The 461,622-nt window shown below is 37.9% G+C and overlaps 20 protein-coding genes and 1 pseudogene across 29 annotated transcripts; 10 read left to right on the forward strand and 11 right to left on the reverse strand.

The window, feature by feature from the left end:
- Nucleotides 1–5,631: 5,631 nt before the first annotated feature.
- Nucleotides 5,632–7,724, forward strand: mplkip (M-phase specific PLK1 interacting protein). The gene is made up of 2 exons (XM_084410976.1): nucleotides 5,632–6,095; nucleotides 6,316–7,724. The coding sequence occupies exons 1-2, from the start codon at nucleotides 5,754–5,756 to the stop codon at nucleotides 6,511–6,513; spliced, it is 540 nt and encodes a 179-aa protein (XP_084267102.1). The 5' UTR covers nucleotides 5,632–5,753; the 3' UTR covers nucleotides 6,514–7,724.
- Nucleotides 7,725–7,904: 180 nt separating this feature from the next.
- ralab (v-ral simian leukemia viral oncogene homolog Ab (ras related)) lies at nucleotides 7,905–13,304 on the reverse strand. The gene is made up of 5 exons (XM_084410975.1): nucleotides 12,911–13,304; nucleotides 10,325–10,517; nucleotides 10,038–10,246; nucleotides 9,788–9,962; nucleotides 7,905–9,447 (listed from the first exon to the last, which is right to left on the reverse strand). Exons 2-5 carry the CDS (start codon nucleotides 10,424–10,426, stop codon nucleotides 9,325–9,327), a joined length of 609 nt encoding a protein of 202 aa, XP_084267101.1. The 5' UTR covers nucleotides 10,427–10,517; nucleotides 12,911–13,304; the 3' UTR covers nucleotides 7,905–9,324.
- Nucleotides 13,305–14,136: 832 nt separating this feature from the next.
- cUnh7orf25 (chromosome Un C7orf25 homolog) lies at nucleotides 14,137–16,703 on the reverse strand. Of its 3 annotated transcripts, none has more exons than XM_084411772.1 (2): nucleotides 16,609–16,703; nucleotides 14,137–16,035 (listed from the first exon to the last, which is right to left on the reverse strand). In XM_084411772.1, the coding sequence occupies exon 2, from the start codon at nucleotides 16,015–16,017 to the stop codon at nucleotides 14,701–14,703; it is 1,317 nt and encodes a 438-aa protein (XP_084267898.1). In that variant the 5' UTR covers nucleotides 16,018–16,035; nucleotides 16,609–16,703; the 3' UTR covers nucleotides 14,137–14,700. The 3 variants fall into 3 exon arrangements, with proteins under 3 accessions (XP_084267898.1, XP_084267899.1, XP_084267900.1); XM_084411773.1 differs by having other exon boundaries at nucleotides 16,560–16,686; XM_084411774.1 differs by having other exon boundaries at nucleotides 16,449–16,643.
- Nucleotides 16,704–17,719: 1,016 nt separating this feature from the next.
- On the forward strand, nucleotides 17,720–50,325 carry fbxl7 (F-box and leucine-rich repeat protein 7). Its single transcript, XM_084411249.1, has 4 exons — nucleotides 17,720–18,144; nucleotides 21,032–21,121; nucleotides 45,636–46,241; nucleotides 49,018–50,325. Exons 1-4 carry the CDS (start codon nucleotides 18,108–18,110, stop codon nucleotides 49,752–49,754), a joined length of 1,470 nt encoding a protein of 489 aa, XP_084267375.1. The 5' UTR covers nucleotides 17,720–18,107; the 3' UTR covers nucleotides 49,755–50,325.
- Nucleotides 50,326–65,059: 14,734 nt separating this feature from the next.
- chd7 (chromodomain helicase DNA binding protein 7) lies at nucleotides 65,060–126,956 on the reverse strand. 2 transcript variants are annotated; one of them, XM_084410910.1, is made up of 38 exons: nucleotides 126,710–126,956; nucleotides 101,869–103,853; nucleotides 94,886–95,301; nucleotides 90,284–90,419; nucleotides 89,839–89,964; nucleotides 89,668–89,733; nucleotides 88,832–88,887; nucleotides 88,372–88,486; nucleotides 87,758–87,841; nucleotides 87,448–87,585; nucleotides 87,199–87,320; nucleotides 86,815–87,058; nucleotides 84,816–84,992; nucleotides 81,590–81,733; nucleotides 81,214–81,490; nucleotides 80,864–81,074; nucleotides 80,516–80,711; nucleotides 80,178–80,345; nucleotides 79,779–79,958; nucleotides 79,463–79,573; nucleotides 78,612–78,817; nucleotides 77,264–77,463; nucleotides 77,008–77,167; nucleotides 75,179–75,268; nucleotides 74,639–74,742; nucleotides 73,086–73,215; nucleotides 72,880–72,937; nucleotides 72,710–72,770; nucleotides 72,282–72,618; nucleotides 71,983–72,191; nucleotides 70,495–71,280; nucleotides 69,885–70,042; nucleotides 69,294–69,521; nucleotides 68,738–69,142; nucleotides 68,458–68,655; nucleotides 68,213–68,347; nucleotides 68,016–68,120; nucleotides 65,060–67,256 (listed from the first exon to the last, which is right to left on the reverse strand). In XM_084410910.1, the coding sequence occupies exons 2-38, from the start codon at nucleotides 103,675–103,677 to the stop codon at nucleotides 66,204–66,206; spliced, it is 9,399 nt and encodes a 3,132-aa protein (XP_084267036.1). In that variant the 5' UTR covers nucleotides 103,678–103,853; nucleotides 126,710–126,956; the 3' UTR covers nucleotides 65,060–66,203. The 2 variants fall into 2 exon arrangements, with proteins under 2 accessions (XP_084267036.1, XP_084267035.1); XM_084410909.1 differs by having other exon boundaries at nucleotides 68,213–68,350.
- An 883-nt stretch (nucleotides 126,957–127,839) lies between these two features.
- Nucleotides 127,840–140,071, reverse strand: rab2a (RAB2A, member RAS oncogene family). The gene is made up of 8 exons (XM_084411805.1): nucleotides 139,757–140,071; nucleotides 136,024–136,095; nucleotides 135,184–135,251; nucleotides 132,620–132,702; nucleotides 132,384–132,476; nucleotides 131,737–131,848; nucleotides 130,768–130,836; nucleotides 127,840–129,307 (listed from the first exon to the last, which is right to left on the reverse strand). The coding sequence occupies exons 1-8, from the start codon at nucleotides 139,800–139,802 to the stop codon at nucleotides 129,212–129,214; spliced, it is 639 nt and encodes a 212-aa protein (XP_084267931.1). The 5' UTR covers nucleotides 139,803–140,071; the 3' UTR covers nucleotides 127,840–129,211.
- A 6,996-nt stretch (nucleotides 140,072–147,067) lies between these two features.
- ca8 (carbonic anhydrase VIII) lies at nucleotides 147,068–160,187 on the forward strand. The gene is made up of 9 exons (XM_084411806.1): nucleotides 147,068–147,649; nucleotides 148,601–148,792; nucleotides 151,147–151,271; nucleotides 151,827–151,922; nucleotides 152,114–152,176; nucleotides 152,260–152,308; nucleotides 152,459–152,571; nucleotides 156,923–157,093; nucleotides 159,644–160,187. The coding sequence occupies exons 1-8, from the start codon at nucleotides 147,577–147,579 to the stop codon at nucleotides 157,055–157,057; spliced, it is 846 nt and encodes a 281-aa protein (XP_084267932.1). The 5' UTR covers nucleotides 147,068–147,576; the 3' UTR covers nucleotides 157,058–157,093; nucleotides 159,644–160,187.
- A 42,120-nt stretch (nucleotides 160,188–202,307) lies between these two features.
- tox (thymocyte selection-associated high mobility group box) lies at nucleotides 202,308–260,507 on the forward strand. The gene is made up of 10 exons (XM_084411197.1): nucleotides 202,308–202,775; nucleotides 231,895–231,960; nucleotides 234,236–234,343; nucleotides 244,573–244,818; nucleotides 250,402–250,656; nucleotides 251,900–252,130; nucleotides 253,650–253,730; nucleotides 254,230–254,598; nucleotides 258,737–258,885; nucleotides 258,981–260,507. The coding sequence occupies exons 1-10, from the start codon at nucleotides 202,677–202,679 to the stop codon at nucleotides 259,015–259,017; spliced, it is 1,641 nt and encodes a 546-aa protein (XP_084267323.1). The 5' UTR covers nucleotides 202,308–202,676; the 3' UTR covers nucleotides 259,018–260,507.
- An 8,495-nt stretch (nucleotides 260,508–269,002) lies between these two features.
- On the forward strand, nucleotides 269,003–269,929 carry LOC311292383 (putative nuclease HARBI1; annotated as a pseudogene). The gene has a single exon. The product of its transcript is annotated as a putative nuclease HARBI1 (transcript).
- A 6,879-nt stretch (nucleotides 269,930–276,808) lies between these two features.
- Nucleotides 276,809–279,781, reverse strand: cyp7a1 (cytochrome P450, family 7, subfamily A, polypeptide 1). Its single transcript, XM_084410524.1, has 6 exons — nucleotides 279,627–279,781; nucleotides 279,081–279,321; nucleotides 278,384–278,988; nucleotides 278,010–278,140; nucleotides 277,731–277,909; nucleotides 276,809–277,598 (listed from the first exon to the last, which is right to left on the reverse strand). Exons 1-6 carry the CDS (start codon nucleotides 279,707–279,709, stop codon nucleotides 277,299–277,301), a joined length of 1,539 nt encoding a protein of 512 aa, XP_084266650.1. The 5' UTR covers nucleotides 279,710–279,781; the 3' UTR covers nucleotides 276,809–277,298.
- A 19,791-nt stretch (nucleotides 279,782–299,572) lies between these two features.
- On the reverse strand, nucleotides 299,573–343,228 carry fam110b (family with sequence similarity 110 member B). 2 transcript variants are annotated; one of them, XM_084411688.1, is made up of 4 exons: nucleotides 343,098–343,228; nucleotides 313,934–314,024; nucleotides 302,662–302,843; nucleotides 300,236–302,579 (listed from the first exon to the last, which is right to left on the reverse strand). In XM_084411688.1, the coding sequence occupies exon 4, from the start codon at nucleotides 302,514–302,516 to the stop codon at nucleotides 301,323–301,325; it is 1,194 nt and encodes a 397-aa protein (XP_084267814.1). In that variant the 5' UTR covers nucleotides 302,517–302,579; nucleotides 302,662–302,843; nucleotides 313,934–314,024; nucleotides 343,098–343,228; the 3' UTR covers nucleotides 300,236–301,322. The 2 variants fall into 2 exon arrangements, with proteins under 2 accessions (XP_084267813.1, XP_084267814.1); XM_084411687.1 differs by lacking the exon at nucleotides 343,098–343,228 and adding an exon at nucleotides 329,158–329,633 and having other exon boundaries at nucleotides 299,573–302,843.
- Nucleotides 343,229–355,951: 12,723 nt separating this feature from the next.
- On the reverse strand, nucleotides 355,952–360,552 carry selenof (selenoprotein F). Its single transcript, XM_084412360.1, has 5 exons — nucleotides 360,415–360,552; nucleotides 359,294–359,461; nucleotides 357,460–357,523; nucleotides 357,205–357,254; nucleotides 355,952–356,626 (listed from the first exon to the last, which is right to left on the reverse strand). Exons 1-5 carry the CDS (start codon nucleotides 360,517–360,519, stop codon nucleotides 356,495–356,497), a joined length of 519 nt encoding a protein of 172 aa, XP_084268486.1. The 5' UTR covers nucleotides 360,520–360,552; the 3' UTR covers nucleotides 355,952–356,494.
- Nucleotides 360,553–361,057: 505 nt separating this feature from the next.
- Nucleotides 361,058–374,304, forward strand: hs2st1a (heparan sulfate 2-O-sulfotransferase 1a). Its single transcript, XM_084412361.1, has 7 exons — nucleotides 361,058–361,485; nucleotides 369,777–370,009; nucleotides 370,345–370,430; nucleotides 370,833–370,971; nucleotides 372,427–372,524; nucleotides 372,606–372,763; nucleotides 372,846–374,304. Exons 1-7 carry the CDS (start codon nucleotides 361,362–361,364, stop codon nucleotides 373,070–373,072), a joined length of 1,065 nt encoding a protein of 354 aa, XP_084268487.1. The 5' UTR covers nucleotides 361,058–361,361; the 3' UTR covers nucleotides 373,073–374,304.
- Nucleotides 373,753–381,403, forward strand: lmo4 (LIM domain only 4; the record flags this gene model as incomplete). Its single annotated transcript, XM_084412048.1, has 4 exons — nucleotides 373,753–373,840; nucleotides 378,826–379,078; nucleotides 379,879–379,975; nucleotides 380,104–381,403. 4 exons carry the CDS (start codon nucleotides 373,753–373,755, stop codon nucleotides 380,266–380,268), a joined length of 603 nt encoding a protein of 200 aa, XP_084268174.1. The 3' UTR covers nucleotides 380,269–381,403.
- A 1,467-nt stretch (nucleotides 381,404–382,870) lies between these two features.
- On the forward strand, nucleotides 382,871–410,164 carry pkn2a (protein kinase N2a). 2 transcript variants are annotated; one of them, XM_084412536.1, is made up of 22 exons: nucleotides 382,871–383,228; nucleotides 387,429–387,720; nucleotides 398,093–398,247; nucleotides 399,243–399,372; nucleotides 399,462–399,607; nucleotides 400,935–401,163; nucleotides 401,655–401,837; nucleotides 401,955–402,064; nucleotides 402,161–402,304; nucleotides 402,536–402,611; nucleotides 403,914–404,073; nucleotides 404,170–404,287; nucleotides 404,543–404,679; nucleotides 404,756–404,843; nucleotides 405,511–405,602; nucleotides 405,700–405,876; nucleotides 405,965–406,027; nucleotides 406,389–406,465; nucleotides 406,541–406,683; nucleotides 408,078–408,185; nucleotides 408,288–408,368; nucleotides 408,465–410,164. In XM_084412536.1, exons 1-22 carry the CDS (start codon nucleotides 383,208–383,210, stop codon nucleotides 408,666–408,668), a joined length of 2,934 nt encoding a protein of 977 aa, XP_084268662.1. In that variant the 5' UTR covers nucleotides 382,871–383,207; the 3' UTR covers nucleotides 408,669–410,164. The 2 variants fall into 2 exon arrangements, with proteins under 2 accessions (XP_084268662.1, XP_084268661.1); XM_084412535.1 differs by lacking the exon at nucleotides 382,871–383,228 and adding an exon at nucleotides 386,979–387,153.
- gtf2b (general transcription factor IIB) lies at nucleotides 410,139–415,580 on the reverse strand. The gene is made up of 7 exons (XM_084412537.1): nucleotides 415,458–415,580; nucleotides 414,332–414,438; nucleotides 414,098–414,231; nucleotides 413,867–414,013; nucleotides 411,843–411,972; nucleotides 410,977–411,258; nucleotides 410,139–410,883 (listed from the first exon to the last, which is right to left on the reverse strand). The coding sequence occupies exons 1-7, from the start codon at nucleotides 415,472–415,474 to the stop codon at nucleotides 410,750–410,752; spliced, it is 951 nt and encodes a 316-aa protein (XP_084268663.1). The 5' UTR covers nucleotides 415,475–415,580; the 3' UTR covers nucleotides 410,139–410,749.
- Nucleotides 415,581–417,555: 1,975 nt separating this feature from the next.
- lrrc8da (leucine rich repeat containing 8 VRAC subunit Da) lies at nucleotides 417,556–422,985 on the forward strand. Its single transcript, XM_084411410.1, has 2 exons — nucleotides 417,556–417,751; nucleotides 419,041–422,985. The coding sequence occupies exon 2, from the start codon at nucleotides 419,043–419,045 to the stop codon at nucleotides 421,527–421,529; it is 2,487 nt and encodes an 828-aa protein (XP_084267536.1). The 5' UTR covers nucleotides 417,556–417,751; nucleotides 419,041–419,042; the 3' UTR covers nucleotides 421,530–422,985.
- A 579-nt stretch (nucleotides 422,986–423,564) lies between these two features.
- On the reverse strand, nucleotides 423,565–436,043 carry znf644a (zinc finger protein 644a). 4 transcript variants are annotated; one of them, XM_084411407.1, is made up of 6 exons: nucleotides 435,764–436,043; nucleotides 429,756–432,378; nucleotides 426,455–426,982; nucleotides 425,796–425,921; nucleotides 424,746–424,848; nucleotides 423,565–424,567 (listed from the first exon to the last, which is right to left on the reverse strand). In XM_084411407.1, the coding sequence occupies exons 2-6, from the start codon at nucleotides 432,352–432,354 to the stop codon at nucleotides 424,375–424,377; spliced, it is 3,549 nt and encodes a 1,182-aa protein (XP_084267533.1). In that variant the 5' UTR covers nucleotides 432,355–432,378; nucleotides 435,764–436,043; the 3' UTR covers nucleotides 423,565–424,374. The 4 variants fall into 4 exon arrangements, with proteins under 4 accessions (XP_084267533.1, XP_084267532.1, XP_084267535.1 ...); XM_084411406.1 differs by having other exon boundaries at nucleotides 426,455–426,985; XM_084411409.1 differs by lacking the exon at nucleotides 425,796–425,921.
- Nucleotides 436,044–436,082: 39 nt separating this feature from the next.
- On the forward strand, nucleotides 436,083–451,106 carry hfm1 (helicase for meiosis 1). Its single transcript, XM_084411411.1, has 41 exons — nucleotides 436,083–436,201; nucleotides 436,776–436,831; nucleotides 436,918–437,009; nucleotides 437,137–437,249; nucleotides 439,185–439,407; nucleotides 439,546–439,688; nucleotides 440,057–440,098; nucleotides 440,522–440,592; nucleotides 440,670–440,802; nucleotides 440,931–441,082; nucleotides 441,164–441,241; nucleotides 441,339–441,494; nucleotides 441,595–441,795; nucleotides 441,883–441,971; nucleotides 442,407–442,450; nucleotides 442,555–442,656; nucleotides 442,771–442,916; nucleotides 443,235–443,329; nucleotides 443,461–443,594; nucleotides 443,680–443,727; nucleotides 443,845–443,925; nucleotides 444,079–444,170; nucleotides 444,274–444,380; nucleotides 444,472–444,519; nucleotides 444,639–444,736; nucleotides 444,896–445,030; nucleotides 445,194–445,279; nucleotides 445,439–445,522; nucleotides 445,793–445,950; nucleotides 446,032–446,135; nucleotides 446,268–446,435; nucleotides 446,770–446,856; nucleotides 448,750–448,856; nucleotides 449,018–449,100; nucleotides 449,205–449,272; nucleotides 449,354–449,437; nucleotides 449,522–449,794; nucleotides 449,941–449,983; nucleotides 450,229–450,259; nucleotides 450,440–450,528; nucleotides 450,602–451,106. The coding sequence occupies exons 3-41, from the start codon at nucleotides 436,939–436,941 to the stop codon at nucleotides 450,666–450,668; spliced, it is 4,134 nt and encodes a 1,377-aa protein (XP_084267537.1). The 5' UTR covers nucleotides 436,083–436,201; nucleotides 436,776–436,831; nucleotides 436,918–436,938; the 3' UTR covers nucleotides 450,669–451,106.
- Nucleotides 451,107–451,694: 588 nt separating this feature from the next.
- cldn18 (claudin 18) lies at nucleotides 451,695–453,146 on the reverse strand (the record flags this gene model as incomplete). Its single annotated transcript, XM_084412049.1, has 5 exons — nucleotides 451,695–451,794; nucleotides 451,926–452,024; nucleotides 452,126–452,273; nucleotides 452,421–452,585; nucleotides 452,930–453,146. 5 exons carry the CDS (start codon nucleotides 453,144–453,146, stop codon nucleotides 451,695–451,697), a joined length of 729 nt encoding a protein of 242 aa, XP_084268175.1.
- A 2,384-nt stretch (nucleotides 453,147–455,530) lies between these two features.
- LOC311292386 (transcription factor Sox-14) lies at nucleotides 455,531–456,208 on the reverse strand (the record flags this gene model as incomplete). Its single annotated transcript, XM_084412050.1, has 1 exon — nucleotides 455,531–456,208. One exon carries the CDS (start codon nucleotides 456,206–456,208, stop codon nucleotides 455,531–455,533), a length of 678 nt encoding a protein of 225 aa, XP_084268176.1.
- Between the last annotated feature and the right edge of the window lie 5,414 nt (nucleotides 456,209–461,622).

Genomic DNA, 461,622 nt, shown 5'->3' on the forward strand with positions numbered 1-461,622 from the left:
TTAGTATCATAATGTGTGTATAGTGCTAAATTTATAAAGATGTGAAATGGTGTTGATGACAGGACAAAGTTAGGCCACCATTTTATATAACATCAGAGCCATTATGCACAAGATTGGGCATTTATCTGGCAGTCATATTAAGATCCCAAACTGTTATGTAAAATTAACTAAACTATTATTTGATCCATCTGCAGCTATCCAACTATTTTCTTTTGTTTGGAAAAATTCCTGCATGACCCCATCTCTCGTTTGCCACACAGATAACAACGGACGTGTTTTGAAGCAGAGTACATTTTCCGCAGCTATTCACATAACCGATTGCTAACTCTGATCCAGACAGAGAGGACGTACCAGCATCTATTTTGGCTTGAGTCCTAATTGGTCTAAAAATACACTTATTGTCATTGATCAATTAATCTGTTAACACATACATTCTTTCTTTTCACAAACGTGTTAATGAAACAGTATTACACATCAAAAGGATGGCATTTCAAGAGTGCATTATTTGTCAGAGAATAGAGGTTTGTTTGTGAAGTGAAAAAACAAAGTTACATATATAAATCACGAGTTTGGGATTTCATCCCAGCCCTCATGAAGCACATCATAAAGTTGTTCAAGAAACTTTTTCAATTGTATCACACACACCTGCAAAAATCAGTCTGGATGTGCTCACAAAGCAAATTAGTAAAATATCATCATAATACCCTAAAGCTCAAACAGGTGTGTTTAGATCTTTCCACTTATGATTGGAATAAAAACAGCTGTTTTTGTGTGTGTGTGTGTGTGTGTGTGTGTGTGTGTGAAGGATAGGACAAAGGAAGATGATAATTCCACTCTAAGGAATATTCAAGTCATTATCTTAACCAGACTGCTGCACTCTTCCCAGAATTCAACTCTCAAGCATTTATCTGATATCACAAGGATGCTATGTTATTTCAAATACATTTCCATGAGATTTGTAAAGCGAATGTGGGTGGAATTTTAGGTGTTATTAGGTGGAATGATGATTGACGCAGGCATTACGTGCTATGAGACCATGTTGAATAACTGAAGGAAACAAGATGATTTTAGTCTCACGGCATCTGTGAAAAGTTCTCCAGGGTCAAATAAAAAAATTAGAGGCTCTGCACAGCTGCCAAAAAGAAGGAAAAAAAAAAAAGAAATGACAATGCCTAGAAGAGGATTAACTCAAAAAAGTTTTAGTCTGCTGAACTCTTGATGGATGCAGGTGCTACTGCTCACCTGAGATCTGTTATTGCCCTGAACTCCTCCAATTCCTGTAACAGATCCCCAGAGCTCCCCAATTCCATTAAGAGTCCACAAACAACAGCACCATTCATCATGATCCACTAGTTTCCTCTGAAACTGAAGAATGAGCATTTCACATTTATAGGTATTTAAGTGCACTGCATAATTTTCCCATTCACCAAATGGGAAGTGACACAAAGTTTGAAGTGCCATAAAGAATCCAGAATGAAGCAGCCAGAGAGAAGCTGTGCGAATAGCATGTGACCAATTAAGCATGAAGCCAGATGACGAGATTTGATTATTAGAGCATGAGTATACCAATGCTGCAGGATTCTGACCTCTAGATAAATAGTCTGCGCCGAGGTACCGTTCAGCCCTTCGCTATAGCGAGACCAATGGCATCTCCCAACAACAAACAAGTTTGTCGCTCTCTCTAGCACATTCCCAAAGCAATTGCCTCAAGCTAGGTCCATGAACTAATGCCAAAACATTCTAAAAGAACCATTAAATAACAAAAGCCCTGACAATAACAAAAGGCCTGACATGGCATTAATATAGATGGATGGATGGATGGATGGATGGATGGACGGATGAATGAATGAATGAATGAATGATTGATTGATTGATTGATTGATTGATTGATTGATTGATTTGGGACATGGTATCATCTCCTCTATGCCAGGAGCAAGAATTTCTTGGTTCTACTGAAAGTTGGAAAGAATCTTAACTCTTGCAGCTGACTTTTACTTTTGATATTAAAGACATAATAGTGACAAAGGGCTGGTCCAGTAAAACAGATACAGCTATTCTATAGCACAATGAAGAAAAGATGGCCTCTAGAGACTCAAAGTAACGCGAGAAGCTCCATATTATCTTCTTTGTAAACTAGAAAAATATATATCTTAAGTGATATGTGGAAGTGCTTTTATATAACAAATCAATAATCAAAAAGTGAATGTGCCGTAATAGGCAATTTTTAACCAGTATTGACAATTATTAAACAATGTCTTCAGACAACACACAGTAGAGGTGTTTACTTTCTGAAAGAATCGTGTTTTGAATGAATCGTTTGATTGATTGATTGATTCAATGACTCACTCATAAAGACATTGGTTTCACAGACAGGGTTTAGATTAAGCCAGGATTAGATTAGTTCAGTTCAGCTAGGACATTTAGGCTAAGTAGCTTTTATAAACATGCCTTAGAAAAAAAAGAAAATAACTGGTGTGCATCTTGAGACAAAACACTGATATGTTTTATGAAATGTCAGTGAAAGTTGCTTTCAGTTAAAACAGCTCAAGCATGCATTTTAGTCTGGGACTATAGGCTTAAGCCTTGTCTGTGAAACGAGGGGATAAAGTCTTAAAGACATCATTCAAATGTTTAGTTTCTGATTGAATCAGTGTTTTGAATGAATTGTTTCAGTGAATGATTCAATGACACACCTATAAAGACAGACACTTGTTATGTTTCTGAATTAATGGGTGTTTTGAACGAATCGTTTGAATGAATGATTCAGACTCACTTAAAGTTGTAAGCTGCATCCTCATTTGCATACTTCCCTATTATAGTTCACAAAAAACAGTATGTGAAAAGTATGTCTGAATGAGTAGTATGTCCAAATTCACAGTATTCAAAAAACAGTAAAAAAATTCCCGATTGACCTACTATTTCTGGTGAGATTGTGCATCCGATGGACACTTTATGCTTACTCTCCCATGAGACCAGAGGAGAGAAGTTGTAGATGGCAGTGAAGTGAAGCATTTGATGCTGGTATAGGTCACATGACAATGACAACATGATAAATTCATTATCGCAAAGTAATCACTTGTTCAAAAGAAGTATACTCATGGTTTCGGATGCAGACAGTAACTTTTTTTTTCCTGAATGAATCAGTGTTTTAAAAGAAAGGATTGAATGAATGATTCACTCATAAAGATGGGTCACTTGTCACCATCTACTGGATGGCACTCTTAGTTTGCTGCTCGACCAATAAAATTCAAGGAAAATAATAAAGCAATAACCAATTTTTTTTTTTCTATAGACCACATTCTGTTATGAGTATACTCGCATCATCACAAGAACTGAAGGTGTAAATTAAGAAAATGAGGAAGTGACCAACCTTCAGTGAGTTGATGATGGAGGGGCATTTGAGGTGGGACAAAGTTAGTCTGGGAACTCTGAAAACATGGGAACCAGAGGGCTAGAGCATGAGCAAAATCTAGGGTGGGAGGAAATAGGTCACTTGCCTGAGAGACTTAAGAGGGAACACAGTTCATCTGAGTACCACATTGTTTCTCAATGAGTTGGCCTATGACTTCAGTGACAGTTTTGTCCCATAAAACATTTTGTCCCTCATGTATTGTAGACAAAATATGCCTCTGCAATGTCTGCATTTTTTTGTGCATTTACTTTCTTGTTATTTTTGCCATGCCAGTCAAGCCTGCGTCTGATCTTTGGCCCAGAAATGGTCATCATTGTCTTTCCCAGGCAGGACAGAAAAATGCTACAGTTGGTTGCCAATCTAATGTCTAAACTGATAAATCTCCAACACTGAAAAACAATTTAATAAACAGCATCAACATGAGCTGACATCATGATTTAGGTTTACATTCAGAACTGTAGGATTTCAGCTGTATTATTTATATCTTTTGACTGCTTTTAACAGTAGGCTAATTTTACATTTGTTGTAATATTGTAATGCAATGTTACAACTAAACTAAACTTGCAACCAAGTGACTTTAACATCTGTTGAAGTTTTGTGCTGTACATCAGTCTAAAGTCCCATATGATCAATTAAGAAAACTGACTTTGCACAAACTTACATTACTTTTCTGAATTACTCGGTATAGAGAAAATTAGACAATTCTAGTGCCAGTGTATTCTCACTGCAGCCATTAGTCCTGGTTTAAGTTCCCAAAACTAAATTTCTCAAGCTTAAGAATGCCTTTTAAGGCCACACTTTCTCTGCTCACTGATGTCCACATGAAATAATAACAAAACCAAACACAGTTCCACCGATGAAAATATGACACAAGAGCATTGATTTGAATTAAAAGAAAACACGCTTGAGAACTCAATCCATCAGCAGTCCTCAATCAGAACTCTGTGAGAAAGTGTAATTCCTCCTCACTGTAAACCTCTTATCCTCTCAGCATAAAACTTTGTCAATGATGAATTATGATCTGTTTTCAAGAGCACAGCTAATAAAACACAAATGTGACCTCAACAGAGGAATATTCATAACCACAGGAGCCCTGGCCCCTCCCACTCAGAGAGTGGAGGGAGGTTTTAATTTTTATGTCAACTATGTTTTGCTATTATTTTACTGCACATATTGGCTTATCCACTTTAAACACATGAATCAGCGCACTGCTTAATCTTCTAACAAGACTGTGTAATGGTTACACTGACCTCTGCTGACAGCTGAAGAGAAACAACTTGGCTCTCACAAATATCCTACAGTAAATCATAAAGAGAAATGAACACTCAGACTGCTTTCAATGAAATAAAATAATAATATCAAATAGCTTAGAGTAAATCATAAAGAGAAGTGAACACCCAGACTTCTTTCAATAAAAATAATAATAATGATGATATTAATAATAAATCTTCCCAGGAGCTTTACATATGGTTTCCATGACATGAGTTTTCACTTTCAGCATTTGAGGTCGGTCTTAGACAACTATTAAATATGAAGCCTGTTTTATTTTAAACTGTAGGCTACTTCAGCGTATTTGTTGCATGAAGCATAAGGATAATTTTTTGGGGAAAAGTGGGACTATAAAGGGATTAAAAGAACGACCCATCAATGAAGTGTTCAGGAACATCATTTTATGTTCATGTCTACATGTAAGGAAGCCTCAAAATGTATACATTTATCTCCAAGGTGGGCTACAAATATAAAAGGCCCTGGTGAAAAGTCCAGCTGAGACCATGCATGAATTTCCACGCTGGTGGACCAGTAGTGTTTATCAACAACGACCTTTCTGATTATAGTGATGGTGATTGTAACAGCAAGGTCGTGGGTTTTATTCACAGGGAATGCATAAACAGATTTTTTTTTAAGTAGGCAAAATCATTTTGGAGTGCTCTAAAGGTGCATAGAAAATAAATAAGGAAAACTGTTTGTCCATTGGAGGCTACCAGCAAACACTAACATATTTGCCCAATGTTGGACAAAGTTTCTTGTTTATTGCAAGTAGACTACTTGAGGTAATGAGTGTGTGAATTACAGTGAAACTTTGCTTAGATGGTTGGTGCTTAACTGTACTTTCGATGATTAATCTCGTGTATGGGGGCGTTTGACGCTCCGTGAGAATAGGTGGCAGTATCGAGTCTTTCATTGGCGATGTTGTATTCAAATGATAATCGTCGAGAGACCATTCTAATTCCGGGTCGTTCTGTATTGTTATGCTAAGTGAAAACAGGTTTAGGAGCTTCAGGTTATAAATACAGTCGTCCTTTAAGGTTTAGGAAACAGTGTAGGAAAATACTACGACAGGATGCAAAGACCACAGTTTCGCCATCCCCGCCAGGGCTCGGGTCCACGGGCAGCAGGTTTCCGCAGCCCGCCTCCAGTTTACGACAGGACAGGGAGCATGTTTCCATCGCCTCCGTGGGCATTTTCCGGCCCTCCGCCGCCTTTTGGACCGAGATTTGGGCCGTGTTCTCCCAATACCCCACCGAGAGAGTTTGGTGGTAATAGGGGCGGTGGCGGTGGCGGTGGGAAATATAATAACGGTCAGTCTCCGGGTCAAACACCGCGCAGATCGAACGCCAGTCCCCGAGGCGCACCGTTCAGACGCTCGCCGTATGAGAGTCCCGGGCGACACGCTGGATATCAGGTAGTTCACTCGTGTTCAGGACCAAATGCGCGATTGTAGTTTTTAAGCAGTCTTATGTGCTGTGATTTCGCCTCTTTGCAGCACTCTGCTGCTCTGATCCGAATTAATTTCTGCGAATTGTGTGCGTTTATATTTTGTTGTTGGCTAAGACACTATTATATAACCTCTGATTAAATGTGGTCGTTTTAACGTCTTTCTGCATGATAATTTTCTCCTTAAGGGTTCACCACGGACATCCACACCATTTGGGTCAGCGCATGGCAGGGAGAGAGGGACAAATGATATGGAAAAGTTTTACAAACCATCAATGCTTCAAGATCCCTGGGCTGAACTACAGCCTATCTCAGTCACACAAACTCAGTCTAAATGCAACTCCAAACAAACCAATACAAGCAGACAAGGGAGGTACTACAATTAAAACGCAGTACATTTCTCTAACTTCAGTGAGCGGCAAAAGTCACTGAACAGTGCTTTTTATTTAGTGCAGCTGTAGTGCACTAAACTTTTAAAGTCAAACGGAGCCGAGACGAACACATGGACCTGAGGCAGGATTCACCAGCAATAATTCTTGAGAAACTGACTCCACAGCATTTTTTAAAATCATATGTACTTTCTTGTATTAAGAGACCTTCTCTTTTACTTTTATATCTGCACTTCAACGTCAGGATCATAAAAATGGGGTGCGTTTGTAACTGGCAGCCTATTGAAAGTAGTTTGCCATCTCTGGCCCACTCCCATGGAGTTTGCAAATCTTTCATTCAGTTCAAAGGAATATGTCTTCAAGCTCAAAATGCAGTCTAACAAAAGAGATGTCTGATCACCACATCCACCTACCTCTCAGTATTGACTGTGTGCTGTTAAATAGAACGGGTCAAGTATTTGTAGGTTTGGCTCCTTTCCTAATTTTCTATGGACTGTTGTTTTTTTTAAACTTTTAATTTTTGGTGACACTTTTTTGGTTTTATTAAAATCTATGGCTTTCTTTTCTGCATATTAAAAAAAAACGTGATCTGATAACAGACATTGTCATTATAAATGGCCCACAAAGGACCATTGTTGAATTATAAGTCAAATTTAATTAAAATTTGAAATGCAATACCGTCCTTGTCAAAAAAAAAAACATTGAAAGTGTAAATCTGTTAGCTTTATTTACTAGTAAAAACATGTTTAATATCTTCAAAGTTAATCTTAATGTGGTTTTTCAAAGATAATGTAGATAAAACACCATAACATTACTACACGTCTCTGGAAGTTGTAATTCAGTAATAACACTTTTTGCTGTAGGATATACCATATGAATCTCATGTTAGAGGTCTACAAAATAGATTTTTATTAATGTAACAGAAACAAGTTTAGTATGCTTAAATGTTTGCTTTTCATTCAACATTCGTATCACCAGAATTGCTGTTGTAATATTACATTAGAGATGTCAGTTTTTTGTTTGTTTTCGTCTTGGTTGTCAGCTAGTTATTTTGATAATGCTTATAATTTGGCCTTACCATATTTAGCATTCAGATTCCTGCATGTTTAGCATTTGCCAAGAGACACCCAAAATATAGAATGAAATGAAGACATTACATCTTGTACAAGTAATAAGAAAGACTCAAACAGTAGAGGCTTATATTAAAATGTCTTGTATTGTAAACATTTAGCACTCAAAGTCAGTCACTTTTTTTTTTATACACAAGTAATGAAGGGTTTCTTGAGGCATCCGCCATTGATAAGTCAGCATCATTGCCCCATGGCACACTCACCCCACAAACAGACCAATCAAGAGCTTTGTTGAAGGGTATTAACCCACTATGACAGATACAACTGAAAGAACAAAATATTCGCAAAAGCCACAGTGCACACATAGATTTAGGTAAAGACAGTTAAAAGAAGCAGTGTTTTAGCTGCAAAAGAACAATATTTGGTAGAAGCCAGAATAATGTGGCAAATAAACTTTCAACATCACATTTATTTACACATGGATGTGCTTATTCAAAACCATTCATCAAAGGGTGACGGTTTTCTTTTGTCTGAAATGCAGATTATATCCAGCCCTTTTAGAGTTTCTTAGTTTTAGTATGAGCGAGTATGATTTCGCAATATGCTCTTGCCCACAAAATAACTACAATTCTGAACATTTTAATTTACAATAGAAAATATAATTACACAGGATAAAAGTTGCAAGAAAATTTAAATTGCATATAAGTTCTAATAAAGTACACATTTCAGTCTGTGTAATAAAACATTCCAACCCGTTTTCACAGTAAAGTTGACTCAAGCTAGATGATGCTCTCATTTTTAAATAGCAAAATCCATGTGTTATTTGGGACCCATAGAAAAGCACAAATAAAACCTCTAAATCTGGTGCCATGCACACAGGGATGAGTGAATAAGCCCTTTGACTATAAATATTTTATGCATGAGAGATTAGTTTGTTAAATCGCATATTTGAAACAAGTTTGATGCACTTAAGATATCAAGATGAAATAAAGGACAGTGCCAAATGTTCTGAAATGCATGGCCTTTTACACTTTAGAGTGTTTGAATTCAAACAAAAGTTTTTGGTTAAAAGCCAATTAAATTTCTATAAACTCCATTAATTCTTGAGTTCATTAGATATTTAGCTGTTTTTGATCATTTGTGCATTGTCTTAAGAAGTATTTAGCAATGCCTATGTTAGGCAAAGATATATATATATAGCTGTAATTTTCTTTTAGATAGGTGCCTAAAAGCATTCACGCAGAGCTTAACACCCACTTTTGTATACTCTAACATTAAGGCTTTACTTTAGGAACTGAAACAGAACAGGTGGTTTTAATCCTAAAAACACACCGTGAACTTCGGAACAAATAGCTTGGAGTAGTAGCATTTTCCCAGCAGTGTTAGTGTTCAGCACTCAATGGACTCGCACTTAACTAAAAGCAACTAAAGTGAACGGAATCCAGTTACAAGTTAAAATCATTATAGTAGTCTTTTATGGTGTGCTTGAGCTGAGAAATGTTCTAATCTGATATGTCAGACCTTTGACACCATTTGTCATTTTAATGCATAGCCTATCTGATATTCTGTCCACTTATACCCACCGAAGAACCAGACAAAGACTGTTGACTAGATGTGTTTTTAAGAGGTGATCTCCAGCAGTTGACTGGAGAGATGAAACCTGATGGATTTTTTTTTTTTTTTTTGAAGCAGTGGAAGGGTAGAGAAGAGATGTTAGCATTCTGGTGCGACTCGGTTGTTATAAAATGCAACATCTTTCTCGAATTCTCTTTGCCAAACTTTTCCTCTTCTTTTTTCCATTTTTCTCTTTACCATCTTCCATTTTTCTGGCTCTGATCTCACGCATGAGATCAAAAAACACCTGGAGAGATTATGAAGTTTGTATGAATGTCTCATTGAAGAAAAAAATTTGTCCATCCAAAAATGAAAATTCTGTCATCATGTCATCCAAACCTGTATGACTGACTGACTGACTTTCTTCTGTGGAGCACAAAAGAAGATATTTTGAAGAATGTTTTTGTCTATACAATGACAGTCAATTGGGGCTGTTTTTGTATTTTAAACATTTTTCAAATTACCTTCTTTTATATTTCACTGAAGAAAGAAAGTCGACATGGGGGTGAGCAAATGATGACACATAACATTTTTGGGTGAACAATTCCTTTAAGGATCACATGTAATGGTCGCCAAACCAGGCCTACCTTATCTACGTTGGCACGGGTTTTGGCAGAAGTCTCGACGTAGCTGACTGCCCACTGCTCTGCTCTGGCCTTGGCCTCCTCAACCCCGACTTGCCGTCGGTCCTCCAAGTCTGACTTATTTCCCACCAGCAGGAAAGGTACGTTATCCTCCTCCTTCACCCGAAGAATCTGTTCTCTGAAGTTTAGAGATAAAATGAGACAACTTTGACTAGTATTATATTAATCATCAGTTTCAAAGTCGTTTCTCTACCTGAAATCAGCAGTTGCAGCAAAGGATTCAGATTCTGTAATGGAGAACACACAAAGAAATCCCTCTCCGCTGCGGAAGTAGTTGTCCCGAATGGCAGCGTAGTCCTCCTGTCCAGCCGTGTCGAGGATGTCGATTTGGACCTCTTCTCCATCCAGAACCACCTTTTTTCTGTAGCTGTCAGCTTTAGTGGGCTCATAGTCTTCCACAAACTTGAAAGAGACCAGCATAATTATACTTTATGGGTAACATCAATTTACACACTGAAATTCCACAATATTAAGTCTTACCTCATCATACATGAATTGCAGTGTTAGTGCTGACTTGCCAACGCCGCCACTGCCCACCATTATCACTTTGTGAAGGGCCAAAGCGTTCCTGTTAGCAGCCATGGCTTCAAGCAATGAGACAGGTGACAGTGCAGTGATGAAGTAGTGAAAAGTCAGAGGTAGATGGGTATTAAGGGAACCCTAGAAAGAAGGTCTTTGAGAAGAACACAGCAGATGTTAAAGCTTGTGAAACTTTTAACGATGCAAGACTGGTATTTTACTTGTTCGGGAGCAATTACCGACATTCATTAATAATAATATATACCTGCACCCTTTCAAGTCAGTCAAACATGATTGGGCTGATTTTTATGAATAATCAACTTTCCAACCCTGCCTGTAATGATGAAAACACAGGCCTACTTTCTTTTCCATCCTCTGAGAAAATGCTAAAACAATGAGGCTTCTCATTAAGGCTAGCATAGCATTTGTCGGTTCCCTTCCTAACTGACACTGACATCATTGCTCACTCAGATTCTCTTAAAGGACTGTCAATAGTTAAAGGGATAGTTCACCCAAATTAAGATTCTGTCATCATTTACGTACCTTTCTGTTGTTCCGAACCGGTGTTACTTTGTTTAGTTTTTTTGTATGTGGAACATAAAAAGATATTTAGGTATTTATGCTGATAACCAAACAGTTTTGGTGAACATCGACTTCCATTGTATGAACAAACATTCCTCAAAGTATCTTTTTAATTGTTTACAGTATATAGAAAGTCATAAAAGGTGAGCAAATGATGACAGCATTTTAGGTGAACCATCACTCTAATTATTCCTAATAAATGTGCATCCATGTGGAATCAATTGGCTTCCATGTAGCCAAGAAAATCCAATTTTAACTTTAAAAACACTGAGAGATTAGCCTTAAGATCAGCCAACTGTCCAGATTGTGAGACTATTGGCCAAAGGTGTAATCTGATAGTATGTAATAATTATATACCCAAAAAAAAAATCCTCTTTAAAAACCTGAAATCATGGGTGGAGTTACTAGACAATAATATAGGATTACAGCTATTGACTCAAGTGCAGACTGCTAACTACAGCATCTGTTTAAGGTTTACTCAGTTTAAACGGTGGCTAATGGTAAACTACATGACGCATGCAGTACAGTTGATTGCTTTTACATGATTTACCCCACATTAACAGCTTGTTTGTACAAAGGGTGAGAGGGTGAAAAAATTAAACATTCAAATGAGCACTTGACTAATGGGGCATCACATTTCTATAAAGGTGCCTCAGTAGGCTTTTGTTTGTGGCAATGGTTAATTTGAATAACAGACGAGAATGTTACCAGGTTGCAATTTAAGGACTGGCAATAAAGCAGTAGGCCTAAATATTTCTGGACCAAAGACTACAGGTCGGTGAATATTTCAATACAGTGTTGATAAAAGGGCCTTCTGTTAATTCACACAGACGGCATTGTCAGATGAAACAAGTAGGCCTACCTTATCAAAAGATATCCTTTGATTCAAAATGATCATTTTCTGTCATTAAATGTTTTTTACTTGTTAGCCTTTACACTGTATGTATGGGCAGATATATAGATAGATGTTTAAGTACAATACTACTCTGAGGTATTGATATCCACCTCTTAGGGAGTAAATAAGGCAAAGTTCCCCTCTTCAGGGTACTTCCCCAGTGAAAAGCTGTTTTCCCCCAAAAGGTACAATTTTAGCACACTGAAAGTGTAAATAGCTTATAAGAATAGCTATACACGTTCTCTAATAACGGCCTTCACCTGTAGCAGCAGTATCATTTCAAGTCTAGAACGTGTTGTAATTTGTCTCTACAAGCATTTCATTTTGGGAGATTCACTATAATAATGTAAAAGTACATGTAAATATAATTTACGATGTCTACATCACATCACCTGCTTCCTTTGGCGCAATACTAACAGCTCAACGTGCACGTGACAGCTGTGATGTTGTAAAAAGTGTACTTTTAAAATCACAGTTTATACAGTGATCAGGGTGCGGGGACCTATTTCTGACTAATAAAAACTAGTTATAGGGTCGTGATACATTCCTCAACAATTAAATAATGGCTTACAATGCAAGCACGTGATATTTGACACCTGTTCCGCATGTACAGTCGTTTACAGGAAAACAAGACTCGCTTGAATTGACTTAATTCATTCAATAGCCACAAGTGAGTGAATCATTTCAACGGCCTGCTGTGTCCCATCATTCAAAAAGGGAATAACGACAACATTGATTCAGAAAAGTGCTCATTGGTAGAGCTAATGCCTGCTGCTGAGCTAGCTAGCTAACTCAATCATTTCGAAATGACACGCACGATGGGCTGCTGTAGTTCGCGAGCTCTTGGAAGTAAAATCACGAGTGGTTTTCCTGTTATATTTAAATACTGACAGCGCGCTAAATTCCACTTCCGTGTTTAAGAGAGGATTTCGTTTTAGCACTCCACAGCTAATAGGGAACACTACTACTTTAGTACGTGGTGGTCTTTTAAGCCATCTAACAAATTAAACGAATGGCAGTCTTTATTACAATAAAAGTTGTAGAAATGTGTGTATAAATCAGATACTTACCAAATGAGCATGAGCTCGCGAGTTTGAAGTCTTGTTAGCTTTGCTGCTGCGGGCAGATTTGTTATGCTTCAGTGCATGACTCAGAAGGGAGCAGCACTGCTGTCAGCTTCGGCTGGCTGGGCTTGGTCTTCTTCACACTGACTAGGTTAATTCTGAATTACAAGAAGAAAAAAAGTGCTCATATGCTAAGACCTGAATGTACGCCACATAACTCGGTTACGTCTTCGTCATAGGTTTTACTTTTCAAAACAAAACAATTTTAGCCTTGTTTCTTTCATCTTTAAACTGTCTTGTCGATTATACGTTTACTACAGTATCGACTGTACAGTAGGGACGCAAACCAGCATGTTATGTTTTGAGACGTCATCACAATAATTGTCCACCCAGAGGTCTCCTGATTAAACTGTACATCACTGCCAGGAAGAGCATACTTTTAATAGCCAAGGCTAGCCTTTAAAATGAATGGAGAATTATTATTATAGTAGCTCAACAAAAATAAATAAATTCTAACCATAAATGCCGATTATCAAGTTGGCATTCAACCATTCAGATTCTATAGATCTCTCTCATAAGGCCATGGCGATGGTGAGCTGGGCTGTGTGATAAGTAACTTTCTAGTTCCTCTCAAATAAAATCATAAAACATAATGAATTAAGAATTATAAGTAATTTTTTTAAATATTATAAAACATTTATCTTAATCTGAATTTCATTGCATTAGATGCAAGTGGCACCGGCAAATTATTAATGCTGGGGCTAACTTCACTTTTCTAAGGCACTTTTTCAATTATTTTTAATCAGTTGGTCTCCAGGTCATTTTTCGTGGCTGTATGAAGCCAGTTCTCCTCGAGTACACAGGTACCTTATAGCAGAATAACCACCGGTGTAGTTCATATCAACATGGATCACAAAGTTTGACAACCAGAAAGTATTTATAAAACTACTGTTCAAAACTTTGTTGTCAGTAAACTGCTTGTAATGTTTTTGAAATAAGTCTTTAATTCTCACCCTGGCTGCATTTTTTTCTTCAAAAATATAAGATCAGTAATATTGTGAAATAGTTTTATATTTTAAAATGTAATTCCTGTGATGTCAAAGCTGAAATTTTCAGCATCATTACTCCAGTCTTCAGTGTCACATGATCCTTTAGAAATCATTCTAATATGCTGATTTGCAGCTCAACAAACATCAACACAGTATTATTTTCTTTCAGGGATCTATGATGAATTGAAAGATCAAAAGAATAGGATTTATTTGCAATAGAAATACTTTGTATCATTTTACAGTAAAACCACAACATGGCTTGGCTTCAATCAATCACAGAGATATATTATTATTCATGAGGTAAAGCCATCTGAAGAGTGTTTATTTTGTACTCTTATGAAAATGTATGTGTCAAAATTAAATCAGAAATATCAGGTGCGTGAAAAGAAAAACACCCTAGGCATTTAGTCAAGAGCTTTGAAATGAAAGTATATGCCTTTGTTTAAACTGGTTTTGACACTATAAGCTATGATTTAATCATACATTTGGTTAATTTGACATCTCTGCTGGCTTTACATTGAAATACTGAGCTCACTGAGTTTACATAAAGAGCCACAGAAACATTGCTGAGTGTCTGCGTCAGCCGTGCAATTTATTTGCGAGTATACAGTAGTGGCTCTCTTACAAGTGTCTGGTTTTAAGCATGACATATTACTCTAACCATCTCTTACACAATATAAATCTCCCCATATCTTACGCAATAACCTTCTTAATTGCTGACATGTTATTACTTTAACAGCCCTTCAGTCATATTGGAGTTGCTCTCCATTCTTTCCCCTCAGTGAGTGCGCGAGGTTGGTGGATGAACACGCTGTATCGCACACCCTGGTTAGCAGCAGCGCGAACGAATCCGCTATTCGCAGTCATAGTGATGGCCCGCAGCGTGTCCCCCGTCCCAAAGATCATCAGTGATCTACGGTTCACTTTTGAGCTCGCGACTAAGCGGTTGGTTCGCTCAGACGGCTGGTCCGGAACCACTTTGAGTCTGGCTAGCAGCTCCTCAGCTCGGGATTTTTCTCCCGGGCCTCCTAACGTATCCAAGATCACGCGGAAATCTTCAACTGCAGAATGACAAGCAAACAGCTCTTTTCCCTTCATGAACTCCTCCAGCCGGGGCAGGACCTTCTCTTGCCGTTCCTGCGCGGCCTGCTCTGTCAGCACCACCTCTTTAAAAGTAAAGTGACAGTTGCCGTGGCTGAGGGAGGACACGTAAGTTATCAGAGTGGTGATGTCAAGGTTCACCCTGTTGCACACATCTACCTTCACCTCAGTAGGGAAGGCAAGGCTGGCCACAATGGTGTCTCGATCAACACGGGTGTGCATGAGGTCTGTATCGTCACTGTCGTCTTCAGCGTCGTCTTCTTCCTCAACCAAAAAATCATTTTCTCCTTCCTGGCCCTCTTCCACACCACAATGTTTGTCTTCACTGTCATCTTCCTCCTCTTCCTCCTCCTCCTCTCCACCTTCGAGCATTGTATTAACAGCAACAATGTCACCTCTCACAGATATGCCCATCTCTTTGAGCTTGTCTGCCATAGGGCTGGATACCCCGTTGTAGAAGGCAAATATAATGTGAGGGTTGCTGTACTGCACAGGCTGCTGCTGACTGGCCTCAAGGAAATCTTCAGCTTGCCGGATCACGCTTTTATCCCCATACTGGCCACGGCCTTGCCAGATGTTGTGTAGTGCCTCCGCCTTGCGCCCGATGGCTTTCACCCAAGTGTGTCCTCCGTTTGCCACCACGTCGACTACCAACGTCTGCTTCTGTCCATCAGGTCCCTCATAGGTGAACACGTGCAGGACGCTCAACACATTTTCTAGATTCTCGGCTGACTCAACGATGGCCCTTAGATGAGTGAGATTGGTACTTTGCAGGTGGGACTCCTTGATCACAACCTTGCCGGCCTCCACCTTCTGTAGGAACTTGAGCTCGGCTCGGAGCTTACTGCACAGTTTAGCACGTCCCTCGACCTCACGGCCTTGTCGACTGCAAATCTTGTCCACTTGCTCAAGCAGCTCCTTGGCTACTCTGATCCTGTCCTGCAGCGTGTTGTAAGTAGCCATTGCTGTTAAACATTATTCCTACAAAATGAGAATGAAAAAGGTTTAAATAATGACCACAGAGCTACAAGAATCTCTCTCTCTCTCATATCTTTTTTTTTTTAGAATATTTATAATTAAATCATCAATCATTTTCTGGATTTTTGGTATAATTTATCAAATAAATGGCCGGGTAATACACACAAGATCTTCCAGGTAATCTCCCAAAGCAATTTCGCTTTTTATATAAACCATTAATATCAGCAAAAGCAGGATACAGCAATATTTAAAGCATACTTGTATGAGCACTAAAGAAGTGCTAGAAAAACGAATAGTTCGCTAAGGCGTGGTTTTAACGAAACACTATAGGATAAAACATATATAAAGATATAGCTTTCTTACATTCTTACGAGAATATCAATCAGTGCACAAATTATCACGCTGTTTTTACACACCGGCTCATAAATACGTGGACATGTCAGCTTGCTTGGTTAAAACCATGGTTTTCTACGAACCAGTCACACTTCCTCCTGTTTGCTTTTAATAAGAGAAGAATAACAACTGACCGTTTAGCTGAAGAAAAGCGAAGTTATCTGGAAACTGATATACACTTACAGCATGTACAGGTTAAAGGCAAGTTCTGTCTCTTCTCAGTTTTTTTGCCTGATGCTTTTTCAACCACGAAGAAGAAGCAAGCAGCGCTCTCATAATGTTAGTGAGTTTATGTTGCCACCTAGCTTGGAGGTTATGAATTGCATGAATTGTTTGTAGGTTAGTGTAGTATATTGTATAATACGACAAACGTATTGTATATTTTGTAATTTTATATTTTGCATTATATACAAGTTCGCCTTTATTAGTCTATTTTGCACTGCCGATTTTCTTCACATAGTGGCGTGCATTCATTAGACATTTTACTTTTTTATATAAAAGTTCCCATTAGGGCAAACATTTATTCCTTTAGAATAAATAGTGCCTGTTTTTATGTTACTAGTATTATTTTTTAAATACTAGTAAGCAATTCAGTTAATTTATTTCAGTCTCTTATCATTTTTTGTCTTTTTTTGCTTCTATTAAATCTTGCTACTAAGTTTATATGTTATTAGTAACAATTTAGATACACATTAATGCTGAATAAATATGTTTGTTTCAAATAAATTATTAAAATGGTTTATCTAGCAACTATCGTTATGGTAGCATGATAAATAGGTCGGCATATAGTACAAATGCTACTAGTAAAACTGAAATAGGTACGATCAATATTATATATATTTACTTATCACAACTATAGCCTTATAGCACAGGAATAAGTATCGACTAATTGAATATAAAACTAGACACTTTTGGAATGTATTTTATTATTATTATATATGTACCTTTTATTATTCCTAAAAATCACTTAATGTAAAGCACAATATACAGTATGTGTGTGTGACTGTGTGTAGCCTATACATATAAATACATACATACATACATACATATATATATATATATATATATATATATATATATATATATATATATATATATATATACATACATACATACACATACATAGATATATATATAGGCTATATACATACACATACATATATAGGCCTAAACTTCTCTTGTCAATCTACTATTTATAGTTCGAAGTGAAATCGAAAAAAAAAAAAATACTGTTACTGTACAGGAAAGAGGGAGGATATTAGGTCAAAGTGAGTCGCGCTCGCTCGCTTGCATGGAGTGAACTCATGGTTACAGATTCTGCACGAGCGTATGCGTGCTCCTGACGCAACAAGTATCTGGTTTCCAGTCTCTCCTTTGGATGACTACGCGCTGTCTGGAGACGAAGAGCTTTTAACATGAAGAAAATGCATAGCCAACATTGTATCTGAAGTAATACAGGTTTTAAACTGTCGTTTGTGGAGCTGCGCTAAGTTTTAACCGATTGCATAATAGTGGCTCTGACTTTTACCGTTATTTCTAGTCTTCTAGTGGCATTACAGGACCGAACTGTATTTGAAAGCAGTCTTTGGCGGATTTGCATGACATCTTTTCTTTAGCCGTACGTGTTTTACGCATATGGATACTTTTCCGGAGCGCAGACGGTAGATTATGCATTCCGCAGGATGGGTGCGAACAATGGGAAACAGAGCGGGAGTGAAGGTGAGTGCCAGAATCAAACTCTAACAGACATCCACAATGCCCCTTTTCCACTGTTAAATCTCGGTGTACAGCAGCCATAGTTGTGTCAACGTCACTATTCCCCATTATTCTTTGTGGGCAACAGTAGCCTTGCAGCAATCATCTTATTTTCTGTCATAGCATGAGCTTTTGATACATTTGAAAGGTCTTTCTGATGTTTCTGGCGTTTGTCCAAAAATAAATCTGCATATTACATGCATGCATGTATGTATATAGTTATAATTCTCCCATGTCTCTATGAACTGCATTTTGCTAGGCTGAATATTGGATTCATACATGAGAATTATGCCTATTAAAAAAATAAATAATAATAATTAATGTGACATTGTTAACTGTTTCATAACACGTAATTGTTTTTTAGTATTTCAGAATTTTGGTATTCAGACTTCAACAAATCTTCCTATAAAACTATAATACGTATTTATTTTTCTTCCAACTTGCTTTATATGTCTGCTTAAATGTAAACGCACATTAAAGGACTGCCATTCTCCTCTGTTTACCTTTTGTCACAGACACACACACAACAACAATTGTTGCTGGTCTAAGACACTAAAACCCATGGTGCCTGAAGCAGCTTTATGAGAACTTAAGAGGTTTGTGTTTGTAAGAAATGAGTTTGTGCCAACATCAGAGTGCACAATTCAAGCTGACTGTTTTTAAACTAAAGTAACCATTAACGGAGGGTGTGTGTACTTTAATAAGCTGGGAATCATGGCCTAACACATTCTATCATCTTAGATTGTGGGCTAATCTCATTTCTCCAAACATATAGGTATACAACGGTGATTAGAGGCCTGGGCAGAGACTCTCCATTGAAATGTGAATGCCGAAGGTTGCCACTGATCATGTCATAATAACCATAAGCATTCCTGCCAGAGATTTTGCTCTTAAAGAGTGAGTTCTTGGCAGTGTGAGAGACTTGTGGGTTTTTAAAGAACAGCAGATTTCTCTGGAAGGTCAAGGTTTGGCCCTCAAGACTGGCATGCAGTGAGAAAACCTAGAACTTCCCACATGCAGCTCTCCAATTTGCATATTTCACATATCACCATCTTTTGATAGAGGTCCTTTCAAAGTTGATGTTGTCTACTGATTAGATCAGTTATTACTACTTAGGACCTCCCTTGATGTCATTAAACATAGTATTTCCATTCTAATGCACTAAAACTGCAGTTTGTAAGCCAACAAATTGCACTTTTCCCTGTAAAGTGGCATTTAAGTGGCTTAAATGCATTAAAATACTTGCTATTGTTTATTCTAGTGTCATTTATGAGATGTTTTACAGAGTACCAGTCTTTTTTTCCCATTATTTGTTCTACAAACAGTACACAATGAACCTTTAGTACATCATGGATGCATTAAAGCAAATGTTTGTTCATGTTTAATTTGACGACTATATGAACTATATAAGTCCATATTTTCTTCCTCAAACTAAAATCAGGATGTCCTGGATCTATTCCAGTGCATTTTATTTTAATCCAAATAAGTCATCCAAAGGAAACCATCCAAATTATAGTGAATTATGTTCTCTCCATAATCATTAAAGGTGCTTGCTTCTTTTTGTCATTTTCATGTGAAATTTATGGTTGACTGTCTATGGCAGTAGCTTTGTAGAATTCCATCAATGTAACGTTTAAGTCAATTAATCTCATCAGCGGTGAAGCACATTCTTCAGAGACAATGAACAATAAACAATGCTTGTGATGTGATCAGACGTTGAATTCAAGGTTAGTGTCTGAGCAGATTCCACTTGGGTTCACTGATTTCACTGATCATTAAAAAAAAAAAAAAAAAACCTGGCCTGAAATGTCTTTAGTGATATCACTGGGAGACTATTTAGTGAAAAACAGGTTTGTTTACAGAGCAAAACACATTTTTTTGCTCAGCATGTGGAAGCTCCATCAGTCAGACCATTTAGGGTAAAATAAAAGCTTATGTGAACTCTAGTTGTGTTTGCTCTCTCATCGAGCCTGTAAACATGCCTCATATGTGACCTGATGCTCTGAAGTGCTATTGACACAAACAGGAGTGTTTAGGAAACATTCACACCAGGGCATGTTGTTTTAGGTTTACTGTTATCCAAAAAACAGAAATGCATTTGTTCCTCTGGTTATCGGGTGCAAATCATCACAACTAACCAAAATGCAAATTGTAAGAAACATGGGGTTTAGGTTTGCTATTGTGTATCGACTCTTTCCTAATTTGGAATGAACTTTTCAGAGACTTGTAAAACAAAAGGCTTTTCATTTAGTGTTCCAAAGAACTTCTTGCTCGCCATAAAAAAGTAGTTTTGGCTTGTTTTGCATAGTTTTCTAGTAACTTTGATCATCTTTATTTAATATTTAGTGTTTTTTATGTGATGAACTCAAATGAATGGCACTTCAGCTTGTTTTTTTTTTTGGGCACGTCTTTCTGAAATGTAATTTGCAAAAGAGCTTCAACTTTCAGTTTTTTTTTCTCGTGTCCCTGCCATTGGGGAGAATCTGTGGGAGGCATGGTTTGTTATTCTAAGTTTGTGATGGACAGAAAAAGAATGCCTGGCATTTATCGTACGATTTGGTGAATTCTGTTGCATTCATCTCTTTTAAACATTACACAGTCATTTTCTTTATTTGTGCATTCTCGACATATAAAATATGTTTTGATTGACTTTTTTTGTATTGTGTATAGCATCATGTACAGATGTGTAAGTGTGCTGAATGGATGATGCAGTTTTGATGATTTCATGTCTCTTTGTATTTTTTACTTTGCTATGGCTTCTGTTTTTTAAGGCTAATATGTGTATTTTCAATTTGTGTTGTTACCATGGGTGTCCTCCTGATGTGTCCTGGGGTGTTCTTTGTGATTTTAGGGAAAGGCAGTTCCAGTATTTCCTCCGACCTGAGTTCAAGTACGGATCAGACATCAACTAAAGCTCCAAAGAATGCAGCTACCAGTGAAGGTAGGCATATGGTCCTCATTAACCATCACTAGCTAGCCTTTTGGTTTTTTTTTCTTGTTTTGTTCCTTTGGACTTGTTGATTATTTTGGTGGAACTTTTTTTCTAAAGCTATAAAAACTTGCCATCACAAACACTGCGGAGAACAGGGTTTCAGTTTCATCCTTTTTCTCTTTTTTCACAATCTAGCCTCCAAATCTGGTCCAAATCCATAGTGTTGTTTATGCCTTGAAGGAAGAAACTCTGACTGGAAGTGTTTGGGTGAACTGTGTGAATGTGGATGAAAATAAAATGACAAATCCTGGGGAAACTGTGAAGCTGGCTTTAGAGGCCGTTTTCTTGTAAAGCTTTCTCAAGGTGACTTATTAGAAAATATGCCATATTTGTTTATTTAGTCTGGGTGTGGTTAATTAGAACACATATTTTCCTCTAATAAACCATACCCAGAATGGATGAATGAGAATTCCAACAAACACTTAAAATTTTTGTGTTATGGCTTTTAGTTATATTTTTGAGGTCATACTACCGTTAAAAAGTTTAAAGTCAGAAATTAATACTTTTATTCAGAAAGGATGCATCAAATTAATCAAAAGTGTCAGTAGAGATATTTGTCACAAATGACTTTAGTTTTAAAATCAATGCTGTTCTTTTTAACTTTCTATTCATTAAATAACTTATTATTAATGATTTCTGAAGGATCATGTGACACTGAAGAGTGGAGTAATGATGCTGAAAATTCAGCTTTGCATCACAGGAATAAATTACAGTTTAAAATATATTAAATTGGAAAACAGTTATTTTAAATAGAAATTTTGCATTGAATATAATTGAAATAATATTATAGATTTTATAATATATAATTAACATATTTTATTAAAAATGCAGTCTTGGTGAGCATAAGAGATTTCTTTTTTAAAAACAATAAAAGTCCTATAACCCCAAACTTTTTAAAGGTAGTGTATGCTTTTTAAAGTTAAATGAACCATTATCAAAAATAAACAATTCAAATTTACAGTCTCTCTCATTTAGGATGAACCAGAGTTATTGATGACTCATCCTGCACTGCGCAGATTATTGTCCAATCAGATGTGAATTCCTCCCCCTAGTACCTCCTGCAAACAACTAACAAGTAGCAAATCAACTTCATAAACAATAGCCAGAAATAGAAGTTTCCTGTCCAAAACTTCCTGTTTCTATCGGAAATAATACATCAACACGGAAAAGAAGCATTCAAGTGATTTCATTGGGTCTATAAATCTAAAGGTAAATAAAACAATGTGAGAAAGAACAGGCAGTAATCTGCTTTTCTCAATGTTTGTAGCTGTAAAATGCGCTGTGTGTGGACTTGGGGGGAACATGAAGTAGATATGAAGGGGGTGGATAGCATGTGCGGTGTGGAAGGTTGTTCTCCAGTGAGCTAGGGCATCCTCAGAGCCAACCTGTGGTGTGTGTGTGTGTGTGTGTGGTTGCGGCCTGCAGTATATCCAGCCCTCAGTGAGAGCAGATCTCGTCTCTTCTCAGCTTGTCCACAGTAATGTCAGAGCGGTTCTTCCAATGACTGCCTCTGCGGCTTTGATTTACACCAACTCCGCCTTAAACACGGCGAATGGGAAGATGTTTTAGCCACTGCTCAGTATAGACTATCTAAGCCATTGTCTCTCTTTTTGCCTACAATTTGGTCTTGCAACCAGCAGAGGTGTTAAAGGGATAGTTCACCCAGAAAACTTAAATTCCGTCGATACTCGTGTATGACTCTGCAGAATAGAATATTCTATTTTTGTCCATATAATTAAAGTCAATGTGCTCCAAAACAGCATTGTATTCAGTTGACTTTAATTGTATGGACAAAAAGACAGAGACATTTTTCAAAATATCATCTTTTGTGTTTGGGGTGAGAAAATGATGACAGAATGTTAATTTTAAGAGTGTGAACTATCCCTTTAAAAGTACTTATTTATGTTTGTAAGCTTAGTTAATGTTACTCACATCATTGGTTGAGCCAGGACTTGACATTTTGAATCACTCAAACACACAGGGCAATATTAAACTTGGAGAGGAAAAAGTATTTTTGCATCAGAAAAATTACACACTTCACCTTCAAATGTCATATTGAATGTGACATATATACAGCTTATAGGAACATTTAGAGTAAAATGACCAAACCAAACCAAATTAGCAAACTCTCAATTTATTCAAAGCTTGAAACTAAACCCACATGAATTGTGGGTGGTCATTTAGTCTCCACATGCTTGCATTTTACAAGGGCAGTTTATGAAATGTATTGTGGACAAACTTGGGAGTACTTTTTTAGATTAGCACTGACTGAGTGCTAGCGAGGCATTTTTGTGTCCTGAGTTATTTCATTTTAATTTGCATGTGTGGCTCCTCATTGTTTGCCACTCCTGGGATAGAAAAGCTCAGCCACTCATTTGCTCCATAGTGAGTCATCTAGCCTTACGGTGTATGAAACAGAGCACTAAACTTGCCACTGTTAGAAGTCAGTCATGGGGCCGTTTGACTGAGGAGAAGTGGGCAGAGCTGCTTCGGAGCTGTCAGATAGCATTGTTCTGAGAGACGGCCCTTTCCTACCAGCACTTCCTCACTGATAACCCCACATGAGTTTGAGCCGTGCTGCTTGCGCTGTGGTGTGTTTTTATTGCAGAGTAAAAGCATATGTCAGCTTGCTTTGTATTTTCATTTAAGAAAAGCTTTCTGAAGCTATTTATATGGGATATTTGGCATCAGAACCCCTTACAGTGGTCTTTAGCTGTTGTTTATGCCTCCTGCTCTGATCCACTGAACATTCCAAGTGTGATTAAATGTGTTACAGAGAGCAGTTCAGTTTTACACTTTTAAAGATCAGTTACTTTGACTGGAATGTAGCACTTGACCCGTATCAATTTGACCCTGAGGAACTTTTGAACTCCATAATGTGTTGCATAATGCTATTAGATACTAGGTTGCATAATAATGGTCAGTAATGAAACCAACAACAATCATATTATTATTACTAATAATAGAAAGCTAATTGAAAGGAAGAGATCCCTCCCTTCAGAGCGTCTCCAAAGCCACACCTCCTCCAAAACACAGCAGAGTCTGCAAAGAGACGAGACCTCTTGTCTCAAAGCACATAACATTACAATAATAATGAGCGTAAACAACTTACAGAGCTCTAGTTGCTCTAGATTGCTAATATCCCACACCTGACTGCTTTTTTCGGCGTTGATAGTGTTGATCTGCATAGCCTTCGGAACACGCTGATGACGTGAGTTTTGTACGCGAGCAGGTGCGCGGAAGTATGGAAATACATATGCTGATAGGCAGGCAGGACATCGTATTGCATTCAGACAGAATGCAATGATTGGACGGACATTTTTTTGGTCCTGAGACTTCCACAGAAGATATATGTACATGTTTTAAAGGGGTCCTATCATGCTTTTTCACTATTTCAACTGTGAAGCTGTTGTGTAATGTTGCTGTTTGAGCATAACAAAGATCTGCAAGGTTACAAAGCTCAAAGCCCACTCCAAAGGGAAATATTTTATTTAACTTAAAGATATTTTATTTAATTCCCTTTCCTAGAACTACAATGAACGTCTCGTTTGGACTACACCGCGTTTAGTCCGGGCTTTATGAAGTCACAATGTTGCTCATTTAAATAATCCCTGCTAACGGAATACGCAAAAAAGCGGATGAGGACTGGTGGAACTGCTGCAATGTCAAAGAGATGCTGTTTTTTTCCACCCCTTGTCCAAAACTCATTTGTGTGACCTAAGGCTGACAAACTTAAAGTGGTTAAAATTGATTTTATACACTGTTCCTGCACATTAGAACCCCAACGTTTATCTGTGTGCTGCACATTTTACGGAGAACAGCTTCCAGAACCTAGGAGATTACAATGCAGGCTACGCATAAAAGCAATGGAGCAGTTCCCATTTTGTCGGGACAATCTGTTGTTTGTGGATCACAACTTGTAAGTGTGTCTTATTATTTGTAGTTGTGCTTTCTATTAACAGTTCCAATTATACGTTTTATAGTTGCTATGATGTAAACAAAGAGCAAAGCTGTTTGCCTCCGCTCGCCTGCTAACTAACATCACAGTGTTAATATAGTGTTTACTGTAGCTTTTGTAAGCTCTCGCTTTTGTAAGGCTGTGATTTTTGTGGTTTTGTGATCGATTACTGTTTGCATTACCATATTTTCTGACAAATATCATGATTAAATGGTTTATAATTATATAATTATATTATAATAACCACTCTGAAGCGTCCTGTGAAATCCATGCTTGCAAAGTCCATGCGTGAAATGCGTTCCTCTACGATCCTCTTGTTTGTTAACATTCTTAAAGGGATAGTTCACTTTGAAATTAAATTTTGGTATGTTTTAGCTTACCTCAAGGGCATCCAAGATGTAGGTGTCTTTTTTTCCGCAGTAGTTTCAATTTTGATATTTTTAGGTCAAACCGTTCTTGTCTGTCAGTCATATAATGCAGGTCTATGGTCACTGTCTCAAAGAGTCCAAATTAAAACAATTCCCTGTCGTCCAAATTAAACAATTCCCCATCGTAAGTACACATTGATGGCCTAAGACACGAAACGAGCGGTTTGTGTGAGAAAACGAACAGTATTTATATCGTTTTTACCTCTTATACACAGCCACGTCCAAGTGATCTGATCTGACGTGTACGCAGACTGGTGCATAGATATATACACTAGATGTCGCCTTGTCTACGGCAGTTCATTGGAACGAATGTCTTTAAGGCGACATCTAGTGTATATACCTATGCACCAGTCTGCGTACACGTCACACACCAGGATGCGCGCGCGCCCTCAGATCACTTGGACGTGGCTGAGTATAAGAGGTAAAAACTATATAAATACTGTTCGTTTTCTCACACAAACCGCTCGTTTCGTGTCTTAGGCCATCAATGTGTACTTACGATGGGGAATTGTTTAATTTGGACGACGGGGAATTGTTTTAATTTGGACTCTGTGCATGTTCTTTGAGACAGTGACCATAGACCTGCATTATATGACTGACAGACAAGAACGGTTTGACCTAAAAATATCAAAATTTAAACTACTGCGGAAAAAAAGACACCTACATCTTGGATGCCCTTGAGGTAAGCTAAAACATACCAAAATTTAATTTCAAAGTGAACTATCCCTTTAAGTCTGAATCAGGCTTGAATTTGTTTGAAATTGACTCCATCCTTAATATTTGCAGATGAAACTCGTGGTTATGGTAAGGGGCGCTACATTTCCCGAACACGCGTTAAGCGGTGCCAATCTGGGCCAGCTAACCAATCACAGCACATATCGTATTTCGGAAGGAGGGGCTTCATCGAAATCGTGCTGTGCTATCGAAAGGTGCTGTAATAATATAAAATATGTGAAAAATAATGTTTTTTGAACAATCAAACATGAAAGCATATTCTTGCACACCCCAAAAACAAAATCAAGACTTTGTAAAATCATACTATCAGGATGTGTAGAGAGATAAAAAAAAAAAAAAAATGTATTGCCTACCCTAGCTTTAAATTGATCAAAAGTGAAAAGTCAGTACAGACTTTTACATTGTTACAAAAAGTCCTATTTCAAATAAATTCTGTTCCAGAATAAAAAAAAATCCTCAAAAATATTAAGCAGAGGCTATCTACACTAAGTGAACATCGCAGTATTTTCTTTGCACTAAGTGTAAACATTTGTTAGATGCTATACTTAGTGTAAATAGTGTCAGATACTATTTGAACCTTAGTTTATTGTAGTACATTATAAACAATATGCAATAATAACAACATACAGAGTGTAAATAATTATATTTATCAAAATAATTAAATGGACGCCGCCTTATTGGGGCAGTAAAGCCTTCCCTACACCTACCCGATAAACACATTATTCCTACTATTAAATACCTGTTAGATACTTTATTTCTACTTTTCTAGTATTTTCTTAATTTTTATTTAAAACAATTGCCTTTCTGATATTATATGCGATTGGGAAAAGGGAGAAGAATGAGTTCAGATTCAAACTCGGTCAAAATTGACCACCTCCTACCATACTTTCCACACCACTGCTCCTGTTAAAAGATGGGGTTCTTTAGTAATTTTGTCCCAACCAGTTAGTGTTAGTGTAGACACATATCAAGAGCACAACTGTTTTCAATATTGATTGAACAGCAAATCAGCATATTAGAATGATTTCTGAAGGATCATGTGACACTGAAGATTGGAGTAATAATGCTGAAATCCATCACAGGATATCACAGCCATCACAGGAATAAATTACCTTTTAAAATATATTAAAATAGAAAACAGTTTTTTAAAATTGCAACAATATATAATATTTCACAATATTACTGGTTTTCCCCCACAGAATTCACAATTTAATGCAGCCTTGATGAGGATAACAGATTTTTTTTTTTTAACAGACCCCAAACTTTTGAACAGTAGTGTATACTATCAAAGTAACATGCTTTAAACTTCTGATCAGTACTCTACCATGTTACTAGCACAATAATTTAATTGTATGTAATAAATTAAGTTGTACATGATATGTTGCCAAAAATGCACCAAAATGTAGTACTTTGTGGACTGATAACATCTTTTGTTGAAGGTGTGCTTTCTTATTTTTAAGTTGATAGCCAGGCCAAGCAAGAGCATGGACAAAAGCTGGATTGATTTTATCAGATGTAATTAGCCTAGCAGGCTTTGCTAGTCCTGCTGGAAGTAATCATTAGCCCCTTGCTAGCTACATCTTTAAGAAACATATGTTCTCTGTTTTAATCCCTGAGCTGTAAACTATGACTCTTAAAGATGACCCAAGGAGCTTTTCACGAGCCTGCACGCTTCTTAGTATACTTGGATGATACCCATGATTTTGGCTAAGACCATGCTGATTTATCAGAAGAAGTTTGTTTTAAATTATATGTCAAGGTTATTCCAAAACAGGGCATGCTCAGCTGTTTTTAATTAAATGAGCTGATGGGAACGTAGTTCTCTTACATCTGAATTTTTCATCGTAGAGTTCCCTTATTTTTTTACAGTTTGTTAACTTATTAGCAATGACAGATGTTATACATCACATCGAATATCTTTCATTCCCCAGTTCAAACCTTGAAATTGGTGTTTGAAACAGTCATCCAGGTCTATGATTTCCATCCTGTCGATACTTTTCTCCCTAGACATTACACATAGGCTCTTACTAAGCTCAAAATAGTTTTGAATTCCTCTATGAAAGACTGTGAAAGTAAAAACGTACGTCAGGCCAGTGGAATTCACTCTCCTTGACTATGGGATTGAAGGGAGTGCAGACTGACTCCCCTAAGGAGGAGTAGTCTTCATTAGATTAGAAAATTGTTCTATACAGTGTTGGGAAATGGTCAGCGGTAGACATTTTATTAGCTTCATATTCATATATCAGTCAGCATATGTAAACAAATGAAGGAACACTTTGTGCTGTGGTTGAATAATGCCCTACTGAGTGCATATCAGGTCCATCATACTGTTTTAAGGCAAAGTTTCTCAAGGTTCTCAGCATTTATATATATATATATATATTGCAATAAATTGAACCGTTTTATATATTACATATCCATGTACAAATATATATTTTTAAAGCAGCACTAGGTTACTTTTCAACCTTCATAATATATTTCCAAGACTCTTGTGATGGTACATCGACTTACAATAGGTTGAATGACATGTCTGCCATAGCCTGACGGGGTCTGTATCGTTTTTAATCGTACTTTTAAACTTCGGGGTTCGGGTAGTAACCCCCGCGCACACAAAAGAACTACAAAATTCGACTGCTTTACGGCATAGGCTACCTCACTTCCCCCAACACGTCCTCACATGCTGTTGGACTTGTAAGTATATTGCTTATATTGTATATCACTCGGACAAGCTTTCACTCGTTGGTGTGAGCTAAAAAGCACCTGGCGTTCTTGTTGATGGATTAGTAACTTAGACATCTTCGGAGGCTAGCTGTGCTTGTTCGATGTCCGACGATTTGTAACGCGTTGTGTTTATTCCCCAATCGAACTCGTGTAACTGTCTGTCACACGTTCTACCGTCCACAGCATTACTTGATAGACAAAAATAGGACAATGAGCATCAAATAGAAACAACCAGCTTACGGGGTGTTCGAGGCACACATACAATACAGACTGCCGACAGTTAAACAGGGCGCGCGCAGCTCTTAAAGGGGCCACACCTTATTTCCACTCGTTACAGCTTCCATCCGACTGAACAGGGACCGGTATACAGGGGGGAGGGGATCAGGCCGTGAGTGAAGAGACTGCTCTGCGTGAGTGGTATTTACGACAGTAACGTTAAATACAAGTAGTCCACAGCGACTCTAGGGGTCGTTGTTTGACCAAAACGGAAATCTTACCTAGTGGGGCTTTAATGATACAGGTAATTGCATACCTTACTAATGAAATGTTCTTTTCTAGTTTTCTGCTCTTTGTTTTAAATCGTGCCACTGATGGTGCAAATGGTACAGCCGAATCTGTTGAGACAGTTGTACCGTCGCATGGCATATATGGTCGTACCACATGTTTGTGATTATTGCTGTTGCGGTTGCCACCATGATGACGTGGCACGTGGGCCACAAATATCGCAGCCCATTTGTTATGTAGCTCTAGGTGGTAGTATATAGACTACCTGATACATGAAAGGGATGGTCACAGTAACAAACACGTGGTGTTTAATCACACGTGGTAACAACTATTAAGGCTCTCTTGCACCCTAAAGTGCCTTTCTTGCTAACAGTGATCTGATATAGAGGGGTTTAAGTGTGGTTCCTCTTAGTCTTCTTTTCATGCAGAAATCTGATCTCAGCGTCTGAAGCGTGCTGGAGAGAGAGGCGTCCGGGTTGAGTTGAAGTTCACGGTGAGAGATATGTTTCCATGCTGTAGAGGTGTCTCGGGGTCACACACACACCCTCATTCTTGCATATATATTCATCTGTCTCTTTAATGTGGTTGCTTATATTGGTACACAATGACTGATACTGCAGATAATATCTTTCTATTTCATGAGGTACTGTTGATGCTAATATAAATATGAGGAGTTTGTTTTTCAATGTTTACATTAGATGTTTCAGTAAAACTTTCCTGATTTAGCTAGATCAAGTGTGCTTTTAAATAAAAAAAAGTGGATTTGTGGGAGTTCAGGGAAAGAGCAAGGTTCTAGTTAAGAGGTCAAAAGGTCTCTTTTTGCTAACTTTATAGATATATTGCTTTGAAAATATTTAAGTGATCTGATGTCTAATGATTCGGTTTACAAATCGAAGGTTATTTGAGAATAAATTAGCATTCCTTTATTTAAGAAAAAGGCTTTACACTTTAATTTTCAAATAAGCGGAAAGTTTTAAGGCTATTAGAGTGAGGCATAAAACGGGTATAAAGTGACATGTCTTTTTTCTGCATTCCTTGCCAGGCAGCTTTATTGCTTTGTAGTTGGGCTTTATGTCAAAATCTGCACCCTGCTGAGAATGAATTTTGTGAAAAGCCTGCAGAATAGTACACTATAGATATAGATTACAGTGTGAGTGAAACAAATGTGACTAGTTAAACAAATATTAATGCATACAATGGAAATATCAGGGAATATACAATGGAAAATTTGTATTTCCAGGTGATTTTTTTTGTTTTTGTTTAATTAATTTATATGGCCTGGACAATTTGTGGAAATGAGAATTTAATACTAAGCTCTATTCATTTTCTATAAAAGCAATCTATATGAAATTATTAAAAAAATCCTTATCCACTCTTCATGAATGACTACAAAGGTTATGGAAAATACATAAATTCATTGGCTAAAAGGATTATTTCATCTTTTTTTTCCTGAGCTGAGCACGATAGTCGGGTGTGACTGTCAGATCAAGCGGATCTTTCATTACAGACATGAAAAATAATAATCAGACATCTGAGGTCGTCTGTGGCCAACAGTTTCACACAGCTGTTGCTTGGTCAGTTCAGGTCCCGCTTTGCTTTTGATTTCCTGTCTTTGCTCTAGAGGTACTGAGTGCCTGATTTGAACCGAGTAGAGCATTTCAGCTTGCACTTCTTCTGTGAGACTCCAGTTCAAGTTCAAGTTTTATTATCTGAGCTCTGGACGGCCTGGTCTGGACTAATTTTCTTTGGCATGACACGGAGTGGGTGTTGGAGAGAAGTCGTTGGTAAGGAGGTATGCGGTGCAACACGATAGGATTTGTGAGGTTCCACCCGGAAGATGGCCTTCATAAGTGTGTGCTGAATAATACGCCTCATTTAGACTTTGAGCGCTGGTGGGAAAGAGATGTAACAGTCTTTAGAACTCATCTGCGGCTCTTCCAAGAGAAGGCCAGTCAGATTTACGAGTCCAGAGCTGGATTAATGGCGTGGATAAAACAAGATCTGAGAGAGATGTTGCTTAGCTGCTTATATATCTTCACGTTTTTGTGACTTCATTATCCTGCAAAATCCATTGTGTGTTAGGAACTTGGGAAAAAAACGGTGTAAAAACTCTGAAAGGCCACATTATTTTGGCGCCGTCACACAAATCATTACAGTGCGACCTGCATTAAAGAGGTCCTTTTAAAGGGTATGTTTTTTTTTACTTTTTCAGCTTTTGTTAGTGTGTAATGTTGCTGTTTGAGCATAAAAAAAATGCAAGGATCCACTCCAAAGGGAGATGTTCACTGTAACACAAAACACTTTTAAAGAACTACAACAAACAGCTCACTGGAATTACAACGCATTTCTTCCGGATCTTGTGAAGTCACAATGTGACTAATTTAAATGTCTTGTTGCCATGTCAAAGAGATACTGTTTTTTCCACCCCAATTCCAAAAACCCTTGGTCTGGCCTTCCAATGGCCGATGAACTTAGAAAACAGTGGTTAAAATGTATTATACTACAGGGCTGTTGAATGCTTGATTCTGATTGGTTGACGAACGTTCTAATGTGCAAAAATAGTTCCAGGCAGGTCTTGACGGCATTACAGTTCCATATCACTTCGCCAAATGATTTCAGTTATTTCAAAGGTCCTTACAGCCTACAGAACCAAAACCCACAACGACACTAACCCGGGCAAACAAATATAGTAAACAATAGGACACTAACGTTAAGTGTTTAAGTTACGTTTATTTGCCACAAAATTACGTTTTATTATGTAGCCTATTTTGTATTCATTAGTTATTATGGAAAAGCACATATCTTTTTCCCTCGCTCTCTCCCACTCAAACGCACACACATACAGTACGGACACACACTCGCATGTTGTTAGCGCTGCTCTGACGATTTTATTAGTAAAATAGTTTAGCAACTTAAAAGCTACATGATGTTTCTCACTAGCGAGGTGCAGATAAACGTGGTTTCGCTATTAGTAAACAATGGTACCGAATGGTGAGAGACTGTCCTGTAAAATCCGTGCTTGCAAACGTTCTGCACAATCCTCTTGTTCATAAACATTCTTAATGGACTCAATCGGGCTCCAATTGGTATGGCAATATTGTATGGTATGGTATCGCTCTAAGCAGTTCGCCAATCAGAACACACTGGGCCAGCAAACCAATCAGAGCATATTTCATATTTCGTAAGGAGGGGCTTCATCGAAACCGGAACTAAAAGGGCGTTTGAGACAGAATGGGAAGAGAGGAGCAGCAATAATGTAAAATATGTGGGAAAATAATGCGTTTTGTGAACAATCAAGCATGAAACCCTGATCTAGTACACCCCCAAAATCCATCCAAGATGGTGGATAAAGCTATAAATATTGATTGCTTTTTTATTTCCAAAAATTAATTTATTCCTATTTTTCAGCATCATTACTCCAGTCTTCAGTGTCACATGATCCTTCAGTAATCATTATAATGATTTGGTGCTGGGTATATTAATGATTTAAGATTTGTGTGCTGGGTATATTATTGCTTATTAGAGTAATATGCTGCCATTGAAGTCTGACTCTGTAGCCTTTGTGCCGTGAAGCTCTCTAGTTTTAAATTAGAGCCAATATCTAAGACAATAGTTATATTTTAAAAGGACTATAAAAAAATATTTCTCCATTTGGCAATTTTCCAGTACAAGTAACAGTCATGTTGAAAGCTGCTCAGCAGCAAAGGGAAGTGATTTGTTTTTCAAGGGAAATGTCCCGCAGGTGCCTGTCTTACAACCTTTCCCAACACAAGGTTTGCCTTTTTAACAAAACAATATGGATGGATTCGGACTGCTGTTCCGTTTTAACCTCTAGTCTGGATGTTTCAGGTGAAAGAGTTTCCCTGAGTGTCATGACAAACCTCTGTGGCCATGAGCAGAAAACAGGTTGGGAGAGTTAAGAGGGACCTGCAGCAGGAGAGCCGGGCCTGATTTATCCCTGGACTTTGGTTTTAGGTTGTAGGTAGCCTATATTTTCTTTGTTTGCCTGTTTTGAGTGCTGCTGAAGAGATTCAACAGTAGAAGTTTAAGAGAAGAAATTCATTTGATGTCCAAAGACACTTGGCAGAGCACTGCATTTAAAGATTCCCATACTCAACCACACTGTTTTTCTTTCCACAGAGCTTAAGTTTTTGCAAGTCTGTGAGAGGTTTGGTAATGGCACTGCTGCAGGTTTTCAAAGCTTCAGTCATTCTCCTACTGCTATTTTCCTCCATACAGTGCATTAATAATACAAAGGCAGGGATTTGCACATTGTATTTCTGAATTCTAGATCCATAATATCTTGAAAACTAAAGTGCCATTGACTTATAACGAATAGGCATGTACACATGTTAAAATTCAGGCTGATATGATATGCAAGAAGACCTCATGCCAAGCCTAAAATCAGTTAAGAACGTGTTGGAAGACTCTGGGCCAGCTACTTTAAACTCTTGTAAGCTCTTCAAAAGTCTTGAGCTTTCATGCCAAATGACAGGATGATTACAGCGACCGCAGTGCACCCCTGATTAGTGAGATGTAGTTATGTGAGGGCAGAGTGGAGAGGAGAGGAGAGGGATGCTTCTCTTATGTGGAGAAAGAGTAAACAAGACCCCTGCTGGACCAGTTGATGGTGTGGTGCTTTAGTGTGGCATTTATGTAGATACTCAGTCTGCCATCTTTTTACTTCAAAACCACCATTATTGGAGGTAGGTGTGGTAGTTTGACTACTGTGCCCTAAAAAGTCTATCATCTTTTTAATAAGCTTATAAAGTCTTGTGAAATTGTCATTTCCAGTAAAAATGGAAGAAAGGAGTACCATCGACATTTGTCATTCTGTGTCCCTGGTGTGTATGTTTGTGGAGAGCACAATGTCTCCTCTTGGAGTACAGAGACCTTTGTCTCTCACGGTTGTTTCCTATAATGGGGAACAGTAGGGAGAACAGGAAGTCAGTAGGCAGTTATTTCCATTGTGCCCCAACTACCCTGGTGAGGTCATTGCTTCCTTTTAGGAGGCCAGGAGCTGCTTTATAAGAAGCTTACTCGCCAGTATGAATGTGAAATAATATTGGAATCATTTTATATGGACTTTTTGGTTGGTTGGGGAATAAAAATGTGAACAAAATAAATTTAGTTTTGAATAAAAATGTGATTCTAATATTTGACAATTATTGCCATTGACCATTAAAAAAGCATGGGTTAGCAACTCTGGCCCTCGAGATCCATTTTCCTGCAGAGTTTAGCTCTGACCCTAATCAAACACACCTGAACAAACTAATCAAGTCTTCAGGGTTACTAGAAAGCTAAATGCAGATGAGTTTGATCAAGGTTGGAGCCAAACTAAAATAGATCTTGAGGGCCAGAGTTGCCCAACCCTGTTTGGCCAGGGATAGCCCACCCAAAATTGAAAATTCTGTCGTCATTTACTCACCCTCATGTCATCCAAAACCTCTATGATTTTCTTTCATTTGTGGGACACAAAATAAGATACTTTTAAAACTTTTTTTTATGTCCATGCAATGAAAGTCAATGGGGTCTGATTTTTTTCATTTTGGGTGAAACTGTCCCTTTAGGAAAAGTTAATCAATACAATAGAATTAAAGGATCAATTCACCCAAAAATGAAAGTCCTATACTCATTTATGTTGTTCCAAACCTGCTTGACATTCTGTCTTCTGTGGAGCACAAATGGATTTTGTGACCATTGACTTCCATTGTATGCTTAGACATTTTCTCAAAATAATTTTTATTTTTTATTTTTTATGTTACACAGATTAAAGAAGTCATACAGGTTTGGAATGACATGAAGTTGAGTAAATTATGACAGTTAACTGTCCCTTTAATACTATACAAAGGGCAGTTTTTTGAGAAGTGGAAAATGTCCCTTTCCATTCACATATATGGAATAATGGAAGACAGATAATAATATTTCATCCAGACTATTAAAGAGGACAGGAACTCTGTAGAACTACTCCAGTCTTTTTCTGGATTAACAGTATGTTTCGATTTAGCCCTAAAATGTACGGCTCAGTCTGCAGATTAGCTATTTCAGGTTTTGGAGATTAGACCAGCTAATAAGAATCTGTGAATAATGAGCTTTGAGGCCAAATGCTTTGGCTGCTTTACATGTATAAGGCGGAGGGATCATTCACGTCCAGCTCTGACAGCCACTATGAGATTTGGTTGCATAGTGGGCCATCCAATCAAAATTCAGTATGACTAGTTTGTAATATTTTAGTTAATCTGTTAATCCACTGCCATAAAACACCCATTTAAAGATGTATTTGCGTAGAAACCTCATCTCTGTGATCTTATGAAACAAAAAAATCATTGTCTTCATTCGCTTTGCTGTGCACACAGTTTCTTGTATTTAATTTTCTATGCACGTCATCTGCTAATGTAGAAATTTGTGTGCAGGCAGAGTGTACATGTGGTTAATTTGTGTAAGGGGGCCCAGGCCAGGACGAGGGTGATCAGGCTTCAGAATGTTTCTCCAGATCCTCTCTGCTTTATGCATCACCAGCCTGGCTTTCCAAACTGAGGAGGGGAGAGAATGAGAACAGGGCAGACTGGTTAGGAACATGAAATGCCTTTCCTTCTGCTCCTTTACTGTGGCAAAGCCCTGGTTTGAACACCAGATGTTTAAATATTTCCTTTATGATGTTTTTGATTAAATAGGATGAATCCTGCGCCCATAAGGAGGAATATTTCTAGAACAATATTTATGGTGACACGGTTACTTCACTTCCTTTTAATATGATAATTAGAGAGTGAAAACATCAAAGAGACGCAATGGTTTGACTTCTCCGTATACTGTTATGAATAAATGCACGGAATAAAATAAACAAACAAAGTGCAAATTGTATGCTTATGCCGGAACTGAACGTGTTTTTCTGCACCTATTGCTTTGATACCTGATACTGCTTAAGATGGTGAACTTTCGAACAACTTTTGAACAGTGCAAGTAATTTAGCTCCCACGTTTGTTCCACCATTTCCACCATGCATTTTTTTTTAAATATGCAGGATAATGCAGAGCACATATGAATTGCTAATTAATATACGAGTTAATGTCAGAATAAAGTGGGATAACGTGAGTGATTATTCCGTGTGTTTGCTGGTAGTGAGCACAGCTGCTCTTTAACGCAGAAACTCTTGCAGAGCCCCAGAATCTCGCATGAGAAGCTCCGAAGGCATTTTAATCAAAACAAGATGCCCCTCTAGAAGCTGGAAGGGGCACAGCTGAGACATATGCAGGACCAGCGTCTGTCAGGAACTGTGGTTAGACTGACAGATGAGCCAAGCGCAGGGAGTGCCAGCTCTGTCAACAACCTCTGATAGAGCTGAACGACTCAAATGCTGCCGCTGCAGATGGAAAGATCCGGCTCTGCTGTCATGTACCCTAGTACTTTAACATTTATGATTATTTCATTTCTTGGCTTGACGTTTGTGCTTAATAGTTCTGACACTTATGAAAGCAAGTTTTGCTGAATCAAAGTCCAGCAGCTACAGTCTCTGGCCCCCGACACCACTATGTTACAAGTTCCCCTCACATTCGCGATGTGAGATCAGATTACTGTCTGCTGCCAGAGGTCACGCTCGTTGTCCAAGTGAAAGGTACATGTCTGAAGACATCACATTTTGTTTCTTTTAACTAAAACAATGAACTAATGGTGAGATTGGAGACCTGAGGTCGTGAGACTGAATTTGTAAGCAGAGTACAGAGTGGTGAATTGCGGAATTATTGAATTACGACTGTGTCTGAAAACTTGTTGCCTCACTGCTCTACAAGCCAATGACTTCACAAGCAGCGTTTGAGCACAAAGGTACCTTCTAAACTGATTTCCAACAGGCTTCTGATGCAGCATAATGGATATACAACTAAATAGAGAGAGCTTTGATGATTATAATGTTAATATTTAATTTCACTTTAAATTATGTCGAAAGTTGAAAAAAGTGAGCAAAAACCAACATTATACACAAACGGAACACCAGCCAACACGTTTTTTTTGGCCAACTGTCGAAATTGGACACATAGTATAATGAGCAATACAGTGAAGTATTGCTTCGGCAGAGATACAACTTAAAGGGGCATTCCACCCATTTGAACATTGTTTTTTATTTTAAAGTGGGTCATATATGTAGTCGAAATGTAAAATAAATTTTGAATTTGGTGCCTTCGTGACTGAGGAAAGACAAAAAATAACTTCAGGACGCATTTGTATGAAAGACAACAACTCCCACAATGCACCACATTGCACAGCTCCGCAAGCCACTCCCACTAATCCAGAAAGCGCATATCTGCCTATAAGAGAAATCACTCTTCCGTCTACAAGGCTAGCTACCACCAGAGCTTGAAATTCATTTCACATTCACACAAAATGTCTAGTTAGTTGGCGAACTCATTACTCCTCGTTTGTATTTCTTTCGAAAAGGTGAATTATTGCATGGTACCTGGATGTTCAGTCAGAACATATGCGGTGCGAAACTAGGATAGTTCACAACACAAACATCTGTGTCCTCGTCTGATTCAGAGATTTCGTCCAGGAGAAATTGTCATCGTTGAAATTCTTTGCCGCAGACGGACTCTATCTCTGTGTTCGTAGTTGCATCTTACAGTCTATGAGTTGCATAGTGAGATCACCGGCGCCACCAGTCCGCCCTAACTCGAGCCAGTCCGGGCTCCTCGTCCGCGGCAGGCAGGTCTTCTGCCTCGGCTGCTCTTCGCTATAATGCGGCTTGTAAAGGTAGCCACAAACACCTGATTCAAGCATCAGACTTCCGAAATCCTCTTCTTCTATATCATATTGAGCACTCTCCTCCGCTATTGTCATAAACTTTACATCTGTCTCCACAGCGCCTGTTAGCTTAGCTTCAAACAAGATGGAGGATATTGCTTTCAGTTTCAGAGAGTAAAGTCCCACCCACTGATCTGTAATAGGTCTGTAGTGTGAGCGGGTCCCGCCCCCTGGGAAAGATGAGGAACTAGTGCTTGTAGTCTCAACAGAAATCCCCCCCTCTTACACTTCCTCCTACAATGACGCAAAATGACGATTTTTGCGTCATTGTAGGAAGAAGTGTAAAAGGTAAATAACGGATTTCTCCCGTCTCAGGGGAAAATGAGAGAGTGTTGCACGACCATTCAATAGTATGACTGGGTTTCTAACAATGCAAAGCTTAATGCAAATGGGTGGAGTGTCCCTTTAAAAAATTGATCAGATGAAGGTATCATCTCAATCATTAAATTCAGACATGGCTTGTTGCCTTCCTACCTCCGTATGCTCCCTGCAGGAGGATTTTTAAGCTTTCGGACACAGCCCAAAATTCAAAGATATTAATCACAGGTTATGCATTCTGTTTTCCACCCAGGTCCACAAAAGTTAATTTCTCAAATATGATAAAATATATCAACTCTAATAATAAAAGCTTATAATAAGGCAAATAAGCCTTCAACTTCAGGGGTTTTAAACTAAAACTGAAAACCTCAAGTGAACCAATCGCAGGATGCTTTGAACTTGGTGGGGAAATATGCTGTTGCTCCCTTCATACAGTATACTTGGCTATCAGGTAGCCTTTTTTTATTTATTTTTTTTATAAATGGGGTAGAAAGAAAATAGCTTCAATGTATTGTGAATGTGATGGATTATACAACAACATATCTGCAACTTTGACTGATGTGGTGTTTGCAGGTTTGAAATCTGCCTTGCATGTTCAACACAACTGCCAGAGCTGAATTTTTTAGTTTTGGCTAGTGGTGATTCCCCTGATAGTGGCCTGTGTGGAGCTGTGCAGTCATCTGTGCATGAGTAAACAACATGAGTGAGTGGGTCTGACCTCCCGTTCACCCTCATTCCAGACCCTTTGGAGTCTGCTCAAAACATGGAATCTGGCCTTAACTCCAAACATCTCATTTTCATCCTTCAAAAGGTAGAAGATTCCGACTGAGATTATGGTAAAGGGTCCTGTCTTAAGATAACCAATCTGCATTAGGCATATTTGTAAGCAATTACCCCTGGAACTCTCCTGAGATGAAACAGAACTTTTGTTGTCAAATTTGTAACCGTGATTCCCTCCCAACCACTCCTTTTCTGTGCAAAAGACTGTGAGAACATAGCATATCTATCAGATTTGATTATTCCGATCAGACTATGAAGTATGTATGAATAAAGGTCTTAAAGTTCAACAGCAGGAAGCTTTCGTATAGAGGAACAACTAATCAATCCCAGAGCTGACAGCTGTGCAATTAATAATGATTGTAAGGGCCACATGAGCAGCGTCGTCTCGGATTATAGAGGTGTGTAGGAAAACATTCCCGGCTGACGTTGTTCAGAGGTCACTGAGTGACGGGATGCTGAACAGCTGGAGGAGTGATGAGTCTGAGAGTTCACAGCAGGCTTTGTTTAAGTGAGCTACAGGGTAAAATGACATTCCTCACATTCCCGTCTATTGATTTTTGGTCTATGTATTTAAAAACCTTTACCTACACCTATCTCGGTGCCAGGCTATGGGAAGACTAGACAGCAGCTCAACCTCATATTGAAGATTTGCTCTTAATATTTTGGTTAAATGAATTGCATGCTTTGTGGCAGAGCTTTGGCACAGTTTTGCTGAATGGGTTGCAAAATTGCTGCGTTTGGTTAATGTTTGAAAACAATTTTACAATTTTTTAATTTATTTTACAGTACGTGCACTTACAGTGTACTTACTTAAGAAAGTACTTGGTAATATAAGGTAACTACATGGGTTAAGGTTCTACACAAATTTCTACATTAGCAGATGACGTGCGTAGGTTCAGGGTTAGTACCTAGTTATTTCCCAGTTATTGCAATTACTATAAGTATATAAGTGTACAGTCAAACCAAAATTATTCAGACACCATCATTTTTTATATTTTTTTATAGTGGGTGCAGGACACTATAGTTCATTTATGTAAGTTAGGATAGCAAGGTGTCTGAATACATTTTGGTTTGACTGTACATGGGGAACAGGACTGTAAAAAAAGTGTTACCGAAATTGCTTGCGTTATTTGAATGTTGCAGCTGCAACTTGGATTCCTGATGGTTCAAGTCTCATCTCCCATTCCCTTTAAAAGCCAGTTGCACTCGCACCATGGCGGATTCACTATTTACATGGCGGAATTTGCAAACGGAAAAACGGATCTGCTCGTGCGCGAGGTTTAAGCGAACACGGGTTTTGGACACACCTATAGGCGCATATTACTAACGCGCTCTTTAAATAATAAATTGTGCAGTCTATTTCAGTTGCCTCAAAATATCAACGCGCCAACAATGCGCCTGAACATTTTCAGACCAGCACATCCATGGGCGTACAAATGGGCGCAAATACATTTGCTATTTAAACAACTTAGCCTACAGCGCAGGACGTGAAAATGATAACTGCGTTGGGCTGAAACTAGCAAAAAACATTTGCCTGTCGCCGCATTGCGCTGGGTGTGATAGGACCCCTTAAATATGGGTGTAAATAGAGATAACTGGGCTTAAATGGAGGTTTGAAATTATATTTACACATTGTCTTCTTCGTTAAGTTGTTTTCAGAGTGCATGGGTGAACATGATCAAGATCAAACTACCTCGAATTTAATTCTATCCTGTTTTCAATATAAAGCAGCGAAGATTTTTAAATATATTTTTATGGGTGAATTATGGGTGAATACATTTTTGGGTGAATTATCTGTTTTGTGATGGTTTATTTCAATTAATAATTGAAAGTCAATATCAAAATCACCAGGCCAAGCAATTTTGGTGTGCTTAACACTTATCCCAACTCCCTGTTATTTTTTAAAATAGATTAAAAAGGGATGCTGGGAAAGTAAACTGTGCTACTTTGGTTGCAAACAAGCCTCAAACAGTGTTTTTTTTTTGTTTGTTTTTTTGCTTTGAAACACTAGATGCTTTATTTTTGTCTGCTTTTAAAAAAAACCTTTGTCAAAGTGAGCATTAGTCAGTCGATTAAATGGCTAGTTGGCATCTTGTCTCTGGACAAGTTTTATGTCTGAGAACCTCATTGCACCTGCCTGGAATACCAATCCATAGTCTAGTATTCACCATAGACAGACTTTAACTCTCGGATGAAAAGAGGAAGAAGGCCTCCCCTGAACAATTCAAACAAACGTCACAGAGTTATTTCACATTTTCAAGGTTCGACTACCAATGGTTTGTAGGAAAAACTGTTTAAGTTCTACATTGACATTAATAACATTTTAGCTTCAAGTTTCATGTTTTCACCTCATTTTCATTAGATTGCAACCAGAACAGGCAAGGAACAGTCTTAAAATAAATGCAATAATGAGATACAATTCGTGGCTTGAGGTAATTATGGCTTCTGTGGCATTATATGTGGTTTTGGGTTAAATTTGGCAAAGGTACTTCTTTAAACCAGAAGTTTTGGGGGATTTACAAGAAAATAACTGGAGCAAATAAAACTTGGAGGCTTGGAGAAAAAACAAAATAGACTTTTTTTCCTATATTGCAAACATTACTGAAAAACGTTCAGATTATTTAAGGCTAAACAATATATAGAAGGTCCTTAAAGGGATACTCCACTTTTTTCGGAAATAAGCTCATTTTACATCTCCCCCAGAGTTAAACAGTTGAGTTTTACCGTTTTAGAATCCATTCAGCCGAACTCCGGGTCTGACGGTACCACTTTTAGCATAGCTTAGCACAGATCATTGATTCTGATTAGTCCAGTAGCATTTCTTTCAAAATGACCAAAGAGTTTCAATATTTTTCCTATTTAAAACTTGACTCTTCTGTAGTTAAACCGTGTACTAAGATCGACGGGAAATGAAAAGTTGCGATTTTCTAAGCCTATATGACTAGGAACTACTCTCATTCCGGCGTAATAATCAAGGAACTGTGCGGCTGTACCATGAGTGCAGCAGGCGTAGTGATATGACGCAGCGCCTGAAAATAGGTCTAATAGGTTAGACAAACTTAGTCCCGGTCACGTTGGAAGAAGTTACCGAGCTGGGGACTATTTTCAGGCGCTGCGTCATATCATTACGCCTGCTGCACCCATGGTACAGACACACAGTTCCTTGATTATTACGCTGGAATGAGAGTAGTTCCTAGCCATATCAGCCTAGAAAATCGCAACTTTTCATTTTCCGTCGATCTTAGTACACGGTTTAACTACAGAAGAGTCAAGTTTTAAATAGGAAAAATATTGAAACTTTTTGGTCATTTTGAAAGAAATGCTACTGGACTAATCAGAATCAATGATCTGTGCTAAGCTATGCTAAAAGTGGTACCGTCAGACCCGGAGTTCGGCTGAATGGATTCTAAAACGGTAAAACTCAACTGTTTAACTCTGGGGGAGATGTAAAATGAGCTTATTTCCGAAAAAAGTGGAGTATCCCTTTAAGAAGCAGTCTGAAAATGCAAAAGTGCCAGAAGCAGGTTTCTCCATATGTTTGTGGTCATTTGTTTGGTACAGTGCTACTCTTGTGGAGGTTTCACAGATGAACCATCCATTGATTTAACACTAATGGAGGATTAGTAGATTTTTAATCCTCTTCTTCTTAATAGCCTGACACACTTTAGTATCAGTGCAACTGCTCTATAGCCCTCAGACCGAGGAGCTTTAAGCTGCTGAAATCCCACGCTTGAGTAATGCATTAATGTGTGAAACAGACACTGGCACCCTGATTACAGCTGCTGCTTTAATGTTAAGTCAATCTGTCGAAGAGAAAAATCTGTATGTGAGTGTATAAACTGTTAACTCAGGAAACATTATTTTAGCCACCTGTTGAGTTCTTACAATAAGCAACTTTACACTTCTAGCATTTAGCAAGATAAATTAAGCAAGATGTTCCTGGTGGTTAAAACCCGCAAACTTTCAGATATATGCACTCTAGTATTCTTCCACACATTCATAGCAAGCAACGTTGTGGCTGCATCTGAAATCACATACTTCCTTACTATATAGTAGGCGAAAAATAGTATGAGACAAAAGAAGTATGTCCAAATTCACAGTGCACATAAAAGAGTAGGCAAAAAGTACCCGGATGAGAGTGAGATTCTGAAGTGTGCATACGATGGACACTTTACCATCCCATGAGGCCACGGGAGAGGATTTATGAATGGCTGACGCTGGTAGGTCACATAATAATGACAGCATGGTGGATGTAGTATGTCCGAATCACATTCATACTAAACACATTCATACTATATAGAACGTTTAGCGGTCGTGAAGTAATAACTTATTCAAAATAAGTGCTTTTCCGGACGTGAATGAACAGATGGTCAAATGTTCTTGATGCTCATTGGATTATTCTCAAATCACATGATCATCAGGTGTGTGGAGCTAATGCTGCTCAAATGCCGCTGTCATTAAAGCAAAAGGGGGAATTCTAAAAAATTCATTCCTCAATTCAACTTTTCACTCAAATTGCTCAAATTGTCATGCTGATAATACTATTACAGCAGATCCAGGTCGAAACCAAGTTGGCCAGTTGATAATTTGGCTGATTAACCAGTTTGGACCTGCTAATGTCTATAAATGAAACCATGTCAAATCAGCTTTAAGCTGGATTTTCTAGCAAGGTTGCTATTAGTGTTTTGAAAATGACCACCATGACCATGGAGCTCCTCCTACTGTTTGTTCAACTAGGAGCTAATGCTTTGTATTAGCTGTGCAAAGCAGTGTAATTCAGCTGGTAGTGAGGGTGGGGATCTATCCTGTGAGTCAGGGCTCAGGGCCATGCAGCCTTCACGGCCACTTCCAATTCTTTGTCTCTAGTGGTGACATTAAAATGTAATTGGCTTCTGCTTCTTTTGCCAACTGTAGTGGCTCCCCATAACATTATGGGACTTTGGCTGCTCTGAGGACTAAGTTTGTGAATGTGGTGGCTGTAGCAATTCAGTCAAAGCTAAATGTCTCACTATATGCTCCCTTCTGGCACTTTGAGTTGTGTGGGGGTTTTGTCCTTACTGCTTTCTATTTCTTAGAGCATTTTGTATTTACTTTTTCATTAATTATAGGGGTTGGAACCAACATCCTGTTATGAATAAGATCTGTTTTTTTTAAATACTGTTACCAAATGTATTTATTACCATTACCGGTTCTTGCACATGCATTTTTTTTTATATATAGTTACGGCCAAGTATTTTAGAGATTTATGCATGTAAACAAAGCTTTGGCAAAGATTGTTTTAAATGAACTTACACTCGCTAATAATAAATATTATATTATATTATATTATATTATATAAAAGAAAATTATGATATATAATAAATTGGCAATAGAACCACACTTTTTTCCAAATATTTAATCAGAACAGAAGCTTGTTAAATGTGTCGATCAATGGACTTAAATATCTTGTGCTGTTATAGAGATATGATCTTCATAAAGGCAGTGCTTGAAGACTGAGCTTGCCTGCTTTCAGATTCTTGTGAATGGAGGCATATCCATCATATATGGGATATGATTATGAGCTGCTGTTTCCCATTATTCAACACAGTGCACTGTGAAACTGTAGGAGACAAAAACATCTGTCAAAGGGAACAATGGAGTCATCATGCCCATAAATTAATGGAAATAACAGAGTTATGGCTTGAGTTTTGCTGAACAATACATATTGCAGTTAAGCTGCTCGCAGTTTAATCAAATGGAATAATAAAAGCTTGGTAACCCTTGATCCTCATCCAATCATTACTTCCCTGATGGTTCAGGAAAAAGTAAATAAGGCCTCATACATTATATCTGGGGTTTCAGGCATGACCTGGGCCAGATCATACAGTGGAGGAAATTCATGGGAGATTAGTCTGTGAATATGGCTTTTGCAGGCTGCATGTACAATACATGCTAGATCTCAACAACACTGCCAGAGAGTCATTTTTTCTTAAGCTATGAAACACTTTCTACCTCAATCAACATTGTGATGGAGCCAAGTGCTTTGCATGTGCAGAAAGACAATGCATTAACTGAGGAAATGATTTGAAAAGCAAAGACTGCTATTTGTTTACATTATTTCAACAACTTGTCTTCGTTACATAATGATGTTCTCAGAGTGGTTTGAGTGCAATTTCATAGTGTGTTCTTGTCTTTATCTCTCTCTCTCTGCCTTTCCTCTTCATTTTTCTTTTTCTCTTCTTCCCAGATTCGGACCTTAGTATGCGAACAGTAAGTACGCCAAGTCCAGCTCTGATATTGCCACCTCGTTCATCTTCAGCTGTACTTAATGGCTCCTCTACATCCTCTTCCACGTTCGGCACGGAAACCATCGCCATGGTCCACACGCCGCCCACTTCCCTCACCCATCCTCAGAGGGGCCTGCGGCAACCGAGAGACCAGCAGGGGGCGCCCATCGACATCCTCCCTGACCATGCTTTCCTACAGATCTTCACCCACCTGCCCACCAACCAGCTGTGCCGGTGCGCCCGCGTGTGCCGTCGCTGGTACAACTTGGCCTGGGACCCCCGCTTGTGGAGGACTATTCGTCTGACCGGAGACGTGCTACACGTGGAGCGCGCGCTTCGGGTTCTTACTCGCAGACTGTGCCAGGACACCCCCAATGTGTGTCTGACCCTGGAGGCGGTGGTGGTCAGTGGCTGTCGGAGGCTGACTGATCGAGGACTGTACACGGTGGCACAGTGCTGTCCAGAACTCCGTCGCTTAGAGGTGGCCGGCTGTTATAACGTGTCCAACGAGGCCGTGTTTGAGGTGGTGTCACGCTGTCCCAACCTGGAACACCTGGATGTTTCAGGTAATTTGTTTTTTGAGTGATGATGTTTGGTTTTATTACTAGTATTTATCTCTCCTAAACAGGTGCTGCCCACACTGAAAGCAGTCAGAAGATATTTAATGTTTAATGTACAGTTATAGCAGGATTTTAGACCAATGCGATTTGACATTGAGTGCCCAGCTACAAAAACAGAAACAAAGCTACCATCCAAATGGTTAGGACAAAAACTCAGATTTACAGCATTGTGATTGTTACATTCGGCTTGGTTAGGAAAGTGTCACAATAGCGATGAACTTAATTATTGGAAATAAGGTCCTGTTGATAATATAAGAAATGTTTTAATTTTATTTATGATTTATTTATAATGTAATTGCTATTTTGCATATTTTAATTTTTAATTGTTTCAAATGGTTTTGCTTCAGAATCAGGACTTTGGACATCAATTGGCATCCCAACACAGCACCAAAATTGTAATGCTGTAATTTAACATCACGCAATATTACATAAACTACATGCTGTATGCAAAATGTTTCAAATTATTCATGAGCTAGACTGAATTTAGAAAATTGACTAATTTTGGTTTCTAAAAGTGGTCTTGGCTGCCACATATCAAATTCAGCTTTGATTTTCCCCTGCTGTCCACAATCCAACCAGAACAGTCCTGTGAAATTTGGCACAAAAAGAGTATTTGAGTATTGACTTGACACAATTATATTCAATTTGACATTCTCAAACTAACATGCCAGTAAAGTAGCTGTGTTGGTCTACAGACTCTCTAAAAACCCAGAAGGATTTGTATTCAGCTATATAAATGACTTACTGACTCAGAGCCAGACAGCCTGTGCTTCACCTGCTTTGTTGTCCAGCACAGAAGACAGTTTTACTCGCAGAGATTACTGAAATGTCCAGAACTTCCTCTTGGAAAAGCTGGAAAAGGTATTAATAGCTCTGGCATTCTGTCTGTGCTCTCTATACTTCCCAAAAGAAACATAAGCCCAAGCAGAACCAGGACCTCTGACTTTAAGGTGCTTTGGGAAAATCTGCTACCCCAATTTAGAGAATCAATCATCAACTGTATTTTGTATAAAATAAATGGCTATTAAGGTAGATTATTAAATGTTCATATAAGATCCTTTATATGAATCTTTGTCCATTTCTCCAGTTTGTTTTCAGTATTGTGTTCTCAGTGCATGTTATTAATGACTTTACCTGGCAACATTTTAGCCGGATTTCCTTTGTTTTCTTGCAAGTATTACATTTCATAAAGGACTATATAGAGGTTTACAATGTAGGATTCAGTGAATATGTCAGAAAATAATACTCCTCCTCCTCATGTCCTCAAGTCCCTTCCCTGGTGTTTTATTTCCAACTTCCTGCACTGCACTTCCTGTTCAAGCACGTTGTTGTTTTCCCTGTGTGAGTGCAGGGGTCCGGCTGGAGTCCCTCTGCCGATGGACTCGAGCGTTGCATTCTCACTGTGCTCCTAAAGGACACATGGGGAGATCCCATCCCCCACTCCTCCTGATATGACTCAGTTCAGATGTCTCTGCAAGGTTTCAATCAAACCCTCTGCTGCCATTTTCATCTTCTTCAGATATTCTGCAGCTTTAGTTCTACTGTCTGAGGTCTGATGTTGGAGTTTCACAAGCTAAATCAGATGAGTAGACAGCAGAGGAGATACATTTCTTAGATGGAATGTTTTACATCAAGGCTTTCTGTGATTCCTGTAAAAACAGATCTAAAACCAAACATTTGGTATTTTCTTTTCATGTGCATCTGACAAGATGAAAATGTCTGTCTTTTGGGGGTAAAAATCATCACGTGCACATGGTTCTAAAGAGATATGGTTTCTTTTTATATAATGGTCAAAACAGTCCCCAAAGCTGAAATGTGTAATTTTTCTTAAAATACTTTCTCCTATGGCAGCTTAATATGCAGAGACAGCTATAAGTAAAGAAAAAATTTGGTTCTCAAAAAATAAAGAAAAAATATATATTAGTGAATATCTCCTGGCGAAATACTTCAGGCACATAGATTGTGATATTAAAAAGCCTTTTTATTGTAGACAGACCTAACAGACTATCCTAAAATTTTAATATGTAGGCTACTAATTCTTAAATGCAGACAACTCATATTATATGATAATATGAATAATATGTAGTAATTGTATAAAAATGTAATTCATATTTATCATTATTATTATTATTATTACCAAACAGTAAAATTAGCATGAGAGCACAATTCCAAAAAAGCGCCGATGGGAGTGGAAAGTTCTGCGCGTGATCTACTGACAACGCACAAATGAAAGAACACAGACGCAGCCAAATCATTTCCATAATGACCAACGCAATCTACCAAGAGCAGCGCATATTAGTGTCTGACTCTGGTTTAAGACATGCTTTTTTGGGGGCGGTAAATAATGGCGCAAATACCAGTAAATTGACTAGCGCAAACCTTAGTAAATCACCTTGCATGATTCATTTAAATACTCTCCTCCCATACATTTTGCGTCTGAAAGGGAAACTCCTACAAATGCAAGTGACAAAAGTCAGCTGCAAAAATAACCCTGTCCTGTCCCTTTTTTCACTGCGTGTCTTTAGTAAACCCTGACAGTAGCTGTTAGTAAATCTGGCCCTTTGGTGACACCAGAACCACAGAAATTACACACTTCATCTTTAAATACAGGTTTTGGTCAAATGTTTCATATCAGGTTCTGAATTCTTACATATTGTGTGTGCAAATGAAGTTGGCTTTGTATTACACTGTTCATATTCTTCACTGTCTTTGTTCTCTGCAGGGTGCTCTAAGGTAACGTGCATCAGCCTGACTCGGGACGTGTCCGTGAAACTCTCCCCTCTTCATGGCCAGCAGATCTCTATCCGCTATCTTGACATGACTGACTGTTTCGCTTTGGAAGACGAAGGCCTGCACACCATTGCAGCTCACTGCACTCAGCTCACCCACCTCTACCTGCGGCGCTGCGTGCGTCTGACCGACGAGGGCCTGCGCTTCCTGGTCATCTACTGTCCGTCCGTGCGGGAGCTCAGCGTCAGCGACTGCCGCTTCATCAGTGACTTTGGCCTGCGGGAGATCGCTAAACTAGAGGGCCGCCTGCGCTACCTCAGCGTAGCGCACTGCGGCCGCATCACAGACGTGGGCGTGCGCTACGTGGCGAAATACTGCATCAGACTGCGTTACCTGAACGCTCGTGGCTGCGAGGGACTGACGGACCACGGCATTGAGCACCTTGCCAAGAACTGCCTCAAGCTCAAGTCCCTGGACATTGGGAAGTGCCCGCTGGTGTCGGACGCAGGCCTGGAGCAGCTTGCACTAAACTCGTTCAACCTGAAGAGACTGAGTCTGAAGTCGTGCGAGAGCATCACGGGCCGTGGGCTGCAGGTGGTTGCTGCGAACTGCTTCGACCTTCAGCTGCTGAATGTACAGGACTGTGACGTGTCACTGGAGGCGCTGCGCTTTGTCAAACGTCACTGTAAACGCTGCGTCATTGAACATACTAATCCAGCCTTTTTCTGAGAGCTGCACACATGAGATTGCGTGGACGGATTTGAGAAGATAATCTCTTTTGACCCGGGCCGGTGACGTCTCCGCTAGACAACATAGCCGAGATTTGCACTGCTGCACCTCTGTATTTAATTTGCATGGTTGGGAGAAATCTTAACTTTTTAATCCATCTATTTATATTTTTATTCACTTATATATTTTTTTGATTACTCATCTTGTATATGTCAGATTGTATTACATCTAACATGTACATTGCAAGCAATGAATTTTCATGAATGCAATTTCTTGATGCATAGAGGATTACATGATGTGACTTTAACCAGACATGAAACTAGTTTGCAGAACTACAGTGGTCCATAATTCAGTTTTTTAGTGTTTACATTTGATATCTCTGTTGTGAATGTTTTGCTTTGTTTCATCATGTAAGCCTTTCTGTCTTGGTTTCAGTGCCGAGTAATATTACCGAACAGTGCCATTTTTGCTGTGACGTTCACCTTTGTAATGGTCAATAAGGCTCGTTTCAGGTGTTTAACAAATTGAAGACCACAGTGGAATAAAGAGGTCTAAGCCATATCAAACAAAATCATGACGTCTGCTTTTATCTTGCTAACCTGCAGTAGTCGAAGTCCATGAAAGAAAAAGCACAAAATATGCTATTACAGTGGTTGTCAACCTGTGGGCTGCTACATTCTAGAATGGTACATTCTAATTACTCATCTTGATTATTGAATTACATTAAATGGTTAGTTCACCCAAAAATTTCGTTCATCTTCGGAACACAAATTAAGATATTTTTGATGAAATCTGAGAGCTGTCTGACTTCTTCATAGGCTTCTATGCAATTTCATTCTGCCGGTCCAGAAAAGTTAGTAAAAACAACGTTAAAATAGTCCAAGTGACTAAAGTGGCTCAACCTTAAGTTTATCAAGCGACGAGAATACTTTTTGTATGCAAAAAAAAAACAAAATAACAACTTTATTGTGTGTGTGTGTGTGTGTGCGCGCTTGTCCACTCATCTTTTGAGGATTAACCACAGGTTCTCTATGAAATTAAGATCAGAGGTCTTGCCTGGCCACGGATCCAAAATTTCAATGCAGTGATCTCCGAGCCACTTCATTATCACTCTTGCCTTATGACATGATGTTCCATCATGCCATGCATCATCACCAAATTGCTCCTGGATCGTTGAGAGATCGTTGCTCTGGCAGAACGTTTTGAAATCTTGCAGTGTTTTGGGGCAGAATTGTATGAGAGCTCACTCCATTGGATGAAAAGAAACCCCACACATGGATGGTCTCAGGATTCTTCACTGTTGGCACGACACAGGACTCATATAGTGTTCACCTTTTCTTCTCCGGACAATTGATTTTCCAGATATCGCAGACAGTCGGTAGGGTGCTTCATCATGGTAGGTTGCTTCATCGAAAATAACTTTTCACCAGTCTTCTGCTGTCCAATGTTCAACTTCCTCCAGAATTTCAGTCTGTCCTTGATGCTTTTCTTGGAGAGAAGTGGCTTCTTTGCTGTCCTTCTTGACCCCAGGCCGTTGTCCAAAAGTCTTGGCCTCACTGTGCTGTGAGTACAGATGCATCACACCCACCTGCTGCCAATATTGAGCAGCTCTGCACTGGTGATGACATGACTCCATAGCTTTCTGGACACTCTGGGACAACCTGAAGCTTTCATCACTGCAGTTGAACCTCTCTCTTGAAGTTCTTGATGATCCAATAAATGGTTCTTTCAGCTGCTATATTCTTTGCAGTAGTTTCCTTGCATGTGAGGCCATTTTGATTACAAAGCGATGATGGCTGCACGTCTTTCTTTGGAGGTAACCACAATGATTGGAAGTACTTTTTCCCTCCTTTTATAGCAATCAGTCTGCTCCTATAATCCAATCAGAATGATCAAACCATTACGCCTATGGAATAATCCGCCCGCACAATCGTGTGTATTAATTTATGTTCATCATTTATATATTTATTTGGACCTGATTTTATAATCACTGTCAGGTCATTAAGTCCCTGATCAAGGCCTCTTCTACATTGTAAAATCTGCTAAATGTTAATAATTACAAAAAATACATAAATTAGAGGGATCATAGATTGCATGTGTTGTTATGTTGTACCGCCATGAATAAGCTATTTTACATAACAGATGTTTATGTAGTCCACAAGACAAAATAATAGCTGAATGTACAAAAGTGAACCAGTTTGAACAAGTTCAAAAGTTTGCAGTCTTGATTCTCAATACTGTGTTGTTACCTGGATGTTCAGTGACTGTTTGTATGTTTTGATAATTAAATGCCCTTTGTTCTTCATCCTTCACTAACTCTTTCCAACAGAGACTGTATGATATTGGAATCTACAGAACTGATGCTCCCAGTCACACAATCCTATATTTATAATATATATGTTAATAGCCACGTTTAAGGAAAAGATCAGGCGTCTAAGGTAAGCACTGTGTAATTTTACATTTGAGGCAGTATGTATAATTTATAATGAAACACTTTTTGTTTTGACAATGTTACTTGCAGGTTAAGCTGTTTTAGCTATCATTTAGCCGCTAACTGACACCTTGGTCAGTTGCCACAGAAAAAAGCAAGCTGGCAATGTAGTTGTGAGAAAATAGAAGGAAATGTAATCAGATTAATTTGAGTCTGACTATTTCCTAGTGATAAAACAGCAGTACAGTCCATTGTAGCCTAATATTACATCCCTGAGCAGCAGAGCAGTCCAGGCTAACATACGTACACTACATAGCCAACACTATACAACTAATTCAATTATCATCACAGCCCACAGCAGTTCAGAACAGCATAGAACAGAGTTTCCCAGATTGTTAGGGAAATCCCCAACGTTTACGTGAGGTTTGGGCACCACCTGCTGGCTTGACCCGCAAAATTCACGGGGAATTTTGAAAAATCTATATATTATGGACAAATAAGTGGAGTGGAAAAGGATGTGTATATTTAATAATGTTGAAGCTTTAGGGTAATTCAACAGCGAGGTGTTAAAGTGTTTGACACTGATTCTTATACTGTTTTTGGAAGAAATGCGCTATCAGCCCGGCTAGCTCAGTCGGTAGAGCATGAGACTCTTAATCTCAGGGTCGTGGGTTCGAGCCCCACGTTGGGCGTACGTTTTTTCTCTACCTCAGCTGTTAGTACAACAGCTAATTCTCACTAACACTTAACTTTCTCTTTATTAAGTAATAATAATGCAAATTGATATAGATTTACTTGGTATTAAAATGACAAAATAGTTTCAGACCTAACACGGGATAGGACTTGTTGCATCCCTGCAGCATATGTCTTCGTCCAGCAAATATATAAGATAGTAGCAATTTTATATCATCAGATATTGAGAAAAGAAAACACACTATTATACACTTTTTAATTTAAAAACAAGACAAGATCTGTAATTGTACTAACCTTGCACAGCCAACAGAGGACAGTTCAGATAAACGTGCAAATAGTCAGGCATTAGCTAAATATTTTCTTTGAAAGGTTCAGGGTCTTAATAATATTAGTATCTTCGTATTATTAATATTACTATTATTAATAATATTTTTTATAAATTATTTATGAATATTGTTTTTTTGGTTGTTGTTTTTTAGCCCTCCTGGTCTTATATCTTGTTGCCTCTATTTTTACATTAAAATAAAACAGCATGTTGTGTCAATTAGGTACTTTTTTTTTATTGACATGGCAGATTGTAGCAATAATTACAGTGCTCTAACAACAGAGGTTAGCTGAATACATTAATAAATAACAACTGACATTGAACACGATATAGATGTAATGAAAACCAAGTTTCAGTGAAATAAAGATGTCTCCTTATGTCCTTCATTATGTGTGTATTCTGAGTGGCAGTTTCTCTCAGCAGATGATGAGGTTATGATACGTGATAGCAACACAATTGAGTTTAGAGTTACATTGTGTCTCTTCCATTTGATTATGTAAAAAACAACTATGTTCATGAAGGCCAAAATTAGCATAAATGGACAGAATGAGCCCTTTACCATGTTAAAAGGAAAAAGTGATATAAGTCATGGTATAGCTTTAATGTTTTTTGTGACTGTGTATGTTTTGGCATAAAGTCATAATTTAAAAAAATCAAACAATATGGATCATAAATTCCATATCTCTGTTACTTACTTTGTGGAGAAGAGATGATGAGTATCCTTAACTGAACAGAGCTGCTCTGATGTTCTGTTAAACTAAAAAGAGAAAAAGACATGATTGTTAGGAAATGATTGTTACAATTTCTATTACGACAAATCTCCCGAGAATCACGAATTGCTTTACAGCACGACATCACATACCTCTATGGAAGACACTAGCACATTTCAGATGTGAATCATGGCAGAGTCGACGAAGAAATACGAAGAAAGCGCGGTCGGAAGCAAGGGGGTAATCTTTCAGCCGGAAACTGAAGCTTCCCCGGGGACCGCCATTGATTAGCGGACCATCACCTGCTGTTAGCATACGCAATCGGGGGGACGTGAAGGCAAAATGACAAAATAATGAATCAGAATACTTAGCAAAAGTTTCACCTGCTACTAGCTCATGGACACCTCCTACCTCACACTCTCCGTCTCTGCGAGTTTCGGAAGGGAATGATTCAGATTTCTTTTGGCACAGCTACTAGAAGACAGATGGGTTGCTCACGTCACATCTACGTCGTCAAGCTCAGTTTGAGTCTGCGCAGTACGCTCAGCCATCAGGAAGTGAGAGCTTCTAATTGACTTCACTTTTCTCCGCTGCATCCAATGGGGTCGCTGTGTCCATTTCTTTTACTGTCTATGGTCGAAAGAGTGCAGAGACGGCTCTACGTGAGTGGCATTTACGACAGTAACGTTAAATACCTCTAGGGGTCGCTGTTTGAGAAAAACGGAAACTGCATAGTGTGCCTTTAAAGCTATAATTTATAGACATTTTAAGAAAGAAATCATTTACCTGTTGAGAGACAGTCTGTGTAGTAACTGTGGTTGTACAGCTAAGCTCCAGAAAATCAGTAATGAGGTGGTTTTGACAGTTACTGATTTGAAAAACAAAAAGGCGGAATAAACCATTTCAGCATATAAAGGGTTCTTCAGGACGATACGGTACGAAATAGAACTGTTAGGCTACTACGTGTAAAGACATCTTTTTTTAGAGTGTCGGTTTGGGTTTTGCTCTGCGCTATAACTATAGCTTTGCCCCCTACTTAATTTTAAAACTAAAATGAAGACAAAGATGAACAATCCAATGACATGGAAGTAGGCCACATATGCTTAACTAGATGCTGAATCTCTCAGTCATGCATGCCTGGCCAGCGGGGTGAGGTCGTTAGTTCAAAGGGGCGCATCTGTTCAAAAATCTGATGTGTCAGTGAAAAGCGTACGGCTCAGGGTGAAAGAGGGTGTGCTGGAAAAACAGGCAGTGCTCATTACAAGCTATATAAAATAATGAAAATTATGAATATGACTGGCAGACAGTCTCCTGGGGGAACGTTTCAGGGCCGTTGCAGAGGGGAAGATTTAGAATTTTAAATATCAATATCTGGAAGATTCCCACTCTGTGATATATTTCCACCATAGGCTACTAATGTAAACAAATTATTTACTAGTCTAATTTGTATATTGTGTGGTGAACTATGTACAGTAGATACAGTTTTCTAGGAATTCAGATGGCTCTCAAGGTTTTCAAATGACAACTTCTGTTTATTCATCTTATAGATAACAATGATAATTTGAAATTCAGAAAATATCAGTCAGAAATTTGTAAATTTGCAAAATAGCAAATAACAACATTGGAAATTAGATCGTTTGACACGATAGACCAAAGAGAGAAAGGCACTGACATATCCCAAATAAAAAAAAAAGATTTTACGGGATCTGAATATTGCATGTACAAAATAATTGAAACATAAGACAGAAACTCAGACAGGTTTGAACAACATGAGGGTGAGTATAGGCTAAATAATGATAATATTTATTTAATTGCTTTAATTTACTAGACGTTTGAAGTGCTTACAACAATTACCAAGCACTTCATTTTACTTTTATCAGCCATTCATTTTTATTACATTTACAAAACAACGAGGTCTATTACAAACACAGAAATGTCCTGTATAAAAGCTTGAACATTTGGTTCATATATGCATTACATTTGATTTCCAGCAGAGGTCCCTCCAACAACGACTCTCAATCTGACTGACCACGTGCTTGACTGAATGGGCTGTTTCATCTGATTTCAAGTGTGTTTTCAGACATTTTTCTTGATCGTGGAAAAAAACCATCAGCCTGGCTTCATTCAGATATGCTAGCATGGAGAAATAACAAATATTAAAGAAAAGAGATAAACATACAAACATATTAACTTGCAGCTCAGGCCTAAATGTCTGATTTGGACACCTTTTTTTTCTTGGTAGATGTGTGGTAGATCAGTTTTCGTAGTTGATTATATTAATTAATTCTCTTATAGTGTCCCTATAAGAAATAAGATTACAGAAACATTTTAGCCATTTACATTTATATCAACATGTATCATACATCAAGCTTTTGCGATTGTAATTTCTGTGGTTTTTAAATGTCACTTCTCGTCTTCTTTTTACATTGTGAGGCTTCACGGCTTGTCATTCCGAGCATGTTTATTTCAAACAGAGATGCATCCCTGTCAGATCCACACTTGATCTGCTGAGGAGCGCTGTGGCATTAGTGCAGAGCCGTGAACTTCTCTGTGTCCATGACGCATCCCCTCCTCCATTAGCCATCAGGACGTGGGGACTGGGATTGGGAGGGGGCCCGGTGTGGGGGGAGGAGCTCTTTTGTCCTGAGCGGCGTTGTGGCTAATCTAAAGACCTGTGATGGACGCCTCTCTGGCTGGACTCCACCCCTGAGAGGGGCAGGGGGGATGGGAGATCGCGTGAGAGGGCAAGGGGGGAAGGGTGGAAGGAGGAGGAGGAGAAGGCGAAGGCTGGAGGAGGGGGGAAGGTCATTAGTCAGCATGGCGAAAAGGAGAACAGCAGGACACAGTGCCACACATTACAGCCCCACCACCTCCTGCATTGTCCTTCCTCACAGGCCAAATGACTGCTGGAGTTAAGTTTCTAATCTCTCTTGAGGGGGTTGGAGCGCCTCTTTTTTCATGGTAATCTAGAGTTTTGGGCAGGTAAAGTATGTAACACATGTAAATGAATGAATCCTTCACCAGAGGAGGAGATAGGAAGGTTTGTTTTAAGATTAGGATTGTGTCTGGCCAATTATATGTATTGGGACCCTTTGACCTGCGCTTCTATCTTTAGATATCTATAGGCCACCCCTGTGTGCGTGACTGAAAATGTAATATTTTTGCACCCAGCTCCATCAAAAGTGACCTTTACTGCTCAGCATGGCACCACAGCAACAGACACCTGCTGTTCCAGTCCTCGAAGGCCATCAAACCACATGTCTCTCACAGCAGACACTCCTAAGAACTTGCTTTTGTGATTTAAAAATACATTTTGCTACCATGGTTGTTTTAGAAAATGCAGTGAGAAGATAAACGTAAACTTGTGGCATCTGCAGCAGTGCTGGCTAGTGATCGGATGTTGATTCTTAACCGTCTCAGAAGAGCGTCTATGTGCAGGCGGCCGGCAGCCAGAACTCAAGGCACAGACACGGTCCAGACTCGCGGCTGGGTTTGTGTGCCACGCTGATAAGAGATGCAGCTGGAGGGGAACCAGCCCCACTTGGTCAAAAGACAGCGGAAGAAGACGCCAGAACACAGATGAATGGGGTCAAATGAAAAGTAGTAGACAACAAAAAAACTACACTAAGATTTTTTGTTTTAAGAGTAACATTACAATGTGTGTAGCGAGGTTCTCAACTGGTTTAACTTCAGGGACCATATTTTAGGCTACTTTGACGAAGTTGCGGACCCAAAAAAGTTTATTGTATGAAAATAAACCAAAAAGACCTTTAAATTGAATCACTGAAATGTATTAATATAAGGGCTGGGTAAAAATATCGATTTCTTGATTTTAATCGATTCTCATATTTATGTTTATATCAATTTTTAAATCCCAAGAATCAATCTTTTAGTCTATGCCATATTTTAGTTGATGAATTAACAGAACATTGTAGCATGCCTCTCATCCAATAACTCACAATAAGATTTGTGCTTTGTTACTTTTGATATGAAACATACAGTCTCAGATAATTCAAACAACAAATAGCGTTTTGGTGCTCCTTGTGGCGTGACAGATCGCTGTTGCCGCCCTCAGATCAAGCGAAGCAGCAGCACGAAGTGATCATATATACACTCACCTAAAGGATTATTAGGAACACCATACTAATACTGTGTTTGACCCCTTTCGCCTTCAGAACTGCCTTAATTTTACGTGGCATTGATTCAACAAGGTGCTGAAAGCATTCTTTAGAAATGTTGGCCCATATTGATAGGATAGCATCTTGCAGTTGATGGAGATTTGTGTGATGCACATCCAGGGCACGAAGCTCCCGTTCCACCACATCCCAAAGATGCTCTATTGGGTTGAGATCTGGTGACTGTGGGGGCCATTTTAGTACAGTGAACTCATTGTCATGTTCAAGAAACCAATTTGAAATGATTCAAACTTTGTGACATGGTGCATTATCCTGCTGAAAGTAGCCATCAGAGGATGGGTACATGGTGGTCATAAAGGGATGGACATGGTCAGAAACAAAGCTCAGGTAGGCCGTGGCATTTAAACGATGCCCAATTGGCACTAAAGGGCCTAAAGTGTGCCAAGAAAATATCCCCCACACCATTACACCACCACCACCAGCCTGCACAGTGGTAACAAGGCATGATGGATCCATGTTCTCATTCTGTTTACGCCAAATTCTGACTCTACCATCTGAATGTCTCAACAGAAATCGAGACTCATCAGACCAGGCAACATTTTTCCAGTCTTCAACTGTCCAATTTTGGTGAGCTCGTGCAAATTGTAGCCTCTTTTTCCTATTTGTAGTGAAGATGAGTGGTACCCGGTGGGGTCTTCTGCTGTTGTAGCCCATCCGCCTCAAGGTTGTGCGTGTTGTGGCTTCACAAATGCTTTGCTGCATACCTCGGTTGTAACGAGTGGTTATTTCAGTCAAAGTTGCTCTTCTATCAGCTTGAATCAGTCGGCCCATTCTCCTCTGGCCTCTAGCATCAACAAAGGCATTTTCGCCCACAGGACTGCCGCATACTGGATGTTTTTCCCTTTTCACACCATTCTTTGTAAACCCTTACAAAAAAAAAAAAAACTTTTTGTTTACCCTCATGTCATTCTAAACCCATAAATTGTTTGTTCATCTTCGAAACACAAATTAAGATATTTGAATGAAACCTGAGAGATTTCTGTTCCTCCATTCATCCAAAACACTGGCACTTCAAAACATTCGTAAAAGAAATCTGTTACACTTTACATGGTCTTAAATACATGCCACTAACCATACACCAAACCCAAATCATAACCCTAATCCTATAGTAAGTAAGTATGTTGTAAATTAATATCACTCAGTACTAAAATGTATAATTACACTATAATAAGGACACCTTAAAATAAAGTGTAACCATGGTAATCCATATGGATCGAGAAGTTTAATCCAAGTCTTCTGAAGAGGCATGATCTTTTACATAAAATTAAATTTAGACCTTTATACACATATAAACATTGATCAGCGAGCATAAAATATGGTAAACAGAAGCTCAACCGAACTCAAACTTCATTGGTTCTCACGTGTCAAAACCAATGAGAACCTGAATGTGGTCTGAACCAACAGAAATCTCTCTGGTTTTATTAAAAATAGCTTCTTTTATGTTCCAAAGATGAACAAAAGTCATACAGGTTTGGCACAACATGAGGGCGAGTAAATGATGAGTTTATTATTCTGATTATAGATTCATTTTATTATTAGCCTTTAGCATCGTTGCTGTCCGCAACCGTATCAGAACAGACAACCCACAGAAACCATTGACTTTTGGGGTCTTGTTTACTGGTCAGACACTTTCATCTAATAACAGGACGATTTAAGACTGAATCACACTGAGACTTGAGGATTTAACATAAATGTCTCTCAGAGATGAGAAACTGCCATGTGTTAAGTTATGCATTCCTCTCTTCCACCCCCATATCAGCAGAAGTTGGGCAAAACATTCTGCAGCAAATCTTCCTGGGCGAACAGGGCATAATGAGGTTGTTTGTGTAGCGCAGGAGCGTTTAATTTCACAGTGAAATACAGCCCGTCTCTGGGGCCTCACAGCTCACAGACACTGGCTTTGGGCAATATGGCTTCTGATGAGTCATACCTGTGCTGAATAATCAGTCTTCATCTCAACTGTGTGACAAGCAAAAATCAGGAGACCTCCAAGTATGTTTGTAGACATGAAGGTCATCTTCTGTTTTTACATCTAAACTTAAAGGATTTTCACCCATAGTTTACCAAAAAATGAGAACTGTCATCATTTACTCACACTCATGTTGTTAAAATGATGTTAGACAGGATGTTCATGCTGCTCATTTTCATACAATGAAAGTGAATGACATTATAGAAGCAGGCACACAAGAACCAATGAAATCTTTGACATTTTGACGTGATCCCATATTTGAATACATGAACGTAGGCTAAATAAGATTAGAGAGCATAACGACTTAAAATTTAGACACACAAAGCTTACGGAAGACTCCAAATATAGTGTATAGTTGTATAATATGCACTTCTTTCATGGTGCTTTTGGTCATTTTTGGAGCTTGACATTTAGTCACCATTAACTTTCATTGCATGGAAAAGAGCAACATTCTGCTAAATGCTTATTTTTTTCTTATTTCAAAGAGAAGAAATTCAAACAGGTTTGGAGGATGAGTAAATGTCATATTCTTGGGAGGACTATTTATTTAAAATATATTTCTATTTTTATATTTTCCACAAGAAGCTGTCGGAAGTTCTAAGTTGACATCTGTTTGCACTACTGAGTGAGAGCGTGAAGAAGTGTGCGCGCGCAGTTTGAGAAACAGGCCTGGCGAGCAGTCGGCATGACACTTATCACCCAGCCTGCGATTGATGCTCTGCCTCTCGCCCTCAATGTCACGCACGACACATCCGTCTCCGAGGGAAACAGGAGGTGTGAGAGCGTGTGACAGTTTTAAATCCCCTCAGCCGGGGAGAAGGACATCGACGCTGCATCTGTTAGAGCTCGGCTGCGTCCCTCCCTCCCCCTACCTGTGTCACCGGCGCGGGATACTGTGATCAATCACGGCGAGGCACCAGGTCGTCAAGGCGACCGCAAAATCGCTCTTTATCGGAAAGCTGCAGAGACAGGCGGCCCGACCAACTCCAGCTGGAAATGACATGTTTATTGGCTCAGAATAAGAATCAGCTGGCCAGAGCCTGACATTTGAAGAAAACAGTAGTTTTAGGCTCATTGGCTGGATGGTTTAGATGGTTTTAGATGGATAGACGCTATAGGCCTATAAACCCATGCTTTTTGTGACACATCTCCTGGAATCCTGTAAGAGGAAACTGTAGGTCATCGGGATCAGATTCCTGTGCATTACTAAAACCCTGTAGGCTCTCGCTGCGGCTGAATATTAAATCAGTTCAGCGGCTGAACAGAGCATGTAGTATGACATGAACGTCATACAAAAGTATGAACAGATAGAGGATCGCTGGCGCTAGATAAAAGTGCGCTGAACCCCAGACTTGCAGACCTGTCACAATAGCTAATGAGCTGCTCTCGTTAAGGGAGCGTCCTCCAATTAGCTGATTATGTAATAGTAATTTTGATTAGTCGCACCTCAATGCCTCCGGTCATTTCTTCTGAGAGAACGGACCCGGAACGGACTTGCGTCCATGAATCAATCCTGGAACAATAGGCTACTGTCAAAAATGTAATCAATCTCATGAACTTAAAAAAAAAAAAAAAAAAAAATACACTCAAGGGCTGAATCCGAAACCTCCCCCTATACCCTCAAATAGGGTGCTATTTGTAGTGGTGTCTGAAACCATAGTTCACGATTTTGAGTGCACTTATTCAATCCCACATTGCAGTGCAATACCGATGCTCACTCAACGGCTGTCCGAATTCACTCACTCCTTTTCATTCACTCCTTTAAGTGAACAGTGTCAGTGGACTAACGTAGGGAATAGTGAATGGGGGTTTAAGCATAGACAGTAAAATAAAGGGTTTAAGAGGCGATTTCGGATTCAGCCAAGGCCATTGCAAAACGGAAGTTCCGTCCCGTTCACTGTCGCTAGAGGCTTGTGGGCGTTCCTGCTGTCGCTAATGTTATTGGTAGAAGGCACATCGGGCCATTTTATCTTTAGAAAGTGCAGTCCCAAATGATAATGACTGCTCACTGCATTATATAATTAACAACACAAACTATAAACTTATGAATCAAACTCACGAAGCTTATATATTTACACGACAACGATGTACTAAAAACAGAAGTTTTTCCTTCGCGTTTTACGCGTAGCGTACAGATGACAACGTTGTCAAAATGATCCCCATTTTCACAGATCCGCGAAAGGTCATTTTTGAAAGAAAAACACCTTATGTAACGTTAGCTGCACTCGTGTTCTGTCTTCCGATTTGTATTTCCACAGCATCTTGAAGGTAATATCTTACGGATTTATGAATGAACCGCTCATTTTAAAATCTTCTCGGTCTACTGACAGTTACAATGCTCATGATAACTTACAATAAGTTAAATCCGCTTCACCAGCTAATTATGACAGCAATGCCATAGAATAGAAATATACAGATCTGTAATCTCTTAGGATTGGACATCATCACAAACATGAAGGCACTACAATTTTCCTATTTTAACCAGATAACTTAATAAAATATTTGATGAATTAAGTAGGCTACCTTTCCCATATATCCAAATGGCATTCATCATAGGATAATACTTGTAACGCAATTTTCTGGAAAGTTATCTGGTGACCAGTTGACCACGTCTCTACAACGTTCTTCATGGGATAAACAGAGACGTCTATTGAGGACGGGCCCACGACGTTTCTGGAACGTTAGCCAAGATTCTAAAAAATGGAACTTTACCACGACGTCCTCACAACGTTGTCATAAAGTAACGTCACGCTGACCAAATGACGACGTCGTCACAATGTACTGTGTTAGCTGGGGAGCTACCGCTAAAATGCACGTTCAAAGACAAAATACAAAAGATGGCTGCGCGCTTAATTGTTTCTCTGGCCCATAATGGTCTAAACAAGTAATGTGCTTGTGGATGACATCAACGTTTTCACATTCACTATGTCTAGTAGACAATTTGGTATTGTTTTCAAATACTTGCACTTTGAAACCCGTTTTCAAAAGTTTACGTTTTCAGACCCCCAAAACGCAGTTGTCGTGTAAATGAACGGGCCAAAATGCATACAAAGTTTTCCATTTTTAGTTAAAAACGGTGTTGTGTAAACTCTTAAGACTGCCTATTATTTATTTTCCACGCATAATTTTATTATAATTATGTGGTTACAGTCAAATAATATAAAACAGTGAAATCGTCCTGGAACTCAGTCTTGCCTGTACTTGATATGGTGACGTGAGAGCTCCACAGACGGTCTTCACTCCTGGTGGTTGTCGCTTGCGAAATTCGATGCTCATTTGTATAAAGTTGAACTTTTCTGAATTTTTGACGGGCGACTCACGTCGCTTGACGCCCACATTCTGTCGCAAATACTAAGTCACTGTCGCTTGTGTCACCAGCCCTCCATTGAAAATGAATGGAATCATGGCTGTGTCGCTGGCAGTGTGAACAGGGCCTATCACTTTTTTTGTTTACTTGTAAAATAGGTGGACAAGCCTGGGGGGGGGGGGGTGGGGGTAATCTGTAAAGTGATTACATTTGAGCAGAAAAAAAAAAAATATATATATATATATATATAAATATATAGCTCAGAAGTTGAGAAAGACTTGTGTTGTCAGATTTTATTTGTTATGTAATTTAGACAAACAGATAAAGCAGAGTTTGGTCTTTCCCCATTTAAGTAGTTAGGTGCTGTTCATGGCCAGAAATAAACATGTTTTACAAATATGACCACTGAGTGAGCTGACTTTAAGGGACTTTGGAAATGCATAGTAAACATGGTTTAGTTTTTTTTTTAAGCACTGATTCAAATAGTGATAAAAAAAAAATGTAATTAAAGGAGTAGTTGACTCATTGAAAATCATTGAAAATTGTTAAACCAATACATATGGGTGATTTTCTGATATCCCCTCATGAAGAGTTTTTTCTTATGGTGGTTCAGTGCCAAAAGTCCTCTTTTACAGTCTACAACCGCAGCCGCCAAGCATTCAGTTTGACCTTCCCGATAAAGGGCCTCTCCCAAGGGAAAGCTGCCAGCTCTAATCCCAGCGCCCAGCATTAGTGAACTGTGCTGTGTTGCCATGTTTGACGCTCAGTGGCCAACCACAACCTGCCTCCTCGCCAATGACAGACTTCACACCCAGCAGTCAGTGGTTTGTGAAGGAGGCACGATGCCGGCGGTGACGAGCCCTCAGCGAGCGACTGCGCCATGTGTCAAGATGGCACATAATGACTAGGAACCACAGAAGATCTTCAATGCCACAAAACCACCCTGACGACACAAGAACACGCTCTTCATTAAAAACAGGAAGCAAAGAATCTATTCAACAAACGCAAGAGCAGTCCATTGTTATTCACCTATAAAGGACCAGGGAAAACATTTCCCACATCCAAAAACTCAATTAACGTACATTAACGCCTCAAGACTTCAATGGCAACAATAAAAGGCATCATTGACAACTCTGTGTATGAGCACCTCCTGTCCAAATCTCAAACTCTCGCCAAGAGCTGCATGCTGGGTGCACACGAGACCTATGGATTTCACGAGCCACTTCATCGGAAAGTGCAATTATGAAAGATGTCTGTCGAGAGAGGGGGGAAAAAGCCTTGTTCCAGGCGTTAGGCTCATAATGGCTGGCTACTGGAGCGGACAGAGAGCCCCTGCCATGTCCTCCCGTCCTGTCGGAGCGCATTATGTCAACCGCTCCACAGGACTGATGGTGTTTATGATGGCTAGAGTAAACAGGCCTGTCGGAACCTCTTTCCCCGGCAACCAGGTCATGCAGCGCTACTGTATGAGGCATCTAGTGCAGAATCATTCAAGTTCAGTTTTGAAAATCTGTTCTTTAAAAATGTAAATAAGTAAAAATGTGCTGTCTGTAACAAGTACTTTGCACCTAAATTCAACATTGCTATAGCATTAAACATTTGGTGCTAATGATTAAAAACCTTTACAATTAATTCAAATAAATCTAATTTAACAGATCAAACACATGTGAATGTAAAGGAAATTAACAATTTATTCTGTTAGATATATAAAAGGTTAGTTGTCAACAGAGGATGCAGTTTGACATCCCCACAGAGCTACACAAACAGCGTTTTGGTTTCCTAGGCGAATATTGAGAGTCACTTTTATTAAAAGCATCATTACTACAGTTGGCAGCAATTTACAGTTCATCATACATGATGGTTTCAAAAAAAGAAAAGAAAAAAAAAACACAAAAGAAAAAAAAAAACATGTACAACATTTATGTCTGTAAACTTCAAGGCTAGTTAGAATTGAGGTAATGCTGTTCAGCTTTGTGGCTAAAGTAACAAAAGTCCATTCAAATAGATAAAGGTACCTGATTTTATTCTTACACCAGTGCATTAACATGGATACAATGAGACAATTTGACTGCAGTAATTTATTTCATGTCACTTTTTCACACTTTCCGGTGTTTAGTCAAAAGAGTAAAATCGAACATTCAAAAGCTGCCTTCGTTATTGCTGTCTCCACAGGTAGAGAGGTCTCCTCACCTGTTTGGATTGTCAGTGTGAGAGACTGGGAACAGTCCAAGTGTAGGCTATGATATGTGAGAACTTCGCCCGCTCCTCTCAGCAGAACAGTACAACGAAAACCACGATTCTTCCTCAGCAGCGGAGAGTGTCTTAATGCCGTTAAACTGTACACCACTGAACATTACGAGATGCTACTCATTGTTACAATATCAACAGTAGAGTAAGAGAGAAAAAAGACAAAACAAAATAATATTAAAATAAAGAGAGAGCAGCATAGCACTATCGGAACGATTAATTCCTATAATATTTCAGGAAATTTCCATCTCATCTAGAAGGCACCCAACACAGTGCCAAAGACTTCAAAAAAACAAAACAACCAAAAACACAAAAAGAAAAAATACATGGGGGGGAAAAAAACACCCTTTTGACATCCGCACAAATCTATGTCTGTTCGCATCATCCCTGGCTACGCTAATGGTTACAGAGACAGCTCATTTGCTTTACTCTTAACGTTACCTGTCAACAAAAACCAAACAACCAAAGTGTTTTGGATATCGAGTTGGCATGTAAACACCTGGACTAACCATCCTGTCAGAGTTCAGTGTCTCCTCAGCCCTGGGGAAATGTTAGAAGGCCTGATTCAGTTTCAGTCACTTTTGTCATCCTCATCAGCAGGTTCGTCATCATCCTCATCATCATCCTCATCATCATCGTCATCGTCGTCATCGTCATCCATTCCACCCTCCATGGAGTCCATTTCCTCTACTGGCCCTGCCAGGTCATCATCTAGTACTGATGAATCAGCAGTCTTGTTCTGGCTCTCCTCTGAGTCACTGTCTTCAAGTGTGTTGTCAGCAGTTTCAACATCAGCCGCAGAGGCATTCTGGTCCTGATTTGTGCTGGGCCCTTTGGCGGACTCCTTGTCCTCACCGGCAGCCCCTAAAGCCCCAGACACAGCACTCTGGAGGTCAGCTAGGGAAGCTTGGGGGAAGCCTGGGAGGCCCAGGCCGCCAAGGCTGGCGGGTAAAAACATGGATGGGTAGAAGAGGCCTGGGGCCATGGTAGACAGCAAGAAAGGGTTGAAGGCCAGCTGACTAGTAGACATGCCGGCAGCAGCGGCCGCAGCAGCAGCAGCATTTAGCGCGGCAGCGTCACCGGTAGCCTCAGCAGACTCCGTTTCAGTCTGTTTCTCTGCTTTTTCCTTCTCATCTCCTTCCTCCTTGGTCTCCTCATCCGTCTTCAGGTTGGGATTCTCCTCAGATTCGGCCTGTTCTGTACCAGACGCACCGTTAGTTGCAGTCGCAGCTGCAGCCAGACTTCCTCCGAACAGACCCCCTAGACTGAACATGTTGGGAAGGCCGCCCATGCCAGGAAGCATGAGAGGAAGCATGGCCGCAGCGTGCTTGCCGTCCGCCCCCCCTCCGAGAGCAGCGGGAAAGCCCATGAGGCCAGCTGCCAGCTGGAGGCTCTGGAGGTTCTGCAGGCCCTGCAGACTGGTCAGGTCCATACTGCCAAACAGTCCATTCATCAGCAAAGGATTAACACCGGATGTGGAAGCTGCTGCCGCGGCCGCTGCCTGCGCTGCTGCCGTCGCCTTGGCGATTTCAGATTTGGGACGTCTGCCTCTGCGGCGCACGCCCTCCTCTCTGACCACCGGCCCAGTCAGGAGTCGGTCAAACATGGACTCTGGGAGAAAGCCCTGGGAACAAAATTTTTTTATATTATATAATTAAGGTATAACTTCCCATTAAACAGTTTGAGGTCATTAAGATTGTTTTACACATAAAAAAAAACAGCTAAATTGTGAAATGTTATTATTTAAAATAACTTTTCTATATTAATACATTTTAAAAGGTAAATTTATTCTTTATTTTTAGCAGCCATTACTCCAGTCTTCAGTGTCACGTGATTCTTCAGAAATAACTAACCATCAGAAATTATTCTAATATGCTGATTTGGTTCTCAAGAAACATTTGTATATTTAATAAAAATACAATATTGTGTGTGTGCTGGGCAACAATTAATTGCATCCAAAATAAAAGTTTGTACATAATATGAGTTATGTACTGTGTATAGTTATTTTATATAAAAATACACATGCATATATTTAAGAAAAAGGTGTTATTTATATATAATATACATTTTATATAAATATATATATATACACGCAGCATATACATGCAAATATTTCTTAAACATATACATGCATGTGTGTGTATTTATATATACAAAATTATTGCCCAGCACCAATTAAAATAAAAATACACACATACAGTTGTGCTGCTTAATATGAGAAAACTAACAATTTTTTTTCATGATTCTTTGATGAATATAAAGTTTGAAAAAAACAGTGTTTATATGAAATGGATTTGTTTTGTAACATGTCTTTGTCACTTTTATTCAATTTGATGCATTCTTGCTGAATAAAAGTATCAATTTAGATAAAATCAAGACTCACCGATTGCTTCACAATATCTGTCCAGTCTGGGGCGATGGCAAATTCTGGATTTTCAATCAGCCAGCGAGGTAAATCCTTCATTGGAGGGGCCATGGCTCCTCCCATCTGTAGTCATAAAAGTTATAAATGTTGCAGCAAGTGTAAAGTACATTTTGGGATAAAACAAAATGGATCCATTTCCAAAAATGAATACTTGCCTTTCTTCCATTCCTAATGTTAACAACAGGGACTCTCTCTTCTCCGGTCAGCGTGTTTATGTCAATCTTGTTGGGATTGCGGCATCTGTGTCTTTTCTGTTTGGGCTTTGCGAACTGGGAGAGGTGATCCTCATTCTTCTGAAAGATAAAAACAAGAGAACTCTAAGATAAACAGCATACCGCACAGGACATTCCTACATCAGCCAACAGAAAAAATACTGATGGGCACAAAGAGTTGCACTCACTGGTACGTATCCAGGCACATCCATAGTGTAGGTGGGATGCTGTCTCAGCCATTCCCGTAGGTCCTTAGTGCTGGGACCATCTTCTCCTTGAAGATGGCTTCCCTCTTCTAGGCCTTCACCAGGGGCTTTCTGTGCAGGAGATGACATGGGTCTGTGTGCCCGCCCATCTACAAAAGCTTTGGTCCCATCGGAATTTTCCTGTAGAAAAAAACAATTTTTTTGTCAATGTGCTACATGAAAACAGCATGACACCCACATCACATCCTGACAGGATACGTACCACATTGAGAGGTCCTCTCTTGTTCCCCATAAACAGCAGTTCCAACCCCTCCACATTTTTCCTGCGACCTCTTTTTCTCCGGTTGGGGAGTTCAGTGTCATGTAGAGAGCCATTGGCCCTTGGTCTGGAGGAAGCGCCTGCTTGCAGCAGCTCCATCTGTGCTTTCAGGGCTGCGGAGGAGGCCATGGCTCCAGGGAAGGCAGAAGAGGAAGAAGAGGACGACACGCCGTGCAGGGCTTTGGTCAGGTCTATGGCCTGTGTCTGGCCTTCTGTGGCATGGGACTCTCGTAGCTGTGCTACCATCTCCATCAGGTTCCTGCGCTTGGCAGCACGCTCTGCCTCAATCTCCACCTTCCTCCTCCTGCGTCTGCGCTGTCGAGGTACTGACAGGCTTAAAGTTTCATCCTGGACAAGAACATTGACAGGGTGTTTAATCAACGTAACTCTTAAAATCTATTGTATAATAATAAAGGATGTTTAAACAAAAGACAAAAAGTGCATTGGCACCCACAGTGAGTTTCAGTGCACAGTAGGGCAGGTTATAGGTGGGACTTGCCTTGTTGACCTGTGGTGACATGGTGAGGTCCTCACTGCCACTATAGCTGGTCTGACCCACCATTGAGAGATCACCAAGACTCCGCCTCTGCAGGGGGCTGTCCGTTGTCATGGAGCTGTAGCCAGGCAACAGGCCTGGGAAGTCAAAGAACTGCCTCCTGTTGAAAGGCCACTTGCCCTTCATGACCGCTTCACAGATGTTGTCCATACGATTGATCATTACCCTGTCCTGAAGTACAAACACAGAAGATCAGCACAAGTGTGAGCGAGCGTGTGCGCGTGTATGCATGCATAATGAACTAGAGGATACACAAAGGGCATCTCATTTTCTCCATTTCAGCTCTGGTTTCATGTCCCAAGGATCTTATGCTCTATTAAAGGATAAAGTTCTGAAACTTTAAGTACAGTCTTTTCACTAAGCATCACATCGTAGTTTTCCTCACAGCTTTGGGCTTGGCTTCATTTACCTTCAAATCGCTTTTGTGGCAAACAATATTACAACATGCTAGAAGGGAAAACTAGATGCATATAAAAAAAAATTTGACAAAAAAGGAAGGAAAAGATTAGAAGAGGGAAAAATGGTTTGACTAACCTTGGGCCAGAAAGAGAACAGTGAGCGTTCACTGAACATCTGAGAGGCTGGCGGCTCGACGTCATCAACACTAAAGCAGTCCCTGGTCTCATCGCGGGCAGTGCTCAAGGAGGCGTTACTCTCCTCGTCAAAATTCTTACTCTCGGAGGCGGCTCCAACTGCAAATCATAATGATCTTTCAATACAAACAACACTGCAACAAATTTTAAAATCAAAATCTATGCTCAATGATCAATGAAAATTGATCAGTGTAAAAAACTGCTTGAGCAGCCAAATAATCTTTGTTCAATCAATAGAATACAGGGTTTTACAACAATTACAAGTTTTACAATTCTGTTTGGTGTCAGTAGAGGCACAGAAATTACATACTTGAGCTTCAAATTCCCAATAAAATAGGTATTCCTCAAAGTAAAATTACAGATGATTGAGAGAAATTAGCATAATCCTAGATTTAATAGTAATTTAAATTGAGAAAATGGAAGCTTGGCCTAAAACCAGTGTAATTTGTTTTTGGAGCATACACAAATGTTTTGGGCATGTTTCTCAGATAGAGACGTAACAAACGTAGTTTTCATAGAAAATAAAACATTAAATAATGCCTAATATTCACCTTCAGCTTGTGAAGATTTTTCTGATTTGTCATCCTCATCCATTTTTTCTTCCTCGTCTTCTTCAGAGATTTTGTCAATAGGTACTTTAGTCTCAGTGTTCGAGGGAGGCTCACTCTCATCCTGAGCGATTTTATCTTCAGGGGTAGGGAGTGTATCTGTGGACTCCTGATCTACGGGCTTCACCTCAGCCATACCATCCACAGGACAATCCAGCTCTACCTTGGTCTTAACCTCCACTGCATCTTTCTCCTCCACCTCCACCTCCTCCTCCTTGGGCTCGTGCTTAAGACTCAAATCATTTGCTTCCTCTTCTTCCTTCACTTCCTTTTTAGGAGACAGGGCTTCAGATTTCTCTCCTTTGACCTCCTCTATGTTACTGTTCTCCACTTTGGGCACCATATCACCATGCTCTTCTTTCACTTCTTCATCTTTGAGCAGGGTCAGAGGGGTGAGGGGATCAGACATGATGGGCATTTCAGCACCCTTGCCCTGTGTGAACTTTCTATGGGCCTCCAAAAAGCTCAGCTCAGGGTCGTTGAGGATGTGGTAGTCAGTGCGGCTGACACCATGCTTTGCGGCACCCCGAAGGAGGTCTCGATCATGGCGCCCGGGCTCCCACCAGGCAGGGAGATCGGGGCTGGGTTGGCACAGACTCAATCTCTCCTCCAGCAGAGGGTGCGGCAACACCTGCTCCCTGATACGCCGCAGCAGCTCGATACGATAGAGCGTCCGTGAAGCCCGCTCCTCTGTGATGGGGTCAATGATGAGGGTGGGGTCCGGCAGTTCTGCAAGCAGAAAGATGATGTTCAGTTGAATAATCGAAAATGTGAAAATTCAAATCAAAGCAACATTAAAATGTAAAATGCACAAATAATGTAAATTACAGTGCGATTTAAAAAAGTAAACAATATTTCCATGCCAGACAACCGATATGGTGATTCATACATACATATATACACACACACACACACACACACAATTTAGCATTAATGGATTAAAAAAAACAAGAATCAAATTCTACAAATCAATCTAGGAATCACAATGTTATAATGTCCAGTATGAAAAACATTAATTGAGATAATATTTAACAGTATTAACAAATTCGTTTTTTTTTATTGTTTTTTTTTATATTAACTGAGTACTGGATTATGGCAAGGTAATCTAAATGTAAAAATAGGGGACAGCAATAAAATTAAAACAAATCTTTTTTATCAGCTATCAATATGGTTCCGATATATTGTGCATGTTTCTTCTGGTAGCATGTTTCTTCAAGGGATGAAGATGCATAAATAGAGGGAAATAGAGCTACTAAAAAGGTAGAGGAAGCAGACTAGGTTAGGGGGCACAATGAAGAAAATAATTTTTGGGACTACACAACCAAAACAAAAAGCAGGAAATCACAAAAAGAAAAGAATAAAAATCTTTGAACACTTATTGCTTTTAGCAATAGCACAAATTCCCACTCTCAAAATACAGGAATAGTTTACCTGTCTCTGATTTGATCTGCATCCGGCACACACGCTTGCACATGGCCACAAAAGAGTAGTAATATTTTTCCAGGCTCTCATCAGTCTTCTTGTCCAGACGAGCAAAAGCACGGAATTGGGACCAGTCAAAGCACTGTCTGTGCACGTCATAAACCACACCGAATGTGGACACCACCCGGTAGAAATCAGCCTCTTCACGCCTTGTCCATCTGGAAAACAGATGTTGATAAATGGAAATGAGGTGATGCGAGACTAAAGAAGAACTTTTTTTCAAAATGGAAGATCTAGAAATAACTCACCTCTGCCGTCGCTCTTTGAAATAAGCTGCTCCATCAGCCAGCAGGGCGGCGCTATCAGGGATGTAAGGTGATCCCTTGGCCATGAAGGGCCCTCCTTCAGCCATGAAAGCCACTGCTCCCTCTGGAGCATAAGCTCCTCCTTCTGTTACCATGGCGAGGATGTCATCACGCGGGCGGCGCCGGCGCCGGTCAGGTTTGGTCATGGCTTCCTGCCTTAGTTGCTCGCGCTTGTGAGTGCGCTGATAGGCCGTGATGAGACGGCGCAATCGGGCGGTAAGAGCCGAGGCTGGAGGCCAGTACAGATTGCCTGCCTTCCCATTCTCACCAGGCTTAGGACCTGAGGGTGGACAAACAGACGCCGATAGTGAGCACAGAGAAGTAAAAATCAAGTATGATGGGTAACACCTGTTCACTAGGGAAATAAATACCTTCTCCAGCCTCACCATCCATCCCTTCATCTTTATCATCCAGTGGAGAGTTTGTAAAATCCTGTGGAAATGGCAAAGAAAAGTTATGTAATGCAATCTAATAATACTGATTTTAGATAATAGCATAATAATAGTATAATAGTCAAGACTAAAATACTTCGAAAACTCACATCCAGATCATCTTTGAAAGGCATCCGGAGTGGCTTGTACTCTGGGTCTTCATCCTCTCTATTGTGAAAAAGAGTGGGAGAGAAAACAAAGAAAATCAGCAAAAGAGAAAAGCAGGGTGATAGATAAAGAAAGAGGAAGAGAGCCAGAGAAAGAAAGAGCAGGAGGAGTCCCTCTTGCTGGGGCTGTGATTTTGGGCCAAACTTACCCCTCGACACCATCTGCCATCATGTCCGCTCCCCTCTGCTCGGCAGCGATGGCCTTGGCATCAGGCATGCCCACCCTCTCCAGGAAACACAGGGTGGGGTCAGCACGCATTGAGTTATACTTCTCATAGCCTAGCGGAAGAAAAGAGAGCAGCAGCGAACATTAAAAAAAACTGCATAATTACAGGGTAAGCTGAGGGCTGGGGAACTATTATTTCCCCTGGTGATGTGAAGGCAAAAAAAATAAATAAAAAAAAATAATAATAATTTACTGGTGTGTCAAATGTAGTTTGAAAACAATAATAATAAAATAATTTAAACATTTGTTTAAATATAGAAGGTGCCATAAAAATTACTAGTAAATCAATTTATATATATATATAAAAAACAAAACAATTAAAATAGAAAAATGCTTGCACAATACAAAACCATACAAAAAAGTCCCAAAAACATACAAAAAAACCTCAAAATCAGGCTTAGCTAACACAATATGTGCTGCAATAACCTTATAATCTACCAGAAGATTGAATCAAACCAAAAAAAGAAAGAAAAAAAAAAAAGATAGAAACAAAAGGAAAGCCAGAGGAAAATGCCCGTTAAAACTGTCCAAGCAGAACAGATTTGAGCCTGCGGATCCCTACAGTGCACAACAGGGGAGGCGATTGGCAGGCTGGACCCACTTCAGCTGAGCCGCTGATCAGACGGGGCTCAAGCACCCCCTCCCCCGCTAGAACATCACATTTCAATTAGGATTTATGCGGTGACACATTGTTCCTAACTGCCGCCGCGCCCCGAGCCAAACTGTAATCATGAGGGGGTTTATAGGCCATCACTCTTTCCTCTGCAGTCCAGGCCTGCCACCTCTCCTCTCCCCGTTTCCTCCCCAGACCTCCCTACTGAATTGGGATTATGATTAAGAACAGGCAGCCTGTGTTATATACACGCTCCTGTGTGTGCGTATGGAGGCCAGCTGAGTTAACGAGGTAGCGCAGCGCACCAGGGGAGACTGGAGAGACAGCTCTCTGTACACACATTCAGGAAAAAGACCAATCTGAGAGAAGCTTAAAAGCCCCTCACATCAAGATTAATATCGGCGGTGAGAGCAGAAGACACTATTAAATAAAGTGACTATTACTACACTTTATACAATTAAAAGTCAGCAGTTGAGAAACTCCTTTCCATCTCTCTTTTTAAATACTGCTTTTGGCCCCTTTTCCCTTAAAAGATAAATTGTGACAGCGACGTAGCTTCACAAAAGAAAACAATCACGACCCAAACAGGGAATTTAGCAGGCTCTCCCAGAACACTTAACACTGTGGGTCAATGTTAATAAAATGCGCTGAGAGGTGCCTGTTGCCTCTGATAGATTAGATCTCGGCTCTGTCCCCCATCCATTTTCCCAGCCACCCTCAATCTAGTGCAGGATCGGCCATTCGGAAAATATCACCAATCAATCTCTAGGCAATATTACAATAGGTCAACATTAGCAATTATTTCGCCTGTCACCGCAAAAGTACCAGTCGGAAAGCAGCAGCCGTGAGGAGGCGGAGCTTACCATGCTTATAGACGCCAATGAGGAGGGACTTGTCAGCATCGAGATCCCACCAATCAGTGGGGACGTCGGCGTGGAAGGGTTGTGGGATCCAGACATCCAACTCACTATAAATGAAAGACAAACAAACACAGGAAAGAGTGATTAAAACCAGGAGATGGCCGCAGTGGCATATAATCTAATGAGAGCGGCATTAATGTCTATCTGCAGACATCTGGTAGGAAACGCAAGCATTAGCAAGCCACATCTCATTTAGGCCCATTTCTCATCTTGTTTATTTAGGGCCAACCTGATTACGGCCGGAGATCTGAGCTGCTCGCTTATCTCACCCTGTGCACTTGCGAGCCCCTCGCAATCATTAGAGCTTCAGTCGAATCCTTGAGATCATCAACATGGCAAGCACGTTTGCACATTATAAATGCATGCACATCTGGGTGGGGGTGTTGTCAGAAAGGGGGAAGAGGAGGAGGAGAAAGTGATGGAGGGAGAGGAAAGATAACAGCAGGCAGGATTCAGTGGAAGGGAATGGAGAGAGATGCCAACCTTGAATCCGTTCCCTCCAGGATTCTGTCTGCCTGGTCTCCGATGACTTCTTGTCGCAGATAGTACAGCATGCGGACCCGCAGCAGCACTCTGTCAGAGATAGAGCGAGCAAGAGAGAGGATAAAAAGGGCAGGAGAGAAAAAAAAAAACAACAAAAAAAAAAACAGATGAGTTGGGGTTAATGGAGTGCCACACAGATTGAAAGGAAGGAAAAAGGGACAAAGGAAGGAGAGAAGGCAGAAAACAAAAGAGCGAGTAAGTTTGGCCAGCTCCGAGCTGTGCCAGCAGCAGTAGCAGCGGCAGCAGCAGCTCTTTGGCATGTGCCACGGCTCATCCATCATGCTGCCAGGGCTGATTAGCCACGCTGTGCGGCAGCCTCCGCGCCTGACAGATGGCTGCACATAATCACCTCTGTGTGTGCCGCCTTTCACCCGCTTCCAACAGGTCTGCCTGGCACCTGGCCTGGCACCGCGCCGCTGCGCTTGGGGAGCCGCCCGTACCCACCCTCTCCACCCTCCCCCACGCATATGCACTCCAGCACCTTCATCCTCTCGTTTTAATTTCCTTCCTAATGCTGTTAGGGAAGTTGGGGAGGTGCTAACGGGACGCCTCCAAAGTAAAGAGGCAGAAGTTTGCAGTGTGGCGAGCAGATGGTTGGCGGTCTAAGCACCTCGCATTTATCGTCTCGTAACGTTTCCTCAGCTGTTGCTCTGTTCCCCTTCTCTGGATGCACATCAGAGCCAGCAGTGTAAACCTTTTTTTCCCTTCTCTCTCTTCTCTGTCACTGCCTAGCGTTAGGCAGGACACAACAATGCTGGCCTGGCAACAGAAATTATTTATCAAATGAAACCAGAGAGGCCTCAAAAAACAAAAGACACAAGCCGGCGACACAGGGCATTATGGACATGTGGGGCAAGAGGCAAAATCATCATGTGCTGCCTGATGAGCTGAATGATGAATTATTGAGTGATCTTAATTTTTATTTTAGTGAAGAAAAAGATTTCTCATGGCCTGTCATTCATTATTTCAGTCATTTGGCAGAAGCCTTTGCCAGAAAGATGGGACTGTTTTTTTTTTTTTGCCAGATTCTTTACAGCTGGCCATTTTTTTAACTGACATTCATTAGTCAAAACTAAACTATGGAGGAGCCAAGCAACTTAATGAAACATCTGCACCACAAGGTAATAGCGCTAACTCGCTTTTGGACATGTTAAGCTAATTCACAAGTTTGCTTCAATTACTTTTTCCAAGTTGAAAAGCTTTTCAAAAGTCTTCAAATACACCTGCTTCTGAGGATATCAGGCTTGGAAGTCAAAAAGGTTACTTTCAAAACTTGTATTTTCATATTTCATGGCCACATTTTACAAAAATTGCTGGGAAGATTTCCATTTATATATGTCAGGTACAAATCTTTTTGAATAGATCTAAATTATACTTATTATACTAATACTATATTATACTAAGATATTAAATTATACAATGTCTCCAAGACCATCAATGGGGTGACTAATGTTATCACGTTGACCTAGAATTCACATATATACACATACATATATATATGTATATGTGTGTGTGTGTGTGTGTGTGTGTGTGTGTGTGTGTGTGTGTATGTATGTGTATATGTATATGTATGTGTATACACACATATACATATCTATATATCTATATCTATATGTATGTATGTATGTATGTGTTTATGTGTGTATACACATACATATATAAACAACTTTAATTTCACTGGTTTTTCCAGGTTTCCCAAGACTATAAACCTGCAAACAGATTTACATTCTTTTTGCTGGAAGTTTCTGCAAAGGTGGGAAAGGACGTACTTGTTGCAGTGGTGTTTCAGGTGTCTCTTATAACTATCCTCTTGAAGGAGGATGTCAGGATTACAGTCAGCAAGCCAGTCAGCCTGTGGCATGTGAGTTTGAGCAGCCTGCGGCTTCCCCTTCTTCCCTTTACGGCCCCGGGGCACAGGAGCAGACAGACCTGAAACCACAAAAATTGCATTTAACAGGTTAAGAAGAAGTAAATGCAAGAGAGCTCAGAGGAAATAAATGCAATTCCATGGTTGTAGTGTCCTACCAGAGTGGTTGGTCAGTGTGCGGCTCTGGCCATCCTCGGTAGGGGTTATGAGGTCCCAAATGAAGCTCTTGATGTTCTCATCTCCACGGTAGTGGAGCAGGCAGTAGGCCAGGAGGGCTCGGCAGATGGTCTCCACATCTCGCTCCCTTAGCGGACGCTTAAAGCGTCCATGGGACAGGATGTCACCCCAGCGGCCCCAGCTATGCACAACAGAAGAGAATTTAGCCAGGGCTCAGTTCAAGCCTTTTTGAACTAGAGTTATAATTAATTTTGGAAAGCAGCACAAAAATGTCACTGACAAAGCTAGTTAAAAAAAAATTCACAAAGTAAATTTTTACTGTCTGGGAAAAAACCTCAGTGTCAAGACCATTTAAGAATAGTATTACTCTATGATTGTACCATTTCTCACAAACTGGAGAAGGTGGGACATCACCACTGTCTTGCTGGCATGGTGCATGACCATGGGGAGACCCAATGCCCTTGTTATTTGATGGACTATTCAAGCACTCTATAAGCACAGGCCTAAAGGGCTTTTTTGGGAAGAGAGAGGAGGAAAGGTCTGCTCTGATTTCACAACCCTACACTGCTTATTAAAAAAAAAAAAAAAAAAAAAAAAACTTCAGAAGAGACAAAGCTCTCAGACTTGATGGATCTAATTTGCCGTATAGCCCAGGGGTCTAGACGTGTCTGACTGAAAAAAAAAGAAAAAAAGATACTGGTCAGACATGGTGTGTGCAGCCAGCCATGATTAGTGCTGAGTGCACTGAGGCCTGGTGCTTAATTAACTGTGCGCGTTAGATAGCGCCGTGTCTGCCACTGCCCCGGGACAAGCAAGCGTGACAAACTCGGCCACTGCACTGGTGGGCTGTGAGCTACCAGATATTCTCATTCCAAATGGAAAACACGACGAGACAAGGGGAATTTGGATGACGATAAAACAAAGCTGGAAGCTGAATATCCCATCTCATGGCACTGGGATGGACTTCCTGCTAAAGCTGGTTTCTATGATGAGCTACGATTGAGGGAAATGGAAATCTATTAATGAGGGACATGGACTGAAAAAGTTAGATGCCTGCAATCATTTTAACTTGAAAGTTTCTATGTAGGAAATTTTTCCCAGTGGGGGTTCTGTGTTGCCCTACAGAGTCATGTATAGTTGATTTTGAGCAAAAGGCATCTGCTAAATGGCAACTAATTATAAGGAAAGCCCCCAGGGACTGTTTAAGTGCAAGATGTTGATATAGCACAATTGTGATCTCAGTAGATTTTCAGGGTAGCATAGTCAGAGAGTACAAAGATGTTAAAACCAACAACAATGCTTAAATGACAATTTCCAGACTGCACTCACCCATACACCAGAAGGTTTTTCTCCACTCTAAAGCACTCACTGCGGGGGTACCCCTGGGTTCGGTCCTGGGGCCTCCGCGGTTTCTGAATGGGCTTGTCTTCAGAGTCACTCTCAAGTTCTGAATACTCCATCAAATCATCCTCCTTCATAGAACTGTAGTGACGAGTCTGCTTCCGGACCCGAGGAGTGTCAATCACCAGATTATTCTGACAAGAGATATGATCTGGGGTAAGAGCACTCCCTCAAGTGTTTAAGACAGCATAAAAGGATTCTGTTTGTTCAGCACCATGATATAGGTGATGCTAGATGGTAAGAAGGAAGACCTCTAATCATGGACATATGCAGAAAATGTGATAAGGCACTTTTTTTTTTTTTTACATAACATTTCTCTGTATGCAGATTAAAGATGCTTAGCGCCTACAATTCTCCTGAGAGCAAAGAACAGTGGTAATTACAGAAAATGCTTCCCATGGCCAAGTTTAAACAATTTTGCCTTTGCTCAATTACAGCTACATTCCACGCATTGTTAGCCTGGGGAAATCAGCCTTATTAATTATGCCAAGATAGCATATTTATGAGGAGTGACACGACCAAGTGCAGTGGAAACTACCCAGATTTGAATTCACACCATCTTCAGTTAATTGTCAAATAGGATTATGAATATGATACCTGTCAAAAGCTGCTAATTCATGACTCTAACATTAACAAAACAATGAATAGTCAGCCGTAAGTGCTCCACACATGACTACAAGAGAGAGTGTGCTACAGATTAGTGCCTTTTTATGCAACATCTTCTGTGAGGCATTTCACGGTACAAGAGAGCTCCTTTCCTCCATTCATTTGCATCTTACCCTGCCATTGATCACATCCAGGTCCAGCTCTGCTTTCTTTGCCCATTTCTGCCAGAAATCTGGGTCCTCCAGAGAAATGTCGGTTCGGTTCCCAGAGGCCACAAAACTTGCCTGGTAGGGGAAAATAAATGAATGTAAATGGTGAGATCAGACACAATTACCCTATAGGCTGCACTATTTTAAGAGCAAGATGAAATGGGTAGTAAGCATATATACTTGTAATTACACAATAAAATTGATGGGTGGGTACTTTTTTATTAATATCATAAATACCTCAGCCATGGCAAAAAAGAAGAAAGATTTTAAATGTCATCACCTTAGCAAACGTTGAGCCTTTGCCTTCTGATTCAATGGTAATGGTCTGTGTGCGCCTCTGCAAAATCTGATCAATGTCTTCTTCACAGAACTTGGATCCCTCGTCCTCTTCATCCATTAGAGCTCCATAAGCTCCTTTACGTAAGAGGTCCTCTACCTCCTTTTTAGAGAGCTGCTGAACCTAAAACAGGAGAGAAAAAAGAAAAAAGAATAATCAACTTCACAAAATACAGATCTCAATAAACTTACTGTTTTCATCTTGGGTATTTTATGGAATAGACTGATTTTCGTTTTTACCATCTACCTAAATTAGTCTCATCAGAATGTTTGATTAATGAACCATCTGGAATATTGTTTCAGTGAAACACCACAAGATGGTGGCGCTGTGTGCAGTTCATACCCCGTTGGCAGCATTCTCTCTCCCGCTCATGGACTGAAGCACCGCCTTGTCCAGTCCTAACTTCAGACTGGCCTTGTCAAACATTTCTCTTTCGTAGGAGTTTCTGGTGATCAGGCGGTAAATCTTCACAGCCTTGCTCTGTCCTATCCTGTGGCATCGAGCCTGTGCCTGAAGGCAACAGCACAAAACGGTCACACACACCACCTCTAAAGAGGTGCATAATGTGATAGTGCACTTCCAGCTGAGTTACTAGTTGGAATGCAGCTTTAAGATACTTTGTGAAATAAAATGGCTTCCAATGAAGGTCCAGCACATTTTCACTTGCATACTATGCTTACCTGTAAGTCATTCTGAGGGTTCCAGTCGGAGTCAAATATAATGCACGTATCAGCTGCAGTTAAGTTAATACCCAAGCCTCCAGCCCTGGTACATAGCAGGAACACGAAACGGTCAGATTCTGGTCGTGAGAAGCGGTCAATAGCTGCCTGGCGTAGATTTCCTCGAACTCTGCCATCTATACGCTCATATGGATACCTAGATTACAGGAAATTGAGCATACATTAACAATACATTTTTATTGGTTGATTGCATTTCTTAAGTATTTTTTGACATATGAGATTTCATATTAAATTAAAAAGTGTTTCTCTATCAATTTATTGGCAGTGGTGTGGGCTCAGACATCCTACCGTCTCTGGATGAGGTAGTCCTCCAGGATGTCCAGACAGCGCACCATCTGGGAAAAGATGAGCACACGGTGACCCCCAGCCTTCAGTTTGGGGAGCAGCTTGTCGATCAGCACCAGTTTTCCTGCAGCCTGGACCATGGCCTGGAGGTGGAACTCTGGGTAATCTAAGGGGTGACTCTCCCTGAACTCCTCCATTATCTTCTCCTCAGCTCCTACAGACAGAGAAAAGAATGAAATTTAAGTCTGGCTGACTGGAGAAATGGTTATACAGTTTAAACAAACACCATTAGCAAATCAATAAAACAATTTTAATTTCACATGTAGAGTTTCACATCTGGTATTATTGCTCACCATTGATGAGGTAGGGGTGATTACAGCACTTTCTCAGCTCCATCATGGTGTTCAGCAAGTTGGGAACACTGGATCCTCCTCCACCTCCGCTGCCACCTCCTCCACTCTTGGAAAGGAAGGCAAAGTTCTTCTCCAAGATGGCACGGTAGTATTTCTTCTGCACATTGGTCAGTTCCACTTCAATGATGGTCTCCTCTTTCGGTGCAAGATTCTTCTCTACATCCTCCTTCAGTCGGCGCAGCATCATGGGCTTCAGAATGCCTTGCAGCTTTTGAACCTGAAACAAGGAAATTACATCCATTAGAAAACATCCAGGCATCTCTGAAACGTTTCACACACCAAGTACAGTGGTTTAACAAGTGCTGATATTCCATACCTGCTCTTCTGTTTTAAGATCTCCAAACTCCAGCATGAAGGTGGACTCTGAAGGAAACCTGTCTGGCTCCAGGAAATTAAGGAGACTGAAGAGCTCCTCCACTGTGTTTTGCAGTGGGGTCCCAGTCAGCAGGACTTTGTGTTCCTATGGAAGATAAGAGTCTTGTTAAGTGACAAACAAAAATGAACTCCTCCAAAGTCCTTTCACCATGTTAACCAATAAGGGTGCTCCAATCAGGGTTTCTGGGGCCGATTACGATCGCTGGAAGCAGTATTGGCCGATACTGATTACCAATACAATCACCTAAATAATTAATACTACATGATATATTGAAGGCTTCAAATAAACCGACTGGGGTTAGTTAGAAATTCTTAACAACAATGTATTTAAGTATAAATAATTAAGCTAGGGATGCACCGATGTGAAAATTGTGGCCGATACCGATAACCGATATTAATATTGCTGTTATGGCCGATACCGATATTTACCGATGTCGATATCTCTGTATAGAAAACAAATTTTAATGATTATCAAATAAAGAGCTATTTTCCAAAACACATTTTTTTTACTTTAGAAATGACTGATATTGGGCACCTTTACCTGTGTGCAAAATATGTCACACATACACACATTGCATTGCATATAATGTGTGCTGGTCAACTTGTCTAAAATTAAGAAACCCTTAGAAAACAGTAAAAAAAAACAAAAAAAACAGGAACATGTGTACAATTAAGATAGGCTACTTCATTTATTATTCCAATATCCAAATATTATTCTAAAAAATACCACAGGGAAAAGGGCTTCTTGTGACTGTCTTTGCGTTTGAACATTGCACATGTTAAACAGGACACGCAGCTGAATAAATGTTAGCCAATACAAACATATTTATAGAAAACAGTTGACAATGAATTGACAGGAGTCCAATAATAGCATAACGAATCACTTATTCTAAAAATAATAACAAGTAGGCTATAAGACGAATCCGACATATGGGCTGTGTTAACAGTAAAACGTCCGTCATTTAACGAATTTTAAAAACACGGATGGATAATACAAAATGCTTTCTGACATTTTGACAGAAAAAAACAAACAAGCAAGAACAAAATTTAAACTTAGCCCGTTTTCATTTTACAATTATCTTCTCTCTCTATGTGCGCGCGTCCGTGTTTGTGAGAGAGAGCTCGCGCAGCACCGGTAGCCTACTTTTTTAATCCATAAGTAACGAACGCGATAGTTTTCATACAAACTAAATATGTAACATAATTAGGTAGGCTACTTTAGTTATTATTAACACAATAACACATGAAAAATAGTGCTTTCTGCTTAGCCCGTTTTCATTTTACAATTATCTTCTCTCTCTATGTGCGCGCGTCCGTGTTTGTGAGAGAGAGCTCGCGCAGCACCGGTAGCCTACTTTTTTAATCCATAAGTAACGAACGCGATAGTTTTCATACAAACTAAATATGTAACATAATTAGGTAGGCTACTTTAGTTATTATTAACACAATAACACATGAAGGCTACGTTTCTCAACACTGAGAATGAATAAATAAACGCCTGTTTCTCCACTCGCGCTTATCAGAATCCACAAATCACACGCGCTGTCACTTTTGAGAAAAATCTAATTCGAATGGGTATCATATATCAAGCAATATATTCAAATGTCTACGAGTCAAAAAACGATCAGTCAAAAATGTGTCATGAGGAGGAAAAAAACATAAGTGGCACTGGACTGCATTAACAATGTTATGGACGTGAGCGCTCTCGGCACTTAAAAACTGCTTTAAAACTTTCACAGAGACCTCAAGCAGAAAGCACAAAGCCTGTCTTTAAATTTAATTTCGTTTTGTATTAATTGTATCTTAATTTTGATCAATGTTTCATCAACGAATTGCATTGGATTTAATAAATAAAAAGTATATATACTAGAAAATATTTAATCAGGACAGAGGCGACGGCGCGTGAACCTGGAGCGCGTCTCATAAATGAACCAAAACCTAATTGTATCTTAATTTTGATCAATGTTTCATCAACGAATTGAATTGGATTTAATAAATAAAAAGTAAATATACTAGAAAATATTTAATCAGGACAGAGGCGACGGCGCGTGAACCTGGAGCGCGTCTCATAAATGAACCGAAACCTACCTGCCTCACAGACCTGAGACATATATAGAAAGCTTGAAACTTCTATTTTTAAACAGAACAATTCAAAATGAAAGAAAACAGACTGTTCTCTGCTTATGTCATCTGTATGAAATGTGTATTTCTCTCACATCAACCTCTTCAGCTTCACACATTAAATATCGGCCTGTTCACATCGGCCATATTTTGACATCGGAACGATACCGATGTGTAAAAAAATGACCATATCGGCCGATATTATATCGGCGGCCGATATATCGTGCACCACTAAATTAAGCAATAAGAAAGTATCATGAATTGACAACTCTTTATTGGCAAGCAACCTGTGCAACATATTCTATTCCCTCCCTTAAAGGTGATTAGGAACAACTTGGAGCTTAACAAATATAGCATTCCTGTGAAATAAATAATAAAAACAGAACAGTCCATCAACAGAAAGTTATCAAATGTAAATCGACCACATTGTCGTCAGTGTATAAATTAAACCTGCTAAATCTACTAAAAAGCAGTGAGTGATTTTTTCATTAACATTGAAACAGATGGCAGTAGGTTTTTTGGGCTGCTGTGACTAAGACTTGACTTTAAGATCAAATGTGTTTTCTTTCACAACTGTTTACAAGAATATATTAGCCAAGAGGGGAATTTACAATTTTGTCATAATTTTGTCTGTTTAAGCACAAAAGAAGCGAAAGAGAGAGAACTTGCTCTGTGCACTACAGATGTGTCTGCAAAGAAAACTTTTCACACAGTGCTCATGTACCGAAATAATTTCTCGTCTTTGTGCTTGAATGCTTAAATTGGCAATGACAAAATAAAGGTCTCTTGGAAAAAAAAAGGAAAAAGAATATATATATATATATATATATATATATATATATATTTTTTTTTTTACGTTGCATCGATCATCTTATCGTTAATAATTTGATCGATGTATTGATCCATAATGTATTGTTACACCCCTAATATTTACAGGTTTTCAGCACCATGGGAACCCTGCATCTGGTAAAAGTGAAAGCTATAGCTGTATTTACAGCAGGTTCTTTTCAGAAAAAATATGGTTTTTTTTAGGTGGAAGTACTAACCATGTCCATCATCTTTAGGCCCTCAAGCAGCTTGCAGTTCCTGTTCTTGAGTCTATGAGCCTCATCAATGATCACACAGCGCCAAGGCACACTCCGTAGTTCGGGGCAGTCTGTCAGGATCATCTCAAATGTGGTGATGATTGCATGGAATTTGTAGGCTCCCTTTATTACACGACCCTGCATGAAAAGAGATTTTGGTTGTTGAAGGGCTCTTGAATGCACAACCTTATTTAGTCCTGCAGAAATCTTGTGAAACATTAGCATCAATAACTTAAATCAGTGTTTCCAAACCTTTCAGTCACGGCACCCTTTGAAAATTAAAACAAAATTTGTGGCACCCTAATGTTATCACGATACTAGTTTGATGCATTGAAATGTATTGATTTTCAATACCACATGGAAGAAACGCCTACTTGTCATATAGATATTTTTAATATTATAAAAAATTTTTGTCCATCAATTGAAAGTCTAGGAGTCAGTAATTCCTACTGAAGAGATCACTTTATATGACGACATTTAATTAAGGCTTTTATTCATATATAAACATTGCTCAATTACCATTGCAAATCTCACCTAAATGTTTGCTCACTCAGTGTATTTGTGTTTTTATATTGGGATTATTTTGTTAAAATTGCACAAGATAGCTTTAATATAAGTTTTTTTTATATAATTTATAATGTAACAATTTCACAGTTAATCTCCAAATTAATGTAGAAACAACATAAAGACAGTATATTTTAAATAATTGTTTAATGGCATCTTTTAATGAATGAAGGCCAGTATCACTGATACCAATACTGCTGCTGATGTCTTCAATGATTTTATTTTCAATTTTAAACATTATCACCATTCAACACTACAGTATAATTGAAAGCTATCTTTTTTTTTTTTTTTTACATTTATTAGGCTCCAAAAAATATAACAACTTAATTTAAGTGAACTTAAAACAATCCTCACATAAACCCATTATAAATGTAATTTACCTGCGCCCTTCCTACCCGTCTAACAGGTAGGAAATATACAGAAATTGAATAAAGTTGTTAAACACTTTACAGTCTTCACTGTATAAATTAAATTAAATAGATTAATCCTTATTAAAGCTACAAGCATTCTTTAGTCAAGAGCAGTGAGTAATTTTCTGTTACCTGTGTTCTTTGATTCTGCTGTCACTGCTGCACATGTGGATCTCACATGGGTCCCATTTTCTTACATCGCTTTACGTTCATTTAAGACTTTAATTAATTGAAGACTGCTCTTATGAGGATACTCAACAAAACAGACATTTTGGCATAATTGTGTGTTATTACTCGTTCAAGCGCGAAAGAAGTCGATTCTGGCGCGCGTCTTTCTGTGCGTCCTGTGTGTGTGACAGGACATTCACAGGCAGCGTGTTCTCTTTTTGTCTTTTCATGCTTACATGGTTTAAAAGCATTTGCATGTAGAAGAACGTGATCATATAATGTAACGCTAGCCAAAGGATGACAGAAAAAAACGGATGCTGCGTTAAATGCGTAAAACATTTTTTACTGCATTAAACTGAAAAACATTAAAAATCGCATGCATTACCGTTGACAGCACAGACATAACTGATGTGTTTATATGAATACGGGGCAAGACGGACGTTGTGAAAATATTTTCCGCAATTTTATTTGACCGCAAGTGGAACAAGCCATGAAAAAGAGGCAGCTGTATGTGCGTGTACGCACTGGGAATGAAGCACGGGAATGAAATCATGTGCAACCCCCGCAATTGAATGCCGAAAACTTACAATTTGCGTTTTTATTATACATTTTTGTGCGTCATTTGTTGTTAGAGACATCTGAGATTGATGGTACATAAATTATAATTTTTTATACATATTTTAGCAATTTTAAAATGTTTGATGCAGTTTTTACACAGCACCCCTGCACTCGCCAGACAGCACGCTGGATGGGAAACGCTGACTTAAATGATATAAAATGATCTATGCATATCAAATGACAAAAGAAGCATTATGTACCTGTGTGTCTCTGTAGTACATCTCATAAGCCTGAATAGTCTTTCGGCTTGCCTGGCTACCATGATAGACCACTACGTTTAGCTCAGTCCATGTCCTGAACTCCCTCTCCCAGTTTGGAATGGTGGAAAGAGGAGCAATCACCAAGTAAGGACCATGGATTCCCTTCAGGTATATCTCATAGAGGAATGTGATGGACTGGATTGTTTTGCCAAGGCCCATTTCATCAGCTAAAATGCAGTTTCGTCTGAGAGCAGAAACAAAAAAAGTGAACATTTTCATGCAGCGGCAGCAATTCATAACATCCCTGCATTTAAATAGCTTGAAAAATTCAGTCCATGTGTGAGTAAGCAGTGCAGTTGGACGGCAGGGTAATTGCATACATACGTGTTGTACCAGTTGAAGAGCAGCCAGTTGACTCCCTCCAGCTGGTATTCCCTGAGCGCATTGCCATTTTTATATTCTCTGGAACTCTCGGATTTCTGCCAGTCACTGGTAGGAGGTCGCTCCTGTTTCAAATAAAACAATTCCCGTTAGTGGTTTCCATGCAACCGCAAGAACGTGGCCCTCTCTCCTCACTAGCTCAGCACTCCAAAGTAAAAATAAAGAGAGGGCAAGAGGACTGCCAGCTCTTACCACGCGCTTTGGCTCTGGCTCACGTGCCATCACTCTCTCGAACTCCTCAATCTTCCCTTGGTCAATGTCAGCTTTTAACTCCCACGTGCTGTCCTCGTAAGGCAAGGAGCACCACTTTACCAGGTACAAAGTTACAGGCTGCAGGAACACACATCAACACAACAGTTTTCCAAAAGAGGGTTCTCACATCTTTCTAAATTTTCTGGCAGTGGCTCTTATAAGAGCTTTAAATCAAGGTTATCCATGCTGTTTTGAAAGACAGACGGTTTAAGAATGATTGAAGCGAATGGATGAGAGAGACAAGTCATACCTCTCCATTTTCATCTGTGCTTTCAGACACATCCAGAACCCTGTCCACCTCCACATAATCTGGGTTGAAGGGCTCATCATCCATCTGTCAATAAGAACATGATTGATTGGTTAGTTGGAGCACTGAAGAATGGCGGTTTCAGTGCTGCTTGAGCCACAACTACGAGACTTTAAATGAGAATCTACCAGGTGGAATAATTTCAAAGTTTTCTGATGTGGGTGGCATAAATCTCTCTGGGAAAACCCCACCTGGTTTTGATAGAGTGAAAAGCCCTTTCGAATGGTAGTGTGGAGTTGCACACCAGAAATGAAAGTCTCAGCATTCGTTTCAATGCAACTGCTTGAATTACTTTAACTTGTGAACCGACCTAAGCATGTGAAGGGAGATTGCGTGCAACTGAGATAAGGGCTTGAAGTGAGGCGTTTTATTGCCTTAGCATGCATGAGATTGTTCGAAAAGCCACTATAATACCACCACAATACAGCACTGTTGAGCATACATACTGCCACCATTATCAGTGAGGGCCATAAAATGAGAGGGGGGGGGGGACAGAAAAAAAAAAAAAAAAAAGACAAAATGGTGGATGGCAAGGAAAATGGAGGGCTGATGCTAACCTCACTAAGGAAGTTACTGAGGGCTTGCTTGGCCTTGAACCTCTTAACCTTCTGCTGGATTCTCTTATCCTTCTCCAGCTCTTCGATGTCTGCCCAGCGACAATGCAGGTAGGAGCTGGAAAAAAACAACAAAAAAACATTTAAAAAGTCATGGGTGAACTATCATTTAAAAATGAACATGTCAGATAAACAAGACTGAGCATGTTTACGTAGGAGCACAGTAACAAATTGTGTTCCTAAACAATGACTTAACAGGTGTATTGACAGGTGATGATCCATCTGCATGAGTAGTTTTATACATAGTTGAGAAAGTCTGATAACTAATTTTAATAGTTTTGTAGCTTGTATGCATTATTTGGCAAATGAATTCCATTAATGTTTAACTGTAATTATTCTCCAATTACCTTCATTATGCAAGAAAATCACATTAGATGGAAGGCATGCTAGATCAGATACTTACAAGCCTTTGAATTTGACATAAAACTCCTCAACTTCCACCTCTTCACCAGATGACAACTGTAAAATAAGAAGCAGGAATATTTGGTGATCAACATTTGTTTGTAAACCGTTTGGAGCCTTTAAATCACTAGTGTGCATAATTTCCATCCATCACAGTCACAAGTGTTACTCATTTCCTGTGACAAACAACTCTGTGTTTTAGCATTGCTCTCAACTGTAATGCCCCAGGACAAAAGCAGTATGACAACAAAGACTGGGGGAGAGAGATAGAGCAGTCGTCGTCCTATTCTCTTTCTCCAGCTAGTAGTACGCTGTGTGGCTGAGTCATGAATCACTTCAGCTCTTCTACCACACACAGCCCCATTCACAGGGAGCTGACCCAGGGCCTGGCTTCCTGCCAAAACCACAGCACTACGGCAGACGCCAAACCTACCATTTCCTCGGGCGGGAGCCCATTTGCAGCTGCGCTACTAAAAGCCATGCACGGCGTATTATTTTTGGCCAGGCTTTGTTTTGTGGAGCAGTTTCAAAGTAGTAACGTTGCACACTGTCACGGCCTGCATCTAAGGGTCTGAGATTAAACACGCTGAGAGACAGTTTATTCTTACATGGCTTCATCTCAAAACCTCACACAGGCTTTGCTCTGAACCTGCAACGGCCTTTACTGGATTAATACTACTACTGTCAGGCCGAAAACAATATCAGCCCACTCAGGCATCTTCCTGACCATCACAGTCTGGGGCAAGATTTGAGACAGCTATTAGGTGTAATCTGCCCTTATCCAGCAGACAGCAGCGGTTAAAGCTCATGTGAGAGGCTTTTGGTGGCTCAGCTCACCTCTTTCTTTCCAATGCGCATCCCCATAATCTTCTCCACCACAGGGCCCTCTGCATCTGGCAACTCCTACAGCACACACGGGAATGAAGGACACAGAGTCAGCGTGAGAACATCCATCATGCATAACAAACAGTGGGTTACATCAGCAGTTTTCCAACTCATGATACTGACCTGCTGCTCAGACGTTGTTGAAGGAGACTTTGGTCCTGGGGAATCATCTCCATCATCATCAGAAATTCTGAACTCCAGGTCCTCAGTATAGCGTTTCCTCTTTACCTGCCGGCTAGATCGCCTCTTCTGTAATCACGAAAAAGTTACACAAATGACAAAAATAAATAAAACCATCAAGTTTTTAATCTGATAAAGATTAGCAATAAACTGAATAAAAACAACTGTGACCATGTTTGTGTACGATGATGTGTTGTCACTTGTATTAAGTAGGATAAAGGTGCCATTTTATCAGCATTATCTTGTCAATCGTTAGGTATCGGTTTTAGTCTCAGAAAAACCCATATCGACTACTAGCAAAGGCGGCATTCAAACTTTTTTTTTTTAGAGACAATAAGAACTTTATTATTTTTTTATTAGCCAAAGTGAAAACTTTAATGATGTTTACCTGAACGCCATCATCTTCCTCCTCCTCAGGTGAATGTGGCGGTGTTTTCTCCACATCAGATGTGACGGAGGGCTCTCTCTTGCGCTTTGCCTCTTTCTTGGTGCTGTTACTGGACTCGAAGTCAGATTTTTTTGCACTGTGGGTGAACAGAGACGTTTGGTTAATATAACAGTCACACCAATAAACCACAGATTTGTCTGGGTCAAAGTCAAACCACCACGCTGAGAAGTTTTAGTAAAAAAAAAAAAAAAAAAAAAAAAAAAAAACCCTAGCAAACAACTGTTCATACCAGTCCCAGAACTTTAAGTTTAATGCTTTATATATAATTTTTTATATAAGCACCTTTTAGCTTCAACAGTTCAATTAAATAGTAAATGGACAAATAAACATTTAAAAGTAGTTTCAATTAAGATGAGATGTACAATTGCAGAATAAACGATATGTATAATCGTACAATAATTAGAAAATTGCAGTTTAAAGAAGTTTTATATGGAGTTTAAAATCTCACACTGCTATTACAATGTCATGCGAACCTGTATGAGCAACTTTAATGCAAGAAATAAAATAAAAACATCTCAGGCTGTCCACAGTTCTTGTATTTTTCTCTTTAGTTCTTTTCAATTGTACCTTGCGTTCACACGGACATACCAGGTTCCTAAGTTCAGTTTCAGACACAGAAAAGAGGGAATGAGAGGAAAGACAAGAACTAGTTAAATCCACTTCCAGTTTAGAGTTGTACTCTCTTCCCTGCCACATATTACACAATGCCCTAGAGGCTCTTGCGCTCTCTCGCTCTGGGGCCCCCTCTCTCTTTTCATTCGCACGCCAAGAGCAATCAAATCGCCCTGGTAACCGGCGGTCACGTGACCCGCACCTGTTCCTCTGGCTGGACGCCACTGGCTAAAGCCATCTGCTTGCCTCAGTTAGAGTCTCTCTCTCCAACACTCATTCAAGCACCTGCAGCCGCACCACTCTGTAGCTTTGGGTTTCATACTGTCACTGCTCAGCAAACACAGCCAGAAATAAGGAGAAAAAAAGGCACATACAAAAGGAAGAAAGAAAAAAGGGACAGGAGGAAAAAAAAGCCACGAGGGCAGGAAGAACACTCTTTAGGGGGAGGGATGACAGACTTCCTTTCGATGGCTGACCTTTATGAACCATAAAAGGCAAAGAGCTGCTATAGGACATACACTGAAGATCCAGTTGAACGGGCCAGCGGGGTGGGCCATGGCGAGTGTAGTCTTTGAGATGAACGGGCAGAGAGAGAGGGGCTAATTGGCATTAGTAGGGGGAGGATGCAGGCCCTGCTGCAGGTTTATATGAGCTCTAGAGCTGACACTCAGGAGGAGGAGAGAGGGCCAGGGGGTTAATGGGACACCTGCCGTCGCCAGTGAGATGACTCATCTTCAGCTGGACCCCCGCACGGTGCTCTCTCTAACAGCAGCTGCTCTCACGCACACATAACTGTTTACCCTCAACAGCTCTTTTGCAGTGTCGCACAGGCGCAAACGTAAACACACATACATAAACATGGAGATAAAAACGCAGAGAACGAACATGCTACGACAAGTTAACAACTGCAAATAAAAACGGGCATCTGTGTCCTTCAAAGCAAGCAGGCTAATTAGGAACCACCAGACAAAACAAGGTCACTTGAAAAAAAGGGGGGGGGGACAGGATCCAAACACGCCCTGTTAGTCAGAGTGCTAGTAAGTTGAATCAATGGAGGTGGTGCAATTAAAATCACACTAAAATGTGCCTGAATTAGGGTAAGGGAAATGCCTGAGAGTGCCGGACTGTGAGGGAGAATGTGTGGAAAGAGGATGTGAGTGGGTGAGTTGAGATATGTGAGAGAAGGAACACAAACTGTGCAGTGGAATGAGAGGAAAGATAGGGAGGGCTAGAATGAGACTCGGCAGAAGGATTGCGAGTGTGTGATAATAGGTGGAAAAGGACAGTGTACGCATGCAAGAGCGTGTGAAAGTGTTAGGGGCCCAGTGGAGGAGCAACACAGGAAGAGAGTCGGGGGGAAGCAACAGTGTCGTGTCTTGTGCTCTCAGAGCAAGGTCACCCGTTCAATTCCGCGGCATCGAGAAGGCTGTTTTTTTTTTACTAAGAGTGCAACTGTGCACAAAACAAAACACTTTCTGCGTTACTCAGACTTGCGTTTTGTTGTACCTCTGCGAAAACAAAGCAACATACATCTTACGGTAGTTAAATTGCCAAGAGACCATTCAAGCTACTTTTTGAGCCTTCTTAAAAAAAAGTTATTTCAACGTGGAGCGTCTTTCATGTGCATAGCGTGGGGGCTGGCTCTTTGTTTTAAATATGGAAGGCTTTGATGGGAGTGGGTAACACCGGTGATGTGAGTCTTCACTCTTGCTTGTCTCCCCAGAGGCTGCGCATTTATCATTCGGCACACTTCTCTAATCCATTCACCGCACTGCCTCACTCGCTCAGTCTTTTGAGGCAGTGGCCTGTCTGATCACCAAAGCAGCAAACCCAAGAATTCACAGGAACTGAAAACTCCCAAGCTCTGGTGGGACAGGCCTGCCAGTCTAAGAAGATAAAATAAACTGAAAGGACAAAGTTGGATGCTTGGTCCTTTCCTTCTGTTGTGCCATCCACCTCTCTGCACTTTGTCTTTGAGGTTCAGTCAAAGAATTCAAGTTTTCTCCCCCACTGGAGCCTGGGGGGGGGGGGGGGGGGATGACAATGTGGAGCACTTGTTTCATGACAAATAAGCAGGCAGGCTGACATAAAGGTGATGTAGTCAGACTCACGAGCAAACAGGCATGCTGGTCCCGCAAGCGAAGAGCTTTAAGTACACACATTGCAGCACTTCCTATGCAACCGCGACTGTTGTGGTTTTTGTATGCGAGCACACAGGATGTAGCTAAGATAATATGCGAAAAAAAAAAAAAAGAGACTGCTTTGACATGAAATGAAAAATCAAAGGGCCGACGGAACTGCCCACCCAGGTTAGGTGGTTATGCAGTTAGAAAAAAACCCCACCAACTAAAATGGGGGCTTTGCAGTAGTTGCTTGGGAACCTGCCAATAAATTGAAGGTGAGAGGTGTGTATTTGCAATGCAAAACAGTCTTCTCGTGGGGGGAAAGAGCCACATGCAATGCAGCAATGAGGAGGGATCTTTCTGAAGTGTTTGATGGCTGTGTGTGTATATATGGAAAACAAACCTGGGTACACAGACGCTCACATTTTACTCTGGGTGCGGCCTGAGAATGACTATTTATAGTTGTACTTTGTCAGATAAGAACACCAACAGATACAAGTCAAAGATTTTTAATGTCCAACTTAGTTTCTTGTACTCCACTTCCATGATCGAAACTAGCAACTAAACAAGGAAAACATTAAAAGAGCTGATAAGAAAGGCAACAAACAAATGGAAATGGGGGAAGGGAAATGAATGACATACTCTCATCAAATGTGAGATGTGCTATATGTAGCCTGCTTTTTGAGAAATGGGGCCACAGTTTAAAAACTATCCACAGGGACTCGCCAATGCCACACATCCAGTACTGTAGCAGATTTGGTCAAATTCAGGCCGGCATGATTAATGAGACAGCATTGTGGACTAACTAGCATTAGGTGCCATTTTGAATGGAGACATTCCCCCTCCCCTTTTCCTTTTTTACAAACACACACACACTTTCCTCCCTCCTCCCCCTTCAGATGACCTACTGCTCTGGCACTCTGCTGCAGATGCACTTGCTTTGGCCCAGCCCTTTTCCTCTGGATGAAAGGGACGTGGCGGTGGAGTGACGGGCTTTGGATAGGCGAGGGGAGGAGGAGGTTAAGGGGGAAGGCTGACACATTCCTCAGTTGGATCATGTTACTACCTCAGCTAGAGAGAAAAAAATGGCCATATAACCTTGCTGCTCTGCATATTCAAGATGGATGCATTTTCTTTTCTTTCTTTTTTGAGGGGGATGGAAAGGGGGGGTGTCAAAAGAAAAGAAAAAAGAATGTGGCATCATTTAAAATGTGATGAGCACCATGATTGTTAACTGTATCCAGAAGAGACAGATATATACGGTGGATATACATGATAGTATGATGTTTCAGGCAGTGGTTATTAACATATAACAAACTCTTGACAGAACAAATGACCAGCAAAGATGATAGTAACCCTTCACAGACCTCCGAATGAAGTTCAGGTACCTAAGGAGGGTTTGTCAGAAAGGCGTCAAGTTTGTGGTTTAGCGCATGTAGTTCAAAGCAAAAAAGCTCAAGTCTTTTAATCTATAGACAATATCAAGTCCCTTGTGTCTCAGAAGTGTAATAAAACAGAACACCCCTGACACTTCTGAACTGACTAAACTCTGATATAGCACTATCAGCTTGTAATAGTCTTAGAAAACAAATCATTGTTAACATATCTACAGTTCAATGAACCAGATGATCACATGAGGCTTTTTGACTCCATCCACATGTATGGGTAAACACATACAATAAAGATGTAGATATCACATTTGGAAGGTATGTAAATATGGGGTACAGTTTAAAACCTGTAGTTTAAAAAAAAAAGAGTTTTTATAAAAGGCAAGGTGAATGCTACAGGAAACTCAAATTTCACATACCTGGGCTTTTTGGAGCTTTTAGGCTTCGGGGTGGCAGTCTTCACTTTTTTCTCCTTCGGTTCCTTGGGTTCTTTGGGTGTCTTGGGTGTCTTGGGAGTCTTCGGGGTTTTGGGAGTCTTGGGCTCTTTCGGTTCCTTGGGCTCCTTCTCCTTTGGCTTCTTTTTGCTTTTCTTTTCAACGGCAGACTGTTCCACGGGAGTCATAAGACTGTCTCCCTTGTTAATCAGAGCAGCTGCCTCTCCACTGATGTCGTTACACTCCTGGCCGTCACTTACCTTGGCCTTCTTCTTTTTCTTCTTTTTTGGCTTGAGCTCGCTCTCCGTCTGCTGTATGTCACAGCTGGCTGGTTGGAGGTTTGGGCCCGAGACAGGTGCCTTACTGGATGTTATCTCCAGGGAAGGGTCTGATGGAGAATGCTGTTTACGGGGGAGAAAAACAGGGATACCTGTTAGTAAGAATAAAGGATTTTAATGCAATGCTAATCAACATAGCCTTTATTTCTTTATAGACGTTATGCGCCAGACAAACAAGTGCGCAGCCATCTTTAGAATTTTGTTTTTGCGGTAGCCCTGTATATTTCTATGGCATCGCTGGCAAACTGTATTTAGCTGGTGAAGTAGATTTACTTATTGTAGAGTTAATGAAAGTTATCATGAGAACTGTAATGTTTGAAGCAGATGCCATAAATGTCAGTGGACCGGGAAGATTTTAAAACGAGCGGTTCATTCATACATCTGTAAGATCTCACCTTCATGCTGTGGAAATAGAAACCGGAAGACAGAACGCAACGAGTGCAGCGCTGAAAAGGGAGCTTCATAAGGTCTATAGAATACTATAAAATATATTGTCTGCCTATGATAAGAAGCCACATCAGCTCACAAAAGGAAGTTATTTCAGACACTCAACTGAGTAAAAACTATTAAATGTTGCCTTTTGTTGGACAACATGTTTATGCATTACAAGTTTGGGAAGACGTATGAAGCATGTTGCTTTGCACGTTATGATATGCAAATGCACACTATAAGCAACTCAAACTTGCAGTGCTTTGAGATGGAGCAGCAGTTAATACGGATCACAGACCCGCTTCTTCACTAACGCTGTGCATACATTTATTTAAAAATCAGAGGAAAAAAAAACCTGCATCCTTTGCGATTTCATAATCGCACTAAGCCAAATCGCGATTTCAGTTTAATTTCGATTAATCGTGCAGCCCTACATCATGCCATGTTACTTCATCTAATTCCTATTGCTACCATTAGTGCCAGTGCTAGTTGTAGCTCAGCAGACTCAATGCAGCAATGGATTTGCCTTTCTCCTTGCAGTTATCTCCGTTCCACTCTCCATTCATTGCAAAGAAGGCTGACAGGAAACATGTTGGCAGCTGAGCTAAGCGTCCAGTTTCTCAGAGTCCCTGTAGCAGATGGGACTGAGGCATTATGACGGTAATACATTATATCTATACTTCACAAATGCCTCAGTTTTAAACATCAGCAAATATAATGTAATATGCTACAAAAAACTGCCCTGGAGAAAACAATCTTCCTGATTTTCCAGGATGGAAACTGTGTATTCTTTTTAAGTCATGTGTTGGTTCTAGTCTAGAGTATTACATACCATGCACTCCGCTTTAAAACAAAAGACTTTGTAAACCACATCATTGTGGTGATGAAATACATATTTCCTGTAAACAACGGCAGGAGATATAAGGGTGCAGAGTGCGTGCCAAACAGTGGCAAGGTCACAGAAAATGCCCAACACCCAGTCCAATGGTGGTCATTAGAGCAGCTGGAACAGCGAGTGTTCTGCTGGCACTTTAACGGATAAATGTCTCTCCTCCTGCCAAGCCTCCCCAATAATCAATTGCATGAATGACAATAGGCCTACCGCATGCGCTCTCTGCATTTCTAATTTGACAGCAGCAGTCCAGAATACAATATGTTCAATATAGGATTTCATCTCTCGGAGGGGAAGACTGACGTGTCAGTTAATCTAGCAGGCAAAGTGCTCACTCGATGAGCTAAATACTCCCTCAAGGAGCACTGAGCTTCGGTGCAGCACGGCAGGCTTTTTGCAAGGCGAACCCATGAGTTAACACCCAATTCATCTGATGAAAAGCAGGCTCCCAGACACGGAGCCTAACCCTAGCTAAACTTTATCTTCAAGATTCATTACTTACTGCTGCTGAACTTCAGTCTGCCTCTGGCTCAGAGCAAATCTAATGAGCTAATATTTATGGCATTGAAACACCTAGATTTTGTAAGCTACTTACTAGCAGCTAACTACTTCAAGCTGTCCAAGAGACTAGAACATATACACTTGCCATTTTACCCATTCTGTCACAACTTCCTTTTACAACATTTAGTTTGCGCAAATTAAAGGGTAGCAAGTGCAAGCATACAACCGTACCTTCCTGGCTATACAAGCCGAATATTTAGGAAGTACTGCTCTGCTTGCATCTCTCCCAGAGAGAGTGCAACACCACTAAGACGACTGTCAGCTGCTGTCAGCCGAGAGACTCAAGAGGCTAGCACCTTGCATGAACTGCTAAACAGGAAATAAAGGAATCATAAACATGGCTGTTCACTCTCCACATTGGGCATGACTGGATTTAAGCCATGGCTAGGGCTGTCATGGTGAAGGAATATGCGATATTATCGGCATATTATTATTATTATGCTATATAAATAAGCTTGTTGGGCTATTACTAGGGGCCAAGCACTGAAAGTGCGTAGACACCTATTGTATCTGTTGGCGTTCATATTATTATTATTCTTGAGTCTATGGCAGCCCATACAACTGCTTGCGGGAAAGTTATGAAATTTGGCATACATAGAGGACAGTCTGAACGATCACCATAGCAAATTTGGAGTCTCTAACTCAATGCCTCTAGCGCCACCAACTGTCCAAAGTTTCACTCATGTTTATGCTAATAACTTTTGAACCATAATGGCTAGACAAAAAAATATTTCCAGTGATACCTTGGCTCAGGACGATTCAATTGCACCCTATGACGTCATTTACCGTCATAATTTTCCACCATTTTGAATTTTCCAAATAACAAACAAACACAAAATTACTTTTAACTCCTCCTAGGCTGTTGCTCCGATTTTCACGAAAATTTAACCAAATCATCTTCAGACCATGCCGACAAAGTTATGGATATCATGTCGATTTATCAAACCGTTCTCGAATACCGCGCAAACGAATTTTACGTAGCGCTTGCAAAAACAGACGTAATCTGACAGGCTGTATCTTCGCAACACTATCATATTCAGACCAAACTTGGTACGTCATCACAAGCATGACCTAAGGTTACATGCTGTGTTTCGGCGCAGCACCACCTACTGGTCCGGAGATACAAAAATGGCAATTTTTTCTTATACCTTCTGATTGGTTTGTCCTGAAATCATAAATGTGGTTTCGTTAGATTCAGGGCGTGTCATGCCGAATCAAAAGACATCCAATTTTCCATATCGACCATTTTGAATCTTGTACCAAAATGCTGTATTTTATGAACGCTTCAGCGCATCGTTACAAAACTCGGTATGGTTCATCAATACGATGCCCTAAAGGAGCCTGAGAAGTTTCGAACCAGTGCCGCCTAGTGGTAAAATTAAAATTTTAAATGCTTCTAACTCTGTGGTTGACTTATTTTCACGGGTGTCATCTCCTTAGATTCCTGAATCCTTGCAGAGTCCAACGATACCAAACATGCTAGATTTCGCCTTACGGTTTGTGTAGCGTTGTGATTTAGCGCTTAAACATTTGCCAATATCTTCGAAACCAGTAGACCGATCGAGACGAAACCACAGTAGGAAGTTTGGAAGCATAGGTCGTTGGCTATACGCTAATTCCCAAATGTCAACATATTAATAGTAAGTGGCAAGAAAATGCAAACAAAGTACGGTGTGGGTAATTTGTGTGTTTATACATAAATGTCATTGTGCCTCTTGTTGGCGCTATAATAGAACCAAACAGGAAATTGTCATTGACTTCCATATATTATTCTGATATAAAATGCTATACTTTATGAACGCATTAGCTGTCGTTACGAAACTCTGTACGAGTCATTTTCGTACGACAATTTCGTAACTGCGCCACCTATTGGTCAAAAGTGATCATTCAATCATATTTTTAGTTACTGTATATATGATTATTCTGCTATTTTGCCTTAAATCATAAAATGTCTTTAATTGCTCCTTGCTGCAGTTGGTCTGACACTCCCAGCCATGTTGACATGTCTTATTGTCTTCATGTGCTTGGCCCTGATAATTGCTGCTTACAGCTATATTTATATTTATTCCAGTTAGTTCCGATTCTCAAATCTGTATCAGCACTGGCACATCTCTGCGTGCGTTAGACAGGCTCAGTCAGTGCAGTAACATTTGGATGCCAGTAGGTGGCGGCAAGTGACTATCTTTATGACATCATGAGTCATTAAATTATTCATAATACGCCTAAAAACACTGATTAATTTATGAATGAAACCAGGTGTTGAACTTAACTTTGAGTGCCACTTCACAAGGCTCAATTGTCGATCGCCGTGTCACATGGGTAACGCTGAAGGCTGATGTTTCACTTCTCAGAAATCAATGGCATTGATTCAGTGTACTGAACAGCACTGACGCCAGTCATGGGAAGTTCCCTCAACCGTTGAAAGCATATTACGACAAAGATATCGCTTTGATCTTCTGACAACTGATGGCAAACTGTTTATCACAAATATATTACTTGACCTGAAGAATGACAGACACAGGTAAATCACGCATGCTCAGTTCCCTTGTCGCTGTCTGCTCTCTCTCTGTTGTGTGTGGGGCAGAGCTGCCTGAGCCCCACCTCAGATAGCAGACAAGATAACTGAGGCAGCGTGATAGGCTAAAATGTTCGTGAAATAAATTAATTATGTAAACAAGCATGTAAACAAAATGGGCAATATATAGTCACCAAAGTTTATCGCGGTCATGTCCATATATCGTGCGAAAAGTTGATATAGTAATTATCAAGACAGGCCCAGCCACGGCAAAACATCTCATGCATGCATTCCCATCTGCATTTCTATTTTAGTTCTTAAAGCCCAGTGTGATGCTGTGAACACTTGCGCTTGGTACCAGTTTGACTGGAGCCACAATGAAGAGTCTGTTCCCTCAGATAAAGCACAGCTCTACTTAAAGGTCACGCTCTCTTTTATTTCTCATCAAACCTCTTAATATTCCATCAGAAAACACAGCACTGGGGTTTAATAGTGCGAGAAGTGAACAGTGCAGCGCAAAGGGGGGCTATGTATCTTTGATTACGAAGCATTCAGCAAAAAAAAAAAAAGTGAACATCACATATGACTCACTTCACTCAAACTTCGACAAAGTATAGGAGAAACAAAACAGAGGACTATTGGTTATGAATGCATTTTAGATTCCTGCCCAAATATTTTACAACCACCATTGTAGGGTTTTAGAAATGAGAGAAGGTAACCCGCTATAAATAAAATTAACATGGCCTCAGCTGGTCTAAAACTGAGATTTAAAGGCGATATATGAAAGTGTTTTTTTTTCGTATTGTGTACATCCGTGTAAAATGTATTATCGAAAAAGACAAAAATGTAGGGCAGGGACTTGGTTCTATGTATCAGCAGAGACAGATCTGATAGTGAGCTTGCAGTCATTTGTAAGAAATGGGCAGAATTTAAAGGGATAGTTCACCCAAAAATGAAAATTCTGTCATCATTTACTCACCCTCAAGTTGTTCCAAACCTGTCTGAGTTTCTTTGTTCTGCTGAACACAAAGGAAGATATTTGGAAGAATGTTTGTAATCAACAGATCTCGGTCCCCATTGACTTCCATAGTAGGAAAAAAATATACTATGGTAGTCAATGGGGACCGAGATCTGTTTGGTTACAAACATTCTTCCAAATATCTTCCTTTGTGTTCAGCAGAACAAAGAAACTCATACAGGTGACAGAATGACAGATGACAAAATTTTCATTTTTGGGTGAACTATCCCTTTAAGTGGACTACATGTTTGGTTTGACATGCATCATAAGAGAAACGTCTGTCGTTTCAACATCGAGTTATGACATTTTGTTCGAGTTATGCACATATGAATCGTTTACACTAAGATCAGTAAAATATTAGTAAAATAGGGTGAAAATTCATGCCCACTTTAAATCAAATCACACCATATTAGAGAAAAATATATATTAGGATCAAATGACTTCAGGCATCTCATGATCCGGACATGCTTTTCATCTAGGTCACAAGTGATGTGGATGAATAATACTGACTGATCTTAATGTCAACCACAAAACTTTAATATCAGCACACAACCAAAAAGACACCATCACTGACATCGAGCCATGGCTGTCAATGGTGGTATGAGTGAGAAAGAGACAAAAATGCTATGTGCAGGATGTGTACGATGGAATAACAGCAGCCATTGTGTGTGAATGGGTCACTAGAGAAAGAGGCTTTCAGAGCAAAACAAGCTAATGGTATCAGAAGCACGTGACACTGGCTCCCCCCCTCCACCCTCCCAACAGGACGCATCCTGCTGTACACCATTAACTCACGCATGAGTCCTCCGAGACAGGCAAAGCAAACAGAGAGTGCAGAGTGAGAGAGAGAGAGAGACAGAAATGATGCAGACAGAGAGCGAGCAAGAGGGGAACGGAAGGAGTGCAGACGGGGGAGGAGAATGATGCTTACTGCGAGCAGGAAGGGAGCATTTCCCCTTCAGAGTGGGAAGGGGGGAGGGGTAGGGGTAGGGGTTAGGAGATTAGCACTGTGGCGCCTGTGTCTTGGGGAGGGCCAGGATATGCAGCGAGGAGGAAACAAACAGCTGTAAAAATCCATTTCCACACTTGTGGGGCATGGGCGGCACCATAGCCGGCAAGAGAAACCTTCAAATGGGCCTTCTGCCACCCACATGCACATGGATTTTCAAAAAGACTTTTAATAGCAATGGAATGCATGCTTCATTTGCAACTCACCTGCATGTGAGGCACTTTCTGCATGGGTGGAGGTGACTGGCGAGGAGGTGCCCATGCCTGCTGAGATGGAGGGGAGTTCTGGTGGTGTGCACCTAGGTGTGTCTGTGATTGAGGAATAGAGGGAGGGGTGTGCACCTGCTGTAGCTGGAAAGGCAATGGGGGCGTCTGCAGCTGCTGGCGCTGCGCTTGAGCAAGCATCCTCTGGTCCTGCGGGCCCAGTGGCTCTGTGTGGTTTGCACCCAGTCCTGCTGGAGGTCTTCCTTGAGCACTCGTGGCCCTGTGATTGGGTGACAAAGCAGCATACATCTGGGTTGGAGGAGGATGTGGGTGCGAGGGATGTGATGGTAGCTGTTGGTGAGGATGTTGCTGCGCTGCATTCATTGGGCCGGCTCCTCTCTGGGCATGAGCCATTGGGCCTTGAGATTGATGTGACACGACAGGGTAGCTGCCAACATCGGTTCCCAAACCAGCACTGGGTGGCCGGCCCTGCTGGGGAGGTGGGGTGCCTGCAGGGGTGGCCAGGTTCCTCATGGGCGACATGGAAGGAGGGGAGGCATATGATCCCTGAGGTGGAGTCTGTAGATGCTGTTGCTGCAGCTTCTGCTGGGCTGTAGACTGGTTCTGAGCTTGATGCATAGGCTGTGTGTTGATTTGGTTCACATGAATGGGCTGCTGGTGCATTGGTCCCTGTTGAGCCCCAGCTGTGGGGTAGCGCTGGGGCCCCGTTGGGGCAGGGTAGCGTTGCACCTGGGTCACAGGAGCATTAGGGTTGCTGCTGTTGCTGCTGGTGGTAAGGCTCAAGTTGGGACTCATTCCTGAAGTGTTGGCTAATCCCTGATTAAGGTTGCCGTACGAAGGATAGGGAGGGTACTGCCCTGAGCTGTTTACAGTGTTGGAAGAGACTTGCTGGTTGTGCATGTTAAATCCCATGGTTTGGTGGGGTCTTCCACCCATGACCTGCTGCTGCCGTGAAGGGCTTTGTGGGAACTGGGGGTTATGGCTGGCGGCGGACTCCGTATGACCCGGACCCTGGCCGGGTCTGTGGAGAAACTGCTGATTGGGTTGCTGATGCTGTTGAGGAGGCTGTGCCGGGTGACGCATGGGGGGCCCCGACATGCCGGGATTCTGAGTTATACCCATGTGACCCATGAAATGATTGGCTTCCTGAGGGAGGCCTTGTGGAAAGTGGTTCATTCTAGGAGGTGTTTGGGTCTGGTTGTGACCCTGAATGGCATAGTCACCACGACCAATAAAAGGGCCCATTTGGTGGGTGTGTCCTTGTGGTCCAGCAGGGCCGTGCTGATGAGAGGAGGCTTGTGGAGGTTGCTGCTGGAAAGGTGGTCTAGTTTGTTCAGGCACCTGCATCGCTTGAGCACCCCACACATTTCCACCATCTGGGAATGATTGGCTCCGCCCATCTCCTTGTGCACCTGGGTAGACATGATGCCCTGCTGTCCCTCCCGCACTTGGCGGAGCACCATGATAGCGGGAATGAGGGGAGGACATGCCATTTACTGGTCCGTTCCCCATCAACCGGCCCCCCTGCTGGTCCATTGGATGCATTTTGGGCTGCTCATATTGATTAAAGTGGTCAAAATGGTGGCCAAGCTTGGCCTGTCCAGGGACAGCAGGTGAGGAGAGGTGAAGAGAAGAGGGGAGCTGTCCGTAGCCTTGGTGCTCATGGGGCATCTGTTGACTCATGGGATTTGCCTGACCTTGGGGGTAGCCACAGTCCCCCAGGCCCTCCAACTCATCAGAGAACAGATTCCCATCATCTCCAAAGAGGTTGATCATGCCTGGGTCAGCCATGGCTGCAGTGCTCCTGCTGTGCAGCCGAGCTTCAGAAGCAGGACAGGGAATGTGTGCTCACACAGAGGTGGATGTCCTCAAAGCCGCTAATCCGCTAACTAATCTGCAGCATGTCACTCCATATTTCCTTAATTCTCTCAGAGAACGCAGCGTCAGGCAAAGTCAGGTTACAGGACCTGGAGAGGAAGGGAGAGAGAGAGAGAGATGGAGTATTAACACAAATAGCTCTAGGTGAGAGCAAGCCTCTTCTATTTTGTTCACTTAAACCATGCTTTATTTAATTTTCAGCCAGTGAGTCACAGCTGTTGAGAGATATGAGAGCAGTTGAAGGGTGGTGAGACTGAGGTTCTTTTTTGTGTGCAGTTAAATCAGTTGTAACTGACTCCTTGCCAACCTTTGATCCCAACCCCCACCCTCTGTTCCTTCTGCTCCCAAACAAAAGGGCCAACACACACACACACACACACACACACACACACACACACACACACACACACACAGAGCCTAAATTCATTCATTCTTTACAATTTGTTGATGGTGAGGAAAGAACAAAGGAGTTTAAAGTGAGGCAGCAGCAGAAGCAGTGGTAGTTAAACAACAGCAGCTGCCAGACCATGCAGGCAGATGTAGGAACACAAGCAGGCAGCCCACCTGCTGAAGCCAAGACTTAAAACCAGCCCTGTTGCCACCAGCATTTGTGAGCGTTTCTGGAATATTTGAGTATGAGCGGGGTGTAAATTCATGTGCACATCATGTACTTAAGCAGCTCGTCCCAACTGCAAGGTAATCAGATGAGTGGGGGAATTATGTAGATGTGCCAAACCAGGCAAGGGTGGGGGAAGATGCAGCCTGCTGAGATGGTCTACTCAACCACAACTACCTTCCATGTGTGTATGCAAGTTAGTGAGTGAATATGAACATGTGGGGAGTGAATATGAACATGTGGGGGGTGGCAAGGAATGCATCGCCTCAACTTCAACTACTCTACAAGAAAAAATTTCCATCCCAAGCTCCTCCCATTTGATTCCTCCTTCAGCCCTTTTTCACCCAACCCCCAATTTCCCTCTTTCTCTAGGCTCTCCACATGGCTGTTAAAATTACCCTGGTGAAAATCTACACTGACCAGCCTAAAAATCTAACTGTGCGTTCACACCACCGCCGGCAAGAGCGGCAAAATTCGCTCTCGCCGTCCTGCCAACAACGCCGTAGAAAGATTTGTGGACACTGACGCAAATCGAATGCTTGGTCTTTTTTTAAACTTTATTTAAAGGGGCCGCAAAGCAAACAAGCATGTTGATCGTTATTTTTGCAGACTAACCAAGTAGGGTATAAGTTAACCTCATGGAATCTTTTAAATGTGAAAGAAATTGATCGATGGAAAGAACTTAACTATAGTAACATGTTTGCTAATGAAATAAGCCAATTAAAAGCCATTTATGTGGTGTTCATGGTTAAATGCTAATCTAATTTGCATTCTCGCTGAAAAACAAGCGCTCTAGCGCGAAAATGTTGCCTATAAATAGTGTTGCGCGCCTTATCAAATTCACATGATCAACCTCTCCTCTATTTTGCCTTGGGAACTAATGTGGTCGGGAAGTTTACTTGACTGCGTTCTCTGGAATCCTCTCAAGCGGAGGACTTCTACATTCCTATTAGTTGCCGCTGAACCGCGTCATAACTCATTACCATAAAGTTGACCTGACTATAACTCTCCTCGCCACTCTCGCCATCCAAGACGCGCCACCCTCGCCGGAGCTCGCCGCCAGCTCACACTGAAAATTAATGGCTTCCGGCCACTGACGCCCTCACCGGCGGCGGTGTGAACGCACAGTAAGGATCAAAGTCACTAAAACAAGCTACAGCTTGTTGCATTTTAAACATCCTTTATGAAGTTTCATGTCCAGAATATTTGCAGCATTGTTTTTTAGTTAATTGTTATACATCACTACGGCAACAAATGAAAGACAAAAAAACGTTCTGGTCATAAACGGGGACAAAGGAGTAAATGAGTAAAACTAGATAACTTCACATTTGCAGTGGTCGTGTAGTGTTGCAGGAGGTGTCAAGACTACCTGTAGGGCAACAATTTCAGTATATAGTCACTACTACAAACCATACAAAAAAAATAAATGATGCACCATTACACACTTCACCAAAATCAGCAGACTGGCACAAACAACCATTCATTTAACTGACAAGGATAGGATCCTTTTGGGGCAGATATAACTAAACCCTCCTTAACTTTTTTTTACCTGAAGCCCTGAAGATGGTGAGAAGTTAACAATTACGACCACAGCTAACCTTAATAGGAGTGATCGAAAGGATGAGAGATGCCTGTGGGTGACAGCACCACAGCTTTAATCTCCTCACAACTCTAGTTAAGAGCAGGAAGAGGAGTCTCAACACCACAGCCATAAATCAGTCCCTATTTACCAGAGTACTTCGCTACTCTTGCAGCACTGGTGGGGGAGGGTGGGAGATCCTACAGAGCCATGCTAAAAGCTGCAAATTTGAATCCCTATGATCAGATTTGGCGTCTAAGCCAGCAGGCTGACCGTTCACCCAATTCTCTTTGGAGAGTGACAGATGTGGCAGAGTGCCAGAGCGGCTCCTTCTGAAGTGCCACACCCCTCAGGAGGAGCACAAGCCATAGAGCAAGAGCACCGTGACGTACACACTTAACTCATAACGTAACTGCAGCGAGTGGGTGGCCAGGCTTGCCCCTGACCGGAGGGTAGAACAAGTGAGTATGCAGCCATTCACAACCATGAACATACATAATGTTGCGAAAATGGCCTTGACAAGCCAAAAACACATTTAAGCTGTCTACAATATTTGTATCCTCTACGATAAAAGCCTCAAGGCCACAGTTTCACTAGTGGAGGCCAAAAAAAGTTAAGAATTTGGATTTTAAACAATGCTGGATTTGTGTGTAAAAAATAAAAAATAAAATTCCACAAATAACTTTCCATTTCTGATCCTGAAAAGAAACAAGGAAAAGGAAAATTTGTCAAAATTACTGAAAGAGATAACAGAACGTAATCTATAAAATCAAACAGTTTTGACCACTTTACAAGCAGCAAGGCCTTTTTGATACGTTTGCACCATGCCCGGCCACACCAAGACTGAATAATGAGGAATAAGACCATTCAAGAGTCATAATCCATTGTAAAAATTGTACAAACGTAATTCAATGTCAAGAAGAAAGAATGCACTGGGCAAGTAACAAATATTAAGTAACATTACAACATTCACTTTTAACATTACCAGTGTTTCATAGCTCAAGTTACTGCATAAGGCAAAAAGCCTAGAGCATGTGAAAAGTGTGGTTTAGTGTGAGACTACTGTGATGCATAATAAATCTGAATAAAGGTCCACTCACGGGTAAGTTATCACCACAATTGCCAAACTGGAGCAAAACTGGAGTATTCAAGAGACACTGTGCTGATCATGTGATCTGCTGGTCAGTTTATACTTTTCAGTCCATTTCTATGACAATGAGCCAGTTTAGATAAGCAGTTATAAACAAAGTTCAGCTGCTTTTTGCTTAGTCAAGCTAGAGTTTATCTGTATTCAAGTATAGGCTACATGTTACAAAAAGAGCAATTAAATATATTTGAAGCAGGGCTCGACATTAAGCCTTTTCATGTGCTTGTCCGTGCAAAAAAATTGTTTGTCGGGATTTCTTTTGTGTGTGTGCGCGTTGTAAATATTATTTATTCTTTATCAATATTATCATCAGTGTTCAATCAGCTTTGATATTTAAATCTGCATATTGTAATATCTGCACCCCAGAGCAAGATAAAAATAAAATAAAAATGCTTTTCCACTGTCTGGGCCAAACCGTTCTCTTTGCTTAATCGTTCCATTCCGTGCCGATCCGGGCCAGCCGGTAAGGATATGGTTTCATTTTCCACTGTGGGGCTGATAACAGAGCTCTTTAAAATGTAATACAAATGCGCCAGTCATTGCCTTGGTAAATGGTAACGCAAGATATTTCTTTTAATTTCTTCAGATATTTCTTTTAATTTTAAGTGTTAGTGTTCACGTCGCTCAAATATCGCGCTTAAGCAGCTACAGAGAAACTGGTAGCCAGGCAACAGACAAGTGAGTTGCGATTTCACTTACAGCCTGATGGTGGAAAAGTGGCTAAAGAGGCCAACTGTTACAAATATTCAATTTAAAATCACAGAAGTAAAATCTATAAAAGTTTGTTGATCTATGAGCAAACCATCTTTTCAAAGTAACTTGGTGCTTTAAAATGACAATTGTATTCATTACATCATTAGATGGCGACAAGTTAATTAGGCTTAACGTATCTGTCATTGAATCATTAATTCAAGAGATTCGTTCAGAAATGTTGATTCATCCAGTAATGAAACAAGTGACGCATTTATGAGCGAGTGTTGTCACGATACTGGAATTTTCAACTTTGAAAATATCGATATTCGATACCATTTTTGATACAACAGGTAAAACTGCCATATACACCGCCATCATTTTACTGCCACAATTTTGTTGTAGTAGCTTACACAGCACAGGGAGGCTTTATTTGAATCGTTGAACTATATAAAAAAAAATAATAAAAAAAGACAAGTAAACAGTAATAAAATAACAAAAACAAATTGCAAACTGTAGCCAGGGCTCTAGACGGCGACCATTTTTTGAGAATGTGCGAGTTATTTGACGTGATCGTATTTGTGCGAGTGCATAGTCACACACTCAATCGGTGTCTGCCAACCTGCACTTGCATTAGGGACTTATGGGCAATTCCACACAAAAGTCATCCTTACTATGAAAAAAATTTAACCCTTTTTAAGTTGTCCATTTAGGTCTGCAATATACTGTATTAATGTGCTGTATCAGAAATTAAGAAAATTGCCTTGTTTTTTCACCACATATGAGGTGAACAGCAATGCCAAAATAAAATTCAACCAACCATATTTCATGCTTTCAAAAGAGGGATCAAAGACCCCCTTTTTAAAACTTTATTTTAACAAAGCATTTTGCAGAAAGATTGAGGCATGCCTGAGAAATAAATATACTCATTTTGTCATAACACTGCCTGTTGAATTTATAAGGGCTATAATTAAGAGGTCACGATGCCTCAGTGCTCTGTCACGTCCATAACATTTTAAAGATTAAGTTTATATAATATAAAAATTATAAATACAAAACTTGAAACTTTATATGCAAAGCTAAACTATGTTTATGCTTATTAGAATCGACATTTCATCCCACTACTTTGCTCTGAACAACCATAACACTGCGTTACGGACGTGACCGTTACAGACGCTTCATATTAAATCATATGCATATGACTATTGCTGTGATCTGTGTGATCGTACCGTATATCAGTGCATATCCAATAATCGCAATAGTATTTGAGCTTTGTTAGTTTTAATATGAAAAAAGGTCTCAACTTTCAAATTCAGTCGATATTATAAAATTCAAACAATAGAGGTCGCTCTTAATACGGCATGATATATTTCTCTATAGCGCCTCAGTGTAAAGCGACAGATCAAGCGGATCAAGTGCACATGAACCGATCTTCTCTTCCTCTTTGCCAGTGACAAGACGAAATATGAATATCAAAAGGTAGCCTATATGATACAGTACAACTTACAGAAGAGCATGTGTCTTATAGGACACTTTCCTCTGGATGTCACGTTTTTCCCTCTGTTAAAACACGAATATTCATCATAATCCCATGGGCCAAGCTGACAAAATAATAATAATAATAATAATAATAATAATAATAATAATAATAATAATAATAATAATGCAATCATTCTGACAAAATAAAATGTGATAATTTTGACTCATGACTGTGCTTTGAACTGCACAAACTGGCTGAAAACCGTGCGATCATTTAGACAAAAAGCTCATGATAGCGAGCGACTCGCACCTACGGAAAATAGTGTTAATCAGTTCACCTGACTGTGGAGAAAACCTGCAATTTGAACTCTTATTTGATAAACATTAATATTTGTTAATTATTTTAGCAAGCAGTACTGTTAGTAGGAAAAATCATGGTCTCTATATTGAGTCTTGAACCACGCTTGTCAACATGAGAAATAGCCTTAACCATTTGAAATAGAGCGATTTAGTAGCCTATGTATCGCAGATTTCAATATTTGGTTGGAATGAGTCACTGAGCATTTAATTATAGAATATCGAAGTGGTTGTGCGATTATTGTAAAAAAAAAAAAAAATCTCTGCGTTCATGTAACCAGAGGGTGGCGAAGCCAATAACGCTCCTAAAAGCTGTCACAAAGAACCGGCAAAAATTATTATGAATGTCAAATATAGCAAAGAGACATTTTAATTGTTTATTAATAAACAAGTGTTTTCTGTGTCAGTGTCGGCTGCAAAGATGAAGTTGATGATGCTGACTCGCGATCTTCGCAGTATTGTGAACGCGCCTATAGAGAGAAATGCACATTTCATTCAGATTATATAAGCAGACAGCAGTCTGTTTCCTTTCGCTTTTAATTGTTTTGTTTAAAAGATATTTCAAGCTTTCAATAATTATTTCTCAGGTCTGTGAGGCAAGTACCTTATACGCTGAGTTTCGGTTCATTTATGAGACAAGCTCCAGTTCATGCGCCAGCACCTCCGTGTCTTTATTATATTGTCTGCTATATTTGCTTATTTATTAAATCCAGGTAATTGGTTGATGAAATCGATTAAAATTAAGATACAATTTATACAAAACGAAATTCATGAGTCAGATGATCCGCAATACCAGCACAAATGACACAAGTGAGTGAGAGGAGGTGGGTGTGTGTTAATTCACCGCCGGAGAAAAGAGCGAGAACACACAGCTGGTATCAGTTTATCGATAGATACTGCAGAAAAAGTATTGGAACCTTTTCAAATATTTCAGTATCGATACTAGGAAAGTCACGATACCAAAATTCCAGAAGTAATATTAAACAAAATTCAGTGAGTTTATTATTTATGATAATCATTAAAAGTAAATATATATAAACATTTGAAGACTACATACCATTTAAAAGTTAACATTGTTTATAAAAGATCAAGTGAAAAATAAGCAACCCTCTACGCTAGGGATGTTAACGATTAACCGACGATCGATTAATTGTCGATAATAAATTGAAATAAAACTTATCGATCGTCGATTAAGCAGGTTCATACGCGCACACGCTGCTCAACCGCGAAACATCTAAAGCAGACAAGAGGAAAAATGAAGCGAGCGTGCCAGTTATGTTTACAGCTAGAGTTACACCATCATGATCCTGAGTTTGCGTGTGCATTCGCAGCCTTTTATTTTGTGCAAATGTAAGTTGTAATATTGTTTATTTTGTGCCTATCTATATCTGATTTATCTCATATAGGATGTATTTGGTTAAGAATTAACGCTGTAGTAAAGCGTGTCGGTGTGCAGCTCAAACGCCAATGCACGACTAATAATGACTATGATTATGTTACGTAATATGACAAAGAGAACAATATTGTAATAAAACAGTGTGAATTATTTGGGTTTAGTTGCTGTTTCATTAGCCTGGTAATACCAAACTCTGCTACTTCGCTTTGCTTCGTAGACAGAGTCTGGAAGGGCGTAATAGAAAAGCGTTTTCTTTCTCGCGGGGGGGCGCTTGTCTGAAGTTTAAAATCATTGGTTACCCGTAAGCCAATCACATAACGTTTGGTTAAGAAGTGTGTTATGCGCCGACTCAGCCGCATTGAACTTCAACTGTAAACACATGTATGATGCGAAAACAAAACCATCGAGCGAAATACCGGACTGAACATGGCTGTGAACGACTTTTGCAGAATATGTGAAGAAGTAAAACTACGCATCCACGGTACAATCAGCGTCTACGTCACGGCTCTCAGCCCACCCTCTGTTCGTTGATTGGCCGGCTGTTTTGAGGCCGGAGGAAAACTGAAAGACAGGTCGATATCTCAGACTGAGTACAAAAGCGAACTGAAATTGAGCGGAAGTACGAAGTCTGACATAGTCAGGCTACCGTTTCATTGCGTTGCTCTAATAAGAGCGTCCACAACATGAGTCATTCTGAATAGCACATAGTTCAAGTTCATTTGTGCATTCACGTCATTTTGAGCAGATATCATTAGTAAAATTATGTTTATTTTGTACATATCTGATTAATCTCATATGGGATGCGTTTCTTTGAGGTAGCAAAGTGCGTTTACCGGTGTTCATTCAGAGCTTCAGCATGCGCAGCTCAAACAGCAATGCACCACTAATAATAACTACTGGGACTTTCATATTACATAACATTAATGAGAACACTATTTTAATAAATCGTTGTGAATTCATTAGGTTTAGCTGCCGTTTTCAACCGCTTCCACAACAGGACTAGCACACAGAGTTGGTGACACGTTGTATTAGCCGTTATATATTTGATTATTAAATAAGCAATTTAAATTATCAATCACATCAACTCATTTTACAATCCTATTAGCCCTTTATTTAGATTAAAAACCTCTCTCATTCATTTTGTGGATAATGAGGAACATAGCGTTTTGAGCACTCCCTGTCATGCAGTTATGCCACTGTTGCAGCATTAATGCTAACGATTAATCGATTAATTGATCATTAATTTAAACGACGATCATTCATGGGAATTTGTGAAAATTGACATCCCTACTCTATGTACACGTAATAATAATAATAATAATAATAATTATTATTATTATTATTATTATTATTACTACAATTATTATAATAGCTATTATATAACTTTTGACGGGTTGCCGTGAGGACTTCTGTGCGTGCATGACATAACTATAGTTTTTTTTTCTCAAATGAAACGGTAAAATGCTGATGAAGTGACTCTCAGAGTGGCTCTGGAGATTAAGTTCATGCATTATGCCCTCATATAGTTAGACGGCAGAGGCTGGAAAACACTACGAGCGTCATCATGCTTTAGTTTGTGTGTGTGTGTGTTAAATGAAACCACGCGTTATATATCGACTACAGTGCTCTAGTAAAAAAAGGTTAGCCTGGAGACCTGCGCTTAGCCTTAGATAAACACAAAAGCGACTAAAAGCAGATGCCTATTACTGGGTATCAAATATACCTGGTACTCTGTACTACAGAAATGCTGGTATAGTCACATTTTCTCAATTTCAAAACCGACTTGGTACCGAAGTACCGGTACTTTGACAAGCCTAATGGATTCACATCGAAATTTGACACAAATCAAACTGATTTTTAAATTATAAGTCAAATTAAACAATTTACATAAACTGCAGCAATTAACTTTTGTCAGAACCTCTAGTAAATTACATGCTAGTTTGTTTAGTTGTCCGTTCAGAATCATGGGAGAATCGTGATCTCAATTTGCAACAAAAAAAAATTGTGATTCTCAGTTCATCCACAATCATGTAGCTCTAATACAAACATACTTGTAGAGACTGTAAACACATGAGAAAGGTCTCACTGAGGAACAAAATAGGTAACATCTCTTGCCAGCTACGTGTGAATGGAAGGGATTCGGGCAACTCACCATCTTCCTCAAAATCAGTTTCATAACAGTTAAGTTACACAATGTAAGAAAGCCAATCAGTCGCACTGATAACTGATTATTAGATGTCACGGCTACACGAGTAGTTCACTGAGGTTTTTTCCATTCCTCATACAAAATATAGGAGGTGCATGGGGCATTCATGGGATAAACAAAACCACCATTAATGTTTGATAAAGCCTTATACTATGAATACATATTTGATGAACATTATAGGTCACACTGACATACTTTTCATCTTGCATTAAAGTTACATTGAAGGTCACTTGATTCTTAATATAGAATAATATATTTGAGATCTGGTTAACTAAAAAAAACAGCAAAATCCCTCAGTGACAGAACTACCAACAAAACATCAGTATTTCTGAGATGACGCTAACAATAAGCTCATGTTTATAAGGGTGAACAAGTTCATGCTCTCTTTCATTAATCGTTCAACAATCATCTTCTGACACTAGCGATAAACATAAAAGCAGTCTGAGCCGGTTTTCAGCCATCTGTGTCAGAGCACCAACCCGCATTGTTTTTTCCTGAAACCAAACCAACCAATGTGGCCTTGCCAAAAGAGCAATGCACGGTGATACTAGCACAGAAAAAGACTAAAGGGAAAAAAAGTGGGGGAGGAAAGGCCCACCAAGCGCGTGTGATTGCAGTCATTAACACCGACAGTCTTTTTAATGCACTCGGAGAGCACGTCACTGATTAACCAATCCTACCTCCCCAATTTTCCCATTTCACAGGGAGCTTTAAAACCTTGTTAAGAGAGGGCAGATCTATGGCCACCTGTGGTTTGTCTCTTGAGTTTAAGTTTAACATACGAGGTGTGCATCATAGCAAAAAGGAGGGGCTGCACTCAAAACAAGCTCCTTGCACAAATGCTCTCCAGCAGCATTCCTTTTATTTCATTCCCCTCTTCAACAACCCCCACTAGAAGCTGTAACTGCAGCTGGGCATAATTTATGTGTGTGCTCCTCCACATTATATGCATGGGCGGGGGTTTGGAGGGGGTGTATCTGTGGCAAGTAAATGAGCACAAAGACAGTGTGAGGGTGACACAGGATGCGACGGGTGGGTAACTGGAGAGTGAGCGGGGGTTAGGGCCGTAGAGCTGCTCCATTTGCGTAAACTGGTTCCTTTACACAATGCTGCTGTAATTAAATGGATGAGTTTTTTTCCCCTCCCTTCACACTTTATCGTGCTAGCTCACCCAAAAAAAAAAACAAAAAAAAAGTTGCTTGCGGAGAGCAGTGCAATCCGTGAGTGATATGATGTCATGCAACAATCATTACAGTTTGAATATGAAGAAGTTCCTATTAGAAGGAACAGTTAGATGGCAACATTTCAGTCACACATAAAAACAAGAGCTTGAGTGCGCTAAAAGTCACAGACAATCACAGAGAAAGCGGATTTGGGGTAGGAGAAAAAAAGAAAAAAAAAAGGAGGAAGAGAGAACTTTGACCTTAACTTCCAGACCTGCTGTCACCCAGTCTGCCTCTGGCACTTGAGTACCAGCTGAGAACTTGCAGCAGGGTCAGCTGGGGCAAGAAGCCATGAAATTCCACTGTTCCTCTAGCAGAAGACGACAGTAAGGCCGTGTATCCACCAAAGCGTATTTTCATGCGGCTGACGTATTTTTTCAATTGTTTTCAATGGGAGCGCCGCTTTTTTCAAAACGCCATGAGCGTAACGAGGTGCTGAGCGGTTTTTTTCACGTTGACGCGCTGAGCGCTTTTACAGGTCGCCGAGAGTTGAAGAATGTTCAACTTTGGGTAAAACGCAGCGCTCATCACTGTCACTTTTTACCCAACCCTCCAATCACAGAGGAGGTGGGGGGCGGGACTAATACCACACCGACCAACCGCCACATCCTGCTTGTACAACGTCAACAAATGACAAGCATAATAACGGAACAAAACAAAATAATTTAAAACAAGAGCAAGCGAAAATAGGCTACGTTACGTTGACATTTTAATGTAGAATCAACACAGAAACAAAATGTGTGAAATGTGATACTTTCGCGGATATTCCATATCATAAGCAAAGTGTCTCTACTAAAAAAAAATGCTGCGCTGCCGAAACGCTCTCAAGCACCCACAGCTAGGCATTTTCAGCAGAGCGCCTAGCGTTTTCAGCTGGCTAAAAATGCTTTGGTGGACACACGGCCAAAAGGCTTTAAAGCGAAATAATCTCAACCATGTCACTGGCATAGTATGGAGGAAGCTTAACCAGATCAGGGCTCCAGACTAACATTTAATGGGGTCATCGGATGCCCATTTTTCACAAGTTGGTAAGATTCTTTAGGGTCTCCATGTAAAGTTTGTAACATACTTTGGTTAAAATTCCTCAGTGGTTGTGTAAAACAACTCCCTTTTTACCTCCTCAAAAACAGCTCTGTTCACAGCGACCCGTCTTGGTGCATGTCTCTTTAAATGATAATGAGCAACTGCTCACCCCACTCCTCTCTTCCATGGGGCGTGTTGACAAGACACAAAGTGCTGCCATGGCAGACAGTATACAAATGGCTGAGGGCAGAAATATGCTAATACTGGAAATATGCTAAAATGTGACAGTCTGTCAGTGGTCGTGGGCGGAGCATGAGCAATATGACATCATATTGCTCAGAAAATCCAAACGGCTTGATTGAGACTGTTTAGGCTTTTTGAGGATAAAAAAAAAAAAGAGGAGTGAATGGATTGTTTTCATTGTATGGTGGTGTGTCCACACACTGCAAAGACACATTTATATGCAAACACCATATAAAAGTGAATTTGGCAGCCGATGACCCCTTTAAGAGCAGTAGCACAGGTGTGTTCTACAGATGGTAGACCAACCAACACAAGTTTTGAAGACGAAAATAGGGAATCGATTTTAACGGCCTTCTCCCGGAGCACGTCCAGCTCACGCCCGCAGCGAACGCGAGTCACACAGCAACTGCAGGCTCTGACAAACACATAACAGCAAATTATCCTTCTGCATAATGTGTCTCTTTTTACTACAAAAATGTGAATTATGCCCGTATTCAGACAGTCTCATGCATACAGATACAGATTCAGGCTACGGTCTACAATCGCCTACGTAGGTGAAATTTGTTTGACATTTCTAATCGTAAACACAGCCATGTTGAAGCCTCCAGTAATGTTTTTCATTGATGTTATGGCAGTCCACTCTGCTTATTGTTTTTCGAGAATGTTGCACTCCTGTTTGTCATTGTGCACGAAAATTCATGCCAATAAATCATCAGGAATATTGCTGACTTGTGCGCGTCTCAAGCAAGCGCGGCGCGCCCTCTTTACGTTCGTCCTAATGCCTGTTAGTTGTCCGTGGATTTGCCTATATTTGGCGTTTAAAATGGAAACGTCTTTAGACATGGAAAATCGATTTTACAAATCGATTCAATGAACACTTATGTCTCAAATCGAACAGGACTTTTTCACAAAAGTGACAGCCCTAGTCCATACTGTGCTGGTTTAGAAAGGTACAAACAGAAAAGTCACAACATAATTTGGACGTGATCCTTATGTTATGAAGAGGAATGATTTTTCTACTGAATTTAAATACTTGCCTGCCATCGAGGCGACAGATATAGAGAATGTGAAGCTGCCGTCACGACGTGTCGAGTTCAAGTCTGTTTTGTTGATATCGTGTAGTATTTTGATTTTCTGTCGTGATTGTGAAAAATGTCGCCATTGTAGGTCATTCATGATGAATCGAGAATTGCTACAGCAACTCACATCATTCAGGGAGAAAACTGGACAGTGTAATAGTGTTTTTACACGTAGAAAAAGCAAAAAAACATAAGGGTAGGTTGAGGAGGTGATGGAAAGACGCCAGATAGCAAATCTAGTAATAAATTTCACTGATTAATCCCTATCGCTCAAAATAAGCACATTGCTGAGTGTTTTTGTATTTTGTTTGGTTTGGTTTAATAATTAACATTAAATAATTAACATAATTAACATAAGAGTGTGACTCTCACTTGCACGAGGCCCCTTCAAAACTGTTCACAAGCTTCTATGGATTTGATTTTGGTTGTCATTTGTTGAAATAAATACAAAAAGTGTCTGTACGCTGAATGTGACCCTCTTCGATTTTCCTCCGTGGTCATATGTGAAAGTGAGTATTTACAAGACAACTAGGGGGGGAACGGATCGCAGATGATCCGTGATCCGTACGGATAAGGCCCACGGTTTGGCACGCATGTCATTCGCGGATTAACTGCTAAATTTAATCATCATAGAGTGAAAGTTTATAATTTAGACGTGTTTTGTCTTGCCAATTTACACATTCGCACAATTTTAAACCAGAAGAAGAGGCGAAAGTCAGGACTCACGCGTTATCTGTGCGCACAGCCACACGCATCCAAAGCATGCGCAGAGAGAGAGAAGCACAGACAGCACTCGAACACCGAATTGATTCCACTGAAAAGCAAAGTTTCGGTTCGTTTGCCGCTCTTTTTTTTTTTTCATCCAAGATCAGTTTCAGTGGCTTTATGTTCATTTAAACCGGACCGCTAAATGGCACAGTTATCTCAGAACGTAAACTTTGACACGGAGAACCACAAAGATGCATCACTAGCGTTAACATTAGCAAATTCAGCTCAAAAGATGATAGAATTATACCATCTCCTGCTGTGTTGTACAAAGCTGAAGTTTGGACTCATTTTGGCTTCCACTATAAAGAAACCACTAAGGAGATCAACAAGTCATGTTGTTTGCAAAATAAGCCATGATAAAATCCAATACTCACAAACGCATTGAATCTAAGAGCTCACTTAACATCCTGACATATGCATATGTAAAATAACGCAATCATCAACAGCATATCACAGCAAAATCTCCAGTGTTGAAATGCTGGTGTTAAGGACTCAGAGTAAAGAGTTAATTTTCTGGTGTTGAATTTCAAGGGATTAATACTGCTAGTGTAAACCGCACCCTCTGGCTGGTGAAAATATGTAGAGTTAAATCTAAATAACACTGAGTGTAATTAGGTTACATCCGGGATATTTACACGCTGGACGCGACGAAACGAGCTGAAACTTTTCACAGGCGCCATTTTCTTTGACTAGCAATGCAAGGCATACGAGGAGGGAAAACATATTACGTGTTTTATCGCATTTATATGCATTTTATTACATCATATTGCTTTATAACAATATTTATGTGCTGTGCATGGCTAAACCGCTCTCAGAGAGGCATTTTTGTTGACGCACAATGCAGAGCAGACCAGGATGAGGTTGCTTTTTAACAGGGAAACGACAAAAGTGTTTTATCTCATTTACAATACGTATTTCATAACATATTGATTTATAGCGATATTTAAATGCTCTGCGCGCATAAACGAGCCGAAACTTCTCAAAGGCGACATCTTTGACTAAATACGGAGCTGACGACGAGGAGGTTTGCTTGTAACGTTAACAGGGAAAACACAGAATGTAAGGGTTTTGAACCTAATTTACAACATGTATTTCATGGCATTATATTGTTTTATAACAATATTTATGTAATGTGCACGCTTAAACCTCTCACACAGACTAGGCCCTACATATTCTTTGACTCGTGGCGCAGCGCAGACACAGAGTTTGCTTTTAACAGTGAAAACACAGAGCAAGTGTTAACTTTACAATGTGTTTTATAATGTTATATTTGTTTTATGACAATATTTGTGATGTGCAAATATCATAAAGTATGCATTTATCCTCAAACTATCTTTTACTCTCGTTTGCCAGTACACCTAGCGTATAACTAAAAAAACAGAAGAACAACGCCACAAACTGCGGACCAGCAATGCACGTGAAATTGTCACTTTAGTTCCTTATTTGGAGGACCAATTTTCTTAGAATGGGAAAGTAATTATTTCAGATTAAATAATTATGCAAAATATATTTATCAGATTAACTTTTGGTTGATGTTTGGATATGCTTTCATGTTTAAATGTATTGATTTTGCTGTTTGTTTGCTAGGAGCATTTCTATGATGCACCAAGTGGCTAAGGGCACTAGGCTTGGTGTTTAAAGACTGTACAGACTAGAACCTGGTGATGGTAAGATTTAACAGATAACATATGAGAGAATCATGGGCACAAACAAACAATAATCATAGCTTTGTTTCTATTTGGTATAACTAGATTTTCTGTTTCATAACACTCATTTTGAATTTGTCCAGTCAAATTATTTTACGAAAGTAATCCTTTTTTTCCTTTCTTTTTTACTTAAAATGAGTTTTCAAACCAATTGTTTTCATAATTTGACAGGTAGATGTTTTCTTGCTGTTTAATTTTAGACTCAACTGATTGGGAAATCTCTGCCTATCACCTGCCCCCAACATCACAAAGCCACAAGAAGGGAACAAAGATTCTTCCTGCAGCTGACCATTTAGTGAGATTTCTTAAGGTGCGTGTCTTAATTTAGTCTTAAAGGGTTAGTTCACCCAAAAATGGAAATTCTGTCATTAATTAGTCACCCTCATGTCGTTCCAAACATGTAGCCTAAGACTTTTTCATCTTCTCAACACAAATAAAGATATTTTTAATGAAATCTGAGAGGTTCCTGTCCCTCCATTGACAGTCCACACAACTACCACTTTCAAGCCCCAGAAAGGTATAAAGGTACATCATTAAAGTACTCCATGCGACTCCAGTGGTTTAACATCAATTTGATTAAACTACGCAAGTGCTGTGTTTGCAGCAAAAAAACATTTACCACTTAATTTATAAAATATTAACTTCCAACCTGCGTTCATGAGAACATTACAACTCGTGCATGTTGTTGATGCGAGAGTAGATGTTGCGTGAACGTGCATTGAAGATTAATATTTTGTAAATAAAGTCGAGTTAAAATTGTTGTTAAACCACTCGAGTCACAGGGATTACTTATGATTTCCTTTATACCTTTTCGTGGCTTTGGAAGTGGTAGTTGAATAGGCTATCAATGAAGGGACAGAAATCTTAGATTTCATTAAAAATATCTTCATTAAGTGTTCTGAAGATGAGGAAAACTCTTACTGGTTTGGAACAACGTGAGGGTGAATAATTAATGACAGAATAAAAATTTTAGGATGAATTAAGTCTTTAATTTACTTGGAAATCAGTAAATTCAAGTCTTATCTAACCAAAACAGTTTCTTGTTTGAGTCACGAAAGTCTAAGATGATTGAACGTTTTCCACCATAAACTTGCTGTATTTATAAAACACAAATTGTATTAATTGTAATTGGTCTGGTTTTGTTGTCTAGGAAACCAGCACTCCAGGATTTTTCGAGAGAGTTGGATCTGCACAGCCTTTCCTGCTCTGTGCAACAACTATGCACTGAACTTTACTGTTAGCAACTGGACACAACTGATCCACTCATATCCTGCGACTGTTTTTCATCTGCTGAATGTTGTTGACTCAAGCACTGCTGTACTGTTGCAAAGTCGAAGGTACTGAATCAACTTCACTGACACAGGACTTGCATTCACTGACATGTACAGGACTCGAAGCATTACAGACCATTTGATAAGCAGCTTTCATATAATTCTGATGACAGAAATGCCTATATTGTGCCTTCATTTATTTTAAAAGTGAACCTATGATGTAAATGGGCTTGTTCGTTAATAAAAAACTAGTTTGTTAAAACAACTGTTTGCATTTTGCCTTTATTCTTAATTTTACAATGAACAGAATTCTACTATGATCCCAGACTACGGTTACAATTTAACTTTCTGAATTGTTTTGAAATAAAGTTTTGAAAGAGTAGAGTAATGTGTTTATTTCAAAGTGAATTTATTCTTTTCAGATTTGTCAGTTTAATTTACAGTTCTTTAAAGTAGGAAATGCAGAACCCTAATAAGAAAAACTGGTAACTCCCTTAGTGTTGTTTTTATTTGTAAAAAGGTGTTCTATCAACACCAGGATGGTGTAATTTTTGACAACCTATAAGGTTGAGAAGATTATGATTTCCATTTTTTTTAAAGTGTTAGGTCAACACCAGAATGTAGAATTTTAACTCTGCCAGTGTTTGCTACAAAGCTGTGCCCAGCTATGTAACAGCGTTGTTGTTATCTGCATTGGTGTTAATATTTTACTCTTTTAGTGTTCATATTGTAACACTGTGTCGGTGTTGCGAGAGGCAACACTTTTGAAAGTGTTGAACTAACACTTTGTGGGTGAAACTAACTCTATTGGTGTTGATTTCCGGATTTCAAATTTACTGTGTGCCTAATTTTACCAAATTAAATGTCGACCCAGGATGAGGTATACGAGTGTGCAACTTAGATCTACTCGATCTACTCCATCTGGTTTTGATCCTCGTTCTGAATCAGATTGTGATGTAGTCTTTGATAAACTTGATTTTCTCAGCCTTTTGCTCAAAATGTTGCTGCTTTATGAAACTTACCCACATTCCAAGTGTTGATAAAAAAAACGAATGCATTAAGCTAGAATGAAACTTTTTTTGTTTAAAAGTAGAGGGTCTGTTCTTTCTTTTGATATATTGCATCATATTCATACAATAAAATATTCTGGGGGCCATGAAAATAATGTGAAAATGATCAAATGCTGGTGGTGGTTGGCCACTTAATAAAAAAATAAAATAAAAAATCCCTCCTCTCAATGAGAAAACATCAGTGAAGATAGCATCTGATCATAGCGATGTGGACATGTTGGCACAAGCTCTGTAATTTAGTCAGAGTGGACTAGGCACTGTTAATTACTTGAGAAAAATACTTAAAAAAAAACTGCAAAATTGTGAGCCTTTAAAGAAAATTAAAAGAATATTTAGTCTGTATACATAACAGTTCACCTAAAGAATCCTGTAAGCACTATTTTTCCTTTACTCAGATTGCAAAAAATATTGTGCTGATGTTACAGTGACTAACAAAAGCAAATGCAGATCTCAGAGTTCTGATTAAATATAAACTCTGTTTTTTTGTGTGCATATAGTGGTATTCATTATGAGAGTATATGAGAGTATAATGCAGTAATTCGTGGATCTCTGTAATAGACTCTCCCTGTGCTCACCATGCCATGTCTCTCCCTCTATTAAAGCACTTACATGATAATAAGTCATCTATAATGTTTTGAATAATCATACCACAAACGAAAAACACGATATGGTGTTTTAAATTGTTCATGCTTTCACTTTAAGGCTCCAGCGTGTATCCAGGTGATCAATGCAAACAATCACTGTTCTAATCGCAAAGTGTGTCAAAATGACTATTCCCAAACTTTAAAGGCTTAAAAGCAAACATTTAATTCTGACTTCATGTCATTCTTGCACGTCACACACATTGAAACATCAGTGTTTACTGCAGTATGTGCATTCATCAGTAAATATGTTCATCATATAAAGCAATCGCGTCTCTTCAGAAGACTTGGATTAAACTGCTTGACTGATTACAATGCCTTTATTGGGATCTTTTAACCCCTTTAAGTGTTTAGGTGAAACTTTTAAGTTAAGGGAATGGACTTTAAAATGGAGGGACAGAAATCTCTCAGGTTTCCTAATAAATAAATAAAAACTCTTCATTTGTGTTTGAAAAATGAACAAAGATCTTAAAGGTTTGAAACAACATGAGGGTGAATACATAATGAAAGAAATTTCATTTTTGGGTGAATTAGGCTATACCTCAAATACAGTGAGCTGAGTCTTGGATAAAACTAACTCAATCACATTTCATTGTTCACATCCCAGATACATACTGTCACATTTTATATTGCGATATATCAATAACAATACTACATGATGAAGTAATGGAAAATCTCATCATAATCATCATATCAACGTTACTGTACCACTGATTTTGACATTCCCTCAGCTCTGATGAATTTAAGGATCCTGAGGCTCTGATGACTGCCTGTAGCCACATGGGAGACAAATGACCTGAAGGGAAATTCTACATTAAATCCACTACTAAAAAGCCTACGAATTCAGACCATGTGTGGCTTTAAGAAATTATGACAGGAAAAAAGCAAGTTTTTAGTTGTTGTATGAGTGGGGAAAGGCTGCTTTGTTTGACCAAAAAAAAAAAAAAAAAATTGGGGAAATGACACACAAACAGTGAATTGCATGCACGACAATATTACCAGCGGATGTGATTATGAAAGCTTTTAAAGATATTTTGAAAGGCTTGATTAAACACGCACTAACAAATAGGCTCAGCTCATGGTACAGATACATTACTTGGTTCGCTGCCCATATAAAAGTAGAGTTTATAGAAACTTTATGAAAAAATAAGGTCTTCAGAGAGGAAAAAACAGAAATAAATTCATATGCAGCAGGCCCCTAAATTTAGAAAAACTAAAATATCTAAATCTTCATCCATTAAAGGCCAGAACCTCTCATTTGAATATTAGAGGACTCATCCATTCCAAGCTATTCATCTGAAACGGTTCCTCCATCTTCTGTGTGGCAGGGAAGAGGGGGATGGTCAGCGAGAAGGGGAAAAAAAGCCTGCTTGTTTTGCAGCACAACAGGCCACTGCAGCCCTCCTGCTAACCCACGGCAAGAGAGGAGGGGTTGAGGGAAAGGGCCTGCACACAGCGGTGCTGCTCCTGGCGTGGATTGAAAGCATGTTGTCAGATATCTGAAATACTAGCTTTGAAAGCACCGTCCAATATCAGTGTTTGTGTGCACATGTGTCAATGCAGGGGCTGACCCACTCTACCACAGTCCTCCAAATTGGTCACAGCCAGCCCCCGGCTAGTTTAGTACCAGGATGGTTTGCACTAATTCAAAATCGCTATGAATCAAAAATATATCTATGCTCACTGTTTTGCAATATATAACTATGGCATAGATTTTCATGTTCATTGTATTGTTTCAAGGCACACAGGAGACTTTTCCCTCCCCTGAGGTTCATTCAGGCACATACTAAAGATATGGATCCACGGACATTACAATAGGTTTAACACTGCAGTGTGTAGGCGTCTAGAGGCCAGGGTAAAGCATTTCACTATCAAAACAACACTAATACTGATTCAAATGAATTGGTAAACATTGCTGACCAGATCTTGAACATCTCATGCAATGCACTTGAAGGGTTAGTTCACCCAAAAATGACAATTCTGTCATTAATCACTCGCCCTCATGTCCTTCCAAACCTGTAAAACTTTCCATCATCTACAGAACACAAATTAAGGTCTTTTTGATTTGAGTTTTATTAATCTCTTTATGAACTTTTTGAAACATCAAAGCATCAGTTGCGTTGCAGAGGGACAAAAAGCTCTCAGATTTCATCGAAAAGATGATTTGTTTTTCAGAAGATGAACGAAAGTCTTACGAGTTTGGAACGACATGAGGGTGAGAAATTTACATTTTTGGGTGAACAATCCCTTTAAAAAATACATTTAGCAAAGGATGCAACAGACATCATATGCCATACTTGCATTTAATCACAAAACTAGGTTAGGTACAATATTTTATATCATTAACTAAAGCATACAAACTAATCTAAACGACTTAAATATTGCTGAGATATCAATAAAACAAGAAATAAATACCCCGTTATTGTTAGTTTAAAGTTCCCAAATTGGTTGAGAGAACAAGCAAGTTGCTATCGAAAATCTCGTTAGTTCAATAAAAAGTTGAGCAGAATAAATCGACAAGAATTTCTCTGACCATGAACTGCAACGGTCTGTAACTCAAACAAATAATGTTCTCACAGATCACATGCAGTATATGGGCGAAGGTTTGCACTGTAAGCGACTTTACACTAGATACAAATGTGTACTGAAACAACAACAAGTTGGATTCAAACTTTCTCTGAGGACAAAAGAGGAACCAGCACTTGACTTTTCGATTTGATGCAACTAGTGAACAAGCCCCGACAACCACAAGAAAAGGCAAGCGAGATGAAAAGCCTAAAGCGACTACAAAGCAGCCTCACATATGCTCCGCCATACCGTCTTCATAATATCTGCTCATTGAGTGGACCGACACACATTAAAAGCTGCCATCTTAGGTTAAAGACTTGAGGCAGAGAGAGACAACGACGATACCATCTTTACACGCTTCTTCGTCAGACTTTCAAGATTACAAGTGTTTTAAAGAACTTTTTAAACACTAAATATTTTTTAACGACAATTGTTTTAGTTAATTTGAACGACAAAAATACAGATACGGGTTAAAATGGCATAAAAACACTACATTATCAATTATAAATGAGCTTTTCCCCTATTCGTGGCTCTACAACGCTGTAAATGAAGCAGGTGCTTTTCACGTTTTCTGTGTGGCCTTAATATGGAGATTGGATAATAAAACCCGTTCGACTTTATGTATAGTACGAAATAAACAAAATCGTAAACTTTTGAAAAAACACGGAAACTCCCCCAAAGATAAACCAGGTGCATTTTTTTCAGTTCCCCTCAAATAAAGTGTCGTCCGATCCCTCCTCCCTTTAAACCCCTTCTCGTTACCTGTTGAGGGGGAAAGGGGACAAAAGAAATGTGAGATGAGTTGTGTCCGGCTAGCAAGTTAGCTTGTCGTGAGACAATGAAGTCGACGCTGTCCGTCTCTTACAGCAGATCGGCCACTTCCAACTAGCTAACGTTAATTACCCTCAGCGCACGCCTGACTCTCCAATGCGCCTCTCACTGCCGACCAAACGATACAAATAAAACATTCCCCCAACCCAGAACACAAGCAACATCTATGAATCGAGATTCGTGAAATACACAAAAGTTTGTGACTTCTATAAACGAATAGATACAGAAAACGAGGAATTGACCATCTGGCCTCAAGCAACCTTCCCCGGTATCTATATTGTCCTTTGGACGAGCGCACTTTCCTGCTCGCTTTGCTGTTCCACATACTATTTCGGGCATCATCGAATGTTATAAGCGAACACCACAAGCATAACACTTTAAGGCTATTCTTACGAGCAGTTTCGTGCACGTGAAAACTATTTTTGAGTGTAATTGTTGATACGAGGGGTCGGGGATCTCCCTCATTCAGCTCGGCCAATGACTCACCTCTACGCTCAAACCACCTCGTGTCTCAACAATTAGCTTGCTAACGAACGCTTACTTTATGAGGTTTTGAAAAAAAATATTTTCATCAATTCGTGAGAAATGTAAAGGATGTGCGTGTTTTTCTAGACCTCGAACAGAAATTGCATGTATACAATTTCTCTTAACATATTTCTCGCTTCCACTCCTATAGGGACCCGTGCGGCTCTATACAATGCAGTGCGCGTGAGCTAAACGAGCTAATGTTAGCATGTGCTCGAGCTAGTTTGAGATTCTTCGAGAAGTTAAAATGTGAAGAAACGAAAAACTAACCTCCGGTTTCTGTGTTCCCTGTGGAAAGTTGAATTAAAACAACTTTTCGCCGTTTTAAAACACAGTTTACACCGCGGGTACCGCCATGGTACAAAACAAGTTAAATGTACACTCAAAAACAGTTTTCTCACAATGAAAGTGCGGGTATATTTGTACAACAACGTTAAAAACGCTATGAACTACCCGATAAGTTTGTGTGCGACTGATAAAGTTGGTTGATTCGTATTGTATCATGAGAAAGAAAGACTATTCCTTACCCTACTCAACGCGGGTCAGTTTAGGGTTTTCACCAATTAACTCCTCTTCATCTATCCCGAAAATCCGTTTAAGTACGTGAATAACTGTCGAAATTCAAATGCTGTCGGCGTCTCAGCGTCCCGTCCTCGCCGACTCTGCTTCTCTCCTTTGTGTTAATTTCACTCAATTCGAGTTTAATCCGATCGATCCAGGCAGTCGCGTTCTCGTGTCCTCTCCTCTAGACACTCGCGCTCACCTTCCACAGGCAGGGGGCGCGTGCATGACTTACTGGATAAACATGCGTGCGCGTGAGTGACCTCGCCGGGCTGTGACGCAACCGCTTTTTTTCTTTTACTTTCCAGGTCTTTATAAACATTACGTATTGTTTCAATGCTACAGATTGTCGTTTAAAAATCGATATTTCATATTTACATATATCATATTTCGGGGTTTTAAACTTTTTTTTTTAGCTCTCGTCATGTTACATCGAAGTCTTTTTTAGTGAAAGAGCATTATGCACTTGATATCTCATATCTAAGTTTTAAAGATTGTTTGTACGCTGACTGGAAAAACTCATGTAGAGATCACATTGTACCGCAGTTCTATATGTAAACACAATATTTGCATGAAGCATTAATGTTTTTTTTATTACTAGAATGTTGTGAATCATTTTGTCTTTCACAGTTAAACATTAGAAGGATTAAAAACGATAATTAAAGGTGCTGTGTTTGCTTTCATGAATTTGAGGAAATTTCCATTCACAAGTGTACTATTATGGGTATAATCATACACAACCAAGCTATACACATACAAGCGGAATTTACCTGAATCGTAAAACAACCAATCCCTGTTGGCGTCTGTAGCCCGGATGTTCAGGTCTGCCTCTTTACGTCAGTTCTATCTATATGCCTGCAGCACTTTCGGGTTTGATACATGCCTCTGGCGCATTCACAGACGCTTAATCATCAGTCGTTACACGCTGTGGTTCATGTATTATCGGATGATTTTTACAAATGTTCTAAACTAAAACAAACATTTATGGCAAGAAAACAGCAAAATATACATTTTTATCTTAAACAGACACTTTATTCATATGCAATCCAACACAAAGCCAGTCCCGGCTTTGTATAAAAACTGCACATAAGCAAACTGAGTTTAGAAGGTTTTATTATATTTTTTTCGTGATAGCATTTCATTTTGAGAACACAGCAAATAAAGTCGAGGGTCACAAAGTTACTCCAGGTTTGGCTTTATCACACCCCTTTCACAACAGACAAGATGTTCACCATATATCTATTAACAACATAGTGCCAAGAGAAAGCAAGTCTTTACACAATCACTCAGACACCTAAATTAATGTGGATCTGCACTGACTTTACACAGCGGACTGCATCGGAGAAAATTAATTTTGAAGAGAGGAAAAAAATAGATATATTTATATGCATACTAATGCATGCATATGTGACGACTTGTATGGATATATAAGTACAGGCATGTATGCGTGAGTGTCTGTCTAATGGATAAGTGAGTCTAGCGTTATCATATGCAATATAGGACTGCACGTAATCACTGAAATGATCCTGTGTAACATGAATATGTTATTGTTTTGACGTCCCAAAATCTTTTAAGGCAAACAGTAGATCTAGTTCTGGAGAGGTGATCCATATCTGGAGCCATGATTTTAGAACACAGGTAAACACAAATTTGGCATTAAAATAGGTATATAGAGCCAGAGTTTCTATACAGAGAAGAGGATCGGGGGCACGTTTACGAGGGGTCAAGGCAGATGGCAGGACCAAACTAAAATAAATGAAGTAAAAGATTACCTTAAAATGGTGTCAAAGAGGTTTTGGAAATATCGCAATACTGTTGCAGTTTCAAGCTCTATTCATACAGTATAGAATTTAAGCAAATTCAGTACAGAATTCTAGCTCAGTCAACGTACACCAAAGCAAGAAATGATAACTATATATACAGAATGTGAATGATAAATACAGATTTAAAACAGTCCTGCTTTTTTTCTTCTTTTAACTTCTTCACTTTGATAACAGCTGTTTCTTTTTTTTAGACCAGCTCTACGTTCCTTTTATTTTGACTTCTGAGTTCACCACAGTTTTCATTGAATTCACCCACATAAACTGATTAAAATACTATAGATGACTTTGTAGTGTTTAATACAGTTCAGCTTGAAGTCAAAAGGGCAAAAACAAAAACAATTTGCTGAGAAACAAACATGAATATATATTTACCATAATAACTCCAAAGCTCCTGCCTTTTTCCTTACTAATAACCATATAATGTCTTCTGTAGCCCAAACACAGGCTTCAGGAGTTTGTCAGGAGGTTTGAAGAGGACCTGGACTTTATAAATATTTTTGTTTTGGACAGCCATCTAACATATGATTTGAATCCGGGGGCCTGGGCTGTGGGAGGTTAAGAAAATGTTAGTGAGCCCGACCAGTCCAGTAGAAACGTAAGGGGCGGAGGGGTGTGTGAAGGAGACTGGGGGGTAAAGGGTAGTGCTCAGCAACAGCCCCCTCCGGCTTGCTGTCCTCCCTGACTGCCGCCCATCGTGGAGTTGGTGGCAGCATGCTGGGGTCCAATTTTGATGCCGTTAGCCTGCACACACAAATAAAACATGCAAGACATTTAAACACTTATTTCCATTTCAGATGACAAGAGACCACACAATTTCAACCTCTGCTTCCATAAGTAAAAAGAATCCATGAGAAATTATGGTGATTTTGTATAACGCTGTATTAAGCAGACAACAGCCCCTGTAGGCCTGAATTAGTGGGACGCTTTTGTCAGCACTGAGGCGGGAGAACCTCTGGAGTGTTATTCCAGCGGTAACTCAAGAGACGCAGGGAAACCTGCCAGAGCTTTAAAAATACACACACACACCCAAGCTGGTGGCACTTTCATTCATCACACAAAGGCATCCACCGCACCAACTTTTCCCTTAAGCGGGCTTGTGTTCAAAACAGACATGCCGTAGCGAAGCTGTGCTTTTGTAACGTTCTCAGGAAACTCCACACTGCGCCAAATCTGATTTATAGTGATCTGGGGTGAGCTCACATGTGAGCCTTGAGGTTCCTGGCCAGGATATCTATCAGCTGATGTGGTTTGGATGCTGTGCCTTAACTTTTTTTCTTTATAAAAAAAAAAAAAACTCTTCCTACTACTCCAATAAAATAGCTGCACTGGGCTCACCTCCCTTCAACCAGCTGTAACTTACGAAATGTGAGGAATTTATGTGTTGGCTACCAGCCAGTAGAGAGAAACTGAAGGGCTGGAGGGCTTGTGTGGAGCTTTCCCTGGAGCAGATTTGTGTTCGTTGTAACCTTGCTCCCTCCTCTCACTTCAGTCTTATGGGTTTATGTAATTGTCAAGTATTCACCACCATTACATTCCTAAACATTTTATGGGCTGTTACAATGCCTGCATCATGTGCAAACCAGTACAATAATATCTGCTATGCTACATTGGCTATTACATCTGAATTTGCATAGATTTGAGGACAACAATGTGGCTACTGTGGGAAAACAATCACCATAGTACAAAGTGCATCAACCATCCAATGTGAGACTCTAGTATATGACTTTACTTTTTTATTAAACCTATTTACTGATGAAAAACTCTGACAAAGTGTCTGTAATATAGAAGAAGCTTTCACTAAAGTTAAAGGTGCAGTGCTTTATTTATATGTCACTAGTGTCACTAAACTGAATTAAATTAGCAAGAAAAAAAAAGATAAACCTATAGTTTGGATAACCCCAAACTCACACCATTGCTTAAGCTGGTCACAGAGCCACAAAGTTTAATTTTGGGGGGGGATTCATCCTATGAAAATCCTACTGAACATTGTCTCTGTATATCAAGTAGGGAAAGTAGCAAGTATTTGAACAAAATTACACATTTCACCTTCCAGGAAATAGTTTGTAAATGTAGTTTCTGAATCCACCCACCAGACCATGCATAATGGATTTCACTGTAACGCAACAGGAAGTCCTCTTGACCCAATTACTTGTAAGTTGTAAAAGCAAACAAAGAATGTGCTTCCTTGTCATATGGGTTACCTCGTTGTTTATATCAAAGACTCCCTCCTGGATCTTTTCATAAATCTCCTTGGCTGTGTTGATAAATGCCTGAAACACACAAAAAAATACCATATTTTATCCATGTGATTAAAATGCTATTCTTTAACTGCTTAAGCTGATAAACTCATACAGAATTCATACTGAATTAAATGAGACTGTGCAAAACAACCAATACTGGAATCAAAACAATACTGCATACTGGGATCAATATAATTAATGAATAAACAAGTCAGATAAAACAGATATGATTAAATTGAAGTGTTCAAACTGTCAAGGTTTTTACAGTTGAAGGCTGGTGCCCCCATCTGGCTGCAAGTGATGGTGTCTATTATTACTGGAGTTGAGCACACATTGGTCACCCAGAGAAGATAAACACGGCCGTCTGCATGGCTCACCTCTAAAGTGTTAAGACCTGCCACCGGCACTTCGTAGCCTAATTAACAGAGCTGCTTTGCTTTTTGGTGCAACTGCCTCTCAGCTCTCCAGAGCTATCAGTCCTCTGTGGCTCAATTACCACAGAGAGAGAAAGAGATGGCTGAGCGAGTGCCACAGATGTGTGCGCTTGTATCTGCGGATGTGTGTGTGGCAGGGAATCTATGAATATGCATGAACCTTAAATAGGAGATTGAAACGTCATAAAGGGGTGGGGGAAGGGTCAGGAGAATTCACACGACACTAATGAGACAAATTAATCATTGAGGCGACTTCGGGTGGGAGGATGGGGGAGGGACTTCCACAATTTAACATCCCCACTCTTTTAAAGCCAGCTCTAAGCCCTGCTTTAGCTTCTTGGCTTCCACCGCAGAGATCTGAATGTTTTTCTCCCCAGTCTGTGTCCCTAGGGTGTTATCTATATGCATGCATGTGCACATGTTTTCGCACAAGAACCCAAACATAAATCACGACACAGGCACTGAAGACCTCTGAGCCACACAAGAGCTGTTTTACCTCTTCTACATTTGATGCAGTCTTTGCAGAAGTCTCCATGAAGATCAGTCCATGTTCTCTGGCAAAGGCCTCTCCTTCCTCTTTCTTCACCTCTCTCCGTGACTCCAAATCACTGGCATGAGGAAATAAATCAGATTTTGTTTATTTCAAAAGATTTAATTTAAATGTACAATTTAAAAATAACTGTTTTCTATTTAAAAAAAAATTATGCAAATTATTCCTCGGATGGCAAAGCTGAAATTCAGCATCTATCTTCAGTGTCACATGATCCTTCAGAAATCACTCTAATATGCTGATTTGGTGCTCAAGAAACATTTCTTATTATTATCATCAATCCTGAAAATGTTTGTGCTGCTTAATATTTTTGCGGAAACTATTATATATTTTGTTTCAGGATCATTTGATTAATAGAAGGTTCAAAAGAACGGAAAAACTTAAATTAATTGAGTAAATGTGGAGTAAACCGGTCCAATTTACACCAGGGTTTAGATCCAAATGGTCATTTTAGAATTGATGTACTCTTATTTCTCACATCTCATTTAAACTGTATTATATATTAAATGAATCTGTCAATATGTACTAGATAAATAATATAAATAGACTTTCTACTACTAATAAAAATAATAATAATGATGATGTACACTGACCTTTTATTTCCAATGAGCATGATGACCATGTTAGAGTTGGAATGTTGACGAGCATCTTCTAACCAAGTTGTCAAGTGATTAAAAGTGTCCCTTCTGCAAATATATAACAAATATCCACACATAATATTTTTACAGTGAATTAAACAAGAATAATCTTTGTAGTTAAGACCTGAAACTGGAGACGACAAGATAGTGGAGCAGAACAGAATATGGCAGTCATACGAGTTTGGTCTCACCTTGTGATGTCATAAACTAGCAGAGCCCCAGCTGCACCTCTGTAGTAAGACCTGGTGATTGAGCGGAAGGACTCCTGTCCGGCCTGAAACACAAAGACACAGGGATCATGCCACCAGTAAAAGCCTGTTTATAAGGAACACTGAGGTGCCAACAATGTCCACAGGGTATACACTTTGTGCGTAAACCATCTTCACCACAATTCCTCCAGGCTGGTGTTGCCCTGGGAACTCCAGCTCTAAAAGACCACTGTGACGTCCACCCCATAACGCTTCTCTGGAGCATCACTGACGCCTCTCAAATCTACCGGCCCCCAGCGTACAGCCACCATTCAACGGCGTGTCATGGTATAAGATGGCCTCTGGTCCACCCAACCCCTCTGACAGCAGGCAAATAAGCCAGGAGCACGTATTTGAATTCAATAACCCATTCCCCGGGGCAGCTGTTAACATTAGAGTTAATGGAGCCCATTGTGAATAAATGATGAATGACACTGTTATGCCTGCCATCTGCTGGAGTGAAAGGTTACAGGAAGGCCAGACATGCAGATTTCTCCTGTTATTTCATCCAACACCCACCCCCTCATCCCCATCTTCTCTCATTTTATCACAGAGCTTGTTGAAATAACCTTGAAATAAATTATTTATGGTGCATTTAAACACACAGTACAATTTAGTGACATCATCACTTCAAAGCCAGACCCAAAAAAACCACAGCAGGATTACCTCTAATTATTCCAACATTAGATTTTTCATTAGACAGCCTCGCCCTTACAAACTGGCTATAAACAGGAAAACATCATTTTTAACGTTTAATGTCTCTTCATTTATTCTTCACACATGCATAACTGCATCTCTTACGAGAACTGCAACCTTCTAAGAGAGTATACAAGTATACAAAAGAAAAGAAAAACAAGACATCTGATATATACAACAAATACTGACGCTATGACGAAAACATCATGGCCTTTGATATGTTGTCTCCCTCTGCTGGCCAATGTGTTTATGTGCAGCCAAGACATTTTTTTATTAACATTTCATGACTGCATTTCCTGCATGAGGAAGATTAAACAAGTCTGCTGCTATATTGTAAAAACATTTATACATGCTGGCAAATAAATGATCCAAGTCAATTGAGACAAGGCTTTAAAAGCTATGTACATAAAACAAACATACCCCCAGTTTCAAGGAATGCTTATATAAATCAAGTTCTATTTAAGGCGGCATATTTTGATAGAAAGAATGAAGTCTCCACAATTCAACAAAATATTTAGTTTGGGTCTTTCACTATGAAGAACTGCAGTAGTAATCAGGAAAAAAGGAAAAGAAAGAAAAACCGTTCAAAGGTTTGGGGTCAGTAAGATTATACAAATAATTATCAAATTGATTAACAGTGACAAAAGACCTTTATGATGTTAAAAATATAATTCAAATAAATACTGTTTTACTGAACTTTCTATTCATCAAAGTATAAAAAAAAAACATGTTTCTTAAGCAGCAAATCAGCATATTTCAATGATTTCTGAAGGATCATGTGACACTGAAGACTGATGCTGAAAATTCAGCTTTGCCATCACAGGAATAAATTACATTGTAAAATATATTAAAATAGAAAACAGTTATTTTAATTGTGATCCTATTATATAATATTACTGCTTTTGCTGTAATCAAATAAATGCATAAGAGACTTTAAATTAAACATTAAAGCCAGTATAAATCTTCTACATACTAGCATTAATGTCCAACAGATATGAGTGAAATAGGCATCTTAAGAAAACAAACCTGTGTCTGTGCAACATAGCTAAAAACTGCAAAAAAAGTACCAGCATACGGCATGATTATAAACATTAGAAATTAGAAAACGAATTAGAAACACTTTCGCCCTGTCAATCATTTTGAACAAGACATCAGGTTTGTTGACCTTTCTTCGAAGGGCAGGGCATAAGAAAAAGAGAGCATGTGGATGAAGAAAGGGATGCCCTACTGGTTCGTGTCATAACTACACCATTTGGCTGCAAAGAGCATCTCCATTTATTGACAGCAGTTAAAAAATATCCATGGATTTTGAAGAAGAGAAATAAAAAAAAACATTGCAAGCAACATTTACTTGTAGTACATATTTTTGGAGGGCTCTTAAAGGAATAGTTCACTTAAAAATAAATATTTGCTCATCATTTACTCACCCTCAAGTTGTTTCAAACCTGTTTGAATTTATTTTTGGTGCCAATAAGCATTATCATGCCATTGTCTCTAGAATCATTAGTCCCATGACATTTAGGTTCGATGTCATGTGACTGGCTCAAAACAACCTGACAGCAGAACTGAGCTCCCATGAGCAGCCTTAGGCATATTGCTGAGTTAGCATTATTGTATGGCCAAATCTGCCAAATCAGGAAACACATGTTCCCTCAACACCGTCTCAACTGTGTCAGTTTCAGTAACTGGCATAGTAACACTCATATCATTTACTAAAGCCATGAATTTGACCTAAATGATCACACATAGAAACAAACTTGTGCTTTCTGCACAAATAAGATGCAAGAAAAATCAGATGACTGTAATCTTACCGTATCCCAGATCTGAAGTTTTATCTGTTTGCCATCTATAGTGATCATTCGCGCTCCAAATTCAACACCTGTCAAGACACATGAAGGCAGAGCTTGATTCATGACTCAGCGATGACACAGCAGTGAACAGATCACCTCAGATTTGCATCAACACCACAGATCAGATCTTTTATTTTAAAGCATTAGTGATATAAAACTTGACAATAGTTACCAAATGGCATCTTTAAATACATTTATTTACCCAGGTTGTGAAGAATGTGCTCATATAGAGTGGATGGAGCCTCAAACACTAGAGCTGCACGATTTTTAAAATACCTACGTGATCTTAACGCTAAATTTATTCAAGAGATCCGTCCAAAAACACTGATTCATCCAGTAATGAAACAAGTCAAGTCTTTATGAGCGAGTCATTGAACTATTCATTCAAACTTATTTAAAAAATAAATAAATAAATAAATAAATAATAATAATAATAATAAAAAACATATATATATATAAAATTCAAATTCAATTCAAATTAATTCATATCTTTTTTAAAAATAGAATGCAGCAATTAACATTTTAGAACCTCTAGTAAATGACATGTTATTTTGTTTAGTTGTCTATTTAAAATCGTGGGAGAATTGTGATCGCCATAAAAAATTTTTTTTATTTATTTAAATTTATCATTTTATCCAGATTTGTGCAGCTTCAAACATGAAACAAATTTTACTATTATGTGTTTTTATAAAGTAAAACACTTGAAGGAGACTGACACCAGTCTGTTTCCTGTGCTAATGAGACCCATTCCTGCTGTTTAAATTAATGAGAAAATATATGGTTGGGTTAAAAGAGCCTTACCGATAGTGAGATCGTGCACTGGCTGAAAGCGCTTATCTGTAAACTGTAATAATAGGCACGACTTCCCCACACCTGCAAAGCAAACACAGAGGGTCACGTGTGAATGGCCACAATTAGCCTCAGGCCTATACATCTGCTGTATCCCATTACATCAAAATCATTTGTTCAGGATTTAATTGAATATATATATATATATATAAAAAAAAGAAGATTCTTTTTTCTGTAGTGAAGCCAAAACTGGCTTTCCCCTTTCACCTCATTTTCCAACAATGTGCAAAAACAAATGGTTTAATTAAAGCCATTGTAAGACCATCTTATTTTTCTACTGCTAAGATGAATGAGAACAAAATTTATGCATTAAGATCAATATCAGACAAATAGAAAAGACAAATAATTTAACAGTTACATTAAGGCAGATTAGTTTGAGATCACAGCATGTAACACTAATTACCTGATGGATTGACATAAAAAACATGCTTTCTCTGCACTTTAAACTATTACCTGTATTACTCATTACCCAAATGTCACATGCTAGTTTACATGGACTTGATTCTATATGAAACTAACTACATTAATTGAGTAAAATCATCAGTTCAAGACATTTTATATTGGCATAACTAAAACTCGTCCACCAAAATGAGATTAGAGGATCTGCCATGATACACAAACAGGTTAAATGCTTATGACATTAGGAGGAGGCGTTACCATGAGCAACAGCAGTTGCCAAGCAAGCGAGCAGCATTCAAAGAGCGCTCACAAGAGAGATGCATTGAGACAACACAACAATGATGAAATTACAATGTGTATTGTGCAGACTCACCTACAGCAAACACTACACAGCCTATAGAACAATTAAGTAACTAAATTGAGGGGGGGGGGGGGAGAACAGCTTTACAAAATACTTGTGAGCTGATGTATTGTTTTCTTGTGAATAATGGTGACAACATAAATAATGTGGTAACAGCTAGATGCTACTCCTTCAATCTAACCCTGTAGTGTTATATTTATGGCAGTAAAGTCATGGTAAGCATCTGAAATCAAACTCACAGGGGTGAGCTAATCAATGTTTTCCAACACTTAAAGTGGATTAAAACTAATATTTATAGCGAATATGAATGAATGCAAACTTTCTGTTGTTCTGCACTTGCATTGAAGTGCTCAAGAGAAATGTAAAGTAGCACTACTTGTATGGTATACTTGTATATTTAAACTAACCACTTATGCTTATTTTTTTCATTAGTGGGTAACTTAATATAAGTGTCTGCTTAATGAATAACTGCAAATATAGTTTGTCAAAAAAAAAAAAAAAAAAAAACTTGTGCAAGCTTTAACACTGCAAGTGCAAACTTATACCTCAATCATGAACACAAGGCAAGATGCAGTCTCATGATGCCTAGTATTGACTAGCTAGATCAAGTTTCAGATGAGCATCAACTGACTTGGGTTGAGCAACGTGCAGAGGCATGAGCCTGTTTACACATACTAACATCACTTTTATAACCAAACTAAGTCTGACAAACCCAATTTTACTATAGTTCAGAGTCTTATGAAATGCATCAGGCATTGTAGAGTTTACATGATGGTTGCATTTGTCTTGAGAACAGCCCAAGGCCTGATTCAAAATGTAGAAAAACCACTGCGCATGTGGAAGTGTTGGGCAAGATGTTGAAATAATTTGGCCCACAACAAACTTGATCATCAGATGTTATGGTACACTACAAACTATTCTAGATTAGGCCTAGATAGTTAAAGGGATAGTTCAAAAAGGAAAAATGGCTTTCACCATTTACTCACCCTCATATAGTTCTAAACCTGAATGACTTACTTTCTTCTGTGGAACACAAATAAAGATATTTTGAGAAATGTCTCAGGGTTTTTTGTTCATACAATGGAAGTTTGTGTTCACCAAAACTGGTTATTTTTTGTGTTCTGCAGAAGAAACTCAGTCATACAAGTCTGGAACAACAATTTTTTGGGGTGAACTATCACTTTAACTCATGTATGTTAGCAGTCCCAGTGAGCGCATACGCGCACACACAGACAATGTTTAAATAAAAAAGGAAATCAAACTCAGAGATGAGACTATCATAACATGTTCCCAGACACTTAATGTGGGCTAAAACTAATTAGCATTTAAGTGAATGCACTAATTTAATAATAAAAAAATAAAAATAAAATTAAACTGTTGCTGTTCTGCACTTGCAAAAAGAATAAAGTCTACAAGGTTCAGTCTTCCAAAAAATTTGAGAGCACCACCGCTGCATTTCCACATGAGGCAGAAAAGACACTTCATAGTCAATGAAGCAAACTTACCTAGTCTGTCAATGAAAAGCTTGGTGAAGGTTACATTTGCTACATAAAAGCCCCCAGTTTCAAGATGCATTTATTATGTCTCATGATGGTTTTAATGCTGTGTCAGTGCAACAAAATCCTCAATACAACATTGGTCCTACAGTTGAATCTAGAGATAATGTAAAACACTAAATTATGTGTAAATCACAGCATTATTTAGAGGACAAAAATGGTCCCAGTCCCACTTTATATTAGGTGTCTTTAACAATTATGTACTTAAAAAAAAAGTTAGGTACAATGCACTTATTGCATTCATGTTGTATAACAAAACACTTTTGCTGCTATCTAGATGGGATACAGGTAAGTTCACTGGCTTATAGTGTAATTATATATCTATAATTGTAATTATAGTCTAGACATAACTAGAAACTAGAGCTAGAAAGTAATTACATGCATGTATTTTAAATACAAGCACAACGTGAAAATATGTTATGTACAAAGTGCATGGGATCAACTTAATAATTTGAATGTCAATACATATAATAAAATTAATAATAAACCAACACGTTCCCTGGAATTGAGTGGATGCAAAATGCTGGGTTGAATTAAACATCAGCTCCCTCCTCAGCATTATATTAATGTATTTCTGTTAAAATATTAGTTTTTGGGGGGAAAAGTAAAACAGAGAAGTTCAAAACTAAATGACAGATAAACGCATTTAAAGACAGAAATACATTGTCTGTTATTGCCGTATCTCTTAGGGAAAGGCCTAACGTTACAGTGACAGAAATCTGGTGAAAACACTAGCAGGCCACAAATATACGGGGATACCAGCATCAAAAACACACATTGTATGACCCTGACCGATAAATGTGGGACTTGAGTAATAAAACAAGTTAATTTATCATATAGACATTGCTTATTAAATGTTTTATATTCTGATAAAACGCAACTGGGCCAACGCCATTTTCAGAGAGTAAATAGCTGCTAGCGATGTTGGCTAACTAGCCAGGTTGTGGCCTTTAACTGGACTAGAAAAAGATGTAAGCAAAGCAAGCGAATACTGAGCCAGACGTACTGACACGTACACAGCATGTTGCTTTTTCGCTCAACATCTCGTGCTAATAGAAAGCAGAGATGCTACTGTTGTTATTGAGGCAGACAGCTGATATGAAGCAACGTTTAGCTTGCCTGCTAGCTTCCCCCACCCAGTGGAAAACAAAAGACCGTGGCAGCCTCATAACTACACACCGCTGTCGTGACATGAAGCACACGATTAGGAATTAACTTTATGTATGTGATAAGAATTAGCATGAGGCAGATGGAGGGAAAGGCAGAGTAAAAACACAGGCTGTCAGACCTCCCACCCCTCGCGCCTCTGCTTGAACCACGTCATTGACTCCAACACTGCGGAAATAACAGACTCGCTGTCGCTGCTTACCCGTGTCTCCGATTATGATGTATTTGAAGAGATACGCGTACGCCATGGCCAACCGGTCCTGTATCAACCTGTGCTGGCCTTACTAAAATGGCTCCTTGAAGCTAAAACCGCAGAGAAAGCGTGTGTGATATTTGCCTCCGCTAAGCCAGCCCTTTTCTCTCCTCGACGGGAAGGAACAATAAACACCTCGAGCTCCAGCCGGTCTACGTCACACGTCCCGCCTTCGCCACGCACACAGAACAGAAGAGGTTGTGGACTTCACCGGAAGTTCCCTCACCTAACCGCTATGTGTCAGGTCAATGTTCGCCGACAGATAATTATGTCATTAGACGTTAAGGTTTTATTGTTCGCTAGACACTACATAAGAATAATGATCATTCTAAACATCCAAACCTTGTATTGACCTCTCAAAAAGTGATCGTGAGTGAGCTCCTGAATGTTGAAAAAGCAAAGCTGAAGAATATCCCATTTAAATCCAATATTAATCAACCAAATTTGAGCACTCACAGAAAAAAATGAGCAAAATTGCTTGTCCTTGGGGCAGTACATTTTAAGGGATACCTCGTTCCATATTTACCCCTAAAAGGTTCATAGTAGCTGAAAGTTGGCATAAAAGGAAAAATGAAAAACATGCATTATTTTCTAAATGGATATAGCTAGATCTTATTGTTAACCATTCAGCTCTGCATTTTATTTGTATTTTATTTATAATTTTTTTTTACCTTGTAATGTTAAATCAAAATGTCAGAACAGTGAAAATGATAGACGCACGCAGGTCTTCTCCAATCAACTGATGCTTCTTAAATCCTAGTGGGTCGACCTTCCTAGTCCAGTCCTTCTGAGGCTTGTAGGCTAGAGTCCTTCTTAGCATTAGACACTAGAGGCTGCATAAATTAGGTCAGCCGGAATTAGGAACACTTCCTATAATACCCAATGTACTCGTTACATCATAAGAAGAATGGCATCTATGCTAATGTTAGTCTTTCTACTTATTCCGAGGTTTACTGTAATCAGCTGGATCCAGATCAGATGGTGGACCTGCGCCTAGACACGACCACAACGCATGATGTAGTCAGCCGGATCCGGGCCGTATCCAGACCAGATGGAGGACCTGCACCTAGACACGACCACAATGCATCCCTGAAGTGTCAGCAGAGATTGAGTCAACTAGACTCTCCCCTGTGAAGGCCTCATCGATACGACAGCCATCAGCACTGATCCTCAACAAACCCATCCCCATACCGGCGTGACTCAGATCTTCAACGAGATGGAACTGGATAATATTCTGATTGTTCCAAACCAATCTGACTTCTGACCTATTATGCTGCTTGAATCATAATCATACACTGTTTGTTCATTGGCCAGAGGAGAACTGGCCGCCCAAGCCTGGGTTCTCCCAAGGTTTTTTTCTCCATTCTGCCACCTGATGGAGTTTTGGTTCCTTGCCAATGTCGCCTTTTTCCACCTTTGTTGCCATTGGCTTGGCTTGCTAAGTTGGGGACATTAAATGTAACATTTAATTTAATATTCAACAATAATATTGATCTGCCTGCATTGACACTATTATACAAGAACTGAACTGAGCGGGACGATGACATCACTGTTTACTCCAGAGCAGCTATATATAGGCTACAGTATATATATATATATAAATGAACTCAATTAATAACTCTTTTAAAAACAAAAATGAAACATCACTGAACTTATACTTAAGCTGGACTGTTACGCTATTTTCTTCTGGAAACTTTTTTGCATTATTTTCCTGTTATCTCTGTAAAGCTGCTTTGAAACAATCTGTATTGTAAAAAGCGCTATATAAATAAATGTGACTTGACTTGACTTAATTAGAGTAGGGGCAGTTGTGGCCTAATGGACAGAGAGTTGGACTTGTAATCTGAAGGATGCGGGTTCGAGTCTTAGGACCAGCAGGAAATGTAAGTGGGGTTGAATGTACCGTGCTCTCTTCCACTCTCAATACCCACAACTGAGGTGCCTTTGAGCAAGGCGCCTAACCCCCAATCACGGTGCCGCAGCAAAAAATGTCTGCCCACTGCTCCGGTGTGTGTTCAATACTCACTGCTTTGTATACGCACTTCGATGGGTGAGTATGGGACACCATACTTGGTATATCACTTTAGAATGAGACGTATTTAATCTATGGATAAATACTTTGTATTAAAAATCTTTACATTAACTGATTTACTATTAATGCAATACAGTGAATTACAACCATCCGTGGTCTCCAAGTGGTTTACATTGTGGACAATTTGGCATTAAGTGATTAATTTACAACAAAAGAAAACATAACACCATCTCCAAAATATATATTTTTTGTCTTGATATACATAATGAAATTGGCGAGCTCAGTGCTTAATTTTGCACTTATTCTTTATCGTGAATTGGAATGTGTGCAAAGGATTGTGGGTGACTGGAGGATGAATACACCCGATACATTCTTCAAAATAAGCCGTATGAAGGACATGAAACGCAGACTTCCAAGGATCCTTCAAATTGAGATGGCCTTTGTCAGCGCTTGTTGACATAAGGCTGCATTTCTAGGCTGCTACTAGGACAAAGTCTTTGAACTAAGAAGCACCCATTTAGTCTGCTTAAACCTGCTTCTAAAAGCTTGTGTTCATCTGCCTCCATTTTGAGTGCAACAACCACATCTCAAAATCCAATCAACAAATGGTGTAGTTCCACCCTACTTTTTTTTATTGCGTTAAACTAGAATGTACGTCACAATACAGAAGAAAATATCAGTCCCAACCTGTTTCATTGTGACTTTAAGGTTTCTAAGGTACTAATATACACCTTTTAGTGGGTAGATAAGGCACAAAGTTGTCAAACCCCCTAACGCTAACCGTTACCGCCCTAGTGACAAGATACCACTAAGGTACAATTGTCTGACAGTGAATATTCAGGAAAAGTACAAGGACACATACACAGTTTTTTTTTGTGTGTGTGTGTGTATACCATAAATAGTGTGGTGTGATCTCTAATCACTCACACTATTTCTTAATATTTCACATTTACCATAACCATAAATTTCTTTTTTTATCGTAAGTGTATCCAGAGCCGATCAGCCTATACGCACGCAAGTTGCGTAGGGCCCCGCAAATTACTCAAGGCCCCGACTCCCCCTCGTGTCAAAACGCGTCAATCAATGTTTACAATATCGGTGAGAAAATGAAGCGGAACTATCCTTCTGGTCATGAAAAGAGAGAGAGAGAGAAACACACCATGAGAGTTAATTGCGGCAACAGTTATCAGGTAGACTTGTGTGCTCTCCTCTCCAAGTTTGATGTCAGCAAAGAACAGTAAGCTAAAGTTAAGTTGATGTGAGTTGATTTATTACGTTTAATAAACGACAAAGGACAACGGTGTTTGTTTATAAACTGCAGCTCTGAAAAGATAACCGCGTCGCGCGTTAACATGCGTTCATAAACGCATGCACGAAATGAAACGCGCACTTTTCAACAGAAACATCTGTTTTGAGTCGGGACCAGTTCAATATGGGCGTGATGGCACTCCTCATAGTTTTAAAACAAGACGATGATTATCTAGTCTCTCAGTCAAGGTTTAGTTACAACTCTGCATTAATGCAAGATGGAAAGCAATGTATTGACATTGACTATTGATTTATAGGCTCCATTGAATTTAAAATGTTGAGATTCTGGTCAATAGGATGCACATCCCTCAGTAAATAATAACCATCAAGTGTCAAGAATTGCTTTTATCATTTAAAACACAGTGACATGCTATGGCGCCATTTTAGCTTTTATTAATTCACAGGATATGCATTTTTAATATCAATAATTCAATTTGTACTATTTAAAATGTGAATTCTTGATATTAAGAATGAACTTTTTACTAGTAACAATGTCTTCTGATATCAGGAATAAAATTTTCACAAGAACTAGTTAAAGGGTAACTCTTGCCAAAATGCAACCTGGTCTTTTTGTTAATCTACTCGAGGCAAACTTACGTTTAAAAGCATAATTAGAATGGAAACGCCACTTTTAAGTTTGACCGTATTTTTGTTTTAGGTTAAATGCCTTGTGAATGGGGCACTTTCATGATAGCATCAAAAATCGCTATTTTTAAAACTCTAAGAAGGTTCGACAACATGAAACTTTGTTCGATGTATCACCAGGGGCTCTACACATGAACTTTAGCATTGAGAACATTGTTACTAGTAGCCACGCAGCCAGTGTGTCGCCGGCCTAAAGATGGAAAGCTCCTAAAGCTTAGTTCAATATGAATTCTCGTTAGTGAAAATCAATATTGACCTTGTATTTGAAAAAGGATCCTCATATAAGAAACAATACTAAAATTCAGAGTCGGTTCATTCGCATTCGGAAATCGACTATTTTTGACTGTCAAAATGTGTACACAAACAATGTTCTCAATGCTCATGTTCAAGTGTAGAGCCCCTGGTGATACTTTGAGCAAAGTTTCATGTTGTATCGAGCCTCCTTAGTGTTTTAAAAATAGTGATTTTTGATGCTATCATAAAAGTGCCCCATTCACTCCCATTCACAAGGCATTTTAACCTAAAACGAAAATACGGTCAAACTTAAAAGTGGCGTTTCCATTCTAATTATGCTTTTAAACGAAAGTTTGCCTCGGGTAGATTAATAAAAAGAGCCTATAGTTGCATTTTGGCGAGAGTTACCCTTTAAAGGAGGGATTGTAGTGGGAACACTGGGATGTCAGGTGTGACTGTGTGGCAATGGCAAATGGTTCATGGCTCACGGGTAAGGTATGAGGGCCCCTAAACAGAATTTTGCTTAAGGCCCCAGGGAGGTCAGGATCGGCTCTGAGTATATCCATATTATTAGGGCTGGCCAAAAATTATTTTTCGATTAATCTTTTTTTTTTTTAAATGCGGTTGATTCAAAATCGATTCTCAAAGGCCACGAATTGATTTTTTTCCACACCTATCACCCAAAAGCCAGTATTAGTTTTCCTAAACTCTTCATAGGCTTGCAGCCTCCATGTTACAGCTAATGCTGTGAGATTTTGTTTGTTTAATCTTAAACATAAAATAATCTGATCCTGTTTGATTAAGGCATGCGACTGTTCTGACTTGTCCAATTTTCAGCATCAATTTTTCATCTTGCATCAAAATCCTGTCTATTTATTGTATGCATTTAAATGGTTCTGGTTTAATGTACGCTAAGTGTACCTAAAATAAAAAGAGTTTAATGTAAAGGTTTGTGGCTCTTAATTTCTTTTTATTAATTAACCACTTGTAAACTTATGTTCACTGTTCTTTTTTTAAAATATAAGATTTGTATTAAATCTATATTCACTGAGTCGAATCGAGAATCGAATCGGGGATCAAAATCGAATTGAAAATCAAAATCGAATTGAGAGCTTGCGAATCAAAATCGAATTGGAACATTCATACCCAGCCCTACATATTAGACAAATACTTTTAGTATACAGAAGCAAATAATAAACATTACTTTTTGTATGGATAAATGTGAAGTGTAGCGATCCTCATATCCAGCAATGAAGTAATACTAACAGTTTGCATGAGCATCAACATGAGCATCAAAGTGCCAATGGTGCTATTTGGGCCACAGTGGTGTTGTAGAGTTGGATGGTCCTGGAGCCACACAAAACCATTTCACGGGTGAAGGGGCAGCCCACTTATGTCTACAAAACTTCAGTTACCAATCTCCATTTAAATTTATATTTTGTGCCAGATAATACTGTATATAATGAGCTAATGAGAGGAATATACCACGTGAGCTTTACCCTAAAGAAAATTGGTTAAGATATCAGAGATGAGAGAAAGAGCTTGACCTTACTGATACTGATGAACTATTCAGGGTAAATGACTTTCAATGGACTTCCCCTGCAAATTTCATATAGACTTCTGTACCGTGCCTTTGACTTACTTTTACATTTAATCATCCCGTTGTCTGAAATGTTTTATGTTAAAGGTGAAGTGTGTAACTTATATTCCACTAAACACTTACTGTCAACAATTGTTATTTTTGCAATTCTAAATATTTTTAATAGATTTTTGCTCTGAGATCCAATATCAGTGCCTGATTTGAGAACAAATTTCTTAATTGACTGATTAAACCAGTTCACAATTTGCATTTAATGAATCATTTGTGAAATCAACTGGACCTGTTGCAGCAGTGACATATTGATAAAATGTTATTACTATTAATTTCTTGTCTTTAATCATACAGCCTACAGTATTCACAATCATAAAACACCTCCCAAGTGTCCAGCCTGAGAATCCCAACCCGAGCAGGATCCAGGCCTGATGGTCTGGACATTATTTATTACTATGACATTGTTTTTTAGAGTAGATTTATTTGCCCCCCTTCGTTCCATAAGTGAGGTTGAAGGCAAGTCAAAAATGAGCACACTGCTTCAATCATATAGCTTTCTATACCAATCCACTTGCATTCATAGACTCTGAGGATATTGCCATGTCTTGTTATGCCCACTAGAGGACAGTGCTGTAATCTGCTGAACCTGGACTCAACAGGACATCTATTGTTCATGAATAATTATTCAAAGTATTCAAATGATTGCTCAACATCAAACCACCCACACCATCTGATACACTGGTAAAGTGCTTATGTTTTGATGCCAGTGAATGCATATTATCTGATATATCCGATGAAATATAGATTTAATATAGAGGATGCTGAGGTCACGTGACAACCCTGTTCTTGTCCCTGAGCTTTGGGGAGTAAAACGACCTACTTATAATTAATTAGGTAGTGATTGCACTTTTGTGTAATGTGCTGCCTTTAATTTTAGAAAATTAGGGTCAAAGTAGTTTCTTAGGATAGAATTCAAGGCAATGCACCATAATGTTCATCTCCTCCAGTTGTTACTTTTTTTTTTTATCTGGGTCAATAAGTGCAATCAGGAGACTTTCATACATCCATCTAGTTCAAATTGTTCATGATATACATTTGTCCAGCTGATAAAATATCTAAGCATTGTTGAACTGAGGAGAGTGATACAATTTAACTATGCTGACAAAAAACAAGGTCACCTGTAAACTTCTTATTAAAATTAGCTAAAAAGGTCATCTTGTTTCGCTGGTGACCGGGAAAAAAACATGCAGGAAGAACACAACTATAAGCCAGGGGAAAGCACCGTATGGGCCTCCCATCCTTAGCTTGAAAACCCTATCAGTAATGTACCAAGCAAACAATAACAGACCTTTCCTCTCTTCAGTCTTTAATTCTTCACCCTCCTCCTGGTGGGTGTTTTTTTTAACCACACCCTTTTCCTCCATTGTGGGAGGAACTGTCCAAGAGCAACATCACTCCTGCATTCCTGCCTGTGTGCACTGTGCTTCCCGTGGCCTGACTGTAAACCTGTACAGACTGCTGAGCTGTTTCTATGGTGCTACATCAGAGAGTCACTGCACGCAGCCAATCAGATGACTTGTGGGGGAACCGTGTGGGCTGTAGTAGCTAACAGAGTGAGTTTGTGAACTTACTTTTGGTGTGCTCTGAAGTTGATAGAGGGTGGACAACTTTTCTGGAAGAGAACAGGAGAAGAAAACTCAGAATTTTCATTGGAATGACAAGTGTTTTCTGTTGGTTGCAATCTCACCGCGGACGACATTGTGTCTTTGAAGCTGCTGAGGTCAATCACTTCCACCTGTACTGTTATAGACCACTTTCTTCATGTTTTTTTGGGTGGGAAGTGAGCAAACGACAAGGAAGACTTTACCCTGAAAACCGGGCCAGAAAGAACTAGTTTTTGGCATCTGCTCAGGACAGAACGCAAGTTGTTCTGAAAGCCATAGAGGAAATTCAGTTGCCATGGCAGATAATGTTATTGAAGAGACCGATAACTACCCTGGCAAGGATGAGCTGGAATGGGGCTATGAAGAAGGTAAGGACTCAATCCGAGAATCACTGCTTATCCTCCTCTTTGTGAAACATGAAACTTTATTGTCACACCCATGATAAACAAGCCTGTCTCAATTAGCCTATATATATATATATATATATAGTGAATTTATGGAGTTTCTACACCGCTGAGTCTTTAAATACACAGACAATACTAGATAGTTGTGATCTGTCCCTTTTTCAACAATGCTGCATGTGGCCACTTCTAATTTACAGCCATCTTTCTTCTCTTTTCTTTTTTACAGTGAATCAGTGCACTATGTTTTTAACTTAAAATGTATTTTTTTTTTTTATTAAATAAGTGCATAAATAAACATATTTAAAGCATAATTGTATAATTGTTTATTATGTGAAAATAGCAGAGGAAATATTTTATTTCAATTGTATTTAGACCAAGATGTTTCTTTTTGTGTGAAGAGTCATTTTTCTAAGCTTCAATTTGTACTATTTCTAGTAGTGTTAGTCTGCAATGAAACACATTTACTTTTCTAGTGCAATTTTAGATAATAAAGCAAATGCATAGAGAAGAGTAAAAGAAGAGAGGAGTAAGTAATACATATACACAGGGTGATATGAAAAACAGCAGAGGAATGAGCACATCCTGTATCCCCCTGTGTCTGCTATTCCTGTTGGCCCCTCAGTAATGACTCTGAGGCACTGGAGATCTAGCTGTCCTTATTTAGTTTCAACATTGGGACATAAAAATGGACCACTGTTTGTATTATCTGTGTAGCAAATATTTCATAGCTACAAAGTTTAATTCGAGGTTGAGCAACAGGCTGTGGGTCTAGTGGGTCATGAACAAGGACAAGCGTTATCATACGCTCAAAGCGAGATAAGTGTTCTTTGATAAATGCATTAAAACAAAATGTTAGCTATCACCATTCAATGGTCGATAGAATCAACTTTTCTTGTCTTTTGTGAATGAATCCAGGTGTTGAATGGGGTCTTCTGTTTCCTGAGGCAAATGGAGAGTACCAGTCCCCCATAAACCTTAACTCTAGGGAGGCCCGCTATGACCCACGGCTGCTGGAGGTGGGGCTTAACCCCAACTATGTCGTTTGCAGGGACTGTGAAGTCATTAACGACGGTCACACCGTGAGGATCATGCTCAAGTCCAAATCAGGTATAGCATGCTGAAAGGTATCCCTGTATTTAAATTTAAAGGAATAGTTCACTAAAAATAAATATTCTGCCATTATTTTTTCCATGTCATTCACAACTCTTATGTGTCATAATTCTTTCATTGGAACACCAAAAAAGTTGATAGTTAACAAAAATTTCAAGTTCCAAAAAGAACAGAAAAGTCCGTTGTCCGCTGTAATTATACAGTACGAGAGCGGACTTTAGATGCGAAATAAACACTATAACTGAGGCCTCGTGGTGTTTGTTTTGGCACGTGAGTCTGTGCGCTGCACAGTGCAGGACACTAAAGATACGAATTTAAAACAGACAATGAAACGGTATGTAGGCTATACAGTACAGTGCATGTTTTCATATCGTTATAAATAAAGTAATTAATTTGTTGACTAGATGCTGTTTTAGTGGAGACCAGCAGTATGTTTGTTGTCAAGGCTGAGAGGACGCTAACACTGTAGGTCTGCCTCAAGCGGTTAAAACCGTGTGACAAAAACACACACAAGCCCGACCCAAATGTTTAATGTCACGATTGTTACCATCTTATATGCATTTTTCTATTTTTAGCTGGTCGCATTAATGCATTCGTTCTCCATCGAAGTTGCATATTTAAAGTTTGTGACTTGAGAAAGCAAATTGTACAGAGTGCCCTATCTTGCACCCAGCGCAACTGACTTTGTACACCGACGCATGTATCATTCTTATTTTGCACCCGACGCACAGCGGACTTCTCCCTCCACAGTCGCACATCGGTAAATTATGGAATGAACTTGCGCTCGCGGGGGCGGTTCAGCGAAAAGGGGAGGCGTGTTCCAGTGCAAACGTTCCCTGGTGCTATTTTGCAGTTTCAGAAAACAATTCTGGGTTTCTGCTATTTTAAGGGCGCATGCTTGGCCATAATGTTGCGTGTGCACAACGCGCATAAACTTTGCTTCTCTCATCTACACAGACGCAGGCAGCAGTTCCCATTTTTGCAAACCATACATAATTACAAGGAAAAATATTCCACATGAGGGAAATCATTGTGGTGTCCATGAAGATGGGGAAAAATAGGCATACATCTAGCTTACACATTTACCCAAATTATTATACGCCTGTTTAACCAAAGCTAATTTGGGTGGGTTTCTCCCATCCCCATACAATGTCACTTCTCTGTGTTTTACGGCCCTGACGAGAACGTCGGTCTCCTCGGCTGTGAACCGCTCCTGGCGTGCGCCTGGCAAATCCGCCGTTATAATAGCAATCCGGCATGGAACAAGCGCGCCTGCTTTTAAAGGGAATGTGAGATGACGCTCTGATTGGTTTATTTCACGTTACGCCCAAACCACACCTATGAGTAATGTAGCTACTTCAGACCAACCCATTTTAGATTTGTGTCGGTAGAGTATATACATTTCCTAATTTCAATGCTGTGCCTTTGTGTAGATATAAAGATGGCTATCTTTAAGCATGACTGTTTGTAATTATATGAAATGGTAACACTTTACAATAAGACACCATCTGTAGAATTAACTAAAGTTAATAAAAGTATTGTTCATTGTTAATTTCAACATTTACTAATACTTTTTTACAAGTTGTATTTCTTAACATTAGATAATGCACTTTGAACTAATGTATAATTAAGATAACTAAGGTATAATTAATATATTCATATTTTTTATATTTAAAAAGTACAGTACATTTTCATGGTTTAGTACTGTTTTTAAATTTTTGTAATAAAGTTCAGCACTATTTTATGTGTTATGTTGGTTTTCATTCAGTATCCTTTTAAAAACTATCAGTTGATTTATCGGTTATCGGCCAGTGCGGTCCAATCTAGTTATCATTATCGGTAAAATCCACAATCGGTCGACCTCTTAATATCCCTTTCATTTAAAATGGTGAATAACACATGCATAACAATTTTTGCAATCAAATTTAGATTTATTTTACATTTACATAATATGCAAAATTTACTTGACAATAAATAAATCTGTACAATAAAAAGATTTATATGTTAGCACCTTCTTGATTCTGTAATCCTATTATAGTATTTTTCACAAATACAGATCTTCTAGTTAAAAAAAAAAAATAGGCAAATATCGGCCGACATATCAGCTTGGATTTATCGATTTATCAGTCAACCACTATTTGTTACACGAGGGTGAGTAAATAATGACAGAACTTTCATTTTGGGTGAACTAGCCCTTTGACAAAGTCCACAAAAAAGTTCTAAGATGTTTTGCTTTTCTAGGTCATTGAGAGATTAAAAGACATAAATCTGATGTCTGTGAGAAACCTTGTATTGTTTGTCAAATCATCCTGTTCTCTTCCCTTTCCTGTGACCTGTGAATGCTGTCTCAGTTGTGACTGGGGGTCCTCTCCCCAGTGACCATGAGTATGAACTGAGTGAGGTGCGCTTCCACTGGGGAAAAGAGAACCAGAGGGGATCTGAACACACTGTCAACTTCAAGGCTTTTCCTATGGAGGTCAGTGTCACTCCGCCAGTTCTGTCCATATTGAGCATTTGCTCTTATTGTTCCTCTAAATCACTCATACTTCGTGATGTGTAAAAAAATGTCTGTTTCACACTGCACACATAGACAGCAGCACATATTTACTAGGGGCCCCTATTAACAGCTCACAGTATTCACATTGCATAAGCAATAAGCCTTTTTTTAGCAACAAAACAAATTATAAATGGCAACCTCAGTTCATGTCAAAAACAACAATACCACATGCTCCAATGAAGGATTTATCATCAAGTCATCTATTCAAATCACCCGTCTCTGGCACCTGCTCTCCAACTCCTGGTCTTCTGTACACAAGGAGAAAGATAAGGGCCTGTTCTCAATGTGTCACCATGTTTGTCAACCTGTTACCATGTTGTTGGCACAATTGCAAGTCAAACCAGTCTTATAACAGGACACGGAACTGGCATAAAATAATTACCTTCATAATTGTTGCGTACTTTGTAGCTAGATGTTGATTTTAGAGTTCAGTTTATTGCAGATCCCTCAATTAGTAATAAATATCTCTCACAGCTTCATCTAATCCACTGGAACTCTACATTATTCAACAGCGTGGAGGAGGCCATGGGCAAGAAAAAAGGCATTCTCATCATTGCCTTATTTGTGCAGGTATCTACTCCATATATTGGAGGTCATGACAAAAACAAAAATCCCCAATCACGTTGGGTAAATAAACATGGTATTAGTAGTGTAAACATAGACAGCCTTTTAAGAGGCAAAGTCAAATGTGTATGTATCTGGTCATCTTGCAGTATATTATGTTCAGTTGACACTGGTGCTCTATTTTTTGTTCTATGCAGGTTGGGAAGGAACATCTTGGGCTGAAGGCCATCACAGACGTCCTGCAGGACCTGCAGTACAAGGTGATCAGAAGAGCTGCCTTACTAGAGACTAAAGCGAAAAATATGACATGCTTGTGACTAAAAATGCCTTTTTGTGTGTACAGGGAAAGACAAAAATAATTCCATGTTTTAACCCCAACACATTACTGCCTGGTAAATGATTTATTTCTTATTCATAATCTATCATACTGATATTTTTATATTTTTTGCATGTTGTGATTTTTGATCTTTTCCGACTACATCATGATATCCTAGTTACCCGTTTGCATCTGACTGTCTCCGTTGGTTTGTGTACCTCCTCAGATCCTCTCTTAAGAGATTACTGGGTGTATGAGGGCTCTTTAACCACACCACCCTGTAGTGAGAACGTCATCTGGATTCTTTACCGTTACCCCCTTACCATCTCTCAGATGCAGGTAACATCTTTACACCTGTTATTAAATAATATTATTACTCAGATATACATGATAAATCTCTAATAAACCCCATTCACTTGGTGGCTATTTATATTTTTTAATTATGGCAACTCTCTGAATAATTGTAGCATGTTATAGAATATGGCAATGTGGACTTGATCTGCTACACTGCTGCTGCTGTTAATTATTGCTGCTGCAGAGTAAATATGGACTTGCTTCTGCTAATAGATACACAGGCACGCTGCTGTGAGCTATAAGATATGCTGCATAAATATACATAAATACCATAGCAGATCTAGGCAGGTGGAGCTGGGGGAGGCGGAGGGTTTCAGAGGAACTCGAGGCGCAGGACTACCTTACAGAAATCAATGAACCAGACTATTTAAATGTTGAGCAAGCAATCTCATTGGCCATTGGCTGCAGAATCAGCAGAGGCCAATCAGCTTGTGTCTTGCAGTAATGACCTGATTGCTTGCAGATTGCATGTAAAGGACCAATCAGCCTGCGCCTTCTAGACAGTGGCGGAGCCAGGATTTTTTCATAGGGGTGGCCAGGCAAGGGCCAGCAACCAGTCTGGGGTGGCACAAAAATATTAATTATTTTATCATAAAAAATTATTTATGTATTGGACTGTTTTAGTGCCTACACAACTGAATAAAGTTAATTTGTACTTAATTGTAATTGAGATGGTGAATTAGGAATCATGGAATACTGAGTGAATTTTATATTTTTTTATTGTTACCCACCACCTCATATTAAAATTACTTAAATAGTAATAAAAGGGCACACACTATAGCTAACGTTCAACTTGCTCAGTTAGCTTGGTTCTGGTTCTCAAAATCTCCAATAGCTTGTTCTACATTGTTGCATCTTCATGGATGAGATAACATGCAGATAAATACTGTAGTCCAAAGATTATTCAACCTTCAATGCGTTTGATATAATCAATGAACTATTCAACCAATTCTGAGTTTGTCAACTAAAAGTTTAACTTTCTATATTAGTTGTCAAAATAAATAATTGCAACAGTTCTATCATACCTAAATTAAAAAGGAAAACAAATGTTCTCTTTTGAATCCCCAAGTGCAAGAATGTGAACAAGGCGGAAGTCAACAGCACATAATGTAAAATGTTATGTTTTTCATAATGTAATGTTGGCAGAATGTAAAATTAGTTATTTTATGGATTTAAAAATTATCCATTTTTGTTTGTCCTTTACAAATGAACGCAAAATGAATGCCTATCATCTAGTACAAATGCACAGTGCTCACATTTATTTGTGCTTACATCAGTTTGTACCTTATATTGTGATCTCACATAGCAGAATATTTTAATCCAGAGACATGTGACGCATATATAACAAATACATGCATGCAGTTTTGACAGCTTTAATCGCCTTTTTGATTCTTACATGAGTTAATTGACGACTACTACGGCTACAGCACGCCGCATTTGCGCGTGATGTGCGCAAGCACAGTACAACGGCTGTCAGCCGTATGACAGAAAAGTTAGTTAGTTTTCCTGACATTTTGCCTGACAACATCTCATCTTAACGAAGATAGCCAACTGAACAAGGACAACACTCTTTTCTCAGCATCTGACATAAGTGTAGCTTTCACACACATCTTCTAAAATAAAAGTAGCATCAGAAAAAAAAGAGAATTACGTTTGTTGTTGACTGCACGCTATTCGACTTCCTCAAAACGGTCTTGCAACCCACCAGTTGAGAAAGATTGACTCTATATTTACTATGTGCATATCACTGTCTGATGCTCTGCTGAAGCTCATTCGGCACTTGGACATTTGTGTGCGTCTGAAAAGTCTCACGTTTTTTGTGGTCTTAAAGAGACGGTTCAGCCTTTTAAAAAACGCAATTTTTGTCAATAAAAAAAGAGAGACAGAAACAGCAGTTGTGAGAGGGGTGGCCAAAGGGGTGGCCAAGCTCAGACCAAGGGTGGCCACGGCCACCCCTGGCCACCCCCTAGCTCCGCCAGTGCTTCTAGAATTGTATGACTGATATAAAGTTTGGTGTTCATAATTAAAAAAAAAAAAAGTTTTTGAAAGAAGTCTATTATAAGGGGCTTTCTCACCTGAGGAACCTTTTCATAGTTCCTTCCTAGAACTATTGGCAGAAGTACCCGGATTTTGGTGTGTTTGCACCACAGGAACTAGGAACGATTTTTGTTCTATAGAAACTCCTTTTGGGGGAACTAATTTAGCTCCCACTTCAGAGTAGGGTCTGTTAAAGGACTCATTCATTCGAATAGACAAAAGGGGAAATCAGAAACCAACTCTGACGTGACTAGAACTAACTGGGGTTTACCGCAGTACTATACATCATAAGGTGCAGAACGATTTATGCGTTTTGTTTGCAACTTAGATTATCTTTGATCTCAATGACTGGCAGAGCAGGATCTTTCTAGTAAAGGCCAGTCATATATTGAGTATGATGCAAAGATACAACATGAAAATGGGTCAGGGTCTTGTCTGTGTTTGATAACATAACTTTTTTAAATTATAAATTGTTTCCTTCTTGGATTAAGTTCAAATGTGGTATCCCCATTTTGTACTTGTACATGTACTGATATGACCCTGTTTATGTTATAACTTCAATAATAGCATTAGAGAAAGACAAGATAAGAAAATACTCCTCATGTTTCTAAAAGAGCTCACACCCGGGGTCCAAATTCAACACTCACACCAAATGTGAGCAAAAAGTGACACTGGCCAGTAAAAGGAATGGAGTTATCCACCAGTTGGCTGGTCATTTTGAATGGAAGCATCCAAGCATTATACATTTAAATTGAATTGCAAGAAGCACAGTCTGACTCTTGCCTACATTAACAACATTAGGGTTGTGTATATTTCAGATTAAACCATGTGGACACAGATGTGGAATATTCCTTACACTTAACAACCTAAACTAAAATATAAGGAACAATATCATGATGACAGGAGCTGAAACTAAGGCAAATGGTACACTTATCATCATTCCACAGGCATAATGGTTTTTATTAGCCTGACGTCGTCATACTCAGATTCTAGTCAGAATATGAGTATGATACTGCTCCATGGGCTCAAATTGCACGATCGCTTCCGCGTTTTGTCTCAGCCCGCCCACGCCCAGTTACATCCGGTGCTGTGTCGGAAGCCGTTTTTGCATTAGGTGGAGATAATGGCAAATTACACTTGCTGTTTACAAGAACTTCCAGCGGTTAACGTAAATGATGTTAACAATATTGTGAGGTAGTTAGCTGTCACACCTAAGAGTAAGAAAGAGAAGGGCTTTAAATTATATATTTTGAGCTACATCGACAACTTTGAGGGTGAGTATTCACTCATATCATGCGAAATCCGACTAGCGAATCGGTTTCTAAAATTGTTGAAAATGAAAGTTTTGCCGCTAGTACACTTCGCTATAGAACGCGCTATGCGGAAGTAAAGATGCTGGCTGAGATTCTACCGGAAATACGTCAGCAGCGTTCAAGGCAAAGAGCTAACGGTAAAGCCGTTGGTTCAGTCCAAAATGGCGGCCGCGCTACCGAAGTGCCACCTAGTGGCTGTTGTCAAAACTGCAACGGAGTTTCGCCTCTTGGTACTTCTATACTCTTTGATTAAGGGGCGTGTTTCAACCGAACCAGGAAAGAAAATGCCTCTGCACTCAATTGGATAGACCTACAACCAATCAGAGCAACGGAGTAAGTGACGTATGTTCTTCATTCATCTTTCCGATCGACAAATGCCTTGATCGCAGTTCTCTGTTCCTCTTTTAAAATTAATGCGCTGTCTGCGATATCTTCTATAACAGACGCGATGGCGGGGCGGAATCTATACATCTCAATTATCCAGCGGCAGTCATCTTTGTTGTAAACAAATTCAACCCAAGTGCTCTTTGGTGACGTGGATGATTACGTTACTGTTGATCATCTGTCCATCATCGTATGAAGCCCGCCCTGACAATTTGATCTGTCCGAACAGCTCTGGTTCGAGCATAGTTGCTCCAGACTGAACTTCCCGACCTCAAATGTTGTGGACGGGGCTAAGTTCGGCTGGCATCCAGGCTAGGTTTTTATACTTAGCTAATGATACTGAGATAATTACATTTTCTATCCCCAATCATAACCCTACCCCAAAACAAAAATACAATATTATTTAGCTATTTGAATTATGAGGACATTAGCGTGTCCTCATGATGTAGAGGGCATGGCCTGAAACCTGAATACACACTGTGGGTCGTCATAATGTAGGTCTCACACACACACACACACACACACAAATTGCTTTGGATAAATGCATCTGCCAAATGGAGAAATGTAAATGTAAACTAACCCAAACTCTTTTTCTGCCACAGATTGAGGAGTTTCGCCGTCTTAGGTCCCACATTAAAGGAGCAGAGCTTCAAGAAGGCAATGATGGGATGCTGGGGGACAACTTCAGACCCACCCAGCCCCTGAGCGACAGGGTGGTCAGGGCAGCCTTCCAGTAAAACCCCCACAGCAGGATACATTTTAATCTGCCATGGGTAAATTTACAGGAGATTGTATTCTGTTCTTTGTTTATTCAAGCGGAGCACCCTCATTTGAGCATAATACCATGGCTTACGTATGACTTTGGCTGCTCTTTGTAAAGGAGGAGTTAGATTTGGCTTCTCACATTAGCTGATTAAATGTCTCATTGTCTGGATTGGGGGAAGAGCCCACCTGGATTTTAGTGCAAAACTGTTATTACTTCCAAAATTATAGAAAACGGAAGATTCATCTCCATATGACCATCATTCTGACCAATAACTGTACAAACGCTCATGCTTAGTGTGCATTAATGTATTAATGAAAATAGGCCAAGTTCTCTTAGCAGTATTAGCATCACTATACAATAGAGAGCTGCAAGGGTTAGAGCAATACAGTAACCCAATTCCTTCTGATCTAGGACTTTCTGCTGCATTGTGTATAGATCTGTCTATTTCTAGGGCTCCCCAGGGCACACCTGGGTCTGCCTGCATATTATTCATTTTGAAATGAGATTTTGAGCAGGATAATTTAGGCCATGATGATGCAATGCTACTAAAAGAGTCTGAAGATGTAACCAGAGTAATCTAAAGTATTACTTTGGCAATTCTGTGCTTCTACTACACTTCTGTTAAAAAAGGTTTAAGTGCTTTATCATGTAACTTTTATTAATAAATAACCAGCATTTCTAGCAGAGAATTTCAGCAAAGATTTGAAGGATCCTACACTCTCAGTCAGTCATTCAAGTTTTTTTGGGATGACAGTGAAATAATGTTATTCACTTCAAATTTGATTCATATAACCTGAAGCCATGAGCTGTAAACATCACAATAAACAAACAAAAAAACCCTTCAAATATAGAGTAAACCTCATTTCCCACTTCCTATGTTTTATATAAAAAAAATCCAACTAGGTCAAATATGTTGCAATCGTCTTCAAACCATGGCCATGAACTGCCAGTAAATCAGACTAAAGTCAGGATGTAAATTAGCTGAATCAGTACTAAGCAGTAAAATTGATGTCAGCCAACAACAATTATAAGTCACTTCACCAACTGCATTTTAAATGTGAAAGGTCTCCTTACTAGGCAAATTAGTAATGTTAAAACTGCTTTCACTTATGCTACATGCTTTCTTTGGTTCACGTACATATTTATAGTATCACATATACACACACTTTTCATCGCTCTTACCTCTGTCTTTAATTATCTCCCCCACCTCTCTTCCACACACACACACACACACACACACACACACACACACACACACACACACACACACACACACACACACACACACACACACACACACACACACACACACACACACACACACACACACACACACATACACTGAACACACTACCACACACACACACAATGAACACACTACTTCCTCTGTGCTAAGCAACAGAGAGCACATGCATGACAGGCTGATGGAGTCACAGTGAGATATTGTTCAGATGTAATGGATAGCTAATGGTCACATGACTGCCTCACAAATCAGCAATGTGCAGTTGCAATGAGAAGTGAGGGTCCACACATCCTTATTCTCTTCCTATTTCCACCCTGCTGTACACTGGATCGAAAAAAGTCTAAGTCGGAATGTAACGTTATAACCCTTAGGAAAAAAAAATTGCCCGAACATGTTAGTCATAAAGAGTCACTGGTGACCACAGTCATCCCAGATAGCAAATGACATCTGGCCCAATTGTGGCCCACATCTCCCACATTCTTCTGGGCCGCCGCATGGAATGGTGGTGATGACTGAGTGTGGCTGGCAATAGAATACATAGCTGGGCCTCATCTGGGCCAACTATGGCATATATGGCTCAGTTCTGGCAGAGGCAAAGGTCACATGGGCCACATCTGGGCCACACACAGCAAGCCACAACTCACACTAAAACCGGCTTGATGTGTATTGGCCAGATACGGCCCATATGACCTTTGCCGCTGCCAGAACTGAGCCATGTTACATAGTTGGCCCAGATGAGGCCAGGATATGTATGCTTATGCTATCTGGGATACAACAATATCACACTTACTTTCATTTCATGTCTCTAGGCTAAATTACATGAACATGTAAAAAGTAAACATGTTCTTTTGTTTACTTTTACTAAAAAGTAAAATTCTGAACATATTTAGACAAATCTACTGAATCCTAGCAACAATGCATTTATTTGTGCATAAAAATCTACACATACTGCACAATGTTTGTGTATTTGTGCATTCTTTCGGTGCATGGATTTATTCTGTGCATGTGTGGGAGGTTAAATGGTACTGGTTTTACTCAACATCATCATTAGAAAAAAAGAAAAAGAAAAAAAATTTGTTACAATTTTTGTAGCTAATGCACATGTCCAGTCATGATAGGCATCACTCTGCATAGGAAACTTGAAATAATGCTGTCTGCTGTGAGGTTCAGACCACAAACCAAGCCAAAAGCAGAAGATAAAAGCTTTGTTATTGTATTTATTATACATTATATATATTGTATATTACACTCTGTATTAAAAAATATACTACTTCCATGCATGTAGTTTGATCTAAACCATTTTTTATCTTTCAGAAATTAGATATGATGAAGAAATAGAGACAAGGGCTCTACAATGTCCTGGCTAAAGTGAAAGTTCATCACTTCCTGTAGATGTGCAATGTCCTGAGTATGGCCCTGGTGTGAGAAGATAATGCTTTTACCTTTCATTTGAAACAAAATTATACTGAATTTCATGTAAAAAAAGAGAAAGCCAGTCAGTATGAAGAGACACCCTGTGTGATAAGCTTTTATAAGGAGGAGTGAAGGACCATATTAACGCTTGATGAATATTGTTAGAACACTGCAGTTTAACAATAGGTAGCATGTGTGTAATCCTATAAATGTGGCTTTATAGGAAGATCATAATGTACACGATTGATACATGATGTAAGCAGACCCATTCCATACAGTTTTATATTTGATTATTTCTGATAATATGATACAACATAATGACATGAACAGAATAAGTTTAGTCATATTAGAAGGTATTTATGACTGTACATTGAAGGCTTTTAAATACTAGAATTGAAATAAATGTATGCTGTTGAATGAACTGATTAAAGACACAAAGATTGGCTTCATGGGTGCTTTTTTTTCTTTACCTGCTCTGTGTTGAATGAACAGAATATGAAGGACTGTAGGGTGTATTAGCCTCTGTTTAATGTTTGTTTTAGATTTGTATTGATAGTCTGTAGTCTGTGTGGAGATTGCCGTTACCGCTCACATCTGCAGATTTAGTGCTTCTGTCTTTGCAGATAGCAATATCTGGTCTTTTGTTTTGTCATTATCTTGCTTTAAACAACTTTTCAACATCTAGTCCCGCAGAAAAAGGAAACATGATTCATTAAAAGATATGCGTGTTTGTATTATTTATGAAACCTGGCAAGCCACAGACTCTTCTGTTCTCGTGGGAAACGTTCAGGTGAAAAGCATTGCTTTTGCATACCTTGAAAAGTCCCTTGTCATTATAATGATTGTCATATAAGAAGTAAGGGTACAGCCTGACATTTACAGTAGAAATCAGTGTCATTTCAAATAGATTCTCACTGTAATTTCTCACTGGATATTTTTGGGGGCGTACTTAAGCCTGTGGGAAACATAACTTGACGATACTTTTAACGCTTAGCTCTACTACATAAACTGCACACTCTCGCACCCCAAAAGGTCTTATTTAGTAACTTATTAAAAACATAATACGCTTTCAAAAATAAACATAACTGCTTCAAAATTCCTGTTTTTGCTGTGTGTGTGTGTGCAGTTTATGTTGTAGGAAAGTTACTGGCTGCGTCCAAAATCACATAGCCTACTCTCTTGAGTAAGTACTTATTATGAATAAGTAATTACTTCACACCCACTAAAAAAAGTATGTTCTATATAGTATGAATGTGATTCGGAAGTACTACATCTGCCATGCTGTCATTATCATCATGTGACCTACCAGCGTCAGTTACGTCGCTTCACTGCCAGTCATAAATCCTCTTCTGTGGCCTCATGGGATAGTAAAGTGTCCATCATATGCACACTTCAGAATCTCACCGGAAGTATATCCAGCCACTTTTTGTCTAATCTTTTATGAGTACTCTGAATTCATACATATTTATTTTCTCACATTCTGTTTTTCACCTACACACCTATGCAGTTTCAGATGTAGCCACAGTCCTATAGGAAAATCTCAAGGGAACCAGGGGCGTATTATTCTTCCGGGTTTTGACATCATCCTGCACCAAAATTACAGAATTTATTTATTATAGTATTTATTAATATTTTGAATCAGTGTTTATTTTTATATTTTCTGTTTTCAATGTAATTTTAGTTTAAGTTTTAATACATTTTATTTTTCTATTTAGTTTCAGTTTTATTTTATTTTTAGTCATTTTACTTCATCTTAAACTTATTACAGTTATTTGCCAAGGTAATATTTCTAATTATTGTTTTTTCTTTTATCTAATATTAATAGGCTTGATTTATTTCAGCTATTTCAGTTAATGAAAAAATGATTTTAGTTAACCATTTCTGATTTGTCAGTGATTTATTTGAAACACCTGTCCCTGACACTCTGGTTTCATATATCATTCAAATTGGAAAGCACTTAAAGGGATAGTTCACCAAAAAATGAAAATGCTGTCATCATTTACTCACACTCAAGTTGTTCCAAACCTGTATGAATTTCTCTCTTCTGTTGAACACAAAAAAAGATGTTTTGAAGAATATGGGTAACCAAACAGTTGATGGGCCTCATTGACTTCCATAGTATGGAAAAAATACTATAGTAGTCAATAGGAAGTCAAAGCCCAACAACTGTTTGCTTAGTGACATTCTTCAAAACATCTTCTTTTGTGTTCAGCAGAAGAAAGAAACTCATACAGGTTTGGAACAACTTGAGGGTTTTGGGGTGAACTATCCCTTTAAGGAACTTTACTGAATGTTTGCTTCAATTGAGCAGCATACTCCAGTCTACAAACAACACTACAGCAAAAATATGACTGTGTATCTGCCATTATGATGTTAGCATGTTGTCATTTAAGGCGTTGACATGCCAACTGCAAACTGACTGAATATGTATTTTAATCGTATTAACTATTCTACTGGTCCGCAAGGAAATGTTAACATCATATAGCAACTAGCATATGCAACTCCACCCAGCGGCTTCAAAGCTTCTAACACAGTATAATGAATATCCTGTTTTGTCTGTTGTTTTGTCTTCTGAATACAGAGGATCCACATCTGTCAATTCAGTCTAAAGTTATATTTGCTTGTTTGCTTTCAAAAGGCATGTTATTGTGTAAATTACGGCACTATAAAAAAAAAATATATATATATATCACGGTATCATCCAAAGTAATATAGCACATAAATAATATAATAATTCAGCACCAGTACTGCAGTACAATGGTTTTACCATCACTTTTCATTTTTGTGAGGGTCACATTTGCACTGCTAAGGCATGTAGGTGCTGTGGGTCAAAAAATGTGTTTCACCACAGAAGAAAGACATATAATTGGACTTTGGACCAAATTAGCTGTATTTTATCAACAGAACAAACAGATGTAGTTATCAGATTACTTTATGACTTTTAGATGGGTGTTATCAGATTCAGATCACTTATAGCAACCGAAGACGGCTGTATTTTGAAATGTGTCGATTGAAACGCTACAGCGCCCTCAGCTGTCTGAAAAAGAAATGACAGACAACAGCAATTGCTCATTAGAAGAACAGGAAATGAGCGCAATTTAAAGGCGTTGCGAGGTTCAAGACACAAATATAAAAAAAATGTATTTGTTAAAATCACTCTATCGCTTATGGAAAGATGATAGTGTCACATCAGAGAGCAGAATCATCAAATCTCTAATGAGGATGAGAGCATATCTTGGCTCCACATTTAAAGCTGTGGGTGAAGTGCACGAGAGAGCCTTTCATCTTCAAACACAATCAATGAGCAAATCGTCATGCTCTGACATCATGGTGAATGGTTATGGTAAATAAATAGACTGAGATTCACAAATAAATGAAAAAAGATTCACAAAAAACAATCAAATTCACAAATAGATTAAGATCCACAAATAAATGTAAAGAGTTTCACAAAAATGTATAAAATAAAAAATAAACATAAAAATACAAATATGTTTTATGTCACAAACACAACCCTGCCTGACACGCATTATTGTGCATTTGTGGATCCCCACATTCATTTGTGGATTTTGACACTTCTAGGGCCCTATCATACACCTGGTGCAATGCAGCGCTAGGCGCGACGTATTTTTTTGCTAGTTTCAGCCCGACGCAGTTATCATTTTCACATCCTGCGCCACATTGTTTAAATAGCAAATGCATTTGAGTACATTTGTGCGCCCATGGGCGTGCTGGTCTGAAAACGAGGTGTGTTCAGGCGCATTGTTGGCACGTTGCTATTTTGAGGCAACTGACTGCGCCCTTGACCAACTGAAACCTGGTCTAAAGTCAATGGCGCAATATTTTTTTTGTTATTTAAAGAGCGCGTTAGTAACGTGCACCTATAGGCAGGTCCACGACGCTCATACACTTTGTCCCGTAGATAATCTGCTCGCATGTTTCCTCACTAGAGAAGCGTTGCAAATTCCGCCATGTAAAAAGCGAATCCGCCATCCGGCGGCAATCCGGCGGCTTTTAAAGGGAATGGGAGATGAGACTCTGATTGGTTTATTGCACGTTACACCCAAATCACCCCGATTACTGATTAAGAGAATGTGGACAACACCTTTAGACCATGCGCCGGGTGCGCTGACCATTTTTCCTGTTGGTAAACTGGCAAAAGTGGATTCAGACACGCCCTAAGTGCACTTGTGCCATACGCTTTAGATCATGCACTTAGATCATTAAAATAGGGACCCTAGTGTCAAAAAGTGCAGACAAATCCACAAATAAGGGGACTCCACCAACCGCTTACTCCAGCCAATCAAATAACGACCACACTGCGCTGACCAATCGCAGCACTTTCTCGCTACAACCAATCACGTTTGGCTTAACGCTCAGGACGGGAACAGGTGCATTTTGCAGTTTGCACCCCTGAAAGGCACTGTATATTCTATGTATTCGCTTCGTTTAAACTGAGTTCCACACAACACACACAAAAGTGCTGTTTGTGTGGTTAAAAACCTGTGTCCAAAAGATTATTGGAGTTTAAGGCTTCTTTATATTTCCATCAGGATCAGTGAATCAGGAAAAACTAAGAATTTATAAAACTAAGAAAAAAACAAAAAATGATACACAAATTATGAATATTGACAGATCCCAAGCATCATTATCAGTAACACCCTCTCTACACCAGACGCGGCATGACACAGTGCGTCATAAGAAAATAGAAAACCCATTATATTATACAATCAGTAATACTGTCTACAATGGACGTGATGCGGCGCAGCGCAACATAATGATTCACCAACAGTAAATGGATGCCCGTTCTTCTGAAGTACTACAGTACACGCACTTGCTCTAATTTATATGAAGGACAAATTCGCTTTGTCCTTCATATAATGTCTAGTGTAGACAGCCTCGCACGGGGTAGACGCGATGTAAGAAATGGCACAATGGCTGATTTTGCCTTTTAAAGCACAATCGCGGTGACAAATATAGGACATAATATCATGTATAATACCAAATATGAGCCCAAATGAAATGACCATCAGTGACGGAACAGTGCGAGGCTCAGCATAACTGCAGTTTTACTGGGGTTTTGTGAGTGGATAATGCAAATAAAAATCTTGCAATGCTGAAAAATACATTTTTGCATTTATTTGCTGTAAGTACCTTTTACAATCAAAAACTATTTTTTTTTTTGGTGAATTGTATTAATTTTTGTGAAACTCTTTACATTTATTTTTGGATCTTAATCTATTTATTTGTGAATTTGTTTCATTTTTGTGAATCTCTTTACATGTATTTATAAATCTCAATCTATTTATTTGGAATAATGCAACAATTCTAACCCCATAATAAATTGAGGTAGTCAACCTAGTGTGTCACGCTAAATGAAACGTTTCACTCCACTAATCAGCAAGAAGATTCGCACAATGCCCATCAGACAGCTAATTCCTCAATCCTCTTGTCGTTATTAAGACTTGATTAGAGGGAAATTATAGCATGAAAAATAAACAAGATACAAATGTTAATATGTTAATAGCTCTCCCTTGGCCCTGAAACAGGCAGATTATAACAATCATTCACAAATCCTATCAGTCTAAAACAGAATTACAAACATGAGCAACAAGCGTGCATTCATGCACACACACGTTTGTTTTTCTATCATGATGGGGCCTATGCACTGACTGCTATTGTTTTTATACTGAGCTAAACCAAACCCTCACACAAACCTTTTTGCTTTAAGAGATTATTTAGTAGGTTTTTACTGTTAAATTAGGTATATACTATAATAAAATGAATATTCAAATGATTCAATTCTGAAAATAATTATTTTCATGTTATGACCAATAAAAATACTGGACCAATATTTGTCTAAATAAATAGAAGATAAAGCAGTAAAAACTAAAATAAATCACTTTAATTTAGTAAATGTAGGCATCACTATATTACAATGTGTAGTATGAAAATGGATATTAATTTTGAGATTTGCTAAAGATTATATTTAACAGCTATTAAATTATTTGCATTAAAGATTACATTTAAGTGAGAGATGATGGCAAAGGTAATCTAAATGTAAAAATATGGGAAATAAGCATTGAATTAAATATTCAATCTTTAACAATAAATCTCTAATATCAGCCGATAACTGATATGGTACCGATGTGTATCTCTCACACACACACACACACACACACACACACACACACACACACACACACACACACACACACACACACACACACACACACACACACACACACACTATTGGATATTCATTTTGAGATTTGCTAAAGATTACATTTAACAGTTTAAATATTCAAGCACAAACAATAGAAATAAATTATATCTAATATAGATATATACAGTTGATAACTATTGTACCGATATATTGTGCATCCCTAGCGCTTTCACACACTCATAAGCTTTCTACATTGTTCTCTTTGACCAAGCCTATGCACATTCAAACTTTGCTCACTTCAGTGGCATCACAAAGACGTGCTTTGAATAAACATACAGATTCTCAATACGCTTCTGTACAGTTGGCATGTGTATGAATAGTCCAGAGCTCTTTTATGTGGCACATACCTGTAAGTAAACAAACTGATTGTGAACACAGAGGGGGGTGCATGAGCAGAGATCAGACAGTGCCTGAATGTCACTGTCCCAAATCTGCCCAAACCAGTTTTGATCAAACATTGTGCTTCCATGCGGGAACAGAAATGACTCAAGTGTGTAACCTGGAATCATTTTATCAGCTTGGACGCAAAGAAGATATAAATTTGAGCTGGAAAATATATGTTTTATGTGTTTTCTTTAAATTGTCCAGAAAAAACATTCACGTGGCCACTCTAGTGTGATGTACCAGCGAACACAAAAGATGACACAGATTTATTTAGCTTATTTTGCTAGGATTTTGTTCTCAGATAAGTGCCGCTTTATTCTGGTGGTCTAGTTTGACATGATTCCTGGCACCAGGGGGCTGATGGCACACTTGTAGCTGCTTTGAAGAAACAGCAGGGGGAGCTCTGAGTATGCAAGTTTTTATGTACGAATGGAGGATAGAAAGGTTTCAGGCCACAGGCCATCTAATTGAGTGATCTGCAATGACCTTTCATGGTCAGAGGGGAAATATCAATGACAAAGGATTATTCCATTTGACATTTCTATTATTCTCCTCCAATATTCACATGGATAGTTTATTTGTTGTTTTTGTTGCCAACAGCACTATAGTGCTTGGATTTCAGACATGGATGATTACGTTTTATCTTGCAGATTTTGAGCCGGAAAAGTGTGGGACTATTTTCACAGAGTTTCACTTCGGATTTTTAATCTATATTCTACAATAAGATGTGCAACTTGCTACATGAATGCTCTGACCTCATCATGAGTTCCAGTTAAACATGTTTATGCATTAAAACATGTCTGGGCAAAATTCAGCTCTTCATTGTACACATCAGACATAATTGCAGTGGCTTTAATTGATTTGTTTCCATAGCAGAAGATTAGGTGGACCCAGATGTACCCTCGAGTACAGAGGTATCGCTTCCCCCTTTTGTTTTGCATTAATTCACAAGTTTATTGATGTCATTCCCGGAATGACCTTTTGCTATTACAGCTTTAATACAAAAGAGCTTAAAGCCCAAACAGATGGTTGCTTCATGGGTTGAGGGACAACTCAACGCCCTTGTAAAGCTGGTGCATTTCCCGTCCGCAATACTACTCATTTTAGCAACAAAAATATACTGTATGCCACGATGGAGACAGTGGGTCCCTTTACATTCCCTCAGCACAGATATCAAATCACTGGTTTCTTTTTTCTTTTTTTTTCTTGCATGTGAATAGAGAAGGACCATAGTTAAAAAAAAAAGAGAGCGAGAGAGAGAGAGAGAGAGAGAGAGAGAGAGAGAGAGAGAGAGAGAGAGAAATTCCTGGGATGGAGTAGTAAATCCCAAGGGTCCCCAATGCCCCAGGCTACTACACCTCCACAGACACTCAGAAGGAGAAGTATTATGGAAAAAAAAGAATTTAATGATAAGGTGTTTTAATGAGAAAGAAGGCTACAGAGAGAAATAAGATATAAACCACTATAGTTTCTGTACTGTTTGTGGACATAATATTCTGCATATAGCAGAAAATTTACATGAGGTGCAGATCAGCATTTTACTGGAATGGGATTCTGAAAGAGACATAATAACAACAGATATAAATCAAACAACAAAATCTAATCCATTTCACCATGACCTTTGTGCCCAAAAGAGAGAATGTGTGCAGAGAGAGACAGAAAAGGAGAGACGGGGGAACAGAGAGAGAGAGAGAGAGAGAGAGAGGGGAATGACTATTGTTCCATTAAGCTGCTCTAAAAATAACTACCATTTCTAACCAATGAGCTGTGGGTTGCTATAACGTCCATATCTTTATGCCAATGAGGGAGATATAAATGTGCAGTATGGAAGAAGAGAGGGGGAAGGGAAGAACGAGAGAGATATTGATCACTCACTCCCAAATGGAATTGAGTGTGCTTGACAACACAGGGCTGGGGGTGCACAAGAACATGGCCTTGTAATTCTGCCCACAGGCTCCAAAGAGAACAACATTCGGTTTGAGAATATTCAAATCATTTTTTGCCGTTTGCTGTGCAATTAGATTGTGTGGGCAGTTTACAGTTGTCAGAATCTAGCAGTGGCAAAACAAAAACAAAGTGGTGTTATGTTTTCAGACAATATTTTTTTTCTGTTGTAACGTAACAGTTGTGGGCTCCATCAGATATGTTTGCAAATAAGGCTGTTAAGAACATCAGTGGCAGTTTTGGACAGATGAGATATGAAAGAGAATCTCCACAGAGATTCATTACGCTTCTGTTTTAAGCAGTTTTACACGAGCTCTTATATTCAGTACTACAGCTTTTAGTAACAATAGTTTGATATGCAAAAAGTAAATACTGATTAACTTACATTTTAGTCGCAATTTTGCCAGTTACTTTGTCTTTTTTTGCTCCGCTGAGGAAAATATTTCCAAATGACGTCAAAACAGAATGAACCGTGCGTTTCCGAGCAACACACAGTAGAGGGTTTTTTCGTCCTGAATCTATTGAGTGGATGATTCAATGACTCATTTACAAAAGCAGTTACCTGTTTATTTCCTGAATGAATCAACGTTTTAAATGAATAGCTTGTGAATGCGTAGACTGACTCACAAAGACATTAGATGTGTTCGACTTGAAGTGGTGCTGCGCAGACCGATCGGTGTAGGACATCAAGTTACAGCGAGAGCAATTAGAGAGCAGATGGCTCCGTATGCTTTCGATTCTCCCTCGCTGTACTTTGATGTCATACACCGATCGATCGGTCTGCGCAGCACCACTTCAAGTCGAACAAACCTAGTCACTTGTTTTGTTCTTGAATTAATCTGTTATTAAACAAATTGGTTGAATGAATGATTCAATGATTCATACATTTCCAGAATTAATCAATGTTTTGAACAGAAGATGAGAAGACTCACCATTTACTGGTGTAATGATGTAACTACCAGAAAGAATATAAAAATTCCCACCACTAAATTGAACAGAGTCAGACTGACTGAACTAAATATCAGCACGCTCGGCCAATCAAATTCAAGGACCAGAACTATCTGTTGTATAATGCAAAAAAAAAATGTTTTCCACAACGAGTATAAGACCCTTTTAAGCAAATAGCAGATCAGATTTCTTCCTTCTTGACATCCACCACTTATCTACCATCAATCTTTAAATCTAAAGTTACTTTAGAAGGCTCTTTGTCATGTTAGCAGTCCTGTTTAGAGTGACAGGCCTGTGGAAAACAAAACTGCCATTAAGACGAATATTACTGCTATATGCTTAGCTGCAAATAGGGCTCAGATACAGGCAGCTGACTTTCGCACACTTGATGAGTGTAATCATGCAGTTAAAAACATTATTTAGACGCCAAGCTTACATAAAGATACTTTAGCATTTGTCCTATATTACCGTATTATTAGACATGATTTATACAAATTTGTGCTACTTCTATTTAAAGATCATGCTGCATGGTCTGTATGGTCACTGCCTCTAAGTATTATCACATGTTTTTAAAAGCAATAGTTAAAACATATGACACACAAGCTCCTTGCTGTTAAATGCTGCAAATGCAAGTTTCTTCTGGTGACAAAATCGATCATGACGGGGGGTGTTTATTATCGCAAGGAATCGCATCCAGCATGGCCAGTAGCAGTGGATGCAAATGGAGTGGCACTAGGTTTTAGCAGCCATTCCAGGCAGGCAGCAGAGCATTATGTGGACAGATTGGAGTTGATACGTGATTGTGTGAGGGCAGGGACCCAGAAAATGGGCAGTTATTGAGACTGGGCTCTGAGGGGAGGACAATGTCCCATTCAATTGGTGAATGTGACACAAGTGTTGATGATGAAATGTGAAAGAGAGAGACTCGAAACGATGGAATTTGCTGCATGGAGCCTCCCAAGTTTGGAATTTCATCACACTCTAGTCTAAACTTACTTAGGCTCAGGTTTTGTTCGCAGGCTTCATGTTAACGTTCCCATACAGATTAGAATCCTCTCTAGATAAATGATATAAGATAGCAGTCACAACAGACTCTTCGTTTTGTTAACATACCTCATTAAAGAAGGAAAGCGGTTTGGAAAAGCATTGGAAAGCGAGTCAGGCATAATTAAACCCAATGAGTGGTCATTTAAGTACAACTAGAGGATAATCAATATTGATTTTTCAACTGTTATAGAAGTGCATTGATTAAACATCACTCAGGAATAATTGATGTTTCTGGGCATATGTTACATTAAAAATTAAAATGAAGTTCAAACTCGAAATGTCTGAACATATATAGCGCTGGAAAATGATGGGGTTTTGACAAGACCTTGCTAAAGGGGGTCACTGCAAACCGTACTCTAACAGAGGCAATGACCCAGCAGAAAGAGATCATCAGAGCAAACTAGGTCTGTTGCCCCTCAAGTGGGCTGTGACAGTGGAATCAAAGGACTATTAGAGTGGTATAAGATTCTCCACTTTTCCTGAACTATGTGTCCTCTCTCCTGAAGCTGAAGCTTCCAGAACCCACCGAGCATCACTGAACCTGCTGATTAGCTCATAACAACCTCTGATCAGGAGTCCACTGTCAGACCACCAAGATTCAAGACGTTAAATAGAGAACTAAAATGCCAAGTGCCTGAGCTGAAGATGTTTTGATCTGTGCCCAAAACAATTCATCCATCCACTAAAACCACGATAGCTTAGTAGCTCTTAATAAATATCCCAATTAAACCATTCTTGTTCTGATTCCAATTTCTCTTAATGATTTTGGTCCTTAATGGTTCCATTAACGATTCTTTTAATTTTATTAAGGAAGAAGTGACAAATTATGTGATCATCTCATTTTCAAAATGTAAACAAATAATAAATGAAAACAAATAAACAAAAACAAATAAATGTGGTGGCATATTTTATTCATTCATGTATAAAACTCATTATGTGTATTTTAATTACACATAGTAATAATAAATATGTTTAATATGTTTCCCGAGCTCAAAGATGCTGTAAAAGGCAGATAGTATAAACATACGAACACATTCATGAAGCAAATACACAATATGACTGATAATCCAGGTTTTGCCATTAGCCACACTGATTTAGGTATCAAAAGTCTAACATAACACAGTATCAGTTGCTTCATGTAGGCAGAAATTAATGACTAGGGTTCAGTAATTAGCATAAATTAAGAAACTTGTGCTTGTGATTCATGAAAAAGAACTGGTTCATAAGAGTCATTTGTTCACGGATAGAAACACACTAGTTGCGCTGTATATTTTTGATTCACTAAAAATAACAAGTTCACAGGAGTATTTTGCTCGGGATAGGACTTCACTGGTGAAGAAGCTGTATGTTGTTGATTCAGTAAAATGAACAGACTCACAGGAGTCATTCAGTGAAGAATCAGACATCATTGGTTGCTGAACAGTATGTTTTGCGCTGAATGGTGTTGGGAACACTTTCAGATTAGTACATTGTTATGTCTGCAACGGCTAAAGAAGAGAATACAAGTGCAAGAACCGTTAATGGAACCGAACCTCATGTAAATCATAAAGCTAATAAAATAACACCGGCTAGGTATGCCAATTAAAAAAAAAAAGGAAAAGTAACAAACTGAAAAATTTGCAATTGATTATGTCATTTGTTCTATTGATATTCATAATCTTTGTATATTTGTTATAAAAAATTGTTGTTTCAGGCAATTTCCTTATTATGGAAGCCCTTTTCTACATTAGAAAAAAAATGCTTTATTGGGTTAAATCACAATTATGACATAAGAAGTCTAAATTATGACATAAAAAGTAGAAATTAGAACATAAAAGTCATAGTTATGACACAAAAATTCCAAGTCATGATTATGGGATTTTCTTTTAAACTTTTTATGTCATAATTATGTCTTGCCATAATTTCAACTTTCATGTCCTAATTATGACTTTGTCCCTATAATTTAAATTGTATAATTAGATTTTAGCAAAGCATGTTTTTTCTTATGTGGCAGAAATGGGCTTCCATTCCTTATAATATAACACAGCCTTTTATGATTTTATATTATAGATGATGGGCACATGTATCTATAGGTTGTGTCATGTCCTTCACTGAGCTCTCAGCCTCTTGAAAAAGTCAATGTTGTGAAATCTTCATGTTTATTTACATGGCTTCAGTGTAACAGACTCTCCTTTCATTTTGAGAAGTCAGCACTAGTCTTTTGGACACAGGAGAGCCAGACTACGAAACTCCACCAGCATTATGTATATTTTATTTGGTGTGGTTTGTACCTTAGTGCAGTTTCACACCTCCTGTAAGTGCTGTAAGTTATGCTTGGGCTGTATTCTGTTTCACATTCATAATGAGAAGGAATGGAAGAGAGGAATGTAATCACAGCTGCCCCTTATAAAACCCTCCTTGTGTTTTGCAAACCACATGCCACACTGAGCTAGCTGTGCCAAGTCAAATAACATGCATTGTATAGTAACATTTACTGTGAGACAACAGCTTGATTGAACATATTCAGCTCAGACACAATCTCCCATTACGGTCCGAGGCTCTGGTGGCTTGTCATCAGTGTATTGATCAGCAATTCATCATAGTTTGGATTTAGTCTTGGCTCTCTGTTCGCTTGTAAATAATGGTCATTAAAAATGGTTATGTATGACGTTTCCTCATTTATCAAAAATTATACTGTTTGCTTGTTCTCCACTCTCTCAGTCTATAAATGCCAATGCTATCTCAGTAACAATAACATAAGGCGTTTGAAAACTGAGTGATATGCGAGAATGTAGTTTTCAATGAATCCAGCAAGCTGGTTTCACTGAGTGAAGATAAATATTTGAGATAGAAATAAGATTTTGAAAAATCTAGGTCATAAAGTTCATGAAAACAAATCCATTCAGGGAATGTTTATGTTGTTTGGTCAAACTACTGTGTGCCCAACAATGTTCCGTCTTAGTCTTCTTAGAAAATTTGAAAGAAGTTGAAAGAACACATAATTAGATGTCCATCTGTTGAAAAGATGTTTCAGATATAGGCACGTCTGGGTTTGGAAGCCTCAAGACCATGGCTAAATTTGTAATAGCATACTAGCATACTACTCTTACTATTTTTGCCATATGTCAGAAATAGTTGTATGCTAGTATGCTATTCTGAATTCAGCCCATATTTTTCTTAGAAAGTATGCTTAAAGTCACCATCAAATCTTTAAAAAAAAAATCTTTTCTTCTCTAATGACGTGTTTACTGGTTTGAGAGCGGGGCAACCTGTCACTCACGACATCACAGCAATAGCAAACCACAACCATCAAATCAATTCCTGATGGACAAAATCAAATCCCGGCCCCGCCCTACATTTTTTCTTGTTCGAGAAGCCATTTCACTCTGAAATACATCACAATAAAGAAAGAAAAGGCTATCGCAACTTCCGTTAAAGCGGGGCTCAGTTTCGGGATTTCTTCGCTGTATTCTCGCTTTTTGCTCGCAGGTTTCTCTCTAGAGCTCCCCCCACAGCTTCGGAATAGATATTTGACAACACTGTTGTAAAAACTCGTTAGCGATTCTCAGACAGCAGAGGCTAGTAGATCAACGACATCAAAGCAGATGGGACATTCTTTAAAACGTCTTCTTCATTCGGGTTCGAACAGCGTGAGGGAGCGCAATAATGACAGCATTTTAGCAGATTTCTTTTGGCCGTAAAGCAATTGTTTACATCGCGAGACGTGATATCACGCGATACTTCCTGACGCGGCGGCCGGCGGCCCGCCGGCTCAAAGTTGCAAGTGCGTATTTTCCGCTCACGGACACCAGGGGGGTGCGAAACGACCACCATTCAACCCGAAATAAGTAATATAACCATTCCAATGACTCTGAAGCTGTTCAGTTAAGGTACAAAAGTTACTTAGTTCACCTTTAAATGCTGACTTTAATAGTAAGCCCAGTATTTTTTGTTAAAGTTGCACGGACCAATATGGCATTATCTTGAACTTATACTGACGCCTAGTGTTGTGCGTATATCATTACACCAAAGCAAAAGCAGCTAACATCTTCAGTTATCAATGCTATTGTAGAAATAAACTATTCAGAGTAAGCAATGAACAATTTGTTTAAAAAGAGTCCAATAATAAAGCAAATAAAATGGGGCTGGTCATGTGATTGTAGAATACAACAGTTTATCATTAGACTGTGTAAACCCAGCCCGATCTGCCGGCGATTTGATTTCACGCTGCAGCTCAGGCTGGAAACCTGTACATTCTTCTATCCTGCTTCGTTCCGTTACAAATTTGCGGGGACCAATCACAAACTGGCTTATCCACCTGGCGCGCTATTGGCGGGTTTAATCCAATCCAATTCCATTTAACATCTCGACAATGCTCAATGGCTTCTTTAGTTAAGCAAACAAATCGCTCGAGTGGGTGTAAATACCACTCACTTTCATGTTTTTTTTGTTTTTTTGCACAACCTGCAAAAATCGCTCGATGCCATTGCTGCTTCTGCAAACCGCTGACCAACACGTTTGTTGACACGTTTCCTGTCTGGAGTTTTTGCGTCGCTCTGCAAAGTACGTCACCTGGATCGTTGGTCTGATTGGATCCAATTGCGTACAGAGTCATTTGAACTATGCCCGTTGATCACGCCTTTTGTGCAGTAGAAAATACAGAGCTGACTCCCCAGACTAATGTTCAATCTTAAAAGACTTGAGCTCGGTATGGTGATAGCCAGACTAGTTTATCATTGTTTATAGGCCTACTCTTTATTTTTAGGTTTGAGCTGCACCAACACGAGATTAAATTGACAAAAGATTAAAACCGTTTTATATAATAGACTCACTGTTGATCAGTGAAATATGCTGTTTCACGACAGCTGGTCTGAACGCAGCACAAAACATCCCAGCAAATCATTCCTTTATCAAAATTTAGCCAGTCTGATCTTTACTCTTTTTTTTCTATTATACAAGCGCTCCGCACTGCAACTCCACCCCACCCCCCTCCATCACAGAAACACACGGAAAAAAAAGAGGTAAAAATTGAAATCCAAAAACTCATCTTACATTGTTTGCTCTATAACATTCCGAACAGAGGATATCAGATGCATGGCCAGAGTGAGCCCAGGTGGAGTGGGAGTGCAATCACTCCAGAAGCAATAAAGAGCTGAAGAGATTGAGGTCTACACTGATCAAATCACACTGTTTCTTCTCATCAAAACGAGCACACTAATATTGATCTCAAACATAAAAAGCACACGCACCTGAACTCTTTTTCTGAAGTCGTCACAGGCTATTACCACATTCATTTTTCCCCTTTCTCCATTTCCCTTTAATTAATATCAAATTGAATTTCTAGTGGTGCCCTAACAACTTGACAAATCAAATCAAAGATTTTCTGGCCTGATAATACAATACATTCACATCTCACAGCCTGCAACGTGCCTTGCTTCTGTTGTGTGGAAGTAATCATTACGCCGCTGCTGTCAACAAGCATAATCAGATCAAATTATACATGGGACTGTGTTTTTCCCGTTGTAATTGATTTACATTGGTGTTTACAGATTCGCAGTGCCGTCAGCTCAGCACTCTCTCAACTTCATTTTTTAAAGCAGATTCCAGAACAGATGCCATATACAGTACATGGCACTTCTAATAAGGTGAGGCTGTAGCTTTTATTCCCTGTAGCTTTAAGAGGATGGATGCGAGCTAAATGAATGTGGTACAAACTAGCAATGCAATATAGGTCATTTTGCATGATCTCATAATTTCATAACTGTCAACTCTATCACCATGGACATTCAGAAATGATATACAGCGAGGCCCAAAAGCTTGAGACCACATCGTGGGACTATTTCATATTTAAACCTAGAAATAAACAGAACATTTTAGGATAGTGAAAAAGTAAAAGAAAGAAAAGCTATGACGTCAAATGAAGAAGATTGTTATTTCTAGGTCACTAAGCAAATTTAAGCAAATTTGTGACTGACGTCAACTGACGTGAACTCAAAAGGTCAGATGTTCTTGAGTCCAGTGAAGCACAAGATTCTTTTAGGGTCGTTCTCAAATCACGCCGGAGAACATGATCATCAGGTTTTACACAAACTTGTGGAGTTCATGCGGTTCGAGTGCTGCTGCCATTGAAGCAAAAGAGAAACCAAGAACATTTTCACACAGTCAAACATTATCAAAGACATGTTTACTCAAATTTTTTGGACTATGTTTATATAGCCAAACATTTATGGTCTCTAGTAAATAAAAAAATTGTGTGATTGTTGTTTTTACACTATAAATCCATCACGCAATTGCTAGAATATGTTAATGGGACCATTCTGCACTTAAGATGCCCAGCAGCACCTGCACTTCACAATACAGCAAGAGCTACTGTAAGTACCTTACTGACAGACAGAAAGCAGGCGTATTGAACAAACTATATACTGTTTACTTTTGTTCACATGTTTAGGTTTCTGTTCCTTGCAAGCATGTGTAAACTTCCTTTAGGCGATTCTGGCCCACTATCACTGTCTAGCTCCATGCCAATAGTAAAAAAAAAAAAAAAAAAAACTTGGCTGCACATTTTCATCTGGGTCTGTATGTTTTTTTTTTTTGTTTTTTTTAAGGAGTTAAACAGCACAACTGTTTTCAACATTGATAATAATTGAGAAATGTTTCTTGAGCAGCAAAGCAGCATATTAGAATGATTTCTGAAGGATCATGTGACACTGAAGACTGGAGTAATGATGCTGAAAATTCAGCTTTACCATCAGAGAAATAAATTATATTTTAAAATATATTACTGTATTTGATTTTACTATATACAATTTGAACATTGAAAATTAGAAGTAATTTTGAATTGAACATAGGGGTGGATTTTAAATAATTTCATTAGTTCCTTCAAAAAAAAAAAACAGATTGTTAAAGGAGAACTCCAGTCAATTTTAACATTGAGCTCATTTTTTTGTACATTTGGAGTGCTGTCAGTACAGAGAACAACGACAAAAATCGGTGCTGCCTACACCGAGTTATCCTCTTTTTAAAATTTGCACCCTGTTGACTTCAATGGGGCAAGTTTTAAACCTGCTTTTAGCCTCTTAACATCCTTGATGTGTCATTACAAGTGCACAGGTCATGTGAGTGATTCCTTCGGAGTGAACGCGGGTGAATCTGACTGCAGTAGATGTGAAAGAAATATATAAAAAATGATGTTTATTCAGCCAGCGCACATACCTGTATTTACATCCTGTTTTCGGTCGAAGTCCACAGTAATCGATTGTCGAGTTCACGCGCCTAGGTTTAGTACCTATGATCACGCGCGTGAACTCGACAATCGACTACTGTGGACTTCGACCGAAAACAGGATGTAAATACAGGTATGTGCGCTGGCTGAATAAACTTCATTTTTATTAATATCTTTCACATCTACTGCAGTCAGATTCACCCGCGTTCACTCCGAAGGAATCACTCACATGACCTGTGCACTTGTAATGACACATCAAGGATGTTAAGAGGCTAAAAGCAGGTTTAAAACTGGCCCCATTGAAGTCAACAGGGTGCACATTTTAAAAAGAGGATAACTCGGTGTAGGCAACACCGATTTTTGTCGTTCTTCTCTGTACTGACAGCACTCCAAATGTACCAAAAAATTAGCTCAATGTTAAAATTGACCGGAGTTCTCCTTTAATGGCAACTTACAGAAAATGGCAATATTTTTGTTGAAAAAAAGCAGCACAAACATAAGTAGTTTTTTTTTCCCTTTGCATTTTATAGCTCCTGTTTTATAGAATTAATTGGTTTGTCTCACTATAAATCGATCTCACTTGATGGTTCAAATGTATCAAAATTAACTTCAAGTTGACATCCTAATGTAAGCTAACTCTCAATCCCCCAGTGAACAATGGCTAACTTTGGCCCTTGATCTCATGTTAGCTTCCAGCCTGAAAGACTTCTTTTCTTGCCATTTTTCCATTGTGTAAATAATCAAGTTATAATTAATAAAACGTAGGCCCTGGAGCTTAACCAGAGCACACTTCCGAGTCTGCTTTATAGTCTGTCAGCTATAGCTTTTTTATAGATACTTCCATACATCATAACACAAGCATATTCACTTTTTGAAAAATAACAGAGCTCAAAATATACTCTACAACAGCCGTAACCCTAGCCGCATTTCAGTTTGTCCTTCTCTGTTTCCAAGAGACGCAGTCCGTTCGGACAAAATGCAATGTTCCCTCAACATGCTAATGTTCTTTATATCGCTCCTCACTGATATTCAAAAACAGCTTCTTGCACAATGCTGACTCACTCATTTCCATTTCTGACTAAGCCTATTCAAACACTGAGATGATATATGCATGTACGCGTACATCAGTGTGCAGTAGTTTTATAGAGAGTGGTAGAGAGAGACAGAGTTAGAGAAAATTTAAGAGAGTGGAGAGTGAAAATAGGACCTTTGACAGCACACAATAACAGCTGTCTGAATGCTGGCTCTCAATTATTATTATTTTTTATTGTAATGGTAAAAAAAAATATTTTTTTTGTTGAAATCAGTCTGAATTCATTAATGTTTCCCTGAGCAACAAACAGAAGACTTGAGTCATAGTCTGAGAACACTAACCATGTGCTGGTAAATAAAACTGCTTTTGGTGTTATGCAATCAGTATAAAGGGAGTTCAAGAATAATGGACAATTAGATTAGCTGATGATCATAAAAAAGAAATGCACCAGTTTTATTTATTAATTTGTGCTTCATCATGCCAGATAATGTCCTAAAAAATAATAAACATGTAAGAGCTAGCAAATAAAACTAGACATTTTGAAATGAATTGATGACATATATGCACATGACCTTTCAGTCTCTGCTCCTCATTCAGAAACTGCTTAACTATACATTCTACTCATTCTAAGCTGAGCAGATATTATGAATTAAGATACAGAGTGCCTTTTGTCGTATGAAGCTAATTTTACCCTAAATGAAACAATGACACAAAATTCCAGTTTGTGTCATGATTAGAATGAGCCTTTGAGTGTTTTGCTGATGCTGATGAACTTTTGGTCAAATAAAACCACAATGAAACCTGCAAATTGATTTCTTATGATTCATCAAATATAAAGCTTTATATTTTTCAAGTATAAAACCAGTCTGTGTGAGAAACAGCAGAATATTATAAAGACAAGATGTTGTTTGCACAATTAAATAATTGTTTTTAATATTTTATATTATCGTAATGAGCCCAATGCAAAATTATTCAAATATATGGAAACCGCTTAAAATACTTTGTATCAAGTTCAATCATTTTCCTACCCACATTAGCCACTAAGAAATATATTTAGAGTTCAATTCAAATTAATTTGTATAGCGCTTTTTACAATATACACTACTCAGCAGTTTTCAGTTAATTTTGACAGCCTATAGTCCAATATTTTATTTGAATTTTGTTTGAAAAATGGAAGCATCTTACACAAATTTGAAGGAGATCCCAAAATCCATTTATTATTGTTTTACAGTAGTAAAAGATAATTGTAGCAAACATTTCGATTAAAACTGGTTACCATGGTAATTCATTTGTATTTACAGTTTGCAGTGTTCAACACTGTAGTGTACCATTAAACCAGACTAGTTATGGGGTTATATAATTAGCTTCTTCTTTTTTTGCCAATGTGTGAACAACAGCTTGTAACGAAACCATGCAGAAAGCCTGTAGAATAAAGGACTCGGGAGACGGGACGGTTTTGCCGGTAAAATCAAAAGGATGTGACGTTTATGTGAGCTCCCGAGAGCCTCTATTCCGCTCAATGACACGTGAAACGCATGCTTGTATACAATGTTCATGATAATGCCAAAATAGTTATTCTGTACTGTACTGTAATGCCTATGTGCCATGCACAGAAAAGTGATTCATTCAGATTATAGTCTCACCCAGGTCTAGGCCTATACAGTCACAAATGTATTATCATAACGGTGTAATTGTAATTACCTCATCTGTCGACACACGACGCCGCTAAATTGGAGAGCTCATGCAAACATATCCACATCGTTATGATCAGATGCTTTCTTACATGCTGTTTTCTCAATGCTGTATTTTTTGTTGTGTGTTTCTGTTTATATAGTTATTAAGGGGAAAGCGCGCGGCACATATTTACACATTCATCTAAAAAACCGCTCGCAGCAGCCTGAGCCTGGACGTCGTCTCTGGATGCTCGATATTTCGGTGCAAAGGTATTTCCAAATTTAATTGACTTCTAAGCAAAGAACGAAAAAGAACTGCGCTGTGCCTGTGAGTGTATTCGGGGCCTTGAATTATGTTCAGTATTGTCACGTGTGCCCGAGTGCGAGACTGCGAGCACGAGCAATAAGTTGCTGGCTGCAGTTCACTTAACGGCCACCAGTGTCGCAAATAACAAGGGTTTCTGAATAAAGGCTATACATATATTTATATAGGCTATATAGCCCCTTTAATGTAGAGAATGATAGCATCACTTTGTCTTGCACTTTTGCATATGCAAATATCTGAATATTTTTACATTCACCTAATTATTGTCTAAAAATGTATTGAATTCAGTAATCAGTTACAGTCTCGATCTTACTGGTTACAAACGAGTCACCTTTAGCTGTCTGCTTTGATTCCGGCTAATGCAAAGTAAGCTTGTGTTACAAACACACCCTGCCGTATACAATTACAGGTCTCCATGGCCATAATGTTTCTGTCTACTGTAATAATATCACAAGCATGGCTACTGAAAATGACCATGAAACAAAGCCCTCAACGCACAACAGCAAATTGAGGACAATTTCACCTGCCTACAAAGTTTCCTCCAAGTCATTTTGACTGACCTTGAGATCAACTGTGAATTATTCCTGTATTTATCTTCATAAAAATTCCTTCACAAATGCGATTACATTCATATGATAGATAGAGGCAATTTTCTATTAATTATGTTAGAGAGCAGGAAAAAATGCAGAGATGGTTGCTTTGAGAAGGTTTTTTTTCCCTTATAAAACAAGTGTAAACAGAGACTGAATGATGTCTTTGAGTCAAAAGGAAACTGTGCTGCTGGCACTGGTCCCAGAATTACTGAGAAAGAAAAGAGGAAAATGAAGTCATATATTAATCTTTGGTAATTGCAGGATACAGTGAGGTATATAGGACAGCCTTTGGACATCATTTGAGTTGAACCCAATGGCATGTAAGTAAAGCACCAATTTTGGTTTTGGCAGTGCACTGTGCTATTAAAAATGCTGGAGGAATGTGAAACCACACAGTTTCTCTTTCTGTCTGTTTTAAAAAGAGAAAGAATTAGGATTACAATTCTCTGATTGGAAAGGTACAAAGTACTTGAAAAACTGTGAAGGCCTTTCAATATAAATAAAGACCTGAGATATTTCATAATGATCTGCAGGACGTTTAGGATGTGTTTGGACAGTATATTTCCTCTCCTCCTGTGTTAGAACTTTAGTACTTTGACTATTTGTAAAAAGACAGACTGGGTTATAACTCTTGAAGAATTTTTTTTTTAATATTTTACAAATATTTTTTGTTGTAGAGCACAATGATACAGTTGGGATATATAGAATAATATAAAAAGAATACAGTTATAAAATAAAAATATAAATATAGCTGCAAGCAGCAATCATCAGGGCCAAGCGGAAGCAGACGATAAGTCATGCCAGCATGGCTGGGAGTGTCAGACCAACAGCAACAATGAGCAATTAAAGACATTTAAAGAGAATCTTAGGTGAAATGGCTGAAAAATCATATAAACAGTAAAGAAAAATATGATTTAATGGATTACCACTTTCGACCAATAGGTGGCGCAGTTACGAAATTGATGTGGTGTGGTCAGAGTGAGGTGACAATGACACTTACAAAGTTTGGTGTCAATATGTCAAGGCATTGCAGAGATAAAGCCTGAATAGTCATTTTGGCAGCATGCCTAAACTGATGCTGCAGTATACGAAAACAGTTTAGTCTATCGTCACGAAATCCGTAACTTTTAGTCGGCACAGTCTGGAGATTTTTTTTTTTTTTTTTTTTGCTGAAAATCGGACAAACGGTCTAGGAGGAGTTAGAAAAAGTAGGTTTTAAAGAAAATAAAGATGGTGGACAGGAAGTTTGGCTGACTGGCAAAATTGATATCTATGTTTTCGGCATAACCCAGGGAATCTTTTAAGACCAGTGTCATTACAATAGGAACATTTAGTCAAAAGCTATTTGAATTTTTGGAAATTTCGTTATCACTTTTTTACCACAAGGTGGCGCTGCCCCGAAACATTTTGAGTACCTTCAAGCCATGCTAATGTGTTCATAAATTATAACATTTTATATAACAATACAGTGTTGAAGTCAATGGCAATTTCATGTTTTGTTCTATTATAGCGCCAAGAAGAGGCACAATCCCACTATTTTTTTTTTGTGTGTCCTAAGAGTGAGCCCATACATATGTGTATCAATTTTGATGAAAATATTTCATTTTTCGTTTCATCTCATTTCGTTTTTAAGTTATAGACATTTATATGTATAAACACATAAAAAATGACCCACACCTGACTTTGTTTGCATTTTTATGTCACTTACTAGTAAAATTTTGTCATTTGGGCATTAGCATACAGCCAACGATCTATGTTTTCAAACTTCTGACGGTGGTTTCGTCTCGATTGGTCCAACGGTTTCGAAGATATTGGCAAATATTTTTTAAGCGCTAAATCACAACGCTACACAAACCGTAAGGTGAAATCTAGCTTGTTTGGTATCGTTGGACTCGGCAAGGATTCAGGAATCTAAGAAGGTAACTCCCGTGAAAATAGGTCAACCACACCTAGAGTTATAAGCATTTGAAAATGTAATTTTACCACTAGGTGGCGCTGGTTCGACACTTCTCAGGCTCCTTCAGGACATTGTACTGATTACCCATACCGAGTTTTGTAACGATGCGTTCATTAAATACAGCATTTTGGTACAAAATTCTAAATGGCCGACGTCTAAAATGGTAGATATGGAATATCAGTCGACTCGGCATGACGCCCTGAATCTAACAAGACCACTTTTATGATTTTTGGACAAACCGTTCAGAAGTTATAAGCAAATATAGCAATTTTTCGTATCTCCGGACCAGTAGGTGGTGCTGCGCCTCAACGCAGCATGTAGCCTCAGGTCATGCGTGTGATGACATGTACCAAGTTTGGTCTGAATACGATAAAGCGTTAAGGAGATACAGCCTCGTGTCCAATTTGGGGTGCTCTACGTCAATTTCATTTGCGTGTTATTCGATAACGGTTGGGTTTATCAAAAAGCTTTTGATAACTTTTTGCCAGCATAGTCTGAAGATGATCTGATTTGATTTTCTTAAAAATCGGAGCAACAGCCTAGGAGGAGTTCGAAAAAGTAGTTTTTGTGGAGAATTCAAAATGGCGGACAAATTTTCATGACGGAAAATGACGTCACATCGAATCGTCTTAAGCCAAGGAATCAGAGGAAAAACTTATTTTGTTTCTAGCCCTTTATTAAGTTATTAGCATAAACATGAGTGAAACTTTGGACAGTTGGTGGTGCTAGTTCAGACTATCCTCTATCAGTGTCCCAAATTTCATAACTTTCCCGCAAGCGGTTCTATGGGCTGCCATAGACTCCCAGAGCAGAAGAATAAGAAGGAATAATAATAATAATAATAGGAACGGCAATGGATACAATAGGTGCCTGGCCCCTAATAAAATGACAATTTATCTAAAACCTTTCAATTATTACAGGATACTTATATTTTTTTAATTGGAGGAGTGCAAAGAAAAGGCTTATACTTATGAAACAATAAGTACGTTTGAAACATCTTAGGAAATGGTATAATATCATGTTATTGTTTAACTGATTGATTTGAATAAAGTCAAATCAATCAATGAAACAATAACATATAATTTTATACTATTTCATAAGATGTGTTTCAAAACGTCGCTGCATTAAACAGCTTTACGGACATCGCAGTTGCATCCTTCATCACTGGCATCGCCAACAGATGTTGCTAAAAACTGCTTTCACAACATTAATGTTAAGCTGTGTTCGTATTGGCTTAAAGAGCTAATCTGCACGATGACTGGCAGTAGCATGTGCAGGTTCATTGAGCTGGTGGTTTAACCCTTCCTATGAGGAGTCACAGTACAGGAAGAGGAAAAGCAGAAGTGAGCATGCATCCTCATTACCTCTAAATGCAATTAATTATTTATCAATGCAAATTCTAGCTTCACATGGCCCTTCCTTTTCGAGAGAAAAAAAGTGAAATTTTTATCATATTGAGAAGGCCGTATTAATAAAACATCAACTCTTTGCAATGTAGTCATCTTTATTCCTTACATCTTCCACCAGACTCAGAATATTCTCTTTTAGTGCCACAATGCACTCTAATGAAAAAGAGTGACAGGGAGGATTGCTTTTTTATTCAGGGAACCGGGGTGGAATGCACCTCATTTGAACACACCTGGAGGCTGCACAGGGAGGTTAGCGTCATTGATCAAAGAACAAACCGATTCGTGAATGTGAAATCTCTGACACGTACAGCCAGTGTTTCCTATTTCAGGGACAAGGACTGCATTACAGCCGTTCCTCTCCAAAAAACACGACACAACAAACTGAGGAGCCCATCTTAACCCAAGACTCAGCAAACAATATATATGCACTGATGAAGGTGGATCGTTCAAATAACATCCCCGTCTGGGGTTCAAGCGCACCGACACCCCACACAGGAAACATCTATCTCAATCTTTATACCTAAATGTGTTGTCTGAGAGGAAAGAACGAGAAAAAAAGAGAAGGAATGAGAAACCGAAATTAGCCTGTCGACAACAGGTCGTCTAGATGCACAGATCCACTCCGCTCCTTCTCTTTTTATTGTTCTCCATCTCTCTGAATCAAAGCAACGATCCGTCTGAAATCTCAGCGTTGGAATATCACTCTTAATTCTTTGAAGATTTACTGTAGTAAGATGTGTAAGTTGAAAGTGGTGACTTCAGTAAATGAGGGTTAATACGCAGACTACTTTTAACAGCCATGAAATTTCGCCCAGGGCGTTCAACAATTCAGAGCTCTCTGTAATGACATGACTGCTGCCAACGTGAAAATTCAAAGTAATTCATTGGTACTGACAGATGGAATAGATTGAGAGGAGGGTGGGTTTCACAGTTCATCCTAGCTTCTCTTTCTCGTCTTTTAACGCTGCGGATGATCCAGAATAAAGCTAAAAGATAACAGTTGGGTACACTGGAATAACATTTATAAGCTATACTGTGAGTGTTTCATAAACATTATTCCTGCATGTTAAACTACAATCAATAAAAGCAAAGCTTATCAAAGCACAAAACTGTAGCATTATTTCTGAATTGTAAATGGCCACCCTTTTTGGATGTAGATGGTGAAGTACATGCTGTGGTAGTTGCCAATTTTGGTCTAATTTGAGAACAGCATTAAGTAGCCAAAAATATGACAGATGCTATCAAGGCCAGGTCCCTTTGACTGAAAAACATGCATAAACATGTCCTGTAGCTTTTTCAAGAGCTCGGAAAGTTGAAAATATCTCATTGATGTTTACCGTAAGAATTTAAATAGAGAAATAAAGCCATTTCATGGTTATACACAACACACCATCAAGACAGAAATCAATTAAAAAGCTAAATACATTGCCAAAATAAATCCTGTTGAAGTAATGAACCGACCATTCGTGAATTTCTCAAATCCAATTTTGTGGTCGAGTTTTGAAGAGGGAATGTGGATGATTGCCATTTGGATTATGGAGAAGCTTCATTCATGTGCTATTGATTATACTGCTGATGTTCTTTTTCCTCTTTAAACATATTATATTCACATGAAGTCACCATTCTGATTTCCTTCCTGTCAGTTGTTTCCCTTTTAATACAGCCAATATTACTGGCAGAGTGGAAATGCTAAAAACTAACTTTTTGGTTTGAAAACATGTTTAATAATGAAGACATGCAATAAAAAGCATGCAAGAGGCCACCAACCGAGTACTGCAAATTGCCACAGCAGTTTGAGTGTGATATAGTTTTTAATAGTCCCCCCCCTTCAATAACCTTGATAAAAAATTCAGAGCTAAATACCTACCGTTTTTTTCCGGTCGTAATCCAGTCCCTGTTGGAATCTCTGATTGCGGTATGATATATTTTTTTCACCTCACTTCTGTTAATTTATTTTGACCTTTGTCGACCACCATAAGTTCAGTAGCTCATTTTGCCACACAGATTCTCTGACAGCCTGCTCCACATTCATTATAGGCCTTAATGCCATTTGATGAACAAGCAGCTCAAAATGGCAACTATAATAGCTGTGTAAGGTAAGCATCTAAACCAGGGGTTCTCAACTCTGGCCCGGAGGTCCAATTTCCTGCAGAGTTTAGCTCCAACATTGATCAAACTCGCGTATAACTTTCTAGTAATCCTGAAGACCATGATTATCTTGTTTATGTGTGTTTGATTAGGCCAGAACACTTGATCTAAACATTACTGAATTATTTTCCTCATTTATAAACATAATGTTAATTATTCACATTTACAAGTCTTATTTCATCGCCTGCCTAATTCAGTACATTGATTCTGTTTTATTACCCATAAATATATTACGTGATGCACATATTCACATATCCACCTCAATAGCTAATCCAGTCTCAAATCCAATTGTTACACAAAATCAAAACTGAAATGCAAACATTGTTTGCAAAACTAATCCTGACAATCACAACAAACGCTTATGTTAAGGTCCTGAATGAGTCTGAGACTGTATCCGAAATCGCACACTTCCCTATATAGTATAAAAAGTATGTGACTAGAGTATTATGACGGAAGTATGCGATTTCGGATACAGCCATAAAGAATCAGTTGAATAAATGATTCAATGACTCATAATGAGAGTCACTTGTTGCCACCTACTAGCATAATGATGTAACCTTCAGGGGGAAAAACACTTAAAAATCCCCAACACTAATGCAGTAGTTCTTTAGACTGTTCTGTAGAAACTGTTTTTGTGAACTCATTGAATCTAATTTCAAATGCATGTCACAAAGTAAACACAAAAGCTGTTGCATATCCTGAGGGAAGCATTTCTAACTAGATCTGTTAATGATGTAAAATATAGTTTTGTAAATTTGAAAATGTCTTACATTTCTGTTTTTACACTATCTACAAAATGGTAATATGGTAATTTGAGTGTTTCTGTGGCTTAGTAATGACTTGCTTCTAACGCTCTGTATTGTGGGGGTGCTCTCTGTTTATTTCTTTTTTTTAAAGACAGAACTCCTGACTTATGAGGACATTCTTGCCGTTGGCACTTTATGTCTGTCATAATGAATAGAAAAAAAGAATCTCTTCTCTTCTCTTCTCTTCTCTTCTCTTCTCTTCTCTTCTCTTCTCTTCTCTTCTCTTCTCTTCTCTTCTCTTCTCTTCTCTTCTCTTCTCTTCTCTTCTCTTCTCTTCTCTTCTCTTCTCTTCTCTTCTACTCCTTTCTAATTTATGCAATACAACTGCAGTAATACAGAAGCCTGAAGCTAGGCAATTTATACAAGTAAAATTGCCTCTTTTTGTTATGAGAAATATAAATATATATCGACCTCTCAATAAAACAAAGTGCATCACATGAACCTGTGTGTTTGTTTAGTTGGTCAATAAAAGTGGGAGCATGTAGCTGCCCTATTGATGAGAAAATAGTTCTCAGCAGACCTCGACTGCAATTCATCATACTGGCTATTAATGTCCATTTGTTCTGTTACCAGTGACTATGACTGCAGCCCTTTGCATGTGTTGACATTTGTTAAAGCTTGGTTTCTGTCAAGACCACTATCGTCAAAGATGATTGACAATTAGCATACAGTTTGGATTGACCGTATGGTTCTGTTCTGGGCAAGCCATGGATGAGAGCAGCGATAACCCCCTTTAGGTTAAACAGAACAGAACCAACATAAATGTATTGCAGATATCATTAATGTTCAGTTATTTAATGTGCAACATCATTTTTTAAAAAATTAGTCTAATTCGAAGAGAAATATCAGAAGGCCATGGCCTGACTGGACGAGAGGAAGAGCCAGGGATGGAGGAGGGCAATTAGAGCAACAAGATAAAGAATGGACCTGTGATAGGTATTTATAGACCTGTATAGATAGACGTGGATCAGCTGAGAGTCAGTTGATGCGAGCTTGACTGACATGACCTGCCAGAACTAATGTTGCTACACTTGATTTCTGCCCACTTTATATGTTTTTTATTAAATAGAGAGTTCTGAGTCAGTGTTCCAGTGCTAAAATTCATGATATAGTAACAGCTATGATGAATAGCCTGTTTACCATTGCACAGCTCCCATAGAATAACGCCACTAAGGGTAGTTTACACTATATAAATTAGAATTAATTGACATATTCTATAATGAAAAATGCATTCATATTTTTTAATGATCTAGTAACTCTTTCACCACGTTTTTGATCATTTTCACAAAAATGTAATGCCCCCCAGAATGATTGGCTGTATGAACATGCAGTTCATCAAAAGAAAGATCAGAGCCTCTGCTTTTAAACAAACAAAAGGTTTTATCCTAGCTTCATGCATTCTTTTTTCGTCAACACTTTACTGTGTGTAAGTTTCATAAAAGAGCAACATTTTGGACAAAAGAAAATCACGTTTTTTTTTGTTGTTTTTTTCAAAGAATACAACGTACATAAGCATGCCTTTTATCGCTTGTTTCTGCTTCTTTTTTCCATGTGTTTTGATAGGGAGATTCTGTACTCTTTCCGAGGATACGTAATAGCGCCCCCTACAGTATAACAGTGAAAACAATGGCGCGGAAGCTTTGTCTCACAAATGACGGAAAATTCCGGCAGGGAATATTAAACCTTTCCATTGCATAAAAGGTCCTTTAGATTAGGCCCATTAAAATGGTGGGAAAAAATTATTTAAGAACTGTAGCCTACACTGAAAGGGTCTTTGGGGAACCCAAAATGGTTCTTCATGCGGCTTTGTTGCGGAAATCCCCTTTTGGAACCTTTATTTTTGTGAGTGTATTAAAATGACTTAATCTTAAATTCAATAATATTTGTATGATATGCCTAGCTACACTCTTTACATTTGAATATTCAATATAGCATTGCTATTTCTTACTGCTTAAATAATGTAGCCTGCATTCTGTATTTTCTTTGTTTATGTTGTGCTGGCTGATATGGAAGTCATCTTGGATTGAACTTGGTGTGGATTTCCTTTCTTATTTTGTTTTTTATTATTTGATGTGAGTGTAAATCATTTATACATACAATGTGCTATTGTGTAATTTGTTTGTGTAAAATGTAAATATATGTAAACAGAATGTAAATATGGTTTAGTTAGTACTAGTGAAACTATACTAGTATAGCCTACAAACTGGGGTGAAGCAGTGAGTTTGCAACACATGAGACATAAAGAACTATTAGTAATAAAATGAATAGTCAGGAGATATACTGCAGATATAAAAGCTGCCCTGTAGTGTCTTTGCTGTCTCCAGGACAGGAGGAATAATTTTGCAAGATAGTTAAGAAGATAACCATTTCACAGAAGCATCCTTCACAAGCCATTATGGCTGACAGCCTATTACATTTCAGATTGAGGAGGTGAAATGATTAAGAACATTGTACTATGTTGCCATGACAGCGTGCATTTTTTCATCCTGAGAGTGTAATCACTATAGTTTCAATGATGTACAATCAAACCAGATGATAATAAGCAGCAGAGACATGGAGATATTGGGTTTGGAGGGATGTTTCCATGGCAACTGAAATAATAATCCCCATGATTGATGTTTTCTTTTGCGTTTTCCCCTTTGTATGGCTGTAAGATTCAAAGCCTGTGTTTTTTTTTTCCTCTTCTTCTCCACTGCAGCTTCATATAGTTTATTAGTCTGTCAGAATAGTTTATGAGATGTTGTTGCAAAAGAAATAACCAAGTTCTCCTGCTTAATAACATGCCACATTTTCTGTTTACATACTCTTTGGGTATAAAACAAACATCAATGGATTCATCTTTCTCAAATACATTTTCCAGTTGCATCCTGGGTAAACAATTTTGCTGTCTATTAGCATTCAGGTCACACATAAATGTCAGTGAGATAGGGCTTTTGGGCAGAAACGAAAATAACAGTCACAGAATGAGTTGCCACTATTTGTTCATGAACGATGTTAAAAGTGTGACACCCAATTACTCTGACAATAATTCAGCAGCCGGCTATTCTTCACAAATAAAACTCTATTTCTCTACATAATGAAAATCTGATCAACTTGAAATAGGGTTACATAGTGAATACGTGCTAGAATTAGTTATTTGTAAGTGTGCCGCTGTAACTTTGTAAGTCGTACAATAATTAGATATGTATTTGTTGTGTGAAGTGTGGGAGCTGAGATAGAAAAGAACAGATGGTTCTTTCAGTTATTGTGCCAGTATTATACTAACATTATTGTATATTGTCTTGGTTTTAGGAGCAAGACTCACCTCGCATGGAGCAAAAGTAAAAAGACCTTTATCACAGAATGTATTCAGTTTGACTTGGGCATGAATTTCATATCTAGTGCATAATGCAAGACGAATGTGAGAACTGAGCATATGTTTCACCAATCCACGGCAATTAAAAAACCTAACAGGCACCATAAAGTAGTCCATATGGCACATTCCAAATCTTCTTAAACCAAATTATAAATTTGTTTTTGTGTGTGTGTGTGTGTGTGTGTGTGTGTGTGTGTGAGGAACAGCAAGAAACTGAAGTTGTTATTCATTGAAAATAGCTCTTTTTTTTATTTAAAAAGATACAGTCAAGCTTGGTGTCACAATTGGTCATGTGACATGTGAGAGCCAATGGCATATAAATGCATGGAAATAATGACAGAATTTCTATTTTCGAGTGAAGCAATGAGTTACATACAGCAGCAGTAACGTTTTAATGGTGCACAGATAAAAGTCGCAAGATGGTTTTCTTATGCAAATGTGCCTTTTGTAGAGGAGATCAGAATGAGATTCTACTGTTTCTAGTGCTACTTGAGCAAAGCAACACCTATGTGTTTTGTACGTATTGTGTTCTGTATGTATATTTATATGCAATGCAGAAAATGCAGTGCTTCTGTTGATGTAATTTCCATGGCATATTTTCTTTGCATTGTCGATGAAGCCATAGAGCACATTTGTGCATTCCACAGACATGAGGCAATCGTTTTTTTCAGCACATATGGAGGGAATGATGAAGCTGAGTTCTTTAAACATTCATGACAAAATTGCAACAACAAAAAAAAAGGTTTGAGACCTGCATTGGAAAATAATAAGCATTTCTAAAATGGATTTGAGAGACACTCAAAGAGTCTGACTACATGTGCAGTATGACTATATGAGTCATGGTTCAGAGTTTAACTAAGAAAATGTTTTAACACCAAGACACTGAAGCCACTAAGAATAAAGTAACTAGTCTGTTGAAGTGTGATTTTATGCTTGAATTAAATATATGATTTTTTTTTTTTACTTTATAATTATATACATATTTTTGGTGGGTGGAAAAAAAGCATGTGCAAGCGATGGCATGCTCACTTAAATTGAAACTGGTTATATTGACATTATTTCTGGTAATGGCCACACCTGTTTCTTGTTATGCTTTATTACTTTAGTCTTTGCTGTTTGTCTTATCCGTTATCACTGCATCAGTGAGCCTTTTATTATTTTAAGCATAATTGCATCTTTCTGTATTTACATTCTACATTACATCTCTTTCTCGACTTTGTTGCCTTAATTGTGTTCTGTTCATTGTATATATGCTGAGATTATTGTGTTCATTGTATGGCATCATGGAGTCTCTGAAACTCTGAAAACAAATCCAGTGTCAAGTTCTTCCTGTTAGGTTCACTGTAGCATCCTGGTAAACACAATTTTGTTTCCCTGCGCACTCTAACTTCCAGTGACATTGGACTTTTTATTGGCAATGAATTTTGAATGGATGGACTATCCATCCACATTGTTTGCTGGATCCATGACCCTAGATTTCTATCAATCCACAAGAACATTTCACATCAAGCTGAACATAGTAAAGATCATGTGGCTCAGACATTCTAGACTCTTTTAACGGCATCCATCGTGACCACCCATATTGTCTTTGGCCTAGAGCCAGGTCTTGTTATGGCGAGAGATTGGCTTCTGGAGCCGGCTCTGGGGTAAATTCAGAAGATTCTCTAGTTTTGACTTCAGAGGTTATTATAGCCTGCATGAGCTTTACGGTATGATGGTTTCAGGTATTGGTTGCAGATGTTCCTTGTTATGTTTAATTAGTTACCTTCTTGTTATTTGTGTGTTTCTTCAATATTTCCCTTGTTCTAAGTATATTTTATTCTCCATTTGCTTACTATTTGCTGTTTCTCAACCGTCTTACATGGATTTCTGTACATTGTGCTTGGAATTACTATACTTTGATGGACTTATACCTGTCTTTTCGATTCATGGTATTTAGATTATGTGAAGTTTCAAACGGTCGGGAGGAGCCTAAACATTCAGTCCTGTCAATCATCATTACGAGCGTATGTAAGCAGCAGTCACTGCCATTCTTCCGACATCCCCCCTCCTCCCCGTCTCCTCCTCTATTTCTCTTATTCTTCCTCTGTGTTCTGTTATACGGGGGTTTCGGAGCTCGAGCTCGAGCCAAGCCACGGGTTTGGACAGCAAGCCAAGTTCATTTACCATTAACTATTAAGACTGAATGGTCAGGCAATCTGGTGAAATATGGGTTTCTATAAAAGAGTGGAATTTGTCACAGACATTGTGATTGTTTCAAGACCAGATGGATGTGTGTGAACATCAATAAACAATTTTTTTTTTTTTTTGCCTATGCATGATCACATTATCAGTTATCACAGCTTGCTGGATCAAAATTTTCGCACAGACTACCTTATTTCGAATTGCCGTATTTTTTTGCAGTGGATCTCAACCTTTTTTCTAAACATCTATCGTTTGATATCTTAAAATAACCACACATGGTCGCCAATCTAAGATTCTTCTTCATCTAACAACTAGGTTTTGTGGGGTATTTTTTAAATAGTTGAGATGCACTGAATTATTTATCATTCTTTGGGGTCTTTCTACATAATTGGTGCAGTCTGTGTCTCTCAAATACATGTAAATGCTTTTACCTAACTTTTACTAATGTAGACAATAGTCAAAACATTAATAAGTTGAAAACATATATTAGTAAAAAAGAAAAGGAGGTTGTGTGTCAAGTGTTTATAAGTTATACCGTCATATTTTCTCCCTTTTAAAGTGATAAGATATTCAATAAATCACTTATCACTTTATCTTTTGCTTTTTTCATTTGTCATTAGGGGTAATCTTAAGATGTAAACAAGTGATAATTAAAAATATATATTCTGGTAAAAATGTTGGCATTAAGTTATTTGGAGCACCGTGTTATTTCATGAGGCTTGTAATGTCAAATTAAACTTTAAAACTGTCAACCCTCTTACCATCAACCTGATAACCTTTCTTAAGGCTCTTATATTAAAATGTGCAAACTTAGCATGAGATAGCACAGTGCAATTGATAAACATTTAAACACATGGTTTTGTCTCATAGAATGTTTGAAATCTTACAAAAAAAAATCTATTTGATCAAAGAGGAACAGGACCATTTTATTGAATGACCTCTTTCTGAATTTGACTTCACATAACACTGAATTTTGTGCTCCACTATGAAGGTTTTCCAGTTGAAGATGAGGAGGAGCACACTGAGTGGACTGGAATGTATTTGGTTTGAGACTGTGAATGATGAAGAGAGGATGCCAGAGAGAATCTATTTTCCATGAGTCCCTGTGACATTATTTAATTTAATGATGATGTGCCCGCTTTAAGAGGCTGAATCAATCTCATTGTGTCATTGTGTTAGAGCGCTCATGCGTTGAGTGAGTATGTGTGTGTGGTGTGTACCATGTTCATTTATTTGTGTGTCTACATGTGTGTAGTACAATCATTTCATTCTGTGTTTGTGTGTGTGTGTGTGCGTGTGTGTGCGTGCACGCACATGTGTGTGTTTGTGCATGCATGACTATATGAGGTGTGGTCTGATGTTTGTGGTGTAAGTGTGGGTTTGTGTGTGTTATGCTCATTTTATTGTGTGTGTATGTGTGTGAGTGTAACAATGGGGTCAAATCAGTCTGTAGAGAATGGAATGAAACCCAGTGGAACAAACTGCTGATGAGGCCACGCTCCCCCTCCCCTCCCCCTCACTGTATAACTCAAACCCAGGCTATAATACATCAATACTAGCAAAAACCCACTTCTCATGCATACTTTCATTGTCTTTTCATTGTGAGATATCTTTAGAATAAAGGATAAATCACATCAAGAATACCAAATTAGCTTAGTTATGTCGACATATTCAGGGCCTTTATGAACACATATGAATAAGGACCTACCAGAGAGAGCGATGGCTGATAATGCGCTCTCCCTAATAAGAACTAATGAACCAATGATGAACTTCAGCTCTACTTAGAAACATAGGGTGCTCTGCTGGGTTTCGGTCTGAATTTCTGAAGCTGCTAGTCAGCTATTCATAATGTTGCTATATGTAAAGAACACAAGCCTCTATATAACAGTGTTTATAATAATGTTTCATTTTTAGTGTAATATGTCCTGGTTTTATATTTTATATTTTAAATGTTTATGATAATATAATGTAATATATTATAATATAATATAAAACTTATATACACTTATATACTTATATAACTTGCTACTTTATATTATATTATATTATATTATATTATATTATATTATATTATATTATATTATATTATATTATATTATATTATATTATATTATATTACATTATTAATTCTCCTGAGAACCAAAAAAAGTTATGTTAATTTAGTATTTTTTTATGTCATTACATTGTTTAGAGGATAAGAAACAAATGGATTTTTTTTTTTTTTTTATAATGATATTTTATTTATGTGTTATGTCCTCTTTAGTGGAAAAATAAAAAGAGATTAAATGACACAGGCAAAACAAAAAAGTTCATTCACCAATCAATTTTTAGGTTTCAAGATTTTTTTTAACCAAACTTTGTATAAAGATGATTCTCAACTATGTTATGAAATATATAATAGAATGAATTGATATACCATTTTATTTTATGCAATATGTGGGTAAAATGACCATAAATGGGTAGTGCCATTTAATACATTGTATCTAATTTGCATATTAACGTGTTCTTAGGGCAACATGTAAGAAGTGTATAAATGGGAGTAATAATTGGCAACATTTTCATAATAATATATATTTCATAGGAATATTAATATATATAATTTCTTTCCCTATTCACTTGTTGTGTCTCCCAAAATGCATGATAAACATGCTTTAAGCCCTGATGTCCTCTACAGTGGACATGTATGAAATCAATGCCCTGTTTTGTAACAGAAAGTCATATTTTGATTAGAAACCCCATAACATTTTAGTGAGATGTTGATTTATTCGTCAGATTTAAGTGATAATTACAAAATATTATCATATTTCCATAAAAGAGTGCTAAATTTGATCACTAAATTAATGTCAGACATTTTTAAAGACCAAGGAGAGGCAGTTGTCATGCTGAAACCTCCAAACATTTGGAGTCTCTGAAAATCCCTGATTGTGCTCATCCAGACTTAAAACTGTCACTAAAATATAATGTCCACTACAGTGGACAGAAGTCTATTCCTGGTTCCCTGGAGAATATTACATTATATTACATTTTTATATATTTGCTGCCATATCAAAATGTATTATATTATTGTTTAGGTACAGGGATGAGATGTAGAACAAAGATAAGTTTCTTTAGCAGGCCCATAAACAGACATGTACACACACCCTCTCACTTACACACAATGTAGTTTGTGTAGACAGCTGCGCACACATAAGTCAGTCACCAAAAACTGACAGTGACATAACGGCATGTCACCTAATAAGGCTCATGAGCTTTAAAGTGATATCTGAGCAACATCTATTAATACGAAGTGGAACACAGCGAGAGAAATGCAGTGGAACCTAGCAATAATCACGAAAATACATTTATGACAGAGAAAATATCACAAACATATGGCATATTAAAGAGCTGAAGTCAAACTCTTCACATTCCGCTTCCTTCCTGCTGTTTTGAATTATTTTAGAAACCCATTAACTCTGTGTATATGTGTTCCAGGCCTCAGGTTTTGGAAAAACAAGAGGACCCCAGAAATGAACTTCCCACTCTAGTGTAAAATAGCAGCCTTGTCAAATTCTTAAGTCTTCAGGCAGTATCTCCAGTCTACACTATGTGACAGGCAAGAGACTTCCCGATCCAAAATCAAAAGCAAAATTGAATTTGATCTGATAGATTCAAAATAATCTGGTTGTCTTGGTGACGGATGTGAAAATCAGAAGCAGGGGAGTCTGAAAGGGTTGATATCAACAGAGAACTGGACAGGCTGTCATTTCTGGCACAATCAGTTTTTATCTGACACACACTGCACATACAAACACACACTCCAACACATGTAGTGCTCGAAAAAACACACAAGTGACGCACTGATGTTGATGTCATGGGTTGGAAACAAAAATGAATCATTACAAAAATAATACATCATTTTGTCAGGAATTTCTCCCACGGCCTCAAACACAATGCAAGGCTTATATGCATTTAGCAGGTCTGAATGAGAGAATTGATGTAGCACTAACAGGATATTCAGCAAGTTAACGAAAGTTTTCAGGAAATGGACCAAATCAAGCTTAGACCAATATGATGTAAATGCGTCCATGAATTTACGAGAAAATGTACTGGCAACAAATGCAATAAATGATGAGATTTATGGAGAAGGAAAATGGAAGAAACCCTGAATGCAGAATGGCCCCTGAGCAATGAAAGTGCAAATGTATTCAATGTACACTACTTGACATTCATCTATTGAAAGACAGACAGATCACCGTGTGTGTGTGTGTGTGTGTGTGTGTGCGCGTGTGTGTGCGCGCGCGCGTGTGTGAGAAAGTGTGTGTTTATGTGTGGGTGGTTGAGCAGTGGGAGATGATTACATTTGGTGTTAGATACATTTTTTTGATGTAACAGAGCTCATCAAAAATAGGAAGAGGGTGAAACAGAAGAAAAAGGAAGAAGAGAATAAATTTGAATGTATGATATGATGTATTCAGCCTGATGCAGTGATGATACCTCACTCACAGCCTGCAGGTGAGATGCATACAATGTTTCACTGGATTAAGACGCTGTCAGTGTGAAAGCATGACCCTACATAATGTCTCTGCGGCAGCAAGCGGGCATTCTGTGATTTCATGGTGCTAAAATGCTTATCTTGCTAATTCTGCTCAAAGACACTGCAAGAATTCATACGCAATGCTTAATGCTCACTTTAAAAGTCTGTGGAAAGCATGAATCTAATCAAATATTCAATATAAGGGGGATTAAGGGGAACACTTTGAAATACATTAATACATATTGGCAGCCAATCTGAATATTGTCTATATACACTCGATCAATAATTTGATTGAAATGAGCTAAAGTTAAGATTTATTGCCACAACTTACTTTGTGTTCAATCAAACTAATATATTTAAAACTGAACTTTACTTAATTCATGTGTGCTAAAACTCATTTTGTTGTTGACATAACTAACTGAGCAGTTGATCTGTATTTCCCAGCATGCTTTGCAAATATCACAGGGGAGTAAGTTTAGCAATTAAGTGATATTTTATGTGTTTTTCAGTAAGGAAAAAGTCATTTATGTTAGTGTTTAATGTTCAGTTATGTTGGATATTTAGAGGAGTTTCTGAAATGTTTTTGAATTTTGTGGTTACCATCCATTATGCAGAAGAGTGTTGCCTGTGCTTAGTTTGTGGGCACTCAATCATCTGAGCTATTGTCCTGACATTAGTATATGATCATATCTGATCTTAAAATACTTAAGAGTATAATAATGAATGTCATTGCTTGATTGAACACAAGAACATTACATCTCAATAAATTATAAAAAAAATAAAATAAAAAAAATACACTAACATGAACAAAATTAGTTATACTAATGTTATAAAGTAAAGGTTAACATACTAGAGTAAATTAATTTGTCCTAAACCTACCAAATTGTGCTGACCCAACTAAACTAAATTAACTAAATTAAATTGTGTTTAATTATCAAGTTATCATGAGAACTGTAATGTTTGAAGCAGATTTCATAACAAATGTCAGTAGATTTTAAAACAAGCGATTAATTTATAAATCTGTAAGATCTTCCCTTCACGCTGAAAAGGGGCGGGGCTACGTCAGGTCTATATGTTGGAAATATGCATAAATCATGTTGAGTTACAGTTGATCTTTGAAAACACTAATAATTTAATAACACTGTTAAATGTAATATTTAGATAATCTTAAAATTAATAAAAATTCCTTACTCATTACATATTGTGATACCTAAATTTAATCTTTCTCTCTATGGGTATTCTGCCTTTTCCAGCCAGCACCAATGCCTTCACATGCATCTCACAGACAATTTAAAAAGATGTCAAAAAGCATTTGCTGAAAATCAAGTTTCTTGAAATCGAATATGCACAATGTGCAAATGTTTATGTTTAAATGTTTAAAAAAATCATCTATGTGCTTTTGAAGGATTATCTGGCTATATCTTGAAGTCATTATAGTTTAAGACAGCAGGTACATTGTAAAAATGTTTGTAAGGAAACCTAAAAAATGTGCTTCATGCGGTAACATTTAAAGTAACTGGTTTTATTTGAGCCAACAATATTATTTATATGACTCAACTTGAATACTTCAGGTTACAATGAAAGACATTTTTAAGGATTCGATCAAGTAAAAGTAACTAAAAACTGCACTAATCCACCGGGTGTGTGTGCAGTGTGTGCTAGATATAGATTTGTGACTATATATATTCACACAAATCACACTGCACAGTGCATGGGGGAGGTTTTACATTTTTTATGGGGGAAGGGTGTGTGTGCAAGGGGGTTGTTTGAATGTACTTAATAGGTAATATGGTGGGGGATGGGAAGTTAACATTCAGGAGATGCCTGTTTCTGAGGTAAAGTTATGATTCCAAGTAGTATCCAGCACTGGCACATGCTCATGCTCTTTCAAATACACAAGAGACAAAACAATAGGCAATCAGAGTAACTATTGCTCATACAATTAGGAACACACACACTCTCACACAACTACCTCTCAACAGACTGGGTTTTGCAATTATAAAAAATGATCTGAATCTTTTTGTTCAACCACAAGTCAGACCCAAACTCTGGCTGGCACGCGTGTTTTGAAATTAATTCAGAGTGAATGAACATGCACTTTATAAATGACCCGATTCACTGAATTCTGATGAACTTCAGCTGTGAGGAAGTTGGTTTAACACTGGTGATAATATTTGTAGCTATCAGATGTTTCACATTGTGAAATCCTATTGATTTTTGGTTCTGTGTACATCCGTTGAACTAACATATTGACTAAAATGGAACTTCCCCATAGACTCAACCTCCAACCAAACACCCTTCCCAAAAGAAAGCCTCATCCACAAATAGTTTGGCAGTGTATGGGGAGTAAAACTGAACAAATTCTTCTACTAATATCCTAGTCGTTCTCCTTTGTTCACCTCTTGTTCCACATTTGATAAATTAACACTGTGTCATCCAAATGAAATAAGTCTATTTACGAGCTCTCTCGTGATGTGATAGCTGAGTGCTAGTCTGCCAACACAATGCTTCAAATGCCAGCTGATACTCAAAGGTTAATGGAATAGAAACCTCATTGTACATTTATTCACCCGATGTGGGCACCATATTGTTCTTTAACAAAATGTCAGCATAGCTTAAATGTTAATGATTTCTCAAATTTCTTCAGCTCTGAAATTGTCTGCCACATTTATCAAGCTACCTCACTGTACAACAGAACTTTTTGAGATTCATACATGCATGCCTTTATGCGTTGTTGTGAAAGTGTGAACTGTTAAACTCAACTTTTAGCTCTTGGACACATATGGTAGACTATTGTAACCCATCTTTTTAATAATAAAAGAATAAAGTTAGATTTTATGGTTGAGAATGTCATGAAGCCATAATGTTTTTTTTTTTTGTTTTTTTTTTGGCTGCCAGTCACACATTGTTCAGAGATTAACAGCCTTTGAAAAAAATGCTGACACGACTTTGACCACAAAAAAGCAAGCTGTTGTGTGCACTAGCATTCAACGTTCAACGGCCTGTATCCAAACAGAACCAAAGCAGACTTTCTTTTACTGTGGCTTTTGATGCAGAAAGGCCACTGTAATAATACATTCTGCTTTGGTGCATTCATTGCCAAAAACATTATACCAACAGCAGCACTGTGTATCTCTATCATCATCAACCTCACCATCATCATCATAATCATCAATGATAAATGATGAATATTACCAATTTCTCGAATGTAATTGACAAGAAATAGGACCACCTGCACCTCCTTCATTTCCATTTGTCTGAGGAAACATGGACTACTCATTTTCTGCAAAAAACATTATGCTCTGTCATAGACGGCATTGTTTTTTGTGTTTCTCTCAAGCTTTGATAACCTAGTTCCCAAACAAATGAAAGCGAGAGAAAAAGATAGAGATAGATAGATCGATATATAGATAGATCATGAAATAATATCATGTAGCTATAGTTCCCCCTTTAAAATAGCCTTTTTTACATTGTGCAATTTTGCAACATGACCCAGCGCACAATGTTTCAAAGAATGCGTATCTTGAATTTTAAGAGCATAAGTAGAATCTGGAATAGCTCAATCTTATTTATGCCTGTGCACAGAGCTGCTTAATAGACTATGTGCTGAGGTCTGAAGCGAGTATTGAAGCCTGTCTGCTTTCTATTTTAATTCTGTAAAAGCAGCTTTGGTTGTTGCTAATAACTCATCTTCATTGATTAGCCTATATATTTCTTGAGATTTCCTGTCAATCGAGACTGTTTCTCCTAATTACAGTGGAGAAAAAGATTTCACAAACTATAATTGTTCCGTTTCTGTTTTCTGAAGGCAATCACTCTATCTTTATGCATTAATAAAAGAATAATAATATATAAACAGCAGTCACATTTACAAAGTCAGTTTATATTTTGCCTGGTTATTAAGGGAGAATCAAAAAGCAATACACAACAACGACAAAAATAAAAACAAGTCCTTGGACAAAGCATGTGAAATACCATAAAAGGTCTATCATTTATTATGACCATGCAGTGTTAGGTTATAGGGACCCTAACCCAGGTGACGCAGTGTAATGTCACATTTAAATGAGTAAATGAATCTTTTTGAAACTTTCACTTTTAAAAACATATTGCACCTATTTTATTTTTGTTGTCTGACAGGCTTCCAGGCCAGAGTTTGTGTGGGGAGCAGCGACTGGAGAGGGGAAAATGAAAAACCAGGAGTGGATGTTTATATGGCGGTAGATGAAGGGATGGATAACAGTTTCCAGATTCCTTTTATTTAGGATTGCCACTGCTATCAGTAAAATGTAGACCAGTGGTTTTCAGCCACTTAAGAGTATCAACACATTTAAACAATGAATAGTGCTTAATTGGATGATTCCACAACTTTCAAGAACTGCTTGCTCTTCAATAAAAACAACTTGAGAAAGATGATGCCAGTCTACATGATTTGGCCTACTTTTATTTTTTAGCAGGTTTTAGAGTTTAATTTAATTGTGAATTTATGTAAGATAGATTGTTTTATTATAACGTATTTTAAATATTTAAAGTCATTGTGTTCCACTTTGGAAGTAGCCTATAGTTGTTCACAGGCCTAATGCACCCAGTGCTGGAGACTCTTGTTTACATTTCACGATAACATATTCTAATGCGGTGAAAGACACTCCTGTCAAAAATATGTTCGTTTTGAAGAGCGATACTGGCACATCTAAACGGAATCTTCCGTCAGCATATGTTCAGACAGTATCATACGCAAAGTGATGCAAATCCTGAAGCAGGAGCGCAGTCCGCGCACATCGCAGCGCCCCCTGTGGTCGCTCAGCGGTACCGCCGCGTGGCTTGCGAGTCTTTTGTGTGTGAACATTGGCAAAGCGCTCGCTTCTCTCCATAGAGCAGTTACTCTGAGCCACAGCTGCACCAAGAAGATACACATCTCTACTCACAGCAGTCAACATAGACTCACCAGATGCTCTTGTTCTCTTCAAACCTGAGCACTTTTTCCCGCGGTATCTCTCTATTGTAAGACGACTGAGGTAAAGGTTCATATAAAAGTTTTTGTGAAAACCGCGGAACGGATGTGAGGCGCAATAGACAGCCTCTTTCAGTCTTCAGTTGGCACCTTCTTCTCTTATTTGCGTTGCGATTTCTGAGTAAGCGAGGAACACATTTTCTAGTGGAAAGGCAATAGGGGCCGGTTGATGTTTTTACTGAAATGGACGTGAGATTTTATCCTCAACCTCCACCACCATCAGCAACAGATCCTTCCCGACTGGGACAGTCTCACTATTCGGACTCTCCGTACTGCAATAAGGTAAAGCTTCATTTCATGATGCATGCTCTTCATTAATGTGTTTTGTTTGAGTTTCGCCGGTTTGAACTTTAATGCCGACTGTCGAGGACTTGTTCAAAGTTTGTACTTCACCCGACTGTCACAGTGAGTCGGAGAAAGTAGGAGCGATTGAGCGCGCGAGACCAAAAATGTTTCCAAACCTGGTGACTTTGTTTATTGTTTTATTATTCTTATTATTTCTTTTTTTTCCCCTGAATATAAACGTTTATATATTTAACTATTAAATGAGCACATTAGCATTTTCACGTGCCATTTACGTCGCGAATTTAAAAAGCGCCTCTACGGGTTGTCATAGAGACCGCTTATGGACTGTAAATAATATGCAAATAATTAACGTTATATCTCACTAAATAAGTTGGTAACGTTAGCTAGAAGTAGCACTCGCTTACTCAAAAACACCTGCTCATCATCACAGCCCCAAACTCATGGGCATCAACAAACTGTCCTTTACCCAACACGCACTAACAACATAGCCTAACCATATGTATGTGTATGTTTATTAATGCTGTTCACATCATATTTGTGTTTAATGCTTTGTACCTACGGAATTAATTGATCCTTCAAGTTCCCTGAGGAATAACAGAGATAGCCTATGTGGGGTTTGTATTCTTCTATTTCTCCTAATGATGGTGCTGTTACTGTGTGTGTGTGTGTAGTGCATGTGCGCAGGATAAAGAGAGATGGGGTAGACGAGAGAGAGAGAGTGTGTGTGTGTGTGTGTGTGTGTGTGTGTGTGTGTGAATGAGGAGGGGGTAGGGTTACTGTGGGGTGATAGAGTGGGGGTTGGGGTTGTATTATTCCTTTCAATGCTTCTTGATTCACTGCCATAGGTCTCATATCCATGTCTAAGTGCAGTCACATACACAGTGAAATGTTTTATGGATTAATCCCATTTTTAGTGACAGACCTTATTTAAAAAAATCCTTGAAAGCGCAATTTCATTGCATTGTTTCAGTGATTCATTTGTTAGATGTAATTTTGATGTGAAGCAGTAAATTGTTAATATCTTTGCTGAGTTTATAAAACCAGGGTAGAGAGGTTGGCGGGGGTAGGGAGGAAAGGAAGAGGGAGGGAAGGAGGGGAAGGGCTTTCAGATGTAATCTATATAGTGTAATTTTACTGCAGAGGCAAGTCAGCCTATATCAACTCCACTCGAGATTTTTCATCTTAGCAATTCAGAAAGAGAGGGAGGAGGGGAGCTGGAGTTAGAGGAGTAAGAAAGAGAGAGAGAGAGATGGGGGTAGTGGTGGGGGGACACAGCAGAGCAAACAAGTGAGATTGTGACAGTGGTGTGTGGTATCTCCAGAACAAATAGACAGAAATTGATGGTATGTGGCTAAACGGGGGTCACGGTGCCAGTGGGACTGATGCAGTCTGTGCACATAGACCCCCTTCTGATTACCTTCCTCCCTACCTGCTCTGCTCAGATCCCAAAACACTGCGGTCCGCACTCTTTCTGTTTGATGTGGACAGAGAGATATAAAAACAAGCACTGTATCTTTATTCATACACTATGGATTTTAGTTCCGAGCCTTCGAGACATACGCTGGTTCATAAGCGTTCAGTTGTTCTGCACTTTGTTGTGGATTTTCTGCAGTTCAGCAAAACGTGTAAATGCAGGAAAGTCTATGTTTGTCTAGCGCAATGCTTTTTGTGCATTGAAAGGTAAACGTTTCGAGCCTGAAGTTATTGCTGCGAGGATGAAGAAAAAAATGAAGCAACTTTGTACACACTATCTGAACTTAATGCTCCACACTTCCTGTGCTATACAGTTTGGTTCTTATCGCCCGGTGCTTATCATGCAACCTGCTCGGGACACAAGACACAGTGTTGCTTTGCTAAGAGAGTGTTTCCCAAGCAAATAAATGCAAAGGCAATTAAATCTGAATTTGAAGACGCCGTACAGAACTCGGTGAATCTGAATCTGCACCTCTGATGTGTGCTTTACATGAGTGCTGCTGTTAAGGAAGTCGAGAGTGGTCTTGAAGGGTACTCTGGAGAGATTGGATTACAGTCTGTTTGGGATTAGGAAAACCGGCAGAGATGCAGCCCCTGACCATTAATGGCCAACAAAACTACTCCGCTGAAACCGACCTATATCAAAGCGAATTATTTATTTCATGCCTAACGACTTTCAGCTGGTGCTCAAGTCGCTGCATTAATGGAGTTTGCAGGCTCAAAGTTATTACAGCCAATGAGATAATGCAAGCAAGCTGTTAACACTACGCATGACTCATTGTCTTGTAAGTCTGTCGTTGATGTGGTTTTAAGGAATGGCGAGAGGCCCAAATTTCACAGGTTTTGCTTGTGTACGGTCTGTGCGCTGTCAGCTGATGTCACAGCAGAAGTCTGATTAATTGGGCTGGGGCCAGTTACATAAACTGCAAGACTAGTCTTAGAAGTTAGTCATCACAAATTTTTCTTTAAGAATGTTCATAACTATTTTAAGTCAGTTACATAAAAACGTAGACGGGTCTAATTTGAAACCAAAACGTAAGACTGATTGCCCCACGACTAGCCAGAGTCTTGACATAATGGCTATGTTTATGCAACTGGCAGCTGGAGTCATTTTGTACCGACAAGGTTTGAATGACACTGTAAAAAATATATTTTTTTAGAAGTTGACAATAAAATAAAGATGATTGGAGTACATTTGACAAGAAAGTACTTTTTCAGTCTTTCTACAAAATTTCACATTTAATTAAATGTGTTACTTGCTGTTTCTCTGTAATAAGTGGTGAATTTTACGTAGTGATTTCTGAGTGAACATTTTTTTAAAGTAAATCCTACATCAGTTTTATTTTCCGGTGAATGAATCAATTAGGCTGATACAAGAGGATTTAATTGCCTGTGCATTTAAAGCAACAGCAAATAACTACAGTTGGTGAGCAAAACAGGCTTGTGGTTTTTTATTGACGCACATTTTTTTATACCTAGCAAACTGTCTCGAGACAGACACCTATAAACATTTCATTAAAACCTAGAAAATTAAATTCAAGATCTTTTGATTACAACTATGGAGTCTATTCTCCTGAATGTTCTGTATGTGTTTTTGTAGTGTTTAGTACATTCCAAATGTGATTCCTGCTCTTAAGAAGATTACATTAAAAACGGATGAGAAATTAGATATCTCAAATATGTATTGCTGTCATGGGCCATGCTCTGTAATATAAAGTCTGCTGTGTGCGTGTCTTAGCCACAGGCATTTTCAATTAAGTAGAAATTACTGAGATCTTTGGTGGTCCTGGATGTCAGAGGGTCCCAGGATGTCGACCCTGACATAATACGTTGTCTTTTGTGTTTGTTAGTCAAGAGCAGAACTCAAACCCCACTCTAAAACGGACCCCCCCCCCCCCCCCCCCCCTTCTCCTTCTACTCCAGCTGCAATGATCATTACATGCATGTGCATTTTTAACAAAAGGAGCTAACGGACTTATCATCTGAGTCCTGAAAGTGGAAGCTGATTTGACTAGGAGAGAAGGAGAGAGGAGCTATAGGCTAGTTCTGGTAATCTCTGTTTACCAGGTCACTGCTTCTTAGAAAGAGTGATGTGATGACAGGGTGAGACATTTCATTCATAGCCCCCCCCCCCCTGCCTCGGCCTTTAGAGCACTGATCAAACCACACTCCTAAATGTGAGAGGAAATCAATGCATGCAGCAGTCTGTTTGTATTTGATGCTGTATCATTCACATGATGTCATATGGTAAGTGGTTTGCTGTACAAAAATCCCAAATATTTATTTTTCTTGGCTCAAACTGAAGCATGTAAATATAAATCATGTGGGACTTTCCATATGGTAGACTTTGGTGTTCCACTTTGGGTTTTATCACGAGATCTATTCGATATGTTTGGCAAACTAACCTGTCAATTTAATGTATGTGTTTCTTCTTTTCATTTTTAATTGCTTTATCACTAAATCTCACAAATCTTGAGTTTAAGCTCCAAATTTTGTTAACATGGTTGCAAACATCACAAACCTCATTTGAAATGCACAGTGAATAAAAAAAAGTTCATATAATATTTCCATTTATTGATCAACATTTAAGCAAGTTAAGCACAAAAAAGCAAAAAAGAGAGTTTTAGACTGAGGGTTTTCGAATATGAAAGCCAAATTAGGGATGCACGATATATCGGCCACCATATCGATATCGGCCGATATGTGTTCATTTTTAATGTTATCGGTATCGGCCTGTTAAGAAAATTTGGCCAATATATTAAAGCCGATGAATAATGTATTATTTCCTTCAGCTCAAACACTTCAAGATGCGCACTGTTCACCATGATGGTTTGGAATTGCTTGAAATATGATTGGAATCACTTCAAAAACGAAAATACAGTTAAGTGCAACGTGCAGCATAAGTCTGTCATAGAAGCTACATCAAATTATAATGAGAACATCATTATAATTGTGTTTGGGTCATGGTTTTTAATGGTGAGACTTTTGTTTTTGTAATCAGGCTCTCAAAAATTATATAAAAATTAGGATTTCGAATTATCGAAGAATATATAAGTTATCGGCTTTCAAATATAAAGAATTATCGGTAATCGGTATCGGCCAAAATTTTCATATCGGTGCATCCCTACCAGTATGGTTAGAGTTTTGCTGAATTATTAAAAGTTATGTTGATTTCAATATGACACAACCAGGTGTCAGTGTTTAGGGCTTTAATACCTCCATGGTTTAATCGTTTTGAAAGCATTGTACGGTAACTCCAAAAATGGCTTGTTCTCCCCCTTTAAACAGAGATGTCCTTCCACTGACGTATATCTGGGAGTTTTTCCTATGTCAACAGCATATGTCAACATTACACCAGCCGGCCACACATGGGTGGATTGTCATAAATGTGAGATGTTTACATAGGCTGTGATCTTTGCTCATGTTGTGCCTAGGTCAAGCTCCAAGCACAACAGCACAATGAAGAGCTGCACATCACTGATGCGACTTTGTTTACTTGATGCTTTTCCATACGATGACGTCTCCACACCAACCACGCTTGACAGATATCTTTACAGATGATTGACACTTTTTGATGTGTTAGAATGGTCAACAGTAGTCACCGCAGTGCCCTGTGAGTGATATAACTAGTAACTTCTTACTGTTATCTTTGCAGCAGATGCTAAATCAGTTGTCTGTTAATGAACTAAAATGTACATTTGCTGAAAGAAGAGATCCAATTATTGTCTCGTCTCCACAATATCAATATATTCTCATTTAAGGTCAACTTAATTGCATCCAAATTTGGTCTTGCTGGTAACAAAAGCCATTACTGTTTGAGTTCCTGTTCAGTGGCTAGCTGGCACGGTTCACTGGCTTCTGTCAAAAAGGATTTGCTTCTGATTGACAGACTCACTGGAATGTGAATGGAGTTTTTAATTGCATATCATGTGTGCATATCTAAAGAGACAAGCTCTGTGGCTCGGGCTACTGTTCATTACGACTCTACAGGTCAACGTACAACTCAACTACACAAACACAAACACGCACTCGTTATATAGGACCATTACATGTGGGCTTGTTTCTTCTCACTTTCTTCCATTATGTGGTAGAATATCTGCTCAGTTTGTTTGCTTTGGCTTTACGGACATGTCCACATATAACTTTCCCGTATGTGGAAATTAAATGCATAATATACTGTCCAAACACTCACACAGGAACTGTAGCAGATCAGCAATTTATTTGCACACCATAAATGACACTCTCTACCTGCGACTGTGCTATCACAAAACTCCACCAGCCACATTTCTTTTGGTATCCTGTACCTGGATACCAGACGTGACTTATCCTGTCAAGCTCCAAAAATAAATAAATAAATAAATAACATCATAAAAGTATTATTAATTAAAAAAAGTATTATCATATGACTTGTGTACTGTATTCACGGTCATTTGATAGCTTTGTGAGGAACAGAAGTGAAGTTGTTATTCACAGAAAATCTTCTCTTCCTCTTCATTCTGCATATTCAAACCGGTGTGTCACGTGAGGTTACAAATGTAACCAGGTTTAGCAATAGTCTTTTTTCAAATAAATTGTTTACATGGGTATTTCTATTTCATAAAATTATTGTTGGACTGAAGATTTTCACTGGATTTTCACAGTTACAGTCGATTCAGGGGTTTACAAATTAGGGTTCGGGGATGCACAGTTGGTCTCAAGTTATTTATACTGTGTGTGTATATATATATATATATATATATATATATATATAGATTAATCGCATCTAACATATATAAACAGACACGCACACACACAGACATATATAATATATATATAAATATAATAATATATATACACACACACACATATATTATGTAAACAAAAAGTTTTATGTTAGTTGCTATTAATCGCGATTAATCGATTTGACAGCACTAATATATATATATATATATATATATATATTTATTTATTTATTTTAGCTTTAGTACGTTGACTCAGTCGACTAATTGCACGTGTATATTAATAAGCCATAAATCAAAATATTGAGCCTTTAATTGTCTAAGCATAGCCTAATCAGTGCTCAAGTGTACGCATAAAGCTTGCCACAGCCCACCGGCAAAAGTAATGATTATGAATGTGTCGTGAAAAAACAGCAAGGAGTTTGTTTAATCATTTATTGATAATGTTTTCTGTGTTTTCGGCTGCAGAGATTAAGTCGACGATGCTGACTCATCTCCACAGAATAGTGCACGCACCTATATGCATGTTTCATAACATAATCTTTTTGAATCGGTTAATTTAAAAATAGACATTTCAAGCTTTCAATAGATGTATTTCTCATGTCTGTGAGGAAAGTTCATGCTGAGTTTCAGTTTATTTTTTGGCGCGCTCAAGTTCACAGAGGCCGAGACGACAGAATGCACATCCTGTTTGTTTTGTCTATTTTACAAAAGCACAATGTTTCGTTATTTTGAGTGCACACAAATAAAATTAGTCCGTTTCGAATTACATATTAGGCCACTCTTGGTGTAAGACCAAAATGACGGAGTATGTTAAGTTAAATGCCAGTGATCACACCGGCGCCTTCATGTCATGCAGTATGCGCGCTATACTTTATCTTCCACACTTCGCACAAACACTTGGATATGCACCTAATAATAGCATACATTTATCTAGGTTAACGTTAAAGCGAGCAGCCATGTAAAGTTGCTACTTGCATGTTTTAAATGACAAGCTGCCTTCATATTTAATGAAGGTGGTCCAAATTATATCTGGGGTCCTTGGCATTAAAATTTCAAAAACCTTTGGTCCAGTTAACCGTAAAGTTACTTCTTTTTTTGGTCACATGCTACATGTTTGTTTTTTCATTCATATTTAAGTTCTGTTTTCTCTCCCAGGGAAGGTGTACAGTGAGAAAACAACAACATAAAAAAAAAACACTGGTATTGTTACTCTGTATCAGGAAAGAAAAAGTGTAATCAGTGCACCTCTAGTCCAGAATGATTGCCGGTCATGATCTCCAAGCCCACAAAGTGTTGTTAATTATGCTGGAAGAATGATTATTGTTGTCATTGCTCGTTCCACAGACCCAGAGGGCCAAACCTGAAAAACAGAATCGAGGAAAATAATGTGCTATCTGCAATCAGCCAAGGTGGTTTGGGAAATATATCAGTGATGCTATTAAATGCGAAATGACTTAGAACAATCTGCATAAGTGGAGTATGTTGTAAGAGTTTGTCATAGTCAGTCTGAAGAGACCTGTGCTGAAGTGCTAAGACATCACTTTGTGTCTGGGGAAGAAAAGAGGGAATTTTGCTTGCTTGGTATGTTCCATTTTTGTCTTTGTCACTGTGGAAAATGCAAGGCCATAAACACGAGCATTCCTGTGAGAAAGACAGCGTTCAATTGCATTTTACAGCCTTGAATTCTAGTGACATGTTTACGTCGTCTGCGTCTGTGTTTACGATGCTGGTCGTCAGTCCCAGTTCAGCCCTCTCCAATCTTTTGAGTTTTCCTTGCGTAGTAATTCAAACAAATGTGACATAGTGCTGCAGCCATGTTTGTTGCTAAATAAGATTATTTTCTCAATATAATTAGCTTCTCTCTCTGCTAGCATATCAGCCAGTTTAGTATGATGCAGAAAATGCCAAAAGATCAACTCATTAAGTAGCTGAACATAATGATCATAAAATCTGGACATGTGTTCGCTTTATTTTGGCTGGGGAAATGTTTTTTTTTTTTTGGGCCGTCATGCGCGTCGAGAAAATTCTGGCACAAATCTGTGATTGCGATTCATTGGCGGCATCTCATTTTTTGGGTCTGCTTTGCCCAATGACAGTCTACATATGAATAGCTGATTAGGCTCCCAGTTTGAGGAAACATCCAAACAGATGGCTCTGTGAAAACCAATCCAGAATAGCTTAATTGTTTAGTTTAATCTCACTATGAAACATATTGCAATCATTTTCACATAAAGACTTTTTTTTTGTCACAGAATGTAATGAAAGTTATGGTGCGGATCCAGGATTTTTGGAGCAGCCTGAGAATATCCCAAACATCCTCTTTCGCCATTAGTTTAATTGCTAATATCTTTTTAGGACTCTTACCATAAGAATAATTCAGATTCCGTTGTTTGTAGTGTTTGAGTGCGTGTCAATAACTGTAATCCTCTGTTTAATTCACAAACTTTTCTCTATTTTTTCATGGCATATGCACGATTTCAATGAGTCCAGCATCTGTTAAATACACGTTTGTTTGTTTGTTTGCATGCTTGTAGTGTTATTCTGGCCACAACAATAGTGCCAGCCTCTCCATTGTGTGGTGGACTTTCAGCAACACGTCAGGACTTAAATGCGCACAGCAGCTTTGTGAAGGAGCACACCCTGGCCTTTGTGGGCCCATCTGTAGGTGAACTAATGGCCTGTTGTGTTTCCCCTCATTCAGCTCAGTCTTTGGTGTTTAAGTGGCACCTGTCAGCCTTTTGATGCCTGGCCCTCTGTTCTCCTGCGATCAGGAAGGACACGTTGCGAGTTCCCGATCGCTGTCTTGTGACAAGTGTGAGATCATGTTTCAGCAGCACTAGAACAGGTGGGCCTCACACCTTTCTCCTCTGGAACATAATCATCAAAATGGACTCCACGCTCTGAGGCTTATCGTTAGCTGTAATCAAAACCTATAAGTGCAAAAAAGTAGGGTGGTGCGCAAAACATCAATATTGCACTAACCGTGATGTGGTTTCAAGATGATGAGAGCATTCTGATGCCTGTTTTAGATTATAAAATAGAATTGATCTACACTACCATTCAAAAGTTTGGGGGCAGTACATTTGTTTCGGAAGAATCTAATATTTTATTCAGCAAGGATGCAATTGATCAAACGTGACAGTAAAGACTAAATTATTACAGAAAATTTCTAATAAATGCTGTTCTTTTGAACTTTCTATTTATCAAAGATTCCTGGTAAAAAAATGTGTCATCATGGTTTCCACAAACTGTTTTCAACATTGATGATAAGAGTGAATCATCATATTAGAATGATTTCTGAAGGATAATGTGACACTGAAGACTGGAGTAATGATGCAGAAAATTCAGCTTTGCCATCACAGCAATGAATTAAATGACATTTTAAATGAAATTAAAAGACATTTTTTTTACAATATTACTGCTGGACTGTATTTTTGATTAAATAAATGCAGCCTTGGCCAACATAAGAGATTTCTTTCAAAAACGTTAAAATAAATCGTACAGACCCCAAACTCTTGAACAGTAATGTATGTAATTTCTGAAAATGGGGTATTTCCTTTGCTTATTGTAATGTGATGTATTGTTTTCTAAATTACGATGAGATCTGAGTTGTTTTGTGTTGTTGAAAGAATTTTTAAAATTGAAAACATTCTGCAAATTGAGAATTTAAGTTCAGTTCAGTTCCTGAATTTGCATTTTATGTTCAAATGTAAAAAGTTAGTATGTCTGTCTTTATGGCAGTATGTTTATACTTTACGTTAAAGTCTTTTGGACGTTTCCGCTGCATGTCAAATTTAAGAGCAAGAAGAAAAAGATGTTTTTAACAAACATCCCTTATATTTTTTATTTTTTGTCTTCACTGCGAGCAGCTGTGTTTGAGGTCAAAATCGACCCAAAATAACAGACTTAAAGTTATAATTGCACGCTTGACTTTCAGAGAAACTCCCCTCATTGCTTGTTCATGGTCTGGTGAAAAGCTTTGAAGCAAGTCATTTGCCCAAGTTATTATTTGAGGGGTTGAGGCTGATCGATGTTCCATATTTTGGGGTGTTTACACATTCAGGCTTTTAGAGGACACACTCAGCCAACTCAACTCGACTCATGAGCCTAAAATTAGACATGAAAATATGCGTTACTCTGACTGCGGCGCACAAGAGAGCAATTAATTTGAGTGCGGCAAGTGTGTACGCCGTTCATACGCAAAAGAGAAGGTAATTCAAAGAGACTTAAACCTTATCAGGACAGCTACAAGTGAAATGGAAATGAAAGGCGGTGGACAGAGAAAACAAGGAGCTCATTTCAACAGGAAACCAGCAGAAAGTCATACTCAATTTTGTTTTGTATTAGTCATACCTTTTTTGCGGTTTCCCGCTGAAGGGATAGAAAATGGAGTCAAAAATGTTTCCAAACCCATTTGTTTTATAGAAGCACTTTGAAAAGTTTTGCGGTTGAGGCTAGCATTAGATTAGTTGGGATATGTGACTGTTTGCCATCAAAACAGCCTTTCATCCTCTACCATTATTTTAAACACTAAACATTAAAATTTTAAGCTTTAAAGTCATTTCAGACATTAATTTCCGCATAACTTTCAACTGAAACTGCGTCTTGTGGTCCTGATTTAGTAAAATGTGATTCTCACTGTGCAAGACAAAAGGCACAGTATATTAAAATCTGTCCAGAGGGGCACGTTTCTAGCCTCTTCTGGATAAGAGTGCAAATGAGTCTGTCATCACAAATATTAAACCCGATCTATAAAACAATTCATGAATTTTCGAAGCCCCTGGGCATTCAGTTTCATACCTTCCCTGTTCGTGGAAATGCAAAGCAGTATTACACAGGTGTTATATGTGTTTTAAAAAATGGAAATAGTTCCATTGTCATTTTAATAACAAGATTTTTTTCCACCTTGCAATTCAAACGGTCGAGGCTTATAAGTCGAACCACAAAATCATCTCTGTTTCAGTACCTCTGAGTCTGATAGAGGTGGACACACTGTTTTTGCTCTCTGCAAACAAGGCCCTGAAGAGAGAGAGATAAAGAGAGAGTGAGAGAGATATGAACACACACACACACACACACACACACACACACACACACACACACACACACACACACACACACACACACACACACACACACACACACACACACAAATATATGACCCCAGTGTAAATGAGGAACAGCTGCACCATTGTAATTAAACATGGGCAAAAAAAACTACACAAACAAATGAACCTCACAGCCGTAGGTCCTGAGGCACATTAAGGAGAGAGAGAGAGAGAGAGGGAGAGAGAGGGAGAGGGAGAGAGAGAGAGAAAGAGAGAGAGAGAGAGAGAGGGGGAGGGAGGGAGAGAGAGAGGGGGAGGGAGAGGGAGAGGGAGAGGGAGAGTCACAAAGCTTCCTACAGGTGGTTAAAACACGAAATTGCTTCTTGGAAGACAAATGAAGCACCCTTTAAATTTGCCAGATAGGAAGTTAATGCTTTTAGTGCTGTTAACGGAGATCAGGCAACCACATTCGCATTTGACACGTTTCACTGGGTGTAAACTCACAGTGCTCAGCTGTAGTTAGATTAAGCCAAATATTATTTTAAAACATCACACTAATATGATGTGATAATGAACATCATGGACAAATAGCAATCAGAGTGTTTCCACTTAGTTGTAAATTATGTTATTTGGATTTAACTGATTATTAAATACAAATGAGATTAAAAAGATAGATAGTTCTGCAAAGAAATGAATATCTGTTTTTAATAATTTTTCTCATGTTGCTCCAAACCTGTTGCTGTTCTTTTCAGTGGAAAATGAAAGTGGAAATTTTCTAATGTTTGACCACAACTGTCAGGTTTCAAAAAGGAAATAAAACACATAAAAGCACCATAAAAGTGCTTCATTTGACTTGTATGTTATACTGACATATATATATATATATATTTGTGTGTGTGTGTGTGTGTGTGTGTGTGTGTGTGTGTGTGTGTGTGTGTGTGTTTTGAACGTATACAATACATTTACGTGAGAAACAGACCAAAATCATATAGCACAAAGTTATGTAGCACAACAAATGGACTATTTTTATGAAATCTTTTAGGATTTTTTTTCTTTTCTTTTTTGGTCGTTTGTATGACAGAAGCTGCATAAAGATTAAACAAAAAGTTTTTGAAAAATATCAGTTTCAAACAACATGGGGGGAAAGCAATTACAGAATTTTTATTTTTGAGTGAAATGTCCCTAAGTAAAAACAAATCTATATTACTTGAAAGATAAAAATGACTTTTGCCATTGTTATGGATGTGACTGTAATGTAGCAACTATAAATATCATGTCATCAGCGCTTTTTTTGTGTGTCTTCGTACCCTCGTAAAAGTGCATGTGTAGCATCACTCTATTTAATTAATATCATTACACGTCATGTTTTTCTAAGGAAACTTCAAAGCAAAGTTGCAGCTCAGGTTCACCCGCAATCAATACTGTAATATGATAGAGATATTTTTGTCCTCTTAGCAAATAATATGCTGGTGATTTGCAGACTACAGTTCGAGAGATAACTTCTCAGGCGCCATTATCCAAGAAAGAGAAGAATGAGTCGTAAAGGTAGGTTTTGGTCTCAGGTTATACTCCTTAAAGGGGTCATCGGATGCAAAATTCACTTTTATATGGTGTTTGCATATAAATGTGTCTTTGCAGTGTGTGGACACACCACCATACAATGAAGAAAATCCATTCGCTCCTTTTTTTTTAAATAATCAAAAAGCCTAAACAGTCTCAATAATCAAGCCGTTTGGATTTTCTGAGCAATATGATGTCATATTGCTCATGCTCCGCCCACGACCACTGACGGCCTGTCCCGTTTTAGCATATTTCCCGTATTAGCATATTTCTGCCTTCAGCTATTTGTATACTGTCTGCCATGGCAGCACTTTGTGTCTTGTCAACACGCCCCATGGAAGAGAGGAGTGGGGTGAGCAGTTGCTCATTATCATTTAAAGAGACATGCACCAAGACGGGTCGCTGTGAACAGAGCTGTTTTTGAGGAGGTAAAAAGGGAGTTGTTTTACACAACCATTGAGGAATTTTAACCAAAGTGTGTTACAAACTTTACATGAAGACCCTAAAGAATCTTACCAACTTGTGGAAAATGGGCATCCGATGACCCCATTAATCAATAGTTATGTAAACAAAACTACAATAGTGATGAACTGCAGTAGGTCCGGCTAATAGCGATGCAGGCTCAAGACACATCTGAGGATGCCATGGAGACCCATGTGATCCTGATCAGGCTGAAACTCATTAGCCAGGTCAAATTTGTGCGATTGCCAAGGATGCCGATATCTCGAACCAAACGGATCTTGTGGATGTTTGTCATGGCAACAGCATGTATCAATAAAGCAATCTTTATTTTCTGACAGGGAACGAGACCTGCATTCTAATGGAGGGGCTGTTATTGCGTCGTAGCTCGGCACTGTGGCATAAACACTGCAGTCAAACTAGCTTTAGTTAACCCATACGTTTTGCTGTTAATGTATCAATGCAGACAACCGGCTTAGATGATTGACACATAATGGGATGTTTGTGCCCTGTAGTGTCCGAGCTTGTTTTTCTGTGTATGTTTTTAGCAGCGGCTCATTGGTCAGGCCGCATTAATTCCTATGTGTTTTCCTAGCAGGCGAGGTAATGAACAGGAAGTGATTGTGGTCATGCGTCCAGATAAGAGAGCTTGTGTCCCAGCATCCCTGATGCTTATCACCCACCACACCAGGGCGGCAGCTGCAGAGGAAGTGCATAGCGCCATAGCAACAGCCCAAGAGAGGAGAAACCGCTCTGAAGCTCTCAAAAATGTCTCGGGTTCAGCTCCGCACAAAACAGGGCTGTGGAATCACCTGTTTGAAACATTTTCTCTTAGAGAAAATGAAGATGCAGCATTATAAAAAGGATATTTCTGAGTCTAAATTTTGATGAGTCATGTTCAAAGCTTGTTGTCAAATAACTATAATTGCGTATCTGGGACTGCAGTTAATATTTTAATGTGGCAAGTTAGTATAGGGAAAAATATTACACATGATAAAATAATAAATATATTAAACACAGATAATTCCAAAAATAAATGTGTTGTTGTTGAACACTGATGTCTTATCATATTATAAAAACAATAAGTCACTAATGAAAATCAGTGTAACCAATGATTTTTTTTAACCAATATTCACATAGCTCAATTGGTTATAGAGTATATACTTTAAAAAACAGAAAATGGCACCATTTGGTGGGTTTCCAAAGATTAGTTTATCACTATTTTTTTCTTCCTGTTGGTCAAACCAAAGAGAATAGTGCTAGCAATGACAAGGTCCGGGGTTAAAGTATTATTTTATTATTATTATTATTATTGGTAAAAAAAACACAAATATAACAATTAGGTAAATGCTATATTGGTTGATATCTACCTGTCAGACCTGGTCCAATCACAATAACTCATGGTCTTTTGTGGCTTATTGCTTTATTGACACACACAAACACAATAGTGCAGTGGTATGAATTCAAAGCCTGAGCCATAGATTGAATGGAACAAATGTGGAAGGAATGCTTGGGTTTTTTTTTTTCTCCCCCGAGTATGTCCACTGCTGATAGCATTCCTGGTCTCTCGTGTCGTGTCGCTGTAATAGGCCGGGCAGCGCTGGCGATGTGAGGCACTGCTGTGCTGTTGACTGAAGCTGAGCTGAGGATGAGAACACAGTGGCCCATTGTACTGCGTTCAGATACAGAGCCTGATGTGTGAGTTCGGTCAGCTCCTGCTGGGAGCTTTTGTCAAGCGGAGTAGCTCGCTCAAGGGTGTCGCTTCTTCCCCCTAAATACGTACGTTTCTGTGGGAGATTTGGGGAGGGGCCTGTCATAATGAACATGGCCCTTCTTATTTGCCATCACTGTCCGCGACAAGTCGCGCGCCACCCCTCTGTCAGCGTAGTGTCAGGTTAAATGATAGATTAGCGGATTGATTTTCCTGGATATTCCGTTCAATTGTCTTCCATGTTTTGCAAATTAGCAGGAAAATGACTGAACACGACTCTCTTTGTGGCTTTCCGTGCTTTCACCAGATGGCGAGAGCTCTGCTATTGATTACAAAAGGTGGTTCTTAAATGAATGTAAACAGCGGTTTATTAAGTTTTCATTTACTAGCTCTTGCAGTTGATAAAAATAGCTTGTTAATTGTGCCTAAATGTACCGAGTCACTTCTCCATGTCAATCAGGTGTGACGAGGGCACTTCCTAATTTAGAGGAAGGTGGATTCATATTTTAATAAGCCACTGTGCGTGGCATTCAGCCATGAGGTTAGAAAAAAGACGAGGCAACATCTGAATTAATCGCGTTGGAGGTTAAATTCAATTTCACGTAATGGGACTTGGCACAGGTTTTTTCCCGCACAATAGCTGAAATTGCAGCCCTTTCAGCTGGCTGCTGGCAGCCGTCCACCCAGGTCATTCTGGCTCCTGCTTCTTGTTGTCTCTTTTTTCTCCCCTCTGTATAAAGATACAGGCAGAAAAATGTTAATCCTTTCAGTGCGTCGCACCTGTTGACATTTTTTGGGGTCTATCGGTTTTGCGATTAGTGTGATTTAATGTAGCTTACCTCCCTGCAACAAGGACGGCAAGAGGGTTCTGGGGGGGGGGGGTTGTGTCCATTTTCCTGATGCACCAGGACAAATTCTTTGAGTCTGTTGAAAGTGATTAGATTTCTCAAGGGTCCTTGTCTCAGAAACACTACCCTACATAAATTACTCATGCTCTTCTCTCATGGGCTTAGGGACCGGCTGCCAGCGCTGGAACACATCAGCCATTTGCTTGTTCAAAGGTTGATTTGGTAAATATAAAGGCATAGGCTGATGTGATATTATTAGAAATTATTACTCTCATTCAGCAAGGATGTATTAAACTGATCAAAAGTGTTGAAAAAGATTTCTATTTCAAATAAATGCTGTTCTTTTCAATTTTATTTTCTTCAAAGAATCCTGAAAAAAATGTATCACAGTTTCCTCTTAAACATTCAGCAGCACAGCTGTTTTCAACATTGATAATAATTAGAAATGTTTCATTAGCAGCAAATCAGCATATTTGAATGATTTCTGAAGGGTCATGAGACTGAAAAATGGAGTAATGACGCTTTGATGTCATACACCGATCGGTCTGCGCAGCACCGCTTCAAGTCGAACACCTGAATGAATCTGCGTTTTCAACAAATCAATCGAGTGAACCAATGATTCAACGGTCCATTCATAAAGAGAGCCATTTACTTAATTCTTAAATAAATCAGCTGTTTGAATAAATGACTCAATCACTTATTCATTTAGACATTTACTGCCACCTACTGGTAGTTTTAGAATCTTATTTAGAGTATCATTTCATTGAAAAAATAACTTAATATTTTGGGGATAGTTTGCCAAATATACAAAATATAGCACAAGTACATTTTTCAGTCATTCACAAAATAAAATTTTCTAGGTTTCAGATTTGAAGCAATAGATATATTGTTCAAAATGATAACAAAAGTCTAGGGCCCGTTCACAACAAGGACGATAACTATAAAGATAACGTAGTAGTTCTGAAAATCGTTCTCAATATGAAAGAATAGCAGAGTCCACACCACAACTATAAAGATAACAGCACAAAGAAACCATAAAGTTGGAATCACTTTCAGTATGATTTTATCCTGATGAACAATAAAAACACTGACAGCCAATCAGAATCAATCCAGCTATAACGAACTCAAACCTTTAAAGCGGCAGACAAGCACGCGCTTAGATATCGTCCGCTGGTGTGGACGCTAATATAGTTATCGTTGTAGTTTTCTTTATAGTTTGGTGTAAACGGGCCTTTAGACTTGTGAAACTTTGTGTTTATTGTTGATATGATGAAGTACAGCCTAGTTTGATATTCAGTGAAGTTATTACTATTATTATTATTATTCTGACATTTTACATTAAGTGTGACTTACATGTCCAAACTATTCTCAATATAATGATGAGGAATGTGCACTGCAACACTGTGTATGTGTTGTGTAACCCTCTGTGCTGGTGACAGTGGTCTCATGTGGTTATTTGTGAGGGGTCACCATGTCATGCAGAAGGTTTCATGTCTTCAACTAGCTGTTCTGTGGTTGAAGTGCATTGTGGGACATTAGTGTAGACATATGTCGGACTGCATCCCGGACAGCAAAAGTAGCACACACACACACACACACACACACCACTCCTGTTGAGATAAAAATAACGTGACCTACCTTTCAGCTGCAAACATCCTCAAGTGAGCAGATGCACTTAAACACTCTCCCACACGAGTTAAACACTGTTGACCCCGCACAGCTGCACCAAAATCTGCACCATTTATCAAAATACAGAAATGAAACAGACACCGAAGACAAACAAGGAGAATAAATGTTGTCATTGGGCTTTCGGTGCTGGAAAACACTTGTTCAAACACCCTTATCAAACCAAATTTTCCCCTCAACCAATCGTAAAATAAAGCAATTAAGTGGTCATGTCACCATCTATTGGTCTCCAGTGAAATATGCCTTCATTTACCTCCATCGGGATTCCTGAAGCAGTAAATTATGATACACTGTAATTTTGTCTCACTGTGAAAGGATATTTAACAAGCCACTGGCTGCTCACTCTGAAACTTAATCATTTTTATCCCCCGTCTTTTTTCAGGTCAGCTCTGTTTTAGATGAGATTCGGTCAGTGTTGAAGCATATCTAGGGATTCAGTTAGGGGAAACAGACATTAAAGTTCACTAATGGTTTAATTTAAGCTAATTGCGCCGACACCAATGACCAAAAACCATGAACCGTAGGAACCGATAAATCGCTTCACGGCAACAATACGAGCAAAGGAGAAAAGGAAAAAAAAAAGCAATATGTCATCATTCATGAATCATTAAACCAATGAAGGAAAACATTTTCCCAGAAGCTCGGCTGTCACTTTACAGACCAGACTGCAACGGCAAAGCTGCGTCATCACGTTATTCCCCCTTATATAAATTGCCATTCTTCACAGATCTATGTCAGACCATTGTGAAGATAATTGTAACATTGGAGGCTGGTTTCGCTCTCTGCGTGGGGCTTTCACCAATCAACTGATAGAAATGAATACGTGCATTACATTGCGATATATTCAGAAATAATTCCGCATAACGCCTTGGAGGCAGAGCGCAAAAGGGAAAAGCCCAACTTGGTTTCTCGGCTCGACATGAAATCGTACCAATTCAATAAGAGCCAGCCAGTGATTTATACTTCATCCTCATCTCTGGGCCTAATATCAGAGTGCCTCTATAGGTAGTCATGAAAGTCACTCTAGCTCACTGTAATAAATTACAGTGGTGGAACACGAATGAAGACTCTTTCAGTTCAGCTTCAGGCTCTCAGAAAATTGCCATTTTGAGGAGGGGGGGGTTTGGGGGTGAAAAAAGAAATCACTTTGTGCCGTAATGCAGTACAGACAAAGGTTATTCATCAGAGGAATGATTTGAAGTCAAAGATGACTGCCACTCTTGATATTGAATGCTAGGGAGCAAAGAGAGAAACACTCCCCCCTTCTCTCTCTCTCTCTCTCTCTCTCCCTCTCTCCCTTTGCCTCTATTTCTCTCCATGACGACCCTGACCCAGTTTTGTGGCTGCTTATTATTCAGGCTACGGTTTATCCATGGAAAGAATGTGTATAATTTGGTTTGACAACAAACCCCTGCGTGTTCCTCTCAGAGAAGTGGTTGCTATCGACAGCGACTCGTATCGAGTATTTTTTTTATTTCTTTATTTTAATATAAAATAAATCATAATGTACACATATCTGGGGAATCAGCTATTATTTTCTGCACTGGAACCATTCGAGTGCGCAGAGCTATTGCTGTTAGTAACAGCGTTTGACCTTTAGATTTCTGCTGAAAATAAACCATGAGGAAACCTCTCTTTTTCGCCCATACGTCCTCCTTTCCACTGCGTGCCATTATGCTCACATTTTTCTTGCCCTCTCTGTGTTTTATAAACGTTGACATGTTTAGAATGTGAAGTTTCACCGGTGACTAATTACACCAGGGGAAACCAAAGGTGTACATTTGGATGTTGATACTATTCGAGCATCTGCTGATCAGAAATGAAACGGAGAGCGTTTCTGGCACATCTCCAAGACAGCATTAGCATCTTGCGAGAAGGCAGAGGAATATATTTTATTACCTGACAGGCTGCTTTTAAGGGTCCACACATGTTGACATAGGGAGGTCGGCAGAAGGTCTGAAAGGCCAGATGTACCTTCAAGTTGATACGGAGCGGCTGATAACAAGATGATGGGATTAATTATTTCCTTCAATCTGCCAACAGTCGCTAATGCAGTCATGTATATACAGCCGGAGCAAAATGTGTTCATATAATATATCATCTCATGTATGTTGTGAAAATGGAGAGGAACTGAATTTAAACAGATTTGGGGTTTTGTGTTCATTTGAACTCAGACATAACAATATATGCAAAGACCATGACTGGAGTCAAAACAAAATATAATTTTTGTTGTATACATTTGCATTTTTCTCTGCCTTGCCTGTGTTTGACTTACTTGGTGTTTTTTTTTTTTAAATAAAGTATCAAAAAGAAGACATAATTTGGTTGCTTTTCATTACTTAATCAAATAAATTTACTTAAAAATAAATATAAAAAGTATTTTTCTTGTTTAAATAATTGTTCCAATTATTATTATTTTTTGGAGTATTTTTAAGCTTATTCTCATTTACCTAAATTGCTGCATTACCTGTATAAAAATACTAATAATTTTACCCATTTTTGTACATTTTGGAGTATTTTTTAAGCATATTCACATTACCTGCATTAAAATAAATGAATCAATTAATAATAATAATAATAATTTTACTCTTTATTTATTCATTATTTAAAATGTTGTAGTTTTTTAAACATTTGCCTGCATTACCTGCATACAATTTAAAACATAATAACTTATTGCAGTTTATTGAAAACAAAATCAAATAATTTAATTTAACTTGTTAATAAAACCCTTAATCTGAACATTTCAGATGTTCAAAATAATAATAAAAACACGCTGGAGATAAAACAGCTGTGAAGTATTTCACATTTAAAAAAGCACATTAGCATTGAAAAATGCATTATATCCATTTCTGTCAGTTCAAGAGGTTTTATGATAGATATTTTAGGGGGCCCATATATTTCAGCGGCTCCTAGTCTAACATAAAAGGGGACGAAAATGAGCATGGTGCTGAGTAGTGAGTGCATTTAAACCACAGGGTGTGGAAAGAATACACACTCGCAGTTTGATTTTCCCATACTCTGACCTTCCATAAGAAACTGATGAGGAATGAAATTGGTTCCAGTCTCGCGAAAAAAAGCTCTGATTCACATCTGGACAACTGAGAGAGAGAGAGAGAGAGAGGGAAAGAGAGAGAGAGAGACGCTCAAAATGTCCTAGTCGGTGCAGCAAAAATGGTTCCTTAATGGTTTCATACAATGTGAAAAACTGTCATACTAACAATCAAGGCCTATGCTGCATTCCTGCCAAACAACTGCATTTAATGACTGAAAGCTGTACCACACTAAAACATTTGTGGGAAAAAAACATGATGCCATTCACATCTGCGTCACATGAAATGATGAGTACAGCACAGCAATAAAGTCTGAGCACAGGTGCAACGCCAGAAATAGGATTCGTTCTATTTGATTACAGTATGTATCACTGAGCAGGAGAGATGTCACTTCTAGACATATCATCCAGTGCCAGAGAAGCAAATGCATAAAGCCAATTTGACAAAGGGGTCAATATACAGCATCCAATAAAAAAGAAATCTACAAGATCTGCCAAGAGCTATAAACATCAAAATAATGGCCCCACTGTTCAACACATATATTCAATTGGCTCCTCTTTTCTTATTTGTTTCTTGGATCATTTTATATTTTTTGCCATTTACAAAGTCGTAGAAGTCAAACATGATGCATGGCGACGGAAAGTATGCCACGTCTTCTACGGTGAAACATTAGCCGCGTCTGTACAACAGGCAATCACGGGAGATGATGCGGGGGCTCATTGATTGCACGCAAGTTGCATGATTATGTTCGGCGCAAAGCATTCCATTGCACTCATATCTCATTACCCTTCTTCCTGAACGGCGGCCATTTTGATTGGGTGCTGCTACAGCAGAGAGAACTGTTGAAACAAGAGAGTGCCATCAGCCTCCGGTTCCACAGGAAATGCATCATAATCTGTGTAGCTTCACCAAAAAGACCTCGAAATGTCCTTTGTTTGTAATCTGTTCTGTCACCAGTATGTCTGTGGCATCATCCCAGCTAACAAAAACATGTTCTTATATTCCCATTCAGTTATGAAAACATAATTTCTGAAGAGGACCTTCTTGCTGTGAGGTGACAGTACCCAATGAGCCACTGCATCACCCTTTTTATATTATGTTTATATGAATTCAAGCGATAAAAATAGATAAATGTAGGCAATTCATTTCTTAAAGCCGCATGGATTTCAAATTAACAAAATTGTAAGTACCAAAAACGCATTAAAGTGCATTAAATATTTATACAAAAATAACAGATAAGACTTTACTTTAGGATTCACATTTTACTGTAGTAATACACTAAACTGTGTAAGAGTCTGAGAAGTACACAGTCCAAAATATGGAATCATAAAGAGCATTTCTATACCAAAAACACAACCCCACCAAGTTAAACAAGGGAAAAAAGAACACAAACTCAAACATACAACTAGACAGCACACAAGTCAAATCTAACAAGACGTGGAAAACAACACTATAAAAAAAGAAAACTGTGTATATTAACTGTTTCATACGGAGTTTCAAACAAAATGCTTTGTGATGATTCAGGCTGAAGAGAGACCTTAGAGTGTAACGGCTGTCTGCAGACTCTGGATGTTTGGTTTAAAATGGCGTGGAATGGAGCGCATGCGCAGAGTTGTGAGTAATAGAAAGATAATGAGAGAATTTAGTTCACAATCATCTTGAATGCTGTTACAGTATAGGGGAAGTTCAAAGTCCTGATTGCTTAGGTTCAATCCCAGCTAACAAGGAACGTTCCTATAACTTTCACTAAAATGTATGTAAATGTTAGGACAAAATGTTCTTAAAACATAAAAAAAAAACTAGATGTTTTGAACATTCAGAAAACATTCAGAAATAACCTTTTCTAAACATTTTCAAAATTACAGAGTGGAATGCTCCTCTGACTTTCACATAAACCAAGAAAAAAACACTCTTAATACATTTAAAAAAATTGATGTTTTGAATGTTTAAAAAACATTCAGAAATAACATTTTCATAACTTAATGGGAATGTTGGCTGAACGTTCTAAGAACATATTTTTAGCTGGGATGAAGTCAGTGTATTATTCCTGCTTGCCTGTATAAATTGCATTCATTGTTTGCTCCTTATGCGTGTGTCTTGTTACTTCATGTTCTCTTCAGTTCTCTTTTACGATCAAAGAAGTAGTAACGTTTAAAAATTAATAGATGAACGTCCAACTAAACCATTCCAAATAATATGTTCCATGAACCATGTATAAATAATGTCTTTTTTTTTTTTATGTTTTTGAGAACATTATTAAAGACCAGATAACTTTTTTTTTTCTAATATTTACACAACTTTTAAAGAACGTTAGTGAAAATTATGGGAATGTTCCCTGTTAGCTGGGATGTGTCTCTCCTAGGTTCCCTTCCCCCTTCTTATGATATCTGTTTATATTGGATCTGTACAATATGAATAATGTAGAGCAACCAATCTCATTACCATGCTCAGATATAGAATACAGATTATTGTATAACATTTGCATAAAATTATGGCTCTCGTTGAGGGAGAGGGAGCGTTTCTTTCACAATTTGATTTATTGGGTTCATTTACGGTGAGAAAGATTAGGTTTGAGTTACATAAAATTGGCTCGAATGTGAAATTTATGATACTTAAGTTGGAATTCAACACCTTAAAATCTGATTTTAATAGCTGCAAATTTTAGACACATTTCAGTTAGAATGACTTTTCAGGAAGACCTTTATCATCATTAGCACTTTTCAAAATTAAGTTGTTTCATAATTCCACACATGCATATATTTTGCACCTTCTTTTGCATAATACGCTCATTTACAAATCCTCACGAAGATGTATTCTGCTCATATAACAAATGCAACATTTCATAGCTTTTATTATATTACACACGCTATGCGAACATACCAAATGCAGTTTTGCTACAAATGCAATATTTTGCTGTGATCTGAAAGGCCTTCATTTGCGTCTGTTTTTCAAATTGTCGCTGTGCATAAATGAATAGCGTATCATGTTGATATTACAGCCCATAATTCTAGTTTTGGAAAAACAGTGGCACGCTGTCAAATATGGATGTTTGAGGAGTTTTTTTGTGAATGCAGTACAATATAATTAGCTGGAGTGGCCAAGTACTTCGCTCAAGGGCACAGACTGGTCCTAACATAAAACATAAGGGTTTAACATCATCCCAGCTTCACAGCTTGTTTTCATCCCAGAACCTTTCAGAAGTCCGTCCCGGCCCAGCTAAGTGGCAAACACTTAAGATTAGAGGAACAGAAGTTCCTCATATATTTTAATAGAGAGTTGTTCAGAGCTGGTTGAGGTTGGCAGGGTGCCCTGGTACCTTCCTCCTCAATAGCTGGTACTCTTATATAATAGTGTATGCCAGGAAAAAGAGTTTGTCAGGAGGACGGGGAGAGCTCAGGGTGGGGGTTATATAGGTTTAGCCAGAATGTTTCCATTTTATCTGTGTACACATTGGGATGATGAGGCCGGGCAGGGGGGCTCTGCAGAAATCCTGCTGACCTCTGGAGAGCTCAAAGAGCAGTACACTGATACCAGCTCCTCTCAGACAGCAGGTGCTGAAAGCTATTACTCTCTTGATTACGGATGGGAATCTCAGGACTTAACGATTCTGGTTCCTATTTCGCTTAATGATTCCGGTTTCTTAATATCGTTGAGGAAGTACCTGATAATTGATCCTAATTACATTGTAATTCTGTTTGTTCTTAATGTTTGTTTTTTAACTATACGTTGTCATATGAACAATCGGTGCATAATCATTTTGATTTTATTCTCATGTAAACATAAACAGTAACAGTTATTGGTTTTGGATGAGTCGTTTTGAGTTTGTGATTCATTTTGACGATTATTAAAAATGCTCATAAAAGTCACGAGAATCAGACTATACTGACCACACTATATAGTGTTGACAATATACATATTTTTTTTTAATGATTCACATCATATTAAAGGTAGGGTAGGTCATTTCTGACAGGCTAGCAATTTTAAAGCACAGCTTTAAAAGAAGATCCCACCCTCCCTTCATAGCGTCTCTAAAGCAACGCCTTCAAAACACACACAGCAGAATCTGCAAAGCGTCACGAGACAAGAGACGGCATTAAATTACCTTTACATATTTTCAAAAATTAGTCCGTTATTTTCACATTCTCTATTAAAAACATTCAAAATGATATATAAAAACACCAAATTTGGCACACACCAAGTCAAAACCAAATATTTGATAATACCATGATACCACAATTGTTTGATTAACATTAATGAAACAGACAGCCTATATATTAAGATCTACTGTACTGCATGGATCTAATATAATGTTACACATCATATCTTTTTCCCCAACAGTTAAACGTATTCGCTTGCATGAATACTAGCCAAAACAAATATTCTGAAATACTGTAATTCTGTGTAAATCGGGATTGCGGCTCTGTCAGTCAGTGCGCGTAAGATTGTTTTGTTTAACATCAGCATGAGTTTGAAAATCACACTTCATCGGTTCAGACTCATGCTATCGAGAGTTCGCTATGAGTATTCACAAAGTTGGAATGCTGCACTTTAAAACGATACCAAACTTGTGCTGAGGGGAAGCACAGCCGTTGAGAAGCGATCTGAGAAAAACAGCATTTTTCATGGACAAGGGAAAGGTACTACTCTTAGAAAACGTACAAATAAAGATACTTTTAGATGGTTTAATCGCTATTTGGAGCATTGGGATCACTAGATGAGAGTTTAATTAACTCATTTTTGTGAAATCCTCAAATTCGACCAAAATGGACATTTCACTGTAGGTCATAATTAGCCTGTGCGCATTTCCGACTCATTTTGCCAGCCGTTTGTCACATATGTTGACAGGAAGGTAAGACATCGTCCAATCATTGCATTCAGACCAAATGCAATGATTGGACGAACATTTTTTGGTCCTGTGACTTCCACAGAAGATATACATGTTTTAATATTTAGACCTCTTCTATTATTTATTGCTATCAGGATGTTTCAATAGTATAACAAAAAGTGTTTATAAAACAAATTGCCTATACCCTACCTTTAATTCATACAAAATCACCACCTTGTCAAATAGTTCACACATGCTAATTGAGGACATTTTGAAGCTTGCGTCGAATTAGAATCAAATACAGCTCTCTTAAACACCTCGTTCTGATCGACAGTCAACTCCGAGACCCTCCAGTGACACTAATTAGAATAAATTAACAGAAAACCCCTTGTAAGATAAATACGGGCATTAGCGAATGAACACATCCCTGGCCACAGTTCAGTCCCCCACACACACACTTTGGCCCGTAGGCCTCGTCGTTCTGAACCAGGGGAGTCATTTAAGGATGAACAGTTTAATTACAGAGCTAATAAGTGTTGCCACAGACTTTCTAATATTATTCTGGGAGAACACTAGCATGTCATTACCCTCCTTCCCCTAAGGAACACTTCCTATTAATCATAATGAGGAATTTGTTAGCATGTGGTCATGTCAGTTGGGATCAATTTCTTTTACCTAAGCTTTCTATGAAGCTGCCAGACGCTCGGGGCGGAGTGTGGAAGGGATCGATTTACAGTCCCGCAGCCATTAGGCCCTGTTTTGTTTTTGTTGTTTTTGTTATTTGATACCTCATTTGCATCAGCGCGGCAGCTGCTGAACGCACATTGTAGTCGTTTGTTGACCTGCTCGCACAGATACTTTCTTGCTTTTCACACTAAAACTAGTTTAGTTTAGGATGTAGCTGATGCCTGCGGCCCTGTAGTTTGATAATGGACTCTTGTGGTGTTTTTTGCTAATAATGCAATAATTTGTGTAGTGCATGCAGTTGAGCTGTCAGATTTTAGAATGGCAATCTGCACTAGGTGTGGTTTTATTGGTCATGTAATGGCACCTCAGGCTCTGAAAGAAAAGCTACAATGACACAAAATGGCTCCCTGCTTGCCACAAGATTGAGAAATGCGAGTTTGCACGAATCAAGGAAAACCTCAGTCATAATCGGCCTGTACAGCTTTGCACTGCCGGGTTTGCTTCGAAAGTGCAGTCGGCGTATAGTTGAGGGAGGGTGTTGGCCAACTGTTGCTGGATGGATTTGGTGTCAGTGTGATGTGTTTAGCTCTGAGGTTATACTTTTTCAGCTAAGGCCACCTCACACTTTCCACTGGCACATTCATATGCAAATAGTGTCTGATAGGGTAAGAGCTAAGCAGATAGAACTGCGCACAAACACTGAGAGAGCCATGTTAAAGGTCATAACAGGGAGAAACCAGAGAGAATCGTTATAAAAATGGATATGGTTTGAACGGCTGCGTCTCAAATCTTCTGTTATAAATAACTGGCTGTTTATAAAGGCAGCTTACTAGGTCCCATTTCAATTAAGCTGCTACCTAAGTAAACAGAAAGGCAGCTCCTAGGTTTTGTAACAGAGCATGTGTCTAACTGCAGCATAGCTGAAAAATTTGATGCTTTTTCAACATTTTGCAACATTTTTTCCTTCTTATGAATTGATCTTGGTACACTCATGACTATCTTGTATGTTGTTTTAAAACCAGCAAATTTCATAGTTTAAGAATAGCCACATCTTACAGTAGATCAGCCTGATCACATTAATCACAATCAATAAGCTAGCATGAAATTAACTGTCATCCGTGTGCAAAAACCAATCAGATCAGCCCATCAACTCGCACACTTAAAAGGTCGCAATGTGATAGGCTTTCATTAGGATTATTGCCATTTCATTTCCATAGAATTATCTCGAGCAGGCATAATGAAATGAGATGTGCTGCTTGGATGAACAGAAATATAAACATTCAGCCAGTGACAGGCATCAACCATGAGTTTCCTTTCTCACTCGATCTCCTCTTCTTCGTGATGTCCTCTCTCATTGGTTCGTAACACTCAAATAAGTGTCATGGATCTGTGTTAATGACAACGCTGTCGGGACCTTTTGCTGAGAAAGCCATTCCCTCACAGCCAACTTAAAACATATCTGATTTCTGCTTTTGATGTTAATCAGTCATTTTTCATGGGTTTTAAAGAAGTGGAGCAGATGTAAATTGGCGTGTGTTTGTCAGGAAGGCGTGTCAGCAGAATTTGTGTGTGCAAGTGTGTTGCTGAGTGGACTGTAGCAGGCAGCCAGTGTGAGCTCCTGTAATTTCCCAGGTGTGCTGCACAGCTGGGTCACAGGCTCATTCTCCTTCATCACACATTTAACCTGCACTGACTCAGCTGAAGCTGTTTTGAGCATCTTCAGCAGGTGAATGCACAAGCTGCATGTGTACTGTAAAAGACACTGTGGCTGAACTGAGTCATGGAGGTATAGAAGATTCATTACCAGTTCTTGTTTCATAAAGTTTTCTTATTAAATCTCAAAAAAAAAAAAAAAAAAAAACAGTTTTAGAACTTTAAAGTCAACATGAAATACCATGCATGTGCAACTCATTTTACTTCTGTAATCTGACATAATTCTGAGTGAAACAGGATATTTAATGAGAAAAAAGGCTTGATTTCATCCATCTGGAATAAATTGACGTGCAGATTACGTGCCAGAATAGAGCCGGATTGTTGGAAAGGAGGGGTTGAAAAAGTATGAGGGAACACATGACGTCAGCCAAAAAAGGCGAGTTGTTTCAGAGGCGGAGCATTTGCTGTGAAACAATCTGTATTGTATAAAGCGATATATAAATAAAGGTGACTTGACTTAATTTTTTTACATTTATGTTTAATATTTTACAATTATATGAATATATTTAATAATATTAATATTACAAGATATAATATAATTTTTATATTTTAAAAAAGAATAAATAAATCTGATCTTTAAAAAAAAAAAAATAGGCTACAAGATAAAAACGAATGAACTTCTGTTTGGAATAATATGCACCATTGAATCATACACAAGAAGACCAGGAACATGAATTAAGGAAGTAATATTAATATATATATATCAGTTTTTATTTAATGTTGACTGTAAAGGTGAAGCATGTATTTTCGGTGACAATAGCAGCATAATAATTGCAAAATTAGCAACTCTAATTTGGTGCTGCCAGTAGAAATTACACACTTCATTTTATCCTAATTGTGGTAAGCCAAATATAAAAATCTTAGTGTAAATATCAGCTTGTCTTACATTTCATATTGATTTATCAGTCCATTGATGGTGTATAATAAGTCAAACTGTCAATTTAACAGGTTTTTGTATGTTTGCGGTGAGACACCTGTACCTTACAGGCTCAGGTCTATCCTTGTGTGGGCTCATCAAACTCCCTCTGTTGTATTCCACTGCACACATGAAAGCATTTCATTAATCCCCCTCAACCAGCAACTTTAATTACCACTGTACTAATTACATCAAATCACTGACATCTCCATCTGATACGGCAGGGACTTCAAAGACTAATTGTCTTCGAGCTCTGCGTTTTGGGAAGAAAGCACTGAACAGAAATACCAACCGCATGTTCTGTGGCTCTGTCTCATTCTGTGGCTCATATTATGTGTCAAGCTAACATTTCTGACTGTTTATTCATTGTTTTTTCCTCTTTCTCTGTCTGTTTGCAGTACGACAGTGAAAACATGTTCATGAGTATGCCAGAGCCCAGCCAGGACTTTGTGCCAGGGAACCAGGTGGGTTAATTACTGCTCACTCCTTTTGTTTTAAGTCGTAATTAAACAAGTTTAAGCCGGCGCATCACAAATTAGAGCCACTATCAGTCGCCACCATAATCAGGGGCTATTATAACATGTAAACAATGTTAATGAAATGAAGCTTTAATGCATATTGTCGCAGGCTTTCATTTCCTCCATTTACACTTTCATTAAAAACGACACACAGTATGGACTCCGCACAAGGCCGTGGGTTTATAAAAGGCAGACTGCAGCGCTTCAGTGCAATTCTCCTCTAGTTACTCATCGAAAGGGAAGTTTATTTCAGGATTCTTGCACTTGTTCGAACAACCAAGATAAAAGGCTGTTTCATCAGTGACTCAACCTTTGCCGACGAGATAGTTCAGGCACATCTTGTTATAAAAAGCACAGCCTGATTAATTTTTTTAACTAAAACATGCGGTGCATTAAGGTCAAGGGTGAACATGCCTTCTTGAGGGAGTGCAGGTTGTCTTACGGGACCTTCTACATGTTTGCCTAATGAATTAAGGCTACAGGTTAATTAGCGCCCCTTAGGACACCTGCCACATTCTGCTGTAGGGAAGTGAATGTGAATGTGAATGTGATGCACTGTAGATGGACTGATCATGTGTGCACATGCAAACTAGTAAATTTTTTGAGTCAAACTTTAGGATTTTTCTCCCTGCTAGTTTTATCAGCCAGCAGCAGGCTATGTATGATGCTGCTGCCCTATTAAAACATTTCCTTCCTGCTTTTGTCATGAGCTGTTTGAGTTTGGCCTGTTTTTATAGACGCATTGATCTGAACTGTGCTTGCATTCTATTAAATTTAAGCAAGCTACATTTTGACATTTCAAACTTCGAATACTATACACAATGGGATGTAGAATAATTCTCAAGGTTAAAAACAACTTTTCTGCAAAGCGCCTCGATGCAGTAAACACAATGAAAGCGCTGAATTCAATCTGTTTGTGGATCACAGAGTTTGGCCTTTAATGTAAGACATGTAGAATGTAATGTGCAATAGCTCCCGCTCTAAAATAACTCCCTCCCTCCCCATCTCACTTGTGTTTTTCTCATTACAAGTTAAAAAAGTGTTATGAATAATTATTCCAGTTGATAAAGTAAATTTAATAATGAAACACGTTTTAAGAAAAAACTGTCCATATGGTTTGGCAACCTGCTCAAAACATCTTCTGTCTTTTAGTTTGACATAAGTAACGTTTAACAGGTCTCTGTTCTCCTGAAATGTGCGAAGGTGCAATTCACACCTTTCTCACACGTCAAAAATTGTATATTTAAACTTAATCATGAACACATTCGCTTGCAGTTTGACAAAGCTCTTTGTGCATTAACAAAAGATATATTTAAGTTTGCTGGTCAACCAACTGACTAGTTAGGACAATTTTTTCAACTACAATATATAATATAATATAATATAATATAATATAATATAATATAATATAATATAATATAATAATAAATTAATAATAATATAATTTAACAGCAAATTAGTGTTACTGATTTTTTTAAAAAAATTTTTAAAGAAACTATTCTAATCTAATCTTATATCAGTGGACAAATATATTAGTTAATAGTCAGCTGAAACTAAATGCTAATTGTTGGTTTCCACTGACTTGCCTAATTATGATGTTATGTTGAGGTTACATGCTTTGCTTTGTGCTTCAAAAGTCATGTTCATGTTCAGCACAGGACATATCTCATGTGAGTCCTAAAAGCTCTTCAATAAGCATTCACAATACATTGTGATATAGAGAATTAGTGGGAATTACAGTCTAACCTGTAGGCTGTAGAGACTAAGCCCAGTGGTGTTATGGCTCTCAATAGGACGAGGAAAAATAAATAAATGATATTTGACTCATGAATTATTCAGCACACTGTAGCAAATGCATTCAGGAGAATGTAAAGGAAAGTGCACTAAATTATAGGTCACTTACTTGTTTCAGAGTTACTTCTTTTAACACGAAAAGCTGCATACGGTCCTATTGAGCCATTACATAGCCTGAAATTGGTTTAAAATGTGCATTGTCTGGATTGTACATCCCTGGTCACTGTGTTTAAGGTGCTCGCGCTGCATGTTTGCTACAGCTTTAATGTGGGTGGAGATGAAAGATGCATTGAGAATCTAAAGAACACAGAGCTAAAAAATGGATTGAAGAGTGATTAAAGTTGAAGGTTGTGATGAGTCTAGCATGTGCATGTTTCTTGTTACCCTGCTGTGTCGGTTGACCCCTTGGCCTTGCATCCCACTGTAGTTCCGCGTACCTGCCAGTCCCAGCCAGACGCAGCACAGCAACAAACAGGCCGGCGGCCACTGGAAAAGAGAGACCCCTACACACACGGACGGCCACCGTCTGACATGGGTAAATAACCCCACACCAACGCCGACCAGATGCCCATCACTGCAAAATAACATCAACTGACGATTTTTGTGTGTGTCTCATCCATATGGACCCTTTTTACATTTACGGGTTTGGAAAACGGAAGTGGCTGATGACTATTTATGCACTATAAAAACACTACTTTGTATACGTAATTTAAAAAATAAAACACTTTCAATTAAAATCAATCATTTTAAAGGCTACAAGTGAAGTTAGGCATCACAACATTGTAATGTACAGTATGAAAAATAGATATTCATTTTGAGATTTGCTACAGATTACATTTAACAGTTTTATTAAATTATTAGAGTTTTTAAAGATTAATTTAAGTGAGCGTTAGATGAAGCAAAGGACATTTAATATAATGTAAAAATAGAGGAGATTAGCAGCACAAGTAAATATCAATTATCGACCAATAACGGTAAATTTAATAAATCTCTTACGTTTTTTTGACTTTCTAAAAGAGTTAATCAAAAGAAAATTAATATTAATAAATTAATAGAGAGATAGATTACAACAATTTGCTATCACTTCTTTAGCAGCTGTATTTGAAATCGGCTGTACACTCAAAAAAATAAGCTGTTGAACAAACTTAATTAAATTAAGGAAAACTTTTCCACGAAAATGAATTACATTTTTCCAACAAAATCTAATTTGTTTGAAATGATTTGTTGTAATCTTGTTGTATGAACTTAAATTCATTTAGTCATTCCTGCTAGATAAAGTTTTGTCAGGTTGACTACATTTCATTTTTGCCCTGCCCAAAATCACCAACATTATAACTGTAGCTAATTTGACTCTACAGTTATTTCCAATGATAGGAGCTACTAGTGTTCAGTTTAATTTAAACCATTTTTTACAGAGTAATATTGAATATTACTTATGTAGATCTGCAAATGAAGTTTAATGCATGTCTAGAGTATACTGAGTGCCCACAGCCCTAAACTAAACACAGTCGCCACTCTTCTGCATAATGGTAACCACAAAATTCAAAAACATTACAGAAAATCTTCTAAGTTTCTAACATTACTGTATATTAAACACTAACATTAAGTAACAACATCTTTCCATTTACAGAAAAACACATAAAAGAACACACTTTAATCCCTAAATTTACCCTCCTAATGCAGTCCCTTGCAAAGCATGCTGGGAACTACAGATCCACTGCCCAGTTAGTTAACAAAAATTTAGTTTTCACACAAATTAATTAAGTAAACTTCAGTTTTAAATATATTAGGTTGATTGAACACAATTAAATTAAGTTGTGACAAAATATTAAACAATTGTGTTATTTTTGCTTATTTTAATTAATTAAATTTAACGAGGCAAAAGTTCATTTTTTTAAAAGTGTAGTATAACATGGCATATTAGCATATCAAAATGTCTTACACAACATGAAAATGAAACTAGCTAGCTAGCAAGCTAACTAACTACAAATAAAACAAGAAAATAATCACAGTTTGTAATTGAAGAAATATAGCTTCTAAATTTATTTCTTTTTACATCAACATCTTTTTCACAATCGAAATGTTATCGGTTATTCTGGTCGCCAATGCTAATTTAGAGAATGTTGTGAAGCGACGCCTTAAACTCCTTTGCAGCAGTACCTACTAGTTAGCTAGATTCTTCTTCTTTTAATTCCAGAGTTATATGACACAAAAGGGTCCTGCTATTTTAACTTTATATTAAATTATGTACATTGAGAGAGAGAGAGAGAGAGAGAGAGAGAGAGAGAGAGAGAGAGAGAGAGAGAGAGAGAAGCTAACCTGCTAAATTAAAGTGGAAAATACATCAAAGTCTGTGAAAAGGGTCCATTGTACTTTATACAGTCTGTCTGTCCCTGCATCCTGCAATCCATTGTTGTGTAGATCACACTTTTATTTGCCATTGAGCTCCACATTGATTTCACATGTATGAATAGGATTGCTGTAATCTTAGAGCTGCTTTGAGTCTAGCACTACTTTTATGTTTCCCTTTGAATCTTAAAACTCCCTTTGTAGATATTACTTCCTTTTGCTTATGAGCTGCAGTCTCTCAGCTGTTTTCGTGCTTCCTTGCATCTCTCTCCCTCTCTCTCTTTCCCTCTTTTGGGAACAGGTAATTACTTTTATTGGCAACAACAGTTGAATTCACCTTGACCTCGGTGTGTGGTACGTAGCCACAAAGCTTTCTCCTGCTTTTAAACACACATTAACCGAATTAGAGAGAAGTGTACCCCTGTGCCTATTTTAAACTTCACACTCAGGAAGCTAAAACTGAAGCTGAAAACCATCCGCAGCTCCAGTGCTGAAGGCAAAACATGTACTGCAATTGTGTCTTTTAATCTGCTCTATAATACGAAATAAAGGCAACCTGGAAAGCGGCCAAGGCCGAGTGTAAGGATCATGGTTTTTAAATGAATGGTTGCTGAAGTCCTTTTGGTTTGATCTGATAAATTGTAGGTTGATTTTAAAGATCTAAATGCTGCCGTGGTCTGTGCACTGGTATGAACAACACTGTTACTCTCATAAGCCGGTCCTCAGAGCGATTGGCTGAGATCAATGATGTTGAGTGTACCGTTAAAGATGTAAATTATGTGCATAGATACTGAAACTAGAGGTGGCCTTTCACATCGCTGCAGTTGGAATAGCAAAGCATCGCGTGCAGGGGTTAAATTGGGATTTTGGAGGTGGGGGAACCTTAAGATCTCGTAATGAAAGCCATTTTGCTCTTACGAAATGGAGCCAAAATTTGTGTAGTGGAGCAAGCAAAAACTGGTCTAGATCAAACATACAAAATGGCATGTATAGACAAATAAACTGATTACCTTTTTGCTCTTCTTTCAAAGGTGTTGAAAAACCATTCTGGCGCAATTTTATATTTGATAGACAAATATACATATATATAAATATTAGGCTATGGGGGGCTAGTTGTAATTTTTTATTCAGTTTCTGTATTGACACATACCTTAAAGTCTCGCTTACAAAAAAAAGCTTGATATTGCCCAGAAAAAGATACAGATCAACATGCTATAGCGAGGCATGTTGTCACACTATACGGTGTAAGTTGTTTCAATGGAATGTGCCATTAAATAGCCTATTTTCAAAAAAGATTAAATAGTACAACAATTATGAACTATATATATGTAACTATATATAACCTCAAAAAGTGGTTTTCTGGCCGACCAACACTGACCGAGGCATGGAGTGAAAATATGTATATTATATTATATTATATTATATTATTAGAAGGTACATTCTTATGAGCATCTCTTTTTGATAATATTGGCTTTAAAGAATGTAAAATATTTAGTTGTTGGAAATTTAACTTGAGATCAGAGCTGGTGATGAGAGGGACTTTTTTTATAAAGAAAACGGGCATGTGTTAAAATGACATTTAAAAACTTCTGTTAAACTCTTTGATATCTGCATGCCTTTCTGCCTTCAAAACATCCCCACCGACTGACAACACTTTTGAAAGCCTCGTAGCTGCTTGAAGCGACAAAATGTGATACTGTTATCCATCTGAGCATCTCTGCAAGTGGAGATCCGTTCCTCTCTGAGAGACATAACAATAATAACAGCCCAGAAGGAAAAAAAATAAACTGAATCAATGAAATGTTAAAATACATAGAGCATTCATAGGCCAGACTGCAGCTCAGCACTGTCTGTCTGCACACAGGTTCTCTCCTATCTTACAATCTCCTCTCATTCCCCCTTCTTCCAACCCCAAACCATGTGTTTCTTGGCCATGAAATAAAAGCCACATTTATTAGCCCAAAATGGCGGAGTGTTGAGCGCATGTCAGCCCACAAGCGCTCTGTATCAACGTTTATTTATTTTAAATGCAGCAGCAAGATGAAGTAGCGTGTGCCAGCGATGCTAGATAAAGCCGACTACAGCATACACTCAGCGAACACTAAAAATATACACACTTCTCATATTTCTGGACTACGCTCAAAGACACTACTTGTGAAAGCGCTCACTTTGACTCTCAGAGCGAGCAATGTTCGCTTAACAACTCTTGGTTTTTGTTTAAACCTGATAAGTGTTTAACAATCACATTTGGTTGAAATTGTCTTATCTGTGTTAAAGAAGATGCAATGCGGCATTCAGGAAGTGCTAATGTTAATGTTAATACTATCCCTAACTATAAGAGCAGCAGAGACAGTTACGATATGTTATTTGTTTGTTTCTTGCACAGAATGTATTTGCCCGCCGCAATGGTTTGACATGTATATAGTCTCTGATGAGGGGGGTTGTCAGATTTCTGTGTGGGTTTATATAGAGTTGCTCGTATCCATCCCCCACCCCCTCCCCCCAGATGTTGCAGAGCTCTTGGGGGACCAGGAGAAAGCTGTGCATTTTAAACATGCATAAACTAACCTTGTGCTCTCTCCTGGGAATGAAGAGGCCCGTTCTTACATGTGTTTTTTTTTTGTGTGTATTTCAGACATGTTCAGAAATGTTCTCTTGAGCCAAACTAATGTTCCTATACAACATATTTATTAAATATTAAATATACTAACTATAGAATATCTTAATCGCACAAATAATTCTAGCATTGTATTTCTCATAATATGCATTATTCAGAGATATTCATGAATTGCATATTCATGCATGCATGAGCTTTAAGCTGCTCAAAGGCACTGATGCAGCGTGCCGGACAGGGAGTGGTCGCTCGTGGACCGTGCCTGTATGCTTTGATCCCATTCGGGTTATAAGACACGCCGGGTGTGATGCCGCAGCTCGGGTCAGACGAGGCTTCACACGCTCTCATGTCACCTCCATTAAACAAAGTAGAAACCTCCTCCAAAATGCTTGACCTTGATGCTAGCACAAGACAGACAAGCCCTTCTGCATTTATCCAGAAGCTCTCAACAGTAATCGGCAGCTCAGCGAGTCCGAGGTTGTTTTGGGGGCCCAGCCAAAGAATGTTGCATTCAAATGATCACTGCCCCTGGGTCCCAGAGGTATTCATTACAGGCTGAATTGCTTTCGTTGCCTCTCTCACACAATCCCAGACTAGATGGCAAATGAAAAGCCGATTGGGAAAAAAATAGGGCACCTTATTAAGTTTAACTACTGTAGCATTTAACCTGACATCTTCATTATTCAAAATTACATTATAAAAAAGCTTTCTCTTCTGCAGGCGCAGGTTATCGTTGTTTACTCTTCCTTTTGCTGTTCTTTGGCAATTTAATTGGTTGAAGGGCATGACAACATGTTGGAGCACTCCTCGTGCCACATGGAGCTCTGGGTAATGATCCACAGCCAATCCTGGAGTGATCATTTAAATAGAGTAGTTTTGTTTCTGCGAAAGGCAAATACCTTAAAGTGTTGCCCAGAAAAAAAAAAACCTTTTGAAAAGTTGTACCTAATGCCCCTTTCACACAGAAATGGCAGTAAATTACCGTAAAATTACTAGAACGACTTTACCAGTAAATACACAAATATGCTGTTCACACAAGCAACTGCGTTCTGGATTTTTACCGTTAAATGACCATTCACACATCAGCACCAAAATACCGGGAAATTCTGTGATGTCAGTCATCGGAAAATTATCTTTAAACTCTGCGCCGTTGTCTTCATTAGCCCGCATGAGGAGAAGCGCTTTCGTTTCGCTATCTGTTCAATTTTACAGCATTATTTTTGACAGGCATAAGGGGATGATCACACAAAACACGTTTTTGCTGAGCCGCAGCGCTAATGAATGAAAAAGAAGGCTCGAGCTGCGAGACATGGCGCAACGGTCAAAGATGTCCATCTAGCGCATATTTACATAGAAAAACGATTAAAAAGCAGCGGTGCTTACTGTAAATGCCGCAGAGTAATCAATCTCAATAAGAACTTTATGATTGGTCCAAAGCAGTGCATTCAGATCTTGTACATACTCATACCGGTAATCTTCATTCTTTGTTCACACACGGCATTATACCAGTAATTTACTGGTAATGGTACAACTTCTCATACTGGTAAATGGCCAGAACTGATTTACCAGTATTTATAAAAAAAGATCCTGTTCACACATGATCTCTTAACGGTCATTTACCAGTAAAGACTATACAGTATGTGTGAAAGGGGATTAACTGTCACCTTCCTGATAGCGGGACGCTTGGCGCTCTTTATTTTTACTGACTTTTTTTCCTATTCTACATATTTTAGTAATCATCATAAATTAGGTATCATTCGAAAGCTTAAAAACTCAAATTCCTTTTTTTTCTAATCTTGACAAAACACAAATCGTCAGCAAGGTCAGAGACTTAAGGTTCCATATTTGGCAACTGTTTTGTGATAGAAGTGATATTCTGACAGAAATGTATTAATTCGTCACAGGAGAACACGTCGCAAAAAATTTAATGGAATATGGGTGTCACCATGTGGCTATTTTTGGTATAGCACCTTAAAATCTTTGGGAACTTACATTTTTGTGATATCAACTTCAAATTTGGAACACAACTTGGTTAGACATATGGTTCTGATTTTATAGTAAAAATTATTTTGTGAAATGTTTAGTACAGTACTAAAAACTCTTTTTTTTTTTTTAAATTGAAGTGCAATAATCTGCTGAGTGTCTTCTTTAAAAAGAGACCAACCTGTATTCCAAAGCATTTATGAATTACAGCCATTTAAGTTTGGAAAGTGCATTTTCAAGGGATAAATGCCCAAGAAAAAAGACACAGTTCATTTAATACTCATTGATATTTTTGCACAGATACTGGGGAATATTGTCACATTTTATGGGGTAAATTGTCACAATGAAAATGCCACTGTCAATTATAGGAAGTAGCCTACTGTTAAAATCATTAAAACAATTTTGAAACACAAAACAATCAATTAATCTTGTGCCGATATTAAATGTTTCAAATGGCAACATGTGACAACTTACCAGAGTACAATTTTAGAAGATAAAATTATTATATAAAAAAAAAATGTATTATTAAGAAAATTAATAATAACCCAAAACCCAAGAATGCATAATATTTTTGTGTTCTTTTTCATATCATTTATCATATATGTATTTTAATATTACTAAAATGATAAAAAAATTATTATTCAAAATTGAAGTGGTTAGGGGTTTGAAACCAACATACAAAACCACAGCTAGAGATAAAAAACATTTGATTTAAAAACTGGAATACAGCTTCCCCAGTTGACAACTAGCCTCAGTCTCTCACCCATCCTTCTAAATCGTCAGAAAGCATCTCCTAAATTTGTTTTAATGCATTTTGTGGCATAATGATGGACCGTATATCTTATCTCAAAATGTGCTTTTTCTCATCCACCTCGTATCTCAGTACATGTGCTCTTCTTTCATAATGACGAGCTGATTTACGCCTGTCAAGATGGAAGGCTTATAAACAATTCACATCTCCATTGTGAGGCTGCAGTAATTTAATGCATAATTTCTGCTGGTGAAGCATTTCTGTCACTCATTCACTACACTATGTTAAAAACACAAGAGTTCTCTCTCCTTTCTTTCCTTATTGTCAGTGTAAACCGCATCAGATCCATGACTATTCCCCAAGTTTATTTCACTTTCCCCCTCCGCTGTGAAGCTTTGATTGACTGCTGGCTGTGAAGTCGCCCATAGACAATGATTCCATACAGCCATCATGACCATCATCAGTAATTGATAGTAGATTTAAATGACTCTCCTGCTCATTTGCCATTCATCTCCCACCAGTCCCATTACCCTTGCGCTATTTGACAGGCAATCACCTCCCTGAGAGATTTGTTGTCCAGTCGAAATGATGTCACACGAAAATGGACAAGGACTTGCACGTTGTGGATCTCAAATTTGTCATTTTCTTCTCCTTCCCCTCCTTTGCATGTAATGTGAATGAGGGTTGGTCGGAAACTATGTGTCATCCAAAGTCCTCATTTACACAGAAATTGTTGTTTTTCTTCCATGTTCCATTTATTGTTAAATGAAAGATAGCCTTTTAGAGGAAAACCGCACACCTAAATTATGTTAAAATTATACGTAGCGATCTGAATGTAGCTGAATTATGAATAGTAAACACTGAACTGAATGTACAGCAATTGTGTGGGTAATTTCCCACAGTCCTGACTCAGAATTTATTTTCATTTATACATATGTATTATATATATATATGACTCAGAATATATTCATTTAGTTCATTTCGAATGATCTGATTCAGGTTTCATTAGATGATACAAAAAAATGTAAATTACCAACAACATGACTACAGATTGAAAAATGAAAGATGTTTAAACAAGAGGTTGGAATTGGAAAAATTAACTGACTCGTAGCACATTGCTTCAGAAAACGCATTTATTCAGATTAGCTGGAACTTTTTTTGCAGTTTCCAGTTCAATAAGTAGATCAGCATCAGATGACAGCATGTTTTGATATGTTTGTACTCGCGGCCTCATCTAACGTCTTCTTTTTCACAACAAAAACACACAGATGTAGGAAATGTTTGCAATATCTCTTAATTTTTCAGAGCCACACACCACAGCACAGGGTTATTTATTTCCTGTGTTCTCTTTCTTGGCTGCCTGTTTACGCACCTCAGTGTCACAAAAAAAGGAAAGTGTAAAAAAAGAAAGACAGGATACCAAGAAACATCACGTTGCGTTAGAACACATAAACAATCGCACCTCGACTCGAGCCGACAAAACTGTTATCCTGCTCTTATTTATTTATATAATTTTTACCTGAAAATAATCATTTATTTTTCTTCTTTCGACAATAATTACACAAATAAGTACATTGCTCGCATGTATCAACAGCAATGCAAGCCACTGCAAACAGTCGTCTTGTTCTATGTGATTTATTTTTTTTCATTTGGCAGTCAAATCATTCCTCTAAGGGCCTTACTGTATGAATTATGCCAGCATATTTCCCGCAAACAAACGCAGACATCTGTGAGGCACAACACAATCAAATATGCAAATGAGCATGATACATTGGCTTTTAGAGGCAGAAGTAGGAAGCTCATTAAAACGATTATTGCAATCCTTAAAAGTAACAGTTGGACCGTTATTTGAGTTGAGTTTGAATTTGGAACCAATTTCATACCTAATTGCCTGTAGTTGGCTGTCTGACAGGTTCATTTAGTTTGCTGCAAATAAAAGCTATGTATTAGAGATAATAAAGCAGCAGAAAAGAGAAGCCCCTTTCAAGGTAAAAAAAAAAAAAAAAAAAAAGAAAGAAAGAGAGAGTGGGATCGTTTGAGTCATTTCGAGTCAGAGGCTGAGGCATATTCACGGTTAGTGTTCGCCGTGATGTGTTTTCCGGCTTGCCTTTGGTACCAATGATAAACTTCATCTCTATGCCTTCTGATAACTGTATATATTTTTCTACAGTATTTTACTCCAAGGGAGTGTTTACCGAATAATTTATGATTTTGCTTGGATTTGTACAGCCTTTCATCTCCTTATCTGCTTTACATCTTTTTCATCACAGTCTAAACTGACAGGGGCTGGAGGAGGCAGCGTGCAGGACGGGCTGTTTTAAGGCAGCCAAAGCAAACTTCACAGCCAAGCGCAAGTGACTGTTCAGCCTCATAAAAGCAGCCTTTTGTTATAGTCTAATGAGATTGATTGACCATTTGCATATAATTTTACTTCCTCAAAGGCTCAAATAGTATGAATGGATCACTGTAATGTGCAGTGCACTTTGATGTACTTTATTCAGCATTTGATTTGCTGCGTATATAGTTGTGATTAGTCTTTTTTCTGTTATTGATACAGCGTGAATCATTGCCATAGCAGGATCGCTTCAGTGGCAGAATATAGAACATCAAAGAATGTTGGTTTTCAACAAGATTTTTCTGTTCGTGCTGTAACCCATTTCATTCTCTTATTTATAAGTATCAAATGGACAGTCTGTCCTTGTTCTAGCCTACGGGTGACCCCCTGTTGTGCAGTATTTCAAACTAACTGTTTGGAAAGCCTTTTCATGCTGCCTTTGGAGACTCTCTGACAAGAGTGCTCATTGCACTTCACCATCTATTCACTCGCTTTTCCATTTTAAAGTTACAATGTCATTTTTATGTTGGGAGATTTCAAATTTGATATCAGGTTATTTTATATTTACCTCTGAATAAATGATAATAGACATGAAAAATGCATTGTGTTCATCATCACTAATGACCAGTCAGAATCATCTTTTGAATAAGATTGTGGTTTTGTAATCAGCCAATCAGTGTTCTGACAGGTCACGTAAACCTTTGTGTGCTGTGTCTCTGTTCATTCCAACAGTCCTACCCAGTGCCCAGTCTTGGGGACGAAGACTTCAACATCCCGCCAATCACTCCCCCCACCCTCCCCGAACACATGCTGGCACACTTGCCCGAGTCTGAGTCCGGAACGTACCATCACCTTTGCCCCCCTGTCTCCCAGAACGGACTGCACCCCTTTCACCTGCAAGGAATGGACCTGTCCGGCATGTCGGTCCCCAACATGTTGGGTCAAGATGGCGGTCTGCTCACCAACTCCCTCTCAGTGGTGAGTACTGGTGCTCTCTGTCTAAGACCTGGGGCGTATGGAAGCGTTTCTGCCTAAAAGGGTAATTAATGGATACAGTTTAAAAGAAGTAGTCATACTGTGAGATACAAAGCCAAAATTATGAGAAATAGTCACAATTGCATGATTTAATATCCCATTGTGACATATAAAGTCATATTGTTATAAAGTGACACAGCAGCAATTGTGAAATATAACGTCACATTTAGTGATTTTGAGATAAATCACATTGTAATTTATAAAGATGAAATTATGAGAATCAAAGTTTCTATATGTCACAATATATATATATATATACAGATATTTTATATAATATCTTGCAATGTACCTAAATGCTTTTGTGACATATAGAAACTTTGATTCTCATAATTTCATCTTCATAAATTACAATGTGATTTATCTCAAATCACATTGTATTGCATCTGAAGTATATATATATATAAATATATACTAAATATATACTAAATATATACTAAATATATATATATATATATATATATATATATATTAAATAAAATGTATTGCATCTGAAGTATATATATATATATATACTAAATATATATATATATATATATATAATATATATATATATATATATTAAATAAAATGCTCATTTAAAAGAAAAATGACAGATAGACTTATATATGTGTATATATATATATATATATATATATATATATATATACATATATAAGTCCATCTGGCATTTTTCTTTTAAATTAGCATTTTTATCAGGCTCCTATGTTTAGGTATTTTCAAAAATGTCACTGATAGAGTAAAATTAAAAACATACATATGCTCATTTAAAAGAAAATGTCAGAAAAATGTCAGACGGACGTAGAGGTTTTTGCATCAAGAGAAAGCAGTTACAGTTACCTATTTTACATTTTTTGTACTCTGAGGTGGAAATGTGCTTCCATATAATATAGTATGGAAAGGTACCAGAAATACTGTTTCTCTGTGTATGGAGGAAATGTCATTGTAAGATGCACATGCTCTCCTTTGAGATGTCACTAATGCATTTTGCATGACAGAATTACGCAACAGCAAAGTCGTTTCAGTGCCCAAACAATGATTTAATTGACACCAATGAAACACCTCAACAGAGATTATAAGAGGTTGGAGCGGCATATAGAATGATTGAGATAGCACCCAGCAAATGAGAGCTAATGTGATTTAACGCACAGTGAAACAATGCCAAATTCCCCGTTGGATTAAGTTAATTAAATATAATTTAGCATCAAGGCACTCCCCCTAATGCATTCTGCTTGCCATGTAGCTGTACTAGATAGTTGTACAGTACATTCAGAAACTGTGGATTTTAAAAAATGAACTTTTGAATCCTAGAAAAATAATTAGAATAGAATATATTAGAATATATTAGAATATCTGTGCATAACATTATTTATATTAGATTTAATATTTGATATAAAGATAGATTGCATATTAAAATGATTTTATTTGGTTTGCTAACTTATTTTTTCACCTCATGCTTCTCTTGTCTTTTTCTTGTATTATATTGATATCAATTACAGACATCTACAAATCGCTGCCACTTCTGCAGAAATGAAACCCAAACCTTAAATTTTGGTTAAGTGCAAGAAACCTCATAATGTTATTATGACACATATGAAGTGTTGGTGAGCTGTGACTAACTGTGGTTGAAGATGAATGCGAGATGTGCTGCTGATCTGACGCTCGAGTCAAACTGAAACTTCTCCTCTTCATCATCTCTCACCTATTGTTTTCCACATACTTTATGTTTGGGGGCCAAACCTAAATATTGAGCCTTGTTTTTGTGCAATTTTCTAAATCTTGACCTTTATTTATTTGATATTCGCACAAATGATTTATCGGAAGGCGAAACTACAACTGCCGTAAGAGGGAAAAATGGTACGACCAATATTTTCGATTCCTTTGTTACTCTTTTGGGGAAAATGCACCTTCGTAGTGCCCCTCTTAAACTTACATCAAATAGATTTTTAAAGAATAACATACACATGGGTGGGTAAAAAAAACACACAGAGTGACATGCACACTGAAAGATATTGAGATTCACAAAGGCATTTGTTCTTTTCACCTTAATGTTCTCAGTGCTTGGAGAACATCCATTTAGAGCGGCTATGAATTATGGTTGCCAGGCAACGGGACAGAGAGCTTGTAGCTGCAGTGGAGAATGAAAGAGCTAGCTGATGGAATTAATTTTCTCTCAGCATTAGCCTGTTGGAGCTGCCTTCTCTGGTGGAACAGAGAGTGCATTTATGTGCCTCTCACATTTTGCATTCATTGTATAGGTCTCAGAGCTTGCATTGTTTAGCCAGCAGAGATAGTTGAGTGAAATGTGCTTCACCTTAAAAACTATTAGATTAAAAGGAAAATTATCTCATAAGGTTTCACCATCCCTCCCCCTCGTTCCGTTAAAAAGAATGAAAGTAAATGCCAGAGAATAGCTAAATGGATCCCCTAGTCCCGAGAAACGAGGAAGGCTTCTTTTTAAACGTATAATGTGAGAGATGAGATCTCATCGGGCCGTTCTGATGAGCTCGGTGATTCGCATGAAACGCGACGAATTTATTGGAAATGCTCAGGTGAAGTTTGCTTTCCAGAAAGCCACATGTCCGCTTAAATAAGCACAAGTTGATGTGTGTAAAATGTGCAAATCTAAACAGAGCTGACAGCGGAGGAGAGAGAGAGAGGGCGTGAGCGGTAAAAAGCTTCGAGATCGTCCATCATCAGCGCAAAAGCCACTAAATCCTCATCCAGCAGTGGCCTAAATAAAAAAAAAAGGAACAGTAATGGACATAAATCTCCATTTATTGCAAATTTGCAGCAAAGCCTACAGTTTGCAGCTCTTTGCTGTGCACTGCAAAACACTCGAGACCTTGAAAGTGCAGCGTGACAAGCTACTTCTATTAGACTGCTTTTGCATAGATCATTTACAGTGAAGTTTAATAAGAGACAGGTATTTGCATGCGTTTGTGGAAAATTCAAGCGAAAGCAATTAAACACTGGCATGTCCAAATGACAGATGGCGTAATACGGCTTTAAGCTTTTATACTCCAAATTACCTCACTTCTCATATGTACTCCTGCATGCCATAAATATTGGGTGTTTTCCATCGTGTAGACTGTGACAAGCTATTATTACTAATAAAAAATAACAGCGATTCTGAAGCGGATTAACTTCAGAGGGAAGAAATTAATAGCTAAGATTATGCCCGAATATATTTCAAATTCATTCGAACGATCGAAAGGGTAAACAAAAAACCAGTGTGTGTTTTAGCTTATAAAGATCTACAGTAACACAAGGACATGAAATACACCCTCATTACTCTGCCTGAAAAAGTCCTTATCATTGGGCTGTGGTTTTATTACCCAGAGCAAACAATTGGCTCTGATCTAGTCCAGCACTTAAGCTATTTATACCTTTTTAATGGAAACAGAAGGACATGAAAGTGCCCCTGAAGTGACAGCCGGAGTAAAGTAGACATTATTTTCCTCCCTTTAAAATGTCATTGGACTCTATGGAAAGCTGGGGTTCTCGCGTCCCTTTCATACGTCTCTGTCGTGCACTATAGGAAGATAAGCATGCAAATAGTCTCATACTGTACGTGTGATTACAATTTGCCCTGTGATTTAAAGGAAATTGATATCAAATGAGTATGACCTCCCTTGCAGCACGGGTCAGTGGATCTGATGAAAAAACAGCCAGCCCAGGCAGCCATTTGTTATTTAAAACTTAAAAAGTGCAGAACAGGCAACCTTTAGGGCTTTTGTCTGTGACCTCGTCACGTGACCTCTATTCATCCCTGGCAAGCCTTTGTCCTCTGTGTGGTGGAGATTAATGGTGAGCTCAGATGATAAATACCATCATAACCTCACTCTGACAAATGCGATTTGAGGGTTTTTTTCCGCAGCCATGTTGATCCTCTTGTCGTAAAGTTTTTCTCATTGGGAAATTTCACTAGTTATTGTATGATTAAACAATTTGTCTTTGATTTCACTCTTAGTTTCTGTCAGAAAGCGTGTCCTGCCTCTAAGTTTTGTTTTACCATGAAAAAGAAAGGTGACCTTTAATAGCGTGCATGGTTTTCAAGTTGAAGTGTGTTTTCACACGCAAAACTGACCACATTGTCTTATTACCCCACACAAGGTGGGTATTGTCTGGGTTAACTAGCAGAAAAAAGTCCCCCTCAAGAAAAGACAGATGTTTCATAAGAAATCGAGTGGGATGGGTTAAAACATTGGAAACACAGAGCGTATAACGAGGTGTGTATATGAAGGTGAACGCATTTCGCTGAAAAACGAAACTTTATCCTGTCCATTAACATTGTAATGGTTTAACACTAAAAAGTTGAACAGATTTCCACTGTGATTCCCCCCCCCCCCCCCCCCCCCCCGAGCCATTTCATGAGAACTTGACATTTTCAACAATGTCAGTTTATGATTAGTCAGTTAACCGCTAAAACCTCTTGTATTAGAGGTTTTCCTTCCCATTGCTGTTTAATGTCACATCATTAGTCCTTTGCAACTAAATCAATTGCGTTTGGATGCACGCTGAATTCTCGGAAATTAATAGTTTATCAGATGCTTCAACTGAATAAGTTGAACACATGAAAGTGCTATTGGCTGAAAATCAAACTGTATATACAGTATATATATATATATAAAACTATACACATATAGTATAAAATATATAATTTAATAATATAAATTAAACTATATAAACTCTAATATATATTCAATGTAAAACTTTATTTAATTTGAATTACTTAATTGAAATTTCAAAAATTGAAAACCACCCAGAGCACCCTAATATCATGGCAGTGACTTTTTTTTAGGACAAGCACCACTCAATAATAGACTGATAGAAGACAATTCCAGTATATTTAGTGTATTGAGGGTTCAGAGTGTCTGAAGTGTTTATGTGGGGGAGGGAGACACGGAGACACAGAGTCACCTGTCTTTCAGAGCAATGCCACAGGCCTCTAACCCCAAAGCTCCACCTGTCGGGGGCATTGTGCGGCATACAATGGTGGGCGTGGGGTACATTTCAGGTCACCTGTTGCTTCAGACAGTATCAGGTGACAGACTACCACTACAGGGCTTGTCCTTGTCGGAAGTGATTTATCCCCCAGATACAGTGTACAAAAGCAATGTTTTATACACCCTGATACAGCCTAGCATTCACAGCAGCAGGAAGGTGAAAATATAAACCTGTCATAAGGTATGGATGGAGATATTAAGTGCTAGTTAACATTAGGATTATCCTTGTATGTATAGGTAGTCCTTTCGTGAATTCAATTGTAAAATTTTTGTAATAATAATTTTGTAAAGTAATAATAATCTTATTTAATAAGTAATAATATTAAATAGTGCTCAGTCGACAACTGAATGCAAAGCGCCTCACCGTAAGCTTTTTGTTTTATTCAAAAATGTATAAATCAACATTATGCTACAAATGCTGCTGATTGAGATTCACTTCTGTTTGGTTTAGTTATTTGAAATATTAATTTCAACACCTATGTATATTTGTTTAAAATAAAGTTTTCTTTTAATCTTCCAGATGCAGCAGATGGTGCAGAACTCTGACTCGCGTTACGGCGGCCACCCTCAGGTGGATACGCATAGACCCAGGATCCAACCTGGCATGGTTCCTCAAGGTCAGCTGACCACAATCAACCAGTCACAACTCAATACTCAGTTGGGTCTGAACAACAACAATGGCACCCGTGGATCCCCATCTCCACCAGAAAGCAAGTCCGCCACACCTTCCCCCTCCAGCTCCGTGCATGAGGACGATGCAGATGATGCTGTCAAGGTGAGAGAGGGAGCTTTACCCATTCTATGATCTCATGAATATAAAAGCTTATCTTCCTCGCACACACACACACGCTCAGGTACTATTTTATGCACTGTGGCAAAATACTGTGTTTTCAAAGGAATGAGTCATTGCTGACCTTTCAGTAAGTTGTTCTGCCATGTTTCCTTAAACACAGATTTGCTAAGACACTGATCTGCCTCAAGTCTGTTCTTCACAGCCCAAATACAGCACATTTTGTCCAAAACTCCACATCAATACTGATCCTCCTGATAGTGTGGCCGTCTATGTGCTCTGCTAAGATATTTTTGTATTGTTTCCTAACATGGAAGACACGGTTCAGCATTAAAAAAGTCAAGAGACATACACCATCACAATTATAACAGTAGCTACTCATATTAATGTCAAGTCTCACCGTCACAAATTTCAGGAAATTTTAAAAGTCATATCACAATCAAACCTGATATTTGAATTACTTCAATCTTAAAATATCATGGAAATGGATATATAGGACTGTTACAAGTATGAAGCTTTGGCTGGTGATTAATTGTCATTCAAGTAATGAAATTAAATGTCTGTTTTGTTAATTAAACAGTTACAGTATTAAAGTGTAAACTTAATACACATACACCTTAAGATATCATTTATTCACACTGAACTTATATATTGCACAGAGTAGAACATCATATTTTACATAAAAAATAAATACATATAAACTAAAATATTTACCTTCAATAAAAAAGTACTATTTCTAAATGAAATGTGCATTATGGTATTTATACATGCAAATAAAATTCCCTTATTTGGATAGTCCTATATGATAAGGAATGTGTAGAGTGATCACAATCCATTATCAGTGATAATTGTGAACAAATGATTATGCAATAATCACAATGCCCTATAGCCAAAATATTTTTTTCAAGTTCACTTTACTAAAATTAATATTTAATTAGCTAGAAATATTTCTTCGTCAGTGAAATCTTTATAAAAATTATTTTAAAATATCCTTAATCAGAGATGACAAACAGTTGCAAAAGTCATGGAAATTCTTTGGTAAAAACGCGTGGGAACCCGGTATATACAACTAAAGCGTGGAAGTCATTAAAATTTAAAAAATAGCTCCAGGCTTTTGAACAAGGCTCACTAACTAGCTTTAGGAAGATGATTCATTCATAAAGCTGTTATTATGGCTTAATCTAATTGGATATCTATTGTTTACTATAATGAGCTCCTCTCCTTTCAGATGAATGGGGCAGAGAAGAGAGCAGCCACAGACATGGCCAAGAAGCCCAAAACCCCCAAGAAGAAGAAGAAGAAAGACCCCAACGAGCCTCAGAAGCCAGTGTCAGCCTATGCCCTGTTCTTCAGAGACACACAGGCAGCTATCAAAGGCCAAAATCCTAATGCCACATTTGGAGAGGTCTCCAAAATTGTGGCCTCCATGTGGGACGGTCTCGGCGAGGAACAAAAACAGGTGACTTTCTCTCTTGAATAAACCTTGCTTGTGTGCAAATCTTGCTGTGATCTTGTTGCTGACTCATAAAGACTGAGGTAATGTAGCAGGCATTAGATTACTCAGTGCTTCTATATACACAGCACATGTTTTGTTTATTATCTAAAATATTATCTATAATACATATACAATAGTATGTCCGCATAACGATTTGTTTTGACAGCAGATGTGATGACGCACATGTTGGTCAGAACATTTGCTGATTTCCCCTTGTGCAATCACAGAATAACATTGTCTCCAAAGTGGTGTTGTGGTCTAACATAAGCGCGGTTGTGCAAGTAGGGGAAGTCTTAAAGTCAGGTGTGAAAACAGTGCAATATGTGAGATATGTTATTTTTTTTTTCATTGGAATATAACAAAGACAAGTTTTGTGGGGTCTGCTAATCGCTTTATCAAGTTTCGGTACACATTTAGCAGGAATACAGTCTGTAATGTTGAGTTTTGTTTTAACCACCAAAGGCTATTTAAAGCATAGTTCACAACAGCATTAGGGGGTTTTTATGTTATTTTATTGTATTCTGAACAGGTTTAAAAGTTGATTCTCGAAGTCACTATTTAAAATGAATAGTTCCTCTCATACTACTTGAAATATTAATATTACAAGTAACTAATTAAAAAACTGTCCTCATAAAAAAAGAAAGCCATACAGGTTTGAAGTAACATGAGGATTTTCAGTTTTAGGTGAACTACACATTAGATCATGCAGTCAGTTAACAATTACTTTTTATTTGCTGTGCATTAAAGCAAATGTGTATATCAAAGTGAAATATTGGACCTTGTTGTAAATGTAAAAAAAAAATTTAATAATCAAGGTTTCTTTTTAAGATTGAAAGCAGTGATGATGAAAAGGATTAGCACTTATGTTAACACCTAGACTCTTGTTTAGGGTGTGAACTTAGGTTTTGAAGAATGACTTCCAGATTTGCTTCTGATTTCAGAATAAACACAACTGAAAGTACCCATTTCTCTCACCGAAGCCACCAGACAACATCTACAGTCATTCTTTTATTTTTTGTAGTCGTTGATTCACTCATTTTTACTATGTAAAACACTCAGCCGGTGAAGCTGATGAAAACACTTAAAAGTACTTTTCCTCGGGAGAGGATGTTTGCCTGATAAAAGAACATCATGTCTCTCTGCTGTTTTTGTCTTTCTCTATCGCTCTCTTTTGCTCGTCTTTTTAGTAGAGGTCTATTGGTTGATGTAATAACAGCACAGATGTATTGATGGGCAAATAATTACACATATGCCCCAACTGAAAGGGAAATATGGACAGTCCATAAAGGCAGAAGAACAAGCGATGGATAAAGTGTGCTGCACTCAAGCACCATTTCAGCGCTCCAACAACAATTACGCATTATGGCTCATAAATGGACTGCCATTAGATCCCATTTCTAAGAATAATTGTGCACAGGAACATGAAGAACAGCTTTGGCCTCTTAATATATTTTTTCTTTGTTTGTTTGTTTTATCATGGCAGGTGTACAAGAAAAAAACAGAAACCGCTAAGAAGGAGTACCTCAAACAGCTGGCTGCGTACAGAGCGAGCCTCGTGTCTCAGGTACGTAAATGACTCTGGGTGATTGATACGCGTACGCACTTTATAATCACGACGTTTGAGAAGGGACATTTCGAGATGTTCTTGTTTGGCAGCTTAGAGATGTTTTTGAGACTCCTCTCACACACCTGAATAGAAATAATATAAAGAGAGTGTTATAAAAACATCTCACGCTGTCGTAGCTTGCAAGAAATCCAATATTATTTAATAAATGTTGCAACATTTGAGGCATACAACCTGAATGGAAATATTACGAGTAAGACTAAGGGGAATACAGAGAGATATATTTAATATTTGTATTTATACATTCATGCAATGTATTTGCAATTTAGATTTTATACACATAAAGTATTTAGACATATATATTTAAAAGCAACATTTCAGACATTGAACAGTCATCAGGCATTTCAAAGTAGACAATGACACAATACATGCTTAAAAATAAAACTGTTTAAAACAACAGTGCAACCAACAACTGAAATATTTTCGTAACTTTATCTAGAGCTACAATGACCCAGGCGATGTGAAGGTATCACAGGCCTCTCAGATGCTTGGGCCCAAGCCATCAGTTTTCTCAGGGACAGGTCAGTCTCACCCTGGTCTCTACATGGCTTCTCCGTACCACCAGCAGACAGGACTCAGTCCCCATCTGCCCCCGATGCAGCCAGGCCTAGCCCGAGGTGGCACATCCCGGCCCAGCGCGCCCATGAGCATGGGCAGCATGACGGGCTCGTCCCCCCCTCCGCTGCAGATCAGCCCCCCCTTACACCAGCACCTCAGCCTCCACCAGCACCAGCACCAGCAGCAGCACCAGCACCAGCAGCAGCTCAGCGGCCACCCGCTGCCTCTGCACTCCCCATCCATGGCCCAGGTCAGACATCTACTGATGCTTTTGCCAATGAATAATGCTTTTTTTTTTCAATTTTTAATTTTGAATAAACTTTGTACATTTTAAGTGAGTTCCTATATGTACACTATACTAAACTTTTATTCAGCAAATCTACATTAAAGTGATCAAAAGTGACAGTTTAGACAATGTAACTAGATAACAGCACAACTGTTTTCAACATTGATAATAAGAAGAAATGCTTATTGAGCAGCAAATCAGCATATTAGAATGATTTCTGAAGGATCACGTGACACTGAAGACTGGAGTAATGATGCTGAAAATTCAGCTTTACCACTTTTTTTTCTTTTTTTTTTGTATTCAATTACAAATTTAAATTGTAATTACAGTTTTTAATGTTTTACAGAATGTTTGAGCAAATAAATGCAGCCTTTGTGAGTTTAAGAGACATCTTAAAAAAAAAAAGTGCTAAAAAGAAAAAATATTAACAGTCATAATTTTTGCTTTTTATGACCGTACACATACGCAGTTTTTGTTGCCATATCAGTTGACCACTAGTCCCCACATCCAAAAACCTTAATATTTAAATAAATACTTTCAAACAAATGTAAAATTAGCATGAAATTTAATCTAAATTGACTAAAATTCGCTTTCTTAATATGTTGTCTTGGACTTAATGTGAACAATTCACGGTAACACTTCATTTTACAGTGTCCTTGTTGCACGTGCTACATGTAGTTACTATAGTAATAACTATAAATTATGCATAATTACATGCAACTAACCCTACAGCAAACCTAATCCTAAATAGTAAGTACACGTAGTTAATTAACATTACTCAGTACTTAAATGTAATTACACTGTAATAAGGACACCTTAAAATAAAGTGTAACCCAATTCACCCCACCCATCTAACCATGTAGAGGGCACTTTTCACCATCCGGTCAATTCCTAATGGATAGAATCAAGACCCTCCCTAGATTTTTCTTCTTCTATTGTGAAATATGTCACATTTAGGATGTAAAATGGGTTGTGCACTCTATTTCATGTTGACTTTAATCAAGAAAGACATTAGCAGCCTTTTCACTGTTATTAAAGCAAGACTAAAAAAGAGGCATGACAGACACCAGGCCGGGCCAATTAAAGGATTTGCTCCTCAGCCAATCTATTTTCCATGAACCTCTTCAAGAACCTGCCTTGTCTCATACTTCTCCAATTTCCATTCTACATTATCGTGGAACAGATAGCGGAGAGTATATGTGTGTGTATGAATGTGAGAGTGGAGGAAGTGCTGTTTATGCAGCAGATGCTGCACCGTTTCATTTTTCATCATTTCCGGCCCCTTCAGCCTATCTCTCGCACCGGCGAATGAGGTCAAGAGAAGAACCATTAATATCTGCCAGCTTGTTTTATGTCCACACCGTGCAAAAAAAAATCCCAGCGTATCACACAGACAGATTTTCAATTTTCTCTCTGTAATAAACAGATGCATTAGGATTTGGATGTGACTTAAGGTTGCACAGAAAAACTCACATTGAGATTGATGAATACATCAGTGTGGAAGACAAAACGCCTCAGCTATCTGATGAAAACAGTTTTTCAGACTGGGCCGAAGGAAATGAAATTAGTTCTCTGCTAAAGTGTATAGGAGGAGAAGGTTGTTTTTTGAGGACGTAGACAACAGCAAAGCAGAGCAAGCAAATAAAGGATCTAGTCTACCCATTCACACACAAAACAACCCCCCAAAAAAATCTAATTAAAGAGAAAACGACCTCTTTTGAAATAACATTCACTGTGTTTATTGCCTGTCCTGTTTTACCGTGTGAGGAAGAAGAGGGTGTTTCAACCGCAGCCCTACGTTAACACCCAGCCTCATTATTAGCATCAGTGCTAATTAAACCCTCCTTTCCCTAATAGAGATCTCAAACAGAGGTGGTTAAAGAGAGGTTTGAAGCCCGAGTCTCCTTAAACACTCGTGGTGACGGCGACAACGCCGTTGAGAGTTCTGTGTTGATCCGTTTCATGTCTTAATAGCCCTGAGTTGTGCTGGAACTTCAGTGGGATTGAGATGAGGTTGTAATGAGGTCCTAATGAATAGCACCCTTGTGCCTGGAAGCTCTTTAAGAGATGAGCATCAGCTGGGAGGCAGGACTGGCTGGTGCTGGAGAGAAGGAGAGGGCGGAGAATCACATTGTCTTGGGGTAAACAGGGATTAGCTTCATAAAGAGAGATGAATCAGGTGGTCAGGAGAACAGGTGACATGCTATCCAATAACAGCGGTTTGATCTTTCACAGAGGGATGCGCCGCGCCGACATTGAGTGATGAGCTGTTCACGTTCGAATTGAAGTGTGTTTTGATAGGAATCATTAAGGAATGCATAGATTCCATCAAAGACGAACCCGAAAAACATGTTTCTAATTCAAAAAAGTTCGCCATCCACATTTGAATATGAAAGGCATATTGTTGTAAGTTTCCCTTCCTGTGCCTGCTGGGAATTCTGGGAAACGTTGTATTTAAAAGAGCAACTACTTGATTGAATTTCATGTGCTTCTTTTTTATCAGTCCTCAGCAGGAAAATTAACTATTGCTGTGGATGATCATCGTCATAAGGCAAAAAAAAGTGTCTAATTTTCATGCAGATTATAGTGTGAATTTGTCTGAAGTCCAATTTTAGATTACCACAGGGCTCCTTGTATAGCTCTGTCAATCTTTTGGAGGAGAGTACGAATGCTTAAACTTGGCTTTCTCTCCTCCGTTTGGGGAGTTCTTAAGCCTGTTCCGCAGATCCTGCCTTTATGGGAGAGTTTTTAAATCCAAAGGGGAGTAATAATCCTCGTTCATTTTTGCATATTTGTGGAGAGCAAACAAAAACGCGCGGTTCAACTTTTTCGGTGAGCCGAGGCGGGCTGGGGGGAGGTGGGGCGGTGTTGGGGGGGGGGGAGGGACACAAAGGGGCAGATGGAGCCTTTGTGATCGAATGAAGGAGAAGAATTTGAGGAACAATTCATGAATAGGTAGAATCTCTGGAGGGGGAAAAAAACGCAGCCACCTGCTGTCTTGCTCTTTCAGGCAGATTCTCTTGTGTACCACTGAGATTAACTTCCTTTTCACATGCAGTCTTTCCTAGGCTAAGAACAGAGAAGAAGTCTTCAAATTAGAATATCTGCTTCGTTTATTTTTCGTCTACCCCCACCGGTCTCGTCGACCACCGAATGCAGTTGCTCATTAATGCTCATTTGAGGCTGCTTGCGTTACACTGTCATCATGTCCACTTCAGATCGCGTAGGATGTTTGCTGGAATTAGACTTGAACGAGCCGTTTTGTGCTTCGCTTGAGTTTCTCTCAGAAAAACAGGAAGGCTAGTTCAGCGTTCTGAATAAATAAATACAAGTTTTTTTCTTTGAAACAAATTCATACTTTTATTCAGCAAATATGCATTACATTAATCTTTTAAACTTTCTATTTATCACTGTTTCCACAAAAAAATGAAGCAGCTCAAAATAAGAAACATTTCTTAAACAGCAAATCAGCATATTAGAATGATTTCTGAAGGATCATGTGACACTGGAGACTGGAGTAATGATGCTGAAAATTCAGCTTTGTCATCACTGGAATAAATTACTGTTTAAAACATAATCAAATAGAAAAAAGCTATAAGTATATTTCACATTTTTTTATTAAATTGATGCAGACTGGGTGAGCACAAGAGACTTCTTTCAAGAACATAGCCAATGACAACATTACTGACCCAAAAATGCCACTCTTATGTAGGCTTTTTTTTCCCTAATTCTCCCTTTTTTAAATCCTAAAGAAATACAGTCCCAATCTTATTATTACTTAAGTAATAAACTTAAACTTAAATTCCCCACACAAAGCCATTGTATGGCTTCAAAACAACTTCTGAACAGTCCCTGGTCACTACAAGCTGTTCTTATATGGTAAAAGCTGTGTAACCATTCCTTAAAAATGTGTACTTTTGTGTTTTCCACACAACATATTGTGCTGAAATAATTTATTCTGGCATATAAATAATAATAATTATATAACAGATCCAGCTTGCTTCTCATACCTCTGCAGTGTGAGCCTTGTCTCTGTGGGACCTGCAGCGTGTAAGATCTCATATGTAATCTGCTATTGTGTTCTTCTCTCTCTCTCTCTCAGGGTTTCCCCCTTCAGGCAGAGTATCAGAACATGGTAAATGTCACATCCTCCGCCGGACCTGGCCTGTCCCCTTCAATGGACTACCGCACCGGCTGCAGGAACGGACCGACCCAGGGCCTGGACTGGACCCCTGACTATTGCGGCAACGGGTGAGTGGACACTAGCCAGATCAATCACGATCACTCAGGAAAACAAGCACATTTCTCTGACAGCCATTTTGACTTGTTCGTATTTGCCTTCGCAGGGCTCTGCAGAGGGACAAAGCCCTGTACCTGACCTGATCGACATGTCCAGCCTCACGCTCCTTCACGCTCACAGGACCAAGGCAGTTCCTCATCCCAGTACAGCTATTCAGGGCCTGAATAATTATTCAGGCCTTATTTTAGACTAGACACAATCCACGCATCAGCAAAACAACGTTTGAATGTTTTCTTTCTCATGGCTCACACTTTAGTGCACCCTACCGTGGTGGCTTTGCAATTTCCTTCTAGCTTCTGACATTCAGACCTTTTGGATCTTTAAAATAGAGTTTAAATCATCGAAAGCATGAACATGTAAATTGAATGCTAAAATTTGTTTAAATGCAATCACTTCTCTAATGATATTGACTTACCTCCTACTGTTCTGCGTCCTCATTGCGTACCTAATAAGAGGCCATGTATGGAAACCCCCTGTAGACGTGTGTTTTATTGGAGATTGTTTATGGTTTTTAAGACGTTGCGTAGGTCAATTTGCCTCGCAGGAAGGTTGTCAATCCATCAGTTCCTAAGCACTTACCGCCGCGTGTCGGAGACTCCAAGCTCTCGCTGACAAACGGCGGAACGAGAACCAAAACAGAACTTCTTTTTTGTACAAAGAGGAAAATCACAATCTGAAGAAAAAAAAAGAAGAAAAAAAAAAGCAACAAAAAAGAATGCGGATGATATCGCCCCTCTCTTTTCCACACTCTTTCTCGTCGTATCATTCTTCCTCTCTGTAATGATCTTTTCTAGTCAACTGCCTTAGAAACAGAGTTCTGTTGTAAGTATAAAACAGTCGCTCATAGGAACGTTATGAACGGCCAGACGGGTTGTTTCAAGCAGCCCTCGTTTCCAGTTGTAAATAGAATCTGTGTTACTCCTAGAGTATAAGACTTCATTTTTTTTTTTCTAGTAACAATGTGATTTTGAATTGGACCACACCAGTTCGTTTAAAACTCGAAAAGGGATAATTAGCCAAGAGGAGTAGTTTCTTGGCATCGGAAGTCGCCATTGATTGGACCGACAAAAGAGACTAAAGAAGTATTCTTTTCCCAAGTTTAATAAGGTAAAGGTTGATGGCATCAACCAGTGAGGTGGCATGAAATGATTCATTAAGGAAAAGTTTATTTTGTATTACACAAAATAATTCTTTTGTATCACTTCTGGCATATTGATTAATTTCATCCAAACTATGTGTATGAAACTGTCAGATGCTTATATGGTGTTAATTAGAAGAAACAGTGGCAGATTGGAGAGTTGCTGTATAACCCTGGCATATGGCTGATCATTTACTATTCCTCTACACTGTGTCTATATGAGATCTTTTTATGGTACTTGTTTGCGCCTATTTATGAAGGAAAAAAAATAACTGTAGGTGTTTTTTGAGTAATTATGTTAGAGTTCCAGGGATGTTTTTCTGTTCATTTGTTTTGACAGAATTGATCCAGGCAACAATGTGAATAATTCTTATTTAGTTTTTATTGTGTTTGAAAATAAATAAAGGCAAACCTGCATTTTTGTGCAGTAATTAATCAACGAGTGTCACGAGTGTTTCATTGCAAGGAATTCAGGGCATAATATTTGTATTGAATATTATTTGAAACATTTCTAACCTCATAATTCCTTTCCGCTGAGAAAGGTCAAGTTTAAGTTTATGTATAATGAACACTAATTCTCTTCCTCACTCGTATCTCATAACTGGGTCACAGTGTTGTTGATACAGAATGTAATAACAACAATCCATTTTCCCAACCATGAACACAGCTCAAATAAACCTCCCAATGTCAAGACCACATTCCTCTCCTGCCGTACAGCTGCCATAGACTGAATCACTTAGGATTTTACATATTTATCTCGCTCTAAATGGTTCCTTTGGAACTTTTTTGAACTTTTCAATTTTGTCCTATTTATGTTTATGTCTCCAAAACGGCTGTATATAATATAGCTGCTGCATACTACATACTCAACCTAATGCATACTGTGTAGGGGATAATGAGAGGAGTCAGTATTTTCTCCTGACAATACTTTCACTGTTGGTTACTCAAATGAACACACCTGAAATAGTAGGTTCATTATTTAGACTTGTTCGTGCAAGTACAAATCATAAAACAATTATGAACAGCTGAGAGTGTTTTATCAGTTGTAGTTTAGGGTAAAGCCAGGTCAAAGTTAGGTTTCATAAACAGAACTTCCTCTTGACCTAAAACCCTATTTGGACAATGTCCAGCCTCACCGGACTTTGTGTAGGAGTCTCACTAGAAGCTAAAGACGGATTAATAGACAATCTGTATTCTGAACACCTCGCTGTTTTTGAAACCTATAGCTCGTTGTAGTTCATTTTTAGTGATGGCAAAATATTGCCATCTCGTGGCCAAGGGTAGAATAGCAGCGGGCCAATGTGATTTATGGTGCGAGTACAAATAATCTTAATGTTTGTTATAACAGATAAATGCTGATATTATTCATACTGGCTATTTTTTTATTTTCATTTAATGATTCATTTTCCAGGTTTTTTCATTTTCCATTTGTCTCTGTGAGCAACAATTTGATTTACTAAGTAGGACTACCAGATGGTGCAATAGGTGACTAATGTTACCCTTATCACTTCATCCAAAACAAAGAATGAAAGAAAGAAAAACAGAAATCATCCCCCCTGGAACCACACCCTTTCCTACTTGCTCAATGTCCAAAAACAGTTGATAACTAAGTGTCCAAGGACAAATCTATGCTTTGCCTTTCATTTTAAACCACAATTATCTTGTATTCCCTTGATCACTGCTATAATGTAAAATATCAAGACTAGACTTTGCTTCTCTCTGAAAAGTCTCACAATCTACACACAAATATGAATGCATTAACTGTTAACTGAAGATCTGTAAATGCTGACTCATGGTTTCCAGGCTCTTCATGTAAATGAAAGCCAAACCTTCCACGCTTAAAAATGAGAAGAACTGAATCTTGAGTCACATACTTTTCCATTAATTACAAAAAGCACATACTGAAATTGAAAAGTATTTTTCAGTATGTATTAAGATCATCATGACATAATTTCCTTCTGTGACACAATAGGTTTTGTGGGCAATAGTTTTCTATTTGAATATATTTTCAAAGGTAATTTATTCCTGTGATGGTAGCGCTAAATTTCTAGTATCATTAGCCTACTCCAGTCTTCAGTGCCATACATGGTCCTTCAGAAATCATTTTTAAATGGTCATTTACTGCTCAAGAACTTAATAATCAATGTTGAACACGGTTGTACTGCTCAAAGGCAGTATGTAAGTTTCGACGCTAGAGGTCGCTTATTCAAAACAATAACAAAGGCATAGCTTGGTGAAGCCGTGAATGAGCGTGGAATCATGGGAGTTGTCATCTTTACCTCCGCAGTCGATGGAAACCATCCGACTGACAGGCGGACGGCGGACTCAGGCAGAAATCATGTTCACGGGTGTATTTAAGTTTTATTACTGTGGTAAGAAATAGGGTGGGGCCGAGAGACTTGGACATTTTACGTTGCTGTTTTTATTATGCTTAAATGCTGTTTATGCACGTTTCCCCCGGTTTCACACTTTGCCACGTCTAGTCCCAGACTAAAATGTATGTTTGAGCTGTTTTAACTGAAAGCAACTAGCACTGACATATCATAAAATATGTCAGTGTCATTGTTTTGTCTCAAGATGCACACCAGTAAAAACATATTTTTTTTTTTTTTTTTTTTCTAAGGCATGTTTATAAAAACTACTTAAATGTGCTAATTGACCTAAGGCCTAATTTTGGCTTAATCTAATCCCTGTCTGTGAAACCAGCCTTATGATTAAAGTTACGCCTCATTCGTCCCTGGACTTGAACTTTGTTACATAAATTATCCATTACATAAATAAAATAAAAAAACATGGTTATTAAACCATGGTAACCTCAAATTAACCATTGTTTTGCTATAGCAAAGTGGTTATACAAATGGTAATCAATCCACCAATGAAACATGTTTTCTACACTTTAAATAAAACCATGGTTCATTTTCATAATGTTTGATCTCTTAAATTCACATTAGCCTACTTTATTTTATTCTAATAAAACCGAAAATGCTGAATTACTACTCATACAGGTCACTTTATTTGATTAATTAAAATTGTGGGATAGCCCTGTTACTTGGTCAAAACAATCATACCAAAAAATACATTTGAGTACTTGAAAGTTGTCAAAATGTTACTCTGTGCTTTCGCTTGGTGGCTGCTATGAGACACTTGTTGCGCACTGCAGTAATCTAGATCGATATTAGATTATCATATTAATAAAAACTGGATGACTGTGCTGGTAAATGGCAAGCAATTCATTTTAAAATACATTGTAAGGTGGTGAAAATGCTGTATTACTGTTACTAAAAATAAAGCTCTTTCTGATTATACTGTTAGGCACTTGACATAATAGTGTTGTCTCTGAGGCATGGTACAAACTTGTTACTTGCGGTAAATCAAGAAAACAAGAGATTTAAACAATAAGACTAACCGTGTTGAGCTTTATAACAATGATTCGTTTTCTGTCGATAAAGGTATTCAAACAGTTGCGCACCTGTCTAATAAAACACAAAATATATTAAAACGTTTTTGGTGTTTCCATGGTTTCTGCGAAATCAAGAGTAGCCCTGATGTGACGTCAATGACAGGCGACGGAATGACACAGGCCGTTACACTGGTTAAAATAGCTCAATACTCTGGATTTAAACATTGTTTAAAACATTTGGGATAATCCACAAATCAACCAAACATATAACATTATTCTAGTGGTTTTTGGAGATTTTAATCCAAAAATCGTACATGTTGTGCCTTAAAGGTCGTTAATCAGCCATTACCTTCACCTCTTCTCTTAAAGCTACAATATGTAATTTTTATACAATACAATATCTGACCTCTTACAATAACAAAGGCGTAGGTTGATGATGCATAAGCGGAATTATGGAACTTGTCGTCATGCCGATGGATCTAATAATGTAAGTGAATACATTGATGTTTTTAACATGACTGTGGTATGAAGCAGGGCGCGATTGCTAATGCGAGACAGATATCAGCGCCACACGCGAGTCCCGCAGATATAATAAATTTCATTCTACCGGACTACCCGCAAGGTCAGAATTACTTCACACAGGTCAGTTTATTAGACGAAATGAAACTTGTGAGGTAACGCAGCGCTGTTTCACTTGGTCTATCACACTAAACTGCATTTGAGCGTGTTGAAAGTTATAATGGTATTCTATGTGTTAGTTTGTTGGCTGTATGAGACTAGCAGTAAGCTAGATCAACATTAGAATAACATACTGATCATATTCTAACATTTCATCATGTTGAGCTATATAACATTGATTCGTTCTATATACATTTGCTCACCTATCTAATAAAGTACATGCAAAGGGGCGTCCCTGTCTAGTCGTGACTCGTGAAGCTCTGTCAAGTCGGAGTTAGTCGCGGACGTGGTGCTCTCGGCATCACGAAAACGCCACGCGACATTGATCCTCGTTTTATTTCTCCTTTGGTCCATAATGTTTGAACGAAACAACAACAGCGTGAGCGTGCTGCTAGACGTAACGCAGTTGTCCACGTCTGTTGCCATGGTTACTATGGCAGTACAAGTGGAAACCAGGGATAACACGGATATTACGTAATTGGCAGGCGACAATGACCAGGGACGAGCCATTATTTAAAATTGGAATTTCTCTGAAATTAAAAATCTTTGGGAACTAAGAAATATATCACACTGTGCAAGTGATTTTTTTTATATTTTATTACAAAAATCTTACATATTGTACCTTTAATGAACTCATTTCCATCAAGACATGGTAAAACCCTGATACTACTGCACTTTACTGTAGTGATTTAGGGTTAGCGTTAATTATAATAAAACAACTGTCAACAAGCTTTAAGCACAAATGGTAACGTTCTGAGAATGAGCCAGCATTGCTTCTGGAAGTGCTGGTGGAAGAAACAGAACTAGGGCCAGTTGTTCAAAACATTTAATCTGGATCAAAATGATATGGATACACAAAAAAAAAAAAAAAAAAAAGGCTAAATGTCCAATAGTTAACTAAATAAAGAATGTTCAGGGTTCTTCTTCATCTGAGAAGGAGAGACCAGCATTTCCAAGCCCTGCTTTTAGGAGGCAGATCTGAAGTTTGCTTTGGTTTGCTGCAGTTTGGTCAGCTTGATTTGTTCCTCTGCCAGGAGTATCTGTGCTTCTGCTCTTTCAGTTTCTCGTTTAAGAAGTGATTCATAGGCATCATCATTATTATTCGGCAAAGGACGCTTCAAGCCTCTTTTCTGAGCTCCTGTGACTGCTGGCTCTACCAGTGAGGATCCAGGTTGTTCTTCAATAATAGGGCTGAGATCCAGAATGAATGTTTCCTCTGCATTAGGAGGAACTGCCTCACTTTCCTCTACAATCGTAGGCTCACCATCCCCTACAACACCTTGAATCCCGTGCAGAGCTTTAGAGTTCTCGCCTCCAATAATGTCCAGAACCACATCTGTGTATTCACCTTTCTTAAAGGGTTTGCTGCCTGTTTGGGTGTTTTTTGCTTCAGCAAGGTCCTTTGTTGCTCTGGCCCTAGTGATGTTACGTGTGACACTGAAGCTTCGATGTGCGTATCACACAAGCGACACAATTTCTAGTGAAGCCCCGTATCGGGGTGTGTATTGGTTTACTAGAGCCACGTGATCGACGACATACGAAGCCTCGCTTTCTGTCCAATCACGTGCGCGTTTCGCTTTGGGTGTCAGAAGGCTCGAACCCCAGATCTTATTTAACGAGTCATTGTAGGCTCAGTCTGGTTGATGGGTTTGTGAGGAGAGTGCTGTACTTTGAAAGTTAATCAATATATTACATTTAAATAACCAACATTTATTTTTCTTTGTTGTTGTTGTGTCTTTTTGTTTTTGTAAAATCTTTGCACTTTTGGTGATTTTAGGTAATTTGGTGTTGGTATTTGGGTTTAGGGTGAGATTAGGGAAGAGGGGAGAGGGGATAGGGTGTTGGTGTTTGGTGAAGGGTTTGTATTTAGAGCAATGGCAACAGCCAAAAAAGGAAGACTTCCCCTGTCTGGGAATATTTTGAGCTTATAGCTTCCAATGTATGTATGCATTTCTATGTATATATTATTTAAATATAAATTTAAATGAAATTATTTTATTTATTTTATTGTTGTATGTTATTTCTTACTTTCATATAACTTTTTTTAGAAGGTGAGATGCTTGGTGTGTGACAAAGAGCTTGTCTATGGAAACTACACATCATCCATGCTGAGGCATTTCAGAGCTTTACATGAGACTGCACAGCCCCATAACAATCAAAGCACACAAGGTGTTGGGACTGTTGCTTCATGATTTTTATTCATAATTGTGAATGCATTATCATGATTTCAATTAATATATGTATAATATATATTACTTCTTTCATTATAGCATCTCGCGAGCAAATGGTTGATGAGGCATTGGTCAACATGGTCATAAAATTCATTTTGATGTATAATCTATATAATAAATCTGTATCTATAATAATATAATTTTACTATAAATGTTTTGTGGACTCAAAAAGGCTTTAAAGAAAATGGTGGCTTCAAAATATGAAGAAGCAAAGAGGAAGGCCAAGGCAAACATGGAAAAAGCAACTGCTCTATCTCTAACATCGGATATGTGGACTTCTATCAACACGGATGCATATCTTGCAATAACCTGTCACTACATGACAGTTATAAGCTGAATACAGCGTTGTTGGATGTTGAGAAGTTCCCAAACAGGCTCACAGCGGAAAATATGGCCCTGGTGAAAACGAATGTTGGGCAATCAAGGACAAAGTGAAGTGTCTTGTCACAGATGCAGCAGCAAACATGATTGCTTGTGCAAGAATTCTGCAAGTGAGACATTCAGTTTGCATTGCACATGCACTTAACACCATGGTTAAGAAGTCTTTTGATCAGGTACCAGCTCTGTGTGACATTCGGAACAAAGCAAAAAAAGTGGTCACCTATTTTCGAAGCAGCACCTCTGCCAAAGAAATGTTGACCCAGGTGCAGCAAGAGATGAACAGGCCAGTTCTGAAACTAGTGAATGAAGTGGAAACAGCACTTTTCACATGCTTCAGCGGCTGCATGGGGAAAGGCAAACTGTGGGAGCATCCCTTGCCTCACTTAAAACTGATATAGCTCCACTTCATGCACAGGACTATGAAGCCATACAGCAAATTCTGTGTGTTCTCTCCCCATTCCACCAGGCCACAGTAGAGCTGTCAGAGGAAAAACGAGTGTCTGGCTCCAAAGTAATTCCTTTGCTAAAAATGATTCACCATTCATTACAGGTTGAACAACTAAGGTATTTATTTTTATTTATGTAGAATACTCATTAGCAAATTTTGATGTCTTTTTTATTAATTTTGTATTTTTGCACAGAGTAAATCATTTTGTATTTCATAGGTTAACCATGCCAATCACAAAGGAATTATCTGAGAACCTCATCAGGCGTCTGAGGGAACATATCTGGAATATGGAGTCGCTCAGCATAATGACCATGGCAACTCTGCTGGACCCAAGGTTTAAAAAGTTGGGTTTCCTTCACCAAACTAAAATGACAGAGGCTGTCAAACGGCTAAAAGCAGAATGTGGTAATGTCATCAGGGCCGAAGATAAGACCATCCCCATCATCAAGCACTCAGTCAACAGAAGCACCATCATCAACCCAACAGCCCACACCAAGCTCAAGTATTTATTTATTATTATTTTATTTTTTATTATTGTATTTTATAATTATTGACCGTTGATGTGTGTTATATACAATTTCTCCTCACACTTCTAAGGTGGAAACCTTTGGCTTCTGTTGGACAGTGCTGTGGAGCAAAGCTCAAATGCCACTTTGAATGCGATCGTAGAAGTGGATAAATACCTTACAGAGACAAACATACAAAGAGCTGAAGATCCACTTGAATACTGGAGAATGCAGAAACAAGTCTACCCCCACCTATATACATTGGCATTGCAGTTTCTTTGTTCCCGGCCTCCTCTGTACCATGTGAAAGAGTGTTCTCTAAGGCTGGGGAAGTACTGTCTAAGAGGAGAAATAGACTCAGCCCCAACACTGTGAAACAAGTTTTATTTCTACATAAAAATAATTAAAAACTTTATCAACTTTCTGTCATTCCTACAGTTACATAAGCACTATCAGTAACAAGTGTCATAAGCACATTTAATAACAGATGATCCTATCAGACAATGTCCTTATTCATTGTGTGTGTGTGTGTGTGTGTGTGTGTGTGTGTGTGTGTGTGTGTGTGCGTGCGTGCATGTGTAGAGAGAGAGAGAGAGTAGGCCTACATTAAATCTTATTGAATCATATAAGCTTATATTTTATTTTATTGTCACACTTTAATGGGAAAATGAATTTATTTAATGAACAAATCAAACACAAACATGTAAGGCTTTTATTTGTACACATAACATTGAAACTATGGAGTGTGTTGTGGTTACTTCATCTGCCAGAGCTTCTAACACAGGCTTCTGGCTGCTTTATTTTAAATAAGCACCAGATGGCGCTGGTCTCAACACACTCGAAACTTTGAATCTTTTCCCGGAACAGTCATGGGAAAGCCTCAGTGATTCATGACCCTCAGATTCTTCCATCTAAATTCCACTTGCTCCAAGGTCCTCTTCTGGCCAGACCCCATTGCATTCACATTCTGGGTGATTTCAACCCAAATGTCTTTTTTCCTTTTGTTAGTCACCATTCCACCCGCAACAGAGCTTCCTACTATTGAGGCATAATGGCACTTAACACCCTCCAGCAGTGCATGGGTTTCTGCAACAGTGAAATTAGGTCCTTTTGAGTCCATGGTTCCACCTCATCTGTTGTAGTGAACATAGTATTTATAGGCCTTGGGCATGATTGATTTAATTGAACACAAGCCACAGCTCGTCAGCCAATTGGTGTGTGGGTATTTGACAGCCATCTTACAGTATATTCAGCCTTTCTCAGAGGACTTAGAGAGAGGCACTGACATGGCAGGTATTGTCCATCACTACCACCGTTTTGGTGAAAGAGGATACCGTCAAAGGGTGTATGTTGAGCATGCACAACCACTGGAGCAATACACCACTGAAGAACTGTATGGTCGCTTTCGCTTTGGGAATGCTGATATTAAGTACATTGCAGACCTTGTCAGGCCAAAACTTCAACGAACGGAGAACCCGAAGGAGTCACAGTCTGTCTGTGGAAGAACAGGTCCTCATTGGTCTGCACTTCTATGCATCTGGGACTTTCTACCAAGTTGTTGGTGACAATATAGGAGTGGACAAATCAACTCTGAGTGATGTAGTGAAAGCTGTGTCAGTTGCATTGGCCAGCCTGGTCAATCAGTTTGTTTCACTTCCAAAGGATGTCCAGATTGCCCAGACAAAGCACAAGTTTTTTCTTTTGTGGAACATGCCCAATACTATTGGGGTTATTGACTGCACTCATGTGCATATCCAAGCACCTCATGAGAGGGATTTGGAGTACATCAACCGAAAGGGGAGGCGCAGCATCAACATCCAACTTGTGGGCGATGCTGACCTCATCACAAAACTCATCACGTGAAGTGGCCTGGGTCTGTTCATGATGCACGTATCCTGAGAGAGAGTGCTTTATACAGAGAGTTCCAAACAAACCGACCGGATGGCATAATATTAGGAGACAGTGCCTATCCACTCCTACCATGGCTGATGACTCCTTTTCTTGCAGCAACCACACCTGCGCAGGCACGCTTCAACACTGCTCATTGGAAAACAAGATGTGCAATTGAGTGTTTAAATGGAGTTCTGAAGAGACGCTTTGCATGCCTTAACTACTTGCGAGTGGAACCACAGGGAGCATGCAACATAATACTTGCGTGTATCGTCCTGCACAACATCGCTAGGTGCAATGTCCCTCTCTGGGATGATGTTTAGGATGCACCTGAGCCTGTTGAAGAACCAGACCAACCTCTGGCGTTCTGTCAGAATGAGGGACTGACTGGACATATAGTAAGGGATGCAATTTTTAGACATTATTTTTGACAGGCTCATCTCTGATGATTGTTTCTTTGAAATGAATATACAGTGATGAATGACAGAAAAATGGAATACATTATTTTTGTTTGTTATTGAAATCTGTTTGGGGGATTATTTCATGGGGACAAGATCATTTTTATTTTATTTTTACTTTACTATACTGAATAGCTTAATTGGTAGCCTATGTGCTATGTCTACTGTATCTACTTTATCACTGTTACAACGGTTGCACAAGTCAAGTGCAAAATATAAATAAAAGTTTATACACTAAATGATAAAATGTATTATTTGACCAATTTTAAAGTTTTACTACATTTTCTTCCTGGAATCCACCTTGAATAAAATTAATGAATTGAATAAAGAATAAAATTATCTAAATCCTACTGACAAGTTTTGAACAACACAACCTGAAGGTTTGATCCAGATTAAAACTAGGACTGGATTCCGTGATCTAATCTGATTTCAGATTCCTTCTTTCCCTTTTGAACAACCCATTTTCAAGATTTGATCCAATCCGATTACCAAAATCCGATCAGTTTACCTTTGAACAACTGGCCCTAGGACATAAAAGATACCAATTCAATTAAGGTCCATCTTAAACTTATTAAAAAATACAAATTCTGATGTTTAAAGAAACAGACATAAAGCCAATGTTCTGACCTTTATTTGACTGGCTTTGCAAGAGGTGACTGTTTTTCACTATAACCTGTTTGAGCTCGTCTATATTGTGTAATCCTGTTTTCTTCACCAATGTTGCCACTTCACTGAATAGTGAATCAGCTTGCAGCAGCATGTTAAGTCATTTATGTCTTGTTTCATTAGAGCATGTGCAACAACTTCCTGTATTAGAGATAAAACTTCTCCACGTGCATTACAATAGCCACATTCTGTACAATCAAATGGTAACTTTCCCCCTGGAGTCTGGACTGCATAAGTGAGATACAATTAGATGCATATTCTATATGAAACTACTTGTTTTACTTGTCAATGTTTATATGTAATGTACTGTGTGTGTGAGTGTGTGACCTCAGGTTGCTCCAGGGGGCCTGCCACTGTAATTAGAGTACTGCAAATCACTTTAGATGAAAGCATCTGCAAAATGACAGCTTGCTATTTATTTTCATACTAAATATAAATCTGAACGTGAATATGTTTTTTAACATTACCTATCAAATTTTTTTTTAAACAGATGGAAAAATGGGGGGGAAATGCCTGCATATGGAAACCTAGAGAATGGCCACAACCATATGTAGTCCAAGACTAGTTGCCCACTGAAGCTAAGCAGTGTTGAGCCTGGTCAGTACCTGGATGGGAGACCTCCTAGGAAAACTGCTGGAAGAGGTGTTAGTGAGGCCAGCAGGGGGTCTCACCCTGTGGTATGTGGGTCCTAACACCCCAGAATAGTGATGGGGACACTATAACAAGCACTGTCCTTCAGATGAGATGTTAAACTCCTGACTTCTCGTAAAGAGTAGGGGTGTAACCCTGGTGTCCTTGCCAAATTCCCTCTATTGGCCCTTATCAATCATGGCCTCCTAATAATCCCCACTGAATTAGTTCTATCATTCTCTCTCGTCTCCACCTATAGCTGGCATGTGGTGAGCGCACTGGTACCGGTGTACACCGGTACTGGCTGAACACTGGTGGTGGCTGAGGAGATTCCCCCTAACATGATTGTGAAGCGCTATATAAATACCTCATTCATTCATTAGAGCTGCACAATTCTGGATAAATAGAGATCACTATTTTCTCAATATTCTCAAAAGGCAACTAAACAAAATAACGTGATTTACAAGATGTTCTGACAAAAATGTAAAAAAATCTATAAATATATAGGCTATTTAAAAAATATTTAATTAATCTGAATTATAATTTTTTTTTTTTAGAACTTGGTTTGAATGAATGATTCAATGACTCGCTCATAAAGAATTAACTTGATTAATTACTGGATGAATCAGCTTTTTTGAACATCTCTGGACTGAATGATTCAATGACATATATTTTTTAACAGCACTTCTTGCCACCTACTGGTGTAACCTATACATGACAACTGCTCTCTTTGGGTCAGCGGCAGCGCGAACGCAGATCTTTTACCGATTAATCGTGCAGCAGTGCAGCTCATTGATACAAACTCTCGTTTAATATAAAAATTAGCATGACCAAAAACACTGTAAGATCAGATGAGAAACCACTCCATGTGGAAAATATACACCAATTTGGACATTCTTAAAGAAACAATACTTTCATTCATCAAGGATGCATTAAATTGATGAAAATATATTTAGCCTATATTTTACAAAAAGATTTATATTTTAATTAAATTATTTTCTTGAACCTTCTTTAAATATGTATAATGTATCACAAATCAACTGATAGTAAGAAATGTTACTTGAGCACAAAATCAGCATTTCAGAATGATTTCTGATGGATCATCTGACACTGAAGACTGGAGTAATGATGCTGAAAATTCAGCTTTCACAGGAATAAAGTACATTTTAAAATATATTAAACTATAGAAAACAGTTATTTAAAACTGTAATATTTCACAATTTTTCAATATTTCCAAAATGTTTTTAAATTTTACCGACCCCAAACTTGATGCACATTTTAGGGTTAAAATCCATCTCCATCTTGAACCAACTTCTAGTTTAGACCCATAAAATACTGTCCCAATCCCAAGCTTTTCAACCAAGTTCCAGATGTTACAAGACAAACAACAAGGTAAAGGGTTTCCTTTTGTTTAACATTTCTGCAATAATCAGCATAATATTAACCAAATAATTAATATTATTTGCCATTTTATAACCCACCATTGTCATTAGACCTTCGTCTACTTTCATTCTAATTTATACACTTGTTTCTGTTTCATAGTTACAGTACATGACTATGGTATGCGAAAACAAAAGAACAATATAGCCTGTGCCAGATGGGACTGATTTTTCCCCTCAAACATTTAAATCCCTTTTTGCAGCCGCATTCTACTTCACAGAGAACGCTTCAGTCTCATTTGCATGTTAAATGATTTATCTGTCTCTTCAGGTATTGAAAAAGTGAGGCGAGCAAATCCATTAAACACTCTGTAAAAATGGCCAGCCTTCAGCTACAGCAGAAGAAACGTTGCTTCTGGATGGTTCATTTCCATATCTGAACTCCATATCATCTAAAGCATTAGCCTAAATTGCAGTGACCTTGAGATAATCTTTATGAAGCAGTTAAGATAATATAAAACAATTAACTCAGTACTATGCAAAAGTCTTAGGCATTTTTCTATCAATTAAGGATACTCCATCCAAATGCCTATAGCCTAAAAGTCTTAAGTTGACATGTAATATAAGTTTCAGCATGATTGATAACCTATAATAACCTATAATATCGTGACAGACATTTCCCCTTTATTGTCTTGCACAAACAACTCCAGCCCTGCAAGATAAGGCTATCCAGATCACAGGCAAACAACTAATTCAGATGTTTTATTTACACTGGCAAACAGCATCTGTCTGCTGACTGTCGTCAGGTTCACTAAAAAAGGCAAAAATGAACCACTCTCATCTATTCCGTACTGAAATTGATATCTTCTCTGACATCAGTATCCTGCTTCTTTAGAAATGTAACTTAACACGTATTCAGCTATTGTACATCACCTACGAGACCACTAGTGAAACCAATCTGAATTATGACACATAATGTTATCACAAGACACTGATCTTTATGTCAATCATAATGAATTAAAAACTGAAGACATCATGCTGAGTTTAATCTAAACTTCCTATCCTTTAGCAAATTGATCTTTTGTAGTTCGTGTTGGCATGTTTGTTACATAATCAGCTCAAGGTCAAAGCGTACAGCAAGTGCGCATGAGTACACTCTTTCACGTTGTTCCATGAAGGCAGCTGCTGCATCATTGGCCCGGGTTTACTTAGAGTCACTTTAATATTTGCATACCTTGTGCCTAATGGTTGCAAATCGTCCTTGACGCAATCTCTCTAACACAATCCATGTGTTTATCAACTAAATTTAGGTCTATGTTAGGGTTGCTTTTGACTATTTGGCATTCTTAGACCTAACAAATGCTAAGGAAAAGGTAAACAGGTTAAGAAACATCGACTTGCTTAAATTAAATTGTGTGCTTTTAAACATTCATTGGGATTGTGTATAATCAATTGGCTAGATTACATTATTTGTATTATATGTTTTATTAATTAGTGCTGTCAAATCGATTATTCACATCTAACATAAATTTAGTTTGTTTGCATAATATGTGTGTATATATTTATATATATACATATCTGTGTGTGTTTGTATGCGTGTCTGTATACACACACACATATATTGTCCCCTTGGAATTATAAGGTTCTATCTGACATTTTTGTCAAAATTTAGTTATTCACATATTCTTATTCTGTGACCCCTTCTTTACATTATGTGATGTTTTTTAAGTTGTGTACATTTTGGAACTTTTTATTTAGAAAATAAAAAGGTTCTTTCTACACAGTCGAATGGAATGCAAAAACTTTAAAGCTCAATATCTCAAAACTGCTCAGAACGCAGATAGAACCTTATAATTCCAAGGGGATGATATACAGTACATACACTAACACAGACATATATATAATGTATATAAATATAATAATATATACACACACACACATATATTATGTAAACAAAAACTTTAATGTTAGATGCGATTAATCGATTTGACAGCACTAATGTCCTTTAAAAACCAGCCTATGCTGCTTTGGTCTTAGCTAATTTATGCTGGTCTCCCAGGCTGAAACCAACAAAAAAATTCTAAAACCAGCTAACAGACCAGCCTGACCATGTTGGGACACCAACTAAAACCAGCACAGTCATTGTTTATACAGTCTACAGTAAATTGTAGAGTTTATAAAAAAAGTCACATCAACTATAGTACTTGAGCCCTGGAAATCCTATATCAGTTAAAATCCACAGTTATCATATCACATGTGATATCTACAGTAACTTATTTAGCAAGTATATTTCATGAACAAGTAGGATATTACTTGTAACTGGTATTTGCACAGTCATTGGGCCCTATTATACACCCAGGCGCGACGCAAGGGTTTTTTGATAGTTTCAGCCCGACCCAGTTATCATTTTCACATCCTGCGCTGTAAGTTGTTTAAATAGCAAATGCATTTGCGACCATTTGTGCGGCTATGGGCGTGCTGGTCAGAAAATGAGGTGTGTTCAGGCGCATTGTTGGCACGTTGCTATTTTGACGCAACTGAAATAGACTGCACAATATTTTTTGGGTTATTTAAAGAGCGCATTAGTAGGCTAATATGCACCTATAGGCGGGTCCACAACGTGCGTACACCCCAGCAAACACAGAACGTTGGCACAACGTACCCAACCTTCTAACAACGTTTTAACAACATGGACAAAAGGTTGCTATAACTACATTGTGTGGTGAAGGTTGTTACAGCGTTGTCTCAGTGTTGACACTAAACCACAGTTCAGGGCCATTGCTTAAGATTGTGCCTAAAGCCTGGAACACACACCAGGCCAACGCTGACGAACTAGCGCTGATGAAAGCCGACTGTGTTGTCACCCCTCGTCGGGGTAAAAAGCTTCACTTGAACACACAGGGAGAACTACAGCCGACTGTTAGCTAGAATGCGTGTTCTGCACCTGCGTGTAAATGAGACAACTATCTATTTCTGCAGATATATTCGTCTATATTCGTCATTCAAAAAGGGAAACCGATGAGGACCAATAGACCTTTCTCACAACTTCCGTATTTGTGACCGGAAATACGCAATCGTCGTGGCAATCTACTTCCTCCGCAGTCAAAGCAACATAAAAAATGGCGCAAGCAACTAGCAAGAGCTATTGACACGCTAATGATGTGTCATTTTAATTAACAGTTCAGTAACAGTTAGCCTCGCTCTCTACTTACCTTGATATTTATGGACAAATTCCGTGTGGAAATTTTTTTACCCTTTATTTCTTTTTTTCTTTTTGGTGATGGAGTTTTCCTCTACGAGTCGTCACATCAGCAAATGTAATATTGGGCAAATCGGTTAATGAAGTTGTGTAGACTCTTTGATCCATTTTAAACTTGCCCGCGTTTATGTTTTTCTGGTGTGTTGAGGCTTGACAGGAACTCCGCTTCCACAACGATTACGTATTTCCGGTTATTGTGAGAAAGGTCTATTTCAGCCGACGGTGCGGAACACACTGAGGAAACTTAGTCGACAGACGCACAAAAACTGCCCGGTCGGCTTGTTGTGTTCCAATAAACACCTGTTTATTTTTTCTTTTGATCTGTCGTCTCATTCGTTTCTTTGCTATGTCTGCTCATGCTAGTTAACGTTAGTCCACTCCACTCCCTGTATAGGCTAATATGTCTTTTTTTGTCTTTTTTTTTCCACAAATGTATGACTTTTGGAAGTGCAATTTGATTACAATATGCAGTTTTAATAAAGTTGAATTAGCTAACCTTCTATGTCATTTTTACTCTTCAAAGTGTACACTTGCTGGTGTTGATTATAATGAATTTACTGTTAGGCCAATAAACAATATTTAAAAAGTATATAATTATCTAACATATGACTAATTAAAAATTAACCACAAAACATAACATGCTAAATGTGGTATATCTATATAGCAGTTTAAGTTTCATATTTAAATATAATTTTATTTTTCAAAACACGAGAAAGCTTCTCAAAAAACCTCTGACTGGCTAGTCTAGATTCTGGCTTTTTTTTTTACTCTTTACAGAGGCTGTTACAGAGATCATTGTGATACATCAGATCAGGACAGTTATTTCATTGATATATTTCAAGGGGTAGGATCATCTGCATGTAATTCCATGTAAAATCGCTTACAGCACCTTTAAACGGCGGGTGAAAAAGACACACTCAAGGTATTTGGTTAAAAAAAATTGCTCTGTACATTCAAAATAAAATTCACAAAGCACGTAACTTTACAAAAATGGTGAACAGCCAGTGAAAGAGGATGTGAGTGATTACATTTTCTATGCAATGTACAATATACTTTTTTTTTTATAATGCCAGATAGTTTAAGAACTGAGAAGAATACTATGAATACACAGCACAAGTGCAGTAAATGTTACTGAAAATTTTAAAAGGAGAGCTCTGAAGTTCCTTTCAAACTTCCTAAAATCTCTCTCTAATCAAGTTGAATAGAAAAAAACACAATTCACATTTGTCTACTTGGACATGATGCAAAATGTACACTATTTACAGTTTAAGTCAACAGTCAATAAATAAGTGTGAGATCCTTAGTGAAATTTGAGTCTATATCGAAAGTCAACATCATAGGTGGGCTGCAAAACACCCAGTCCGGCCCGAGACTGATCCAGCGGTGGTTCTTTCACATCAGAGTCCAAAAGTTCCATCTCAAAGTACGCTAGCAACAGAGACAGGAACTGCTTAATCTCGTGCACCGCAAAGAAACGGCCCGGACACTTGGTCACCCCAGAGCCGAAGGGCATGTAGTAGTATCGAAGTTTGCGTCCGTTTCGGTAAAAGCTGGTCTTCTCCTGTCCATTCTCGTCAAGGTATCTATCGTACTTGTATGTCTGTTTGTGGCAAAAAACAAAACAAAAAAAAGATAAAGATAAAAGATAAAATGTACAGGTTAATTCAAATATTTTTCTCAGGTGAAAGCTGCTATTTATCTATTAAACACCAGCAAAGAACATAATACTCACCAGAGGATTGTCATAGACCTCAGGATCAAAGTGAATCATCGGGGGGTATAGAGCTATTACATCATCTTTACGGATGTGGTAAGACTCATTGTTGTCCAGGTGAAGAAGGAAATCACTCTTGGCCATTCTCACATTCAGGGACGCACTGGACAGTCTCATCGCCTCTTTAATGACACTGTCTGAAATTGCAGGGAAGCTTTACTCCACATGACCTTTTGGTAGGCTATGTTAAGAATGTTGAATACATAAATGTTGAAATATTTTCAAATTGTTTCCCACCTAGAACTGGCATGTTGTCCAACTGTTCCCTTGTTAGTACAAGTCGAGAATTTGGGGGATCGACTTTCTGATGAGAACTTTCAAACATTCGCCTCACCTCCTCGCTAGCAGCTTTCATGGCAGCAGGGCACCTGAAAACAAGCAGAAGTTTTGTCATCATCCTAACAAGTACATTATTGAACTGTTCTCTGTTGTATACAATAATATAGATCAGTTTGACAGTTTAACGCTTCCATATGGGTACAGTAAATGTCTTTTCCAAGAACACTCTAATGCTTATCTCCATACTACAATTACTGTATTTATCTATGCTGGTTTATAACTCTGGGGAGTGACTACTGTGCAGTTTTATGCAGGCTGAGTATGAGTTGTACCTGATCATATAGAACAAGGTCCAGAAGGTTGCAGGTAAAGTGTTGGCTTGTGAAGCCCATAGTATGGCCACATGGGTCCTGGCTTTACTCAGCTCATTGAAGGTAGATAATGTGTCATTCAAGAGCATGCGCAAGGATACGAGGTCAGACATATTGGTACGCTTGCTGAGGTTCTCGTGAAGCATAGTCTTGGCGAGGTTCTCGCGAGCACTGTAGGCACTCTTGAAAACGTGAATGGGGAGGCCAGCGATCAGAGCAGGAAAGATCTTATCAAATTCTTTAAAGTTCTCCAGAGCATTGAGCACCAGAGCTTTTTGGGCTTGCTGACGTGCAATGCTCTGGTCCCCATCCAATTCCTTTCCAAAGAGGGTCAGGTAGCCAGCTTCAAACATGGTCTTGTAGCAGAAGGCAAAAATACCATCGCTCTGCCACTTGGAAGTTTCGGCCTTCAGCATGCCTGACTGCAACATGGTGCTCTGAAGGTTTTCCATCATGGTCTCAATTAGAGAAGACAAGGCGTCTCCTTGCAGGGTCTTTAGGAAGGTCTGATGCAGATTTTCGGTGGTGTAACCGTGGCTTGGATCCATGCTCTCATGACCAAATGCCTACAAGAACAAATGCATGTCATTATATGTCAACTTAAGTAGTTAATTTTGTAGTTAGATTGCTGAAATAATCAAAAAGTTATTTCCAGTACCTTTGCAGAGGCATCGAAGTGAAATTTCTTCCAGTCCAGATGCCTTCCTTGGCGGATGACGGAGTGGTAGGAGAATGGATCACAAAGGAAATGGACATACTGGCCAGCGATCTTGCATGTAAAAATGTGACCATATTTCTTCTGTCTGCTGCGAAGAAACTCCAAAGGGTTTGCCCCAAACTGAAGAGCACAGCCAAGGTAAGGGATCCAGCCATTTTCCACTGGAGGCTCCCCGGGCTGTCTGAAACACCCACAATGTCAAACAATTACAAAACAGCTCATGTTTAAGAACAAGAATCAAGTTCTGACATGTAGTTTAGTTTTTAGAGAACTTAAAAGAACTTACTCTTGATTCTATGCAATACCATACAAAGATTATTATAATTTTTTTGTGAATATCTTACATCTTTCATTTAAAGAAGTACCCTGCGAGTTTAAGTCATTAAGCATTACATAACATTAGTTGTCAAACAGATGCGAATCCCACCATCCCCATGATGTTCCTAAGATCAGTGAAGCTTTTAGTCACAGATCTGTGGGTATTACCTTCTGCGTATTCCTGTGATAAGCCAAAGACAGCAACAGAGCCCAACCACTATGGCCCAAATGAGGGCAATGCTTAGGATCATAACTGCTGGGGAGACAAAAACTGGAGGAACTAGAGTGTGGCTGTAATCCTTGAAGATGCACTCATACACTCTTAGCCCTGTTTTTATATGATTCACCACAAGCCACAGCCCCTGACGTAACCTCAACTAATGACTGCCTCCAACACTTTTTTCTGAAAACGTGCCAGATGCCTTTAAGAAAAAAACCCCTGGATAGGTGTATATGTGTTTGTGTGCTTGTCCTTGAACGGAGTCCATGGACACCTCCACCTGAGGGCCAGTAGACTGTACTTTGATAGTACTGCAAAGTTGGGAAACAGCTTCAAGGTCTTTGATGTGTGTGTTTTTTTGAAAACTCTCTGAAACTCATTTAAAAAATTTAAACATGTCGATTAAGTCATGCTTTTTAAGTGTCAGTTTTTTAAAAAGCAATGGCCTAACCATTCTCTGTAGATATGCTAAAGCCATGCTATGTAAATATGCAAATTCATTTCTGTGAATATATTGCTATAGAAACCCATATTTCACAACCACAGGTCTTTCAGACAACAAAACTAGTTTTTAACAACGAATGCGTACGCCTACATACTATTTTTTTAAGTCAATGTTTTGATTGCGGCACAAAATCTATTGATGACTAAAAGGTTGAGGTTGCATCAGTGTCACAAATTAAAACATCTCATCCATCATTACATTTAATATATTTAAACAAAAATGATATCGCTCTTATGCAACACCAGTTGTGTCTAAAATAATGTATATTCTGTTTTGCAGCTTGATTGTGTCAGATGAGCAAGTATAGCGAATGATTAGTCATATTTTCAGCAGAGGTCTTCTGAGTATTTCCCTTTCCTGGTGATGAGGAGAGGTCAAAAAGCTGTATGAATTGGCAAAGTGTTTATTTATTAAGCAAGAACTAGAAGTATACACTATTGTAACCTTAATGTGACAGGTCACTTCTGGATAAACGGTCACAGATCGCTGGTAACTGGTGCTCTGCCCGAAAACCTAAAAGCATTAGTGAGATCAGTCAGTTTAGAGTCAGACATAGGCTACTGTTAAAAAACTCACTGACATGAGCTAGTAAGTAACATTTTCATAACAGCCTTGTTCAGGCTGGTTTAATATGATTTCAAGCATCAGACGAATAATCAGAGTGAATGAGCATAGACATGATTTTAGGAATGGATAATTACTAACACACCTTGTTTTGTTACCTTTGGGCATTTAATCAATTACACCTGCATGCAGCAGTCCGAGAATTAAGATTAAAATGAATTCAACATTCTTCTCAGATATTATTGGCAACTTAATGGATCGGTAACACTTTAACATGAAGTGTAAATGTAAAAAATACTTTAAAAGCTCCTAGTTCATGTTAATTTCAACATTCACTTATGCATTATTAAAATCAAATCAATATTTGTTGATATTATTTAATGGACCTGCAGCTAATGAGACCTTATTTAAAAATGTTACCAAAAGATCAATAATCAGCTTTAAGTGCCAATGTATTGCTGATCTTATCAAAAGCACCGTTTGAATCTTAATATGTGTGACGTGTCTCACTGAAATGAGTTAACTTTATTGATAAGGTCCAGATGAAGGCCATGTTCATCAACTTTAATAATTAACACTGTGATGGCCAGGCATTCATTTGACCTTGAAACTGCAGATAAACCAAACAATCTGCTGCAATCAAAGCACTATATACTGTATCCTCAGAGAGCCTCTTTCCCCATAGTTTGTTCAGCTCACAAACCGTTACAAAATGTTTGAAAAGTAAAATGTAGCATCATATGTACATACCAATAAAAAGTGTGAGGGGGCTCAGTTATGTAGTGCGGTGGATTTTTTATAGATACAATTAATTATGTTACTAACCATGGAAATCTGACTTTAGATTTTAAACTTATGATAAACTTTTATCACACTTCCCATTTTCATGTCTGATGGTGACTAACTTTCCACTCCAGATCTAACAATAAAACAAAACAATTCTTACTTTCTTTTATTTAGGATGTAGCTGTCACAGTGTCTGGTTTATGTTCCCTGGTGTCCACTAGAGGTCCTCTTCCCCCACGGTGTCATTCACATTGGAACTGCATTCCCCACAATCCTTGTCTGCACTCATCACTGTTCATTGCACCCAGGGGGGCAGGGTTTTCTATTATTTTGAAGGTACCCCCGGGCGCCGCCATTGGCTAGCGGACCCCCACCTGCTGTTAGCATCCCATTGACTCCCATTCATTTTGGCGTCACTTTGACAGCGAATAACTTCACATCTGAGGCGTTTAAAGACTCCATTTGTCCATTGTTTATTTCTAAAGAAACACGAAAATGTATAAAAGGCTTCATTACCTTGTAGCTTCCGTTATGGCCCCGTAGAAGCAATTTTTGTAAAATTAGGCTAACGATTGTGTCATAACCACGCGACTCTCTGTCGCACAGTAGAGAATTACCGTATGGACAGGAGGAGAAGCTCGCGCGCAATCGCGGGGACGTGGAGGCAAAGTGACAAAATAATTAATCAGAATACATAGCAAAAGTTTCTCCTGCTGCTAGCTCATGGACACCTCCTACTCACACTCTCCGTCTCTGCAAGTTTCGGAAGGGAATGATTTAGATTTCTCTTGGCACAGCTACTAGAAGACAGACGGGTTGCTCACGTCACATCTACGTCGTCAAGCTCAGTTTGAGTCTGCGCAGTACGCTCGACCCCCAGGAAGTAAGAGCTTCTATTTGACTTCACTTGTCTCCGTTGAATCCAATGGGGTCGCTGTGTCCAGTTTATATACTGTCTATGATTGCACCCAGCTGTTTCCCATCATGATTGTTAGTTTCTGTGTGTATAAATACCCTGCCTGTTTAGTGTTTGTTATGGAGTCCTTGTTTAATGTCATTGCACCTCTGTGTTCATGCCTGTTTGTGTCTTGTTTTTGGACTGCTTTTGTATGGATTTTGACCCTTTGCCTGGACTAGTTTGTGAGTACGGATTACCCTAATAAATAATACTGCTTTTGGATCTACTGCTTTTGATGTGTGTTGTGACAGAAGGACTCCGTCATCACTAGATCCAGCAGTATGTTTTTAAATGTCTCTTCCCCAGCCTGCCCGATGCACATCTGCCGATCCAGAGACTGTTCACGTCACGTCTGCCGATCCAGAGACTGTTCACGTCACGTCACGTCTGTCGATCCAGAGACTGGTCACGTCTGTCGATCCAGAGACTGGTCACGTCTGCCGATCCAGAGCCTGCACATCGCCATCAGAAGCGGAGGAGGAGGAAGACCTCCAGTCTCCCCAAAGACCCGGAGGTCGTCACCATGCAGCCCGCTGTCGTCCCGGAGGTCGTCACTGTGCAGGTCGCTGTCATCCCGGAGGTCGTCCCCGTGCAGACCGCTGTCGTCCCTGTGCAGCCCGCTGTCGTCCCGGAGGCCGTCCCCGAGAAGCTTGCCCTGCCGGCGCCGCCCAGGCGCCTCGCCCTGCTGACGTCGCCCAGGCGCCTCGCCCAGCAGGCGCCGCTCCGGTGTCTCGCCCTGCCGGCACCACCCCAGCGCCTCGCTCTGCCAGCTCTGCCCCAGTGTCTCGCCCTACCGGTTCCACCGATGCAACCTACCGAGCCAGTGCTTCGTCACGTCTGCCGATCCAGAGACGGTTCAGGTCACGTCTGCCAATCCAGAGACGGTTCAGGTCACGTCTGCCGATCCAGAGACGGTTCACGTCACGTCTGCCGATCCAGAGACGGTTCACGTCACGTCTGCCGATCCAGAGACGGTTCACGTCACGTCTGCCGATCCAGAGACGGTTCACGTCACGTCTGTCGATCCAGAGACGGTTCACGTCTGTCGATCCAGAGACTGGTCACGTCTGCCGATCCAGAGACTGTTCACGTCACGTCAGCCGATCCAGAGACTGGTCACGTCTGTCGATCCAGAGACTGGTCACGTCTGCCGATCCAGAGACTGTTCACGTCACATCTGCCGAGCCAGTGTCTTCGGACAAGATGGCCGCCGCTGAGCCTGTGTCTCCGGACAAGATGGCCGCCGCCGAGCCGGTGTCTCCGGACAAGATGGCCACCGCCGAGCCTGTGTCTCCGGACAAGATGGCCACCGCCGAGCCTGTGTCTGTTCCTGAGCTGGTGTCTGTTCCTGTTCATAAGCCAGTGTCTCTGGACAAGATGGCCACCGCCGAGCCAGTGTCACTGGACAAGATGGCCACCGACGAGCCTGTGTTCCTGTGCCTGAGCCGGTGTCTGTTCCTGTGCCTGAGCCGGTGTCTGTTCCTGAGCAGGTGCCTGTTCCTGTTCCTGAGCTGGTGTCTGTGCCTGTTCCTGAGCCGGTGCCTGTTCCTGAGCGGGTGCCTGTTCCTGTTCCTGAGCTGGTGTCTGTGCCTGTTCCTGAGCCGGTGCCTGTTCCTGAGCGGGTGCCTGTTCCGTGGCCGCCCGAGGGGTCGTCTCTGCCTTGGCCGCCCGAGGGGTCGTCTCAGCCCTGGCCGCCTACACGACCTGCTCCACCCTGGATTCTTGTTTTGGTTGTTTTTTGTGGGTCTTGGAGCGTCTGGTAGCCGCTCCGTAGAGGGGGGGTTATGTCACAGTGTCTGGTTTATGTTCCCTGGTGTCCACTAGAGGTCCTCTTCCCCCACGGTGTCATTCACATTGGAACTGCATTCCCCACAATCCTTGTCTGCACTCATCACTGTTCATTGCACCCAGCTGTTCCCCATCATGATTGTTAGTTTCTGTGTGTATAAATACCCTGCCTGTTTAGTGTTTGTTACGGAGTCCTTGTTTAATGTCATCGCACCTCTGTGTTCATGCCTGTTTGTTTCTTGTTTTTGGACTGCTTTTGTATGGATTTTGACCCTTTGCCTGGACTAGTTTGTGAGTACGGATTACCCTAATAAATAATACTGCTTTTGGATCTACTGCTTTTGGTGTGTGTCGTGACAGAAGCCTAACTTTCGATATGATCTAACCTTCTAACAAACTTTTGACTAAATGTAACCTTGGTCAAATGGAACTTTGAAAATGTGTTTTTTTGTGAGACCCAGATAGACTAAACATCGACAGTAGACGAGTAGACGATTTGTAGACTCTACGATTTGTAGATGAGACCCAGAAAGTTAGGTTTAGGGAAAAATCTACCACAATAGCATGAAGGCATTCATAAAGCTTTAAGGCTGCTGTTATTCTCACGTGCATTTAAAGATTGAATTGAACTGAAAATAGGTTTTTATTAAACATTAGCCATTACTCCAAATGTAAAGTCTTGGAAATACCATATTGTTCAAGTTTGTGTTGCTGAAACAGTAACAGTAAAAATACATGCTTTTTTTTTTTTAGATAAATTCTTCATATTATTGGGCCTTTTTTTTTTTTTTTTTTTTTTGCCAGGTAAGACATGGACATATTTTGTTGATCCTAGAACAACATTACTGTCTGAAAATTACCCCTAAACAAATCCCTACCCATCCCTACCTATAATTTGTACATTTTAATGTGTTTGAAAGACAAAAGCCTTCCAGAGACAGTAATACTTATATGACTCACTGAGTGATAATTCAAATAATAATTAATGTGTTAATCAGAAGCTGACTATGCAATTGAGAAAACTCTGCTTACATGTGAAATGATTTCTGTAAATGCAGTGATGAAATGCTGTGTGGGTCTCAGTTTTCAGTGATCAGCACATGACAAGTGGTCTGTGTGTGTGATTCCATAAACCTAGAAGACCTTCTGAAGCAGTAGACTTTTGAAGAAAGAAAAATGTAAAATATAACAAACAAATAGAATCAATGAATTATGAATAATTTACTGCTTTTGGGAGAATAACATATAATCATGTAATCAATAGAAAAGTAACTGTAGTCTGATTACAAGTATTTTAAAATGTAATATAATCTAATTACAATTTTTGGAATATTATTACGTAATACCGTTTACATGTAATGAGTTACTTCCCATCACTGGTTATAAGGGCCAATAATGGTAAAATACAGGTAAGATACAGGAAAGAGAAAGAAGAATATGTTTAATATAGTGCCCATCCAACTTGGCTTTTGGCTATTTACACAAACTTTATGTGCAGGGTAAATTTGTTTGAAAAGAAAACTCTTGCCTGTGAAGCTGAGCAAAGACTCCAGGCCTGAACTATTTAAGGGAATGTTTGAAAACCCCTGGTTTAGCGAAATTAGGGCGAAATTCTAAATAAAAGGATAAAATAAAAAGGATATTAAAAGAATAGAACATAAACAAACAAACAACAGATTGTATTTTGATGTAAGAAAGTAAAAGTTCATGTCTGGTTTTGTATATAATCTGAATCAGCAGGACACCTTGTTTAATTTGTTATATAACATCTAAAAGCTTTTCACCTACATATAAAAAAAAGACTTATCATTGCTGATCAGACGGTGAGGGTCATAACATAACTTTCCAAAGCACTTGGACTGCAAAATGATTATACAACACAGGACAATGTAGTGGAGATGGGGTAATGCATGTTGTAACATCATTTTAACTAATTAGAAATTAGCTACTGTGGTGAAATCTCTATCATACATAAGCACCACCCTCCGGTAGTGCCAGTTGTAAGACTTTGTTTGAAAATAAATAGGATTTACCCCAAAGGCTGAGGAAAGCCTTTCCCTGGAATTAAACATTTATTCAATTGTATTAGCTTGAATACTATCTCTATCCATACCCACAACTGACTTGAAACTATAGCGCTGGGATCACATCAATGAAAATAATACGTCAGAGACCGTGAAGAGAAGCACATTCCACTGGTTTCTATCCCAACTTTAGTTGGCAACGACATTGTCGGTGGTTTCTGCATTTCATAAAAGCAAGTACAGGAAAAGACTGCTACTTAATATCACACATAGACAGTAGGCTTGCTCAAATAATTACTTTTACGGTATATGTGATGGATTTTTTAATTAATCAACTTTAATTAATCAACTAACATTTGTTTTTCTTGCAGGAACAACATCCATATGCTTTTAAATGTTTCCAAACTCTTTGGGGAAAACTTGTGACTTGTGTGTATAAATAACAAGTAGGGGAAATTAAACTAGACAGATGACTAGTTCTCAAACCTTGTGATAAGTAATCACAAAAACAAAGTTTGCTTGTGCCAGTGACCGAGGCGAGGGAAAGGTTATGGCTTTTGAACCAATTGAACCAATCATACTGAAGGTGACATGTTAGTCACTATAATCTTATTTGTTGTCTCGATTCTATAAAAACTGTTGTATCCGTGTTATCTGGTGGGATTCTCAATGGAATTTGTCTGAGATCCTCCGGCCTTGCTTCTTGGGAGCGATTCCCTGAGAACTGCTCGGGAAGATCTCTTGGCCATGATTAAAGCATTTAAAGGACATTTGCTTAAAGGAGAACTCTGGTCAATTTTAACATTGAGCTCATTTTTTTGTACATTTGGAGTGCTGTCAGTACAGAGATTTACATCCTGTTTTCGGTCGAAGTCCACAGTAATCGATTGTCGAGTTCACGCGCGTGATCATAGGTACTAAACCTATGCACGTGAACTCGACAATCGACTACTGTGGACTTCAACCGAAAACAGGATGTAAATACAGGTATGTGCGCTGGCTGAATAAACATCATTTTTATTAATATCTTTTACATCTACTGCAGTCAGATTCACCCGCGTTCACTCAGAAGGAATCACTCACATGACCTGTGCACTTGTAATGACACATCAAGGATGTTAAGAGGCTAAAAGCAGGTTTAAAACTTGCCCCATTGAAGTCAACAGGGTGCAAATTTTAAAACGAGGATAACAAGTGTAGGCAACACCGATTTTTGTCGTTGTTCTCTGTACTAACAGCACTCCAAATGTACAAAAAAATGAGCTCAATGTTAAAATTGACCGGAGTTCTCCTTTAAGTCTGTTTGTCGATTATTCCTGCGCAGGAAGTAAGCTATAGTTTAGGGAAACAAGTTATTTAGCGAAACACTATAGAGATCCTCACTTCCAAGTGATAGTGTGGATCGCATTAAGATCACCAGAGACCTTACTACCAAGTGATAGTGATTCGATCGGGGACGTCGATTTGTAGACGAGACCCAGATAGACTAAACGTCGACAGTAGACGTTCGGGGACGTCAATTTGTAGACGAGACCCAGATAGTTAGGTTTAGGGAAAAATCTACCACATATACATGAAGTTACATGTACTCCAGAATATGAACTTCTGTATGGAATGTATGGCTCTAGGGGGAAAGACATAATGTTTTAAAGAACAAAATCTCAGTAGTATGAAGCATCATACTTCCTAGCACCAATAGTTTTGTCCTGCAGTTGGTACTCCAACTTGTATAATAAGCCTGTCCTGTCAAATGGTCATGAGCATGTGTCTGTTGTTTGATGAGATAGCCAGACAAACTCTGCATTGCGTTCAACAGTCACTTTGAACGGATGACTGCCAAGGAATGTTGTGAAATGAAAGTGAGCCTGTTTTGAAGAAATTCTTGGCTTATGATATTTTCAGAATTGCAGCTTATTATGCACATGAAAAAGTTGTAATCATTAGCATTTCTTACACCACCAAATGCAAACTACAATAGAATAGAGTGAAAATAAGAAAAAAGAAAAAAGAGCTGGATGAATTGCACTGCAAGTCTGCAGAAACAACTGAACAGGAAAGACATTTTACTGAACATCACTGAACTCATTTAAACCCATAAGCTGAGCATTATTTACAATGTCTTAGGTCCTACTTTGCATTTACTATTTATGCATATGCACTTTTATCCAAAGTGACTTAACATTGCGTTTAAGCTATACATTTTTTCAATTAATTCCCAGGGAATCAAACCCATGACCTTGGCATTGCTAGTGCCATGCTCTACTGTTTGAGCTACAGGCTCTATAATGCAAGAACTTAACTAATCCACAACCATAAACAAAGACACTTAATATAATAACTATAAAATAATAACTATAAATGTAAATATATTAAACAAAAAAAAAAGTCCGCATTTAATTTCTGATCTAATCGACCTTATACTTGAAACTTGCATTGTATCGACTCTTATGATAAACTGCTTCTGCTGTTCCTCACTTGTATGTTGCTTTGGATGATAGCATCTGCTAGATGAAAAAAAACGTTAACGTACCACAGCGCTCATGTCTGTGACTGAGCACATATATGCACTTTGACTCTCACGGAGCCATAAAAGGAAAACATCATTAAAGCAAAACTATAACTAACCTTGAAGTTGGAATGGTAGATAAAAGGACGTTTGTCACCTGTAACCTAAAATACTCAGCTGAAATCAGCCAAAAGACCTGCTTCCAACATCAGCGTTCATAATTCATAACACACATAAGGAACATTTTTGGCAAATCACAATTTTGCTAAATCAATTTTCAACACCAAAACAGTTACATCAGTTATATTTTATTGTGCTCCAAATGTACAATCAATACAAACGTATCGCTTCAAAAACAACTCTCTTTACCAAAACGGACCATATCACGTGTATCTGTTAAAGGTCAGTTTGCTTTTTATTTCAGTGCACTCTGTGACATGTATACAGTAGAGAGACATTTGGAGAATTTCTGCACAAGCATTGATTTTTCCTGGCCATGTTGTATGTTGAATTCATGATCCAGTAAATACGTCAGTATACTGTTATCTGTTTGAACTATGAAATGAGGCAGATAGGTAAAGGTAAACCCTGACCTCTTCAAAAATACTCAACTACAGGGCTAAATCTCTAAAACTTAGAGATTCCAGTTTATTGTCCTATTCTGACAGTTAGAATACCACACTATTTTATTAGACACTCATGACAGTGTCTCAGATTTTACAATCCAACTTTGGCAAGAAGATCATGAATGCATTTATCAGGCACTGAATAGAGGAATATTAAAGCTAAATTATTTGATTTATTTGAATTTGAATTTGATTTGTATCCTGTGTCATCCTTCACAGTGGCGATTCAAATTTTTAAAACCGTTTAAAAATCTGCTCATAGTTGCTCTGTTTTGTAATATTTTTATTGCTGCCTATAGCAACGGTATTATCAGTCAACAGAGTTAAGTGCATCTGTCACTTTAGGTCAAGGCTAGACCCTAATAAATTGTGCATACAGTATCTACATATTCTGCAGGACATTTCAGCAGGACTGTCACTATAACAGTGGGAAGAATAGAAATGATCCACAACGATACCAGTATGTTTGCTGCAGGATCCAGTATAATTAATTCAATGTTTATGTTATGTCACACATAATTAATCACCAGATGGAACTCTATCTGATGCAAAAGAGGAAGGTGAAGGAGGCCAGAAGCAGTTGAGTTTGTTAGAGCTGTGTCACATTGGGTTGCATGCTGCTCCTGCTATATGAAGACCTGGGATTGAGTTTTGGGTCATGTCTCAGCCTTGTTCCCCTTTTCTCCCATTGTACTTGTCTGTTTACTTCACACATAGTATATTACAACAGAAGTTATCACACAGGTCAGGATTTCCTATTTATGACTGCATTTATAATGGATAAAAAAAAAAAAATTTAAACTACACATTCATTAAACTCATTATAAACGCAACATGCTGAATACATTAAAATTAAGCCTAACAATTAAATAAATTAAACATACATACAGGTATGGTTTTTACTGTACAATACTTTACATTTAATTTAGCATTTGTTAATTCTTCTAAAATAGTAATGAATATAATAATATGATGAAAGTAATAAATCTGAGGAAAACAAAACAAAAAATTAATTAAATAAACAACAATAACAAAATTAAATAAATCAAAATTAAAGGGATTGTTCACCAAGAATAAATAAATTGTATCATCATTTATTCACCCTCATGTCATTCCAAACCAGTATGACTTTTTTTTTTTTTTTCATACAGTGAAAGTCAATGGGGTTCAGGAAATAGGCTTGATTTGATCTCACATCACCCGCACACAATAACCAAAGCAGTGGTTCCCAAAACGTGGTCCTGAAGTAACAGTACACATTTTGGATGTCTCTCTAATCTGACACAACCATTTCAGGCCTTGAAGTCTCTAGCGAGCTGATGAGATGAATCAGGTTTGATTAGAGACACAAACAAAATGTGTAGAGTTGAGGGTACTCCAGGACCAGGGTTGGGAACCACTGAACTAGAGCATGAACCGGATCCCTGTCTGAACTTAACGTAAAAAAATTGACCATCCCAGCGCAATATACAATCAGTGGCCATAAGTCCTTTTATAGCACTACGTTTCAGTCTTGTTGATGATATATATAAAGTTATTGTTTGTGTTTGAGTGTTGCATGCATGTTCTCCTGCTTTTCTTATTCAGCACGACTACTTTCATATCATCATTACCGATGAGTCTTATCCTGAACTCACCTGGTTTCATGGTACAGAGGTTCTGAATTACTTCCTTTTCAGTCAATCCTCTGCCTTTCATGAAAGCTAAGTCCCTCAGGAGAACACAATATCTGCTCTAGCACTCGATGAGCCCTTGATGCTAAATGGGAGATACGTCAGTATGTGCTGTTGTAGGAGCAGATTTGCCTAATGTGGGAACGTTGTGACATTTTATCTGTAAGTCTTCCAAGCAGAACAATCTTCAAGATAAACAAGCAAAAGATAGTCTGTCAAGGCCAACTTTGAATTTTGGCTCGACAAAGTCTCGTATGAAAGTTAGTTTGAAATCTGAAGGTTATTTAGGCTCTGTGTACTTCTAATACTTTGGAAGATTGCAGAGAGATTTGAAGTTTAAAGATTATAAGTCTTGGGTATTGTAAATACTCTGGCCATTTAAAGTGATATACAAAGTTTGAAGAGATTTATACTTTGCTATAAGGGTGCAGAGGTGCTCTGAGTGGTTGCAGTTGTTTAGATTGGATTGGTCTTTGGTCTAGTTTGTTTGAAAGCTCAAGTTTGAAAGCTGTAGGTAATTAGTTAACCCTTTATGCGGTGTTGAAAACCCAGTAACACCTTTTGTGCGCCTGCATGGTCAAAATGCTTCAAAATGACCTGAACACAACCTGAGGGTTTTGAACCGCAAGTCCAAGTAATGTCGCACACTAAGCAGAACAGCCTGTAGGTCTGTTCTAACTTTGGTGGATGTAGAAAGCTCGAAGTCTATGTTCAGACTGCAGACAAATCAGATTTTTTTCTCAAATCAGATCTTTTTAGGCAGACTGTCCACATTATTAATCACAGGTGATCAAATAAGATTTGTGTGTCCAACATATCCGCATTGAACATAGTTGCTTACTTGCTTTGGTAACGATGTAGGCGTAAACATGTAGACCTTGTGTGATGAGGCTCTCAAAACGGATGCAGTAAAAAAAAAAGACTCTGTCGATTCGCAGTGCGGTGAAAAAACAAAAACAAATAATGCTATCATAATAATGCTGCGCAGCTTCTTGTTCTTGGGATTGCATTATAAATATACATTATCCTTATGAAAATACGAGAGATGACTTGAAGAACACAAACCATATGGTGTGTTAATTATCTTCATGTTTTATTAGTCAAAATGTCTCTATCTGCACTTTATTTAGCTACAGCGATAGTTTGATGGCTTAGTCCATATTAAAGGGATAGTTCACCCAAAAATGAAAATTCTGTCATTAATTACTCACTCGCATGTTGTTCCAAACCTGTAAAGCTTAATCTTCAGAACACAAATGAAGGTCTTTTTGATGAAATCTGAGAGCCTCCTGTACTCTGAAAAAAAAAAAAAAAAAAAAAAACTTTGACGCATCAAAAAGTTCATAAAGAGATCGTAAAACTAATCTATATGAATTGAGTGGTTTAGTCCAAATTTTCTGAAGAGACCGCTTTTATATCAGCGGACATAACAGCTGCTCAACCGAACCTGCTTGACACGTCAAGCGAACATGCTTAAGCTTCCGTTTACCACAACTGAAGAGTACATTTTTATATGTGAATAAAAGCTTAAATTAAATCAGTTCATCATATAAAGCAATCGTGTCTTTCAGAAAATTTGGACTAAACCGCTAAATTCATATGTGCTGAATGTGCACCTGTGGAGAAGGAGAAAAGATGAGAATGTCAACAAGGTACAAAAGACAAACTTGTTTACCATGTCCCTCAGCACGTCATTGACCAAGGCCTGGAAGACAGCTGGAGCGTTAGTCAGACCGAAAGGTAAGACCAAATATTCAAAATGTCTCGTAGGGGTTTTGAATGCTGTCTTCCGCTCATCCCCCTCGTGAATTCACACAAGGTGGTAAGCGTTGTGGAGGTCCAACTTGGTGAAGACCTGTGCTCTGTGCAATAATAATAACTTTAGTCCCCTATAGTCAATGCAGGTGCGCATGGAGCCGTGCTTCTTCTCAACGAAGAAGAACCCGCTCTAGCAGGTGGTGATGAGGTACGGAAAGGGAGTATAATCAACCCTTGGGAGGAGAAGTGCTTGGAGGTCAATGGCACAGTCATATGGCTGGTGAAGGTAAGGACATGGCTTGAGACTTGCTGAAGACCCGAAGAAGATCATGGTACTCCGCCAGGACTCCGGTGATCTACTACCTCCACCTGCAAAACAGAACACACAGAGCCAGGAGAAGAGGCAGCACCAAGACAAGACGCTAAACAAAACTGACTCCAGGCAAACACGGAGTTCCTAGACCAATCCACGTGAGGGTTGTGCTGCACTAGCAATGGATGCCCCAGGACAACAAGACTTACATGAGAGGTACTGTGGGTAATGGTGGAGATGAGCTGGCCAGCTAATGACCATACAGAGATGGGCGAGGTCCTTGGCAACTGAACTGTCCATGAAATTGCCTCAGTCCCAGAGTCCACTAAGCCAAGCCAGGTCTACCAAGGATTCCAGGTCATGGGGCAGCTCATAGTTCTCATCCTGGATGTCATCAGTCAGCTCCTCAAGAAACCTGGAATGCAGGGCCCCCTCATTCAGTTTGGGTCCCCGTCGTAAGGTTGTGGGCTGTTGGCATGAGGTTTGGGCTCGTGGTGGAGAGGAGATTGGGCAGGAGGAATGACTGGTCTGGTTCCCAGGGCATCTCACTGGAGCTCCTCAACACGGGCGTTGAGTTCGGCCACCCGAACTGACGGGAATTCAACCTCCTGTGAAGTGGTGGTAAACTGGGTGGCATGCTGGCCCAAGAGAGCTGTCCGAATGAGTGCTGTTCAATGAGAGCTGTCCGAACCTGGTCCGTCCAGACTGCTCTGTCAGGAATCAGGATGAGATTCAATTGCGGGGCACTACAAAACTCAGTTTATTTCTAGAATAATAGCACACAAGGCCAAAAGCAGTCAACAGAAAAATAATAATTAAATCCAGCAGAGGGCGTTGGACAGCTCATTTCCCAGGCAGCCATTGACCAGCCTTCAGACCACGGCACCCGGCGTCCGATGGAGAGATCACTGGTGAGCGAGGAATGAGAGGCTGGGGTGAGTGAAGTCAATTTCAAGGAGCAGGAAGCAAGACATGGCAGGGGAATGCAGTGTCGACGGCATGAGAAAGGAGAGAAACAAAACTAAAAGAAACAAAACAGGCACTGGAACCTCGAAACAGGACACAAACACGATTTAACTAGACAAGACAAGGTATTACAGCTGGCCGGAGCACTAGGTAACATACACAAACATTCTGGCACAAGACAGCGAACAAGAAAGGGATAAATAGGGGAATAAATGAGAAAGTCAATCGATGACAGGTGAGCAATTATGTTTAATGGAATAACAAGAGGGTGGGGATGATGCCACGATGACAGCAGAGCTGTCAAAACAAACCATGAGCACCAAGACAATGACTGAGAAAACAAAACTGGGCTGATCAGACAAAAAATAAAATCAGTTGATATTTTTCTTGGATAAAGAATTCTTGCAGTCATGCCACTTGATGAGGTCATGTGACAACAATGTTGCATACTACTGTTTGATACATTTATTATTTGCATAATTCACACATACTTTATGAACTGTATGCTGCACAGTTTTCAGTAAGATAATATTCCTTAGTGAACATAGCCAAAACATACAGAATGTGTCTTTCTTGCATGTTGAGGATCATCTCTGTGTGTATGCTGCCCCCTTTAGGCCCTGTGTGTAATGTTTTGAATGAACTATCAAACTGTGGAACTGTTTTGCATTTTGTTCTCATAAGGGAACACATTTAAAAACATTAAACGCAGGATAGAAACATTGGAGTTTAGTAATGTGAAATTAGATTTATAAAAGGCTTTTCTATTTATATTTTCACCCATGTAGGAAACAGAAAGCACCACTAGGGGACAGTCTGTGTTCATCATGATGCAGTTATTGCATGATGATTGCACGAATGGCATCCATCAGACATCCAAGCACCTAGAATGAACCAGTCAACAGCTTGTTTGTTTATGTGTTTGTTTGTTTGTTTGTTTGCTGGGGGGGGCATATAATTAAAATACGACTTTAGCAGCACACATACAGTGCATCATAACAATCTAAGGATCCAGATATGGTTTGTGTTCCTTCTTTGTGTGCCAAGAGTTTGATGCAGAACTGGGAACTGAAATAAAAGCTTTTAGGTCAATTATAGTCCTGCGTGACTGACCTTCTATCCTCTGTGCTGTGACCACAAACCTTCTTGTGCATTGTGTCCCTGAGAAAAGCATTGTGTCGCTTTTGTGAAATCTGTTCCACTGAAAGTCATTGAAAGAACAAATCAAATGAGTTTCTGATAGACAACTAATATCAGGCATAGAGATACACAGCAAGAAAAAGTATATTTATTACGCAAATGGCTTATCATTATTCAAAATACTACATACACTAACATTCAAGAGTTTGAGGTCAGTAATTCCATGGTTTTGAAAGTCTTTTGGAAGTCTTTTATGGCTGCTTTTGACCAAAAATACTGTAAAACCTATAATATTTTGGCATTTTTACAACATTTTAAAAACATTTCCTATTTGAATAGCCTGTATTTTAAAACGTAATTTATTCCTGTGATGGCAAAGCTGAATTTTCAGTATCATTACTCCAGTCTTCAGTGTCACATGATCTGTCAGAAATCATTATATGCTGATTTGCTGCTCAAAATACATTTCTTAATATCAATGTTGAAAACAGTTGTGCTGCTTAACATTAAACAAATTGAACAACTGAACAAATTATGTTAGTTACCACAGTCACCCAAGATAAGAAGGGTTACACGGCCCAAGTAAGCTTTACTTAATATCCATTTTCTACTGCATGCATGCACTACATGCATCACACTAATGATCACATCTGCATGCCATCTCAGTATTATGTCCATTAAAGGTATTCAGAAATGGATGGCTTATGCATTTCTCATCAGAATGAAAAAGCCCTTCAATCAGATGATTATGGTTGTTGGTAATACGTTGGCCCTCAGTTAAGGGGAGGATGTTAGGACAATCTGCTATAGATATGTTAGAAATCATGCTTCTGTGAATGGAATATGCAAAAAAACACTTTTAACAGACCGATTTAAAAGACATGAGAAACTACACTGTTTAAATATATAAGCACAATTTATGTTTTATAATTCAGATTCCCCCTCTTTTAAGCATCTTCAGTTATTTTAGGCTAGATGAATCTTAGAGCAGCTGATAATGGTTAGCTGTGGGCTGCCATTTGAATTTCAATTTCAGGAGCATTCATTGCACACAGAGCCCTCTTACTCTCCTGACTGAACACAAGTGAATGCAGGTTGTTGACAAAGCTTTTACCAAGCTACTGGAATTTTAACGATGGGTCGCCACATGCTTTCTAATGATATTTTGCTCTGACGGGTTGTTCGTATTGTTCAAATACTTGACAAGGTAAAACTTGATTAACAACTGTTGACAAAAGTATAGGAGAAACCTAAAGTACTACAAAAGTTAGCCCTAAACCACCATGATGTGACATTTAAATAAACATCATAAAACATTTTTGTTGAAACAGATAAGCTGAGATTTGATTTGAGAAATCTAAACGAAAATACAAGGGATTGCTGTAAGAAATAATAATTTTACACTTCACCCATTAAAGTAAGTTAAAGATATATATATATAAAAATTACAATGTCTTATCACATTCAATTTCAGCATTCTTATTCAATTTTAGGTTTTGGCCCAGTTTTTCCTTTATGTGATAGCCTAAAACAATGCATGAGACTGCATAAAGATCAGGCTTCTTAGCAAAAGTCCAGTAGCCTATTATGTTTTATATTATATATATATCATTATTATCAGTGTTGAAAACATTTGCACTACTTCATGAACAAATTAAACAAACTAACACATTTTTATGATTGTTACCACAATTGCCCCAGACAAGAGAGGTCACACATACACATTAAGGACAGTGTAACACACAAAAGCAAAAGTCCAGTAGGCTATTATCTGTTTTATAGTAAAATATGTTATTTACTTGCAATTTACTTGGTTATATTTAACCAAGCTAAATTGCAACTGAACTTAACAGATCAGCATGCATTTCCATTGTTTTTTTTCTACAATAATCGTGCAACTTCATAAAATATATATATATATATCACCACATCAAGTGGATTGTGAATGCAACTTAAAAAAAAAATATATATATATATATATTTTTTTTTTTTAAAGTTGCATTCACAATCCACTTGATTTAAAAATGAGTGCCCTTCACTTTTAATGAACATGACACTTCTAAATAAATACAAAAGTAAAAATTGACCAAGAGTGCCATGTAGAAAATCCTCTATTTCAATACTGCTATAAGGAGATATAGTGCTGATGAAATCTCTGGTTATTCATGCTGCAGCGCCACAGACGAAACAATAGCAAAACAAACAAAAGAGGGACAACGAGGCCACATTCAGCCTGTTATGACACCACATGATGACTGTGAGCCTCTGGCCTTAGAGAGAGGTGGCAATCGGTGGTAAATGTCACGCTAGTTCACAGCTGTAGCAAAGCGCTAGGCTTAAACCGCTGCATTAGAAAAGCATGAGTCAAAGGGATGAAGAAACTTGCTGCCTTTGTGTTGTGGAGGGAGGCGTGCAGTGGGAATGATTACAGCCAATGAACCCCACAACCATGTCGCAGCATCCCTCTAGCGAGAGAGACAGAGCTCAAACATGGCTTGCTTTCATAGCCTAATGTTCTGCTCCACTCCTGCCAGGGAAAGAGAGAGAGAGGCGCTATAGAAAGGGCATTCATCAATGCCTCTTTTGTCAGGCATGCAAGATGGAAATTAATGAAGGCGTTCATGAGAGGGTCTGATGTTATTAGTGTAACTTCAGGAAACAAAATGGAAAATTAAATTCACCTCCTTATTGTTGCCTGGGGTGCCATTTTGTTTCAATCCAGGTCCTCATAGGAAAAAGCAAGGCTTTTTTTTTTTACCGCCACAGCTCGACAATCTTGTGCTTTCCTCACATGAACAGATAAACCCTCCCATTAGTCATTAGATCAACTGAGAAATTATCTTCATGTCATGCAAAGACGGAGGGAGGATTCGCTAATCCTACATTTCTTGGGGTAAGGGGAGTAGGGGAGGGGGTGTGCATTGTGTAAATATTGTTTAACAGGCACTCAAATGCTATCACAAATCATTTATAATTACCCTAAAAACACATTCAATTTCAGAACAGCAAGAGTTGGCAGCCATTTTGTGGCTTAAATAACAGACAAGCCTTATTCTGGTTACTAAAATCAACAGCCACTTATAAAAGCTGTTCAAGACAACAGCATAACCTAAGAAATGTCACTTTAAGTGTATTTTAATGCAGTGCTATGTGGTTGCAAGGGTGTTGCTATGGGGTTTTTTTTTCTTTCTTTTTGGAAAATGATAACCTTTCAGTGATCAGTTCTTAATTTTTTATTTTTTGTTTTCATTGTCAAAATATTAATAATTTAAATAACCTTTTCCAGTAAAATGAATCTTTTGTGCATTGGAAAGGTTAATGGATGTTAAAGGTCCATAGATGCCAATAAAGAACCTTTCACTTTGAGTGTGTATTCAGGTCATTACAAGTGACTCAGGTATGTGTTCAAGAATAAAGAAGCAAAAACACCATTCCTTTATAAGGCACACAGTTTAAAGGGATACTCCACTTTTTTCGGAAATAAGCTCATTTTACATCTCCCCCAGAGTTAAACAGTTGAGTTTTACCGTTTTAGAATCCATTCAGCCGAACTCCGGTTCTGACGGTACCACTTTTAGCATAGCTTAGCACAGATCATTGATTCTGATGAGTCCAGTAGCATTTCTTTCAAAATGACCAAAGAGTTTCAATATTTTTCCTATTTAAAACTTGACTCTTCTGTAGTTAAACCGTGTACTAAGATCGACGGAAAATGAAAAGTTGCGATTTTCTAGGCTGATATGGCTAGGAACTACTCTCATTCCAGCGTAATAATCAAGGAACTGTGTGTCTGTACCATGGGTGCAGCAGGCGTAGTGATATGACGCTGCGCCTGAAAATAGTCCCCAGCTCGGTAACTTCTTCCAACGTGACCGGGACTAAGTTTGTCTAACCTATTAGACCTATTTTCAGGCGCTGCGTCATATCACTACGCCTGCTGCACTCATGGTACAGCCGCACAGTTCCTTGATTATTACGCCGGAATGAGAGTAGTTCCTAGTCATATAGGCTTAGAAAATCGCAACTTTTCATTTTCCGTCGATCTTAGTACACGGTTTAACTACAGAAGAGTCAAGTTTTAAATAGGAAAAATATTGAAACTCTTTGGTCATTTTGAAAGAAATGCTACTGGACTCATCAGAATCAATGATCTGTGCTAAGCTATGCTAAAAGTGGTACCGTCAGACCCGGAGTTCGGCTGAATGGATTCTAAAACGGTAAAACTCAACTGTTTAACTCTGGGGGAGATGTAAAATGAGCATATTTCCGAAAAAAGTGGAGTATCCCTTTAAGGTATCATTCATGTCTGCACTTTACATGTGCACCAAAGTTGAATAAGTATGAGAAACAGTTATACTGAGACTTGCCTTAGCAATTACCACAAAGACCAGTTCAGTGCATTCGATTACATCGAGTCTTTTCTTTAAACTGCAGAGAAAAGTGGGTGAAAACATTAGGTTTCACGTAAGTGTTCCAGCTTGTGACCCATGGATCCCTTGAGCTTGTTTATGAGTTAGGTGCTCCAGGGACCGAGGGGGCCTCTAATGCAGCGGTCTGGACTTTCTAAACATTTGTGATGAATTAGATCATTTCCTCTTGCCCTGAGAAAGCAAGCAGCACAAATGACTAAATTAAAGGCACCTACCCTCCTGCAGAAGGCCATGCTCTGCAAAGAGACAAGGGCTACAATGAGAGAGCAAAAATAGGGTTGTGAGAGTACCAGACTTGACAGCTGTTTTCTCAGGGTCAGCAATGGGAGGATCACATGATTGGCCTTTGTTATTTTTTCACTATCTAGCCAATATGTGAGCTGGTTCAAAAAGCATTCTATGACTGCTTAAAGGGATAGATAAAAAAAAAAAAAGATTTTGTCATCATTCATTCACCTTGATGTCGTTCTGAACCTGTATGAGTTTTCTTTCCCCAGTGGAACACACATTTAAATATTTTGAAGAATGTTTATGCTTCACTTCAAGAAAAATATCATATACATGCATCAAATATATACATGACAGAAAAATACATTCAAACTTTTGAGTTTGATGACAAAAGTTGGCAAAATCAGCCATTTATTGAAAAGAAAAAGAACTAAATGTGAACAAACATTTGATGAAATCTTTAAGTAACAGCTCAAACTTCAATATACCGAACATATATGTCATTGCAACAACAGTGTTGTACAGATTTGTTCATGGACAAAGTCTCACATAGCCTCGCAATGCAAGCCCAAAGGGGGAACAAACAGACCAGGAGCTACGGAGGAACATAGCAGACTCGTCATCACACAATGCTTTTCAGACAACTCTGAAAATGATATACATATTCTTACAGCATTTACACCTTTCGAAACAATAGTACCACAAAAATAAAACTGGAAATTTATGGACGACAGACAAAGTGAAAACAAACCACATGAAGCTGAATGGTGTCGTGATACTGCTGGAACAATATGACCAGTGCAAGGCTGACCAAGACAAGGCGGGCAGGGGAGATGTCGAGAATAGACTAAAACATGCTTCTGCTGCGCCTATTCACAGAGGTTTATATACATACAGCTCATATCCATCATAAGAACAAGTAAAAAAAAAAAAAAAAAAAGTGACAGAGAGAGAGGATCAAAAGAAGTCTAAACACACTGCAGCTCTGCATTCATACCAATATGGCTTCCTGGCTCAGTGCGCCCAAGTGAAATAAGAAGCACCTGAAAAGTGCTGGCATCAAGACGTTTGATAGACAGAGGCAGAAAGAAAAAAGGAAATATGAGTTGTTCTCAGCACAGAGATGGCATTGACGCAACCATCTTTAAAGAGGTTCCTACATGAGCTGCATTACCTTGAGGCCGCAAAGAGGCTGAGTGTCTAAGGAGTCATGCAGATTCAGAAGACAGCGAACACTGAATGCAAAAAAGCGACTAAAAAGAGCCGTCAACTCAAAAGGCTTTGCCATGTAATCTTTAGAGATTTCAAAGACAGTGCATGGATTGCAAAAATAAGCAGGTACCAAGTCCAGATTGGGTTGGGGAGGTCTGCTCCCTCTTTTAGACATGGGAGACTTTCTGAGACTCCCGCGCCTGCTTGATGCTGTAGAGCCACTTAATGACCCGGGCGTTCCGTTCAACGGCAGAAATTCCATAGGGAACACGCTCCCCAGCATCGTCTTCTTCATCGGTCAGGTCGTCGTTGCTATGCCGTGACTGCTCACAGTCCGAGCTGATCATGCTGGCACTACGGAAGTTGAGCGACACAATATCAGAGTTCGCTCGGGCAAAGCTTTCCACACCTACGCTCTCCAGCTCCTCGGGATCCAGCCCACAATAGTTGAAGAAGCGCTCCACGTCTGCGCCGGCCCGAGCATATCGGTCGCTCAGGTCTGATTTGGAGCGGTGCAGAGAGGGCCTGCGGGCCACAGAATTGCCCAACTCCAACTCTGTAGCAGTGCTGGCCAGTGTCTCTCTTTCAGGGGAGCGGTGTGCATTGTCACAAGCAGCCAAGGCCTTAGCGCTAGGCTTGGGCGGCAGTGGTGGTGCGGAAGAGCTGCTGCTACGGGCCGCTCTCAGTGGCTTTCCATTGCACATGCGGCGAATGTCTGAGGAGCTGTGGGAGGCATGCAGCGTCGAGCGCTCACCAACAGCCTCGCACGACCTTTCCTCCAGCAGCCTGCGACTCAGGTTCAAGTTGCCTCCCTGTGGACTGTGTCGACCTTGCGTGGAAGATGGTACCTTGAGCGAGTCGGTAAAAGAACGACATCCAGGTTCCGTCAGCTCGGATGAGCGATGCGGCGCCCAGCTGCGTGCCCCGACTTTGTAAGATGTCCCCTTGGCAGGCCCCTCGGATGAGGAGGAGCTGTTCAAGATGTTCTTCAGGATCTCCAGGTTGAGATTCTCCCGTTTGGTGGTGGTTGCGCAGGTGTCCGACTTGGCATTGTTGTTGGAGGCCTTCAAGCCAGATCCCACACCGCCATTCCTCTTGACAGGAACTGGGCAGACAGGGGGCTTGGCCAGTACCTGTGGCTTGATGGGTTCCTGCTTAGCGTTTATGACCTCCTGGCTCTTTACGTACTTGGCCTTGTCGGCCTCGAGACGCTCCACGGCACTCAACCGCTTCGGGTTTTGCTCAGTCTGGCGTCGGAAGTAGTCGGGCCCCTTGTTGAGGATGCGGAGTGGGACAGCAGAGGCAAAGGCCCCACCCTGGACGGCGGGCTTGCTATCTGCCTGCAGCGTCTCGGTGGGCATCTCTGCTGGTCTCTCGGCGGCCGCCGTGGTGGATTCCGCAGTGGACTCTCGTCAAGGGGCAGCCTGGAGGCACACACATCAAGCCAGATGACCGGACTATTAATCCCGTCTCCACTGGCTGTCAGCAGTGAGGCCTCATACTCACAGCTCATTAATTAGCCCCCGCTTCCTCCACGCAGCCAGGCCCCGCACAACGGAAAAAGAGAGCACTCAGCTCCAGTCAGTGTCAGCACAACCTGTCAGGCTCAGCCAGCTGGGAGGGAGCACCAGAGGATTGTGGGGAAAAGCCTTGTCGCTGCTCATTTGTTCCTGGCCAAGGCTGAGGACCTGAAACACACAAGGACCAACCATGTTAAAGGAGCAGGTGACATCACATTCCTAGCAACAACAGGAAGAGCTGCGACTCTGGCATGCTGTTGGCTGATGATGTAAGCACGAGAAAACAACTAATAGAAACACATGTACACCTAAATATCAGTGGAATTAACACATTTGGGTGGTGGTGGGTGTGTATGAGAAAGTTTTTAAATAGAAATATTTATATGCACTAGTGTACTGTGGTTCCTTATGTATAACTGCAATGTTTATCCTTATATGATACATTTATATATGTTACCATTGTTCGTCTGTGTAATAAACCAATAAAGCAAGAGAATTTGATAAGCCATCTTTCTTATATATTGCTTATAATTATTTCAAAACAAAATTATATGAATATATTCTCATAAGTCAAAAGAGGCAAATTATTCTCATAAAACTGCAAAGAAACAATGATTCAGCAATTTAAGTGTGAGTGTGCATGTTTTCTTTTTGCAGACAGAGAAATATAGACGCATGATCAGGATTCGTGTTCCTGCCAAAACCCTGAGGCTGTTTGCAGGGGGACAAGAAAAAAAATACATTGAAGAGAGGAAGAAACACAAAATGGTGGAAAACTTTCCTGGTCTCATAAATAAAAGTAATTACAGAGGTTCTTCTACAACAGTGTTGGTGGTGGCCACAATAGTTCTGGAAACTGCTATGACAAAGCAGTTTATGGCACAACAGTCTGTGACAATCTTCTGGTTCAATCTAAGGGCTGCAGAGATTATAAAAAAATAAATAAACATCAGCATAGCCATTACTGAGACAGCAAGTGAGTTTCTTTTTTGAGCTCAGGCATGTTTTATTTTAAGCCTTCACATGCCTAGGGTCTTTAACTCAATAGGTTTATGCTGTCTTGCTTATATAGCTTCACACTTATTTAAATAGCATATCTGTACCACTTTGCAGTCAATGTATGTTGACCATTACAAGGTCTAGGTAACTTCAAACCTGCATGTGTAAAACATTGTCTGACAATGGCACCCATATCAGAGTTATTACACACAGCTCTTCATTTCTGTGAATCCCGACCTCAGGCATACAAATCCACTGATTACAAGCTCACAAGGGATTTTATTGTTGTATAGCAATCAGCTTTGCAGAAATATCATATAATTTAATTACAAAAACTCCCATTAGCAAGTGAACCTCACTGGACCCAAAAGCTCTTTTTTTTCCGCCCAAGCACTTAAAATGTCCCCAGGGTCAATTTTGGGTTAGATAGAGACTTTGCAAAGTCTTAGAAAAGTCAGAGGTAGTATTGGAGAAAACAGCATAAGATGGCCTTTTAAAGGACAATTTAAACTCCTTCATCTGTGGCATGCTGTCAACACACTTAAGGTTATGTACTTATAATGGAAGTCTATGAGGCAAAAAGATCTACATATATTGTGCTTTTTATAAGCGTTTATAAGTCGCAATTTATTCTCAGTGGCAATTGACAACGTCACAGATGTTCTTAATAAAGCTTATCAAAATATTTCTGGTCAAAAACACACACATACAAAACAACTACTAGTAATTGGAAGTGAATTATGTACCAGCCAGAGAGTCAAAACATAAAAGCACTGGTCTGGAGTAACCTTGAGTAATACTATTTAAACTAACCTGTTTTGCCATTTGCGGGACATTGGCGGGGCAAAAACAAACATATACAGCAAACAACTTTGCAGTCACTTTATTGATGATTTCGCTAGACATAATATGAGCAGACTGTGATGAAAACTGTGTTCTTTAATAACGCCATCAACAATGACTGTTTATATGTTTCAGGAAGGGGTCAATGATTATAAACCTAAACCGCATATGGGGAATGGGCCTTTCTCTTCAAACATAATTACAGAACACAGAGGATACTAAAACACGGGTCATGTAGAGAGTAATAATTGTAACGATCTCCCCAAACGCCCCCGCAAAGAAAAAAAAACCCAGTCGCCTTTAATCCTCTGTGTTGAGTGCTGTAGCCCCCTCCCCCAAAACAGAGTAAGCCCAGCTGTGGGATTCCAGCCAAGAGCCATCTCACATCATTTCATCTCCCTCCAAAGCCCTTCTGAATTATCAGAGCCAAAGACAATCCCCACGGCTTTCTCAACGCACCCGCTCACCCTTATCGCCCATGTAAGAATAACCCTTTACCTCACCGCACCATCCCTGTGAGTTGGCCTGCTGAAATGAAACAGCGATTTGTAAAACGGATATTAGAACAACTTCCTACACGATCAGTAATACATGCAGGCCTCCCTGCATACGTGATCCTCATCCTACGCCCTTATCAGAAACATACCTGTCATGTGTGAACTACAGTAAATATTCCTTTCTGGTCTTAAAAGACTACAATGAACTCTGTGGCTTTATTGGTAAACACTTTGCCTTAAGATTCAATTTGTAAACATCAGTTAATGCATTAGGCATTATTAATTAACAAATAAGCAATATGTTACAGCATTTATATAGTGATATATATAATTTATATAGTGTGAGAGTATATATATATATATATATATATATATATATATATATATATATTATATATTATATTTATATTTATATTCTCTCTCTCTACATATACATATATACACATACACACACATTATTACATTGACTTCATTTAATATACATTACATATAAATATAAATACACACTAGGGCTTGGTATCGAAACAGATGTCCCAGTTTGATTCTTAATTTGATTCTCGATTTTCGATTAAACTATTATTACGTATAATATATATACACTATACTATATATTAATATATACTAATATTACTGTATATATACACTTTCGATTATTATTTTTGTTGTTTTTGACACATGTATCCTTGTGAAATTTCATCTTATTTATTACAATACAATTCTCGATTCCAATTTTGATACCACAGCTAAAACTATTAAATAATGTAAATTTTGAACATTATAAAAGGCAAGTAAATGGCCATTAATAAAAAAAAAGAACAAATAATCAAACTACAATCAATAGCACAAATAAATAAATACAATAGAACAAACATACAAATGAAATTTACAGTGCTTTTCAGGTTTTCCAGGTAGGTCTAACAGTAGTTTATTATGCTGCTGTCACTTTAAGACTAATGCATGGATACAATACTGTTAGTATGCTGTGAGTTAAAATTGTGAGACGTAGGTCAGTGGAACTAAAGAAAGTGCAAGGTCTAGTGATAAATTCTGATAGTGTAAAATATTGATCTTGTACTCAGAGGTGTAAACGATTTTTGTCCGATCAAAAAAAACTCTAGAATGAGAAAGTCCCTCTCCCAAATATCAGCGTTTCTGGCTAGCAAACTGCTAATCATGGTTCACAGCTGTGGCAAACTAAAAGATAAATTAAAATAAAAAAATAAAAAAATAATAATAATCCATATACCGATACAACCTAATAACCTATACAAACTTGCTGTTTAGGAAACAAGTCAGCACAGGGCAAGGATATGTCAGCACTCAGCAAAAGGACAGAAAACTGCTTGTTATTTCATGAGGTCTTTATGGTTTCTTACGTAGGCCTACAGCTAGCAGATCACAAAGCACAACTGTATCAACGAGTGCGTTTCCCATGTTAGGAATGTTCTCTCAGCTGAACCAGTGTTATACTCTATGACCACGTAAGCCACATTCCAGTGCGCCTCGGGTCATAAAAATCACAGAAAAGCGCAGAAAATACGCCACATCAGCTGAGCCGTTTGGCAATGTAGCAACACCACCATTAAAACCATCTTGTTGTCTGAGAGGCCAAACTTTTTCTTTTAATCCCAAACACATGATGATCACGCGAACAATTTTTACTCAGGCAGTTTAAAACCAAAACTGAAAAGAAAATTGCTGCTTTAAGGTCACATGACTACTTCAAACAACAATATAAAACATCCTGCTCGTAGATGTGCGTTACGTTACTACTAGATTCACGAGTCTGTTGCGTTTATCAACTCTGAGATGATATTAAGCACCAATGTCCCGCTGGGAGTATTGGGTTACAAAATCATGTATAAAACAAAGAGAAGATTGGATTTCAGCAAAAATCCTTTTATCACATTTGCCTAAAGGCTCGTCCTCTAGTTACATTTCTCAGGGTGAGAAGAACTACAGTATGATCCTGCTTCACAGCAAAACTGCTTTATTAACCTGCTTTGGTTTTGGCGTCAAAACATTTTCTTACTAAATATTTCATATAGGCTATATATGAAAAGCATACGTACAAAATTATTTGTTACCATTATTTAGAACCAATAAATATTTTTTTATAAATAGCCTAATAAAATCCTATTTTTACATAAAAAACACAAATTGATAAAGATTTTTTTTTTATATATCAAAAAAACAACAACAACCCTTATCAGTGTCATAACAGCACATGCTGAGGAGGTCGATTTGAGATTATCTTAAAAGCATTTTGAGCTTTAATGGAAACAAGACTTTTGGACCGATTGTAAATATTCATATGTTCGCAATAGTTTCATAAGATTACACCGCAGCTGTACTGTTGATTCTGGTTTCCATATGTTATCCGCTCACACCAGCAGCAGTAGCAGCAGCACAGGCTGTGACATTAGAGCTGGTTGTGTGCTGTGAGCAGTGGGCTGGACTAGAGACTCATGGAGCCAGCAGATGAGCCCCGGCCCTCAGGGGAGAGCAGCTCATTGGCTCTCCCCGCCTGTCACTCATCCAGACATGGGCCCACCGTCACAGCAGGTGTGTGTGTGTCTGAATGTGCCAGAGCTCTTGTTACATAATTATATCATATATAGAAGGCACCAAACCAGTCGCAGTGTCACACAGTGTCTAATCGACTGTGTAGAAGCTTGTCTACAATGGACGCATTATAGCAAATTATCTAAATCCATTTGTCCTGTTATTGGAAGTAGGACATTATTTTCAAAATCGGCCATCAACCGGTTGTTTAAAAAACAGCCAATGATCAGGGCCGATTATATCCTGTCAATCAAAGGGGGGCGGAAAAAGGTTGTCAGACTAGGACTCGCGTTTTCAAATTTTATAAATAAATTATTTTACAAATAAATTTTGTTTTGACGCTCTTAAACGGGACGTGACAGATTGCTGTTGAGCCTCAGTTCAAGTGGCAGTGCGGAGTGCATGTCTTTTCATCCACTTTTTCTTCCACATGTCTTCACAGACAGTGAATGCGCTGTCCAAAAGCAATTCACATGCGCAAAATAAAATTATATATTCATAAAATACATTTCACAAATGCAAAACACAATTCGTAGATGTACAACTGTGCACAAAAACCTTCGAATGTTTAAAATTTACGAGTTTATCCTTGGATATGTGTGTGTATTTTTGTTTACTTTCCTGGCAGCGCACTCCTCCTTCACAGATCAGTCGCACTCTTTAGCCAATTAGATTTAAGCTTATCAATCGACCAATCATAATCACGTGAGGGCGTGCCTACCTGCATGTTACGTCTTCAGCTTTCGACCACAGTTCATGGCTAAGCAGAGGAATGTGCAGTTGATCGGTTCATTTCTGTGTGTTTACTGAAGTTAGAGATCAGTTGAAGCAATAGTTTAACTGCTGTTTAGTCCACGTGTGAACAACATAAACATTTATTTTTAGTACTGATGGATTTTCATGTCCTGCCCACCACACATTCAACTGATGATGATGATGATGATGATAATGTAATGACGTGCATACACAGGATACATCTATGTTTTAAGCTGCATATATTATGTAGTTTTATTGTTTCAGATTTCCGAGACAGATGATGTATGAAGTTGCAGACAACCAGTTCTGTGATCTTACCATTCCTACTGTAATTCTTTCAAAACAGTCATGTTGCAAGCCATCCATTTTGACAGTTGTTTCAACAAGAGGCTGAAAGTGATGCATTGTTACTGTATTCATTTGTCTCCTGCTGACTTTATGTACACGCTCTAGGAATAAAGCCCTGCTATGCATGCATTATTAAATGTTCTGGTTTTATGTCAGAATTAAAAGATTCAAAGACATAGTTACATTTGATGTATAAGTTTTATTAATTTGAAAGTTTCTGAATCCTTTGGGAATAATATATATATATATATATATATATAAATGACTTGGTCAAGAATGATTAATGTTCCTGTTACATATGAAGATCATGAACTGACAATCTTAAGTATGAAGCACAACATTGTGCGGAGAGCATGTCTTTTCTTCCACACGTCTTCACAGACAGAAGACATATTTGTCTTAGACACTTTAATTTTATTTGTGATACTGGCACTGGAAGGCCCACAGCAATTTCAAGGATATTTTGTGATCTCAATGCCGCTGCAGTAAATCCAAGGTGCTCTGTGATAGAGGAAAGGCTCTGAAAATAAAGCCTAAGGTAAATAGCAAACCTATTAAAAGGCATCATTCTGACATCCAGACCAAACACAGGACGTTCTGTGCTTTGTCGAGGGCTACCTGGCAGGCACAGGTAGCAACAGCGCATCTATTTTGAGAAGGTCTACAAAACACTAAATTACAAGTGCACATAACCAGAATATGACCTTCTATGGCTCATGAAAGACTGCAGGTGAGCCTTTCAAAGCACAAGCACATTTGTCTGTATTCTTAAGAGAGCAACTTCGACTTTAAGCACATTTAAATATGCTCCCTTCGCTTTGGGACACACTCTAGGAATGGCCTTTAAACTACTTTCAAAGGCCATGCTAACAGAGAAGCGTTTGACACTCCGTGAGTGTTAATTTTGGACCTTGGTTACATAAGTTCACAAGAATAAAAGCAACACCGCCGCATTGCGCCGTAAAAGCTAGAATCTGTCCACACTGGATGCGAAAAAGCGACCGTTGCAAATCTATTTGTTCTACGTATCTGAAGTAGTTCAAGCGCTTGGAGTAACATGCCCTGGGAGAATATAAATGTTCTAGCACAGCTTTGTTGTGTGTGTTTCTTGCAGCAATAACTACCTAACCAGCTCTTTGAGTTGATGAGAACAAAGTTAATCTAGTTGATGTAAACGGATGCAAGGGACATTAACCCAGACTGAGGTTCATTAAGAGCAAAGTCATGACTCAGATTATCCTGTACTAAAGCTCATGGGACAAATCTCACCACTCATGACTTTACTCATGCCTCATCAACCCAAAGCTTACGGGCTTTGATCACCCGTATAATAGTGAATGAATGATGAGCGTATGTATGCAGTTATACTGTACACTAACTATCAGGAACCCACAGCAGACTCATCCATTAAAAAGTAAATGGTGTCCTCAGCGAAGACCCTAAGCTCTCGTGCACTTAATGCTTTATCTGTTCCGGACCCAGAAAAAATAATCCCGTTAGTGCTACTCAAGGAGCAGTGAGAGGACAGCAGTGACGGAGAACTGAGGATGGCCACAGTTGGCTTCGTGATCCTGATGCTGTAGATTGGATCACTTTACGGTGTCAGCGTATGTGTTAACATGGTTCATCATGATATTGCATTATATTCTAAAGATAATTCTAAGGGCGGTTAATTAAATTATCGAAAAATGTAAAATAACGCAAAAAAAAAACAAAAAAACAATGTGAGTACCATCTGTAATAACAGGAAACTCGACACACCAAGCCTCACTTACAGAGAACAAGCAAAAATAAGTGAGAATTTGTTCACACGGGACATGTTCTTGCATTCAAAAATAAAAAAGATTGATAGTAAGTAACAGATTAGAAAAGAAAAGAAGGATCTCTTAACATATTTTTCTATGAAAGTTGATGAGTCTCATGAATTCATGCAAAAAACTTGATTCACACATGCGTAGACAATTTCACATGAATTAAAATTTACGCGCACAAAAAAACAATTCACGTACGTAAAAAATAAAATAAAAAAAATAAATACACATATACATATATACATATACATACATACATATATATATATATTCACAAAAAGCAATTCACATGCGCAAAATAAAATTATATATTCATAAAATACATTTCACAAATGCAAAACACAATTCATAGATATACAACTGTGCACAAAAACCTTTGAATGTTTAATAGAACAAGCATTTTTTTTACGGAAAGCATTAAAATGTCATTATTTAGTTTTTCTTCGTTTCTGATGTCGCAATATTAAAATGCACAAGTTTATCCTTGAATGTGAATTGTGCAAATCGCCATTCACATGTGAATCACCTTGGATTTGTGGTTTTAGACTTTCCTGGCAGCGCACTCCTCCTTCACAGATCAGTCGCACTCTTTAGCCAATTAGATTTAAGCTTATCAATCGACCAATCATAATCACGTGAGGGCGTGCCTACCTGCATGTTACGTCTTCAGCTTTCGACCACAGTTCATGGCTAAGCAGAGGTATGTGCAGTTGATCGGTTCATTTCTGTGTGTTTACTGAAGTTCGAGATCAGTTGAAGCAATAGTTTAACTGCTGTTTAGTCCACGTGTGAACAACATAAACATTTATTTTTAGTATTGATGGATTTTCATGTCCTGTCCACCACACATACAACTGATGATGATGATAATGTAATGACGTGCATACACAGGATCCATCTATGTTTTGTTTTAAGCTGCATATATTATGTAGTTTTATTGTTTCAGATTTCCGAGACAGATGATGTATGAAGTTGCAGACAACCAGTTCTGTGATCTTACCTTTCCTACTGTAATTCTTTCAAAACAGTCATGTTGCAAGCCATCCATTCTGACAGTTGTTTCAACAAGAGGCTGAAAGTGATGCATTGTTACTGTATTCATTTGTCTCCTGCTGACTTTATGTACACGCTCTAGGAATAAACCCCTGCTATGCATGCATTATTAAATGTTCTTATTTTATGTCAGAATTAAAAGATTCAAAGACATAGTTACATTTGATGTATAAGTTTTATTAATTTGAAAGTTTCTGAATCCTTTGGGAATAATATATATATATATATATATATATATATAGCTTGGTCATGAATGATTAATGTTCCTGTTACATATGAAGATCATGAACTGACAATCTTAAAGGGATGGTTCGGAGTAAAATCAACCTAGGGTCCTTTGCACCATGACCTCGAGCCAAACACCCCCCCAGAAGTCTTTTTTCCCTTGGTTGAACATTATTAAAGTTAGAGCTTATTTAGAGAAATCAGCCGGAGTTCACAGTGCATTAACTAATGTTAACAAGATATTAATAAAGTATTAGTAAATGTTGAAATTAACATTAACAAAAATGAATAAATGCTGTACACGTGCAGTTCATTATTAGTTCATGTTATGTAATGAAACCTTATTGTAAAGTGTTACCAATATATTAAGACATTAATACATAAAGTATAAAAGAGAATAAAGAAACAACATGCATTAAGATGCTTGTGACTGCTATCCAGATGTCACGCCAAAGGCGAGTAATCCTGAAAAATGCAGAGAAACAACAAGTGTAATAATTTAACAACATACACAGATTGCACAAATGGCAAATTAACAATGGGTGCTCATAAAAATAGGTCTATTCACTATTTAAAGACCAATCTCGATGAGGCCAGTGCTAAGAGTGCTAGGGTGGGTACTGGCCATCCAGATGATTGTTTTGCAATCGTTTGCGTGATTGTAACTGAGAGAGAGAGAGAGAGCTGTCTGAGGGGCTCTGTCTGTATTCTGTACCTGCAGCTGCAGCTAAAATACAACCAAAGAAGCATCATTTCTTCTTCATTTTTGACACAATATGGGACATCTGATTACCACAGCACTTGCTTACATCAGTTAATAGTTCATAAACTATTGCTTCAACTGATCTCTAACTTCAGTAAACACACAGAAATGAACCGATCAACTGCACATACCTCTGCTTAGCCATGAACTGTGGTCGAAAGCTGAAGACGTAACATGCAGGTAGGCACGCCCTCACGTGATTATGATTGGTCGATTGATAAGCTTAAATCTAATTGGCTAAAGAGTGTGACTGATCTGTGAAGGAGGAGTGCGCTGCCAGGAAAGTCTCAAAAATACACACACACATATCCAAGGTGATTCACACGTGAATGACGATTTGCACATTCACATTCAAGGATAGACAAAAAAAAAGGTTTTTGTGCACAGTTGTATATCTATGAATTGTGTTTTGCATTTGTGAAATGTATTTTATGAAATTTTTTTTTATGTATTTTTTTTTCACGTACGTGAATTGTTTTTTTGTGCACGTGAATTTTGTTTCATGCATGTGAAATTGTCTACGCATGTGTGAATCAAGTTTTTTGCGTGAATTAATAATGAGACTGATCTGCTTCCATATTTTTCAAATTACATCAGCCTGCAATTGCACATAATTTAATCAAAACAAAAGAAAACCAAACCAAACAAAATGTAAGTAACATATTGTTTCACACAGGTCCAGTGTGACTGAATGTGATGGTTTAGCCGTCTTGGACAGCTGTTCCTAACATGACTGTAGGTGGAGACCGTTTCAGGCATGTTTTGTAAGGCAGTCGGTCTGAAAAGATAATCTTCTCAGGTTAATTATAATAAACAAACTGCTGAGAATTAGACACACCACAGATGACTTGACTCGAGCACCCAAATTCTCATTCTCTTTTTCATCAATTGTGTTAACAGATTGAGGACAATGGAAAAAAAATGGCATTCCAAACATCACGCGATTACATTTTAACGGCTTGTTAGCGAGTCTGGATTCTGGAACACATTGATTTCATCATTGCCTTTACCCAGATGAACATACTGAGTTACGCACTTCTGAAGGGTTGGAAGTGATCAAAGGGAATGTGTCAGCTTGTACAACCCATTCGCTTAAGAGGAAATGACATGGGAAAAACTTTTCCTGCACTAAAAGCTGCTCCCTCAGGTACCTCTTGTGTTTCTGTGAAGGAACATCTGCTAACGCACACAACAACAAACACAACACATTAGCAGGACCTGGGAATGCAAACAGACTCTCTGCCCCCAGCACTGCAGATATCATATGAAATGTTTGTTGGTGTATAGACAATTGGTTGGCTAATGTTGTTCAAAGTATAGTTTTTACAACTAACTAGTAGTCTATAAGTTATACTGGATGCAAGAGCATTTAAGAAGACGAAAGATGAAGTAACCAACCTCTGTGTGGCTCAGGTTTTAACAGGCTCCGAGCTGCTGTCCGAGCCGCTCTTGTCCTCCAGATGCTGCAGGTTATCAGTGGGGGTGACGTCTAGGCAAGAGAAAACAGCAGGTAAGATGCTGCCATCACAAATCAGTGAACAGTAAACTCAATGTTTTTTCTGATAGCTTTATTACCAAAGCACTAGCAATGAGAAAATTGTTGTATAATAACAATGGTAAAGAACCAGGGTGAGGGATTTTTTGTGTGACATGTACACCTTAAATAAAGCTTTTATACAAATAGGAATTCTAAGGAATGAGGACTAGGAGTTGTGTAAGAAATTGTGTAGAAACCAAACTATATATATAATAAAAAGTAAAGAAAATTACATTAGAAGTTAGAACAATTTCTATAGCATGGCGGGGGAAAAAAGTCAATCAGTTAATTACATTTTCCGAATTTTGACAAATATTACTGTTGACAGTGTCTTCATTCTAACCTTGTTACCCAAATTAGTATTATTTAAAATAATATTTATTTTATATTAATAATATACAATATTAATTAGCACTAAATAATATGAATAAATTACAATATATATATTTTTTTAATATAAAATCATATTATATGTATGCATATATACATATATACATATATATATATATATCATGTAAATATTATTATTTAATAACATATAATATGATAAGTAGCCTAATATTTAATCATATTAAATATTACTTTTTAATATATTAGATTAAGGGCCCTATCATAAGGGCCCATTTAAATCCATGTTAAAAACTCATCTTTTTTCTTGTGCTTTTAATCTTCTGTAACTTGTACGTATTTCTTGCTCTTATTATTCCTTTTACTTTCATGTACAGCACTTTGGTCAACCAAGGTTGATTTAAAAAATGCTCTATAAATAAAATTTGATTTGATTTGATTCATGGAAAGTTGCCAATATCTAGCATGGCGTCGTTTTTCAAAGATGACCAAATGAGCGTTATAAGGGGTTAAAGACCATTTTAAACCTGGCGATGTTGAGCAGCGCAGCCTGGATTCCGATCTCTTATTTCGAGACAGATAAGACTGCGATTGTAAGGACATAAGTGAGCCGCATAAATACAGAGAGTGGATGATGAGTGTTTGCATGTTGAGCTCACAGTGTTCCTTCCCTTTTACCGTGTTAATGAATCATCATGACACTACAGAAAGCAGCAGATGTTGGAGCTTCGCAGGCTCGCATGGCTACAGTTTATCATTTTATGGGGAAGTTCCTCCAGACATGGACATCTAAGTAATGAGAAAATCCTGGTACAAACTCGCTGCTCTGGGCTTAGCACTTTAATGAAGCAGTAACCACATTATCACCTCAGTCAGAGAACACAACCTGACAGCAAAACTAGAAATTCAGAATCACCTCATTATTGATCCATTTTGTTGACATTTCTCACAAAAATTTTTTTCTTTCCTCAGACTAATCAAGACACACAGATGAGATGTCAAACTGGGATATTCATTATGTCATCCCTCCCAAGAGAATTCAACACAGTTCATGTGATTAATGATATGAAGGAACAAAACACCCATTTAGTCAGCTGGATCCTCCTCACATTGCACGCACTTTGAGCAAACTATACTAAAGCAGACTGCCGAAAGAACGCCACAGTCACAGTGTAATCACCATGGGAAAGTCTCAGTGTAAAACTGGGAGTTGTGAAAAATATAATACACCAGTGTTTTGCCAGATGAGAAGTTAATCTATGCATCATCTTTTTACTCTTTTAATTCATTTTATAACTGTATCATATATCTCTTTTAATTTATTTTATAACTGTTTTAATCTGTTTTATTTTGTGATTATTTTAATTCCTTTCTGTAAAGCACTTTGAATTGCCATAGAGTATGAAATGTGCTATATAAATAAAACTTGCCTTGCCTATACCACTGAGACATCAACTGAACCCAAAGGCATCTACTTTGAGAAGCGTACAAAAACAATTAAGAGTAGGCCTATAACCAATGGGTCTAGGAATTTCCTGGGAGTAAGATGGTGGATTTGCCTTTCCTTTCACATCAGACATTCACTGGTCCAGATCCAGACGCATGACAGGACTGGGTGTCGATGCAAGACATCTACTGGCACTGCGGGAGGAAGTGCATCTGGTTTTTGTATGAGGGTACTTCAGTGATAATAATAACCATGCTAATATTTAGCGACTACAACTACAATGCCCATTTCTCAGTAGAAATAAGTCAGAAGTTGGTAAACAAACAAACAAGGCATTCTAGGTTAGTCAGTATAGTTTGACCGCAGGCAAATCCGATTTTTTCTTAAATCAGATATTTTTAGGCAGATTGTCCACACTATTAATTGCAAGTGATCAAATAATATTTGTGTGTCCAGACGTAACCAACGTATCCGTATGGGTTGCTTTGGCGGAATGAGATTTCTTTTTTTTATCAGATGTTTTTTTTAGCTCTAGAAAACAAATGATATTGAAATAAATGAATATGAGTAAAATGTTTATTTAAAGAATTGAATAAAATATAATATTTTATACATTTTATTTATTGATTTTATTTCAATATGTATAATAATAAAAATCATTAAGAATTATTCTTATTAATAATATATTTTTTAAAGAAATAAGTATTTTTTTTTTATTGTATGCACATGGGAACTAGAAATGAACATTGCTGAAACATTTAAAGTCACCATGAAATCAAATGGACAATTCTTATTTTATTGCAGTGCTTATTATTTATCCATGCACACATCATTATTTAAAAAAAATTTAATTAGCAAGCACCAATGATCCAACAACTCCAATCAATTCCCAATGGACAAATTCAAGTCCTGCCCTAAATGTTTTCCTCATTCGAGAAGTTTTACTTGGATATACGTCACAAAATGGAAGAAAAGATGACTGTTTTGCTGACTTTGGTAATTTCACTGAAAATAAAGAAAAAAAAAAACAGGATGCCTTCACTTCTAAATTGAAGAAAACCAGCAAATCTAACAGGGGTCACTTTGACCCTATTTATGCATTCATATAGGTTTTTACTAGTCATGCATTCTAGGGTCAGGGGTGACCATGGTTTAGAAACTTCTAGTAGCAGAACATAAATCCCGCTGAGAGCTGGTTTACTACTCAAGCACAGAGACAGCCTTCGCTTTTCACGTGGTCATTTGGCATTCCGTGCAGACGGCACTCTTCACAGAGCCAACCGCCGACTTTCACAGCTTCATTTATCTGTGAGCAAACACCAAAGCCTGCATTATCATTACAAACAAGTCCCGAGCCATGAATCACATACAACAGCGTGTGGGTGAGTCAGTTCCCAAATCTACAGCCAACAGTGTCAACTTAACTTACAACACTCACTTACTATTCCACTTCAGCATGAAACTAAAGAACAACAGAGAATGAAATGCTGCGAAACAAGAACAAAGATCTAACAAACGATCGTAGTAACATCCCTGAAACTACAGACGATCCGTAGACGTCAGTGGAAACTAAAACTCTAGACATTAAACAACAGCTCCGTGAAGCGCTCATCAGCCAGACACAAGAATACATTATACTGTTGAATGCAAGTGCTATTTATGTTCAGTGTGTCTCTTTCATGCACACACACACTCTTCACCTTGGATGCTGCTTGTCTTTGATGGCACTCCCATCATGCCTTTCTGCCACCAGCAGCAGCAGAATCAGTCTCTCTCAAAGATCCAGTTTTAATGAGAAAACATGCTACAGCAGGGAGGCTTCACATCAGTGGTTGGCAAATGGTTTTGCTTCATAACCCAGATTTTACTTCTGGATATCATGTGGCGACCCAATACAGCAGCCTATTGTTTATCGTGTCAAAGAACAAAACTAAAAACCTAACAATACAAAATTATATTCACAAAATACTTCAATAATAATAATTTCATTTCATACTTAAGCTTAATTTCAACAACAAAAAATATGGGAAGCAGTTTCTCCTTTTTAAACACGTTTAATTCGCTATCAGATAATTATGAATGATAATATTGTTAGTTGTATTTACAAAAAAAAAAATAATTTCTAAATGTAAATAATAATACCATTTTACTTTTGTCCCCTCTAGATACTATCCTAATATTATATTCTTATCTTAAAGAAAAATATTAATAAAAATAAAATATTATTTGCATTTATCATTAATTTATCACTGTTGTCCATCCATACCAGAACCTGAAACTCATTTTTAGGCTGTGACCTATACCAGTTGAAAACCACTGATCTACACTGACATAAAAAAGGTGCTTCCTTAAATTTTTAAGTACAATCAACTTAGATGTTTAAGTCGTCAACTTAAATTATATTAAACTTAAAAAAAAAAACATTGCATTAAAGTGATGTAAAAACATGTGTTGTCATAACTTATTGATCATATAATTTTTACAGTGTACAGATCTAGAAGCTGAGACAGATACAGAGAACGTCGGATGAGATCTTTCACTAAAGGAGAGGAAGTTATGGTTTGAATGGAGCTGGAGGGCCAATCAGAAGCTCCACCTTGCAGAGGCTGTTGTAACTTCAACAAGGAAACAAAAAGGTCCATCCAGTGGCACAGTGAAAACATAAAAGGAACCATTCAGCAATTCATATGGAATCCATGCCTGCTTCGCTTGGGACATCTGATGGTTGGGAAAAAGGAATACTACAAACTTACAGAGACTCTCTTTAATTCAAGCGCTCCTACAGGAAAGCTGGACAGTCCCAAACCACTAAAAGAACATACGCATTGCCACACACCGAGGTTTATTTTGAGGAAACAGGCCCCGATGGGGACAAACAGGTTGGAGGTGTGGTGGCTTTTGCACAGGATCTTTTGTTTACCAACAAGGCCAGTGTGGGAGAGGCTGGCCTCTTTTGAGGAGGGAGATGAATAAGATTGTTGTAAGTATGTTAAAAGCTGAAAACAAGGAGCGTTTCTTCATTAAAACATCCTTCCATTGCAGGTCCGCTTTGAGAAAGATGCCAAGCTACGGGCCGGCACCCAGAACAGCTTAATGAGAGCTCATACTGAGAGGGAGGCAACGGCATACATAAACACACACGCTTTCTGGCACACGAGGTCGAAAATTTACTTTCTAACATACCAATGACGGGCGAATGTGGAAAAACTGTATTTTCATCTCATTTAAATCGGCTCATTTAAAAATATATGTTTTTGTTCCCGTGGAAAAGGGACTTTATATTTGAGTAAAGAATCCTGAAAAAAATTGTATCACGGTTTCCAAAAAAATATTGAAGAGCACAACTGCTTTCAACATATGAAATGTTTCTTGAGCACCAAATTGCCATTTTAGAATGATTTCTGAAGACTGAAGTAATGATGCTGAAAATTCAGCTTTGCATCATAAGAATAAATTACATTTTAAAATATATTAAAATGGAAAATCAGTTATTCTGAATTGTATTAATATTTCACAATATCACATTTTAGTGTATTGTTGATCAAATAAGTGCAGCCTTGAGCATCAGACACTTTACTCAAAAACATATTTTTTAAATCTTTAAATGTTTGAATGGTAGCGTGTATATGTGTTGAGCCCTTTTCAGTGTTTGTGTCATTGCACATCTGTAAAATTGTGAAGATACAACGTTATCTTATCCATCAAAATCATGAATGGCATCAATACAAAACGCTATCAGACTGACATGTGAACGTCCGTAGGGCAGTGAAGGAATTTGAGGTAAGCTGCTGTTTGTTTTAAGCCCTATTCGGACGGGATTAACTTTACAAGGGTAGATGGAGTAATGTAATTTTACCACAGGACGTCTGTAATAGTAATGGCCAATTCGCACGGGATAAGATATCTCAGTAAAACTAGCAGAAGTGGGAGGGGTAACTCGATTTGTGCATCGCCGTCACCCTCCTGTCGTCATGTGTGTATTACGCTGCTTCCAGATATTGAGATGTCACGTGCACAAACAACCTATATTTATAAAACAGTTATGTCCGGTCGAACGATGTATTAATTAACTTCAGATTGGATTGTGTTGGTAAAAGGCACTTACCCAACGCTAAAAGATGTTTCGTGGCCCCAACCAATGCTTTCGATCTTCTTTCTGATCTGAATGGAATATGGAAAACATTCGTGTTTTGCCACAGACTCGTCCCAGCATCTAGAACTCAACTGAATGCTTTTTCAAGCGTCTCCATACTTGGAAAAAACGCGGAAAACTACTTTTAAACAGGAAATGACGAATTATTTACATACATAAACAGCGGGTCTATTCGCACGGGATTAGTTTTACCTGAGGTCATTTTTCCGGACCTTTTTTACTGCAGGTAAAAGTCGCCATAATCTTTACTGACATTGTCTGTAATGATTACTGAGATGGCACATTCGGACGGGACTAAAATCACAGAGAAGCTCTGGTAATAATTACTTTACCCCACCTCTCCATGTTAAACTAGTCCCGTCCGAATAGGGCTACTGTCCGTAATCATTACTGAGATGGCACATTCGGACGGGACTAAAATCACAGAGAGGCTCTGGTAATTATTACTTTACCCCACCTCTCCATGTTAAATTAGTCCCGTCCGAATAGACAGAGAACGAGGATGTGCAGTCTCCTCATTATTAGGTTGGACACAGGAGTGTGGGGAAGGATCAGAACAACAGCAGACGTTGGAAATGTAAGGGTGGGACTGAGGAGAGACAGAGAGAGGACATTGTGCTGAGTAAGGAACGCTGCAGTGCCCGTCTGCTGCCTCACGATCTCTAAAGTTTTCGTCAAGGCTCAGCCGGCCCAACTCATCTCTCATGCACAGGCCAAGGGCACAGACTACAGCACAAGCTTTTCCATAGTAAACTCAGCTAAAGGGCTGTTCAATGCTCCAGTAACTCAGAAAAAAATAACCTTACACCATCCGTGTCACCCCTGCAAAAATAACCTTTTTCAGATTTGTCAAAAGACAGAAGACTAAAGGTAAATCCAGGAAGGGATTACCACCATACACACAAAAAAATTAAATAATGTAAAAAAATATTTGTACCATATATATTAAAGGTACACAATGTAACACTTTTTGTTCAATATTAACACAATTCAAATAATGAGTCAACACATCATCAATCTCCCAAAATGTGTTTTTGTCTTAAGCTGATTCACTATGGTACTACTATATGCCTATTATAGGGGATTATAGTATTAGGCCTGATGGGATGGTTGTTACAGGAAATTACGCACATGCATCACTCGCCTGTGCGTTTCTAGTCATATCCGTGAATAGAGAAAAGTTGCTCCGGCTGTTTTGACGCGTATGATGTGCGAGTGAGAAGGGTTGACATGGAGCAGCTAAATCTTTAACCTCTGGGGAATCACCCACTTAAAAAAAAAAAAAAAAACGCCAAACAGAGAGTCTGCTGGCAAAAAGAGAACGCGACAGAGCTCGTAATAAAATATATTAAAATACGCTGAGATGGCGTCAACAGGCGAGTAGGGTATTTTATAGGGCTGCACAATTAATCGCAATGAAACCGCACGCGATTTGGCAAAGGTTGCGATTATTTTATGCGCAGCTTGTCAGTGCAGCACGGTTGATCGGTAGTAAATGCTGCTCCATCTGAACACCAGAGGGCGCTCTCACGCACACACGCCAAATATGCCCCGCCGCAGAAGTACGATAAGGTATAGGTATAGCAGAGAATGTCTAATATGGCGAGAAGTTTCACTCTCACTACACTTCCGGCTTCTGAACTGGTTGCAGTTCCACTCTGATTCCATATGAGGGCGCTCACAGGACGAGTGCAGAATGAATGGAGGTCAATGGCGGTATACCCCTCAAAATCCACTTTTCTCAGGATATAATATTTTGTCTAGTAATTTGAATGTTGTATTCGAAAGGAGATGCAAAGAAATTACACATTGCTGGGTGTTAGATTTTTTAGAGTCACTTATTTGCTTTAAAAAGTCTTTGAAAATGTCAATGACGTCAGAATGCTGACGTCATTAGCAGAATGCTAGCGTGTTATGGGCAACAACAACTCAACCTGTAAGAAATCGAAAGGACATAAGTACTCGTTCATTCAACTTTCGACCTAAAACCCATGTTGAACTTGCAAAATCTACAATCAGATCAGAGATTTCTCAACGGCAATCGGGTGAAAGAGACAAATTTAGCTGTCTAGCCCCATTGACTCCCATTCATTTTGCACTCATGGCGATCGCCCCCAGTGGAACTCTGGTGGTACTACAACCAAAATTCGGTACAATAGGGCTTAATAGGGAGTGGGCAGGCTCTCCGTAGACGGGCTCTGGGTATAGTATTTTATCCTAAAGCTATAGGTATAGTATTTTTTTTTTAAATAACTCTTCAGCGTGTTCCCGATCCCTGCTTCGCCCTCTCAGCTACCCAAAATGTCTCATAACATATCAAAAGGGAGAAACACAAGCACCCACTGAAATCACAAGATGACAGAAAAAAAAAGAAGAAATTGAGTTTTGGATGTAAACACTAGTGCACTAGTTTGCATCACATTAAATTATTTGATATACACATAAATTATCGAATGACACGAAATAGGGATGAGCGGATCGATCTTAAAATATATACATTCGACATGTATGCAGTCTTTGGTCAATACTTTCTTAATATCCTTTATTACTCAAAAGGTGAGTAAGGTATTGAACAGATAAATTGCCATATGTAGCTCTCTAACGGAGTTCGTTGTAAAGCATTATCTATTGTGAAGGGTCATTTCATTATTCATTGTGCTGGAATTTATTTTCAAGGAAGTAACATGTCTATCAATGGGTATAGCTACAGTAATGTTTCAGCTTGAGATCCTTTCCATCTAAACTGGTTATATCTCTTAAGCCTGATAGTGAATGTTTTATGAGCAGTATGCTAATCTCTCTCTCTTTTTTAGTTATGAGGAAAGAACCATTATTCATCCACACAGTCACACAGAGCTGAAGTGCAACCAAAACAATGTTCTTCCGCAAAATGCATGTAGTTTTGTTTTTAAACCACTAGAGGGTCAAAAGTAACATAGTGTACCTTTAAATATGGCAGAAGAAAATACATTACATTTTTCATTAAATGTTCGTTACAATACTTTAGTTGTAGTATGTTTACTAGTTAATATGCTATAGTACCATGATAAATATAATAATAACAATAATAATAATACTTTTTTGCTGAGCTATAATAATCATAATAATAATAGTAGTCCTTTTTGCTGAGTCCTGTGCAAAGTGAAAAAGAGCTAAAACAGTAAAACAAAAAAAAAATTCTGTATCTCTGATTTCAAAGAGAACATTCAGCTTGTAAAATGTTTTTCATTTTTGATGAAGTATTAGCATACACAGTGCCGGTATTATGTAAAGCTGTGATAAATCAATGATGGATGGAATATCAAATAGCCATGCCACGTGAAAACCAGCTGGAGACTCGACGGAAACAAAACAATCCGGATGCAACAGCGACGTGTGCACGCTGAGACACATGTGTGCCTGTATAATCCTCAGTGTGTTTGCCCATTCAGGCTGATTTCAAGAACTCACTGGAAGATATTTTGGGTGATGGATAACATCCTCTTATGAATAATGGCACTTAGGTCTCTGTTTACTAGAAACAAAAGTCATGCATCATATAAACCAGCTAATCAGTATTTCATCATGCTTTATGCCATCATTACTGAGGAATGCTGGGTAAAATAATGGGAATTAAGTGCATTGAAATTGTACTCAGAGCAATTTTTGCCTGGCAGTTTTAAAAATAACTCTTCAGCGTGTTCCCGATCCCTGCTTCGCCCTCTCAGCTACCCAAAATGTCTCATAACATATCAAAAGGGAGAGAGAGAGAAACACAAACACCCACTGAAATGACAACAATATGACAGGTTACACAAAAATAAAGAAAAGAGAAAATTATCTGATATAATGATATACATGAATTATCAGATGACATGAAATAGGGATGAGCGGATCGATCTTGAAATACATCCAACATTTAGGCAGTCTTTGGTCAATCCTTTCATAAAATCAATCCTAAATGTTTATTTTATTTATTCTGTGTGAAAATTAATGCATTCCATGAAAATTAAAGTGCAAGAAACTATGCTATGCTATTTCAAATAATTTTGTAGTATAGAAACAAAAGTTTTTATTAACATGCATGTTATAATGATTTATTTCAATATGATGCCTTTGGCATACAATAATAAATGGCTATAATAAACCTTTTTATCTATATAAATTACAAAACTTTTTTTTTTGTTATCCACATCAGCTCCTATTGCTACAGCACCATGATACATATAAATATAATTAAAAATAATCTTTTTTTTGCTTTTTGCTAAGCCCTGACAAGAGTGAAAAAGTAAATGCAAATATAACATAATATGACAGGTTAGAAAGAACAAGAATGTGAGAGTACATGATACAAACACTAATTCACCTTATATCATACAAAATTAATCAGTAGTATCAAGGAGTATTGGGAAAAAAAAGAAGAAAAATGTGAAAAATGCAGTGTGAAAGTGTGAAAAAAAAAAAAGGTCTGCTGATTCCATTTGGCCCTGGTCATGAATTAAATGATCTCTCCTCAGCTTGTGTTTGCAATAATAAATGCAAAGCAATTACCCAAACACAACCATATGCATCGTATGAAAGACAAAAACTGATAAAGGAGAGAGGGAGAGGGCAAGAGTAATGGATTGTATCACACACCTTCGAAGCATCAGCAGAATGGGCCGCACAACTCAGGGTGCCGGATTACAGCCAGCCAGTCGTGACATCAGCCGTGTGCGTGATTGTGACACCAGCAGACAAACACACACACACACACACACACTCGTCTGACCATTGCCACCCACTCCTCTCTCTAATCTAATTACAGTCCCTCAACCAGCTGCTTGTGTCGGCAGACAGCAGCGGCAGGACTGAGGCCGGTGCCGTGTATCAGCCATATTAAATTTTCATAAACTAAATCTTTCGAGGACAACCTGATACTGCTGTTCTTTTAATAAGTGGACCGGCTGGATAAAGGCGCTGTGGATTCAGACCTCATCCAGTCTATTCACTAAAACCACAGTCATCATCATAACCTTACCTTCAATATGCCTTCTTACACAAAAACTAGAGCATTCAGCACAACACCACACTCCTCCCTGAATGTGGAGGAACACAGCTGAGCAAACCACTGTCATGGAAAACACAATGAATACTCAGCTCGGTCCAATTAAAAATCCATGGCAGGAACAATAAACATGACCCGGGGTGTCAGATATAGCCTCTTCCATGACCTCATGAAGCAAGTGCACTGACTCCTTCAGCCCAGTTTACACCATCTCCAACTTTATTGCTGCAAGTCACTGGCGGGAATTGGCATGAGTACTTAGTGCTCGACAGACAGTGATGACCACTCATGAATAATTTTTTCGTGTGACTTCAAAAAATAATTTTCTGATTGGTTATGGCGCAACTGTGGGCTGTAACTTGACAACGAAGAACTGAAGTGAAACTGTCCCTGGAATCACTTTGATAATATACAGTTAAGTGCAAAATGTGCAGCACAAATCTGTCATATACATAACATTATAATGAGAACACTATTGTAATAGATTGTTTTGAATTCTTTGTTTAGTTGTCCATGCTTTTACCATGTTGTTACGGAGGAGCGCATTCACGACAAGAGTTGCACATTTTGACTAGCACTTGTTCATTTGCTTCTTTTTGTGCAGATGCAAGTTTTAAAAATTCTGTTTATGTTGTGCATAATCCGTTTAATGTCATATAAGGTACATTTTAGTGAGTTAATTAACGTCAAACGGCAATGCCTGACATTATTCACTATGATTTGATTATTTGAAACTATTATATTTCTTTTCTAACTATTAAAAAATTCATTTTTAAAAACACTGATGATGCATTATTAACAATCTAGCTGTGTTATTTTTTTCTTGTCACATTTTTGTCAACAGTATGATTTTAAAGGCACAGTTCAGCCCAAAAAAGAAAATTCTGTCAATAAACTCACCCTCAAGTTGTTACAAACCTGTATGACTTTCTTTCTTCTGCAGAGCACAAAAGAAGATGTTTTAAAGAATGTTGGTAACCAGACAGTATTGGGGACAATTGATATGCATTGCATCGGGAGAGAAAGAAATATGACATTTCTCAAATACCTTCTGTTAAATACCTTCCAAAAAAAAGAAAGAAAGTTATTCAGGTTTGGAAAGGCATGAGGGTGAGTAAAATGACAGAATTTCCATTTTTGGGTAAGCTATCCCTTCAAAATGGTTTAAGTATTGTCATGACGTGCATAACACCTGTAAGCAAGTCATCACCAGTCACTGTTATAATAAGGCATTCTTGGTTGCCCTGGTAACGTAATTCCATGTTGACACTGATGTTTTATGCTGCTAAAAACATTCTGGAAGGAAAAGGGTTATAAATAAATTGCACCAGTGCATAAAGCATCATATCAAAGACTGACATCAAAAACAATCTGACTGCTGTAGTTCAGCCAATCAGAAGAACGTGGTGCTCTGTGCCTGACAGTCATTTTGTATGGTTTTGCTAACATGTCTTAACGGGGAGGGATTTTGGAGAGAGGGGGGTCTAAGTCCAAGGAGGTCTGTAATACCTGGATAAAAGTATCCTTGGGTCACTTTAAGGCTACAGTCTTAGGGGGACTCAGTCCCACCACCTGAGCATGAGCCAATGTATACTTCATGCCTTAAGTGCAAGAGATCATGAGCCAAAATCTTGCTCGACTTACAAAAAGATGTTGCATATTTGATATTTTATTTTGTGATTTCAATGAAAAGGAGAGTGTTTGGATGAGAGAGCTTAGCTCCCCTAAGACGACTAGTATAAGCAATACCTCTGCAGCCATCCGTTAGCATTGCCATTCATCTCAATGAATCACTTCTTTCCCAAGCTGTAACAAGAATAGCAGCAATTTGGTCACTCTCAAAACATCTACTATAATATAATGAAATATTTAGATTTAGATAGTGCTTGGAAAACCGTCAGTGCACATGGCAACTTTTAAATAGCTGTCGGTGGAAAACAAAAGTTTTTTGGGTCCAGATGGTGTAGCTACAGCATCTACCAGCGTGGGCTAACTCAACCATGCTAGGCAGCCAAAACCTCCACTCTTTGTCCAAGTCGGGTGTAGGTTAGCAAAATAGTTAATATTGCTTACAGCTCCTTTAAATGAGTCTGTTGACTGGATTATAGTGTGTGCTAATTTAGTCAAAGTATGAATTCATCATGCGACGTTACTCCTGCATACATGCTAAAAAGTACATCTCAAGCTTCAACTTCAGCTCATAATGGTGAATTGTAAATCATAAAGGCATGTTTATCAATTACTATTGTAGCTTACTATATGTAGCTTGGCTACATAAAACTAAATGTGACTCAGATGTAAACGATCCAGCACTAGAGCTGAACACCATATATAAAGTGCATGGGCCTGTGGAAGTTTCTCGCATCGTCTCAGTATGGGGGAAGGTTGGCTCAGAGGAAGGCCACTGTGAGTCAGAGCTCTTAATCCCTCCATAAGCACAGTTTCACCTTTTTCCAAGTCGTGTTTCTTGAACACTGTGTGAACATGCTGAGAGTACAGACAGCGTTTGTACATGGGGATGTATTTTCCACAGAGAAAGAACATGCAGCTTGTTGCTGATGTGTTTGATGCCGTTTCAAAGTTTCCACAACATCACAGGACCTACATCATTAAAAGAAACGATCTAAACTCAACGGTACTCGTGTGCGGTTTTGAAACGCACATGGAAAAACTTCAAGTGTGTCCACAAGATAAATGCATTAAGACTGTATGACTGCTTGACATAGAAATAGTGGGTCAATGACAGATCAGACATGCACAAGATAAAGGGAAATCTAATATGCACTACTATTTAAAAGTTTGGGGTCAGTAAGATTTTGTATTGTTTTTGAAAAAAGTATCTTAGGCTGCATTTACTTATTAATACAGTAAAAACAGTCATATTCTGAAATATATTACAATATAAAATAACTATTTCTATTTTTTCTATTATATTTAAAATGTTTATTCCTAAAGCTGAATTTTCAGTATTGTTACTCCTGTCTTCAGTCACATGATCCTTCAGAAATCATTATAATATGATGATTTGCTGCTCAATAAACATTCCTTCTTATCCATTTTGAAAACAGTTGTGCTGCCTATTATTTTTGTGATGGATTTTTTTTTTCCTCAGGAAAATAATAACAACATTTATTTGAAATAGATTTATATTTATTGAAATATAAATATTTTGAAATATAAGTCTTTACTGACATTTTCTATCATGTCCTTGCTGGATAAAAGTATTAATTTCTTTCGAAGAAATCTTCTTTCAAAAATCGTACTGACCACAAACTTTTAGTGTAGTGTATAAAACATATTTTCCTTATACCATGAACACATGTACAAAGAGTGTATACATTTGTCCTTTTCAAAAAAAAGTTTTTAAATATTATATTTTTTAAATAGTTTTTACTTTAATATAAATTAATTCAGAATATTTTGTGTAAAAAAAGAGACAAAAGTCTTTCAAATATTAATAAACAAAAATAATTTTAAAAGTCAAAATGAATTTTATTTTGGAGATTAAACCATGCTCAAACAAGAGGTGCATTCAAGTTAATGTATTCTTTCAAATTAATTTAATGAACAATAGATCTGGACAAAAGAAAAATGAACGTCATTGTCCCTTGCAACAATTTACATCAGGCAATCTGGAAAGATATTCATTCCCCCAACCAGAAGCTGTTAATTCGATCAAAGAAATCCCCTATACATCATTAAGGGACTTTGCATTTCATCATTTGGGTCTGTTAAATGCTAAACTCCTATCGCTTGCTGAGGTGATTTATTGCTCTCCATATGAAACGGGTCTGAATCTGAATAATCCTTTCATGGTCATTTATAAAGAGATTAATTCTGGCAGTCATCCATCCAGACCGATAATAATACAGGCATCTCTGCTGCCCACCCCTGAATCACAAAGTCTTTAATATTTAGTACGGCTGAACTACAAATGTAGTGTAATGACAAAGAGAAAGCAGTCTCACTCAGACAGTTGTTTGCCTTTTTTTTTATATATATATATTTTTTTAAATACACCTTTGGGAACTCTGCGTTCATTTGTAATAATACTACTATAGAACTGAGTATGTTAAAGTACCATCGTCAAAAACTACCACAAGATACTCACGTGATGAAGTTTCCTTTGAAATCCACACAGAGATGACACATTTCCAAAGTTGGCGTACAAGGAAGCACAGAATCACAGTACACATCTTTTGACATATTTCATTGCCGGGTTTAGTCCCGAAACAGTGGCAGCAGAATGATATTGTCCTTCCAACTTAATGAAATCTTACAACTGACTGGATAGACCAGCCAGAATGGCAGTTAGTTCTCAATCAAATGCTATTAGTCTAATACAATCTGACTGCCTTCCTTAATCACAGGCCAACATTGAACTGCTTACCCTCTTTCCTTAAGTGGGAAGACCCTAATCTTCACTAAAAAAAAAAAAAAAAAAATTCTAGTCATAACGAAGACTTTATGAAAGTGCAATATGTTGTTGCAGGACCATGTATAGGTCATGTTTAAGCCCACAGAAACATTGCCTATTTGTAGCTCGGAAGCAGCGCCTACCGCACAGAGCTGAGACACATCTTAATCGCATCAGTGGAGATTGTAGGCCAGATTTCAATGGGATTACAGTGTCATCACCGCTCTCACTGCCCACAGAGAGTTCAGTTTAAAAAAAAAAACCAACAGATATACATGGACACTTTTTAATGACCTTTGGACAAACGGTAACGACGACTGACCAATGAGAGGAAAGATACTCTAACATCAGATTGAGATGAATCGTTAAGCAATTTCATCTCTAGGTTTATTATGTTATAGGTAAAGCACTGAAAGGAGTAAGTTGGTTAAGATTTGAAAAAAAAAAAATTGCCATCAAAGGCTGCGTTTACACTTGGCATTAACATGCGACCTGTATCCGGATGTTGTCCACATAGACATTGAAAAGACAAGTGTAAACGTGCTTCTGATCGGAATGTTTTCCGATCAGCGTGTCCAGGTTTGGAGGTAGTCGAGGACGCATTGTGATTGGATCTCAGTGTAATGTAAACGCAATCCAGCCATAGTGTCTGCATTCACAGGTGGACGTCACACAAAACCCCGCCACTGTCATTATTCCCCCTCCTCTCTCCAGGAATTGCTGTATGTAGCTGTGTGGTTTTGCGATACAGTCGAGTGCAAAGTACATCGCAAATGTACTGAAATGTTTGCCTTCGCAGTTCGCACCCGAAAGTTGCAGAACCATTAATTTTCTGTAAAGAACGCGCTTTTTTCCCACCACAGCTGGCAACGTTCTCGGACCCATACGTTTCTCTGTACCGTTTCCATTATGGCATCTATCCACATTATTAGTACTGGCAGCCTCTTCATCCTCCTCATTTTACGAGATTTGTAAAATGTACCCTGACTGAAAACTGTTTTTAAAAGAAAACCCACCACTTCAGGTCGACTTTGCACCGACTTTTTTTTTTTTTTCACAGGATTTTTTAATGCGAGATCCCATCTGTTATCCAGATACAGAGGCCACTTGATGTGGACAGGTGTAAACGCACCATGTCCTGATTGGCTTACTAACGGATCACATGTTAATGCGAAGTGTAAACGCACCCAAAGACAGTGATTCACATGCAATGTTTAACAACATCTAGTGAGTCATTTGGGGCTGTGTTGAAAACTGTGAGAATTTGGCCATTTTGTGAACCAATCCAAATATTGTAAAGTGTCTTGTTTGTGAAACAAAACTGAGTGAAACCTAGCCTAACATCTGTCAGTATAGTTTATTTTTCAGCATAGCCTGACTCCCTGGAGGCCTTTGTAATGTCCTTAGATCCGGCCAAATGTTTACACAAGAATAGTAATCTACAAATCACAAACATCTTAATGTCCAACCAGCAAGAAAAAATGGCTTCATAAATATACAAAATAATCAGGGATAGGTGATGGTGGTGTACTAGTCATCCAACAAACATGTTATAAAGTTAGAGTGTCTTGTGCAAGCCACTGACTAACAGATTTTATTTTATTTTTTTGCACACCCTTATATTGTAAATAATGTATTAATGCATAGGAACTGCTAAATGGTTTGTTTAAAGGGATAGTTCAACCAAAAATGAAACTTCTGACATCATTTACTCACCAATTCAAACCTGTATGCCTACATGATGGCGCCATGCACAGGAAAGCACCGGCATCTGCTACGATTTTATCATTAAAATTGCTTAAAGCTAAACTACGTAATTTTTGGGCCTCTAGCAGTTAAAGCAGAAAACTGTAAACCCTAATGATCAAAATAATTAATTGGTTTGAGTAGGGTAAACTTAAATTAAACAAATTACTTAAATCAAATTAACTTTTATGAGCATAAAGAACTTTCTTTTTCTTTTGGGTTCACAAAACTGACACATTTTAAGTAATCTGAATTGTTTCATTGATTTGAGTTTTATGAACTTAGTTAACTGAAACTGGGCTGGGATATCTATTGCCTTCTATGTCATGACACTCGAAAGGGAGAGTAAATGCTAAAAAATGTTAGTTAAATAATGTAGCGTTTAATGTTATATGCTATTTAAGAGTTTCTGTTATGTAGGTTACCATTATGGTCATGAGTGGAGCACGAGTTGAGAACAAGTATGTTAAATGTTCTTTATTGCTGTACTCATTCAGCATTGCTATACTATAATGCTATCAAAACCCTGTGTTACTAATTAGCGAGTTAGCATTGACTGAATTAGCTAGTTAAAGCTAGCTAAGTTTCTACTACTAAAAAATTATTTAGTTGATATTACATGATAATTTTAAGTGAAAAGTATGAGTTAGAGCAATTAAACATCTGCCAGTTCTCTTTACTTAGACTTTGAATTTCTTCTTTACTTAAAAATGTGTGCAACTGATTGAGGTTTGCCAACTTATTCAGGTTTACAGTGTACAAGTTACTTGCGTTGTTTTAGTAAAAGTTGTGCTTTGGCTCCGTTATTCTGCACAGATGAATCGGATGGCTTGAGGTGCACCACTGTGCCCATGGTTACAGATGATCACCTTAACGATGCTATTAATGGGTATAGCTACAGTAACGTTTTCAGCTAGTCAGCTAGTCAGCTAGTCTACTGTGGGTATAGCTACAGTAACGTTTTCAGCTAGTCAGCTTGAGATCTAAACCATCTAAACTGGTTATATATCTTATGCCTAGTAGTGGATGTTTTTTGAGCAGTAGGATAACCATATGAATCCGCAGTCACGCAGAGCCGAATCACAACTAAAACAATGTTCTTCCGCAAGATGCAAAATTACCTTTAAATTATCTTCTTTTTTTGTTCTACTCATGAAAGAGTCATACAGAGACCGGTTGCATAAACAAAGCCATTATGTTAAGACAGTGTCTTAAGTTCTATGACCCACTAGCAGTAGTCAGGGGCAGTCAGTCTTACTTTCCGGTATCAAATTAGGCCAACTCTATGAAAATCTATGTTTTTATATAACTGATTTAAAAAAAGCTATGAACTTTTTTTTTTTTTATGTCTGCCTTGTAAGACTACTCTTAGAGGTTTATGCAATTTGGTTTGAAACAATATCAGGGGAAAGGAAATTATGACCATTCTAGTTTTGGGGGGAACTATTCAAGTTCTTTTCGAAGGATTGGGGACAGAATATTTAATCATTTCAAAATAAAAAGGCAAGTTCACAAATTTATAGAAGAAAGAAAAAATGGATGTTTGTTCACAGGCAACATATGCATTTCTGCCAATACTGTGCCACCAGAGAGAACTGGATGTGCCACCATGAGAATTGGCATTTGGATTGAGTGCTAATGCACTGCCACTTGAACCGACCCTGGGGGTTGGGCACAATTTTACCCTGGCCAGGATTGACTCAAGCCAACTAAATGATTTAAGCATCTACACAAACTCCAGGGTATATTAACTGTACACATCACCATGTATTTGCTACTAGGTGCCCAGCGGACAAGCTAGTAGTCACTTTAACAATCTCACCCCATCACATAACAGCCCATAGCATAAAATGAGGGTCATCAAAAGGATACTGTACAATGCATAATGTACAGCAGCTGTTAGCAACTAGTTGACGTAACCCATTGCTGAAAGAGAAATATTTCAAAATGTAGCACAAATAAATAAGCACCTGAAATGAGATGGCAACAGAGACAGTAATTCATCTCTTCTCTAGTCTAGCACACTCTGGACGACATGAAATAGGTCACCGTTTGAGCGTGGTGCTTGGCCCTCTGCCAGTGCTCCCAACTATTCGCCGATCCTCTTCTCTTTTTTTAAATTCCTTTATTGTTGATCTCTGTCAAAGCAGTCATGTGAATGCAAGATGGCAGATGATGTAGACTGCAGACATTTTATTCATTCCGCTAGACATACAGCACTAATACCTGAGTGATGGGAAGATTTTTCATTTTAGGATGAACCCTTGAGAATTTTAGTATTCCTAAAATGGAGGGCGACTGTGCTTCTCTAACACATGTAAGGCTAATCCTATTGTTATTGTTGATGATGTCTGAATGGAGACTTAAACATGAAAGAATATGGGAATATGGGAAATAACAGGTTAAAAATTGTTTTCCTTCATCTCAGAAATTGCTTGGATCTTATCCCGTCAACAGACACCACTATGGCATGTTTAACCGCGTAATTAAGAGTCCATTCCCTAAATACAAAGACAATCGCAGGTTCATGCATGCTTTTCATCCTGTCCAGAGGATTTGGGTCACATTTTAATCCCGCAGTCAGACAAACCTTACAGAGTCTAGCAGTTAATTACTTTAACTCAACTTAATGCACTCTGCTTATTTACATAATTCACATTCAAACGTAATATAATGATAAATTAAACATTTCATATTTCACTGATGATTAAACATTTATAAGCACTTCTTTAATACAGACACTTAAAGGTCCCAGGGGTTGATTTATATTACAACTTTTGATTTGATTGCTACTTTTCAAATGGCTTTATATTTTATTTTTCTCCAGACCAGGACATTAAATCTTTACATCATAAAAATATTAACATTCTTAAAACTATGATAACCTAAACAAAGGGTGAATTAAACAAACTATTATTTACCAATTTTTTAACCCAAGGTTCAACACAGACCCAAAAAGACAATTCTGCACCAATGAAACTACAATGTATGCCTAAAATGAAATATGAGAAAAGAAAAAACAAACAAAAGGTATATTTCACTTGAATATTTACATTTCTCTGAACATTTTTATTGCATATCATTTCCAGTCAAGCTTCACTTTTGTCAAATTATGCAAAAGGTGTGGAAATAGGATTTAATTGTGTTTATTTAGGATACATAAAATGTCAGCTATGAAATTATCGTTCGGAAGACAAAAGGACGAGCCATTTCATTCCGAAAATCCATTTTCAAAAATATTTTTAAATTAGAATTAGAATTTTTAGACATTGTTAGTTGACATTTAAATAAGTTCAGTTTGAGAAGTGTGTTTCTAAAAGTCCACAAAGGCCGAAAATGCCCATAGTTGAAGAAACATCCTTATATGTGATTGTCATATATTAGAAAGAATTCCAATAAGCAACTGCTGTGAAAGGAGTTATGAGGGAAGTGTTTTACAACAGTGGCAATTATTCCCTGCTCCATAATCCATCACCTCTTAGCCAATAAAAGCAGGATATTATAATTCTGACTCAAATAAAGATAATCACCCAGGCAATTCTAATAATTCTCCGGAAGTGGTAGAAGGAATGTGACCTGGCGCCTAAAATCAGTTCCCAGTGTGTGTGCCATCTGCTGTGGAGCACCTCCATAGGGCTGCTTTCATCAACACCTTCTGTTGAGCTATTCACACTCGCAGCAGTGTGGCCTTAATCCTCCTTCAGCTGACCCAGCGTTGGGACACTTTAATTGCAAAAATATTTCTCAAGAGCCTGTAGACAAGATGCAATCACGTTTCTCTATGATATAGGCCGCCAAGGCCTGAGCTGGAATAAGTGCTGAGAGATTCAATAAAGGCCTGATCTGCTGTGCTTGCGAAAGGATTTTATTTGTTGATGCATTCTGTTATATCAAAGCAATATTTAGTAACAGACCCTGTAAAATATCTGCAGTAGTTATGTAAGAATAGGGCCGCAAAATCCATCAGCCTAAAACAGGACATTAGAAAAGCAATAAACCATAGTAATGGATTCATGGAATTGGGGTTGTAGCCACATTATTTTCAAGTTTTGCTATTAACCAATTTTGCAAGCTTGCGCAAGGCCTGGTTGAATTGCGTTAGTAGTGTGTTGTCATCACCATGTCCAAGAGATGCTGTTTTTTCCACCCCGAATCAAAACCTCCTTTTTGCGGCCCTCCTAAGGCAGATGAAATCACAGTAGTTAAAATATATTTTTAACATGTCTCACGATTTTTATAACGACATTCTGAACCATGCTGTTCGATGCAGGCAGGGGGCACGGGAAGATTGCGTTCATATGCAACAAGGAATGTATTTGTAATCCGCCATTTCAAAAAAGGGCTATTGAGGGTTTTTTGCAGGCAATAAACGAGCCTGCGCAGCAACAGGAAATAAACAATAATGAATAAATAAGAGGAAACCTGCCAGTAGGTGGCAGCAAGTCACTGTTTTATAGAGTGAGTCATTGAATCATTCATTCAAATCAACTCGCTCTGAAATGTTGATTCTTTCATGAACGAAACATGTCGCTCAGAGATGGTTCTGATGTGGCTTTGAGCACAAAAAAAACAGACAATATGTATCTGTCTAAAATGCAATATAATATTTGCAATATGCTATTTGGGGAAAACAGCACTCTTGCTCATTTGACAGCTTAGTGCTTAACTAGCCTATCTCTTTAAAAATATAAAAATCAAGAACTCGTTATTGGGTCATTTTCCACCATAACTTAATTTTTAGGGGGCATTTTTGTTCATTTTGATGGCATTTTTGCCACAAGCAGCCGTTAATTTCAGTCCCTGGTCTGTGTCGATCAAGATCCAGGTGGAATGAAATAATAGATTAATCCCATTTTGAGAAAGTCAACTAGACTATGTAAGATTAAAACAGTTTAATAAGAGAAAAGGTTTGTAGCCCACTAACAATTCATAGTTAAATTCCTTACTGAAGGTTTACTGATTTAAAATGTATTGATTTCTTTATAAAAATTGTGCTGCGTGCGTTTATAAACCTGTGAAAACAGCACCCCTACTTCCTGTGCCCCTGAAGGTCAGATGACAATTATAACATCCCATCTGCAATGTAAGAGAGGTATAAAATAAAGAATTACCACTGTGAAACGTCCAGCACAAGTCGTGGTTGTGAAAGTTGTTTCATTTTGATCAACTTGTTTTTCTTGACTGTCATTATCGGGCTCGGGCTCGAACTGATACGGCAAAACTGGTTAACATAGGGTTTGCAGCACCTCAGGAAGCATACGGACCTGATACTCGCCGTTTATGGTAAGAGGCGTTACATTTCAGATACATGCTGTAAGTGCTAGACAATCATAACCGGCTGACAAATCAGCGCAGACTGTGATTTTCATAAGGTGGGTTTTAAAGAAATCGAAAATAAAACAGAGCGTTCAGACAGAAGGAGAAAATAGATGCTGCAACAATGTAAATTATAAGAAGAATTATGAGTTTTTTTATCATTAAATTATGTAAACATATCCTTGTAGACCCCATAAACAAAATGATGAACCTGTAAATGAGCATAATAGTACTCCTTTAATTCAAATAAGCCAATAACCAATATAGCACAAATATATGGTGTACCCCTATTTGATTCATAAATAAACCTTAATATTTAATAAAAAACTAAATAAATTTCTTTCAAATACATGAAATATATTTTGCTAAAAATAAAACGTATCATTTATTGCAGTGAGGCTACTGAAAATATCATCAAGTCAAGTACTAATCTAAACTACTGATCTACCTGGATCAGCAGAAACAAAATATTATAGTCAAGCTCTGAAAAATCAGAGCGTGGATAGTAATGCATGTGCGCAAAAGAGCGGTGGTTCTGCTGACAGGACACCTGTCAGTTGTGACTAACACGCAACCTACTCTGAGGACCCTTTAAAACAGACCGGTGGCACGTCCTGAACAAAACAGCGAGTATGGAGCTTATGTACCCTCTTGCATGCACACAGACACAAACACACGCCACGCCTAGGCACATTACAAAGGCCTGCTGGGGGTCAGGCTATGCATCTGCGGCTCCTATTGATGTGAAGAATCAGACAGATGGGCCTAAACCACCCCTGGAGAATAAACAATACAAAGGCAACATGAAACCACAATAACGCAACCTGGGCACAAAAGTGCTTCATCACCACTAATAACTACTCGGTCAGGGGGCATCCAAACCAGTTAGTTTTGTTGTGAAATCAGTCAAGCTATAGGCCATGTAAAAAATTTTTTGGATTTGTCTTAAATCTCATCAAAACACATGGATGGTCGTTGATATACCGGTAGACACGATTAACCAGTAGTCTCTATCGTGGTTATGCTCACGTGACATTGCTGTGCTGCGTGGTCATGAAAGCTTAGCGATTGCATGCGTTTTTAAGCACTGCGGTTTAAAGTTTTTTAAATCATTGCAATGCAATAAGCAGGGAAAGAGAACTCATTTCACTATGTGCGCGCTCTGACAAAAAGATGGTTTCTGAGCACTGTCTGAAAGACTCGCACACATTAAGCCGCTGCTCACAGAGCATGTGAGTACTGAACTGACTTCTTTTTGCCGCCTAATTGCGCTTCAACAGTTTCACACAATACTTAAAATGCCCATCTTTGCAAGAAACTTCATAAACACAGTCATTTATGTCTTAAATGAACATAAACAGTTGAGAAGGAAAACGCATGTAAGAGGAACCGTGCATTCGATCTTAAAGTGACAGCAGCCTAATAAACCTGCTGTCGTCAGTGTCATTAATGTTAATCAAACAACAAAAAAGAGAAAATCTCTCAATGACTGAATCACTTTTGCCTCACTTTAATAAGAATAAATGTATATTTAATTTACACAGTGAGGATATGCAGTGTTTTTAATACATTTGATTACTTGAGTATTTCTTCTTTCTAGTGCTTTAACTGTTTCAGGTAGGTCTATTGCTTTGTTCTATCGTTAGCCTCATAGCATAATTGCCTAAGTCATATTTCAATGTTTTGGGAAAGCAAGACAAGTTCTGCAGCAGTGGTAGGACAGTAAAGTTAGGCAGATATCACAATTTGGCCAAAAAATGACTTAGGCAATTATGCTATGATGCTAACGCTATTGTAGTTTGTTGTTCTATTGCTTGTAATTAGTTTTTATTTTAAAGAAGGCTAGTATTTGGTTTTTGTGGTATTGAAAATTGGTAACAAGAATTATGAAATCAAGATCTGGGAAATCTGGGTCAGCAGGACTTGAGACATAAACATAAACATATGAGACAAGTGAGTTGTAAACTAACTTGCTGAAAATTACTCAATTTTAAATTCTACCTCAGACAGATTGGAAACTCATTTTCAAAATGGACTGATATTGACTTTAATTGCTGATGTGTTATTTTCAATGATATGTAAAAAAAAAAAAAAAAAAAAAAAAAGAGCAATAATACTGGCTCTTTGTAATGTCTTTTCAGTGCTTTTATGGCCGTAATAATGTAACCTTTGGATTTTCTTAATTTTGTAGCTTTTCTTATAATCTCAAAAAATAAACTGTCTGCACACTTGAATCCTTTAATCAAATTTAATCCCCAAGCTTTCGGTCAAAAGACCATCCTCAGGGCATACAAACAATGAATGTAGCAATCAACTTAACTGTGTTCAAACACATCAGGACTATCAACAGTGATTACCACACCTGAAAGCCAGGAAGGGAAGTTGTAGTCCAATGGTGGGAGTTGTAGTTTTTCTTTAACCTACCCAATATACCGAGTTATCTATAGTTTACACATTTACTCCCCATAGTGAAAATCCCCACCACAAGAAACAAACATAAATACAAATATACAAAAATAGCTTTTCTTATAGGAAATATTAACACAAAGGTATGCAATCAACAGATTAATTGTGATTAATTAATTGGCATATCAAGTAATTAATATGGTATTATTAAAAATACCACAACAGTCCTAATTATTCGATTTTTCTCAAAACTTGTAAAATTCATAAAATCTTGCTGAAAGTTTGACTGCTTTTACCATATCCATAACACAGTGTTGTTAAGTTCTTCCATGACATGAAATTAATCTAATCTGAGACACATCATTATGATTTGAGACATGACCACATGGGTATGTCCACTTCCTTCCCATCTTCCGCTCTTCAGATCAACCAGATGCAACATCAAAACAGGGGTCTTCATGGATAAGGGACTGACTATGAGTTTCCTTTTGTAAAAGTTTTTTTAGATTGTTATAGATTTATAGTAAACTGTTATTTAGATTTTATATTAACAAATAGGCCTACTTACATAAAGGTATAAAGGGACTGCACAGACACAAACGAACTGGGCTGAATGAAGGTAGTAGTCTTAAAGAAAACATGGTTGAATGAATTCACTCTCTGCTTCTGCTATGGCAAAAAAGAGGAAGGCATTTGAAAAGCTGATATACCTACTGGATTTAATTACTCTCATGATTTATCCTGTGACTCACCGTTCATACTGTGAGAAGACTGAAAAGACTTTCCACATGTGAGGCCATCCTTAAAAATATTTTGGTTTGCAGTAACAGCAAAAAAAAAGAAAAAAAGGGTCGGTAGGTCGGTCTTCATTTTTTTATATAAAAAAATAATAATATAAAAAAGTATGTATTTTTTCATTTAAAAAAAAAAAATCAGGGTCGGTGGGGGGGTGGGATGACATTTTTCACCTATGTCTAAGGACTGTTTACACCAGGCCACTTCATGCGTTTTCTCAGATCGGATTGCAATCTGATTTATCAAAACGATTCCATTTACACCTGGTTACATAGGCTAAATGTGTGTTGTTTTTTTGCGGATATAAATCCGATCTTCAATTACCGCTATATGTAGATTTAATGGAGTGCACGTCACCGAAAGCAACAGTTATGACTACATTATTTTATTGATCATCAGCTAAAATGTCTGAATCAAAGCCCGCAATAAGAGAAAGCGGAAACAGCCCTGGTAAGATCATTTCGTTTCTTTACATTTAATGATGATGATTGTGTGTTAAGCGTCAGCGACTTACTTTCACTTTGATTTGCGATAGTTTGCACGTTGATGCTCAGCTTCTCATCTGCGGTGATGCGTGTTGCAGTAGCGTCGTCATATCTGACTAAAACATGACATATAGCCTATAACACGCTCTCGCATGTTTATTTTTTAATAAACCATATTCAACAACATATAAAAATGAAATAATCTTTAGAGTAAAGCCGCAGCCATCATTACCAAGCGCGAACCATTGACAGTGAATGAAACGAAGCAAACTTAGCTTACAGGCAGTAGTGTGACATGCATTAACGGTTAACCAATGGTGTAAACATAATCATAGATGACGCGCCACGGGTTTTTATTTAAAAGAAAGAACGTAGCTTATGTTTGTATGTAGGTCTAGGCAATTTATATTCACAATACTTAATAACTAATATTATTTTATTGCATTTGTATTAGTTGTTTGAAGAGTTTAAAAAAAATCGGCCGGTCTTTACGCAAGTTTACAACCGGCAAGTCGGTCGGACTGAAAGGGAAAAAAAATAAATAATTGGGTCGGTACTAAATTGACAGGGTCGGTCGGGTTACGGCAAACAAGAATATTTTTAAGGATGGCCTGAACAACAAAACTCACCCTGAATGACCCACTGGATCATCCTCTTAAATTATGATTCAATCGCAGCTGGCTCGACCATGTAATGCAAGATGCCAATATGATGTCAAAATCTGTCAGCTATTCATAGACTGCTCTGCTGTTTTTTAAGACAATTCCTCAGCCAAAGAGGAGACTGTAATAAAGAACTTGATTTCCACAAGCCCTGAGAGGAGTGCAGACAAAAAAACTCTTAACTGCATTTTCATCTGTTACCTCTAAACGCAGTTCATTTCCGCATCTCTGCTGAAGTCATCATGGCATTCCTCATATAATCATGGCTTTACAATCCCATGACACTGTTCCAGCTCTGAGCTTTTCATTCCACATCCCATCTTTACACCGCCGAAGGACAGTGCACAACATTTCTGTTGTGTTATTAACGAATTCTGTAGGTTTGATGCAATGTAGCTTGTAATCAAAATGTAAAAAGAGCAAACAGCCTAATTACCGGCATAAAGTTAATCAAGAATTGATTAAAGAAGAAAGAAACTCCCTACATTACCTAAACCAGTGGTTTTGTTTCAAAGCCTAGCTTTTGGCGACCCAACTCACTTCAAAATTGTTTATCGTATAAAATAAAATAACAAAACTATTCTTAAACTAAACATGTAATGTCTTAATATTACCAGGACCTTTATAAGCCCAACAATATGTAAAAATATTAATATGACATATTTGTGACAAAATACCACAGTCTGATTGGACACACATTCTTTAAGATAAGACACATTCAAAAATGTTTTCTCTTCCCTTTTGAAGTTGCGATGTAATGGAAATATTGACAGATTGTGTCTTCCATATTGTGAGGTACATATGATTGAAATGGCTTGTCGCAAAATAAAAAACTTGGTTCGGGACTTGGTTCTGTTGTTTATTGGATGGAGGCAGACCTGAATGTGAGCACGAGTTGATAGTAAGAAAGGGGTGGGTTTAAGCAAATTAAATGATTGGAAAAGTCTAGCATACGTCAACAGAGAGTTTCAACAGAAGATCAACATTTTGATTAAGAATCACCAGGGTTTTTATTCTATGAAACACAGTTATTGATAAAAAGCTCAATAACATGCATTCAGAAAACAGATAGGGTGAATTTCCATTTCACGCATTTATGTTTTCATCCTAACTATGCCAGCATTGTTTCCCTGCTATCCACGACCTGTGACCAGTTGAGTTTAAACTGACTATTTTTACTGAGGGAACCAACAGAGATGGTATTTAAAAGTGACGGGCAGTTTCTTGTGCTCAAAACAAGCATTAGTCTGTGGTTGCTCAAACCGGACGACATAATAGTGAGCTTTTGGCTAATGACTAATGCTCAAAACAAGAATTTTGAGATGCAAGTGTAAGCCAACCTTATGACCAACCCCTTAAGCAGCTAGGCTATACTAATCCAAACAGACAGCATACTCCAGTCAAACAGCCTATAAATCTGGTGGTTTGAGCAGCTGTATTCTATACAAGTAGCCTACTTAAAAACACAACAGGTCACCAGTGCCACATTTTAGACTGCAATGACAGGCACCCTGTCAAAACTTGGATATCTGAATTACTTAATCAAGCTGTCATTACGGCTTGTCTGATTCCCTTCAAACTTCCATTAGAAGCTTAGAATGATCCAAGATATTTAAGCAACATCTTAAAACAGGACAAATTTTGAGGGATGCAGAAGGAGGGGGATGAAAGAACAAGGAATGTATGTGTCTATGTGTTTGGCATGCTGGAGTGGAACTAGCTGCTACATTAGTAACAGTCCTGGTAGATAATCAATAGCCCGCTCAACACATTACAAGAAGCCAGACTCATACATGTAGCCTACATTATCAGACAGTTACAATGGAGAAAATAAAGTAATATATGGTGGGGAAAGCCTGTTGTTACTTCAAGCGTATTGTCTGTCTGATCTGTAATCCATGCGGTTTCATGACAACAGCGAGATTTCCACCTTTACTGCAAAATGCAGTTAGGAGGAAGATTATAATGCAAACACTAGCAATATTGAGCGAATGGTTCTTTAGATATGCTGCTTATATATCAAATTCCCTGAAGATAAACGCAGCACAGTACAACCACATGCAACATGTCATTGGCAGTGTCCATGTCCATGGAATTTGACTGGAGTTGAACAATAGGTGAGGGATGCTAGACTGTTATTGAATGGGCTGTTGAGGTCTAAACAGAGACTGACGCATCCTAAATACAGCGTGAAATAAAATGATACTGACTACAAAGAACTTACCTTTATGATCTGCGCGTGAAGACTTAAAATGAATGAGGATGCTGCAGTATATTTCCGTGCTCATTCACAGTCGACTGGAGCTGAAAACCTTGCGTTGGGCAGCACCGTATCAGCCTATTGAATCCCACTGCATCATGAGCCTTGGATCCAGAATAGACCGTTGTGCGAAAGAGGGGTGGACGGTCAAACAAACTATATAATTTTTCGCTAACATGATTAGTTGATCCTCAGTTTTACAGTAAAGGGAAAATAAATCCATTGAATAACACATAGATTACATATGCAATAAATGTACCCTTTGTTCAGTGACTTTTCAGGTTTAAAATAACAGTTCACCCCTGTTTTCAAAATACTGCGGTCCAATTTTCTTAAAGGGACCGCTACGTTTACCACGTTCAGCTGATGAGCGCAGTTTGTGGTCCGTTTCATGAAATGTCAAGCATAAATAATGAACTTGACCTCTGCTCTGGGTAAAAATATTCGTGTTAAACCTAATAATGTTTTGGACAGGTGTTTCCGTTTTCTGTCTACTGTATTTTAATATTTTTAAGAAAAAGAAAAGAAGAAAAAAACTTGTATGAGAGTTATTAATTTAATAGAGCTACTACTACTAGGCTACTCCTTAATGCTTATACCTATATTACCTATAGCTACTTTTATTTATTTCATTAATTTTATTTTTTAAATTAACTTACGCCTGGTTTAATTGCCAATTTCAACATGAAATTGCAAATGGGAAAATGCTTATTATTATTTTTTTTTATTTTATTTTTTATTATATATATATATTTTACTATAGAGTCTATATAGAGCCAACATTAATTTCTGTAATGTGTCTGGCATCAAGCTTATAAGACACATTACACGAGTCACGCCACCTATAGGTTTAGATGTGATAAACTCTTTAATATGAAAAGTTCAAGTAAAGCTTGATTTTTGAATGACTACTGCAGGCTACTGCAACATTTCTGTTCACTTGTTTAGAGGATTGAGCATCTTTTTCATCTACTCGTATCTCTTCATAGGCTACTAAAATCTATTTCACTAAGAAGAAAAATGTATAGGAATCTATAATGTTGTCATATAACATTTGCTGCTGTTGTTCCAATCACATGCTTTAACTGGCTAATTTGAAGAACTGCTCAATAAAGTCCTTGAAATTGTGGTTATTCGTCATTCAGTTCAATCATCAATACATGTAACATATGACTGTCATTAAACAAATCTCTTGAACTAATTAATCGTTTATCTTTCCCTTATCATGTTCAAAGAGGAAAAACATTTGACATTAAGAGATATTAGTGATATTTCCCTCTCAAAGGGGGACTGTTCGCAGCACAGGCTTCTGAGGGGTTTCACTTCACAGACCTTCCTGTTACCAAGCAACAGCTAAACTGAGCTGAAAATTGGAATTCTTGTTGTCAGGCAGAGGCAGACTCAACATCATTTTACATCACTAAATTCAAAACCTATCAACAATCGTTGAAATCATATACAGCGTGAAATCCTTTTGCTGAAATTATTAAGAAATAATGCATATGCTTAATTAAACAAAAAACAAAATGAACCTCATCTCAAAAGTGCCACTGAGTTTACATCAGAACTGATATGGAATGATGCCATATGTATCTTCATTTTACTCGCTTAATGTTTTCTTTCTTTATCAGGCTTTGAATCATCAATACGCTCATTGGAAATGCTGAGTGAGGCATTAGCATATGCTCTCCGTATGTGTGTTTGTTGTTCCAAGAGAAGTACACGCTGCGCTGAAGGAGCCGCCAGACATTGTGTTGACACTGAGAGAGCAGATTACAAGTGACATTCAGCCTCCAGTCCCATGTGGCAAAGCCCTAGATGACCCACTCTTGAACCAGCCGCCAGTTCTATCACACATCTTGACTCCAAGCTCAATTCAGAGTGATTTTTTTAAGATTAAGCTGATTTGGTCTAACACAGTATTAGTTTATTGCAGTTTATCTTCACACTGTAAGGCAATGAAACTCCATCTGAAGTGGCATATATACCAGGAAAAGGATGTACTGCTGCACTATGTGGCACTACAATTGCAGAAATAATGTTAGGAAATTTGAAATGTACGTTTTAAAATAGAAACACTTTCACATATAAACATAAAAGAACTGATATGGAATGATGATGCAATATATGATGCAAAATATATATAATTAAACATAAATACATATTACAACGTTTCAGGCTGAAGAAGAAGATGAGGCAGATGAGGCGGATCTAAATGCAGCAGTTATTTTATTAATTAAAACAAAAGAGTGATATCCACAAATGAAGGTAAACCAAACAGTTTGCAAAAGCACATCCAATACCAGACAATGAACTCAATTAACTTGGGGCAATATATACACAAGTTAATGAACTAAAAGGAAACAGGTGTGAGTAACTGATACACAACCATGGTAACCAACAATGAGAGGGAAAATTGAACAATAACAATAATAGAATGTGATATATATATATATCAACATCGCATAACACAGAGTGAGAAAAATTATAAAATAATTTACATTTATTTCTACAATAATAAAATGAAAACAGAACAAAAAACATTTTAAAAAATCAGATATATAAAAATATATATAAAAAGTATGGTCCAATATATAAAACCTTATTTATAAGGCGGCAATTTATCTGATTATTAAGATGAGTTACAAGCAGAGCCGGCCCGTCCATTAGGCGACATAGGCGGTTGCCTAGGGCCCCGCCTTGCCAGAGGGGGCCCCTGGATCTGACAAATACTATATTTTATAAATCGTTAATTAAGCATAATATTGAGAATTCACTCAGGTGCGTGCATCTCGACTTTCGCAGTCAGAGAAGCCCGGCGCATTGCATGGACCTGACTAATCATGATACAGTTCACAGAGACGGTGAGTATCTAATAAATTACCCAGACCTACAACATACATACAAAGGATAGCTCTGTATAGTTCAAACATGACAAATTTCCAAAAAAGATAATAAATACATAACAATAGAACGAATAAAATACGAAAACATAAGAAATATACACAGTAGCTCCTCACATGCTAATTTGCATAATACCGCCCGAGATATAGTGGGAGACCTCGAGTACCGTAATTATCACAGTATTCACACACACGGATTCCACCACACTTCTCTCCAAAATGCTCACGTTTTAGAAACAAGAGAATTTTTTTTTTTTTTTTTGTGGTGCTCTTACCCTTTAGTAATGCTTAATTTCTTAGGCCTATATGATGCATTTTGCATGACAGAAAATGTGCTGTCAAAAATAAAATACCAAATATTATAATCTCTATGGTAATATCGACTTCACATATTTGGATTGCCTCTTGTCTGTCATAACGTCACGAAGTCTCGTCAGAGTCGTAGTCATACAGCAATGCTATTTTTAGTTAATTGAAATAATAATGTTAAACTGTGGTAGAAATGGCATCCAAACGCCATCTTTCTGGATCTGAAAAAAGGAAGAGGAGAATGGTTGAGGAATAAAGACAAGCTCAAAGTAAAGGTGTGTTCTTCTGACTTCTATAAATAGTGCGTTATTTATTGCTGTATTATTAGTTTTACTAATAAATGTAACAATGCCCGTGATCGCAGACAGACAGACATGGAAAAATTGGGCCACATTCAGCATGTTAAGAATTATCTACCCATGCATTTTGTATAGATTTTAATCCTCTGATGAAGTTATCGTAGTTTTTTTAAATTAAGGTGGACCATCTCAGACCTCAAAATGGCCGTTTTACCCCTTTTGATAGGCTATTTATGCAATTAATTTATATTAACAGTCTCTTTTTCTGCAATTTCTCAACTGAGAATAATGGTCATTAATAATCACTATTATAATTTTGAGCAAAATAATTGTGATTATCAGTTCCATTATTATCATGCAGTCCTAACCCACCCCATCCATTCTCCCTTCCCGCTAAAAACAGGTTTCTCCCTCTTTCCAAATTAATATTTAAACATTTCTAAATAATACAAAACATTTTTATTATTGTGATCATCAGTAAAAAGTTAAAATGTAGTAGCCTACTGCATTTCTAGTCATTATGCATAATTACTACTGCATTTACAAAAATACCTTTAATTTATGCTTTATTTTATATGCTTTATTTTTTATGTGTGCTTTCTGTTTTTTATGTACTAGGCTAGGGCTATGCTAAAAATCTCTTAGTTTCTTAGTGTTTTTTCATATGTACGTTGAATGTTACACTTTTATAAACTTATATATTGAGCAATCTATAGCCAAATTTTTTAAATATATTATATTTAACCCTTTGATGCGCACACTATGGATACCCCTTCTAATGCACAACATGGGTCTAAAAAGACCCGTATTCATTTCCTATGTTATTTCATGCATGGCTTGGCATTTTTTTTTGTTTCACCTTTTGAAATCACTTTATTTGAGCATTTACTATTTCATGATCTATTAATTTCATGATTTATGAATATAATTTTTATTTTATTTTATGATCACAAATTCATATTTTAATATTTTTTTATAAGTTTTGTGTTAAAACATCAAGTTTACACATATGGGTCTAAAATGACCCATGTATGCAAGCGTGATAAAACAAAAGAATAAAGAAAACTTTTTGTTAAAATAACCAATGTCACAGTTGTTTAGATCAACACATTTACTGTAACACTTGAAATATGTTTATTGGCCACTTTGTCACACATAACACGCATATATGCCTAACCGATAACACTGAAATTGAACTGTAGTGTAGTGCAACTGTAGGGGGATCTCCTCAACCACCACCAATGTGCAGTATCCACCTGGATGATGCGACAGCAGCCATAGTGCACCAGAACGCCACCACACACCGGCTTATGTGACCGATAGCATTGATTTATGACCACAAATAAAAATGAATAACGGTACAAGGTTTCTGCCCAACAGCGACAATATATACTTTTATATATAACTTTCTATTGCAAATTTTATTTTATTGACCTAGCTAACATTAGATAAAATAGAATGTCGACGCAAGCTAGCTAATGGTATTGGACATGTTTCTCTTTCACACTAGTAATGGTTTTCAAGGTCAAGGTAACCTTAGCCTACAAGGCTATATCTATATTTTTCTGTAACAAAAAAGTGTTTTAAATAAAACTTACATGCATGAAAAATACAAAAGCAGCCGTGTTGAATTGTGAAATGTGTGGCAGATGAATAGTTTTCTGCAGTAAATATATTTATACATATCAAAGGTTCCTATACGGGTCATTTTTGACCCATGTGTGTAAAATGGATGTAGAAATACAAAAATCGTGTTTGTTTATAAAGTAAGAAAGGAAAAATAAACATAATGATTTTTGAAAATCAAAAACAAGATATTTAATGAACACCTGGATTAATAAATTATAAAATACATTTATTTCAAAGATTCAGCAAAGAAACATGAATACGGGTCTTTTTAGACCCATGTTGCGCATTAGAGGGGTAGTGACACAAAAACCATTTTTATTCGAAAAGTAAGAAAGGAAAAATTTAAATATTGATTTGTAATGATCTAAAACAAGTTAATTGAGGAATACCTGGAATACTGAATGATTAAATAAATTTCTTGCAAAGATATAGAAAATGAAAACTCAGTCGGGTCTTTTTAGACCCATGTTGTGCATCAAAGGGATATATATATATATATATATATATATATATATATATATATATATATATATTATAATTTATGTACAATTCATACATTTTATTTAATTTATTTGAGTTTCATGTAAATATTTTTTTCATTTTTGAATGCTACACTTAATACACATTTACAAACTTAAATATTGAAATTGTCGTATCATGTGCTTTCTCTTCCTTCATAAAATTGTTATGAGAGTTTTTTACTCCAGTGGGGCCAATTTTCATGATCTTGCCTAGGGCCCCACAACCCCACGGGCCGGCACTGGTTACAAGTTACTTTTAAGTGCATACCACAACAACAGTCATACTCATGTGATTTAAATCCATGGAAAATGTATTCATGCAAGAAGGTCTGAGTGGCAAATCCGCTGGAAAACCGCAAAAGTGGAAAAGTGTAGTTTCTCACTGAGTCATGCTTTTGGAGAAAAGAACAATGTTTTCATCCATAAGGAGCCGTACTTTCCTTTGCTTAATTTTTGTTCCACCTTCTGGGCCACAGAATGACCATGAGCTATGCAGACTGACACCAGTCTGCTCCTCTGCATCCCTGAATACTTTACATGATATTGGTGAAATGATGCATTTTAGTCTGGAAAAGCCACCAAACCTCATGAAATATGATACAGCTTAATTGTTTATATGCAGTCTTCAATGAAATGATTAGATTCATTTGCTACCTCAGTGTTGAACAATCAATATCAATAATGACTTCTGGGAATCGTTTAAAGGTCTGACAGACAAAGCTTGGTGGATCTTCAGCATTTGCTGAATCAATTGCAGGTTCCCTTTTTAACAGGCAGCATCTGCAACCAATCCAAAACACTATGTAGGTCAAGTTCCCACCACCCTCCATAAAGACTGGTTGAGCACTGGCACATCCACAAAATCTCTTGCTCTCATTACACAAAGGGATTGCAGCTAGAGCTCAATGTCGAACCGTTCCCACAACTGGAATTAAAAAAATAAGACCTTGAATCTGAGGACATAACAAGAAATAAATGTGCATGAGGTCAAGATCAGGAGGGAAAGGAAACCAAGACCTGAACTGAACCATAAACGGGGAATGGGAAGACCAAGAGCATTCTAGAGACAGAAAGCCTCATTTTGACTGTTTATGCTTTGCTCCATTTCACATTTCTCATAGCAGCACTGATCAGACAACACAGTGACAAGCCTTCATGCAGGAAGGAAGCATTATCTGAAACAGCAGCCCATCAGGAGACTGAAACAGTCCAATGAAATACAGAGATGGATAGAGAAACAGGAAAAGTGAGGGATGAGAGAGTCCGAATTTCTTATTCAGCGATACTGAGCACAAAAAAGCTTTTATCCTGTGCATCTGCATCACTCCGATGGACTAGGCCGAGACAGGCGAGGCTTTGTCAGGAAAAATCAGAATCAGTGAATATAGTCAGCCCCACTTGATGTTTTGAACAAAGGTCGTTTTCGGGTTATGCTCACAGCGCAGTGTAAAGAGGTCAAAGGGGTGTTGATATTTTGCCAATATCAGTTGGAGGGACTTGCTGTTTTTGTGTAGCTTAATCCTAAAATATGTTCCTCTGAGAGAAACCCTCTCCGAGTATTGGCTGTGATGTGCGTGTTCCACATTTTGGACAAAAGTGCAATGAGCAACTGGGGGTGGAAAGAGTTCTTTTTTATATGAATGTTCCATTCAGTGTTCATATAAAGCACAAACATTTTCCAGGTATCACAATTTCAAAACTGGTCGGTAAAATGTTTTAGAAAGGAGTCTCTTATTAGGCTGCATTTATTTGATCAAAAAAGTAATAGCCTATTGTGAAATGTTATTACAATTTAAAATAACTATTTTCTATTTTAAAATGTAATCTATTCCTGTGATGGCAAAAGTTGAATTTTCAGCTTCATTACTCCAGTCTTCAGTGTCACATGATCCTTCAGAAATCATCTCAAGAAACTTTTCTTGTCACAGTTGAAAACAGTAGTGCTGCTGAATATCATTAACATTATCGCAGAATTTATAATGATGACAGAATTATATCGACTGCACATGATTCTCACCAAATAATAAAAAAAGTGGACAAGAAATAACATGTGACCCTGGATCACAAAACCAGTCACAAGTCGCACGGGTATATTTGTGGCAGTAGCCAACAATACATGGTATGGGGCAAAATTATTGATTTTTCTTTTATGCCGAAAATCATTAGGATATTAAGTAAAGATCATGTTCCGTGAAGATATTTTGTACATTTCCAACCGTAAGTATATAAAACATTTATTTTTGTGAGTGAATGCAGCACAATCGCGAACATAAATGGACAACTTTAAAGGCGATTTTCTCAATGTTTTGATGTTTTTGCATCCTCAAGATTCCAGATTTTCAAATATTTCCAAATATTGTCCTATTCTAACAACCATACATCAATGAAAAGCTTATTTATTCAGCTTTCAGATGATGCATAATCATAATCATGCTCAATTTCAACAAACTGACCCATGTGAGGTCAAACACTGGTTTTGTGTTCCAGGTTCACATATATACTGCACACCTCTCTTATTGCTTAGCCTACACACAATACAAATATTAAAGCCAAATATATATGTAGCCTGATAATATACCCTATGTATTAATATGTTTTTGGAGTAAAATCATGAAATGTCATTAAAATCCTTAAAATTATTCAAATTTAGTTTGGAACAAAACATTATTATATATACGATAACTGAAATACAGGAATAGCCTACCCCACGAAACGTTCTGTGGATGGTTACAGATAGAGCGACATCTTGTGTGTGTGCTTGCATATGTTATTATTTTGGATGAAAGGGGCATAGTAGATAATGAGGTGAAATCTGGAAGAAATGTGCTATGATGTTGAAGAGAAGCAGTAACTGCAGGCGGAGCGCATATGGAACTCATCAGAGATGAGGAGGAGAGTCTGCAGTGCTGTGCTGCTTGATCTGCCACAACTACTGCCTCTGGACCCCGGGAGGGCTAGTATGTTCTTACTCATCCTGAGAGGGGGAAAAAAAAGTGAGAATAAGTTCAATTTTCCCACGCACACTGATAATTTGTGACAGACAGCGTATTGCTTTTGTGCATGCTTTTGGAGCAACTTTAGTTACATCCTGCCCTCGATGACGTTCAGTGTTTATATAGGCCTTACCTGGTTGTGGGACTCGATAACACCAAAGTTTCTCATGTGTTTTTAATTAGGGGTAGCTACAATAAGTCTTCTTGTAGCTACCCCTAATTAAAAAACTATGATAAATATTTTAAGCTAATTGGCTATTGGCTATTGTAAAGTTTACAATACAGTCTAATTTGTTAGCTTAATAACTAACATGAACTAACAGTGAGCAATACATTTATTACTGTATTATTTATTAATCTTTGCTAATGTTAGTTAATACAAATACAGTCATTCAAAGTGTCCTCACGCTGCATAGCCTAAAGTTAAAGGTAGCCTACTGTAGGCCTACCTGTTTTGTTTTTTTTCTCTTCTATTTGGGCAAAATGGTTTAAACCCCAAATATTTTAAAAGCAATCATCTGGGACAAAAACTGGCTTTATGATGCTATCTGTGTATTATAGAGGATTGTAATAGATGAGAAGCTCTTGCCCGGGACGGAAAGCCTTGGCCAATAACATGCACAGGAAAAAGGGGGTTGCCCATATTGAACTGAACTCAGGGCCAAAAATTCTAAAATGAGCGAGTACATCATTAATCCATTTTCCAAACCGTGTTTTGTCTTATCCTGAATCACTACGGTCCACCTATAATAAATGTTTATATTCGGACTATTTTAGACTGTTTCGGGTCGTACTGCTGCGGAGTAGCCCAGGCCAGTACCTGCGTGACTCGTCAGGTTACAATGTTCTTCCGCAAGAGGCATGCAGTTCTGTTTATTAACCGCTAGAGCACCAAAAGTTAAGTATCCTACTGCAGCTTTAACAAATAGCCTACCTTACAACGTTTGATTTTAATGTCTATTAGTAAATGTTGAAATTAACATTAAGTAAGATTAATAATGATGTAGAAGTATTGTTCATTCTTAGTTATTGTTAACTAAAGTAGTTAACAAATGAAACCTTATTGTACCAAGAAGGTTAATCCTTACAGATGTTAGGCTACATGCTGTGCATTTAGTTACTTTTAGAATGACGTTTGTATGAGATTCCTGATGGTTTAACAAACTCTGTTTATCTTAACATTTTTAATAATTTTACATAGTGCTGTGTACAGTTGGCATGGACAAAGCAACGCAAATGGGAATGAGGAAAAAGTAGATCTCTAAGCACTCGCTCTCAGTAAGATATGCTGTTACACTGGGAACTGTAATGTTGAGTCATTTTTAAAGTTCAAATTTAGAAAAACAAAGATGGCACATTCTGGAAATAGATGAATGGCTCAGCAAATTGTCCAAAACCAGGCTATCAAAATGTGCTTGTAATTTCATTGCTAACTGGTGACTAACTGATGACTAACACTGTTAGGACCCATTAAAAAAGAATGACTCTAAACACATTGTGTAAATCTGTGAGCAGCATGATGTGCCAAACATGCGGCATTAATTAGTGATTCAGAGCTTTCCATTTGCTGACATCTGCAGACTATACAAATTTACTTTAAATATTTACAAGAAATGTACACTACTGTTAGAAAGTGTGGGGTCAGTAAGATTGAATTTTTTTTTGAAAGAAATAATTTTATTCAGCAAGGATGCAAAAGTAAGAGTAAAACATAATGTTATCAAGATTATCATGGTTTCCACAAAAATATTTTATATATACTGTATATTAGAATGATTTCTGAAGGATCATGTGACACTGAAGACTGGAGTAATGATGCTGAAAATTCAGCTTTGCCATCACAGGAATAAATTACATTTGAAACATTAAAATAGAAAACATTTATTTTAAGTGTAATAATATTTCATATTTACTTAATTTTTTATTAAAAAAAATTCAGCCTTGGTGAGCACAAGAGACTTCTTTCAAAATCATCTTACCAACCCCAAACTCTTGAATGGTAGTGTATATGATGGGAATGTATATATACATATTTATTAGTTTGATGAATGAATGAACCATTATTATAAACACATACGCTATAAAATTACAAATACATTTATACGATGTAGAAATAAAAAAATAAAAAAAAGTTGTTAGTTTATATGTCATCTGCTGGCTCTGAAACCTTTTCAACAATCAACAGTGCTTTCAAAGTTCCAACCTCCAATAATAGTGTATATATGCATCTAATCTGGGCCTACTGGATATCTTATTATATCATTTCTGGATTTGTGAGAATGTCATGTCAGAAATAAGTATTGATTTATTAAGTATTCAAGTTATTAAATCAAAACACTTCAATTTGAACTATGGGTATGTATCTATTTATTATAAATAAACTATATCCCCCAGTTTCACGGACAAGACTTAAAACTAGTCCCAGACTAAAATGCATATTTTATATCTTATATCTTAAAAATGTGGCTCAAGAAGCACACCAGTTGTTGTTGTTTTCTAGGGCACATTTATAAAAGCTACTTAAGTGTCTTAATTGAACTAAGGCCTAATCCTGGCTTAATCTAAACCCTGTCTGTGAAACCAGACTTACATCTTTTAAAATGTATATTTTATTGCCTTTCAGTCTTTCTAACTGACAAAGAAACTTTATCCACTGTGAACAGGTTCTAATATTTTGTGTCCTTAAATTAGTGTTTTGTTGGCAGTTAGATTAGGCTGACATTTCTGTAACATTGAATGTGAAATGAAATTACTATTAAATTAGAATTAGAAACTAGTTTAGATGTTTTGGCCTGGTTTCACAGACAGAGTTTAGATTAAGCCATAGGCCTCAGTTCTTTTCTCAAATTAGGACATTTAAGTATCTTTTTTAAATGTGCCTTAGAGAAACAAAAACATTACTGGTGTGCATCTTGAGACAAAGCAAAGGCACTGACATAAGATATGTCAATGCAAGTTGCTTTCAGTTAAAACGTTTTAGTCTGGGACTGGGTCTGTGAAATCGGAATCTCATCCACACTTGTCCAACAAGAGAATACAACCAAAATGTCTGCTGACATCTAGTGGTGAAAATACAAATGTCACAGGACAAATGTTACTGCTCCAAATGTCTGTATATTGGAGGAACACCCTATATGAGGAAGGTTTGACAAAGAATTATACTAATTAACTAACACTGTAATGAAATCTAGTTAAAGGGATAGTTCACTTTGAAATTAATTTTTGATATGTTTTAGCTTACCTCAAGGGCATCCAAGATGTAGGTGTCTTTGTTTCCGCAGTAGTTTCAATTTTGATATTTTTAGGTCAAACCGTTCTTGTCTGTCAGTCATATAATGCAGGTCTATGGTCACTGGCTCAAAACACAAGCACAGAGTCCAAATTAAAACAATTCCCCATCGTCCAAATGAAACAATTCCCCATCATAACTACACATTGATGGCCTAAGACACGAAACGAGCGGTTTGTGTGAGAAAACGAACAGTATTTATATCGTTGTTATCTCTTGAAAATGATATCCAAATGATCTGACGGCGCGGGCGGGTATAGATATATACATAGATGTCGCCTTGGCTACTGTAGTTCATTGGAACGAAACCGTAGCCAAGCGACATCTAGTGTATATCTATACCCGCCCGCGCCGTCAGATCATTTGGACGTGTGCTGTTTTCAAGAGATAACAACGATATAAATACTGTTCGTTTTCTCACACAAACCGCTCGTTTCGTGTCTTAGGCCATCAATGTGTAGTTATGATGGGGAATTGTTTCATTTGGACGATGGGGAATTGTTTTAATTTGGACTCTGTGCTTGTGTTTTGAGCCAGTGACCGCAGACCTGCATTATATGACTGACAGACAAGAACGGTTTGACCTACAAATATCAAAATTGAAACTACTGCGGAAACAAAGACACCTACATCTTGGATGCCCTTGAGGTAAGCTAAAACATATCAAAAATTAATTTCAAAGTGAACTATCCCTTTAACTAACATTTTGGCATTCATCAGTGCACAGTAGAACTCTTAGATTTACCTAAACACCTCCCCAAAATCCCCTGAAACAACACTTGAAGTGATTTAAGTATTAAATCATGAACAGCAATATCACTTAAACCATTCACACATTTACTTATGAAATGTAAAAAGTCAAACAAACACATTCATATGAAAAACAGGTTTATTTGTGCGTGTACTAATGAAACATTTAAATGAACAGATTCCACCTTCTCATACTGGGGTAGATCTTGGAGATTTCCACCATAACAGCATGCTAAGAGAGTTACACAGGGTCTTCAGGCCTCACATCCCAGGGACTGGTTTACTGTCAGGCCTTCACTAATGTGCAAATCTACAAAAGCATGAGCTACGTGGAGTCAGACAAGCTTTACCAAACCAGCACATTCAACACGCTTCACTTCTTTTCACTCAGACACAAGATGTATAAAAGGCCTCAGCACGTCAACCAATTCAAAAACAAAACGTTTCAGAAACATCAACTCAAAATAAGTACAGTATGTCCTGATAAATTAAACTCAAACCAGAAGCTACGGCTTTTACTTAAAACAAAAACCAATTCAAAATGTATGTTTTTTAACGTCCATCATTGAGCACAAAAATGAATAGTGGTCCTTTGATTCAGTTTGAGATTTATATTTGAAAAAAAAAAAAAAATCAGAAAATCTGCATTTAAATATGAAACGGGGACTCTAAATTCGTTCTAACTTCTCACTAAGAAATTCTTCAACGCTGTCTGTGTTCCACTTGAGGATGCTGAGCTCTTCAGCAATGTTCCCGTTATCGTCCAGCAGCTTTAGTACAGGGTCCGAGCCTCTCACATACTGGAAGAAATGCAAAAAAAGCCATCTAGAATTAACCAGTGTTTAAGCCACGTATAATATTAATATTATTTTCTGACAAATATTGTTATTTTTGCACCAAATAATATACACACAACTGTTCAAAAGTTTAGGGCCTGTAAGATTTTTTTTTTTATGTTTCTGAAAGATGTTCACCAAGGCTGAATTTACTTGTTAAAAAAAAAAAAATACAGTAAACAGTAATATTGTGAAATATTACACATTAAAATAACTCATTTCTTTTTAAATACATTAACTCTTTCCCCGCCAGCAGGTTTTTTAAGTTGCCAGCCACAGCCTTTTTTTGTTTTTACCATTTTCACAAAAATAGCATGGCCCTCAGAATATTTTGTTGTATGAATATCTGAACATGCAATGTATAAAAAGAAAGAACCGACCCTCTACTTAAAAAAACAAAAAAAAAACCTGTTTTATTCTAGCTTCGTGAATTCTTTCTGAAAACGTACTGACCCCAAACGTTTTGAAAATATCACTTTTTTAATATATATAATGTCCATGACCATGTTTAATAACTTAAATATTTTGTAAAAAATAATTACCTTGATTTGAAGCCCCCTGAACATCTTTGGCTTGTCACTCCTGACAAAAGCTGAAGGGAAATATGGTCACAAAAATTACTGCTTTGTAACAAGTGTGCAAAAGCAAACACTCTGCAAGTCTGTGCTACACAACAGCTGAATTGTTGTAACAGCTGCTACAAAAAAAACACCCAAATAAACATGAACAATCATCAACACGAAATATTAAGTTTGAAGTAGCAGGTACTCATATTTGAGGCCAAATCCTCAATCTACCTTGGACTTGAGGGAACCTCCCCAATTTTCATCCACAGACCTCAAGGATGGCTCCTGGGTAGAGCTGTCAAAGAAATCAATGGCAAATGCACATTAAATATGGGTGAATATATAATGACTCAAAGTCAAGTGATATGAGAGCAAACCGTGGCCTTTAGCTCGTTGCATCTAAATCAGGGGTGGGCAAACTACGGCCCGCGGGCCACATACTAAAAGTTAGGCTGTTTAATCCGGCCCGTCGAGTATTTAAAAAAATGTCTTAAGATCGCATTCATTTTGCCTTTTTCTTGCAATACTTTGCTTTATATATATTGCGTGGCATATATTTGACAATCGGAATATCAGATATTCCATGCCATAGCTAACAAATGTAAAAAAGGAAAAATGACATAAAAGCAGATCATCATTCATTCAGCGCTGTTGTGGCTGCGGTGTGTCACGTAACAAGCTAGACGCGTCACCATGGAAACCAAACAGACCGCGGCATAGACTTGGTGCACGTTAATGTTTTTTCCTTTTTTTGAAAACTCACAGAGAAAAAAATGTTTGGTAACCGCTTGCACACGTTTAGTTTTTCCTTTGATTTGTCTGCTATTTAGTTTGCCTACTCTGGATTTGTGGATGGATCCTCCTGACTGATTCCGTTAATCCGTTTACCGACCTTTTCGCCCGGCTTTCGACTACGCTCCCCTGTCTGCCATGTAGGCTACTGAACCCGGTTTTGTTCATTAAATGTTCTGATCTGCCTTTGCTTTTTATGTTTTATTTTATTATACTTAAAATAAATTTGTATATTCGTTTATTTCGTTTTTTTTTTTTCACAAATGTATGACTTTTGGAAGTGCAAATTGATTGCCATGCAGTTTTAATAAAGTTGAATTAACGTAACCTTCTGTCATTTTTACTCTTCTAAGTGTACACTTAGGTGTTTTGTTTCTAATTTATGGTTAGGCCCATTAAATAATAATAAGGATAAACAATATTTAAAAAGTATAGGCTATATTATCGAACATCTGACTAATTAAAAATTAACCTCAAAACATAACATGCTAAATGGGGGATATCTAGCATAAAAAATGTATTGTCAGAATGTCGTCTCTCAGTTGTTGAATTTCGCGCAGACGTTGCCACAACGTAAATGTGTTTGCTCAGCCCGATGTCATGAAAGTGCGAATACCACGAATTGTATTTGTAGTTCTTATGAAACGCAGTTTTCGCGTGCATATGATACGCACTTAAAGGGATAGTTCGCCCAAAAATGAAAATTCGGTCATCATTTACTCACCCTCAAGTTGTTTCAAACCTGTATGAATTTCTTTTTTCTGCTGAACACAAAAGAAAATATTTTGAAAAATGTCGGTAACCAAACAGTTGATGGACCCCATTGACTTCCATAGTATTTTTTTTTTTTCCTACTATGGAAAACAATGGGGTCCATCAACTGTTTGGTTACCGACATTTTTCTAAATATTTTCTTTTGTGTTCAGCAGAAAAAAGAAATTCATACAGGTTTGAAACAACTTGAGGGTCAGTAAATGATGACCGAATTTTCATTTTTGGGCGAACTATCCCTTTAATGGCGTGTAATAGGCACGCACTCCGCACCCCTAATCCTAACCAAGGGGTTTACAGTGTGCAGCATATGCACGCAAAAAAAAAAGCTGAAATCGTGTTTCATAATCTGCTACTGGGCCGGCCCTCTGTCAAATTTTAAAACCCAGTGTGGCCCTTGAGCCGAAAAGTTTGCCCACCCCTGATCTAAATGTATGTGACAAAAAGTTTCACTCATTTTTTTCAAAATGACCTTGTCATTTGGCACAGAAGCAGAACTCACCTTCCTAGACTCCAGCTGAGCCTCCTCTTGGCAGCACTGGCTGCATGGAAGGTCTAACTGGTTCAGGCTGAACTGACCCAGGAGGTCACAGGAGCTACACAGGAGATTGCTGGAGAAGCCCAACTCCCTGCACGCCTCGGAGGACAGCTCCGCTCCATAAGACGACAGCTGAGCCGAGAGGAATGACACCACAACTTAGACACTTTACACTCAAAACAAGCAGTAGGATGTAATTCTCTAAGCGCTAACAGCAGTTGACCTTTGTGTCAACATCTTAAACCTGTTGGAAATTCTCAGCTGTTCACTTTGCTTTTAATGATCGTCAAATGCAATTTGCAAAGAAAAAGGCAAATGGAGGGTAAAGGACAGGTGCATGAATTTGCAACCTTTGGCTACAGCTATGATAACAAGAGTGTGCTGTTTATAGTTGGTGAGTGACACATCTCGCCTCTACATTTGGTGAACTTGCTTCCTAGTTTAGAGAAGAATTGCAAAGGCTTAAGAATAGCTTGGACCTGGAACGTGATTGAATTGAATTTTTTATACACCATAATATTGTCCTTTCTTAATATAATCAACAAGCCCTTAAGGCATTTTTCTCCACACAGGACAAATCTGTGGAATAGCACTTGGTGAACTTGCTTCCTAGTTACTAATGCAAGCCCAGCTGATCTCGGGAAATCACCAAGAGAGGGAAGAATTGTGTAAACATAAAGGAATACATATTTTACATTACTGTAATGTTAATTTTTAAAGCTAAATAACCATGCTACTGTATGCAATGTAACGTTACTCGTTCATTTTTTTTTGCAGGTAAGTTAAACTAAGTTAGTTAACAGCTTTAAAATCGAATCATTACAGATTATGCAAAAAACATTGTCTCATTTTTTGTCAATGTCACGGGTAGAAATTTAATCTGCGATATTATGAAGATTTCCCTTCCATTATTTACAGAATCGGCCAGTTGGGCCACGTCATTAGCTAACATTAGCGAGCCGGCTAACCATCGACTTAACGTAAGTAACGTTAGCCCAGATTTTACAAAGACATGTGGATTCCTTGTCACTGTTGAATATCTACTTTCAAAGATGAAAGTGTACAGATGTGTTTCCTTAACCTACCGTTTGTAATAACGGCAGTAACCAAAGCAGGAACACTTCCCCCGCCATGACTGTTTCTTTTCCTCTCGCTGGGTTCAGCAGGAACAGGAAGTGCGTCAAACACATCCGCTACACCGACAGCTTATTAATAAAAGTATCAGCATAACCAAAGAATATCAGATTATTTATAATAATCATAAGTGTTACCTTAATTAAGGAAGAAAGGGAGATTAGAACCTCTTTTTTATTTGAATTTTTAACTTTAAAAGTACAATGGCTTAAAAATTGTTTGGACAAACGTGACTGAATTTCTTTTTATATATAACGTTACCCCATAATATTGCCATTATTCAACAAGCCCTTATGGCATGAAAGATGTGTTATATGCATATTTTGTTTCTCCACACAAGACTTAAGTGTATGAAATAACACTTACATTACGATTAATGAAATATAGCTTTATGGTGATTTATTTTATAAGTGAGCTTTTGCTTATTTATATGCAATAAATATTAAAATATTTAATTGAAAATATCTGCATGTATACACGATTAGGTATATGTAAATATACCAGTATATTATAGGTAAATATGACGTGTTGTTGAGGAGTGAAGTGAGATTCTCCAGAGCGACAGCTGACCGCCTGACGTCAAACGCACCCGGCGATTGCGCATGCGCACTAACACGTGCCTTTACTTCCCCAGGATTTAACAACAACTGAACGTACACTACAGCTGCTACTCAAGTACGGTAGAGTCTGAGCTGTTCTGATTCATGCAGCAAAGTATACAATATAAGCCTAACCGTTTTTGTTGGGATAGTAAGCGTCCATTGTAGTGCAATTCGCTCTGTTTATGTTCGAGGACTGATTATGGGGATCATAAAATAACAGCACTGCTCGTTGCATCCATAGAACTGTGTCATAAAGTTCTCGGTCACGGTATGTCCTCCCTGTGCTGGATTTTTTGATGGGGCTTTTAAGGTTAAAGATGCCGCCGAAGTTTCAGCTCCTGGCTCTGTTGGCCTTCGCCATTGCGATGATCTTTTTGGAAAACCAAATTCAGAAGCTTGAGGAGTCACGGGGGAAGCTGGGTAAGAGTCTTTCCATGAAGTATTTTGAAATCATTTCTTGATTAAAAATCAGCGTAGTCTGTCGTATTGCTCCAATTTGTTAACATGATCATTAAGCAACTTTATGAATGTGTGATTTGTGTCCTCAGTACTGTTTTGAGGGAGGTAATGGGCATTCGTGGGTATGTTTGGACTACATGGTCCATCATGTCTCAGGCAGCAGCTGCATTTTCATTCAAGCAAGCTCCAATATCAGTTTTGACTCACCTAGTTGTGCAATGGATATTTTCCTACGTCAGTATGAAGACTGTATCTGTTGACTTGCGCTATTGAACTACTGCATCAGAACAGATTCTAAGGACTGGGACAACACAGGCTATTAATCAACTGAAGAAAATACAAGCAACATTTTTTTTTTGGATTAATCTATTCAACATGTTTGGCAGGATTCTCCTGCTAGACTTACTGTGTGTTTTTTCCTTGCCCGTCACTCAATATGGGTCAGATATAACACTGTCCGATATAACAACATGACAGCACTATTTAATTATTATAAATATTGACAATGAATGAATTCATTGAGACTACATGGTGCTTTCAAACTGATTTCACCATCTTGTCACAAAAGCCAGAAGAGCTTACATAAAATCACCATAAATGCATATTAAATCCAATAGCCCTTTAGTTTTTCTGGTGTGTCTTGTTATTAACAGGACCTCCGTAAAATGAGTGGAATTCAAAAGAAATGAATTAAATTAACCAAAATTGACAGTAAAAATGTGTTACTAAAGATATATAAAATGTACAGCACAGCTATTTAAAAAAAAAAAAAAAAAAAATTCTGAGCTGCAAATCAGTATATTAGAATGATTTCTGAAGGATCATGTGACACTGAAGACTGGAGTAATGATGCTGAAAATTCAGCTTTACCATCACAGGAATAAATTACATTTTAAAATATATTAAAATAGAAAACAGCTATTTAAATTGATATAATATTTCACAATATTATTCTTTAAAGAAATGCAGCCTTGGTGAGCATTAGAGACTTCTTTCAAAAACATTAAAACTAGGGCTGCACGATATTGAAGAAAAATGCGATATCCCATTAAATAATGCGATATGCGATACGATAATGCTTAAAGTGTGTAAAATAAACTAAATTTATCTAAAATGATATAACCTACATACGTGTTTCGTGACAAGAAAACATCCCTACAACTTCTGAAAGTGAACCGCAGTGTTTTACTGTAGCAAGAAGCATCAGTGTAAACCACAGGGTTTAGGGTTTCAGGTTATCCTACATTAGGGTTATTTAACAACAGAAACTGACTAATCAAATGTAAAAATAAAACACTGCTTAGTTTTCACTGTATGAGTTAAATATATACTCATTCCTATTAAAGCTGCAAAAGTTATTCAGCCAAGAACAGTGAGTGATTTTCTCTTTGTCTTTTGTTCATGACCTACAGTTATTGCAAGCTGTTGCGATATGCATATGCGATATTTCGATAATTTCAATGTGCCCTAATTAAAACCATTAACCTAAAAAATTTGAATTGTATTGTATGTGACAGAGCTTGCACAGCATGGCTGTGTGTGTCACAGAAAATATAGACGTTTGCGCTTAATAAGAAGAATATCGTTTTTACCTCACAAGAGCTGAGTGAGATGGTGAAGCGCTTGAAATATAGACGAGGATCTTCAGGATGAAGACTGATTTTGATTTTGGCAGATTTATTAAAAATGTTATAATGTATTTATAAATAGTTGACGATGTTGTGCAAAATTATCTACAATGTTTTCTCCTCATTACAACTAATGGATTGAAAATAACAAGATCAGTTATTTTAAAATCTGTGAAGTACACTTGTCAATACTGGGCTTTTGTATTTTGGTTGAGTGCTTCTGTAATTCCAAACACAGGCCACATGTCTAACTAGCGAGACATGTCAAACGCACATAGAGCGATCGGATATGGGCTATATTTCATGTCCTGTACAGGCTATTCTGAATGCTACACCAGTCTGACTGTAACACGTCACTTCTGCATCGTCATATCTGTTTCACAGCACCTTCTGTGATATATCTGTGCTATACTCAAGTTATTATAGGCTAATGCTTGCTTTGTTTGAATAAGCGATGTTCTTTCTACTAAAAATTGGCAAGCTGTTGTTTAGGTTAGCTGGTTCCCACCATCCACGCTGAGTTACATCAACCAACAGGTTTTTGCTCTATGAATAGTTATATGAGAGAGCCGTGAACAGGCAGAAAGGTGAGAGGAAGGTTTTCCATCTGGTTAGACCTGGAGAAAGCTGTCAGTCTTTGCACTGCATAAATGAATGATGTTTTTTAAACTGTCATCCTATCTTGTTTGACTGTGAACAAATGGGTTCTTTAGTACATATCAAGTGTGAACTGATATATGTGCCTCAAAATTTCAGGAGTGTTTTCGGACTATTTTTCATGCGTCACATCGATTTGAAATGTTGATTTATTATCTTTCCGTTTTTCTCTAATGGTGGCAGCTGACATTCACTTTCACAGTTCATCAGCATCGGAAAAGTTATTTGATATCTAACCTGATAGCAGTTTGTCTCCATTTGCTAATGGAAGTTCTGGGATTCCCTTTAAACAAGCTTCAAATTGGTTTTGTTTTTAGCCCTGATGAGGCTGTGAAAGAACATAAGCCCATGTCTTATAGCTTGGCACCAACACATTGACTATTGTACATTTTTAGATCCAAAATAGCCATGTGTTTATGAAGCTTAAAGACTTTGAAAGCACCGTTAGTTATAGGTTTCAGAGCCAGTGGATGACATAAACTAAACAAATACTTATTGTAGTCTTTATACATACTAAAAATGTATGTAAAATTTAAAAGTGTATGTTTATGATAATGTTTCATTTATTTATCAAACTAATAAATATTATATATAAAGTAATCATATATATATATACTGCCGTTCTTATGCTGATCAAGTTTCTGTATTTGATCAAAAATTAAGTAAAAACAGTAATAATGTGACTAATAATGTGTTTTCTATTTGAATAAATATGCTGTTAAAATGCTATTCATTTCTATGATGGATAAGCTGAATTTTCAGCATCATTACTCTAGTCTTCATTGTCACATGATTGTTCAGAAATCATTCTGATTTGGTGCTCAGGAAACATTTCTTCTTATTACTAATTGAAAACAGTTGTGCTGCTTAATATTTTTGTGGAAACCGTGATACATTTTTTTTTTGTATTCGTATACATGTCTTTAGTGTCAATCAATTTAATGCATCCTTCCTGAATAAAAGTATAAGTTTCTTTTAAAATGAAAAATCTTTCCTAAACCAAATATGTGTCACATTGAGTTTTGTCAGGGTTACAAGTTGTTGCATACATTTTTCTAATACCTCTAGATGTAAATTGTAAAAAATTCATTTTATGAGTCAACTGAAAGACAAATCAATGCCGTTTAGTCTACATGTGATGATGATAATTTCAACCTAATGGTCAAACAAACTGAAAAATTTGTAGTAATGTGCTCACACTTTATACTAATCTTACTTATGCCTAGCAAATCTCACTAAGTATAACCAGATGGTACATAACCTGGGGCAGATTATAAACTTAATGCTTTACTAACTATTTACTAAAACTTCAAAGCCCCCTTGAATACCAGAGGCATACATCTGCCTGCATTTCTTAGTCGATTTTTATGGCCTCTTTGTACACAGGACATACTTCATGTCTGTTTTTCTTTTGTACTTAAGAGTGCTTTCACACTAGCACTTTTAGTGCGCATGCACCCCGGGTTCGATTGACGTCAGAGTTCGGTACATTTGCATGATGTGCTTGTGAATGCTGCTGTACTATTACGGATGAACCGTACCCCGAATCCGCATAATAGATACAATACGTGGGCAGTATTAGCTGTTAGAGTGTGCATCGATCTGCTCTTCGGATTCTGACCGGAAATAGTAGACCATCCGGGTATCTTTGGAACACTATTTTCAACATACTACGATTTGGGATGTAGTAATTCTATTTTCGAATACTATTAGGATGGATAGTATGCGAATTGGGGCATACACTGCGTATTTCTCTCACGCAGCCTTTACTCTACCAAGGCTGTAAATGTTGCTGTGGCATGATAATGTCACTTTCTTCATGCTTGAACATAAAAATGACCCCACAGTGACCTCCATGTTGTAGAGACTCTCAGAGGGAAATCTGACTGGATTTATTTAGTTCTATCTAAGGAAAGACTGTAACCTGATTTGAAGTAGCCTATTGAAAAGACATCAGTCAGAGTATAACTCGTCAGGTTTGGCAGCTGACTGCCATAAATCCTCCTCCCCTCCTGAGCAGCTTGACACTTGTAGATATTAAATTTCATTCGCTCGTCTTATTATTTTTGACCTTTACTGGAACAAGACACTCAGATTTTGCACTGTCATTTCACATCATGAATTGTATTAGATCTTTGTATTGTCTCTAAATGTGTAAGTGGGTCAGTGACAAAAAAGCAAACAATATTTTTGATTTAAAAAAGTTTTAAATATCGTTGCTTACACATGTAATATTTTTATATGATTTTTTTTTAAGCTTTTGACAAAAGTTTACATTTTAATGAATAATAATTCCCCCCCACAAATATCATGAATCATTATGTCCCCGATAAAATACCAAATATAAATCATTTAGAATTTATAAACATAATCATCTTAGTAGAGATGTATTCAAGACATTGTGAATTGCATTGCATTGCATTGTTTTTGAGTATTGGGTTTGTTACATATTTATTACTTTTCTTAGGGAAAGTGTAAATGTGAATTGCTCGAAAAACACTACAGCAACTGCAAAAATTCATTTTAAGTAATGTTTTCAGGGTTTTAAAACAGTAAGATTTAATAAGTTACTTGTGAAGATGTGCATATTAGAGAAGGCGGTGTGTGAAGGCCAATAGAAGTGAATGTCTACAGTCATAGCATCAGTTACACACAGTCAGCCTGAGGGCCCTCTTGCCGCCTGTCTGGTTTTAAATGAGCGCTTTCATTCAGCATAAAGCAGTTTGTGTGTCCATCATGTAGGAAATAGGCAATGGTTCAGGGTGTTTTTCTCATTAACGTGCAATTAAATTATTACATTAGGCTGGGTATTGCACCCGTAATGAGATGGTGAAACAGTCACGTCTACCCATAAATGCTTGAACCCTGACGACTCTTTTACCTCAGAGTCAAACATTTTCCATTACAGCTCAGCACACACAAAAACAAGTAAAAAAAAAAGTAGGTCAGAGGCAAATTTCTTATTCTCTAGGTTTAGTCTTTGTTTTTTTCCTCACAATTTTAAAATAACAAAATGCTTTTTGCATGAGTGACAAGATATTCTCTGTTGTCGTGGGAGAGTCTGACATCATAATATGGCGTAGAAACAGTTGTTGACATGGGCGATGCCAGTTGTCCACATGTGATGGTTAGAGACTCGAGAGCAGGTGGAGCTGAGCGGGAATGTGCCGTGGTTGGCTTGACATCGTCACCTCAGGGTAGCAGCTGCCCGTTCCCCATCTCACATTCACACACTTCTGTCACCGTGTCGTGTATACTGTCAAAAGTTCTATCTCGAGATCTCACGAGGATTACAAGGCCATAGGACCTTTCTGTTTCAACCTCTACATTTTGTTCATGAATTCACTGTACTTTGCATTACTCTAATAGCACCAAGGCTGCATTTATTTGATAAAAAATTCTGTAAAAAACGTAATATTGTGAATATTATTACAATTTAAAATAAATGTTGTCTATTTGAATATATTTAGAAATGTACTTTATTCCTGTGATGGATTTTCAGCTTCATTACTCCACAGGGTTCCCACGGGTCCTTGAAATCCTTGAAAGTTTGTGAATCTGAAAAAATGTTTTCAAGGCCCTGGAAAGTTTTTGAAAATAAACATACATAGAGACAGGTGCTTGAAAGTGCTTGAATTTATTTTGTGCAAGAAGTTTTCTGGAAATAATTCCATATTCACTCCAGTCCCCTAATGTGTTATTTCGCCAACACTTCATGGCCTTTGCATACTAGCTTGCTTGATTTACACTAGTTAAGCGCATTTACGCGTTACGTTACCAGGGTTTTTCCTGCAAAGAGAATTATGAGGCGGCCGCCTCAGTCAAATTTTGTGCCGCCTCCGGCTCTCGACAATAAAAAAATAACTAGGGAATCACCGAAACCGTGAGGATGATTCTGTTTTATTTCATTTAAAGCAAGTGGTGATTGATAGCCTATAGTTGATAATAATATAGGCCTACCTAATGTACTGACGGTAACAATGTTGCGCTGTTGAGGCTCGCGCAGTCATTTATAACATATTATATATATAGCCTAGGCTACACGCGACCAGAGAGCTGTTTGCCTGAATGCCATCAAGATTGAAACAGAGACTGATTTCATAACAGTTCAATAAACAAATAGTTAAAATTAAGTCACTTACATTTTAGACACAATGACTGTTTTTGTTCTGTTTCAGCAGCGAAAATAGTTCCAAACAAAGATCACAGCAGAACCATAGCGCATGCAACACTTGTTGCATTACTGAATGATTCAGCATTTTGAACGAATCGGTTGAGTCAAAGATTCAATTACCCATTCATAAACTGCCTCATTCTGAATAAATCAGCCATTTGAACGAATCGTTTGAATGAATGACTCAATGACTCGCTCATTAAGACGGTCGCCTGCCGCCTCCTACTAGCGGTTTAGTTTCATAAAGTATCATTCTTTTCAACATTCCTTATTTGTATATTCAAAAATATTTAAAATAATCTAATTTAATACAGTTATAATTTTTCAATGTAAATTATTTAATTTGATTGGCAACAGCCTAGTGTCTTATTATTTTAATTGAATATATTGATCAAATTTAAGAATTTGAAATGAAAGATGGAGCATACATTTAATAAAATTAGGGGAAAAAATGCCCTTTATAAAAGGTACAAAAAATTTGTGTATTCAAACAGTAATGTAATGAAAGATTGAAACAACAATGAAATTAAACAATTTAAGTTTGAAGGGAGTAAAGCCTCTGTTTAGGCTATTAAGGAATTATGTAATTTTGCCAAAAGAAGAACTTTTATTTTAAATAAATGTTCACTTTAAATCAGCCTACTTCAGTGTGACATGTTACCATACTATCATGCTTAACACTGAAAATTTGAATAATTGTAATGTGATGATCAGATGCAGATATCTAAATCAAAGAATATGGGCGGTTTTGCGGGTGGATTATCTATTTTTAACAGTGGATTCGGGTGACTCAAAGTGCACCAGATTAATGAATTTATCTTTAAAATGTACAAAATTTTCTTACGGGGGGGCATGCCCCCGGACCCCCCTAGAGGTACCAAGCTCCACCCACTAAAACAATGTGGGAAACACAATAGGCTATATGATGATCTACAAAAAATAAAAATTGTATTATCTTATTATTAAAATACATTATTAGGATTTTACCACATCCGCCTCATTTTGAGCCAGGAAAAACCCTGAGTTATGTTAAGTGTTTCCCGCATGAGGTACTTTGTGTTGTAAGTTGCCATGAAGTTCACGTGCGCATGAAACTATGATGGTACCTCATCGTTTGTTGGACACAACAAATGTGTCCCCTCATTAAGTCCTTGAATTTGAGGGTATTGGACCTGGAAAGTCCTTGAAAGGTCCTTGAATTTGAAGTCAACCAAGGTGTGGGAACCCTGACTCCAGTCTTCGGTGTCACATGATCCTTCAGAAATCATTCAGTGCTGATTTGCTGTTCAAGAAACATTGAACAATGTTGTCAATGATTATTGTCAATGTTGAAAACAGTTGTTGCTGCTTAACATTTTTAAGTGTTACTGTATATAATATATAAAAAGATAAAAATATATGTAAAAAATAATACAGTATATAAATAGACCGTTCTGGACCGTTCTGGAAAATTAAGTGTTCTTTTACCTTTGTCAAAAAAATTTAATGTAAGAATACATAAGAATATTATCAAATGTGAATGCCTTACTAGTTGATTATATGTAGTATTATTATAATATAATTTTATAATTATTATGCATTGTGCAGAAATATAAAGACATATTTTCCTTTAGGATATAATTATTGATCTAGTATTCTTTACAGTTCTGTTCCCTCAACTTACAGTACTTGGAGTATTCCTGTATGAATCTGGTATATGGCAGGTTTATTTGCAGTATTTTGTTTAAATGAATTATGCAAAAACACATTAGGCTAAACACATTCGTTTAAATATCTCTCCCTATACTTTGCAGAACGAGCCATTGCCAGACATGAGGTACGAGAGATTGAGCAACGGCACATTCAAGAGGGGGCGAAGGAGGCCATGGTAAAGGAGGACGATTTGGTGGTGATCTACAACCGAGTGCCCAAAACAGCCAGTACCTCCTTCACCAACATCGCCTATGACCTGTGCAACAAGAACCACTACCATGTGCTGCACATCAATACCTCCAAAAACAATCCTGTCATGTCCCTTCAGGATCAGGTCAGTTTTGTATCATTTGTGCATGTTCACTGTTAGTGCCTCCCGCTTACAGCCATTCAAACAACAGATTATAATGCTGGAAGGATCCAAATGTTTACTCAAATTCTCCCAAACAGCTTCTAAATTACACAAAGCATTTGCTTAATAGAGCAATACAGCAGATGTTATGGTATGGTGCCTTTATGGGATCATGAGGCTTGAGGGGACTTAAAATGGGTACATTTCTGTCATGAATTTCTAAGAAGGTTGACCTTTTGAATTTTTTCTTCTTTTTTCAGAGCATGTTCTTAAAGTGATTTATTTTATTTTTTTAACATTATTTATTAATGTTTCAGGTACGGTTTGTAAAGAATGTGACATTATGGAAGGAGATGAAGCCTGCGTTCTACCACGGACATGTTTCCTTCCTGGATTTCACCAAGTGTGTATTATGTGCTCTCGTCGTTCCCTGTGCAAATTCCCTCAGTCTGTTGGGGTCATTGTATTGCATTGTACATCAATGAAGGATAAAAAAAAAAAGAAAAAAAAAAGTATCCTGCTGACTCCTGGTGGCTCTGAAAAGAATTGCAGCACGCTTCTAGCATCTGATTTTGAATGAAACAATCATATTGTTACTAGTTTCCTGTTTTCTAGGTCTCCCTGTATCTTTTACAAATCTTATCAAATTCACATACTTCTATGCACCTACATGCATAAAGTAAATATTTAATCATGCCGTGATGCCAAAAACATCTGTTAATCCGACTGTACTAATATAATGTATTTACTAGGAATTATACATGAAATACAGAGCTTGACAGCTCCTTTCCCCTCCCTTCATCAGATTTGGAGTGAAGAAAAAGCCTGTTTACATAAATGTTATCCGGGACCCCATTGAGCGTCTCGTGTCTTACTACTATTTCTTGCGCTTTGGTGATGACTACAGACCTGGCCTACGACGCAGAAAGCAAGGAGACAAAAAGGTGAGTCTGTTTTTTTTTTGGGGTTTGGGAGTTCAAGTGTTAAAGTTGTTTTGTCTATTTTTAATTATTCTGAATTTCATGACTATAAGGTACTGAAGTTTAAGTCCACAAAACAAGTTATGGTGCTAGTAATTTTTTAAAATAAAATAATAGTAATATTATTATAAATATAATTATATTAATAATATTATCAATACATTAAATATTATTAACATTTAGATACTATTGATAATACATTTTATTAAAAATATTATTGAATTATAAAATTTGTTTATTATAAATTGATATTTTTTACAAAAGCTATGGTGTTAAAGAATATGATAAAATAATAATAATATTAATATATTATTAATAAATATAGTTAATATTAATGTTATTAATAAATAATATTTTAAAATATACTTTTATATTTATTACATAAGTATTATCTATTTATGTTATATAAAAAATTATAAATACCATTTAAAATAATATAAAGTTATAAAATATTTTTTGAATACAAAAAAATTAATTATATTCAGATGTGTGCTTTTAAACTTTTCTTTAACGCTGGCCCTGTTTTTTACTTGCCATATTAAGTGTGTTACTGTAACCATGATTTTTACCACAGTTGTTTGTTTTTTTTGTTTTTTGTTTTTGCTGTTGGTGTAGCAATGTTCAAGTTCAGGAAAGAAGGAGGCGGGAACCGGTGAACGTTCAACATAAACTTAAATCCCAAAAATAAACAAACAACAAAGCGAAAGTAAAGCGACAGCCCCTCATGGACGACTGCCGCATATAAACACAATAGAACAACATAAATGTCCTAGGCCTCATCCTTCACTGTCGTCACTCCTCCTTTTATCCTTCTGGAGCTCCTCTGTGGGACTGGAGACTGGTGTGGCTCATAGGTGACGCTCATTAAAGGCACACTATGCAAGATTTGCACCTTAATATAAAAGCTTCGAAATCATTTCGATGGTAAACGAACTCGAAGTAGGGCAAATCATCCCGATAGCAAAGCACATTGGGGGACGCTGCTGGCAAAACCAACAATGCAAGTTTGAGAGGTGGCGCCCCGACAAATCTCGCGAGAATCACGACTTGCTTTACGGCACGACGTCACATACATCAACAACATATGAAGCAGCCTCTATGGAAGACACTAGCACGCATTTCAGACGTGAATCATGGCAGAGTCGATGAAGAAAGCGCGGTTGGAAGAGTGCAGAGACGGCTCTGCGTGAGTGGTATTTACGACAGTAACGTTACATACAAGTACTCCACAGAGACTCTAGGAGTCGCTGTTTGAGAAAAACGGAAACTGCATAGTGTGCCTTTAACACTCGCTCTGTTCCCACGGCTCTCGGCCCCGCCCTGCTTGTCACAGCTGTCAATTGAGCTTAACTTTTTGTCTTATCAAATATTGAACCCAGAAAGTCTATTTGTAAACTGTATGATCTGCGTGTGTTTCAGACGTTTGATGAGTGTGTTGCTGCTGGAGGATCTGACTGTGCTCCAGAGAAACTGTGGCTTCAGATTCCCTTCTTCTGTGGTCATTACTCTGAGTGCTGGTAGGCCATTCAATGTCTTTATGCGTATTTCAGAATGCCACTTTTAGGACTCTTGTTACATCTTAATAATTATTTTTATAGGAACATTGGCAGCAAATGGGCTTTGGAGCAAGCCAAATACAACCTGGTGAATGAATATATGCTAGTTGGGGTGACAGAGGAGTTGGAAGACTTTGTTATGATGTTGGAGGCGGCGCTTCCTCGCTTTTTTAAGGGGGCCACAGAGCTCTTTCGGACAGGTATGATGCAATGTAAGTTCTTAAGTGAATATGTAAAACATTAAAACTAAAATGATCAACTTTTATTTGTCCATTTTTAAAGGGAAGAAATCGCACCTAAGGAAAACGAGTGAGAAGAAGCCACCCACTAAAGAGTCTATAGCCAGACTGCAGCAGTCAGACATCTGGAAAATGGAGAATGAGTTTTATGAGTTTGCACTAGAGCAATTCCAGTACGTTCGGGCTCACGCAGTGAGAGAAAAAGATGGAGAGCTTTACCTACTGGCACAGAACTTTTTCTACGAGAAAATCTACCCAAAGACTACCTGAGACCATAAACGCTGTATGCTGTGGTCGGAAACACTGGAGGAGGACACATTACATTGATATGTGTATTCTACCTGACTCTTCTCCATCTGGATATGTACATTTCAAACAGCTGAATCTAGTATGTGCCACAGGGAAGAGTCTTGTTCGTGTCATTATTCAAGACAACCACCACCTTTCTGCCATTTGGGTTTTATACAGGTGCTGTCACATTTCTTTCTTTGATCCTTATTTAATACATTAATGGTTATTGTTTTGATTTGTTTTTTACTTTTTGACCGATTGATGCTGTTTTGGGGCTTTTTACATCTTATTTTAAAGTGTAAAAAGAGTACAGATGACTACTAAACATTCTTGAAGTTCTTTATCAAGCTGAGAAAGTATAGTATTTTTTTCAGCATAGTAAAAGTGAGTACTTTTTCTTGGAATGTATTGGAAATACACAGATGTGATGTGGATGTATGTATTTTACGTTGTTAGCAGCATATATCTTGCCTTTAATATGGCAGATCAGATTTGTTTTGTTTTAAAATGTATCCACAATTGCTGTTTGCCATTTTTAAATCAGAACCTTCTGCCTGGGGTTCATCCCTGCAGTTTTTCAGCAATTTCAGAAAATATATTTTTATCTAATATGTATGTAAATACTGGTCATTACAGTTACAGTTGGACCAAAAATTTTAATGTGGGAGGATAAAGAATTTGAAGATAAAAACAAACACAAAAATGACGAGATCTGCATGTGGATCATTGTACTGTTACTGGTTCTTGGTAAGCAGCAAATTTGTGAAAAGATTTTACATATTTTATGACTGAATTATCAATTTGTTTTTTATACATATTGTTCAAACACACTTTATTTCAAAGAATTGTCAAGCCTCTCATGGCAAAATACCATTAGTTTGCTGCTTTATGATTTAAAGATCATAGACTTTAAATATGTTAATTGAACTGATTGAGACTGTGCCTTTTTTCCCCCTATGACACAGAGCTGTTATTACAGCCAGTGTAAATATGACTTGACATATCAGCGTGTAAAAAGGTGAGGAATTGTTCTGCAAGGTGAAATGTTGGTACAGTTGCATAGATTGCCATTATCAACATCAATGTGGAAATAGGCAACCATCATATGAAATTGCTTGCGTTGTTAATAGTACTACAAGAGTGGAACTGATGTCTTTTTGAAAATGGAAATTTGTCTCTCGAGTTTATTATACAATTTCAGTTTTTCTGTGTACATGATCTTTACTATCCACACGTTTGTGCATGAAATGGGTGTTGCATTGCACATTTCCCTCTAAAATCTCCAAGACAAAATATGAGTAGAACAATATGGTCTTTGTGACAAAGGATCACTTGCTACTTAAAAAAAAATTGTATTTTGAGGTTTTACTGGATCTTTTGAATGTTTTTAGATAATCAAAACCAATCTGTACTGTATATGAAACACTAGAGTAGCTATAGCTATCAGTTTCACTATCTTTCTTTCACAGTGCCACCATGTGAGCCTGTATTTGCTCTTATTCTTTTCTTTTCTTTTTTTTTCTTCATTTTAAATAAATGAGACTTCAGGAGCTTTGCTCTTTTCTGCTGACAATGTTGAGGTAGATTTAAAAACAGATTGATTTTGGATATGTCAGCTATAATAAAAAGAGCATGAGTTGTTCCGTTTTTTTCTTCTTCTCTGTTATCATAATTTTGATAAAATGGCACTCTGTTTCTATTAAAAACAAAAACAAAGGAGAAGCTAAAATATATGGAGGGCCATCAGAAGTAGTGCATTCATTATATGAGAAAATTATATTAGACTTCATTTGTTTATTTTTTAATATGCTTTGTCTTTTTTGTAACTAAAATCACAAATTAAACCTATGCTATTGTTCAAAAGTTTGGGATCGGTTCCATACATTTTTTTTTTTTTTTTTTTTTTAAAGAAGTCTCATGTGATAAAAAATGTGGTGAAAAATATAATCGTGAAATATTACAATTTATAAATGTAATTTATTGCTGTGATGGCAATGCTGAATTTTCTGCATCAGTCTTCAGTGTCACATGATCCTTCAGAAATCATTCTAATATGCCGATTTGCTGCTGAAGAGACATTTCTTATTACTATCCATGTTAAAAACAGTTGCTTAATATTTCTGTGGAAACCGTCTTACATTTTTTGCAGGATTATTTGATGAATAGAAAGTTTAAAAGAACAGCATTTATTTGAAATAGAAATATTTTGGAACATTATAAATGTCTTTTCTGTCACTTTTGATTCAATTCAATGCATCGCTCGTGAATATATTTCTTTAAAAAAGAAAAATCTCATCTTACTGACCCCAAACTTTTGAATGGTTCGGCATAACCATCATTCTGCTCAAGGCGTATGATGTTGTGGCGCTACTTAACACGTGAAAACAGACTAAGACAATCACATTCATGTTCACACTCAAGCAAATGTATTAAATGTGAAAGTGACATCGGTATCAAGGTCATCTTTAGATTCAAAGGCCAATATTTTTAATGCATCCTTGCTGAATGAAAGTATTAATTTCTTAAAAAAAAACTTACTGACCTCAAACTTTTGCACAGTGGTGTATGCATATCTTTTCTGAAGACCACCATAAACTTTCTTTGATCTAGAATAACTGTGTATGACCCAATGGTCTGTAACCTCTCTTCTTCCACAGAGGAGCTCACCGCTGACATGAACACACGAAATGTGCTCAAGAAGTGATGTGCACCAGTGCAATATCCCTGTTATCTCATCAGGGCACGTACAATTAATAAACATCAGAGGGGTGATATGCTTTTTGAGTCCATCTCAGTGGAAATGTAATCAGCAACACAATTAAAGCATTATTGAGTCATTCTTTCAATGGCATGGCCTAGATAATAGTGTAAATAATTAATTTTTCTATTAACTCGTTGTTGTCTCTTTAGCTTGTCTCTCTCAACACACTGGGAACAGATACCAGGCTGCCTTTCAGAGATATAATTTTTCTAATTAGCACTCAAATGAAGGGCTGTCTGTAGCCTCTGATGGTCATTGTTGGCGGGTTTTTACCTCCCCCCGGTTAGATCATGATGGGTGATTGAGCTGTCACAGCAACAAATAAAGGGCCTTTCAAACAATCCCTTTATGTGTTTGATCGACAGTCCAGCTTCCCTTCATTTTTAATGAACATCATAATTGTTGGCTATAGTCAGTGGGGAAAGGATACATTAATTAGAGGAAATTGTTTCGTTAAAATAACCAGCTAAAGTAGGCTAATGTAGTAGATTTGTTTGGAAATGTTCTTCTAATCACCAGGACAGAAACGCACATCATTGTCAAATGTTTCGCAGATTTAATTATTGAGCAATAATGAAAATCTTGTGCTATAAAGACATCGGCTGGTTCCGGCTCTAAATAATGAGGCCTCTGTCTCACGGTTTCCATCTGATGTTTATCTAACTGTATATGTTCCGACAGCTCACACTCTTTGTTAATGTGACTCCTGTGCTTTACCTGGAACATCACAACATGCCTCTGCTCAGTAAACAATTCAAGTAATGGAGAAAATTACTTATTTTTCCATTACGCCCCCTCTCCCACACACATTTCAAACTTTGCGCTCCGCCATTAGATCAACGACTGTGACCTCATTACATAAACATAATGATGGGGCAAAACCAACAATAAGGGCTGAAAAAAATAATAGCTCATGTACATTGATAATTACATTTGTGCTGAGGTTAGTCTGGCTTCATGCAAATTCATGTTCATTTGTCCATATGTCTCTTTTTACTGTAGGCTACCCTGTTACTTTTTTTTTTTTTTTTACATTTTATAGAAAAAAAAACAGTTAATTGATGAATTGTAAGTGACCTTGAAAATTGAATTGTTTTAACATCACGTGATATGTAATTTTACTGTAAATTACAGTGAAAAACAGTAAAAGGACATTCCCAGAAGTCCTTGCATGCAAAAAAATTATGATCAATAAGTTATGACAATTTTTTTTTACATTGCTTTAACTCATCAAAATAAGTTAAGCAATTAAAAAAAAATGTTATACAAGATTAAACTATTTTTTTTAAAGTCAGTTTAATGTAATTTAAGTTGAAATGACTTAAACATCCAAGTTGATTGAACTTAAAAATTTAAGGCAGCGACTTTTCATTTATTGTTTATTTCATTATAGTGTCATGTGTGTTGCCCTGATGGTGTGTTGTCGTTGTGTATGACTGTCTATATACGAGTATTGGCCATGTTTCTTGGACTGGCCACGTACAATGAACTGGAATTCATCATGTGGCTTTCTATTGTGCCACATGTTTTAACATAGGCCTACATGTTAAGGTAAAAAGCAGATCAAGTAGACTCCTATATTAACTTTAAATCTCAATAACATGTATGGTTAAAATTGTAAAATATACAGGCACCAATATGCCATCCCGTAACACCTAAAACATTGTCACTGTACTTTGACTGTGCATTTCTTTTTTTAGAATGTAAATTAAACAGGTTTTTATTTTTTTTATGGTAGTATAATGCACTTTTCTCATACAACAGATTGCAGTTTGCAGATATCAGCAGCAAACCTGAAGTTAGGTTTTAGTTCCTCAAAGCAAACAGCACATATATCAACACTAAGCTACTCTTAGTCTTTGTCTAGAGACTAATTCATCAGAGACTAATTTTCTGCATTGAATAGTGACATAATACACCATAATGAGTGACAGAAGCCAACAAACACAACCCTCTTTCCTCCCTCTCAGCTCCTACATCTCTGTTATCTAGAGAGTGCGCATGTTTGAATTAAGATAAACAGTTTTCCTTGGTTCCCATGACTACCACTTTTCAACCAAACTGCTTTGATTGTATTTAATCTGATGGTAATCATGGCTAAATGACAGACAGATGATAAGAAAGGCAGGATCCTTTTCTCACGGATGATTTTCTATTATCTCCCAATCAGACTGCTGTCAAGGTTTCTTTTCATAGTGATTTGGCCATGACGCTGTGTGTGTGTGCGCCGGTGTTGGGTGATTAAGGCTCCATTGTAAATGACTCCGAATAAGAAATGTGAGGCACTTCTTCTAAACTTAGTCACTTTGACAATTCTATTTCTGCGAGATAATTTTGTAATTTACTATTAGAATTTAAATAGTACATTACATATAGTCCAATGATGATCGACCCAATTCAATAATGCAGCGTTTAAATACTGCATCTGCTTCAGCGCGAGACCAAAATTTAAGTGACTGCTGATTGGCTGAAGCGCGCCTGACGTCAGCTCACGGATGTTTAAAGGGGATTGAAGTCTGGTAACCGTGCAGTGTAAACAGCGCCGTTAACTTACAATGCTCAGACCTCATGATGATATGCCAACGAGAGTTGGTTTAAATGTGAGTAAATGAAGTTTTATTCGTGACATTTCTTCTTCTTTTTTTTTTTTTTTTTGCCTAAAGACAAGATATGGTCCGGCGTCTGCGTCTATCCGAGCTGACAGACTGAACGCGACCCTCTGTTCTGTATTTATGCGCCTGTGAAATGATCTGGAAGTTGTGAAGCAGGTAAGTGTGCATGCTTGTGCCAAACAAGTATAAATGTGTGAACTTGTTTACTTTAAGAAGATCGTTTATCTGTCTGTGTCATACAGATAGAGGCCCATTGGTTAAATAAATGCATTGCCTACTTATCTACTGAATACAGTCTGTGTTTCTTGTGCAGTTTTATAATTGAAAAATCTGTTCAGTTTACATTCACTCTGTTCTAGGTAATGACCCATTTATTATGGTAAACACTGCTTGTAATACACAACCGCCTCATGTCAGAATGGGGGCCCTGGCATGGAAGAGGTGTGTTGGATGTGGATGCAAGATTTTGGACCGCTTCCTCCTGTTTGCTTTGGATGGATACTGGCACTGCCACTGTCTCAAGTGCTCCTGCTGCCAAGCCCAGCTGGCAGAAATTGGCTCATCGTGTTTCACAAAGCGTGGCTTGATCCTCTGCAAAAGTGACTATATAAGGTCAGACTACAGGAACAATACTTTATCTTCATCCTTAATAATTTACCATCTTTCGCATCCTGAGCAAACAAATGTACTAGATTAAATGAAAGCAGTTATTTTGTATGTCTAATATAGTCTTCTGTCACTGTAATAAATAAAATATGATAGACTTTAAAGGGATAGTTCACCCAAAAATGACAATTCTGTTATTTACTCACCCTGATGTCGTTCCAAACCTGTATCAGCTTCATTCTTCTGTGGAACACACAAGACAGTATTTTGAAGAATGTTGATAACCAAACAGTTTCGGTTACCATTGATTTTAATTGTATGGGCAAAAAATGCAATGGAAGTCAATGGGAACCGAAACTGTTTGGTTATCAACATTCTTCAAAACATCGTCTTTTGTGTTCCACAGAAGAATGAAATTCAAACAGGTGTGGAACGACATGAAAATTATGAATGTTCATTGTCATTTTGGGAACACATAATTTGAAAATACTTTAGTATAGTTTTTGTCCATACGATTCAAGTAAATGGGGGTCCAAAACAACACTGTACCCCATTGACTTTCCTTTTATGATATTGAAAAATAAAAATATCTTCCTTTTTGTTCCAAGTGGGGTGAGTAAATGATGCCAGAATTTCATTTTTGGGTGAACTATCCCTTTAAATTGGGAAACAAAGTGGGCAAAAGTTCAAACAGGAATGTAATAAGTAGGTTTAAAAGCTGTAAATGGCTTTCTGTGTTTGTGAAATAGGGAAAAAAGACTAATGACTTGCTTATTAAATAACATCTGTGATGATATTCACTACAGATTATTTGGTAACAGCGGAGCCTGCAGGACTTGCAGCAAGTCTATCCCAGCAAATGAAATGGTTATGCGAGCACAGGGCAATGTTTTCCATGTCAAGGTAATTTACTCTATTAAACTGACCTATTTAAATACAGTTCATTCATGAATTATCTACATTTTGAAGTGTGTTTTGGGGGTGCCTTGTAATATGTTTTCTTCATTGAATTTCTTTCTTTGCTCTTGTAGTGTTTTGTATGCTCTATCTGCCATAACCAGCTACTACCTGGTGACCGCTTTCACTATGCGAATGGAAAACTGTACTGTGAACGGGACAGGCCAACAGCTTGTGTGCACAGAAACGACCACTTGGATTTACTCAGGGAGCACAACATATCCGAACAGAAGTCCTGAGCTCATCTTTTTGCTGAGCTCTGAGAAAGAGACACTAATGGAGCTCCTAGTTTCATATTCAAGACCTCATATAACCCAGTAGTTGCTTTGTCAGCTACAGTCTATTTTGTGAAGGTCTAATATTGTGGAAATTCAACGTATATGGTAATATCTGGCGGTTGAAATGAGGTTAACCATTGGAGCTATAAAGCAATTTCAGCGAGCATCCTTGCGTATCGTAATCAATTATGAATTGGTTTTGCACAGAATGACCTTTCTTATATGTTGTGGACCTGCAGTTTAGTTTTGGTGTTTGTTAGTTTTGAAATAGTCTTCACTTTCAGGCAGTGAAAACACACCATCCTCCACTGGTGAGTGAGTGACGTTTATCTTTTGGTAATGATAAGGATATTCTTCCTGGTCTGCATTTACATCACTGCAATTAACCTGTCCATAAATCAATTCTAGCAGCATCCAGAGAGCCCATGTACTCTGTATCTTTTAAAACAGCAATCCAGATGATCTCTTGGAGAGCATAATTTTTTTTTGTTTGTTTGTTTTTTAAATTAATTTTAAGCTTGCTATAAAGTACCAATCTTTAAAGTGTGTTGTGCTTTGTTCAGAATAATTAAAAACCTTAAACTCCTTTAAGGATCTCTTCAGAGCTGTGTTTTAAGTTACTTGTATGATTCATTTTAAATGGTTTCTACATAATTGACAGAATTCATGGAGAACACCACCCTCTGTTGGCTGAAGTGAAATTCTGTAACTTAAGAAATGCCTGTAAATAAGCCTTTGTTAAAAGATAAGAGCATTTTCCAGTAAAAGCAACCATTAACATGATAGCTATGTGCAGGATTAATCCATTAAATTATGCATTCAGTTCACCATTCCATCATGTCCTTATCTGTAATTATTGTAATATGGATATTTTTGTGACTCATGCAGCCTAGAAGAATGATTGATGTACTTCTGTATGCTTCTGCCTTCTTAACCAGTCTGACTATCAGTCCATATTTCTGATGAGTATTATTGATTCATTATTCTGTAGTAAGGATTTGTCCTTTAAATTAGTTTATATGTTCTGCCATAAACTAAAATACATTGGATGCTACTATAAAATTGAAGCATTATAAATAAAAGTTGCTGCTCCTGCATATAGTAAATCTGAATATAATGTCATTAATTTACCTATCAAAAAAATAATAAAATAATAATACAGAATGTTGTTCATGCACCTAAAAAATAAATCACAAAGGAATGAGTTGCATTGCTTTAAAAGCATAAGTCCTTAAAGAATAAGTCCTAATAAAAGAATGTGGCCCTGCCTTACAGAATCACAATATAATGACGGTTGTGCTACTTCTATAGAGTCTCTATGCAATAAGTATTGTGTTATGTCAAATAAATATTTTAAGGAGTCTAAATCTTACAGATTTTAATCTAAGTCTAACACATATTTGAAGACACCCCCACCCAACATAATTTTGTAATTCCAGAAGTCTCAAGAACTGTAAGTTCTTGAATAATAAAAATCGTTATTGAGGGTGAAAAACGTTGAAAAACAAATAAGATTACTTGAAAAAAAATGTGTGCATTTTAATTTATTTTAATATTTAAATTTTAATATTTAAATTATTTAAAGTCACCCTGGTGCCCAAGTTAAGAATCACTGATAAAAGTAGTCATTATAGAAAGTTCTATAGAATAATTTACTATAAAATAATTAGGCTATATAATTTGTTACTGCGATAGAATACGTCGCGGTAGAACCATAGGGGTAGAACGAATTTTTGTTACTTCTACATAAAAGGTCCGTGTATAATGAATATACCTCTCCAATAAAATAAGCCCTAGCTTGGTTTGTTGCGGTGCTCTTACGAAATAAATCTCAGAAAAATCGCCCAAATAAGTGTTATTTCTGAATACAGTTATTATTATTAAAGTTTATTTAGATAGGGACAGATACAAAAAAACATAGAGAAACTTAACAGTCATCTGATGTGAATAGTGTTTTTAGCTAACGCTAATTCACAACACTTGTCCCTAGGCTTTTAGTTAAAAATAAAAATACAGACTAACATTATTATAAATGAGATAGAGATCAAATGAAATGAAATGCAATGAAAAGAGCAAAAAATAAATAAAAAAAACCTATACAGAGAGCACAATGCAGAAACTAAATATGAGAGCAATATTGTTCCTGAATTAGCCACAATTATTGATTTTTTTTGAAGGTGGGTAATGTTGGAATACATGTCAAGTGGTCTGGTAGAGAATTCCATAATTTCGCCCCTTTTATTGAAAAGGCAGTTTGGGCAAATGATGTTCTACGGAAAGGGATACTACAATTGCCTTTTAATGCTGCTCGGGTGGTGGGTCTGGTAACACTTAATTTGCTGTCTTGTTATTGTTTTGCAAAGGGGTGGGAGAGCAGCGTTATTTAGGCATTTGAAGACCAATTTAACAAAGTGCAGGGAGATAAAATTAGCAAAACTTTAAATCTTATATTTGCTCTATTAAGTCCTGATATAATTAGAGTTGCTGCTCCTGTAGAGCTAGACTGTTGTGTTGAAGCCTCTGTGGTAGTGATGAAGCTGTTATTGATCACATGATCGAGGGTGGACTAGCGGTGGCTGAACTGGGTGCGGGAACAGAAACTTGCACTTGGGTCGTTCTGCCACCCGCCTCCCCTTGCGTTGTTCCGATTTTAGCAGCAGCAGAACTCTACGTTCACCCCAAATGCGCGGATCTCCGCCCTGAGCTCTGGGTTTAAACCCCTACATTTACAACAAACTCTCAGCTCAACCATGGGACCCCCTCCCGTCTCCCGGCCATGATCGTACGGGAAAAAAATAAAGAGCTTTTCGCTTGAGACGGAAACATAACAGCCTTGTTTTTTGGGAGTGACTCACTCACCTCCCCTTCCCCAGAGTTTGATTCAAGAGTTCACAACCAAGATGGCCGCCGATCCCATGCAGGTAGGAAAAGTTTGTTATCTTGTGCAATATTGATGAAAAGAATCTTGAATGATGTAAAGTGTGCACGGCGACTTTTATGCTTCACAAACATAGTATGCGCCGTAAGCGCAGCTCTCTCGCGCACTTTCAAACCACTTCTTTTCTTCCTTTGGGACGAGCTTCCCTCCGCCGAAGAGCTCATGACACGGGAAAACGGGGAACGGGTCATGAAAAATACTTCTGACAGGAGTTTAGAGGATGTATTTTCTCCCGTGCAGTCATAGTATTGTCTCCATTTAAAATTGGACTGATTTTATGCGGCGTTGCGTATTGGAAAACACGGAGTTTTGATGGATTGGAATTGAAACCACTGGTTGTGTCTTAACCTAACTCAGTGAGCTGCCTAACTAACGTTAGACTGCAAAATGGGATGAAGACAAAACCTAAAACAGATTTAAATAAAGCTAATACACAGTATTTTATTAAGTCCACTGCCGCCCTCCACCATTATTACCACCACAGCATTCCTGGAATTGAGGCGTAGTGTAACTTTTACTGGGAAGTATAGTATGAAGTTCTGTTCTCGTGGTTTATGCTTGTTTTGAGATGTTTTCTACAAATCATTTTGTAGTTATTTGGTTGTTGCTTTTTGTCTTTTTGTTTAGTGCTGAACTGCAGTCTTGTTTCTAACTTTTTGAAACTAGGCTAGTTATCAAGATAAACTGAATGTGTTTACAATGTACACACATCTTTTAACACCCTAAGTGGTTTGTTAGGTAACATTAACTATTCCAATTCAATTCTTTCTTTCTTCTTTTTTAAAAATAAACTGTTTATCTGCTTTTGAAGCGTCTTAAATGTCAAGATAATGTTTTTGGCAATGGATGGCATTTCAATAACTGCAATGAGCTGTTGTTATCATCCATTATAACTCAAATTATAATGTGCCTTTTTGTGCACATTATACTTCTAGATATGGACTTTAACCCTTTCTACAATAGATACTTTTTTTAATTCACCCATTAGCCTATCACTTTTGATGTTGTTTGTTCACAGACATAATCATGATATCTGAACATTTGAAAATTCAGTTGTCTGGTATGCAAAACTATGCCCATGCACACGTCATTTTGCCAGTGTATTCAGTTTACGAGCAGAATTGTGTGTTTTACAGCTATTTTAAACTGGAAATGACAACGTTGTTACCAAAACATGTTTTATCAGCATTGTTCCCAGAACTGATAAGTCCAAGAGTATTTTGGAAAGTGGAAGAGACAATGCTGCATTTGGTTTTATGTGGTGAATGAGAGGTCTGATGAGGTTGTAGTTCGTTAACGTGCTCTTTAAGACTCTCTTTAGTGTATGAAGGGAGATTTTCACCCCATCAGTTTGAGTTTAATAAGCAAAGCGCTTTATTAATGACTTTTTTATTTTATTATGCTGTTTTAATGCTGATTTTGTATGTGTGTGTGTCTTGTCCTGAGTGTAGCACAGCTGGCGGTACAAGGAAGAGATAAGGTGCAACTGGCTTTTTCCTATAGTAACTAAAATGAAGTACAGAAGTTTCTGTATGTGTCAGTGCTGTATGTGTAAGCATAGTGCCAGTTATGTTTTTATTTATTTTTTTAGACAGTGAAGTCATGCATGAAGACTATAAACAAGTGGGTCACCAAATCTAAAATTTCAGAAGATTCAGCCCAGTTTTGCTTTTAGTTATAACTTACAGGAAAAACTTAATCAGCATAATTCAGATTAATGAAGCATAATATAGCTGTACCATATTGATTATCTGCTAATATTAGAGAGATTTTATTTGATCTGTATTGGTTGAAATTGGATATTTAAATGTGCATGCTCAGTTTTACTTTTAGATTTACTTTTATTTAGGCTTGACGTTTAGTTAAAGGTTGTATTAGCGATTTCAGGCCCAAAAAAGGCCCAAACATAAATGATGACATTCACCTAATCTTTCCTAACGATCCGCTAGCTGCCCGCCCCATAAGCAGGCAGTCAAAAAAACGCGTCTCTGTAGGCAGCCTAGGCTCTGAGATCTGCACACAAAAACAATTGGGTTCACCAACCACTCAAAACCAAAATAAATAGTGTTCCAACCAATCACCAACAGGGGGAGGGTGTTGTGAGGTTTTGACCTACAGAGACGCGTTTTTTTGACGGCCTGCTTATGGGGCGGGCAGCTAGCGGATCGTTAGGAAAGATTAGATGAATGTCATCATTTATGTTTGGGCCTTTTTTGGGCCTGAAATCGCTGACACAACCTTTAAAGGTAGGGTAGGCAATTTTCGGAGAGGCTAGCAATAGTGAGCTAGCATTAAAGGATAAAAGGCCCATATATACTCACAACGAAATTCTTTTTCGTTCTTCGTTTAGGGGTAAAACAAAGTTCGAAATACATGACCAGCGATATACTGCAAGCAAACATCCGACGACACCCCACAGAGCAAAGTTTAAATATGTAAATATGTGCGCGTTTTCCACTCAATAACAAAATGAACACACTAATAAAATTGAGAAAACAGCAAGCATTTTTTAACGAAGCATCATAAAAGCATCTGATCATCAGCAACGTTGATTGATTTAGACCACTTAACTTATAGCTAATGCTTTCAACCAGCATAACAAAAAATGGTTGTGGAACAAATCACCTACCCTGCCTTTAATCTTTCAAAACACTCATATTATTGTTTAATGTAAATTGTCTTTAGGAAATCTCAAAATAAATGAAATAGCCTATCCATTTTTCATGATGTACATTATAATGTGATGCCTAAATTCACTTCTGGCAAGTTTTTACTGTTTTAACTTTTATATATATATATATATATATATATATATATATATATATATATATATATATATATATATATATATATATATATATATATATACTATACATATATATATATACATATACTATACATATATATATATTACTATACATATATACATATACTATATACTATACATATATATATATTACTATACATATATACATATACTATATACTATACATATACTATACATATATATATATATATATATATATATATATATACTAATTTTCAGTTTTGGCTGAAAATGTTAAAATTCAATACTATTTTGTCTATCTATCATCTATAGCTTAGATAGATAGATAGATAGATAGATAGATAGATAGATAGATAGATAGATAGATAGATAGATAGATAGATAGATAGATAGATAGATAGATAGATAGATAGATAGACAAAATAGTATTGAATTGTAACATTTTCAGCCAAAACTGAAAATTAGTATATATATATATATATATATATATATATATATATATATATATATATATATATATATATACACACTAATTTTCAGTTTTGGCTGAAAATGTTAAAATTCAATACTATTTTGTCTATCTATCTATCTATCTATCTATCTATCATCTATAGCTTAGATAGATAGATAGATAGATAGATAGATAGATAGATAGATAGATAGATAGATAGATAGATAGATAGATAGATAGATAGATAGATAGATAGATAGATTGACAAAATAGTATTGAATTTTAACATTTTCAGCCAAAACTGAAAATTTGTATATATATATATATATATATATATATATATATATAAATTTCAGCCATAACTGAAAAATTGGCTAGTTATTGACATTAATATTGGCCGTATATGACTATATAGAATCAGATATGTTTTGCTTATTGTCTGTGCATATTTGACGAACTTCGCCTTCATCCTCCCTTAGACCTGAATGAGCACATTCTGCTGAAAGTTTTCAGTACTTTGTTTTGAAGCTTTATTTATGGCTACAATTTCCCCTGGAGGAAGATTAGAGGAGCTGTGTCAGTTCTCTTACATGTTGTCATGAGCCCATGAAGAGCTGGGCTAAGCAGGATTTGGCTCACCCACTCAGACCAGTTATCCTCCCTGCTGATGTCAGTGATACTGTGTTTCTTTGTTTATGTGTACCTGTGTGTGTGTTTTCGTTCATGCTTATGGGGTTTGTGTGCAAGGTGCACTGGGAGATTTGAATGCAATATATAATGACTCGTGTTACTGTGAGCAAAAATGAATCCTTAGGAGGGAATTTCCTTCATGTGTTGACTAATAATGTTTTATTTATTCTTTTATTTTTTGAATGGGGAAAAAAATACCTTTATGTGAAAGCTTTGTATTTATTTGTGATGACTAAAAGTTTTATTTTGTTCAGGCTCACATGGTTTCGGAGCAGCTGGGCCTGGGGCACAACCTTGACCTGTCTGATACCATGGTGCAGCAGAAGCTAGATGAAATCAAGGAGCAGATCAAGAAGGAGATCCGCAAAGAGCTGAAGATCAAAGAGGGGGTGGAGAACCTCAGAAAGGTCACCACAGAAAAAAAGAGACTGGCATATGTTGATAATATGCTCAAGAAATCCAACAAGAAGTTAGAGGAGCTGCATCAAGAGCTTCAGGAACTCAACGCTCATATTGTGGTAAAGGATCCAGAGGATCTTCTCTTAGGTATGAGCAAAGCTGTCATAAGTAAGCTTCAACTGTCTGCAGCGCCCCATATGATTCAACCCCCTTTGCAAATCAGATTTTTTGGCAAAATGTACAGACTTTCAGCTGTTTGCAATGTACAAATCAAACAAAAGTAATTGAAATAGCTCAACACAACAAATGTTTCAAGTGGTTTCCCCAAATTCAACTAAAAATGCAACTTTTAATGACTTTTGCAGTCTCAAAATGATTCAACCCCTTCATGGCAAGCATCTTTAGTACTTAGTAAAACACCCTTTTGCTGTTATGACTTGCTGCAAATGAGATGTATAACCAGACACCAGCTTCTGGCAGCGTTTCTGAGGTATCTTAGCCCATTCTTCATGAGCAATGGCCTCCAGTTCAGTAATATTCGTGGGTTTGCATGCCGCAACCGCCTTCTTCAAATCCCACCAGAGATTTTCTATGGGGTTCAAATCAGGTGACTGTGATGTCACTGTAGAATCTTTCAAGACTTTTTTCTGCAACCAAGCCTTGGTGGAATTTGAGGTAGGCTTGGGATCATTGTCCTGTTGGAAGGTCCATTGACGCCCAAGCTTCAGCTTCCTCACTGACGGCATGAAGTTTTCTCCTAGGATTTCCTGAAGGATGATGATATCTTCTCTTAATTTTTTGGACCATTCTTTTGACTAACATGCAGTCAAATGTGACACTCAACAAAACTAGGCTACGTCTACATTAATCCGGATAGATTTGAAAACTGAGTTTTTGTTTCAAAACGCTCTCCGTCCACACTAGCGTTTTCCAAAAGATTCTCATCCACACTGAAACGTCGGAAAATGCTAAATTCACCTTACAGCGCATGCGTAAACCCCCATAAAAGCTCACTGAGATGATACAGATACAGACACAAGACATCAAGTTATCACGCAATTCTTCTGGCAGGATCATTTTATTTAGCAAAATATCTCACCATTCACTCATGCGTCCAGGTCTCACTCACTCACCATTATTTGTTTGGTCTAAAACGCAACTGCTCTGCCGCAGGACAGCAAATGCGAGTGAATTTTCTGTCATCTTTGCAGGAGAGTGATATGAAGAGTGTGGAAAGTAACATATTTTAGCCACTGTGTGAAATTGAATAGCACATAACAGGCACAAGACCGGTATAAACATGAATATCTATGGGTTCAATATGTGTCACATGACTAAACTTACATCATTGTTTTCACAGTCCACATTACAACGCGAAAATGTAGTTTTCAAATTTATCCACTTTGGAGAGCGTTTTCAAAAAGCTTTGTTTTCGTTGCTAAAAACGCTGTCTCAGTTTGGACGTAAGGCCAAAACGTAGAGAAAAAGATGCGTTTTCAAACGAAAAAGTGTTAGTGTGGACTAGCCAGTTCATATATTTCAGGTGTTCTAGCTCAAGCACACCTGGTGGAACTAATGAAGCCCTTGATTAGTTGCATCAGGTGTGCTTGAGACAATACCTGTTTTGCAGATTTGTGCTGTTGTGAGGCATTCTATTCAGGGGGATGAATAATTTTGAGACTGCAGAAGTCATTAAAAGTTGCATTTTCAGTTGACTTTGGGGAAACATTTGTTGCGTTGATCTATTTCAATTACTTTTGTATGATTTGTTCATTGCAAACAGCTGAAAGTCTGTCAATTTTGCCAATAAACCTGATTTGCAATGGGGGTTGAATCATTATATACAACCTTATATATCATGTGTGTATACACATAGACACTGCTGTTCAAAAGTTTGGGGTCAGTTAAAAAAAAAACTTTTATTCAGCAAGGATGCATTAAATTGATCAAAAACATTTATAATGTTACAAAAGATTTCTATTTCAAATAAATGTTCAAAATACTTTTGAACTTTCTATTCATCAAGGCTCCAGAAAAAGTAAATGTATCATCATCATCATGTTTTTCACAAAAACATTAAGCACCACACCTGTTTTCAACATTGATTATAATAAGAAATGTTTCTTGAGCAGCAAATCAACATATTAGAATGATTTCTGAAGGATCATGTGACACTGAAGACTGGAGTAATGACTGCTGAAATTTCAGATTTGACATCACAGGAATAAATACATTTTAAAAATGTATTCAAATAGAAAACTTTTAAAGTAATGTTTTTATTTTTTTTATTGTATGTTTTAGTCATTTCATAGTCATTTTAAATTATAATAGTATAGTTGTTGTTTTTTCTTTATATTGTACAATATATTGGTGCGGGTAATATTTGTAAAAATGTCAAAGGCTTCATTTATTTGATCAATTTTTTTTTTAAATGGTGCAGTCTTGCGGTTTCCAGTGGGCCATCCTTATTGTTGCTATTTTTGAAAAAATGTCTTGCTTCACAGCGTCCACAAAGCACTTTTTGATTGCTTTGAAGATAATAAATTAACACAATACAGGTGTAACAGTTCATCTAAACCTCTTTGAACTATTATATATTATGGTGAAGTTTGGTCAAATCTCTTGCTCTACTAACCGCATCCTTATATGGGACAAGATTTAGCCTGGCATGGTTAACCTTATCTGATGTGAAGGGGCTTTTGTTTGGTGACTCAGCGCAAGAGGAATGTCGCCGTGTGTCACACCTCTGTGTTGACCTCCTCAGTCTGTGTCCAGTGAGCAGAAGTCAGCAGATCTGCTTCCAGTCGCCGCTGCAAGAACAGCGTGCCAGTGCCTCACTGATGATGTAATCGTGCTCTCTGTTGCTCAGCACTTGTAAGGACTGGAGCCCAGACAGTGGACTTTCCATATAGCATGTACACTACCGGTCCAAAGTTTGCAATAATTAAGATTATTAAGATTTAAATGAATTAATAATTAAAATTGAAATGTTTTTCTTACCAAGGCTGCATTTATTTGATCAAAAATACAGTAAAACACTAATATTGTGAAAATATTATTACAATTTAAAATAACTGTTTTCTATTTGAATATATTTTAAAATAATTTATTCCTGTGATGCAAAGCTGAATTTTCAGCATCATTACTCCAGTCTTCAGTGTCACATGATCCTTCAGAAATCATTCTAATATGCTGATTTACTGCTCAAGAAAGTTGTTATCAATTATTGTTGGTGCTCTCTCTCTCTCTCTCTCTCTCTCTCTCTCTCTCTCTCTATCTATCTCTATCTCTATCTCTATCTCTATCTCTATCTCTATCTCTCTCTCTCTCTCTCTCTCTCTCTCTCTCTCTCTCTCTCTCTCTCTCTCTCTCTCTCTCTCTCTCTCTCTCTCTCTCTCTCTCTCTCTCTCTCTCTCTCTCTCTCTCTCTCTCTCTCTCTCTCTCTCTCTCTCTCTCTCTCTCTCTCTATATCTCTCTCTCTCTATATCTCTATATCTATATATATATATATATATGAAGACTTCAGATGCAAAAGCCTCTAAAGTGCCATCTGAAATTTTCTTCTAAAATGATCATTTTTATCAACTTTGTATGTTTATGTTCAGTTATTTCACTTTAATGGCAATGAAAAATACCTATTAATTGTCATTAAAGTGAAATTACTGAACTTAAATATATGAGCTTGATAAAAATGATCATTCTAGAAGAAAATTTCAGATGGCACTTAGAGGCTTTTGAACTCTTCATATATATATAATTTCTTTTCTTTTTTTTCTTGTACTGGTCTTAAAGTTTTGAATGGTAGTGTATCACGATTTCCAGAAAAAATATTAAGCAGCACAACTGTTTTCAACATTGATTATAAAAAGAAATGCTTCTTGAGCAGCAAATCGGCGTATTAGAATGATTTCTGAAGGATCATGTGACACTGAAGACGAATGATGCTGAAAATTCAGCTTTATCACAGGAATAAATTACATTTTACAATATAATAAAATAGACAACAGTTATTTAAATTGTAATAATATGTCTTAATAATATTACAGTTTTTATCAAATAATTTTTTATCAAATAAATGCAGCCTTTATAAGCTTGAGACATCTTGTAAAAATGTCTTTTGACCTGTAGGAAATAAATTGCTAGTCCAGTGTGTTAAAGGCCTATAATCTGCTTTTAAGCACCTCTTAAGTCTCCTTGTAGTAGGTTAGTAATATCTGCTGTGTGTGTGTGCGTTATTCTCTTACCCTCTATTTATAATAACCACAACAGAGGCATCTGTATTTATGCCTTGTGTAAGGATTCTCCAGGTGCTCAACAAAAGACAATTGTTCATCATTAACATGTGCTTCCCACACAAAGGTGCTCTGTGAAGATTTATTAAGCACAGACAACCTTCTCGCTTCCTCTCTGAACCTCAACAACCTTCATAATTTGTATGTGTTGCCTATGTAGCAGTTTTATTTAGATCAATGCATTTTTGGAGATGTTATATTTTGGGATTGTTGTGATGTTATCATATCCTTTAACTACAGATTAAATGGTATAAATTTCATTTATGGTTCGTATTGTTTGAGATTGACTGTTTAAAGAGGCACAATTTTGATGGAAAAAGCTGAATTTTCAGCATCATTACTCCAGTTTTCATTGTCACATGATCCTTCAGAAATTCTAATATGAAGCATACAAGAAACATTTCTTATTATCAAACTTTTTAAAGGCTCAAGGAAGGAACTACAGTCTTTTCATGTATATATGAATTGTTTTTGTGGTTCAATTAAATTTAATATGGAAAACAACGATAGTGAGCTCCCATGTCTGGACGTTGAAGTTTTTAAAGTTGAGCATATCTTATCGACAACGGTACATAGAAAACCGACGGATAGAAACAGCCCATTGCAAGTAGTGACTACTAAAACAGGGTTTACTCTATAGTCAGTTCCTAAGAATAAGACATATTTGATCAAATAGAACAGACTTAGATATTGAGTCAAGAAAATTGTATGATACATTTTTAACACGTGGATATAAGAATCAGTGATTGGAGTCGTCTTTGGAGAAAGTTAATATTTTAGATAACATCTCAATTAAATATTCCAAAATAAAGAGAAATTTGTTGATGCTATGTTGTACCACATATACAGTGGGGAGAACAATTATTTGATACACTGCCGATTTTGCAGGTTTTCACACTTACAAAGCATGTAGAAGTCTGTCATTTTTATCATCTCTTCAACTGTGAGTGATGGAATCTAAAATTTTCAAAAATCCAGAAAATCACATTGTATGATTTTTAAGTAATTAATTAAGTAAAGTATTTGATACATCAGAAAAGCAGAACTTAATATTTGGTACAGAAACTACAGAAACTGCAATTACAGAGATTTGCAACTGCAACAGAGAACTGCAACTACATTTCCTGTAGTTCTTGACCAGGTTTGCACACACTGCAGCAGGGATTTTGGCCCACTCCTCCATACAGACCATCTCCAGATCCTTCAGGTTTCGGGTCTGTCGCTGGGCAATACGGTCTTTCAGCTCCCTCCAAAGATTTTCTATTGGGTTCAGGTCTGGAGACTGGCTAGGCCACTCCAGGACCTTGAGATGCTTCTTACGGAGCCACTCCTTAGTTGCCCTGGCTTTGTGTTTCGGGTCGTTGTCATGCTGGAAGACCCAGCCACGACCAATCTTCAATGCTCTTACTGAGGGAAGGAGGTTGTTGGCCAAGATCTCACGATACTTGGCCCCATCCATCCTCCACTCAATACGGTGCAGTCGTATACAGTCGTATACAATACTTTGCAGAAAAACATCCCCAAAGAATGATGTTTCCTCCATGCTTCACGGTTGGGATGGTGTTCTTGGGGTTGTACTCATCCTTCTTCTTCCTCCAAACACGGCGAGTGGAGTTTAGACCAAAAAGCTCTATTTTTGTCTCATCAGACCACATGACCTTCTCCCATTCCTCCTCTGGATCATCCAGATGGTCATTGGCAAACTTCAGACGGGCCTGGACATGCGCTGACTTGAGCAGGGGGACCTTGCATGCGCTGCAGGATTTTAACCCATGACGGCGTAGTGTGTTACTAATGGTTTTCTTTGAGACTGTGGTCCCAGCTCTCTTCAGGTCATTGACCAGGTCCTGCCGTGTAGTTCTGGGCTGATCCCTCACCTTCCTCATGATCATTGATGCCCCACGAGGTGAGATCTTGCATGGTGCCCCAGACCGAGGGAGATTGACCGTCATGTTTAACTTCTTCCATTTTCTAATAATTGCGCCAACAGTTGATGCCTTCTCACCAAGCTGCTTGCCTATTGTCCTGTAGCCCATCCCAGCCTTGTGCAGGTCTACAATTTTATCCCTGATGTCCTTACACAGCTCTCTGGTCTTACATTTTACATTTACATTTATTCATTTAGCTGACGCTTTTATCCAAAGCGACTTACAATTGCTATATATGTCAGAGGTCGCACGCCTCTGGAGCAACTAGGGGTTAAGTGTCTTGCTCAGGGACACATTGGTGTCTCACAGTGGATTCGAACCCGGGTCTCTCACACCAAAGGCATGTGTCTTATCCATTGCGCCACCACCACCCCTCTTGGCCATTGTGGAGAGGTTGGAGTCTGTTTGATTGAGTGTGTGGACAGGTGTCTTTTATACAGGTAACGAATTCAAACTGGTGCAGTTAATACAGGTAATGAGTGGAGAACAGGAGGGCTTCTTAAAGAAAAACTAACCGGTCTGTGAGAGCCGGAATTTTTACTGGTTGGTAGGAGATCAAATACTTATGTCATGCAATAAAATGCAAATTAATTACTTAAATCGTACAATGTGATTTTCTGGATTTTTGTTTTAGATTACGTCACTCACAGTTGAAGAGTACCTATGATAAAAATGACAGACTTCTACATGCTTTGTAAGTGGGAAAACCTGCAAAATCGGCAGTGTATCAAATACTTGTTCTCCCCACTGTATATATGTCAAAAACATCTTTAAAAAACAGTCATATTTTAAACACAAGCGAGAAATGTAATAAATTGTTTAATAGATCTTAATCAGAGCAGCACCATGACAGGTATGAAAGCGAGGCTGTGAGGGAACAGTCTTACCGTGCTTTCAATGGCATCCTCTGTAAAAAGCTGTATAAAGCTCCTAGATCTTTTGTCATTTTCCACAGCTCATAATATTGTCTGGGGTTTTTGTCTACTGAAATTTCTCGGAAAGGTATTTTTTGCAGTTTCGTAAGCAGAACAATCAAAAAACACATTAAAGGGATACTCCACTTTTTTCGGAAATATGCTCATTTTACATCTCCCCCAGAGTTAAACAGTTGAGTTTTACCGTTTTAGAATCCATTCAGCCGAACTCCGGGTCTGACGGTACCACTTTTAGCATAGCTTAGCATAGATCATTGATTCAGACGAGTCCAGTAGCATTTCTTTCAAAATGACCAAAGAGTTTCAATATTTTTCCTATTTAAAACTTGACTCTTCTGTAGTTAAACCGTGTACTAAGATCGACGGAAAATGAAAAGTTGCGATTTTCTAAACCTATATGGCTAGGAACTACTCTCATTCCGGCGTAATAATCAAGGAACTGTGCGGCCGTACCATGGGTGCAGCAGGCGTAATAATATGACGCAGCGCCTGAAAATAGGTCTAATAGGTTAGACAAACTTAGTCCCGGTCACGTTGGAAGAAGTTACCGAGCTGCGGACTATTTTCAGGCGCAGCGTCATATCATTACGCCTGCTGCACCCATGGTACAGCCGCACAGTTCCTTGATTATTACGCCGGAATGAGAGTAGTTCCTAGGCATATAGGCTTAGAAAATCGCAACTTTTCATTTTCCGTCGATCTTAGTACACGGTTTAACTACAGAAGAGTCAAGTTTTAAATAGGAAAAATATTGAAACTCTTTGGTCATTTTGAAAGAAATGCTACTGGACTCATCAGATTCAATGATCTATGCTAAGCTATGCTAAAAGTGGTACCGTCAGACCCGGAGTTCGGCTGAATGGATTCTAAAACGGTAAAACTCAACTGTTTAACTCTGGGGGAGTTGTAAAATGAGCTTATTTCCGAAAAAAGTGGAGTATCCCTTTAAATAACAGTACAACCCAATGAAGAGATGTATGTCTGTCCCTCACAGCCTCGCTTTCATTACCATTAAAAATCAAAGATGGCGCCGCTGTGAATAAGGTCAATGATGGACCTCTATTTGTGTATTCTAGGGGAAGAAATTTATGGGATTACTTGGTACATACCAACACCACTTCTGTTGAAATGCATTCAAAACAATCAAAGGACCATGCAAACATTGTTTGGCTTGTCGTGACATAAAAAAAGGAATTTTAGCTATTCGAAAAAAACATTTTTTGTTGTTCAACAAATGTGATGTATAATTACTTTCTTGCCCTTGTGGCCTTCAATATGTGGGTAAGACCAATCATCAGCTGGGATTCCATATTAATGAACACAGAAGTGCTATAAATAGAACCAGTTGCTCCACATTTCACAGATGTAAATATACAGTTAATGAATTGTTTTTTGTGGAATAGATATTGTATTTCCGATGCATCGTAACTCGAATATGGAACAGAAATAATTACAAATTGAAAGCAAATGGATTTTTAGTCTTGATACTTTACAACCACATGGCTTGAATGAAGACTTTTAGTCTAGTTTTTTTATATTGTGAAGCTGTTTTTTCTCCTTCCTTTTCGGATATTGGGTAATTGTCAATTGAGTAACTGGTCTATTATTGATTTATTGAATACACACGTGTTTATATGTAAGAAATTGTTTATAAAGATAAAATGTTTCAAAAGAATGTGAACACTGAGGAAGGTGCACTTTTTTTGCATGTCATGTAATAATAAAAAAAAGATTGCTATTATCTTGGCATGTAATCATGTTTTGGTTATGCAGCACATGATTTTCAAGCATTGAGTTTTTTTACACTTTTTAGAAGGAATTTATTATCAGTGTTGAAAACAGTTGTGCTGCTTAATATTTTTGTGGAAACCATGTTACATTTATTTTCAGGATTCTTTGATGAATAATAGAACTTAAAAAAAAAAAACACACAAAAAACTTCAGGATCCTTAATAATATTATAAATGTCTTTACTGTCACTATTCAATTTAAGGTATCCTTGCTGAATAAATATCTGAAAAAAAAAAAATGAATTTCTTAAAAAATATATATATATCTTAATGACCCTAAACTTTTTTTCTTCAATCTGATGACTCCATTGTTGCCAAAACAATGGAGTAAAACAGAGTAAAAAAAAAAAAAAGGTTTTGCTAAATGAATGGAAGGGAGATCTTTTTTATTTAACATTTATTCTTTTTTTATTATTTATTTTGCCTTTTAATACATAGAACCTTGTTGATTTAATAGAAAAGTGGAGGAAGAGAAAAGTGCTTCATGTAAATAAAAACAGTTTTGCCATTATTTCTGTTCAAGTCTATAGCATCAGTTGATGCTATCAAAAATATATTTGTGTGTGTGTGTGTGTGTGTGTTGCCTGCTACCATATTTTGTATATTACCCAGCTCTGCAGTCACATAAAGTGCCTTAGTGAAAGCTGTTTTTGTTTGTTGTTAGCAGGAGTCTAACTGGTTTCATTTGCCTATAGAGGTGGGGGAGTTTTTTTTCTCTAGTCTGGACATGTAAAATAGTGCTGTGCTTCACTGAAATAATTTCAGTTTTCACAGTCCCTCATCACAGCCACACAAAAACATTCCTGGAAAACTGCAAGACTTATGCAGTCACACTCATAAGAGTGCTTCACCACATGGACCGCTTTTTAAACTTTGCTGCACCAATAATGACAAATTAATTCAAAGCATAAAATAAATATTCATACTTGGATTAGTGCAGCTTTTAAATGTGACTCTTAAAGGTTCTCAAAGGTCAAACAAAGAATCAGGTAGTACAGGTACTTTTGTTGCAACATCCTTCCTGTTATTTGTGGCTGAGCCAAAAATCTGGAAATTGCCGCAGAAAACTACAGAAACTTAATTTCTGTTGCTCTCATATTACTCAGCTTCTGACTCCTGACCCAAAGAAATGATCATTATTCAATTGGTCCTTTATGGTGGTGGTTGTGTGGAGAAGTAGTTGAAGATATGGTCTACTAAACAAAATGGGTTTAAGCCTCTCACAGGGGATATCCATCATCAACATTGTGCCCTTGAGCAAGACACTTAAATAGATAATCCACCCAAATGAAAACTGTCATCCTTTAGTCACCCTAATGTCATTCAGACCTGTATGACTGTCTTTAGTGGAACACAAAAGAAGAACATTGGCAACCAAACAACATTGTTGTCCACTGACTTCCATTGTATATAAAAAATGAAATAAAAACATTTTTCAAAATATCTTCTGTCAAGTGTGAGTAAATGATTACAGAATTTTCATTTTTGGGATCTGTTTAACTCTAGGTTGCTCCAGGAAGTCTTTCCTTGGATTCTCTTCAGATCCTACTAACTTTCTGTCATTTGTTTCCCAGAGTGCCCTCTTACACTGGACAGCCCCAAAAGTGAAGCACGAACGTGCACCAGCAGCAGCAGACTAGCGGCCCTGAAAAAACAGAACGACATTGAGTTGAAGGTGAAGCAGGGGGCCGAGAACATGATCCAGATGTATTCAAATAGCTCCTCAAAGGTAATGGACCATTTGGTTTTATTTAATGACTCTTTTTGCTTGAGGCTTCTCTTTTTCCAGTGATGTAGAATCCGGGACTCTGTTGTTTACAAAGCACAGGAGAGAACGCTATAGTCCCCTTTTGGCCCTCAACCTACACACACAACCAGTCAAATGTTTATTCCTGTGATGGAAGCTGAATTTTCAGCGTCATTACTCCAGTCTTCAGTGTCACATGATCCTTCAGAAATCATTCTAATATGCCAATTTGCTGCTGAAGAGACTTTCCTTATTACTATCAATGTTAAAAACAATTGCTTAATATTTTTGTGGAAACAGTCATATATTATTTTTTTTACAGGATGCTTTGATGAATAGAAAGTTCAAAAGAACAGCATTTATTTGATATAGAAATCTTTTGGAACAATACAAATGTCTTTACTGTCACTTTTAATGCTGAAAAAAATATTCATTTCTTTACTCCCAAAGCTTTTACTCAAGACTCCAAACTTTTGAATGGTAGTGTATGAGCAAGGAAAAAAGGCCAACACATAAAATACATCTAAATTTACTTTGTTAGAAGCACGGACCCCAGAACTCCTGCTTCTCTTTTAATGTCATGTTAGAGTGCAGCTTTCCTGAGAGGTTTGGCCACAGGAGTGGTGCTGACGGTGAGCTTATCCCCTCTGACTACACACACACACACACCGTCAGGATGTGGAGTGTTAACAGGCCTGAAGCACAGTGCAGCCCTATGGGAAATTAAACAAGGGCTGATGTCAACTAGGAAATGACTTGTAAATGGAAGCCTTTCCTTCTCACAGTCTGTCAGACGGGACGCAGTCCCTGGAATATGTTTAGCCTTTGACCAGCCTGCACGAGAGTGTCTAATAAAGTGAAGTGAAAATAAAAAAACATGAGGAAGAGAATTTCCTGTCAAACAACATTTCATCACATAAAATCTGTATCTGTATTTGCATGACTTCTGTTCTATGACTATGTTGTTGACTTCACAGGACAGGAAACTGCTTGCAACAGCACAGCAGATGCTTCAAGACAGCAAAACAAAGATCGAGTTCATCCGAATGCAGATCCTCAAAGCCAGTCAAACCAGCGAGCTCAGCTTCGACAACAATGATGTCATTGGTAACACTCAAACGTAGTTCCTCCAGCATTAGCAGTCACAGTTCAACAAAACACAAAGTAATAAATATATTTGTGGCGTTGTGGTGCAGCCAAACCCATCATCAGTCCACTGGACCTGCGGGTGGAGGAGCTCTGCCATCACACACGGATAGAGTACGCTGTGGCCGAGGGGGCCAAGAATGTCATGAAGCTGTTGGGCTCTGGCAAACTGGCTGAGAAGAGGGCGCACTCAGAGGTATCTCCAACTGTATTGTCATCACGTTTAGCACTATTTTTAAGTTTGAACATGTTTATAGTTTTCACCTTCTGACCCTTGCAGTCTTGGAAAACAAGGTGGTCAGAGAGACCACCAGCAGTGTACGAGCTTGACATAGAATAGAATAGAATAGAATAGAATAGAATAGAATAGAATAGAATAGAATAGAATAGAATAGATTTTTATTATTATTATTATTATTATTATTATTTGACACTTACAATTAAGCAAGGTTACAATTTAATTTGTAAGCTTTCTTGTGTGAAATAAAATTAAAATAAATAATTTGTAAGGTTGCTTAATTGTGTAAAATAATAATAATGGGATTTTTATTTATTTTTATAATTTTTTATAATAATATAATATAATTTAATTTAATTTGTAATTTAATAACTTGCATGTTAGTGTGAAATAAAAATCAGATAATAAAATTTGACAGACATTCTTGACAGACATGGTCACTATCTCCTTAAGTTGTGGCACAACAAATACTGTTTCCAGGTTCAAGCCTCTACTCCATTCCAAGTGAGAATACTATCTCCACAGCTGTATATGAGCACTGTTTAATTATTTATAGCACACATTTAAAGGGATAGTTCACCCAAAATGAAAATTCTGTCATCATTTACTCACCCTCAAGTTGTTTCAAACCTGTATCCAAAAGTCTGTTCCAACCCAGATAGTTGATGTTAGCCATTGACTTCTATAGCAGGAAAAAAATACTTGGGAAGTCAATGGCTAACGTCAACTCTCTGGTTATAAACATTCTTCAGTCTTCTTTTCAATCTTCTATATATTCAAATAATATTCTTTTTGTGTTCAGAAGAAGAAATAAATTCATACAGGTTGGGAACAACATGAGGGTGAGTAAATCGTGACAAAGTTTAAATTTTTGGGTGAACTATCCCTTTAAGTTAAGCTTTAAAAACTCACGATGTACACTACCGTCTCTTGTTTCGTGGCCATCTGAGATTTCGGTATGAAGATAAAAGTTTGACTTTTTTGATAGTACTACTGCACACCGTGAGATGTTTTAGCTCCATTTGTTGTTTGCTTTTGGGATCTGATAGAGCGTTTGGACCCGGAAATGTCCAGACTTCACGAGCAGAATTATATACCAAAAAACAGCTGCTTGAAAATTCTCCTTTTATGTCCGATGTCAAAAATATTAAACAGGTGTGAAACAACATTGTTGGTGAACTATTCTTTTACTGCCATTGTTTTCAGCTTACCATATACAAAGTAAGGTTCACCTGTGCATCCATGTAACTCATTAAGTCCTCTGCTGCAATTCTGTGAAATCCAGGCCCAGGCCAGATTCAATGAGTCCAATCAGAAGCTGGATTTGTTGAAGTATTCCCTGGAGCAGAGACTCAATGAGCTTCCGAAGAACCACCCCAAGAGCAGTCTGATCATGGAGGAGTTATCGCTCATGTCCTCTCCGGCCCTCAGTCCTCGCCAGAGCTTCATATCCACACAGAACCACAACAGCACTGTCAAGAACCAGAACAGCTCCAAACCAGCTGCACTCACAGGTGACTAACACGTATTACCTTCAGATTTAGCTTAATTTGTTAAATGAAGCTGTTAACTGGGGTCAGTACTTAAAAAAAAAAAAAAAAAAAAAAAAAATGCATATTTTTATTCATCAAGGATGCATAAATTGATCAAAAGTGACAGTAAATACATTTATGATCTTATACAAGATTTTTTATTTCAAATAAATGCTGTTCTTTGCAACTTTCTGTTAATCAAAGAATCCTGAAAAAATGTTTCACAGTTTCCTTAAAAAGATTTAGGTGAAAATTCAGCTTTGCCATTTAAAAATATTAAAATAGAAAACAATTATTTTAAAACAAAATAATATTTCACAATATTACATTTTTTTTACTGTATTTTTGATCAAACAAATACAGCCTTGGTGAGCAGAAGAGACTTCTTTCAAAAGCATTTTTAAAAATCATAATAACCAGAAACTCATGAACAGCAGTGTTTTTTTAATGGTGACTGTTATCGACTAAAACAGGCAAGTTAGAGGTTCGACTCATGGGATGTCAGGACCTGTTAGACAGTGTTCCTGGACGGTCAAAAGCCACATCGGTGCCACTGCCCGGTTGGAGCCCCAGTGAAACGCGCTCCTCTTTCATGAGCCGTGGGAACCGCAGGGGAACCAGCGTTCGAAATCTCTCCAAAAATGATGACTTGTCCAGTTGAGTAGTTCTTAGTGCTTTATTTCAAGTGGCGCTTCACAAGCCTTTTATTTGAGTTTATACAACTGTGCCAGTTGAGGAGCTTAATATGTGTATGTGTTTCTGTTTGACTCCAGATGAGATTAGTGCTGTTCTGAAGCTTGACAACACTGTAGTTGGTCAGACCAGTTGGAAACCTGTCAGTAATCAGTCGTGGGACCAGAAGTTTACGTTAGAGCTAGACCGGGTAAAACTCACAGTGCATGTTTATTTAAACATGATACATTCAAAACACTCCTGCATCTTGTTTCTATATGCTGTGACAAATGTTTGTGTGCCGTAGTCTCGTGAGCTGGAGATCTCGGTGTATTGGAGAGATTGGCGGTCTCTTTGTGCAGTCAAATTCCTGCGACTGGAGGACTTCCTGGACAACCAGCGGCATGGAATGTGCCTTTACCTTGAGCCACAAGGGACTCTGTTTGCAGAGGTACCTTTACAATATTGTCTCTCAGCGATCAATACTTTCTCACAAAGAGCCCTCTGATTAGCAGCCTGGAGCTCTGTGAGAAAGTCAGAGGAATTCCTCACGCTCAGTGGCCCCTGAAACCCCCGAGCAGGTTTTCCCACCTTTGCTTCTTTAATGAAACTGAGCCTAGTAGATCTGAAGTGGAATTTGATTAGTTTTCAGAGCTTGGTCTAAAAGCCGTTTTTCTTACAGGTTACCTTTTTTAATCCGGTCATTGAGCGAAGAACCAAACTCCAAAGGCAAAAGAAGATCTTTTCAAAGCAACAAGGTGAGCGCATCTCCACTACATAGTAGTATTATGACTTTTTTTTGTAATTGTCAATTCATCAGACCCTTTAGGCCTTGTGTCCACCAAAGCGTTTTTAAGCCAGCTGAAAATGTCAGGCGCTCTGCTGAAACGCCCAGCTGTGGGCACTTGAGAGTGCTTCGGCAGCGCAGCATTTGATTTTTTTTCAGTTGAGACGCTTTGCTTGCTATGATACGTAATATCTGCGGAAGTGTTACTATTATCTCGTTTCACAGATAGTTTGTTTCTGTATTGTTTCTATATAGAAATTTCGATACAATGTAAAGTATTTTCTCTGGCTGTTGTTTTAAATTTCTATGCTTTTTTATTATGCTTGTTGTCACCTGTTGCCGTTGTACAAGCAGGATGTGGCGGTTGGTCGTGTTTTATTTGTCCCGCCCCTCCTCCTCTGTGATTGAACAGCTGAGTAAAAAGTGACAGGGATGAATGCTGCATTTTACCCAGAGTAGAACATTCTTCAACTCTCGATGACCAGTTAAAAAAATGGCGAGCACTCAGCGTGAAATAAACGCTCAGCCTTGTCACGTTGCTGGCGCTCCCATTGAAAACAATTGGAAAAATCTGCTAGCCTCGAGAAAAAAACATTTTGTTTGTCATTTAGGGTTTCTTGCACCAAAAACGATTGGTAAAATAGCTTTGCAGGACTTTTTGCCAGACTTGTAGAATTAAATTGTGGCCTTTTTTTGGTAGTGAAAATTTCTATTTGAACACCTGCTTGTATGTATAGAATAAATACCCAGATGGCCTACTACATTTGTCAAAAAGAGTAATATTCAACAATTATTGTAGTGTATCCCACAATGCAATACACTCAAGACTCAACATTTCATTTTCAGTGTGAGGGATGAAACAAGAGTAATGTCACAATTTCCTTTTTTATTTGATTGAACTGTAAAAAGTTCAAATGTTTTTACACATAATTTGATTAAAAATGCTAAATAACCTAGAAGATGACAAATGAATTGATGGGGTAAATCAAAAATTGCCCCCAAAAAAGGTTATTTCAACCTAAATAACTCATAATGGGCCAATTATAAATGCAGTGCCTTTTTACACTGTTTGTAATAAAGCAAAACAGTGTTTTATTCCCACCTGTCAACAGACCAGGGCTTCAGTCCCAAATCTGCTCCTGCACCTTTACACCATTTGGTGCAAGTTATGTTATTGTCATTGTAGCTTCTTGTTTATATAACCATGATCTCTAAGTAAAGGGGTTTATAGGGGTCTGATGAATGCATTTCTTTTCATCTCCCGTGTCTGTAGGGAGAACGTTTCTGCGGGCCCCTCAGATGAGCATCGGTACATGGGGCCGGCTGGTGAAGAGGGCCATTCCCTCTCCCAATAACTCATTTAGTCCTCAAGTGGCCGAGCTGGCTGCTGAGACTGGACATAGCAGTCTCCCAGGAACCCCTGCTCTGAGGAGGTATGAACATACAATTCACACTAACACTGGTAAACAAGTCACTTTTGTCTAGGTGGTGCTTTTATGTGTCTGTTTGCATTTGTCTGGCCTCTCTAGTGACCCAATAGTGGCAAAACTGGACTTTGACAAAGACGCTACACCAAAGCCTTACTCTCCTGTTAGTATAAGAGAAGTCCTGCCTGAGGACCAGATCCCCAACAAAGAGCGAGAACAGGTAACATCACACGCTATCATGTGGTTGTTGTAGAGATAAGCCGCCCAGGCATCTGAATTGATGCCATCTGTTTCCTTGAAAGCACAGTTAAAAGACTCTGAGGATAAAGATCTGAAGCAGACATATAATTCATGTTCAGTCTCTCATCTGCCCCCTTGCATTTGAAAGGAATAGGAAATCCCTTCATCGTTACTTTTATTAACATAAAGATCCAGTCTCATCTTGTATAAACAGAATGTCTTTTTTCTTTTACAGGACACTTTGACCGCATTTGACTACCGAATTGACAGGAATAGCATCATTGTTCAGTCTGACCTTGAGGAAGTCGTGGAACGTGAGACTCAACCGTCAGCATTACAGCTCATAACTTTTCAAAAGAACACAGAAATAAGGTGAACTTTTTATAATTCGTATGTTTTTCTTGTATTAACAAATATACACTTGACTGAAGGTCTTTTGTTGTTTTAGGGAAGAAGAAGAAGAGGAAGAACAGTTTCATTTCAGTCTTAAAGACTTCAAATGTGTTGCAGTGTTAGGACGGGGACATTTTGGAAAGGTACGAGGGTGTTCATGCTTAAAGTTGTCTTATTATTTAGTGGTGATTAAGGCAATAGTACTATTGGATATTTACTATACTTTGGCATTTTTTTGTGCATGCTCTTTTCCTCTGTTTTTAGAATGTCTTTGTCGTCATCTTACACTCACTTCAAGTTTCAAGTTTGTTTCATTTATATAGCACATTTAAAAACAGCAAGCACAGCTGACCAAAGTGCTGAACAACACAAAAAATGAAGAAACACAGGGCAAACCACACATTTATGACAGAAGCTCACAGTGAATTGAAAGCCAAGGAAAAGAAATGGGTTTTAAGAGACGACTTTGTTAATCTTAAAAAAGAACGAATAAATTAATAACACTGTTAAATTAACAATATTTATTTATTTATTTAATATGGACCATTTATCAGTTATTGTCCATAACATGAATAGCTGAATTAAAAAAAAAAAAAAAAAAAAAACCTTTTTTTTTGCTATTAACCTTTTTAGTAAGTGATCAGGCTTTCCAGGATTTATTTTCTGTGACAGATCATAGTCACCCAGAATCCCCTTAGCAACACATTTTGGTTCCCTGACAAATACCCAAAATAGTGGCGGTGAAAGGCAAACACAATTCACAGAAAATGAAAACATCTTACATCTGTATCACTTTCCCTGTTCCCTTAGGTGTTACTAGCAGAATACAGTATTACAGGTGAAATGTTTGCCATCAAGGCCCTTAAGAAAGGAGATATTGTTGCCCGTGATGAGGTTGAAAGGTAAAACTTTTTTTCAAAGTTTTATGTATAATCATTTGTGAGCAACATATATCAACTACTAGCTTATCTGATCCTGTCTTGTTTCCTATTTTCCCAGTTTGATGTGTGAGAAGAGGATATTCGAGACTGTGAACAGCGTGCGGCACCCGTTCCTGGTCAATCTTTTTGCGTGTTTCCAGACCAAGGAGCATGTGTGTTTTGTGATGGAGTATGCGGCAGGAGGAGACCTCATGATGCACATTCACGCCGATGTGTTTTCAGAGCCACGGGCCACGTGAGTGACACAGAAGTCGTGCTTTTTAAGATGCTTGTAATCAAGCCTTTATCAGCACTACATCTTCTGTTGTTCTTGATTGTTGCAGGTTTTATGCAGCTTGCGTCGTCCTGGGGTTGCAGTTTTTACATGAGCACAGGATTGTATACAGGTATGTGGAAAAATTGGTGGTGCTCTGTACTTATGGTCCGATATACTTCAAAACTGGTATGACGCCATTTCAAACAAAATCAGGTCAAAACAAAGTTTGTTTCTGTAGTTTGAAACAGCTTGCCAAAGCGATCCAGAAAAGTTCACTCCAGCTGCTAAACACCTTTAAAAACCATTGGTTTGTGGCGATGACGTATTAAATAGTATGCACTTAGGATGTATGGTCACTTTCTTTTTACCTCCAAGTAAAGAATGAAAAAGAACTTCACCACTAGTACATCGGGGCTATTAACTATTAAAATTTTGACAAGAATGTTTGTTTTTCATTTATTTATTTGAGGATTAATACATTTATTCTTCAGAGATCTGAAGTTGGATAACTTACTGCTTGACACAGAGGGATTTGTCAAGATTGCTGACTTTGGTCTTTGCAAAGAAGGTAAGGGTATGTTTGTGTTTGTGTTGCCCTCTGTACAAGCACCAGATGCACATGTTCTACCTCTTTCTGTGTTAGGGATGGGTTACCGGGACAGAACGAGCACTTTCTGTGGCACTCCAGAATTTCTGGCTCCTGAAGTGTTAACCGAAACATCCTACACGCGTGCAGTGGACTGGTGGGGGCTCGGCGTGCTCATTTTTGAGATGCTTGTCGGGGAGGTCAGAGCTCATCTACTTGTACATCTCTCCAAATATACTATTGTGTAAAAGATAGGGGTCTGCAAGATTTTTGAATGCTTTGAAATTGCATTTATTTAAAGGAACACTCCACCGTTTTTTTAAATAGGGCTTATTCACCTTCTTTCCTACATTTAGATAGGTGGGCAAATGCATTTTTGTCTCAGTGCATGGATTGTTTTAGTTTGACAGGGTCGGCGCGAGCTTAGCTTAGCATAATGAATGGAATCCTTTGTTGCCAGCTAGCATGTCCTGAGTAAAAGTGGCCCCACGCCGAATGGACCAAATGGACAGCTGTCCACAGAGTAAGTGATTATTTTAAACATGATGCATGTATAGATCGACCCATATTATACCTGTATTCACAAGTTGTGGGATTTCATGTGTTGCGTGATATCTCTGCGCCCAAGCAGCAGTGCTTCGCCTGTGCTTCCCCCTAATATAGTCCCAAGTCAATATCTGCCTAGGAAATCGCCTAGTGTTAATCTGCATCGCTATTTGTACTCGTTGTGAATACGCAGGCCACAAGAAGTAATTAGGTGGGGTTTTTTTTATTTTTTTTTATCACTTTTACTCAGGACATGCTAGCTGGCAACAAAGGATTCCATTCATTATGCTAAGCTAAGCTCGCGCCGACCCTGTCAAACTAAAACAATCCATGCACTGAGACAAAAATGCATTTGCCCACCTATCTAAATGTAGGAAAGAAGGTGAATAAGCCCTAATTCAAAAAACGGTGGAGTGTTCCTTTAAAAAACAAAACAAAAAAGTAATATTGTGAAATAGTTTTTAAATTGTAATAATGTTTTATAATTCAATATATTTTAAAATCTTCTCTCCAGTCTTCAGTCGCATGAAAATATTCACATTTAGAAAATATTCTAATATGCTGATTTGGTGCTCAAGAAACATTTCTTATAATTATCAACGTTGAAAACATTTGTGTTGCTTAATAATATTTTTGTGAAATCTGTTCTTTGGTCATTTTAGGATTCTTTGATGACTAGAAAGTTCAAAAGAAAATCATTCATTTGAAATGGAAATCTTTTGTAATTTTATAAGTGTCTTTACTGTCACTTTTGAACAATTGAATGTGTCTTTCCTGAATTAAAGTATAAAAATATAATCTTACTGACCCCAAACTTTTAAACGGTAGCGTACCTCTTAACCATCATTCTGCTCAAGGCGTATGACGTTGTGACACTACTTGACACATGAAAACAAACCAGACAAGAAGACAACCAACAAAATAATGTTCACACTCAAGCAAATGTATAAGTGTGAAAGTGAAATCAATATCAATCATTGGTCATCTGTAGATTTAGTTTTTTTCTTTTAGGCATTCTGTATGACTAAGTGGATTCATGTTTCCGTAGTCTCCATTTCCCGGTGATGATGAAGAAGAGGTGTTTGACAGCATTGTAAATGATGAGGTTCGCTACCCAAGATTCCTCTCAACGGAGGCCATCTCCGTTATGAGAAGGGTTGGTACCAGGAGCAGCTTTACCAGTGTGGATTTACTAAGTGTAGACACATTTTGTAGGAGTATCAGTCTCGTTATCAATACTTTTTCACTTTGTACACAGTTATTAAGAAGGAATCCAGAGCGACGACTTGGAGCTGGTGAACGCGACGCACAGGATGTGAAGAAACATCTGTTCTTCAGGGTAAGTTCTGAAACATCTGGCTATATATACTGTTTCAATCTCTCTCTCTCTCTCTCTCTCTGAATATAAATATTATTTGTACCTCATTTTTTCCAGAATATTGACTGGGATGGACTATTAGCAAAGAAAGTGAAGCCGCCATTTGTACCCATAATCCAAGGTTCCAGTGACGTTAGTAACTTTGACGATGAATTTACCTCAGAGGATCCAGTGCTGACACCGCCCAGAGAACCCCGGCACTTAAACCAGGACGAGCAGGACCTGTTTGTAGACTTTGACTATATTGCAGACTGGTGTTAGCCGTGTGTCGGCATCCCTCCCTCTACACACACAGATGCAGATAATGTGAATCAGACCATTTGCTGATATCCCCATTTTGTTTTCAGTGTTATTTTAGGAATACCACAACCTCTTTTCTGTTTTGACATTTCATCAGAGATGATTGGACCTAAGCACTGATTGAGAAAAACATGAACTGACCAGTATAGTTTTTAACTATACTGACAACTAACCACAGCTCATGAGAACCATGTGATCAGGTGCCTTACTGGCACCCCCTAGTGTTGTGGAAGTCAGTAGGCCACAGAATTTCATCAGTTACACTGAGAAGGATGAGCCTTGATTTTGATATTTTTGTATTTGAAGCATTTACAATGTGACTGGTTAAAAAAGTCTGTCAAATGTCAATGTTAATTATTTAAAAGTATTTTAAAGCCATAGACCGAGATAATAGGTATCTGATATCCAGTGAATGTACAATTTGCCACCATTACCAAAACATCTAGCCATTTTTATGCAATACTCTTCCCTACAGTACAGCACAGTATTAGTGCATTATGATTCTAGTTACAATGAAAACTGCAAATGATAACTACCATAATAACAACTTTAGTCGTATATATATGTACATGTCATAGTGCTCTGAAACAGGAAATGTATCTTCTTTCATTCATTAAGTTATTTTTGTCAAGTTTAAGCATCATGTTATTGTTTTTTAACCAGACTTAAGCTGTCAGTGGATTTACACTAGCGTTCAAAAGTGTGGGGTCAGTAATAATATACATAGCACTGAAGACTGCTGAATATTCAGTTTTGCCATCACAGGAATACATTGCATTTTAAAGTGTATTGAAATAGAAAACTTATTTAACTTGTAATATTTCAAAATACAGTTTTACTGTATTTTTATCAAATAAATGCAGCTTCGGTGAGCGTAAGAGACTTCTTTCAAAAACATTTAAAAAAATCTTACCGACCACAAACTTTTGAATGGTAGTGTGTGCGTGTAATAGGCAATCACATTACCTCATTTGTTGAGTTAGCACTAGTTGTTCCCTACTGAAATTCTTACATTTCATAGGCTTTTGTTCACAAAAAAAAAAACTCATAAATGATGGACATGAGTCATGACAGACTGGAATCCGTGTTAGACACTAAATATCAACATGAATATACTAATAACCCTAGATGTTCAAACATGCACCTGAAGCTTCATAGGTGTATCCAAATGGAGGGGTAGATACTAGTTTGAAGTCTGGTGTGTTATAGGCCACACTACATGAACACTATCAAGCTGGAAGCACTAATTTTTGTCTAATATATTCATGTTTTATCTAGATTGTGGGGGGAAAATGGACTGTACAAAGGTTTTCTACCCACTACTTATGTCTAAGCATGATGCAAAGGAAATGTTTCAATGGTACAGTTGTGAAGTTTGACTTGACAATGGTGTAAATAACAGGTTTTGCTGAAACTGTCAGCCATCCCAAATGCAAAAATTAAATGTTTATTATGTACGTTTTGAGCCTCTTTCTGGACAATTTGTAGACCTAATGAAATGATTTGTCACTTCAAAAAGGATTCTCTGGTGTTTCATGAAAACCTTTATAATAACTGAACTGTGAGTACAGAAACACACAAACAGAAACTTCCACTTCATACCGTTCCCCTCTTATAATAAAAAAAGAGGGAAATAAAACCATTTGTGAGTTGCACTTTCAAATCTCAAGGTATTTGTAAACCTGATTTTGGGGTTTCCAAGATGTTCACCATGCTTTTCTGAAAAGCATTCATTATTTAAGTTACTAAATATAATGCAAACAAGCTAACAAAATAATTTCCTAGAAAAGAAAATGTTACAGTAAGAAATATGCCCAGTTGGAACCACCAATCAAATTCCCACTTGGACATATGTACAATTTATATACACACAAATGAAAGTACAGCCTGTAATTGTGTTTAATCTTGGAATGTGTCTTCTGCACTTTGCCGAATCCCTGCTGTTGTCTTTTCAAAAGGCTTGTGCCTTCACAGCAAATTTCAAAGAGAAAAGGGCAACAATTCTGCAAGTACAAAGAGCGGTGAGTGGGGCACATGGGTGTTTACAGTTGAGGCAGTTTATCCACAGGTGTGTCGAATTTGAAGTCGGGAGGAAAGAGGTCGGCAGCACGGGGGTAAATGAGACGGTAAGACTGACGGATGGTGACGTCTGCCACTCCAGCAATGTCCCCGATCTCTGCGTGAGAGAAAAATAACTTCAAATATCAAGGACACAAACAACAATTTGTTTTTGATTATCACGATATGCGAGTGGATTGTTTTGTCTTACCTTTCTGTGTCTTCTTCTCAGCAGACGCTTGCGAGGCCATATAGATGGCTGCGGCTGCCACTGAGATTGGACTGCGCCCCGGAACCAAGTCCAGCTCCACAGCCTTCCTGGCGATGTAAGTGGCCGCCATTTGCACCTGTTTGGGCAAGCCCAAGTTGGAGCAGAAACGTGACATGAAGTCGCCGGTTGTAATGAGGTCCACACTCGTCTCAAGAGCCTTCAGGATAAGCTTGAAGCAACGGCCAATCTCCTTCTTAGAGATCCGAGACACGGCACAGATTTCTGGGGTGGAGTGAGATATGAATTATTAAACAAACTTGTATATCAAGACCTGCTTAAATATTAATAGCTAAATATCTTCATCAAGCATAATATTTTGAGCTAATAGCATAATCCTAAAGGTAAAGTACTCAATTTCTGCATCACCAAATGGAGTTACAAAACCACAGTGTTAACACTTTTCAGCAGAATTAACCTACAAATGGCTCACTTATAGTTGTCTCTGCATATTAAAATGGGATTGGAGCAAATGTTTTAACGCAGAGAAGAATTATATACTTAATATGATGATTTCATGTCAAAAGCTCAATAAATTAGTCTATCCATCACCAACATCATAAAAAAAAAAGGTAACACTTTATTTTACAGTGTCCTTGTTACATATTTTACATGTACTTACCATAGTAATAACAGTAAATAAGGCATAATTACATGCAACTAACCCTCAACCAAACCCTAATCCTACCCTAAAACTATAGTAAGTACATGGTGTTAAATAATATTACACAGTACTTAAATATATAATTACACTGTAACAATGACACCTTAAAATAAAGTGTAACCACAAAAAAAAATGCAGGTTTTACCTTTAAATGTTCTAGGGACACCCTCCTGTCTGCACGCTATGTAAAGGCAGGCTGAAGCGATCGCATCATTACTTCTGCCTTTCAGACTTTTCTGTTCGTAAACCTGTTTGAACAAGTTGTTTGTTCGGTCCTGTAACAGAGAAAACCATTTTTAAACAGGGCCACTTCACTGACACTGCGTCCGAAATCGTAATACTTACTATATAGTATGCGAAAAACAGTACGCCAAAAGAGTAGTATGTCCGAACACATAGTATTCAAAAAACAGTAGGCGAAAAGTCCCTGGATGACCTACTACTTCTGCCGAGATACCGAAGTGCGCATTCGATGACCACTTTACTATCCCATGAGGCAACTGGAGGGGATTTATGAATGGAAGTGAAGCGGCGCAACTGACGCTGGTACGCCAGGTTACAGTAACAACATGGCCGATCTAGTACGTCCGAATTTCATCCATACTACTCATATTCATACTATATAGTAGGGCTGGGCGGTATATCGAATTTGAACTATATCGATATATTTTTTAGAAACGATATAGAATGAGGCAATACCGTTTATATCAATAGTAGTTTGATACGAGCACATCTGAAAAATAGCGGAGGACGCAGTGTGAGCTGCTGCAGTGAAAGTACATAGTACAATTTGTCCTAAACATGACACAGGCTTATATTAATGGCTTCAAAATAACTGGTAAGATACAGTTAACAAGTTTAAAGCAGCTTGCCCTGTCAGATGCTCTGACAGATACTGTTGCTGACTGACAGATAAATACTTGCGCTTTCCTCAGTGCTTAACTTACATTTCAAAGTTATATTCTCCATCTGTAAATGTTAGAAAGTCAAACAAATATGTCCATTTCACTGTCAGGAGAGGGCGAGCCTTCTACAAGTGAATCTCCGCTAAAATTCAAGCTTCCGTGAATGAATGCCGCCGTGCGGATGCATGCCACGCAGACGGAGCACAATAGAATAGTAGCGCAATAATTCTGACTAAAATATACATATTGCTCAAATATTTGTTGGAGACAACAAATGTGCCATATGTGGAATTTTAAACCTAAAAGTAAGTATATTTTTATGAAAGTGACCATTATAAAGGGGTAATAATATGCAGGCTAATATAATTAGTTTGTGCTTTTGTTTTTATTTTCATTTTTATTTTAGCCTTTAGTCAAAAAAAAAAAAAAAAAGCATTATTTTTGTTTTTGGATTGTAATGTTACAATGTTAGAATGTAATGTGATTTTAACCACCTTTTCGCACATAATATATTGCATAGCCTACATTTCCTTCAATATCAACATTGTTTGTAGGATATCATTGGGCATATTTTCTTTATCAAAATAGAGAAACATAGAAAGTACGGAGATATATATTGTATATCGCCATTTAACCAAAAAATACAGAGATATTATTTTTTGGGCCATATCGCCCAGCCCTACTATATACAAATACATATTTTTTTTAACAGCCGCGAAGTAAATTCAAAATCAAATGTAGTACCTACTCAGAGTATGTGATTTCGGACGCAGCGTGAGTGTTATTTACAAGTGGGGAAACTCAGAATTCTAGATGATACACGAGTTGCCGACATCATAAGGAGCGTGTCAATGTGTAACATGGTGGAAAGGAACATTAATTTATAATATATCATATCTAAAAGAATATATCTATATATAAAGATCAGTGACCAGAGAGCAAGTCTATAGTGAATGGAAATTAATAATTTTGCAAATATTTCAAATCATTTCAAGTATTTCAATCATTTTAAAGGTGTTATGTACAAAGCAGCTTATAAACAACAAATGTAAAGTTAACCACTCAAGTTTTGATTTATAAAATATAATATAAAATATATAAATGTGACAGAAATAAATAGGTTGCATAATTAAGATGTAGTTATTCAGGTTTATTGTTCATAATTCTTTAGTTTGGTTGAGGCTCCTTCCGTGTTGTGCATAATTACATTATTTGCATAATTACGTTACCCTCTAATTCAATAACAGTAGGCTGGAACACTCACGATGATGTTTCTGGGGAGATTGATCCTGTCGGCCATGGTGCTGATCTCTTTGAAGGCATTCAGCATGGCTCGATCAGAGCTACTCATGGTTCTCCGATTCTGGTACTTGGAATTTCCAAACTCATCAAAGCTCGCTGCACCTGTTCCCTGAAATAGCACAAGGAAAATATATTTAAAAAACCATGACGAGAACACCAAACCACAAAATCAATAGGTAGACAAGTTCCTTACTTTGCTGATCATGGTGGTGAGGTCACCTCCATTGAGGAGAGGGTTCTGGGCGTCACCAACACGAGACGGGTCTTTAGTTGCTTTCTCATTGGTGAACGTTCTCCATTCTGACCCTACATCAATTACACGGTCACCTGCAAATGAAAGGAAATGCACGCTTATTGTCTTATTGTTTAAGTCAGCGATGAAATCCACATCCACTCAAAGCTCTAATATTCAGGTGGAAACTCATACCTACTACAAGGCCACATTCAGGGCAGATCATGTCTCCTGCCCTGTAGTCCTCCACCAGCTGTGCATCGGGGTGATTGGGGCATTGCACCTTGGGAAGAGAGTCTCCACTGAAACAGACAAGATTCCAAAGGTCAGGAAAAATCTACATGAACTCTGTTGACGCGAGAAAACAATTGTTTGTCTGTGGATTAGGATACAGTAAACAGTACAGGAAGATGCCCAAACATTCTTCTAAAGCAGGTGCATAAAAAATTTAAAATTATTTTTTAATTATATAGATTAATTAGAGATAGTTCTTGCGGCATCATTTTTTCAAACATAGCAGAACCACAGAGTACATATGCAATTCTAAATACTGCAAACCAGACTTATTCCAATATATTGTTTGAAATTATTATTATTACTACTAATATTATTGAATATGCCATATGCCCAGTTAAGGGTTTGTTCTATTATTTGTAGATCTATAAAATATCAAACAAAAAAAAAATCAGTTTTGAGTGTTTACCATAGTTTAACTCTACAACTACACAATAACGTCTTCATTTATTATTAAAGAATAGCAAAATATAATCTTCCAGCTGTTCAAATTAAAAAAATAAAAATAACAGTGGACTAAAGGGAGGCTTGTTTTACAGCAGATGTTGTAACGTTAGCCTCTACAACCCAGACATGAGTTAGCGCAGATAAAAAGCATTATTTATTGGATAAATAATCAATCGGCATCACTTCCTGAGTTTTCAAGTGTCCCTCTTGTTACTTAATGTACGTGTAGTTAGCGCTGTTAGCTCTGTGACGAGTCGACTGTTATTCGGTTCGATTTGGACAGATATCTCAACCTTCCACACAGATTTAAAATAACAACTCAGACGGCTAGTCTTTCAAAATCACTTGCTGCCTTCATTTTGTCTTATTTCATGAGATGCGAACGGCTAGCCAACATGCGCTAGCAGAAAATGACAGTGTTCATTTCCCAAGACCTCCTTTATACGCATCACGTCACGATGACAACAAACTTCGACAAAAAGCCTATAGAGGCCCGCACCGGAAAGATTCAAAGGTCATCTGTGCCATACGTTTACAATTGATATCAAGGAGGAACAAAACTAGCAGAAATGTAACTAACCGGCTCGTTGACGCCATACTGTTAGTATCTGTTGTCCACGGCAGTGACTCTATGGTGAACACAATGGACGCCGGCTACCCCTATTTATAGGTTTTCTAAGTCACGTGTACAACGGCGGAACGGAGAGCCACAAGTGACAAACTTGCGAATTTATGATTCGGCAAATTTTTCATGTCAACAACATGTGGCAATTTAACAATTTAAAGTTTCAAATGGGCAATTTGAACCTTAAAATGCAGGAATTCAATTTGTAATATTTTCAGATAAAGTAGCATCTTCATCTGACATTCCAGGAATTCAATTAAGGTGTCTTGATCATGTAAAAGGGATAGTACACCCAAAAAGGAAAATGTTGTCATAATTTACTCACCTTTATGTTGTTCCAAACCTGTAAAAGCTCCAAACCTTCTGTTGAACACAAAAGAAGATATTTTGAAGAATGTGTATAACCAGACAATTGAAACATTGACTATAGTATTTTTTTCCTACTATGGAAATCAGTGGCCACAGTCAACAGTCTGGTTACCAACATTCTTCAAAATATCTTCTTTTGTGTTCAACAGAAGAAGAATACCGGTTTGGAACAACTTGAGAGTGAGTAAGTATTGATCAAATTGAACCATCCCTTTAACATTTCACATTTGATTAGCTATGTTCCTCAAATAAAATTCTTTGTATTAAAATTAGGTTTGTAAAAGTTTAAAGTTAATCTAAAACGAACTAGTGAAAAATATTCATGGAAATAGTATGCATAAACTACCCATATTTTTTGAAGTGACAGTCCCAGAAGAAGGTTAGACTTTTAAGGTTTAACACACACACACACACACACAATCTAAAATATAGGCCTAGTTAAAATTTCATAAATTATAGCCCAACCGACATGCTTGAGTCTGGCCTACAATTTGCCTCTAATTGTGTAATTTTAACTCAAATGTGTTCTTAAATAGTACAGAATAATAAACTACATTGTATGGACTGAAACATAACACAGGTGCAGAATTGCACATGGCTTCTTTTTTTTTTTCTACAGTGGAAAATGCATGTGATTTGTCTCATTTTAAAACAATTGGTCACGTTTCTGCTGTTTACTGGCGAGGCCTTTAAAACTCCTATTTGAGAATTATATACCATCCCTAAATTCATGAATCATTTAGCTTAATGATGCAGATGTGTCAAACAAAGTTATTATGGGTTTAATTCCATTTGTTGTGCTCTCGAAAACCAAGGGTTGGGCCCAATTATAAACCATCCATGGTGAGAACACTCATATCTCTCTAAAGGGATCATCTTTCTAATGACATTCAACAGCACTAAAAGAAGCAAATACACTGATAAACAGGTGGTGACACTTTTATGGCAAGTGCATGTGTAAAACTAAATTTGCTGAACTTGCATAAAGAATAGAAATCTGTATGTCATTCCTCATTGCCTTGGGCTTCTGTTCATGAAAATAAATGTGCATGCCATAAATATATTAAACACCATGTTATTTTATGAAAAATAATGATTAAAAGCATCCAAAACACTGGGCGGAAAAAATAAATGACAGAAGAGGAAGAAAAACAAGCGTGTTCATGATTCAGCCAGACAAACTAAAACTATGTTCCTCTTACAAACTAGCTGAAACTTGAAAAAAAAAAAAAAAAAAGATTTAGGGTGGGTTGATTTTAGTTACCAAGACATTTCCTGCACCCTGTGCCAGCCAAACAATGCTGCACTGGGTCCTAGTTTCCTCATAAAAGAAAGGACGAAGAAAAAAGAAGAAGAATGAGCTCACGGGGTTAGTCTCAATTATTAAATGGTTATGGCTGTCAGAATTGTAATATTTCACAGACTCCACTTATAATTGAAAATAAACCTTTATGTAAGACACTGCTTTTTGTACAGGGCGCGTCTTCTGGGCTAAAGGGCTTTTTGGTGATAATTCACCTTATCCGGTGGGTTCATAAACGCTACGCAGTCACCGTCCAGGCGTCCAATGAGATACGCAGTTGACGAGCGGAACAACTTCGTCATTTTGACTGCTGAACTACAAGTCGGAGCAAGTCGGACAAAGAATAGCATATTTTGAACCTCTCGCCGTGTTCAGACTTCTGTGGACAGAGTGTGCAGTCCTTGACGGACATTATATTACTATGCTGAAAGAAGATTGTTTGGTGGCGATTGTGTATTTGACTTTTGTAGTCCGTTTCCTGCTCAACGTCAACTTTTGTCAAATCTAGCGTCTACAGCAATATGACAACGATAACAGTGCGTGCTCTTCTATCCCAGTGAAAACACCAGCAGAGACAGTAAGTAGACCGCTTTACTATCTGGGTCTTTGAGGCTTATTTCTTCTTGCTTCCTAGAAATATATGATTCCCTGGGGTTGCAGGTTATGTTAGTTCACTTAGCGTTTTAGACTCGATCTACCTTATATGTAGATCCTGACATCGTATTACTGCAAATACGAATATGAATATTTCTATTTTAAGACGTATCATTAGCCTGATATTAACCATTTGAACAACCTGGAAACGTTTTCCATTTACTGGGTCATCGATTAAATTGGTCCATTTCCATTCTGAAAAGGTTATTTAAAAAAGTTTAAAAATAATGAATTAATTACTTAAAAATAGTAACATGGTTGTCAGTTTTGTAGTTAAATTAGCCATTTGTCCTTTTGCTGTCATGACACTACAAGGTGTTCCTTAGACGGAGAATTTAACTGACATTTCATTAAAACATAGCCTAGTTTTCTCTATTTTTTTTTTTTTAAAGATCGCCCTAGACTACTGACAAATGTAACAAATATGAATTTAAGTGAGGGAGGAAGCCTGAAATTGTCCTGAAAAGTTCATTATGCCTTCAAAATAAAGGCACATAAGGCACTCATTTTATGGAATGACCAGCTATGTTGAAGTCAGAATAATGGGCTTAGCTTGTATATTTTTTAAAATCCTTAAATAGTTAACACAGACCATTCTAATGATTAACAGCTGTCATGTGTTTCCAGACTCTATTTCTCAGGCAACAGTCTGAGAAAATAGCAGACAACAAATAAAGCTGCGCTCGAATTGTGTGCATGCCACTAGGAGTACGTTTAAAAACAGAATTGGGATATTAATACCACATTGGCTGCTAAAAATGTTTTAACCTGGAATCAGAAAACATATCCAAAGTTTATGGACACGTGTTTTTCATGCCACACGAACATGTAAGACGTTGCAGTGAAGTGCCATTTCAAACATTACACACTCTTGAGATGGTTCGGACCTTTCATGTTGTAACTTGAAGCCACATGTGGCTAGCAGGTATTTGACGAATAGTGTTAACTGCACAGTCGGTACATGCACTCTGGTTAACTCACTCATTTATATAGCCTACACGTTTGTACATAAGTCGCTTTCAATTAAAGAATCTGCTAAATGACTAAATGTAGCCTAAATCTACTCTTTAAAATATGGTATTTGTTTATTTTATCTGGGAGTAAACACCCAAGACTTTCAAATGTGTACATCATTAACATTTGAGACATGAAGTTAAAGACTCAAATTAGTTCTGTTCAAACATGCACTGACTGCACTGCTCTTTATTACAGGGATGTTTAGTCTCACTGAAGTTGCCTCCCTTAATGACATCCAGCCAACCTACCGTATTCTGAAACCATGGTGGGATGTGTTCATGGATTATATTGGGGTGATAATGTTGATGTTAGCCATCTTTTCTGGGACTATGCAGTTATCCAAAGACCAAGTGGCATGTCTTCCCATTCTTGAGGAAAGCACAAACCCTAAGGAAGCACAAAATCTACCAGAATGTTCCACATCACTTCTGGCGACTGCACCCACACCTACACCCACTAAAGACCTTCCTGACAGCGTTGCACATGAACTTCTTAACACTCAATCTACCCCCTTGAAAGGAGAGGGTACGAAGTCTCAACCTGAACCCAGAGGACGTAAAACAAACCTGGACTATCAGCAGTATATTTTTGTCAACCAAATGTGCTACCATGATGCCCTACCATGGTATAACAAATACTTTCCTTACCTTGCCCTCATACACACCATAATGCTGATGGTAAGCAGCAATTTTTGGTTCAAATACCCAAAGACCAGCTCAAAGATTGAACACTTTGTTTCCATTTTGGGACGGTGCTTTGAATCGCCATGGACCACGAAAGCTTTGTCCGAAACCGCTTGTGAAGATTCTGAGGAAAACAAGCAAAGGTTCACAAGCGGTGCGGTTTACAAAAAACATGTATCCTCAGAGGACAGCAGTCAGTCTACTCCTTTAATGGAAACTCCAACGGTACAGTTTCCTACCGAAAAGCTCATTGCAGAAGCTCCCAGCCTGACCACCTTAGACAAAAAAGATGGAGAACAGGCCAAGGCTCTTTTTGAGAAAGTGCGAAAATTTCGAGCTCACATCGAAGACAGCGACTTCATCTACAAACTCTATGTGGCTCAGACAGCAATAAAAGCACTGAAGATCATTTTGATTTTGAGCTATACGTCAACATTTGCCGCACATATCAGTTTCTGCCATATATGCCATCCTAAAATCGAAAGTTTGACCGGGTATGATAGATTCATTTGCACGCACAACATGGCATTCATGTTAAGGAAACTTCTCTTCACCTTCATGGCTATGATATGTCTCTATGGACTGGTGTGTTTGTATACACTCTACTGGCTCTTCAGGAGACCTCTTAAGGAGTACTCTTTTGAAAAAGTCAGAGAGGAAAGTAGCTTTAGTGATATTCCTGATGTCAAGAATGACTTTGCCTTTCTCCTACACATGGTCGACCAATATGATCAGCTGTACTCCAAGCGATTTGGTGTATTTCTCTCCGAGGTCAGTGAGAACAAACTACGAGAAATTAGCCTTAACCACGAGTGGACGTTTGAAAAACTACGTCAGCATGTGACATCCAATGCTCAAGATGAACAAGAACTTCACCTCTTTATGCTGTCAGGACTCCCTAATGCAGTATTTGACCTCACCGATCTGGAAGTCCTCAAGTTAGAGCTTATTCCTGAGGTCAGAATTTCAGCCAAAGTTTCTCAGATGACCAACCTACGGGAACTACATCTATATAACTGCCCTGCTAAAGTCGAACAATCCGCTTTCACTTTTCTCCGCGACCATCTGCGATGCCTTCACATTAAGTTTACTGATGTTGCAGAAATCCCAACGTGGATTTATCTTTTGAGGAGCCTCAAGGAACTGAACCTGATGGGGAACCTGAACTCTGAACACAACAAGATGATTGGTTTGGAGTCACTGAGAGATCTGAGACACTTGCGGACATTGTATCTCAAAAGCAATCTTAACAAAATACCCACAAATCTAACAGAACTGTCGCCACATCTCGTCAAACTGGTGATTCACAATGATGGGACTAAATTACTGGTACTGAACAGTCTCAAGAAGATGACCAGCCTAGTGGATTTGGATCTCCAGAACTGTGATTTGGAGAGGATCCCCCATGCCATCTTTAGCTTGGCTAACTTGCAAGAACTGGATTTGAAGAATAACAATATCCGGACCATTGAGGAAATCATCAGCTTTCAGCACCTAAGAAGATTGGTGTGCCTCAAGCTGTGGTACAACAAGATCAATGCCATTCCACCATCGATAGGCCTAGTAAAGAGTCTGGAGTCCCTCATTATCTGTCACAATAAACTGGAGACCCTTCCTCCAGCTTTGTTTCATCTGCCCAAACTGAGGCACATTGACCTCAGCAACAACTCTATCTCAAGTATACCAGTGGAGGTTGGACACCTTCACAACCTTCAACATTTTGCTATCACAGGGAACAAGGTAGAAGTTCTGCCTAATCAACTGTTTAAATGTTCCAAACTGAAGGTTTTATTGGTGGGTCATAACAGCATCACCTCCATCCCAGAGTCCATTGGGCAGTTAGTTCAGCTGTCCCAACTTGAGCTCAAAGGGAACTGCTTAGATTGCCTTCCATTTCAGCTTGGCCAGTGTCACCTTCTTCGGAAAAACCTCCTCTCCGTGGAGGATCATCTTTTTGACACACTGCCTCTTGAGGTCAAGGAAAGTATCAGTAGTGACTAATGGAACTCTTCAGAATGGATTTAAGCATTATTAATGATAATTCGCTCTTATCAGTTGATGAAAATATAATCAAACTAGCCAAATATATTTAATAAATGAACATGCAAGGGGCGGAATGTGGACACTCTTAAAAATGATGGATGTTTCAATTCTTTGGAAATCTGCTGAAATTTCAAGGACCTGCTAATATGTCATCAACGTATGTTCTAGAAATGGGCCTCAAAGACAGGAAGCAAAAACATTTGTTGCAAAATGTAACAGGAATGTTGCAACACGTTTGTGTTTGCTTTTGTTTGCCTATTAGCACAGGTATGTTTAGTTTAAATTATCTTCTGTTACACATTTACTTGTATATTGTTTATTGTTATTTATATACATTTAAGTTACTATATTTAATATGCAGACTGATGTGTATTTTAAAGGGATAGTGCACACAAAAATGAAAATTCTGTCATCATTTACTCACCCTCATGTTGTTCCAACCTTGTATGACTTTCTTACTAATGTGGAGCACAAAAGATGAAATTTCAAAGAATGTTTCTACTGTTGTTTTGTCCATCAGTGGGGCCCAAAACAACATTCTACCCCACAGACTTTCATTGTATGGACTGAAAAAAAACACGGACATTTTTTTAAATATATACTTCTATGTTCTGCAAAAGATAGAAAGTCATACAGTTTGAACAACACAAGGTTGAGTGAATTATGGCAGAATAACCATTTCTGGGTGAACTATGCATAAAGGTCAGTAGTTATCCTAAATTTTCAAAAGTGTCTATCAGCACCAGTTTTCAGCAAAGTCTTTAATTATGAAAACCAACTTAATTTTTAACAAAATGCTTTTATATGTATCGTGTATTTCTTACGATTTAGTTTAGGAGCAGTGCTTATCAACATTTTATAAAATCTAAAAGACATGATCTGACATGATGAAAGACGTTATGAAAGTTCACGTTCTCTTTAGCAATAACTGCAAAATTGCAACACGCTTTTGAGTCTGAGAATGTATTTTGAATTTCCTTTGTTAACAGTGAAACATATACATTTTCTTTTTGCTGTATTGTGACGATAAGAGGCCTATCAAGGACTAAGAAATGCCAGATGGGGGGGATGTGCATGCTGCACTTCATGATTACAACCACAGTGACCTTGTAAAGCTGCTCGAGGTTTACTTATGCATTGTCGTAATGACTTTATCTTAGAATATGCCACATACTTGGCAAAGAACATCTGGTAATATACTGCCCTTTGCAATGTTATTATTAATGTCTTATTTTTTTCAGTTTTCTGATTGTTATTATTAAATGTTGCGTATAAACTAGGTTTGGATATGTGTTACAGTGTTTTAAAAGTACAATGGTACAAAGGTTTCAACCTGTAGTTTGAGCACTAAAAACTATTTACAAAGAACGATACCTGCAAATATCACAAATTAAATTAATTTGATTTACGAGAATCTGACTTCTGCTTTTTGTACTCTAATTGATTTTGGCTCGACAGTCAAACAGGCACACTCTACTTGAGTAAATATACTAAGTGTTTAAGTACTACACTTTTGCCTTCATACTTGTTTCAACTTGTCTGCCGCCTTATTTCAAATTCAAACACGTTGGTTCATAGAGTATTGACCTACCCCCTTCCAGTTGGCTTTGCTGTTGTTTCCCCAAGACGTTTCTACACCTTTGTAACCATGTTTGTAGTTACAGCTGGGGAAAAATTTGTCCAAGACACAGAGCCCTTCAGTTACTTCAATGTGATAATCAGGACCCTTCTGCTCACGAGAATTTATATACCCATAAACTTGTTGAAACCAAACTTCTCAGGATCTGGTTAAAACCACAGGTTTTTCACATGACTGGATGATTTTGCTTTCTGCATGTATTCCAGTATCACTAGTAGTGTCTTCACAATGTCGTTTGATTATCTAGGTTAATAGACTCATCTGCTAGCATTGTTGGCAATATGCAAATTATGTGGTGTAATCTGTTAATATCAACAAAGTAAGTTACATTCATAGCTTAACATAGCATCAAGCTGAAGACGACAAAAACATTTTATTCTGAACAGCAAAAATGTTTATAGTGATTTACATTTTTCACATAAATTACCTAAAAAGGTTTATACACAAAAATATCTGAACTGTAAAAAATGGCCTACACAAGTAACAGTTAATGTTTTTTTTTTTTTTTTTTTTTTTTTTTGCACACGTGGCAAACTTACAGATTTAAGATAAAATCAAAATAGGGTAATAAGTGAAAACCAAAATGTTACCAGAGCGGAAACGGTGTAAACAGGGAGTTATGACATGCATACTGTCTGAGCCGCTAAATATCAATAGAACAGGATGTTTTACACAATGACTGATGTGTTGGCATGAGTTAAACTTCTGAATCAAGTAAATATATAGACTTACATTTTTACACATATGCATCATATGTGCACCTTCCAAGGCTCGTAGATGGGACAACAAAAAGACAAAATTGTGTTCTCAAATTAAAATGGCTTGTTATAAAATCCACAAACATAATCATTTCAGTTTTTGTAGAGCATAGATCTGTGATGATGACAGGTTAAACTCAATGTGAGAAGCATCTGAGGTAAAGGTTGTCTTTTGGAGGTGGGTTTCACTGAAATCTCAACATATTCACCCACCATTCGTACGTTCTTTGACCATGTACAACACCAGCACAATGTAACAATATCTAAAAAGCGGATAATGGATCCTCATTCAGATTAAAACCAGAAGTCCTTACTGATGGCAATATAAAATTGAAACCAAATAACCAAACAATGTACACACAAGTGATATTTCAAGGACAATCTGTGTGTGTGTGTGTTCCTGGGCTCATGAGGATGTTTGCATCACTGAAGATTGTGCCTGTGGTACGGTGTTGGAGCAAGAGTCCTTGGGGAAGGAGGTGACTTCCACCATCCCAGCCCCTGTGTGCGGTACAGCGGTATTCATAATGTGCCTCTGTAAATGCTTTATCCAGTCCTCCTGCACTGACAAAGGGCCCTGGAAGACTAGGTCACAAAACCTGCATGTGGAAACAATTACACATTAGATTACAACGATGCAATGACAAATGTGAAAAGAATGGAAAAACAAGAAACAAAACAACTAGACAATATACAACATGCATTACAATATATATTTCATAATATTCATGTTAAATATATATTGTAATATTATATTAAATATGTAACAGAGGTTACCTGCAAGTAAGTCTGTAGATTTCCTCTGGACTGTGTAGCAGCGGGTACATTTTCTTTTTTGACCCAGACCTTGATCTTTGCTTTCTCTGTTTACAGTCATAAGCTGCAATAATGAACAATGCATTTATTAGAAATTACATAAACATATTTAAAAAGCACACCATATGCTTTTAACCTATAACAACATTGAAGGCTTTTTCTCAGGTTTTTAATGTTTAGCAAAATATGGTAAAGCACCTATTCCATAGATTACAAATAAAGTCTTACCCTCGTGGTGGCTGGCTCACATGACCAGCCGAATACCACTCACTTTATCTCAGTAGCCCTCTATTATTGGGCATTTGATTGTGAAAAAAATAATAACAATCAAACGATAACAATACTTTTACAATGGCATCGTGCAGCAACTACAATCTGATTAACCATCAGGTGTCTGTATAAATCTCTGCTACTAAAAGCACCTGAATTATCCTTGTAATTATTTAAAAAAAAATTCTATTCAAAATGTTTACATTACTTAAATGGTTAGTTCACCCAAAAATTTAAATTCTGTCATTAATTACTCGCGCACATGTCGTTCCAAACCCGCAACGTCATTGCAAGGCCCAGAAAGGTAGTAAAAACATTGTTAAAACTGTCCATGTAACTACAGGGGTTCAACCTTAATATTATGAAGCGACGAGAATACTTTTTGTGCGCGAAAACCCCCCAAAATAATGACATTGCTGTCAATGGAGGGACAGAAAGCTCTGAGATTTCATCAAAAAAATCTTAATTTGTGTTCTGAAGATGAACGAAGGTCTTACGGGTTTGGAACGACATGACCGCGAGTAATTAATGACAGATTTTACATTTTTGGGTGAACTAACCCTTTAAGTTACTTCCATGTTACTTTTTTTAACGAGAAATTGGAAGAGTCAAAGCAAAGTTTAGTAAAGGGAGTGAGCATGTGACATGCATTCTGCAAGATCTAAGCCCTAGGAAAGTAGAACAAGAAGCCAAATACAAGTACACAGGTGCATTTACATAGGAGGAAAGAAAGGTGCGTACTAGTTCCATCCAGAAGAGCTTTTTTCTTTCTATGTGCATATGCCCTCAAATGATTGGAGAGACTAACACCACTGTGGAAGGTGGCGTTACAGTGCACGCAAACTTTTCTATTGAGTTCACTTTTCTCTGTAACAAAAACAAAACACATAAAAATGAAACACTTATAGTCATTATAGATACTGTAATACACTGTTAATGTACTCTTCATGTTCAAACCACTCAAATTCAGGCCTCTCATCAAAGGATCATTTAGCAGTAGCGATCAGTCTATATTTGGAGAAGCCTAACATTTGTAATTTATATAAAATACTACACTAGTGTATAGTAAGTATATAAAGCAGACAAAATTTTCAATTTACATTTGAAATATTTATAGCTACATTTGAAACATTCATTATTGATTAAACAATGAGCGTATAATCTCTTTATGTTTAGATAGTTCCACTCAAAATTATAATTTTGACATTACTTATTCCCCCTCATGTTGTTCCAAACCAGTATGCTTATTCTTTTTCTGCATTTAAAGCATATGGGTTTGGTCAAACATAAGACTGAACAAAGTGTCACAGAATGTCCTTTTTTTGTTGTTGCAATAACAGTCCCTTAAAGGAATGGTTCAGCTTCATTACAATTGATCAGTGGAACAAATGAAACGTTACCTTCTAGTGAATTTGGCACTGCTTTGAAAGGTTGTATCTCAAGGCCACAGTCTTTGCCTGAAGATAAAAGGAGAGCCTTTCTCGCCATGTGGGATGAGTGCTTTGCTTTGGTCTCTTCATGGGCTCTTCTTTTCTTCAAAATTCCAATCAGATCACTTGGTGGTGAGCCTTTATTAATCTCTATCCTTTTCTTTTCCTCCTTATCTTTATGCCGTTTGACAGTTGAGGGGAAGGTTAGTCCGTTATTCAAACTAATAGGATGGAAAGACTTGGTGGTGCGGCACTTCTTCTCAAGAACCTGTAACTTCATCTGAAACTGTTTCTTGTCGCGCATCAATTCTTTCAATATGATGACTGGAGATTTGGATGCGGTGGAAGTAGGTTTGCCCAGTCGCTTCAGGTGGCCTCGTACATGATTGGACAGCCCAGTCCTGTTGTCAAACCACTCCCTACAGAGAGGACAGATGAGCTCTGTCTGTTGGCAGTCGGTTGGCAGCTCTGCAGAATGATCAGTCTGGGATGAGTCCTCTGCTGGGAGCAGAAAGCAAAAGGGAAACCACATATAATCAGCCAAATTTACAACAAATATTTATTACATTAAAGCCAATTAAATTTGTCCACACTAAAACTGAAAACATCTAGATCAACCAGCCTGCAAGTCAGTTAACTTGCACCACACCGGTTGTGAGGGAATTTTAAGCCACGACCATTCCTGACTGTAAACAAATCAAGTACATGTGGCCAGCATGAGGGCACCGAAAAACAGCTTGGAGAAGTGAAACATCAGCAACCGCAAAATAAAAGGTGCTATCACAGGAACACCTCAAAGAAAAATTGTGTTTGCCAACAGCTTATATACTAATGGCTTTTCGATCAGAAATGATTGTATTCATTCATTTGAATTGTTATAACATCCTAATGATGAGTATGTCTGATTTGAGTGCTTCACACCATACATGAGGGTTGTATTATTATTCTAAATGTGTTGTGGATGGTGCACACATTTATACACCATTTTTATTTTCTTATAGAAATCTTGATATGTTTATGATAAAGCTATACATACACAAGCACTCTGAAATTTGACAAGCAATATTCTCATCAGTGTTCAATCGGCTTTGATATATTTAAATCTGCACCTTTAAAGGGCATCCTCTCCCCCAATCTTATTAAATGTATGCTTCATCTTTCATTTTAAATTCCTAAATTTTAATTGCATTAAATAATGTTATGAAATTGTTTTAAATATACAAATAAGAAACGTTGGAAAGAATGATACTACTTTCACACATAACACCAAAGCGCCAGTAGGTGGCGGCAGGCGACCGTCTTAATGAGTGATCATTGATTCATTCAAACGATTCGTTCAAACGGCTGATTCATTCAAGAATGAGACAGATGTTTATGAATGGGTCCTTGAATCTTTGACGCAACCGATTCTTTCAAAATGCTGAATCATTCAGTAATGAAAACACGGTTGAGTGTTCCTGTGAGATGCGCTGTGGTTCTGCTGTGATTTTTGTTTGGAACTATTTTTGCTGCTGAAACAGAACAAAAACAGCCAATATAGCATCTAAAATGTATATGACTTAATTTTAGAATTATTTAGAATAATTGAGGTTGCTTAACATATGTTAAAAATATAAAAACTCCACAAATAAGATTGTTTATAGGCAGTATGTTGTTAACTGAGTTTGTGTTTGCTGCACTCATTTGTGTAGATTTCTCCTCGAGGCTGCGTGAGCGTCAATATCGCAACCTCACCTCACAGTAATACATTTATTATCCACTATCGATCGCAACTTACAATAAATGTAATAAAATCAGAATCATTCTCTCATTTTAGTGATTCCCTAGTTCTTTTTTTGTTATTGATGTTCTAATCAGGCTACTTGTCCGGTCGGGCAAGTAAAATTCTCTTTTACTTGTCCCTTCAAAAAATACACTTGTCCCGGACAAGCGGACAAACGTTAATGTCGAGCCCTGATGATGATAGTCCTTTCAGAAAAATTGTCATACACTATGTTCTGACGTCTACACCAAGTTTTCTTAATTTTGGAAAAAATACAGGTCAATCAGTAAATCTGGATGACACCTGACAAATGCATTGGGTTGTACCTGCTAAACGACATTTTCCACACAAAAAACAAACAAACAAAAAACTCTGTAATGGTCTATATTAAAGGGATACTCCACTTTTTTTGGAAATAGGCTCATTTTACAACTCCCACAGAGTTAAACAGTTGAGTTTTACCGTTTTCGAATCCATTCAGCCGATCTCCAGGTCTGGCAGTACCACTTTTAGCATAGCTTAGCATAGATCATTGAATCGGACAAGACCATTAGCATCTCTCTCCAAAAAAATGACCAAAGAGTTTAGATATTTTTCCTATTTAAAACTTGACTCTTCTGTAGTTACATCGTGCACTAAGACAGACGGAAAATGTAAAGTTGCGATTTTCTAGGCTGATATGGCTAGGAACTATATTCTCATTCCTGCGTAATAATCAAGAAAATTTGCTGCCGTACCATGAGTCCAGCAGGCGTAATGATATGACGCAGCGCCTGATAATAGGTCTAATAGGTTAGACAAACTTAGTCCCGGTCACGTTGGAAGTTACTGAGCTGGGGACTATTTTCAGGCGCTGCGTCATATCATTACGCCTGCTGGACTCATGGTACGGCAGCAAAGTTTCTTGATTATTACGCAGGAATGAGAGTATAGTTCCTAGCCATATCAGCCTAGAAAATCGCAACCATTCATTTTCCGTCGGTCTTAGTACACGATGTAACTACAGAAGAGTCAAGTTTTGAATAGGAAAAATATCTAAACTCTTTGGTCATTATTTTGAGAGAGATGCTAATGGTCTTGTCCGATTCAATGATCTATGCTAAGCTATGCTAAAAGTGGTACTGCCAGACCCGGAGTTCGGCTGAATGGATTCAAAAACGGTAAAACTCAACTGTTTAACTCTGGGGGAGTTGTAAAATGAGCCTATTTCCAAAAAAAGTGGAGTATCCCTTTAAACAAATAAACTTTAAATGAGTATCGCTTGTCAGTAAGTTCAGCAATATGCCTAGCAGTACACAAAATATTCTAGAGACGCTCCAAAAGATAGAAGCCGATAATTATTTTCATGTTATAGTCGCTAACTGGTTAAACCAGCTGCTACAATTTCTAGCCTACAATCAAAATGTTATTCTTGAATCTGAAAAAAGGAAAGTCTTAAAGATTTTGCTGCATAACTACTACCTTAATTGATTTTATTAACAAGACTATCAAGTACAAGAGAAGCATCACCTGTTTTGATTTGTGGCAATTTTCGTCGACGAACTGGAGGTACTTTGTCAAGAGAAGTCACCTTAGCTGCAGATACAGAATGTCGTGCTTTTAGGCCCACTCTGTGCAAATGTCCTCTTATATGATTAGAGAGGCTAATTCCTGACTCAAATACAGCAGGACAGTATGGACAAGCCTTCAGATCTGTCTCAACATCTGAGCTCGCTTCACGCTTTACAGTGGCGATCGACTCGGAGATCTCTTCTTCCTTGTATTCATCTTTGACAGAAAACATCCTCAGGGAACTGTGATTTCTCTTAAAGTGACTAGTTGAGGCAACAAGACTTGCCTTTGCAGGTGAAGTCTGTTTTCTTACAAAACGTGCATTAGCCTTCTTGTTGTTTTCACATTCTTCAGGTCTAAGATCATCATTAGAATCACACATAAAGTCAACGTTGTTGATCAATTCTTTACTCCTCTTGGATGTTTCAGGTTTCTTGAAATTTTGTCGACATTTTGGGAAATCTAAAAGAATATCTTGGCCCTGCATATTGTGGAATGGAGTTGACATTTTCCTTTTGGAAGGTGACTTCTTCAATGTTTGCTTTTCCAAACTTAAATGTGTATAATATGAGTTTCCAACATCTGAACAAGTAACGTTTCCATCAGACTTAAAAGTTCTTTTAGTGTTCCCTTCTTTAGAATGAGCTGATCTTTTCAGACACTTAGAGGGGGACAAACTAGTTCCTGTTCCAGAGTAATTGAGGGAATTGTCAAGAAACTCTGTTGCACTGCTTCCATCAGGATGAGTGTTGCATTCTGAGGCACTCTGGTCACTAGGTTTCTTTCTGGATAAAAGTGTGTGAATTGATTTGTCAAGTCTTGATTGGCTTTGGACACTTTTGTGCGTCCACACCTTTTTCTTTCGCAATAGACCGCACTTCTGATCAGACGACAAGTTTTTGTCTGGTGCACGGAGCTTCACAGACAATTTTGGTGACTTTGCTGTTGGTTTCGCACATGAAGTAAGAACTTTGCAAACAGAGGTCGGCTGTTCAGTTAGCGATAGTTCTTCATCACTGCTGTCAAGGGAATGTGAGGATGCTTGTTCTTCATTAAAATGCGGTTGACATGAAGCCTTAACATGATTTCCAATGACGTCTTTAGGTTTTCTTTCAACAGAACAGGAGTAGGAAATTGGACATGTTGATTTATTGACTTTGCGCTCCTGAAATCCATCTGATTTCCAAACAGTAAGATCAGCACCACTGATGCCATGCTTATGAAGCAAATGGCGTCTCAGTTCAACTTCATTCATTTCAACAAAATCACACTTGTTACAACTATAGTATCGCTTGTCCTTCTCATGGGTCTTAGCGTGTTGCACAAAGGTGTTCGGACAGTTCGTTCCAAAGGTACATTGGGGGCATTGTAACTTTGCATCTTTACCTTCATCTTTAATTTGATGCAACTCGTTTATTTCTTCCATAATTTTCTGGCGCTTGCCCCGGTGAACACTTACGTGATTTAACAGTGAACTATGATCATGGTAACACTGTCCACATTCCTTACATATGAATGGCTTTGAACTAGTTGTATCTCTATTACCTGTACTTTGTCTGTTTTCTAGCGATTTCTCTTTAAAACCACTGTTACGCTGAAAAAAAGTTGGTTCCTCCCTAGAGTCTGATGGCAAAGTTTCTTTAATCAATCCCATCTTTTGAGTCTTGCTAATAGGTTTTTTTGCTGGTTTGGGAAACAGGTGTTTGACTGCCTCAGCAGCTCCATTTAAATACTTGGTATGTTTTACAATGGGTGACTTTAATTTGGATGGTTTTCTTGGGGAACGTGTCTTCTTAACAGGACTGCACTCTGTCCGGCTTCCTTCACCTGGGTGATCTTTTTTTGAATCAAAATTCAAATCAGAGTATAGGTCCTCTGAAGGATCGACTTTTAAGACCAATTTTTCTTTACGTTTTCTTCTTTTACGGCCGAGTGGTGACGGAACTCGTCTTTTATGGTTGATGGGTGAAGGAACGGGGGACAGTTTTTCCTCCATTTCTAGACCATTATCATCATCCCACAGGAACTTCATAAATTCCCTTTGGGGATTCCAGCTAATGTCATTTCCATCATCATAATTATCTAATGAACTCTCTGGAGATTCTGTATCAAAGCCCCATATACCCCTATTCTCCACATCCTCCGCAGTCAACGTTTGCCTGATTGTTATTTCCCCCTCTTTTCTGAGTGGATCAGGTCCTTCAAAGTGGACGTTGGTTGTGACAGAATTCTGAGCTTGCAATGATTTGGGAAGGAATACTGGTACATTTTTTGAAATATCCAACAAGATTTCATCTGATATATGGGGTGAGGTGGATCCATTGACGTAAGCAGCCTTGGCTGGTCCATCTGAGCAAATGGAGTCCATAAAACCGACACTGGTCAGGAGGTCTCCTTGGTCACCGAGTAGTGCCATGGTCTCTTGAGGACAATGCACTGATGGACCTGGTGTAGCCCCCACTGCAGAGAATGTCTCGCTGTTCAAAAGGTCCTGAGAGATTCTTGACATTGAGGTGTCATTCTCCTCTACTTTGGCACTCTCCTTCAAACCAGACATTCCTAGGAGTCCTAAGGACCGTTTCTGGGGACAAAGAGAAAAAAAAATACAAAACATGAGATGAGCATGAAAATCAATATATAAATGAATTCATGTTAAGTTAGAGATATTAAAAATTAAATAACCCTACAGCAAATGTAGGCTGATTGATCTATAGCATACCATTCATAGAATTTATTTTAGGATTGGAAAAGGAATAACTACTTTATATCCTCTCTTGGTTACTATTTCAAGTGCTCCAGAAACAGCATTTTACCACATTTTTGGAAACTTTCTGTAAAATTCTACTTAAAGGGTTAGTTCACCTAAACATGAAAATTCTGTCATTAATTCCTCATCGTTCCAAACTCGTAACCCCTTATTATACTGCACACGTCTGCGACACATTACGGCTCCGACGAGGTTTTGTTCTCTGCTCTATGCACTGCCAACTCACACCAGGAGCATTTCAGAAGCGCAGCAACTGGATTCGCGAGACTACGAGATTAGCCTGTCCGACGTTGTTTTTGTTTTGTTTTGTTTTTTTGTCTTGATTTTTGGGGTTCTACCATAAATGGTTATGTTTTGTCCAGTTTAATTGTGTTTATTGTTGTGTTTATTGCTACAGTATGTCCTATTTTGTTGTGCTGTAGCCTACAGGCAATGTTAATACGCTTAAAAGTCCAGTTATGAACGACATGGATGATACATTTTAGCTGTGTTTTTTTAGTTGTTTAAAATGCATCCTCAATTATCTTGTATCTAAATTTCACATTAGTGCCTGTGCGGCTTGGATGCAGCAACCGTCAAAAATAGACCAGGCACGTATCTTTAGCGAAGCAAAATTCTGTAACGTGGCTGGTATAAACACAAGCATTGACAGGAGTTGGCCACGACCAGTGGTGGCCATGTCGGAGCCGTAATGCGCCAACGATGTGTGCAGTGTAAATAAGGGGTAATACTTTCGTTCATCTTCGGAACACAAATGAAGATCTTTTTAATGAAATCTGAGAGCTTTCTCTCCCTCCATTGACAGCTATGCAACTACCATTTTAAAGCCCCAGAAAGGTAGTAAAGACATCATAAAAGTAATCAGTGACTTTTATGAAGCGACGAGAGTGCTTTGTTTGCGCAAAAAAAACACACCTTTATTTACAAATATTAATCTCCATTCTCCAATGCGCTCATGAGAGCAGCACGACGCATGCGTGTGTGTTGACGTGAGAGCAGACCTTGTTGCGTGAACGTGCAACACTCAAGTAAATTGAAGTTAAACCACTGGCGTCACATGGATTACTTTAGTGATGTCTTTACTAACTTTCTGAATTTTCATTTTTGGGTGAACTAACCCTTTAAAACTATTAAAACACATCTACAGACATCAACATCAGCCATTGTTTATCACTGAAGAGATCGTAAAATTGTTGCTGCATTTTATTAGCCCACAATATGTTGTTTAAGAAATGTATACAATAGAGTTATATCTGCATAGGCAGTAGATCAATTCTGGTTTTATATGATGTTGTCACCGAGGCAACATTACATTATCTAGCTATGTTGGTAAGGCTAGATTTTTGTTAAAATGGTGGCAGCGTCAAACATTTCAGCTTCAATATCACTATTGTATATGGCAGTAATAAGATGTAGCCTAGTTATTTTTCCTGAATAATATTAAACTAAATCACATCTGCTTGTATTACTCTCAAAGTAACTTTGGATCAAATTGAATTTGATATCGTAAACGATTTAAAAATAAACAGATAACTACATAGTATTTCTATAACAATAATTAAACATACAGGAAATGCAAACTGAATTCAATGTAAATCTTTCCTACACTTTATGGACTTAACAGTGCATGGGTAACAAAGTTTACGTTCACAATGTCAGTCCAAATCCGATTAATTGAGTATCCAATTGGAATCTTATCTAAATTATTGACTGTTCACACTGTGTATTGCAACTGTTCATATCTGATTTGTCCTGTGTGGTGCCCTTTCGTTTTCCTTTCCTTTCCTTGGTTTCTATGGCAATTACATTGCGTTGGTAGGCATACGCAAACAACAACAAAACGGTTACCTTTAACGTGGTGAGCGAAAGTGACAAACTACGCAAAATCCGATTCGAGCGGTCAGACTGAAACAGATTTCCAGAATGCGATTTGAATAGCCTAGGACTTCAAATCACATATGAATGCAGTTCAAAACGGATTAGTACAAATTTCATGTGATTTTTTTTTTGCTGCTCACACTTAAATACAATCAGATTCCAATCGGATATGCACAAAAATCGGGTTAGGACTGACAGTCAGAATGAGGCTAAATATGTTTTTGCCATTCACATTTGTACATGATAGTTTTGCTCATGGGTGATGAACAATCATCATAACTGGACTTAGTCATAACTGTATTTAACTTAAACATATATTATGCTATTATATAAGTGCACTACCAGGTTACTACAAAAATTCTACTACTATTATTAATAAAAAACATTATTTCTGTAGCTATAGCTACTCTTGACAGCTGGTTAACAATATAATTAAAATTCAAAGAAAATGTCAACATGTATAAGTTTAGTAAGCCAATCCCTTCCTATTGTACATGCATTTTTGTGGTAAACACCCCTAACTGGTTGGTCTTGCATGCTTAAATTGATAGTGGAAATGACACATACAAATAGGCAGAGTTTTAGCTTAATACTATAATAAAATAAGAGTGTGGATTATAAATTGATGTATCTGGCTGATACAGAGCAGGAACAGGGACACCACTGTGCACACAAGATATAGAAAGGAATTCACTTTGCTTATGTGCATTATGACACACTGTATAAATAAAATATAAAACACCTGACAACAATGTACAAAGAATCACCAAAAGATAACGGGAAATCACTCCAATCTCTTCTCTTTATGTGACAACGTTATGCAAAATCACATGCTCTCAGAAAATAATCTTTAGGAAAACATCTGTGCCTAAATGTATAAATAACACATGAACAGTTTAAATAACACGTTAAAAGTTTTAACAGTTGTCATGATATACATTTGCTGTGATGCAATTCTTAAACAGCACATTATATCTTTCTGGATCAAGTTCTGTATATTGCATAATTAGTGGTTCACAAAACAGCAAATGCCTTCAACCCTGCAACCAATTTACTCACAAACAGTCATTTTTAATAATTCAAACTGGCAGTGCAAATCGAGAATTACGTGCATTAATAACTTGAAATATATTTCTGACATCTTTCTGTAAAGGCATTGCTGTTACTACATGAGAGTGTGCTATGAGAGTGTGCTAGCAAGGTAGCAATCAAGCCCATTATGTTCAACATCAAGCTTAAAAACACTTGCCCGTAACAGAATGTTGGGGACACTTTGATAGTTTCACCTTTCAATGTTGTTGGCAAATGAATTTTAGCCTACCTTTCTGCAGGTGCGATTGTGGACAATAAAACTGAACTGAAATCATTTCATTTTTGCTCGCTCAAGCTTTCCATCTATTGCGAAGCCGCCATATTTGCTCGATGGTCCACAGACAAAGGCATCGCACCTCATTGAGGGGGACTCCAAAAACTTGACAAAATGTATTTTAAAAATTGTTGATATTATCATTGCCTAAAGGCAACTAGATATTTGGGATAAAACTTTAGTCAAGAAAACCATATTGAATACGTTTCATCGGGAGAAAGTTAATCATTTGTATGAGTCCTGTAAATAATGCCCCCCAAACAAAAAGTGGACTATTCCAAATAGGTGGCAAGTAGAAGTACTGACGGTAAAGTGAACAGAAGAAGATAAGCAGAAAGAATTACAATGGCACTCTCAAGCAGTTATTTTGAATAAAATAACGCTCATAGCACGGTATATCACAGTAAAATGATTTATCTTAAATAATGAATGCATATGCACATCAAGTTTGAACTGGGAAAACACAAGAAATTCCTTCAATGGTGTTTCCCCAAAATAGGTCTAGTCAGACAGGCAGCTATCATTCTAAAGAACGTAAAAGGCGTTACATTTATTAATTTAATTAAAATATTGTAGCTTTCTGTTATTTAATTCCGTAAAATACAGCGTGTAGAGCCTTACAAAGAGCATTCCTGTTGATATTATCTGGTCTCTAATAAAACGACAATGTTTAATGTCGCAATGATGATTTGCATGACCTTGGTCGAGACACAGACGGTTCACAGCTCGTGCCCATAGACTGGCTCGCGCCTCGCGGGTTTGATTGCCGCCTTCACTAGAACGCCATTTACAAAGTATTCCTCACAAAATGCTGTTTTATTAGATACAATCCATGAAAATATACATATATGTTATGTTTTTAGACTTTTAATAGTCACTTTACTATTTATGTTAACATTAAGTGTACCAAGACATTCCACCGCATACATTAAGCGAGTAACGTTAACTTAGCTAATTATTTTCGCAGGTTTCACTCGGAGAAACATTAGCCTGCCGGCTAACAGCTAAACTCGAGGGTTCACGGTAAATAACTCGCTTTACATTAGTATATTGTATTTCTTTATAGCAGCTTTATGTCGCCATTATCTATATTAAAGTTGTTCTTTTAGGTTTTCAATGATACCTACAAGATGTTAGAGTCTGAAGAAGGCGTTTCGTCTCTGGATAACCTGTTTTACGACAGGCCAGTAATTCATAAAGTGTGAGTAGGCCTTTACACATGATACCTGATCAGAGACACGCCAGACATCTGAGAATGAATTAATAAATGTTGATGAGTAACTGGTTATTACGTTTATAACAGCACTTGTCTATATGGCTCTGTTTAGGAAACCATTATGTCAGGGACAAGGCTCCTGGATCTTTGATGCTCCACCCTCATTATCACAAATACCTGCAACACAAGACATCCAGGGAGAGGCAGCACACCTTTCCTCATATAGTGAGTCTTGTTTGGATTGAAGCTAAAATAAGGTTTGGGTAGTTTAAGCATATCATGTGCATTTTTAATCAACACATTTATATAATAGTTTGTGTTTACATAATATAGGCTATGTGTGTGTACTGTGTATGATTATTTTGTATATATAAATGCACACACGTGCATGTATATATTTAAGAATTTTTATTTATATATAAAATATTTATATGTATAAATATATATACAGTATATACATGCAAATATCTCTTATATACATACATGTGGGTATTTATAAATACAAAATAATTATACACAGTACACACACACATAGTCATGTGAAAAACAAAGGACACCCTTTAGAATTTTATGGTTGTACGTATCAGAACATAATAAAAATCATCTGGTCGTTAGCAGGCCTTCAAATAAGATAAATACAACCTCAGATGAACAACAACAAAAGACATTACACTGTGTCATTATTTATTTAATAAAAATAAAATAAAAATTGAAAAGCCATGGGTGACAAACTAAGTAGACCCTGTGATTAATGCTTGTAGAGCCACTTTTAGAAGCAATAAGCTGAAGGAATAATTTTCTGTATGACAGTATCAGTCTCTTGCATCATTCTGGCCCACTCTTCTTTACAACATTGCTTCAGTTCATTGAGGTTTGTAGGGCTGTCAAAATGGATGAAAAGCTCGATTTGAATTTCTTTCTTAAATATTAGCAAAATTCGATTTAGATTCGAATTCTAAAGGCAATACTTAAAGGGGTCATGAACTGCATTGTTTTATTGTTTCCTGGGGTGCACTTATAATGTTAGTAGGATTTTTACTTTAAAAATTGTCATAATTTAGAAATAAAAGGCATTTTTCCTACCCCGATAATAGCCCTCTTGTTTCTGTTTGAAGGGGCGTGTCTGCTATGAGACTTCAGTGTAAACACCCACTGCTGTGATTGGCTGACAGCTTTGCATATGAAATAGCTAGTATAACATGTGGAACTCTCGAAAACTTTTAGCACGTTTTTACTATTACTGCTCTCAATGTTAACTACTCCTGAAAAGTGATAATTATAGCAATGCAATTAGATCTGTGGCATTATATTAAGATTGTGGCATGAAAGGTTGCAGTGATGAGCATTGCATCTGATCTCAGACAGTGTTCAATTTCTGCACACTAACGAATGCTTTCGTCATAACTGACAGTGCAAACACAATGTAAATAAGAGATTCGTTGATTATTACATGCTAGGAGAAACAATGTGAAGTTGACCGTGGTTTGATTTACTGGGGTCATAAGGTTGCTGGTGTCTTTCCTCCTTGGCATTGTGTTAACACACCTGAATGCTCCAGACCAGCAAACTGCCAAAACTTCTGCTTTTATAGAGGTGATCACACTTGCTGATGATCAATTAATCAAAGGCATTTGATTAGCAGCACCTGACTGCTACTTACCCTCTTAATTCCTATGGAAGCAGCAACGTGTACTTAGTTTGTCACCTGTACTTTTCCATTTTGGCCTAGTTTTTGTTAAATAAATAATGACACAGTGTAATATGTCATGCGTTGTTGTTCATTTGAGGTTGTATTTGCCTAATTTTTAGACAAGGGATTAAAATTGTCTGCCAAGGATCAGATATTATTATTTTAATTATTATGTCCTCCTGATACATAAAACCATAGAAATAGGGTGTCCTTCCTTTTTCACATACACACACACACACACACATACATATATGCAAAAAAATACATGGTGAGAAACTGGCTATTATCGTACTTTCATGACAAATATTAGTAAACAATGTCTGTATCTACATTTGTTGGTACAGGTTTATATTGCTACAAATTTCCCTGCTAGTTTAGAGTGCAAATTTAATCACTTCCATTTCTTATTAGAGATTGTAGTGATTCAATGACAAAAAAGCTGTTACGTTTTTGTTTCCTTATTTATAAAGGTTACTCTCAGAGATCAAAGAAGTTTCTGGCTCCAGCTCAAAAACCATTTCACAATCCTAATGAAAATGTCCAAGGTCAGACTCTGAAATCATATGAGCTGGAGGAATCTGTTTTGTGGACCCATGAACCCTCTAGAGAAAGAAATCAGGCTGTCGGCATGAAGGGTTTTGTGGAATCGAGGAGGCCTTTACCTACTGCCAGTGCTCCTCCCTTCAAGACTAGGTAGTCTTTGCTGCATCTTGATTGAGTTAACAAAATTTGCTGGTGTAACAAGCAGTTCTTTGTTTTTAAAATGGATATTGGCAGTAGAACAATAATTGGGTAAGCAAACTGCCTTTATTGTCCTTGTTATTAACATAGGTTGTTCAGTGCTCCCACAAGAAGGATCTCAGGGAATGGTGAAGACGGTATCCCAAATCATATGATGTCAACAACAAATGACACTGGTGTCCTTGGTCAGGGTGCTATGGCAACCAGCGGCCCACAGACTTCACATGCTTTTGGTACCTGTAGTCCCTTTATTGACTTGGCCCAAACAGAACAAACATGTGATGTACCTACAAAAACAAACCATAATCTCCATCTTGGTTTCGAACCTGCAGAATTTGAAGGTAGTATAATACTATAGACCTATAAGTTAACTGGAATGCCATGACGTAGAGTTAGTTATGTGGAGCAGTCCATGTTGCCACAAATTTACTACATTAACCAGCTATTCTATCTGAAGGTAAATCTTTGTATGGTTTAATAAAGTAAAATATGCCGTCTTTTAGGGCATACGTAGAAAAACTATAAAAAAAAATTCCATAGATAACAGTTAGTGTTAGACTGAATATTTGTCCAGTTTTTAATATTGATGCTGTTTTTACAGGGTCATCTGGAAAAGGAACACTTCGCTCAGTCTCTGAAATTCGTATCCTCCTCCATTCAGCACAGCTGATAATAAATACGTTTTAATTCTATTAAGGACCTCATGAAATCAGAATCAGACTTTTCTGGCTTTTAATCCATGTTCATTAGCATTGAGCTTAACTAAATGCTAGTGTACTCCTAAACACTGACAAAATTAACTTTTAGACAATATTCACATGAAAAAGATTCTCATCTGGGAATACAGATCAAAAAACTTTGATGATTCATGTTGCACTACACATATTTTTGTCAAATTAAACAGATATGTCCCACCCAAAGTTCCTGTTTCAATAAGAAATATAGGAAAACTCTAATTTCATGGGGACTTTAAATCATTCATGTAACTCTTCTTCAATGTACTTGTATACCTTTGGAGTGTGAATGTTCATTGGCATGTTCATTGTTTTCCTTGATATACGTGTAGCTGCTAAATTCAGGAATGTGTTTAAAGAATTCCCTTACTTTAACTATGTGCAGTCCCAGGCATTGGATGATGTAAGTCTCTAGCATTTATATCTGTATAATATAAAGTTCATAAACACAGTATGTGGCAGATTATTGCTCTATTTTAGGTTCTGTACACCGATAAAAATTTTGTTGCCTGTGCTCCCACGGGCTCTGGGAAAACGGTGTTCTTTGAGCTGGCCATTGTTCGACTACTGATTGAGGCTTCTGAGCCCTGGCACAATGTCAGAGCTGTGTACAGTGAGTTACAAACAATAATTATTATTATTTAAGATTAATAGGATTATAAACTAAGCATTTTTATTGGAGACATTTTATTCAGTAATTTATAACAAATACTGTCTGACATTCTTTGGTTTATGCTTTAGTGGCACCAATTAAGGCTCTTTGCAGTCAACGATATGAAGACTGGAAACAGAAGTTTGGACCTCTTGGACTGAACTGCAAGGAGTTAACTGGAGACACAGAAATTGATGACATTTTTGAAATCCAGGATGCTCATCTAATTTTTACAACTCCAGTAAGTTGCCACATATGGTACAGTCTAGAGTACATCAAACATATTTCCAACAGGTGTGAACGTTTTTTTTCCCCTTAAAAGGAAAAATGGGACAGCATGACAAGGAGGTGGAAGGATAACTGTTTATTGCCATCTGTTCGTCTCTTCCTCATTGATGAGGTCTGATTTATTTACTCCCATGTGATCTGTATTTGAAAATTGATTGCAGTGTTTTGTTAATTAATCCATGACATTTTTGTCTACGTACCATCTCTAGGCACATGTGGTGAAAGACAAAACCCGTGGAGCGACTCTTGAGGTTGTGGTCAGCAGAATGAAAACCATGCACTCGCACCACCTAGCTGTAAATCCAGAATCAAAAGCATCTATGAGATTTGTGGCTGTCTCAGCTACCATCCCAAACATCCGCGACGTACGTAGTTTCATGAAGTACCAAAGTCATCAAATAAATCTGTTTATCTGTGTTCAGGTTCATTTAGATAATTCCTGTGCTGTTCTCTACAATTTTGAAGGTATCTGAATGGCTTTCGGATGAGTCAGGGCCTGCCTCTTGTCTGGAGATGGATGATAGTCACAGGCCAGTGAAACTGAGGAAAGTGGTGCTTGGGTTCCCCTGTGGAAGTAATCAGAATGAATTTAAGTTTGATCTTTCTCTCAACTACAAAATGGCCAACATTATTCAGACATACTCTGATCAAAAACCAACCCTTGTGGTAAGTGAATCTTTGCGAATGCAAATGTGTTGGGTTGTGTATTTTAAAATAAAAATGTGATATGATACATTTGTTTGAAATTAACAGTTTTGCTCCACAAGAAAAGGAGTTCAACAGTCTGCTGCTGTCCTTGCCAAGGATGCCAGGTTCAATATGAGTATTGACCACAAACAAAGGTACTATAGTCACATTACATAGGATGTAAATATACATTTCCATTTTGAAATAAATGAAACATTGCCACTTATATCAAACATTTTTGGTCTGGAGATTAAATCTATATATACATCAATATAAATCAGGGGTGTCCAATCCTGCTCGTAGAGGGCCACTGTCCTGCATAGTTGAACTCCAATCCCATTTAAACACACCTGACCAGCTAATCAAAGTCCCACTTGGCATACTAGAAACTTCCAGGCAGTTGTGTTTAGGCAAGTTAGAGTTATAGGACAGTGGCCTTCCAGGGCCTAGTTTGGACACTTCTGATTTAAATGCATATTTGAGCATATTGTTGTTGAACTTCCACAGATTTAATTGCCAGATATTAACTGTACTTTTAAGATTACTCTTGAGATGTGTACATCTCTTAGTTTAACTTTTCTTTTTCATAGACTGATGAAATATGCAAACTCTCTGCTTGATGCAAAACTCAGAGGTGTGTACGATAATGAGATTTCTTCTGCTGTACGACATTCATGAATACATTGGTCACTGTTTTATAAAGGTAAACTATATTCTTTTCGTCTATTTCTCTTCCAGATATATTTATTTGTGGCATTGGATATCATCATGCTGGCATGGATGTGTCAGACAGGAAATTGATTGAAAAAGCATTTACAGTTGGTGACTTGCCAGTGTTATGTAAGTTCTGTAAATATATTTTCACTCATTTACTTTCGATTGTTCATTATTCAGTACATAATGTATTATTAAACAAAAGCCTTCATAGGAAACACTTTTTTTCCTCTTATTCAGTTACAACCAGCACTCTAGCCATGGGTGTGAATTTGCCAGCCCATCTTGTGGTAATCAAATCCACATTGCACTATGTTGGTGGTGCATGTGAAGAGTACAGTGAAGCTGACCTGTTACAGATGATTGGGAGAGCCGGCAGACCACAGGTACTGCTAACAAATACAGAGCATGACTTGTTAAGTAGAGACTTCAGGAGGTCTCTCCTGGTGTTCTGAACTCTTTATGTGTATAGGTTGTAATAATAATCTAGAAATAAAATACATGTATTTTACTCAATTGGAAGACATGTACCTATCAAAACATACATATATTAAATATAAAATAAGTGGCTGCCTCCATAAGCACTGCAGCAATATATGAAGTCAAGCAATTTGGCTACATTTCACTTGGCAATGCAAACATAGAGCTGTTACAGTATTAAGATTGAGACTACAGTACATGCTGGCTTTTTTGTTTTTGTTTAGTTTGATACGACAGCGACTGCAGTGATCATGACCCGGTCTCAGACAAAGGAGAAATACACACATTTCTTAAGTGGCATAGACAGCATAGAGAGCAGGTATATACCATCTAAAACACATTTTGTTCAGTCTTAGAGGATTTTTTATATTCCCTAAACATATGATATAGGCTAGTTGATTTATGTGTTATCTATGTATGTGATGAGTACAACAGAATTACTGTTTTCAGCTTGCATACAAACTTGGTGGAGCACTTGAATGCAGAGATAGTTCTCCACACCATATCTGATGTGAACATGGCTCTAGACTGGATCCGCTCCACCTTCCTGTACATCCGTGCTTTGAAAAACCCCAAGCACTACGGTAAATCCTAAACCTTGTCCACTCTAAAGTTATAATCATCAAAAGTGCTTCTAGCTGTTTTTATTAATCTCATATTTTGTCACAGGTTTCCCCCCTGAGCTTGACAAATGTGGAATTGAGACTAAATTACAAGGTATGAAAAAACGATTAGCTGATTGAAATCAGTGAATCAGTTGATAATCATTCATTTGAAAGACCTTCTAGACTGAGGAACTTGTGGTGTAAATACGATTTACACGATGTGTTTCAGAACTGTGCTTAAAGAACCTCAACTCTTTGGCCTCTTTTAACCTGATTACCATGGATGAAGACATTAACATCAAGCCCACAGGTTACTGATAACACTCTTTTTCCCATAAAGTTTATTTTTTTAAATAAAGTCCTTTTCTTTTTTTATAAGTATTTTAATGACTCTACCAATTTAATATAACTGAAATATAAATAAATGAATATAGATGAATATAAATGAAATGTTCACACACAGAGACTGGAAAACTCATGGCCAGGTACTATGTTGCCTTTGACACTGTAAGTCAGTTCAGTAGGGTGACTGGAACAGAGACTTTACCCGAGTTGGTAAGAAAGCATTGTTGTTCTTCCGGCATTTCCTGATCCATTGCTGTTTACTTCTTCAGAACAACTTATAATGAAAGAAAAATATTTTTTTCTCACTTTATAGATTGAAATGATATCGAAGGGTAAAGAATTTAGTGATGTGCAACTGAGAGTAAATGAGAAGAAAACCTTGAACACGTTGAACAAGGATAAGAACAGAAACACCATCAGGTCAAAGTTGTCTTTAACTACCTAATTGTCATAGTTAACGTACTGTATATAGGTGGACTAAAGCATGTCAGCTGTAATATTTTCTTTTTAGGTTTCCTATGGAAGGAAAGATCAAAAGTAATGACATGAAAGTGAATTGGTAAGGTCTTGCTTGCTATTACTGTTTGAATGTACAATTTATTGAATGTACAATTTATTCCATGGTCTGCATATTTGTTTATTCATTTATTTATGCATGCGTTTATAATCTCATCCTAGTCTGATTCAAGCTCAGCTCAGCTGTATCCCCATTCAGGAGTTTGGACTCATACAGGACACTGGAAAAATATTCAGAAATGGAAATAGAGTCAGCAGATGTATGTTACTAACATAATCTTGTGTAATGTCTCTATTTAAGCTTTTATTCTGTCTGTCTGATGATGATATGGCCATGTAATTGCAAATGTACAATTCTTTCTCGTGCCTCTTTTTACTTAGCATAAAATTAACAAAATACTGTTTTCGATCTCTGCCAGATCTGACTGAGTTTCTCAGTCATCACTCCAAATCGAATTTTTCAGCTCGACTCAACTCTTTAATTCTTGCCAAATGTTTTCGAGCTAAACTGTGGGAGAACTCGTCTTACGTCTCCAGACAGCTTGAGAGGATAGGTCAGGGAGCACATCTAAAAGTTGATATATCATCATTAAAAAAGAATAAGTGGTGTCTTTGTTAATTGAGACAAAAGTGAATAAATGGAACCTACTGATTAAAATTGAGTATATTTGTTGTGACTGATGAATGTGTTTATATATTTGGAGTCTTCTTTTCTAGGATTACAACTCGCTACTGCTATGGTGAATGCAGGGCTTACAACATTCAGCAAAATTGAGCTGACTAGTCCCAGAGAACTAGAGCTAGTAAGCCAAAATATCCTACATAAATTGTTTAGAAGTTTAAGTAATACATTTATTCATGATGATGTTATGATGTCCCTTTCTTGTTATACTAATTGTACTGACACATAATAATAATTATTATTATTATTATTTTAATTTTTTATTAAAAAAAATTGCCAGATTGTGAACCGACACCCTCCATTTGGGAACCAGATTAAGGAAGCTGTCAGCAAACTTCCAAAATATGAAGTTAGTTTGGAACAGGTAACGTGTATATATATACATTATATATATACACATATATATAATTACATTGGAGTCTCATACTTGAGTAGTTGACATGGAATAAAGTTGTGGAAAGTTGACAACCTGTAATTTATCCTTATAAAATTATTTTAAATAGCCTTTTAAGCAGAATTTCATTACATATTCACACCAAATGTAATATCTTTATGATGATTAAAAAACTGCAGATTGAGCCATCATAATTAAAAAAATTCAGATAGAATTTAATATAATCAAATATTGTTCTAGATTCCTCGATACAGTCTGTCCACAGCTGAGATTGTGGTCACAGTGAACTTGCAGAATTTTATGGAGTTGGCATCGAAACGGACAGCACCAGACCATCATCATGTAACCCTCATTATTGGGGACTGTGACAATAATGTAGTTTTCCAGCAGAAAATCATGTAAGATCTATGTGATTTAATAATCACTGGCAAGTTATCTTAAAAAAAGAAAAAGAAGAGATGCATAATTTATTTTTCCAGGGACACAATGCTCTTGAGGTCTGGGAGCTGGTCGAAGAGAATCGAGGTGACAAGAACACCCAAGGGAGAGGAGCTCAGCATTCATTTGATCAGCTCTGAATATGGTCAGTGGCCATAGCCAATGCTTGGCAACCACTTAAAATAATATTTGTTTTACATAAACATCTACATGTTTGTTGATTGATCTGTTCTATCTGGTAATATTTTGGAACAATTAATAATTGTTGATTGTGTAGTGGGTCTGGACGTACAGCAGGAGTACAGGGTTTACTACTCAGGAGCAAAGAGGTTTGTAGATGAGGTTTCCTGCATCAGAAAGAGCCCTACATGGAAAGTGCAGAGGATTCTCGACACAGGGAAGAGACAAGGCCCTACGTCGACAACTCACACTTCTTCAGACAGAGGTCAGACTTCTTGACAACAACAACAATTTAATCAGACCTCAGATAGTTACAATGTTTTTGAACTAGACTTTGTGACTTCAGAAAATCAGTTGCCGTGTTTATACCTGGTATTAGCATCCATTTCACAAGCGGGCAGGTGAGACACATCAAATATTTTGCATGGTTGTAACATGCATCTCAAAGACATTTTCTTTGACCACTTGTGGGATCAGATTGCAGATCTCCCCCGAGATGAATGTTAATACTAGATATAAATGGTCTGATTAATCTGCTGAAACTAAATGAATTATATAAATGCTTGACTCTTTCAAAGATTATATTTAACTTAATGTAGGCATTCTCTTCATGGATCAATTTGCTCCAAACACGAGACAGTGCCATCATCTCTGCAAAAACAAGGAGCTCTGTGGACACGAGTGCTGTGAGTATGAGAGATTCTAGATGATCCTGGTCATTATATGGAGCTTATAATATGACAAAATGATTTGAATTTGAATTGTGTAAATTTGAATTATTGACAAGTGTAATCTAACAAAATTGAATATTATGTGGAATTTTAAATAGTTCTGAACTTTATTTCTTTAAACGAATATTGAACATTTGAAATATAACGAATTGAAATGTTTTTATGGCTGAACAGCTATTTTTTTGTTCAGAATTCTTAGACTGCAAAATATCCAGTTTAAAAAAATACAGATTCAAGTTTTCAAGATGAAGAAGAAATTCGGAACTTCAAATTCAGTTTTCTAAAATTCAGAACGCGGAAAATTCAGATCATACAGAAAGTAGGTCACAGGTCATCCACAGGGAAGAGTAGAGGATCTCAGAAAAGTCGAACGGAGCATTTTGGCTGCATTGCAGTGGTGGTGGTTCAAGAGAAATCCGTGTATCGTTTGTTCAGTCGTTGGGTTTAAGATGGGTTTAATAATTTGCTGGGTTTAATTTTGTTCCTCTGTATTCTGTAGCAAATTATGAAAAGGCATTTGTAAGCTACTGTAATTCATGCTGTGCTCTGTATCTTAACTTGAGAAGCCAGAACCCCTTTTACATTTATTAGAAAATATAATGAACCGCTTATATTACGTAAAAAAAATGTATAAAAATGTTGGTAGATTTACAATGTTAATAACCATGGAAATGCGTCATTACAGTCTGTAAATATCTCTTAACAACACAATGCAATCACTAGTAAGACTTCCTGTTAATAAAGTATCTGGTAAGAATCTATTCTATATTAACAATGCATTTAATCACATTACACATTAATAAACCACATTAAATAAAACAAAATAAGTGATGTCTCATGTCTCAAGTCAAGTAAATTACGGGTCATTGGGACAGGCGTCCAATCACAACTGACTTCCGAAAAAAGAGGAAGCAACCAATGACATTCGAGGTTATTAAAACAGTAAGTACCGCCCCTCGACTGCCAAAAATAAAAGTGTTCGAGCGAGCAAAAGCAGTCATTTACCGCACACGCCAGCATCAGTTGTACGCTCAATTCTTTTAGGCATTGATTTGTCGCCATACTCTTCCCTGTGGATGACCTGTGACCTACTTTCTGTAAGATCTGAATTTTAGAAAACTGAATTTGAAGTTTTCGAATTTCTTCTTCATCTTGAAAACTTGAATCTGTATTTTTTTTTTAATGGATATTTGCAGTCTAAGAATTCAGAACAAAAAAACAGCTATTTGAAAAAACATGTCTATAAAATCCAGCCATAAAAACATTTAAATTCGTTAAATTTCAAATATTCAATATTTGTTTAAAGGAATCAAAGAACTATTTAAAACTCCACACAAAATACAATATTGTAAGATTACACTTGTCAATAATTCAAATTTACACAATTCAAATTCAAATCATTTTGTCATATTATAAGCTCCATATCATTAGTTATGTTTCCATCCAAAGTTGGGAATTTATGTGCAAAATTGGAATATCGCATAAAACTTTTGTGAATAAAGCATTGTTTTCATCTTGTCATTAGAAGAGAACAAATTCGAAACTTAATGATAACCTGGCAATAAATATCACTAAGAAAAATGGAAGTTGATGCAGTAGGAGAAGCCACTGTATATAATATATTAGGCCTAATATATTATAATTATATATTATATCAGTCCGCTGGTTCAAATTCAAATTTTCTTATCGGATAAAAAATGTATGCCCATTTTTTATTTTTTTTATTTTTTATGCGTATCTTCCCGTTTCCATCCAGCATTTTTTTTTAATGCAATATCCCATGATGTGCAAGATGTGGGTGGAAACAGATACTGTCTGTGCTGCTATATCACCTTGTTTCCCTTTTAGGCAAAGTTGGAGTCATTAAAAGGGCTCAGTCCTGTTTCTCGTCATACCTTAACAATCTAAAAATGAGAAATGAGAGACTCTGTGAGACTCCTGTGAAACGTTTGAAGGTCAGAATTCCGACTATCAAGGGTTACATGTGCACAACTGTACAAAATATATGACTCAATATACTCTAATAATAGTACACTTCACTGCCTAGAATTTATTTCTGTAAGATATACTGTATTGTGTCAAAGTGTCAATCCAATTTTCTTGAGTTTCCCTTTAGATGATGATGAATAATGGAACAGCAGCTGTAAGCATGCAGCAGTTCTCATACAAACCCAAAGACACACTGCCTGCTGCCAAGAAGTATTTTGGTTTTCTGCTGACAACAAAAGTTGCCCTATTATTGTTGACGAAGTTTTCATTGTTGATATTGTATTATTTCCTAAAGTTGACATTCCTTCTTGTAGGTTTGAGGGAAGTCAGTGTTACACTCAAAGTACATATGAAATCAAGGAGGTAGAGGCCAGTTTTGGAGGTAGAGTTACAGTGAATGTGAGGTTAGAGTTTAATTATAAATCTCAGAACTCTGATGTTTCATTTGTCAAACTATTTACAGGTTACAATGACGAGCTTGGAGACTACTATTCTGAAACTGGAGACCTAGCATTGGAACATCCTCCACCTTCTGCTTTACATCAAAGTATGGTACTTTAGAGCTTCTGGTGTTTGCCTCATATTGTTCATATTAATAATAATAATAATAATGGTGCCATCATATTTTCAGGGGTTTTGCTTCACAGTCAGTTCAAGCCACCCAACGATGGACAGATGCACAGAGTTAGTCCTAATAAAGCCAGTGTTATTTCAGTCCATGCAAACCCAGACCACAGTACTGACACTGATGACCTCTGGCCTGGTTCCCTGAATGTGACCTTTGACCTGGGGGTGAATGATTGGGATGATTTTGATGACGGTAACCTGGTTGATGCTAGTGAGGTGTGCTATGAATCCAAAATATGTAACCTGATGACAGACCATGATCAACCTACAAATTATGGTTTGTTGGACTCATTTTATAGTCTTTTTTCATTTTATTTTTATGTTTTTTGTATGTCAGATATTTGTAAAAATCGTTGAAAATTGTTGTAAATCTGTAAAATTTTAAATGCTAAAACTTCCTTGATGTTTTTGTTTTGGCTTCAGCCTCACAATGTCCAGCCCAAACCTCTGAAGTCTTGCCACAAAGGTAACCGAAAATAGAGCATTTTCCCCTCTTCATTCACGTTTCAGTTCAGCAGAAATAGATGTTGTGGGGCATTTTTAATATCACTCACAAAGTCACCCACTTCCCCTGATTAAAAGCTTGTTTAATAGGGATTCAAGAGCAATTATTCTAGGGTGCAGAGGGTGCATTATGTTACTGTATACTATCTCCTGAACTATCCTTTGCTTTTGGCCTTATGCCTCTGAAAATATGATTACTTTTTTCAGGATCCTACCAATGGCTGTGACACCCCAGACTGTAAGTATACATAAATACTTTTAACATTCCCTCCAACTTTTCAAAACGAATATGGTACCATGCATTTTGGGTTACTTAGAAAGCACACAATGATTGTGTTTCAGTTGCAAATCACTAGTTTTATAATTCATTTCATAGGCTGTGTGCTCAGAAATTTGTATGAACTCCCTCTCAAACCAGAGTCAAGCCAAAACACCTTCAGTCCAAAGAAGATTTGATTTCTTCTCAAGGACAGATGCGCCTTTAAAGGAAAACACACCTGTTAGCAGGTATTGGAAGAAATAATTTACTTTAGTTATCATATTAGCAGTTTACAATGTTAACATTGCTTAATAATTGCAGGGATCACACAGAGGACATCAGCAATGAGACCAGTGTTTTTCTCGGTATGTTTGATGGCCTTTTTTAGAGTTGTTGTGAAGTTCCTCTGCCATTTGTTTATTTTCTGGTGTAAAGACGTTCTTGGTTTTACTGCACTTTATGGACTATTTGAAGCAGACATTTTTTAATGTGAAATAGAATGGCAAAAAGACAATGACAAAATAGTTATTTTTCGTTTGCATTGCAGCAAGTTGTTATGTGTTGGAGAGATTTCTATCTGTTTTAAAAAGGTTGTACTATATTTTGATGTTCAATATGTTTAATCTTATTCTTAAATGATATTCTATTTATTCTTCATCTTATTCTTATTCTTGTTCTATGTGTCACGTGTTTGACTATGTACAGTTTAACAATGTGTTCCTATTTATTCCTGTAGCCTGTTGGCCAGGTCATGCTTGTAAATAAGTGGTTCTCAGTTTCGAGCTAAACAGTTAACCTGGATAAATAAAGGTTACAAATTTTTACTAAAAATATTGGAATATTGATCTATAAATATCACATGAAATGAAAATAGATTGTCAAAATGGTAAAGTCAGGAATGAATGAGAAAAGTGTGTTTCTCTGTCTCTGTTTTTTATTCCATCAATGCACATTTGTTTTTTAGCATTTGGGTTAGGGTAGAGTTTTTAATTAGCTATATAAAAACAATAAAAGTCTATGATATGTCCCTTTTTTAGATAGCTGTAAGGTACTTTGAGAATAGTTTGTCAGGACACTCCTCTTTTTCCTTTCTTCTCCAGTCTCTGTAAATGTAAGAAATTGCTCTGAGCTAGGCCAAACAATTTAGCTGCTACATGTCAAGTGCAGTTGTGGCAAAAGTTTATTATAATTCCAAACAGAGTGATTTGTTGTTGAATCTTAAACACCTGTGACATTCCAACCTTATCTAACCAATTTACCCATATACAATCAAGACTTTTCAATAGAGACATTAAAAAACAATGAACACATTTTTACTGCAATTATCGAAAACAGCACAGAAGAAATTGACTTAAGTTCATCAGTGCAAGGCATTACATTTAGGCATGACATGATTTGGGAAAACGCCCCGCCATTAATTTCTTTGTTCTCCTTGGACTCTCTGGCACTCTTCATCTTCTGTCCTGCACTGGGCTGGGGCGATGTAAATACATCCTTCTCTCACATCAGTGTTGCTAAAATGGAACCATGCTAGTTAGTTTACAACTCATGTACATTTCAACTTAATGTGTCAGAGCGAAAGAAAGATAGATAGATAGATCTAATATTTAAGGTCTATGTTAGGCTTTAAAATGCAGCGACTTACATTTGCATTCTTTTGAATGCGATGCACTTCAAAATTCCGCCCAGGAGTAACAAAGCTCCTCCTACCCAGGCTATGTAGAGGGCGGGACCAAATGTGTACCTAACCATTCAAAACAAAGAAAACAGGAAGTGATGTGATCAGCACATAACAGACACCCGTTGAACATTTGCCAGTGGAAAATCGATGGTTTTTCATCTTACCTGAAAGCAAATGAATCAGTTCCGATAATGTTATTCCCACATTGTACCCCTCCCTTCTCTCCCTGATTTTGATCGTATGGGATCATCATCATGAAACTAGACACAATTTGATCAGCATACACTGATGCTCCAGTAATACCACAAAGGCCTGAAAAGAACAAAGATTATATGGACCTTGTGTATTATAATGGGAATTATTGTAATAATAACAATTTCATCTGTAAACCTAATAGTATTTAATAACTGATAGATCAGTGGGGTTTAGCTAGTGAGAAATGAATAAGCTTTTGTTTACCAGCAATGATAAACAGGATCCCTGCGCTTAGTATCAGTTTGGCCCTGGTCGATATCTCCATACATCTCATTTTAAGGCACTTAAAGCAGAAGAATCCGATGGAAACTGCGATCACACTCACTAAAATTGCTACTACCATCAAAGCTCTTGCAGCATGAAGGAGTCCTGAAAAAGAAAAGAAAAGAAAAAACACAGGATGTTAGAGGGTCATTAGTGCCTTTGAGTTTGTAATATTGTTAAATATGGACTAGAGCAGAGGACAACCAAATCAAAGACAAAAAAAAAGTATATTCATATTAAAATAATTTCACGTTGCTTATCTACCTTCATTGTTCGGCTAGCAGTTACTGAACAGTGCACACAAAAAGAAACATTTGGTGAAATTTTCTGGAACAAATTTAACTCTCAATGTTAGGTGCATTGAGAGGTTCAGAAAAAAACGTTGATGTGCATTTTGGGTTTGTAGAAAATCTCTCAATCTAAAATAAATAAATAAAATCTCAACCCACCTGAGTAGTTCAGATGGCCGTTGAGAGGTTGGCACTCAGCTAATCCAGAGCTGGACACCTCACAATCCTTCCACAGGCCCTTATAAGTGTAGATGGAAGTTACCTTCTGCTCCTGGTTTCTGGCGCACCAGACATCCATAAGCGTGGCTGCAAAAACTCCAGTCATACCGATGACGCCTGATACGAAACCTGTGGTCTGCAGCGCGGTGGCACTCATTCTGCTTCTGTCTTCGTTTCCCGGTTAAAGATCTGGTGAAGCTGATAGCGACAAGCGTTGAGTTTACTCTGAAGCTGGACAGGGTGAGACTGCTTTTTATAGTGTGAAGGCTCACTTGCACACTCATAAAGTGATGCTTGTAATGAGCTTTGAGTGGTCATAGTTCCACCTACCTCTAACAGAAACATAAAAGGAGGATAGTCTGGATAGTCATAGTCTGTCTGAGCATTAACTAACACAAATATACCTGAGGTCACTTGGTGTGTAATATCTAAGAACAAGTCAGACAGGCCTTAAATTGCACACCTAATTGTTAGATCATATTGACTTTCCTTTCATCTCTCTGACTGTTGCTCTGCTTAATACTTTACTAATACTGATGCATGAAGAATCAGCAGATGATGAAAAGAGGCTGATAACAATGAGTAAATAATTACATTTATGAGGACAGAAAACAAAATATGAGACATTATAATATGGAATGTGCAAAGATTTAATTGCATGTGGTAAGATGCACGTGAAATGTGTACAGTAATTCAATAAAATGATGAAAAAACAGTGAACACCTTCATGACTGTGCGTGATATTTTGCAGTTGTATCTTATTTATTATAATTAATCATTTGGATTTGTTCCAGACATAAACAGCATATTCATTTTCAGGTTTCTCCAGAAATGTTCAATTGGGTTTAAGCCCAGGCTCTGGGTGGACCACTCAAGGACATTCACAGAGTTGTCCATGAGCAACTCCTGCATTGTCTTAGTTGTGTGCTTAGGGTCATTGTCCCAGGTCAGAACCCAGGTCTGCCCAGTCCGAGGTTCTGAATGCTCTGGACTAGGTTTTTATTAAGACGATCTCTATATATTTTGCTGTGTTGAGCTTTCCTTCGACTCTGATGAGTCCCCCAGTCACTGTCACTGTCTTCCCCTGATATGTGTATCGACACAATCCTGTCTCTGAGCTCTACAGGCAGTTCCTTTGACCTCATGGCTTGGTTACTTTTAATAAATTTGTAGAAAGTAGATTAATGGGGAAAAAAAGCTATTTAAAGTAGTTTAACATAAGGCAGCAACAAAACAAAATGTGAAAAAATGAAGGGGTTTGAATACATTTGCAAGCCACTGTATAACATAAGAAAAAGGTAAAAATATTACAAGAATCTTATGAAATGAACATTATAAAACAAAACTAAAGAAAGGCTTGAACCATATGATGAAGATGATTTCCACCTGTCCCACCTCTTCTATATTATTTCACCTATTACAATTACATATAAATCATTAATATTTTGATAGACAAAAAATTAGGGGCTGTTCCCAAAATAACCCATAGAGAGCTTTATTTAGGCTAAATATGCATAGGTCTACATGTTAGAACATCAATATAAATGTATTACAATAGACAGGGCAGGGAGTGCCAAACTATGGCAAACACACAAATGCAAATCTGCATTTGTTGAAAACAGGGATTGTAAAAGAAACACACACACAAAAAAACAGAACAGACAATTTGTTTACAATTGAAAAGTTTTTTTATTGATACAATGTTTTTTTTTTTTCCTTTAGGATTTCAATCACAGCTTTAGACTAGAGGATTGTTGCCTGAATATAATGAATGAATCATAAAACCACAAGACCATAAGCCCAGTGAAGCCATGATTTACAGTTAAATTAGAACAGCTAAGGTGGTTTCTAACAACGCCCCAGCTGTTCTAAATTCATGCACGGTTTCACAGGGCTTATTGATTTAATTGGCAGGTATGACTTTGTAATTGGATCAAATTAAATTCAAAGTCAAAATGAATGTTATGTTGTATAACATTATGTATAGGCTACAGTAAGCTGAGCAAGTGTTTTAATATGTCTATGCTGCTGCTACAGACACTGCACTTTTGAAAATCAGCAGTATGAAAGGAACACTTGATTTTTTTAAATTCATATTTAATGTTGTTTATGGCATTTGAGAGAGTCTTTAACTGCATTTTCATTCATATAACAATTTTCAGGTAAAATTTCAATACACAAATGACTTTAAATCATCATGGCATTTGATTGTGTTAAAATTCATCTTTGGCTCTGAGCATTAATTAATTGTATCATTTATAATTATTACAATGATCCCATGGCTTCATGAATCAATGAAAACAAATGTGAAATGCCAAAACAATTAATACTATCTAACTAACTTACTAAATAGTAGGCAGGTATCATTATTCATATACAAATCATAATCACAGTGGTGTCCATTTAATAGGCTAAATGTTCATGAAAATTTTGCCTATTAAGATGCACTTGAACTTAAAGTGAGAAACAGGAAAAAATAGTCGGCTTCTCTCTTAAAAAAAAAAAACTTTCCGCGATATTAATCCCATCTTAATGCCTGAGTCACAGCGCTGTAGAGTTCACTGCAGTCTTGCTCATACCTGGAAACACTATGTAGGCAAGTGGAGGTGTGAGACTGGAAGAAGACCAGGGAGAACAGTTACAGGGCAGCAGGTATCCGGGGTTTGCAGGGGACAGGTGAGTGTGCGCGTACTGACCGGGGCATCCCAGACTCCCGATGCACCTGTGTCCACTCTGATAGCCTAAAGCTGGAGAAAAAGCCATCGGGCCAGGGGTTATGGCAGGTTTTTCATGTTGGAAAGCAGTATTGGATAGGATCGGCTCAATGAAAGGATGTTGCATGGACGCAGCTGAATGGAGAGGTCGTGGTTTGGTCAAAGTTGAGATGCTTTGAAAGTCTCGCTCGCTGTGAAGCGCCAAAGACAACAGCGTGTCCTTCCTCAACAGTCCTTTAGGTTTGCGTCTCGGTCGGTATTTGTAATCTGGATGCTCTCTCATGTGTTGGGCGCGAAGTCTTTTGGCCTCGTCGATGTAAGGTCTTTTTTCAGACTCAGAGAGCAACTTCCACTCGGCACCGAGTCTCTTGCTGATCTCAGAGTTGTGCATCTTTGGGTTCTCCAGTGCCATCTGTCTTCTCTGACCTCGCGACCAGACCATGAACGCGTTCATTGGTCTCTTGATGTGCTCCATGGGCTGCTTCACCATGTTCCTCAAGTTCATTTGCTGCTTTGCGTCACAGAAGAAAAAATGCTATAACACTTGAAAGTATAGGCTATTTAAATCATCTGTGGAAAGAGAGGGTTCCTCTGGTGAATAGAGATGAGGTCTGCAAGTCTATTTCATGGAGATGCAGCGGAATGAACGCGCTGTTTGAAGGGCAGGATTATTTCTTTGCAACTTACAGTGAAGTGTGTGTGTGTGTGTGTGTGTGTGTGTGTGTGTGTGTGAACGACCTCTTGGTTTGTGAGATATTTGTTTTAAATCTCTGTCAAGAGCAGAGAGTTTCAAAGAAAGCTTTGCAGCGAGAAGCGCGCGCTCTGACACATCACCACCTCGCGCCCAATCAGCGCGTGAGCGACATATACAGTTACAATGACACCAGAAAACCAATGATTTCTGCAAAAAGGGGACTCAATGAAATTAAAATGACGTTAAAGCTGTTTATAAAAGTTTAGGTAAGCCGCCGCCGCCACACACACACACACACAACTTTGATCTTACACTGCGAGGACACTATTCATTGCTGTCCTTGGTGCTAATTACCACAAAAGCTGTCATAGGCATAACATGACCATGATTTTTTTTCGATTAAAGGCTATATGAATGCATAAGGGAATGTTACTGTGACAATTTCCTTTAAAGCTCTTTTTTCTTTTAATCACCTTCTTGCCTTGGTCAGTTCATTTCAAATGCTTCTGGAGACTGAATAAATTTCTAAAAGTACAAACATTTCATGTTGTCTGTCAGTTAATTTAAGCTCATAAAACTTGCATAACTATGATAAAATAATTTAGATTATTTGATGATTAAAATCTGTTTTACGTTTTTAAAGCATTGCTTTTCACATCTAAACAGAATGTTTTTCTGTTTTTAGATATTCTTTCATTTAAAAAAATCTCATTTACATAACTAATTAATGTAGAAAATTTCACATTTCACTAATTTTACATTCATTTAATAATTGATATATAATACTTTATCTTCATGTATGCATTCACAGCTGATCAAATGAATTTCCACCTGCATTGCTATAGCTGAACTAGTGACTGATTGTTTTCAAAAAGTCAAGAATTATTATTATATATATATTTTTTGTGTGTGTGTGTGTGTGTGTGTGTGTGTGTGTGTGTGTGTGTGTGTGTGCTTTTTATCCGCATAGCTGTTACAAATGCATGTATGGCAAATAGGAATTTAGAAATAAAGAAGATAATTAATTCTCAAAAAAACAACAACAATACTTTCCATATTTACATCAGATTTTTGTTTTCATCATAAACTGATGTAAGATTGATGCGCTGGGGGAAAAAAACACACAAAAATATCAAGACATTTCCTGAATTTACCCTTAACATGTAAAACAATTGTGATTTGGTAAGTATGCAAAAAGATTGTTTCGCGTTATGTTCAAAAAGGAACATCTGCTAATGCCTAGCTGGCCATGGATAAGCATGTTAGCCATGAATAATGGCATATCAAGGAAAAGATGCCTTCCTAATGTATGTCTCGAGCCCACTGCTTGTGTGAATTGTTCAGATAAATGAGAGAGAGGACAGCTAGGGATTTGCTGTGTCCAGCGTGAGATTTTATTTTCTGCACTGAGGGATTTCTGACACAGGGAGGCACTGGTCATGCTGTGAAGCTGATTGCTTTTTTATTTGCCTTTTACAGGTAGATAATATGCCCACTGAAAAGCTATCAAATCTATATCCTGCTTTTTTTCTTTCATTGCCTCAAATGACAAAGATGAAAAGAGCTTAGCATACACCTCTAAATTTACACCTATCTTTTTATAAGGGCAACAAATAAACTATCTATGGAAACAATGTAATTGATTTAGGTTTCAAATGAGTAATCAAATGTGTAATATATGTTAACTAAAAATATTTGACCATTGCAGCAGGTAAAAAGTCAAGGGTCAATTGTATTATCATATACATATATGGCTGTGTTCTGAATATATTCGGATGCTTTGTATACTCTCAGGGAGTTAAATTAAGTGCATATGACAATACGCGTGATTAGTGAGACTATTCGCCAAAATCACAAATTGATCATAATCCGTTTCTCCTCCAAGCAAAAGTGTTGCTTTACACTATAGGACTCAAAATACCATTTCTTTTTTATATATCATGTCAGAAGACATTTAGAAGGATTAGATGGAAAATGCAGCGCTTGAGAAAAAACAAACAAATTTTTGATTAATTAATTAATGATTATTTTGATTAATCATTTGTTAATAGGCCTATTAAATAAATACGTAAAAGTCATTTTCTTTTATGAGCAAGTAGGAATAGGTTACTTTTGTTGTTTTTTTGCACAGTATTTGTCATTATTTAACAGATATGAAAACGTTTAACTTTTTTTCCCTCTCTCTCGGTTTTCAGAACTTTTTGTGGAATCAACTCCCAGACGGGCTGCAAAGCAGAGAAGAGATACGGGCTCAACACACCTGTTTGCACCCTCCTAAGAAAACAGTTTTTAATAAAACAAAGAAAAGATATCATTGTTGTGTTTTTAATTGCCTAATAATATATAAAATTGTAATTCTGTCCTGTGAAATTACAGGAAATTACTGTAATAATGCTACTATAATCACAGTAGCTCTGCTGTATAAATACAGTACTTTACCGTAACAGTAAACAGTAAAAATCCTGTATATTACTTGCTGTAAATTTACTGCAATTAGATGCCAGGAATTTCCTGTAAAATTACTATAAATTTTTAACAGTGTGTTAGTTCAGGGGTGTGCACACTTATGCAGTTAGTTATTATAGTTATAAAGTTTATTTATTTATTTTTCTCTCTCAAAAGTGTCACTTTGGTTTTTAGTGGCATTGCATAGGTGGAAATTTTCTACATTAAAAGGTGCAAAACTTCTGATATGATTTATCTAAAAAAAATTACATCACAAAAAATTATTTCAAGCAATTTCAACACTATGTTTTCTCTGTATGTTTTTGTAAATAGAGATATTTAGACCTCTGACCTTTTCCAGTGTGGTAAAGAACTATGGTGACACCTTCAAGTGGTGCATTTTGAAAACCAATCCTACAGATTTCCTCTGCTCTGGGGGATAAAGCTTGTGCTTATTTTAATCATATTTGAGAGAAGTCAAGCTTTGCTTTAATAGCCTTTCATGGAAATATTAGTGGTAAAAATGTGTTGGAGGAATGAAGGAGACAGCTCAAATCCTGAGAGGTGTCCTGATCTATCCCAAGCCACTCTCTCACGCCTGTGAAATTAATACTGCAGATAAAGCGGGAGGACATTATTGCCTGCCTATATCTGCAAGCCCCAAATCACAGCAGTCAGCAGTCAGTTAGAGACATTTGCAATAAGGCATTTCTGCGAAAAGCACTAAATGCAGGCTAAAGATTTCAAATGTGTCACAGATTAACAAATTAAACTGAGCTTTTTAGTGAAAGGTGCCCTGTAAGCATTGCAATACTTACTCAGTATGAGTTGATGGGGGATGTACAGAATGCAGAGATGCAGTTTTTTGGTGGTCACATATCAGTGTCATGTCATTACAGTTAAATGTTCAATCCAGAAGGTCTTATTTGTTTTTCTTTTTTTTTGCTTTAACAGAAGCTTTGACTGTTCAAAGCTTCTGTCAAAGCGTTAGTTGCTTTGACAAGACCTTGTATAGTATGGAAGCATTTGGGTAGCAATATTCAATTTGAAATGTAATATGCAAAATGACAATGCAATATGTAAAATGGCAATGCATTTCTGTATTTAAATGTACATTTTCCATTACATTTGTGCAACGTTGGTGCAAAATGAAAATGAAAAATCAATTATATAATTACATTTGCCATTAGTGGGTTAAAAAAAAGGCTGATTCTATTTTGTGTGTGGATGGAGTTTTTGCCTCTTTTTTTATGATAGCACATTATGGAATCAAGAAAAATCCACAAACCAGGACTTGAACTCAGGTCGGCAATTTTTTTTGTACATTTTTTATTGAATTGTAATGCTACCTGTAACAAAATGCTTTCTCTGTGTTCAGGTTTGAATGTAGTAATAATAATGCAAAAACGTGTACACTTCACATCAAAATGTATTTATATTTTTTTAATTATATTTAAACCTTGACAAAAGTATTATTTGAGAATTTCTAAAAAATACATTCAAATCCACATCTTAAAAGTAAGTAATTTTGTCCAAAAACAACTAGAGAATTCACAAGCCTTTATAGGCATAGTGGTAAAACCATAAAATTACATGTTTTATTTTATTTTCTATCAACAGAAAAATTTATTTTCATGCAAAAAAAGAAAGAAAAGGATTTAAAAGGCTCTATGTCAATCTGAAATACTGCATTCATTGAAAACATATTTTGAAAAATTCGATTTTTTTTTATTTATTTTTTATTAACCATAAATATTGCATAAATATTAAGAAGTATCGTCAAATCCTTTCAAAATAAAAAATATTATTGAACAAAAATAAATTTCATTGGTTTTACTGGGGTGGAGGAACTTTAATTTTTAGGTGTCCGGTCACTTCTGACCGGGAAGATAATAAGAGCTACAGCCAAATGAGGAGCACCTGAGTTTAATGAAAATTAGAACTTCACTGTGTAAGAAACATGGGGGGAACAGAATCTGACGGCAAACAATCCAGCTGTCGAAATCCGTTCCGCCACTCCCATTATGAGAGGTGTTGATGTAGTGGCTTAATGGATGTTTATTCTATTCTGTGTGTGGATGGAGCTTAACCAGCATAATTTATAAACCTATTATAACCTCTTTGTGTAAGAAACATGGGGGGAACAGATTCCAACTTTGTGTAAGAAACATGGGGGGAACAGAATCCAACTTTGTGTAAGAAACATGGGGGGAACAGAATCCAACTTTGTGTAAGAAACATGGGGGCAACAGAATCCAACGGCAAACAAACCAGCTGCCAGAATACAATCCCCCAATCCCATCATGAGAGGTGTTGATGTATTGGCTTAAAAAAATGCTGATTGTATTTTGTGTGTGGATGGAGCTTAACTGGCATCAGTTTAAAGAAAAAACACATTGCAAGCCTTGCTGTACCAATTAAATAATTTAATAAACACACATTTCCTCTATTGACACTTTGTATTTGAGTCCCCCAATAAAAACTTTGTGGGAGAAGACCTCACCAAAACCTTAAAACCAAGTATCCAGCAGCTTAAAAAGAACTCAGAGTCTCAAACATCTTAAGAACAAATGTTCCATAGTTTCTTCAACACTACAAAACCTACACTTTTGCCATCCTGGAAGTTTCGGAGGTCTGGTGTCTCTCCACCGCCCAATGATAAATCTCTCACTTTTCTCCCAGTTAACTTTAGCTGAGGAAGCCATCTCATATTGCGTAATGCTTGTTTCCAAAGCTGTTACATCATTCTGTCCTAAAATACAAACAGTTATATCATCGAC

Source organism: Rutilus rutilus, assembly GCF_951802725.1.
Source record: "Rutilus rutilus genome assembly, chromosome: 6".
NCBI lineage: Eukaryota > Metazoa > Chordata > Actinopteri > Cypriniformes > Leuciscidae > Rutilus > Rutilus rutilus.

What these genes read in the sequence shown, in the direction of transcription:
- mplkip (XM_084410976.1), top strand. Translation starts at nt 5,754, where the DNA reads ATGCAAAGACCACAGTTTCGCCATCCCCGCCAGGGCTCGGGTCCACGG. An exon ending in GGCGACACGCTGGATATCAG is followed by an intron (nt 6,096 to 6,315) that starts GTAGTTCACTCG and finishes TTTCTCCTTAAG; the next exon opens with GGTTCACCACGGACATCCAC.
- ralab (XM_084410975.1), bottom strand. Translation starts at nt 10,426, where the DNA reads ATGGCTGCTAACAGGAACGCTTTGGCCCTTCACAAAGTGATAATGGTG. An exon ending in TGCAATTCATGTATGATGAG is followed by an intron (nt 10,247 to 10,324) that starts GTAAGACTTAAT and finishes GTCTCTTTCAAG; the next exon opens with TTTGTGGAAGACTATGAGCC. An exon ending in GCTGCAACTGCTGATTTCAG is followed by an intron (nt 9,963 to 10,037) that starts GTAGAGAAACGA and finishes TCTAAACTTCAG; the next exon opens with AGAACAGATTCTTCGGGTGA.
- cUnh7orf25 (XM_084411772.1), bottom strand. Translation starts at nt 16,017, where the DNA reads ATGGCTACTTACAACACGCTGCAGGACAGGATCAGAGTAGCCAAGGAG.
- fbxl7 (XM_084411249.1), top strand. Translation starts at nt 18,108, where the DNA reads ATGGGTGCGAACAATGGGAAACAGAGCGGGAGTGAAG. An exon ending in GAAACAGAGCGGGAGTGAAG is followed by an intron (nt 18,145 to 21,031) that starts GTGAGTGCCAGA and finishes TTGTGATTTTAG; the next exon opens with GGAAAGGCAGTTCCAGTATT. An exon ending in GAATGCAGCTACCAGTGAAG is followed by an intron (nt 21,122 to 45,635) that starts GTAGGCATATGG and finishes TCTTCTTCCCAG; the next exon opens with ATTCGGACCTTAGTATGCGA.
- chd7 (XM_084410909.1), bottom strand. Translation starts at nt 103,677, where the DNA reads ATGGCTGACCCAGGCATGATCAACCTCTTTGGAGATGATGGGAATCTG. An exon ending in TTCAAAGAGCGACGGCAGAG is followed by an intron (nt 72,192 to 72,281) that starts GTGAGTTATTTC and finishes TCTGTTTTCCAG; the next exon opens with ATGGACAAGGCGTGAAGAGG. An exon ending in AAAATCTTCACAAGCTGAAG is followed by an intron (nt 70,043 to 70,494) that starts GTGAATATTAGG and finishes TATGATTTGCAG; the next exon opens with TTGGAGCCGCCTCCGAGAGT.
- rab2a (XM_084411805.1), bottom strand. Translation starts at nt 139,802, where the DNA reads ATGGCGTACGCGTATCTCTTCAAATACATCATAATCGGAGACACGG. An exon ending in AGTGCACGATCTCACTATCG is followed by an intron (nt 135,252 to 136,023) that starts GTAAGGCTCTTT and finishes GTGTCTTGACAG; the next exon opens with GTGTTGAATTTGGAGCGCGA. An exon ending in ATGCTCATTGGAAATAAAAG is followed by an intron (nt 131,849 to 132,383) that starts GTCAGTGTACAT and finishes TCCTCATGCCAG; the next exon opens with TGATTTGGAGTCACGGAGAG.
- ca8 (XM_084411806.1), top strand. Translation starts at nt 147,577, where the DNA reads ATGGCAGATAATGTTATTGAAGAGACCGATAACTACCCTGGCAAGGAT. An exon ending in GGAATGGGGCTATGAAGAAG is followed by an intron (nt 147,650 to 148,600) that starts GTAAGGACTCAA and finishes GAATGAATCCAG; the next exon opens with GTGTTGAATGGGGTCTTCTG. An exon ending in TCAAGGCTTTTCCTATGGAG is followed by an intron (nt 151,272 to 151,826) that starts GTCAGTGTCACT and finishes TATCTCTCACAG; the next exon opens with CTTCATCTAATCCACTGGAA.
- tox (XM_084411197.1), top strand. Translation starts at nt 202,677, where the DNA reads ATGGACGTGAGATTTTATCCTCAACCTCCACCACCATCAGCAACAGAT. An exon ending in TCACCAACTCCCTCTCAGTG is followed by an intron (nt 244,819 to 250,401) that starts GTGAGTACTGGT and finishes TTAATCTTCCAG; the next exon opens with ATGCAGCAGATGGTGCAGAA. An exon ending in GAGCGAGCCTCGTGTCTCAG is followed by an intron (nt 253,731 to 254,229) that starts GTACGTAAATGA and finishes AACTTTATCTAG; the next exon opens with AGCTACAATGACCCAGGCGA.
- cyp7a1 (XM_084410524.1), bottom strand. Translation starts at nt 279,709, where the DNA reads ATGATCCTAAGCATTGCCCTCATTTGGGCCATAGTGGTTGGGCTCTGT. An exon ending in ATCACAGGAATACGCAGAAG is followed by an intron (nt 279,322 to 279,626) that starts GTAATACCCACA and finishes TGGGTGTTTCAG; the next exon opens with ACAGCCCGGGGAGCCTCCAG. An exon ending in AGGTCTATGACAATCCTCTG is followed by an intron (nt 277,599 to 277,730) that starts GTGAGTATTATG and finishes TGCCACAAACAG; the next exon opens with ACATACAAGTACGATAGATA.
- fam110b (XM_084411687.1), bottom strand. Translation starts at nt 302,516, where the DNA reads ATGCCCACCGAGACGCTGCAGGCAGATAGCAAGCCCGCCGTCCAGGGT.
- hs2st1a (XM_084412361.1), top strand. Translation starts at nt 361,362, where the DNA reads ATGGGGCTTTTAAGGTTAAAGATGCCGCCGAAGTTTCAGCTCCTGGCT. An exon ending in GGAGTCACGGGGGAAGCTGG is followed by an intron (nt 361,486 to 369,776) that starts GTAAGAGTCTTT and finishes TATACTTTGCAG; the next exon opens with AACGAGCCATTGCCAGACAT. An exon ending in TCATGTCCCTTCAGGATCAG is followed by an intron (nt 370,010 to 370,344) that starts GTCAGTTTTGTA and finishes TTAATGTTTCAG; the next exon opens with GTACGGTTTGTAAAGAATGT.
- pkn2a (XM_084412535.1), top strand. Translation starts at nt 387,091, where the DNA reads ATGAAGAGCTGGGCTAAGCAGGATTTGGCTCACCCACTCAGACCAGTT. An exon ending in GCCCGTGATGAGGTTGAAAG is followed by an intron (nt 405,603 to 405,699) that starts GTAAAACTTTTT and finishes CTATTTTCCCAG; the next exon opens with TTTGATGTGTGAGAAGAGGA. An exon ending in CCATCTCCGTTATGAGAAGG is followed by an intron (nt 408,186 to 408,287) that starts GTTGGTACCAGG and finishes CTTTGTACACAG; the next exon opens with TTATTAAGAAGGAATCCAGA.
- gtf2b (XM_084412537.1), bottom strand. An exon ending in ATCTCCCCAGAAACATCATC is followed by an intron (nt 411,973 to 413,866) that starts GTGAGTGTTCCA and finishes TCTCTGTTACAG; the next exon opens with GACCGAACAAACAACTTGTT. An exon ending in TGTCCCTAGAACATTTAAAG is followed by an intron (nt 411,259 to 411,842) that starts GTAAAACCTGCA and finishes ACTCCACCCCAG; the next exon opens with AAATCTGTGCCGTGTCTCGG.
- lrrc8da (XM_084411410.1), top strand. Translation starts at nt 419,043, where the DNA reads ATGTTTAGTCTCACTGAAGTTGCCTCCCTTAATGACATCCAGCCAACC.
- znf644a (XM_084411406.1), bottom strand. Translation starts at nt 432,354, where the DNA reads ATGTCTGGTTTGAAGGAGAGTGCCAAAGTAGAGGAGAATGACACCTCA. An exon ending in ATTGCCACAAATCAAAACAG is followed by an intron (nt 426,986 to 429,755) that starts GTGATGCTTCTC and finishes TTCTGCTCCCAG; the next exon opens with CAGAGGACTCATCCCAGACT. An exon ending in AGTGCCAAATTCACTAGAAG is followed by an intron (nt 425,922 to 426,454) that starts GTAACGTTTCAT and finishes TTTTTGTTACAG; the next exon opens with AGAAAAGTGAACTCAATAGA.
- hfm1 (XM_084411411.1), top strand. Translation starts at nt 436,939, where the DNA reads ATGTTAGAGTCTGAAGAAGGCGTTTCGTCTCTGGATAACCTGTTTTAC. An exon ending in AGCACACCTTTCCTCATATA is followed by an intron (nt 437,250 to 439,184) that starts GTGAGTCTTGTT and finishes TTATTTATAAAG; the next exon opens with GTTACTCTCAGAGATCAAAG. An exon ending in ACCTTCTGCTTTACATCAAA is followed by an intron (nt 449,438 to 449,521) that starts GTATGGTACTTT and finishes TCATATTTTCAG; the next exon opens with GGGTTTTGCTTCACAGTCAG.